We start from the raw sequence: 576,716 nt of genomic DNA, 5'->3' as shown, positions 1-576,716 counted from the left end.
TGGCTATATTTCTTCTGAGACAGATCTGTTGCTTCTTGGGCAGCCCATGGTACTCTCAATATTCTTGGCCAGCACCATAGTGCAAACACATAGATTCTCCTTCTATCTTCCTTATTCAATGCCAACTTTCTCATGCATATGAGGCGATTGAAAACACCATGGTTTGGGTCAGGCACATCTTAGTCCTAAACCCCAAAGGGAGTTTGCAAGAACTACATGAACCATGTGTGTATTTATGGGTTGCATGCATTAGTCGTTGGGTTTGGGACAACACAATTAAGATTTCATTGGAGCCCACGTTACACTGGAATTTGCCTCGATACATTGAAGCACATAACCATGGAATCGTACAGTTCTTCACTGTTTTCTAGGACCTAATAGGTGAAAGGCACCATCCAAAACCAAACTGAGTCAATTTGAACTCATAGCAACCCTAAGGATAGGGTAGAACTGCCCCTATGGATTTCTGAGACTATAATTTCTCATGGATGTAAAAAGCCTCATATTTCTCCTGTAGGGTGGCTGGTGATTTAAAACTGCTGACCTTGTGATTAGCAACCCATTACACCCGCCACGGCTTGTTTAACACAAAGTAAATCAGCCCTAGTACCCCATTTCAGGATGTTTACAGCATTTTCCAACAAACCATGTTTTTCTCAACATCAGAGAGAATTTCACCCAGTTCCTCCATTACATTGTCAAAATAGAAATAAAGCCATCATCTGCTGGAACACATGATTAATATACAGCCACATTAACAGTGCAACTGTATAGATATTAACATGCCTGGATTTCTATGTTTGATTCCACTACATATACTTACTGTTAACAGACAGTTGCCAGTAGAGAACATTTAACTTAAAGATTCACGAAACTGGAAGACCCATGTTTACACAGAGCAATAAACTGAGTCAAAAGCGGCTTCAGTGGCTTGCCCAGGGCTACTCAGCTACATATTGGCTCAGCCGCTCCAGCAACCCAGCTCTCTGGCCCCCAGATGGAAGGTTCTCTGTAAATAGATAGTACCAGATTGGGCTGTGGTCAGTCTACTCTGGTCATGACATTCTCTGACGTTCTTCACACTCTGGGGCCATGCTGCAGCTCCCCTGTCTTTCTTCTTAATTAATGAATAAACCGATCGCTTCATTAAGATGGAGGAAATGCCACACTGAGTTACTGAAAATGACACTGTGCCTCAGTCACTCAGGGAAATTTTTATTTTTGAAAATCCAATATAGTGACATTTTAGTGGATTGTCTAACAAGAAAAGGCAAATTGTCTCTTATTTCCTAAGAGTTGACGAGCCATTAGCTTTGATCATGCCAGTGAGCCCATAGCGAGTGGTACTGCTTGATTCTCCCATTAAGCTCGTACAGCAAATACCTGTATGCCACGCTGCTCTTCCTACGCATGTCCTTTATGCCGAGCATTGGATGCCAACATCAGTGCCCACCGAAAAGGTACGCTGACAATGCTGCCTGAAGAATGCAGGGCAGTGGTGTTACTAGGGTTGCTGTCAATTAGCGAGGCAACTAATGGCGTCACCTGGTCCCCATGAGCCATACAAAATCCTTGTTGTTGTTGTTAGGTGCCATCGAGTTGGTTCTGACTCACAGCAACCTATGAGCAACAGGATGAAACGCTGCCTGGTCCTTCACCATTATCAGATTCTTCTATTTGAGCCCACTGCGGTAGCCACTCTGCCAACCCATGCCCTTGGCAGTCTTGATCGTTTACACTGCCCTTCTGCTGTACCGGGCATGGTGTCCTTTTCCAGGGACTCTCCTGACAATAGGTCCAAGGCACATGAGACAAGTCTTGCCATCTGTACCTCGAAGGAGAATTCTGACTGCACTTCTTAGAAGACAGATTTGTCTGTACTTCTGGCAGTCCGTGGTACTTTCCATATGTCCTCCCAGTTTCATAATTCAAATGCATCAAAGTTTTTTTCAGTCCCCCTTAAGCAATGTCTGACTTTTGTGTGGACATGAGGCAATTGAAAATATCATGCCTTGGATCAACTTCACTTGAGTCCTCACAGTGACTTCTTTGCTCTTCAACCCCTTAAAGAGGTCTTGAAAAAAAAAAGAGGTCCTGTCCAACAGATTTGCCCAGCAGTGTGTTGCTTGATCTCTTGACTGCTGCTGGCATGAACATTGATTGTAGAAATAAGTAAGATGAAATCCCTAACAAATTCCACCTTTCTTCCCTTTACCATCATGTTTCCTGGTGGTCCAGTTGTGAGGGTTTGCGTCCTCTTTCCATTGAGTTGTAATCCATAGAGGAGGCTGCACTTCTGGATCCTCATCCAAGGGCTCCCAGTCCTCCTCGCTGTCAGCAAGCGAGGTTGTGTTGTCTGTATAGTGCAGGTTCTTATCAAGCCTTCCTCCGATCCTGATGCCACATTCTTTCCCCTGGAATCCAGCTTTTCTGATTATTTGCTCAGCAAAGAATAGTCAAAAGACAGGCTGGGTAACGTGTCCAGGGCAGTGACTACATTAATGATTTCTTGGGGACCGTGGCAGAAGAGGTTGGGGGGAAACGACAGCTGATAACAGTAAGAGCAAGAAATAAGTAAATGTTTTAAATTTGATAGTGGAGATGATTAGACAGCTCTTTTAGTATGATTGAACTGCCGAGTTTTATGATGTGTGAATTATATACAGGGTCTATGGAACGGACTCAAAGGCAGAAGGGGGCGTGTTCTGGCTTCCTAGAATCACTATTTCCTCCTCAACAAAATTTAATGGGAGATTCACAAATACCGATGACCACCATTCTGTAGCGAAAACACCTGAAATGTTACAGACTCAGCCACTAAAAACCAGCATCAATGAAAGGAACCGCCCATGCTTGTAGTATGTGCCGAAGAAAACACTTGATTCAAAGCATGTTTGTTTGGTGGGTTAACAATGGACATGCCGGCTAGAGGGCACTACAAGGCTCAGGAAGTAAATCAGCATCGAGTTTTAGTCTTATATGTACATTGACACATGCTAAGCCGGACATATTAAAAATATGTTTGTTGTTTTAATGAAAAAAATAATGTTTCCGCTAACATCCCGCACGGAAATTTTTTAGGTCGTCATTTAATGCCCCCCTCCGGCAGTATTCCGGGGTGCAGTATGCCTCTCTGGTCTTTCAACCCCCTAGTAGCCCCCCAGCAGAGCGCACTTTCAAGATGATACACAAGACTTTTTGAGCATTTGCTGAGCTGGACTTATGAGGTGAAATCAGAAAATGTGCACCTGCTTTTATCACGTGTGGCCAGTTGCCATTGCAACCGCCTGCTTGCTCGCCCTGGCTGGCTCAGTGCTGGGAAGTCAGCAATTGTGTTGGATGATAACAGTAGCAGTAATAAAATGTGACATTTGTGCAGATAGGACTCGGAAACTTTGTTTCCACGCACTTTCCCACAGACTATCTAAGTAGCCCCAAGGGGGAAAACTTATGAGAAAATTGGGGCTCAGAAAATGGAAGTGACTTGCCAGAAACCTGGCAGAAGGCAAAGACAGACCCAGGACATGCCAGTCACCAAGAGCCTGCTCTAGGGCCGGTAAGGAGGTTGCTTACGTGCAAGATGGCCAACAGCTGGGTTCTGCGGACCTCTGGACTGCTGGCAACCAGAGCGTAGGACTGTGCTCCGCAGCGTGTTCAACGACTGGGGCTCCAGAAATCCATCTCCGGGGTTTTCTTCCAGGTGCCTCTAGGTCGAGTCAAGTTTTCTACTTTTCCTTTAACACCAGCATGTGTTAACCATTGCACTGCCCGTTGCCTTGCAGCTGATTGTGATTTCTGCTTCGGCCCTCCTGAGGACTCCACGATTGGTTCTCTGGCTTCTGTGCATCCCCGACTGCTTCCCTGATACATAATCATGGCCGCATCTTTGCCCTGCCATGTTCACAAATGTCTTTGTGTTCTGATCGGTTTTGTTGGTGAGATCCTATAGCCAATTCACAGTGTTCTAGCCCTAACTTCTTATTATAATTCTGAACTCTGTGCCTGTGACTGTGAGCCCAGTTTGGAGGGTGTTTTCCATGACGAGATTAAAAACCAAGCCAGACTCACTGGCATTGAGCCAGTGCTGACTCATAGGGACACACTTACGGGACAGAGTAGGACTACTCCTGTGAGTTTCTGAGAATGTAACAGTTTACTGAAGTTGAAAGCCCTATTGTTCTCCCACAGAGCGGCTGGTGACTTCGAACTGCTGACCTCGTGGATCGCAGGTGAATGCATCCACTACGTTCTCCTGGTAGGATGAAAGCGGGGGTTAAGTCCTGACTTTAGCAGAGGGGGCATCTTCGTGACTGCTTTACTGGAGGATGTGATTTAGACACCTTCCTACCTTGTCCTTTTGGAGGCATGGTTGGCTATAAATCATAAATGCCACCTTCACCAGAGCCATTCCTCAGTGTACAGAGCCATTGGGGACACACAAACCACAAGGCCATTGGGAGCGCATGTCCAAGACCTCGGCGTGAAGTGGGAGAGGGCACGGAGACCAGATGCACCAGAGACCGCAGTGGTGCAGGTGAAGAATGCGCTGTGGCGCAAAGACCCAGAGGAGCAGCGCCGAGACCGTGGGGCATCATCTTCTCCTCCTCCGCTTGGAGACAGTGGAACCATGGGACAGTGACAGGCGGGCTGGCTTCCCCGCCCACGGAAGAGACCATGTGACTGAATGGCTGAGGACTAGAGAGACTTGGTTGTTGTCTGAGGAAAGGTTTCTATGTGGACAAATGACTGTATCCTTACTGGTTTACTGATCCTGACTTAGAGTAACCTCTGAGGGCCCCTAATAAACACTTTAAGCATCAATCTTGTCTGTGAGTTTGGTGTAGCCATTTGTGGTATTTACATCGTCTGGTGTCAATTTGAGAGGATTACGAGTGAAGGGGTGGAGTCTGCCTGTTGATCAAGACATAACCAATGAGGCCTCTGTATGGGTATGGCCTGACATTGCAGCTGACAAGACACATGGAACTATGCTAGTGCCCGGAGCTGGAGAAGCCACATGGACCTACCCTGATGCAACCAGACCTCTGGAGCTGGAGAAGCCACATAGAGACCCCTGCCAGAACTGAGAGATTAAACACTATTGGATTCACAAGACTTCCAACCCAGTGGCCTGTGATCCTCCTGCATTCGGCATCATTGCTTGTATTTCGTGAGTCTGAAGAGGACTTTATAGATTGGTATCAGACATATGGGCTAATATCGGACTTATGGGCTTAATCTCGACTGGACTGGGATACTTTCTTAATGTGCAATTATCCTTTACCTAAAACTCTCTCTTATACACATACGAGTTTCTATGGATTTGTTTCTCTAGTCTCCCCGGACTAACACACCATTGTAATGAATGTTAGAATCTAGATATAAAAGTAGAGAACGCTAGTTAAGACAATACAGTTGGCACTCTGATATGTTAATTATGAGTGAATTTACATCTCTAATTTAGATGACAGGAAACGAAGTCAGAAAACTTTGATTCTGATTCCTCATTTTTGGTGCTAAGCATTTCATACACTTCTGAAAAGATCTCATGGGAATAGCAAAACAATATCACTAGTATGCACTGGGCCCTTAAAGAGGAGTCTAGAAGGTGCCCTGGTGGTGGAATGGTTACACATTTGGTGGTTACAAGCTGGCCGTGAACGAAAGGTCAGCAGTTGGAAACTTCCAGCCATTCCTCAGGAGAACAATGGGGCTCTCCAATACATTGAACCCCTGTCCCGTAGGATCTACATGAGTTGGCATAGACTCAGTGGCCCGTCAGTGGTTTGGAAAAACGAACCGTGGGGGGCATCGTGGTTCCAAGTTGGGCTTGAGCAGTGGGTGGGGGGGTGGGGGTGGGGATCTGGGTAGGGGGAACCAGAGAAGTCTGAGGCTTTCTACCTGTGCAAAGAGTTCCAATCTCAGAAACTCACAGTGACTGTTCTAGGCTGTCCGATAGGGTCGCGATGTGTTGGGATCCACTCAATGGCAGCGAGTCTAAAGAGCGAGAACAATCTTTATGCTTAGGATGTCAACATCCTAAGGAGACGGGGGACTGCAAAGGTTTAAACCCAAGCCATCTACCTCCAGAAGCCACATCTTAGCTGTGACAACACCCTTGTCTCCCATGATGTCACACTCATAAGTTTTAGTTAGCCAGACTTTTGCTGTTGTCAGGTGCCATCAGGGTGGTGGCGACGCATGCAGACCTATGGACAGCAGGACAAAGCCCTGCCCCATTCTGCGCATCCCCACAGCGGTTGCGAGAAGCCGCACCAGCACTCAGGAGTCTCTCTAAAATTCTGCGACTCCAGGTTTTCCTCCCGCGCTGTGGCATAAACACAAAACTAAGACCTTACCTAACGTGCAGCCGCAATGGATATTTTCATCATAATTGGGGATTAAATGTATATAAAAATAGTTCTAGTTAGATTGATTCATGGTGTCCTAACTTTTCCAGTAGTTCATTTAAAACGGATTTTTTTAAAATAGTGGGAGAAAACAGTAACATAGTACCCTTTAAAAGTATGCATGGGAAATTAACTGCAAATATTAAAGAGATCATTCACCCAGCATTACCATTTATTTATTTTTAATTTTGTTTCCTTTTCACTCCCCCACCCCGCTGCTTCACTCTGGAGCAATAGCAGCTTGAGCAAATGAGATGTTTTTTCTCTCGTTTACCTTTGTAGTACTTTCGGTTGCAAATAAGCTCATTAATAAGGAGCGATAAAAGGACAATAGAGATGTAATTGAAGACAAATTATACTAAGTTTTTTGGGAAGGATTCAGTTTTATCAAGACAAGTTGGCTTATAAAAAATAATAACCAAATGAACATATTAGGGGAGTGTAGCCAGAAGGCATGTTATTATTATATAATATTTTATCCATGAACACTTTCCACATCACATTAATTTTAGAGAGTTTCTTCCTTGTCAGTAGAAGTACTCACACAGAACTGAACTAATGCCCATCAGTTAAGAAAGTTCCAGACGAGATCCTGGAATGGTCAGAAAGTGAGTTCGCTTGGACTACAAAAACTCTAAGACCAAACTCCCTGCCATTGAGGTTGAGTCTGACCGACCAGGACCCTGCAGGACAGGCTGAAACTGCTTCTGTCAACTTGAGAGATGGGAACCCGTGTGAGAATGGAAGGCATCCTCTTTCTCCCATGGGGCGGCTGGTGGATTCAATCTGCTGACCCTGAGGTTAGCAGCCCACTGTGTAACCGCTGTGACAGCAGGACGCCTTGGAATGCTTCTAATCTTCAGATTCTATAATTTCCAACTGATACTTTTGAAAGTATCAGCAAGTCGATTTTCTCATGGACGTCACTGCATAATGGCCTAAACAGTCCCAGCAGTAAGGAGTAGTAGTGGGACACCAGGGACTCTGAAGCCAGAAGGCTCAGGTTTACTATTTGACTCCACCACTTCCTAGCTGCGTCACCTTGGGCCAGGTACTTTCGACATGCCTCACCATCCTCATCGGTAAAATGTGGACAACATATCAACCTCAGAGCTGTTGTGAGGATTCAAGGAGCTTTATAAATGGCATGCTTCGAATAAGCCCTAGTACATAGTACTCTTTCCCTTTTTATTACTTTTGGAGAACGATGCGTTGGAAAGTATCTGGACAATTGTGTCTGTTCCTCTTGGCTCCTTCAATATGAAACAAATGCTAATCCAGTCCAAGCTTCCTCAGGGTGTGGCTGGGGCTCATATCTTGTCTGAAGTCAAGGGAAACGGAAAGAGAAGGAGAAAAGGGTCGTATTTCAAGGGAACCGAGTGGTGTCTGATTATCAGAAGGACAGGTGAGAATTCCATGAGCCTAGGAACAATTGCGAGGATGGCGCAGGACCAGGCAGTGTTCCCCTGCTGTGCACAGGGTCACAACCGACTTGATGACATCTAACAACAGTGGTATTGGGAGTGGAAGTCTGATAGGAGTGAAAGCCAGTTATACACAGCTCCCCTCTCTCTCTCACACACATGCACACACACACTTGAACACGAATACGCATTCTTTAGCATGTACATTTTAGGATTACTAGGTTACATGGAGGTTAACCTTTCCATTTTCGCACACAGTGTTAATATTGACGCACGGTTCAGTTTGGCAGTTCAAGCCCACAGTCCTGCCTTGGGCTTTTGCTATGTGCCAAGCACTGTTCTAGGAGCTATGGCTGCCTGCTGGTGTAAGATGATGCTGTCTCGATGCTCTACTAGAAGACGAAGCCAGAGAGGCAAATAGGTGCTTCCTTACATCTCAGAGCAGCCGAGATGAGCCTGTGCGAAAGGCACTGTGGGATCATTGAGGAGAGTCAGATGACATAACTTCGAAAGAACAGGAAGTGTCCCTGGATGGTAGCAGTCGGTTGAAACCAGTTGTTGAGGCTATTTAGCTGTTCACTAAAATTTCATGAAATGGAAACCCATCATTTGTGTACTACCAGAGGAGCCTTCTCCTTCTGAAAAAACCAGCCATCGAAAACCCGATGGAGAACAGTCTATTCAGAAACACATGGGTTTACCATGAGTTGGAATGGATTCAAGAGTAACTGAGTTAGAGGGGACAGGGAGATTGGTGCGAGCTTAGATGAGGCTTGAAGCATGTATTAGATTGATGAATGAAGTAAGCCAACAGCAACAAAACTAAAAATAAAATCTCAAAAGTTAGATTTATACTAATTCACTCATTCATTTTGAAATGAAGCAGCCACTGTCTTGAATCCTGGTTCGGCTATTTATTAGCTCTGTATCTCTGGACAAGTTACTTTCACTCTCTGAATTACAGCTCAGTCCTCTCTAAACAAGGTCTCCACTGCACTTGGTTGGCCTCAGAATCAGGGAGGCAATGTCAGAGTAGCTCCTGTCATATTGCCTGACACTGGGGCATCTACAGACCTCTCTAAATATTATTAATGGCCTTAAATCACTCATGCTAAAACAAAATAAAAGAGGAAGTAATGATTTGTTAAATTTGAGTAGGAAATAATGGCAAGCAAAGCCAAAAGTCACACAAAAGGCTTAGGATTGGGGATCACTATTAGCTGTGTATCTATTTTTGCCAGAATCACTGAGTCAGGGCTTGGCTAGAAAGGAGCCGCATACCTCTGAGGGGACATGCCATGTGTAGCATCCAGGGGCTTGGGGTTAATAGACAGCTCTTTTGCCGAGAGCTGAAAGGTAGGAGGTTTGAGTCCACGCAGACGTACCTCAAAAGAAAAAGAATCTGCTTATGAAAACCTGGAAACTTTATGGAGTACAGGTCCACCCTGAGACACACGGGGTCCCCAGTCAGGAGGACGGACTCAAAGGCAACTGCTCTGGAATACAAAGCTCCCATCTGAACTAACAATCTGAAGTAGAATTCTGCGGATCTACTCTCTCTCTTTCTTTTCTTTCTTTCTTTCTTTCTTTCTTTCTTTCTTTCTTTCTTTCTTTCTTTCTTTCTTTTCTTAGCACAGATAAACTTCAATCTAAGAGCAAACAGAAAATAATACTACAAGTTAAAAATGGGTCAAAAGGGAAACGAATAGTAAGATGTCAAATTTAAAGCAAAATCTATCTGCAATGATTCATTTGCCAATGCACTCTGTCTGAGGACAAGGCCATGAGCACATTTGGCCATTGGGCTGAGGGACTTCAGTGGAGACTTAGTCTACATGGGGGCTTTGCAAACGGATTTTGGGCTTTCACTGTTGGCCGTAGCCTTCTGCAAATTGGAAGCTCAGAATTCCCCTCGTCTGGTCTTAGATTTTACTCTGTACAATTCTTGTATCACACAGGCTGGTGTGCTTCGTCCATATGGACTTAGCTGAGACTTCATTTAGATGGCTGTTTCTTTGAAGACAAACTTTTAAGACTCTGGGTGCTATTCTTTCTGATAATCAGGAAGCATTTGCTTTCTTCTTCACCACTCTTATCTTCAGTGAGGATCCACTTCTTCAATGAATAGGGCATTTCTACCTTCCCCAAAACTATATCCAAATTACCGGTCCATTTCATCAGCATCACCTGCAATTGCACTTTAGTGTTGAGAAAGAGTAAAGCGGTGACCTGGCAATCCAATGATAAACAGCACCTGTTTATCACAGACACCCTGTGAATCAAGGACACGCCACATGCTGTTTCAGATGCACATTGCATCTGTCCTTGTTTACACACGAAGAACTGAAGACACAATAAGGGACTTAGCAAAGGTCTCATAACTCCTTCGTAGGCCTCTCAGACTCCACTGCTGCTGTCTTCAGCCTTGGGACTAGTCAGCTGCTCACTCCATGAACAGGGAAGGGGAGGGCCTCCTGCCATGTTCCCAACATTCCCAGAGCTCTTCTGCCTCCGTCATGTTGATACCACAGTGCTGAACGTTCATGAGCTGTCTTGGTGAGGCCAAGGAAAGCCCACTCACCACAGGAGAGGACCAGGCCAATTGGAATTCTCCAGCGGCAAGTGAAGTCAAGAACCGTCTTAACCCAAGGCGGGCCGAACCGGAGTTATAGCTCTGCTGGCAGATAACCCAAGATGCACAAGCAGCCTCCTGGAAAGGGAAATAAACCCACTAGTGACAAGGGGGTCTATTCACTTCTTAGGCATGGCGGAACACACGGAAAAGGTGAATTTTAAAATATGAGAACGTTGGCGCAGACCCACCACTTATTAACGATGCGAGGTGACCTCTGCAAGCCTCACCGACTTATCCACTCAATGAAATGAACAGCACTTACATCGCTTCCCTCACTTCTAAAATGGTCCTAATAATGCCCATGTCCTAGTACGACGCCGAAGGCGAAGGGAGAAGGAAGCGTGGGACATGGGACATGTCCCTCCACGTTACCGATTAGCCCCTTGTGCCAGCATTGCTACCCGCATTAGAGGACCGCTGCATTGAGTGCTTGGGAGCGGCAGTGATCGGAAAAGGGTGGCCAGCACTAAGGTTGCTGCCGTCGTCAGGGCCGTGGAGTCAGTCTGACGCAGAGCAACTCTGGGCACAACAGAACAAAGCACCGCCTGCTCTCACCCGCCCTCACAGTTGTTCCTCCGGGAGCCCATCGTTGCGACCACGGTGTCAGACCATCGCATCCAGGTCTTGCTCCTTTTCGAGCAAGGCATGATGTCCTTCTCCAGGGACTGGTTTTCTCCTTCTAGCACATCCAAAGTACTGAGACAGAGTCTCGCCCTCATTGCTTCTACGGCGCACTCCGTCTCTTCTTCTTCCAAGGCCTGATCGGCTTGTTCTGTTGGCAGACTACGGTACTTTCGATGTTCCTTATCAGTACAATAACGCAAAGGCATGGATTCTTCTTTGGTCTTCCTTATTTGGTGTCTAACTTTCACAAGAGAGGCAGGGTCCCTCAGCATCAAAAACAAAACCAAACCCGAATTCCCAGAACTTGTTTTTTGAGACTATTCTCCAATAAAAGGTACTTTACAAAGCGCCTTAGGAAAATGGCTCCGTCTAGGTCTGGAGCAGGCCAGATACGAGATGAAACGAGAGTGTTAGAAACTGAAGACGTTCTCAAACAAAAAGGAGGCATGCACATTAGTGGGCATGTGCTGCGAGAGCACAGGAGCCGATTGAGAGAGTCATCGACAACCAAGACGGGAAGAATTTGAGCACTAAAACAAAGCAATACTGGATGGTAGTTCGATGTATAGAAAAAGTATCCATGAGTCCTCCATAATGATGATTATGAACTCAATTGTGCCCCATACAGATATGTGCTGTAATGGGACGCCCAGACCTATCAATATGACCCTGTCTGAAAGTAGAGGTTTTCCCTTTATTACGTTAATGATGTCATACTAGTATGCAGTGGGTCCTAAAACTAATCGCATCTCAGTTAGAGATAGATAGATGAGAGGCAGAACAGACAGAGATCCACACAGGAGAGAGACAAATAACTTGCCAACAAGCTGCAGGGCTGCTGGCGGGGACCAGAAGCTGAGACGCTCTCTGCAGAGTCAGTGCGCCTGAGACCCTGCTTTGGATTTTCAGTGTTCCAAACTGTGAGACAATAAATGTCGTTTCTTTAAAGCCACCCATTTTGGGTATTTCTGTTCTGGCAATACTAGGTAACAGAGACACTCATTTATAAGGAAATTAGTTTTTAAAATTAATATATGGGGAGAAGATACAAACCTTCCATGTATAAGAATTCCAAATATATGATTTACATAGTCTGCCGGGCCTGAGGGCAGAGTTGATACACATTGGGATGTGATGCGCAAGGTCTGCGGTCAGAGGGCTCGGGCTCTCTGAGGGAGAAAGATGGGGATTTGTGGTCCTGTAAACAGTTACAGGCTCTGAACTCAGAGGTAGTTCTACCCTGTAGGTTCTCTGTGAGTTGGCATCAACTTGCTGGCAGTGAGTTGTGATCCTAAATATGAGGAAGTGTTATTCCCGACTCCTTAAGCATGAGCAGTCTTAACTGAGAGGACGTATAAATGTGAGCTACACATGGTGACTTTCTGCTTAACCCACGGTGTCACCAACTCCTTACCTTTCCTGCATGCAGTTCATTGATCAAATTAATGAAGCCATAATGATACTTTATGACTAACTAAAATGCAGAGCTTATTTGGATTGCCTATGTTTTTATGTAATGTCCTGCCACGGCTTCAGAATGTGAACGCATTGAATTTGGGGACCTCCTCGGCTCCTCTTGGCTCTGACAATTTCTCAGACTTTCCTTGAGGTTTATGGCCTTGACAGTCTAGAGGTGGACTGGTCGGGTCTTTTCTAAGAAGCCTCTCAGCCTGGAGCTGTCGGAGTTTTTTCTCATTTGGAGATGGAGGTAATGTGTTTTAGGGCAGGAAGACGACAGATCCAAAATGACATTAGTATCACATCATATCAAAGGTCCGTGAGAATTACCAGCATGATTTATGACTGTGGATGGTGACCTTCATCACCTGACTGAAGCAGTGTTTGCCAAGTTTCTCAACGGTAAAGTTACTCCGCCACCCCTTTCCATACAGTACTGTCTGGCAGGAGGTCAACTTGGGTTAAGGACTCAATTGTTAACCAAGAGGTAGGTGGTTTGAAGCCACTGGCTGCTCCAGAGGAGAAACAGGTGGGAATCTGCTTCTGTAAAGGGGACAGCCTCGCTTCCCTGCTTTGTCTGAGAGAGGCACTGTCAGTGAGAGTTGGCTCGGTGGCGATGGATTGGGTTGAGTTACGTTAAGCATAAGATGCTGGTAGGAGACACTGTGTGGATCGATGTATGGAAACTCTCAGTATTATCAGTTTGACTTTGCTGAAAATTTAAAAGCTTTCTAAAAAATAAAGTCTCTTAGAAAAGGAAAAAAAAATAGGCAGTGAGCCCAATTTGCCCTGTAGACTGTCCTTCGTGAACCTCCAGAGGGTAGAGAAGAGAATTTGACTTAGTTTCCCTGTCCCCAATAGAGAATTTTGTCTATTTCGCCTTAGAGTTATGCCCATGTTCAGACTTTATGCTGCCACCTCGCACAATCAAAAAACCTATCATCACATGGCACGTCTTCATTCCAAGTCCACTGGATTAATAATATCGTGCTGACAAGAGTTCAAGGGCAGACACTAAGGGGTATCTTAATTGCCTTGATAAAATACACGCCTCCAAGAAGGAAGGAAATATATACTGTAAAAATCTAGGGAAGGTCCTTCAATGTAAGTTTGGGGCACATTAGAATCTCTTCTTCCATGAGATGGGCAGGTTACTGTGTATTTAACTCCTACCTGTTAAGACAGGTACATTGCTATGCCATCCACTTATTAAAATAGGGACGCTGATATTAACTACCTGGCTATTAGTCTAGGCACATAGGATCAGAAGCATCATTGAATTTTGTAGGTAGTAGATGAGGGCGCTTTAAAAAGTTCATGTAAAAATCCATTACCCTTTTATTACATTTTCCCAAGAACTTTTGGACGTCCCTTCGTATTCCACTTGAGTGTATTATTTTAACTCCTTTACAGAGTGGCCCAGTTTGTTGCTAGGTTCCTTCACGAAGCAAGGAATACAGATTTACATCAGTGACCAGGGTTTCTTGTAAGACTCCATGGGGAAGTAAGAAAGTCCGGGGGTGGAGGGGGTGGGAGATGGGAATCAGAACAGCTGGAAGGAATTTGTGAGAGGATTAAACTGGGATTGCACTCTTGGATGGAATGGGAACTCCTGTGGAATATCCAGGGACGTCACTGTTACCTCTGGCGGTCGGCCAGGCTCATGATTCAGGACCTCTGCTCTGCCTGTCTCCACTGATGATCGCTATGATTTCTCTCTTCACCTCGGTGTCTCCTCTTGCTACTACTCCAGTTGAATGACTACTTTTTCATCGCCTCGGTTTGTCTCAAGATTTCTTTCGACTCATCCTTTCTACTACCGCCCGGCTTTTACGTACAGTCTTCTTTTTTCATGTCACTAGCTCTTGGCCTCCTCAGTCCTCTGACTCTCTAAGGGCTTTACACTCGATCCCTCATTAACAGTCTCTGATTGCACAATGAACTCTTCTCCATTGTCCTTGGATGGCAGAGTCCTTGCATTGAGCTTCCTCATTGACCTCCAGCCCATTTACAAAGACTGACATATACCCAACCTTCATCCAATCACGTCACTGGATACAAACACACTGACCAGTGATGCAAAGCAAACTCGTAGTCCTGGCCTGAGGGTGGGGAAGATACTCAAAAATATATCAGAAGGAAACATTGTTAGTCCATAGGCATCCTTCCTGACCTATCCCGGCAACCTACCTTACCACGTTGACTGACCAAAGACCGCACACAACCTTTAACACCTAAAAATAAATCAGGGGACAATTGGGAAAGTCCTAGTTATTTTGAGTTGGCAGTTGAGCTAGAACATGCTGGCTGAGGGAGAGCCCACTCAGAGACGGTCAGTTATGAGGCTGATGTCTGTTCTCTTGTCTCTGCTTCAGGAACCCTGGTGGAGTAGCGGATAAGTGGGCCGCTAGCCACGAGATCAGCATTTTGAAACCACCAGCCTCTCTATGAGAAGAAAGTGAAGCTTTTTGTTCCCCTAATATTTGCAGCCCCAGACACCCCAAGGGGGGCAGTTCTATGTCCTTTAATGTCACTGAGTTTAAATAGACCCGATTGGCAATGGGGGGTGATTGCAGGTGTAAGATTTGCCCCGTCAAAGGGGTTCGTGGTTTATTGGTGGGACTATGAATAGGGTGATAGATAAAAAGTATAAAGTGTCTTAACTCCACCAATTCTGTCAATGATAGTGGCCATATTGAGAGATGACTACAAAGTTGAAGTTCAGCTGGACACTCTGCCTTTGCCTGGATGGGCCCTGAGTACAATGACTGGCTTCTGACTGATCTTTCAAATGCTTTTCTCAATAATAATAATCTGTCACCTCGGAGAATATAATCAATGTCACTGAATTGTACACGTAGAAATTGTTGAACCACTTTTCAAACACCACAACAAAATGAAGTAACCAAAACCCAAGCCAAACCCACTACCCTCAAGTTCATTCTGACTCACTGGGATGCTGTAGGGCAGAGTAGACCTGACCCTGAAAGACAGTGCAGAACTGCTCCGTGGAGTTTCCGAGACTGTAAATCTTTATAGGAGCAGGTAACCTCATCTTTCTCTGGAGGAGTAGTTGGTGGGTTTAGACTGTTGACCTTGCAGTTAGCAGTCTAACAAAATTAAATAAGATATTCCAAAAATTAATCTGAACTTGAAGACTGTTTTAGCTCATGGAAATCGGTGGCAGAGTTGACTTGGTTTATTGTCCCAAGTGCCCCATCTATAGACCTTCTCAGTTTCTTTCTGGTCCAACCCACAGAGCTCTGTAAGATACGGGCATTGAAAGCACAGCGTCTGGCTTTTCTCTCTCTGCTGCCTCCCCGAGCCGGCTGCTGTCATGCCCTGAATTCATTCCCTTGTGGATTCTGTGCAACTGTGTTCTGTTCATCCTCTGACCTGCTTTCACTGCTCCCTGGTCCGCTCTACCAACCAGAATGCTCCTTGAGGCAACCATGTTGAGGCTTTGTCTCACACACTTTGGACATGTTGTCAGGTGGGACCAGTTGTGGAGAGGGACATCATGTTGGGTAAAGGAGAGGGGCATCCAAAACGAGGAAGACCCTCATCCAGACGGACCGACACAGTGTCTCCAAGAACGGGGCAAGCATGGTGATGGTGGTGAGGACGGCCCAGGGCCGGGCAGTGTTTTGTTCTGTTGTACACAGGGTCGCTATGGGTCGGGACCGACTTGATGGCACTGACACCAACTCCCCCGACTTCCTTTTCCCTAGAAAGAAAGTTCCATGGATAAGTTTCACTGTGCTCACGAACACCCGCTACTTCTCCTGCTTTTACTGCCGTCATTTCAGATTAATGTTAGGAGAATCTTGAATGGAATTTAATTTCGATCACCACGCACGCGGACTTTTTCTAAGCAGCAATTTTAAAAGGAAAGCTCTATGAGTTTAAAGGATAAACCCCAGGCTCTAAGGGCCCCATGAGTTAACTCTCTTCAGCCTTATGCGTATAAGATGAAGCAGGAAAGACTGGGGGATGCAAAGAAGACCCCAGAAACTCAAAAAACACGTCAACAAATAAGCACATTCTTCTCTCTCTTCTCCCACCACCCCCGTCCCCAATCAAAGATCATCATAACAGAATGAATTCACATCCACATCTAGGAAAATATCAGTCTCTACCCAGAACATAACTCCAATACCGAGTTTCACTTCACTTTAAGGAACTATATAGTTTATTGGACAAGCACACAAGACATCTGTCATATTATTCATCATCCTGAAAAGCGGGTCATAGAGCAGCGGAGAAATGTCGCTAACAAGAAACAGTTTCCTGTAGTGGACAGACATTCTTACCCTGTCATGGATTTATCTTATTATTGACAGCACGTTTGACTGGCATAGAGCAGGCTGGTGCTTCTTCCAGCCCAGCACCAGAGCTGGAACTTGAAATCAGGCTTATGGCACACTTAATGTCAGTCACACTCGCCCTCCATCCAAAGTCATGTTCCTCCCTTCATCTGAATAATGAAGAAGGAGGTTGGACACACAGACGTTTCTACGTGGCGTGAGAGAGTGGTTACAAAGAGCGATTTGGCGATGCCAGCGTGTCTGAGGAAGTAGCAGAATTCCTTGAATGTGATTACAGACAATAGTATTCACTATAACAAATGAGGTCACCGGACATTTGCAGAGAGCAGGGGGGCGTGGGGGTGGGGGAGTGTGCTGACTAACTTTATTTACTTTATCCAAGAAGACACCAGTTCTGTTATTATTGATATTTTCTGGGCTCACCAGAGATCCTGCAAGGCAGGGGTGTCAAACTGGTGGCCTGTGGGCTGCATGAGACCCCCGGGGTTATTTTTTGTGGCCCACGATGCTCTGAAATAAAATGAAAATAGAAAAAAATTGTTATGAAGGAAATAATGCTTAGGGGAAATCGAGGCAATATCGTACACACAATTCCCTCGTTACATTTTAATTCAGAGCATTGTGGGCCACAAAAAATTACCTCGGGAGCTGCATGTCCCGTGGGCTGCCAGTTTGACACTCCTGCTGTAAGGCATTGGCATTCCATTTTTCTAGTTCTGCTATTTCTATAGGAGCCCTGGTGGTGTAGTGACTATAAACTGAGCTTCCATCACAATGGTCAGCAGTTCGAAACAACCAGTAGCTCTGCAGGAGAAATATGGGATTTCTACTCCAGTAAACAGTTACACTCTCGAACATCCACAGTGTTGAGTCAACATTAACTCAATGGTAGTGAATTTGATTGTGTAGGTTTGGGTTATTTCTGTTGTCTTTTAAAGATGTGCTCCGTCTTAAGACTGGAATGTGGCTCTTGTTTCTTTAAAGTCACCGAGGGATGAGACAGCAATGAGAACTACGGGATGCAACACAGGGGCAGTTACCAAGACAGATGGTGTTTAGGCTCGAGGTCTGCGTACAAGAGGAGAGAAGGAAGACATGCCCCCGAGGTGAACAAGTGGTAGAAGGCAAACTGCGGCAATGGGAATTCGCTTGCCGTCTGTGGTGGAACTGGTAAAGCAGAGACAACTGCAGGAACATTGGTGCCTGACGTTGAGGCTATTTGGGGCGAAGGTGTGATTAGGTACTGATACCAGCTGTGGGAATTACAATTTCATGTCAACTTGATAAAAGCAAAAAGGGGTGGAGTCTAGCCTGTCAATCAGGTCACAGCTTGATGATCCCTCCTTGTGGGTGTGACCTTCTCATGAGGATTCTGGGAACTTCCTCTCTTCTTCCCTGGGGGTGGGACACACTGTCTCTCTGCTTCCCTTTCCTGTTGGAAAGTCACATGGAGCCACACTGATGGCAGCCAGAGCCCTGGAGATGGGTCCACTGCCATTGGATCCACAGGACTTCCCACCCACCGGCCTGTGATCTTCCTGCATTTGGCATCATTGCATGTGCTGAGTGAATCTGAAGAGGACTTCATGGGTTTTTGACAGACTTACGGACTTGACCTAGACTGAGATTTTTTTTATTGATGAACAATTACTTCTTTCATATAAGGCTCTCTCTTACACATATATGAGTGTCTCTGGATTTGTTTCTCTAGTCAACCTGGACTAACCAGGTTAGTACAATAGACAAAGTAGATAAAGGGGTCTCATGAAATAAAAAGGCAACCTTATTAGCTAGCCATTAGCCATGATTGGGAAAAAGTAACCGGACCAACAATAGTAAGTCAACGTCTTTTCTTCATCGGATGACCTATGCTCCCTCAATTCCTACTCTTCAGCTATCAATTTAAATGACATTTCCTGCTCACTGCTCCTGTTGTCCTTGCTCTGAGTCCTTCCCCTGCATATCATTCTTGCCACTTTATAATTATTTGTCATTGGAGTGTTCATTTCATTGTGGCTGTCTCAACTAGACTGGAGTCAGTCATTCAGTGATAATCACTGAGCACTTACCATGGGTTGGGTGCTGCACAAGGTGTTAGAAATAATGTGAACCACTAAATGAAGGCGTGCTGTGAGAATTTCACTTCCGAGGACCCAGCAGTATTGAAATCTCCAGCGAAAAATGTGAAAAATAACTTGATATAGTAAAACACTATATCACATTTTTGTCAGATGGCCTGAAAACTATGGGGAGTGGTTTTGTGTACCAGATGGAAAAGACATTTCTTTAGGTAGTGTCAGAGTTATTACCTATGACGGCCTTCGAAGTTGTGGAATAGTGTTTATGGGGAGATTGTGACAATTATATCAAACCTCAGGAGAAAAAAAAACAATTTCTTATCAGACAAGAAGTCTCAGTATTTTCGTCTTAAACATTATGTTCTCTATCAACTGGCTAGACAAGTTGGTTTTCATCTCCTGTGATTGTCAAGGAATGTGAAGGGACTGAGATTTTACTCTAGGTGCACGCTAACAAGTTTCATAGATTCTGGAAGAAGATGAGACTATTAGGTCAAAGAAAAAAGGACTTTTATTTCTCAGCGAGCATCATTAGCACCAAATGCTTAGGCCAGTTCCCTAAACCTACAGGGGCGAGGGGTGGGTTGCAGGTAGGCCCAGAGAGATGCCTGTGAATGCAAGGGTTGGTGCTATAGGACAGGGGTTGCACGTAGGGAACTCAGATCTTTTATATTAGACAATAAGCATGCCTCCTCTTTGCTACAGAGGGAGATGTCTTTGTCTTAACTATAAGCAAACATGCTCCTGCTCTGAAGGAAGACATATCATTATTTTCCAGGAATTTCACTATATAAATATCTTGGGGTTTAAAAAAAAGGGGCAGTCAGTGTCCCTGTTATCAAGACACGAGGACTTAGAAAAATAGAGCCCTGGTCATGCCGTGGTTCCACATCGGGCTGCTAACCTCAGGCCAGCAGTTCAATACCACCTGCTGCTCCATGGGAGAAAGATGAGGCTTTCTACTTCCATAAAGAGTTACATTCTTGGAAACTCAGAAGGCAGTTCTAGCTTGTCTTTATAGGGTTGCCATGAGTCGGAATCAACTCATTGGCATGAATTCTGGTTTGAGGATCATATTTACCACCCCTTTCTACACCACCTCCTTTCTGTAGCACTCCATTGGCTACTCTGATTTATATGACCAAAAGAAAACAGATGAAGCCAAACCAAACTCACTGCCATGAGTCTATTTTAACTCCTGGCAACCCTAGGCAGGCTTCTTGAGACTGTCAATCTTTACCGACCAAGTGGCGGTGTGTTTGAACTGCCAGCCTTGTGGTTAGCAGTCCAAAACGCACCCAACAGCGCCTACTGGGATCAACGTTCTTTCAACCTGTCTCACGTGGCATTTGTGAAGCTACTACAATGATTAAGACAATTATTAAGAGAAAAATGGTAACATATCACTTTGTCAGAGTCTGAAAAGTGGCGAGACTTTGAAAAGCACCGCAGTCCAGTGTTGTTTCCAGGCTTCCATCAACAGGATACCAAGCAGAAGGGAGAGAGCGAGCTTCAGTATTGACCTTATCTATTCTCCCCAGGTTCTAGACCTACCAAGCCTAGAAGTGTGTGTGTGTGTGTGTGTGTGTGTGTGTGTGTAAAGTTTGTGGAAGCATGGATATATAAAATCAGTCCTTGCCATCTAGTACACTCCAACTAATAGCAACCCTATATTGGGTTTCTGAGACTGAAAATAAGGAGCCCTGGTGGTGTAATGACTACACATTGGGCTGCAATCACATGGTGAGCGGTTCAAAAACCACCAGCTCCTCTGGGGGGCGGGAGGGAGAAAGACTGGGCTTTCTACTCCTGTAAATAGTTACATTCTTGGAAACCCAAAGTGGGTCACTATTAGTAAGCATTTAATTGATGGCAGCAAGTTTGGTTTGGTTTGAGACTATAAATTTGTGAGTTAGGCATCCTCATCTTCCTCCCATGGACCAGCTAGTGGGCTTGAACCCCTGACCTTGGAGTTGGTAGCCTAATGCCTAAACAACAATGTCACTATGGCTCCATTTGTACATGTATGTCCATACATAGGCACACCATACATTCCAGAGCATATACAGTGAAACTGGGCTTTTCAAGGTCTCACAACGTTTCTGACTTTGACCAAATGCCATCTCACCATGGTTCTCCATCTTCTTTCATGGAAAAAAATTGAGTTGTCCTACAGACAGGCTTCTGCCTTACCCGGCTCCCGCTCTCACAGGCTTTACTCTAAAGTCAGGCTAAAGGATTATCCCTCTACCTTTGTTTTGCTAAGAATTGGGGCTAGAATATTTTCATATTCTACCAAGTGCCTTTTTAGCTTCTCTGAAGATAAGTGTATGATTTTTCTCCATAGAGAGAGTATTATGTAAAATTACATGAAGATCTCTGCATCCTGGCATTTTCCTACATTCCTAAAACAAAGCGCTTTTAGTCATAGTCTGTCGTTGTTTTCATGTCTTGCAGGAGTCTGTCGATTCATATTTTATGTAAGAGATTTGATTGATATTCATGAATGAAATTGGTCGGTTCTTTTTGATGTGTTATACTCACTTCGTGGGAAGTACATACAAGCTTTCGTCCCTTCCTATGCTCTGGGAACAATTTCAGTGGCACTGGACTTGCCTTTCTTCAGTAAGGCACTCAGAACTGGTAGGTGAACATTCTTGAAGGATAATTTAGAATTTGATCTTTGGCAACCTTGTTTCTTTTATTGATACATCGATCTGTGTCGGTTATCTCCAGAAATCAGCTCCCGAGTACGTTTCTTTTGTAGTGGTACACCCAGGTCTTCCCAGTGAATTGTCCTCTCTCTGGTATTGTTTAAGGAGTTCCCTGGTGGCACCGTGGGATGAGCAGTGAGCTGCTAGCGGCCTGGTCTGTGGTTCCGGACAATCCGCCAGCTGCTCCTTAGGGGACAGATGAGGCTAGCTGCTTTTGTAAGACTTCAAATATCAGAAACCTTATACAGGGGTCACTGCGAATCAGAACTGGAGCCCTGGCGCTTACACACTGGCAAGGTCAGCAGTTTGAAACCACCAGTCTCTCCTAAGGAGAAAGACGAGGCTTTCTATTCATGTAAAGATTTAGTCTCAAAAGCCCCAGTGGGCATTCTACTCTGCCCTGTAGCCACTGAGAGGCAGAATTGACTCAATGACACTGAGTCTGAGGTTTTTGGGTTTTTTTGTTTTTAAATGAAACGAGTCAGAATCCATATAATGGTGGCAGTTTTGTTTGCTTTGTTTAATCCTTTATACTCTAAATTCATCTTACCTGCCTTCTTTCAGTTACATTTCATGATCCCTGCCTTCTTTTAGTTTACATTTTCATAACTTCGCCATCGTTTTCCTTTTGGCCTTGATTGCCTTTTAGACGTTCTTCCTCTATCCACTAGAGTTGGATTTCCCCGTCATCCAATTTGACCAACGTTTTCCTTTCATAGAGGTATGCCACATATCCATATGTATTATCACACGGAGGGGCAATCTCTGGGACCAATACCTGTTCCTGTCTTCAAGTGGAATTTGTAGGGAAGTTGCCATCTCGGGGCAAGAAAGAAGGCGTGGCGATGTGGTGTGCTGCCAACTGCAAGGTCAGAACTTGAGCCCAGCAGCAGCGCGGCAGGAGGAAGACGAAGCGGCCAGCTCCTAGAGAGATGTGTAGTCTTGAAGCCACAGGGAACACTTCTCTTCTGTCCTTTAGGGTCCTTAGGAGTTGGAATCGACATAAAGGGTGTGACTTTGGGGTTGAGTGCCAGAAATGGCTAGAAGCCTTTCCATGCAGCAAGCGAGCGTGATTTAAAGTAGGGTTTGGGTTAATCATTGCAAAGAAAGGACAAATTTATAACACCAACTAAGGGGTGAGTCAGGAAAAAGACGTGGCTTTCTACTCCCACCAACAGTTCGTCTCAGAAACCCACAAGGCAGTTCTAACCTGTCCTATTGGGTCGCTGTGAGTCGGCACCGACTGAACGGCAGTGAGTTTGGTTTTGGTTTCATGGAAGACTATTTTGCTTTGATTCTGTATGTGGTTTGTTTAATAATTTGGAAAGATTTCCCTCCCCCCTCCAGTGTATACTTTTATTAATAAAACTTCATAAAATCCCCTTAACTTTCTACCTCTTTATGGGGAAGAAATTCTAAACAGTACAAAAATAATGTGGATGTATATAGCATTGGGGACTTATGAATTTTTTTCATTACTTGCTATGTAATGAACTTTTAGCTATATTCAATAAGGATTTGGAAAGAATGAATAATTTTATATGTTGGGGAGATTGTTATTGTGTATGAATCACTCTCTCAATAGTCTCCGCTGTGTTGACATCTCCTAGCCTCTGCCTTGTAAAACAGCCAGTGTCCGTAGTATCACTTACATTATCCCAGGAAAATCGTTTTTGTATTTCATAGCATAGGTGTGACCATCATTTAAAATGTGTAAAATGGATTGTTTTATAAACTTTCCATGTTGTTTTTGGTTTAATACAATTTTCATAACCATACATATTGATGCATCTCATTCTGAATAGTTCATCCTCTTTTCAAAGAATGATTATATTGGTCTTTTTCCCTAGTGTACTTAAATTTAATTTGGATATAGCTTATACTTCGTATCTAGTATTCCTGCATAAGGGTAAAAGAATGTGGCTGTCTATAATATTTAGAGTTTATTGAAGTCTTATTCATGGCCTGAAACATAATACATTTTTTAAAGTTTCATGGGGAATTGTAAAGAATGTGAAGTTTTATTTTTTTTTATCTTGAGTATGTTATTAAGTATGTGTGATTCAAGTTTTCTGTACTGTTAAAGTTTGTTTTATTTTTTTAACTATTTGACCTGCCATGTTTTCAGAGGTAGAAATCTCTCATTATGATTGTGGTTTTTTGCCAAGCCTCCTTTCTAACTTTTCTGGTTTAAGCATATTTTGCTGATTGTTGTTTGATAGGTAATGGTTCTTGGCTATCTTTTCCTTTTTAATATACTCATATTGTATTTCTCATCAATATAAAAATATCACACATTGAACTATCTTGTAATTTCTGTATTAAAACCTATATTTTTAATAATTATTGCTTTATATAATGCAGTTCACAGTTTTTTCATATAACTTTGCCTACTTTCTATGCTCAGCCAGTAACAATTTGCCTTATATGTGAGGGGGAACCCCTCAAAAAAAACAATAGAATTTCACTGCACAGAGCAGAACTTTTGTAGTATGCATTTTCCCCACTAGGTGAGCATCCAGCAACCTCGCTCTGAGTTAGTGCACCCAGTGGTGTCACCTGGGAAAGTTCCCTCTAGTCTCAGTGAATTTTTAGTATAAACAGTTCCACTTAAATCTCACTTTTTTGTGATGGCTGATTTAAGAGAACAGCATGATGCTGTAAAATTTTGCTTCCTGCTCAGGAAAAATGCCACAGAAACTGTTGTGATGTTGAACACAGCTTACAAGGACAGCGCTATGGGGAAAACTCAATTGTACAAGTGGTTTTCTCATTTCATAAAAGGTGAAATGTCGATTGATGATAAACCTCATTCTGGACGTCCATCAACTTCCCGACCAGATGAAAATGTTAACTCATAATGCATATGGAGTTTGTTCCACCAGGTCAGACTGCTAATCTAGCTTTCTATGTAGAGGTTCTGAAAAGAGCGTAACTGTGGGACAAACAAGGCCTGATTTGTGGCAGGTGGGTGACAACGCACCTGCTCACGCAGCCATCTCGGTGCACCAGTTTTTGGCAGAAAACAAGCAACGTGCCTCTCTTTCCTCATGCAACTTACTCTCCTGGCCTCACGTTTTGTTACCAAGAATGAAGAGGAGCATGAAAGGACAATGATTTAATAATGTGGAAGAGGTGGAGAGCAAGACGAGAGGTGCTGTCAGCCATCCAAACAGATCAGTTTGAAAATTGTTTCTGGGAATGGATTGCAAGTTTGACAAACGTATTAAGTGTAATGGGGGGGGGGGGCGTATTTTGAAGGTGATAAGGTTGTTTTGCAAAAAATTTAAATATATAGCTTTGGGGGAAAAAAAATTATGTCTCATGAAAATAGCATGTAACTGGAGACCTGACAAGCAGTCAGCAAGGTGGGCATTAAATATTCTGGAGTGAGCCAGACTCAGATCTAAACCTTGGCTATATGACTCACTGGCCATAAGTACTTCATGTAAATTATCTTCTCTAAGACTCAGCTTCTTTCTCTGTAAAATTAGAACAGAGATCCATATTATTTATTTCTCTGAATCATGGTAAAAAGGCAATTTGAACTAGGCTATGCACAAAGGAAATGTTCGTGGTCTCTAATCAGAAACAATGAAAATGAAACCAGGAGGACAAGCTGAGCTATTCCTGTGCCTCATCGCGCTTTATGCCTTTGATGTGCTCTCTAGCAATTTTTTTCTCTTACAGAAAGGACCTGACACAAACGCTCAGTCCCAAACTGTCACATCTTAGAGAGTGACTCTGAGCCTCTCGAGGCTCCTTATTTCAGCTGGGAAAGAAGGATTTCCTAAAGGAGGGGAGTTCTTCCCTGTTGCTTCGATGGATGGTGATTTATGGACCAAGGAAAATGACACCCTTGACCATCGCACTGTTTTTCCTGTTTACCACGGTGCTGCCTGTGGGTCCAGCCGCGAGGATTGTTTTCTTTATGCAGAAGTGGAATCCATACTGAAATCCATACTTTATCCAAGTGTAATCCATAAAGTTCAATCATTGAACTTTATCAATAAGTACTTCAATTCCTATTTGCTTTCAGCAAGAAAGATTGTACCATCTGCACATCAGAGGTTGGTAATGAATCTTCTGCCAATCCTGACACCATGTGTTTTATTTTTAATCTATTTTTTATCAATTAATTTTATTGGCCTATAATTCATACGTCATATAATTTAATGAATTTAACACCTCGTGAAGGATTGCGCAGTCACCACCATGATCTATTTTAGAACATTTCCTTGTTTCTCATACTCATTTGTTAGCTCCCAGTTCCCCATCAACCTCCCTGCCAGGTCCTTGTTGTTGTGATGTGTCATCTAATCAGTTCCAATCCACAGAGACCTTATGCTCAACAGAACGAACCACTGCGTGATCTGCTCCATTCTCCTGATTTTTCCTGTGCTTGAGCCTATTGTTTCAACCACTGTGTCAATCCATCTACTTGAGGGCCTTCTTATTTGCTGTCTCTTTACCCGAACTAATATGATGTCCTTCTCCAAGAACTGGTCTTTCCGGACAACATGTCTAAAGTATGTAAGATGAAGTCTCACCATCTTTGCTTCCAAGAAACCCTCTGGCCAAGACAGATCAGTTTAGACTTTTAGCAGTCCATGTACTTTCAGCATTCTTCTCCAGCACCACAATTCAAATGCATCCATTCTTCTTTGGTCTTCTTTATTCAATTTCCAACTTTCATATGCATATGAGCCAATTGAAAATACCATGACTGAGCCAGTTGCTCCCAAAGTAACATCATTGCCTTTCAATACCCTAAAAAACTATTGTGAGACAATTTGCCCAAAGCAACACCTATTTTGCTCTCTTGACAGCTGCTTCCATGAGCATTGATTATGGAGCAGAGCAAGACAAAATCCTTGAAGACATCAACCTTTCCTCCATTGATCATGATATTACCTATTGATCCAGTTGTGAGAATTTTGGTCTTCTTTATATTGAGTTGTAATCCACACTGAGGGCTGCAGTGCTTGATCTTCATCAAGTGCTTCAAGTCCTCCTCACTTTCAGCAAGCAAGGTTGTGTCATCTGCGAACAGCAGCTTGTTAATAAGTCTTCCTCCAATCCTGATGTCACATTATACTTCATATAATCCAGCTTCTTTTATGATTTGTTCAGCATACAGATTGAATCAATGTGATGAGAGAATGCAGCCCTGTTGTACACCTTTCCTGATTTTGAACCGTATAGCATTCCCTTGAGCCATAGACAAGTTCCTCTTGTTCCATGGACAAGTTACTCATGAGGACAATGAAATATTCTGGAATTTCTATTTTTCACAGTGCATTAGGAGCCACACAGTCAAATGCCTTTGCAAAGTTACTAAAACACAAGTAAACATCTTGCTCGTATTCTCTGCTTTCAGCCAAGATCCACCTGACAGCAGCAAAGATAGCTCTTGTTCCATGCCCTCTTCTGAACTTCTGGCAAGGTACTGCTGCCACAGGTGTTGGACGACCTTAAGCCAAGTTTTACTAGCATGTGGTATCAGCGATATTGTTCTATAGTGTCAGCATTCTATTGGATTGCCTTTCCTTTGAATGGGTACAAATATTTACCTCTTCCAGTCCAGCTATTGATTCCATATCTTTAGCCAACATGGATTTCATGTACTGAAGAAACAGAAAACAAATCAAATCACCAACAATGACAATAAACAAACCAAAAAATCCTAACACGAATGACAAAATAAAAGAGAAACCTTCCATTGAAAAGAAAGCGTGAAACGTTAAAAACTAAAGCGAACAAAAAATGGGTCCAAAAGAGAGATCAAGTGACAGTGTTACATTTTAACCTAACTGCAGCTGCCACGATCCACGTCACAATGCTCTCTGACTGCTCGCGAGGCGATTCAGATGTTCATCCTCAGGGGGACGCTGCAAATGGATCCGGGCTTCCACTGGGCGACCACAGCCGTCTGCAAGCCAGGTGTTCAGGATTTCGTATAGCTCTGCTTCTCAGGTTATTTATTCAGAGTACAGATTGGCTAAATTTGGTGAGCGTATACAATCCTGATGAACACTTATCCAGATTTTAAACCACGCAGTCTCCCCTGGTTCTCATCAAACTGTGGCAACTACACTGTTGCATCCAGGGGCTCTTGTCTCTCCAGCCGAAGAATGGATTCGCACCACAAGACGGCAAGCAGATCCAAGTTTTGCTTGGAAAGGAAAGAAAAGCAGGTGGAGATGCAAGTGAGTTGCCGCTGAGTGAACTGCGTCCAGGGGGGTTATCAGGTGTGGAGTGCTTGGCCTGTCTGCATCTCTGAGTTCTAAACTGACGAATCCCAGGACTGGTCCTCCTTCTCAGACCCAATCAACAACCCTGTTGTGCTCCCACCTCGGCTGGGTCTTGCCTGCGCACGGACAAGGAAGTACACACACACAGGTCAGCACAAAGAGACTTGGGTCTGATGCCCTTGGAGTTTAGAATCAGCCTAGGGGTCTGAGGCCTGCAAGTTTAAGAGGCGATTGTCCCAGGCTGTTGAGATCACTCTTTCATTTGTCCGGCTGCTCCACCGTGTCCCCTCCACTGGGCCTCTGTCCTTCCTCACTCGGCCTTTGTACATGTAGCAGTTGTGCATGGACATGTAAGATCTCTCTCTCCGGCCTAAATTCCAACCTCAGTCCTTGGCTCCACATGAGAAAGATTTCACGCCGAAGGCTGGCTCCTGATCCAAGTGAATTTAATGAAAGTTCAAAGAAGCATCAGGTTTTACGCGGCACCCATAGGATTCCTCTGACCATGCGGCCTGGCAGAGACTGCTCCGGGACACGCAAGGATCTCTCTCCTCCCACGAAGACGACCAGACCACACACACAAGCCAAGACAAGACAAGACCCTCTCCCTCTCGGTCCCTGCCTTTTAAGGGTTCCCGGGGGAGGCGTGGTGAATGACCCCAGGTCAATCCCCTTGGCTGAATTGCAGTCACCTGGCCCAGGTGGGCTGCTCCAGGTGTAACGCCCATCTGGGCCCACCAGCGGAAAAATCCAGCTTTTGTCCTTTGCTGGCTCTCCTGGGCATGCGTAAATAGACTTCCCAATTCCCTAGGCTAAGCTACCTAACAGACACAACAAATGTTCTGGCATCTTCATGGTGAGTGATGTTAGGTATAGTTTCTGGTGACCCACACAATCCTCACATAGTCAATAAAGCACAAGTAAACACATTTCTGGGAGATTCCGTGTCCAGCCACCTGCCACCAGTAACGGTACCCTCCAGTCCACACCCGCTCCGAGTCTAGCTTGAATTTCTGTCCGTTTTCTGTTGATGTACTGTGGCAACTATGGTTTGAATTATGTTCAACAAAATTTTACTTGTATGTGATACTAAGGGTATTGTTTGATCCAGTCTACATTCTGTGGAATGGGCACAAATATGGATCTCTTCTATTCAGTGGGCTGGGTAGCTGTCTTTGCAATTTCTGGAGGAGTCAGTATAAGAAATTATTGATGAATCGTGAATGGAAAACACTCCAAACCAAATGAATGATCGTCCATTCACTACTTAGGTCTCAAAAGTAGGAACCGTAGAGAGGTAACCTTGATGGCCCGCTATTTGCTAGAAGCCTTTGAATGTCAGAAATAGCTGTAGATTGAGACTCTTTGAGGTTCTTACGGAGAATTAATGTACAAGTAAATGACATGAGGAAAATGGAAAAGGAAAATGAACGTATTCTCTCCTCTGGCCTCTGATTAGCACGGAAGGGAAAATGCTGGAAATTTGCATGTGCCACTCTATCCACCTAGGACTTTTCAAAGGTGAGAGTAAAAGCTGTTTGTGGACTGATCAAAAAGTTTGTGATTTGAATCTAAGAAAGGAAATAACTACATGTGCAAATCAATCTTAAGCATTACTGGGAATTACGGCCATGTATTTCTTTGCAGACGGTCAAAATGCATGAAAAATTGGAAGACATTATAAGTGGAACCATTAAACCCAAATGAATTTGCTGACATTCAATAAATGCAGCCCAATCAACTGCCCGTTCCTGGTCTAGCAGTGGCATCTCTTATTAGAATACAAAAGGTATTCCTCAGCTTTTGTTCCTGATAGATAGTGCTTTCCAAGGCTTCAAATGAACAATTGGAGGCCTTCGGTAAGAGCAGAATAATCCTATTTGCAATCATTTTAACTTCGCTAAGATGAGAAGGCTTTGGTTTGATTTTCACAACCTCATGCTTCCTTAGTTTTGTTCCTTGCAGGGTTTTGTTTTTTCAATGCTACTCAAAAAGAAGTGTCAACGAGAAGAAAAGAAACCCCCAAAGGTACAGACAAAGCGGAAAGTGACTTCCTCGTGATTACATTCACTTGGTTTGTTTTTCTAAGAAACATTTTATTGTAGCCCAGAGCAGATCATCCTTTTATCTTCAACAATTCATAAACAGTTTCATTCAACTCGTCCCTTCAATGTACCATTGCTTATTCTGCTTCCTGTTTCCCCCGCTCTCCTCCTTCCCTAACCCTCTGATCTCTGTCCTTGGGTAAATGCTGCCCTTTTGATCTTTGATATGGCTGATGATTCCAACGTGGAGGTGAGTTCAGCTCCAGGCCTGCAGGTGACTAAGAGGTCCAACCATTGTCTATCCAATGAGTAAGCCAGGTCTCTTTTGCTCACATTAATTTTGACTACTAGTTCCTTCCTTCACCTTGACCTTATAACTCAAACATTAGAGAACATGGGCTCAGAGCAATGGCTTCTTCTATTCCTACTCCACACAAAAATGCAATTGTTAATAATATGGAGCCAGTTCAAAAGCTGAGGGAAGCTAAATCCGGGGCCCATATCCTGGTATGCTGTCAATCAATTCATACAATGATGCAACAACCCAAAGAGAAATAGTTGAGTTTTCAAAGCTTCCAACAGAGGACTTTCTGGAAGTTCAAGCCAAGGGTGTTTTTTTAAAATTTATTGTATTTTATGCAGGGACACATGAGAAACATATTGAGGTACAAATATTATCTCCCAATGTGGTCATCACTCATCTGGCCCTGTATCTTGACGGTCTAATACTCTCTGTTAATAAGTGTGAGTCTTTCAACTTAATATTTTGCTGGGCTAAGTTAACCAGGATGCCAGTCATAGAGGTAGACATGGAATAATATCCACTAATGTATATTCAGAACAACCCCTGCCCCCCAAATCTTCCTTGTTCTAATATTGTCAAATTTCTCTCTTGCACGTTGAACCTGGACTGTTACAGTGATGTCTTTCCAGTGGAAGGATTTTTCTGCACCAAAAATGTATTTAATGAGAGGATTTGGGTTGAACAGTTTTCTCTCAGATGAAGAATTGACCTGCTGGTTGTCCTTGCAACTGAGCCAGGACAGCTGGGATGCCAAAGACGACCCAGAAGAGGAGGTGGAAAAGATGTCCTCCAGGTTGTTAGTTGGCATTGAGTTGACCAGACTCAATGTGCACAATGGCATGCAATACACCTGTTTGATCTTCAGAAGTATATCGCCAGGGTTTCTTCCTAGTCCTTCTTAGTGTGGAAGCTCTGCCAAAACATGCCCAGCTTCACGGCAACACACAAGGCACAAACGGCAAACAGGCCATGAGTGCAGGAGGCTTGTTGACTGGAAATGGATTGCGGGCCTGCTGCACTGACAATGAGAAGCCTCCCACAGAACCATCATTAATCCCCAGGTAAAGCTCCATTACCTGCCCGTTCCTTGGCAGCGACAAACCACCACCCTGGCTCAGATTTTGAGATCTGCCCCAAATTGCTCTAATCAAGAAGCTTCTTGAATTAAAATAGGAAGGGGTGCAGTCCTTGTACCTCCGTTGGCGTTTTCTTTTGGAAGTTGATCATCCTGCTCCTCCTCAGGCTGGTCCCCTCCTTGTTTTCACAGCTATTTGGGACATTTGAAAATAAATCCAACTCAGAGCTGCCAGGACAGTGACATCGATACCACCTTTTCCTCCGTCCTGGCACGTGAGCACGCCACACTGACGGTTTTGATATTCTGGGCTGAAACCCTTCCCGTGGCCCGAAGAGATGTGCTCACTGCTTCTCCGGCAGGTCTGCACTTATCCCCATCAATTAATATGGCGGGATGCCCACTTCAACAAGGTGAGGAGCCAACTTCAGCAAGGCAGTGTGCCAGTCTAAGGCTGGCTCTGATGGGGACACGGCATGTCGGTGGAGATCCTTCCTGGTAAGGCAGAGCTGCCAAAGCCAGCCCTCAGGTTTCACTCCCGGGAACGGTCACCCTGGCAAGCTGTAGTCAGAGCAGGCACCATTTTCATCTACTCTTTTTCTTGTGAGGAAATACTTTCCTGCTATAGGATTTCGTGGATTCAAAGCTCTTCTTTTAAAATGCAAATAACAAACCCAAACCCCCCACAAATCCTCTGGTCCACATGGAAGGCACGCATGTGGGTACTAAGAGGTCTGGGAGAATCTATAAAAAGCGTGGAAGCATCCTGCATCTGCAAACCTGATGGCAGAGCTCAGAGCATGTTCTCAGAGAGGCCACAAAGCGTTTTTGTGTGCTGGGTCAGAGCCGGAAAAGGTGGTTCTGCTGGATGTGGGGAGAGCCACCCTGGCAGACACCCCTTTGCTGGGACTTCAACAAGCAGTTCACAGGTCAGGGCCCAAGAGGAGAAGAACCAGTAAGTTACAGGAGTGGGGGCGATGGCTGACACCCTACCATTAGTTCAAGTTACTTATGAATGCAAAGGAGCTCTGACCAAAATATATACCTAAGACCTTTCCATTAAATAATTTTCAAGATGGAATCAATGTTGTTAATAGTGAGACAAGGTCAGGTAAAAGGCCTATAATCCAACCCAAACACGCTGACTTTGAGTTGAATTGATAGCAACCTTATAGAGTGTAGCAACCCTGTATAGTGTTTATGAGGCTGTGAGGCTGTGAGTCTTGACAGGACAAGACCATGTCATTGTTGTCTCCTGCAGTACAGCTGGTGAGGGTGAACCCCTGACCTTGTGATTGGCAGCCAATCCCTACCTCACAGCACACCTGAGATCCTTTGGCGCCCTGTAAGTGTTGGGAGCCAATATCTGTTAATAACAGTGTTTCTTCCTTCATCGGATAAGTGCATTTTAAATCCCATTTTACTTTAATCATATTTCCCCCCTTTTCAGTTTTTGTTAAAAAATGAATGCTTTATTGCTTTTCTAATAAGAGCATATTTTTTAAAAGAAGAATTTTATTTGGAAAACTATGACAGCTAGGTGTTAAAAGAAAGGAATTTGGTCGACAAGAACAAAGTTCATGGGGCACTTTGGGCAAATAAAAGCATTCTCATAAAAGAAAGTTTGATAAAGAAGAAGACTCGATGCAAGGCAACAAGACTTCCCGGTGGCTGCTCTGTGGCTGCTCTTGTCAGACAACAGAGATGAGGATGCGCTGACCACGTGCAGCAGCTGACCTTGCTTGGGAGTCTTGGCCACTGAACACTATTGGCAGTATTACCTAGAGCAAGCCTTGGGCCGGGCGAACACTTAGTGTGCTCTGCTTCTCCCTGAGACATTAGAAGCATAAATTCACCTAGAGGCTCTTCAGTAGAAAGGCCTGGAGATCTCCTTATGAAAAGCAGTCATCAGAGGGGGTATATGGGGGGAAAAAAAGAAAAGAGTGATGCACATCCTGGCTCACCAAGCCCTGAGGACAGTGCTCCTGCTCAGAACAGCAATGCACAGAGATGACCACAGGGCCGGCCCCACCATGGGACACAGTGTTCCTCATTGACCCATAGCACCATTGGGGACAACACTAGAGACACACAGTGGGAACTGTGCCCGCCATGAACTCACCACGCCAAAGCCAGTCCTTGGGGACATGCAGCAGAACAAGAATAGAGGAGGTGCCAGGGCATGGCACCCCATCAGACTTGACTGGAAAGCACCTGTGAAGGAAAACAAACAGACCCTGAACTATTTATACATTTATGTGTGTGTGTGTGTGTTGTTGTTGTTGCTATTGTAGCTATTGTTTTACTTTCTGTTGGTACTTTGTGGTACTCGATCTTGTGATGATACATAGCATGTCTACCTGGAAGGGATAGGTGGAGTAAGCAGGCCAGAGAGAGAACAGTGGGATGACAGTTCCGGGGGCACATAGGGGTAGGGGTGGCGGGGGAAAGAAAGAGGATATTAACAAGCCCAGGGACAAGGGAATAACAAGTGATCCAAAATCAGTCTCAAGGTGGTTGTCAGACGTCTGGAAGGGCTGGATCAAGGGCAATGTAGCTGAGAGGAATTCCTAAAACCCAAGTGAGGGCAGAATATGATAGTGGGACAAGAGGAAGGAACAAAGAAACATAGGAAGGAACTAGGAGGCAAGGGGTAGTCATAGAGATTTAAATACAGACATGCAAAGATGTAAATATATTTATATATGACGAGGGCAAAAGAGATCTATGTACATATATTTATAGGTTTAGTATTAAGGAAACAGATGGACAGTGGGCCCCTGCTCAAGTACTCCCTCAACACAAGAACACTTTGTTCTAACAATTCAGCAGTCTGAGATACTCACCTGCCTGGCACGATGGCTGATGACAATGGGTGCACAGTCAAATGTGGTGAAGAAAGCTGATGGTGCCCAGCTACCAAAATATATAGCACCTGAAATCGCCAAAGACAATGAGTGTACAAGCAAATGTGGTGAAGAAAGCTGGTAGTGCCCAGCCACCCAAAGATAGAGCACCTGAAGTCTTATAGACCTGAAGATAAACAAGCAGCCATCTAGCTGAGAAACTAAAAACCCACATGAAAGAAGCACACTGGCCTGTCCCAACTAGATCACTGAGGACAAAGTGGATGCATAAGCAAAAGTTGCGAACAAAGCTGATGGTGCCCGGCTATCAAATGATATAGCATCAGGGGTCTTAAAGACTTGAAGACAATCAGGCAGCCAGCTAACTAAGAAACAACAAAGCCCACAAGGAAGAAGCACACCAGCCTACCCCGACACAAATGCTGAAGACAAAGCGGGTGCAAGGGCAAGTGCGGTAAAGAAAGCTGATGGTGCCCAGTTGTCAAAATATATAGAATCTGGGGTCCCATAGGCTGAAAGATAAACAAGGGGCCGTCTAACTGAAAAAACAACAAAGCTCACATGGAAAATGCACACGAGCCTGTGCGATGACAAGGTATCGACGGGATCAGGTATCAGGTATCAAAGACCAAAAAAAAAAATCATACCATTGTGAATGAGGAGGAGTACAGAGTGGGGACTCAGGGCCCTTCTGGGGAAAATTGGACATCCCCTTGCAGAAGGGTTGTGGGGAGGTGATGAACCAGTCAGAGTGTAGTGTAAGCAACAATGAAATATACAATTTTCCTCTAGGTCTTGAATGCTTCCTCCTCCACTATCATGATCCCAATTCTACCTTACATAACTGGCTGGACCGGAAGATGTACACTGGCACGGATAGGAACTGGAAATCCAGGAAATCCAGGACTGATGAGCCCCACAGGAACAGTGGTGAGAGTGGTGATATCGGGAAGGTGGAAGGAGGGTGAAGGAGAAATGGGAAACAGATGACAAGGTCTACATGTAACCTCCTCCCTGGAGGACAGACAGCGGAGAACTGGGTGAGGAAGAAGTTGGATGGTGTAAGATATGATAAAATAATAATTATTTATGAATTATCAAGGGTCTGGGGGAGGGGCAAAGGGAGCAGGGAGGGAGGAGAAAATGAGGAGCTGATGCCAGGGGCTCAGGTGGAGAGTGGGTGCTTTGAGAATGATGATGGCAGCATATGTACAAATGTGCTGGACACAAATGATGTATGTACGGATTGTAAAAAGAGTTGTATGAGCCACTAATAAAATGATTTTTAATAAAAAGAAAAGCAAAGCAGTCATCGAAAATGGAGCACAGTTTGCTGTCACATAAAGGCTCCCTAGGAGTCAGGGTGGATGCAAAAGCGGCTGGTGGTGAAGTAGACACTCTGCACTGGGAAATGGCAGAGCCAAGACTGTGGGTGCTGCTGAGGCGGGGGGCCCACCCTGCCTGGTCACGGGGATCTCCAGGCCCTGCAGGCAGGCTCACGGGAGTTAGGTGCTACCACTTTCAGGGATTTCACAAGTGTTTGTTGAACACGGGCATGATTGAAAAGGAAACCAGGTAAACTTGCAATTGAATTAATTATAATAAACACAAAGACCATCAGCACTTCAACTCATCACTGGCTTATCATTTTACTATTTGGCACAAATGGGTAAGCGCTTTAACTATTAGCCCCAAAGTAGGTGGTTCGATCTATCCAGAGATACCAGAAAGCTCTGAAAGGCCACAACCTTGAAAATTCCCATGGGAAAGTCCTGGTCCATGTGGGATCACGTGAGTTGGAATCGACTTGATGGCAGCTAACAGCAAACACTGTATTAATTGTTGTGGCAGTTACATAAGCTCCTGTCAACTTGAGCAAAGGGGAGGAGTCTAGCCTGTCAATCAGGTCACAGCTTGATGACCTCATTTGGAGGCACTTTTGGAGATAAATAGCTCACTGGAGGCCAGACCTACTCTCTCTGTCTTCCCTTTCCTGCTACTGAGACTCTCAGAGAGTTGGAGATTTCTCTGCCATCGTTGAGATGCTTCCACTACAACTGGATCCACAAGACATTCTATCCACTGGTCTGCGGTTTTCCTGTGTGGACTATTTCAGACATATGGGCTAATATTGGACTTATGGACTTGACCTGGACTGGGCTGGGATGCTTTCTCAATATACTGTTGCTCTTTTATATAAAGCTCTTTCTTACACACATATGAATATCCCTGGATTTGTTTCTCTAGTCAACCTGGACTAACACAGTTATGAAGGCTGTTTGTGGCATAGGGGTTATGTGTTGGGCTGCGAACCATAAGGTCAGTAGTTCGAAACTACCAACCCCTCTGAGGGAGAAAGATGGGGCTTTGTACTCCTGTAAAGATTTACAGTCTGGAAACCCACAGGGGAACAGTTCTTCCCTGTCCTATAAGGTTGCTAAGGGCCATCATCGATTTGAGTCTCGGTTGCATCTCTTGCATCTCTAAGGTGAGAACGTTATATGAGCAGCGGGGCATCTCTCCACAGCCCTGTATTTAGTACCATGACATTAGTAGCTAGGAGCTGGCCAATGGATGAGTGTACACACAATGGAAATCAGCAAATGCTATAAACCAGGGCTTTTCAAATGTTTTGAGAATGACGAGGGCAACAGATGCACAAATCTCCTCGACACAATGGATGTAGGTATGGATTGTGATAAGAGTTGTATGAGCCCCCAATAAAATGATTTAAAAACAAAAAGCTACAGGGCTTTTATTTTAATTTTCTTGTACATTAATTATTAAATATTTACCTGTACATCCCTGCCTGAAATCTACAAAAGTTTCCCTTCTGTATTCTATTGGAAAATGGAAGAGAATCTGTGGTAGTTCCATAATTTCATGTCAACTTGATCAATAAAGTGTAGGGGTGGAGTCTAGCCTGTCAATCAGGCCATAGCCTGATGGTGCCTCCTTATGGGGGTGGCCATCTCATAAGGAGGGTCCTGGGAACCTCCCCACTCTATCTGCTTCACTTTCCTGCTGTGAGTCACTCGGAGTCCTGCCAGACCCCTGGAGATGCACCCACCACCATTGGATCCACAAGACAGTGCACCCACTGTCCTGACATTCCTGCTTTCTGCATCAGTGCATGTGGCTGCATAAGTCTGAAGAGGGACTTATGGACTTGTATGGGACTTATAGGCTTGAGTTGGACAGGGCTGGGATGTCTCCTCAATACATGTTTAGTGCTCGATGTAAAGGTCTTTCTTACACATCTGTGAGTGTCACCTGATTTGTCTCTCCAGTCAACCCAGCCTAACACAAAATCTCTCACACATCCCCCTTTTACATGCTACTGCTGTGTTTTCCAGCAGCCCTGGTGGCATAGTGGGTTCTACATTGGGGTGCTAACCAAAAGTTCAGCAGATCAAAACCCCAGCTGTTCACGTGGAAAGATAGACTTTCTACTCCTATAAAGGGTTACCGTCTCTGAAACCCACCGGGGCAGTTCTCCTCTGCCCTAGAAGGCTGCTGTGAGTCAGAAATGCAATTCTAAGTCAGAGGTCAGTGGGGAGGTGAGTTTATTGGTTTGACATATTTCTCAAGGACCAAATTCCGTGCCAAAAAATTAGTAGCAACATCAATAACCAGTTATGACGCCCTGTGCGTCAGGGTGGAACTGTACTCTACTGGGCATTCTACGAAGGACTTTCTAGGAGTAGATCCCCAGGCGTTATCTTCTGAGATTCTGGGTGGGCTCCAACCTCCCACCTATCCACTAACATCGGAGCACATTAGCCATTTACACCATCCTAGGACTCAGTTCTGTGTTGTTAGGTGTCGTGGCATGAACTCCGACTCGTAGTGCTACCTTGTGACAGAAGGGAGTTGCCACGTATGGTTAAGGATTCTGCTGTAGCCACCTGGGAGGAGAAAAAAATGCGTGGTCTCCTCCCAGAAAGATCCACGCCCCCCACCACCAAATGTACTGCCTTCTTATTGGTTCTGACACAGAGACACTGTGGGCGGAGCAAGCACAGAGTGGGGTTTCCAGGGCTGCGATCATTACACCGGCAGATCTTTCTCTTGGGGGGAGAGGCTGGTGGGTTTGAGACAGCAGCCTCTCAGTTGATAGCTGAGTGCTTAAGGGCGCCTCCTGTCGAGATTACAATTTAGGAAACCCGATGAGGCAGTTTCACTCCGTGATACAGGGTGAGCATGAGTCAGAATGGGCTTGAAGGCACGCAGCATCAGCAATGTTTCAACATAGTTTAGTTCGTGTTAGGAAGATAGGGAGTGCTTAACCGTCCATTCAATTTGATGATGTTTCTTTCACTCTGTATCTTATTTGACTCCGCTGGGATTTTGTATAATGCTGGCACAGCCTTTTTGGGAAACATTTCCTTCTCAACAAATATGTTGGGTGAACATACCTAAATCACAAAATGTTCAAAAAAATGAAAAAAAACCACCACAATTTCCTTCTCTTGGCTTCTTAGTAAACCCCCCTCCTGACTGTTTGGATCTTTCCCCAAACATCTCTTGCCAACCTCGTCAGCTGCACAGTCCTCAAATGTTGCTGCTGTCCAGTGTATGTCGACGTTTGGAGGCACAGTTTTGCACAGTTACATGATACTTTATTAATGCACGGACTGTCAAAAGCACGTTTAGACTGCAGCTAAGTAAATTGTGAACTTTAAGATATGCATTTCGTTTGTTTAGGGCCGGTACAGCAGCATATGTGTTCGGGATAAAAACCAAAACTGAGGTGCCTGCAAGGACATGGGCTGGGCTCCTTGAACCCTTTGGGCATGATCCATCTGGAGTCTACAGTTTGGGCATGACCCGTCTGGAATCTACAGGTTTCATCTTCAACACTCCTCTCTTCTTGCTCAGCATGATTTCCCTCGAGAAGCCATCCATCTCCTGCCTTGGTATAAGGCCAATCTCTAGCCCATGTAATTTACTGCCTGGGCAGCCATGAATTCCTCTTTGGTGTCCTTTCACCCGTATCCTAACATGGCCAACCTAGTCTTGTCATAGAATCTCTCAACAGTTGTAACTTCTGGCTAGCCCTCTCAGCCATGCGCTATAAGGTTTTCCAGACCCCAGTGCTCTTGGGTAGCCCAACTGTAGCTACTCCATGACTCTCTTGTGATGTCCCCTAGGGTTCCTTGTGATGCACGTTTTTCTTTTTGTCTACACTAGTGCACTAAACAGTTTAAAATTGACTGGTAATACCCCAGGGTATCCATCCCTCAGGCCCTATGCTATTTGCCATACACACCCCCCTGTTGTACACTTCTAGCTTGTTGTCTCATCCTCAGGTGAAACCCCCTGGGGAGCCCTGATGGGGTATGCTGCAGTTCTCTCTCCGGAACCTGGGGACACTAAATTCTATTTGTTTCTAGCGTCTCTGTGTGAGTCTAACTTCCTCCTATAGCATTGGACATATCATCAAAGGCATTCATAGACGTTTTTGGGGTTGGCAGTAAGAGAAGCCTTCACACTCTACGATGCTCACCCTCCCAACACAACTGCTGAAGCCAAAGTGGTGAACAAGTAAATGTGGTGAAGAAAGCTGATGGTGCCCGGCTATCAAAAGAGATAGTGTCTGGGGTCTTAAAGGCTTGAAGATAAACAAGTGGCCATCTAGCTCAGAAGCAACAAAGCCCACATGGAAGAACACACCAGCCTGTGTGATCGGGTGGTCCCGAAGGGATCAGTTATCAGGCATCAAAGAACAAAAAATCATATCATTGACTGCACACCTCCATGATACGATCGCCGAAGACAAATGGGTGCATAAGGAAATGTGGCGAAGAAAGCTGATGGTGCCCGGCTATCGAAAGAGATAGTGTCTGGGGTCTTAAAGGCTTGAAGGTGAACAAGCGGTCATCTAGCTCAGAAGCAATAAAGCCTACATGGAAGAAGCACACCAACCTGTGAGATCACGAGGTGCCAAAGGGACCAGGTATAAGGCATCGTGCAAAAAAAAAAAAAAAGAATATGTGTATATGTATATATGTGTGTGTGTATGTGTATGCCATAGTGAATAAAGGGGGAAGTGCAGAGTGGAGACCCAAGGCCCATTTGTCGGCCACTGGAGATCCCCTCATAGAAGGGTTTAGAAGAAGAGATGGGTCAGTCAGGGTGCGAGTTAGTACCGATGAAGAACACAGCTTTCCCCCAGATCCTGGATGCTTCCTCCCGCCAACTACCATGATCCAAATTCTACCTTGCAGGACTGGATAGGGCAGAGGTTGTACACTGGTGCATATGGGAGCTGGAGGCACAGGGAATCCAGGGTGGACAATACCTTCAGGACCAGGGGTGTGAGGGGTGATGCTAGGAGAGTGGAGGGTAAGTGGGTTGGAAAGGGGGAACTGATTACAAGGATCCACATGTGACCTCCTCCCTGAGAGATGGACGACAGAGAAGGCGGGGAAGGGAGACTCCGGATAGGGCAAGATATGACAAAATAACAATCTATAAACTATCAAGGCCTCATGAGGGAAGGGAGAGCAGGGAGGGAGGGGGAAAAAAAGAAAGGAAAAAAAAGAGGACCTGATGCAAAGGGCTTAAGTGTAGAGCAAATGCTTTGAAAATGATTAGGGCAAAGAATGTATGGATGTGCTTTATACAATTGATGTATGTATATGTGTGGATTGTGATAAGAGTTGTATGAGCCCCTAATAAAATGTAAAAAATTTTTTAAATATACAAAAAAAAAGAGAAGCCTTCAACTGCATCAAAACACGTCTCCAAAATGACATCCTTAGGGCAGCATCGATTCCTTATTCAAATAAGTAGGGGATATAGCAAATACAACTTCTTACTAGGGATTTGCAGTACATATTATCAAACTAAAGACACCATAAAGTCCTGTAGTAACTGTAGTCTACTGAATATCTTTCAGGAAACACTGCCCTGAATCTACATTCGGAACCTAGCTCCTTCTCTTGAATTTCAGAGAAGTCCTTCCCAGTGCTTACTGTAGTTTTGCTTGTTGATGTGTGTGTTAGGCTGGGTCCGCTAGAGAAGCAAAACCAATGTGCCAACAAGTGTATATCTACAGACTTGATATCAAGAAAATGGCTTACTCCGTTATAAAAGCATGCTAGTGAGTCTAGGAAGGTTCCAAAGCCCTAAGTCAGGTGTCATGCTGCAGTTTTCTTCTGATTTGAGTAGCGTTGGGGCTAATGAACCCAAGGTCAGTAGGAAGACCACAGGCAAGTGTCTGCAGAGACCGATTAATCCAAGGTCAGCACGTCACGCTTGTGACTGGAGATATGAATGAAACCAAGGTCAGCAGGTCACATGATTCCCAATGTAGGCAGGCAATGTGGCAGACCATTATTGGCTCAAGACTAAAGGACCAGAGATAGATGAGCCAGGGGCAGGATCATACCCAGAAAAAAAGCAAGCTAGCATTTTCTACAGCATTCATTTATATAGGAAAGAGGCCACACCCCAAGGAAACTTCTTTTCGATTGCACCAGGACTGTGACCTGAGCAATGGGGTTGCACTCTACCCTCATCTTCTTACAACTGCTCACCCCAGGTCACATTAAGGTGTTAAGTACATTGTGTTAGGTCACATCAAGGGAAATTACTAGGCCTTCACTGCCAAAGCACTAAGAACCCTGGCCCAAGTACATTGACACAAAACCTAACGATCACCATTTCCGAAAGAAATTTTAAATTGACATGACCATAACTGACATAATTTTACCTGACCCCAAAACTTTATTTCCTCTTATATCCTTTTCTTCCTGAATTCCTTATTTTTTTTCCCCCATAGTTGTTTAAATTGCTCAAGAAAGAGACTGAGAAGACGACATAGATGTCTCGGTCTCCCCTTCACATGTTCCATTCAAGTTACCTAGCTACATAGATGGGAGTGTTGGTGCTTCCATGGTAGAATCCTCAGTGCCCGTGCGGGAGATCTTGGCCAATGCACCTCATTCAGTTACTACTCATCTATCAGTGGAGTCATGGGTGTTGCCTAGGGTACTACACCCATTTCTGTAGAACTTCGGATGAAAAGGGACCAGGAAGAAAAGCCTAGAGATCTACTTGTGAAAATCAGTCAATGAAAACTGAATGAATTACAAAGATATGATCCAAAATTGATCATAGGGATTTCATGGGACCAGACAGCATTGTCTGGAGCACCCAAGCATGGAGTCCCCATGAGGTCAGGGCAGACTTGACAACAGCTTACAACAAGAACAGAGTGTTGAACCTACCTCCTCAATATGTGTCTACCTGGCTCCCTCCTCTTTATCCAACGCATTTCTTCCCTGCCCTTTTCCCCTTAAACTGTACTACTAACCTCTTCCTTGTATCCATAGGATGATTCTGAAACACAAAGGGATGATATTGCTGTCAGGATTAATATCCTTTGTGGCTTTCTGTTGTGCACAAAGACCTCCCATCTCTCATTTTGAATTGGTATTACATTCTAAATGTAAGATTTGGGGATGAAAAATAGAAACGATTTGGGGATGATGCTGTCTTAGGTCTTCCTGGGTGATTTAACCAAAAAGCCCACGGCTGCCTTTCTTTAGGGATCTTATTATGTCTCTTTTGGATTTGAAAAGGCATCAAGTATATTCAAGTGGAGTTTGGAGAACATGAAAATAGGGGGATTTCCTTGATGTTTAATTTAATTTTTTTCATTTTGGTGATTTGTTTCTGACCACAGAAAATTGAGAGCTGACTGTTTAGGGACTCTCTAGACCAAATAGTCTGAAGCAGGCTCTTGATTAAGTTAGGACATGGAATGTTAGACCCCATAACTGCATTTAGCTCCTCTACAAACTGGTGAAAAATTTGCCATCTGTCTCAAAATGTTATTTTCAAAATGATACAAGATGTTGTGATGGATAAAAAGCAGATTTTAGTAGAATAATATTTATATTATGATCTCAACTTAATTCTTTCACCTTTATATTTTTGTGTGTTGGGATTAATATGAATTTTTATTTAAGAAGGAAGAAAAACGGTGGAAGAGTATATTGTAAATTACTAATAGAACTGAATTATTTGAGGGTGATTCAGTCATTTTCATACTTTTCTATTTTATTAATTGTGTTTTGTAACATGTCATGAATATGAGTTGGTTTTAAAGCAAATGTGTGGTTTAAAAAAAAAATCCTCAAAAAATGTTGGCAGCCTACAAGACAGATCAATCTTAGTGTCCAAGGTGACCTCAATTTACCTCTCTTCCACCCTCAGCTTTCTGTTTCTTCCAGAAAAGCTGGGTGTTGATTTAAAATCGTCAATAGTACACTTTCAGTGCCCACCCATGTGGTTTGGCATTTAACATATTTTCCAGGGGAAGGTAGTGCAGCCCAACCATGATGACAACCCTTCTAAGAAAGCCCTGGCTACTCTGTATAAGAGTTTAAAAGGAAACGCTGTAAACTGGGCTTATCTCAACTCTCTAAAGGTACATAGTTAGAATAATAATTTCAATAATAATCTTAAAACTTTTCAGTTAATTTACACTTACTAATTATTTTTATTTATTTGTAGGCCAACCCTTTCTCATAACTGAATATTTTATCTGTTCTTTATCTGATCTAGTTTTTGTTTTAATAGGTGGTCTTCTTGTAGCTGGGGTGCTTAATGGCCACCTGTCCCGTTGTTTACAAATGGAGCTCACATTTAAATATCTAAAAGAGCCTTATATTATTTTTACATTACTTGTAGTGGGTTAGTGGTATATTTACTTACTTGTTTTATTTAAAAAGCAGGACACTGGACAAAGAGTCCTTTTGAACATGTTTGGACATGGTCGTCTTAGTTATCGAGTGTTGCCATAATATAAATACCACAATTTCATGGTTTTAGCTAACAGAAATATAGTCTCACTGTTTAGGAATGTAGAAGCCTGAAGTTAGCGCATTGGCTCTGGGCAGGACTCTCTCTCATTGATGGCACTGACTGCTTCCAACATCGCGGGACCTGGTGTTCCTTGAAAATCGCTGTATGTCTCGGCAGCAATCTTCTTTTGGCTGGAGGAGGTTCTCAGCACAGGTGCACCAGGTCTAAAGGGAATGCTTTGCTCTTGGCTCTTTATTCTTGTTGGTAATCAAGTCCTTCTTTTTTCAGCAAGCTTATCTCACCTGTTACCATGCAGGAGATAAAAGGTAAGAGAGGCCACACCCTGGGGTAACTCTCCTTAATTGGATCAGGTCTGTGACCTGAGAAAGAGTATTGCATTCCATCCTAATTGCATTATAACTGGTTGGTTCATCAGGTTGGATCACCTGATGGGGAATTATCTACATGATTACATAACTGATAGATTAGATTATGCAATTGTTATACCCCTGACGATCATGCCCTAGCAAAAGGGACACACATTTTGGGGGGCTATCCCAATTTAATCTAAAAATATATTTTAAGATTTTTATCTTTGCCTGAAGAATTAGTTTCAAACCAATGAAATTTCTATAAAACAAATAATATTATATATATGTATATATATACATCACAACTCACTGCCATCAAAACGATTTGAATTCATGGTGATGCGATAGGACAGAGTACAGCTGTCTGCTTCTAAGGCTGTAAATCTTTACAGGAGCAGAAAGTCTGCTCTTTCTTCCAAGAAGCTGCTCGTAAGTTCCAAACTGATTACAGAGCTGAGAAAGAAAAAAAAAAACTTATGTATTTAGTTCAAGAAAGACAACTATGCTCTTATTTTGTTAATAACACTGATAAAGTTTAAAATATACCTAAAAGTCTCTGAAATAAGTGATAAGGTCTTTTCTACACTAATGAATCATAATGTAAGACTCTTACCTCTTCACATATTATCACTCATGAACTGAGTACAATAATTTATCTGATAATCCAGTGTTTTTAAGGTTCACTCAGTATGGTAGATTTTAAAATGACCATATAGCTACATACTACCTCCTCCCTGGGGGATGGACAACAGAAAACTGGGTGAAGGGAGACATCGGACAGTGTAAGATATGTCAAAATAATAATAATTTATAAAATATCAAGGGTTCATGAAGGAAGGGGAGAGGGGACGGAGGGGGAAAATGAGGAGCTGATACCAAGGGCTCAAGTAGAAGGCAAATGTTTTGAGAATGATGCGGGCAACAAATGTACAAATGTGCTTGACACAAAGGATGGATGGATGGATTGTGATAAGAATTTTACAAGTCTCCAATAAAATGATTTTTTTAATTAAAAATAAATTAAAATGACCATTTAGTGAACTATGAAATAAACTTCAATATGGGGCAGTTCTGTCCAGTAGACTGTCCTACAATGGTGGACATGATCTACATCTTCTTTGCCCAGTACTGTAGACATTAGTTACATAATCAATCTTGTTCTGTGTGGTGAGTGTAATGGAGGGGCTGAGTTTTTCCTTTAATTTAATTCTAATTAATTCAAATTTAAATAGCCACATGTGGCTAGTAGCTACTATTGAACCTCACAACTCTCAAGTTAGAATTGCTTGAATTATATTCAGATAAAAGTATTCATGGATACTTGCCACTGCATAATGTTCCTTTTGCTGTAATAAAATCAAAGTTAGAACTTGCCTAATTTCCCCCCAAAAGACTAAATTAACTGTTTTCATTACCTCTTTACTTCCAATTCTTCCCTGGCAGATGGTGGGAAACAAGAGCTCCATCTATTTCCCCTGAGAAGGTCGTTGGCATTTCGCTCTATGCCAACAACCGTCTACTTCAGCCCCAGGAGCTCTTGATGAGCCTCAAATGGATTAAAAACTGAAATCCGTTATTTTCTCCTTATAGGAGAACAATGAGCCAATAATCAAGCTTTTGTTTTCATATAGGACTAAAATGCATTTATAAGTAATCTACTAACAATTATTAATGCTTGATTTAGGCCCTAAATCAAGTGGTTCTCAACCTTCTTAAAGCCATGACCCTTTCATACAGTTCCTCATGTTGTGGTGAAGCCCCCCTCCCCAACCACAAAATTATTTTTGTTGCTACTTCATAACTGTAATTTTGCTACTCTTATGAATCGTGCGGCCCCTGTGAAAGGGTCCTTTGACCCACAGGTTGAGAACTGCTGAATTAGAGGAAATCAAAGGGTGATAATTAATTATATTCCTATCACTACAGGTATTAGTTAGGATCTCAACAGGAAAAGGCACACTCAGACTTGTAATTAAGGAGAGTTTTATAAGAGATGTTTTACAATTGTGCGAGCTGTGTTCAAAGAAATCTGCAAGGGGTGGTCAGCAGCCCAGGGCTAACAACAGAGGGGTGCTGTCCCACTGCCAGTCCTGAGAGAGCGAGAGGAGGGGGCATTTGGGGGGACCGTTAGAGAGTGACTATAGGAGAAGGCTAAGGACTAAACTCAGAAGCTGCTCAGAGGGAGAAAAACTGAGCTTTCTCCTCCTGAAGAGGCAGATCTACGCTGCCCTACAGGGTCATTCTGCGTGGGCATCCACTCAATGGCAGTGAATTTGGTTTGGGGCAGCAGATTTGCCCAGTGAACTACTTGTTTGATTTCTTGACTGCTGCTTAAGGATCCAAGCCCAGTGAAACCCTTGACAACTTCCATCTTTCCATTTTTAACAATTTTCTCTGTTGGTCTAGTTGTGAGAACTTGAGGGTTTTTGGTTTTTTAATTTTTTATTTTAAATTCACTTGAATCCATACTCAAGGCTGCAGTTCTTGATCTCCATCAGCAAGTGCCTTAAATCCTCTTCACTTATGTCCACTGCATATCCCAGGTTGCAATGAAGTCTTCTGCCAATCATGATGCCATACTCTTCTTGTCATTGTCCATCTTCTCCGATGACTTGTTTAGCACACAGGTGAGGTAATTGTGGTGAAAGGATACCACCTGGGCGCACAGCATTCTAGATTTTTTTTTCAAATTTAATCGTCTTTTAAAAAAATCATTTTATTGGGGGCTCGTACAACTCTTATCACAACCTGCACATCCATCCATTGCGTCAAGCACATTTGTACATTTGTTGCCATCATCATTCTCAAAACATTTGCTTTCTGCTTGAGCCCTTGGTATGAGCTCCTCATTTTTCCCCTCCGTCCCCACTCCCCCCTCCCTCATGAACCCTTGATCATTTATAAATTATTATTATTTTGTCATATCTTACACTGTCTGACGTCTCCCTTTACCCACTTTCTGTTGCCCATCCCCCAGGGAGGAGGTTATAGGTACATCTTTGATTTTAAAATATGCAGTATGTCCTTGTTCTGTTAGGACACCTGCCTCTTGGTCCGTGTACAGGTTCCACGGGAGCACAATGGAGTGTTCTGGAATTCCCATGCTTCTCAGTGCGGTGTATCATTTGTTATGATCCACACAGTCAAATACGTTTGCATAGTCTTAATCATTGCGAGTAATGCGTATTGTAAGTTTGACTCATAGACTAGTATGTGATAAGCCTAGTTTTCATTTGCTTGACGGTAAGATTTTTTAGATTCTGGGAATACTAAAAGTCATTTTGTAAACTATTTCAACATTGAATTACCTCATTAGTTATGTTACTAGGAACTGAATAGAGCTTGAGTAGAACTGTCGAAACCCTCTTGGATTCTTCTCTCTTTTCCTTTAATTACTGCTTTATTTCTGAAAAAGTTATTGAAATCGGCGTACAAATACTAATTACCACAGAAATCCCTGACAATCTCAGCCGCTATAAGAAACACTGGCAGCAAAGAAAACACCAGTGTGTGCTGGTGGCTGGTGCCGATGACGGGACCACAAGATTCACTGCCTCCTTTTAATTGGGAGATAATGACAGGTCTGAGCAAATAACAAGAGCGTCAATTAGCACAGGGTGTTAATCTGGTAGGTATATTGATACGTGTCAATTGGACGTACAATGATGGTTTTTATTGTTATAACTAACTCTCACTACAGGGATCTTTTTATAAAAATAACAGCCTGCTGGCTCACTGCCGAAATTCTTCTAGATAGTCACCGCGGTGTTGCTCCCTGTGACCGTGTGTTCTGCATGTGCTGCCTTGGACCCCCTTCTGCAGCTGAAAGGCAGATTGCACTGACAACCGGGACGTGATTATTAGGGTGGCAGAGCGGTAAAATGATCAGCGGGTCTCCTGAGTCAAAGGCAGGGCGCTGGAGGGCAAGAAGAAGAAATTGAGACGTGGGAGGAGGACACTTGTGTAAACAGGCCTGGATCGTTCTGGCTGGCAGCAGCTGGAGGTCCCTTGTCAAGAGACGCTCACCTTTTGTCTGGAGAGCTTGCAATGATCTCATCCGAAGCAGGTGCCTCCCAAGATGATGCTTGTTCTCAAGTTCTCTTCAAGACCAACTCTACCCCCTTCTTACTGTCTCCAGATAAATAAACAGGGGAGAGAGTACAAGCCAACTTGGGAAGAATTAGTCAACTTGTCCAAGGGAGCCTTGAACCTGATCAAACGTCCTGGCGGGAACAATGGGCACAGACATGGGCGGTGGATCTTGAGCAAATTCGATCTGGGGAGGCAGGTTGAGACTAGATAAAGGACAGCATATTGATACGGGCGCACTTACCTATGACTCATGATTTACTGTTCTGGCATGAACACCGACAGCTAGTCCTTTCATTTATTTTTGTTGTTGTTTTTCTTGTTGAGCAATATACACAACAGACTATATACCAGTTCAACAATTCCTACATCTTCAGTTCAGTGACATTGATGACGTTCTTCAAGACATGTGACTATCCTCACCTCCTTTTGCCAAGTGTTTCCTCCCCACCCAGGCATTAACTCCCTCCAGGCATTAACCCCCTCCAGGCATTAACTACCTCCAGGCATTAACTCCCTTGCCCCCCCCCCAGGGTCCTTTCTAATCTTTCCAGTTGCAGCGCACGATTTGATCCTGTAGAAATGGATCTCAGAAAAAGCATCACGGTGAAGGCAGATATCCTTTGCTTGTGTGCTGATAAGTGCATTGAGTCACTTCTGATGAATAGTGATGTTCTGTATAACAGACTGAAACACTGCATCGTCCTGCCCCATTCTCTCCATTGTCGCTGTGAACCCATTGTTGCAGCCACAGTGTCAATCCATTGTATGGAGGGTCCGCCCACTTTTCCCATAACCCTTTACTGCAATCAAGCATGATGTCCTTCGCCAGCCACTGGTCTTTCCTGGCCCCACTTCTAAAGTACGTGAAACCATCCCACCATCCTCACTTCTTGAAGGATTCTGGCTATGCTTGTTCTAATACAGATCTCTTTGTACTTCTGTCAATAGTTTTATTGGCATATAATTCATGCATCATCCAATTCAACAGTTCCATCATGTCAAGAAGAGTTATACAATTATCACCACAGTCGGTTTTAGAACATTTTCCTCATTCTTGTCAGCTCCCCATCTTCCCCTAACCTTTCCTGCCATATTCCCCAGGAAGCATCAATCCAGTTGCAGTCTCAATAAATTTACCTATCCTGGTTTTCATCTACAGAAAAGCATTTTAAAACCGCACCAAAAAACGAAGCTAACAGCAATAACCAAGTAAGATAGATAAATAGCCTCAATTAAGAAGAAAGCAGAAAATATTAAAAACCAGAACAAATTTTAAATGGATCAAAATGGAGCTCAAATAATAATGTACTAAATTTTAACCATCATTGAGTTTGGTTTACTAATTTATTTTCGTTAGGTTAAAACATAACATCTTATCATTTGATCTCCCTTTTGACCCACTTTTAAAATGGTTTCAGTTTAAAAACAAACAAACAAAAAGCAAAGGGAGAAACCCATGTGGATGGAGCCTCTGGTGAGGGACACCCACTGACCACAGACCAGGATGGGTGCAGCCTTGCCATCCTGCGGGGTGCTCGGGATAGTGGGTTCTCGTTTAAGACTCCTCACAAACCCTGCCATGAAAAGGCATCAGTTCTCTTTGGCTTTCCTGATATGTTGTCCAGCTTTTGCATAATATGAGGTTATTGAAAATATCATGGTTTGGGTCAGGCCCACCTAGTCCTCTTTGCACTTTAACATTTTTTTAAACATTTTTATTAGGGATTCATACAACTCTTATCACAACACTTTAACATTTTAAAGATTTTGCCCATACAGCATTTCACTTCTTGACTACCGTTTCCAGGGCTATTGCTTGTGGATCTGAGTACAATGAAATCTTTGACAACTTCCATATTTTCTTCATTTATCTTGTTTTATTAGTTAAGTCATTGTGTGTTTTTTGAGAAGATTTCAGGGAATGTTTTTGATTTAAGGTTTAATGTTTATCTCAGGGCAATAGCTTTAGGGCAGTGGTTCTCAACCTTCCTCAGGCCGCCACCCTTTAATACAGTTCATTTTGTGGTGAAACCCCCTCAACCATAAAATTATTTTCGTTGCTACTTCATCACTGTAATTTTGCTACTGTTATGAATTGGGTGACCCCTGTGAAAGGGTCATTTGAACCCCCAAAGGGGTCATGACCCACAGGTTGAGAACCATTGCTTTAGTGACTCATTCAGCCTCCATTGCACCAAAAAGTGTGTATTTACTATGAGAACATTAACTTCTGCACTGCATCTCCTGTCTTTCAGCCAGGATTCTTCTGCAGAATCATTGATTGTGATCAGTAAGGGCAGGCGGGCCCCCTCTAGCCCTTCCAGGCTCATGGCCGAGGTGGCAGTTGTTCATGAAGGCAATTGTCTATACATTGCAGTCCTTCCTGCTACTCCTGACGCCCCCTCTCCCTCAGCCTTTCCACACTGCTGGAACGGTGCCCTCAAGCTTAGTCACCAGGCGGGTGCTAAGTGAACAAAGTGAAGATGTCGCAACTTCTTTGACATCGTTTTGAGGAAGGGGTCAAAAGACTGACGTTATTGGGACTGTGAGAACCGAGGTGCTGTAAGAACTGTCCCCTGGCTATGTATCCAAGGAGGGATGGAGAATTTTTCTTGAGAAGAAACAGGGGAGTGCAGTGGTGGAGGGGGGGATGAAGGGGAGACGATGTCAAAGAGTCCACATAGAAAAAGAGTGTTTGGAAACTGACTATGGTAGCAATTGTACAATTCTGCTCGACATGATTGAACTATGGGATGAGATGATATATATACACATATATAAATTATATTTTCAATTTTTATAATATATATATATTTTTAAATAAAGGGGGAAAACAAAGAAGAAATACAGGATACCTTTCACTTGAGATGATGATAGAGTTGGGTGAACCAACATCTTTGAGAAGCATGGGAATGGCTGACCTCTGTAGGCCAGGGTTCCCTGTGAGAGATAGAACCATGCGATTGATCCTTCCCCATTGTCTATGTACAGGAGTCCTTGTACGTCCATGGATTAAGCACTGGGCTGGTCAATGGTTCAAACCCACCAGCCTCTCTGTGGGAGCAAGTTGAGACGGTTTGCATCTATGAAGATTTACAACCTGAGAAGCCCTGTGGAGCAGTTCTACGCTGTTCTATAAGGTCACTTCGAGTTGCAAACTTAAACTCAGTGGCAGTACGTCTAGTGTTTTGGCTTCATATGTAATCTATAGTGCTTAGAAGAGTCTGGGCTATCAAAGGCCAGGTGGCAGCACTTGACCATCTAAGGAAAGTTCGACTTAAGTTCACCATGGCAGCAAGGCCACCGTGTTGAGGGGGTTCCTAGTTTGAGGGCTGCATGACAATGGAAACTGACTGGGGTTCTGCTTGGGTTGGATAATTCTTGAAAATCAAGTGCTGCTCAGCTGACGGTTAGCATGGCTTCCCACAATGGAACCTCCTAGTCCCTCAATGAGTTTCCAGATCTAAGCCAGTTAAGAGACTCAGAGCCCATTGATAGAAGGAGACCCCCTGGCTGAAGGACCTGTAATGCCACCGCAAGTACCAGCAGCAAGTATTCCTCTGACCCTCCCCCAAAGGAAACCGAAGCCATTTGCCAGGGTCATTGTACACTGGGCCAGGTTCTTTTCAAGGGCTATTAGCTACGGTCTTTGAGATGCTACTGATTTCAGGAGGCCCGAAACACATCACAGTCTTTTGGTTGAAACCGAGGCTTCTGGAGACCGAGTCCGTCCAAAGGTGTGCTCAATGCCTTCGGATTCCCACTTTGTGATTGTTTCCCCGGCCCTGATTAGGGGAGATAGAGTAGCAGTTAGCCGAGCCGGCACCTTCACATTGATTGCTTGTCCTGCGCAGTGGGGGCCATCGCTGTTGAAAAGCTAAGAGCAGGTTCCTCAACCTCGTTGTTACTGACATTTTAGGTCAGATAATTCTTTGTCGTGGGGGGTTTCTGTGCATTGTATGAAGTTTGGCCACATCCTGACAATAGTATTGTCTAGATGTGACAACCAAAAATGTGTCCAGCACGTGCCAAACATACACAAGGGGACAAAATCACCCCAAAGTTGAAATGCACTGGCCACTTATAAACTCCTGAAACTGCTCCGTCGCTTGACAAGTGCCGGAGCAATATCACAACCCTGGCACAGCTACGCAGCATGAAACCACCGTCCAAATGAAAGGGGTCCCATAATATGACCTTTTCGTTCAACTCTCTGGCCTTCGTAAAAATGTGATGGCTCATGGAGGATGACAAGATACCACTACAAACTTAATCAAGTGTAGTTCTGATCACAGCTGTTTCCAGAGGTGATTTCTTTACTATAGTTTCAAAGCCTCTAACACATGAGTCATGGCTATTGACTGAGCAAAGATTTTCTTCTCAATAGCTATTAGCCGGGGAGAAAAGAAACATCTGGTCTTTTTGTGGCTGTCAAGACTTACATCGGGTCTAAATTTTACACTATTTGAAAGCTAACGGGTTAGCCTGTCATAGTTTCAGGGTTGTTGGGAAAGAGACATGAGACTCCTGGGTCAGATGTAAAGAACTTTATCATCGAAACACACACACACATACACACAGTAGGCAGAGATTCCTGTTTGCATGTAATGGCTCTTTGTGCCCTCAAGTCCCACGGTTGGGGTGGGTGTGGGTGCGAGAGAGGTCGACTGGGATGAATGCATGTACACACATAGGGTTGGACTACAGGAGAGGAACCCTGAGCTTGGGGAAGCGAGTGCTTTTCTTTTAAGCCTCCTCTTTGTCTGGGAGGAGACATTACCTCATCGCTGCAGGTTGCGCTCTGTAAACATAACCCTGAGAAAAACCCTCGGTAAAGAGAGGTCAGGGCCCTGTACTCTGCATGCCCAGCAAGACCATACAGGACACTCCGAGCCAGAGCAAAGGTGGCAACGATATCATTGCCCTCTTGCCTCAGGGGCTATCAACTCTCCTGTTCTTTGTCATCTCGTTCACATGGGCCTTGACACGCTTTACATTACCTGGAGCATCTGGATGGTCGCCATATCGACAGCACTGTGTTAATTGGACATGATCAGTAAGAGGTTGCAAGAACCTCAGGCTCTTAGTAAGGCACTTGCCAGAGTGTGGGAAATTAACTCCATGGCAATTCAGGGGCTCCCGCTATGAGAGGTCAAGGGCCTGAAGCATATCGAACCAACCTCTTTGTGCCTCCTCCCACAACAAAGTACTGTACATTTTTGACCCTCTCTGGATTTGGGAGGCTGATATTTTGCTTGAAGCTATTTTTCTATGATGAGCCCAGGATTATGAGATTCAGGGATCATAGGATGGAGAGACGGAAAGCGTAGAGACTAGGCTCAAGATGAACTTGAAATCCCCCAAATATTATTCAAACCAGTGGCCCAGATCTCACGTCACCCACTGCTGTTGCACCAATGACCCTCCCTTAACTCACACCTTGGGCTCCAAGGGGGTGGGAGGTGGGGTGCTATACCAGTAGATGGAAGAAGAACGGGGTTGATAGTTTGCAGACAGTTTGACTTGCTATATTGGTGCTGGCTTGAGGTGGACCACTGGTGCCACACTGCCTCGTCCAGGGTGGCCACAAAGATCACGGAGAGAAGAATCCTCTTCATTACGTATATGTGAGCAATACACTTGGGGGCTACTACCTTTGGGCTGAGAGCATAATGGTCACTGACTGCCCAGCTGTTTCAAATGTGTGTCTAGAAGGAATAAGAGTGGAGGATAAAGAGATGTGGGCAAGGATTTACAAGTGGATTTATGGGAGTGGACCCAAAGCAGATGAATCTCTATGTTTCAGATTGATGCACACCAGAGAGCACTTACTGCAAATGAGGCTTACCTAAAATTGCTGGATATCAAATTACCTGAAAATGTCATTCAGGAAAGGTGCAGTTGGGCTCCATAGGCTTAGATTTTCTCATGAGGTTGCGATCAAGGCTTCAGCAGGATTCTAGTCATCTGAAGGCTGGACTGGGGATGGGAGGACCAGAGGATTCATTCCCAAAGAGGCCGACTCACAGGGCTGGCAAGTTTGTGCTCACTGTTAGTAAAAGGTCTCAGTTCCTCCCTAGTGGGCTTCCACGCAGACTGTTTTTACAGGATCTTTACACGGTGTCTTCACAGTGTTGTCTCTGGCGTCCCCCAGGAGCAAGTGATGCAAAGTAAAGTAGTTCCCAATCACTAGCTGCTCCTTAGGAATATACATATGGCTTTCAAATCCTCTGGAAAAAAATATATATGGCTTTTAAGTCCTCAGGAATATATATATATATATATGGCTTTCAAGTCTCATAAAGAGTTACAGTCTCAGAAACACACCGGGGAAGTTCTACTCTGTCCTATAGGGTCACTATGAGTCAGAATCAACTTGATGGCAGTGGGGGAGGGAGGAGAGGGAGGGAGCTGGTGACAACCAGGCCTTGAAGTCTCATGGCACCACTTCAACACATTCTATTTGTTCACAGTGAGTCACTAAGTTAAACCCGTGTTCAAGAGGATGGAAATGTAGCTCCATCATTAGAAGGAAGGAGTGTCAACAATCTGAGGACATAGTCTAAAACTCCCATGGTTTTTATGTGGCCACAAATTATTTAGAATACTCCACATTATACCCAATGCCTACCCCAAAGCCCCTAAAAGTCTTGTCTACTATAAGATCAGGTTCGTGTTGAGGTCCATGACGGCATCCTCTCAATAAGATGCATGGAAAGATTAGCCTCCTCTGGTTGGCTCCAGGGGTCTGCTTTCTTAAGTAGAACTCTTCTCAATTTGAAGATTAAGAACTTAAGAGATAACTTGCCCCACTTACATTGATGCAAAAGCATGCTCCCTAGATCCTCTCCATGGAAGAGGCAGAGAATGAGACGCAGACAGAAGCTATTGGTTCTTACCAGTCCTGAAACTGTTATTAGCGCATGTTACTGTATCTTGAATTGGACCCAAGTCCCGGGAAGTATGCTCTATGGCTCTTTGTTTTACCTTCTGAGTTAGATTTTTCTCTGCCTTCTTCTTGTCTATGAAAGTTGGGGGTCCCCAATTCTTTCTTAGAAATCCGACTAGACCAAAGCAGGCACATTGGTACAGATGAGAGCTTTCTGAGTTTTGGGTTGTTTGTTTGTTTAGCAATGGGTTGTTAGCATGTCATCTGAGACCACAGAACTGACACACAGCATCCAGGACAGATAATCCCTTAGGAACAATAATGGGAGATGCAACACCAGGAGGGTAGGGGGAAAATCGAGGGAGAAAGGGGGAACCAACCACAATGATCAACGGATAACACCCCCCATCCCCAGCGGGACAAACAATAGAAACATAGGTGGAGGGAGACTGCAGTCAGTGTACGATATGAAAATAATAATAATTATAAATTATCATAGTTTCATAAGGGAGAGAGGAGGGCAAGGGGGGCGGGGGGGAAGAAATGAGCTGATACCAAGGGGTCAAGTGGAAAGAAAATATTAGGAAAAGGATGATGGCTACATATATACAAATATACTTGACACATGGGTGTATGGCTTGTTATAAGAACTATAAGAATGGATTATGGATTGTGATAAGAGTTGTCCGAGCCCGCAATAACATGATTTTTAAAAAAGAGATGCAAGAGCCCCCAGTAAAATGATTTATTTTTGAAGTTGGAAAATTTTTTTAAAGTGGGGCCTCTGCTTTTTGAGTGGTCTCTCTTCCTTTCAAAACAATTCTTTAGTTGTGATTCTTTTTAAAAAGTTGTCGACATCGTATGAATCCTGCTGGGGTTCGCGGGACAGTCCCAATTTTTAACAATTTTTCCCACGTACCATGGCGTTTTAGAAAAGTCCTGATTTTTGGAAAGAATGCACGACAAGCTAGGGTTTACAGTTTTTGGCTGCCATGTGGTTATTTCGCCAGGATATGAGTTTTATCAATGGTGTCCCGCTGGTGTTCCGCTTTACCAATGTTCAAATCTGGTCCCCTTACTCTAGTGGGTAAAGTCCACCCACAAACCCGTTTGAGACAGAACTTCTGCACACCTCTGCCGCTTCTCTCGGCAGGTGTCCTCTGCTGGCCTTGCAGAGGGACCAAACCTCCACCCCCATTCTTTACCGAAAGAGTTTCTAAGGCCCTGGGTTAGAGCTTTCTGAGTTCTGGGTTGTTTGTTTACCAATGGGTGGTTAGAATCTCATCTGAGACCACGTTTTCCTGTTAGGGGCCTGGAATGAGTTGCTATTGTCAGCATCATCGTCCTTTGACTTCTTGGCAGGGGCTGGAAACCTTCAAAGCCAGTGCGAACTGCTTCCTTCCTATTTAACAACCCTTTCTTCAGTTTTTCTGTCCTCGTCCACCTTTTACTAGAGGCAGCTGGGAGAATCTAGGCTGGTACCTTCCACACTGACTGGCAGGCTCTATAAGTAGATCACCCAGTATCTTGGGCACACTTTCTACTTTCCAAACGCTCACACACGGATATATTTCTAAACTTCCCACAGCTAAATGCAAAGATGCCTTTCCCTGCGGTTTTCAGCAACATGGTCCCTGCTTTCACTCAAGTCCTCACATTGAAGGCCTTTGGGCCTCAACTAGCCGCTCCTTGAAGGACCTGTGGGTGTTCACTGATACGCTCCCCAAGATCCATTCAGCCTTTGTCTTTTGCCCTATCCCAAATCATCCCTACAGTTTTAGGTTTGGGGTACTGCAGCCACCTCTCTGCCAGAACCTGAAGTCTATAAAGGTTTTGTTTAATCACTGCATAACAAGCGTTATGCCTGGTGGCATAACGATTATGCATCAAGCTGCTGGCTGCAAGGTCAGCAGTTCCAACCATCAGCTCCTCTACAGGAGAAAGGTAAGATTTTCTACTCGCGTACAGAGTTCCTCTCAGGAAACCACAGGGAAAGGCCACCCTGCCCGATGGGGTCTTCCTGAGTTGAAATGACTTGATGGCAGCAAAGTTTGTTTTGTCTTTTCTGTGATGGTGGTGCCTTGTTCTTTATTTCTTTTTTCTTTGCTTTTGACAGTAAGTTTTGAAATATTTATTATCGAGCAGTTTTTGCGGAACAGGGCTGTGCGAGGGTTTACCTAATTATACTGGCTTAGGGTCTCATAGAGGATTGCAGGATTGCAGTTGGAGACCCTCCTCTAAACCTGACTGCGCCTGAACAAGATGTCTTTAAGGAAGCGCGTCCACATCACTAGGGTGTCTCAGGGTGCTGTGACGGTGCGAGGCTCCTGCTCATTTCTAACGGGCCCCTTCACAGGCTGGAGTCACTTCAGAACTCTACATCTGGCTTCCTTCAGAGGGAGGGGCCTTGGGAGAGAACCGAGTGGCCGGATTCATCTTTTTATGACCTTGGCCCAGAAGTCACGCTGCATCACATTCTATTTTTCAGAACTGACTCACCATGTTTGGTCCACATCCAAGGGGGGCAGGGAAGAGGATTAGTCTCCACTTTTAGGGAGAGGTGTCGTCGAATGTTTGGCTGATTTTAAAACCACCGCAAGGCTCTTGACAACCAGCCCAAAAGAATGCTCAAGTGACTGATCCTCTGGATGTCAGGCAGCTACCCGCACACTTTCGTCAGGGGCCAAGAGAGAGTAGCCATTGGTGGCAAAGATGGGGACCCTGCATGTGTCCAGCAGCATGAGTGTTCCCTAATCAGGCTCATTAAGCAACTGCTTGTGCTTAATGACCAAACTGCCAGCTGCAAGCTTCTAGTTAGGGTACCACCCACCTTTCAGGGAAAATGGTCAACTGGTAGTCAGTCGACTGATCCATCTTTGGGTTAGAGACCTCAGTTAATTTTCCTGATTGGAAGTCCAGGAAGGTTACATATTCTTGACCTGGGTTTGCTTACCCTGTAAATAACATGGATCCTTCATGCCACCATTCTGCAAATATGAGACCACTGAGCTAGTGACCTTGCAACTGGGAGAGCGGACTCCTGGTTCAGGCAACATCAGGGTAGTGCTGCACAAAAGGCTGACTTTTCAGGCCAGTAGAGGAACAGGCAAAGGAAGGAGTAATGATCCGGATTAGTATTACCCACCCTGATGCTGTGTGGAACTAAGTTTGCTGCTACACCCTGGAAACATCCATGGAAAGTGGCTGGAACCGGGGGGGATTTGGCATCTCTGAGTCCTGACTTGTCTAGTGATAACTGTGAGCGGACAACCGAAACCACGTGGCCTCCACAGGCGCAAGGCCACCAATGCTCTGTCCCCTCAGGGCTGATGGAATAGGCACCCACTCGGCAAAGCCACCCAGAGCAGCCAGAGCACCGGCCCAAAGTTAAAGGAAAATCGAATGGGTGTAAGATGAGAAAGAAGGACCCCACCTCACTGAGTCAATTGTGACTCATAGCAGCCTTATAGGTTAAAGCAGAACGTCCTTTGGGGCTTTTCCCAAGGCTGTGATCTCTACGGAAGCGGACCGTGACATCCGTCTCCTGGGAAGCAGCCGGTGAAGGCCAAGCACTCACCACTCTGGGTTGGAAGAAGGACGGCCAGAGTGCTCCTGAGAGGCAAGGATGGCAAGGCTTCATCTTCATACTGTGGACAGGTTGTCAGGAGAGGCCAGTCCCTGGAGAAGGCCTTCATGCCTGGTGGAGGGGCAGTGACAAAGAAGAAGAGCCGCAAGGAGATGGATTGGTACAGGGGCTGCGACAATGGGTTCGAGCATGGCACAATTATAAGCAAGGCGCGGCCCGGGCAGTGTTTCATTCTGTTCTACGTAGGGGCGCTCTGGATTGGAAGCGACTCAGTGGCACTTAACAAGGCCAGCTCTCCTGTTGCCGCCTATACGGCCTTTATGAGTCAGAGTCGCCTCCGTGACACTCTGAGCCAGGTTACACAGATTCGGGGAGAGGAGGTGTCGACTGGCACTTCATTCCTCACTCTTCCTCACCTTTTACACGACGGTGTTTCCACTCGGCTTGTCCAGATACATCACACGTGTCAAAATAACTGACGAGGTTGTTTCACGAAGTGGATAAGATACCATTTCATAATCATTTCTCTCCCTTCCCGTCCCCATTTATGTTCCCCCTCATTCCAGTTGTCCTGAGATTTCGCATGTAAGTTCTTCCTGACACTGTTTCCTAGGGAACTGATATGAACATAAGGTGAAACAACAATGGTTTTCTGGATATTAGGAGCCCTGGTGGCGGAGAGGTCACATGCTGGCCTGTGAGCCGCAGAGTCAGCAGTTTGAAACCGCCAGCCACTCCAAGGGAGAAAGGGCTGAGCAGTTTAAAGTCTCAGAAACTCAACGTGGGTAGTTTGACCCTCCTCCGCAGGGTCGCTATGAGTTGGCATTGACTCAATGGCAGTGAGTTTGGGTGGTTTGAGTTTTAGAATTAAACAGATATGGTGAGATAGTTAAAATTTATTGTGCCAACCTGGCCAATAAACTAAGGGGATCAGATGTCCCGCTTTTAGTGAGACTATTCTGATTTTTAGCAAATTTTCCCCTGTCCGCGGTGTTTTTAAAAAGTCCCGATTTTTGGAAAGAATGCATGACAAGCTAGGGTATACAGTTTTGGGCTGCCATGTGGCTATTTCACCAGGATAAGAGTTTTATCAATGGTGTCCTGCTTTACCATTGTTAAAATCTGGTCACCTTACAATAAACACATGTGGGGTTAATTGAAGGGTAGGGATAAATGGCTCGGTGAGCCTCACCTTTCTAGTTCTTGGCTCTCTTGCTTTGTGATGGCCGGCCCAGGGTGCAGCTGCCTTAGCCAGTTCCCTGATTCAGCTGGCAAGGCTCACTTCCTGCAAGACATCCCTGAGGAGAAGCCACATGGACTTACCATGATGCAGCCCTAGGGGCTGGAGCAGCCATGTGGAGATCCCTGCCAGCGCTGAGATGCTTATACGCTCACTGATTCAGTTTTTCTCCTGTAGTCAGTGTCATTGCGTCTGTTTTGTGAGTTGGAGAAGGACTTTGTGGATTGATGTTAGACATATGGGCTAATGTATTTATGGGCTTGGGAAGCACTGGATTGGGATGTTTTCTTGATGTGCGCTTACCCTTTATATAAAACCTTCTCTTATACATATGAGTTTCTGTGGATTTGTTTCTATAATGTACCCAGACTCACACATATGCTGTTACCAGCTGGGCCAGGCCATATTTGTTGGTGGAGAATCGTAGGACTCATTTCTCCTCCTGTTGCCAGGATAACCCAAACGTGCCTGATGCCACTATGTTGCCTCCAGGATACTTGATGCTATGGACGGCGGGTCTCTGGTGATGGGTGTTGTTATTTATAAATTAATGTAGTAAGCTAATAGAGTTACTCGGTTTTGACTCAGTATTTATTAATAAGGCTGCTTACTAAGCCACACCTTATGGCAAATTTCTTGCTGTGCATGCATAAACACACACAGATGACGAAAAACAGAAACACTGAAAAGTGAGAATTCTTGGGCTACGTGTGCCGTGAAGTTTTATGCTCTGTCTACATGAGTCACCATCAGACTTGGAGCACTCTGGCAGTACATGGTGAGTTCGGGGCATGTGTCACCAGGCCATTGTTTGGTTTCAGCCGTTTCACTGAATCGAAACTCTCTTTGACCTATCTACACTTGGCATTCCACAGATAGCAGCAAATCATATACCAAAATCCCAGCCTGTCCTCGTCGCCTTTGCTTCTCCAGGGAATGCTTCGCCCCTTTCCTTCAGGAGACTGCCCTGTGTCTTTTCCCTTGACCTCAAACTGGCCTACTTCGGGTTTCCAGAGCAAAAATACTCCCCAAGAAGACTATCCAAATCTTATCATCAAGTTACACAGACTCGGGGAGAGGGGTTGGTGAATTGGCAGTTCAGCAAACTGGACCAGGCGAATGCAGAGTGGGATTCTCCAGTGGACCCTTGTTAAGCTTCATATGTGATCTCAGTGTCATAAGCAACTGGAGAGTTATGAAAATTATGCAGAACTTGGTCCCAGCCCCAATTTTCCATACTGGCATTCCTGCATTTGCTATAACTTTCCCTGGTTTTAGTTATTGATCTATTTTTGGTATATCAAAATTTGCCAGCCCCTTGTTTGGAGTTAGCATGCGGCTGGAGAGAGGAGGCTCCAGGGATGGCAGTGACTCCCATTGCGTACAGCTTTGCACGCATCCTTAAGTCAAACTCACCGTGTGTGTGACTCGTCCTTGGGCGAGGCCTTTTAGGTCTTGAGGTGTGATCCTTTGAGCCATCATGAAGAAAAAATTGGTCTTGATGATAAACTGACACAGTGGGAAGAAGGTAGTATTATGTTTCCTGAATGTGTTAGTCTGGGTGGACCGGAGAAACAAATTCATTGACACGCATATATGAGTATAAAGAAGAAGTATAATACAAGGCAATTGTACATTAAGAAAACATCCCAGCCCAGTCCAGATTAAGTCCATAAGTCTGATATTAGCCCATATGTCTGATACCAATCCATAAAGTTCTCTTCAGACTCACGAAACACATGCAATGGTGCCAAATGCAGGACGATCACAAGTCAGTGGGTAGAAAGTCTTTGTATCCAGTGTCATTGGAAATATCTCAGCGCTGGCAGGCATCTCTCTGTGGCTTCTCCAACTTCTGAGGTCTGGTTGCGTCCATGTGGCTCGTCTTCTGCATTGTCTTCCAGGGAGTAGCAGAGAGACAGAGGTGTCTTCCGCCTCTAAGGAGGAAGTACCAGATTTCCCAGAATTCCCAGGAGGAGGTCATGCCCACACAGAATTCTCATTGGCTATCTCCAGATTGACAGCCTAGACGCCACTCTACACTCTTAATCCTTAAATTGACACCAGATTAGGTGATTACCACACTGAAGTATTGCAAACGAGATTTTTTTAGCACACGTAACTAGCATGGATACTTTTCTCTCTCTCTCTGTGTGTGTGTGTGTGTGTGTGTGTGTGTGTGTGTGTGTGTGAAATGCTCACAGTCACGGGCATAGCAGAGAAGAGTGTTGCGGGCCCTGGTAGTACAGTCAGCATGCTGGTGGTGCTGTAAGAGCTCCCACTGCTGTCCAGGAGACAGATGAAGCGGTCTGCTCCCATGACGATTTACCACCTCAGAAAACCCATCCAGCAGCGGTTCTCAACCTGTGGGTCGCGACCCCTTTGGGGGTCAAACAACCCTTTTGCAGGGGTCCCCTGATTCAGGACAGTAGCAAAATGACAGTTGTGAAGTAGCAACAAAAACAATTTTATGGTTGGGGGGTCACCACCACACGAGGAACTGTATGAAAGGGTCGTGCCACAAGGAAGGTTAAGAACCACTGCCATCTAGGGTTGCTGTCTATGGCTGGAGGGCAGGCGGCAGTGGGTGCTGGGTGCTGGTGCAGTGAGAGCCCTCTGCAGGAGAAAGATCTGCTAGTGTCCTTCCCTAGAGATGACAGGCTAAGAAACTCCATCGGGCAGTTGGTTCTACTCTGTCTGTCCTCCCAGGTTGCTGTGGGTCAGAACAGACTAGACACCAGCAGGAAATCACACTGTCTGATGCAGTGGTAAGTGATCACATTCATTAGCTCAATTGGTGCTGACAGATATATTGTGTGGTCGATCAAAGGATTCCTCCCATTTCGCAGATGGAGAAATTGTGGCCTGGAGGAATCGGGTAACTCCCCCAAAGCAGAGGGCATCCAGGGACAGAGCTCGAACTTAACCCAGGACCGTTTGCCTCAGCCCATAACCATGGCCATGCTGCAATACCATTAATTAGATAATAACCTTAAGAAAAAAAGAAGCAGCATAATCCTTTGGGAGAGTGGTCAGTTGTGACCTTGCCTTTGTCCTTCTGCTCCCTGTGGCAACAGATCTTTGATACTTACTTCCCAGCATGCAGATGACTGAATGGACCTGGGTTTAATTAAAGAGAACCCCATTTAATCGGGCCGACAAAATTTAAACGCTTGGCTGTCTTCTGAGCTGGCAAAATCTTCTCAGTTCTTAAGTTAACCCTCTTCCCGGGATGCTGCCTCACAAATCAAAAAGTTGACTTGAATCGTGAGAATCTCCTCAGATTTGGAGTTTTAAGGTTCTCCTTAAGAACCACTTCCAGTCTTAACCTCTGAGTAGGGCAAAGTGTTTGGGGATTTCGTAGGAAATGGCCTTCAGCAGACCCCCGCCAGCCTTTCCCAGGTCCCCGAGATCGAAGCGTTCAGATGATTTGATAAATATCCTTTCTACTCAGTCAGGAGTGGGAGCAGTCCTAATTAGGGGCTTAGGACAAAGACATTTGAATATCAGCCTCTAAGAACGTAAAGCTCTTTTCAAAGCCGGAACCAATATTTTCTACACAAAATGCTAAGCCTTTCAGGCCTCATTTGCAAATAAAAGGCTGCGAGTTCCTGGCATTTGGTTATTGTCATTTCTCCCGGCGCAATAACCGAGCACCCTGCTAATGACGCCGTGGCTGTCAATATCCCTTTCAAGTTATGAGCCCTCCGCGGGGAGGGGATGGAGGCTAGTGAGAAGATGGTCAATAGGCAGTCCAGCTTTCATTTCAACGCCCCCTGGGGGCTTTTCATTACCCTTTCACTACCCTGCCCGGCCTTTCCCTTCTCAAGGTCAGCTCTGTCTAGACGGCTCCCAGTTTCCACTTCCTGCGGCTACCGCATGCCCGCGATTGGCTGGCAAGCAGAGCCCCACACAGAGCCCTTCCACCTGAGTCCAGGGAGCCTCTGCTTTCCTGTTTCATGTGTGACCTTTCTCTAGGTTAAAAGGTCGCCCCTGCTGCAGCCAGCGTGGACTTGTTATGGCGATTGCACCGCAGAAAGCTTGTTAGAAGTGACATCACTCTACATTAAAGACATCATATCTCCTTTCATATTAAAACGCCTGTCAGTTCGCCTGCTCAAAGGTTGTAAATCTGCCAGAGGAGCCCGAGCTTGGGGAGTTTTCATTATGAAAATATGAAGATAAGCACTCTGTTTTACTGTCAAAGGGAAAGAGGTAGGCTCCTAGTAAGGACGGACAGGGCTTTAAAAAATAAAGACACATTTTCTTAACCTAGTGTTATCTAAGCACATTTTTTAACAGATGGCTTTTTTGGTGGGGTTGGTAGGGTGGGTGGGTGGTAACTTTTCTTTAAGAAGCCAGGCTTTAAGAGCAGGCTGGCATGACTGAGATAGGCGGTGCAGCTGCAGGAAGATTTATTAGCACGGGCATTTCCCACTTACTCTTACACTAAATCATTAGGCTTTCCCAGTGATTTTAGCCCTCTGTTTATAGTTGGCCACTCTTAAGAAGTGGCAAAGGAATACTTAACCCACAGCTCACCTCGAATTCACAAATGAAGTAGGCTTTGTGCTGGACTTGACCTTTTTTTTTCTCCTCAATGGTTTCTAAAGCTGTCACCAGTCCTGTATTTGCTAGAAGAACTCGTTGGACCTGCCTGCCGCCCACATATGGGTAAGTAACATGAGTTCAAAACAAAACAAAGCAGTTGTCGTCTACTGAGTTCTGACTCACAGCAACCCCGTGTGGATCAGAATTGAACTTTGCTTTGGATGGTGCATGTTTCAGGAGTGGACTGCCAGGCATCCCTTTGGAGGCACCTCTCGGTGGATTCCTACCACCCATCTTTGCATTAGCAGGTGAACATGTCTACCATATGTACTACTTGGGGCTTCTAAGATGAGCATGAAAATCTTATTCTACCTTGCAAGTCTGGCTAGACCAGAGGATGCACACTGGTACAGATAGGACCTGGAAACACAGGGAATCCAGGGCGGATGATCCCTTCAGGACCAGTGATGAAGCATCAATACTGGGAGGGTAGAGGAAGGGTGGGTTGGAAAGGGGGAACATGTGACCTCCCTGGGGGATGGACAACAGAAATGTGGGTGAGGGGAGACGTCGGACAGTGCAAGATAGGACAAAATAATAATTTATAAATTATCAAGGGCTCATGAGGAAGGGGGGAGCAGGGAGGGAGGGGAAAAATGAGGACCTGATCCCAGGGGCTTAAGTGGAGAGCAAATGTTTTGAGAATGATGAGGGCAATGAATGCACCAATGTGCTTTATACAATTGATGTACGTATAGATTGTGATAAGAGTTGTATGAGCCCCTAATAAAATTATTTTTTAAAGAATCTTATTCATGGAAAACCCAGACAAACAAACCCACTGACATTGAGTCACACTCCAGGACAAGAAAGAACAGCCCCCTAATGTTAACCAGGCTATAAACTTGATGGAAACCAATGGGAACATCTTGTTTCTCTGGAGCTTCTAGTGAATTCAAGTGACCGGCATTTTAGTTAGCAGCTGAGAATTTAACCACTCCAACACCAGGCCTTCTTCATTCCTGAAAAACTAAAAATCTAGCTTGCTTCTGTTGAATTCATCCTGACTCACAGTGACCCAATGGGACAGGGTAGAACAGCCCTTGTGGGTTTCTGAGAGCAGCTGGGGGACTTGAACTGCTAACATTGTGGTTATCAGCCCAACTCATAACCACTATGCCACTAGGAAGTTATTTATGAAAAACAAGGGTTCATCTACCTACCTGTTGCCATGGCGTCATTCTGACTCATGGTGGCTTCATGTATGTCAGAATAGAATTGCCCTCCAGGGTTTTTAGCGGCTGGTTTTCATGAAGCATAGCTCTAGGCCTTTCTTTCAAGGCACTCCTGGGTAATTTTGAACCACCAACCTTTCCATTAGTAACCCTTTTTTCATTTCAATGGTAACCAATTTTTCCACCCAAGGACTCCTTCATGACTACCTCAGCACACTGTATGGAATGAATTTTGTCTCCCCCAGATATATAGGCACCACCCCCAAAACTAGAATTTTTTTTCAAAGCTATATATTTACATTTCTTTTACAAAACAACCCACCAACCTTCAAAGTACTCTCTATCACACTTAATACATTTGTCAAATCTGCAATTCCATTTTTAGAAAAATTTTCCAAACTCATCTGTTTGGGTGGCTGATGGCACCTCCCTTGTTTTGTTCTTCGTCTCTTCTACTTCTTCAAATGGCTGTCCTTTCATGTCCCTTTGCATTTGTGGAAACAAAAATAAATCACGCAGAGTGAGGTCAGGTGAGTAAGGTGCGTGGGGCAAGAGAGACATGCTGTTTTTTGCCCAAGACTGGTGCACTAAGAGGGCTGCATGAGCAGGTGCATTGTTGTGGCGGCAAAACTGGTCCCCCATCTCTACAAATCAGGCCTTTTTGATCATACACTGTTATGCTATTTTTTCAGAACCTCTACATAGAAAGCTGGATTAATAGTCTGACCTGATGGAATGAACTCCAATGCAGTGTGAGTCAACATTTTTATCCATTGGGGAAGTTGACAAGTATCCAGAATGAGGTTTGTCATCAATCAACATTTCACCTTTTTTGAGACAAGAAAACCACTCGGACACTTGAGTTTTTCCCATAGTGCTCTAAGCTGTGTTCAACATCACAACAGTTTCTGCAGTATTTTTCCTGAGCAGAAAACAAAATTTCACAGCTGCACATTGTTCTCTTAAATCGGCCATCACACACACACAAAAAAGGTTCAAGTGAAACTGCTTATGTTTAAAAAATCCACTGAGAGAACCTTCCCAGGCAATGCCACTGGGTGCACTAAGTGAGAGCAAGTTGCTGGATGCTGGCATAGCAGAAAAAAATGTGTTCTGTGAAAGCTCTGCTCCAGCCAGCGCAATTCCATTTTTTTTGTGGGGGGGAGAAGTACCCCATCGTGTGTCAGTTTGACTAGACCATTTTCAGTACTATGTAATTAGTCTCCATTTTGTGATCTGATGTGCTTATTCTATATGTCATTATCCTAACCTCTATGATGTTAACGAGGCAAAAATGAATGGAAATCATGTTCATGAGGCAGGGCGCAAGGCTACAGGAATAGGCTGTACCTTGAATTTCCTTTTGAAGATCAAAGACATCAAATAAGCAAGTAGAGATCTTAGTGCCTGAAGACGGAAGACCACAAAGTGGAGGGCATTCTTTCGACTCAGGGTCCCTTCACTTTGAGTCCCCTAGACCCAGGGGAAGATGTCAAGGGACATGGAGAGTTCCAAGGTGCCAACCCTATAGATACTGGAAGAAAAAAAAAGGATCTTCCAGCAGAGTAAACAAGTAAAAACCTTCCCCTCGATTTGGAACCTTGAATCCAAACTTTTCGTCACCTAAATAAGTTTCTGTTTGCCAAAGCCCTCCATGTGTGCTAGGTTAGCTATCGCATCTCTAGCTAATTAAGACACCGATAAAAGTACAGAAACAGTTATTTAGGGGCCTAGACTTCCCCCCCCCCCAAACTGGCTGTCTATGTCTTCAGACTTCTAGAGTAATCTTTTCCAGGCACAGAGGCATTTATACTTTCTGGAATATCTTACAATTACTTTTGGATTTGGGGAGCTCAAGTGGTCATCTGTCTGTAAGTCTGTGGGACCTTCTCAGAAACGTGCTCTTTGGCACTCCGTGCCGAGGAACTAAGATTTCAGATACTTTTATTCCTCTCTGCAGAAGTGATTCACAAGATCAATGGGGGGTTACCCAGGGCATCCCATTAAGGGAGAAAGAAGCACAGCTGTGTTTGGTGCTCTGGATTCATAAAATCTCAGGAAGCATAGCTTCTTGAAGCTGACAAGTCAAGAATTTTCTTAGTATAGAATTAGCTTCGTTTTCTTTCATGAAGGACTAAAAGATAAACATCCCACTGACAAATGTATAGACATGCCATAGTATTTCCTCTTCCTCTTGACACAGTGCTATACAGAGTGCATTGCAACATTGGCAAAACCTACTGCCATCGAGTCAATTTTGACTCAAAGCAACCCAATAAATAGAATGTAGTAGACCTGCCCCTTGGTGTTTCTGAGAATGAAAATCTTTACAGGAGCAAACAGCTCTGTCTTTCTTCCCAGGAGTAACTAGGAGATTCCCAACAGCAACCATCTCCTTGGCAGTCAGGGTAAACAAATGATTTTAAGTCTGTCACTTAATTCCATAAGTCTAGGCCATGTGACATGTGGCTTTCTATGTTGTTGTTACATGCCATAGAGTCAGTTCTGACTCATAGAAATCACGTGCACAACAGAACAAAGCACGGACCGGTCCACACCCTCCTGGAAATCATTGTTAATACTTGAGCCCATCATTGCAGCCACTGTGTCAATCCGTCTTGTTCAGGATCTCCTACTTTTCACATGCCTCTACTTTACCAAGCACGGTGTCCTTTCCCAGAGGCTGTTCTCTACAGATAACACATCCAGAGTCTGTGAGACTAGTCTTTTCTGATAACATGCCTAAAGGACCTCACCATCCTCAAGTCTAAGGAGCATTCTGGATGTGTTTCTCCCAAAGCAGGTTTGCTAGTTCCTCTGGCAACCCACAGTATTTGCATTATTCTTTGCCAACACTATAATTCAAATGCACCCATTCCTCTTCAGTCTTCTTTATTCATTGTCCACCTTTCACATGCATATGAAGTGATTGAAAATATCATAGCTTGGGTCAGGCTCACCTTAGTCTTCAAAATGACATCCTGACCCTTCAAGACTTTAAAGAGGCCTTATGCAGCACATTTGCCAGCTTCTTGGATGATTTGTTCAGCATGCAGATTGGATAAATATGGCGGGAGGATGGAAGACTGCCCCGCTGCATGATTCTAAATCCCACAGTATTTCCTCGTTCTATTCGAGTGGCTGCCTCTTGGTCTATGTACAGGTTCTATGTGAGCACAATGAAATAAGTGTTCTGGGATTCCCATGCAATAGGTTGTTTGATTTCTTGACTGCTGCTTGCATGAGCATTGATTGTGTCCTTGATAGCTTCACTCACTTTTCTATTTATCATGATGTCCAGTTGTGAGCATTTTGGTCTCCTTTACATTGAGTTGCAATCCACAGTGAAGACTGCAACACCTGCTCTTCATCAGCCAGGGTTCTACGCCCTCTTCATTGTTAGCAAGCAAGATTGCATATCACAGCAGGTTAATAAGCCTTCTTTTTCTGACCATGATGCCAAAATCTTCTTTGCCCAGCTTCTTGGATGATTTGTTCAGCCTGCAGAATAGATAAGTATGGAGGAAGGATAGGGCCCTGACTCCCTACATGATATTAAATCACACAGCATTTTATTGCTCTATTTAAATGCCTGCCTCTTGGTCTAGGTACAGGTTTTATGTGAGCACAACAAATAAGTGTTCTGGAATTCACATCCTATTCAATATTATTCATAGTTTGTTATGGCCCATACAATCTCATGCCTTTGTATAGTCAGTAAAACACAAGTAAATGACTTTCTGGTCTTTGCTTTGAGTCAAGATTCCTCTGACCTGAGCAATGGTAACCCTCATGATATCGTTTTCTGAATCCAGCCTGACCTGAATTTCTTCTTCTTCTTTTTTCTTTCCTCATTTTATTGGGGGCTCGTGAAACTATTGTCACAATCCATCCATCCATCCATTGTGTCAAGCACATTTGTACATTTGTTGCCATCATCATTCTCAAAACATTTTCTTTCTACTTGAGCTCTTGGCATCAGCTCCTCATTTTCCCCCTCCCTCATCCACCCTCCCTCTCTCATGAACCCTTGATAATTTATAAATTATTATTATTTTGTCATGTCTTACACTGTCCAACGTCTCCCTTCACCCACTTTTCTGTTATCCATCCCCCAGGGAGGAGGTTATATGTAGATCATTGTGATCTATTCCCCCATCTTCTCCTTCCTCTCCTGATATTGCTACTCTTATTATTGGTCCTGAGGGGTTTATCTGTCCTGGATTCCCTGTGTTTCTGGCTCTCATCTGTACCTGTGTACATCCTCTTGTCTAGCTGGACTTGCAAGGTAAAATTGGGATCATGATGCGGGGGGGGCGGGGGGGTGGGGAGCGTTAAAGAACTAGAGGAAAGTTGGATGTTTCATAGGCACTATACTGCACCCCGACTGGCCCATCTCTTCCTCATGACCCCTCCAGCTGCTCACAGATGGACATTGTGTCTCCACTCCACACTCCCCCTCATTCACAATATGATTTTTTGTTCTTTGTTGTCTGATACCTGGTCCTGTCGACACCTCGTGATCACACAGGCTGGTGTGCTTCTTCCATGTGGGTTTTGTTGCATCTCAGCTAGATGGCCACTTGTTTGTCTTTAAGCCTTTAAAGCCACAAACTCTGTATCTTTTGATAGTCGGGCACCATCAGCTCTCTTCCCCACATTTGCTTATGTATCTGCTTTGCCTTCAGCGATCACGTTGGGAAGGTGAGCATCATGGAATGCCAGTAAAATAGAACAAAGTTTTCTTGCATTGAGGGAGTACTTGAGTAAACAGCCTGAATTTCTGCCAGTTCTCCATCAATGTACTGCTATAACTGTTGTTGAATTATCTTCAGCAAAAATTTACTTGCATGTGATTTTAATTATATTGTTTGATAATTTTCACCTTCTAAGGGTCGCCTTTCCTGGAAATGGGCACAGATCCAGATCCTTGCAGTTGGTTGACCATGCAGCTTTCTTCCAAATTTCCTAGTGTCCAAAAGTGAGTACTTCGGTGCTTTGTCACCTTCTTGAAATCATTCAGTTGGTATTCCATCAATTCCTGGAGCCTTCTTTTTGACGAATGCCTTCGCTACATCTCGGTCTTCTTCATTTGGTTCTTGATTATATACTACCTCTTAAGAGGGTTGAATGTTGACTAGGACTTTTTGATATAGTGACTCTCTTCCCTCTTCTTTCAGTGCTTCCTGCATCATTCACTAGTTTGCCCATATAACACTTCAATATGACAACTCGATGCATGAATGCTTTCTTCAGTTCTTTCAGCTTGGTATATGCTGGACATGGTCTTCCTTTTTGGCATTCTAACTACAGGTCTTTGCATGTTTCATTATAATACTGTACCTGTCTTCTCAAGCTGCCCTTTGAAAATTGCTGTTCAGCTCTCTGACTTCATCATTTCTTCCACTTCCTTTAGCTACTCCACCTGCAAGAGCAAGTTTCAGACTTTCTTATGACATCCACTTTGATCTTTCCTGTCTTTGCTGTCTTTTTAATGACTGTTTGCTTTGTTCACGTGTGATGTTCTTGATGTCAGCCCAGAGCTCCTCAAGTCTCCTGTCATTAGTGCTCAATGCATCACAGTTGTCTTGAGATAGTCTTCCAATTGAGGCCTACTCAAGGTCATATTTTTGCTCTCATGAATTTATTTTCATTTTCATCAACTTCAACCTGAACTTCCAGATGAGCAGCTGATCATCTGTTCCACAGTCACCCTCTGGCCTTGTTTTGGCTGTTTTTCCATTTATCTTCCCACAAATGTAGCCAATTTGATTCCTGTGCATTCCATCGGGAGGTCCATGGGTAACATCACCATTTATGTTGTTGAAAAAAATGTATTGCCATGAAGCAGCCATTAGGCTTGCAAAATTCTATCATGCAATCTCCAGCTTTGTTTCTGTCACTAAGATCATATGTTCCAACTATTGTTCCTTCTCTTTGTTTCCAACTTGTGCATTCCAATCTCGCCAATAGTTATTGAGGCATCTTGATTTGCATTTTTGATCAGTCTGATGAATTGAATTCTTTAATTTCTTCACCACTAGCTTCAGTGGTTGGTGTATAATTTTGAATAATAATTTTGTTAACCATATTTCTTTCTCTATATGTAGATATTATTCTATCACAGACAGCATTGTACTTCAAGATAATTGTTCTTTTTGACCATTAATGCCATTCCTCTTGAATTTGTCATTTCTGATATAGTAAATCATATGACTGACTCAAAATGATCAATACAAGTCCAGTTCCACTCATTCATGCCTACAACATTGATCTATATACACTTCATTTCATTTTTGACATCTTCCAATTTTCCTAGATTCATACATTGTACACATCACATTCCAATTAGCAATGGATGTTACATATGTCTTCTCGTTTTGAGTCATACCCCGTCAGCAAATGGAATCTGAACGCTTTACTCCACCCACATCAGTCTGGTTGACTCTCCTCTGAGGAGGCAGCTCTCCCTGAGTCTTATTTTGGGTGCCTCCCTAGCTTAGGAGGAGCTCACCTTCTGGCGCCATGGCTGTTGCTATTCATAAGGTTTCCAATGGCCAATTCCTCAGAAGTCGGCTCCTATTTCCTTCTTCATAGTGTGTTCTTGATATGAACACTGTCCTGCAATTGGTTCACTTTGACAGATCCTGCTGGTATTTGACATACTTTGGGCATAGCTTTGGGCATCTCAGCAAAGTAGAAGTGACCACAGTAGAACAAACTGACAGACACGCAGTGGTGACTCTTCATGAAGGGATTCAAATGAGAGTAGGCACGCCCACACAAGCCCAGGAAAGCTTAGGTATGTAACAAACTATCCAACTGCCATGAACCAAAAAAACCACCTCCAGACAAGTGGCTGGAGCCTGTTCTAACCTAACTCTCGTTGAGGTTCTCTGTGCTATATCTCTTAGCTCCAGCTTTGCTTCTTGCGACCTGCAGCATGACTATCTCCAGAGGGAAGGAGATCTAGGTGAGTTTTCATCAACAACATTTGTAAATGCCTGGACATAAAATTACCCCCAAGGAGCAAGGCTCTGTTCTCCCTCACGGCCAAGAACTCACTTTGGAGATGTTGTCTCATCAGGAATTTGGGACACACCACTCTCTAGTGAGGCAAAGCAATGTTTGCCGTTATCAACAGACAATTCTCAAGAGGAACTTCTGCCCTTTTCTCCCCTTAGAGAATCGAGACAACATTACAAAAGTTAACAACTTAAAACTAATGACAATGTGCAGGAGCCGACAGTGGGTACCCTCAAGAGCAAAATGGTAGTTCAGATTCCATCACCCAGAAAATTACCTGAGGGGCGTCTGGGCCGGGGTGGATAACAATTCAAAATGAAATCAGATCTCCTTTCTCGACATTAAGCCCCAATGAACATTTAAAGAAACCCCAGATTCAATGATCCTTCTGCAGGAGGAAAGGAGCAATCTGGGTCTTCTCGGGATTTCACGGAGACCGGCTGGCGGCTGGGACGTTTTGCTGTCTGGCTGTGCCACAGAACTCTGACCGCGCACAGGAGATATTACGACTGTTGGTAGCCGTGTCCTTTGGAAGTCGCCATCATGCTCGCACATAAAATGAACGGCTGCTTCAGCCACTCCAAGTCGCAGAATGTCGTGAGTTTGGCATAAGAGGAAGTGCTGGTTCCTCCAGGGCACACGGGGTCCATGTAGCACGGAGAGGTAGTGGTGTCTTAGTCACCAGAGTCGAGAACCTAGCCAGAAGCGCCGTGGCCTCAAACTCCACGAGTCTGAAATCCATGGCAAGCTTTCTATAACAAATCAACAGTAAGAAACCCAATGTCCCGTGGTAGTTACATATTGTCAAGTTGAGGATTAAGAGTGAAGAAATGGAGTTGAACTTGTCAATCAGATCATAGCCAATGGGGCCTCTGTGTGGGCAAGGCCTTCTCCTGAGAATTCTGGGAAATCGGATACTTCCTCCTTGGAGGCCGGAGACACTTCTCTCTCTCTGCCACTCCCTGGGAGACATTGCAGCTGACAAAACACATGGAACCACACTAGTGCCCTGAGCTGGACAAGCCACATGGATGCAACCAGATCTCTGAAGCTGGAGAAACCACAGACAGACCCCTGCCAGCGCTGAGATGCTGAGGTAGTTAGTTTATTGTGCCAACCTGGCTGATAAAAACATGTGGGGTTAATTGAAGGGTAAAGGGGTAAATGGCTTGGTGAGCCTTTCTGGTTCTCCGGTCTCTTACTTTGTGATGGTTGGACCAGAGTGCAGCTGCCTTAGCCAGTTCCCTGCTTCAGCTGGCAAGGCTCCCTTCCTGCAAGACATCCCCAAGGAGAAGCCGCATGGATCTACCCCGATGCAGCCCTGGGTGCTGGAGCAGCCATGTGGAGACCCCTGCCAGCACTGAGATGTTTACACACTCACTGACTAGGCTTTCCTCTTGCAGTCAGCATCATTGCGTGTATTTGGTGAGATGGAGGAGGACTTTGTGGATTGGTGTTGGACTTGTGGGCTTGGGAAGCACTAGGTTGGATGTTTTCTTAAAGTGCACTTACCCTTTACATAAAACTCTCTCTTGTACATATGAGTTTCTGTGGATTTGTTTCTCTATTGTATCTAGACTAACACAGATGCTTACAACACCACTGGACCCAAAGACTTTCTACCCACTGGCTGTGATTATCCTGCTTTTGGCTTCATTACATGTGTTTTATGAGTCTGAAGAGTACTTTATAGATTGGTATTGGACATAGGGGCTAATATTGGACTTATGGACCTGATCTGGACTGGACTAGGATGTTTTCTCAATGTTCAATTGCTCTTGTATATGAATCTCTTTCTTATACACATGTGTGTGTGTCCATGGATTTGTCTCTCTAGTCCACCTGGACTGACACAGTCTCCAAGGCCACAAAGGACTGACTCAGGCACTCCAAGCAGTGGATTGATGAGCAGTGGTCCCATGGAGAAACCTCCACGTGACAACAGTCAGCAACACGAGAGCTAACCCATGTGTGCAAGGGCAGTTTTGAAAAAGGATGAATCCTTTAGAAAACAGGGGAAAAAATGTGTCTTTTTCCTTTAGTGGCAACTCTGCAGACTTCAAAATCATGGTCACGAGGACAGGGTCCCAGGCTCAATGTACATAGAGGCTGGTCAGTTCATTCTGTCCCCGAAGCATAAACTGCCCTGTGATCCTTTAAGTATGCCCTGTCAGTGCGTCACTTTGTCAGTATAGTCTATCCATCAGAAGGACAAGTAGCTTCCAAACATGAGTGAATCCGCATACATACAACTCCCTCCATAATACCCGTGTGTTTGAACATGTATCAAAGACAGTCCCAAACCGTCTTTGTCTCCCATGTCACGTGCTCTTCTGACACTGATTTTGACATGCTGCCTTGTAAGAGTGGGTCCACGTCCCGGTTGAAACCGGCCCTTGGTGATTCTTTGGATCAGCAGAACAGGGCAGAGGTGATGCTATGGGACTTCTGAGGCTCCCACTTGGCCTCAGCCTTAGGTGCAAGAACATTCTCTCTCCAAGTCTTCAGCCACTGTGCACATCATCTGACTGCTGAGAGGACCGCCTGCTGAGGAAGCACAATCTATGCGTCATGTCAACAGTGAGTATATGGACACATATGTACATAATGCCGTGTGTGTATGTGTGACTAGAGGGCTTCACAGAGTTCACAGACAAATGGGATTAAAATGTAACGGAGGTTTCCATGAACTTTTTGAGGCCCTCCTGTGTATACTGGGATATGTGTACTGTTTTGGGTGGTTGTATGCCATTGCGTCATTTCTGACTCGTAGCAGCCCTGTAGAATAAAGTCGAACTTCCCATAAAGGTTCTCTGGTCTGTAATTGTCAAGGCCTTTTCTACCAGGGAGCTGCTGGTAGGTTTGATCTGCCAACCTTCGTTACCAAAGTACATAATCACTGCAATGCCAGCGTGAGAGAGCAGGGTGTGCGCGCGCACGTGCGTGCGTGCGTGTGTGTGTGTGAGAGAGAGAGAGAAAGAGAGAGAGAGAGAGAGAGAGAGAGAGAGAGAGAGAGAAGGGGGCTTCAAAAATATCATTATCTTTTTATTTCATTTCCCCACAAATTTCCTGAAACACTGTCCTTTATACTCTTGATGGCAAAGAATCAAAAACACATTGTTTTTTTTATTCAAACAATGAAGGTATTAACTGCATTATGATTGAATCCTAGGCTACTAGTAAAATCATACTGTTTTGCTCAGCATGCTAAACTAAATAGGCATGTTTCATGTTCCCTGCCCCATTGATTGCATTTCCCAATTTATGCATGGGGTCTCTGGATTCCATGAGTAATAAAAATAAGTAACTTTTAAGAAATGAGTACAATGACTACATCTTCCTTAGGATTCACCTTAGTCTTTATGAGTAACTTAACCCGTCTCATTAAATTTGGCCTCCGTGCTTGGTCTGCATTCAGCCAGAGCATGTATTTAATAAACCATCAGCTTTTCCAGACTGGGATGTACCGTCCGGCCAGACAGGCATGTTGGAAGAGTGGGTAAAGCTCAAGTGTGTTATGTAGGACAGGACATGAGCTCCAAGGAGCTACACTTTTTCTGGAAACGCTCCTGCGCTCACAAATCCAAGTCCTCAGAGGGAGCAGAGCCGCGTTCCACGGTGTGGTGTAAAACGCTAAGAGTGTTGATGGAGAGCCACGTGTCACCCCTGTGCTTTAATTGGATTGACTTTCTTGAAAATACTCGCAGACATGTCCATCCTGAAGGCTTCCGGTGCCCTCGCCTCCAAGACAGCGGCCACTGTTCGGATGGTCTAGACCAGGGGTCCTCAAACTTTTTAAACAGGGGGCCAGTTCACTGTCCCTCAGACCCGTTGGAGGGGTGGACGATAGTTAAAAAAAAAAAAAAAGAACTATGAGCAAATTCCTATGCACACTGCACATATCTTATTTTGAAGTCAACAAACAAACGGGGCAACAAATACCCGGCGGGCTGGATAAATGTCCTCGGTGGGCCACATGTGGCCTGCGGGCTGTAGTTTGAGGATGCCTGGTCTAGACGATGAGGATGCCTCCTTTTCAGGGATGATCGTGAGTGCCTTCATCTTTGGGCTTATAAATATTTAGGCCATGCAAATTCAATGAAATCTATCCCATGGCATTCCCTGCCTCCTTTCCAGCTTCTCCTTTTTTCTTGAAAAACAGCTGTTGTTTTAACCATTATTCTTTGATGGAATGAGATGAACAGAGTCTAGTGTAGTCTACTCTTAGACCTAGACAGCAGGGAGTCTCGTTTGTGCCTTTGGGCAAAGTGAAACTACCTGCACGGTCTCCCCTTACCTGGCATGCATGCAGACTTTATGAAACATTTCGTAATAAGGTATACAGTACTTTAAGCTATTATAAAAGTCTGCCTTATTAAAATGCACGTGGGAAAATCTCATAGTGTATCCGCCATCATCACCACATCAGCAATGAGTTTCTGAGGGCTTTGCCAGGATGACATTTAGCTTAGACACTGTGGAAGAGATAGGCAGCGCATGAAATCATCTTGGGAGAACAGGTGAAGGGCAGAAGTCATCAAAGGCTGAGAGCCACATTCACGTAGGTAAAGAAACTCTGGAACAAGATAGTCTGGTGTGAATTCTAGCTAATTAGGGGATGGCCCAAGAGACCAATGAAGGAGCATTTGGGGCAAGAAAACACTGGGAAGGAACTAAGGACACCTATATTCTTCACCTGCTTCCCTGCTCTTGGCCAACACCCTTCAACGTGGCAGGTGGAAGGCACCATTCTAGAGGCATCCTTTCTGCAGCCAGGAGGCGAGACTCTTCCCTCCCACATTCCTCCCATATGGAAAGCTTGTGCCTAGTGTATATTCTAGTAGACATTTCAGACCTGCCTTGTCCCTCGCAGGCTGAGGGATGAATGAGCTATGCCAGTTTACCTCATCATTTCCTCAATTTTATGAACCCTGCCAATCCCTCCAGGCACATTGATGCAGCTACAGTATGGAACTGTCAGGATTATGGTCAAAGGACGGAAGCAATCTCTACCCAGTTGGTGCTTTGTTACTTTTATTTGTTTGGTTGTGTATAAATCATTGTTGATTCAAAGTATGGAATGTTACCCAGCAGTAATAAATGAATGAATGATACCTAGATGGAACAACATATATGAATCCCAGAAATACATTGAACACACACACACATACGTATATATATCCTGAAAATTGACAATACCCTGATGGCCTAGTAGGTTAAGCATTGTACTGCTAACTCCAAGATGGTGGTTCAAACCCATCAGTTGCTCCACAGGAAAAAGATGAGGCTGCCTGCTACCATAAAGTCTTTGGAACCTTAAGGAGTAGTTCCACTCTGCCCTATATGGTCATTATAAGTTGGCATTTGCTCTATGGCAGTGGGCACACACACACACACACACACACACTGTTTAAAGTCCTTGGAGGAGGCCAACATTCTCGGTAAAGTGGAGGAGCAGTTAAAGAGAAAAAGGGCCTCAATGAGATGGATGGCCGCAGTGGTGGCAACAATGGGCTCAGGCAGAGGAACAACAACTGAGTGGATGGTGCCGGACTGAGCAGTGTTTCATTCTGTTGTGCAGAGGGTCCTTATGGGTCAGAACCAGCTCAATGGCACTTAACAACACCAGCACCGTTTAAAGGGGCGATCCCTGCCTCCGTTTTGCTGAGGAACTGCGCCCAAGGAAAACGTTGGCTCTTTTGAATGATGCCTGGTACAAGTCTACATGAAAATTAAGGTCCCGGATGGGTCAAATGGATAAGCCCTTACCTACTAGCTAATCTGCTTCCAGAAGGGCACACCCATTGAAAGCCCCATGAGCCGTCATTCCCAAGGGATTAGAATTGGCTCCAAGCCACTGGTTTGGAGATTGGGGGACTTGAGGGGATGGGCGTGCATGGAAGTCAAGGCCTCACAAGCCGTCCAGCAATACCTGTAAGTTGGGGCCAACAGAATGTCGCCAATGGTTTAGGAATGAAGGCAAGTCACAAATGGAAAGAGGCCATAGGTGGAGCGTAGCCAAGGCTCCCTGTGCCCCAGCTACTGGAGATGAATGATATATTATTCTTTAAAACACATATACGAATTTAGGAAGGCACACATCATCTTCCCATTTTACTGTTTGTTTCATTAGTACAGGAACCCGTCAGTGTTCTTGGCCTGGACGTCAGGTGAGAGTTGAGAAGATGAGAAAGCCTCCAAAGACGCTCACACCCCACGCCATCAACATTGCCATGGGGATAAGGACAAGGCAGCCACAAAAGAATAAAAGTGTGTAAATTGCAGCAGAAACCAAAAGCCCCAAACCCACTGCCATCGAATCAATTCTGACTCCTGGCAGCACCTAACGGACAGAGGGGAACTCATTTTCTTCTGTTTTAGAAGAGAAATCCATTTTCTCTAAAATAGCATTCCTTCAACATCTCTTTTCCTCTTGATTTAAACGTTTTCTTATAAATGTGCTCTGATATGCTTTTCTTCTTCCTTTAAAAATTATTTTTAATCATTTTATTGGGGGCTCATACAACTCTTAACACAATTCATATATACATCAATTGAGTAAAGCACATTTGTACATTCATTGCCCTCATCATTCTCAAAACATTTGCTCTCCACCTAAGCCCCTGGCATCAGGTCCTCATTTTCCCCTTCCCCCTTCCCTCCCTATGCCCCCTCCCTTATGAACCCTTGATAATTTAGAAATTATTATTTTGCCATTCTCAAAACATTTGCTTTCTACTTGAACCTATATTATCAGCTCCTCATTCACCCCTCCCTCCTCATTCCCCCTCCCTCATGAACCCTTGATAACTTATAAATTATTATTTTGTCATATTTTACACTGTCCGACGTCTCCCTTCACCCACTTTTTTGTTGTCCGTCCCCCAAGGAGGAGGTCACATGTCGATTCTTGTAATTGGTTCCCCCTTTCCAACCCACCCTTCCTCCACCCTCCCGGTATCACCACTCACACCACTGGTCCTGAAGGGATCATCCGCCCTGGATTCCCTGTGTTTCCAGTTCCTATCTGTACCAGTGTACATCTTCTGGTCTAGCCAGATTTGTAAGGCAGAAATGGGATCATGATAGTGATGGGGGGAGGAAGCATTTAGGAACTAGAAGAAAGCTGTATGTTTCATCGTTGCTATATCGCATCCTGACTGTCTCATCTCCCCCAAGACCCTTCTGTAAGGGGATGTTCAGTGGCCTACAAATGGGCTTTGGGTCTCCACTCCGTACTCCCCCTCCTCATTCACAATGATATGATATTTTGTTCTGATGATGCCTAATACCTGATCCCTTCGACACCTCGTGATCACACAGGTTGGTGTGCTACTTCCATGTGGGCTTTGTTGCTTCTGAGCTAGATGGCCACTTGTTTACCTTCAAGCCTTTAAGACCCCAGATGCTATATCTTTTTATAGCCAGGTTCCATCTGCTTTCTTCACCACATTTGACTATGCACCCATTCGTCTTCAGCGATCATATCAGGGAGGTGTGTGCTCTGATGCTTTTTCATAATACAATAACCTAGAATAACTTGACTTTATTTGTTTGTTAAAAGGGAGGTGGGTAGGGATGGAATCCATGAGTCTTTAAGTTATCCTCTGTGCACAATTAAGAGGCGATTGACATGCTGTGAGTGGAGCAGCGAGGTCTTTTGTCCAGTGAAACTCAATTTCACTGCCATCCAGCCCATGCTGGCTCCTAGTGAGCCTACAGGGTGAGGGAGAACTGTCCCTGTGGGTTCCTGAGACTGTAACTCTTACCAATTGTAGAAGTCTTATTTTCCTCCCAGAGTGGCTGGTGGTTTGGGATTGCAGACCTTGCATTTAGCCGCCCTATAGTAACACCTACACCACCAAGGCTCCTTGGATCTAGTGAGGAAAGTGAAGAGCAAGGCTTAATAGCACTCGGAATGACACCTTTGCTGCCCTTGTGTAGAAACGGTTGCAAAGCATCAAATTTGGCCTGCAGATGCTACTGTTGAAGTACTTAACCAATGATTTATTAATTAATCATGCAATTGAGGTGAAGAGGATAAGGCTCAAGGAGACTTGAGGTTTGATTCTTACAGACTCCACATCAAGGAACCCTTCATTTTCTCTCATCGTTATTTGCTTACTTTTAGAATCTTTTTACTATGAATTAAGCGAAGGTTTCTGCAGTAGATCATCAGTTTTGTGTTCAACAATTCATCCAACAGTCCAAGGTCTTGTCCTCTTTCCATCATTTTTTCCCCTCTCCTTCTTGGTGGGTATTGTCTTTGCCTGCACCCTAGTTAACACCTCTAGCCTGTGACTTCTTCCCTCCCTCCTCCTACCACGCTTTGTAACCATCTAAGTCTGTTTCTTTTATATTCAATATTGATTGTTGGAAAAATGGCAATGCCTATAGAGATGCAAAGGAGCCCCCTGGCCTAGTAGGTTAAGCACTGCACTGCTAACCCCGAGATGGTAGTTCAAACTCATCAGCCACACCACAGGGGAAAAAGATGAGGCTGTCTGCTACCATAGGTCTTTGAAACCCTATGGAGTAGTTCCACTCTGCCCTGTGAAGTTGTTACGAGTTGAAATTCACTCTACAGCAGTGGACTTAGGGTTGGAGTGGTGCAAATGGGTAATCACTTTATTACATGACAGAGTCTTGTAGTGGGACCTTTGACAATTCTTTTGTTAACTCATTGCTTGAGTTATTTATTCATGCATTTATATTAGGAGCATCTTTTCTTTGCCAGGTACTGTGTTAGGCAGGGGTCTCTAGAGAAACAAAACCAGGGCATGTGTATATATATATATATATATATATATATATATATATATATATATATATATATATATAGTGAAAAGGAATACAGCAGCTAATTAGTCTACACAGCAGTACAGAGGGCTCAGTTCAACTCACTTTAGTGGAACAGCTAATATACTGGAAGTCCTTCAACTCCCGTTGGCTGCCAAGTCCAAGGTCAAGGAAGCAGCTAGCAGTGTCTTTCCTCAGGCAAGTGAGGCACAGTCTGCCCGCAGGCAGCAGACAGCAGGGTGGGTCAGCAACAGTCAGTAGCATGGGAGCTTCGTGAAGCAGGCCCTGATGGGGTCACAAATTCAAGCACAGCGACGGGATCCACCAGCCTCAAGCTCAGGCAATCTACACACTAGCAGCGTGGTGAAGCAGTTCTTGAAGGAGTCTCACAGGATCCATGGGTTGGCTTGGCCCACAGTTAGTATAGCTCACAGGATGAGGCAGAGAACTAGCAAAAGCAGGAGCACACTGGTCTGATCACCAGGGAGCAAGAGGGAGATGGGATGCTGGCTGTGCTTATTTATTTTGGTTGTTCTCAAATTCACCTGCAACCTGACCAAATTCTGCCCACATGTTCCCATTGGCCTGTTTGGCCCAATAAGCCCAACTATTGCAGGCACTAAGCCAATTTAGGAAACTTTTTAAGACACAAACTTACCTTGGAAAGAGTATTAAGATGGCTCACAAATTAGCAAATGCCTATGCAGACATTTAGTAACCAAAGCACCGGGGGAGGTGAGCAAAGCACACCCAGCCATTGTAACACCCATTTTAGCCCATGGTAACACTGCAAGCACTGATTGCTCTCTTCAAGTTTTGTTCTCGTTTACATCCTGTTTTACTCAATGCTTTGGCATGCATCCTGGAGGCGGCTCTGTGTACCCTAATAAAAGACAGTCAGGGTTCATCTTGATCAAGTTTGTGCAAGAAGACCATCAACGAAAGAAGATATTATGCTTTCTTTCACAATTTCTGAAGAGAGTTGTCATTTCCCCAAATGACTTGGCAGGGAGAGATGTGAAGAGGACAATGCTGTGTTTGTGAGACAACGGTTCGCCCTCTAGGTGTGGGTGAAACCTGTCAAGACATTGGTCCAGGTTTCGTCACAGCAGAAACAACTAGTCTTTGCTGCTCAGAGTTTCAGGTGACAAGAGATGTGCTTCTTTGGGCTAGGGCCAACCCATACTGACCGTATAAGACAGAGTGGAAGGTTTCAAAGCCTGTAAGGTAGCCTCATCTTTATCCTGTGGAGCAGCTGATGGGTTTGAACCACGATCTTAGGGCTAGAAGTCCAATGCTTAGCCTACTAGGCCACCTGAGCTCCTTTGCATCCCCGTAGGCATTGCCATTTTTCAAACCAAACCAGTACCATCCAGATGGTCCACCTCATAAGACTAACGGTGGAGGTGGAGGAGTCTATGCTAACACATTGGTAAGTCCAGCTCCCTTGTGTTTGTTGTTAGGTGCGGTCTAGTCGGCTCAGTTCCTGGCGGCCCCACGTAGAACAGAACAGCACCATACCCAGCCCTGAGCCATCCGCACACTTGTTCTTATATTCCAGCCCCTGGGTCAGTCCATCTTGTCCCCAGGGTGTGGGGTACCACATAAGTGGGGAGTACAGCTTTTGCAATGTGTTTCCTGTGACCAACTTTGCTTGCTCTTTGTATTTTGTGTTCTGCCTGGATGAAAGCTTTACACTCTGAAGTTGTTTTTGAACTTAACCCTGCAAGTTTACCATGTGGAATTTTAACTGATGTAGTGGGAGGGTGGGGAAAAAAAATCACACCGAAAAATTTAAAAAACAACCATATGGATTTGATAACCTACCTTGGAAAATCTAAGACATCTGGTTTTGTGTATGCGTGTGTGCTAGAAACATTTTACGACAGCCTAAACATGAAGTGTCGGTCCAATTCATTAATATTTTGGAATGAATTTAGTTATGATATGACCTAAGAGCAATGAATTGTGCTTAACCTTTATATAGTTTGGTGATGGGGTGGTGTTAAGTTTGTGCAGAAAACATTTTCACATTATCAGTAAAAATCACATTTGAAAGGGAAAAAAAAACATCTGAAAAGGGTAAAGGGAAAAAAAACATTTGAAAAGGGTATTTTAAATAAACTTGGTAGCCAATATTCCAGCAGGGAAAATCTTTAATGATGTCGAAATACATTTGTAAGAATTACTTGGCCCCTGTAACTTGGACACCATTGACAATATCTAAAATATTCATCAGGTTTTGCATACTATACTTTGTTTATTTAAATTGGTCATAACGTTTTGATTCATTTCACCGGGGTGAAGTCCATATCCTTAAAGTAGATGCCTTTAACCAAGAGCGGAGCCACCATATGTACCTCCGATCTCCAGCATAAACTATAATTCATAAAGGCCAATACAACTCTCTCCTTTGTAGCAGGGTAACCATTTATGTTTGAGGTGAAGATGCTAATATGGAAGTTTCGAGCTAGGGAAGAGGATGAGCGCTATCATTCTAATTTATGACCTCTCATATGAGGCCAAATGTAAAAGCAACTTCAATTGTTTTATATCTCAGGGCTAGCGTATAGCAGATGTGTGAAATTTGGAGTGTTAGACATAAACTTTTATGACCAAATTATAAATAATTTCTCCCACTTAGAATGTTCACCTTTCAAGTTCATCTTGATTAAAATGCAAGGGCAGTTTCACAGTGGTTCCGCTGAGTTCGGCAGCAGAGAGAGGTTTTCCAGAGTCTACAGTGGAGGGTGCGGCAGCACTGCACTTGCCAAACTCTGCTCCCAGAAGCTCAGGCCCCTTTGAGATTCAAGTCCGATCGGCACGTGGCTGGTGAGATGAGGGCGTTTAGTTAAACCTCTTACATGCTGTAGCATACACGAAAAGCCCAAGTTGTACGGCAGGCCCTTTCCCTTGTCTTAGGTAAAAAGCATATCCTGAGAAATCGGCACATCTTTTAATACGCTTATGTTGCTTCTTACAAAAGCATTCCAATAACTGTAGACGGTCTTCTCTTTAGAGAATGATTTTCACGTCCCATGATGATAGATGACAACCATAGCTCCAAATACCCACCATTTAGGTGCCACCATTGAGTTGCTTTTTATTTGTCCAGGTTTTGAGGGCCCGGAAAAGGAGTATCCACCCAGTCTACACCAGTCCTTCATGCCTGTGGAAAAGAACCGCCAGTGTTCTTGGAAGCTGAATACTGATGCCAAGTGTTAAGATCTGCTTTGGGGAGGGCTGGTCAATCCAGTTCCATGCTTGTACCATGGATAAACCCCATGATGCCATTTATCATTACCATCTTTATAAATGATCAAAGCACAGTCAGCTACATGTTCACAGGACTATGATTTTACAAAACAGGCTAGACATGATTCCATCTCTTATGAACACGGACCACTGAAGAAGATAGTTTAAGGCATCAATACAACAAAACTAGACCTCAGACTCACTATTACTGATTTGAGTTCAACTCAGAGTGGCCCTGTAGGACAGGGTTGAACTGTGGGTTTCTGAGACTGTAACTGTTTAGGGGAGTAGAAAGACTCATCTCTCTCCCTCAGAGAAGCTGGTAGTTTAGAACTGCTGGCCTTGTGGATAGCAGTCCAATGAGTAACTAACTCACTATGCTACCAGGACTCCTTAGTCAAAGGTATAGATAAAAATAATTGTAGAAATATGGAGCAAATAAGAAAACAACCCAAATCCCTTTGCTATTTTCCTATCAACATTGCCTGTGAAGAGTAATAATAGCTTTTGCTATTCTCTTTATAAAGCCGTTTCACAGACATTCCCCTCAGTTAATCATCACATAATTTCAGGCGAACAAGAAAAGCTTTCTGATTTTCCCCACTTTCAGAGAAAGAAGCGGGTTCAGATGAGATGTTTTTACTAGACAACGGAAAATTGTGGAGTTTAGTAGTGGTGGAGGCAAAATTCAAACACTGAGAGCTCACTTCATGACTCATGTGTTTAGTCCCTTGGGCAGAAACTCACATGAAGACATTGATAAGAGATAGCTGAACTAAACCTTGCCCAATTATTTTTATGAGCTCAGGGCTTATTAATGCATTAATGTCTGTGTCTAGGCTTCAAAGGCTAGTTCTTCCCCCCACCCCCCTAGTTCTTTTAGAGTAAGAATTCCAGAAAAAAATTGTATAGTGGGGAAACAGATGACAAGGTCTACATGTAACCTCCTCCCTGGAGAACTGACAGCGGAGAACTGGATGAGGAAGACGTCGGATGGTGTAAGATATGATAAAATAATTATTTATACATTATCAAGGGTTCAGGGGGAGGGGGAGCGGGGAAGAAGGGGATAACTGAAGAGCTGATACCAAGGGCTCAAGTAGAAAGCAGGTGTGTTGAGAATGATGATGGCAACATGTGTACGAATGTGCTGGACACAAATTATGTATGTACAGATTGTAAAAAGAGTTGTATGAGCCCCTAATAAATTGATGAAAAATAATGCATATATTTTCTTTGTATAATTCAAGATGCTGAGAGGCAAGCATCAGAAAAACACCTGGAAAACCCTGCAAAGGACTGCAAATTGTTTGGTGAGTTAGGGCAAACCAGTTCTCAGCTGGGAGGAAGTTCTGAAAATGAGGGTGTTTTTCCTGAGGATGTTAACTCCTGAAATAATTCGGGGTGCCAGCCATGTTGGCTCGTTTGGTCCTTACGGGGATGTGCCCCTTGGGAAAGGTTGCAGCTGCTCTGCAGATGCGCCATGCTCTCAAGATTCCGCACAGCCTCTTGCCCACCATACCAAGCTTAATGGCCCAGCCTGAGCTCCGTGGTAAAGAAAAAGATGTTTGGAATCAAAACCTTAAGTGAAACCAGCAGGTAATGTGGTGCAATTTGATGTCTTCTGGTAAGGTTTTTATATCTTTTTTATCTTATGTTTATTCTTTGTAGCTAATTGTTTGGTTTAAATAGACTCTGCTTAAAAATGTACATTTCCATCATGTTGTATATTGCACTAACTTCCAGTACAATATATCTGTAACTGTGTGGCCAGTCTTCAAACGGAGCTTTGACAGAGGATATAAGGAGGTCTCTTCTCTCCCAAGTCACCCCAGGTGTTCTCTGTCCATGTCGCTTAATCAAAGGCGGACTTTTCCATTGCTAATGTTAGCTAAGAGATGCCTGCATGAGGAGAAATTTACTTTTGCTTTAAGGGGGAAAAATGTGCATCTTAGATTTTATAATAGTCACAGACTCCGTTGTTTAAAGATATATTAGCACCTTTTTATAAAGTTACACATGACAAATAAGATTACAGTCAAAGGTTTAAACCGATGAGGATTTAAGGCTATTGAGAATTCATGCAACACACACAACCAAATTTCCATAACAGCATTTGAATGTCTGTACAATTTCCTTTCAAAATGACTATTTGCAACGCAGTGCAGTGGATGCCCTAATAACAAATGATTTTGATTTTTTGGATCAATTAATACTGCCATGGAGACAATCTCTTGCTAACAAAGACCCCCATCTTTCCACAGTTAAATCAAACCCCACAGGTGTATTCAAAGATTGGAAGCCCCTTGCTTTATTCACCTATTTGCATTAAATTATTCAGAGCATTTATGGCTATGACCAATAATTGCCTACGACTTCCAACTATTTCTTGCATTTATGCAAAGAAATTGTACTTAAACGGTTACTTCTAGATTTCTCGAGGGTTGTTTTTAGTTTGTTTAGTATTGCTGTATTTTAAAATGTAGCATTGGGCTCTGTCACTAGAGATCTCCAGCATATGCTACGTTCATTCCCCCAAACCGCTCTACAAAGTACAGAGCTCAGCTTGGCGCGCGCCAGGGAGGTGCGATCTTTTTGGCTCTCGCGGCTTGCCGTAGCCAGGCAGCTCAGGATTGGCCGAAGCGGAAAAGCGCTGGTGCCTCCGCGGTGTCGCCTTTCGCCGCGCTTTTCCGCGGTGGCCGTTCTCGCGGGGCGCGTGGAGCGGAGCTTCTGCTTCCCGCCGTAGAGGTGAGCCGGTCGGCCGCGCGGGCTGGGAAGGAGGTTGCCTGCGCGGGGCGCGGGTTCGAGGCCGGGTGTCAGGGCGCCCCGCGCCAGACTGGGAAGCGGGGCTGCGGCGGCCCCAGGCCTGACTGCACGGAACCCGCCTGGCGGCAGAGGCCCCCGCGGACCCCGCGTCCAGCCCGCTCGGCGCTGGGGGTGTGGAGTGGCACCACCCGGGGCCACCGTGTTGGCCTCGGAAACCAGCCCTGGTTTGCGGGGCCCTACGGGCCCCCCATCGCTAACCCGGGAATTAACTGGAAAGCCACCCAACACAGGCTCATGCTTCGCCCCTGTCCAGGGCCCCTGTGACTTCCCGCCCCCACTCCCACCCCCATTCCACCTCACCAAGTGGGGGGGACACCCACAGTTGTAGTGCTCATCCCTGTGGGCAGAGGTCTTCCGGGCTCACGTGCAGCGCTGGTGCTTTGTGGGCGCTGTCTCGAATGGGCACGTAGGGGACTCTTGCTGAGACTTGGGAAACCCAGAAGTCGCTCAGGAAAACAGCACCCACGGTCTCTCGTTTGTCGTGCGCTGGCGCTCTGTTTCAACTAAGCTACCAATCCCCCTCCCTCAACAGTCTGTGCCGTTTCCCACTCCCCTTTCCAAACTTTGGAAACACGGTTTCTAACGTTGTAGCATCTTCTGAAGGAGCTCTGGTGGCACAGTTTGTGGTTAGCGGTCCAACTCTTAACCACCACCACCAGAGCTCCTTCACACAGCGAAGTCGTTTTCCCCCAAAAAGTTTTGGTAGTTAACATCACTCATTCAGGAATGTACCTATTTTACCTAAAGTATGGTAGCTTATAACAAAGCTAATACATCAACCAGTAATGTTAAGACTCTTTGGAATTGTTCTACTTGATAGAGTGCTTGATTGCTTGGCAAATGGGCTTACTTGAGTTTTGTGCAGGTATCTTTAGAAACTGTGTTGTTGTTGTTGGCTAATTGCATAGATTCACTGAATAAATGTTAGCGCAGGAAGGGACTCTGTGACCATCTAGTGCAGGACTTCTCAAACTATGGCCCACGGGCCACATGTGGCCCGCCGAGGACATTTATCCAGCCCACCGGGTGTTTTTGCCCCGTTTTGTTTTTGTGCTTCAAAATAAGATATGTGCAGTATGCATAGGAATTTGTTCATATTTTTTTTAACTATATAGTCCGGCCCTCCAATTGTCTGAGGGACAGTGAACTGGCCCCCTGTTTAAAAAGTTTGAGGACTCCTGGTCTAGTGTAACTCCCTTATTTTACAGATGAGGATCCGGGGCCTTGAGTGTGAAGTGATGAGTTATCCAAGTCCTGCAGCTAATTAAGTAACAGCTGGGATTAAAACTGAGGCTTCCTGCCTCCCAAGTGAGTACTCTGTAAGCTCCAACAGGTGGTCTTACACTGAACCGTCCTGATGAAAGAACATAGGAAGATGCTTAAGTGACCTGGAAAATAAATAGTTTAACCTTATGAGGGACCTGTACCATGGAAAAATTGGCCAGTGACCTTTCTCATAACCAGGACTAAACAGCCATGATTTAGAATAGAATTTTTCAAGATTTTGATGCTGGTTTGTTTTCAGAGTCTATCTATTGGAATGATGTGTCCCTGTAGTTGCTGTTGAGTCAGCTTATGGTCACCTTACGCGAGTATGGCCAGGTCCTGCATAGCCCCGGTTTCAAAAAACTTCTTATTGCTCTAAAACTAGGGAAGAGTTGGGAGGGGGGCATTTGGGGGCATCATTTTGTATTACAAGCTGTCCTGTGAATTGTAGGATGTTTAGCAACATCCCTGGACTCAACTCACTAGATCTCACTCAACCCTCCCCAGTCATGATGATAAAAAAATGTCCCAGCCTGCATTGAAAACTGCTTCTATAAAGCAATGTTTTGGGGAGCTTTATATCAATTCCCCTTGTTTAGAGATTCTGACTAAGAAAGCCTCAAGAGTCTTTAATGAGCATCACTCTAGATTCTAATTCAGCTGGGGGTTTGTGTGTGTGAATTAAGTGAACATTTACATAGCAGAACAGATCATTGTGTTCAACATTCAACAATTCATAAACATTTCAACTCACCCATTGTGATCCCACCCCCCCATGTGTATCCCACTTCAACCTTGTGCTGCTTCTTTCATTCTTCCTCCTTCCCTAACTCTGTCCGTTGAGTGCTGCCCTTTCCATCTGGACCAGTTGATTATTGCAGCACGAGTGGTTCACTTCCAGATCTGAAAGCTAACTAAGGTCGTGGTCTGGGAGATTCCATCAGGCTCTATCTGGCAAGCAGCCTGGCCTCTTCTATAATTTTGAGTGCTGGTCCACATTTTTCTTTCCCTCTATCCAGTAGCTACCTTCTAATATACTCCCTTTCAGAATTTGGCATTGGTACCTAGGCACCATCGAGTCCGCCTGGTCTCAGAGACTGATGTTTCCGTGGTCCACTAACCCTCTGGACTAGTGGTGTCCGTTGCTTTTCTTTCCTCTGGATGGGGAAAGACCACGAGTTGCACCACAGATGAGTGCTCAGGGTCTTTTAAAACAATTCCCCACCCCCACCCCCGACAGACACACACACACACACACACACACACACACACACACACACCACCACCACCCTCCCCCCCAGCCCCCTATCGTGTCACTGGTTTTTGACCCACACAGAGCCATTGCTCTTGTCCGTTCTCACCTTTCTCTTGTTTAGTGGTTGGTCATGGAAGGATGAGGGGCCTGGTGTCACTGGAATAAGCAGTGGACTGTTAACCACAAGGCCACCAGTTCAGACCACCAGCTGCTCTGAGGGATTGCGCTGAGGGCCTGCTCCCTTAAAGGTTGATGTCTCAGAAACTCTTAAGGAGCAGTTTTGCTCTGCCCTACGGGGTTGCTATGAGTCGGAATTGACTCTGGCCCTGGGCTTGGCTTTGGTTTGGAATAGAAATCTTACTGTATTGGTAGCGGTTGAAATCGGAGGATACTCTACCAGTGACATTCCCATTGTTTGAAGGGAGAAGGACGGGTTTTTCTTGGTGCGGGTCTTAAACTCCTCCTCTAGACTTCTAAGGATCAGGGCCACCTGCTGAGTAAAACAGGTATCTCAGCCCTGATCACTTGGTCCCCCGTGGACAAAGGGGGAGAGCAGTACAGAGCATGGGTGAGGCAATCCCCTGCGCCCAGAGGGAGCGATGGAGTGAGCCTGTCTCCTCAGTGTCAGAGATGCAGTAAGTTAGTGCTGCATTTCCCTGGTGATAATGCTATGCTTACTTGAAAGTTTTTGCGTCTCAATTTTTTCCCAGCCTCTCACTCGCTGCTATTGAGTCGGTGTTGACTCATAGCAGTCCTAGAAGACAGAGTAGAATGCGCTTGTGGCTTTCCGAGGCTGTAACGATTCATGGGAGGAGAAAGCCTCACTTTCTCCCTCGGAGTGGTTGGTGGGTTCCGACTGCTGACCCAGTAATGATCAGCCCAACGTCTGCCCCCTTGATTCTGTAAGGTTTCTCTCTCCGGCCTAAATTTCAGCCTCGGTCCTTGGCTCCACGCGAGAAAGATTTCACGCCGAAGCCGGGCTCGTGATCCAAGTGAATTTAATGAGAGTTCAAAGAAGCATCAGGTTTTTTACGCGGCACCCATAGGATTCCTTTGACCACGCGGCCTGGCAGAGACTGCCCCAGGTCACGCAAGGATCTCTCTCCTCCCACGAAGATGACCAGACCAGCCAAGCAAGACCCTCTCCCTCTCAGTTCCTGCCTTCTTAAGGGTTCCCGGGGGAGGCGTGGTGAATGACCCCAGGTCGAACCCATTGGCTGAATTGCAGTCACCTGGCCCAGGTGGGCTTCTCCAGGTGTAACGCCCATCTGCGCCCACTGGCGGGAAAATCCAGCTTTGTCCATTGCTGGCTCTCCTGGGCATGCGTCAATGGACTTCCCAATTCCCTAGGCTAAACTGCCTAACATTTCTGTACTCCTCTATTAGGGTCACTGTCCCCAAACGCAGCAGCAAATGCTGCCGGGAACGGGGAGCCAGGGCACTTGTGACACTGTGCTTGGGGTGCAGTGGAACTGCAGAAGGGCCAGCCACCCTTGTCTGCTGTCAGAGCTAAAGCCAGGCTCATCATAGGCTCTGGCATCACACTCCTGAACCTTTATTTACCCAAACATGTTGACTATGAATGTGTATCTACATGAAAACCACATAAGACATTTTGTCTTTAATTGTCCAATATCAGAAGCAACCAAGATGCCCCTCAGATGGTGAGTAGATAACAAACTAGTGCGTCCAACTAGCAAGCAAAAAACCTGCTGCCACTGAGTCGATCCCACCTCAGTAGAACTTTTGTTTCTGTGATGAAATCTTTATGGGGGCAGACATCCTCATCTTTTCCAGGGAGCCACGGCTGATCTGGAACTGCCGACCTCCAGGTTAGCAGCCCCATGCAGAGCCACAGTGCTGTCAGGGTTCATGGCGCATCCCTATCATGAAGTACGATGTAGTGGCTTTTTATAAAAGAGATGAGCAGTCAGACAGAGGAGAATGTCAGTGCACGTTGCCGAGGGAAAGAATTCAACTGACAAAGCTACATGCAGTAATTCCAGCTACATGACATCGGGGAAAAGAAAACTATAGAGTGAAAGGGTGGCTGTCGGTGTAGGGGAGGAAAGCATGGGAGGGAGAGCGTGGGGTATTTATAGGGCAGTAAACATCACTGGATGATCTTGTAATGGGACATACATGCATTGAATAAAACCATGCAAAGCCTGCCCAAACTCACTGCCATCAGGTTGACACTGACTCGTACTGACCCTTTCGGACACAGAAGAACTGTCCTTCCAGTCTCTGAGACTGAATCTGTACAGTAGCAGACAGCTTCATTTGTCTCCCTCAGAGCGGCGGTGTATTCAACTGCTTACCTTGTGATCAGTAACCCAACTAGTAACCCATTGTACTACCAGGCTTTCTTGATCATATAAAGCAGTGGTTCTCAACCTGTGGGTCACGCTCCCTTTGGGGGGGGCGTGGAATGACTCTTTAACAGGGGTGGCCTAATTCATAACAGTAGCAAAATACAGTTATGAAGTAGCAATGAAAATAATTTTTTGGTGGGGGGGGGCAGTCCACCAGAACACAAGGAACTGATTAGAGGGTGGTGGCATGAGGAAGGTTGAGAACCACTGATATAAAGAATGAGCCTTATTGCATGCTCTAGACTGTAACAAACAATAATGTCTCCGTTTTTGAGTTCATCCACTGTAGCTAATAAACCAGAGGATGTTAATAGGACGTGTATGCAGATGAGGCTGCAAATTTCTACATAGTTCTTTTCTGTAAAACTGAAATTGCTCTTAAAATATATATCTATCTATTCAACAGTTTCTTCTTATGCAAAATCTCCTTAGATGTATTTCTGTCTGGCCATGATAATTTCAGGCTGATTTATAGTACCTTGTCCCTTTGGCTGTCCACCACCCCCACACTCCCCGATGCTGCATGTATTTCTGCTCTTTTTGGCCCTGTCTCCATGGCTGTTCCCAGACTTGGCCAGAGAAGAATCTGACACTTATGGAAGAGCAATTGAATCTTGAAAGGGCTTGGGGCTTTAGGTGTCAAGCCTTGGTTCTACTTACCCGGCCCCCTCACAGAATGACTACTTGAATTGTTCATGAATGTAAAACTTCCTAGCTCACTGATGGATGACTAAAATGCGGTTCTTTTGCCTCCATTCTTTTGCTCAAAATTCTCCACAGGTCAGTTTGCAGATGTCGCAGTTACTGCTGACAGAAAATATACTGCCTTGGACTTAATAGGCATTTATGAAAATAGGTCATTTAAAACAAGCCTGAGTAGGAGCGGGATGGAGAGGAGGCCTAGAGGGTGATTATGCCTCCAGATCTGAAGGGAGGGTTTCACCAAGGTGACCCTGAAGAAAGGACTGCTTCCTGTTTTGTGTTTGTGGTTCAAGAGGCTTGTCTCTTGCCTCAGAAACTGTCAGTACAGTGCCTCCTGCCTTATCCAATTTAAAAGACGAAAACTTAAAATTACTTGAGCCAAGTGATGGGAAAAATTGTGTCAGGATCAATTTACTAACACAAAATGGATTTATGGGCAAGTCATTAAGTAACAGAGCACCAAAGAAGCCTAATGAAGACTAATGTAAACTATATGGCTCTCCTAAAGTGATGGCTAAAATGTGTTTGAGGCAGCCACCTCTTGAAATAACTGAAAATATGTGGGTCTTTTTGACTTTAAGAGGTTTCGCAGAACGTAGATCTTGTGGAGAATAAATGAGGAGTTTGGGATGAGTCCACTTTTCATTTGGGATAGAGTGTTTCGGCAGGAGGAAAGGCTCATTTAGAACACGGTGAGAGAAGACAGGGAGTAAACCGTGGCAGGTTGGATCGAGTGCCACAAGCAGCTGCTCCTTTTGATTGCAGAAAGGGGAACGCCGGCAAATTCTTGCTGAAAGCCCTTCTATATTTCAGTCACTGAGGGGAGTATTAGCAAGCTGGCCAACACATACAGTTCTCAGCAAACAGACTCCTAGGGCCTGTACCCCAAAGCAACTGTGTCACCACCTCCAGGTGCCACAGGTGAGTGCCGATTTCGCCTTGGCCCGCCTCCTTGACTCCCCTCACAATGAGTCAGTCATGCCCCTTCTGCCCTGGTGTGTCCTCCTTGCCTGCCTACCTGTATCCTCGATCACTGCCCAACATCTCTGCCAGAACTTACCTCCATTTAGGGGCTAGACGCCTTTTCCTGCAAACTCATCAGGTCATCACCTTTTCCAGGACCCTCCTTTGAACACATTAATGAAGACGAGGCTAATAAGCAAGCCGTCTCCTCTCCTCTCTCCACGCATTCTGTGTAGGAGTCTGTTCAAATACAGACCTCGGTCATCACGTTCTCCACAACCCTTCTCCCTCCCTCCCTCCCTCCCTGCCTCTGGAAAGTGGTCTTGGAGGGCCCTTGGCCCTTTGTGTTAACATCCCCAGTCCTCCCAGCTGGTTCGGACTCATAGCACCCCCATAGAGCAGCAGTTCACAACCTGTGGGTCGTGACCCCTTTCCGGGTTAAACCGCCCTTTCACAGGGGTCACTTGGTTCATAACAGTAGCAAAATTACAGTTATAGAGTAGCAATGAGAATACTGTTATGTTTGGGGGGGGGGTGTCAGCACCACATGAGAAACTATGAGGGTCGCGGCATGAGGAAGGTTGAGAACCACTGCCACAAAGCATGGTAGAACTTCCCCTTTCAGTGTCTGAGACTGTTAACTCTTGCTGGGAGTAGAAAATAGCTATTGGTTTTGAACTGCTGGCCTTGCAGTTTACAACCTAACTAGTAACCGCTACACCCATCAGTGTTCCTAATAGTCTGGGTTTAGATTTTTTTTTAACCTCATGTTATTAACTTTGGACAAGGTAGGAAATAATCCCTATGAACTGTCTGTTCACATTACCATGCATTTTCATGTAGGAATTTTTTGTTTTGTTTTAGGGGAACCCAAATCCAAACAAGAGTTTCATTTCATGTGCCCAAAGTGTGGCATAATATCAGCCAGGAAAGGAACCCTAAGGCTCTTGGTTGAGGCTCCTTGTCCGTAGACCCGCTCAACCCAAGAGGGGGATGTGCAAGACGTGACTGAAGTACCGAGTGTGTACATGACTAGGAAGACTTGTTTCTATTAAACTCCTAAAGATACCGAATCTGCTGCAGGGGCTCCTTGGTGGCTTTTCTCCCTTGGTCCAGCATCCGTGAAGTTGCTGTACGGTAGGAGCCCTGAATGAATAAGTGTCCTGAGTGGTCGTTATAATTTCACTTTTCACTTGATACCGGAGATTATAAAAGTAAGCTGGCAGTTCATTGGAAAAGTTAAGTTGGCCGAACAAAAAAATTGACAACTTAAAAATTAAAGCTGGGGGAGGGGGAGGGGACCAAAGGATGGAGCCTAAAACCCAGGAATCATTTTTGAAATTTGTATTTTCTTTCATGTAACTTATGCGATTGACTTTGTTTTTCCCTTAAATAATCATGATTTTACTTAACTTATGATAATTTTTATTTATTCATACCCTTTAAGCAAGAGTTTTAGATTTTTCTTCTGCATTCTAACTTTAAGGCCCGAGATTCTATATGTGACATACTTTTAAAAATGTTCTTGCAGCAGTGTGTACAAGTACATATTTGTTGAACCGGTGAATAAAAACAAATAATCTAGTGTTCTAGGTTACCGGAACTGTTGAGCTGACAAACAATGGCCTAAATTTGAATTCAGAACATTGAGAGGGTGGACTTGGAATGAAAGAAGCAACGCTGTTTATACAAGGATGCTTAATGAAATTTTGAATTGAAAACAAAATTAAAACCCCAATTTGAATTCTTAAAAATATTGTGTTCCCACTAAATTTTAAGTCTTAATATTCCATGGCTATTAACGAGGTGATGCTGAATTTGGCTGAAACAGAAAATTAACTTCCAGAGTCCTTTTACTGCCAGTTTTTCTTTAAGTAACCACAGTTGTTGGGTTTGCTTGTAGAGTGGGAGCCCTGCCTGACCTCCTTGGGCTACAGAAGGGAGAGGGAGGATCCAAATCAATATCCACCCAAGTGTGATGCCTATGTGGCAGAAGTCAGACAAGCCTCCCTCCCCTTCCAACCCTCTTCATGTACCTGACATCTGCCCTTCCCATGATGCTCCACTTCTCTGCTGGGTTGGATAATTCATTACAATAGCCAGATAACTCTCAGAGAGCACTCATGCTCATGGAGTTTAGTAGGGAAGTTTACTGATTACAAAGTGTCAAGGGTAGAGTACTTTTATTCCCCGTGCCTCTTCTTAGCCATGCTGGCAGGCATGTCTCTCTGAGCTTTGGCCTCTCGGCCATGTGGCCCCTTGATCTCTGCCCTGCTCCGGTAGGTAAGTGTTACAAGCTCCTTTAGCACTGGGAAATCCCCCGAAGGCACCTACTCTGTGAACCTCACTGCTCTGTCTCCTGGTCCTGGGCTGCTGTCTTTGTGACCATTTATCCATGCAGACACCTGCTGCTCCTTGTGAGAGTCTCTGTACTTGCTTCTACAATGGATCACTGTATATCGAGTGAAACGACAAAACTGACCCATCCCCTCCTTTACAGCTCCTATCTGAATGCTCCCATCCAGTCAGTTTCTAGGCGTAACAAACACTACATATAGAAGAACCAAACAAAGTCATTTCAGTTCATAGTGCGTGAAAAATATGTAGAAAAAGACAACTATTATATAACAAGATGAATACTGAAAAGGACTTTGGACAACTTTATATGTCTGATATGATTATTTATAGCATATTATCCACTCCAGGTATGTGAGAGGAAACCAAAACCTTGACCACATTATCAACTTGCAAGAGCCTATGCCATTCCCTGCCCCCGTCCTTTTAGTAGCTGTGTGACCTTGAGCAGGGTGTTTACCCTTTCTGTGCCATTTTCTTCAACTGAAAAATGAGGATAGAAACATAGCTATCACATGCAATCATAAGGTCTAAATGGGCTAATATATGAAAATGCTTGGAAAAGTGTAGCAAACCCTCAACTATCAGTTGTCAATGTAATTATTTTCAGCGATAATGTTCAGAGATCAGTTCTTTGGCAATGGACTTTGAGATAGGACTGATTGGAGCTTGAATGTGATTCCAGCACACATTGGGGCCCATTCTTAAATCTTTCTGTGCCTCGTTTTCAAAATGAGGGTGCTAAGACTTGTTCCCAGGGTTGTTTTAAGGGTTAGAGAGTGTTTGCAAGGAACAAGAGTGTCCAGCTTCAGGGTAGCAACGATGAAACATTCAACTTTCCTCTACTTCTTAAATACTTCCTCCCCCCACTATTATCCCAATTCTACTTAGCAAATCTGGCTAGACCAGAGGATGTACACTGGTATATATAGGAACTGGAAATAGGGAATCCAGGACAGATGACCCCTTCGGGACCAGTGCTGAGAGTGGCGATAGTTGGAGGGTAGAGGGAAGGTGGGTAGAAAGGGGGAACTGATTACAAGGATCTACATATAGCCACCTCCTTGGGGGAAGGACAACAGAAAAGTGGGTGGAGACGTCAGACAGTGTAAAATATGACAAAATAATAATAATTTTTAAGTTATCAAGGGTTCGTGAGAGGGGGCGAGTGAGGAGGGAGGGGGAAAATGAGGAGTTGATGTTACGGGTTCAAGTAGAAAGCAACTGTTTTGAGAATGATGATGGCAACAAATGTACAAATGTGCTTGACATGATGGATGGATGGATTGTAATAAGAATTGTACAAGTCCCCAATAAAATGACTTTTTTAAAAAGAGTGCTGAGCTTAAGGCAAGCATTTGTTAGAAAGATGGTGGAGTTAGTAGGGACTTGTAATCATGTATAAAGGAGCCCGAGTGGTATAGTGAGTTAAACGTCAGGCTGTCCACCGCAGGGTCAGCAGTTTGAAACCACCAGCTGCTCCACATGAGAAAGCTGAGGGCTATCTGCGCCCGTCAAGATTTTCCACCTCAGGCTGTTCTCTGCTGGCCTACACAGTCGCAGTGAGTCCGAGTCCACTCTCCAGCACCGAGTGAGTGACCGTGACTGAGACGGATGTTCGTATGTAACTGTAGGAGGCAGTCGTGACAACTGGTTGAGAAGAGGGACTCTGGACATGGGGCTAGTGACTGTGTAATGGAGCTATGTCCTGGGGCTGTTGCAGGATGGATCGGTCATGTGAAAGAGTTGGCCTGGTCCCTGGCTCATAGTAATGCTGGGGGAAAAATGGAAGTTACCATATCATGTGGCGGTAAAATGATAGTTGTTTCTCTGTGGGGCATTGATACTTGATTTCCTATAAATATACTGCAGCTTTCTAAACCTTCTCTTGCTGGGTAGTTAACTTTTCTCTCGCTCTCGTTTCTTTCCATATTTCCCATCAGGGTTGTTAAAATGAGTCTGCGGAAGCAAACCCCCAGTGACTTCTTAAAGCAAATCATCGGACGACCGGTTGTGGTAAAGTTAAACTCGGGAGTGGATTATCGAGGTAATGTTTTCATGCTTTGTGCTTACTGTTTTAACTAAACAAGGAAGTGTAACTTCATAGGGATTTTTGTTTAACCTCTTAAACACATGTGGTAGACCAGAAAGCTTTGGCCCTCCACAGTTGATGCTGCCATCTCGTTCTAGCTCGAAGATGGCCCTGTGAGAGAGCGCTCGTAGCAGAAGTGCAAGGTCTGGTTGCAGTGTGAGTCGAGGGACTCTGTCTGCTTTGAGTTCGAGTCTGCCCGAGTCCCGGTGCCTCATCCACTCGGGCATTTGTAACAGGAGACCGGGGGCAGCTTGGCACAGCACCGTTGGTTTTCGCAGAGGTTCTCAAGCGTGGCATGCCGCTATTTAGTGTCATTTAGAACTTCCCATGCATGCGACCTGTGGGGTATCCCTCTCTGTTTTAGTTAGAGCATCTTCTGTTTTAAGAACCTCTGATACTCCTGAAATGAACTTTTGTGGTAGGTATTGTATTTCAAATGCCATTAAGATGACTGATTTCCTTATCTTCCAAAATTAAGATAGGTTAAATTACCTGGGCTGTTTCACAGATAGAAGCAACTATTTTATGAGCAGGGTTTTGTAGCCTTTTCTTGGTTTGTCTTTTGCCTAAATTAATAAGGATAATCCCCTCAAGCCCTCCCCCTCTTTTCACACAGATGCACCCATGATTTTAGTGAGTGCTTACCAGGCCCCAGCCTGCGCTAAGCACTCTGCTTGCTTTCTCATGGGAAGTTCACAGCAGCCCTCTGCGCTCTCCTGCTGGATTACTTCCCTCTGGAACGGGAAGCGCTGAGTCCAAAGCTGCGTGAAGAAACCACGCTGCTGTGCATCTGCTGCCTCGTTTCTTGGCTGTCACAACCTCCAGAGATATTTGGGTTTTCCTAGTAGGACTGATAGCTTTCGCCTGAATCCTGAGAGGAGGGTGGAAAGGATCCATCTGTGTGCTGCTTCTCACTCGTGAGCTCTTGCTGCAGCCTGAGCAGGTCACAGCCTGCTAGAGATTGGAGAGTTTTTAGCTCTTGATTATTGGGCACGCTGTGTTCCCTATGAAGCCTTCGTGGTGTAGTGGTTATGCATTGGGCTGCCATCCACAAGGTCAGCAGTTCAAAACCACTAATCGTCCCTTCACCTATCTCCCCCTTCCCTCCCCCTACTGAAAGCCTGAACTTTCTGCTAACCACAGCCCAGTACGTGAGCTAGGTGAGCACCATCAGACAGAGACAAGGCTCTCTACTCCCCTAAAGAGCGGTGGTCTGAGGAAACCCCTCAGGGGCAGTTGTACTCTGCCCTACAGGGTCACTATGCATCGAATTCCACTCAATGGGGTGTTTGGTTTGGTATACCGATAGCGATAAGAGTAAGTTTTACACAAATGGGATCATTCTGTACATGCTGTCCGTGTATTTTGCTTTGCGTGTTCTGTTTTCCACACTAAGTGCATTTAGCTCTGTGACAATGCAGTTTCTAATTACTATGTAGGAAGGAGTCCACACATGGGTGAACCATGGCTTAGTCTTATTTTTAGCTGATTCCTCTTGATGGATAGATGCGTGCAATGTGTGGGGTCACTTGACTGCGTGTTGACCGTGTGTCCCAGTATCCCTGTGGAATGAGCTCCCTGAGCGAAGATTTCTTGAGGAGGAGAGTAAGCTACGTGGCTCGCTCTCCCCCAGGAAACCAGAGCTCATCCAGGGCCATGTTCTCACCAACCTCGTGCGTGTCCTTTCCCCAAATTTGCACTCTAATTGGCAGTAAGTAATACCGCGTTTCATTTCTATTTATTTACCAGTGGGACAGACCACTAGGAAAATGAGGCTTTCTGCTCCTGTAAAGAGTTACAGCGCTGGAACCCTCAGGGTCAGGCAGTTCTGTTCTGCCCTACAGGATCTCTCTGAGTCACAATGGCTCAGTGGCTGTGAGTTTGGAGAGTGGAGCTGACACAGGGGAAGATAGAGAATCACCCCATAGCTTTTCTCCTTGATGAGTTAGCAGCTCATGACATAGGAAAGCAAAATAGTTACACTATATTACCATAAAGAATACTCTATTCTGTCGTAACATTAACCAGTAACAAAAAACACCTCTCTGTAGCAAGTTCTCCTCAAGTTTGGAGGAAATGTTGTCTTTATGTTATTTGTATTTCATTATCCCTTGGAGGCAGGAGGGAGATACAATTCTATCTTGTGCAGTTTTTTTTTATTTTAATCCTTTGCTTCAATGATACATCTTCTGATTAAAAGGTTACCATTGAACTTGGAAATGGCTTTGATTTATTTTCAAACAAATTTGCCTATCCCATCTCAGATTCTTTGCTCATTTCTAACTGGTTTAGATATAAAATAATACAACAGAAAGCAAACTTAAGTTTTATTTTTAACATTTCTTTTTTTTTCTTTTAAATCATTTTATTAGGGGGCTCATACAACTCTTATCACAATCCATACAGAGATCCATTGTGTCAAGCACATCTGTACATTTGTTACCATCATCACTCTCAAAATATTTGCTTTCTACTTGAGCCCTTGGTATCAGATCCTCATTTTTCCCCTCCTTCCCTGCTCCCCCTCCCTCATGAACCCTTGATAATTTATAAATTATTATTATTTAGTCATGTCGTACACTGTCTGACGTTTCCCTTCACCCACTTCTCTGTTGTCTGTCCCCCAGGGAGGAGGTTATATATGTAGATCCTTGTAATTAGGTCCTCCTTTCTACGCCACCTTCCCTCCACTCTCCTGGTATCACCACTTTCACCACTGGTCCTGAAGGGTTCATTTGTCTTGTATTCCCTGTGTTTCCAATTCCTATCTGTACCAGTGTACATCCTCTGGTCTAGCTGTAAGGTAGAATTGGGAATCATGATAGTGGGGGGAGGAAGCATTTAAGAACTAGAGGAAAGTTGTATGTTTCATCATTGCTACACTGCACCCTGACTGGCTCATCTCCTCCTTCTGTAAGGAGATGTCCAGTTGTCTACAGATGGGCTTTGGGTCCCTACTCTGCACTCCCCCTCATTCTCAATGATATGAATTTTTGTTCTTTGAGGCCTGATACCTGATCCCATTGACACCTTGTGATCACACAGGCTGGTGTGTTCTTCCATGTGGGATTTGTTGCTTCTGAGCTAAATGGCCACTTGTTTATCTCCAAGCCTTTTAAGTCCCCGGACACCATATCTTTTGATAGCTGGGCACCATCATCTTTCTTCATCACATTTGCTTATGCACCTGCTTTGGCTTTAGCGATGGTGTGGGGAAGGTGGGTGTCATGGAATGCCAGTTTAATAGAACAAAGTGGTCTTGCATTGAGGAGGACTTGAGTGGTAGCCCAATGTCCATCTGTGACCTTAATACTAAACCTATAAATATTTGCACATATATCTGTTTCCCCATCATCATATATAAATATATTTACATATGTGCATGCCTGTAATCAGACCTCTAAAATGCCCTTTGCCTCCTAGCTCTTGGCTCTCTTTCCTTTTACTTTCCTCTTATCCCATTGTCATGCTCAGCCTTCATTTGGGTTTTGAGTAATTCCTCTTGGTTCCATTGCCTTTGAACAAGCCCTACCAGGCCTCTCACACCCTCCTGGCCACTGATTTTGGATCACTTGTTATTCCCTTGTCCCTGGGTTTGTTAACACTACTTCTTTCCCCTACCTTCCCCTCTCCCATGTCCTCCCAGAACCATTGGTCCCATTGTTTTCTCCTCCAGATGGTTTATGGAGCCTATTTTATCTAGATAGAACTGCAGAGATAATAATATGCACATAAACAAGACAGGGCAAAACAAAGAACCAAAACAAAACAAAAATGACAACAAAAAACCAATGACAAAAGAAGAAAAGCCTGTCAATAGTTCAAGGTCTGTTTGTTGGCCTTTAGGACTGTTTTCTGGTTGAGTCTGATGGGGTGCCACACCCTGACCCCAAAGTCTATTTTTGGTATTCCCTGGGGACTTCCTCGCTCTGCTCCCCTTGCTGTTCTGTTGCACACCCTTAGTGTTTTGCCTCTGTTTGGTGGGGTCAGATCAGGCACAGTTTCCACACTGTGTCTCCACTGTTGTCCCCTGTGAGGATATGGGTCAGTGAGGGATGTCGTGTCTCAGTAGGGCTGGCCATATGGTCCTCTCTGTGCTTTGGCTGTTCTGAGCAGGGATGTGTTCCACTCTCTCGTCCTCCCCCTTCATTTTCTCCCGTGTGCTCTGATCAGGCATGTCCCTCTCCCTGAGCTGCAGATTCAGTGCTGTCCTCTGAAGTAAATGCTTCTGCGGGAGGAGCGGCTCTCCACATATTTGGGATTGGGGCCGGCCCACAGAACTCTCTACTGGTTCCCTGTTATTAATTGTTCACAGCCCTGTTTTTTTTTTAAGTTTGCTTTCTTTGCAGTATTCTGTTGTGTTCATGCCTGTGCTACACACACACACACACACACACACACACACACACACACACACACCTTGAAAATCTTGTTCACAGACTAACAAGGCAGAGAGTGAGAAGCATATTAACGAAGCTGAGATTTTAAATGAAACTATTGACTTGCTTAAGGGCATCAAATCTGTACTATGTTTGTTTGTTTTTTAATAATGTGCCCTAGGCACGAAACCGCTCTGGCCACAATCCAGGCATCAAGCTAGGATGAACAAAGGACTTCGAGTCTGCTCTGTCCCTGACTGATATAAGAGCACCACCACCAATCAGGTGTCTCTTTGCCCGTAGCCAGGGGTGTACTATATGTTTTACTTCACTTTGGCCCCAAGATAAAAAACAGGAGCTCCGGGAATGTAGTAAGTTGTTCGTTGGGTTGCTGACTTCAAGGGGTTAGCAGTTCAAAACCTCCAGCTGAGGCTTTCTACTCCTGTAAAGAATTGCAGTCTCGGAAGCCCACAGAAACAGTTCTGCTTTGGTCTGTAGGGTCGCCGTGAGTCAGAATCGACTAAATTACAATGAGTTTTTGGTTTTGTGGGTGGTTATTGGTTTTCCTTTTGTTGAGAAAATAACTTTCTTTTTTTAATCTTGGAAAAGAAATCAGCAGGTCGAAATTTTGCAAAACTGGCAAGGGATTGTCTTAGCACCATTAAAAAGATGTGCTTGAACGATTTCCTTGAAAGCTCGCTAGAATGTTTTTAGCCACTTTTCTGTATTAGTTTTGATTTGAAAATATGATATGTGAAACAACCCAGAGTGGGATTCTGTTCCCTGTTACAGTGCAATAAATATGTTGCCCGAATTCTCAGGCTGCTCTTTGCCATGAGCCACAGTGCCGCCATGTTCTTCCAGGAGCACCTGCTGGCTCCTCCTCTCGCTGTAACAGACAGTGGAGACCGCCTCTGAACCCTGGAGCACATTCGTCTGCTGTGTAGATGCTGTGAGAGAATGAAATAAATCTGCCAGGCCTGAGGACTGGACTGCCTTCAGTGGCTAAAAGTAAAAGCCACTGGGACTGTGGAGTCTTGGATAATGGTCATTTGTTCCTGTATAATAGCCCATGCCTGTTTCCAGCTTTCAAAGAAGGATGTCTTTGCTGGGACATTTGTATTGTTTTACTTTTGCAAAGGCTTAGAAAGTCATTGCCGCTATCGTACGTGGGCTGAGGGCAGTGATGGAGACTCACATTGTGTTTTTCCTGAGGTCGATGGTGCACGTGGCTGCTTCCGGTTGTACATACAAACACCTCAGCCATCATTCCTGGGACAGAGAGGAGTGAAGTGTCCCTGGGCTTCCGCTGTGGAGTTCCGTTTACAGTGTGATGTTTGCGTATCACGCCTGTAAGAGCTCATAAGAAAGCAGCGATTGTCAGTGTGAAGGTGTACCCCGTCATGTTCACCTCTTTGCTTTGTCTGTCTTCTTTTTGGCTCCAGGGGTCCTGGCTTGCCTGGATGGCTACATGAACATAGCCCTGGAGCAGACAGAGGAATATGTAAACGGACAACTGAAGAACAAGTACGGGGATGCCTTTATCCGCGGGAACAATGGTAATGGCCTTACACTGCAGTTGGGCCACAGCCTGAAGAGCCGTGCTAGTTGTAGTCAGATCACCAGGAATTTTCTAGAGAACTTTAGGACGTTTTCGTTTGTGTTTTGTTTTGGTGAGGGGGGCGCTTTGTTTGGTTTTCTAGTGCTTATTTGTCAGATCTTGGGCTTGAGCAACTAGCAACGACATCAGCGAGGTAGCATTCTTAGATTCCAGGGGCTTCATCATTAGACCTGCTTGTGGAACAGAACTTGTTGCCCTTCCAGCCTTTGAGTCACTGATGTGCACCGGTGGGCTGCAGGGGAAATCCTGTCTGTCCCTTGCGCACGACACGTAGCATTACCAACCCTCTCAGAGCAGTGTCCTTTCCAGCACCCTTTCACGATCATTAGATTCCCCTTTGACTCCCCCATTCCTGACTCAAGTAATTAACTGGCCTGGAGTCCCTTGACCAAGGCGTCTCTTACTATTGATTTTCAACAAGTTGCCCAGGATCTGAGTAGGCATGGAGGGGCAGGGCGAGTGACTTCGTCTCTTGTTGAAGCGCACCCCGAGTCCTGGGGGCTCTGTTTCAGTGGCTGGGGCTGCCCAAGGCCCCAGTCAGTGGTGGTGACATGCTGGGCTGCTAACCAGCGGTCGGCATCTCAGAACCCCCAGGTGCTGGTAAGGGCTGGTCTCTTTGCGAAACCATGGGGCAGTTCGACCCTGTCCTCTCGGGTCGCTGTGAGTCAGAATTGACTCAACAGCAGTGAGTTTTTTGTTTAGAGCATATTAGCTGAGCAAAACTTCCAATGACCCTGAAGATTGAGACCCCGATAGAGAACTTCAGGGAAGGATTTTGGTAGTTTAGTAAACAAAATAAAACCTCAGCTCTTAGGTGTCCGGCTGCAGTTAAAAAAGGGTAAACAGCAAATGGAGAATTTATACTGGAAGGTAGATGAAAAATACATGATATATTCTTAACCAGAAGAGATTCTTTGCCTGATAGAAATATGCTGGTTACTTTCTGAAAAGGATGCCTATTCAATGAGAGGGCATCGAAAGGCTTCTGGAAAACTCTATGACCTTTTAATTCCAGTGTCCTATGAGCTTTGGGAAGCCTTCCCATACTAGTAGTTATAATGAAGCCCACCACCCATTTGTTAGTTTGCCATCCTTGGATGGCTTTATAGGTTGCTGTGGTGCTGGAAGCTATGCCACTGGCATTTCACATACCTGTAGGGTCACCCACCGTGGGTGACCCCACTAGACTGAGAACCTAGGAGGAAAGGCCTGGCAGCCTCGTGAGGCTTAGCCAGTGCATAACAGCAGAATATTGGAAGATGAGCCCTCTTGGGTGGAAGGCTTCATCCAAGTGGCTGCAATAACGGACTTGAACAGACCAGCAGTTGCTGGGCTGGTGCAAGCCCGGGCCTTGTTTGGTTATGTTGTGTGTGGGTTACCGTGAATGGGAGCCAGCGTGACGGTGACTAGCAGCAACAGAATGCTGCACCTCCTTAGATTCTCGGGTCCTCATCGCCCTGGCTCACTCAATCCAGCGTATGGTTAAGACAAGAACACAGTCCCTGTTAGCACATGAAACCCAGATGGAGATCCATAAAACTAATTTTAAGGTAGCTCTAGAAGTTATGGTTTTATAAGGAAATTCCCTTTAAATTTTCAGGTGTTAGGCCAGCATTGCTTGCTTTTCAAATTCGTTGCATTGATATTTAAGAGCACTTATTTCCCCATTAATTCTCTTTTCAGTGTTATACATAAGCACACAGAAGAGGAGGATGTGAAGCCAGCGAGAGTGTGACGCTTGCATACGTGGATATGTTTTTTATGGAGTTTTTCGACTCTTTTGTTACATAAATTGCCCTGTTTTCACAGTTGTTGGTGCGTTTGCATTGGCTGATATGATGACAAGATAAATGTGTGAAATTGTTGACCCTCATTGTCAAGAGTTCTTTCGCATTTGAGCTCCAGCGTTTCCTTTTTCTCTCTCCATGTACAGAATGCAAACAGTATAAAAGCAGGTACTAGTTTTACTTCCCTTTGATCTGCTGTACTTGTTGACTGATTAAAATGATGTACATGAAGGTCATAGAGCCTTGCAGAGGCGTCCTTGATATTATCACCTTCCGTTCACCATGCAGAGCACCCGAGTGACATAAAGACCCCCAGTCTCTGTCCGAGGGGGTGCAGCTGACCCAGTCACCTCGCTTGAAAATGGAATTGGGCATCTGCCAGGACAGTACCACAAAAAGAGTGGCAGTCTGGGGCAGAGAGGATAAAGATGCCCACTACCCAGCTCACAGCCCCCCTCAGGCAGAAGAGACGTGCTCCATAGGATCTTTGTCTCCTTGTGGCGGGAACAATGGTTCAAACCCCCGGCTGTTAGGTTAGCGGCCAACTGCGGAACCACCGTGTCCCCGGTGCTCCTTCAAATCTTGCCCTGAAGGGCTCAAGACGGGTCTGTCTGGGGAACACCGTGCCGAGTGACAAGTCACCGCCACAAAGGGGCAAATATTATGACACCTTTGTTATAACGGAAAGAACAAGGTAAAATTTTTAAACATTTTATTAGGGGCTCATACACCTCTTATCACAATCCATACATACATCAATTATATAAAGCACATCTGTACCTTCCTTGCTCTAATCATTCTCAAAGCATTTGCTCTCCACTTAAGCCCTTTGCATCAGGTCCTCTTTTTTTTCCCCTCCCTCCCCGCTCCTCCCACCCTCATGAGCCATTGATAATTTATAGATTATTATTTTGTCATATCTTGCCCTATCCGGCGTCTCCCTTCACCCCCTTCTCTGTTGTCCGTCCCCCAGGGAGAGGTCACTTTGCAGATCCTTGTAATCGGTTCCCCCTTTCCAACCCACTCACCCTCCATTCTCCCAGCATCGCCCCTCACACCCCTGGTTCTGAAGGTATCATCCGCCCTGGATTCTCTGTGCCTCCAGCTTCTATATGCACCAATGTGCAACCTCTGCTCTATCCAGACTTGCAAGGTAGAATTCGGATCATGGTAGTTGGAGGGAGGAAGGATCCAGGATCTGGGGGAAAGCTGTATTCTTCATCGGTGCTACATCGCACCCTGACTGACTCATTTCCTCCTATAGACCCCTCTGTGAGGGGATCTCCAGTGGCCGACAAATGGGCTTTGGGTCTCCACTCTGTACTTCCCCCTCATTCACTATGGTATATATATTTTTTGGATGATGCATTATACCTGGTCCCTTTGGCACCTTGTGATCGCACAGGCTGGTGTGCTTCTTCCATGTGGGCTTTGTTGCTTCTGAGCTAGATGGCCGCTTGTTTATCTTCAAGCCTTTAAGACCCCAGACTCTCTATCTCTTTTGATAGCTGGGCACCATCAGCTTTCTTCACCACAGGTTTTAGAGACTACCAACGAAGGGAAGGGAGGAAAGATGAAGCAAGGGGCTCGACTGTTACCTTGGGTGTCGTGGGAGATAGAAGTCCTAAGAAAGCAAGGAGGGGAAGAAGCATAAACTCTTAGAGGGATTGATGATTAATTTAAACTGATGTGGATACAAAGTTGATGATCTAAAATGTGAAACCCCCGCCCCTCCTATTTCACAGTAAAAAAATGTTTTTTTAATTGTTCTGATGCATGTGGCTGCCATGTGTTGGTTACGTAGAACAAGAAAGATAAGTAACCAGGAGAAGAAAAGAAGTCAGTGGAAACCCACAGAAGTCATACCTCACTCCTCTTCAGAGAGAGAGTCTATTTTCTTGCTTCCTGAAAGCATGGCTATCACAGTTACTCTGTGTTAGGGACAGGGAAGTGAGGAGCCATTCCTGTCTGCCGGTGTGGTGGCCATCCAGGCAGAGTCTCGAGCTCGGGCTTGGTAAAGGAGAGGGGCAGCAAAAACAAGGAAGCCTTCCGGCAGACGGTTGACGACGCAGTGGCTGCAACAGTGGACTCAAACAGTAAGTGTAAGGATGGGGCAAGACCAGGTAACATTGCTCTCTCGTTCATGGGGTCTGTGACTTAGAGCAGCCTGATGGCACATCACAGACTTTGTAAACTGATTCAGGTTGCAGTTGCTAAGCTCTGACCAGGCAAGAACTAATTTTTGTGTATGGAGTGGCTTCAGTCAGGCCGGTCTCTAAGGTCAGAGCTGTGTGTGAGTGTGACTTTGTCCAGGAGCAGAGCGGCAAGCATTCAGGCTCCTTGGCATGAGGCCTAACCTCAGGGTTCTAAGACACTGGCTGAGATTATTTTCTCAACTTATAACTGATTAAGGAGCTTAATTTCTGCTGCCGGAGCCCAGCGCAGGATTTTCAACAATTGCCTGGGTGTAAGGGTGGACCTGGTTGTGGAGCGGAGCCTGTGGCATTGGGCCTTTTTATTTTAGACATCAGAGAGTAATCGGAAATAACAATTTTTTAATAACTGAGGAAAGTTGAACAGACATATTTCAGAAGCCTGCTCTGCACACTGCAAATAAAGCACGTCATGCTATGCTTCAATAATCCATCACTTCTTGACAGGGACTTGCAAGGGGCCCGTCTGAGTACAAACCACCAATTTGCTCTCTCATAAATGACGTCTTTCAAAGAAAACAGCCGCCCTTCCAAGGGGAGTGTGCTTGCCCTCGTTTGTTTGGTGCCATGCGTGGGGTTGCCAGGTGTCGTGTCCCAGCCCCAGTGCCATCATCCTCAGTGGTCGGTAGCATCCTGTTGTGGCTAACTTCCTGACCGCTCCTTATTTCCCCCTTGCCGTCTCACTCCTAACGGCCGCGTGGTAGGGGAGTTTCTCACAACCGCACCGCTGTTACTCCAGCCCCTTTTAGGGTAATAAAGGGCTGCTTATGCACTTATACCGCGCCAGCTGTCCCCCGTGTAGACCTTCCCTTTCCACAACCATGAAACTACCGTTCCACAACTGTGAAGTCACCGCTCAGGTGACTTCTTTCTTAACTGTCGTCTCCTAGGGGTCAGTAAGCGCTTTCCAGCTGCATTGTAGCAAAGAAATTTGTTCTGGGTTGAAGAGTTTCTCACCTGGGTAAATGCATTTTCCCTGTGTCTGTCCCCACTCCCCGGCTGCTGCGCCAAAGCACAATGTGGATCAAGAACCAGGAGATCGTGCCTGGATTTCAGACTCTGACTTCATGTTCTATTTGGGTCTTTTGGAGCGGTTCGCCGGCTAATCTTCCTCCAAGTTGAATCAGCTCTTCAACACTATTTATCCCAAACAGCTGTTGACCAGTACAGATGCAGATGGCCAGTGCTATGATTGTCCTGTTCTCAGCATCCAGTGACGGGGACGTTCCCGAGGGGCGGTTTACATCGGAAAGCTTGCTGTTCAAGGCTTGCTAGCAGTGTGTAATTAGGTGACAACTGATAACGAATGTTTAAGGGGTTCCCTTACCATCTAAAGTCACGGGAGCAGTCACTTGGCATGTAAGGGCTATCACCCTGTGGCCACCATCATCAACTTTGTAAGAATAGAAGCAGCCTCTCGGGGAGGAAACTGTCTTTCATGAGCACACTGACTCTGGTGATCTCTACAGCATTCCAGGCCAGAAGTCCACTCTGCTCCCCTGCTGGGGACAGACATGCCCAACCTCACACTGACCTTTGTGCTGAGAGCAATTGACCTCAAGAGGATTGGCTGGCTCTTACTCAGAGGCTAATCCCAGCCCGCGCCTCAGCCAAGACTTGTCTCTGCTGCAGAACTGCATCGACCGCTTTCCTTGGACCGCAAACAAAGTGTTGGTGGGAGGAAGACACTCTGCGGCTCTCTTGCCCCTGACCTTATTTTAGGAGGCCCCATGCTCCACTGAGAGGAGCCCTGCTGGCATAGTGCTTACATGCTGGACTGCTAGCTGCAAGGTTGGCGGGTCAAAACCACCGGCAGCTCCCCAGAAAAAAGACAAGGACTTCCACTGCCATAAAAAGTTCCAGTCTTGGAAGCCCACAGGGGCAGTTCTATTCCGCCCTATAGAGGCACCATAAGAATCAGCTCGATGGTAGTGACCTTGACTTGGTATATGGGTAAAGATAAGCATAGTTTGGGTTTGGTTTTGTGCTCAGCAGGAGAAGCCTACTGTCACCAAACATCAGGCACCACGCTGCTTATTACAACGCCGGCAGTTCAAATCTACCAGTTGCTCCAAGGGAGAAACATGAGGCTGTTTGCACCCCTAAGGGTCTATAGTGTTGAAAATCCTAGAAATCCTGATCTAGTTGTTTCAGGGGTTCCCTTAACACCTAAAGTCACTGTCCCGGTGGTGGTGGCTTGGGCTGGTTGGTGCTCATGGGCACGCCTGCAGAGTCCTTTGCTAAGGTAGCCCTTGGCCACTGTGGAACTACACTTGCCTGAAATAGGCAGGGTTAGTCCTGACCTTTCTGGGGTTCAGACATCCCACAACTAACTACATTTGTTCCATTCTCTGCTGCTTGCTGGTACCGGTACACAGCAGTGCCTCTGCTGACCAGCTTGATTCTCCAGTGTTTGGGCCCATTGTTGCAGCCACTGTGTCAATCCATCTCCTTGAACATGATCCTTTTCACCAATCATCTGCCAAACTTGATGTCCTGCTCCAAGGCGTGGGCCCTCGTGATAAGATATTCAAAGTACGTGAGGCAAGGTCTCACTGTCCCACTTCTAAGGAGCATTTTGTCTGTAAATGCTCCAAGATAGAGTTGTTCATTTTCCCGGCAGTCTGCTATAGTCTGTGTTCGTTCCAAGCCCCTTCATTCAAAGGCATTTGTTCTCTGGTTTTCCTTAGTTGTTGCTCAGCTTTGAAGACTGGGGGTATCCATAATGGCTAATATTATTAGTATTATTAATTTAGCCTGCTTTGGGGAAAGCGTAACTCTACGGGAGCAGAAAGCCCCGTCTTTTTCCCGAGTGGTGGCTGGTGGTTTCGAATTGCTGACCTCGCGGTTATCAGTCCAGCGCATAGCCCAGCACGCCCCAGGACTCCTTGCGAAAGCAGTAGCAGGCACCAGTGTCACGGGTATTGAATGGCATCAGCCCCCTTTCCCAGGTGTGGGGTGGCAAAGCACTGTTCACAGCCTTTGTAGCTGTGGTGTTTGGGAATCTCCCGTGTATATTTCCCTTTTGAAATTCTGGATAACATCACTGCTTGAACTGTGTGATTTCTGCCTCCTCTGTTGTGTAAAGGCTGGCCATGAGTCTGAACTGACTTGACAGCACCTGACAACGAGAGCGCAGCTCCTGTGGGTCCGCCTTTCATCCTTCTCCCATAGAGCGACTGATGTTTTCGAACTGCTGATCTTATAGTTAACAGTGCATAAGCCGCCGGGGCTCTGCTATTCAGTGTTTATACCAAATAAAGGCCAAATGATTCCAATACCCACAAGGACCAGTAGGCAGGATTGTGCTCATTGTGGGCACATGAAACCCAGGCAGAGGGAGACACGTCACCTTTTCACCATGTCCATACAGGGGGTTACTGACAACAGGGCCAGAGACAGAATCACATGTCCTGGCCCTTAAATATTTGTGCTCAGAAGTAACACCAGTCACTCCGCCTCTTTTCACGTGGCCATGCTTTGTCAGGGAAAATGTAATGCTTTTGTAGGCCCAGGAGGAAAGCAAACTAAAAGTGGTTATTGGTGAGCCATGGTAATATCTACCATACCCTTTTATTATCGATTTCCTTAGCACCCCTTCTTAGAGTGTGCAGAAGTACACCCCGATGCCAATGGCAGGGCCTTTTACTGCACTGCAGGAAGAAAGTCTCTCGGTTTAGGCTGGGGTGTGAGACATACGTTTCTGCTGCCATAATGGAGACTTCATTGGATACCCAAGGGGGCGAAATGTGACTAACTCCTTCCATGGCTTCGCAAGCTGACCGGGTAGTTTGGGGCTTGATTTTGTCGATGTAGAATGCCATCCAAAATTCCATTTCCTTTCAGATTTAAAAGGCATGGAGAAGCCTTGGCGCAGTGGTCACGAGTTGGGCTACAATCCGAAAGGTCAGCAGTTCAAAATTACCAGCTGCTCAGTCAGAAAAAGATGAGGCTTTCTACTCCTGTGAGGAGTTCCAACTTCAGAAAGCCACAAGGACAGTTCTGCCCTGTCCTATAGGGTCACCATGAGTTGGCATTGACTCGATGGCAGTGAGTTTGGCTTTTGATAATATTGACCAGGTAAGGATTAGCTCAGTCCAAACAAGTATGTGTCTGCCCACATAGTGCACTCTGTGCAGAAGACGTCCAAAGGCCCAGAGTACAGTACTTCTAAGACTTAAGTTGGCAATGTTGCTGCATTATATTTACATGGCTCCTGTTAGTTTGTTTGAAATCTAGACAAACCTCTTCACCCTGATAGTGAATATGATGCCTCTGAAAGTCAGTTCGATTCTTCTCTCTAATCGCTGCCTTTGACCCAGCCTACCTCACAGCCCCTCCTAGTTCCTCTGGCACCAGCACGGACGCATGGGTTTTTGAGGCAATTCAGAGGATCCACTTGGGAATCAAACCTTCACCTTGACTTTATTAGCCAAACAGCACTGGTCCCCCTTTCCCGCTGTGCAACCCTGAAACAAAGAGGCTGAGTGACTTGCCCTGGGTCACTCGTAGAGTCCTTGCAAGTAGCACAGCCATTCCCACTGCACTTTGAGCAAGCTCTCCGGCGCTCGGCTCCACGGGTTCCCACTTGTAGCATGCACTGAATCAATAAATCAGTGTTCTCCTCTCCTGTTCATCCTCTTGGTAGTCAGAAGAAGGTCCCAGATGTGCACTGGACTCCCGTCCTCCACCTTCAAAGATGATGTTGCACACCCTGGTTAGTTATTGCTCTGCTCCAATGTGGCAGGAGATCAGTAGCCTTTCACACCCATCCCAAGGCAAAAACTGCCCCCTAGCTTGTGTCTACAGACTACGTACACAGCCACAAGTCTCCTTTGAGATAGGATCATCCTTTAGAATGGTCCACCCATCCCCCAAGAGTGTTCCACAACAGGCTATTTCCCAGCAGCCTTTGCTGGAATTCAACTCAAAAGCAGTACCTCCTCAGACCCTCTAGGTACATGAGAGGGAAGTGGGCCAGCCTTTTCCTATTGATCAGGAAAGGCTGCCTGATCCTCTTGTCCGGGGCTGTGGGGTGTGTGTGGAGGACAGTCCCTGGAGAAGGACATCATATTTGGTAAAGGAGAAGAACAATGAGAAAGAGGAAGGCCTTCAGCAAGTGGACTGACAGTGGTGTGACAAGGGGCTGACACACAAACAATGGGGAGGATGGCACAGGACCAGGCAGTAGTGCATTCTCTTGCACATAGGGTCACTGGAACGAACTCAGTGACATCTAGCAACCATTTCCTGAGTGTGTATGTAATAAGCTCAACTTCACTGCCATCAAGTTGATCGTGACTGTGATAGTGAGGTTTATTGTGCCAACCTGGCAAATGAACATGGGTTAACTGAAGGGCGGAGAGATAGATGGCTCGGTGAGCCTCACCTTTCTGCCTTTCTCATCTCTTCTCTGAAAGACCAGTGTGAGGCTGCCTTAGCTAGTTCTCTGCCTCAGCTGGCAAGGCTGACTTCCTGCAAGACCTCAGAGAAGCCACATGGACCTGATGCAGCCCTGGGTGCTGGAGCAGCTGCGTGGAGACCCCTGCCAGCGCTGAGATGCTTACACGCTCACTGATTTGGCTTTTCTTCTGCATTCAGTGTCATAGTGTGAGATTGAGGAGGACTTTGTACACCAGTGTCAGACATATGGGCTAATTGTCAGACTTACGGGCTTGGACTGCCCTGGCTTGGGATGCTTTCTTAATGTACACTTACCCTTTATATAAATAGGAGTGTCTGTGAATTTTGTTTCTCCAGAGCTACCCAGACGAACGCAGTGACTCATGGCAATTTAATAAGACACAGTAGACCTGTCCTTGTGGGTTTCCAAAACTAACTCTTGATAGGAGTAGAAAACCTCATCTTTTCCCTGCATGTTTAAGGAATATGCCATACCACTTGGCCCAGCCTCCTGGTGGCTACCCGCTTACTCCCTTTCCTCGGGTTCTGTTTCCTCTGTTGTGGCCCATGCACGGAACCGCTCCACATTCCTAACCCTGAGCACATGCGGTGTTCGCTATTAAAATTACTACCTGATTCCCCACCCCTTTTTAAAATACTTTTATTGGGGCTCTTACATCTCTTATCACAATCCGTACATTCCTCCAATGTGTCACGTACATTTGCATATAAACCACCATCATTTTCAAAGCATTCTCTTCCCACTTGAGCCCCTGATAGCTCCCCATTTCTTCCCCCTCCCTCCTCCACCCGCCCTCCCTCACAAACCCTTGATAAGTAATAGATTATTTTTACCATATTTTACATTGTCCTCCATCACCCCTCACCCACTTTTCTGTTACTCATCCCCCTGGGAGGGGGTTCTAATTGATTCTTGTGATTGATTTTCTCTTTCTTCCCCCACCCTCTCCTAATCTTATTGGCCCTGAGGGGTTTATCTCTCCTGGATTCCCTGTGTGTGGGTTCTCTTCTGTAGCAGTGTGCATGTTCTGGTCTAATCCAACTTGTAAGGTAGAATTGAGGTCATGAAAGTGCCATGAAGGAAGCACCAAAGAACTAGAGGGAAGTTGTGTTTCATTGGTGCTGTACTGCACCCTGACTGGCTCATCTCTTCCCTGTGACCCCTCTGAGAGGGGATGTCCAATTGTCTACAGATGGGCTTGGGGTCTCCACTCCATGCCACCACCACCCATTCACATTGGGTATGGTTTTTTTCTGGGTCTTCGATGCCTGATCCCTGATCCCATCGGCACCTTATGAGCACACAGGTTGGTGTGCTTCTTCCCTGAGGGCTTTGTTGCGTCTCAACTAGATGGCTGCTTGTTTATTTTCAAGCCTTTAAGATCCCAGACACTATATCTTTTGATTGCCGGGCACCATCAGCTTCTTCACCACATTTGCTAATGTCCCCCCTTTTGTTTTCAGTGATCGGGTTGGGAAGGTGAACTTCACAGATGTTCATGCTGGATTGTTAGAACAAAGTGCTCTTGTATTGAGGGAGTACTTGAGTCGAGGCCCAGTGTCCATCTGCAGCCTTAATACTTAACATATAGATATAAGTACATAGTTCTAGTTCCTTCTCATTATATATTTACATATATACATGCTTATATTTAGTCCTCTATTAATGTCCTTTGTCTTCTGGTTCTTTCCTCTATATATTTTTTTACTTCCCTCTTATCCCATCATCATGTTCAGTCTTCATTCAGGTTTAATAATTCCTCGCTGCTACATTGCCCTTGATTGAGCCTCACTAGGCATCCTACGACCTTACTTCCACTGATTTTAGTTCACTTGTTCTTCCCTTGTCTCTGGGTTGGTCCGTCCCCTGCCCCAATCCCCACCCGCCATTTCCTTTCTCCCACCTCCCCTTCTCCCGTATCCCTCCAGAACCATTGGTCCTATTCTTTTCCTCTCCGAATTATATTTCCCACCTATCTTATCTAGATAGACCTGCAGATATATTAATAAGTGCAAAAAAACAGGCAAAGCCAAATAAAAAAACAAAGGAAGCGAAGACCAACAAAACAGTACTAATAGCAAAAAACAAACAATAACAAAAAGAAAGCCACTGACAAAAAATGGAAAAGCCTATAAATAGTTCCAGGTCTGTTTGTTGGCCTGTATGAGTGTTCTCCAGTCGAGTCTAACGGGGTGCCACATTCTGTCTCCCAAGTCTATTTCTGGTATTCCCTGGGGGTTTCATCACTCTGCTCCCCCTGCTGCGTGCCCTCGGTGCCTCACCCCAGGGTGATGGGGCCAGACCATACACTATTCCTGCACTGTGTCTGCAGTGCTGTCCCCCACAGCGTCATGGTTCAGTCAGGGACACTGTCCTGTGGTGGGGCCGCCCCTAAGGTCCTCCCCTTGTATTGTCTGCTCCGAGCAGGAACATTGTCCCCGGGATGTCCTCTTCTCCCTCTCCATCCCTTTGAGTTTCTCCCCTGTGCTCCCCTGTCCCTCTCCCCAAGCTGTAGCCCCAGTGCTGTCCTCTGGGGCCGGCCCCAAGAGCCTCTCTATTGGTTCCCTGGTACATGCTGGTATGTTGTATTCACACCTTAGGGGATTGGGTGGAAGCCTGGTCTCTCACCTTCTCTTGTGGAGATAAGAAACAATAGCCTCCCCTTGGGTGGATTTACCTGCTCTTTTTAATCCAGTCAAGTCAGTCTGTTGTGTTAAGTGTATTTTTTGTGTCACGTTCACTTACTTATAACTTCAACTCTTTTCCAGATCTTTTTTTCAGTTCATTATGAAACTAAAAAATCCCTTTAAAAAGAAACCACTTTTGATTGTAGCTGATCATATGTGAACTATGAGGGGAACCAAGGAAGGTGTGAATTGTAGCAGGCCTTGGTCCAAACACTTGTGTTGTGTTTCCCGTTTGGGAAGAAGGGGAAACATCTTATTTTAAGAAGAATTTAGAGAATTGGGGAGAGATTTTTGAGAAAATAGATTCTCCCTGGTTACAACTGTGTTTTCCTAAACAAATCTGTTGTGCCTTTGGCGAGTTGAAATTATTGTTATAAGCAAAAGAAAACCAAGCTAAATAAATCATTGGGAGGAAAATTTAGATGCCATTCTCTTTATTAAAAACCTGTGCTGACTTGTAACAGGGTTACTTTCTGTTCATTTTCATTTCCCTTTAATGGAATGAAACTTGTCCAGATCTCGGACACTCTCTTCTCTCCGCCCCTGTTTTCTCTTCCCTTTTGATGAAAGAGACACCGTTTTAGACGTGACTCCATCCCCCGGGATACAGGTGGTACTTCGCTGTGTCACTTCTGTTCTGAATTTCAGATCCAATTTTTTCTGATTCAAGAAAATTGGCCTCAGGCTTTCTGTGCAGGTGGAAAGAGTTTGTGCAGAAGCCCTCCGGTAACTTATGAGGGACCTCCTGAAGGACTGGTGGATGAAGCTCGAGGAATTCAACAACATGGAAGCCAAGAGGTTCTTATCAGCCGCGTGCACGTGCTCACGAGTGCATGAGTGTGTGTGCATGTGTGTGCCTGGGAAGGCACCAGAACCTTAACCCAAACCTGTTGTTGAGCTGATCCCTACTCCTGGTGGCCCCATGTAAGCACAGCAGAACTGAGCTTCGTAGGGATTTTGTGGATGGGACGGGCCAGAAGCAGAGCAAGGGCACTTTCTGTTGAGGTGCCTGTGAGTGGGTCCAAACCACCAACCCTGAGCCCAGAGCTTGGCGGCTTGTACTACACAGGGCTCCCATTATCAGGACGTCCCCCCAAAAGAAGACAAACATTCTGCCATTGTGCTAGTCCGGGTTGACGAGAAACAAATCCAAGGACAACCATATGTGTTTAAGAAAGAGTTTTATGTAAAAGAGTAGTTGGATATTAAGAAAACATTCCAGCCCAGTCCAGATCAAGCCCATAAGTCCAATATTAGCCCATATGTCCTATGGCAGTCTATAAATTCCTCTTCAGACTCACGCAATACATGCAATGATGCCGAATACAGGAAGATCGCAGGCCAGTGAGTGGAAGGTCTTGGGGGTCCAGTGGTGGTGGAAGCATCTCAGCACTGGCAAGGGTCTCCATGTGACTCCTCCAGCCCTAGGGCTCTGGTTCCATCAGTATAGCTCCATGTGTCTTGTCAACAGGAAGACGAAGCAGAGAGAGTGTGTGTCTGGCCTCCAGTGAGCTAGTTACCTACTTCATGCCTCCAAATGAGGTCATCAAGCTGTGACCTGATTGAAAGGCTAGACTCCACCCCTTTGCAAGTTGACAAGAGATTACGCACCTGCCACAGCCATCTAGTCCATTCTGACTCACAGCAACCCTATAGGACAGATCATTGTTACAGATTAAATTTTAAATTTAAATTACATCAGTTTTTGTTCCTTTAGAGCAGAGGTTCTCAACCTGGAGGTGGAACAACCCTTTCACAGGGTCGCCTGAGAGCATCAGAAAACATATATTTCCCATGGTCTTAGGGATCTAGACACTGCTCCTCTGTCTCCGGGCAGGTCCGCCCATATGCAGCTATGACCACATATGAGTACCCAGCATGAAAACTGTTACCCATGCTACAAGACAAATTTTCATTGATTTGTAATTAGAAATAAATATTTCACAATATCTGATTACATATTGTTTTGTGATTAATCACTATGCTTTAATTATGTTCCATTTGTAACAATGAAAGTACATCCTGCATATCAGATATTTACATGATGATTCATAACAGTAGCAAAATTACAGTTGTGAAGTAACAATGAAAATTGTATGGTTGGGGGGGAGGTCACCACAACATGAGGAACTGTATTAAAGGGTCGCGGCATTAGGAATGTTGAGAATCACTACCTTAGAACTGGAAGCTCCTTGAGGGCAGGGCTGTGCTCTCTTTGCCTTCTGATCCCCAGCACATATGCCACTGGCTCATTGAAGCTCATTTGCTGTCGCCTGCTGACAAATGTAGTCCTCCATAATGTACCCAAGTCCGTGGAAAGCGTTTTTGTTTTCAATTAGAATTGCTCTCATCCCCAGCACCAGGCCCATTGGAATTATTTGAAAGTGTAAAAACATTGGCAGAGGCAAGTTACAGTGCAATGGGGACCTTAATTTTCCTAACATCTGCTGGGTGTTCATTCCACTACCAGCTGATGATCCAGTGCATCGTTGGCTTGCCTGACTGATGGTGTCGTTGCTCAGAAATTGGAGGAGACACAGCGGAGGGCTGATAGTGGAGTGACATGGAGGAAATGCTCACGGACAGGAATGTGGGAGAGAAAGTGACTGCCATCTTGGCATGTTTTCTAGGAGAGAAAATGAATCTGTAGTGTGTTCAGCCTTGCATCCTGGTCTCTGTGAAAAGAAATATCAAAAAGTGCAAAGCAAAACCATCTTGTGGAAAGCAACTTCAGAAGTTGTGTTAGTCTGGGTAGACTGGAGTAATCCATAACACTCACATATATATAGGATAGAGCTTTATATACAAGAGCAATTGAAAATTGAGAAAATAGCCCAGTCCAGGTTAAGTCCATATGTCCACTATTAGCCAATATGTCCGATACCAATCTATAAAGTCCTCTTCAGACTCACAAAACACATGCAATGATCACAGGCCAGTGGGTGGGAAGTCTTGTGAATCCAGTGGTGGTGTAAGCATCTCAGCGCTGGCAGGGGTCTCCATGTGGTTTCTCCAGCTGCGAGGGCTGCATCAGGCTAGGTCCATGTGGCTTCTACTCAGGATGTCTCCCAGGGAGTCAGCCTTGTCAGTAGAGCATCCCTCAGGCAGTGAGAAAGGAGTGTCTCCAAGGAGGAAATACAAGAGTTCCCAGAATCCTGAAGAGAAGGCCATGCCCACACAGAGACGTCATTGGCTATATCCTGATTGGCACCCCTCACTCTTAATCCTCAAATTGACAACAGATTATTTTGTAACTACCATAGAAATTTAGGAGTCTTGTTAGAAATGCCTGCCTGTGCACAAACCCCAAAAGGCTTTCAGGACTCCCTAAACAATGATGTTAATTATACCTACTCCCTACCAACTGCCAGCAAGTTGATTCCGACTTACAGCATACCATTATAAATTCTCTAGGACCTTGGATCTCTGTGGAAGCAGGCAGCCTCACCTTTCTGCTAGAGAGTGGTCGGTGGATTTGAACCGCTGACCTTGTGGTTAGCAGTTCTATCCTTACCTAACCACCACTTGGGCTGGACACTGTTCTGAACTCTTATCAGCAAAACCTAACTAACCAGTTGGCCAATGAGTCAACGTTGATAATCACAATGACCATAGGTGTGCAGACCTGTGCTCTCTGGGGTGTGCAAGGCTGTGACCTTTAGGAAGCTGATCACCAGGCCTTCCTTCTGAGGGGCTCGTGGGTGAGTTCAAAGTGCCAGTCTTTCAGTTCGTTAATCATTTGTGTCACCCAGGGGCTTCTCTAAACCCTTTGTCATGCATTCAACCTTCCAAACAGTTTATGAGATATAAAACAGTTTTCTTTTGTAATTGATGAATACGAAGCACAAAAACGTGTAGGAACTTGTTAGATATTGCGCACACATTTGGGCTGTTAACCTCAGGGACAGCAATTCAAAACCACCATGAGCTCCCAGAGAGAACGAGAAGACTTTCTACTCCTGTAAAGAGTAGAAAGTCAGTTCTGCTTCTGCTTCTCTCTGCTGGTTCCTATGGTCTCCGGAATGTGGGTGTTTCCATTTACTTCGCTTTTAGGCCATTCTCAGATCTCAGGCCACCTGGTTCAGAGGCAGAGGTCAAGCGACAGCATGTCTAAGAGGCTGAGAAACAGAGAAAGAGACTTAGTTGCTGGGTGGGAAGATACATTGCAGTCAACCAACGAATGTGCCCTTAATGGTTTCTCATCCTGGCTGTGGTAGCCCGTCAACTTCCCTGATAGCTCCCCTGTCCCCATACGTATGCACATTGTCTGTGAGCTCTGTGTGGTCACTGCAGTGGGTTCTCAAATCCAGCAGAGATAGAGTGTCATGAGAGGAATGGTTGGTGTCAGAATTGGACGAAGAAAGATGGAGCATGGAGGCATGTCTGCCCCTAGCCTCGTGGCAACTGGCCTTATGTTGGGGTAGAGTCTCCTTCTCCCTCGTGTGGCCAATGGAAGTCAGATTGGCCCCCAGGCAGTTCTCACAGAGATTCATGAAATTGGTCATTTCTGCATTCTGTTGTCCTCTTGGGACTTGTGTGTCGTGGTGATACTGGAAGCTATGCCAAATAACCAGCAGAGAGAGATTTCAGTGGAGCTGCTAGCCTGAAATAGCCTAGGACCCACTTTCTAAAAAAAAGTCCAGTGGAAGCTTCAGGTAGATATAGAAAATACTATACGTTATAATTGATAAATATTATATTATGAATTTAGAGTAACAAAATAGAGGCAATAAATTACAAATAGGAAGAATTTCACTTGAAAAGTCTTGTTTCTTTTAAACTGCACAAAACAGATTCGGGAGACCTAGAATCACTGACTCTCAGATTTGGGTGGATTGTTTGGTCTTTTAGCTTACTTAAGCATGTCCACTAAATATTTTTCCAAGTCTACTATTTTCAGTCTGTGGGTTGGTAATGTATAGTGGATGAAATCAATTTAATGAGTAAATGTTAGCATATAAAATATTAAATAGAAAAAATCAGAGATTATCGATAATAATCCTGTCTTAGTACATTAAACTGTCGTTTCTGTTTTATTCTGACGATGTGTGAACTTGTTGGTGATATAAAGTATATTTTCTCCTATAGCTTGGGGTCAAAGAAAGTAACTGTTACGGCCAATTCTTCAACAGCAAACTTCCTTTCCGAGCTTCATTAATAGTGCTTGTCTACAGGGACATGTGGAGATGTCTACTTTATCTTTGTATAGATCTGACTCTTAGGAAAATGTTTTCTTTTAATATTGAGTTTAAATCCATCTCACTGGAGCTGGAGCACATTAATCCTGTAATTATAAGCACTTTGGCTGTGTCTCAGCCCTGCCAAGTGCTTGCCATATCATCTTGCTCAAATCATTTTGCTCTTTAATCTAAAGTGCCCTTATCTGTAAAAATGGTATTATAAAAAAAAATAACAGCAACACTTTGCATACCTATTGTGAGGGAGAAAGGTATTTATTTATTTTTAAGAGAAATTACAAGAAGGTACTTCAGAATCTCAGAAGATCTTACAAATGCCGATAGCTGCTAGGGTGGGACCCAGCTAATAGGGTATATGAAATACTAGGAGAAAGGGTTGGTCTGTTTTGCCTGCCATTGCCCTGTGTGTAAAGGATTGGTTTCAAAACAAGCCAGAGAATTCCTGGGGGCCTCAGAGAAGAAGAGCCACCCATGGAGCATGGTCCTGAGCGGGCAACGGGCAATGGGGGCCACCCCGAGATCAGATCAGAGGTCGTGGCATGGAGACCATGCTTCTCCTGGAAAGCTTGAGGACACCCAGGGACCCCACCTTGTTATATGACACTCCACTCCTATGCAATGATAACTTAGATTGTTGTCAGAGCTCCCAATAAAATAATTTTAAAAAATTATAACCTAGAAAGCAGTTCACCCTTGTCATAGGGGGTCAACATGAGTCAAAATATGGGCTTGAAAGCACCTAACAACGAAGCAACAACTCCTTGTTGCCACCCTTGGGTTGGCCTTTAACAAGCCTACTCATTTCTAGCTGATCCATGTAATATGTTCAAGATGGCAAGTCGTCCCTGGGTGGTACCAGTGGTTCACATCCACTCGAGATGCTTTAGAAGACAGGCCAGCCCACCTGCTTCCGAAAGCCTTAAAGATCCTGTGGAGGAGGTGGTAGTAACTGATTGTATGTCATCTTGGCACTCCTAGCTGGAGGTGGAATCAGACCTGTCAATCAAGTCACAGCCTGATGGTGCTTCCTCTGGAGTGTGGCCTTCTCCTAAGGAGTACTCTGAACTTCCTTCCTTCTCTCGCCCTGCTCACCTTCCTGCTGGCTGGCCACCCTGAGAGCTGCGGGAGCCCTGCCACTTGTCCACCGACCTTGGATCCACTCCACTCTGTACCTACCAGCCTGTGGTCCTCCTGCAGTCTGTGTCATTGCATGTGGCTGCATGAGTTGGAAGAGGGGCTTAGAGACTAATGTTGGACTATGGACTTGAGTTGGATGGGGCTGGGATGTTTCTTGGTATGTAATTACTTCTTGACATAAAGCGCCTTCTTATACATATGTGAATGTCACTGGATTTGTTTCTCTAGTGAACCCAGCCTAACACAGAGGACCACTTCAACTCTGCAATACAGTCGCCAGGAGTCAGAAATGACTTGGTGGTGACGGACCATAATAGTCACAGACTCCTCCCTTAGCTGTTCGTCAAGTTGCATTCCATTTCCCCTGGCTGTCCACCTGTTCTTCATATTCCACGGTTCAGAGTTCATAAACCACCTGACCACCCACTCCTAAATGACTCCAGATTGCATATGCTGTCTGTCTCATTTACATTCTCCTGAATATTCATTGGAACGTGCAGCATTCACCATGAAAAATGGCACAGCTAGCCAGGGCAACCCCAGTACCACTTGGGGGAGTTTATGGATGACTCCCTCGCTGTTTCAAAAGAATTTAAACTTTAGTTTATATATCCTATTTGCCATGGAATAAAGCCAGATGCTCCGAATTTAATTCCAAATGTGGACCAGCAATCTCAAAGAATAATGGGACAATTCATACCCCTTGTTCTGAGAACAACATTGCACTTACAACGATTTTGTTTTGCTTTGTAGGGGCATGTGGGGGCCAGGTTAAAATCCTAAAGGCTTTTTAATTTTGTTTTGCTTTCTTTTCTTCTCAATGCCTGCCAATGAGCCCTCTCTCCTCCATGCTGGGTTTGTGCCATTGGCTTTTTTTTTTTTTCTGACCTAAGAAAAGCACTTAACATTTGTCCTTGTTTAATTTCATCTTGTTAGATGCAGCTCATTGCTCTGGCCTGTCAAGATCGTTTTTCATCATTAGTCTGTCGAGCGTCGTCTGCCTGCCCCTCCCAACGCTGGTCACCGCTGGCCCTCCCTACCTTCCTCCCTCTGCCCTGCAGGGGAGGGGCCCCGACAAGGCCTGGTCCAGGTGATATGATAGAGCTGCCAATCAGGATCCTTTAGAGAAATCCCTTGAGCCAGTTGAGAACCCGTGCACTTAGCCTTGCCGTATCTGAGCCCATTTTCCTTCACAGAGTCCAGAAAGTAGTGGCAGCTGATTGGTTTTCTCTTTTTTACTTTGCTGCCAGGATGCTTGGGACCTAGGACACATGTCTATTTTTTTTTCACAGACAAAAGGGGACTTAATATACTATAAGAGAGAGATGGGGGAAAATTATAGGGTCGGGGAGGAAACTTTAGTATATACATCCAAGCCATTGTGAGTTTCTATAAATGGTTTAAGTTGTTGAATGCAAAAATGATGAACTGAGATATACACCCCACCTGATTCACAATAAAAAGTTTGAAAAAAAAATTCTAGGAAAAATAATTTTAAACCACATCTGTAGACATGGGGGAAAAAAGCTCTTTATTGTGAATTTAGGTGGAGCTTTGCATTTCAGATCATCATCTTGGTATTCAACCACTGGCCTCATCAAATTCTCTCAATAGATTGTCCTGTCCCCCCCATATAGACTTTAAAAAAATCCATGTATTTATATACTATGTGTGAATTGAAAGACCTGAATAAAGCCTGTTTGGTGTGTTGTTTATAACAGATCTGTGTTAGTCTGGGTACTTTAGAGAAGCAAAGTCACAGAAACTCATGTATAAGAGAGAGTTTTATATAAAGGGTAAGTGCACATCAAGAAAACATCCAAACCCAGTGCTGCCCAAATCCACAAGTTCAACATTAACCCATATGTCCAAGACCAATCCACAAAATCCTCCTCCATCTCACAAAACAGATGCAATGATGCCTACTGCAGGAGGAAAGCTGAGTCACTGAAGGTGTAAGCATCTCAGCACTGGCAGAGGTCTCCACACAGGTGCTCTAGCTTCTAGGGCTGCATCAGGGTAGGTCCATGAGGCTTCTCAGGAAGTGAGCCTTGCCAGCTGAAGCAGGAAACTGGCTAAGGCAGCTGCTCCCTAGCCCAACCATCACAAAGCAAGAGACCTGATAACTAAAAAGGCAAGGCTTACGGAGCCATTTATCCCTCTGCCCATCACTTAACCTCACGTGTTTATCAGCCAGGTTAGCACAATAAACTAACCAACTCAAGATCCTGTTATTATTTATGGGCCCAAGACAGAAAAGCAAAACATACTCCAATACTATCATGTTTGAATGTTAAGGAAGCTTTGACTACATTCAAATATTGAACATTTTCTACTTAACAGCAAATCCTCCAGTAATGCATGCATGCTATGAGAGAAAGTGCAGGTGCTTTGGGGTAGGAGGAATAAAAATAGATGATGAAAACATTGAAGCTTCTTCATCTTGTGAGATAAGCAAAGCAGTCAGCAGGGTGCTTAGTGGGGAGCTATGGTAAAGACAGGATTATTGCCCGACCTAGAGGAGGCCTTCTGTTAAACTCTTATGGGTGCTAGTCTGGATTTTGATCACTTTCCTGGGTGTTTTTAAATGTGGGAAGAGGCCAGAGGGAGCCTAGGAGGTAGAAAGTCTGGGTTTCTCTCGCCAGCTTTCCTAGACCGCTGCTTGGTTGGATGCCGGTGATTAAAGTTCTCTGATGTGCCTCTGCCTCACGTAGACCATGCTGTTAGCAGGCAGCTTGCTCTCCTTCGAGCCAGCTCAGACTCTGAGTGTAAGTGCCCGGTCTCTGGGGTACTACCCCCAGGTGACGTCATGGCCTGCCCTTTTCCTCCACCCAGTGAATGAAGTTGCTCAGGTTTAGCTTTCTGCTTAGCAGAAAGATGCTCAGGCCATGATGCTAGAATGTGATAGATCCACAATTGGTTTGGGGGAAAGTTGGACCCAGCTTTAGAACAGAGGGTCAAACAACAAAAGCAAACATTTGTCCTAAGGAATGCATTTTTTTAAAAAAAACTGAGCCACTCTCCACTCAAGTGCTCCCTCAATGCACGAACACGTTGTTCTATTAACCTGGCATTCCATAATGCTCACCTTACTGACACAATCACTGAAGACAAAAGGGTGCATAAGCAAATGTGGCGAAGAAAGCTGATGGTGCCCAGCTATCAAAAGATAAAGCATTTAGGGTCTTAAAGGCCTGGAGATAAACAAACGGCCATCTAACTGAGAAGCAACAAAGCCCACATGGAAGAAGTACACCAGCCTGTGTGATACTGAGGTATCCATAGGACCAGATATCAGGTATCAAAGAACAAAAAATCATATCATTGTGAATGAGGGGGAGTGGGGAGTGGAGACCCAAAGCCCATCTGTAGGCAACTGGACATCCCCTTACAGAAGAGTCGTAGGAAGGAGATGAGCCAGTCAGGATGCAGTGTAGCAATGATGAAATGTACAATGTTCCTCTAGTTCTTTAATGCTTTCCCCCCACCCCCACTATCATGATTCCAATTCTACCTTGCAAGCATGGCTTGACCAGAGGATGTACACTGGTACAGAGGAGAGCTGGAAACACAGGGAATCCAGGACAAATAAACCTCTCAGGACCAATAATGAGAGTGGCGATACCAGGAGGGCAAGGGGAAGGTGGGGTAGAAAGGGGGAACCAATCACAAAGATCTACATATAACCTCCTCCCTGGGGTACGGACAATAGACATGACAAAATAATAATTTATGAATTATCAAGGTTCATGAGGGAACAAGTGTGGGGAGGGAGGGAAAAAATGAGCTGATCCCACGGGCTCAAGAAAGCAAATGTTTTGAGAATGATGATGGCAACCATGTATAAATGTGCTTGACACAATGGATTGTGATAAGAGTCGTACGAACTCCCAATAAAATGATTTTTAAAAGAAGAAAAATAAACTGAACCACGGACTCAATTCTGGAGTAGTACCTTTTCTTTTCTTCGGTACACACATACCAAGTACGTAGTTTTCTCCACCCCCCAACAGTTTTATTGGCATATAATTCACATCTCATACAATTCAATAGTTTAATCACAACAAGAAGAGCTGTACAGTCATCACCACAGTCAATTTTAGGTAATTTCCCTCCTTCATGTACTCATGAACTCCCTATTTCTCCCCAACCTCCCCTGCCATACCCCTGAGGAACCAGTAATCCAGTTACTATCTCTATAGATTTACCTATCTTGGATTTCATATACAGAAAAACATTTAAAAAAACTAACAACAGCAAGACTAACAAGAATAGCAAAGTAAAAACAAATAAACACCTCACTTGAAAGCAGAAAATATTGGAAACCAGAACAGATTTAAATGGGTCATAAGGAAGATCAGGATCTAGCTCTGTAAAGGCCTAGGGAATAATGTTTTAAAAAATAGAACCCCAAACACTAAACTTACTGTCTCCGAGTCAATTCCAACTCCTAGGACAGGGTAGAACTGCCCATGTGGTTTTCCAAGGCTGTAACTGTTTATGGGATTAGAAAACCTTGTCTTTCCACCTTGGAGAAGCTGGTGGCTTTGAACCACCGACCTTGCGGTTAGCAGCCCAGTGCATAACCCACTATCCTAATCAAACGAAATTGTTTGATGAAGGACTTTCACACTCAGACTTTGGTGTTCCCTCCTGCCTTGGTGAGGTGGGTGTCGACTGGACAATTGGCTGATGCCAAGAGGTAAGAGGTCTGGATTCTGTCTGAAGGAGAAGGAACCCTGGTTGCTGCGACTGTGTCCAAGATGGGAGAAGAGAGAGCAGAGTGGAGGGCAAGAAAATAAAAGGTGTGTTTAAATGTTTATTCTTCATTATTCTTAATTTTGAAACGAAGAGAAATGGAAGGCAAATGGAAGGCAAGGAACTACAGGCTTCGAATTTTAGAACGTTTAATTGAAGACAACCTGCCCGAGATGGAAGGAAGGACAGACACCCGGGGATGCTTGATAGTGAGCAGTTCTGAGGTCAGGTGTGCAAGGATGGGGCTCACTCTCCAATAGTGGGATCCAAAGCCTGTTTGTCCTCATGGGGTTACCCAGTGCTGTCAAGTGGACGCAGACTCAGCGACCCCGCAGCACAGGGCAGAGCTTCTCCACAGGGTTTCTGAGACTGTCCATCATTACGGGAGCAGCCAGCCTCATCTTTTTCCTGTGGTACTATTGGTGGGTTTGAACCACCAACCAGTTGGTCAGCAGCCCAATGCATTACCTACTGAACCACCAAGGCTCTTGTATTCACTCTTAGTTGTTACTATGTTTTAATACCTATTATTAACATTCCACCATGCAAGGACAGATTACCCAGTCAGCAAGTAAGTATGGGCTTACTTATGCTTGCTTGCTAATCTGTAATGAGCAATTGCTTACTGGGCACTCAGTTCATATCAGGGTTTGTTCATTTAAAAGAGGCTTTAATTCTATAGGATAGAACCATGGGGCAGGGAGACAGACAGATGGCAGTCCTACCTAGAAGCAAAATCTTTGATGTGGTGGAAAAGGAACAATTGTTCCATACAGATTAGTAAGTAAACACGAGAGAGCCCGAGGTTACCTTGCTTACTGGCCATCTGCCCCTCCATCATGTCTCACCCCTTTGTTGTTGTGTTCGTTGCCACTGAGTGGATTCTGATTCAAGATGATCCCCTGTGTACCAAGTGCAACTGCCCCAGAGGTTTTTTGAGAAGTTGATTACCAGGCCTGTCTTCCAATGTGCCTCAGGGTGAACTTGAACCCTCCACCTTTAGGCTTGTAATTGAGCACTCAACCATTTGTATCACCCAGGGACTCCATTGTCCACAGGGTTACGATCCAAAGTCTTCATTGATGGTAGGCTTGCAGGGTTAGGATGTGAGAGAAAGTACCAGTTAAGTTGTGCACTTGCTCAAGTTGTGCACTTTGGTCAGAGAAGTAGGAAGCTTGATGCCCCTCTTTAATTTGCTTTGCATAACAGCCCTACCCACTTTCCCTGCATGCTTGTGTTTCCTTCTCCGATACAGCACAGAGGGTAGAGGCGTAGCCTTCAGAGCTGCCCTCCTCAGCATCTCCACTCCCGTCAGGCCAGTTCATCTTCAGCTGTTCAATAGAGAGGCCGGCAGCACGGGCTCCCTGCGGGGTGGTGAGGATTCAGTGTGTTTCTTCAAGGGATGCGCTCGTGCATGCCTGGCACACAGGAAGAGCCGTTATGGCGATTTCTCTGGAAATGTTGGGAGGAGGATGCATAAGATTCAGCTATAGTCTGTTTGATGAACAGAGATGCATGGAACTTGATCTTCCCGAGCTGAGGCCCCTGTTAGCAGACGACTGATGATGTGCACGGCACAGTGCTGTGCCGTGGAGCTAAGCAGTTTGAAGGTGAAGCCGACCTTCCAAGGGTTTGAGACAAGGTTAGTAGAGAAGATGGCACCATGATTGGTTAGAAGGCCAGGCAGCGTGAGGGGCCAAGTGCCTACAGGAAAATAATGGGCAGTTGCCTGGAAAGATGGCACCGAGCTGCCCAACACCAGTCATTGGTTTTTGTTTTGCTTTTATACTCTCTCATTTTATTGAGCCATAATTAATACATCATCCAATTCAATAGTTTGATCATCTCAGGAAGGGTTGTGTAATCATCACAATCAATTTTGGAACCCGTTCGTCCTTCTTGTATTCATTGATGTTGACTCCCTCTTCCCCCCCTCCCCTTCCGTTTCCTCAGGCAATCATCAATGCAGTGACCGGCTTCATCATTCCTCCGGCCCAGTTTCCCGGCACAGATACACGTACAAAACAGGGGCAAGCAACAAACAGGGACCCAGCAACACTACCCACATAAAACCGGTGAAGACCTCCATCTAAGAGAAAGCAGAGACCAGTAAGCAAATGGAATTCATATTGGGTCCAGAGGGAAAGCAAATGGCAAGGTTGGCAAACACCAGCTCTGGTTTTAACTCCTCCTGTGTCATTGTCGCTGGTTGATTCTGACCCACAGCAACCCAGGTGGGCCGAGCCGAACTGCTGGGTGCAGGTCTCATGCTGTGAGCTTTCTGATGCAGCTTGCTGCTCCAGCTTTCCACTGTGCCTCTGAGTGGGTTTGCATTGCCAACCTTCCAGCCAGCAGCTGAGTCCTTAGCCATCTGTAACACCCAGGAATGTCATCGGGTCTCCATATCTTACGTGTTCTCCCTTTCTTCCCAACCCACCTGCTGCCCTAAGTCCACACGGAAGAAGCACCAGTCTATGTGATCCCAAAATGACAGTACCAAAATTCAAATATGATGAAGGAAAAATCACCAGAGCTTAAATTGTGAACACCCTCATTGTAGAAGGCTAAGCCAGTGGGAACCCAGCACCCATCTACAGGCAAGGGACTAGAACAGCTGTACTTTCAGACAGAGGCGATCGTGAACTTGATGAGGATAGATCAGATCAAGGTATAATGGGATGGTTTGCCAATCGAGCGCCCTCTTGGTTCAACCTAAATTTGCTTTCGGCTTAAGTATTTCCCACTTGTTCCACGACAGAGATGTCTTCTCTGACTTTTAAAAAATATTGTTGCTTGTCTTTTCTCTTTTATGTTTCTTTTCATTTTAATCTTTAGATTATTATTATTATTATCACTTCCTTCTTTCTGCTTCATTTTGTTTTTTGATAGTTCGTGTGAGGTTTCCCAGTTCGTGAAACACAGAAGGAGTGGAGGAATAGAGATAATACTGGATACAAGGGTTTATGGGGGGGCAGGGGGGCAGGGGCAGGGCCAATGAGGGAGCAGTGCGGGGGGGAGGGGAGAGGGGGCTCTAGAACTGACTGTGATGGTGGAGATACAACTCTTTTTAAAAGTGACTTAACAGAGGGGTGTACGAGAGATACAAGAGATACATTTTTATATCAAGAAAGCTACTTTAAAACGGAGAGAGAAACCAACAGGGGCTGGTAGGGTGGTGGCAAAAAAAAAAATCTGTTTGCCGCGACCAAGGTCGCCGTCTCACCAGGCTCCATCAGACTTGTGCGGCTTTGCACCTGGCTTGTGGCGGCAGCAGAAAGCACTGACCTTGCCTTCCCGCTTCACACTGTGCTCACATGTTCTCAGCGACTTGGGATGTCCTCTCACAGCCCCCAGCTATCCGAATCCCCTGAACCGCTGCGGCTGATGCTCTTGGGTGGCTCTCTTTCTGGGTGAATTCTGATCATCCGGGGACGTCTTTTGTGATCTCTCCTTCTGCCTGATGACCTTGCCTCTCCCCCCGAGATGGCAAGCTCCACTCCTTAGGCTGTGAATCTAGGCACTAGTGCCCTTGGTCCTTATTCTGTCCACAGGAGAAACCCAACTTACAGAGAACACTGAGGTTGGGCAACATGAAGCAACGGTTCAAGGTCACAGAACCAGCCTGCTTTCTGATTTCCTACACCTTGCTACCTCACCCCAAGACGAATATCAATTTCTACAAGTGCAAGCCCCTGCCAATACTCCCTCATATCAGCAGGCTGTTTTAGATATTGCTTTGCAGGTAGTAATGATAACTGTTGGTCTGGAATCTTCCGTAACAGGGTGGGCGGAAGAGAGAAGAGAGGGATTGTTTTAAAAAAAGAAACAGGTATCATTTTTCGTTTCAATGGCAGAAAGTGCATAGTAGCATGTAGACTGAAGCGAACGTCGATGAGCCTGTTAAAGGTACAAAAATTTCCAAGGATTGCTCACCTTCAGGTAAACTCAAGTTGATTTTGAAGAAAATTGTATTGATTGGCTCTAGTTGTTCCTTCACTCTGCACGTCTATTGGTGGTGGTTGTTAGCTGCCCTCAAGTCAGTTCTGACGCACAGCGACCCCATTCACAATGGAACGAAGCACTGTGTGGTCCTGCACCAGCCACACAATTGTCCCTGTGCCTGAGCCATTGGATGCAGTCCCTGTGTCAACCCATCTCTTTAGGGCCTTCCTCCTTTTTTTTTTTTTTTTTTGCTGCAACCTCCTCCTTACCAAGCATGACGTCCTTCTCCAGGGACTGGTCGCTCCTGACAACGTGTCCAAAGCATGTCTGTGGAAGCCTTGCCACCTCTGCCTCTCAGGAGCACTCTGGCCAGCCTTCTCCCAAGGCAGAACTCCTTGTCCTTTCAGCAGTCTCTGGGTTTAGCATCCCATTTTAGCTAACTGAGCATGAAAATGCTCACCACAGTGGTGGTATTTAGAATAGCAAATGCCTGTGTAAAAACACTAGTCATTCTCGATGGGAGTTCATGACTAACACATGAGCACAGGACAAAAATAAATTCTGGGAGAAAAGGTTGCTAATGAGGTACCAAAGGAGCCCCCAGAGGCCTCTGGAAAAGAAGACAATGTCTACACTCGCTCGAGTTAAGCAACTAGAAAGAGGAATGGAAAAGTGAATTCTTTGCCACGAGTGCATGGACTTTTACGAAGACGTTCTCAAGGCTGTGTGCTAAAACAGGGCAATGTGGAAAGGGATTCTAATTAGGGCCAGACGTCAATCCATATCATGTCAAGATATATTAAGCCTAGCCCATTCTTACACCTTCACAACTAATTCTGAGAAAAATAAAGGAACATACGGTGTTCTAGGTGGAAGAGATCTTAGAGATTATTTTGTTCAACCGTTTTCTTTTAAACCCGCGTCTCCTCGGAGAAGTTAAGTGATTTGCCAAAGGTCACAGGGTTTCTGATTTATACCCACAAAACTCACAAGAATTCCCCACTGGATGTCCTTAGTCTAACTGCTCCAGCCAGGGCCCTGTGATGTTACTGCACAGAGTTAGTCACGTTCATGTATCAAGTCCAGCCACGTTGCCAGTGTGAAGCCACCTCAAACGGATTCAGGAACAAAGCGAGGTTTGCTGGCTCTCCCTGGTGCGCTCCTCAGGATGGGAGCAGGTGGCAATGGCAGCCTGGATGCCTGTCACCCTCTCTCCCGCAGCCTCACTGTGTCCTCCCTGGCTCTTGCTTCCTCTCCTGCCCGCACCCGCTCCCTCCTCACAGAGGCCACGAGCAGCCTTCTCAGCCACCACCGTCCCTTAGCACAGCGAGCTAGCGCTGCAGCTGACCCACATGCACGCTGAGCACGTTCTTTGCGTCAAGCCCCGTCTCAAGCACACACTGCTTATGGCGACCTTGTGGACGCTTGCCGAGAAGTGTGGCATCCCACCACAAGAAGCACAGTAAGCTTCATTTCACAGCTGAGGTCATTAAGCTTGTCCGTGACACAGAGCTCCATCTATTGTGCCCCGCAAGCTCTGTGACGTTAGGCAAATTGTGCAAACAATCCTTGACTCAGTTTCCTCATCTGGCAAACGAGGATAATGAGGATAGGGTCCTCCCAGGGTTGTTGTGAGTCATTTACTGGCTAGAATGGTGCTGGCTGCTCTGTAAGCACCAGACATATATCCACCATGAGTCAGAGCGTCTGCCCTGGCATCGCTTCCATCTGTGGCATCACACGGCAGATGGCTTTACCACCTCCCTACAGACTAGTGCTTCCCTACACCGTCGCAGCTCACCGCTGTGCTGCCAGGCCCTTGGTCCACATCGCTGTGTCAACTAGAAGACCAAAAGTAAAATAGCTCATTGTTGGTAGGGGCCATGGAATTGGTCCCAGTGCATAGTGACCCTGTGAACAACGGGCGAAACACTGCCAGGTTCCGTGCCAGCCTCGCCATTGTTCTGGCTGAGCCCTTCGTTGCGGCCATGGTGTCTGTGTTGACTAGTCTGGGTTGACTAGAGAAATGAATCCAGGGAGACTCCTATGTGTATCGGAAAGAGGTCTAGATGAAAGAGCAATTGAATATTGAGAAGACATCCCCGTCCAGTCCAGATCAAGTCCATAAGTCTGCTATTAGCCCATATGTCGGATACCAATCTGTAAAGTCCTCTCCAGACTCACAAAACACATGCAATGATGTCCCATGCAGGAAGACACTTTTCCAGAATGTAAAAAGTCTTGTGGAGCCAGTGGCAGTGGAAACCTCTCAGAGCTGGCAGGGTCTCCACATGGCTCCTCCAGCTCAGGGCACTAGTGGAGCTCCATGTGTCTTGTCAGCTGCAATGTCTCCCAGAGAGTGAGTCTGCCTCCTGCCTCCAGCAAGCTATTTATCTCCTTCTCCTCCTCCTCCTTCTCCTCTTCCTCCTCCTCTTTCTTCACTGATGCTCTACTTTACAAAGCATTGTGTCCTTTCCCTGTGGTTGGTCTTTCACGACAACACGTCTGAAGCCTCACAATCATCACTTCTAAGAACCATTCTGACTGTACTTCTTCCAAGACAGATTTTGCTTATTTTTTTTCCTGGCAGTTCTCAGTATATTTGATATTCTTGGCCAACATCATTATTCAAAGGAATCAATTCTTCTTTGGTCTTCTTTACTCATTCCATTTTTGGTGTCTATGAGGTGACTGAAGAACATGCTTGGCATTTCTCAGGCAGAAAGAACTGATGAAAACCTTCAAGTTGCAATATCAAAGGGTTCTTTGGACAGAATTGAATCTGCCACTGAGTTGATGCTGACTCATAACGATCCTATAGAACAGGATAGAACTACCCCTCTGCATTTTCGAGACTGTGGCTCTCTACGGGAGCAGAAGGCCTCTGCTTTCTCCCAAGGAGAGGCTGGTGCTTTTGAGCTCCTGACCTTCTGGTTAGCAGCCCAGTTCATAACCATTATGTTACCAGCACTCCACGGACAGGATAGCATCATGATAAGTGGGGGAAAGCTTGAAGTTGTCAAGTTCCACAGTGCTGATGGAAGCAGGAGTCCAAAATCCAAGGGTATATTGCATTGGGCAAGTCTGCCGTACAAGAACTGTTTAAAGTGGTAAACATCAAAGATGTCACTTTGAGGACTATAGTGCGCCAGACACAAGCCACGACACTGTGTGTGTAGATCCAGCATCACGGGGCAGTTTTCGCTCTGTGTCTGCCCATGTCTTCTTTTCTATAAGGACATAGTTTGTGTTGGATGCGATCCATCCCACTCACATAGAACCGCATGCTAACCGATCACATCTTCAAAGACCCTATTTCCAAACAAGTTCACATTCACAGGAACCAGGAGTTAGTACCTGAACATACTTTTGGGGGGTGGTGGATAGCATTGTAGTCATTCCATGTCTGATTCAAAGCTACTCCTGCTGGCAGGGAGGCCAAGAGAAAGAGCGTGGCTTCTGCGGAGGCTGGCGGCAGTTGTTTGGTTCTGCTTGTGCTTCTCCTTGGGGGCTGTGGCGCGGGCTGGGACACTGTTGACTCCGTGGGGGACTCTGTGAGTATGGGACATGGCCTTAGTGAAACCTAATGGGATTAAGGCTGCCTGGAAACAGCCAGAGATGCTTCCTGTAGACGCCCAGGATTAGTCGTGACAGCTGTTCCCCTTCCCATTCCTGGAGAGGCTGAGCACAGCAGAAAAGACTTTTGTTCAAAGGATGTGTCTTGGCAACCCTGAGACGGAAAACAGTTCCCTCGAGCACGGAGGAAAGCGTGGTCTTAGGTAAGTGGATGCGTCTCTGGGTTCGGGCAGCCAGGATGCCGCTGGAAAGGAGAAGGAACAGAGAGGTCTAGGAAAGAGGGGGGGAGGGAATTGTGTCTATGTGTGTGGCTCTCAGGCTCTTTCTTCAGAGGCATCTGGTTTTGACTGGCCTTTGGAGGAAGGAGACCACCCTTTACCATCGACAAGTTTCCATTTCTATGTGGTCCATCTGCAAGAAAGGGAAGGGCTGCCTTGTGCCCTTCCTCCAAGAATGTGCTTTAATTCTTAGGCGCCCTGGTGATGTAGTGGGTTATGTGTTGGGCTGATAACTACAAGGTCAGCAGTTTGAAACCACCAGCCACTGCTCGGGAAAAAGACAGGGCTTTCTTTTCCTGTAAAGTGTTGGCAGTTCTACCCTAGGGGCATGTGTCAGCATTGACGGACAGTTGTGAGTTTATTTTATTTTAGTCTATTCATGCCTGGGAAGCCGTGAGAATGGTCTTCTGTGATATAGAGGGTGTTGGGCTTCCAGTAGCTCCTGGAAAACCAACCTAGAGGAGGAGGAAGGCATTGTCTGAGGCGCTCAGAAGTCAAATCTAACTGTTTGAGTTATCGATCAGACTCCCGTGTCTGGTGAGTGGGGGAGGGGTGTCTTCCTGTGTCTGGCCAGCGAGGGGCGGGGTGGTGGTGGTGGCGGTCACAGTGTGTGAATGAGGGCGACATCGGACAGCACTGGAGCACTGGCTGGATGGATGGTCTTCTCTTCCTACAGCTAGTTTTTGCGACATTTAAATTTTCTTATTTTTAACTTTTAAAACCAATTTACTAAAGAGGAAGGCTGTGTTGCTTTGTGTTGCTTGTTGCATCCAAGTAGTATCCACACTTTAAAATGATTTTGCTACAAATATTACTCACACTTTAAAAATGACTTTGCATAGGCTTATGCATAAATAAACATGAAGCAAACTCACCGCCGTTGAGTTGTTCTCACTCAGAGTGACCTATAGGACCGAGTCCAACGACTGCTGTGGAGCTGTGAGACAGTAACTCTGGCCTCGTTCTCCACGGGGTGGCTGCTGGTTTCACGGCTCTCTCCAGGGTACCAGCCCGATGAGGGACCCGCTACCCCGCCAGGGCTCCTTCAACATAAAGCGATTTTAAAAATACCTTCGGTAGTCTTGAATATTTATTCAGGGAGCTTTTCATCTTCCTTATTTGGGATTTCTTTCTTTATATTCATCAGGCAACTTTTACAGGGTCCATTTTTAATCCTTTGGGCTTGGCATTAAAACAGCAACAACAGCTCAGCAACAGGAAAGTCAGTTCTGAGTTACGGCGACCCACGTGTTTCAGAGTAGATCTGCTCCACTGGGTTTTCAAGATCGGGATCTTTTGGAAGTAGATCGCCAGGCTTGTCTTCCATGGCACCCCTGATGGATTTGAACCATCCTCCTCTGGTCAATAACAGCACTTTCCTGTTTATACCACTCAGGCATGTGGTAAACAAAAATGACATTTTAAAAGTTCATCCAATAATTTTATTCTATTCCAGGATATATATATATATATGTATATATACACACACTAGTATATTCTATTCCAGAATATATGCATATACACACACACAACACACACACACACACACCAGGACCCATTACGTCACCATCCACACCAGCAGGAATTCCCACTTGCCCAGCAACAAGATTCCAGGTACGGACCAATTTACCATCTGCTATGGTGTAGACAGACGCCCCAGGGGTGTCCGAGTAGAATGAAGGTCCTTAGGATTTTCAATGCTGTTTTAACAAGATATGAAACAGATGTACTTGAGTGAAACTTGCTCTGCTAGAAAGTAGTGAAACAAGTAAAAAGTGACCTCAGGAGAAGGGACGAGGAGACAGCATAACTTTGCCACCTTAACAATCTCCTGTAAATGCCCGCTCGTGGCCAGAAGTCCTGCAGCATTTAGCTCTGTCACTGCCATCATAGAAGACCGGAGCCCGAGCCACTGACCACATGTGTCCTTCAGCGATGGCGTATTGGCGCGCACACTCACTTGGATGCCAGCCTGCTTGTAAGGAGCCAGCACCAGAATACAAACATCCATCCGGTCTCATTTCTTTGAATTAATAATTAAAGCTTATCCTTAAAAACAAGCAAAAAGTCTGGCCTTGCCTTATGAGAAAGTCACAAACGGAGAGAGTTTCAAAAACCAGGTTTTTGGACATGGAACACTTCTTGACAGTGAGGTTTGTCTTTTTGAACTTGGCATTGAGCGCTTAGGGTCTGTCAGATCTCTGTCAGATCATTCACACCCAAGAAGCCTGCAGGTCCTTTTCTGCAGTCACCCCTAAATTGAAGCTGTTGTTCTGTTGATGCAGGACAGGATGGGGGTCTCCGCAGCTGTCTCAAGCTGGACCTGTATTGCCCTCTGCCTGCCTTCCTGCTCAGCGGCCTTTTCCCATGGGGAAACCTCACTGGCGTGTACAGACATGCAGCACAGACATGTTCAATTCCTGCCACAGAACGCCGGGTCCCATTACATCACCATCCACACCAGCAGGACACCCTACTTGCCAAGATTCCAGGTACAGACCGATTTACCACCCCTGGGTGTCTGAGTAGAATGGGGATCCTTAGGATTTTAGTGCTGGTTTAGAGGAAGTAAATCACCAAGACGTTCTAAATAGACTGAAGCCCTCCGCTTTTATAGTCAGCAGCTGAATATGTGAACCTTTTTGCACCAACCTGAGACTCCTCTAGCTGCCTACAGGAGAGGATGTGAGAGCTTTCAGATGCCCTGGGTCTCAGGGGCAGGTTCCAAATTGTGTGTGTCCCAGGCAGGAGTTTCCTAGGCAAACTTTGGCTTAACCCAAAGGAGGAATTTTTACACAAAAATAAGCATGAACTACTTGACATATAAAAACCATAGGATCACTCATCTCTGTATTGAACATAGGCTAACTCATCTTTGTATTGATAACTAATCTTTAAAAAAATTTTATTAGGGACTCATACAACTCTTATCACAATCCATACAGACACCAATTGTGTAAAGCACATCTGTACATTCATTGCCCTCATCATTTTCAAAACATTTGCTATCCACTTAAGCCCTTTGCATCAGGTCCTCTTTTTTCCCCCTCCCTCCCCGGTCCCCCTCCCTCATGAGCCCTTGATAATTTATAAATTATTATTTTCTCATATCTTCCCCTGCCCGACGTCTCCCTTCACCCCCTTTTCTGTTGTCCGTCCCCCAGAGAGGAGGTCACATGTAGATCCTTGTAATTGGTTCCCCCTTTCCAACCCACTCTCCTTCTACCCTCCCAGTATCGCCCCTCACACCCCTGGTCCTGAAGGTATCATCCGCCCTGGATTCCCTGTGCCTCCAGCCCCCATCTGCACCAGTGTACATCCTCTGCTCTATCCAGACTGGGATAACTAATCTTTTTAAGGGAAGAATATAGAAGTGGCATTATTATAAGAAGTATTTATCCTTGTCATCAAATGAAAGGCAGCAGGAGAGCAAGTAAAATATAGTGTTACTGGTGTGGGTCCCAGTTTATTCATGCATGCATTTATTCCAAACAAAACATGTTTCAATGCAATCTACAGGTAACTGGAGACAAGTTATTAATAATAATTTATCTTTTTTGTGTGTGGATGCCTTAAAAAAACTTGACAGGGTACTTTTTGTGCCATGGAAAAATGATTTTGAGATCAGGGCTAATATTACAATTTTTAACAAAATTCAAGTGGATATTTTTCCAAAATTTAAGCTTTGCAATAAGTTGGCAGAAATGCTGCCTTACATAGAAAAGTAAAATGATTCTCAAACATTTTAAGGAAGCTTGGGAAGACCTCAGAGATGAGGCAAGAGAGGGGAGCCTGTCAACCTGTCTGTGTCAGAATGGCATGAGAAGCATGCCTCTTCCAACCTCCTAGGTAAGGGTGATCAAACACCACAGCTGCCCAAAGCTGATTTAGATGATGCAGAGTTCAAACAGTCTTCTCCCATCCAACCATCCTTATCCATTCTGACACCATCCACCCCTCCCTCAACTCTCTCTACATCTCTGCTGGTTTTGATAATTCCCCACAATGTCTACACAGAACTTACAAACCATAATCATGATTACAGGGTGTGATGGTTAGGTTTCGTGTCAACTCACTCCACTTGTAAGAATAAGAAAATATGGTGGCGCCCAACCCATCAGTCAGGTCATATAGTCCAATGATATATCCTTGGTAGGGTGACCTTTTTATGAGACTCCGTGGAGAACTGGTCTCTCCCTCTGGTCCCTTTTCTTTTCCTTGTTTGATTGGCTCCTGTGTCTGGCTTCTGGGGTAGCAGCCCATGCGGGAGCTGTTCGTGCCTTAACATCTTCCTGCAGACCTTGGATCCACGCGCTACTGCACTCCCCAGCTTGTGATCTCCTGCCTTCCTACTTTGCCTTCCCGCCTCATCAGCTGGAAGCTGCATGCGTCTGCAGGAGCCTCCAGCTAATATCTGACTCATGGACATCAGTTGGACTGGGCTAGGCCTCTCTCTTTATCTAAATCTCTTCCTCACTACAAAGGTTTTTATTATACATACCTGTGTCACTGGTTTTGTTTCTCTAGAAAACCCAGTCCAGTAATGGGGTCTGTTAGGGAAGTGAACAGCTTACAATTCAGGATTAGAAATACTCAGGATACAGTTCTGGTCATGAGTGTTTCCTTTTAGCCATGCCTAGCTCTGGCCCCTTATGGTTCCTTGGCCTCTGGCCTGCCCAGGAAAATGTTAAAAGCTTCTTTAATGCTTCCAATTATCTGCCAAAGGGCATGGCACTCTTCGGCAAGACTTAGCCAGTAGAGGCTTGGCTCTAGCTAGAGGTCAGTACACCTAGCTTCCTTTATAAGTGCCTGGAGGCATTCCACTCTGCAAGAAAGCCTCTTGCCTGCCTGGTGGCAATAAGCTTTACTGGCTTCGTGGACAGGAGTTCCACCGTTGGGTTTTATACTCTTGGTGCTACTGCTGTTGTGTGTGTCACTTCTCTAACTCATTTCGGGTCCACAGCCCTCTGTCTTCTGGGTCAAGGAGGTCTTGGTACATAGGAATCTTGAGGTTCAGAGGATGTACGACACTCCTGGTTCTTCTTTCCAAATGACAGTGAGATCCCCATGCCTGCTCCTGAGTTGGCTCATTTTATACCCAGAACGGTAAAAATAGACCAAATTCACGTTGGAATTGCGTATACTTATTTGCATGTTTCCACCCAACCATCATTGCAAAGGTTCTGGCTAGAAGAGTCATACTAAGTAATTTGCTGGACCACAGTTGACAAAGAAGAAAGTGTGGCTGAAGTCTAGAAATTGGAAGAAGAGCTCATGGCATCACCTTGATAATGATAGCCATGGGAGTTGGGCTCTCACATCATTGGGCATTTTCACTTTAAATGTAAGCATCTTAGCCTCAACAAGCTTTCAGCAGCCAAAAGCACTGAATGACAACCAGCTAGCGCAGACAGCCGAGCTTCTCAGTTTCACATTCATGATGGGGAGAAGCTACATACATCATTATTGTCATTCACACTTAGAAACATAAAATTAGTATTTTCTTATTCGTGCAGAGATCATGTGTCTTCTCATTTTCTAACATAAAGATTACTTTGAAATTCTTTAAAACTCTTTTTTAATCAGTGAATATCCTCATATGAATTGGGAAGCTTTGTGATTTGGGAGGTGTGATAGTTAGGTTTATGGTGCCGACAAGACCAATAGGAACATGTGGTAGAGTCTGATCAGGTCGCAGCTTGATTGGAGGGCAACCGAGATAAATGAAGACTGTCCACATCCCATATCTTCTCTTGCTCAATAGTCAGACCATTGTTCTGCTGTGCTAGCTAGTTCTCTACCTCAACCTGTGTCCTACATGACCTGTGGGCCAAGCCAACCCATGCATGGTGTTGCTAGGGCTTGAAGCTCCTTTGGGTCCTGCTTCAGCACACTGCTGCTACATGCATCATTTGAGCTTGGGACTGGTGGATTCTGTCTCGGGCTTGAGTTTGAGATCCCATCAGGGTCTGCTTTGCTAAACTTCTGTGCTACTGACTGTTGCTGACCCACCCTGCTGTCTGCTGCCTGTGCGCAGACTCTGCCTGTCTTGCCTGAGGGAAGACTCTGCTGTCTGCCTTCTTGACCTTGGACCTTGAAGCTCATGAGAGTTGAAGGATTTCCAGTATATTAACTCTTCATGAAAGTGCATTAAACTGAGCCCTCTGTACTACTGTGTGGACTAATTAGTTGTTACATTCTTTCTTACTATATAAAGCAAACTTGAACCAGACTGGATTTACCCATGTCTACAACGCCGTGAGCTACTTCTCGATATGAATCTTTTACAAGCATTATTGGTTTTGCTTCTCTACAGAACCCGACCTAACACAATGTCCAAAGTATGTGAGGTGAAGTTTTGCCACCTGTGCTTCTGTGGAGCATTCAGAGCGTACTTCTTCCAAGACACATGTGTTGGCTCTTCTGCCTTTCCACCTTATTTTTAACATGCAACATATGCCAACCCCTTCGTTCAAATGCCTCCATTCTTCTTTAGTCTTCCTCACCAACTGTCCAACTTTCACATATATTTGAGGAGACTGACAATACTGAGGCTTGGGTCAGGTGCACCAAAGTGGCATCCTTACTCATAAACACTTGAAAGAGGTCTTCTAAAAATTAATAATAATAATAATTAAAATTTTTAAAGAGGTCTTCTGCAGCAGACTTGCTCATTGCACTTGTTTGATCTCTTGGCTGATGCTTCCATGAAGTGTGCATTCCAAGTGTGAAACAGAGCAGGTGGCTGCCGTGGACAACCAGGGCTCCGTTCCAATGGGGAGTCTCAGGGAAACTGAGCCCCCTCTGAATGATAGCGAGACCGGGACATCCACTGCTTGAGGATGGCTCCCTTCACCAGGGGTGGGGGAGCACCTCTTCCCTCCACCCCCTCCCGACTCCACTTTCGTGCGTGTCAAATGAAGAAAACAGCAGGCACTTACAGTGAGAGGAAACGTCACATGCAGCCCCAGGAGAATGCAAACATGCAGAGGGAGTATGGGGCAGACATCGGGGCTCTGACCTTCAACTATTATTGCAGGTTACTGCAGTTTAAAAGCAGCATGACAGTGTGCACGAGTAGAAGGGGGAGGAGTAAACGTGTCCGTCCCTTCCCTGCTCCTCAGTACTCCACTTGATTCCCCAAAAGTAGCCAACCTTAGGTTCTCTGCCATCTTCCAGGAATTTTCCATGAGTGGAAGTAGGTATACATGTGATTTCAGATGAGCACAACCTTACCCGGGCAGAAAGGAAACGCTTCTGCATCACACCTGCATCTTTCACCTATCAGTAGTGTCAGAGTTGATTTTCAATGACTACATTGCAGCGCATTGTTGATTGAACTCATTTCCTAGTGAGGAGCATTTAAGTTTCCCAATATTTGGCACGAGAAACAGTGCTAATGGGCATTCTTAGACCTTCACTCACTCTGAGTCAGGGTTGCTTTTAGTTGCGATTTAGCAGAAAACCAATAAACAAAACTTGAACACATTAAAGACATTCATTTTCCCTCACAAGTCTGGAAGCGGGGCGTCTGTATGTGTCAAGTCATCATCATCAAGTTGGGCTTCATCCTTCATTTGCCATTCCCCAGTCTCCGGTCAGGAGAGCGCCCATAGTCCTGTGCCCCCATGCCAGGTTCAAAACCAGAATCAAAGGTCCGTGCTGGAAACATGTGTCCTTAGTTGTTACCAGCTCTCCATCACTGGCGGGGCCTGGATCACACTGAGGAAGAACGGAATTGCCAACAGTGAAGTTGAATCTCATCACAATTCACCCCCTGGAAATAGGGAGAGGACTGTCTTTGCCGGCTGCCTTCTAGTCAGACTTTAAGGCTTGGTAACACTATGCATAACTGATCCGTGGGGCTTTTGTTGGCTGATTTTCCAGGAGATTTCAGGCCTTTCCCCCCTAGTTTGCCCTAGTCTGAATGACCAACTGGCTGAAACCTGTTCAACATCACAGCAACACACAGTCTTCACTGATAGATGGGTGGTCGCTGCCTATGAGGCTCCCTTGGTCTCTTGCAGAGGAAAAAACTCACCGCCATCACGTCAAGATCAACCCACAGTGACCTTCTAGGACAGGGCTGTCAAACTGGTGACCCGTGGGCTGCATGCGGCCCTGGAGGTAATTCTTTGTGGCCCACGATGCTCTGAAATAAAGTGAAAATAGAAAAAATTGTTATGAAGAAAATAACACTTAGGGGAGATCGAGGAAATGCCGTGCACACAATTCCCTCATTACATTTTATTTCAGAGCATCGTGGACCACAAAAAATTATCTCAGGGTCACATGCGACTTGCAGCCCGCCAGTTTGACACCCCTCTTCCCAGACAAGATGGAGCTATCCCTGTGAGCAACTCTTAAGGGGCAGCAGACCCACCCCAGGGCTCCCACAAAGAGGGTGACATTCTACCACTGAACCACCGCGGCCTGCTCACCTATCTAAGAACAGGAGAGGTTCCCTTGCTATGTGAGCATAAACCCAGCTCCGTTAGCAGGGACTCGGTGGAGAGAACCCGTTCATTGGGCAATGAACTCACGTGTTGGCTCTGCTTATTTATGCAGGGGTGTCCGCAGTAAAGATTCTTAGAGCTAAAAGTGCTAGGTCAAAGGGTAAGCATTATTAAGGAGGATGACATTGTCAGAGGACCACGCCTCCAAAGAGTTACGTGGTTTATAGATCCAGCATCCTCAAGGGACATTCTTCCTTTTCCCAGTGGCCTATGAATACTGGGTATAATTCTACACCGAATAGCTGCTGACGTGGTTGTTACAAAATAGTGTCTCGTTGTGCTGGATTTTAAAATCATGATTTAACTTTTTATGTAGTGTAACTCCTTCGTTAATTGGGGGCATTCATTTATTTACTCGCCATGGGTATTTTTTTTTCGCTTGGTGCATGCCTCTTGTTTTGTATCTGCTTCTGTATCTGACAATGGTCTTCTTTTTTTTCTTTCATTCACCTGTATTCAGTTTTTTTCAATCTATCACAGTTCACTTGTCTCTTCCTTTCTGACCTCTGGGCTTTGCTTACTGAGGTTTGTCTGACTCCAGTATTGGGGGGGAAGATAACAGCCGCGGTCTCTCGTCTTCGCTCTTTGATGCTGACGGGGTTGCGTTGGGGTGCGCATTCACACTTCCACTTTTTCTTTTCCCCTAATCCTTTGGGGGGTGCGGGGTGGGGGTGAAGCTTCTTCTGTCTTGTCAGTGGCCCTGTGACGGTGTCTCAGAAGGCGGCAAAGTCCAGCCTCCTCCCCCCACATGCGGTTCCCTGTTCTTGGTTGCTGTGACTGTGCGGAGCAGTCGGGACTTCATGGGATTTCTGCCCCAGGCTCACAGAATGGCCCATCTCCAGACGGTTGGCACTTTAGTTTTTATCCCTCCGCATTCCAAACGGATGGCTTGTGCTGAAGAGGCTGACGCAGTCACCCACTCGGACAAGTCCCTGAAGAGAAACCTGCCTTCCTGGGGAAGGCACCTGCCCAGCCAGTGGGGACGTTAGCTTCCTGTAAGGGCGCCAGGGAAGGGCTGCCCCTGAGTAATGGTGCCCCCCCACCCTGCCCATGGCCATTCCCTGTCCTCCCTCGGGGTGCCTTATAATAAGATCAGAGCCCTCCCAAACGACCGAGCTTATCTAGAGAGAACATCATTTCCTCCCTAACCTCTCTCCTTTGCCAGTGCCCAAGTCTGGTTTTTCTCTTGGTCCCTGGGCACAAATGAATCCTGGCCACCCTTTCCAAGAAATTCTGGCCAGAGGACAAAAGAACTGAGGGAGGAGGATGGGAGCCAAGAAAGAGACCGAAGGCAGGCAGACAAGTGGACACTGAGAGGCTACTACTATTCGGAGAGCAGGGAGGGTCACCGGAGTCTCAGTGCCCATGCTTCGAGGCTACGAGATGGCCGTCCCTCCGTCCCAGGGCTGCGGGGGAATGGCCCAGCCGGCAGAAGGCTCCGGACAGTTCCTGGCAACTGTGAGCGCTTCATAGTTTTCTCAACATGCGACATCTGTTTAGTCTTTCTTCTGGTTAGAAGTCAGGGGCCTTCGTTGTTAGCACCCCCCAGGGACCCTTCCCCCTTCTCTGTCCCCTCATAAATGTATCAGAGAGTCAAGGTCATCCTCTCCATGAACCCCCTCTGCCCTGGGAGCAATGGAAGTGTTGCATGTGCCCCTCTCCACAGTGTCCCCAATCCATCCCTCCCCACCCCACCCCCAGGTGTGCAACCTCAGTAGGCATGGCGGCTGGGAGGAAACAGAATCCTGTCCGGATCCTCTTGCCCCGCTGGTAAGGCTAGTGCTCATTTAACCTGTGAATCAACTCAGCTTCTGGTCACAGCGTTGATCCTGGTCACCTGCAGAGACTGTGGGTTGTTTGCAGTCCTTAAAAATAAAAATCTAGCCCACTGCCGTCACATTGATGCGCATAGCTACCCTTTAGGACACAGAAGAACCGCTTCTCGGGGTTTCTGAGCCAGTCCATGTTCATGGGAGCGGAAAGCCTCATCTTCCTCCAGCGGAGTGTCTGGTGAGTTTGAACCACCTGGGCCGAGGTTCACAGTCCAATGGTGGACCCTCTGCAGCGCCAGGCATCTGGATAATCACTTTTATTTCTCAAAGCTCTTCCATTCCTGTTTTCTGACTTACTGTCAGAGCTGCAGTGTACCACCCAACTGGGGTAGAAGTGATTGCCTCCATTCCACAGAGTTGTTAAACAGCCCAAAGTTGCCCCTTGACCCAAGGGCATCCCCCCGTGTGGTTTCACCTCCCAGAATCCTTCCCCATGATAATGTAATCTGAGCCTGGAAATCACGCGAGGGGGCCTGAAGTATGGCCCCTCACTTGATCTTGAAGTTTTGGGGTGACCTTAGCCAAATGAATTGTATTTTTATGATTGAATTCCGAATCTTTAAAATGCACACACACAAAAAATGATACTTGTCAATATCCCATGCCTGAAATTTTTAGGAGGATAAATAAAAATGTTTGTGAAGGATGGCATTGTGCATTGAAAATATTATTTTAAATATGAATACTTAATCTCTAATTTTCCAGAAAATCTATAATTCTGATAGAAATTAATTATGGAACCATTTAATTAATTACGTTATTCAATGCAGCGGTAATGGTCCATAACACAATAGAAGATGAAACCTTTTATTTAAATCCAACCATTAAATAGTTCAAGAAGATGCCTTTTAGTCAAAGTGAGCACAGTGGTTATGCGGTGGGCTGCTAACTACAAGGTCAAGAGTTGCAAACCCTCAGCCACTCCCAAGAAGAAAGACAGGCTTTCTGTTGGGAAAAGTTCCGGTCCCTCAAGCCAACCGGGACATCGCTACCCTGTCCTGTGGGGGTCGCCACAAATCGACTCCACTCGATGACAGTGAGTTTGCAGTTTTATATTTATTCGGAAGGGTAACCGGCGGTAAATAATAATGGGTTCCGTGTTGAGCTGCTAACCACAAGGTCAGCAGTTCTAAACCCCCAGCTGGCCCACAGGAGTAAGATGAGGCTTTCTGTTCCTGTGAAGATTGACAATCTCAGCAACCCACGGGGGCTGTTCAGAATGGCTTCCGTGACAGTGAGGGGTTGTTGTTGTTCTTGTTGTTTAAGATCCCTTTCTATTCTAATTGTGTGATGCTATTGAGGCTTTGTTTTTATAAAGAGTGAAGTCGCTCTAAGGGGCAGGAAAATAATCTCTCTCCAGTTCTTCTGTCCCTGGGGCCTTTTGTTCTCCGTTACCTTTTAGAGCGTGCGCTCCTTTCTGTCAGCAGGAACCGAGCTATTATTTAAGGGACACTAAATCCTTGAATTGCTCTGTTCTTTTGTTTTTCCACGGCCTATCAGAAGTCCAGTCATATATTACGTACTGGGCATGGATTGAATTGTCCGTTGTGTCCCAGCAGACATACAGCAGAACCCATGCTGCCGGCCACGTGGAGGCCCACTCAGTCATGCCAGCCCCGCGACAGAGTCCCAGTGACGTTGAAGGAATGGGTTCAGGTACGGCGTGCACTGGATTTGCTAGCTTGGTGCTCATTGGCTATCTTTAGGCCTAAAAGTTACTGTGGCTGGTTTCTGTCCCTGACAAACAACACACACCTGCCTGCCCGACTGCAGCACTTCTTGGGGACATGATAACTTGACCGTGAAAGGAGGAAGACCTCATAGCTGTGTGTTTGTTTGTTTGTTTACTGCAGCAAGGCACTGTCAGGCCCAACCGAATGAATTCAGTGGGACTCTGGGCTAGGGGGAGAGCATTGCATTGTGAATCCTCCAAACAACACACACCTTTCCCTCACCCCCATTTACCAGTTGTTCTTGTTGTTGGGTGCCATCCAAAGGTCTGCCTTACAGTGATCCCACTTGGTACGGAAGAACCAAATGCTGCCTGGTTCGGAACCATCCTCAGAGTCATTCCTATGTTTGAGCCTCTCATTGTAGCCACTGTATCAAATCCATCTCGTTGAAGGTCTTCCTCTTTCTTGCTGACTCTACAAGCACGAGGCCCTTCTCCAAGGACTGGTTTGTGTTAATAACAGGTCCAAAGTGTGACAGACTAGGTCTCGCCATCTGAGGTAGTTAGTTTATTGTGCCAACCTGGCCGATAAACACATGTGGGGTTAATTGAAGAGCGGAGGGGTAAATGGCTCAGGGAGCCTCGCCTTTCTAGTTCTCAGGTCTCTTGCTTTGTGATGGTTGCCCGGGGTGCAGCTGCCTTAGCCAGTTCCCTGTTTCAGCTGGTAAGACTCACTTCCTGCAAGACTCACTTCAAGCTGTTAAGACTCACTTCCAAGGAGAAACCACATGGACCTACCCTGATGCAGCCCTGGGTGCTGGAGCAGCCATGTAGAGACCCCTGCCAGTGCTGAAATGCTTACACATTCACTGACTTAGCTTTCCTCCTGCAGTTGGTGTCATAGTGTCTGTTTTATGAGATGGAGGAGGACTTTGTGGATTGGTGTTGGACATATGGGTTAATGTTGGACTTGTAGGCTTGGGCAGCACTGGGTTGGGATGTTTTCTTGATGTGCACTTAACCTTTATATAAAACTCTCTCTTATACATGTGTTTCCGTGGATTTGTTTCTCTGAAGGACCCAGACTAATGCACCATCTTTGCTTCTGAGGAGCATTCTGGCCGTACTTCTGCCAAGACAGGTTTGTTTGTTCTTCTGGCAGTCCGTGGTCCTTTCAGTATTCTTCACCAGCACCACAATGCCTCAGTTCTTCGGGCTTCCTTATTCATCATCCAACTGTCACATGTGAGGTGATGGAGAAAACCATGGCTTGGGTCAGGGACACCATATCTTCAAAAGGACTTCGTTGTTTTTTAAATATTATTTTATTGGGGACTCTTACAGCTTTTATCACAATCCATACATCTATCCAGTGTGTCAAACCCATCTGTACATATGTTGTCATCATCTTTTCCAAAATATTTTCTTTCTACTTGAGCCCTTGGTATCAGCTCCTCATTTCACCCCCTCCCCCCTCCCTACCTTCCTGTCCCACATGAACTCTTGATAATTTATAAATTCACCTTATTTTCTTCATGTCTTACACCGACCGCTTTCTCCCTTCACCCTCTTTTCTGTTATCCATCCCCTTGGGAGCAGGGCCATTTGTCGATTATTGTGATCAGTTCCCCCTTGCTTCACTAACCCCTCCCAGCACCCGCTTCCCTTGCCCTACTAGTATCGATACTCCCCTTCTTGGTCCTCAGGGGTTTATCTGTCCTGGATTTCCTGTGTTGTGAGCTCTTATCTGTATCAGTGTACATGTTCTGGTCAGATTTATAAGGTAGAATTGGGGCCATGATAGTGGTGGTGGGGAGGGGGGAAGCATTAAAGAACTAGAGCAGTGGTTCTCAACCTTCCTAATGCCACGACCATTTCATACCCTTTAATTGGGGTATTAAACCCTTTAATATGGTTGGTGTGGAACCAACCATAAAATTATTTTTGTTGCTACTTCATAACTGTCATTTTGCTACTGTTAAGAATCAGGCAACACGTGTGAAAGGGTCAGTAGACCCCCAAAGGGGTCGTGACCCACAGGTTGAGAACCGCTGAACTAGAGGAAGGTTGTGTGTTTTGGTGTTATGCTGCACCCTGACTAGATTGTCTCTTATAAATATATACACACCAAAGCATCTTTGAACTCAATGATCTCTACAAGTAAATTTTCATGACTTTCATGATATTCTTTATGTTGTCTAACCATTACCATCATTTGTTCAAATTGTTCTACTGCCACGAACATCAACTCCTTGCCCCCTCTGCCATAATTTCCCCTTTGTCTCTCCCACCCTTGGTAATTGCTGCTAATAATCTCTGCTTTTAAAAAGGTATTTACTTACCTCATATAAGTGAGCTGATGAAGTGTTGGTCCTTTCATCACTGACTTATTTCACTATGCACCGTGCCTGCAAGGGGGTGGAGGGGGGGTGTCCCTGTGGTGGCAGACACCAGGAATTTGCTTCTCTTTAAGGCTCAGCTGAATCCCATCGTATGCATACACCACCTTTTCCGCCTCCATTCAGCTTTGATGGGACTTTCTGGTTGTTTGCCAAATACAGCTCAAATCCTTGCCTCTGCTCTGTCTAGCAGACCTGGGCGCAAGCATGAACTCACCCACCTCCGCACTTTACCTTTGTCCAAAATCTTTTGTCCCTGCCCTATTTCCCAGCACCCACCCTGACTCCTTTCACCAAGACACTCCTGTCACAAAGTAAAGTACTCAGGGGTCTGAGAATAAGGCCTGAAGAACATTTGCAAACCCACCGTTTGTTTGGAAAGTCTCATGTTTTAATTTATAAACCATGCAAATGTTGCATCTTAGCCTCAAGCACAACTGTGTTTGTTTTGATATGGATGTGAGTAAAAGGGGGGGGGGGTTTCAGGAGGATGTGTCATATTTAGCCTGTGGGCTCTCTGATGTCTGACCCTGCTGGGACCCTTGTCCCCCAGGGGACCACAAAGGCCAGTGCAAGCAGCTACAGGCTAGACTCTCATTATGCCCCGCACTGTCAGTTTTTCCCTTCTGCTCCAAGCCCACTTTTTTCTACACTAGTGTTTTCCAAAGGAAAAAGGTCTCTCTCTCTCTCTCTCTCTCTCTCTCTTGGAAGAGGATGCCTTCTAAGCAAACGAATAAATCAATTTCTTAACTTTAAGAAGACAAATAAGCAAATGGAAAATTTCAAAGCTGGGGAATAACTTACTGTATCCTCTGAACGTACCTCCAGTAGGACCCTCTGGGGCACCTTGGGATCTTCCTCGACTCCCCCATTGTAGGTTCACCTTTACCATGTGATCGTTCCTCTAACTGGGCCATTCCTCATGGTGATCCAAGTATCTTGCCTGGCTGTTCAAATGTCTCCTTGATGAAATTTCCCCCACGTTTCTTGGTAGGCAAATGTAATTGCTTCCTTATCTCCCGTATGAGAATGCTTATCACATGGCAATTTATGTGGTCGGGTACAGTCTCTCCTCCTGGAGTTTGAGTTCAGGGGTCATGGTGACAAGTCTGCATCCCTTCTTCATCCCCAGCACCCCCACAGTGCCCCGTGGGTGGCAGGTCTGAGTGCATTTAGAGTTCAGGCAGCAGTTTAAAACTGTCAGGATTTGTGCCCCGCTCTATGTATCTGCATTATGCTGTTTTGTTCTTCATCTTTTTAAGTTGATAAAGCCACCGGAGCAAATAGGTGTCCCCTGACAAAAGAAAGAAAAAATGTTTAATCCATTAGAGTTGGAGGCCTGGCTAGGGCAAGCTTCTACCAGCACCATTGGTGGTTAGCAGCACCCTCGTGACTCTGAGGACAGCCTGGTCAGCCCTCAGTGAGTGCTGCAGACCTGCCGGCCACTGCGCCCACCGTCTCAGCGCCTCTGTGCTCTTGGCCTTGTCGCTGTCAGGGCTCTCTAGAGGAGCGAAACCAGCGATAGCTGTATGTTATCCTTACATGTAATACATAAGGCATTTCAGCACACATACAAGGGGACTTCAGAAGGTTTGGGGAAAATGGAATAAACTGATCGAGGCTATAAATAAATGTTGTTTCTTCACATAAGCTCCATCAAGGCCAAGGCACTTTTCTAAGTGATGTCACCAGCTGTTCTGTTCAAAAGAGCCCTAAAGAGCAGAAGGTCGTGGGAATTTAACCATGTCAGCGTCATCTTCTTTACATTATTGATGGAAGTATAAGGAATTAATTTTTTTTAACTGTGAAACAAATTAACAACAGCAAAAAATGTCTGATGGCACCAAATTAGAATCGGAAAGTACATGACTCGAGATTTCTTATCAAACCTCTGGCCAAAGTGCCCTCGTCTGATGAGAGAAAGGAGTAGAAGCGGTGTCCTGGTGTAGGATGACTCTGGTGGAGCTTTCCCAGGCTAACTTTCTCAAAACTCTCAAAGTAAGCAAAATGCAATCATTGTTTGGCCCTGCGGAAAACCAGTAAGGAAAATGAGTTGAACATCTCAGAAAACTTTCGCCAGGACGTTTATTCCCGGGGGGGTGAGTGTGGTTTTGCTTGGACCCATTGGTGGCCACGGCTGTGTCTGTGCCTGAATTCTTAATGTTTTCAGGATGCTGTGGAAACAGTTACAACTCATAGTGACGCTCTGGAAACAGAATGAAAGCCCACCTGGCCCTTCAGCATGCTCACAATTGTTCCGAGTTTGAGCCCATTGTTGCAGCCGCTGTGTCAGTCCATCTTGTTGAGGGCCTTTCTCTCCGTCACTGCCCCTCCGCTTCACCAAGCATGACGTCCTTCTCCAGGGACTGGTCTCTCCTGACAACATGTCCAAAGTGAGATGAAGTCTCGCCATCTTTGCTTCCAAAGAACACTCTGGATGTACTTCTTCCAGACAGATGTGTTGGTTCTTTTGGCAGTCCATGGTACTCTCAATATTCTCCACCAGCACCAGAGTTCAAATGCATTGATTCTTCTTTGCTTTCCTTATTCGATGTCTAACCTTCACATGCGAATGAGGTGATTGAAAATATCATGTCTCGGGCCTGGTGCATCTTAGTCCTCAAAGTAACATCCTTGCTTTTCAATATTCTAAAGAGGTCTTGTGCAGTAGATTTGCCAAATGCAACTCGTTTTTTGATCTCTTGACTGCTGCTTCCAAGAGCACTGATTGTGAATCCAAGCAGGGCAAAATCCTTGACATCTTCAACCTTTCCTCCATTTATCAGGATATTATCTTTTGGTCCAGTAGTGAGGATTTGGATTTTCTTTACAGTGAGTCATAATCCATCCCGAAGGCCGCAATCCTTGATCTTCATCAGCAAGTGCTTCAAGTTCTCCTTCTTAGCAAGCAAGTTTGTGTCATTTGCAATGCCAGGTTTTTAATCAGCCTTTCTCCAATCCTGATGCCACATTCTTCTTCATAGAATCCAGCTTCTCTGATGATTTGCTCAGCATGCAGATTGAGTAAGTATGGTGAGAGGATACAACTCTGATGCTCACCTTTCCTGATTTTAAACCATGCAGTATCCCCTTATTCCCTTTGCACAACTGCCCCTTGATCCATATTCAGTTCCTCATGAGCACAAGGAAGTGTTCTGGGATTCCCATTCTTCTCAAAACTACCCACAGCTTGTTATGATCCACACAGGCAAATCCCTTCCCGTAGTGAGTAAAACACAAATAAACTTCTGTCTGCCTTCAGGATAGATATCTGTCTTCAGGATTGTACTAGTAAATCTTTGTCTCATCTTGTGTCACAGTTCTTCCCAGAAGTCCTTCAGGATCTTGATCCCACTTATTTAAAATTTCCACGAAAAACTGCTTTGGTCTACAGCCAGCCAAGCTGGGTGCACCTGTTTTGGCCAATTGGAAAGTTTGCTCAACTTTAATTTTCAGTCAGGATTATGTAAGCCGGGCCAGTGGAGATGTTTACCATGTTGATTATTGTTTCTGGTGTTAATTGTCAGTCTTTAATTAGGGCAACCAAGATTTCCTCATAAATTTTGAATGGTCTCCTGCTGTGAGCTTCGTCTTCCTGGTTTGTTTATCCCTTCCTATCATGAGCTGTCCTTTGGTAGCCACTGGTTTGCCTCGGGCAGTGTCCCCATCCACTCTTCCCAAGGCCTCAGTGATTTCACCATTCTTCCACTGGCGCTTCACCACACATTTCATGTTTGGTCAGGCTTCAGCCTCTGTGGGATCCATGCTGCTCTGACTGTGCCCTTTTCAAACTGTTGTCTTTCTCAGTGTCTAAAACCAGGTCCTGCTCAGACATGTTGTAACAAGCTAGTAACAAACATTTGAAGACCTCTCACATGTGACATCTATGTGTACTTGTGGGAGAAAGAGGAGGCTTTCTGCTCTAGTAAAACTTGATCGTTTCATAAACCCTATAAAAGGATGCTGAGTCAGAACTGACTTGATGGCAGTGGGTTTGGATTGGGTTTACAGAGAGAGAGAGCACAAAGACACATGAGAGAATGACTTCAAGGACTTGGCTCATACAATTGTGGAAACTGATGGCACATGTGTAGGCTCGGCATCAGGCTGGAGGCTCCTGCAGGCTTGCATCTCATGGTTTGCAGGTCAAGTGGCAGAAAGAGAGCAGCATAAAGAGACGCGAGTTTGTCAAAACGTCTATTCAAAGTGGAGGAAAAGCACACTCTAAGAAAGCTCCCTTTTACAACCGATTCATTACATCACACTGTTGTTGTTAGGTGCTATCGAGCCGGTTCTGACTCATAGTGACTCTATGGACCACAGAACGAAGCGCCGCCCGGTCCTGCCCCATCCTCACAGTGGTCCTCTTGTTGGAGCCCATTGTGGCCACCACTGTGTCAGTCCATGTCATTAGGCTCGTCCTCTTTTTCGCGCCCCCCCCCCCCCCAGTTTATGAGCACAATGTCCTTCTCCAGGACTGGTTTCTCCTGGTAGCATGTCCAAAGTACATAAGATGAAGTCTCGCCAACCTTGCTTCCAAGGAACATTCTGGCTGTACTTCTTCCAAAACAGATTTGTTAGTGCTTGGCACATTCAAAATTCTTTGCCGGCACCATAATTCAAAGGCACTGATTCTTCTTGTCTCCTTTATTCAAGGTTCAAATTTCACATGCGTATGAGGTGGTTGAAAATACCATGGCTTGGTCAGGCACACTTTAGTTTCCGAAGCAGCATCCTTGCTTTTCGATATTTTAAACTCAGTAGCATTACTGAATGTGTCAAGTTACATGATGTTGTCTTACATTACAACAACTGGAGTAATGTTGTCCAGCTCACCGGGAACCATAATCTAACCAAGTTGACATATGCAATTGACCATCATAGGCACCATGATCTATCCCATTTAGGAATGAAGGCAGACTCTGGGAGGACTTGCCTTGGCTAAGACTTCGTAGAATGAAGCTTCAAACCCAGACAATAATCTGTCCTCAGATCCTTGCGTGCTTGCTGCCCTGGTGGAGGCCCTCTCTAGTTACAGAGGAGAAATTATCTGGTGAGTGTGGTGCATGGCAAGCAGACTCACATGTGCCCCCCGCAGAGGGGCAAGCCATACCATCATCGGGGTGTCTTCATTGTTGATAAGATGTAAGAAAGATGTCAGAATTCTAAAATTCTTTGATTTGGGGAAGTCCATTTATTTTTCCTACCTAGAAACATTTTCCTCCCAGAGTTGGGTGGCTATTAAACAGTGGACCCAGTGAGAAGGTTCAGGGACTTGCTCTTTAAAAAGAGTAAGACAACAGTGCTTCACTGCGTGGTTGGGAGCCTATGCTACTGGACAGATTATCTTTATGTTGACAATGCTGAGTGACTTACATTTAACGATCTCTCCTCAAAGCACGTTAAAGTGTCCAGCACTAACCCTGTTGCTGCGGTCAGTTGTGCCAATCAATACAAGGAAAATGCTCTTCTTCTTCCTGTTGTGTCTTTGGGCCTCTCTTTAGCTCCCAGTGGCCCCATCCCTCGCCCACCGCAACACACAAATGATGTGATGGCTGGGCTCAACGGAATTGCAGAAGAGGACCACCTGGATCCTGTTGCTACCAGTATTGGGGCCACGCAGCTTCCCAGGGGTACAGAGACTGCCTCAACCATCTTTACACATACCTGCTGCAGGCAGCAATGGCCAGCACCCCAGCACCGACAGCAACCCAACTCTAGAACTATCTCGGGATAGCTAAATGTTGGAGAGGCTGCTTGCCCTCAGGAGGGTCTCCTCACAGGGCTTTGAGTCCAGCCCTGGCACCTACCATAGCTAATGAGCCAGTGGGTGGGCCATTCAGCCCTGGGGTGCGACCAGTCTGAACACCGGGGTGCTGAGTAAATGAACACTTCCAAGAGTCTGACAGAAAAACACCCCAGGCACATTTATTCGTGGGTGCATGAGAAATGTGGGCCCCAGAAAGGAGATTGCCCAGAAGGACCTGGAGCGGGTAGCCACACCCAGAAGCTGGACTCTCTTGGACATCAATAAAAGCATCCGGGAAGAGCTTGGCCGCTGTCCCCACTCGTCCTCCACTTCCACTGCTACCTCTGCCCCACGTCCACCCTCAGGAGTCTTCCCAGCATCAAGTCAACGTTCTCCCAGTGGGAGAGGACAGTGGTGAGTCTGTGGCCGATCCCACTTCTCTGTGGGCTCCCGGGTTCCCGTGCGATTCTCTGATTACCACCGGTTGCTAACTAAAAGTATCAACCCCACCAGCAACTCTGGAAAGGCCTGGAAATCCACTCCCACAAAGATTTTCAACCGAGGAAAGGGCATGAAGCAGTTCCAGGGTGTCATATGGGGTCACTAACAGTTGGTATTGACTCCACAGCATGTGACAACAACAACAACAACAACAACAAGCTCCTCACTCACGTCACCCACTGTCTATCAATGGGGGCTTGTGTGCTGCTGAGATTGTAACTGTTTATGGGACTAGAAAGCCCAGTCTTTCTCCTGGGGAGCTGCTGGTGGTTTTGAACTGCCAACCATGCGGATCGCAACCCAAGGCGCAACCACTGTACCATCAAGGACTCCTTTAGCTAGCGAAAGTCTGTGGATCACACTTGTGCATGGGGGTCACCATGAGTCAGGGGTGGCTCCTGGGTAGCCAACACTCACAACCCCTGGAGGCAGGAAATGCTGCTGCCAACGTCCTGAGGGATGCGTTCACAGCCCTGCCATTCTTTCATCTAGGACTCAAGATTATCCAAGCTTTGAGTCGTCGGAAACTTGCTCGGCCTCTGATTGGCCCGAGCAGGTACTAAATGACCCTTATTGTGCATGAGGTGGGGTAGGGATCGCATTGCTACTTTGACCCTGGAGTGGGAAGTGCCAGGCTGGGAAATCAGCTGTTAGTCTAGTAGCTGAAGCCAGAGTGAAAGAAAACCAGGGGATGATAAGCACATCGGATCTTTCCTCTAATCAATACCAGCCTCACCATTACACGTGGTGTCTCCAAAGGTATCGGCACTTGTAGAAATTGATGGTTTTAGTGATTTCTTTTCTCCACTTCGGCTTGGTTAATAATTCCTCTCCTCTCTCCCCTCCCCACTCCCCTCCTTCATAGCATCGGTCAGGGAAAATTGTGTGTGGCCCCAGAGGTTCGATCAATGGGCCACATAAAATATACATGCCCCCTGATTTATTATACGTTTGAAGACGTTAAAGGAACACAAAATAAAACATGGGGTAATATTCTTCCTCAAATTTATTGGAAGCTCCAGCAAGATTAAATGGTCCCTTTTGTAGGAGGCACAGCATAAAATGATACACTAAAAGCTTTCAGCCAGCCAGGCGGACACAGCCACCCCTATCTGTGTGGAAGCCCCTTACAGGGCCCTATGTTTATTCTTGTGATGGGCCTCCCCTCTCTTGCTGGGGTCTCCAGCGGCCACGACAGCAAGTGCATCTTCATGGACTTGAACACTGCACCCTGAGCTCCTGGGGGAGCAGGTGAAGGGCTGGATTTCCAGCTGGTGCCTGGGCTACCATAAGGAGCCCACAGTGGTCATCAAGTTCTGGGAGAGCTGAGGGGAGTGCCAGCCCCCTGACTTCCTTGTTCTCTTCTGATTTTCTAGGACAAGACCGAGGCCCCCAACAGGACCATGAGGAGGCCTCCTCTGTCTACCGTCCAGCATCCTGGTCCTCAGCCCCTCTGGACCTCGGGAGTGTTCACTGAGGACAGAGCTGGGGCCTGCAGCCCACCCCTTGTTCTCTACACCCTGGCCACTTCCAGGTACCCTCCAGAGGCATCCAAACGCGCCCCGGCTTCCTGCCGCAATCCAAGCGCAAGGACCTTGGAGTAGGGGCAGAGAGTGATCAGGGTGAGGAGCTAGTCCCGAGGATGGCCAACCCCAAGTCTGAGATTGGCCAGGCCTCCCGCTGAAGGCGTCCCAGCTGGGCCTCCTGCTTTGCCTTCCGGTCCTCCTGGGCGCGGCGCTGGCTGCTGGCCTACACCACCTGCACACACGGTATTGCCACGGGCGGACGCAGGTGTCCTCCAGGGAGCCCGCTGGGGGTGCTATCACCAGGGGCGAGGGTGGTGAGCCTGCCCGGGTCAGGAGGGCAGGGGACAACAGCTTGGTTTGGGTTCCCGCGGACTATTACTGACCCCTCCTTCGGTGGGCAGCAAGATGGTCCTCCGAGAGGACCAAGTAGCCGGCCTTTTGGCGGGGGGAGGAGGGGGGTGTAGATCTGCCGAGAACAGAGCCCATGCGACTCCCTGGGCCCCCAGTCAGAGAGCCATCCTGGAGGAAGTCTCCAACGGACAGTTGTATTATCCGGCGAGTTCTTCCCAAGCTTTGTTGTCCCCACATCTGTAATTTAGCTTCTTTTCCTGCTGTTTCCCCCGCCCCGCCTTCTCAATTAGACGTGTTCTGTTTGAAGAGTTAAACGGAGCACAATGAATATTGTATAACCTGCTCATTAACTAGGTTCCCGGGGCCGCGGAGCTTCCTCTGATGCCGCGAGGAGCCGCCGAAATAGACACGCAGCCCCTCCTCCGTGTGTCAGCCTCATCTCTTCCAACTCTCGGGAAAAAACCCCAAACCACTCCAGACAAAATCATGTTGGGGTTGTGCCTCTTACAGGGAAAGGATTTGGTCTGCGGCCCTCACTTTGTCTCTGCCCACCAGCTCGAGTTCTGATTGGGCTGAAGAGGTGGATGCATGGGTGGGCATTCCGTTTTCATAGAAACGCACCGGACCTGGACACTGATCAGAAGCAAGAAGCCTTCAGAGAGCTTGATGGAGCCCATGGGTGGAGGTCCCACACTGGCCGCACAAGGCCGAGAGCACTAGGGTGGAGGAGTAAGCCAGCCTCGGCCTCTCCTGTCAATGGCTCAGCGACCCTTCTATATGTGCTTCCACCTGAAGCACAGGTTGTGTGCCCCAATTGGGAGGAGACATGCCTATTATTCCCTTTAGCCGAAATATTACTCCCCAAAATGATGATTAGTTTGAAGAACAGCTTCTTCTTTTATTTTTATTATTTCATTTTATTAAGCATTTGGTTGGGAGCTCGTACAGATATTATAACAAACCATAATTCAATTAGATCCAGCATAATTGTCCAATTGCCGCCACCCTCATTTTCAAAATATTTTCTTTCTTCTTGAACTCTTTGGTATGAGCACTCCTTTATCCCCTCCCTTCTCCACCCTCCCCCTCCAGGAACTCTTATTTTTAAATGATATATTATTATTATTATTAACCGTATCTTATACCATCCATTGTATCTGTTCACCTCCAATTCTGTTATTTGTTCCCCTTGAGTCGGGTAACACAGTCATCATTGCTCCCGGTTCCCCCTTCTTCCCTTACAGTCGTCTCTTCCCGTCCTCAGGGAATAGCTTCTTCTTGTCTTCTCAGGTCATGTCAGCAGGGAACATCATGGACACGGACCATTAGGCAACTCCCATGGCTTCATGACCGTCGCCGATTTAGCAGCTGCTCTGGTGATAATTAATAAAAGCAGTCGTTGTCATCTAGGAGATTCTGAATCGTGGCGACTCCATTGTGTCAGAGTAGAACTGTGCTGCGCTGGATTGTCACTGACTGACTCTTTTCAGGAGATGGCCAGACTTCTCTTCTGAGACACTCCAAGTGCATGGACTTCCGCCTCCAATTGTTTGGCTAGAAGTTGAGTGTGTGAACCATTTGGACCACACAGGGATTCCCTAGGTAATACAGTGGAGTGACCACCACAGGTTTGGATATCACTCCAGAAGGGGTCCACCTGGTATGTCAAACCCAAACTCATTGATGTGGAGTTGATTCTGACTCATAGAGACTCTCTCGGGCAAAGGAGAACCGCTTCATAGGTTCCCGAGTCATCTTTGTCCCGTGGAGTGGCTGGTGAATTCACACGCAAAGCTCTGGGTTAGGAGCCGAGTGCTTAGCCACTGAGCCAGCAGGGCTCCTGCACCCAGGGGAGTACATTGGAATTGGCTACCGGCTTTTTCAGAGCTAAACCTATGGCAAAGTCACAATCCAGTCTAACATGGAAACAGAAACTATGAACCGTCAGAGCATTTTCCTGAACTGAGCGCCTGACCCGGCACAGATACTGCGTTCCTACGAAGCTACAGGAAGTTCCGTAATTTGTAAGAGGTATTCAGTGACACTCCCACAACAAAATGCATTTAAAATGTTTTGAAATTGAAAAGAAAAGCAAGAAGCCATAAATAAATAAACTCAGGTCACTGCAGTTGGGTTCACTCACAGGGCGAAGAGCGTAGAACTGCCCCTAGAGGTTTCTGCGGCTGTACATCTTTCCGGAAGCAGAAAGCCTCGTCTTTCTCCTGCAGGGAGGCTGGTGGGTTTGAACTGCCAAGACCTAACAGCTCTTACGCTATTTGCTCCAGCTCCTTTGTCCTCACTACCAAGATGCCCCCACCTGGACCCTGGGTTAGGCAGCTCTGTGTCCTGGCTTCAGTCCAGTGACTCAGCAGGTACACTGGGGGTCCCAAAGCACAAGGATGCTGTGAGAAGAAGCAAATGCCTGGCACTCTATCGGGAGCCTCAGTTATTCCTCCTACAGGCCCCAAACCCACTGCCGTCAAGTTGATTCTGGTTCGTACCTACCCGGAGCAGGGTTTCCGAGGCTGTAAATCTTTATGAGACTAGTCAACCTCATCATTCTCCTGGGGTGTTACCTGGCAGCACCACCTCGACGCCAACACACCTCCTCAGAGACTCGCTCCCCATCATGCCAACACAAGACCCTTGGCAGTAGCGCCCCTTGGATCCCATTACATCGGTGCCCAGTGCTCTAGGCAGAGCATCCCGTCCCGGTGTCAACAGATATTGTTAGTTATACTTTCAAAGAGTTTCAGAGTTAACGGAAAGGTAATGGAATTTCCACACATTTGTGAAGCCCCCTCATATATTGCTGTATAACAAACTACCCCCAAACTTCAAAAAACTCAAACTCCCTGCCATCGAGTCGATGCTGGCTCATAGCGACCCCATAGGACAGGGTGGGACTGCCTCTGTGGGTCTCTGAGACTCACTCTTTACAGAAATAGAAAGCCTGTCTTTTCCCATGGAGCTGGTGGTGGGTTGGAAGTGCAGGCCGCGGGGTTTTCAACCAACACAACCACTGCTCCCGGTTCCTAAGACCACTGCCATCACTACAAGTTATGGTCTTTCACGATTCTGGATTGGCCTGGGCTCAGCGCACCAGTTCTTCTGCTCTCTGTGTTGCTGAATGACGTGAAACATTCATCCAACACGACTCAGTCCTACGGCCGGCAGGTGGTGGTGGTGGTTGTCAGCCTGCAGTTCGGTTTGAGCTGCTGGTGAGTGTAGGAAGCCACTTGCTCCTCCTCTATCTGGAGCAAAGTGGCTCGATCCCAAGTGAGAGTGTTCCGAACCCCAAACTCAGAATCTGTGGAGCTCACGAGGGATCACCTCAGCTGCTATGGAGTTTCCCTTCCTCCCCTTTCTGTTGGTCACCAGAGGCCGCAGAACCAGACTATATTATTCAGAGAACGGCCACGGAGGCCTTTTGTTTGTTTGTTTAATGGAAAGATTGAGCGTAGGATTTGTAGTTCTCTTTAAGTCCCTGCACTTTGATTCGACTGCTGGTCTACCCTAGGTGTGCTGCCTGTGTGTGCTGTTCACCACGGGGCTGGGTCCCGTGGCTCACCCGGCCCGTGAGCATCAACAGGAGTAAGGGAGGCATAACACATACAGAGCGAGGAAGCTCCTCTCCCCTGTCTGGGCCTTCAAGCAGAATCGTGAGGTGATGCAGAAAAGGCAGACAGATCTCAGAATCTCAGCATCCACACCAGAGAAGAAAGCAGAGCATAAAAATGCGTTACCCCTTTTCATTGTGAAGTTTGGATGGCTATGTGAATGACACTTGAGTTAACTGTAACAAAGGTACTCATAGATGCAAGAGTGCTGTTGGTGTTTTCTGCCTGGGTGGCAGTTACATCATCTCTAACCGGACGTGATAACACAGGCTGCACCGGGAGCAAAGGAGCCCTGGGCGTGTCGTGGTTACACATGGACCTGCTATCTACAAGGTGAGAGGTTCAAACCCACCAGTCTCTTTGAGAAAGACAAGCGAGGCTGTCTGTTCCAGTAAAGATTCACAGTCTTGGAAGCCCAAGGGGACACGTCTCCCCTGTCCTGCAGTGTCACTATCAGCTGGAATTCACTGCAACAGACCCCAAATATCAGAGAAATTCTCTGGCCATCAAAAAAAAAGTTTTTCTTTTTCCACTCCACCCCCTGCAGCCCTTTCTTCAGCCTGGCAATTTTGAGTGCTCACCCCATGCTGGTTGTCAAGGCAGTCAGCAGAAACCACACCTGCCTGCCTGCCCACCGCCACAGAGACCTTCTGAGTTAGCTCCTTTGGGGCAAGGGCAGCTGGAGTCCACAGGTCTGTAGTCCAGGGACATGACACCCCTCTGTTTTCTGTGATCCCAACAGGCCCCTCCCGGCCTGCTCCAGAGAAACCCCGAGGGGAGTGAGTGGGTCGCGTTGGCATAACCCAAAGGCAGATACGAAAGCACAAAGCCATGATAAGTTTTTAAAAAGGCAGCGCACTCTAAGGCAACGTCTTAAAATAGCATTCTTGTTTCACAGGAGCAGCCACAGAATCTCTCAGCCGACGTCTTCCTGGAAGAACAGACGGTTCAGGGCTCAGCACACATTTAAGGGGGAAGGATGGGAAGAAGTCAGCTAAAAACTCAAGTCTTTTAAACAGAGTCTTTCACATTGCTGATATTAATTTAATAACCACAGATCCCGGGATAAGATGAGCTTTAACCTTTTTTCTGGCTCGTTCGGATATTTCCAATTAGTTTCCCTCCTGGTTGCAACAATTTTGGAAAGTCGTGCCTTTAATAGATACCCGCCGCCTGCCTGACCCGTGGCTCTCTCTGTTGAGGCTGCCCGGATTCATTTGCTATTTCAGTGTTGGTGTGTTTGCTTTCTAATTAACAACAACAATAAAGTAGGTCAACCAGCCAGTGATGGTTTGAACCAGTCCCACATTTGATTTGAAAAGTTCTCGGTGAAGGGAAATTTAGAAATAAATGACAGGGAGCCGTACCCACTCCTAGTCCTGGACTTCTTGTCTGAACCCATGCTTCGCATTCTTTCTGGAATGCAGGCTGTGGTTCGGTTTCTTTATACCCTAAACGATCCCGCTTCTAACATGGTTACAAGGCAGGGATTTGGGGGGGTTGGGTGTTGAAATGAATTTTTACTCATTTGCCTTATTAAACTCTTTTGCTTTATTACTCTTGAGAACATCTCTATATCAGTTAAGATATTCAGAAGCGTGCGCATACACGCACACACACACCATCTCCTGCTTAGGTCTACACAGTTGCAAATAGTGACCTCTGGTCAAGAATACAGGAGGGCCTCTAAAATGAAAGTCCCTGGATGGAGCAAATGGTTGACACTGCACTGCTAGCCAAAAGGTTAGCAGTTCAAAGCCATCCAGTGGCGCTGCAGAAGCCGTCTGCCTCTGTAAAGAGTGTTGCGGTTAGGTGCTGTAGAGTCGGTCCCGACTACTGGCCACCTTCTGAACAACAGAATGAAACACTGCTGGGCCCGTGCCGCCCTCACACCTCTTCTTGTATTTGAGCCGCTTGATGCAGCCACTGTGTCCATCCATCTTGCCAAAGGCCATCCTCTGTCACTGCCCTGCTACTTTACCAAGCATGATGGCCTTCTCCAGGTCCTGGTTTCTCCTGACAGCATTTCCAACGTGTGTGAGCCGAAGTCTCGCCATCCTTGCCTCCAAGAAGCGTTCTGGCTGTACTTTTTTTCTAAGACAGATCCATTTGTCCTGTTGGCAGTCCATGCTACTTTCTGCATTCCTCCTCAGCACCATTCGAATGCACTGATTCTTCTTTGGTCTTCCTTAGTCAGTGTCCAACTTGCAGCGTATCTACTTTCTAGCACATGGAGTAACAAGAGCAAGAGTCAGGACCGACTTTGGTTGTCGTACTAAGGGTTTGTACCCCGGAGCAGCAGGGCCAACCATCAAACGCAAGTTAGACCAAAAAAGAGAAGTTTTAGTAGAAGGTGACGCCAGCAGGGATTCTGATGTCAGCACAAGCTGTCTCAATGGAATCCCACTGGTGTTCAGAATTAATAGAGTTTTTAGTCTTTTACAGGGACCCTGGGGCCATAGTGGTTACACATTGGGCTGCTAACCCATAGGTCAGCAGTTCGAAACGACCAGCACCTCCTCGGGAGAAAGACAAGGCTTTCTACTGCCATAAACAATTATAGACTCTGAAACCCACAGGGGCCATTCTACCAGGTCCTATAGGCGCCCTCTGAGTCAGATTTGACTTGTTGCCTGTGAGTTTGTTTTAGTAAGAGTTAGCCAAACCACCTAGCCTCTCCCACCTCCCCTCCTCCAGCCAAATCATCTACACATCACACACTATATCTGCCTTAGGGCAAAACTGAAAGTTCTAAAGCAGCGGTTCCCAACCTGCGGGTTGCAACCCGTTTGGAGGGTTTCACAGGGGTCACCCAATTCAGAACCCTAACAAATTTACAGTGATGAAATAGCAGTGAAAATAATTTTATGGTTGGGGTTCACCACAACATGAGGAGCTGTGTTAAAGTGTCGCAGCATTCAGACCCACTGTTCTAAAGTCTCCATAGAGTCTGGAATGACGAGCTGAGAGTTCTGGTGGCTCTCTGGGTTCAGCATTGGACTGCTAACTGAAACGTGGGAGTCTTGAACCCATGAGCTGCTCAGTGGACAAAAAATGAGGCTGTATGCTTCTGCAAAGATTTCCAGTCTCGGAATCCCACGTGGTGCTCTTATGAGTCAGAATCATCTCCGTAATGGCAGGTTTGGTTTGGGGTGTGGTGCTAGACCAATATGGCATCAGTGAGGCTAACTGCCAGCAAGGTGCAGTCACGGTAACGCTGGAGGATGGTACTCTAACTGTAACTATGAGTTAGAACTGACTTCTCCTTTGATGCATTGCTTACGTATCCAATTCTTTCAATTATCCAACAAGAAAAGATTAGGCTCAGGGGTTGAAAGTGGCTGGAAAACAACGTTTTTGCCCCTCTACTGACAGCGAAGGTTGGAATGGCTGGAGCCTATCACATGCTATTCCTCACTTTCAAAACATTAACCCGAGCCCCTGGTTAGTGGTGCAGTTGGTTCACATTCACAGCTTCTCATCGAAAGGTCAGAGGTTCAAGTCCATCCAGCAGTGTAGTTGTAGAAAGGACAGTTGATCTGTTTCTGAAAATTTAGCTGTACTCTGACAGATAAGGGGTAGGTTTGAGTTGGAATCAGCTTGAAAGTACATTTTTGTTGTTATCAGTGTTCATCAGTTTGTGCCACACCGTATGTAAACTCTCTAATGATGTCTCGGCTCTCTCAGAAGAAAATCCAAGCATCTGATTGTCCCTCTGAGACCACCTTCTACCCTCCCATGCTCACTGCCCCACCAGGACTGCTTTATCAACACCCTGGGCAGCTCCCAGGTCACAGCGTCTGCACTTATGGTTCTTTTCTGGAATGCTCTTTTTCCAGGCTCCAGGAATTGATGGAATACCCATTGAAATATTTCAGAAAGCTGAAGAAGCACTCATTTGTCTCTGCCAAGAAATTTGGAAGACAGCTACTTGGCCAACTGACTGGAAGAAATCCATATTTGTGCCCATTCCAAAGAACTCCATATTTGTGACCCAACAAAATACTATAGAACAAGATCATTGATATTACACACAAGTAATGTTTTGCTTAAGGCCACCCAACAACAGTTGCGGTTGTACATTGACAGGGAGCTGCCAGAAGTTCAGGTTGGATTCAGAAGAGGACGTGGAACAAGGGGTATCATTGCTGATGTCAGATGGATCTGAGCTCAAACCAGAGAATACCCAAAATCTGTTTACTTGTGTTTCATTGACTATGCAAAGGAGTGTGACAGTGTGGGCCATAATAAACTGCAGATCACCTTGAGAAGAATGGGAATTCCAGAACACTCCATTGCGCTTATGAGGAACTTGTATGCGGATCATGGGGCAATTGTGCAGGCAGAGCAAGGCGACACTGGTTTAAAAGCAGGTGTTTGTGAGGGTGTTCAATCTGTATGCTGAGAAATCACCGGAGACGCTGGATTAGATGAAGAAGAGTGTGGCATAAGAAGACTTATCAACAACCTGTGTCATACAGATGACACAACCTTGCTTGCTAAAAGCGAGGAGGACGTGAACCACTTGCTGATGAAGCCCAAGGATTGTAACCTTCAGTATGGGTTACAACTCAATGTAAAAAAGACCCAAACCCTCACAACTGGACTGATAGGCAGCATCATGACGAATGGAGAAAAGGTTGAAGTTGTTGAGGATTTTGACTGACTTGACTCCGTAATCGATGCGCATGGAAGCAGTAGTAAGGAGATCAAGAGACGAATTGCATTAGGCAAATCTGCTGCAGAAGACCTCTTTGGAGTATGAAAGAGCAAAAATGTTACTTTGAGGACTAAGGTGAGCCTGACCCAAGCCATGGTTATTTCCATGGCATCGTATGCATGTGAAAGTTGAACAGCGAATAAGGAAGACCATAGAAGGACCGATGCATTTGAAATGTGGTGCTGGAGAAGAATATTGAAAGTCTCATGGACTGCTAAAAGGACAAACCGATCTGTATTGGAAGAAGTATGGCCAGCGTGTTCCTTAGAGGCAAGGATGGTGAGACTTCATCTTACGTACTTTGGACATATTGTCAGAGGAGACCAGTCCTTGGAGAAGGACATCATGCTTGGTGACGTGGAAGGGCGGTGAAAAAGGAAAGTCCTCAATGAGATGGATTGACACAGTGGCTGCAACAATGGGGTCAGAGATGGGGACAATTGTGAGGATGGCATAGGACCGCGCAGTGTTGCCTTGTGTTGGGCATAAGGCCACTATGGGACAGAGCCAACTTGATGACACTTCACAGCAACATCCCTCCAGAAATCCACACGCCTTCAGGACTCTGCTTACCGCTTCCCTCATCAGAGAGACTCTTCTTAGCCATTCTTATATAAAATCATAAGCTATCATTTTTCTCTATCCCTCCACCTACTGCCCTGCCAGCTACCGCTGCATCCTTCTGACTCATGCTGACTCCGGCGTGAGAGACTAGAACTGGGCCTCGTGGGGTCTTCATTGGCTTGCTTTCTGGAAGTAGAAAGCCAGGCCTTCTTCAGAGGTGCCTCTGGGTCGACTTGAAACTCTAAACTTATGGTTAGCAGCTGAATTGGCTAATTGTTCACCAAATCCAGGGACTCCGGTCTAGTACCCAGGAAGTGCAATGATAGATCCTTGAGATGAAACAGGATTTCTTAAGTCGCTCCCACATTCAATAATGGAGTGGGAGCACTGAGATAGGGAACTATAGGATTTTAAAATTGGACGTGACTTTTAAGATCACCTGACTCAGATGCCTGTGGCTTTTTAAGAGGGAAAACAAGAAAGCTGATCTAAATGAAGTTTATGGATATCTTCCCCCCTCTCACCTTCCCTTGACGCCAGACACTGAGATGTAGAGGCTCCAGCAGGAGAGGATGGAAGACTATTAACGCCACCTTCTTTTTACATCGGAGGAGACCCAGGCACGGAGAGAAGTCACCGTTGGACAGCAAATGAGGAGTCCAGGGTTATTTCTCAGATGTTTTTGTTCCATCCCACACACTGAAGAGTTTTTATGTTCTTCAAGCATGGTGGGTGCTGTAATCATTGCAGTCGATCCCAAACCGAAGTCGCTGCCAGCCAAGTGGTTCCTACTCACAGCCACCCTACGGGACAGGGTAGAACGGCCCCTGTGGGTCTCTGAGGCTGTAACTCTTTATGGGACTAGAACGCCTCATCTTTCAGTGGACCCAGAAAAGCCTAAAGCCTTTGGGTGATGCAAACAGTTTGCTAGGGAGCCCCGGTGGCACGGTGGGTGACACACTGAGCTGTGAACCATAAGGTCAATGGTTTGAACCCACCAGGGCCTTCATGGGAGAAAGATGAGGCTTTGGATTCTGGGAAAGATTTACAGCCTCAAAACCCCAAAGAGGCAGTTCCCATCTGTCCTATAGGGTTGCTGTGAGTCTGGATGGACTCCCGGGCAGTGATCAGCTGAAAAGGATCCCTACTTGCACAGTGCGTCCACCAAGGGGCTGCTAACTCCAAGGTTGGAGGTTCAATCCCACCATGTGCTACAAAGGAGAAATATGAGGCAGTCTACTCCTGTAAATATTTACTTCCACTCTGTTTTGTAAGATCACCATAAGTCAGGATTGTCTCAATGTTTTGTTTTGTTTTTTTAAACACAGTGTTTTAAAGAACAATGACAGCGTTTTATTGTTTTTTAACTAACAGAAAGCCTGGCGTTTCCACTTATTCAGCAGCACCATGGTGATCTGCTTTCTAAAGTTTTCATTTTAAACCCCAAACCCAAACTTGCTGCCATCAAATTGCTGACTCACAGCAACCTTCTAGGACGGGATAGAACTGCCCCTGTGAGTTTCTGAGACTGTAACTCTTTACAGGAGTAGAAAACCTCATCTTTCCCAATTGGGGTGACTGGTGGTTTTGAACTGTTAACCCACACTTCCATCAGGGCTTCCTAAGAAATCCTTACGGCGCAACTCTATTCTGCAATCCACCGGCTCACCGCCACTCAGGACTGATGCAATACTTTTTCATTTGTTTGTTTTTGATTCAAGAAGATTAGAATCAAGTCAGGCAAACAGCCTAGAATGACTAATCCACAGCTACCAAAAGAACCAAGATGGTGGGCCTATGGTGACTGGCCACATGTAGTGGCGGCGGCGGTAGCGGCATGATAAGCCTATGAATGACCGAAGGAAACACTTGCGGCTCCTGCTTCACACCCGTGTTGCTGGGATGTTTGAGCCCTTTGTCACACCTGCTAGGCCAATGTATCTTGTTGCGGGCCTTCCTCTGTTTTGCTGATCCTCTCTACTTTACCAAGCCTGGTGTAGGTCAGGTCACTGCAGGACCTGTCTGGATGACAGGCAAAGAGATGTGGAAAAGGAACGAGGCCAGTGGGCCTGGGTTGAGAGTCCCCGCTGTCAGGCTCAGTACCTAGCTAAGAGCCCACAGCTACCAGACGACTTTTCTCTTTTGTTTAAAGCTGCCATCTTGGATTCGCAGCTTCTCTTCCTCTGCCTTGCAGTTCACTTCCTTCTAATGGTACCTTGGGAGCATCCTCCCCATCTCAACGGATGATCGACGGCTTCTGCAAAGTGTTTTGTTGCTTGGGAGAGGAAAGAGGCTGCCTGGAAATACATTCCTTTGGATATTAAAGAATGTATTTCCCTGATTTATAGCCAGGCCAGGCAGGCTTGTCTGAGAGGCAAGGAACCAATGGGGCTATCCACTTTGACTAATGATTAATTATTATATCTAAAGTGATGTTTTCCTATCAACTGATAGGCTGGCTAGGTTAGCACCATGGGTCACAGATGTTGTCTCGGTATTTTCAGATTGTATTATCCATTACAGGCGGCCCCTTCTCATTTAGAGGCGTAATTTGTGGTTCTCCCGGACAAAAGAAAGAAAGAGCTGACATCTCACACACAAGCCAAAGATTAGCATCGCTGCCCAGGACCGCATCTGGAAGTGCATTAGGATGCCGTGTTCCCTCAGTCAAGGACACAGGCGCCTGGTGCTGAGAGAGATGTAGCAGGCGGTGACTTCTGATCTCTATTATGCAGATGCACAGCTCCGAGTGCCAGCCTGTTTAACCTCCTCCTGGGAGACGCCGCTGATCATTTCCAGCTCCGAGGGTAGCCAGACATTAGTATGGTTATGTTATTATTATTATTTGTAGGGCATCTATAAACTCGAGCCCTCTGATTAGGCATGAGTCGCTACTTTGCCCTGTCCCTCTGGAGGGAAAATCAGCTCCTCTTGATACGGGGAAACAGACACTGTTCTCTCTCTTCAGTTGGTGGGTGCCCCCCACCCTCCCCCCCTTCCGGCGCCTCCCCCCCACACCAGATTGGGTCCTCTGTCAGGGTGAAGTCCCATTTCCACTGCCTGTGACACAATGATGAGCTGGCTGCCTTTATGCTCCCTCCAGAGTTTTATGCCCCCAAGGGCAAAGGTTAGAGAATGGTCTTGGAACCAGAGAAGGGATGGGGCTGGGAGGTGGCAGGGAGGAGATTCACAGGGAGAGAGGAGCTGCCTGGGACTAGGGAAGAAAGAGTTAAGAGGGGCAAAGTGCTTCGTCCCTGCCCATGGGTCACTGCTGTCTACCCGTGCCATAAAGAAAAGTGAGGAGGCTCCCGGATCTGAGAGGTGGAGACAAAAGGAGCTTGGATTTGGGCAACAAAGAGAAGGAAGTAAGTGAGAAGAGGAAGCGTCAGAGACAGTCCATCGGTGGCCTGGGGTGAGGGAGGCAAACCTGCACATCTTTGAGATCCAGATCGCATGCCCTGCCTCGGCACAGCCCGACTTTCCGAAGAAAACAAGTCCTGTTGTGGGAAAAAAAGGAATACGAGCAAAACATAAAGCTGCCGTGAAATTGTAGACGCAATGAAAAGCCAAGAGTGGCTCGCTCTTTGTTCTCCCACAACCTGGCGTGAGGGGCCAGGTCCACCTTTAATATGTAACCCAAGAGGGCGAGAGATGGTCAATGGCTCAGTCAGACAGGCTGGGAGCTTCCCCACAGCCCCACGGAGTTTTCCTCTTCTCGGCCCAGTCCTTCCGATTGGAGCACTGATAGCAGGACCCCAGCCCCGGCCGAGGACGAAGCCAGGCTTCCTGGGAGTGGGGCCCGCATGGAGATTTGATAAAGCTTTCCCAGGGATCCTTTGGTGCAACTGGAGCTGACAACTAGTGCTGGCAACTGTTGCTGTCAACTAGCTGACGACTAGTTCGGAAGGAAGATCAGCTCCGCGGGGGCGAGGGCTCCTACAAACTAATTTCCCGCGATGTGCCCAGCACCCATCCCTGTGCCTTGTGCAGCATAGACATTGAACGCATAGGGGGCTGCGTGCCAGGGGCCTGCTGTGCCAGGGGCCTGCCCAGGGTGGTTGACTCTAAGGAGCTATCACCAGGCCCCTACCAGAGCCCTGATTGTCCCCTCATTGTTCTGATGCAAATGGACATGCTGTCTGTCTGTCTGTCTGTCTGTCTGTCTGTCTGTAAACCAGGAGCTGTTCCCATGGGACCGGCCACTGTGTGTATGGCATAGCCCCAGGGTGGTGGCTTGGGTCCCTTCCTGGGGGCAGCGCTTCTCAAGGTCCTTGTGGAAGGGCTCCTCTGGAGGCTTTGCTGAGCCTCATCCCCAGTCTTCTCTGGACTGGTCAGCGGTGACTTGGGAGATGAGACGTCGAACATCAAGAAATAAAGGGGAAAGCAAGAGGGAGGAGTGAAAGGACCGAAAGAAACAAATCCCGAGCAGGCTGTTTCACCGCGGCCTGGATGAAATCAGCCACAGAGGAAGGCATGGATTAATTAAGCGCCTGGATTGGTGCTGGCGGTTGAAACACAAAGGTCAGTGAGGCTTGCTCCCAGCCTTTCAGGAGCAGACGAGCAGCTGCGTACCCCCAGGGCCACCACGAGCTGCCCTCGAGTTTCATCCCACTCAAGGTGACCCTATCTTGGTCAGAGCTGAACTGCGCTCCTTCGGGCTTTCAATGGCTGGGTTTTCAAGGGTCGCTTTCCTGGATCTTCTTTGGAGACATCTCTGGTTGGGCTTGAACTTCCAACCTCTCAATTAGCAGTCAAGGGTATTAACCATTTTCAGTACCCAGGGGCAGAGCGCAACATTGTTGTTGTTGTTGTTGTTGTTGTTGTTGTTGTGTGCCATTGAGTCAGTTCCAACCCACAGCGACCCTGTGCACAGCAGAAGGAAACACTGAGAGTCGTACCGTCTTCACAGTTATTTCGATGCTTGAGCTCTTCGGTGCAGGCACTGCGCCAGTTTCCCTGGTTGAGGGCCTTCCTCTCTTTTGCTGCCCCTCTATTTCACCGAGCATAAAGTCATTTTCCAAGGACCAGTATCTCCTGACAGCATGTCCAAAGTACATGAGATCAGGTCTCACCTGTGCAAAGTACATGAGATCAGGTCTCACCTGTCCAAAGTACATGTCCAAAGTACATGAGATTAGGTCCCACCTGTCCAAAGTACATGAGATTAGGTCCCACCTGTCCAAAGTACATGAGATTAGGTCTCACCTGTCCAAAGTACATGTCCAAAGTACATGAGATCAGGTCCCACCTGTCCAAAGTACATGAGATTAGGTCCCACCTGTCCAAAGTACATGAGATTAGGTCTCACCTGTCCAAAGTACATGAGATCAGGTCTCTTTGCCTCTATTCTGGCCGTACTTCTTCCAAGCAGTCCATGGGACTTTCAATATTCTTCGCCAGCACCACAATTCAAATGCATCGATAGCACTTCAGTCTGTCTTAGTGAGTGTCCAACTTTCTCATCCATATGAGGCAATGGAAATTACCATGGCTCGGGTCAGGCACACCTTAGTCCTAAAAGTAACATCCTTGCTTTTCAATACTCTAAAGAGGTCTTGGGCAGCAGATTTACTTAATGCAATCTGTCTTTTGATCTCCTAACTGCTGCTTCCATCAACATTGATTGTGGTTCCAAGCAAGACAAAATCCTTGGCAACGTCATCCTGTCCTCCATTTATCATGACGGTACTTACTGGTCCAGTTGGGAGGATTTTGGTCTCCCCAGTGAAGGCTGCAATCCTTGAACTTCATCAGCAAGTGCTTCAAGTCCTTGCTTTTAGCAATCAAGGTGTGTCCTCTGCGTATGTCAAGGTGTTAATAAGCCTTCCTCCGATCCTAAAAGTCATTACACATCTAGCCCATCCCAACCCATCTCTTGCCCCTTTCCCAAACATCACAAGTCCTTTTGGCGGAAGGAACCTGCTTGCAGGGAAGCCCAATGGGTCCAACAGTTAACTCAAGGTGTGCTGGGTCAGAGCGGAGTCCCACGCTCTCACTTCCTCTTGAACCATCCCTCTATAGCTCCTCCTCCAGCTCTCCTGGGCCTGTCCCTGCTTCCCTTCAGGCCCCGGGGACTGAGAATCCAGTCTGAAAACCACTGCAAGGTGTAGCTTTGTCTCTCTAGGCTGCTTAATTGACAGCAAGTCAACAACCCTATTGGCCAAGGACCTGGTGTGTGTGTGTGTGTGTGTGTGTGTGTGTGTGTGTGAGTTGGGGGGGAGGGCAGGTAAGGGGCAGGAAGAAGTGACAAACATGAGTTGCAAGGACAGGAGGCCCTAACCATGGTAACCTGTTGCTGTTACCATTCCCCACCAGTGACTGAGGAAGAGCGGCCTTTCCTTCCTTCCTGTCCCTGCCTGGACCCCTGCCAGTGATGGATTGTCTGTCACTAATATGGTGGGGCCTCACTTCCTGGGGTCAGAGGCCCTGTCCCTTTGGCTACTGAATGAGAGCCTCTGATGAAGAGAAGCTACGGAGGGAGTTGCAGTGGCAGACGAGCACCCTACTCTCAGGAACTCATCCAACAACATGTGTGGTTGGAGGTGGAGCAGTGGGTGGTTCAAATGATTACTGTGCTCAGCTAATCATCAAGAGTCGGAGGGTCCAGTCCACCCAGAGATGCCTCTAATAAAAACACTGGTGCTTTGCTTCTGAAAAGTCAGCCGTTTAAACCCCTCTGGAGTTTGGGCATGGCATAGTGGCTACGAGTTGGGCTACTAAGCCCACGGTCAGCAGTTCAAAACCATCAGCCACTCCATGGGAGAAAGACAAGACTTTTATGGCTGTAAAGAGTTATTGACTGGGAAACCCAAAAGGGCAGTTCGATCCTGTCCTATAGATTGCGAGGAGTCAGCATCGGCTTGGCGGCAGTGAGTAGGGTTTTTGATGAAATCATGGTGGTGTAAGTGCTGGACTGCCAACTGCAAGATCGGTGGTGTAAACCCATCAGCCCCTCTGCGGGAGAAAGATGAGCCTGTCTGCCCCTATAGGGATGTATGAACTTGGAAATCCAAAGGGGCAGTTCTACTCTGTACTATAGGGTCACTATGAGTTGAAGTTGACTCAATGGCAGTAGGTGTCGTTTTGAGTTTGGAGGAGAGGAGGGGTGTGTGCAGTTCTACTTGGGCACACATGGTCTACATGGATTTGTGTCGACTTGATGGCAATTGGTCATCGCCAGTGTGCTGCCTTGGGTCTTACTCTGTATTTTCAGCCAGGCTTTAAGCTAGGCAGAGATATGTCTAGTGAACCTGCTAATGGGCTTTTATAAAATCGTTGAGCTGGGAAGGCCTTTGAGATGTCATCGTTTATACCATATTTCAATAAGACGTCAGTTAGGCTGGCTGACCTTCATGCAAACCCTGACAGTGCTACCAACGCACTCTGGGAAGGTCATCACATACCTTCTAACCTCAGTTTTCCTGTCCTGGACATGGGGTGGCATGATTTACTTGGCAGGCTTATTGTTTGTGCTCTAGGGCTTGGTTGTTTGTGCTCTTCTGAAATTATCCCTCCCTCGTTTGACTCTGAACTGATTGAGGGCCCAGAGGGCGATTTCTTTATCTTTGTAGTTTCAACCACGAGCACCTTAATACCTGGCACATAGTAGGTGTTTACATGTAACCTTGTCCAAAAGCTCTGCCCCAACAGTACATCTAGGAAAGTGTTATAGGTTCATCTGGATTTCAAATAAAAGTATGTGTAAGTCCTATCTTTCGGCGTCTGTGAATGTGGCCTTATTTGGACACAGAATCTTTGCAGATGCAGTAAGTTAACATGAGGTCATACTGGAGGGGTGCGGGCCCTAATTCAATAGAACTGTCTTCTCTATAAAAGAGAAGCAATGAGAAAAGATGAGAAGACAGCCTTGTGGAGAGAGCCACAGAGGCAGGGATGGAAGTTGTGCGGCCACAAGCAGAGGAAGCTGGGAGGATCGCCGCTTAGAGGCTTGGGAGAGCCTGCTAGCACCCTGAACTTGACTTCTAGCCTCCAGAACCATGAGGGAATTCGCTTCTGTTGTTTTGAAAGCGCCTATTTTGTGAGAAAGGGAGTCCTTGGGTTCCTTTCCTAAATTGAATTTGTGCTTAAGTCAGGGCACTTGGGTACTGTCATCAATTTGTCAAATGTTTGTCTTGGTATATAGTGTAGTCTTCCATAAAAAAAACCCACCCCAAAACAAAACAATCCCCCACATACACATTAAAGAATCATTTCTGGCTACACTAAAGCATTTGAAATATGATAATGCTGTAATCACAACAACAACAATGTTTTGGTATGATCCAATATATGTACCTGGAGAGGACCCTGGAGGTGTACTGGCTTACAAGTTGGACTGTTAAATTCAGCAGTTCGAAACCACCAGCCGCTCTGTGAGAGAAGACGAGGGGTTCTACTCCCATAAAGAGTTACGGTGTGGGACGCTCACAGGGTCAGTTCTACCCGGCCTCATAGTCTGCTATGAGTCAGTATTGGCTCTCTGGCAGTGCGTATGGGATGCACCAGGAGCGTGGGTTGGGGATAAGTTGGACGGTCCTCTCAGCCTTACTCTATTCCGCCGCAATCTAGGAAATCAACACAGGAGGTAGCTCCTTGTCATTCATCACACGCTGCCCGTTTCCTTCATGGCCCTTAAAGGACAGGTTTCCTTTTATAGCTCTAGTTACACATTGGGGTACTAACCACAAGGTCAGCAGTTTGAATCCACTGAATTCACCGGCCACTCTGAGGTTAGAAAGAGGTGGTTTTCTACTCCTGAAAACTGTCTCTGAGCACTACAGGCAAAGTTCTACCCTGCCCTTCAGGGCAGCTCTGAGTTGGAATTGACTTAAGGGCAGAGAGCTTGGGTTTCTGGGCCTGGTCTTACTGACACGGCAGTTTCCACAAGGTCAGGAGCAGTGCCTGGCCCACAGCAAACCCCAACTCGCTTCCATCAACTTGATTCCAACTCACTGAGACACTGCACCGGGTTGCAGAGGCCTTTGCCTGAGCAGCCAGCCTCAGCCTTGTCTGGCAGAGCGAGTCTCAGGTTTGAAGCAGCAACCGTCAGCAGTCCATGTAGTAGTTGAATTGAGCAGACAAAGAAATGAAGGGTAGCGATTTTATTACTACCGGTAGTGGAAGTGGTGGTTTTAGAAGGAATGAACTATCTTTTTGGACAGCTCACCAGAAAGTCTTCCCTCTGCACACAATCCTGCGAGGGGACCTTACCGAAGACAGGTCGATGTCGCCAGGCCACCGCCAGGAGGCCTTTCGTGTTAAACCGAGCAGCGTGAAGGAGGTTTTAGGAGGCGCAGGCCGGCTGCCTGGGAGCCTAAACTGGGGCCATCTGCGGGGACGGGGCGGGGCCACACCCTCTCCCTGGGCAATGCACCATTTACAGGCTCCAGACGACTGCGGCCCTGGGCCAGGCGGCTCCGTTCCAGTGGGAAAGCTGACCTTGGCCAGGAAGAACCAGGAAGAGGCACAAATGACTCATTGTCCCACATCCTCCGAGGTAAAAACCCGGCAGTGTGTGTGGCCTCTGCGGCTGGACGTTCCTGCAGCCTGGCTGGCTCCCTTCTCGGCCAAAATAACAGCCCTAAGGGAGCAACACATACACAGCCTGGGAGCGAAACCAGTGCAGCCCGCCTCTGGTCCCATGTGACACACTTCCCTGCATTTCAAGTTCAAGAGCGCTGAACATTTAACACCGTGATGTCCGGTTTCCAAACGGAAAGCGTGAGCTCTTTCTGAAAGGCGGCGCTCGCTCTGCAACCAAGGCCATGGGCCATTGTATGGCCTTGTGGAAGAGAGGCGATCGACTTTCCGCTCCCGTGGGTGCGGAGGGGCTGCTTGTCTTTCGGGGGGGGGGGAGGGGGGGAGTCTGGCTCCGAGTCACCCACGTGTTGGGACGTGCAGCTGCCCGCCGGTTTCCACTAGAGGGCAGCCTTGGAAAATGTTTCTCAATGCACGTTTGATTTGCTCTGTCTAGGAACTGTCTTTGGAAAAGAAAAGCAAAAAGTGGGTCTCGCTTTCAGGGCCGGTCCGATGTCTCCCCTCGGAGCAGCTCCCCCTCCTTGCAGAAGCGCAGCGCGCGGAGGAAGCCCAGAGGACAAAGGCCGCTGCTTCCCCCTCCTCTGCCCTTTTGTGCACTTGGGCTGCAGCTGGCGGGCAGCGCCAAGCTGGCCTCCCCTCCTGCAGCACCTCCCTCCGCCCCGGGCCAGCCCCCCGCAGCGAGGAGGAGCACCTGCGGGGGGGGGGCTGTGAGATCCTGACTTGGGGGGCCCCTCTGGTCTGAGTGCCCCCTTTGTGGAGGGAGATACACCGCCCCCTCGTGCTGTCCTGCCCAGCAAGCTGGCCGGGCCCGCCCGGAAATCCACAGAAATGTGCCAGGAAGGGTCAGAGGGGCGGCTGCGGAGTCACCCAATTAAAAACGGGGCTTCCAGGCAGGCAGCCCCGGAGCGGTTGCCCGATGAGTAAGTACATCAGTGTCAAGGAGACAAGCCAAGTCTTCACCCTGGAAGGGCTCTTTGTGTAGCCCGGGCTGTCCAGCCCCTTCCCCTCCCCTCCCTGATTCTCCCCATTTCTTTTCCTTTCCCCCTTTGCACATCGTCCAATTTAGAAAAATAAATACTATTTTCCACTCCAAGAGAAAATAGCTCCATGGAATTCCATGACGCGGGATAGGGGTGGGGGTGGGGGTCGACAGGGCAGGGCTGATTATTTTTACAACTCAAAGGACTCTGGATGAGCAGTAGAATGTGGATGAATGGCTCCCTGGCTGTTTCGCCACGGAGCCTAGTTTCGGGAGCCTAGTTGATGTGGGGTGTTCAATTCTGCCCTCTCTGACAGTTGCGTTGTCCTTGAGCACGAGTTGCGTGCAGGAAGCACCCCGAGGTGGGCATTGTCTGCACCTCCGCTTTCCTGGGAGGAACCGGACATCTACAGGGGCAGCAGGGCTTTAGGTCACGTTCTTCTTGTCACTTGGTGCTGAGCATCTGCCGTGGGCCAGGCTCCGGGCTCTGAGCTCAGAGCCAGGCAGGGGTTCCCCTTAGCCCTTCCTCAAGGAAGCTAGGATCTGAAGGCAACTCCAGCTTCTCTGGTCTTGAATGTTCCCGTCCGCTCGGGATAGTGCCACTTTCTTAGAAGGGCAGAAGGTCATGCCAGGCGCCCAAGACTGCAGCTGGAGGGATGGAAGCCTGGATGAATGAATGAATGACCTCTTCGTGTGCAGGTGCAGAAGAGCAATTCTCTGGGGCTGAGGCTTTGCACGGAGATGCATTGTAGTGCCCACCAGTGATGCGAGTCGAAGGAGATGGCAATTGGAAGTAGATCAAGGTCTTTGCAAAGATGCAGGAGGGCCGCACATGCTCCTGAGAAGCCCCGCTGAGGGCGAAATGCAACACAAGCAGAGGAAGCCAGAGAGCCAAACCGCTAAAGGGAGTTTCACAAAGCGTGTTCTGTACTTTCTGCTTTTTTCTTAAACTCTATTCTGATTTTTTTCACCCTGAGAATATAAAATCGAATGCACGTGCACGCACACACGTGTACACACACACGCACGCACTAAAGACCAGTTCTAGTTCAGGTCTTGGGGAAAGTAACCCTGCATGCCCAGAACAAGGATGGCTCATGGAGCTGGTCAGCCCACCTTAGAAATTCAGATTCAGTAGGGAGTCCACACTGAGAATGGCTGGCAGATGCAAGTCGCAAGAGACACAATATGGGCTGTCTGTCGTTAATACAGTGTGTCTGCCACGAGGTGGGAATAGAATGAAACATGCAAATTGGGACACGCAGGGCCTCTTTTGTGCCAGACTGCTTCAGAAAACACAGATGCACTGGGAAGTGAGAAAGGCAGGCGCAAAAGGCTTTGGCATTCTGCGGGCCTCCAGGGACGCCCAGGCCACTCCCCATGCTCTGGGCTCTTCTCCTGGGCTTTGCCTAACAAGGTGTGGCATTGAGTTCTGTCTGGGGACCCCTTGCTCTCACCTAACAAGCAGGGCTTCTGGGATGAAGGGCTTATTTGTATGAGTTATTCCCACTTGGCTGTAGCAACAAAGGCCCGGTCTGTGGGTGTTGGTAGACCCTGTGGGTGTTGGACAGAATCTGGAAGAATGGTTTTTCTAAATGTGAACTGCTTTTCCACTGGTGACTTTCAATAGTTCTAAGAGGGAAGAAGAGAGGTAAAATTACAGCACTGTAGGCAGAATTACCCTTCACAGCCTCTCATCCAGACAGCACCCTTCTGGAAATGTCCACCCTGCCCACTAGGCCCACACCTGGATATTTCCAAGAGCCCAGGCCAGCCCAGACCAACCCAACCCAACTTTCTGCTCAGCCCAGCCCACACAATCCAGCCATGTGCCCTGTTCAGCCCAGCCAAATTTAGCTCCATTTAGTCGAGCCCAGTCCAGACCAACCTAACCCAACTATGGCCAGCCCAGCCAACTCAACCAAGGTGACCAATTCAGCTGACCAACGCTTTGCCATCCTCACTCACTGTGCCCTGCCTCACCACCTCCTTCTGTGAGGAGAGGGTGTAGATGCTGAGGAACGAAGCACTTCAACTCCTTATAGACAGCAAGTCTGACTGCAGGCCTTGGGGAATTGCTAGGAGGGACTGGAGTTAAGCATGGGGTGCTGGGATGAAAAACTGAACAGGGCCAGAGGAAGAACCTGCCCCAAAGATTCTCCTGAAAATAATTTTCTTTCAAGCTGATGGTGCCCGGCTATCAAAAGAGATAGTGTCTGGGGTCTTAAAGGCTTGAAGGTGAACAAGCGGCCATCTAGCTCAGAAGCAAATAAGCCCACATGGAAGAAGCACACCGGCCAGTGCGATCACGAGGTGCCCAAGGGACCAGGTATAAGGCATCATGCAAAAAAAAAAAGATATGTGTGTGTATGTATGTGTATATATGTGTATATGTATATATGTATGTGTATATATGTATATATATATATATCATATCAAATGAAGGGGGAAGTGCAGAGTGGAGACCCAAGGCCCAAGTGTCAGCCAATGGAGATCCCCTCATAGAGGGGTTTAGGAGAGGAGATGGGTTAATTAGGGTGTGAGGTAGTATCGATGAAGAACACAGCTTTCCCCCAGATCCTGGATGCTTCCTCCCCCCAACTACCATGATCCGAATTCTACCTTGCAGGGCTGGATAGGACAGAGGCTGTACACTGGTACATATGAGGGTTGGAGGTACAGGGAATCCAGGGTGGATGATACCTTCAGGACCAAGGGTGTGAGGGACGATGCTGGGAGAGTGGAGGGTGAGTGGGTTGGAAAGGGGGAAGTGATTACAAGGATCCACATGTGACCTCTTCCCTGGGAGAGGGACAGCAGAGAAGGGGGGAAGGGAGACTCCGGATAGGGCAAGATATGACAAAATAACGATGTATAAATTACCAAGGGCATATGAGGGAGGGGGGAATGGGGAAGGAGGGGGAAAAAAAAGAGGACCTGATGCAAGGGGCTTAAGTGGAGAGCAAATGCCTTGAGAATGATTGGGGCAGGGAATGTATGGATGTGCTTTATACAATTGATGTATGTATATGTATGGATTGTGGTAAGAGTTGTATGAGTCCCTAATAAAATGTAAAAGAAGAAAAGAGAAAAAAAAATGATTAGGGCAAAGACTGTACAGATGTGCTTTATACAATTGATGTATTTATATGTATGAACTGTGAAAAGAATTGTATCAGCCCCAATAAATTGTTAAAATAAAAAAAAAAAAGAGAGAGACAGGTACTCCTAAACTTTAAGAGTACATGACCAAAGGTTGACATCTCTAGACATGAGCTATGTACTGTTTTGGAGATAAGGTGTTTTTCAGTTCAAGGTATGAAGGTATTCTAAGAATTTTGGGGGGAGAAAGTATGAGGCATGGGTGTACAACTGCTAGAATCAGCAGAGTAAAAGTTAAAACAGGCTGTATGAAAACCAAAGTTTGAGGTAGGCCTAAGTTTCGGTTTCAGGTTCCTGGTCAGATGCAACACATCGCCTGATCCAACCTAACCAATGGGACACATCGCCTGACATCGCCTGATCCAACCTAACCAATGGGACACATCGCCTGACATCGCCTGATCCAACATAACCAATGGGACATATCGCCTGATGAAGCCTTAGCCAAGAGAGTTGGAGTGACAGCCCACCAGTGACCGACCAATCAGGAAAGCACGCGCGAACCTACTCACCAATTATCGCTGGACAATGTTGGTGCCAGAAGTTTTATCTAGTAAGTTTAAAGAACAGCAACCCTGGATTGCCACTTGTCCCTGGCCCTATAAAAGCCTGGAGAACAAAGAGCTCAGGGCTGATTCCCTTTTGGACGCTGGGTCCCTGCTGCGCTGGGAAGTAGGAGGGAAGCCCTAGCTCGAGCTAGAAAATAAACTCCTTTTGCCACTTTTGCAAAAAAAAAAAAAAAAGAGAGAGTTGTATGAGCTCCTAATAAAATGTAAAAAAAGAAAAGAAAAAAAAAGAAAATGATTAGGGCAAAGAATGTACAGATGTGCTTTATACAGTTGAGGTATGTATATGCATGGATTGTGATAAGAGTTGTATGAGCCCCTAATAAAATGTTTTTAAAAAAAAGTTCACAGACATTCATGAAGGATACAGTCAAGGTTTTAAGACCTGCTCTGTGATATCACAGCTGCCCCTCAGGGGAAGAATACCAGGACAGTAGGTGAAGGGGCAGACTAGGCGGTGTAAGATTTGTATGAATAAGAACAACAATACATACTATATTAAGGGTTCACAGGGGTGCTCGGGTAGAGGAGGGAGAGGAGAAAAGGAGCTAATATCAAGGGGCTCGTAAAGAAAGATAATGTTTAGAGACTGTTGATGCCAATAGCTGTACATGTCTGCTTGACAGAATGGATGTATGATTTTTAAAATATATGTAAGAGCGCCCAATAAAATGATCTATTTAAAAATAAAAAAATAATAAAAAAGAAAATAATTTTCTTTCACTATCAAAATGTTGGAGCCTTGGTGGTGTAGTGGTTATGGATTGGGTTGTGAGCCACAGGATTGGCAGTTCAAAACCACTAGCAGCTCTGTGGGAGAAAGATTGGGCTTTCTACTCCTGCAAACAGTTATAGTGTTAGAAACCCACAGGGGGGTTGCCATGAGTCAGCATTGACTCCATGGCAGTAAGAGTGAGTCTCCAAACATTGAAACTTTTGAGGCAATTAAGTGATTAAACTTAGGGCCAAACACACACACGTGATATATATATAAATATATATATTATGATATATAAATGATATACACAAATGATATATTAAAAATATGATATTTGTATAAATGATATATATGTATAAATTATAGATATGATATATACATAAATGATATATATGGTGTAAATGATATATATAAATGATATATATGATATATATGAATGATAAATATATATTATGATATATATATATAAAGGAAATTAGAATTTTTTCTAAGGTAATTCTGCCTGCCATTTCTCCATGCCACAGACTCCGCTTCTCCGTCTCTCCATTATTTCAACTCCTTGTCAGGCCATTTCCCCGGCGTGGTGGGACAGGTGAATAAAGTGCTCATGAAGCAGCAGCGGAGGGCTGTTACCCTGACGCGGAAGAAGCCAGAGAGCCAAGCACACAGGGCCTGGGCTGGCCCTAAAGCCCCCGCCTACGACCCAGGAGACTGTCACATGTCTTCCGCTAGGTCTCCACAGAGTGGCAAGCTGCTCAGTGCCAAGTGTGATGTGGACACTTGCCTGCTGGATGGAGACAGAAACTCATTTCCCATTTGTCAAGCAGCCTGACACCGAGTCGGTAATGATTTTCTGTCAGGCCAGGTCTGGCTGGATTTGAACCAGTGACCCAGAGGTAAAAGGCCCTGGAAAAGAGCCCCCGTTTAAAGAACTGGCAGCCTGTACCTTGTTATGCCTGGCTCAGCACTCTCTCTGGCATCTGGCAATCCTTTCTCCACATCCTGTTGGTTTGGGGCTATGTCCTAACAAAGCATTTTGTATGACTCTAGCACCTGGAGGGTGAACAGGGGGCCCCTTTGTGCCTGGGGGAAGGGAGATAGATGGAGTACAAAGGACAGAGAGGCTGGACCTGTCTGCTTTGAGGGAACCCGAAAGCTTGATGCAGCACCCTGACCTCGTCTCTTTTTTAATTTAATTTTTAAAAATCATTTTATTGGGGGCTCATACAGCTCTTATCACAATCAATCCATCCATCTATTCTGTCAAGCACTTTTGTACATATGTTGCCATCATCATTCTCAAAACATTTTCTTTCTACTTGAGTCCTGGGTGATATCAGTTCATTTCTCCCCACCCCCCTCATCAACCCTTGATAATTTATAAATTATTGTTATTTTGTATTTCTTACACTGACCGATGTCTTCCTTCACTCACTTCTCTGTTGTCCATCCCCCTGGAAGGGGGTTATAGGTAGATCATTGTGATCAGTTCTCCCTTTCTCCCCCCACCTCCCCCTTACCCTCCTGGTATGGCTACTCTCATTATTGGTCCCGAGGGGTTCATCTGTCCTGGATTCCCTGTGTTTCCAGCTCTGATCTGAACCCATGTACATGCTCTGGTCTAGCCAGATTTGTAAGGTAGAATTGGAGTCATGATAGTCGCGGGGAGAGAGGGAAGGAAGCATTAAAGAACTAGAGGAAAGTTGTATGTTTCAACGGTGCTATACTGCACCCTGACTAGCTTATCTCTTCCTTGTGACCCTTCTGTAAGGGGATGTGGAATGGTCTGCAAATGGGCTTTGGGTCTCCACTCCGCACTCCCCCTCATTCACAATGATTTTTTATAAAAAATAAAAGATCATTTTATTGGAGACTCTTACAACTCTTGTCACAATCCATACATCGTTTGCATCAGGTGAGTTTGTACACATGTTGCCATCATTCTTTTCTAGACATTTACTTTCTATTGAGCCCTTGGTATCAGCTCCTCTTTTATTCCCCTCCTACCCCCAATACCCCTTGAAAGATTGCAAATTGTTATTATTTTCATACCTCACACTGACGGCTGTCTCCCTTCCCCATGTTTTCTGTTGTTCTTCCCCCTGGAGAGGGGTGTATGGTTGTATGTCGATCATTGCAATTGGTTCCCTTTTCTCCCTTCCTCTACCCCTTTTCCCCCTACCCTTCTGGTATCACTTTTCCCACTCCTGTTCCTGGTTTCTGTGTGTCATGAGCTCCCATCTCACATATATCTGTATATATGTTCCAGTCTAGTCTGAGTTGAGAAGCAGCACTGGGGTCATGGTAGTGGGGGGTGAGGAAGCCTCAAAGAACCAGAGGAATATTTTGTGTTTCATTGATGCTTTACTGCACCCTGGTTGATTCATCCCTTCCCTGTGGCCCCTCAGTGGGGAGATTGGTCCATTGTCTACAGTGGGCTTTGGATCTCTGCTCCAACCCCCCTCGTTCTCAACAATATGATTTTGTTTGTTATGGGTCTGCTGATACCTATTACCAGGTCCCTGTGACTCCTCATGATTGCACCAGTGGTGTGCTTCTTCCATGTGGACTTGTTGCTTCACTGCTGAATGGTGGCTTGAGTAACTTCAAGCCTTTAAGACCCTAGATGTTATATCTTTTAATAGCCAGGCACCATCTGCCTTCTTCACCACATTTGCTTATGCACCCGTTTTGTTTTCAGCGATTGTCGGGAGGGTGAATATCTCAGACTACTTATTTTTTAGAACAAAGTGTTCTTGTGTTGAGGGAGGGTATGAGCAAAGGCCCAAAGTCCATCCCCTATCTCAGTGTATTGATATGATTTTTTGTTCTGTGTCTTTGATGCCTGATACCTGATCCCATCGACACCTCATGATCACCCAGGCTGGTGTGCTTCTTCCATGTGGGCTTTGTTGCTTCCCAGATAGATGGCTACTTGTTTACCTTCAAGCCTTTAAGACCCCAGATGTTATATCCCTTGATAGCCAGGCTCCATCAGCTTTCTTCACCACATTTGCTTATGTACCCGTTTGTCTTCAGCAATCATGTCTGGAAGGTGAGCATCACAAAATCCCAGGTTCTTAGAACAAAGTGTTCTTGCATTGCACCTGACATCTCCTTCATGCATATGAGCCACCAGTTGCTGCCAAGCCATGGTCACCCCACATGAGTCAGAACTGACCTGGGCTGGGTTTTCTGTAGCTGATTTTTCACTAGTTCCCAGGCCTTTCTTCTGATGCACTTCTGAGTGGACACCAACCTCCAACCGTTCAGTTAAGGAGCTGAGCATGCTAACCATTTGCATCACCCAGGAATCCCTCTTGCTCACATATAAGCCAGCACAACGGCTCCCACGGTGAAGACTGCCACATGAGGAGTGAATGGGCAGACGGACATACCATAGCCTGTCTTCTGTGGGTGCTGATTGTCCTGAGGTTGAAATTGTCATCATTATTTTCACTAATCATCTTAGTGTTTGTGTGTGTGTGGGGGGGGGGATAATCTTTCCAGGAGCATCCACAGATCAATTAATATGGTAACTCTCATTCAGTGACTAATAAGAATCACATGGCACAGCCCCCAAATGACATTTTTCTCACTGAAGATGTTACCTAGGAAATCAGCCTGGAAGTCATTAAGCTTGACTCATTATCCCATAAATGTTCATTGAGTGCTTCTTTGGGGAAAACACTCCCAAGACAACACTCACCTTTACTGTGGGGTATATTCTGACTCACAGTGACCTGATGTGATAGAATTGAATGGCCTCAATGCCATGGAAAGAGTGATTCCGCCACCCCCCTTTGTTGTTGTTTAGCCTATGAGACAAGCATTCTGCTATTTGCCGGGGGCACAAATATAAACAAAACACAACCTCTGTGGAATAAAGTAATACTTTAAAGGAGACAGACATGTGTACAGAGGTGCTGCAGTATTATCTGATCAGTCCTATCACAGCCAGTGGAGAAATCCCATAGTCAGTTGCAAACAAGACCTCGAGCCTGGTGTTTGAGGCTCAGGTGTCCTTGGTACACAGGTGGGAGAAGCACACACCTGACATGTCAGAGACCCAGGTGAAAACAAGGTTCTGCTACTTAACGGCTATGGGATCTGAATTCTTACTGCCCACAGCTTCTCTGTAAAATGGGAATATAGCTACACCCATGTCAGAAATTGTCATAACGATGATATTAACTTGTCATAATATGTGAAAGGCCCAGAGCGCCTGATAATGGTAGGGGGTTGATAAAGGTCAGCAAAGGGGGTTATGGGGTGGGGGGAGGTATTATTACTACCAAACCCCCAAAACAAAAGAAAACAAAACAAGTTGCCATGGAGTTGATTCTGGCTCCAGCTGACCAGATACACTGCAAAGGAACCTGTCTTTCCCTAGGATTTCCAAGGCTGTGGCCCTTTGAAAGCTGATCGCCAGACCTTTCTTCTGAGGTGTCTCTGGGTGAGTTTGAACTGCCAACCCTTCCTTAGTAGTTGAGCTACAAATTTAACCATCTGTAGCCCTCCAGCACTCCACAGAGGTGTTACTGAAGGGAAAAGGACCAGTTGAAAGGCTATTTTCAGACCGCGGCAGTGGGATAAAGAGAAAGTACAGAAGGGTCACAGGAAGGGATGAGTCAACCAGAGTTAGGTAAAGCATTGATGAAACACACAATATTCCTCTGGTTCCTTGAGGCTTCCTCAGCCCCTCCCCACCCCCCGCCCCACTGACCGTGACACCAGTCCTGCCTTTCACTGAGAGCTAGACCGGAACATGTGCACAGATATGAGCTAAGAGCTCACGACACATGGAATCCAAGAGCAGGAATGGGAGTAGTGATACCAGAAGGGCAGGGGAAAGGTGGGGAGAGGAAGGGAGGAAGGGGCAAACAATCGCAATGATCGACACTCAACCACACCCCCGCCCCTCCCAAGCCCAGAGGGACGAACAACAGAAACCGGGGAAGGGGTGGGGGTGGGGGAGACAGTGGTTGGTGTAAGATATGAAAATAATAATAATTTATCAAGATGTTATGAGAGTGGGAGGGGAGAGAGAGGGAAAAAAGAGGATCTGATACCAAGGGCTCAAATAGAAAGTAAATGTTTAGAAAATAATGATGGCAACATGTACAAATATGCTCAGTAAAATTGGTGTATGGATCGTTTTAAGAGCCATAAGAACCCCCAATAAAATTTTCTTTTAATTAAAAAAAAAGTTACTCAGAAACAGGGGCAGTTATGTCCTGCCCTATACAGTTTCTAAGAGTCAGAAATGACCTGACAATAGTATTTTTTTTTTAACAAGAAAGAGGGAGCGAGGGAGGGATAGAGGGGGGTGGGGGCAGGGCGGGAAGAGGGTTTCCAAATAGAATCAGGAGAATCTAGTGACTAAACCGATAGGAAAAGTGAAATGTGCAGGTTGAGGGGGAGAAAAATCATGCATAGTTGCAATGCCAACATAGGACGCTGGCTTGGAGAGGACTGAGTTCAAGGATATGGAGATGTCACCAACTCACTGACTCGTAGGACTTTCGGGGGGTTGGAGGAACCTGAGTCTATCTAGGTGGGAATGTCTGAACACATCCGAAAACATGAACTCAGGGCTCCAGGTCTAACTTTGGGAATTCTTGTTGGCGGTTGACATCTTGGGAGTGTCCTAAGGGTCCTCATGGGGACAATGTATGGGTGGGAAGAACAATCTGCAAAAAGAACCCCAGAAATGTCACCATTAAAGGACATGGCAATTCAATTTTATGTCACCTTGTGGAGATAGGGGTGGAGGCCAACCTGTCATTCAGGAGACAGCCTGATAGTGCCTCCTTGGGGTGGTGGCCTTTTCTGTAAGAGAGTCCATGAGAACTTCTTTCTCTTGCCCTTCACCTTCCTCCTCACTGGGATACTGTGTCTGCCTCCAGGGACATCCCCACGTGGACCACTGACCCTGCAATTTCTTCCTACTGACCTTGGATATCTCTTCAACTCTGTGCTGTCCATAGGCCAGTGATCTCATTGCATCCTGCCTCACTTGCAGCCATGTGAGTTTGAAGAGGGCCCCAGCGAGCACCAGGTTCCTGCCTCATTTGGGTTCATCAGCCCCTGCATCTACGTGACTCAGGAGGACTCTTCAGCCTAACTGAAGACCCATGGGCTTTGTACCTGCCTTGGCTCGGACTTGACTGCTTCTACAACTGTGTGAGCCATTTATTGGTACACATTTCTTTCTTTCTGTGTATATATCAAACACGTCACTGATTTTGTTTCTTTAGAGAACCCAGCCGGACACACTGAGGTCTTCGTTAGCCGATGCAGTAGAGACTCATGCCCCGGTCACTTCCTGACTTGATTAGTGGCAATTAATGGTCTTTGGAATAGATCTTTCGCATGGATTAGAAGTCATGCATTATAGAGCTTAACACCTGCTACCCACGTCCGACTACACATGTCCAATATGATTTACCAAGGTCCCATCCACCATTGAATAATGATAACAGCTGTCAGTTACTGAGTTCTCACCGAGTTGTGCTGGCAGGGATGGCCTCGTTTGAACCTAATCACAACCCTATGATGCGATGCAGTGATCGCTTTGGCTTCACATGACCTGTACAAATGGGTACTTGCTCATCCTCGACAACCCGCACAGGACTCCCTCGGTGTGGACGAAGAGCTGACTGGTGAAGCCGGAGGAGACATGGTCAGAATTGTCATCGAGTAGTTATCACAGCAGGGCACAGAGCTGGAGGTCAGGGAGCACGTTCATTGGTAGAAGCCACAGAGGTTGATGGCACATGGACATGTTGGCAAAACAGAGCCAGAGTCCTCTGAGTCCAGAAGCAGAACACAGGAAGCCCAGGTTACACAATCCTCTTTCTACATAGATTAAACATTCAAGGCACAGACAACTGTTTGTAATGACAGTCACCCCTTAGTGATGCTCATGAAAGCCTTTGCATTATTACAACGCTCTGTTAAAGATGTTTTTTTTTTAAACATATCTGGCACTGTTGGTGTGTTTTTCCTGCATAGAAAGTCACACCTTATACTCTCAAAAACACTTGATTGACATTAGAAAGGAACAGGACTTACCTTTTCGACTGACAGACGCATTTGACTTCAAGACAGATTTACATTTGTAAAGCAGAAGCTGCCTGTGCTGGCATTGGGCACACGTCCATGCAGCTTCAAAGATTTTGAGCTTGGAATGATGGTAACCAAGGAGATGATCAATTTCCAGGGCTGACGCCAGGCTCTCTTTGCCCCCGCAGGTTGGCCCTTCCTACCGCTCCACTAGACTCTCTGGTCTGGAGAAGAGGTCAGAAATCTTGAGGGAACTTCCTCCTATTGCCTAACATTCTTGAGCTGTGTGGCATTCTGACTTGCTCCCCACTCAAGTAGCATTCAGAATCATTGTGAGTGTCTGGAATTTTAGAGTATGAGACAAGATTTTCCAAGGATTGGAAAGTGATTGGCGTGCTATCCCCAAACTCATTGCCATTGAGTTGATTCTGCCTCATAGTGACCCTATAGGACAGAGAACTTCCCCAGTGGGTTTCCAGAAGTGTGCCTCTTTACAGGAGGAGAAAGCCTCATCTTTTCCCCAAAGAGCAGCTGGTGGGGTCGAGTTGCTGACCTTGTAGTTAACAGCCAACACAAAACCCATTACACCGCTGCTGCTCCTCAGAAGTGCTGTTGAGTTGTATGTAACTGTCGACACTAACATTATCCACATTGTACAGAATAAGGACCCTAAGGCCCAAAGAGTAAAAAATGAGTACATCCTCACAAACACTAAATGGCCCAGGTGAGACTCTAACGCCCATACCAATTGTGATGGGGTTTTATGCCAACTTGGCTGAGCCAGGATTCTCAATGGTTTGGCAGTTGCTCATTGCCATCAGTCGGTTCCAACCCATTGTGACCTTCTGTACAACACACCCAAACACTTCTTGATCATACACCGTCCCCACACTTGTTCCTTTGACTGAGCTCATTTGTGCAGCCACTGTTTCAGACCATCTTGTTGAAGACCTTCCTTTTTTGTTGTTGCCTCTCTGCTTCAGCAAGCATGAGGTCCTTCTCCAGGGACTGGTCCTGAAAACTTGTCCAAAGTGAGATGAAGTCTCACCATCCATGCATCCAAGGAGCATTCTGGCTGTACTTCTTCCAATACAAATTTCACATCCATGTACTTTAAATATTCTTTGCCATTGTCACAATTCAAATGCATTGATCCTTCTTTGGTTTTCCTTGTTCAGTGTCTAACTTCTACATACATACGAGGCAGCTGAAAATATATGGCGTAGGTCAGACTTATCTTAGTCCTCAAAGTATCATCCTGGCTTTTCAATAATTTAAAGAGGTCTTTGGCAGAGGATTTGCCTAATGCAATTCTCACATGTCAATTGATCTCTGACTACTGCTTCTATGAGCATCGATTGTGGATCCAAACAAATTGATAGCCTTGACAACTTCAACCTTATCTCCATGTATCATGATGTTACCAGTTGTGAGGATTTTAGTCTTCCTTACATTGAATTGCAATCCGCACTGAAGGCTGCAATCTTTGATCTTCATCAGCAAGTGCTTCAAGTCCTCCTCACTTAAAGCAAGCAAGGCTGTGCCATCTGCATATCGCAGATGAGTAAAAAGCCTTCCTCTGATTCACATTCTTCTTCATAAAACCCAGCTTCTCTGATGATTTGCTCAGCATACAGATTGAATAAAAATGGTGAGAGGATACAACTTTGACACACACCTGTCCTGATTTTAAACCATGCAGTATTCCCTTGTTCTGTTTGTACAACTGCTTCTTGATCTTTGTACAAGTTCCATATGAGCACAATTTAGTGTTCTGGAATTCCCATTCTTCTCAAGGTTACCTATAGTTTCTTATGATCTGTAAAGTCGAATGCCTTGGTATAGTCAATAAAACGAAAGAAAACATCTTTCTGGTCTCTCTGTTTTCAGCCAAGATCCATCTAACATCAGCAATGATGTCCCTTGTGTCCCGGCCTCCTCTGAGTTCTGCCCGAACCTCTGGCAGCTCTCTGCCAATGTACTGCTCCAACTGTTGTTGGATGATCTTCAGCAAAATTTTATTTGCATGTAATATTAATGATACTGTTCTATAATTGTCACCTCCAGTTGGATCACCTTTCTTTGGAATGAGTGCAAATATGGATCTCTTCTAGTCAGTTGGCAGGTAGTTGTCTTTCAAATTTCTTGGCACAGATAAATGAGTGCTTCTAGTGCTTCATCAGCTTGCTGAACCATTTCAATTGGCACGCTATTAATTTCTAGAACCTTGTTTTTAGCTAATGCCTCCAGCAAAACTTGGATTTCTTCCTTCAGTACTTTTGGTACTTGCTCATATGCTGCCTCTTGAAAAGGTTGAATGAAGACTAGTCCTTTTTGCTATGGTGACTCTCTTCCATCTTCGAGATGCTTCCTGCATTGTTCAATATTTTGTCCTTAGAATTTTTCAATATTGCAACTCAGGGCTTGAATTTCTTCTTTGGTATTTCCAGTCTAAGATATGCTGAGCGTGCTCTTTCTTTTTTGATTTCTAATTCTAGGCCTTTGCACATTTTATCATATTTCACTTTGTCTTCTTGAACTGCCTTTTGAAAGTTTCTATTTGGCTCTTTGATTTCATCATTTCTCCTGTTTGCCTTAGCTACTCTGTAGTCAAGATCAAGTTTCAGAATTTCTTATGAAATCCACTTTGATCTTCTCTTTCTCAGTGTTTAGAATGACCTTTGCTTTCTTCACGTGGGATATTCTTGAGACCATCCTATCGCCCATCAGGTTTCTGTCTTTAGAGATCAATGTGTAAAATCTGCTCTTGAGCTGTTCTCAAAATTCGGTAGGATAGACTCAAGGTCGTAGTTTGGCCCCTCATAGACTTGTTTTCATTTTCTTCAGCTTCAACCTGAACTTGCTTATGAGCCACTGGTGGTCTGGCGCACACTCAGCGCCTGGCTGGAAGTTAGCACTGATACTGAGTTGCTTGGATTTCTGTGTGTTACATCTGGAGAAGTTAATGTGTATAGTTGCCTTTTGTGGGTTGAAAAATGGGTATTTGTGATGAAGAACATTGCCAACTTTTTTTCTATCACCAAGCCCATACTTTACAACTGCTGCTCCTCTTTGCTTTCAATTCTTGTTGAGTATTTAAAATGTTATAAGGAGCCCCAGTGGTACTAGGAGTTAAGCTTTGAGTTACACCCGATCCATGGTTCAAAGCCACCATCCACTTTGTGGGAGAAAAGTAAAGCAATCTGCTCCAGTAAAGATGTATAGTCTTTGAAATCCTATCTATACGGTCACTTTGTATTTGAAGCAATTGGATAACAATGAATTTTGGCTTGTGCTCATTATAATTCCCCCAAAGTATGATTAAAGTAAAAATAGAAAATAAATGAAAAATTAATATTTCTTTGGCACTCCTGGGTGCTTCGAGTAACCATGGTAACATGTAGTATTGATGTGCTCGGCTTCTAACTGGGAGGCTGGTGGTTTGAACCCACCAGCAAGACTTCAAGAGACCTGATGACCCGCTGCTGGACAGATTGCAGCCTCAGAGGTCGGTCCTCCATGAAGTTTACTGAACAGCACCGAGCAGTAGCAACATTAGTGGTTAAAATACTTTCACTAATTTGTGACCTTGGGAGAGTCATTTGACCTGAAAACTGGGGATCATAAAATGACTTGCCTTGTTAGAGGAGCTAATGTAGGCACAATGCTTAGAACAGAAGCAAACACAGAGAGTTTACGCAATAAATGTTAGTTACAATCATCCTTCCAAATTTTTCAATGCATGTCTCTCTCTCTCTCTCTCTCTGTAAAATATATTTAATTTATATGAATATATGGAACACTGAATGGTTTAAAACCAGGAGAGATATACATCAGGGCTGTGTCCTTTCACAATATTAATTCCATTTGTATGCTGAACAGATAGTCTGAGAGGTTGGCCTCTCTGAAGAACTTGGCATCAGCAATAAACTCAAAACCAAACTCGTGGCCATAGAGTCAGTTCTGACGCATAGCAACACTACGGGGCAGGGGAACCCTGTGCCTGTGGGTTTCTAAGGCTGTCAAGCTTTACAGGAGCAGAAAACCCTACCTTTCTCCTTTGGAACAGCTGATGGTTTTGAGGTGCTGGCTTTGTGGTTAGTAGCTCACTGCCTAGCCCACTACACCACCAGGGAGGGGGTCCTTGGCAGTTACGTAACAATGTAGTCAGACTCCAGTTTGTGATCTGATGACATCCTCTGTTTTGGCATAACAGATTTTGGCATAGCGATCTGGTCTTGAGAACCTAACCATGTCAGTGAAGAGAAGGTATATATTATATATAGGGAGGTACACACACATGGGGTATCAAAAAATTGGGGGGGAAATTCCATGACCTTTTAATGCAATTTTTCTCTCAAGTTTCTGATGCCCCCTTGTATACACTATGTGTCCATCTACTATAGTATTTTGCACTAATTTTCCAAAATGAATCGATGTATTAAAGGCCAATTATATACACCGTTAGTAATTTACCACAATGCCTACTCATGGCTGGACATATAACAAATAGTTAGGGAATTCCTGATGGATTAAATATTTCTCTAAATGTTTACTTTCCTAATTATTATAAAAATGTATTAAAAAGTCATGACTTTGTTGTACTGCTTCAAAACATTTATTTAGGAAGTCATACGCAGTGCGTATTTTGTTTATTTTATTTATTTTTTCTTTAAAATTTTTTTTAATGTTCTTTTTAGTGTGTATTTTGTTTATAGAGATTCCCCTGCTACATTTCTGTTCTATAATGGTGATTGGAATCACATTTCTAGCATTTCTTGAAATAAATGGACTTCGCCAAGTGAGCCTCATTCCCAATCAGCCTACAACACCTTTTGCTTACGCTTCCAGCTAAGAAAAATGCCTAACTCTGCAGGCTAGTGTTTCTCTTGTAACAATTACCAGGATCCCGATAGTCCACAGATTCTGAGTCAAAGGTATGGAATGAAGCCTGAGACCGCATTGCTCCCACGTTTCAGGTGATGCTCACGCTGCAGATCTGAGGGCTACGTTTTTAGTCATTGGGCTAAAGGCAGTCAACAGGTTCCGCTGGGGCAAACACACTGTGTGCGGATCTTGGCAGAGCACACAGGTGGTCAGAGATGAGGACATGAGCTTTTGCCTTACACTTCACCATGGGTTACAACGACGTCATTTACCTTTGTTGATATGAGCTCTGGGACTAGTCTGCCTGCCTATGTAATGCTGCAAAACAGCTCTGTGCCTCGATTATTTCAGCTGTAAAATGGAAATAATAACAGTTCCCGTTGTTGTTGAACCAACTCTGATTCATGATGTGTCAGTGTCGAACTGCACAACACAGATGGTTTTTTGATGGCTTGATTTATTTTGAACTAGATCCCTAGACTTTTCTTTCAAGGTGCTCTGGGTGGACCCAACTTCCTTACCTTTAGTTAGAAGCCAAATATATCAACCCTTTACACCACTTGGGGAACAGGTGCATAATAACACAACCTGCCATAAACCCACCACCATGAGCTCAGATGCGTCTAGTTTCCCAGGGTTCTAGCTCTCTACAAGAGCAGACAGCTTTGTCTTTCTCCTTCAGAGAAACTGTTGGGTTTGAACCGCTGACTTTGTGGTTAGCTATGCAATCCTGACTCACAATACATGTAGGGCTGGTAGAATATTGCCTGGTTCATAATACACACTGCAATTGTACTTCTAGGAATGAAGGCATTCACTTTAGAAGCTGCCTCCTTTAGGATAGAATATTGTTTGTAGCAGTAAAACGCTAAAAAGGATCACTGTACATAGCAATCAGAAACTGGTTACCCAAAATCCATTTGCTGAGTCCCCAAGTGGATTAAGCCTCTGGTGAACTCCTCGGACCATTGAACAGGGAGGAGAACAGCCTTGTACACAGACAGGGTGAATTGGAAAGTGGGTTCCTGCAGACAGTTTGGTTTAAATTCAACAACTTACCATTTGTTTTCCATTTGGACCAGTTTTGTTGTATTTTTCTTTAAATATTTTTATTGGGGGTTCTTACATCTCTTATCATAATCCATATATTCATCCAGTGTGTCAAGTACATTTGCACATGTGCCACCATCATCAATTTCAAAGCATTCTCTTTCCACTTAAGCCCCTGATACCAGCTCCCCATTTCTTCTTCCCTCCCCCACCTGCCCTCCCTCACGAACCCTTGTTAAGTTATAGATTATTATTTTCTTATCTTACATTGTCCTCCATCACCCCTCAGCCACTTTCCCATTATTCGTCCCCCTGGAATGGGGTTATAGGTTGATCCTTGTGATCAATTCCCCATTTCTCTCTCCACCCCTCCCTAATCCTCCTGGTATCTCTACTCTCATTGTTGGCCACAAGGGGTTTATCTACCCTGGATTCCCTGTTTTGCAGGCTCTTAACTGTGGCAGTGTGCATGTTCTGGTCTATTCTGATTTGTTAAGTAGAACTGAGGTCATGATAGTGGGGTGAAGGGAGCACCAAAGAACTAGAGGAAAGTTGTGTGTTTCATCAGTATTATTTATACTGCACCCTGACTGGTTCATCTCTTCTTTGTGACCCCTCTGTGAAGAGATCTCCAATTGTCTACACATGGGCATTGGGTCTCCACTCCATGCCCCCCTCCCCATTCACCTTGGGTATGGTTTTATTGTAGGTCTTAGATGCCTGACATGTGATTCCATTGACACCTCATGATCACACAGGCTGGTGTGCTTCTTCCATGTGGCCTTTGTTGCTTCTCAGCTAGATGGCTGCTTGTTTATTGTCAAGCTTTTAAGACCCTAGATGCTATATCTTCTGATAGCTGGGCACCATCAGCTTTCTTCACCACATTTGCTTATGCATGCATTTTGTCTTCAGTGACTGTGTCAGGAAGGTGAGCATCACAGAATTCTGGATTGTTAGAACAAAGTGTTCTTGTGTTGAGGGAGTACTCGAATTGAGGCCCAATGTCTATCTGCAACCTTAATTCTTAACATATAGATATCAGTACATAGTTCTATTCCCCTCTTGTTCTATATATATTTACATATGTTCATGCCTGTATTTAGACCTCTATAAATGTCCTTTGCCTCCTGTTTTTTCTTCTCTTTCCTTTTACTTTCCTCTTGTCCCACCATCACGTTCAGCCTTCATTCGGGTCTAGTAATTCTTCACTGCTACATTGCCCTTGATTAAGCCCCAGTAGGCAGCCTATACACTTTTCTCCACTGATTTTAGTTCACTTGTTGTTCCCTTGTCCCTGGATTGGTTCCCCACACCCTTCTTTACTCCCACCTCCCCTCCTCTCGTATCCCCCGGAACCATTGTTCCCATTCTTTTCATCTCTGAATTATTTATCCCACCTATCTTATCTAGATAGACATGCAGATACATTAATAAGTGAAAAACCAGCAAGGCCAAACAAAACAATAAAGGAAACCAAGACCAACAAAACAATAAAGCAATAACAACAAAAAGAAAGCCACGGAAAAAAATTGAAAAGCCTTGCAGAGCTGAATAGGGCAGAGGTTGTACACTGGTACATATGAGGGCTGGAGGTACAGGGAATCCAGGGTGGAGGATACCTTCAGGACCAAGGGTGTGAGGGACGATGCTGGGAGAGTGGAGGGTGAGTGGGTTGGAAAGGGGGAACTGATTACAGGGATCCACATGTGACCTCCTCCCTGGGAGAGGGACAGCAGAGAAGGAGGGGAAGGGAGACTTTGGATAGAGCAAGATATGACAAAATAATGATGTATAAATTACAAAGGGCACATGAGGGAGGGGGGAGTGGGAGGGAGGGGAAAAAAAAGAGGACCTGATGCAAAGGGCTTAAGTGGAGAGCAAATGCTTTGAGAATGATTGGGGCGGGGAATGTATGGATGTGCTTTATACAATTGATGTATGTATATGTATGGATTGTGATAAGAGTTGTATGAGTCCCTAATAAAATGTAAAAAAAGAAAAGGAAAAAAGAAAGAAAGAAAGAAAAGAAAATGATTAGGGCAAAGAATGTACAGATGTGCTGTATACAATTGATGTATGTATATGTATGGACTGTGATAAGAGTTGTATGAGCCCCTAATAAAACGTTTAAAACAAAAAAAAATACCACAAGAAAAGAAAACGACAGACCAATGTTTCTCATGATGATAGATGGAAAAAGTTGTCAATAAAATACTAGAAGGTTGAACTTAACAGGATATTAAAAAGGACTCGATACTAAAAAAAAAAATAATGGAAGACAGATTAATCCATCCTCAACCATCAAGTTTTTACCCCAACCTTACATTTTTATACAAAACATGCCACAGAAATTTCAAAGTAAATAAGTTCAGAGTTAAATTATATACAAGAAACACTACATTTTAAAAAGTTTTTAACAACTAGAGTATGGCCCATGCCTTGAGATTGATGAGGATCAGGATCTGCTGACTCGGATGTGGAGAGGAGGGATGGAGAGAGAGTCATTGTTTGGAAGGGGAATCCCCTTTCATAAAATCAACTCGCAGCTGCTTTCCAGGAGTTGTTCCCTTCGTTGCCCCTTTTCCACTAGGACCTGGATGGGTTTCTTTAATAATAATAATAATAATTAAAAAAATTGAAAAGCCTATAAATAGTTCAAGATCTGTTTGTTGGCCTTTATGAGTGTTTTCCAGTCGAGTATGATGGGGTGTCACACTTTGTCTCCAAAGTCTATTTTTTGAATTCCCCAGGGATTTCATCACTTTACTCCCCTTGCTGCTCAGTTGCATGCCCTTAGTGTTTTGCCCCAGTGTGATAGGGTCAGATTGGGCACAATTCCCATACTGTGTCTCTGGTGTTGTCCCCCACAGTGCTTTGGTTTAGCGAGGGACGTCATGTCTCCTGGTGGGGCCAGCCCTATGGTCCTCTCTGTGCATTGTCTGCTCCGAGCATGAATATCATCCTTGGGGCTTTGTCGACCAGGATGTGCTCCTTTCCATCCTTTTTGGTTTCTCCCATGTGCTCTAATCGTACATACCCCTCTCCCCAAGCTGAAGCCCCAGTGCTGTCCTCTGAAGTGCCTTCTGAGGGGAGGCGAGTGTCCACATAGAAGGGATTGGGGCCGGCCCAGCAGACTTCTCTATTGGTTCCCTGGTATGTTGTATTTATGTCTTGACACATCAGGGTTGAAGCCTGGTTTCTTTTTCCCTCTCCTGTGGAGATATAAACTATACCCTCCCCTTGGGTGAGTCTTTATGTTTCCTCTTTCTTTCTCCCTCTTATTTAGTTGGCTGCTGTATGAATCACTGGATTGGGTTTAGCTCCTGCCATATTTGCTGGACCTCACTCCAGGGATAGATGGATGTAGTAGCTTTTCACCTATGCCCCTTTTTTTGTTTGTTTGTTTTTATTTTTTAAGCTTACCTCAATGGACTCATGTTGTACTTGTCCTTTTGTGCTTGACTCACTTCACTTAGCATGATTTCCTCAAGTTCATCCATCCCATGCAGAAGTGTGCTTCATGCATTCATCACTCTTTCTAGTACATCAATCCATTGTATGTCTGTACCACAGGTTATTTTTTTATCCATTCATCTGTTGATGGAAAATGGGTTGTTTCCAACTCCTTGCAATTGCGAACTGTGCCACAATGAATATTGGAGCACAGATGTCTGGCCGTGGTTTGTTTCTTGCCTCTTCTGGGTACATGCCCAGTAGGGGAATTGCAGGGTCGTATGGTAGCTCAATTTCCATCTATTTTAGAAATCGCCAAATTGATTTCCATAGTGGCTGTACATACCTACAGGTCCACCAGCAGTGGATGAGAGTTCTTTCCCTCCCACAGTCCCTCCAACACCTGTTAATTTTCTGACTTTTTGATCATTGGGCTATCTTTGAGGGTGTTAGTTGGTATCTCAGTTGTTTTAATTTCCATTTCTCTTATGGCTAATGATTGGGAACATTTTCTCATATATTTATTGGCCATTTGTGATTTCTGCCCCTGTGAAACTTCTGTTCAGGACCTTTGACCACCTCCTTAATGGGCAGTTAGTTTTTATTCTTATTGTAAGCTTGTAAGGCATTGTAGATTTTAGTAATAAGGCTTTTGTCTGACGTGTCTTTGCTAAAGATACATTCCTATTCTGTGGGCTCTCTCATTACTCTCTTGGTGAATTATTTTGACGTACCCAGGTGATTTATCTTTAGTATCTCCTACTTGTCCATTTGTGACTCCTCTGTATTTGTAGCCTTTCCTATTTCTGATAGCTTGTGTATTCCCTCTGCCAAGGTTCTCAGGTTTGTTCCAATTCCCTTATTAATGGCCCTAAGAGTTTGTGGTTTTACTTCAAGGTCTGTGATCCACCTTGAGTTTATTCTTGTGCATGGAGTGAGGTAAGGCCTCTACAGGTAGATATTAATTTTTTTCCAGCACCACTTATTGATGAGCACATCTGCTTCCCATTTGATATTTTTTTGGCCCTTATCAAAAATCAGTTGTCTGTATGCTGATGTTTTTATTTCTGCATTTTCAGCTCTTTTCCATTGGTCTGAATATCTGTCGTTATACCAGTACCACTCTGTTTTGACCATGGTGGCCATATAAATGTGCTAAAGTCAGGTAGAGCAAGCCCTCCCAGTTTATCATTCTTCATGAGGAGTTCTCTGCTAATTCTTGCCTTCTTCCCTCTCCATGTGAAGGTGGTAATCAGTTTTTTCAATTCTTTGAAGAAGGATGCCTCGTTCATAATATTCATATTGGGATAGCATTAAACTTGTATAGTGACATCTTTACTATATTGAGTCTTCCAATCCATGAACATGGGATAGTCTTCCATTTGTTGAGGTCACTCTTGGTTTCTTGTAATGTTCTGTTGTTTTCCTCGTACAGATCTTTTGTTTTTGTAGTCAGGTGTATCCCTAGATATTTTAATGCCTTTTTAATGTCGTCTACTGTGATCTTGTCTGATGTGCATACTAGTCCTATAGTCTTCTTTCTGCTGGTTGATCCTGTATCCTGCCACTCTGCTATATTCCTCTATCACTTCCAATACTCCACTTGTGGAGTTCTGGGGATTTTTGATGTATAAAATCATATTGTCTGCGAATAATGATCATTTTGTCTCTTCATTCCCCAGACAAATACCTTTGATGTCTTTTCTTTGTTTCATGTTGTTAGCTAGGATGTCCAGTAAGATGTTAAATAGGACTGGGGACAAGGGGCATCCTTGTCTGGTCCCCCTTTTCAGTGGAATTGTTTTTGTCTTTTCTCTACTGATTGCCACATTGGCTGTTGGCTTTTATATATACCTTGGATAATATTGAGGAATTTTCCTTCCATTCTTGTCTTCTTGAGTGTCTTAAACAGGAATGGGTATTGGATGTGGTCGAAGGCTTTTTTCCACATCTATTGATATTATCATTTGGTTCTTATAATTTTTCATGTCAATGTGGTGAATAATAATAATGGTCGTTCCTATGTGGAACCATCCCTGCATCCCTCGTATGAATCCCACTTGATCATGGTGAATGATTTATTTATATAATTTTGTATTCTATTGGCTGTATTTTGTTTAGGATTTTTGTATCAATGTTTATTAGGGATTTTGGTCTGTAGTTCTTAATTCTTGTGGGATCCTTGGCCGCTTTAGGTATTGGAGTTATACTAGCTTCATAGAAAGGGTGTGGGAGTTTTCAATCTTTTCTATGTTCTGGAAGAGTTTGTGTAGGTCTTATATTTCCCTTGGTGTGTTGCCTTTATCTCCTCTATCATTTCATCCTTTTTCTGTATTGTTTCCCTCACATCCTGTATGACTCTAAGTAGCATTCTGAAGATTTCTTTCTGTGGAAGGTCAATGTCTGCTTTTCTATGCATGTCATTAGGTTCATGACTTCTTCCAGCATTCTTTTCTGTTTCTCCTGCTTTTTGTTGAGGCGGTTGGGGCTGGTTGCTGTTTACATGTTGGTTTCAAGGAGCCCAGCACCATCTTTCAGAGTCAAAGAGTACTGGGTTCTCTCTTGGGGGATTCATATGAGTGCTTCTACGAACTACCTGCAGGTAGTTTCACTGGTGGCGGGGGGTGGTGTGTGTGTGTATGACAGGCTACTGCTGTATCTTCCTGTGGTTTCACCTCTTACCCTACCCAACCAGTATTTGTTATTTGGAATGTGCGTTGGATAGTCTTCTCATGGGGACACTGGTTGGGTGGTTGTGGGCCCATGAGGATGGTATTTCACGGTCTGATGTCCCAGGAAGCCATAGTGATGTGTCTCATAGGGTTTGGAGCATCTCAGATGGCGTGTGGTCTTTCCCTCTGCAACTGGAGTGCACAGAGGGCAAATGGGTATACCCTCTTTGGTGTAGAGCACTGTGGATGACTGGTAGAATTACCCTAGTTGGAGAGATCTCTATGGAGGTTGGGTGGATATTCCTACAGCAGCATGGAGCACCACAGATGGTGGGCAGGAGTTCCCCAGTCACTTAGGGCTTTGGGTTGTAGGTGAGAGTTCCCCCAGCTGTTTGAAAGGGAGATAGCCCAGCCTCTTGGGGTGTAGTGGAAGATTGGCATGATTTCCCTAGCTGTGTGTAAAGCCAACAAGTGCAGGTGGGAGCTCTCACAACTGGGCAGAGTTTCCCTAGGCAGAGGGGAGTGGCCTGGAGGTCAGTAGTGGCTTGTGAAAGGAAAGATAGTGATAAGAGAAGAAAAAGAGAACAAGGAGAAAACAAAGACAAGATCAAAAAATAAAAAACAAACTAACACACAGAAAGCAAAGACAAAACAAAAACAAAGAGTAAAAAAAGAAAAATGAATCTGGTGAGAGAGTAGTGGGAAAGAGATAGAAGAAGAGGAAAAGAAAAGCGAAAAACAAGAAAAGAAAGAGAAAAATATATAAAGATATAGCTGAGCCCCGTCCCAGGCTGTGTGTAGCATTGCCTCATGTCCTGTGCACCACTGCACAGGGGCAGGTTGAGCTCTCCCTGCTGGGTGGGCAGAGTTGCACTAGGCAGAGGGTAGGGGAAGCCAGCAGGGGGATGTGGAAGGAAAGAGAGGTAGAGGAGAGAAACTGAACAGAAGAAAAAAGAAGAAGAGGAATAAAAAGAGAGAGAAAAAAGAAAGAAGAGGAGAAAAACTAATTGTGCTAACTAAGACTGACTGTGGTGGGAAAGACAGAAGAAAAAAAAAGAGTAAAGATATAGCTGATCCCTGATTGCCTGAATGTGGGACTGGAGGGGTTTGAACCCTGTCCCAAGGTGGTAGGTTGGTCTGCCCTTTTAGGGCAGTGCCCCATCGGTGCTGGGCGGAATTTCCCTAGTCTGCAAGGCTGGGCAGAGGCTTCCTCAGCAGCATGGAGCACTGTAGAAGGCTGTCACCGCTGCCTTGTGTGGTGTGCAGCACTCCCATAGAGGGCAGGCTGGAGTTCCCCTGGCTATTTGGGTTAAGTTGCCCTAGACGGAGGGTAGTGGCCTGGACCCAGCAGTGGTATATGAACGGAAAGAGAGGGGGAGAAGAGGTAATAGAAAAATAAGAAAAAAGAAATAAAAAGAGAAAAAGACAAAACAAAACTGGGCCTACTTAGACTGACTGTGGTGGGAAAGATAGAATGGGAAGAAAACGAATAATAAGTAAGGAGATAACTGAGGCTTGGAAACCTGACCGTGGGGCTGGAGGAGTGCCAACCCTGCTTTAAGGTAGCAGGATGGTGTGCTGGTATGGTGTAGGGTCCCACAGATGCTGAGTGGAATTACCCTCAAAGGCAAGATCACGGCGGAGGCCAGGCAGCATTTCCCAGAGTGGTGTTGAGCACTGGACATCACTGGTACAGCTGTAGCAGGGGGTGGGGTGGGGAGTGAAGGAAGTTCCCTCAGACATGTGTAGGGCCCCAGGACAGGCAGGGGATCCCTCAGCCACATGGAGGACAGGCAGAACCTCGCCAGCTGACTGTAGGATCACTGAGGGGGACAGTTCTACCCATTGGGCTTGCGGTGTTGCCCTACCTTGTGCCAAGACCACTGATGCCCCAATAGCTCATAGTTGGTTTCCCTCCCCTCCCTGCCCCTGGCTAGCTGACATTGAATTAAAATAAATTGGACTCCTGGCTCTGGGCTCTGGGTTTGTGCTCAATGGGATATTCTGAAATAGGCTTCCTCCAGGGGCTCTTTGTTATGTTGAAAGCCTCCTGGCCCTGTAGCTAACTTCTGGCCTTCCTTCCCACTGGCCCCCTGATTATGGCAATGTATGCTAAAGCACTTGAGCCCACCAGGAGCCCAGCACAATGAACCTAGGGTGTTTCAGTGTGTTCTCGGTTCACTTTGTGAGTGAACATTTAAAAAAAGCGGAGGATGGGACAGACCCTCGTATCCTGATTCTAATTTTAGGACTCTGGTTCCCAGCCTCCTACATCTTCCCCATCGCCACCCACCCCCCCTTACATCTTACCATTTAATTTTCTGGTCTGGCAGCAGTAGCTCCGGGTGGTAAATCTAACTGGATGGTATCTTCTTCTTCCTCCTCCTCTGGACCGGTTTTAACTTGTCCTACTTTTCATTCTTTTCTTCTTGTGGAATGCAATTTTCTGTTTTATTTTGTTGTTGATGCTGTTCATTTTTCTTCTTCTTTTTGTATGATTTTCTTCATAATAGACCCTGGCTAGGTAAACATACGGAGTACAGAGACAGCAACAAGATCAATGGTTCATTGGGTTATAAGAAGAGGTTGGGTGGGGGGAGTGGACAGGATTATGAGGGCCTTGGGAGAGGGTGTTCAGGATCTTTGTCTGAAGGGGTGGAGGCCACTCAGACCGGATGCACCGCAGACAGTGGCACGGGGACTCAGAGGGGGCAGTGTTGAAACTATCAAGTGCCTTCTCCTTAACTGGCCCAACACTATGGAACTGTGGGACAGAATTCCTGGCAGAAGAGCATGGCCTTCTGGCACTTCTGTGGCTTCCCCAGCACCGAAGATTTGTGCCCCTTCATGTCATTGAACACCTCGATGATGCCATCGGAGACAGACGCACCAGAGGCCCTGCGTCCAGATGTGCACGGTGTATGGCAATGAGAGGCAGAGATGATGGAGCCGCTGCAGCTGCCAAGATCTCTCTGATCCCTGAATACCATTTTTAACAACTTTGAAAAGAATCACAAGAAAAGTTTCAGCATAAGGGGAAAGAAAAATGGGACCAATCTTAAAATCATTATATAAAAGAGCAGTTTTACTGATCAGATAGAAGCTAGTAAAATACTCAGAGACTATTGCCCTGAGCTACTTTCCATGCCTGGAACTGAACTCATCCCCATGGGTTCAGTCCCCCAATAGATAGGTGTATAAGGTGAACTCTAACGCGTGGATAGTATGCACTTCTTCCTAAACCAACAATTTGGTACCAAACAAAGCAGCCTTTGTCCAAGGACCAAGTTCAGAAGGCTTAGGAAAGAAGGAAGAATTACCATATATGCTCATGTATAAGCCAAAATTTTCAGCACATTTTCAATGCAGTTTTTGTGGTACAATTAGGTGCCTCGGCTGACATTCGGGCAGGCTTATACTCAAGTATACGATATGTTTGTTGGGAAGCCACGGTGAGGAAGTGGGGTAAAGTGACGGTACATTGAGGGCATTGTGCTCAAGAACAGGAAGCAAAATGTGTGTGATTGTTGAATGGAAAACAGATTTGATCTGTGAATTTTAACCTGGTTTACAACAAAACAAAAGAAGAGGTGGGCGAGAAGTTGCAGGCTGCCCCAGTAAAAGAAGTGCCAAGAGCCCATGTGGAGCAAGTGAACGCTTCTCCCCGTGAGGCCCTGGGTCCTCAGAAGCTTACACGGGGACAGCTAGTCATCGGGGATCTGAGTGTAACAAGTCTAAGTGTGTGGAGCTTGGGGACTCTGATGTGGATGTCCCCACGGGGTCCTGTCGTCTCAGTGCCCTGGTCTCCAAGTGTATCCATATGCACACTGCCATCACACAGTTGTTAGAGGAGCAGCGTAGAATGTTTCATGAAGACGTTTCCTCATTAGGTCTGTGGATGGCCTCTCCAGGGTCTATGAGATTCCTGCCACCTCCTTTAAATGGTTAACATGTTATTCATATTTAAGAAAAAAACCCTGCACTATTTACAAACCCCTTCTTATAACCCCAAACCAAATCTATTGCCTTCACTTTATAAGACACTCCAGACTGACTTGTTCTGGAAGCAGATGCTCACGTCTGTCCGCTGAGAGGCTGCTGGTGGTTTTGAACCACCAGCCTTTTGGTGAGCCACGAAGTGCTTTAAACTACCATACCAACAGGGTTCACAAACCTCCTCGGAGACCTCCAATATGCTATTTATATCTGAAGGGACTTCAAAAAGTTTGTGGAAAATTCCATTATTTTTTTTTATTCCATTTGTCCATGAACTTTCTGAAGTCCCCTGAGAAGATAAGTGTATCTAGTTTCTTTTCTTTTTTTTTTCCTCGTGCAGGGCATCCGGAGTCAGCACAGACCAAGAGTGTATCATCGTGACAGCAGCCACTTTATCACACTCAAGTGTATCTAGTTTCACAGTTAAATCCACTCAGAGTGGCTCCACGGAGGGTTTCCAAAGCTTTGCGAATCTTCACGGGAGCAGACAGCCTCATTTTTCTCCCTCAGAGTGGCTGGTGGTTTTGAACCACTGACTTTACGGTTAGCAGTCCAACACTTAACTGGAAATGCCATCAGGGCATTAGTAATTTATATTAAAAATCATGTTTTACATATAAAATAATCACGAATTGAGAGCAATTCGGTCTAACTTAGACCAAATGATCGTGGCTTGTTACTTTGTCAAACTCATAAGTTTTTGCAAGCCTGACCTGCAAGTGTCACTTTCTCAAAACGACTCAAACTCACTGACATCGAGTCGATTTTGGTGACTCTTAATGACTGCCACTGTGGGTTTCTGAGCCAAACCTTTTATGGGAGTAGAAAGTCTCATCTTTCTCCCTTGGAGCAGCTGGTGGTTTTGAACGGCAGACCTCATGGTTAGCAGCAATTAAGTCCATGAGGAAGAAGCACACCAACGCTTAACCACTACCCCACCAATGCTCCTGCAGCATTGCTCTGGAGAGTTGATGATTACAGAGCTAATGGGACTCGATTTCTGAGAGTGGCACAATGCAGCGCTTCATAGCTTTTCCCTTTTGAATGGAATAGCAGTTATATATGTATATAATTCCTTATAAATTAATCCAGGGAAGAACTCTGATACTTTAAAAGATTCATATCTGCCCTATTAAGATCATAATTCAAAAAGCCAATATCTATTTTCTGGTGCCAGTTCCTCTGAGCCAGGCACTGTGCTAAGCACAGACAGCATGTAGAGAAACAGAAGTTCAGGAGGAGGCAAATGAAAACCAGTGATTAGACTATACCAGGGTTCCAATCCTAGAGTAAGAGTAAGGGATCCTAGCATGGGCAGGGAATGCCAGAATGCCTCACAGACAGAAGGGGGTGAGTGTTTGGCCAGCCTTGTGGGGACGGGGTGTTTCTAAATGGAAGAGATAGCAGGGCTGTGAGCACTGAAGTGTGCAAATTCTATGCTCGGTTACTTGCTTGCCAGAAAAACATCGGGTGTGGGGAAAAGTGTTCTAAAGTTTCATCTTTACTATCTATCCCTCAAGAGTCTGATGAGGTAGCTCGGATTCAGATCAGCTACATTTTGTCCTTTCTGTTCGGCAGAGCTCTCTCAGACCTCAACCTTGATGTAGAGAAAACAGCTCTAGTAAAAGAGCCAGCGCGAATTCCCAGTTCATGAAGCACAGAAAGAGAGGATAGATGGAGACCATGACTGATAGCTTATGGGGGGGGGGGGTTGGGGAGAAACACGGGGTGTGGGGGGGAGGGTGCATTAGAACTGAGTGTGATGGTGTATACACAACTCTTTGAAAAAGTAACTCAACAATGAAAGTATATGATGTGTGAATTTTAAATCAATAAAACGATTGGAAGAAAATAAGGCACAGATTTTCTTAAGGTTTCTGAAACATTTTTGTTTAATCATAGAATTATACTCTCTTCCATTCATCATAAATAATCTGCTTCATTACTTCAATTCTTTTGAAAAAAATTTGGTATTTAGCATAAACACTGAACTTTACCCAACGGGGTGTTAGTTTTCAACAGAATAACAAAGAATGTTTTTTTAAAAAATTAAAAAAATGTAAAACTCTGCAAAAGTTTAACTTTTAGAAAGAACATGTGAAAAGATCAACATTATGCTAACTTTACAAAAATCACATTGCATAACTACCATATGGAAAAGAAAATCCAGGTGGAAAAAATGGTAGACATAAATATAGCCTAATGTAGTTCTTTCATAAATACATTTAGACAAAACAAATGCAAAAGAAACAGAGCTCCCGACAGCGCATGAACCCAGTATTCTAAGGCATGAATAAGTAAGTCCTAACAAGCATGGGTTAAAAACAAACTTACATTTTAGTTTTTGCCCTTTATGGAAAATATGCCACAGTGTTTATTATGTTCAAAAAAAAAAAGAGAGGCAAACAAGCCACCAAATTCACTATGTAAATAAGTCTATCTGAAAACACATTATTTCTTTAAGAAAGGATAAACATGTATTCGTTTTTCAGGTGACTTTTATCCCATCATCACACCTGCGGAAGGTGTTAGGCAATAGAGGTAGATCAGTTGGGGGCACAAATCAGTGTTCCGATGCTATGGAGAAAGGATTGATGATGGCCCAGAGAGACTGGGAGACATTTCCCCTCTCCAAGTCCAAGAAGCTTATAGGAACCAAACATGAAAAGCCTTCTTTCTGTGCGCTCTACCTAAAAGCGTCAAAGTATCAAGCAAATTTACTGTAGTTTAGACACGAGTGACATTTTCGACAACTGTACACCCACAGCCTGTTTAGCACAGGTTGTAACAGGCCCTGGGCCGGCCTTAAAATGAATCTACTCTGAGGATAACTCCTGTGACATTTATGAGGTTCAACGGTACTCGAATGGACCAGAAGTAACAAAAGATGAGACTCGGCAGTAACAATAGCAACAATTCACACTATTGTGGTCTAAGGAATGATTTCATTGGGGTGGCTGTGGGCGGGCAACCAGAAGACTACCAAGCAGCTGCTCAGCGAGACTGGACACAGTCTCAGTTAAGACCCAAGATACATCGGCGTCTGCCAGACCAAGAAAGGGCATGGAGACAGGACACGACCGAGGAGTGGATAAGGAACAGAGAAAAGGCGTTCTCTCAGTTCCGTAGACTGCTCTATATTCTCCATTTGGTCCGGTGACAGTTCTTCCAGCCGCTGCAGGAGCAAATACCAGATAGTCCTCTGCAGGCTGATGCCCACTTGGGAGCAACTGTTGCTTTGTATCCAAGTGAACGAATCCAAGCTTTGCGTTTTTGGCGCCCCTTTTGCTTTCCGTCTGGCTAGACCAGAATGTGTCTATGTAACAAGCGTTTGGGCCCATGACCTTTATGCTTCCATTCATTCAAAGGAGCAATATGATTTCTTTTAAAAATGTGGCAAGCAGGGAGCACATCTACTGAGGAAATTCTCCTGAACATAGTCCTGGAAGTTTTATGTGTGGTGAGTGCTTAATTCAAGGATGTAATAGGCTGCTTATAACTGAAAGGGGTCTTTGCGGAAGGTGCTCGGCACACCTTTGAAACAGGGGAAAATTGGTCTCAGTTGCAAGTGTGCATATAAGTCGTCTTACATGCTGCGGCTCTTGGACTGATGGTAGCGTGTCTGTGCCTCGCAGTGCACTGTGATGAGCCTCGGCAGCTCTGCGTTGGCAAGCCAGAAAGGGGGACTATATATGGCAGAAGGAAAGATGTTAAAATATAATTTAAAAACCCCCAAACTTTGCTGACTTGCTCACAAATCAGGCACCAGCCCCTTTCATTGAAGCAGCTTATAATAAATTTAAGACGTAGAAAAGGCTACCATCTCTTATAATGGAACCGAGGAATTTCCATGCGGAAACAATCTGGAGGAATGTCTGAGAAAACGATGTCCAGAAAGGCAGGCGACTTGTGCTTTCTGCCTCTAGTCAATACGACCGCCGCCGAGCTGTTAAGGAGGAGGCCTGGCGCTCGCACAAGGAGAAGAATGAAACCAAACGCAACCAAAGAGCGGCACGGTCAATGAAAGTATTCGTGAGTAAGACTTTGGACCTTTTCACTGTCATCAGAAGGGCACTGTCCCGATGGTGTGCCCTCACTTCAAATAGTGCGGTGACACTTATCGAGTTGCCCTGCACAAACGTTGGTGCCTAGAGAGTCTGCGGGTCTTTTCTTTTGGTCACTTCTTCTGACTGCTCACTGCACTGGTGCAGGGGTGGGGTGGGGCGGCATTGAGGAAAGAAAGAATGAATCGCAAGATATTGTACAACGCCAAGGTAGGTTTTGGAAGTAACTCTTATCAAATACATTTTAAGGCACTTAAACAGGTATATCACTTTTGTGTGTAAAAAAATAAAATATGCATCGAAGGAACATTCACAAGGACAACCCTTCGGACGTGCTTGCGTGAACAAGCCTGCCACTGCTGCACCAAGAGCGCCTCCTTCGTTAGACCGTTGGCCGTGTCAACTTGACTCCCTGTAAGAGAGGAGGGCACGTGATCAGAGTGGTACCCGGTCCGCGATGGCACAGAGGGTATTCACCAGCTCGTATAACATTTGGGAACTGGTCATCAAACCGCCTGCACACAGACCCCCGTGTCTTTGACTTATTCGGAATCGGCCAATGGCTCCCTAGTTTAGTGACTTCTGCGTGAAGGGAAAATGACCAACACTGCCCAATTCACTCTCTCTTTTGGAAATGCTTCTCTTGACGTGTGGACTAAATACCAAAGCTTTTCCAACATTTAGGAGAAAACAAATCACTTTGATTACTTGCTGTTCACTATGGCAGTGAAGGAGCTGGATTGACACAGTGGCTGTAACTGGGCTCAGACATAGGGACAATTGTGTGGATGGTGCAGAGCCGGCAGTGCTGCCTTCTGTTGTGCAGACGTCGCTGTGGGTCAGAATTGACTGGATGGCAGTGAACACACAACAACATGGCAGTGGTTGCTGGATGACTGTCTATTATTGACAGAGTTTGAAAAACTTCAAGTGATTTCCTTTATTCTCTCAAAATTTATCCATATTAATTCTGACCCACATTCTGAGGGCATTTCAGAAAGTTCGTGGAAGATTTCCATTATATTTTTTTCCATGAACTGTTTGAAGCCCCTTTACATGCATTGACAAACATACACACACACATAACTGGAAGCATTGCCTGTCATTTCCAGAAGGGCTAAGTGGTAAAAGAAAGGAAAGGGGTAATAAGCTTAACTACCCATTCTTAATAGGAGAACCAGAGCCTCCAGTAAGGAACAATAATATAAATCAAAATAACAAACAAATATATTGCCTTCGAGTTGATTTCGACTCCTTAGTGACCCAGGGTTTCCCAGGCTGCACATACTTGCAGAAGCAGCCCGCCTTCTCCAGCTTCCATGGAGTGGCTGCTGGGTTCAAACTACCACCTTTTTGGTTCGCAGCCCAACACTTAACCCAGTGAGCCACCAGGGCCTCTCCTAACAGGGAGAAGGAAGTACTAATATTCGTTAAACCGGTAAATGAAAGATGCTGAATAGGCTAAATTCGGCCATCTCCTGGGGGTTTAGAATACTCATCCTACAAGGAATCTTCCAGTTTCGTCTGGACTGCTACTTTGGTGCAGGGCAAAGAGTCTGTACGTCAGAGGCCAAGGCTCACCCTGCCACTCTTGTTAGCTGCCCTCCAGTCAGCTCTGGCACACGGTGGTCTTATAGATGCCAGCACCAAACGCTGCTCTGTCCGTGCCAGCCTCAGAATTGCTCGGATGCTGGAGTCCGTTGTTGCAGCCACCATGTCCATCTCTCTCATTGGGAACAAACCCCAAACTCATTGCCATTGGGTCGATTCTGACGTGCCACAACCCTATAGGACGGAGTAGAACTGCCCCTGTGGGTTTCCGAGGCTGTAAGCTTTATGGGAGCAGGCAGTCTCCAGAGGAGGGAGGAGGATTCAAACTGCTGACCCTGTAGTTAGCAGCCCAATAGGCAACCCACTACACGACCAAGGAGGATTCCCCTACTTTTTGCTGATGTTCTGCCAAAGAAGACATCCTTTCGTAGTGGTTGCCCTTTTCTGATGCCATACCCAAAGAAGCAAGATGACGTCTCACCTTCCTTGCTTCCAAGGGTCACTCTGGCTCCAGTTGCTCCAAGACTGATTTGTTCACTCAACTCTACCACCAACTAACCTACCTGCCCAACTCTGTGAACTGAATCCCCCACCTGTAACGCGGAGCTAGCAAAGCCTGCGATGAACAGTGCTATTGGTTAAACTAATAACAATGACATATACAATTATGGCAGCTAGATTTTATTAATATCTGCCTTGTAATCCTCTACAGCGCTGGTGTATGAGTATTCCCGGCAGAGACTGAGAAACAAAATTGCATGTGCCCAAGGTCACACAGTGAGAAAGCGGTGGGCTGACCAGGTAATGAACGGGTCATGCTTAGTGTGCCCGGTGCTCAGTGAGTGTCGACGTGCTAATCACTTTTCAGAACACCATGGATATGGACTAAGCACTCTGTCATTGGGTGTCTTTTCTCCCCACAGTTGCCCTGTAACAATCGTTTCCTGTGGAGGCAAGAGTAAACCAAACCCAAACCAAACTCACTGCCATTGAGTCCATTCCAACTCATAGTGACCCTGTAGGACAGGCCAGAACTGCCTTGGTGAGTTTCCAAAACTATAGCTCTTTAGGGGATTAGAGAGCATCACCCTTCTCCCATGGAGCAGCTGGGGGTTTTGGACTGCTGACCTTGTGGCCGGGCCTCACTCTTCTGTAAAGTCTAAGCTATCTTCCCGCGGTGTAATGGTCTGAGCTTTAGCTAGGCTTCTTGTGAATCCCCGCCAATCTATGAAGGGACGGCCAGCCCCTGAGCTAAGAGCGATGGCATTGAAGCTGCGAGGTGGCTTTGGTGCTGACATTTCAGTGTTGACACCAACCGAAGGTGTCTGAGAAATGACGTGTCTGTGAAATTGCAAAGGAGTCAGCCCTTCTAGATCAAGCCAGGTGGTGACCCTTTCAAAGGACACACGGCCCCAGGACACCTCTGGAAGACGAGGCAGGGCGGAGAGGACGTGCATCGGCAGAGAGGGCACAGGGCTGAGCTTCTTTCTGAGCTTCTCCCTGTGCGGATGCCCATTCATGGGAAAGGTATAAACTGCTTTTAAATACAACTGCGCTTTCGTAACACCTCCAAACACTCAATGCTTACCTGCCTCTTCAGATGGAGATGGATCAATGGATTCTTGATTGACTATTGTATTTAGCCAAAAAAGTCTATTCTGGAGGAAGAGGCCCTGCTACTACAAGGGAGGGTGTGAACACATACCATTCAGGAGTCGGATTTCAATCCGAGTAGGTTCCAAATAAGCTCTGTGAAGAGTCTCACCTTTTGCCTTGACACCATCCATGACTTGATGGTTGGCACCAGCACGCTTCCCAGCAGGATCTGAGCCGGGTGATAGATGAGCAAGGGCACGGATATCAAGGAGAGGTGCTCATGGCCTGCAAACACAATCTTCAGCATCGGGATTCCTGATGAACAGAGAAGATAGAGACACAGGGGCAACTTCAGTCTGCCCTCAAATGAGCTGAACATACTCATGGCAGTTAGATTTTATATCAAACTGAGCCTGTGTGACAGTGTAGGGGTGCTGTCCAATTTGTTAATCAGGTAGTAACCTGTGATGCCTCCTTAAGGGTGTAGCTGTTTTGTTATTATTATTAATCATTTTACTGGGACTCTTACAGATTTTACAATAATCCATAAATCAATTGTGTCAAGCATACTTGTACATATGTTGCCATCATCCTTTTCAAAACATTTTCTTTCTACTTGAGCCCTTGGTATCAGCTCTTCTTTTGCCCCCCACTTCCCCAGCCCTCTCATCCTCTGGAATCTTTGATCAATTATATATTATTATTGTCATTTTTGTATCTTATACCATCCTTGGTCTCCCTTCACTCACATTTCTGTTGTTCATCCCCCTCAGGGGTGTATGTATGTTATATATCCATCATTGTGATTGGTTGCCTTTTTTTCTCCCTCCTGCTCCCCTCATGGTGTTGCTCCTCCCACTACTGTTCCTGAGGGGTTTTATCTGTCCTGGATTCCATGTGTCAAGAGCTCTTCTCTGTACCAGTGTACATGCTCCCGTCTAGCAAGAGTTGTAAGGTAGTCATGATAGTGGGGGTGGGGTGGGGTGGTAGAGGAGGAAGCATTCAAAAACTAGAGGTATGTTGTGTGTTTCGTTGGTGCTATATTGCACCCTGGCTGAATCATCCCTTCTATGTCACCCTTCTGTGAGGGGATGCCCAATTGTCTACAGATGGCTTTGGGTCTCTACTCCGACCGCTTTTGTTTGCATTGATATAATTGTTTGTTTTGGATCTTGCTGGTGTAGCCTTTTTGAAGGACCTTGGGCCTCTACTCAAACACTCCCTCAATGCATGAATACTTTCTTTTATTAAATTGGAACTCTATGATGCTCACTCTCCCAACACAACTGCTGAAGCCAAAGTGGGTGAACAAGTAAATGTGGTGAAGAAAGCTGATGGTGCCTGGCTATCAAAAGAGATAGTGACTGGGGTCTTAAAGGCTTGAAGATAAACAAGCGGCCATCTAGCTCAGAAGAAGCAAGGCCCAAATGGCAGAACACACCAGCCTGTGTGATCGAGTGGTCCCGAAGGGATCAGTTATCAGGCATCAAAGAACAAAAAATCTTATCATTGGCTGCACACCTCCATGATAGGATCGCTGAAGACAAATGGGTGCATAAGCAAATGTGGTGAAGAAAACTGATGGTGCCTGGCTATCAAAAGAGATAGTGTCTGGGGTCATTAAGGCTTGAAGGCAAACAAGCGGCCATCTAGCTCAGAAGCAACAAAGCCCACATGGAAGAAGCACACCAGCCAGTGCGATCACGAGGTGTCAAAGGGACCAGGTATAAGGCATCATGCAAAAAAATATATATGTATATATGTGTGTGTATGTATGTATGCGAATATATATATATGTATGTATATATATATATATATATATATATATATATATATATATATATATATATATATATACCATATTGAATGAAGGGGGAAGTGCAGAGTGGAGACCCAAGGCCCAAGTGTCGGCCACTGGAGATCCCCTCATAGAGGGGTTTAGGAGAGGAGATGGGTCAGTCAGGGTGCGAGGTAGAACCGATGAAGAACACAGCTTTCCCCCAGATCCTGGATACTTCCTCCCCCCAACTACCATGATCCGAATTCTACCTTGCAGGGCTGGATAGGGCAGAGGTTGTACACAGGTACATATGGGGGCTGGAGGCACAGGGAATCCAGGGTGGATGATACCTTCAGGACCAAGGGTGTGAGGGGCGATGCTGGGAGAGTGGAGGGTGAGTGGGTTGGAAAGGGGGAACTGATTACAAGGATCCACATGTGACTTCTTCCCTGGGAGAAGGACGGCAGAGAAGGGGGGGAAGGTAGACTCCGGATAGGGCAAGATATGACAAAATAACAATGTATAAATTACCAAGGGCACATGAGGGAGGGGGCAGCGAGGAGGGAGGGGGAAAAAAAAGAGGACCTGATGCAAAGGGCTTAAGTGGAGAGCAAATGCTTTGAGAATGATTGGGGCAGGGAATGTGCAGATGTGCTTTATACAATTGATGTATGTATATGTATGGATTGTGATAAGAGTTGTATGAGCCTCTAATAAAATGTAAAAAAAGAGGAGCAAAAAAAAGAAAATGATTAGGGCAGGGAATGTACAGATGTGCTTTATACAATTGATGTATGTACATGTATGGATTGTGATAAGAGTTGTATGAGCCCCTAATAAAATGTTTAAAAAAAAAGACACTGGGAAGCTCTCCCCTTGTTGGCCCTTTGTCTCCCTTCCTGTGACTGCCTCCAGGGTGACCCCATGTGGGCCCCTGATCCTGAAGGCCAACCTCTGAGCTGTCAGAGCCCTGCCATGCTGCCACCAACCTTGGATCCATGTGACTCTGCACCCACCAGGCTGTGCTCTCCCTGCTTCCCACTTCACCTTTCTATGCCATTGCCTTGTAGTTGTGTGAATCTGCAGAGGGCTCCAGCTAGCACCAGGACCACGGACTTGAGTTGGGCAGGGCTGGGATTCCTTCTTGATATAAATTCCTTTCTTAGACATATATGAGTGTTACTGGTTGTGTTCTCTAGATAACCCAGCCAGTGATACTCTTTTTGTATATATACACATATATTGATCTAAAGAGAACTTTGTATCAAGAAAACAAACCAGTCCAGTCCAACTCAAGACCATGGGTCCAAAACTAGCCTGGGCCCTCTTCAGACTCATGTAGTCCCAGGCCGATGATGCAGAGTGGCGAAGCAGGAAGCAGGGAGATCACAGGCTGGTGGAGGCAGAGTCATGTGGATCCAAGGTAGGTGGGAACATGGCAGGGTGCCAACAACTTGTCAGCGATCCACATAGGGCTTCCCCTGGAGGCAGACAGAGTCCTATCAAGGAGGAAGGCAAAGGAGCAAGAGAGGGGTGGAGTGGGGGATTTCTCACGGTCTCTCTTATTTATAAGGTCACCCCCCGCCCCCCAAGGAGGCATCATCAGGCTGTGGCCTGAGTGGTAGGTTGGACTCACCTCACCCCTAAACTTGACACAGCTTCAAGTGGACATATAACCTAAGTACCATCCTGGTGGTGCCATGGCTAAACCCCTCCACTGCTAACCAAAAGGTTGGTGGTTCGCATCTACCAGCCACTCTGCAAGAGTACAGTCTGCTTCTGTAAAGATTTACAGCCTTGGAAACCCTATGGGGCAGTTTCATTCTGTCCTACGGGGTCACTGTGAGTTGGACTCAACTTGATGGCAGTGGCTCTCCATTGTGGGGCCTGTGGAGGTCACCAGTGTATTTCCGCCTTCATGTATTCACACAACTGAAAGGCACCATCTCAAATGAGTCCCCAGATCTTTCCAGCTTCCATTTACTACTCATGACTCTCAGGTCTACACAGGTACGACGGGAGCTAAAGATGTTGGTCAGAGTTTGTGGGCCTTGGTAGTTCTCATTCCAGATCAATGGTCTGTGTGACCAGGAGGGGAGGGGTGGCTTTGTGGGCTAGCGTGGTTCAGCTGTGAGATACAGGTTCAGAACAGACCTTTTCTGTTGAGGGTGGAGATGCTGACTCATAGTGACCCTATAGGGAAGGAAATAGAACTGCCCTAGTTACAAGAGTGGAAAGCCTCATCTTTCTCCCTTGGAGCTGCTGGTGGTTTTGAACTGTGGAGTGTGTAGATCACAGCCCAATGTATAAGCACTATGCCACCAGGACTCCAGGGTAGCCCAAAAGAGCCCTTTGGAGAGTTGAAAGGGCATGGTAAGATAATGTCTGGTACATGCTAGCTCTTCAAACCACTTTATTACGGTTCGATCCCCTGCTGAGAGTCTGCCTGTCCACCCCAGATACACTGAATCAGACGAGTCATTCAAAAAGCCAACTCTCAGAGAGGATCCAACTGCACTAAAGAATGCACCTATTTGAAGCCCAGGTATATACGGCTGGTAACTCGGAGGGCACTTGAGCCGCCACCCACTATCCCAAACCAAAGTCACTGCCAAGGAGTTGACTTTAGCTCGTTGTGACCATTAGGAGAGAGTGGAACTGCCCCTGCGAGTTTCTGCGTCTGTAGCTTTTCATGGGAGTAGGAAGTCTCATCTTTCGCCTGTGGATGGCTGGTGGTTTCGAACTGTTGAGCTTTCAGTTAGCAGCCCAAGGCATAATGGGCTATGCCACCAGGGCTCAGCCCAAGGAACATAAATAACAGCTTTGCATGTCCTCTTTTCACCAGGGATCTCAAAGCACTTCCTAATGAAGCTCAAGCCATCCCACGCAAGACAGATAAACTGGAAGGTTAGTGCCAAACGTCTCAGCCCCACAGCGGAGGTCTCAATGGAATCCAGGTAAATGAACACCGCTTCACGAGTCTAGCGTTTTATTTCGCCAAGGGTGGTGGTGTGTGTGTTTTGTAAGTGGCTGCTCCTAGCACATACCTACTGAGCTTCTACAACTAACAGAATCCAGACCCTGGCAGTTTAACTATTATTACCCATGTTTTAATACGGCCACGCTCATCAGAATGGCTGTGTTCATATGTCAGCTTTCACCTCAGTCGCCTTCATAGCTTAGCTTTTCTCTTGTTTCTCTGACAACAACCTCTGAGAAAGGCCCGCGCCCCTGAACAATCGCACGCACAATGGCGGCACATAAATAGCATTTTATTGTAACCCAGCATGGAAGGCCTTGCCTTTTCAATTATTTTTAGCTTCTAGTAAATTCCAAACCTTTATGCAAAAATGTATTTCACCACTGCGTGCTTTTTCACAGGCCCGCATATCATCGCCATAAACCGACGACGCTTAACCCTTCCCAAACATGTTCTCCCGCCGGGCGTCAAAACCACAGGTTTAGAGATCTGTGCAAGGGTTTGACTGTAATATTAAAAAAAATGAACTAGGAGTTTCCTTTAAGAAACAGGATCGTTTCAGAAGGTGGGGAGGGGAGGGAAGGGAAGGAGGAGGACTGGGAACCAGAGAGAGAGAGAGAGAGAGACAGAGGGGTCAGCGATGGTACTCTGGAGCGATGGCAACTAATGTCACGAAGCAAAATGTGTATGGAAAACGGATCGGCTCTGTAAGCCGACAGCCCATTTACAATACAAAGTTTAAAAAAAATATGAAAACAAATCCACATATAAGCAGAAAAAGCAGCCTCTAGAGATTATAGTCCTGCAAGAGCATACGGTGAGAAAATATGAAGACCTGAGCTCAACTTGTCTTGAAAGCAGGTTCATTTCTGGGCTCAGAGGGATGATACTACGAGATGGGGGGTGGGTGGGTGGGGTGGGGCGGTCAGGGGATGGCGTGAAAGTGAGGCTAAAGGGGCTAGAAAGAACTAGAAGTAGATAGTTTGTGCCTAAACAGAGCAGTGTGGCCCTAAGTCAGCGTCCACTGCTAGCTGAGCTAAATCACCGTTTCCTTTGTGGGCTAAGAGTCTGAGCTCTTGTCATTTTTAGCACGTGTTCCTGCCGTATCAGAAGGGAGGTCGCCACAAGACACATTCTCAGCTGTTGCCATTATACCAACCCAGAATCAAACCCTGCCGGCGCTCCAACTCTGCTGCCAGCAAATCCATTTCCGTTCACAGCAAGCTGGGCTGGGGTTTCTCAGACTGTAAATCGTTACGGGAGCAGCCAGTCTCATCGTTCTCCTGAGAGGTGGCCGGCGGGCTTACCTGTTAACCCACAGTGCCTCCAGGGGTCCCCCCTAAGGAACCAAAACATCGATTACCCGGTAGAGTCAGGCAAGCAACTGCATTTTGTGCGGCGAAGCAGGTGCACAAAGTCGCCAGTTCTCATGATACTGATGGTGAGGGCGGAGTGCTTGCTAAGCCTGAACCATCAAGTGTTTTCCACAGACTAACTGAGCCTCGTGACAAGCAGGTGAGGCCAGCGCAAACGACGGTTTGAGGAGGAAGCACTTGGTGGTGGGAAGCATTCTGAACTGGTGGACACTGGTGGACTCCAAACCAGGCCACCTGGGAACCTGGGTCCAGTGCGGTCAGTACGAGAGAAGCTGGGAGAAGTTGAGTGGGTGTTGCGTGCTCTGACGGCAGTCATTCCCAAGACAGGAGCTGGGCGAGGCGGTATCTTTGTAATTGTTCCACCACAATCAGGTCAACAGCTGGACACTCATCAGAGACAGGCTGTGAACCAGCCAGGAGTCGCTGCATCTCCACACTGTGGTTCTGCACCTAGTTATGAACATGACCCCCAATTTGATCTTCAGGTCAGGTCAGTGAACTGAAGCTCTCTTTCTTGTCCCAGGAAATAATGCATACAGTTTTGCAATGCACCATTCTTTCATCCTCTGTGTTCACGTAGTGATTCACTTGATCACTCACTCACCCTGCATAAAGGGGATGAACAGCTCATGAATGGGCAGCTTCGACACTCTGGAAAGTGGGGTGTGTCTGTTTAAGAAACGTCAGGGCACATCTGCCATCACTCTCACCTCCACCCTCCCGTAACCTCTCACCGGTTCTGCAAATAGGTCTGTAGAGACCTTCAGGCTTGTCCCAGCTAAGCCATTTCCTCCTCTGTGACCCGAGTGAACATTCTAAAGTGCACATCAGATGATGTCCAACCCATTAGGAGCTTGTCATGCTGGAGAGACTCCTAAGGGTGGTGACCGAGGCCCCAGCGTGTTCTCTTTCTCGTCCACCCTCAATGTCCCAGTGCCTCCCTCTTCCACTGGTGCACTCCAGCCAGGATCTGCACCAGGTTCTGCCTGACCTCTAAGGCCTGTCTACGTGAACCCCTTCTGTCCTGACTGCCCCTCTCCCACTCCCTGACCCACTCAACTTCTCAAAGCCTAAGTCACTTCCGCTGGGAAGGCACCCTTGAAGTCAAGACTGGCCTTTCGATCCTTTCTACTCTGTGCTTTCCTGATGCCGGGCTCACGGCCGGCTGCCTGTGCTTCTGCACCAAGCAGGGGGCTTCTGCGGGCCAGGCACCGTGTCCTCTTCATCTTCCCGTCTATTGCAGGTGCTCAGAGAAGTATGCCAAACGAATGGAATTCAGCATTTTCGCTCCATTCATTAATTTGGGGCGGGGGCTAGTCATACATTTGAAACTAACTTGCTAGAATGAGTTTTCTTTCTAAAGTGAAATTTAAATATGGGGCGCTTTTCATCTTGCTCTCACTGCAGTAATACAAACGAAGCGGATTAATTTTAATGCTCCCTGGTACTGATTTCTGTGTCACTATGGTTGACAGGATCCAACTAGACTTTATGAGATGGCATTTGACTTTATGGAAGTGAACACGATGCACATATTTACAATTTTACAGGGACTTTAAGCTGTCATGCTGAAAACTGTTTATAAAACATTAATCAAAAAATGCCTCTTTAATACAATGCATTGTCTGAAGGATGCTAGAAGGTGCGTGTTGTAAATGGATTCTTTTTCTGACTAAAGTAATTTCCACCGAAAGCATTTCCCCATAGCTCTGCAAGTACACGGTGTGGGGAGATAAAGAGCACTTTGTGCCCACATTACTACCTGATCCCAACACTTGGGAAATCACTAATGTACAGCATGCCATATTTCCATGTCACACATGACACATTCGTCTAAAATTATCCAACAGAGTTTGACACTGCAGCAGATTCCATAAGCAGAGCTTTCAACTGGCATCTGCCAAGCAGGAGCTGCAAGCCCCAGCTTTCTTCTTCTGACAAACGGGTGAGAGTCTTCTTTCATCCTATACCCAGGATGCAAAGGATAAAACAGGATGTACAAGAATGAGATATTCCGCCCCTCCTCAGTTTAAATATGTTTATTTTATGTTCTCTGATTCGGAGTATTCCCTTTGTGTCCATGTTCAAGTTTCAATGGTGACTACTTTCTACTGGATGGACAGCTTTGGATTTTTCCTTGAGAAAGACACATTGTTCTTTATAGTGAAATGTGACTTTTATTTAGGCTCCTCCCCCTCCCCCTGAGGCTGCTGTATGGCTCATGGTTAAAACAAAACCAAAAACTTCACCTAGTTCATATCATTGTTCAGTGTTCATTTACGTGTTGGTGCACAGACAGTACCCACCATTCAATCACTCCTTCAGGCATCACAAACAGACGCTGCTTAGGCTGCTGTGACAAGTGAGTGTCGAGGGGTCTACTAGGAGGGCAACACCGACACGAGCACAGGTTCCCGTCGCCTACAAGCTCATGTCCTGACCACATCGGCGTTCTCTCTGTGTGGGAGGAAGGACTCACAGCAATCTCCACTGCCACTGGCTTTCACGGACTCCGGGACTCAAACCCTAGGCAGCACCTTACACGAATCTCCTTTGTCTTTCTACCTCCACCTCAAAATACCAAATTCCGTAGATGCTAGTCTCCATCTGCCACTGCCATCTCTGCCACTGCCACCTCCCCTGCTTCCACTGCCACCTTCCCAATTCGGCTCTTCATAGAATGGAGGCGAGATTATGCTTACGAGCCCTCTGACATAGCTCCCTGCCTCCAGACTCTTCCTCTCACCAATCTGACAAAGCACGGCCAAATTAATCTTCCTAAGACCCCTATTAATTACAGCACTGCTCAAGAACCACAGTGACTTTCCAGGCCCATTCATCACATGCTCTACCTATTTAACTGTGGTAGAGTAATAATACTAATAATGAAAGAACTGCCATTTCGTCAGTGCTCACTGTATGCTAAGGGATTTGCATGCATCAGCTCGATTAATTTTTACAACAGACGATGAAGGTAGGTGGTATTTTTCCCATTTAAAGATGAGGAAACGGAGGTCTAGGGAAGTTAACATGCCTACTATCATACAACTGGTAGGTGGTAGAGGCAGAACTAGGCCTCAGTCTCTTCTCATTTACTCAGCTCTATTGTTGTTCGGTGCCATTGAGTCGATTCCAACTCACAGTGACCCTCTGTACAACAGGATGAAGCACCACCAGGTCCTGGGCCACGCTCCCAATTGTTGTTGGGGTTAAGCCCATTGTTGCAGCCACTGTGTCAATCCATTTTGCTGCTGGTCTTCCTCTTTGTCGCTGCCCTTCGACCAAGTGTGGTGACTGGGACTTATGTCAACTAGACAGTCCTGGACAGCCTATTGATTGCATCACAGCCTGATGAAACCTCCTTGGTCAATAAGTCTTTCTGTATAAGAGAGAGATTTCTGCAGGAGCTGGACCTTGTGTCTGGTTTCTCGACCTCCTGTTGTACTGCCTGCTGATCCCAGGAACCGTCAGCAGATTACTGACAGTGGATCCATTTTGCTGACTTTGGACCTCTGAATCCACCAGCCTGTGCCTCCTGCTGCTTCTGCTTCATCATCCAGCTTCTTGTTCATCAACTTTCATGAATTAGAAGAAGACTGACCTGAACCAGACTGGACTCACCATTGTGTGAGCCATTTCTTGGTATAACTCTCTATATGCAACACATAGAAGTATCCATGGCTTTGCTTCTCTAGAAAACCCAACCCAACACAACAAGCACAACATCCTTTCCCAGCTCTATCCAAACCCAAACCAAATGCATTGCCATCAAGGCAATTCTGACTTATAGCATTCCTATAGGACATATTAGAACCGCCCCTGAGGACAGCTCAAGGCACAGCTCGTGGTTTCAAACTGCTGACCTTGTGGTTAGCAGCCCAACAACGGCCATTGTTGCTGGCTCAGACCGGCATTTCCCCTGACTTGGTGAGGACCGAGCCTTTGCCTAGCTCTTGACCCTCTGCTCTCCATGGCCCTCATGCCCATGCTTCCTTCAGGTTCACCTGGATGATGAAGATGGCCTATTTATTTCCCTCCAACATGAAGTGGGCCGCCCTATCGATTCCTTCTTTTCCTGAAGAACGAGGCCCCCTCGTCTCTTTGTGCCATACGATTTAGCATGTGCTTATGGAGTTTGTTCATGCCTTCTTTTTGTGCTGCTTTTTCCCCCCTAAATATAGACAAAAGGTTTTATTTTCCTTTCAATCTTTAACTTTTCAAGCACAGGGCTGGTACTCAATACACACATGATTATTTAAGAATACATACTAAACTAATGTTTTCTATGGCAAAAAAGACACAATTTTGAATAAATGCAACCAGCTTCTGTAAACTTTAAAGAGAGTGCATTCCCAGACCCTGCTTGGAGAAGATTATATTTCATATAGGACAAAAATATATTTGATTAGGCAGGAAGGAAAGAACAGGTCTGACCATGAAGCCCCAAATGAGTATTGAAGTGTGAAGAAACGAAATGTATTAGGAAGTGCCCACTGTGTCTGTTGAAGTCTAATATGATACTAACTTGCTCCCTGAGCTGAGAGGTAGCACATTGCAATCCCGTCTCTCCATGATTTCCTCACCTGAATTCACGCGACTGGTTTTCCCCTGATGTGCTTTCCTCAGACTCTTCCCGGAGTTTTGGAGAGTGCTGCTGGCAGTTCTTGGAGTTCAGTTGCTCTGCTTGTTAGGTGTTATGGTGACTTCACACTTTTGTCTAGTTTATTCTCAGAAACCAAATGCCCTACACCTTGTAACAAATCTTCCTCTTGTTCCTTACTGAGTCTTTCATAACAGCCGTGTTTCCTTCTAAAATTCATTGGGATAGTTCTCCTCAAGCCGCTATCATTGCCAGTCTCTGCCTTGTCTAACATACACACACACACACACACACACACACACACACACACGTTACCATCAGAGCTAAATGGTCACAGACAGTCAAACCGTGGCACTGACTGTGAACACATAGTCCCATCCTTTGCATCCTGCTGTAGGATCAAATCACCTAGCATGTGTGAATTCATGTGCAGTTTCTGGAGTGTGAAATAATGCCATGGAAAGGTATAACCACAATTTTGGAATTGTAGTTAGATGCTGATGCAGTGAGGAGCATTCTCAAGGAAAGCTAATTTCCAGCAATAACAGCTGCCATTTCACACAGTGATTCAGAATTTTTTTTAGACCTGTTATGTTGGATGTAGAATTTTTAAATCCACCAGTCTACATTGTCCTGGTTAGGAACACTGATTTAGGAGTCAGGCACTGCTTTGAATTCCATGTGTCCCTCTCATCAGCCATGTAACCTTGGTTGGGGAAATGATTTAATCAAGGTTTTTAGATCTGCAAACTCGATCTAATTCACTTTTTGAAATGAAGAGAATGTGAAACTACACAGTGTCTGGTGTGTGGTAAGCACTCACCCATTATGGGCAGTGACTAAATCAACAAACTTCCCTGCCCTAATGGATCTAACATTCTTACTTAATAAAAAGAAGAGAAGAGGAAAGGAGAGGGGAGGGGAGGGGAGGGGAGGGGAGGGGAGAGAGAGAGAAAGAGAGAGAGAGAGAGAGAGAGAGAGAGAGAGAGAGAGAGAGAGAGAGAGAGAGAGAATGACCCATAGTAAAGCTAGGCAAAGAACAAATTCCACTCAGTAATACACGGATGACACAGGGCAGTGAGAAAATGCAGCACTACTGTGTAGTGAAAGTGCAGTTGGGTAAAATGAACAGAATTGGCTGTTCCAATTATTATCTCTTCTAGAAAGTGTATAAAGAAAGGGCTCAACTCATCTGGTCTTTGGTCACTAGTTGTGCAATACACCCAGTGTGTTTGGCAACGGACTCCAAAGTCAGGTGGACTATGCGCAAGGCTGTGTTCTGGTCTCATGAACCGGTGTTCATTTTCTTCAGCTTCTGTCTGAGCAATTGATGGTGTGTTCCAGTCGACGTCTAGTCTTTTTTTGGCTGATGATATTGAGTTTCTCCATCATCTCTTCCCATAGATGTAATCACCTTGATCCCTGTATATTACATCTGGTGAGGTCGATGTGTATAGTTGCTGCTTATGTTGTTGAAAAAAAAAAGGCATTTTCCATAAAGAAGTGGTGGGTCTTGCAAAATTCTATCATGTGATCTCCATCTTCATTTTTATCACCAAGACATATTTTCCAACTACTGATTCTTATAGACAACTTTCATATTCTATCCACCAGCGATTATTAATGCATTTTGATTGCAAGATCAATTTAAAACTGAAGAAGTCAGAAGAATTTCAATTCCTTCATCACCAGCTTTAGTGGGTTTTGGGTAAATCTGAATAATAATTATGTTAACTGGGCTTCCTTAGAGGTGTTTAGATATTAACCTATCACATACCATATGGTATGTACGTTAAGATAGATCTTGAAATGATTTTTGGATGATAAATGTGACATCATTCCTTTTGAACTGGCCATTCCCAGCATAGTAAACCATGTGATTGTCCAACTCAAATTAGCCCTCTGATCGTTCATGGATGCTGGCAGCACAGTTTGTTCGTGTTAAGTCATGTCACATCACCAAAGGTAAGTACTCTGAGGAGGAAGCTGTCCCTGCCTTTCAATCGGAGGGGCTCGTCTTCCCACAGTATATTAGACAACGTTTCACTGCTATTCATAATGGTTAATCCCTCAGAAGTGGGCTATCAATTCCTTAGGTAGTCTGTTCTTAGTCCGGAAGCTCTGGGGAAACCTGTCCATTGTGTGTGCCTCTCCGAGTAGCTGCAACACTGTTGGAGTAGCTGCCAGCATCACAGCAGCACGAGCCCACCACAGAATGACACACTGACAGGGTTTACTGACACTCGCGGCATTGAAGACTGAAGAAAGCAGAAGAACCTTAAGAAAAACAGGAAAGGAAGAAAAGACCCAAGTGGATGTCAGAAGAGACTGAAACTTGCCCTTGGGTGCAGAGCAGCTAAAGCCAATGAAGAAATGACGAAGAGAGCCGAACAGACATTTGCAGAGTAGTTCAAGAAGAGAAAGAAAAGTGTTATAATATGCAAAAGTCTGGAGTTTCAAAACTAAAGAGGAAAACACTTTCAGTCTATCTCAAGCTGAAAGAACTGAAGAAGAAAAATCCAAGCCTCAAGTTGCAATGTTGAAGGATTCTATAGATAACATGTTGAATGACCCAGAAGTCCAAGCTGCACTGAAAGCATTAGTATAAAATAAGGCTCCAGAAATTGATGGAATGTCAATTGAAACGTTTCCACTCACTCACCAAGGCACTCACTTTACTACTTTGCAATGACAGCTACCTGGCCAACTGAGACCCATATCTGTGTCTCCTCCAAAAGAATGCAGAAACTATTTTAATGATAGACATATGGTAAATGGACACCATCATGATAAATGGAGAAAATATCGACATTTCCAAGGATTGCACTGTAATTAAATACACAATCAATGTTTATGGGAGAAGTAAAAAAAATCAAATGACATATTGAATTAGGCAACTCTGCTGCTCAAGACCAGTACGAAGTGTTAAAAGCAAAGATGTCACTGAGGATAAGATGCACCTAGCCCAAGCCATGGTGTTTTCAGTTGTCTCCTATACATATGGAAGGTGGACGAATAATAAGGAAGATACGAGAAGAATTGTAGTGCTGGGGAAGAACAGTGCAAGTGCCATGGACTATTAGAAGAACAAACAATCTGACTTGGAAGAAGTATACGCTCCTTCGAAGCAAGCATGGCTAGACTTTGTCTCATATACTTTGGATACATTTTCGGGAGAGACCAGTCTCTGGAAAAGGACCTCATGATTGGTAAGGCAGAGGGGCGGCAAACAAGAAGACGAGCCTCAAGCTGTCGAAGTGACACAACGATTGCAACAACGAGTTCAAAGAGATCAACAATCGCGGGATGGTGCAGGACCAGGCAATGTTTGTTCTGCTGTGCTTTAGGGTTGCTCCGCATCAGAGCTGACTCAACAACACTCAGCAACAACGGTAACATAAAGAAAGGACACCCACTTCCAGAATGATAGACATAGCTTGGTTGGCTGTCTAAGGCTTGCTAGAGCAGTCGAGAGTTGTTCTGCTGAGGCTGATTTATGACCAGGTTGGGTTTTGTCTGTAGTCCCCAGAATTGCATTCTGGTCATACTCTTGACCATTGGAGAATCTGAGCCCCAACTGTTCTGGTTCTTTCTAAATGGTGGCCAGCCAACTTTCAGAAGCTTTCCCGAGGGAGATGATGAGATGGGACAGGAGATGGGATTTCCCAGACCAATTGACGGGCTCTCATTGACCCCAAGTGAGGTGGCTGGTCTTTTGCTCATATTTTTTGAGGCATTCTAGCATGCGGATTGTCCTGCCTTATGCTTTTTGATGACTGTGTTAGTCCATGCAGACTAGAGAAACAAATCCAGGGAGACTCATATGTGTCTAAGAAAGAGCTTTATATACAAGAGAAGTTGAATATTGAGAAAACATCCCAGTCCAGATTAAGTCCATAAGTATGATATTAGCCCATATGTCTGATATCAATCTATAAAGTCCTCTTCAGACTCATGAAATACATGCAATGACGCCGAATGCAGGAAGATCACAGACCAGTGGGTTGGAAGTCTTGTGGATCCAGTGGTGGTGTAAACATCTCAGCACTGGTAGGGGTCTTCATGTGGCTCCTTTAACTCTGAAACTCTGGCTGCCTCAAGGTAGCTTCCTGTGGCTTCTCCTTGGAAATACCTTGCAGGTAGTGAGCCCCGAGTGAGAAAGTGTCTCTCACCTCCAACTAAGAAATTCAGCAATTCCCAGAATTCTCAGGAGAAGGCCATGACCACACAGAAGCCTCATTGGCTATGATCCGATTGACAGACTAGACTACACCCCTTCACTCTAAATCCTCCCAAGTCCCAAATTGGCACCAAGTTATGTAATTCCCACAATAATTTACATGTGTGCATGCTTTATGTTATTTTGTGTCACCCCATCCTACACGGACCATTCCGGCCGCATGTGTCTTTTGCATGACTTCGCCACTCCAAAGCATCTGTTGCTGTTTGAGGAGGCAGTGGTTTTGCTCTGTGATTCGACAAAGTCACCACGACTCAAAAACAAGCAACCACAACGATGTAAACAGAGCTAAGCCGTGAATGGATATTGTAACTACACTTCATTTCGAGTACAAATGGGTTGTTCCTGTTATCAACAACTTCTTCTTCTTCTTTGCCTTTGTTTGAAAGTCTACACAACTATAGTTCTTTCTAAACTCTGTAAGGAATCCCATACCCCACTGACTGTTGTTTTTCATAGGGTTCTCCAGAGCATCCAAATGAGGAGCAACTAAATCATGTGTGTGAATCGGAGCTCTCCAGTCGTTTTCCTCAGGGTACCGGTGTTGGTCCGGCAGACCCCATGTGTAGCTGGGGAATTCCAGATGGCTGAACGCCAGAAGCCAGGGGCGGTAGCTCTAGGATGTCCTCCAGTAGCAACTTGCCAGACCTCTGGTATAGAAACAGATGAACTTGCACTAGCTTCATAGAGAGGCACACGTAGAATTTTAATGGATAATCTCTGAAGCTTTGAGAATGTCATATTGTTATCTCTGTGGGAAGTCGATTCGAGGGGAAAGGACTGCTTGATTCTGACACGCGAGCCACACGCGTTCACAATATTAACATTGCGGCCACACATGCTCTCTCCTCTGTCCACGCAGGCCATGAGAGCCGCACCTCAGACACATTGTAAAGCAGCAGTTCTCAACCTGTGGGTCGCGACCTCTGTGAGGGTCAAACAACCCTATCACTGGGGCCGCCTGATTCATAGCAGTAGCAAAATTAGAGTGATGAAGTAGCAATGAAAATAAGTTTATGGTTGGGGGGGTCACCACCACATGAGGAACCGTCTGAAAGGCTCAAGGTATTAGGAAGGTTGGGAACCACGGTAAAAGCTTGGCTTTCATTTTGTGGCACCTTCAGGAGCTTTCCGATGGCGCTACGTAGATGTTGATAGAAAATGGTCTTGGGACGCTCATCTTGAGAGGCTCATCCTCACTGCACCTTTGCAACCAGAATTTAAAATAGCATTCCTGTTTCCAAAAGGGAGCTCTGTGCCTGAAAGAACAGGAAGATGAACGAGGATAGAAGGCTGGAAACTGGCTGGCGAACGCTGTACGTACGAGAAAGCAGCAATCTGTTCAGTAACGAAGGTGGCGAGGGGAAAAAGAAGGCAGGATTCCTGTTTCAGCCGCCCGCAGGCACACCGGCACATGGCTCCCCAGGCCGTCTCGCAGCTGGCGTGCACGGGCATTTCTGGTCCTCGTTTGTAGCAAATACTTTGTGTTGTCTACGTGTCAGGTACTAGTCTGAGACTCTCCTCACACCCACAGTGTGCACGTGGCTCCCGTTATGCTTTTACTTTGCAGATGAGGAAACCTCAGCTGTGGGTAATGGAAAACTGGGCCAAGCTCATTCCCAGCTAGGGGCAGGGTGTACCTGGGCCGTGCACACAGAGACTGGTTCCAGAGTCTATGCCTGAAGCAATCACTTGGTTAAGTGCTTATTTTGGAGCCTTAGAAGGGAGGTGTCTGAAAATACTAACACAGACTGGTACCAGGAGAGGGGACAAAACTTAAGGAAAAGCACATTCAAACAAAACAAATCTGCAACTTAACAAAGGTGGTTATGGCCTGGCCAGACTTCTACTGGCTTAGAATAAAGGCAGATGGATGGCCATTTTCTGCCCAGTGGGGAGAAATACAACCAGAGTGCTCCTTGGAGGGAGGCAAGAATGGCGAGACGTTGTGTCACGTACTGTGGACATGTTGTCAGGAGAGACCAGTCCCTGGAGAAGGACAGCGTACTTGGGAAAGCAGAGAAAGGCCCTGGACAAGATGGTCTGACACAGTGGCTGTCACTGTGGGCTCTAGCACGGCACTCTTGCGGGGAGGCCCAGGACAGGGCAGGGTTTTACTCTGTTGTGGCCTAGGTGGCTGTGGGTCAGAACCGACTAGCTGGCCCCTAACCCCAACCACAAAGGAAAGTGTAAGACGGTGTTCGAGCCTTCAGTTACCTGGGTTGTAATCCTATGACTTGGCTGATGTAAATAAAGCTGCAAGAAGAGACAAAAACGATCAGCTGGCGCTGTTGCTGTGTCGGAACAGGTACGTATGTTCTGACTGGAGAAGATGCTTAATGAACGGTCTGCGCGGAGGCGCCAGATGCTGACAACGAAACACTGAACTCTGCCAATTGATGGCTTCTCCCTCAGAAGATTAGGTACCTTCTCACCTGTCTGTCAGCGATGCAGGAGTAATTAGCACACGGGGACTTCACGAATGGATGGGGGAACGGAACAGCAGAGGCTTCATTCCGCTGCTGGCTGTGTCTTGCGGGAGGGGGGAGTCTTCAGGTTTATGGAGATAAAGGTGGGCAGGAGGACGGAGGGGACATCCGGCTTTCAAGGAGGAAACCTGGCCGATGCTCACACTCAGAGGATGTGGTGGCATCAGGAACAGAGTGAGCACTTCACGTACTGCACATGAAAGACTAGTTAGCAGAACATATCTGGCAGGGTCACGTCGGCAGGCTGGATGGCTCTGGAAGGATCTTGCCTCATTTTACAGAGCCGCACAGATGCGTTTTTTCACACGAGTGAAGGCAATCCCTGGAACCTTGTGAGTGTGAACTTTCACTCACTTTGCCACCCCTGACCCCCAGGACCCTAAGCCTGTTTCCCCTAATATCTGACATTGACAATGTTGTTGTCAGTAGACAGGACAACTTCTGGAAGGTTTGCAAAGTTCCGTGACATGTGTGACCCAGCGGCACATATGTAATGAGCAGAGTGCAGGTTCTACTTTTGGTTTGGTTTTGCATTGTCAATATGACCATCAGTCATGCTCTGGCAGCAGATTGCTTTTGCCGGTCAGGTACTCATGGTCAATGTCAACCTCACACGCGAGGCCTGTGAGGACTTTGAAGTGAGGAGTAGAAATCGGAGTTATTTTATTTTAAATCCTCTTGCGTGCCGATTTCTGTGGTTTATCTCGGCTAAATGCTATTCCTGCTAACCCTTCTCTGTCCTTTAGGTATTTTCAATGAATATGTATATATGTGTGTGTGTGTGTGTGTGTGTGTGTGTGTGTGTGTGTATATATATATATATATGGAGAGTTAGATGTTATTTAGAAGGTTATTTCTGGGCAGAGGAAGCATGGGAGAAAACCCTGAAGTCACTCCTGGAAATACCAGGCTTTTTAACTTTTCTCATCTCAGATTTCTCCTAAAGAGCTGACGTATCTAGTCATGACTAACACAGAGCAGCTGGTGGTTTTGAACTGCTAACCTCGTAGTTAGCCCAACACTTAACCACTTCCCCACCAGGGCTCCTAGTGTCCCCTGTAGAGCAGAAGTATTTGCACTGCCACCCTGGCAGCCTTTGTCAACCTTCCTGGCTTTATGCTTTTTCTGTAACACTGACCACCCTCGGAGCTGCTACATAGTTAAGTATTTGTCTGTGAGGACGCAAGCAGCGAGTAAGAACGCTTTCCTTCTTTGTCCACTGCCTGCTACATAGGACCAAACCAGTGTTTGTCACATGAGGAAAGGCATCATGTCGACGGTGTTTGAAAAGCATCATTTCCTTGGCATCTAATGGAGTCCACCTGCAGCTACGGTATCCCTGGGAAGCATCACTCCTACAATGTCACAGGCTTGGCTGCAGCACAGGACGAACCAGCTCGCTTCCCTGGCCCAGGACACTTTGGAGTTGGGTCCAATCTTAGCTCTCTTCTGGGGCCCAAGGTAATTGAGAGAAACCTATGGGGTACTCCCCGACCTCAAAATGGGCTATTGATATTCATTTCTGACGGTAGTGGTGGGAGGGGCAGTGGATGGGGACAGGAAGAGACTGATGCCGCCCTGTATGACAGCTGCAGGTTGGGTTAGTCTTGCCTGTGAAGGAATGTGGGGCCGGCTGACTGTCATTAAATAAGCACACCCCGGCTTAGAGTGTCTTAGTCAATGAAGCACACAACTGGGGAAGAGACACGACCACATCAATTACGGGGGAGATGGCACTCTGAAGTGACAACTGTTATTCATCGATGTTGGTGTGCAAGTGGAGACTGAGGGAGAAACTTCAAGTGTGTGGGGGGGGGACTTCCCTTCAACACGGTAAACAACTGCTGTTCTATGATCTACACTTTAGTACTGCTAGAGGCAAACGTTCTCAACAGGTTAGAAACACACACACACACACACACACACACACACACACACACACACACTGTGATAAACGACAGATCAACCGGACCAGCGACAACAGAATGGAGTGCCTCATGCTTCTTGGGGAATTTCTCTTTCAGCAGCGGGGCGTGTGTGCACCCATGTTGGTTACTAACATGTGCAATCGATCTCTTCTAACCAGGGTGTGAAATATGGGCTTTGAAATAAATGAGAAAGTATGGGATGATTTGTTTCTGCCTCACAGAGAGGACAACAAGAGTGATGAGGATTCTGTGTTCCATCTGAGGTACCTCCGGTGCAACATGCGGGGCTTGGGATATCTCCGTGCCTTTGGGCTGTGGGGGAGACAAGGGCAGGCGGACCTCAGCCAGTGAAGCCAAAGTGGCTTCTGCTCCATCACGTGGCTCAACAAGTGGGTGGCAGACACTATCGCACCGCTCTGATGTCCCCAGGAGGTTGTGTGGTGCAGCAGAAAGCAAGTGCGCTCTAATGCCGCAGACCTGGGTCTTCCCTCTTGACTCTGCCACCAACCAGCCATATGATCTAGGGCTACCTTGTCCTAATACCCTATTATGCCAGTGGGCTATCTGCTCAGAATGAAGTGCAAATCACACTGTCTCCCAGGGTTGTAGCTTTCAAGTGATTCTGTAGGTGAAATATTCTGTACTGTGACTGCGTCCGGCAGCACACCCAGAACGATACCTACTGGGGCCATTATTATAAGTAGCGGCACTTACCCAATTAAGTTATGCAGCCCAAGTTTAGACTAGTGTAAACATGGAAGGGGTTGCTGCTGAATTCACCCAGGATGAGATCTGAAGCTCTTCTACACTGTTGGAGACCGGTGGATGTCTGGTGAGGGCTGCCCCAGGGACTGAGACTTCCCACCATGGATGCCACCAAGCCTACACTGACCGTCTTCATCTGTTCACAAGCATTCGTGACGAATGTCTACATATGGTGGTTTCCTCTCCTTTTCTACGTCTGTTGGAAATCAGTAAGTCTCTTGCGTTTCTATTTTATCTTTCCACCCCACCTATTACAGCTGAGACATTTTTAGAAAAATCATATATATTTCATTCTATACAGGGATTTCTAGCAGGGTTATTTTCAAGTACTAGACACTCTGGTTTTACTTCAAATATGCTTATATGCTACCACCAGCTTTCCAAGAAGACATGGTCTTAAAACCACGTCCTTCTGGAGTGAGTGCTAGACAACTAACAGGAAATGATGGGTTTATTTTGTTCCTTATAAAGTACTGGCATGCGTCCTCATCCAAAGGCTGAGGTTTAATCAGGCTGGTACAGAGGATATGCAAAAGGACACTTGAAGTCAGGGAACTCCCGCGCCCTCCCTCCCCCGAAACAAACAAACAAACAAAGTAAACTCTAGCTACAGATGAGAAAAACTGGAGACAGATTTTGTCCTTCTTAGGATACAAAAGACTGAAACCAGAGGGTCAGGAAGGGCTGCTTCTCAGAGATCAGGGTCCAGGCATATGGTGTTTACATTTTTACTTATTTATTTATATACAGTACAAGTGGTGAAGACACCACACATTCTCACCATTGGACCTGATAAACAGAGACAAGACTCAATTTGCCTGCGGTTTCATTTCATTTGGATCCACCATCAAGAACCTGGAATGCAGCAGCCAAGAAATCCCAGGACAAATATTGCATTGAGCAAATCTGCTGCAGGACCTCTTTAAGATGTTAAAGAGAGAAGAGGTCAGTTTGAGGACTAAGGTGCACTTGACCCAAGCCCTAGTATTTCCAGTCACTTCCTATGCATGCGCTAGTTAGACATTGACTAAGGAAGGATGACTGCAGCAGATCAAACCGCTTGAATGATAGTGCTGGCAAAGAATGCAGAAAGTACCATGGACGGCCGGAAGCACAGACAAATCCATCTCGGAAGAAGTACAGCCAGGACGTTTCTTAGAAGCAAAGATTGTGAGACTTCACCTCATGTAGTCAAGACATCTGGTCACAATGTGGGAAATGGATAGCATGCATGGAAAAGTAGGAGGCCGAGAAAAAGAGGGAGATCCTCAATGCGATGGACGGACACAGCGGGCTCAAACATACAGGCCAATGGGAAAATGCCATCGGACGGAGTAGTGTTTCATTCCACCATACACAGGGCTGCTATTGGATAGAGCCAGCCACATGGCACACATCCTAAACACTGATAACTTACGTATCTCCTTTTGGCTACCGATGAGATGAAAACGTCTCTTAACTGTGGGGTACACCATGGCCAGAGCAAAATAACAACATCCCAAAACCTCCAAAGTCACTGGCATTGATTGCATTGATTCTGATTCAGAGAGACCCTACAGGACAGGGTAGAATGGCCCCTGTGGACTTGAGCGGCTGTAACTCTTTACAGGAGGAGAGAGGCTGAGCTATCTCCTGCTAATTGGCTGGTCGTTTTGAACAGCTGGACTGTGGTTGGTAGCCTATCAAGGAACCTCATATGCTACTGGGACCCAAACAGCTTCCTTCTGTTAGCGTACATCACTTACATGAAAGCTGACAGGCTGGTCAGCTACTCCACACTCCCCCAGGTTCCTGGGTTTGTGGGCCGCCAGCACTTCTGGAAGCCTGGGATCATGTGGTAGTTCTCACACTTTGGTGTGCCCAACACTCTCTGTGGAGTGGGTTACAACAGCCAGAGTCCTGGGTCTTGTCTTCAAAAGTTCAGGTTCAGTAGGCTTGGGATATGACCATAAAGGACTCAATACCAACACTGATGCAGCTGGTGCCCAAGACATCAAGCCTGCCTCCATGGAGTCGAACTCTGGGACAAGGTAGAACTGCCCCCTAGAGCTTCTAGGGCTGTCATCTTTATGGATGCTCACAGAGAACCACACCTTTCTTTTTAGGAGCTGCTGGTGGGTTTGAACTCGGACCTTTCGGTGAGCAGCTGGGTGTCCTTGAAGGTGGCACAGCTCCAGCTGTGTTTGTTACTGTTATATGGACATGGGACACGCTGAGCCAGAGCTGACACCGCTGTCACAATCACAGGTGTGGAGTAAGGCTGGGAATCCGCATTCTGAAGTGTACAAACTCGCTGCCTCTTAGTGGATTCTCATTCACGGGGTCCCTACCGGATGGTCCCTGTGGGTGTCTGAGACCATGATGCTTGAAGGGAGTATGCAGCCTCAGTAATTTGCAGGCAGGGGATTAGAGGGTCAGTCTAGTCTTAGAAAATGTTGGCCTCGTGGCAACCCTCTGAAATACTCAAGACACACTTTTAAAAGCCAGATCAGTGAGGCCTGACCGCTAGAGGAGTCCTGAGCTCATGAGACAAAAACTTTCAGAGCTGCTGGTGGACAGGACTGCCCAGCCCTGCTCATATATAGCACTTTCTGCAGAACTCCCACTGCCATGGCTTTGATGGCTACCGAGCAGGCTGGGTTCGATGTGGGCTGGTTACTGACCCTGCCCACGTGGGTTTTGAGGCCTGGGCCAAGTTACGGTCCCTTTGGAGCCGCACTTGCCCTGGGCTGGCTGATGGTGGGAGTGATATGGCTAGTGAAAATACAAGAGAGTTGGAGTGACCTGTGTGTGCTGGCTGTGTGTAAGCCCCGCAGAATTTAATAAAGTAAGGGGCCTCCCACGCACATGGGTAGTTGTTACTCAGTACATATTATCAGGCACTCACCAACAATTTTTTTACTTCTTTTATGCCGAGGATACCCCTCTGAGCTGGGCCATCCTACGGGTTAGGAGTCTTTCAAGCAACGCAAATGGAATCATAACTTACCTATCAAATGCCATTCCTACTGCTTCCATGGCTTGTTCTCAAACTAATGCACTATGAATTTTACTGGAACTATGTAAACATGGGTTAGTGCCAAAGACATCTCTGTTGCACTAACACTTGGGATGCAAAAACCGTTGGCGTTACATTTGTTTTACTTGAAACTGTCTGAAACTAGGCTTTGTGCTACAAAATCATGGAAGTCAGCTTCAGTGTTTTTTGTCTCCTTTTGTAACCACTCAAGACAGTGACAAACACCGTTTGCAAAACCTGTTCAGTAAACTCCATGTCCCAGTACCGGCCTTTCAGGGGCTCTGACCAACATCCTGCTTAATAGGGTTCTCTAATGCCCCGGCTACTTTCCACAGAGCACCCAGGTCCCCACCCTCCCAGCGACCTCCTGGAAACCACTGTCCCCTGAGCGGGAGAGCTGGGCACGAAAGCAGGCAATGATCAGGCCTCCAGCATGCACGTGCGCGAGGACTTGATGCTCGGCGATGGCATTTACGAGCTTCTCTTAGGATGTAAGGAGAAGCGATGTTCAAATCTACAGGCTGTCCACTTAGCAGTGGAAACCCCGCGTGTTAACACCACCATAAATAAGTCACCAACTACGAAGAAGAAATCGACTTCTGGATTCACTGTGCTGATCTCAGGTTGGCAGCGAGCTCTATCACAAACACATTTGCTATATTGGCCTCTAGAATATTCCCTTTCTGTGAAAATAGTCAACCAGTACTCCACTGAGGATTTTCCATTACTTTCCACCGACTTCCGTTTTCTGTCTTTCACCTGGATTCCTACGTCCACTTCGTAGGCTCTTGTCCAGCCGCACCCTGGCTGTTAGTTTTCAGGAATGGAGTGCAGGGGGTGTTGCCTCCGTCACAGATAAAACTGGTGTGCAGGACCCGCTGTGAATAGGACATAGCTTTTCACGGATAAAGGAAATCGAAGGAAGGAGCCAGTTGGTGACTATGCCACATGGAAACACATGATTCTGGGAATGATTATAGATATTCAGTATTTTAAAACTGAGTGTTTTATAATGATTCCTTCTAAGTACTGTCTTACTTTTAAACTAATAATAAAACTAATAATAAAAGAATTCCAACCCATATGGTCATACATTTCCAATACTTAGAATCCATACAGCACATTTTGGTCTTCAAAGTACTTTCACAAGCTATTATCCAATGCAGCTCTACAAGTTTAGGAAACTGAAAATCCTGTCTCAGACAGGGCTAGGGTCTGGGATATGCTTAAAAATGTATTATTTTTCCTAGAGAAGAAATTATCATTTTTTTGGTATACAAAAGAATACATAATTATTGTTGCTAGATGTTGTTGAGTTTAGTCTGACTCAAAGCAATCCTATGTATGACAGAACCAAGCAATGTCTCCTGGGCCATCCTCACAATGGCTCTTTGTCTGCGCCCACTGTTGCAGCCACTGGGCCGATCCATCCCCGTGAGGGCCGCCCTCTTGATTGCTGCCCTTCTATGAAGCAGGATGACCTTCTCCATGGACTGGATTCTCTTGGCAACACGGTCAAAGGACGGGAGATCGAGTTTCACCATCCTTTTCTCTAAGGAGCCTCCTGGCTGTACTGTTCCCAAGAATGTATAATTACAGACTGGCTAATGTTCGAGGTTGTACGAGCATCGTGACTTATACTGCTTTAAAAATATGTTGCTTAAAGGCGCGATGATTTGATTGAGATAACATACTTCGTGTGTCACAAAGCTGTGGCTACGTTTTGAGGAGAAAAAAAATACCAGAAATAAAAAACTTTATGCTAATTCCATTTCCTCTTGAGAAAATGATCCAAATCCTATTAGAGGACCTTTTCAGCTCAAGTTGCAGGTCAACCCTTTCATATTCTTGAAAAGCTTCCAGTTAAAACTGCAAGCAAGGTCTCTCCAAAAGTTTATTTCCCCTATGATTTATTTTGGAGGTTATATATTTTTTAATCCCATTAGGAAACCGCCACGGCCTTATTTTCATTGCTGTACTATTCTGACATAATGTACTCAACAGTCCTTCTTAGAGCTGTTTTCCTTTGCACACAGAAGCGGGGAACCACTGTTTGAGCGCAGAAGGGAAACGGCCATTGTTGAATACAGACTTACAGAACGTCAAGCTGCAAGGAAGCATATCCACCGTCTCAATCTATACACGAGACGACGGAGGCTCACAGCCATTAAGTGCTTTGTTCTCCTTGCTGGCACGAGAACTGCAACTCGAGCGCACACGGCTCGCCCTCCTCTTTCCAGAAGGCTCCTGCACACCAAGGCGGCGTGTCCTCCTTTGCCTAATGTGTGGTGTGTCACAGTGCCGCGTAGCTGCGATCACAGGCCTGACAGAAAGAGGACGCGTTAGGAATAGCTTCCTGGATCTGCCTTTGCAAATTCAAAAACAAACACACAAAAACACTCCCTGATCTGGAGTTGAGTTCAACTCAGAACGGCCTTATAAAACAGAGCAGAAGTGTCCCTGTGGGTTGGTTTCTGAGGCTGGAGCTCTTTGTGAGTGGAGTCGGCCTCGTTTTCCTCCCACAGAGCAGGTAGTAGTTTTGAACTGCTGAACTTGGGGCTAGCAGTCTAACATGTAACCCACTTTGCCACCGGGGTGCCTCAGTTTTGTATACTAGTGTTTGTAAATGGCTTATAAATGGCCAGACACATAGAAGACTTTATAAAACTTCACTATAACACTATATAATCATAATTCAATTTTGAGGTACTTTTGAAAATAAAGCAACACTGGGAGTCTCACAATTGACTGCTAATTCAGTGGGCACACTCTGAGATTAGGTACTTTGTATGGCTCAAAACCATTAAAAACAGATACAAACATCCACGGAACCGAAGGAGCACACATCACCTCAAACATTCTCTTTCTGGGTGGTGTGCTTGGAAAAGGCTCAGAACAGTAAAGCGGCCTGGCCTTTCCACAAGGAGATCTCCTAGGGAGCGTTGGTTGGGTGGCTGTGCACAGAGCCGGGGCGGAGAAGGGGGCAAGCTGCGCTTCGGCTTTCACGATGCAAACGGCCTGCTCACTCGCATCCAGAGAGCAGCGTCGAAGGAGAGAAGGCGCCGAGAGGGTTCATGGTTCTTGCGACAACCCTCAGCAAGGGGAGCTGTCTGGACAACATATGAACTCCCCCCCTCCCCCCCGGCATGGAGACAAGGAGCGGCGCCAGCAAGCCCTGTAGTATTGTTCTAGATGAGCACAGTGATCATCCTGCACGTCCTCCAGGCCGCCTCCTGCTTCCTGAACGAACTCCAGGGAACGGCATCATGTCAGGCTTTCCAGATGGATTATGTGAAGCCATAGCTCAATGTCATTTTCAATAGGAAGCCTCATAATTAAAGGTCAAATAGTCACTTCATCTGCAATCAATCAATAGAAAAAGTACTAATGCGGAGTACTAATCAATCAATGGCAAGGGCACTAATAAAAGCAATGAATCAAATTCCGCATGTGTGGGGATGCAAGTGCGTGGACTCGTTTGAGATGGGCCACAAGCAAGAACAATAAGAGAAACAGAAGGTTCGCTGGATGAGAGAATATGCGGGACGCGTCTGAAGCAAGGGTTTCATCTGCAGTTTATTAGTACCCGGGAACCCTTGCTGGCAACGATCTAGTCTTAACTAGAAACACCAGCTCTCAGAAGAAGTGGCATTTCCTAAGGCACACTTACTGTATTTATGCGAGTGGCGATGTTAAAGACGTGCATGTAAGGCGCTAGAAGCAGTATCATGTGACAGTGGCTGTGCCAAAGGAAGATCTGTTTCTGAATCGTCCAGTAGATACTCACAGTTCACTTCTGGGGAAGGGAGAGAGGAAGCAAAATTCCTTTCATGTTTCCCACCTCCTGCTTCCTGAAATAAGAACTCTGCATCTTTCGGGGGGGCTGTTTTGTGGGGTTGGGGGGAGATGCTCTTTCAATTATATGTGTATAAGAATTTCTGCTGGGCTAATTCTCTGTAGCTCAGCCTACTGCCATGACATAGTCTCTGGGCCAGCGATGGGAGGTCAGCAAGAGGACATATGCATAGGACCTTCTGAAAGCTGACGCTCTTAAGTCAGGCATCCTCAAACTACGGCCCGTGGGGCACATGCGGCCCGACGAAGACATTTATCCGGCCCGCCGAGTGCTTTTCTCCGTTTGCTTTTTTACTTCAAAATAAGATATTTGCAGGGTGCATAGGAATTTGTTCATAGTTCTTTTTTTTAAAGTTCGGCTCTCCAACCATCTGAGGGCCACTGAACTGGCCCCCTGTTTAAAAAGTTTGAGGACCTCTGCTCTAAGTGACAGGGCTTAACAAGGCCCATCCTAGCAACAGGATTCAAATACTCCCTGATATAGGTGGAAATCAAGGCATTCCCAGAGCATTGCGTTGAGTAAGTCTGCTGCCCAAGATCTCTTGAGAGAGTTGAAAAACAGGGAGATTACTTTGGGAGCTAAGGTGAGCCTGACCCAAGCCATGGCTATTTTCAGTGGCCTCCTATGCATGTAGCACTGAAACACTGCATACGGAAGACCCAAAACCATCGGTGCCTTTGAGTTGGAGTGCTGGAGAAGAATATGGGAAGTGTCATGGACTGCTAACAGGGCAAACAAATCTGTCTTGGAAGAAGTACGACCAGAGTGCTCCTTGGAGGCAAGGATGGGAGGCTTTGTTTATATACATTGACGCACTGTCAGGAGAGACCAGTACCTGGAGAAGAACCTTGTGGTTGGTAAAGTAGAGGGGCAGTGAACAGGAGGAAGGTCCTGGAGGAGACGGATGGGCACAGTGGCTGCAGCCATGGGCTCAAGCATGGCAGTAGTCGGGAGGACAGCGCAGGGCAGGGCAGGGTTGTGCTCTGTTGTGCTGCACAGGGTCACCATGGGTCAGAGATGACTGGGTGACACCTAACAACCACCCAGGCCAAGGGCCTTCCATTCCACCTCACGGGGAGAAGACAGCTGGCCATGCTCATAAATGAAACCTAGGACACCAGGAAGGGAAGCCAGGAGTGATCAGGAACGAAATGATATCCGAGTTGGAAGACATCCTAGAGATTCATTATTAAAGCTCCCTAACTTTAGGGCTGAGGAAACAGGTGTCTGGGGAGGTCTTAGTAGATGAAAGAGCATGAGTATTCAGGTCTGGTAATTCTAAGAGAGTGGTCTTACTATGAACCGAACACGCCACCACCAAGTCAATGCCAGTTCACAGTCACCCTATAGGGAAAAGGGAGAACGGCCACTGTGAGTTTCCAAGACTGCAACTCTTTATGGGGTAGAAAGCCTCCTCAGCTTTACCTGCAGCAGCTGGTGGTTTCGAACTGCTGGCCTTGCAGTTAGCAGCCCAACGAGTAACCACGATGGCACCAGAGCTCCTGTCATACTATGAACGTCACTCAGAATTTACATGCCCTGTTTACTTAGACACTATTCTAGTATCGCCCTGTAGGATCTGAGTTTCCCATCTAGTTCATGGGAAAATGCTGCAAAAGTAAACAAACTTCCAAGTTTACCCAGCCCTTTCCCGAAAAGCGACCATTCATGTTTGGTGTTCAGAATACCTGTCTGCTTGTCTGGCAATCAAAGCGTGTGGCTTTGCGGCATCAGTAGCATGCAAAGTCGGAAGAATAAACGGGTAGCTATAAGCCTGCAGTGCGTTTCTTGGGGGAGAAGTTTTTAACCAATACTGTCAGCTCCAGCAGAGAAGACCATCATAGGATGACAAAGAAAATCCACGTTAGTTTTCTTGACGCAAGCAAATTCCTGGGGGTGGGTTATGTTTACAGGCCCATTGCAGAAATGCCCTTAGTACACGCTGGGCTCGGCATGTGCTGTGCTGGGCGGCACTTGCCTCCTTTATGACAGTTCCTTACACCCTAAGAGACCTGGATGTCGGACATCACAACACAATACTACACACAGGGAAAAACAAGGGCAAGACAACTTCTCTGAGGTCAATAACTAAGTTGCTTTTATTATCTGAATATCTATGTGATGGGGCCAGGGTGATGGGTTATTGGAAGTGGTTACACAAGTTATAACTAATACAGCTAATAATAACTATTAATAAAAATGAGTAAAACCACTTCTAGAGTGCCCACTATTTGCCAGGCACAGCACCAGGCTTCTTTTTCACATGTGTTTTCTCATGTAATCAAAAGCAATTCATACAGTAAGAGGGATTACACCCATTTCGTCATGTTATCTACCCGTGAGCTATTATTATGTCCGCACACTGTGTTAGGCATTTTCGTCAGTTTGTTTTTAGTCTTTACAATAACCTTACAAAATGTGTTGTTCTGCCCCATTTTACGGAGGAGAGCGGTGTGGTCTAGGGAAGGGAAGTGATTTGTTCAAGGTCGCAACCAGGGGCTTTAGAAGGTCTGTAAGCTTTCATTCTGAGTATGAAGATGACCGTGAGACTGCACTGTGGTGCACCGACCACATATTTAACTCATTCAAGTGAGCTAAAGACCCGGATACCTAAGAGATCGGTCGTTTTCTGAGTTTGCTAAGATTGATAGAGACGCTATCAGACAAAGATGCTTGAGATCAGCAAAACCATAATGAAACACCTTTACTTTCTGGATTATAGACTGCATTTCTGTAACATGAAGCTTACGGCAGAGCAAAGTTATAATTCTTCATCGGCTGAAGTGAGCGAGTCCTGTGTCCAAATGAGTTTTTACGATGTTTCCATGCCGGTGTCTACCACAGCATGACTGCCACGCCCCAAAGAGTGTGTGCATGGTGCATCTTTCAGTGAACTTCCCATCACTTAGAGATTTCTAGTGAAAGTATCAGTTCCGACCATCGGACTGGTTAGCAGTGTAATGCCCCTGAAGTAGAGAATCTAAGTGGGAAAGGACACTTTCCTCTGTGATCCACTTTTGTCCCTTCAAGACTTATTTACTTCATCCTCACGTTCAGATTACGTTAATGCTGACTGTGTTTCTTTTTAACTAGAGCTAACATCACATCCCACGAGGGGCTTCGAACTAATGTCAGTATTGAATTAGAGTCATAACATCATCCCCACCTTGTTCTAAGCTCCCAGCAAAGTTTCGTTTTCCAGGGCTACCTGAAAAAGTCGCTTCCCCAGGTAAAGCTTCTGCCAATTCCTTCTCCAGATGTAGCTCCCACCCATCCCCTCTGCCACCCCCTGGCTGTTCGTGTGAACATTACATGGAAAGTCATTTATGGGAATCAAAAAGCATTATTAAAAATTAGGCTAACTCGAATCCTATTACCTCCAGGCCCTGGGCAACTGGCTTGTGCAACAGTGTTTCAAACAACGAATCACCTTCACTTTTCATTGTGCTGTGTCCCGCCGGGTGGATTTCCAAATCACAGGATGCAGCTGAATGCGGGAAATGTGAGACGCCGGTTTTCAAGTGTGCCGATCACTTACCCAGTGTGAGAGATTTGTGAGTGGAGCAGAAGATGACAGCCACCGTGTCTGCTGCTGTGAATCCCGACTTACTCCTGGGGGGCGAAAACAGATTTTCACGAACACTGGCACCAAGCGCCTACTTAACACATTAGAAAGCCACTGCAGTACTCACCTGCATGTTCCCTTCCCTGTGACAAATCCATGTCTAAATGCATCAGCCCATTGGAGTTTCTTTTTAGAGAATCATTTATGAGTAATCTGTCTATGTGGCCGAGGTCTTGCCAAGTCACAGGCACGATAAAGTACATACAACATCCCTATTTACAGATGAGAAAACAGCTGCATGAAGGGCAGACCCAGGATTCAAACTGAGTCTGGCTTCTGTGCCTGGGCTCTCAACTACTATATCGTACTAGTGGACATAGGCTAGTCAGCATTTAAAACAAACCAAGCAGAAACCACATCCTTGAGCCGAAACCTGTTACATGGCATAATGGGTCATTATTGACACACGGGATCACAGTCATATTGCCGCGTAGAAAGAATTAGCGAATCACACGTAGAAAGGGTAGATATACAATTGTTTGTTGTAGTCTCTTCCGTTAGAGACTAGTCCATTTTGTAGATTTGCGGTTTGAAGGTATAGTGAGATGATTCATTCCTTGCTTAGAATTCAGGTTAGAGCAAGGGGTTACCAGAGGGGGAAGGAGGGGAAAAAGAGGAGTTAATACCCAGGGCTCAAATAGAAAGTAAATGTTTAGAAAATGGCGATGACAACAAATGTACAACTGTGCTTGATACAACTGATGTATGGGATGTTATAAGAGCTGTAAGAGCCCCCAACAAAGTGATTTTTCAAAAAGAACAAGGATTTAGGTAAGAGTGTTAGAAAATGGGAGAAGGCTCCAGAACAAGCATTCAGTAGCAAAACAAAAACAAAAGCTTCCCTAAGTGGAACCTGAATCATGTTTCCACCATCATATGCTTAACAGAGGAGGAAGGGCCCTGTTCACTGGTCATCCCCTGCTTTGGGTGGGGAGCCTTTTTCCGGCCAAGGGCAATTTGGATATTTATAATATCACTTGTGGGCCATCGTGGTCCACCGTGGAATTAACTCACCCCTAATGATGCCTGGAATTGCTTCTTTTTGGCGAGGTGTGTGACGTTAGGTGGCATGGGTGATTTCATGGGCCGTACACAGCCTGGGGGCCAGGTGCTCCCCATCACTGGCCTCGTTGTACACACAGAGAATATCCGAATGTCCCTCGGGTCTCCACTCAGAGAAGCCACCAGGCGCTCATGACTCCTACTCAAACTCAATTCCACCTTTTTGGTTGTTACTGTTTTTTCCCTGCATTTTGGTTACTTTATTAAAAGGTATATGCTTTAATGCCAATACACGGTGGTAGCTTGTTAGGTTGCTTCTGCCAACTGAAAATTAACCCTGATGCGTTCAAATATTAAAATATATCAGCCGTTTGAAAAAAACTGAAAAGTTATCTACAAAACCATGGTTTACACAAAGTAATTATAAGCTTTACTGGGGTTCTTTGGTTTAGTTTTTTAGTGCACATTTATCCATAAATATTCGCTATATGATGTTAAAGGTAATTCTGAATTGGTTCCAACCAGTCTGGTTGGCCACAGGCTACGCACACCACACGCTGAATATCTGCCTACAGCGCTTTGACGTTATCAGTCTCCTTACATTCACTGACTCACAAGGAAAATCCAAAACTCTACGTCAACTACCTTATCAGCTACCTTATCAGGTGCCTACTTAAGATTTTACTTGGGCACAATATGGGCATTTTCTTCTGGACTCTTCACTCTCACCTGAACTTGCATGCGTTTCATTCCCTCTCTTTGACAATGACTTTGATCACTGAAGTTTTGGTATTTCACTTCAGTTGAAATAGATCATCCTTTCTATATGTTGCTTTCTTATAGTGTGATGTCACACTTCTTTCTTGACCACTGTCCTGCATGGCTGACAGACGCCCCCGCGCCGTCACTCTGCATGTGGACTTGAGGAGGGAGCTCTGTAGAACGTTACAAAAGCATGGTGCGGGCATCCTCTCTAGAAGCAGAGCAAGATGGAGCCGAGAGTGGGATAGGAATAAGGTTTGGGCATGGAAGCCCTCTCGTCTTTGCTACGGTGGGGGTGGGGCTGGGTGAACAGTAATGATCGTGGCTGATGATGGAGTCCTTCGGGAACCTTCGTGAAGGAAATAATTGAGCTGGGCTTCACAGAACAGGTGTGATGTAAACAGACGCGTGTTTGAGGTCAGGGATCATAAAGCTGATGTGTAGGAATGCAGGGATGGTGGCAAAGAGAATGGTCTTCGAGGCTGCGTGGGGTGCAGGGCTGGGTACTTGATAAAATGGGCTGAGAGGAGCCACTGCAGGTCTTTGGGCAGTACAGTGGCACAATCAGATCTGTTCTTTCTTTCTTTTTTTTTTTTTTTTAACATTTTATTAGGGGCTCATACAATTCTTATCACAATCCACACATACATCAATTGTATAAAGCACATCTGTACATTCTTTGCCCTCATCATTTTCAAAGCTTTTGCTCTCCAATTAAGCCCTTTGCATCAAGTCCGTCTGTTCTTAAGAAGGGGCAGGGCTGACGATGTTAAGACTCGCCAGGAAGCAGGGAGTTAATGATAAGAGACAGGGAAATCAGATGGAAAGGATGCATCAAATATTAACCTTTATGCAGTCCACTCACTGCCGCCCAGTTAATCCCAAGGCATTGGGGCCCTCTAGGCCTGACAACTGCCTCTTCCAGTTTCTGGAGCTGTAAATCTTTACAGGAGCAGGCAGCCTCATCTTTCCCCCCACAGAGCACCTGGTGGATTAGAACTTCTAACTTTGTGGTTAACAATCTAATGAGTAACCCACGGCACCACCAGGGCTCCTTCCTCTGTGTGATACTCTTCCAAAGGCAGAAGAGCACAGGCTTTGGGGCAAATATGGGTGATTTCAACTCATACTCCCTTCCCTTTTGCTTACATCTACAAGGCAGATGACATAGACAACCACGTAAGCAGAGTGGGGATACGTTCCAATGCTGCTAAGATGGGGGCATACTGTAAGTGTATACGGTAGTTGATGGTATTACTGCAGCTTTGAGAGATGGGATGGACACGGAGAGAAACGGGACACGTTGAGCATAGAAGGAGACGGCAATGGCAGAAGAGGCCCAGGAGGGCTTGGGGAGGAGGCCAAGGAGTTGATGTTTAAGTAGGGCTTCCTTGTGATAGTAAGAGGGGGAGCTGGGTTTTCAAAAGATCTGGTGAAGAGAAGGCAAAATGTGGGTGAGCGATTTGGACAGGATTACAAGAGACTGAGATGCAGCAGATAGAAATAGCTGGTGATATTTGCTCCTCAAAAGGGCTGGGGAAACAAGACTGAGGGGTGAGCTGAGTGGCAAGTGAGATGGAAGCAATAGGAGGTGGTGAAAAATATGGGCAGACTTGAACGTTGAGGTAATCTGTGCCAGTGATCTTACCTTCCTTGTAAACCACGAGGCCCTTCATGCATCCAGAGAGCGTGGGGTACTATTGAGGCTTGGGAAGTGAGGAAATCAGAAAAGGCTAAGACAGGCAGATTGGGGACTGGGATATCCAGCCAGTGCATGCTGAGTTAAAATTTTCCAGGCAGGCGTGAACCCCCACTGTAGAGCAGGCAGCAAAACCCACTGGCCTCGTTTGGGGCTGTTTTCCAGCAGAGCCTGACCTTTTTGAGGCTTTGGCTGCCCTTGTGTATAAGCCAGCATTGCTGCATCTGAATTTATATTGTTTGAATTTCTTCCAAGAGGGTCTGGCAGTCTATTTCCTCTTTCGTGAACTGTGTTCTTCTTGATATCTTGCTCTTTTCCAGATTATAGTGCATTTCCAATGTGTCAAAATCTCTCCAGCCAAGGAGACTGATTGAATGTGGGGCTGGCTGCCATTAGCGAGAGGAGCATTTACCATGTGGCTGAAGAGGGTATTTGCAAAATATGTTTACTTGTCCTGCGTTTTAGTGAAGGAGACTGGAGCTGGGCCCACACTAGGAGATTTTTGGCCTGATTTGATTTGGAATACTGCCTTACAGTCGGTCAGTGAGGAGTGGGAATTAGGATTGAAACAGAAAAAGTGAGTATTTAAGGTGAAAAACAGCCTCCCCTCCCTCATCTCACCAAACAGGGTTGACTTAAACTTGAACTACATGGACCCCAGGAGCCCTGGTGGCATGGTAGGTTAGGCTTCGGGTAATGGCAAGGTCAGCAGTCCGGATCCATCAGCTGCTCCTTGTATTTCAAGCCTCAGAAACCTACATAGGAAGTTCTACCCAGACAAAGTGGCCGTCAGCTTGGCCTGAGTTGGTTTGGCTACCCAGTCACAGAATGCTCTAGAGCAGCGGTTCTCCACCTGGGGGTCAAACGACCCTTTCAGAGGGGTCGCCCGATTCATAACAGTCGCAAAATGACAGTGATGAAGTGGCAAAGAAAATACTTTTATGGTTGGTGGGGGGGTGTTCACCATAACCTGAGGGATGGTAATGAAAGGGTGGCGGCAGGAGGAAGGCTGAGGACCACCACTCTAGAGTCTAGCGACCTCCTGGAGGGCAATGGAGCAGATGCTGGCACTTAGCCCTTCATGAGCCATGGTGACGATGACGAGTAACCACAGCGGCAAGCACTTCGGAGGCCCCTTTCTATGCTCTCTGCACCCACGATCCCTCCTGCTCAGAAGAGCCGCAGCCAAGCTCACCACCACCCAGTGAGGCCTGACCCACAGCCGCCGACGGCACAGAGGAGTCAACCGCATCCCCCAACACTTGGAGATAAACGTACTTTCCGAGGAGAAAGCTATTAAAAACAAAACTAGCCCCAGAGAATGTCATGGGTGACAGCAGCGATTCAAGCACAGGTCAGGCCATGTTCCTCCCAGGGCTGGCTCTGTGCAGCAGGGCCTGGCCCTCAGAGAAAGCAAGCCTCCCGGTTAACAGCGGTATATTCAGGTAACAATGAGTCTAATTAGTTGCCTTGATTTACATTTCGATTACTGCTGCTCACACGGGGTCTTAAAAGGAACCACATTATTATTTATTTTCTAACCCCACCTTATCTCTTTTTAATGCTGATTTTTTTATCCTGTTTTTATAATTCTTTTGATCACTTGGGCTTCCCCTGAGACGGTTTTCGCCTGTTCTCCCCAACTGGTCTTTTTGTTCTCTCTTACCAAGGTTTCAATCAATGTCTTCCACATGATGTTTATTTTGCCTTCCTTCGCGGTGCCCACAGAGGAAAACATGTCAGAAGGTTTTAGTGGCGGGATCACAGACTGCAGTCAGAGCGAATGTCCTGGGAGACCGCTTCCGTCTGAACCCATTGTGTTTCTAGGAAGACACTTCATGTAGAATGCTTTCTTTTGTTAACCTCGCTACCTGCGTTTTGTCTTGACTCATTTGAGGGGAAGAGCTCGTCTGTCATTAGCTGGGTGGCTCCGTGGCTTCGTGAATTCATTTCTAAATGTTGACTGCAATTCTTGACGTCCTTCCCTCCTTCTCTCCCTCCCTCTCCCCTCCTTTCTGCCGTCCTCCTTTTCCCTCCGTGGGCTGGCGGGAGTCAGACGGAGACATCTGGTTGAAAACACACGGTCAAGGCTCGCAAATACCTGTTCCGATCGTTAGGTCTTTGTCTTTCTTCCTTGTTTCAGGTTTGGTTAGTCACTCTAGCGACCCGCTCGGCTTCTCTTACTCTAGTTGCTAGCTTCCCAAATTGTCTTTTATTTATATTTCTAATGGCTTCTGACGAATGGCTTTATTCCTAAGCCCTTTCAACACTGCTTTTAAACCTTGACAATTTCCCACAGTTCCTGAAAGCTTAGGCCACGACGGATGGCTGGCTCTGGTTTGATGAATCCGAAGGCGACAGAGAAAAGCAAAACAGAAAGTATCATAAGAGCAGCTTCCCTTTTCCATGATCTAACTGATTAATGATTTTGATGTGATAAATAATTCTACTAGCAGTAGCTAGCCAACCACCAGCCTCTCTGCGGGAAAAGGATGAGGCTTTCTACTCCTATAAAGAGTTACAGTCTTGTTTTTGTGCATGTTATTATAGCTGCAGGTCTGTCTAAATAAGACAGGCTGGATGAACTATCTGGAGGAGAAAACAATGGGACCGACAGTTCCGGGGGACACGGGAGAGGGGAAGGTGGGGGGAAAGGTAGTGGTGCCAACAAACCAAGGGACAAGGGAACAACAAGTGATCCAAATCGGTGGTGAGGAGGGTTTGGGAGGTCTGGTAGGGCATGATCAAGGGTAATGTAACCAAGAGGAATTGCTGAAACCCAGGTAGGGACTGAGCATGATAGTGGGACAGGAGGAAAGTCAAAAGAAATAGTGGAAAGAGCTGGGAGGCAAAGGGCATTTATAGAGGTCTAGATAAAGACTTGCACATATGCAAACATATTTATATATGAGGATGGGGAGATAGATCAATGTGCATATATTTATAGGTTTAGTATTAATGTAGCAGAAGGACATTGGGCCTCTACTCAAGTACTCCCTCAATGAAAGAATACTTTCTTCCATTAAATTGGCATTCCATGATGCTCACTTTCCCAACGTAACCACCACTGAAGACAAAGTGGGTGAATAAGCAAATGTGATGAAGAAAGCTGATGGTGCCCGGCTATCAAAGGATATAGCATCTAGGGTCTTAAAGGCTTGAAGGTAAGCAAGCAGCCATCTAGCTCAGAAACAACAAAGCCCACATGGAAGAAGCACACCAGCCTGTGTGATCACGAGGTGCCGAAGGGATCAGTTATCAGGCATCAGAAAACAAAAATCATATCATTGTGTGCTCACTCCATGATTCATTCGATTGCTGAAGGCAAATGGGTGCATAAGCAAATGTGGGGAAGAAAGCTGATGGTGGCCGGCTATCAAAAGATATAGTGCCTGCGGTCTTAAAGGCTTGAAGGTAAACAAGCGGCCATCTAGCTCAGAAGCAACAAAGGCCACATGGAAGAAGCACACTTACAGGTGCGATCACGAGGTGTCGAAAGGATCAGGTACCATCAGAACAGAAAATCTTACCATAGTGAATGAGGGGGAGAGTGCAGAGTGGAGACCCAAAGCCCACTTGTAGACCACTGGAGATCCCCTTACAGAGGGTCTCACGGAGGAGACGAGCCAGACAGGGTGCCATGTAGCAATGATGAAAAATACAACTTTCCTCTAGTTCCTAAATGCTCCCCCCGCCCTCACTATCATGATCCCAATTCTACCTTGCAAGTCTGGTTAGACCAGAGGATGTACACTGGTATCCAGGGCAGATGATCCCTTCAGGACCAATGATGTGAGTGGCAATACTAGGAGGGTAGAGGGAGGATGGGTTGGAAAGGGGGAACCGATTACAAGGATCTACATGTGACCTCCTCCCAGGGGTACAGACAACAGAAAAGAGGGTAAAGGGAGATGTCAGACGGGGCAAGATATGACAAAATAATAATTTATAACTTATCAAGGGTTCATGAGGGAGAGGGGAATGGGGAGGGAGGGGAAAACATGAGGAGCTGATGCCAGGGGCTTAGGTGGAGAGCAAATGTTTTGAGAATGATGAGGGCAATTAATGTACAAATGTGCTTTCCACAATTGATGTATGTATGGCTTGTGATCAGAGTTGTATGAGCCCCTAATAAAACGATTAAAAAAAAAAGAGTTACAGTCCTAGAAATCCACAGGGGCCATTCTCCCTTATCTTATAGGGTCCTATGTGTCAGAATCAACTCAATGACAGTGAGTTTGTTTGTTTTAGAGGCAAGCATTCACTGGGCACCTGCTAGGTAGTTTGCTAAGACTTTTTAATTTTCTAAACAACCTTAAGAGCCCGGCTAACTGCAAGGTTGCCAGTTCAAATCCACCAGCCTCTCAGAGAGGGAAAGAGGAAGCTGTTTGTTCCTGTAAAGGTTTGCACTCTCAGAAATCCTTGAGTTGTACTCTGTCCTCACAGGGGCACCACGAGTCAGAATCAACTTGATGGCAGGATCTTATAAAACAGATACTACTACTGTCATTATTTCATCCGAAGGGAAGCTGACAAAAGTGACTACGTTACTGAACAGAATTCAAACCCAAGTCTGTTGGACAGCCGAGTAGGACCTTTTAAGCCTGACATTATTTTGCGGAGAGATACATAAGAACACAGAATGATAACTCTCAAATCTATTTTTAATACTGAGAGTAGAAGAGACGCTGGCATGGTAGTAATGACATCCAGGTCAGCACCTCTAAGAAATGTTAGCCAGCTAAGCAGAGCGTTGTGGGGAAGATGAGTTTTCCAGGCTGGGTCTCTGTGGACTGGATGCTACATGCCCACCATCAGTGTGGAGTTGCACGCTGCACAAAAGACAAACAGAGACTTTCCATCCTTTGATATCCAGAAGAGTTGTAGAGTTCCTGAACTGGTCAGGAAAATCTACGAGAAGCACCAGCCAAATTTCACAAACTACAAGTTAGGCAGGAGCAAAAATAAATAAATGAATTAAGTTAAAAAAAAGAAAATCAAACTCAACGGACAATAAGCCAAGAGTGCCGTAATTCAAACTCTTGGTAGCACCGGCAAATCTGGTATTAGGGGGTGGACTTTAGGTTAAATACTCTCTGGAAATGCTCCCACCCACACAGGTGTGAGTGATGGAACCATTACCTCCATGGAAAAAGCAGGAACATTGCTGTCCGATGGACGCAGAGTTGAATTCCAGATGAAGTACTCTGTCTCAGGAGCTGCGAGTCATTTTAGTGTGAGACGCGAGCGTGGAAACTGCCTTCTAAATTGTGTCTGATTAAAAAACCTCGACATTTTAACACACTTATTTGGGGCTTTACAGCCACCACCCTGAAGCCCACTCGACAGGCACCTCAGAGTCTGTTCAAGGCCAAGCATGGTGGACAGTGTGTCCGGGAAGTCGAAAAGCAACAGAACAAATCAGAGCATCTCAAAGCCACAGCTCTTTATGCAAGTCCAGCCTGCTCCCTGATGAAGATGCGCTAATTTCCTTCAAGGAGCCGTGACACCCCTCACCCAACCCCCCTTTCAATGATCCCCGAGCGGCCCGTTTGTGCTCCGCCTAGTCCAGGAATTCTGTCGGGGTAGCTCCAGCCTCGTCTGGTGGGATGAGTCAACCAGATTATTACTTCGGCCGGAAGGCCCTGCGCACACACTAGAACTGGGAAGCAGACAGCGTCCCCCAGCTGCCACAAGGAAAACAAAACAGGAACCCCAAACAAAAAGAACTTTAAAATAGCTCCCATTCTCAGTCTTACTCAATGAAGTCACACTTTCTCTGTGACTTTAATAGCTCCAGGCTTTTCTCTGGCTTCATAAATCACAGCCACAGCTTGGGGAAATGATTCGAATTATACTGATCAATACGTTTTTATTGACTGTTTGCAATCAGCCTAGTGCTCTACCAAGTGCCGTTAGACCCAAGTGCCCGACGTGGGGCCGGAGCCCATCCATTGCTCCTATGCTGCCTCAAGCCGCCCACACGCTTGCACCCTTCCCTCTGTCTCTTCTATGACCTGGCACCCAAGAGCCTTGCAGTCTCGGCTGAAGACGGCCTTCCCACCGCCCCGCCACTCTGGCCCCCTTGTTCTGTGTTGCTGGTTGTGTTTGTGCTTCCTCTCTCATCAGGACCCCCTCTCTCGGCCTCTGTCTCGGGGACACCCACATCAAATGCCATGGCTTTCAGGAAGCATGCGCTATCACTTACTTCGCACGTGACTCCTTCTTTGAAATGTGTGCAAGCCGACTCCCGGTACCACTCAGAGGGCATTTACTTATCGACGCACAGAGATAGCTGATCAAGTATCATGGGAACCGGCCCTAAGTTGCGATACCTACTGTGGTACTTCTTTCATACCAAAGGCTTAAGTGAATCTGTTAAATCAAAATATGGATGGAAGAAGTTGCCTTTACGGAGAGTAAAGATGAGCTAGCCATGAAGACCAGTGTACACATGGAGAACACCTGAGCCAGAGGGAGAGACGAGAGAGCCTGCGGCTCCCCTAGAGAGATGGAAGGCGTCCATCTCGCCTCCGGCTTAGCACAGGGATTCTAGTGGCAAATACAGGAGAGGAGTGGGCCCGTGCTTGGTCTCCAAGGTGACATTACAAAGAGGAGTCGGGGGTGGGGGTGGTGGTTAAAAAATCATGACAAATGGATGGCAACGACAATAGAATTTCCCCACAAAGCTTTTGAAGACTCCTTGTATTCTGAAGACACTGGATGACCACTGCGTATTATCTCTGAACGAGAGATCTAGTCTCAGAACACTGGGTCACTGGCAGCAGCGCTGAAGATGCACGGCATGTAGATGGGCTGAGAAATGGGGGACACTGGTGAGCTCCCCGATGCAGCAGAAAAGGGCCAAGAGTGCCGCAAGAGTCACAACGAGGACAGTGGTGGTACACACACACACACACACACACACACACACACGCACGCACACACACACACACATACAAGCTTGGAAGCTCAATCAAGAGATCTGAAAATTAATGATGCAAAGGAGCCTACTTAAGGGAACTACGAGGATGGTCAACTCTCACGGCCATCAAGTCGATGCTGACTCATAGCAACCCCGTAGGATAGGTCAGAACTGCCCCTGTGGCTTTCCGAGCGTGGCACTCTGTATGGGAATAGAAAGGCTCAGCTTTCCCCCAGAGAGGGGCTGATGGTTTCGAACTGATGACCTTGCAGTTATCAGTTCAAAGGGTAACCATGCGTAACGGAGGATATGATAGATTCATTAAAAATTAAAGAGATGAATGACATTTTTTGGGGGAAGAATATTAACTATCATGAATAGGTCATGGGTTGAATAGCTGAGGTCTGGTTAAGACATTCAAGTTAAGGGAATCTCAGAGGTCATGGGTTGAATAGCTGAGGTCTGGTTAAGACATTCAAGTTAAGGGAATCTCAGTGGTGAGTGAAAAGTGGAATTCAGCAAAAAATATTAGAGTCGGAAGTTTAGCTATCAACGTGGAAGATGATAGCTTGAGCCAGTAGCCAGCAAGAGGCTTCGGGAGCTCGGCAATTTGAGGATGACAAGAGGAAGACAGTGGTCCAGGGCCAAGGGAGAAAAAACTAGGATAGTTCTGTGGGATAGAAGCCAGGTAAAGCGCATCAGCACGCATTCAGGAAATAAACCAACAGCAGCAAGAGATCTGAAGTCACCTACCTTGTTGAAAAGACGAAGGTTAGAACCATAAAGCTCAGTTGAATAGAAAATACTGAAAGAAAAAACAAATCGAAATTAGCACTGTAAAAGCAGTATTTGTAGCACATCCTCACTGGACTGACGAGTTTGACCTGAAACTACGGGCACTCAGAAAGCATAACAAGCGCACAAACGAAACAGGCATGAGCGTTGAACTGAAAAGCTCATCTAAATTAGTGGGGCTCCGCCTGTCCTTGCTGAAGCCATCCACAGACACAATCCCTGGTTCCTACTGCTGGGGGGGGTGGGGAGTCTAAGCCTTCTTTGATTTAGTCATTTAATTTGTTCCATTTAGGAAAAGCTGGTTTATATTGTAAATATTTATAGTCAATGCCACAGCGTGTGATATACATTTTGAAATAACTTGTAATTTTAGGAACAACATATTCTCAGATCAAGTACTATTAACAAAATTGTCCTTGGTGTTGACAATAAAAAGACAACAAAAGGTTGGATTTTCAAACTCAGCAGTTACCTGCATCTCATAGTCCACTGCTTCTTGACAGATTGTTGTGGATATATTTTAATAGAAAACAAAGACGTGACTACTCACCTAACCGATACCACGAATGGTTATACTTATGCAAATAATAGCATCATTTATTATAAATCCTGTTTTTCATTCCCCTCAAAGGGCCAGATCAATATAAAGTTATAATCAAATAAGTGGGTAACAAAGAGCCCAATCGAACGCTCAAATCCGACAGCTATCAAGTTTCTCTGGTATCAACTGGGGCGACTCAGGCACCCAGGCAGCAGACATCACAAGTAAAGCAGATTAAGACCATCACCTTCTCACTGGCAATCTTTTCACCAAACAGTCACACGTGTGAAAGTTATTGGCTACATACATGACGAAGCTCCGTATTCTTTTCTAAACTCGTTGAGAGCATGTAGATCACTACGCATGGCTCTCCAGGAGACTGAGGACCAAGAAGCAGCTTCCATCCTGCGACTTACTTATGAACACGATGACAACCAGGCTGAACGTATCCAGGTCGATATTTGGGTTAGAGAACGTGTCACAGAAGGTTGTGTAGATGATCATGAGGAGCACACTGCTGCTGACGGCGCCAAAAGGAGGTTTCTTCCTCTCGAGCCAGTCCTTGATGTATCTCCGGACAATCTGGAACAGAGAGAGCAACAGGTTGCCTCTTTCCAGAGATGCAGGGAGCGGGATTGGGCATCACAAAGTGATTCTGACAGCTGAAAGTCATAAAGGGAAGGGAATGATTTGGGGGCTGGCCACCGTGGATTGCAAAGCTTCCCCGCCACCCTGCTCTCCTTCTGGGGATTTAACATGTGTAGTGCAACTTCCACCGGGTGTCCATAATGAGAGAAGATTTTCAACTGCATTCACATCCATCCTTAATCACGCCAAATGCTCTTTGCTAGCTGTCACCGAGATGTGCCCATTAAGCCTCCCCAAAGTTTATCTCCTCTGCTGATCCTAATGGATGTGTGTAATTATCACAGGTCCCCTTTGCCTCCACAGACAATGCCACGCACAACTTTGGGAATCTTAAAACTCTGACAGCTTTAAGAATTTCGAGACGGTAGATAATCGAAAGTGATCCATGGAACGTATTAATATTTAAAATGCTAGCAATGCACCAGAAGTTTTTAATTAAATTATAACTCATGCTTGAAAAGCAAAAGTGCATGTGTTGTGGGAGCTTAAATAATTCAAACTCTGAATATCTAGAGTTTTTGTGAATCCAAAAACAAATGCCATTTGCGTGCTATTAGAATTCCGGAATTAATACGAAAACACGCACAAACCTGCCCTAACTTTCCGACAAACGGATCAGGGGACTCTACATGGACACAGCAAGCCCTCTGTCTTGAGGTCAAACTCAAACAGCTAAAAACAGGACTGTCTGAACACTGGCAATAACTTTGGTTAACTTGCAACGGCTTTGCACTTTGGAAGGAGGCAGAAAGAGCCCTACCAGAAGGGCTCGAGTTGAAACATATTACATTTTGAGTCACTCATTATCCTGCATAATTGAACATGAGATTCACAACAGGCTGAATTACCACGATCCATTAACAATAATGAGGTCAGCGAACTACTCCTGACAAGGCTGATGGGGTTCTGGTGGCTTCAAAATACTCTGTCATTAAAAAAGGCTTAATTCATGATGGCGCATACCTTTGCGGGTAGGGGCCCAGGTGCCAAATAAGCTGCTCTCAATACAGCCTTCAACCAAATGGTTACCGGAGCGAGCGCCGCCATTCTTAAGGGCTCACTAAGAGAAGAAACAGGCTTGATGCGGAGTATTTCCGCAAACAGGTGACTGCTTGGAATAAGGGACGGGGGAGAGCCTGGAAGGTTGGCAGGGGTGCGATGAAGCAAGAGAGTGTTACCAAGGGAGTGGACAGTATGTTAATCGGTGGAAAAGTTCAACATTTAAAATAAAAGCAGATCTCACAATGAATGCCGCAGTTGGGTTTTTTCTCTCTCTCTCTCTCTTTCCCAGGCAAAAGTGATCCCAACTCATAGTCATTTATCTAGTGCTCTTTTTTTTAATTAACTGAAAATGAAGCTAGTTATAGAGAAATATAAGAAGTTCTGTATGAGAACACAACTTTTGGGTAGTAGGACTTACAAATGGGCAGATATGCCACCGTGGGTTGGTTGTTTATGTATTGCAAGGCTGTTGGGAGACTTTGTGGGGAAGGTCATTTCATTATGCATTGTTCTGTAGCATAAAGATAAAACAACTCACTAACCGCGGGCCAATTCCACCTCATAGAGAACAAGGTTATAGAACCAATTCCAACCTATAGAACAAGGTAGAACTGTGTCTGCAGGTTTCTGAGACTGTAACTCTTTATTGGTGGTTTTGAACTGCTGACCCAGCAGTTAGCAGCCCACTGCATAACCACTGTACCACCGGGGCTTCTAGCAGCATAAAGACAGTGGTTGCCGCCAAAATGTAATATGATGCCTCTAAGAAGTAAAATTAATGACGTTTACAAAGAATTATTAAAAATCTATGTTCTCTGATCTTATTTTAATATATAATACTTAAAACCCCAAAGTCCCCTTTGTAACAATAGATAGAATACATGCTTCATTCAAAAAATAGAAAGACCTTCCCCTTCTACTATCCCCCTGCTCCCACAATTAACAAGTAAAGATGGTGTGAGTGTATCTTGAAAGTAAAAATCATTTTAAAAAGAAATAGGATAATTTTATGAGCAAACTTGATTTATGAATAGTCTCGGTTCTTCATCAGCAAGGAATCAGCATCGCATACTCTCATAGCACACCTTTCAACAGAGGAACTACTGAGTCCAGAATCTTCCCAAGATAGTGTCCATCTGACCTGAGTGAAGGCCAAACGTGATGATGGGACAAGAAGAAGGTAAAAGGAAATAGAGGAAAGAACTAGGAGGCAAAGGACATTTATAGGGGTCTAAATACAGGCATGAACATATGTAAATATATCTATATATAATGAAAGGGAAATAGATCTATGCACATATATTTATGCGTTAAGTATTAAGGTAGCAGACGTACATTGGGCCTCTACTCAAGTACTCCCTCAACGCAAGAACACTTTGTTCTATAACCCAGCATTCTGTGATGCTCACCTTCCCGACAAGATCACTGAAGACAAAATGGGGACATAAGCCAATGTGGTGAAGAAAGCTGAGAGTATCCGGCTATCAAAAGATAATGACATCTGGGGTCTTAAAGGCTTGAAGATAAACAAGTGACCGTCTAGCCTAGAAGCAACAAAGCCCACATGGAAGAAGCACACCAGCCTTGTGTGCTCATACGGTGTCGATGGGATCAGGTAACAGGCAGGCATCAAAGACCCAGACAAAAAAAATCGCATTGATGTGAATTAGGGGGAGGGTGGATGGAAGCTTAAAGACCATCTGTAGACAATTTGACAACCCTTCACTGAAGGGTCACAAGGAAGAGATAAGCCAGTCAGTGTGCAGTATAGCACCTATGAAACATACAACTTTCCTTTAGTTCTTCAATCCTTCCTCCCCCCGACTATCATGACCCCAATTCTACCTTCCAAATCCAGCTAGACCAGAGCATGTACACTGGCACAGATAAGAGCTTGAAACACAGGGGAACCAGGACAGATAAACCCCTCAGGACTAGTAATGAGAGTAGCGATACCAGGAGGGGAAGGAAAAGGTGGGGGGAGAAAGGGGGAACCAATCACAATGATCTACATATAACCCTCTTCCAGGGGCACGGACAACAGAAAAGTGGGTAAAGGGAGAGAGTGGTCGGTATATGACATGAAAAAGTAATAATTAATAAATTATCAAGGGTTCATGAGGGAGGGAGGGTGGGGGAAGAGAGAAATGAGCTGATACCAAGGGCTCAAGTAGAAAGGCAATGTTTTGAAAATGATGATGGCAACATACGGATAAATGTGCTTGACACGATGGATGTATGGATTGTAATAAGAGCTATAAGAGCCCCCAATAAAATGATTAATAATAATAATAAATAAATTGGAACAAGGAAAAAAAGAAAGAAAAGTGCCTATATACTAATACATTAATGCTGGACCCTTAATTATTATTTAACAAAAAGAAGAAGAAAAACAATTATAAAAAGTTGGGAAGTAGACAAAGATTCCCAAGTAAAGCAGTAGCTTGAGGGTAAACCAAGTTGTCTTTCATCTGTTTTAGTTTTAGAGTGGTATTTTTCTGGGTTTTCTAAGGAAAGTCTTTTCTACCTTGCCAGGTTCCATGGAATGTTACTATCTGCTCTTAAAATTAAGTTCACAAAACATCTGCTAAAATGTTAAAAATGCTTTACAAAACACCAGGCGAAGTAATATTGACATGCTTCAAAGGTGTGCCTTGGATAAAAACAGTGAGACACCTCATCTTTCTTAGTCCAGCCACTTACATTTTTGACACTATCATTCTCCATTTGTCAAGAATCTAGGTCGCCTCAAAACTTTCTTTTCAAACTTTCTTCCTGAAGAAATATTTAATAGCCTCATAGGAAGCAACATGTTCCTAGATATGGGGCAACCCAACCCAATATAGATACCTAAGAATTCTCTCCTGGAAAAAGAAGAGTCAAAATGAAAGTGGTAGGGAAAAGGCCTTCTGGAGAAATAGCTATCACATCTGTCTTCAGAACTGACATTAATCCATTTTCCCTCAATAACTCAGAAATAATTTGGCATTCTCGGTTAAGTTGCTAATCCTCAGTAACATTCCTGTTTCCTGTGGAGCGGGTGGGGTGGGGGTGGGGGCAGAAAGGGGAAAGAAACCCTCCACAGGAACTTCTGGTCTGTTGTCTCACCTTCAACATACTTATTCTCTTTATTTGAAGGTAAGTACCTGGAGAAGTGAAAGGAAACTCTAAATGAGTATTTGTAAACTCAGTGACTCCTGGCTGCCCCTTTGAGAACCAAGCACAATGACGAGGAGCCGTGGTGTGGTGGTGGTTATGTGCCGGGTAGACACTTGAAACCACTAGCCACTTCGTGGGAGAAAGACGGGGCCTTCTATGCCTGTTCAAGAGGTAGTCTTAGAAACTGCAGGGATTGTTCCACCCTGCCCAATAGAGTCACGATGAGTTGGCATTGACTCGATGGCAGCGAGTTTGATGATACACCGAGAGAACTATGAAGTAATAGCCACCTGTCCTAATTATCTAGTGCTGCTCTGACAGACATATCTCAAGTGGTGGCTTTAACAGAGAGAGACTCATTTGATCACATCTGGAGGCGTTGTTCAAGTTCCAGTTCAGGGCACTGGTTCTAGGGAAGGCTTTCTCTTTCTGTTGGCTCTAGAGAAAGATATTCATGTGATGTGCATCTATTTTCCCTCATCTTTGCTTGCTCCTTTTATATCTTGCTTTATACCAAGATACACTCTATAGTAATCCTGCCTCATTAGCATAACAGAAAATGTTCCTAAATGAACATTTCATAACAGAAATGCTCCACAATTAGATTTTGTAATATATATTTGTGAGAGATACAATTCAATTGATAAAAAGCTACTAGTTTCATTTTCTGTATTTTTTAAGTCAGGGTATTTCACTGCTTTTTATATTCCACTCTGTCTTTACATTTATAAATTGAGTTTTGAGTGTCACTATATAATGGATACTTTTTCATGTTAAAATTTGATTTTGAAAATGTATTTCTCTTGCAGGTGGCTTAAAATTATTTTTTCAATTTTTATATTTTCTTGTATGGAATTCATATATCCTAAATGTGTTGTGTCTCTTAGTTAATATTCTGCTGAAATGTATAATTAGGAAAAAATTAAATACAATTTGTACAATACCTAAAATATATTTTATTGAATACTTAGTGGATTTGAATAATATTTAGAATTATTTATATTTTGCAAAACTACAAATAATAATTAAACAAGCACCTATTACCTAACCAACTTATCAACAATTTATTTTTTACTATTAATTCATTTCATCTTCATCAAAAAGATTGGACAGCTATTACCTTGATTTTTTTCTTTTAATAGCTGAAAAGTGAGACATGGAGAGCCAAAATAATTTTATATAAGCATCCAAAGGCTAATCAGGTAAGTGAGCAGAACATGGCATCTCTCCAGAGGGACCCACGTTCCAGAGCTGAAAAGGAGCAGTCTCTGGAGCCACCGTGTGCTGCTTTGAACCCTGGGTTCACTTCTTACTGTATTATCTTAAGCAGATTCCTTACCGTCCCTGTGTATTCGCTGTAAAATGGGTGTAAGAGAAGTAGTAGATGAATGAATCTTACTTTTATGCTCTAGAAAAAATTGTAAACGACTTCATATAAAATAATGAGAATTTTAAATGACATTTTCAGTGGCATTAATTACATTCATGTTGCATAACCAGCACACAATATATCCAGGACATTTCCATCATTCAGACACACACACGCGCGCGCGCGCACACACTTTAGAACCATCATCTTTGCATGGTAAATTAACACTATTCTTACCTCCAGGTCCCAATTAAAGGATATCTCTATTATTGTACTGTTTATCAGTATGCTTATTATAGAATGCAATAGCTACTTTTCTCTAAGAATAGTTCAAGTAATGATAATAGCTCATATCTAATATAATCTTATAGAATATCAACTGTACTAGCATTAATAACTCTAGTGGTAACTTTAGTTGAAGGCCATTTAATATGAAAGACTAATCTCAAACTGTGAGATAAATCACTAATGGAAAGACTAAAGAATGCATGAATGATAATGCACAATGATAATGTTCTGTTACGCTTTTTATTATTAATTTATAGAAAAGTGGGTTTTAGTGTGCTTCTCTGGAAAATATTCAAGGTGAGATAACACAGTGAAAGGTAGTAGAAATTCAATATTTATTCATAAATCACCATAGTACATTAAGTAAATATTGTTAAAAGCACTTAGATGTATTGAAAGGGTTGTCAGGAAAGCAAACAAAATACTATACATTTTCTTTCTAGAATTGACAGCAGAAATACTCCCAAATAGTCTATGGAAAGACCAATTATCTCTCACAGAAGCAAAGCACAAGCTGGAATTTATAAAATCCTTTGTCCTATAAATGAGGAAAGTTGGCCTAGAAGTCATGTCTACAGACCTGGTAACCCATTAGAATCATTGAATATGTATTCCAACCCCAAATGGGGAAAGCACAGAAAAATAAAATTTACTCTCAGAAAGATAAAGCATAAATTAAATGATAACATTTCATCATCACTAAATGATTAAGGAAATATAATCAGCTCATAATTCCTAGTCCTTCTCTACCTTTGATACCATTGTCTGTTAACATGATAAACTCTCATTGTAAACGATCCACATAAAAATCTGTGGGGGAAAATGAGAAAAAATCTGTGGGAATATTTATTGTTCTTATTTGGCAACTCTAGTTATGGGCTACTTTGCTGGGTATTTCCTTTCTAGGAGTAGCACATATGAACACTTCCAACAAAACCCTCACAGGTCACATCACACAGTTTTACCCACTGCTGTCAAGCTCATTCTGGCTCACATTGAACCTACAGCACTGGGTAGAACTGCTCCCCGGGGTGCCCGAGGCTCTAAGTCTGGGTGGAAGCAAACTGCCTCATCTTCCTCCTGGGGAATGGCTGGTGGGTTCAAACTGCTGACTTTTCGTTTACTGCCCAGTGCTTAACCTCGCTGCACTAGCAGGGCTCATCTCACAGAGTTTCTGTGAGTCGATAGACTTACAATAAATACAGAGATGGACTAGCCACACAGTCCCTGATCTTATAGCGTTTATATTGGATTTTTGGAGAAAAGTGAAAAGCACAACAAACAGACAAATAAGCCAGAAGCTGGTAACGACACAGTGATAAGCAGAGTTAGAACTGGATTGATATAGTCATGGCGTAAGGGTCACTGAGTAGGATGGGCTCTTTTGGCTGGAGGGGGCTGGCTTCAAAAAGTTTGTGGAAATGTTATTAAAAGATAAAATAATTTTTCTATAAGCTTTTTGAGTCCATACGCAAGGTTTTCATCATTGCCTGCCATAAACATGACTTCCAGACTTACTTTCCGTAGTTTTGACGCTTGACACGTGACCAGGAGGAAGCTAGACGTGGGACAATCTGGAAGGAGTGAGTGCAAAGATTTCAAGTCAAGGCAAGACTGGCATGTTTGAGAGGGAACAGTCCGCAAGGCTGAATCCATGGTGCAGGGAGTGCTGGAAGAGGGATGTGGGTGGAAGGGATGTGAAACAAGAGGCTAGGGCATGAAAAATCCTTTTGGAGAGTTGAAAAAGAAACTTAAGAAGGAGAGTAGAATTCTGGAAGGTGTTAAAGACCCCAGGACCATGGGTTGAAAAGAGGATGAGAGTACTTGTGTACAAGTCGCCAGCGGATCCACTAGAAGTGTGATTGGGCGTCTGCGAAGTAGTGTGTCAGGGAAACTCGGGACACTCTCCATGAGGTGGACTACCATGGTGGCTGCAGCCATGAGCTCAGAGATCCCAGGGCCTGGGCGAACGGCACAGGACTGGATGGCGTTTTATTGGGTTATAAATAAAGTCACCGTGCGTCAGAGTGGACTCAATGGCAAGCGAAATAAGGCAAATGGAGATGGGGGGAGGTAAAGGAGAAGTCGCTAAGTGAACAGCCATCTGAAGTGCAGCTATTGGTGTTTCCCTGTCCAGAAGAAAGAAGACAGATGAAAATCGAAAGTCATATGGAAAAGTCGAGTCTTTCTGAGCAAATACCATAAAGGGAGAAAAAGGTGGCCAAGTGGAGGGCATTTGCATAGGATTGAATTTAATGAAAAAATGACAGAATCTAAATTGTCATGAGAACTGGTGACTGACAAAAAGCAGCAAGCTCAGGATCTTGGTGAGGATGAAGAATTACTGAAAGGGGCAGAGAGATAAATAAGCTTGGAGAGCAAGGGGATAGGGGCTAAAACACCTCGGGTTGATCAGTAGGGTCAAATGGCCCTGCAGCCAGCCCCACGGCACCTTTGCAAGTGTTTAGAAAAGCCCTCTACATTGTTCTACAGCTGGTTCCAACTCCACCCTTTAGGACAGAATAGGGTTTCCAGAGCTATGGTCTCCACAGAAGACTACTTTTCAATTCAAACCTTGGACCTGCAGGTTAGCAGGCAGGTACTTTAACCACTGAGCCACCCAGCTTGCACCTTTCCTTACCCCCAAAGCCAGACCACTGCCATCAAGTCTATTTGGAGTCAGAACAACCACAGACAGCGTTTCGGAGGCTGTCGATTTCCCCAGGAGCACCAAGCTCATCTTTCTCCCCAGGTGGGTTTGAACTTTGTGGTTAGCAGCCCCTGCTTCCCCGATAGTCCCATCAGGCTCCTCAACGTGTCCTTAGGAAACTCTGATTCCATCCTGCCAGAAAATCATAGCAATACAATCTATGGTGCTTATGAAGCAAGCACCACTTTTGTCACAGAGACCTGAGAGGACAGAGTAGAGCTGCCCCTGTGCGCTTCTGAGCACGTAACTCTTTACAGGAGTACAAAGGCTCATTTTCCTCCTGAAGAGCAGCTGGTGGTTTCAAACTGCTGATCTTGTGCCTCGTGCTTAACAGCCCGATGCATGACTCAATTGCAGCGAGGAGTCACTTCCTTACATGACGCTCCATCAGGAGCTGTGCAAGGAACTGGCAATCATCAGCCATAGGGTAGGTTTTAAAGAAGAATATGACCATGTAACCTGTTTGTAGGGACTAGTCTAGAGGCAGTGAAGACCCTGGGTAGGAATTGGAAGAAACTCACAGCAGAGAGGTTTAAGAAGCACAAGACTTTAGACAGGAGATGATAAAAGTATATCTTTGGCACTATTCATGGGTATGTAGATGCCACATCTGAGAGATTCCAGACACCGAAATGGTGGACTGTAGTGTCTGCCTGGATATTAAAGGTGGAGGAAGGAAGCAACAAGGCTGATGGGTGGTTTTCGGTTGTGACGATTGGGTGGGCGGTGAGGGTTAACCCTGCAGATTAGAGTGCAGGATGAGGGAGAGGCTAGTGCAGACACACAGCTTTCCTCATCCGGAACAAAGCTACTCTAGCGCTCTAGTGCCTAACAACTGACAACATCCCCCTCTACTGCTCTTCAATTGCTTACTGATTATAATTGACCCTAAGTGGATGAGCAATCTACCAATTCATTGCTCTTGGTGGGTAACTATTTTTAACAAAAATGATACAGTTCGATCAAGAAAAACAAAAGAAAAACAATCTATTGAATAACTTTGACATTTTTTCCTGATTTTTAAAAAACATTTTATTAGGGGCTCATACAACTCTTATCACAATCCATACAAACATCCATTGTGTAAATCACATCTGTACATTCATTGCCCTCATTTTCAAAGCATTTGCTCTCCACTTAAGCCCTTGGCATCAGGTCCTCTTTTTTTCCTCCTCCCTCCCTGCTCCCCCCTCCCTCATGAGCCCTTGATAATTTATAAATTATTATTTTGTCATATCTTGCCCTGTCCAACGTCTCCCTTAACCCCCTTTCCTGTTGTCTGTCCCCCAGGGAGGAGGTCATATGTAGATTCTTGTAATCGGTTCCCTCTTTCCAACCCCTTCTCCCTCTACCCTCCCAGTATCGCCACTCACATTCCTGGTCCTGAAGGTATCATCCACCCTGGATTCCCTGTGCCTCCAGTTCCTATCTGCACCAGTGTACATCCTCTGCTCTATCCAGACTTGTAAGGCAGAATTCGGATTATGATAGTTGGGGTGGGGAAGAAGCATTTAGGAACTGGAGGAAAGCTGTATTCTTCATTGGTGCTAAATCACACCCTGACTGACTCATCTCCTCCCCTATACCCCTCTGCAAGGGGATCTCCAGTGGCCGACAAATGGGCTTTGGGTCTCCACTCTGCACTTCCCCCTTCATTCACTATGGTAAGATTTTTTTTTCTGATGATGCCTTATACCTGATCCCCTCGACACCTCGTGATCGCACAAGCTGGTGTGTTCTTCCATGTGGACTTTGTTGCTTCTGAGCTAGATGGCCGCTTGTTTACCTTCAAGCCTTTAAGACCCCAGGCGCTATCTCTTTTGACAGGCACCAGCAGCTTTCTTCACCACATTTGCTTGTTCACCCGCTTTGTCTTCAGCAGTTGTGTTGGGAGGGTGAGCATTATAGAATGCCAATTTAATAGAAGAAAGTATTCATGCATTGAGGGAGTGCTTGAGTAGAGGCCCAAGGTCCTTCCACTACCTTAATACTAAACCTATAAATATAGGCACATAGATCTATTTCCCCATCCTCATATTTGTTGTTGTTTTTGTTTTCATCCAAGCATCTATTATTAATAGAGGTTTTCATAACATCCATCAAGAGGAGAGTATACTAGCGATGACGTATTATGTCGAATTGTATTCAGGACTAAGAATATACACATGGATTAGGGTGACAATCCAAACTAATAGCCATCCACAGCTTGGGCTACTTAGAACTGAGAAGAGCAGATGATCCTGTTGTACTTGGAAGACAGCACATCCCTTATGGATCACACAGCTAGGATTCACTGACTCCCTCACTCATGCAACAAATATTTACTTCGATAGAAAGTCTGAGTGCATAATGGTATAGCAACGGTGCCAGGTATAAAAACGGCATGGTGACATTGTGTGACTGCTTTGTCTAACTTCCCAAGGGGGGAGAATAATCAGTATTAACAGAACAAAGTGGATTCCTGTGAGAAGGAGATGTCCAATTTATTTATTTACTTTTGACCAATGCTGACACCAGCGCTCTCTACTTCTGTGCTGGGTTTGATAAATCATTGCAGTCACCACAGAGAACTCAGAGAATAATCATGATTACAGAGTTTCTCAGGACATTAGGATTCCAATTCAGAATCAAAACCAACTCAGGATCCAGTTCTTTAGGCAGGACAACTTTCCGGCTGTGCTTGCAGGCAGGCATGGCATCTTCCCTTCTCTCTGCCATGTACCCCAGCCCCTGCTCTGGCAAGTGCTACTAGCTCTTTAGTTCCACCAATAAGTGCCCAGGGGCATCCCACTCTACCAATAAGCCTATTACATGAAGGCATTTGGCTCTCTTGCTCTCTGGGTCAGCAAGCTGGTTCTGCTAAGGACCTACTCTGCCAGCAAGCCTCCTTCCTGAAGGTGTTCATCTCTTGCGCTGTGGGTCAGCCTATCCATTAGTCATCCTGTTCCTCTGGGAAGAAAGCCCACTGTTTTGTCTTCACTAATCTCCTGGTTCTGCGACCACAGTTTCTCTGCCCATGCTTCTCCCATCTCTTGCATGTCTAGTGGTACACCTCTGCCTGTCTCCTGGGTCTAGGAGCTTCTCAGTGCAAAAGACACGCTCAACTTTCGCCTCTTTGGGGTGGTAGTGGAGTGCCCCTTTCTGCCTCTGGGATGGCTCAGGTAGGAAGACATTCTAATCAGAAAGAATAAACAGAAGTTTGAGGAATATAATGTAGAAAACGAGGCCACGAATTTAGAGTTAGGTAGAGAACATGACGTTGATTCAGAATCAACGTTATGTGATTGTGGTGTGATCAGCACTATAGAAGAAGTGTATGATTTTCAAGGGGTAATCTATTTCTAATTGAACAATCTGCGGTAAAGTGAAATTACTTGTGTATGGCTCTGCTACTTATGCCTGGGGTGGGACCATGTAGATAGGGTATGTGAAATACTAGTAGAGGAAATTGGTCAGTTGTGTCATTCTGCTGGATGTGAGTGAGCCATCTCAGGAGCAAGCAGCTAGGGAAATCCTGTGATCATCAAGAAAGAAGAGCCATCAGTAGAGTGTGGCGAGATCCCTGCCTGAGGTGGCAGGGCAGCAGAAGGCACCACAGTTCAAAGCATGAAGACTATACGGCACAGCAGAGGAGCTCCATGGAGAATATGAAACAGAGCAGCACCTGGACCCCAAGGCAGAAGAGAAGAGCTGCATTGAGATTGAGGCAGAACAGTGGGCTTCCCATGCTACAGAACAAGGCCTACACTTCCTCCCTTCCCCTGCCTCCCACACGCTCACATTATTTTCTTCTCACATTGTTTGTCCAGCCTATCTTTTCTAGGTGGACCTGCAGATATAGTGGTACAGATGGGATCTGGAAACACAGGGAATCTAGGACAGATGAACCCCTCGGGACCAACAGTGAGAGTGGCGACACCGGGAGGGAAGGGGGGGTGTAGAAAGGGAGAACCGATCATGGGGATCTACATATAACCTCCTCTCTGGGGGATGGGCAACAGAAAAGTGGGTGAAGGGAGATGCTGGGCAGTGTAAGATAAGATAAAATAATAATTTACAAATTATTAAGGGTTCAGGAGGGAGGGAGGGGGAGGGAAAAGGGGAAAATGAGGAGCCGATTCCAGGAACCCAAGAGGAAAGCGAATTTTGAGAATGATGAGGGCAACGAATGTATAAGTGTGCTTTAAACAATTGATGTATGTATGGTCATAAGAGTTGTATGAGCCCCAATAAAATGATTTTAAAACAAAACAAACAAACAAACAAAAAACAAGGCAGAGGTCAAGGGACCACATGGCTGAGAGGCCAAGGACCAGAGAGGCATATTTGACACCAGGTTGAGAAAAGGTACGATGAACAAAAGAACTGTATCCTTATTGTGTTGTAAACTGTTGGCTTCCCTAATAAAACCCTAAAATCTCGACTATTGTCTGTAAGTTCTGCATAGCTATTGCCATGAATTATCAAACCCAGAAGAGCTTTAATTCAATTTTCCACAAGTTTTTTAAGTCCCTCATATTCATTTTTAATAGTCAAGAGTTTAATAGTCAATAGTTAGAGTTACTTCCTGTTTTGTGTTTTCAGAGAAATTAATGATGTTGTCGACAATAAAAGCTATAGAGAACTTACCTGTTGAAACAAGCTATAGAGAACAAACTTACCTGTGTCAGGCTCCATGCCAAGAATCTTATATGCAGCCGAATTTCATTTAATCACAGAAATTCTTTAAAATATATATATAACCCCCAAATATATATACAATCCCCAAAACTCCAAAGTCACTACAATCTAGTCAATTCCAACTCATAGTGACCTTATAGGACAAGGTAGAACTGTCTGTATGGGTTTCTGAGACTATAAATCTTTTTTAACCCATATCTGTATGAATATACTTACATATTTATTTATAAAGATCATTTTATTGAGGGCTCTTACAGCTCTTATAACAGTCCATATATCAATTGTATCAAACATATTTGTACATATGTTGCCATCATTATTTTCTAAACATTTACCTTCTATTTGAGCCCTTAGTATCAGCTCCTCTTTTAACCCTCCTTCCCCCTCCCACCCTTGTGACCCTTTAATACATTATTAATTATTATTATTTTCATATCTTACACGGACCACTGTCACTCTTCCCCCTTGGTTTCCTCCCGCCTCCTCTCCCTACCTGGCATCGCTACTCACATTTCTGTTCCTGAGGGGTTTACCTGACCTGGATTCCATGTGCTGTGAGCAATTATCTCTACCTGTGCACATGGCCCAGCCTAGCCAGATTGGGGGATGTGATATTGGGGGTGAGGAAGCCTCAAGAAATCAAAGGAATATTCTGTGTTTCATTGGTGCTATACTGCGCCTTGGTAGGCTCAACCTTTCCTTGTGACACTTCTGTGAGTGGATATTCCATTGTGAGACTATACATCTTTATATGAGTAAAATGCCTTGTGTTTCTCTCTTGGATCAGCTGGTGGTTTCAAACTGTTGACCTTGCGGTTAGCAGCCCAACACATAACCACTGTACCAACAGAGTTCTTCTGAAAATAGATACTATATAGCAAATTATGAACCTGGAGATACTAGGATTAAAGCAGTTCACAAACTCCACACAACAAATAAGAGAGCCGAGTACAGAATCGAGATGGTCTTAAACTAAGTGCTTTGAACCATCCAACGATACTTTCTCTTTAAGACTCATTAATTTTAGTAGTACATTAAATTCTACATGCATGTTACTTATGATTCTTAAAAACCCATCAACTTAGGTCTTAAAATTTGTATGCTTATAATTAAGTTTATTATTGACTGCTTATGAGACGTAAAGGCAAACTTTCATCTTTGAGTCTAATTAAGGCTGAGAAAGGAATTTCTAAATTTTCTAAAATCTAATGTTATGAGATGATGGGATTAAATGCTTATTTTATCTACGATATCACAAATATCTTAACTACTCTTGGAAGAAGAATCTATTAATAAGTCCACCAAAGATAAACACTTAGCCCCAAGAATGACTATAAACACTGAGACCTTATCGGACATTGAACAGGTAAAAAATTGTTAGATGTTTTAAAACTAACTACATAGGTACAAAGAAGAGATTATAAATAAAATTATCATTTACTGGGTCCCTACATTCATCTATTTGCAAAGCAGATTACTAAAAACTAGTAAGAGAATATTTTGATTACTGAAGCCTTGTATTTTTAGTCTTGTTTTTATTTTCATTTGTCGCTTCCCTTTGAATATCCATTCTCTCAATTGTCCTGACATTACCTAGGAATTCATGAAGTTGATCTATAAAGAAAAAACAGGTAGAAAAAGGAGATCTCACCTGTCCAATAATGAGAGGAACCACAACAGTCATAAAAAGCTGAGAAAAAATCGATCTGAAAGGCACAGAAGAGGACGAGCCAAGCTGTAAAACAAGAAAATCAGAGGAGTTGGAAAGCTTCTGAATCCATTAGCAAACATTTATGTTAGTTACACAATGCAATAAAAATATGGTAACTATATACAAAGAGCAAATGCAGTTACTTTCAATGAATCCAAGTTAATGTAAGATAAACCAACTATATTAATATGTAATTTTTATTAGACTAAAGTTGAAAACAAATCTATTGTTTGACAATATTGTACTTATTTTTGAAGATATTTCTGAATAATAAAGTCACTCTATGCCATCTGTACGCATTTAGCATGATATTGTACCTCCAAATATAGGCTGTGTGATTTTATTTCACCTGTCTACAGGTACCTAAAACAGTCAAGCACGTCTCATTCTTCTCTTAATAATATAATGTCTTTATTTTCGTAAATCAAATGACTTCCGTAACAGCAGTGAACTATTTAATGTGGCTCTTCTAAACAAAATCTCCAACTCCCACCTCACAGCCGTCCCCTGCAGGCATCTGGTAAGAAGGGGTGGGGGGAGATACCTGGAGGACGCACCTGTGAGTTACTGTGAACAAGATTCATTGCTTTGCCATCCTGCTGGGTGTAAAATGAGCCCTCTGAGAAGTGGGAGGAGGGATGGAGAGGCTCCTGTGGGCCCAAGCGCCCTGCCTAGTGAATCTCCTGGATCCAAGTGACTGCTGTGACATCAGAGGTGCAGCTGCAGAACCAGGAGCCAGAGCATGGAAGAGTAGTAGTGGACTTCCCAGCCCACAAATCAAGTGAAGCTGAGTGCCTTTGTGCAGGAGGCTGGCTTGTGCAATAAGGTACCTCTGGGCACTTAACTGGGGAAGCTGGGATGACTGTCCCACAGAGCCTGAGCTGAGTGCTCTCAGGCTGAGGCTGACTTAGAGTGGAGTAGTATGCCTCTTTGGGCATTTATTAGCAGGCCCGAAAGAATTTTGTAACGTGTTCTGATAAACACTTGAACCTGAGCATTTCTTCTTGCCATTACAACTTGTTAACTTCCTTAGTAAACCTTTTAATCATGGATTTGGTCTGTAGTACTGTGCAGCCAATGCAATGGAGAGAACCAAGGAAAGAAACTAGAGAACTTTAATTAAGACAATACAACGTCCAACCCCCCTTCTCTTTGGAAACACAGGCAACAGATCTCATCATCCTTTTAAGATATATTTTTATCTAAGATCTAATGAATTTGAAAATTTGCACCAAAACTTTATTTTATGTTTTAATCATTTTATTGGGGCTCGTACAACTCTTATCACAATCCATACATCCATCCATTGTGTCAAGCACATTGTACATTTGTTTGCATCTTCATTTTCAAAAACATTTTCTACTTGAACCCTTGGTATCAGCTCCTTATTTTTCTCCCTCCCTCCCCGAACCTCCCTCCCTGATGAACCATTGATAATTTATAAATTTTTGTCATACCTTACACTGACCAATGTCTCCCTTCATCCACTTTTCTGTTGTCTGCCCCCTGGGAGGGGGTTATATGTAGAATATTGTGATTGGTTACCCCTCTATCCCCACACCTTCCCCTTCCCCTCCTGTTATAGCTACTCTCAATATTGGCCCTGAGAGCTTTTTCTGTCCTGGATTCCCTGTGTTTCCAGCTCTTATCTGTACCTGTGTAAATGCTCTGGTCTAGCCAGATTTGTAAGGCATAATTGGGGTCACAATAGTGGGAGGGGTTGAGTGGGGTGGGGGGGGAAGCATTAAAAAACTAGAGGAAAGTTGTATGTTTCAACGGTGCTATACTGCACCCTGGCTGGCTCGTCTCCTCCCCGCAACCCTTTTGCAAGGGGATGTCCAATTGCCGACAGATGGGCATTGGGTCTCTACTCCGCACATCCCCTCATTCACAATGATAATGATTTTTTGTTCTGGGTCTTTGATTCCTGATACCTGATCCTATTGACACACCTTGTGATCACACTGGCTGGTGTGCTTCTTGCATGTGGACTTTGTTGCTTCTCAGCTAGAGACTGCTTGTTTACCTTCAAGCCTTTAAGACCCCAGACAGTATATCTTTAGATAGCCGGGCACCATCAGCTTTCTTCACATTTGCTTTTGCACCCCTTTTTATCTTCAGCGATTTTGTCGGGAAGGTGAGCATCATGGAATGCCAGATTATTAGAACAGTGTTCTTGTGTTGAGGGAATACTTGAGTCCAATGTTGAACCATAACTTAAGCGTTTCCTAAATTCCCATATCTTCACACTGTGCAAAACACTTATTTTTTTCCTCAGTTTTTATCCCTTTCTTCCCTGATCGAAATCTCTGCTTCATAAAGGTTCTATTCCCAGCAGCACAAGTCTGTGTTCCTCTTTGGATGATGTCCCCCCAGATTGCCATGCCTTCTTATTAACTTTCTAACAGCTTTGCAAAATCTCCTTCTGGCTTTCAAACTTTTCTGGACAAACAGCCTGTTCCATAGCTTTCCGTCTCGTATTTACAATCAGGTTCTCCCAAGCCAACGGTCATTATCTTCTGGCCCCCAGACTGTATCTTTCTCTTTCACTCTGTACACCAAACTCCGAGTTCACAGACTGTACAGAAGTTTGTTAAACTTGGAAATGTCTTCCAGAGAGTCATGCTTATGAATGGCTCTGAGGCGGTTATGGCCGAGGGCACAGAATATTAAAGGAAACTAAGCAAATTCTTAGATACATGACGTTAATAACTCAGAATAAACTGGTATGGGATCACGGTTTTCACATGTTTCTACTGATCTCTGTATGACTTGGTTTACCAAAATATGTTCGACACGTTGGTGGTGTCTTTCATAGACTTCTGCCCCAGCCCCTCACTGCTACTCTATACGCCTTCAAACTGCCGAGGAGCTATGTCATGCTAACAGTGGTCCTGCATTCATTTAATACTCGTATGAACACTCTACTCATTGTCCATAGCACCTGTAAAAAGAGTAGCCTCTAGCCGTTTCCTCATCAACCAACACACACGAAAGAAATGGGTCTGGCAGAAAAGGCGGCAGCTGCCTGCAGACGCAACGGGATTCCTATCGTGTTAAATGTCACATGCTTGTTAGATATAAGACAGCTTCAAAAAGTTTGTGAAGAAATTCCACTTTCCCGGAACCTTTTGAAGTCCCTTATTATTTCTTTTTATGGTAAATAAGCGATCAAGCTAATAATTACACCCCGTTTTATAGTACCTCTGTTCTGGAAGCTCCAGGTGCTTTAGAAATCTATTTTGTTCATAAATTTGAACTCTAAGGAAGTCCCTGGTACAAGACTGAAATTAATACACACACACATTTTTTCAGAGAAACTGAGGCATTTGGATCAACAGAAATTTAAACTTGAAATGGTAAAATGTTCTTTTTAAGATTTAAAGCACAGTATATTGCGCCACAGATCTAGAGGCTGCAAGTTCAAATCTAGGTCTGAGCTACATTCATTCCTTCTTTCTTTTTCAGTGGCTCCAGGCTCTTCTTGATCCCTTGGCTTGTAGATGGTCTTCACCTGACCTGTTTTCCCTTATGTGTGAGCACCTCTGTGAAATATACCATTTTTTTTAAGGTCCAAAGTAATTAGGTTAAGGACCCACATTACACTGCTGTGACCTCATTAACATAAGAAAACACTATTTCCAAATAGGATTACATTCACAGCTGTAGGGGTTAGGAGTCTAACACAGAGTTTTGAGGGGCGCAATTTAATCCACAACATCATTCAAACTCTAGTATTCTCCTGGACCTCTCGTGACCAAGTTTGCTGTTCCTCCAGTGTACTTCAGCAGAACCCAGGCACGTCTCTACAACAACACTGATCACACGGAAGGACAACGGTCTTTTCTCCAACAGGCATCCAATCGCATCTCGGAAACAGAGACTGCTCTGTGTATCTTTGGATATCAGTCGACTGGCATATTCCTAATCACATAAGGACTCAATCAGTAAAACTCCAAACCTCACTGCCATCAACCAGAACAGCCCCTGTGGGTTCCTGAGACTTTTCAAGTTCAAAGCCATCACATTTACAACGTTAGAAGAGAGGCAGCTGGATTCTGGGTTATGGCCTGCCAGTGCAGGGTCGGGGAACGTTCGTTCAGTCCACGGGCAGTGTACGTTCATTGAAATCATCAATACCACGTACTGTCAAACATCTCCCCAAAGAGAAACCGTCCCAGCCATCACATGAGGGTGAGTTAGTACTGACCCAGTATAGCCTGAGCATGATGTGGTGACTAACCAAATGCCTGCTGGCAGGACAAAAGTTCCCTACCCCTGAGGGAGACAATTCCGGACTGGCATGTCCCATGTAGATCTCACACATTCCAGGTGCTTTTTCTTGCTCAACTCAATGAGTTTTATGTTTTCAATGAAGAGCCATAAAAGTCCACATGCCCTCTTTTACCTGTTGCTTAGCCCGGAACTGACACAGAAAACACGTTTCTATGTGTATAGAAAAAATGTGTACAGATTGAATGAACAAGGTAATTTGTAGCCGTCAGGTGCTGAAAGTGACAAGATGCTTATTCAGAATCATATCCTTGTTGTCTGTTTTCTCTGTAGTTTAAAAACACATAACATGAAATCTATAGCAAAAGCTCTTCTTCTCCTCGTGGCATAGTGGTTATCTGTTGGGCTGCTAACCAAAAGGTCAGCAGTTTGAAACCCCCAGCTGTGCAGGCAGGAGAGAGACAAGGTTCCACTGCTGCAAAGAGTCTCAGAGACACTCAGGGACAGCTCTGTCCTATCCTGTAGGGTCACTGGGAGTCAGACCTGACTCAATGGCATTGAGTGTTGTTTAAGTGATGAAAAGTATTTGATTTTTCCCCCCTCTGCTTATTTATGACACAGACCAGCCAATTCTAATGTACATCTAGGAACAAAGGGAATTTTTGTCATAAATAGACCTGCATGGGCCAAGGTCTTGCACGTGAGTGAAGTGCAGGCGGGTTGAGGGTGGAGGAGAGTGGGAGAAAAGAGAGGGAAAGGGGGTGTGAGAGAATGAGGGAGCGCAGAGCAGAGACAGACTGTTTGTTCTTGGTTCTCAGTTCTCACCTCCATACTGCAGTTCCCTAATGCTGCTTTGGAAGGTCGGATCTAAGATGGACAGACTGCTCTATGTTTAAGGATGTGAAACTGAGGTCCAGAGATAAGTGACCTATAATTAACAATGAACATGGAGCTGTGGTGGCTCTGTCAGGTAAGTATTGGGCGACTTAGTAGCCATAACCTTTGAGAGGTTGGTGGTTCAAAACTACCAGCTGGTCGTTGGGAGAAAGATGAAGCTTCCTGTTCCCATGAACATTTAGTCCCGGGAGCCTATATACGGAATTCCTAGGAGTCAGAAACAGTTCAGTGGCAGAGGGGTCGAAGGTCTGCCTCGCACCCAACCGCTGCTTTGCTGGAGACTCAGTTTAAATGCAATTTGAAAGCGCATCTGAGCCCATTTGAAGATAAGAGCAAAAAGAATTAAACATTGTGTTTTGAGACTATTATGGACTTTAACTTGTGGGAAAGACAAGCCACCATATAAAAGACTATTTGCTTCCTCAATCCTCAGGAAGCTTAGGTTTCTAGTTCAGCAGAGGAACAGAGACTGGGGGGGGGGGGGCGTGTAAAAGGAATGCTGGTCACCATCTCCAAAGCCCTGTCGTCCCCTAAGTCGTCTCTGAGCTCTGGTCCACTTGATTAGGAGCACAGGTTAGGGCCGTCTCCTCTGAGGCTTCGTCGGATCAGCGAGCAGAGCCGTCTGTCCAGGGATGTAATTAGCTCGGTCCAAGCAGCCAGGCGAGGAAGGGCAGGGAGGCTCACCGGAAGGCTGCTGTCGAAGTGGCCGGGCACAGCAAAGAACCCTCAGCAAGGGCGTCCAATCTGGCATATGTCCTTTCTTTTGAACCGGCCCCAGTCCTGCAGCGGTGGTCAGAGCGACGGCACAGAGGGGCCCGTGGGGAAGTTTCTGAGGCTATGAAGGATGCCCCAGCATCCGGAAGAAAGAAGCTGAGCATCTGGCACAGGCCAGCAAATGAGAGTCTGACACGGACAGGACTAGGCCCCGTCACTTTGTGTGCAGTTGATTTTAACTAAAGCAGAAGGACATGTGCTGCTGGGGATGTTTGGTTCTTTGCATTTTAAAGAAGAAAGACCGATGTGTTCATAAGGAGCATCAATCATTTGCACATCTGGGTCAAGGTCCAAGTTCCGGACAAGCATGTAATCAAACAAATGCATGTAATCAAACAAATATTGAGAAGTAAAATGTCATACTGCCCACCCATGCTTTGAGATCTATCAACCTCCAGCATCAAGGCGATTCCACCCCAGATTCCTACTGGGGTTATTGATAACATCATTTGAAGGCCAGACTACTCAGACATTTAATTAACTCTCTTAATATGAGGACTGGCACATGCTTCTCTTTGGCAAGGCATGTAATGTTAGCTGGCGTGGATGACTCATGGGCCCCGCGTGGCCCGAGGGCCAGATGCTCCCCATGCCTGCTATCTAAGCTTTCTGAGACTGGAAAAAGCTACAGGAAGAGATAGCCTCATCTTTCTTCTGCAGAGTGGATCTTGAGTTTGAACCACTGACCTAGAGGCAAACAGTCCTATATTTACCAAAAGTGCCACCAGGGCACTGCTTAGATCTAAAATGTTAAAAAAGAATAGAAAAGACAACAAAAATCTCCACCTTGACTTTAATTCTTTCAGGGGTATAGTGTTGTAAAGCAGAAAAGCCACACTCCCATCAGTTTGCTTTACTATCATACGCTAACCAGAAATACCCTGATGGAAACGAAGCGGGGGTGGGAGGGGGGATTTAGGCCCTTTGTGTTCAATCATTCAAATGGAAACAGAGCACCTCTGATGAGCCGGGGGCACATGCTAGGCACTGGAAACAACGCACAAAGTGAACAAAGCACAGATCCAGTGCGTTCTAGAAGCTCCTGTAACAAAGGAGAGAGTTGTGTATGCACCCACTCTGTGTGCCCGCTCCTCATGGAGTGCACGTGTGTACCTTTCTGTGGACACACAACTGGGCAATTCCGTAACTTTCCTCAGCACTCCGTTCAGGCATCGCCTCTTTCAGATGATTTTTTCCCTTCAAACTCCCCACCCCAAAGGTGGAATTGGCCAGCCCATCTTCTGTGGACTAACCACTCCTCTCTGTGAGGGTCTGTATCCTAACTCTCGGAAGACTTGGTGGTGCCTGCTGTTAAGTTGGCCTCTCCCCATAGTGTATGCTCCTGAGGCAGAGGACTCTGTCTTGTTCAAGTTCGTGTTACCTGGCCTCTCAGACTTTTCTAAGTAGGCTCTTCAGAAACACTTAGGGGGCTTGCGATAACCTAGACAGCTTGGCTTCACCCCTGGTTTCTGATCCTGTAAGCCTTAGGAGGTTAGACAATAATTTATATTTCAAACCAAGTCAAAGATCACGCTGATAAAGTATAGACAGAGTTCATACTTTAAGAAACACCTTCACCTGGTAGATGCCCAACAAATGAATGCTCTACTAATGAAAAACCACAAGATATTGGTAGAAAATGTTTTCTTTCTAGCCTTCCAACGTTAGGTAATTTACAACTCACCCCTGCCATCGAGTCAATACCAATATAGAGGAACCCTATGGGATGGGACAGAACTGCCCCTGGGTTTCTGAGGGTGTACGGCAGTGTGGGAGAATAAAGCCTCATCTTTCTCCCTTGGAGCGGCGGGTGGTTTTGTACTGCTGACCATGTGGTTAGCATCCTAATAAGTGAGAAGGACTTCAGTGACTTCGCTACTTAATTCACTTGACATCAGCAATGATCTCCCCTGTTCCATGTCCTGAGCCTCTGGCAGCAACCTATCAATGGGCTGCAGCAACCCTTGTTGGAGGATCTTCAGCAAAATTCTACTTGCATGGACATGAATGATACTGTTCTATGATTTCAGCAGCCTATTGAGTCACCTTTCTTTGGAGTGGGTACAAATATGGATCTCTTACAGTCTGTTGGCCAGGTAGCTATCTTCTAAATTGTCTGGCATTGATGAATGAGTGCTTCCAGTGCTTCATCAGCTTATTGAAATATTTCAATTGGTATCCCATCAATTCCTGGACAATTGTTTTTGGCTAATGCTTTCATTTGACTTAGTCTTCCTGAACTTCTGGGATGAATGCTGAAAGTATCCGAAAGATGTCTGCTTGTGTTTCATAGGCTATGCAAAGGCATTTGACTGTGTGGACCATAACACACTATGGATAGCCATGAGAAGAATGGAAATTCCAGAAAACTAAATTGTGCTCATGTAGTTTTGCACATGGACCTCGAGGCAGTTATTCAAAGAGAGCAAACAGATATCCCATGGTTTAAAATCAGGAAAAGTGTGCATCAGGGCTGTATCCTGTCACCACACTAATTTAATCTGAATGCTGAGCAAATCATCGGAGAAGCTGGATTCGATGAAGAAGAATAAGGTGTGGGGATTGGAACAAGGCTTTTTAACAACCTTGCAGATGACACAACCTTGCTTGCTGACTGCCAGGTGGACTTGAAGCTCTCACTGATGAAGATCAAGAGTTGCAGTCTTCAGTGTGGCTTACAAGTCAATGTGAACATGACCCAAATCCTCATAACGGGATCACTAGGTACCATGATGATAAATGGAGAACAGACTGAAGTTGGCGAGGATTTCACTTTGCGTGGCTCCACAGTCACTGCTCACGGAGGGAGGAGTGAAGAGCTCAAACGATGTCACACTGGATAAGTCTGCTGCACAAGACCTCTTTAAAGTGTTGAAAAGCAAGGATGCTACTTTGGGAGCTAAGGTGCACCAGACCCAAGTCACAGTATTTTCAATTGGGTCATATATATGTGAAAGTTGGTCATTGACTAAGAAAGACACAAGATGCAATTCATTTAAATTAGGTTGCTAGTGAAGAATACCATGGGCTGACAAAAGAACAAACAGATCTATCTTGGAAGACCCAGAATGTTCCTTAGAGACAAGGATGACAGGAATTCATCTCAAGTATTTTGAACGTGTCACAAGGAGAGACCAGTCCCTGGAGCAGGACATCATGCTTCCTAAAGTAGAGTCACAGTGAAAAAGAGGAAGGCCCTCAACAAGATGGCCTGACACAGTGGCTGCAACAATGGCCTCCAACATAAGAACAAATGCAAAGATGGCAAAGGACACACAGGGTTGTGTGCTCTCTACATTGGGAAGTAACTGTGACACCTACCAATAACAGCAACAACCTCATTCATAGACCCAAGACCGCGTCACCAAGTGGAGCCCCAGCCAGTCTGTTCACATTTCCATGGCAGCAATCCAACTGTGTATTTTCAATATGCCAGACACGATTTTACTTGCTTAATGTATGTTGAGTAATTTCATCCTCACAGCAAGCCCCTGAGGTCTGTTTTTATTATTCTCTCAATTTTCAAATGAGACAGGTGGCACAGAACCTGTTAACAACCTGTCTAAGGTAGTAAGGGATTAAAAGGTGAGCCCAGAAAAGGAGGCCCAAAGTCCACATGTTTGTCCTCTGAACAAACAGACAACTCGCTGCCATCTAGTCAATGCTGGCGTGCATCAACTTTATAGGACAGGGTAGAAGAAAGCCCCATCTTTCTCCTGCGGAGTGGCTGGTGGTTTCACACTGCTGACCTTGCAGTTAGCAGGCCACTGTCCCACCTGGATTCCTTTACTGCATGTCCCAGAAGGTACTAAAACCTATTGCACTGCCCCTGAGTTGATTCTGGCTACGTGACCCTGTACATTTCGGAGACTGTTTATGGGAACAGATAGAGGTTAGTGCATTCAAACCACCAACCTTGTGATTAGTCAAAAACCTAAGCCACAGTGCCACCAGAGCTCCCTACAGAAGGTACGTAAAAACAAACAAAACCCAAGACTTCACTGCCATCCGTTCTGATGCATAGCAACCCTATAGGGCAGTGGAGAACTCCCCCTGTGGATTTCCAAGACGAAGTCTCTAAGGGAGTAGAAAGCCAAGTCTTTCTCCCGCACAGTGGCTAGTTTGGAACCGCTGACCTCGCACCGCATGCTTACCATCCCAATACATAACTACTGCATCTGCAGAGCTCCTCACAGAAGGTCAGAGAGGTGGAAGTAGGGGAGGATCCGGCGTGGAAGCCAAGGCTGGGCTCCCATGTTCTTGCCTTTTGTAAGCGCAGAGGGACTGCAGGTGTGGAGGACAGGAAGCGGGTTATGAGGAGCTGGAACGGTGGAGGCAGCAGCAGAAGAGGTCAGAAAAGCAAAGGAAAACCAGCACAGGGTGAGCCACGGTTGCCGGTGCAAGCCTGTCTCCAGTGGGGTGTTCCATTCCAGCCACAGACCCAGGATGTTGCTTGCGGGACTTTTCTCGGCTCTCAAGGATGGCGCAAATCTAGTCCTGCTGAAGATGCAGGGGCGAGGAGTTACTTCAGGGCATGCAGAGGATGCCTTACGCATCGCATCAGGGCTTGATCCTCCAACCGGGGCCCTGAAACGCCGAGCGGAAGCTAGATGGGCTGACATCAATCTCCTCAATTTAGAAACGATTTCATTTGGAACAAACCGAGGGTCATTATGGAGCCAAGCTAACCGGACTCGAAATGACACATCGTGACAGTACTCTTAGGTGAAGGGCCGTTGATTGTCGGTAAAATCATAGTTATCGTCATACAGTTAGAAAATCGACCGTGCGCTTGAAATCGCTGTAAGCGAGCTGACCTGTGACTTGTCATTAATGCCCGCGGCCTTGATCTGAGACCAGGGGAATCTATTAGCCACGGCATCTCCGCTCTCTGTGTCTCCCCTCAGCTATTAAAACATCACTGTGTTAAAATCATTCACCCTCGCTGGTCTGGACTTTCATTAGAACTACATTCTAAGAAGGAGTCGTGTTAAATTGCTTTTGCTAGAAAATCAGGAAAACATTACCCTGGACTTTTTGCCCACTTTCCACCCTGCAGCTACAGAGCCACGGCATGGGCAGAGGGGCCGGGCAGTGAGTTACTTACTATGAAACCTGACTTCCCGTCTCCATCACAGACATGCTCCCCATGCGCCGTCTCTGCGTCACACAGACAAACGAGCTGAGCAGGGAAGCGAGTCTCTTCCTCAGGACCCCTACTTCAATTTTCTGTTTTCCATCCCTTCCCATAAACTACAGTTCTCCTTTCATGCCCACGGTCCCTTGTCTCAAAGGGATACCTGCAAACTAAGTTGACCACGTGCACAAAACTGACCATTTAAATGCATCCCTGATGACAAGCTCAATGTAAACATGACTACGATTTTTTTTTTAACCAAAGCTGTGAATATGATTGTTAAACAGCCATATTGATGAGGCTGGACCAAACTGAGTTATCCTCTGGAAAGGAGAAAATGATCCCTTTCCAATGAATTTTCTAGATTAATGAAAGCATGCTAATGTAAAATGTAAGCTGAACAGATCACGTTTCAATTACAGCAATGGAGACTTAACGTGTACAATTGTAAGTCCTGGTTATACAGACGACAGGCACTGCCATACAAAATGTACCGAAATGAACTGTGAGTTGACTTATAATGCCCAGAATTATGGGGAGATGGGCTTCCAGGACACACAAAGTTGGAGGCAGACATACTTGGAAGCATCTTTATTCCCCATTCCCGGCCCAAAAGACACTGAGATGGTTCAGAAACCAAAGAGCCTGCCGTTGCTAAGTATTTTTGTAAGTAGAATCAAATGCTCAAGCTCCTCCAGAAGGGCACTCTAAGCTTTGGCAATGACCTGTCTCATAAGGGTCTAGCCTTTAAAATATACGGAAAGCTTCAACAACTCAACAACAACAAAGACAGTCCAATCAAACAATAAGCAAAGGACATGAAGTGACACTTCATCAAAGGGGGCATGCAGGTGGCAACCAATGCATGAAAAGATGCTAGTGATCCTTAGCCATTAGAGAGATGCAACTCATAGTGAGATCCAGTCTCACCCCTGTGAAAATGCCAGTGACCCCAAAATAGCTTCTGGCAAAGCTGTCGGCAGACTGGAACTCTTACATGCTGTTAGTAGGCCAAAAAAAAAAAAAATAGTATAACCACTATGGAAAATAGTGTGGCACTTGTAAAAAGTCTAGAAATAAAAAATGCATTATGAAGCAGAAATCTTACTCCTAGATTAATATCCATGAAATATAGGTACAGTGACATGAATAGCCATGTGGACACCTACATTAGTGGGCACACCTTAGCTTTCCATTTGTTATACTGTGGTGGTTTGCGTGTTGCTGGAAGTGGTGCCCCAGTCTTTCAAACACCAGTAGGGACATTCATGATGGACAGGGTTTAGTGGCACTTTCAGACTAAGAAGATGGGAGAGGCTGTTTACTTCTGAAATTACAGTCCCTGAAAACCTTATGGATAGCACAACATTGTCTGTTGAAGTGCCCAAAGATGAGCCCCTCTAGTAGGGGCACTCAAATTAGAACTGGGGAAGAGCTGCCACCTCAAAGTAGAGTTGACTTAAATGATATGGATGGAGCATCACTTTCAGGGCCTTCCTTTGCTGACGGGACATGAGAAGAAACAGCTACAAACACCCACTAGTGACCAGAATATGAAATGTATGAAGGATATCTAGGAAAATTAGAAATTGTCAAAAACTAAATGGAGATTGATACCCTAGGCGTTAGTGAGCTGACCTGGTATTGACTATTCGGAATCAGACCATCATATTCTAATAATCATGCCAGGAATGCCAAGTGAAGAGGAATGGTGTTGTTTTCATGATTAAAAATGAAACTTTCCAGCTCGATTGAAGTGAAGCGCTGTCAGTGAAAGGATTATATCCATAGCCATACAAGTCGATGAGAGCCAAAATATGACCTTGAATCTATCCCACCTGAATTTTGAGACCATCTCCAGAGCAGTTTAGATGGATTGAACATGGATGGCCAAAGGCGACAGGAGTTGTGGCATGACATCAAGAACAAATTATGAGGGCAGTAAATGGCCGTTAGAAAGATGGCAGTAATAGCAGTTATTCTGCTCCAGTGATGTCGAGGAGGTAGGTGACTGTTTGCTTAGTATCCTAAGGTTTCCATGTGATCCCCCCCCCCCCCCGAAGATGGCCTCATTTCCCTGCTCGAAGACCACGACTACATGTTTCAAGAGGTCTTCATGCTAAGGTACATTTTAATCCTGGGATAATGTTCGCATGGCATAGTGTCAGAGTGTTTTTGGTTTTCCCATGCTTAGCATGATGGTATAAAACAAATTGGTGGGCTACAGAATCATGCTCCTTAGAAGAGATGACAGGACTCCACCTCATGAATCGGTTTGGACAGGTTATCAGGAGAGATGAATCTCTGGAAAAGGCCATCAGATTCGATAAAGGAAAAGGGCAACGAAAAAGAGGAAGCCCTTCAGTGAGATGGCCTGACAGATGGGCTGTGATAATGAGCTCAAACAGCAACAAGAGTGAGGCCGGCTCGGGACTCGGTAGTGTTTCTCTGGTTCTACATCGTATCCCGATGAGTCAGAATTGATTCAACAGGGCACCTAGGACCACCAATTCATAATTATGGAGCTGGAGCCCATGACGATGCCATTCAACACCTGGTTGCCTTCATTTTAATTACAGCTAGTTACTTTATCTGAACTTTCCGAGTGAGAGAGAAGCGGCTTAGATATTGCTTCCTTTCATCTCTTCCTTTGAGTGAGATGCCAGGAGGAAGGTGTGAACTTGCTATTAATGAGAATGCCAGCAACAGAGTCCCACAGAACCAAACCAAATCTCACTGCCATTGAGTCAGCGCTACTCATAGTGACCAGCACCACCTCCCCAAACACACACAAGTGGTCGTGGGTTTCTGAGACTAACAGTTTGTGAGCGTGGAAAACCCAATCTGTTGATGGTTTGTTTTTGTTTTTTTAACAATTTATTGGGGCTGATACAATTCTTTTCACAGTTCATACATATACATACATCAATTGTATAAAGCACATCTGTACAGTCTTTGCCCTAATCATTTTTTTCTCCTCTTTTCTTCTTTTACATTTTATTAGGGACTCCAACAACTCTTACCACAATCCATACATATACATACATCAATTGTATAAAGCACACCCATACATTCCCTGTCCCAATCATTCTCAAGGCATTTGCTCTTCACTTAAGCCCCTTGCATCAGGTCCTCTTTCCCCCCCCCTCCCTCCGTTTTCCCCCCTCTCATATGCCCTTGGTAGTTTATACCTCGTTATTCTGTTGATGGTTTTGAACTGGGGACCATGCAGATCACAGCCCAGTGAGTAACCATTTTACCGCCAGGACTCAGAGGCTTTAATGAGCCTCCCGATGGACTGCCCTAGAACAATGGCCCGCAAATTGCGGCTCTCCAGCTATATACAGCTCTTTAGGTATGTGCACGTGACTCTGAAGAAAAATTGAAAATGGAAAAAAAATACTTCCATAGTTTCATTTATAAAAATTTTTTAAAGGACATTACCTAAAAAGGGTGACTTCATTTGTTTGTCAAAAGTATATTTATGGATCTTGAATAATTTTTAGGTTGTTGTGAGGGACAGGATTGGCTCTTTCATCTTAAAACTGTGCCAACCCCTGCCAGCAGGATTTAAAACCTTACTGCCTAATTTCGCCGTTGCTTACCTCAGCACTCTGACCTGTTCCTCTCAAACACCGTGCTACACTACATCTCACATTGTAAAGTTTCTTTCCTTGACTCTTCTCTGTTATTTGCTACGGAATGAAAACTATGATAAAGCCTGTTAAATACAGTATTTGTGATGAATAATATCAAGGGCAAGGAAAGACGGGCAAGCTTTGGAGTGGTGTTTGACCGACACAGAATCAGTACGGTGCACATGAGCAAGTCTAAACTTGACAGTGGACACCCTGGCCACAGCAGACATTTCCGGCCACCCCTGCATCTCCTCAGATGGAAACGCACACAGCGTATGGTTCAGAAAACAAAATCCAGGAAACCCACCACTCCTACATAATTAGTGTTTTCTATTTCACTAATTTTCCTTTAAAGTGTTACGAATCATTGGAAGTAGTAACTTCAAATTTCTAACTTAATTTTAATTTTATTTATCTTACGTTTGATATCCAATTAGAGGCTTTTTGCAGGAAGGAACAATTTCAAATTGACCACTATCCTATTTGCAGTACACAGCAGGTTCTCTGTATCGGATAAATGGATGGGCATTGTATTTACTGTCAAGTATTTTTTAAAACAAGTAAAAGGAGGATGGGGAAACAGATCTATGTGCATATATTAATAGGTTTAGTATTAAGGCAGCAGAAGGAATATTGGGCCTCCACTAACGTACTCCCTCAATGAAAGAATGCTTTCTTCTATTAAATTGGCATTCTATGATGCTCACCTTCCCGACACAACCTCTGAATACAAAGCGGGTGAATAAGCAAATGTGGTGAAGAAAGCTGATGGTACCCAGCTATCAAAAGATATAGTGCCTGAGGTCTTAAAGGCTTGAAGGTAAACAAGCGGCCATCTAGCTCAAAAGCAGCAAAGCCCACATGGAAGAAGTACACTAGCCTGTGTATCAGGCATCATCAGAACAAAAAATCATATCATTGTGAATGAGGGGGTGGAGTGCAGAGTGGAGACCCAAAGCCCATTCGTAGGCCACTGGAGATCCCCTTACAGAAGGGCTCATGGAGGAGATGAGCCAGTCAGGGTGAGATGTAGCAATGACGAAACATACAACTTTCCTCTAGTTCCTAAATGTTTCCTCTTCCCCCACTATCATGATCCCAATTCTGTCTTACAAATCTGGCTAGACCAGAGGATGTACACTCGTACAGATAGGAACTGAAAACACAGGGAATCCAGGGCGGATGATTCCTTCAGGACCAGGGGTGTGAGTGGCAATACCGTGAGGGTAGAGGGAGGGTGGGTTGGAAAGGGGGAACCGATTACAAGGATCTACATGTGACCTCCTCCCTGGGGGATAGACAACAGAAAAGGGGGTGAAGGGAGATGTCGGACAGGGTAAGATATGACAAAATAATAATTTATAAATTATCAAGAGTTTATGAGGGAGGGAGGAGCAGGGAGGGAGGGGAAAGAATGCCAGGGGCTTAGGTGGAGAGCAAATGTTTTGAGAATGATGAGGGCAATGAATGGACAAATGTGCTTTACACAATTGATGTATGTATGGATTGCGATGAGAGTTGTATGAGCCCCTAATAAAACGATTTAAAAAAAAGACAGGTGAAAGGAAAGATTTCAATGGTTAGGCTGCAATCTTAACCTTTTCCAACATTTGTTGATAATTCTAAGCATTCATTACTCACCCAGCTTTCTGTTCTTTGCCCTCTAGGAGGGATCCCTCTGTCAGTAACAATTTTTATTAAGTAATAGACACATGCATGGTTCCTGGCCTAGTAGCATTTAGAATCTAGCTGACACCACTTCTAATAGAAGGGAAAAGACACATTCATAGGGAAAATAAATGTGGAATTTTAAGCAATCAATTTATAAGTACAGCTTTTAAAGCTAGATCAGGCCTTAATTAATCCTTGTGGGTGGAGACTCTATTACGGATGCCTACCTACCCACACATAAAATCAACATCCCTGCATATGTCGAAAATATATGATCAAGATAAATATATATCTATATATACGAAAGTACTTTGGCTCTTGGGAGAAAAATGTGCCGTATCAAGAAAAATATCAACACTCTCCCTGTGAGTCATGGTGAGCAGTGGATCCATTTACCTGTAAGATTATAAAAGTATGTAGATTACGTAGATTATATGAGATTATAGAACCTTAATGCTTTAAATTTTAAGGCAGCCCATCATTCAAGCTCGAACTGGCAAACTATTGCATCTGATGAATCTTATGCAGAACCTCACCAGCTTTCCTGGAATGAGAGTCCAGTCCTTTACAAAACATCAGTTTTAAATAAGGAACCCCCATGCTGCTCAATGAGGCTCTCTGTCCCCGTCAAGGTTGACAGCCTAGGAAATCCACGGGGGGGAGGGGGGGAGCGCATCTCCTCTGTCCTTCAGGTGACTACAGTGTGAGTTGGTGGGTGAGAACAGGTGCGTGCTTCTTTCCCCTTCACAATATGCTTCTACAAGGGTAAAAGGTGAGGCTGAGGAGCGTTGCACAACGCCTGCACAATGGCATAACTGGTTTGGGCTGCAAATAGATCCAACATTGTCTGCTTCTTCCTCATCTCATGCTACCTCATGGATGCACCATTCTCTGCCATCATCCATTCTAAGAGGGCCTTTGAGCGGCCCCTATGGCCAAGTGCCATTGTGGGTATTGGAGTCACAGGAGTGACCCAAAGGAACAAGCTGCCTGCTCTCTGGTGGTGCTTACATGGTAGTTGGGGAATGTAGAAAATAAACACATTGACAGCTGTATAAGAGGTCACATATTAATAAGCTCTTCAAAGAACAAGAAAGCAGCGTGGGTGCGTAGAAAGTGATGGATTGTACACTACTAGATAGAACACTATTTCCTATCAACTGGTCAAGATGGGATTTGGGAGAGACCTGATGGAAGTGAAGGAGGAAGCCAGGAGGATGTGTGGGGAGAAAATTCAGCCTGAGCAAAGCGCAGTGTAATGAGTATCAGGGTGTGTTTGATGCTCCTGAACCATGTCATTGCATTTGCCCATTTCATTTACTCACTGAGTGTTTTGCATACCATTTCATATCTTTTCCTCTAAACAGCTCACACCTCTTGCCTTTCCTGTTCTCCACCTCTAACTTGACTTCCCATTTCATTGAAAAAAAAAATACAAACAATTCAAAGAAAGCTTACATAAACTATAATCGTATCAATGAAGTTATTGCCATGTCTACTCCTATATCATGGCTTCCCTCCCATTTCTATAGATGAGCCATCCATACAGGACTCCACACTACGACTCATTCCCTTTCTCTCACTCAAGGACAAGGGTCTAGGAATTCTCCCCACTTTTATCTACATCAACCCCCTCTCTGTAATGGAATTAATTAATCTAATGCATACAAACGTGATGTTTATTTTTCCAACTTCATAAAGAGAGAGAATATTCTCTTGAACCAACTTTATATTCCTCCTTGCCTTATTTATTTGTACCCTGTTGTGTTAGGCACGGTTCTCTAGAAAGACAAAACCAGATTGCTAATAATTATATATATATTTATAAACATAGCTAGATATATAACATAATAAATAAACAGTTAATTAAATTATAAAGCAGTACAAATGGCTCAGTGCAACTCACTCCCATGAGGGAGCTGTGAGACACTGGCAGTCCTTCAAGTCTTGAGGGCCACCAGGTAGTCCTCTGTAGAGAGATCTAGGCTATCCCAGCACAGGCAACAAACAGCAAGGTAGGTCACCAACAGTCAGCCAGTTCACCAACTGCCAGTCCCCAGCTCAAGAGAGGTAAATTACAATTGTGTGGTCTTAAAGGGACCTCAAATTACAGCAACACAGTCCATAGGTTAGGTGTCCCACAGGAAGTGTAGCTTGCAAATTGAGGCACAGAACAAGCAAGGCAGCTGCACACTGGTCTGATGACCAAAGAGCGGGAGACAAAAAAGGCGAGGCTTGCCGAGCCATTCATCTTTCTGCCCTTCAATTAATCCCACATGTGTTTATCAGCCAGGCCGGCACAATAAACTATCTCACCTGTACAGCACCATGTCTCAAAACACTTATTGATTATTGTCTTTAAGTCATCCCCCATTCTTTCTTAAATCCACTCCGATCAGGATCTCATTTCTACAACTCTGCTGAAATTGTTCTTGACAAGTAAGATGTGATGGAAGGTGTTAAGGTCTCCAGTGACCTCCCTCTTATTAAATCCAGTGGTGAATTCCCAAACTTTATTTTACTTGACCTATTAGCAGCGTCTGACATAGGCGGTCATTCCTTATTCTTCAAAGCAAGCACTCTGCTAGATTTATTACTCAAACACAAAATCACTGCCACCAAGTCCATTCTGACTTACAGGATCCTATAGGGCCGGGCAGAACTGTCCCTGCGCATTTCCCAGATTGAATTTTTTCCCAGGAGAAGAATGCTTCATCTTTCTCCCTTAGAGGTGTTGGTGAATTTGAACTACATAATACCAAAAATCCTTTTACATGTTTTCCTTCTGGACAAATGAGCCATTTCTCAGTCTTTGCTGAGCTCTTAACATGGGAATGAACTCAGTTCCCTGCTTGTCTTCCTTCTGTTTCATTATCTTGGGGGGGGGGTCCATCTAGCTTAAAGCTCATCTCCAGGTCAACTTCTCACAAATGTATGTCTCTGGCCCAAACCTTTCTCCAGAACTCTTACGTTGTTAACTCTATACCTGATTCCTCTGTTTGAACATCTAAAAGGGATCTCAATCCAAACATAGTCAAGTTTGAACTCTTTATGAGTTCCTTTGAATCTGTTCGACCCCACAGGATTCCTTCTCTTAGGCAATGGCAGCCCACCCTCTACTTGCTCAGGACTGGAGTCGTCCTGGATCTGTCTCTTCTCCTCACAACTTTCCTTGGTCTCACAGTTCTGCTTTCAAATTCTTCCTCCAAACATTTCCAATCATATATTCTTACCCCCCTGGTCTAAGTTAATAGCAATCTTTGGCCATGATTATGACACTGGCTTTCCTGCTTCTACCACAAGCTAGACTCAACCCAATCATCAGAATTATTCTTTTGAAGAAGTATGTCAAAATATTCCCTCAATCAAAACCCTTTGGATGGCTTCTTGAATCTCTCAAATTAACACTCAGACTCTTTCCATTGGACTCCACGGCCTTATATAATTTGGCTGTCACCGTGTCTTTTGTTTCATCTTATTTTCCCCCTTTTGTTCATGACCTTCCAGTCACGGTGGTCTCCTTGCTGTTCCTTAGGGATACTAGGCATACTCCTAACCTCAGGACCTTTGCATTTGCTATTCTTTCCACCTGGAACACTCATCCCCCCCCAGAAGGCTCACTCCCATGATCAACTTCAGTCCTCGGCTCCAATACCATTTTCTCAGTGAGCCCTACAACATGACCACCCTAGTTAAAATGCACTCCTCCTCTGGCACTTTTCATTCCCCATCCTTACTTTTGTTCTTCAGTATGCACCACCCATCTGATCTGTTTTTAAAAAATCTATATTTTTACTCATTTCTTTGGATTTCTTTGTATGAAAGCTGTATGCAAGCCATGATCTATCTTTTTTTACCCTTTGCTATTTCCCTAGTCCTCAGGACAGGTCCTTGCATACAGCAGGAGCTCATACAGATACCAAATGAGTGATAGCGAGAAAAAAAACCCCAAAAAAACAAAAACCCACACCCACTGCCATCAAGTTGATTCTGACTCCTAGCGACCCTATAGGACAGAAGAAAAGGAATTGCTCCTTTGGGTTTCCAAAACTGTACATCATTATAGGAGCTGAGAGCCTCAGCTTTCTCCTGCAGACCAGCTGATGGGTTCAGACTTCTGACCTGTGGTTAGCAGCCCACCCAAGACATAGCCTGCTAGGACACCAGGGCTCCTTACATGAGTGATGAATGTGTGTAAAAATACTTTTTGAAGAGTTTTTCTTTAAAAGAGATCATAGAAATGGACTGCTGGTAGGGTGATTTTTAAAGTATAATATTACAAAATGCTTAAAGGCTGATGAAAGTGATCCAGTAGATAAGGAAAATTTGATAATCTAGAAGAAAGAAGCATATCTAGGGAACCTATGTTACACAGGCAAGAAGAAATGGCATGTGCTATACATCTAGAGGAACTGGCTTTAGATGGGGCAAAGACATAGAAACAGAAGGGGACGCAAAGAATACAGCTACAGGTGCAAGTAGGTGGGGGTCTTGCAGAATTTCTTCAACTGCTTCTAATTTTTCCACCAGCTGTTTTTTTTCTCCCCTTCATCAGCTGAGATTTATACAGAGAGAAGACACTTGGATTGTGTACCAACAACTATAAAGGGGTGGGCCTCAGGCTCGTCCACACCTTGTCCCTATTGAAGACTCCAAAATTGCCCTTGTGATGCCTGATCTTAAAAAACACTGATAGTTCATGTCAGCCACCAAGTCTTTTCTTCCAAATTAATGCAAATGAACATTCTTGCATTTCCATTTGACTTGCTGCACGTGCTGATTGCTGAAGTCCAATGTAATGAGATTGGTGGTGTAGTGGTTGCGAGCTGGCCTGCTAGCCACAAGGTCAGCAGTTCAAAACCATCAGCCACTCCCAGGAAGAACGATAAAGCTTTCTACTCCCCTAATAAAGAGTTACCGTCTCGGAAACACACAGGGGCAGTTCTACCCTGTCGTATAGGGTCACTATGAGTCAGAATCAACTGGCTGATAGTGAGTTTGTTTGAGAGTGATGCTAACGGAAATGATTTGATGATTGGACTCACCTTTTGTCAGTACGGAGTTGGCATTTCAGAGGGAAGGGAAGGCTAGGTTTACATATACCTGACGGTAATGCCTTTCATGAAAGATGCAAAATTCAACTGGTTAATATTTCTATCCCTCTCTAGTTTCTACACAGCTTGGAAGAAATGAGGGCTTTCACTTTATTACTCTAATTGAATTCCAACTTGGGTAATTATGCCATAATTAAATAAATTTCCCCCATAGTTTTAATTCAGTGACAAATACTGCTAGTCATACTGCTACACTTCACTCCCAGCAAAGCATCCCCACTACGCACGTCAGTGATAAGGGAAGTGATTTATATTTGGAAGAGATATGTCTGAAAAAAACATGTAGCTCATAAAATATTTTAGGTATCATTCATGATTACATATGCTTTGCTCAGCATGAGATAGTATTAATTTCTATTATAATCTTTCATCCAATTTTTCATACGCTTGGTGCCAAAAGAAATAAGGCAGCTAATTAGCTTTTCTTATTTTCAGAACACGTTGTGTTCAGTTATCCAGTTGCTTGTACTACTTGTGTTTTTTTGTTTGTTTCTAAAACACAACTCATTATCCCTGGGTGATACTTGGAGGGTTGGTCTTACTGATTCCCATTTTACAGGTGGGGAAATTAAGGCAATGTTCCCCAAAGTCAGGGAGCTGGCTATTATCAGAGCCAGCTTTGGAACTCAAGCTTGCTCTGATGCCTGGCCCGTGCTCTTTCTGTCCAGTGTTATCTCACACTGGGTCACTATCAATCACCTTCATTTTATTAATGAGAAAATAAAGAATGCCACATTTGTGACCTGTGTCACAGGCCATTCGTTTGTCATAATTAACGATTCCACCAGAAGTCACATGCCCATGCCACTGGGCCCGGATGCTGCCCTTGCTTCTGGAGACTCTGTAGCATCTTTGTGTCTGAGTCTTACTGCTTAGTTCACAGAGCTCATTCCGGAGAACAGAGCACAATGGGATGCAAACTGATGCAAAAGGACTTCAAATCTCAATTGTATTCTAATGACCTTTCTTAAGGGTTTTAATAAAAGGTATTAAAGACAACATGGAAGTACTTACAAATAGCAGCAGTAACAGGGGTGTTACAATGATGCCCTGAAAAGAAATAAAAGAGAAGGTGATCATTTATCAGCATGGAAAGCAGCACACTTTCTTTGGCATTTTAAACTCCGATGCACACATGCGCGTATCCTTCTTACTTTTGCTTAATAAAATCGAGGAGATCCAATCCTGGCTCTCCCGATGATAATGCTCAGACATCAATAAAAGTGCAACGACCCATCTTCCTTACACTCGGCTTTCCATTTTTAAAACTTAAGCTCCCTTCCATGGTGCCTGCTATATCACAGGGGTGGAAGCTGGGGACTGGGAAGCTCTCCCACTCCAAGGCTTTCAACTCTAAGTTGGATAAAGTGCCCCCTTTCGAGAGGAGACAGGTGGTTTTGTCCCAGTCGGGGTCCTCTCCTGAGCAAAGACCACGTCGGTTGTGATGAATGAGATGTCGTGGTTTTGTAATGGGAACTGATCTCCCCTAGGAAATGAGCTGGGATCTCAAAACTCATTTCACTTGATTAGCCCCCATGTCTCAGTGGTGGAAGGCAAGTCTTTCATCTAATTTAGCCACATAGGACCACCTCCGTCCTTCTGTCTCCCCTAGGCGGAAGCGAGCAAAAGATTTGTTTTCGTCGATGACAGCGAACAGTTTGAGGCTGTTGCCGATGAGGCCAGATCCAAGCTTTTAGGTTTCATGAAGTTAAATTTTTAAACTCGGTGTTTGCATTGAGAGTACACGTGACAGGTGTCAGTTTTTGAGCTGCAGCTGGTTATTCGTCCCTCTTAGTTCTTCCTTTCTTTCTCAACACTTTCTCATGATTTCGACAAGACAAAGCCTTTTGTATTTTTATTAATGATTTCTACTTGAACTTGATAATTCCAGAGATAGATAGATAGATAGATAGAGAGAGAGAGAGAGAGAGAGAGAGAGAGACTAACAGAGATCAAAACCAAATTGTCCCCAGGATCCAGGTCTGGGACCATTTTTTTCCTTTGGAAAAAGTCTATCTGTTCTTTAGAAAGAAGTACTTTTGTCTCTAAAGGAATAGAATTCCTTGGGATGTGATCCAAGAAGAACTGGCATATGCCAAATGTACATTGGTCTCATGACTCTCTTGGGCATATGCCCATGTGACCATATACCATATACCACACAGATTTGCTTTCTTACTAAATAATGGAATAAATGCTTCTTTATTATATAAACTTTTGCAACTGGCAAAGAGGAATGTAACATTTTAATTTACATGTTATATTTAAGTGTACGCATTAATATGTGTAATTCTGTCTCATCAACTCCATCGGCTGAACCAGGCTCTACCTAGCACATTTACAAGAGCTAAAATGGCAAAAGAAGACTGAACTACTACCTTCCAGTGACACAAAATATGGTTATCCAACTTTGGGAAGAGCTCTCAACTCCACACGGTCGTGTTATTGACACTTTACACAATGTTGCACATTCTAATCTAAAAGTGAGAATTGCTCCCTAGTGTCAGCCTATATGGGAGCCACTGGCGTGGTCCACACATTTGATGATGCAAACGACTGATGGATTAGAATAATGAGTCAGTATATATTTTAGAAAATGAAGACGGGATTAGACTTAAAAGAGTATCACCTAGCTTAATCAGTCTGACTTTTGTTACCCACCAATGTACCAAAATTCAGAGAAAGGCTAATAGAAACATGCATTAATGTTAATTACAAATAGCTATAACACTGATAAGACATCTAACAAACAAGACATAGTATCTGTGATAGGGTAAGATTTTTCACCCAGTCAGAAGGTTGAGCATTATCACCACTCTGGGGACACACTTAACTTTTGGCAGATGCCACATGATATCGTTAACTCTGACAAGAGCGTCATAATTAAGTTTTTGTGAAATCATTATAATGATCATTAAAATAGTAAGAGCTAACAGAGGGAGTTCATCGATGCCACGCTGGTGTTAAATAGCAAACTTGGCATTTCTTGCTCTTCCTGATGCCCAGCTCTTTTTCTTCCTTTTTTCTCATTCATGGGATGATAAGACATGCACTGCCCTTGAGTTGATTCTGACTCATTGTGACCCTATGGGACAGAGGAGAACTGCCCCTGTAGGTTTCCGAGGCTGTAAATCCTTATGGGAGCAGACAGCCTCATTTTGGTACCACAGCACAGCTGGAGGACCCAATTGCTGGCCTTGCAGTTAGCAACCCAACAGGTTACCCACTACGCCACCAGGGCTCCTCGGATGATCATCGTAGTACTGCCAGGCCATGCAGAGCATCTTGCTTTAGCACTTGCAAGACATTTAAAATTCGGAGGGAATTAGCCCCATTTTATACACGAGAAAATGGATGTTCAGAAAAGCCAAGTAACCCGCCCAAAATCATACAGCAAATAAATAGGAAACCATGGACTTGAGGCAGCTTCTTCCATCTCCAAATCCAGAACTCACTCCACTGCAACATTAGTAACTGGGTAGTAGATTTAAGAGGACGGTGAAGTTTTCTGCAGAGTTCTGCTTATGGCATCTGTGTTGGTTTTAGCTGCTATAGGATCTTATCTCAGAGTCAATAACCAGCTCTCAGAGGCAAGCTCGGTCTGGGGAATAGAGCCGCATTCTCTGCATATTTGGGGGTTTTGCCTGAATACTTCAAGTGTGTGCTGACCAACACATCATGGGTTTTTGTTTTTAGCTCTTCCAAGGGCTTATATTTGTGCCCCAAATATGAAGTTCATTAACTACCACAGAATTATTATATGATACCGAAGCCGACTGTTCAGTTGTATTTGGAAATGGGTCAGTCCTGATGCCATTAACTCTGATGAAAGCATTGTAGTTAAAGATTTTTTTCTTATTATTTGTTTTTGCTTGATTTTTTCTTTTATTTTCCCTAACAGTTTTATTGGCATATAATTCACATATCATTATAGTTCAATAGTCCAATCACATCAAGAAGAGTTGCACAATCATCATCATAATCAGTGTTAGAACATAATTAAGTCTTTTGTGAAGTCATTACAACCATTATTAAAACACTAAGAGCTGACATATGGAGTATTTATTTTGTTTCAGCTACTAGGCTAAGAATTAATGTATATTACACAATCCTTACAATAACTCTATGAGATACCGCAACCAACCAATTGCTATCAAGTCAATTCTGATTCATAGTGATCCTATATAGGCCTTATTAGGCTATAAGTCTTTACAGGATTAGGATAGCCCCATTTTTCTCCCAAGGAGTGACTGGTAGATTTGGACTGTCGACTTTAGCAGTCCATTTACTAGGTGAGGAAACAGCCTCAGGGACAAGTGAACTAGTAAGAGGCAATGCCAGGATTGAACCCACAACTCTCTGGATGCCAGAGCTTGTGCTCTTCCTGGGTCTAGACAACAGCTTTGCAATCTCCAGCTATTTTCTCAGGGTTCCACTTCGGGAGTAGGGCTGAGGGGAACTTCAGACTCAGGGGGTCTTTGGGACAGCATAGCAGGAGGCCTGGCGATGAGTGGTGACAAGTTAGACAGCTAACTGCAAGACCCAAGGGAGAAAGATGGGGCTTTTACTCCCTTGATGAGCTAGTCTCCACATTCCACAGGGATAGCCCTACCCTATCCTACGGGTCACCTTGGGTAGGCATTGACACGATGGCAATGGGTTGTGATGACATGAAAGGGAGAAATCAATCTTTGTGAGAAATGGAGAATGTGATTCTAATACAGCAGTTTTAAGGCAAGATTTTGCATATATCAATGGTAGCAAGAATGAGCTGCAAATTGAAACGGCGCCTGAAATAATCAATGACAAATCAGTAAGTCCAGTCAACATGTAATGTTCTCTCAAAGAAGTAAAAAGGCTCAATTTGATTTATTTTCCTTACAAATATGTAATGGTTAAAATCCAAAGAGACAATGGGATGAGCAAGCACAAGAAGATGTCACCTCATTCCATCGACATTCAAGGTCAAGACTTGGTGTCAGCATTCCTGAAGGCGGGGTGGTAAGCTAAGCTTTCTGAACACAACACCTGAAGAAGTCAATTCACAAAGTTTCATTATCTCCTGATCAACTTTCAAAGAAAAATCCATTTACACCTCTGATGTGAATGGTTGGGCAAATGCACTTCCATGATTTTACTGGAAAGGGAAAAAAAAGTGTCATCTGAGACATTGTGATTTAGTCACATTAAAATCCAAATAGAGAAGCAAATGAACACAAAACAACCAAACTGTTTATATGCTTCTGTCAGTCGTAGGACTTGCTACAACTGCAAAATGGAAGTGAACTCCTAATTTGTGTATAACAGGAAAATCCCATCAAAGGTGTTCCTCTAATAACTACCGGGCTCACACAGATCCTAACTGATTTAGATTTATTTCTCCAGGATAGTGGAAGTTAGAAATGGTGCCTTTCTGTTTTCCTTTTTAAAATTCAAAGGTACTAACTCAAAGACCTGTGTTAATCAGGTCAATGATCCCAGAAGGAGAGGACCTCAGTTTTGCAAGGTCGTATGACAGCCAGCCTCCACCCCCCGGGTCTCGAGCACCCTCGCCTGTGGTGTGTGTGCCTTTGACAAGAGGACTTTCTGGACAGGAAACGCTCTCCTCAAGGCCAACAAGCCCATGGCTGAAGCTCTCCCCAAAGAGAAAGCTTTTTCTTCTGCTAGGTCCCAAACCTCGCTCAGGACTGCGCAGGTATCCCGTGGAGATACCCTGAAGGTCTCATCCCTTCAGCAGGCCTGGTGATGCAGTGCTTTAAGTGCTCAGCTGGTTTGGACCCCCCAGCAGTTCTGCAGGAGGAAGATGTTGCCCGTCTGCTGTGGTAAAGATGACTGCTTTGGAAACCCCTGGGAGAGTGGTACCTTATTCTCTACGGTCAGGTCACTATGGTTTGTTTCTTCACCCTCCCTACCTTCAAACAAACAAACAAACCAAACTCATCTCCATGGAGTCGGTTCTGACTCATAGGGATACAGTAGGTCAGGGTAGAACTGCCCTGTGGGTTTTCAGGACTGTAGCTCTTTGTAGGAGTAGACAGCCTCATCTTCCTCCCATAGAGGGCTTGCTGCTCTTTCTCTCTCCAAGGGGCTGGTGACTTTGAACTGCTGGCTTTGCAGTTAGCAGCCCCCATGTAACCACTACACCACCTTTTAACCATGCTTTAAGATGCCTCCTGAATACGGTACATAAACCCCCCTCAATCTTAGGTTATTTCCTAAGGAGACAGCCCTGGGGGTATAGGAGTTAAAAGCACACGACCTGATAACTGAAAGATCAGTGGTTCAAACCCACTAGCCACTTACCAAGGGAAAGACATGTCCATCAGCTTCCATAAAGATTTACAGCCTTGGAAGCCCGCCGGGGCAGATCTAGCCTGTCTTACAAGGTCATCGTGCATTGCAATCGATAGCAGGGGGTTTGGTTCGGCTGGCGATTTGCAAGTAAGGCCAAAGGTAGCACTTTGGTTCCCACGGCATGTCTTCTCTAGGTTTCTCCTCAGCAGGGTGTGTGTCCTCTCTTACACATACTCTCACCCAGATGGATTTAAGAGTCTGCAGCAATTTCTCTGAGGAATCTACCTTGGTTTGACTTGTTATTTACTATCGATCAGGGTTAATTCGACAGATTTGTTTGCAGTGAAGATGGAAATAATTTCTGGCTGGTGGAGAGAATGACTCCAATGCTAAGGTTTTATTGTGCTCCAGGCCTTAAGCTGCTGTGTCGGTAATGGGTTGCTGTTGTTGTCCATTGCTGTTGAGTTAATTACAGCTCATGGCAATGCCAGGCAAGCATCGTAGGGGCATCATCAGAGGGTTAAGGCCATGACCTTCCAGAAGCAGACTGCCAGCTATATCTTACAAGGCAACTCTGAGTGGTTCAAACTGGTCACTGTGCAGGGATTGAGAAAGCCATTCTGATGGGGGATGCCTGGTCTCCTTGGAAGCAACTTTCATCCCTCAGTATTCAATTAAATAAATGTTGGATGTGTGGTCCTTCTACATTCATAAGAATGTCCCTTTTTTTAACTTTGAAAGTTATATTTTGATGTCTTTTATTCTGTCCTGGTACTTATATGAAGATCACTTAGAAAACTTATATAAATGTCTCCTAAAAGCTACCTTGAGTACTTGTAGCACAATAAGGGGATTGAGCAGCTGCTATTGAAATAAATAACACACAAGGGGGACCATGCAAATCAAGTATACTGGTTGCTAGCAGGGGTCTTGGTCAGTGTTGCCATCCTGCTAGTCTTAAAAAGTCATCCCACAGGTAGGACGTGGGGGATCTCACTACCATCAAGAAAGAAGAGCCAGGTGTGGAGCACAGCCTTTGGCCCCCTGATTCTCACATTGCACTTCCTTGGTGCAGCAGACAAAGAGCTATGGCACTGAAGACAGGGGTGGCTGGTGACAAGCAATAGCAGAGAAATGGTGGCAGCAGAAGCAAGTGACTGGCACAAGATAGCTTTCGGCTTCCAGGCCCACAGAGCCAGAAAACTGAGTGACCTTATAGAGGAGGTTTTCTCAGAGTGGAGTGCCTCTGGGCACGTATCTGTAGAGCTATGATTGCGGGTCCACAGAGCTCAAGCTAAGCACCTTTAGATGGTAGCTTACGGGTGGAATAGGGTGCTTCTGGGCACTTAACTGGCAGAGCTGAAAGAACATTGTAACATTTTCTCAAACAGAGTAAGGGGCCTGGGGCCGGAGGCTCAGCGTCAGAGCCTGAGGTGTGTCTCTAGGTATGGCTGCGAAGAGGAGGCTGAGCAGCCAGAAGAACTGCATTTTGATTTGTTTCTGATCCTATTATTTCCCTGATAAACTCCCCAAGTTGAGAGTACTGTCTATGAGTTATATGTGGTCACTGTAAAATGATCACGCCCAGAAAAGAAACACTGAGTACGGAAGGAGGGAAGTTTGTTAACAGAATTGGTTTGAAGGTGGAGGAATGTCTGCCCTCCTTCACAGGAGTGAGCTTGGGCTGTTGGTGTGGGTGATGGCTCTACCTTCACTTCCTCGTCAGAGAGGCCAGTTCCTTCCGTCACACCATCTTTACAATCATAGTATCTTTGAAACGAGAGAAGTTCTATCAAACTAACATGCAACGAGTAAGATGAACGTGTACATCCTATGGAATAGAATATAAGGGATTTGGGAGACACCTAAATTTAAACCAAATGACCAAGGCTTATGGTCTCAGGGAAAAAAATGGTCTTGTAAGTATAGTTATCAAAATATGTACATGAAAAAATCAGAGAGAGAAATAAAAAAGACACATTTGAAACCTAGGGTAGAAAAGGTTGGAAAGAAAGTGTGGTTGGTTGGCAGATGGAGGCCTCTGCCACTACTTTTTTCTTTAAACTTGGACCTTCAGAGAGTAAATCTCTTTTTAAACTTTAGCAGCTTTGTCCGGGCAGAGAATGTCCTAGCAGTAGGCATCGCCATCCGGTTTCTTTAACAGTCACGCTGCCCAATCGTGAGGATGGACAACTGCTCCGGGTTATTTGAGGTGGAAGAGACTACCTCACCACGCAGCGAATTCTCCCTGCTCGGAGTCTCTGCTTGCCAAGATTTCCATCCCAATGGTGCTGTCCAAGTGGCATTTCTGAAAATGAGAGTACTCTGAGGGGCTGACACCAGGCCCCTGGAACACAGCCTCCGGGCAGGGGGTATGCTAATGACAGTGAGCTTCTGGATCATCAAAGCCAAGGACTGCAGTGGCCTCCTGTGAGGTTCTGCTTAAGCAGCACCTGGCCTGTGAAGATGACAGTACGTTAAATTAAGCAAATGTTTGTTGAGTGCTAGGTATGTTAGTAACCCTTACAGGACAGAATGGAGCTGCCCCTACGGGTTTCCTAGGCTGGCATCGTTTTTATGGGAAGAGAAGTTCTCATCTTTCTCCCACAGATTGCCTGGTGGTTTCAAACTGCGGACCTTGTGATCGACAGCCCAACAAATAACCACTATGCCACCAGGGCGTATATGGCTGCCGTGAGTTGTAATCGACTTGATGGCAGTGAATTTGGTCATGATTGTTCTGGGTCAAAGATAAATACAATAGTTCATGTCTATAAAGGGGTCCCATTATAGAAGTATGCTTCTAACGTTCACCCTTCTCGTAATAAATACCTTCACCATCTTTTCCCCAAAGGATTATGATTGTTTCAGATCAAACTTAAGGATATTATGTATAATGAAGGGGGTTCCGCTCTGAAATTTTGTGGGAAAATTCCTGTATCTTTAAATTTCATTCTTCCATAAACTTTTGAAGCCTCATATATATTCACATTAAATGTTATCTTATTAGATTTGGCCTATCTTCTTTTTTCAGATTTCAATCTGTCACTGATACATTCAACACATGTTTACTGAGTGACTACAGACCAGGCCCTTATAGATGCTGAGGAATTATGGTGACTGGGACATATATACTTGGTGCTCTCAAAATTAAAATAACAATAATAGCAGAATCACAAGATGATGATGAGTATTTAGAAATGGAAATCTCAGCATGCTTATTAGGAGCAAGGGGACAACTTAGTTAACTAAAGGAAGACGTCAGCCAAGCAGAGGAGAGGTCGTTGAAAGGAAGTTGACGGAGAGAACAAGCAGGCAGGAAGAGGAGTCTGTATAAAGATTTGGAAGCAAATGAGACTGTTAAGTGGAAGTGGAGAGTAGACGTTATGGAGAATGAAGCTAGAAGCCAGACTAGTTGATTTAGTAACACATGCTACTGAGTTTGTTCTTCCTTTCAAAGCAAGGGGAAGCCAATTAAGGGGCTGTTGCAGGCATGGCGTGGGGGAGGGCCTGTGGCCATGGCACAATAATATCTATGTTTTGATAAAAATCACTGAGTAGAGTTGAGACAACAGATTATAGGGGAGGATGATTGAAGACAGTAAGACTAATTAAGAAGTTATGCAGAAATTCAGCCACGGATTGATTTGGTCTAAAGGGATGAACCTTTAGAGATCTACATAGATATAAGAGATTCAAGAACTAGTTGAGGGGCAGGTTGGTTGGTTAAGTAAACAGGAAAGGTGGCTGAAAAAAAGGGGCAGTTTCTTAGTTTTCGGAATTAACTTTTTCTTGATAAAAGAGATAAATTGTTAAGCCAGTTCCTGAGACCGAGCAGAATAGGGGAATGATTTTAAATTTTTCATTAATTGATGAACTTTTTCTTGGAGAAGATGCCAGGTGGCCTTGAGTGAGAGAGATGATAAGTCGTGGGATATATATAGATATAGTTGAGAAGGGAGCTAGAGTGGCGACACAGAGCATGTGACTCCTCAGCCCATGTTTGGTGGTTCAAGTCAGTGGACATCAATGAGAACACCCAGGGAGCAGATGTCCAGTGGGCAAGGAAGGGCACTCGGGCCGAACTCACGTGCAGAAGAGAAGCCGACAGAGAAAATGGAAAAGGAGCAGCCAGAGGGCAGAGAAGCAAACCAGAGCAGCGCCATGGAAAACAAAGGATACGAAGGAAGCTTGGAACAAAGGCGAGCTTGTGTAGAGGCAGTCAGCTAAGCAACAGGGTGCAGACTGAAGCTCATGAGAGGCGGAGGGCAAAACGAACTCGAGGGGAGGGAAGAGAGATGCAGCCTGACCAACGCTGTTAGAGTGTAGAGAAGTCAAGCTTGAGGGGGATGAATGTAACTTTAAGGAAGTTATTATCACGACTATGTTGCCATTGGTTTTAGGTTTGGGTTTGGATGAGAGAGAACTGAGTATTTTCAAAGCTTTTATCAATGTCCCAAAGGGGGATGTGGGACACCGATTTAGTGTATTCATGCATCTAAGCAGCAGCCCAAAGGGCAGGGTTTCGAGAGCACAGCCTGTACTCTGTAAAAGGAGGAAAAAGGACAGCGGGCACACAGGTGCAGGTAGACTTGTTGACCATGTTGGAAAGCATCTGCACGTAAGTGTTTTTGTTTTCACTGCTAAATATAAGTGAGGATTTTCCTGAAAAGAAAATGTGCTGGTTCAAGTTGTGTGTACTCTTGGCAGGGCCGCGATATCCTCCGTGGTTTGGAAGTGATGATGGAATGGACCTTCATGAAGAGATACGCAATGATGGAATCACTTTCCACAGGGAGATATGCTATGAGCAGGCGCTCAACTGGCAGGAATACTTGGGGAGAGTGTTACCTCCTTCCATCGGGCCCGTTCGGCTTTGTCTTATAGGATAGCTCTGAGTTGGAATCAACTCTACGTCCCAGAGTTTGGTTTGGCTCCATTTAAGAAGAGCACATGAGATACACAGAGCACATGAGACACACGCGACCACCCACCTGTATGCAGATCTTTCCTTCTGCATGACGTGGGTGGATTTACTCTCACTTCCTCTCAGTGCTCTCTACACACCCAGTTTCCTCAACAAGCATACGTGTAACATGGCCAATGTCTGCGCACACATCTATTTTGTTATCCTGAAATAAATTTCTAGTGAAAGTTTCCACAGACACACACGCGCACACACACAAGGAGCCCTAATAGTGTTGTCAGGCAGGCATCAGACTAACCAAAGGTTAACAGATCAAATCTACTAGCCACTGACAGGAGAGAGATGAGGCTGTTTTTTGTCTCATTGAGACTTACAAAGTCTCAGCAACCCTATCTAGGGGCACTATGAGTTGGAATTGACTGGCTGGAGGCAGTGGGTTGTATATATTATAGAGACATAATCTTATATAAGAAGATTTAATTTGAAGACTCTACTCCTGTTTTACACTATACCTTTTGTGTTAGTCTGGGTACATTACAGCAACACATCCACAGAAACTCCTATGTATAAGAGAGGTTTTATATAAAGGTTAAGTGCGCATCAAGAAAACATCCCAACCCAGTGCTGCCCAAGCCCACAAGTCCAACGTTAACCCATATGTCCTACATCAATCCACAAAGTCCTCCGCCATCTCACAAAACAGACGCAATAATGCTGACTGCAGGAGGAAAGCCAAATCAGTGAACGTGTAAGCATCTCAGGGCTGGCAGGGGTCTCCACATGGCTGCTCCAGCACCCAGGGTTGCATCAGGGTAGGTCCAAGTGGTTTCTCCTCAGGGATCTTGCAGGAAGTGAGCCTTGCCAGCTGAAACAGGGAACTGGCTAAGGCAACTGCACCCTGGACTGGCCATCAGAAAGCAAGAGACCTGAGAACTAGAAAGGCGAGGCTCACTGAGCCATTTATCCCTCTGCCCTTCAATGAACCCCACATGTGTTTATCAGCCAGGTTGGCGTAATAAACATTAGCTATCTCACCTTTGAATAGCCATTATATTTTTAACAGAAGTTAGTGAAACAAACTTTTACTTTTCCTAAAAAACTTTAACTATGACTAAATTTTAACTAAAAACGGTTGGTTTTTAGTGACTTCATGCTGATTTCAAAATATCACACAATATTCCCATCATTTAATTAATCACGCTTCAATTTTTCTCTAGACGGAGGTTGGAATTCCCAGTTAGTCATGTGCAAAACCCACTTCCTGCTCCTGCTTGGTATTTGCAATGACATTTGTATACCCCTAGTTCCTGTGCCGTTATGATTTGCCAAAGAGAGTGAGTCCTTCAGCCACCCTGGGGGCTTGCTCTCCTGGGCCCCCGGGGGTCGTTGTCTGGGCCAGCAGAGTCTGCTTATTCTGCATCTGCTCTCCTTTGGGGCCAATACTGACGAGACGTTACAGCGTCTAATCTGAGGAGGGTGCTCCTGGCCGCAGGGGACAGACGCAAAGAAAAGGAGGGGATATTACAGAAGCGGAATCCCTCCCAGAACGGGCCATGTGTAGGGCCTTGATAGAGATAAAGGATGCATCTTGAGGGAAAACGGCATCCGGTCTTCTCTTACTTCAGGACAGGGGAAGCTCCCCATCATCGGCCTCAGCTGCCCAAGACGGATCCTAGGAGGCTGCCTTCCAAGGCATCAGTGGGTGGGTTCGAACTGCTCACGTTTTGGCCAGTGGTTGTGCCACCCATGGCCCCTGCCACTCACATTTTTGCTAGGTGAGTGAATGAAACGCTTCTCTCAGGGAGCTGCATGTCCACTGGCTGAGAAATACACACTTGCTAAAAAGCTTTAAAACACTTAGGTCTGGCAGTCATGGAAACTGTTGTAAGCTCTTAGCCTGTGTTCATTCACTCAATCCGCACAGCAAACCGCCGTTAGAGGGTTGTTTTTTTTTTTTGTTTTTTTTTTTACAAAACTAGCAAGCAATAAATGGCAAACGGGAAGCTAGGCGTGCAGTTTACCTCGACCCAGAATCCCGCCTGGTCTCTGCCTCACGCATTCTATTACAGTGGCGAAGAAGTCTTGAGTCTATACCCAAGTCAGAAAATTCTAGTTGAAATGGACGGTAGAGAGAGTTTGCTGTGTCACCTTACCCAGGGCCAAATTGAGGCTGGAGGAAGAACTGTCTCTCACCCACTGGAGTTAGTGGAACACAGGACATCAACAAAATGGCTCAAATACCCTGCTCAGTTATTTACTCATTTAAATACAGGACCTCCTATCGTAAACACATAACCTCCTATAATAAATACATCACTTCTCAGAAACTGGTTGAGTCGAACCAAATCCCCCAGAGGAGACCTAAAGCTATCATTACTCAGCGCCACGTTCTGTGTTTTCATTACATGCACCCAGCATGAAAGACTTCCATGACATGAAAACAGGCTAGTGTCAGGCTTTTTGAAAGAAATTCCGTTTCGAACTGGGCTCCCTTCTCCTCCCCGAACTAGCCACACACTGGCAACAAGACCACTTGGGATGATTTGTAGTGAGGGCAAAAGCAATCCAGTGACACAGTGGATAGAGGGGACAGTCAGAGGCTACAGAGGCTAGAGAAAGACGGCAAGGACAAAGTGATTTGGGGAAGATTTTCTTGTAGGTCTCTGGATGCCAAAAGAAATTTCTAGAACAACTGTGAACCTGTTTTCTTTTAAATAGAACCTTTTGAGAAATGGTTTCATCAAGCCTTGTGTTTGGACCTTGACCATAAGCCAACACACCGCACAGACTGCGTCGATACTGTGATAAGAATGGGTTTGTCAGACAGCTCATCCATTCCTCCCGGATGTGTCCACAGGTCAGTACAAGAGCTAGCTGTGATGATCGATATGAATTGTAAGGAAGGGCCAAATGAATACAGACCTGCCTCATAGCATATGGTTATGATCCAATTTGCTCCATTTAAAATAACAGTCCTGAGTCAGAGCACTAGTACAGCTTAGAAACCCGAGCTTGGTCAGTCAGGAGAAGATAGTGAATTGACTGCTGGTCCTAAAAGTACACAATCCCCCTTCACACCTGCGCATCATCAGCATACAGGCTCTCTTCACATCACCAAGGCAAAGAGGACTGAGGACTCCCATATGCAGGCAGACTTTCGGTGATCTCATCTTGCTGCCCCTCCCCCCACCTCCACTATTGATTTCAATTTTAAAACAGATTTCAGCTTAGTAACAATTTTAAATAAAAATATCAGTAGGTAGGAGAAGAGCAACATACAGTGCGATATACCATGAACTGAACAACCTAGAGATGGTCCCCTGTAAGGCAACCCAATACAAACCCACGGCTACTTGGCTGATTCTGACTCAGCATGACCCAACAGGACAGGGTAGAACTGTTCCTTTGGGTTTCTGAGGCTGCAATTTTAAAAATTTACATTAATTAGGAGTTAATACATATATCATATAATACCACAATTCAATCACATCAAGCAGAATTGTACAATTGCTATCACAATCAGTTTCCAAACAGTCTTTTCCCTCCTGGACTCCTTGACATTGTCTCCCTTTTACTGCCCCCCCGCCCAAACCCTTATTCTACTTGCTGTCTGTATAGGTTCATTAATCCAAGGCTGTAATTTTTATTATTATTGAATACTTTTATTGGGGGCTCTTACATCTCTCATCACAATCCATACATTCATCGTGTCAAGCACATATGCCGCCACCATCATTTTCAAAGCATTTTCTTTTTACTTGAGCTCTTGATATCAGCTCCTCATTTCTCCCCCGCCTGCCCTCCCTCCTGAACCCTAGATAGATTATAGATTATTATTTTCATATCTTACATCATCCTCTGTTGGCCTTCACCCACTTTTTTGTTGTTTGTCCTCCTGGGAGGGGGTTATATGTTGATCCTTGTGATTGATCCCCCCTTTTTCCCCTACCTTCCCCTAATCCTCCTGGTATCTCTATTCTCATTGTTGGCCATGAGAGGTTTAACTATCCTGGATTCCCTGTGTTGTGGACTCTTATCTGTAGCAGGGTGCATGCTCTGGTCTAATCCGATTTGTGAGGTAGAATTAAGGTCATGATAGTGGGAGGGAGGAAGCATTAAAGAACTAGAGGAAAGTTGTGTGTTTCATCGATGCTACACTGCACCCTGACTGGCTCATCTCTTCCTTGTGATCCTTCTGTAAGGGGAGGTCCAATTTTCTAAAGATGGGCCTTGGGTCTCCACTTCATGCTCTCTCCCCTCCCCCCCAATTCACATTGGTATGATTTTGTTCTGGGTATTTGATGCCTGATACCTTATCCCATTGACACCTCATAATCACACAGGCTGGTGTGCTTCTTCCATGTGGGTTTTGTTGCTTCTGAGCTAGATGACCACTTGTTTATCTTCAAGTCTTTAAGACCCCAGATGCTATATCTTTCGATAGCCGGGCATCATCAGCTTTCTTCATCACATTTGCTTATGCACACATTTTATCTTCAATGATCTTGTTGGGAAGGTGAGCATCACAGAATGCCGATTATTAGAACAAAGTGTTTTTGTGTTGAGGGAGTACTTGAGTGGAGGCCCCATGTCCATCTGCAACCCTAGTTCTTAACATATAGGTAGAAGTACATAGATCTATTCCCCTCTCATTATATAAAAATATATTTACATATGTATATGCCTGTATTTAGACCTCTATAAATGTCCTTTGCCTCCTGGTTCTTTCCACTCTTAGGCTGTACATTTTTATTGCAGAAGACATCATTTTTATTGGAGAAGACAGCCTCATCTTTCTCCCATAGCACAGCTGGTGGAGTTGAACTTTCGCCCTTGTGCTTAGCAACCCAATGCCTAAACTCACTAAGCCACCAGGACCCCCCAATAGGGCAGACATACCCAAAGGCTGACAGAACCCTTAAAGGCAGAAGTAAAAGCAATGATGAGGTGTGAACATGTCTGTCAGTTTATGGGAGTTGGCAAATGGATGTTGCCTTTTTACAATCGTGTTATTTTTAATATAAAAGTTCAAAAATTAATCCAAGTAAATCACCTACTAATCATCAAGTTTCATCTAACGGTCCAGGAAAATGCAAAAGAGCTCCAAACCAAACCCACTGCCATTGAGTTGATTGTGACTCCTAGCAGCCCTACAAGAACAGTTCTTGTAGGTTTCTGAGATGATAAAGCTTTACAGGAGCCTGACTACTCTCCTTGGGAACAGCTGGTGGTTTCGAACTGTCGAACTTATTAGAAGTCCAACACTTACCTCACCACACCACTCACTAAAAAACACTTGTTAAGTGTTCTTTAAAGTGTTTAGAGTTTAATGCTTAAAATTCCTATGGTGAATTGCTAACAACTGGTCCTCATTCATTTCTGGTTGTCGAATTATACACAAATACCCCACAAAAGGTCCCTGGTGGAGTAGTGGTGGCATGTTGGGTTGCTAAGCACAAGGTCAGCAGTTTGGATTCACCAGCCGCTCCGTGGGAGAGAAAGGAGGCTTTCTGCTCCTTTAGCGCAGTGGTGCTCCACCTTCCAAATGCCGCGATCCTTGCATACAATTCCTCATGTTGTGGTGACCCCCAACCATAACATTATTTTCGTTGCTACTTCATTATTGTCATTTTGCTAGTGGTGTGAATCAGGCAACCCCTGTGAAAGGGTCGTTTGACCTCCCAAGGGGTCGCAACCCACAGGTTGAGAATACTGATTTAAGCCTCAGAAACTTCAGTGAGCTTCTCCTATACTAGCACTATGGGACGGAATCGACTCAATGGTAATGGGTTTGGATTTTGCTATTTTTAATCCCCCATAATGTTTCAGTACTCCTACATAATTACTTCTAGGCCTAAAGTATGGGTGCTGTCACTATGTAATTTTCTAAAAGAAATAGCTAACATTTATACATAACATATAATACATATAATATAGTGTATATATATATTAAAGAATATATTTATATATAAACATAAATTTAAATGTATATTTAATATAATATATTAACATATATAACTGTTTGTATGTGTATAAAGATTAGATATGTGAGATCTATATCTAAACTTCACATATTTCTCAACTATGTATGTACATATATATCATATATACACTCAAGGGAAATATATAAATATCTGAGAGGTGATATTTACACTACATGTGTGTATAAAGATTTCACATCAGATATTAACTTTTAAATGTACTCTACAAAGCATTTCCATATATTTGGCACTTAAAGTGGCAGAGTGCAAAAGTGATTTTCTGGCAAATCCCATCAATGAATTTTTCTAGAATTCATTTAAGGAAATTGAAAATCTATGTCAACACAATTTTGCTACTTTCCCAGTAGAGGGCGACCTGTACACACTTCGAAGGTTAAAAATCTATGCATACCACCACTCACTAAGAACCACTGTGCTTTTAAAACAAAATAATACAGTTTATACAAATGAATAGATTTTCACTAACAAAAAAACTATAAAATGTCAGGGCATTTTAAAAAAGGAATTAGAAATTGGGTATATTTAATCATGAATGATTAGCATTGTTGTGTGATTAATATTACGTGTCATTGTGGGAACTTCGAGTGGCAAGCATTTCCATTGCTGTGAGAATTATCAGTAGCTGAGACATAAAGGCAAGTATTCCAAGTTCTTTAATAATCATTCTGATACTGTCTTCGTGACCAAGTTCCAAATATAGCTACAGTGACACATAAAATCTTCTAGAAGTAAAGGCAGATAAGAGCTGAAAACACAGGGAATCCAGGACAGATAACGTCCTCAGAACCAATAATGAGAGTAGCCATACCAGGAGGGTAAGGAGCAGGTGGGGGAAGATAAGGGGAACTGATCACAATGATCTACCTATAACCCCCTCCCAGGGGGATGGACAACAGAAAAGTGAGTGAAGGAAGACATTGGTCAGTGTAAGTCATGAAAAAATAATAATAATTTATAAGTTATTAAGGGTTCATGAGGGAGAAAGGGTAAGGGAGGGGGGGGAATGAGAAGTTGATTCCAAGGGCTCAATAGAAAGAACATGTTCTGAAAATGATGATGGCAACAAATGTACAAATGTGCTCGACACAATGGATGGATGTATGGATCGTGATAATAGTTGTACGAGCCCCCAATGAAATCATTTAAAAAAAAGAAGTAAAGGCAAAAAAAGAAGAGAGGCAATGGATCACACATATTCAATATTTGAAGGTCTAATTTAATATATTTGCTATAAACTCGGTTAAAACTTCATCCATGTTCATGTCTTAAACAACACGAGATATAATCAAATAATTGCGCATGTATAGTCCACAATTCCAGGTTGCAACATGACAAACTAACTTCTTGGAGCTTACATGCCGCTGAGAGAAAGCAATGTACGTCATTGAAGTCTCAGCTAACTGCAAGGTTGGAAGTTTGAGTCTGCCCAGAGGCCCCTCAGAGGAAAGGCCCGCAGTCTGCTTCTGAAACGCCAGCCATTGAAAACCTGGGGCAGCTCAATTCTACTCTGATTCACACGGTGTCTCCATCTGACACCAATTGCTTTTTTATAAGATGAATATCTACTTTGTCTCCCACGAGTTTTTTTAATTAAAAAAATGAGGCCTTGTTTTTTAATTCAGAGAATTATTACCAGAAAAATAAGTGGTTCATAAAGTTAATGCCCACATAATGCTCTTTGTTCTAAAATAAAGTAATATATGAATTTGATTAGAAATTTTCAATGGCGTACTATTAGCTATTTTAAAAAGTATATAATAACAAGTGACATGCTCCAGCACTCCCCCCTCTCCAGAAATCGACAACATTCTATTTCTTGTGACTCCTTCCACACAAGCAAATAATATACTAGCATCTATCAACTCATCCTTCTACCTGCCCATCCACCTACTCAAAACACAACTCTGTCATCCTGGAGTGGACTCTGATGCAGCGTCGCCCAAGAGGACGGAGAGAGCTGCTCCCAAGGGTTTCCAAGGCTGTGGAACTTGAGAACTGGCTGCCAGTTTTTTTGGCCTATGGACTAGCCGGTGGTGCTGTTGACCTTTTTAGTTAACAGAGGGAGGCTTGGCTCCAGTACCATCTCTAGCCTTCTTATTCTAACCTGACAGCCTTCTTAAGATGTCAGACTGTACACAGCTTTCTACACGGCTTTATTGTTTTTTCTCATATTAAGCTTCTTAGAAGTTTTTTTCCCATACTTTAAAAAAATTTTGGCTCTTTCTTTGCTAGTGCCGAAGTCATTAATAATATTGCCTCTCTAACCATCTTACAACTGTAGTTTGAAAAAAGTTAGACAACTGTCTCTCACATGCGGGCGAGTTGGGGCATGTGGTAATCATTGAAGTAATCAAATCTGTGCATGGACTTCAAACGAGCTCTGGAAAAAGAGTTATTACAGAGAAGCAGATAAAGGGAAGGAGCAGGTGCTTGGAGTGGAAAATTATGACAACTTTATTAGATAAAATCACTCCAACAAGCCGCGAAAACAGCGGTTCTCAACCTGTGGGTCGCGACCCCTTGGGTTCGACCGACCCTTTCACAAGGGTTGCCTGATTCATCACAGTAGCAAAATGACAGATATGAAGTAGCAAGGAAAATAATTTTATGGTTGGGAGGTCACCACCACATGAGGAACTGTATCAAAGGGTCACGGCATTAGGAAGGATGAGAACCACTGCTCTAAAATGGACCTTTGAAAGGGAGTTACGAGTTTTATAGCTAGTATTACCCAACCCCCATTATTTTAAGAATTCTGACTAAGATATTCAATAACCCATGTAAGAATTACTTATTCTCTTTCTGATACTGTCTAGAGCACGTTTTTATTTCAGGTCTGTATTTGGTATTAAAATGTGATGATCAGATTTTGAAAGTGACAAAATATTATGCAAAATAAAATATAGAGCACTAGGTGGTGCTGTGGGACCTTCCAGATGAACTCGTGCTGACCGGTCCTGCAGGTGATACATTTACTGATTCATTTAAATGCACACAGAATATTTTCTTGTAGAAAAACCAATGCCACAAAACAATATAAGTAACATGCTTGCAAAAGCAAAGTTTTGATAGATGAAGTCTTTTTCAGGAAGTCATGGCCCCACCCTCCCCTTTCATAATTATATATCCTAAACTCCTTTGTTAAACTATTAAAAACATCTTTATATAACAAATGTCATTTTTGAAGCCTGCTTCTCAACCAATCATTCCTTCCTATTTATGATGGAAGTTGTTTTTCATAAGTCCAAGGAAAACAAAATTAGTTGTTTTTCCATTATGGAAAAGTAGTTATGTCTCAGTAGACATTGTAATCTTCTTGGGTTCTAATTTTTCTATTATTCCTGCATATGATGATTTCTTGTAGGCCTGCTAGCTCATATTCTCTATAGTAACTGCAGTCAGATTAGACAGTAAGTAAGATAAGCACAGACTTAGGTGTGCTGGCTTAATGATCTGTAGCGAACAATTTCACATCTTTTCCACCACACTGAAGGTTCTGCTTCTAAGTGTCGCTGGTGCCTCTCTTGCTCGCCACTTCACACAGCATATTCTAACAGAACCAGTCTCTTAATGGATTTATATTTTTATTATATCATTGTAACTTAAAGAGTGCCCAGAAATCATGGTAAGCACTGTCTTACTTATGCTTAATCTGTAGTTAACAGTTTCATATTCACTTCAATGTGTACTACCGATTAGTCAACACGCATGAGTGAGCCCATGCTTCCTTTATTTATTGGGAAATCCACGCCCTGGGTAAATGTATAAATTGGGCTATGTGTATGATAATAGGGGCTGGAAGGGACCCAGCATTCAAACTCAGATGAGAAACAAAACCAACACCTACACACAAGGCACCGTGTCGGCAAGGAAGGCACCTCTGTATCTGCATGCAATGAGCCACTCATTTGTGACTTCCAACCAACATGCCCTCACCATTTATCCACGAGGGACACATCTTAAAAGGAAACCCAAGAATTTCCATTCAAACTAAGGAGTACAATCCACTTTTCACCTGTCCTGGGATGGTTTTCATCACCGATGCATGTCCCTCCTTCAAGGACAGTATTGGCAAATAGCCAACAAGAGAACCTGTAGTGCCCAACACCACAAACCGTCCTCCTTGAGTTAGCTACTGGCCCACACAGAAGCAGGCAAGAGTAGCCAGCTTCCCTGGACCATGAGGTACCGTATATACTCGAGTATAAACCGACCCGAATTTCAGCCAAGGCACCTAATTTTACCACAAAAAAAGACATTAAAAATGTTCTGGAAAGCTCAGCTTATACAAGAGTATACACAGTATTTACTGTTGAACAAGTAAAAATAAATGCTGAATATAAACAGAAAAAAAGAACGAATTCCTCTCAGTAAGTGTTGATGAAATACAATGCTGTAAGTATAATCAAACTCACGGCTATCGAGTTGATTCTGAGTCGTGGCAATCCGACAGGATGGGGTAGAACTGCCCTGTGGGTATCCAAGACTGAAACTTCTTACATTAGCAGAAAGCCTTGTCTTTCTCCCTCAGAGTGGCTGGTGATTTCCAATTGCTGGATCTCCTCTCTCTGGCTGCCTGTGACATTTTATAGTCAGCTCTTTGACTTCATCATTTCTTCCATTTGCTTTAGCTCAATGGTTACTGGAGCCCGGGTGATGCAGTTGGCTACACTGGGCTACGGTCCGCATGCTTAGCAGTCAAAACCACCCGAAGCTCCAGGCGTAGACTGGGCTGTCTACTTCCATAAACAGTTATAGTCTCAGAAACCTACAGAGGGGAGATAGGAGTCAGCCATGACTGTAGGGGACAGTCTGGTTTAGTGGGAGAGGGAGAGAATTATGTGGGATACATATTTCCCTCTGGATTCTGCCCTACCTTCTAGATATCGTGACTCAAAAACCAAACTCACATCGAGTCAATTCTGACTCGGAGTGACCCTTCTCAGAGTAGAAGTGCCACTGTGGATTTCTGTGGTTGTAAATCTTTATGAGAGCAGAAAACAAGCAATGTAGGGCACCTGTCAATGTGGTATTTGTGAGAACATGGAATCATTGTGAGGCAGGCAACTTCCACATAATGTACAGGAACCTAGAAATACACTGAAAAAGGTTTCTCTCCTAGGGAAAGAGCTCCCAAAGGCAGAATTTGTACAGATTGCATACCTGCAAAGCTCAGGACGGTAAACACACTTCCTGGTTGCCCATGTCAATTTCGTCCGTTTCAAACAGTTACACAAAGGGTGGTGGTGTTTGGGAGCAGGGATTTGAATCTCAAAATGTTGGTAGAAAAATTTCCCTGTCTTTTAATTACATATTTCCCCCCCCGGGGAACTTTGAAGTCACATTGTGCAGGCCCCTTCCTGACGGCTGCATGTACTAGCTATAGACAAGCAGCTGTGCCTACCTCCCCCACCTCACCCCAAAAGAGAAAGACAATGGAGGGGGTGCAGTATAGCCCTTGGGTTATGAAAGGGTGAACAAGCAAGACAGACAGACAGACCATGGTTGTAAATGGCATGCCTTCCTCCAGAGCAATAGTCCTCATTGTGCAGTCTGGGGACCCAGGGACTCCGTATGATAAAAATCCACTTTCTTAATAATACAAGATATCATTTGCCTTTTTCGCTCTCATTCCCCCAGAATTATACCCTGAAAACTTTCAGAGACTGCACAACATATGGTATCAAAACCGGCTGAATCTAGTAGATCTGAGACTCCAGCCGTATTAGACAAAGCCAGACCTTAAGACGGCTTGCAAACCATAAAACATTGGCACTTGCCTCGCTATTTTTTTGTTATTGAAAGTGTCGTTCAATAACAAAACTAAGTGTGCGTACATGTCACGGGATTTATTGCTGTTATTCTTATTGCATCGATGAATGATAATGTTATCAGCTTTCATTTCAAATATAGTAAATCCAGACAAACACGAACTCTGTAGTTTTGAACAATGTGTAGGAGCCTGAAGGATCCAAAAGTTTGGGATAAGCTACTCACATCTTATTTTGAATTACATCAGTGTACCTTCTTATAAAGACTTACCTGAATCTAAAGGTCCAATCAGAGTGAGATTTGGGTTAGAAGCAGCGGGAGACATTTTTACAGGGCGGCGGCCTAATAAGCCTCAGGACTGACTGTAAGCCTGGGTGGAACAGCCAGGTAAAAGAAGGCGTGGTCAGGCAGTCAGGAAAGGGGCAATGACAAATGATCTGTGACTTCGAAGTTTAGCTCCATCTAGAAAGGGCTTATCTTTCTCCATCTCGCTTCTTTTATTTGGGGAGATTCTAAGGCAGTCTCCATATGGAAATGATTTCCCATGAGACCTTAAAGACCAATATTCTAATGAGAACCTTCAATACACTGTATGGTCTGCTCCTGCCCATTTCCACATCCCTCTGTTTCCCATTTGGTTCGATGTGACAATTTGATTGGATTCCATTCTCTCAGTGCCTTGAGCAGTCTCAGTCCCTCCTGCACGGGCACTCTTGTGGCCCCAGAGATCTCTTTTGTAACCTGTAACAGCTGCAAACAAGTAACACTTGGATGGGCCTTTCCCGAATGTCTCTGTCTACTCAGCTAGATGATAAACTTTATGAGGACAGGAACCTGCTTCTTTTCACTCCTCTTTCTAGCAAAGTGCCCGTGACCTACCAGGAGCTCAATTAAATTCTGGAATGAAGGAACACATGGTTTCTTGCTTGTAAGACCAATTAATAACAACAAGAATAGGTAAAAATTTACTAAGTATGTACACTGTGACTTTATAGGTGTAATCCTTGTCTCCGTGCACAGATAAAGAAACAAAGGTAGTCCAGATACACACTAAGTCAACCTTCTAGCTGGCTTTCATTGGAGAGCGCGTAGAGCTGCACTGACACTCTGTTTCCGTTTAATCTTCATCTATGTCAGTAGAATTAAAAAGTATTCCACCATCTAAATCAATGACTGATTTTCAACTTTAAGAGGGTACCTTGCAAATTACTGGGGAACTATCAAATACATTCTGAAATTAAAAGGGACTATGAAAACAAGTAGTTTTTTTTTTTATGGCAAGCATTCTGTAGTGTTTGTTTCATTGGTCAAAAGAGGAGAAGTCATGCATTCTGCTTTCTGAACCTATGAGGGCAGTTCATGCAATAATGGCCAACATGAGACTCATCAAGATTCAACACTAAAAACAATACCAAAACAAGAACCTTATTGCCTTTACTCCAGTCCCAAATCAGAGTGACTCTGTAGGACAGACTAGAAGTGCCCCATACCCTTTCTGAGGCCAGAGCAGTGGATGAGCGCTGGCTGCTAATTCTAAGGTCATGGTTTGAACTTACCAGTTGCCCCATGATGCAGCAAGATGACAGCCTTGGAGACCCTATGGGGCAGTTCTGCTTGGACTTACAGAATCGATTGGAATAGGAATCAATTGAATGGCATGCTACAACCAATCTTGACAGAAGCAGACAACAACATCCTTCTTTCACACAGCTGTTTGTGGGTTCAGACTCCTGACCTTTCAGCTAACTGTCCAATGTTTAAGCCACTAAGCTACCAGAGTTCCTGAACCATCATAAAGACTACCACTACCAGTGATCTGCTTCTGACTATTAGTGACCTCATATAAAGTTTCTGAGGCTGTAAATCTTTACAGGAATGGATAACCTCATCATAATTCCAAGGAGTGGCTAGCGGGTTCGAACCACTGACCTTGCAGTTCTGATATCCAATAGTGCCAAACTCACTGCTATTAAGCTGATTCTAACGCATAGAGACCCTCTGTAGGGTTTCCAAGACTGTGTTTATCTTTACAAAGGCAGAAAGCTACATCTTTCTCCTGTCAAACAGATAGTGGAACTACCAGTTCAGTAAGGTACTTAGGATTTAGGGGAAAAAACCAAACACAACTCTTTGAACTTTAAAAAGTCATATTAAAAAAAAAAAAGGAAGCGGATAAGGGAGCAATGAACCTATGTTTACGTTCACTCAATAAAAATGAGTTTCATTTGAAATATGCTTTTTTGATGTTTATTTCCTAAATAACTCATGTTTTATTTATGCCAGCCTGTACTTTTGAAATAATAAAAGCTTCATGAGACTTTACAACACAGAAAACAATTACAATTCAAATCTACTTTCCTCTTGTATGGCAGTATTCTTAAGAGTATACTATGAGGGAAGACAAAATGGAAGCCTAAGAAACAGCAATTCTAGTCATTTATCATCCCCAAGCAAGCTGTATAATTATTTTGGTATTATTTTTATGTTTATTCCATTAGGACCTTTTAGGAAGCCTGGTTACCACACACAGTGCTAAAGAGAGACTTCTAACTCTGAATTCTCACAAATCTTCTAAACTAAAAAGCAATGATAAGCGAAGCTAATAAGAGGGGGTGGTGGTGGGGAAGCACCCCAAATAGTCTCAGGGGAGAGCACCAAACAAGCACTCCAATTCACTGCCACACTCAAAGGCTTAAAGACAAGGATGCACGTGCAAGGTCCCAAACCCGCCGCCGTCTAGCAACCCTACGACCGGCACTGCACCACTGGATCCGCCCCCTGGCTGTCAGTCCTTGTGGAAGGTCCTCTGGTGGCGCAGTGGTCACGAGTTGGGCTGCTAACAACAAGACAAACTGTTAAAAGTCCCCAGCTGCTCGGAGGATGTCGGGTAAGTCTTTTGCTTCTTTAAGGGTGGCAGTTTCAGAAACCAACAGGGCAAGGTGGCCACTGTCATGTAGGGTCGCTGAGTTGGAATCAACTTGATGGATGTGAGAAGTCCTTGTGGACATAGACTGCCATATCATTCTCCTGCAGAACTGACAAAGAACGCGAGCGGGGCACAACAAACACTGCCCCTGAAGGAAATCCCCCGCCAGATGACCTCATGCATAGATAACCAGCCACATCTACTAGGATTCTTCAAGTAAATCAAAGGACCAAAAAGGACAATAGATTGAGGAATACCTTGAAAAGTACTATTTGGAACACAACTTTCCTCAGCCCTGTAACTTTCTTTTTTTTTTTCCTTCTTCTTAATATTACTGCCAATGTGTCAACAAACACAACATCACCAGCGTTGCTAAACCAAGATGCAACTGATGTGGAAAAAAGAGAAGTTAGGATTTTAAGACTGTTCAAATCTCCTATTGTAGGCAAATTCTTTGTTCTCTGAAGAATATTTATGATTATAGTAAACTTACCCGCTTCTGGAATTTTTGTTATTTAGCAAGGAGCTATTTTCTATTCAGAAATGGAAAATTCAAAGGCCTGAAACCCCTCACTGTATGGTAATCTATATTGCCTGTGTACTGGTGCTGTCTGCTTGGCCCCAAGCCATCAATTATGTATAGAAATATACAGCTAGAGCAGTAGCCAGTGTCATGGGCCTGTCAGGGATTTCTTAAGAGGAACAAAAACATTTGATTATGTCTTCTTTTTAGAAAACACAGGATAGGTGAAAGAGGGAACATTCTTAAGACGAAATGAGAAATTCTCAATACATAAATGGACTCCTTGTAACAAATGAGAAATAAATTTTAAAAGAGGACGTGGAATGAAACCAGAAATATAGCTCAGGAAAGCCTCCGAAACAGATACAAGACAGGCGGCCACGGGCTCATCAAAATCAGACACTCCAAATACAAATCCATTCCTTACGTATTCGAGGAAAAGAGCTCACGGAGGTCGCCAAGCCCCAACCTCTCTGAACCAAATTCAATGGAGGTGGTGCTTACAACAAGGAGCAGTCAGTTATTGGAAATAAAATGTCGTGTAATTACCAAACCTGGCTGGCTTTTGAGGTGTGAGTTTTCATTGTAAATGAATGAAGCATGTTTACAGACTGACCTGGGAGCACCAGGCCCATGAAGATTAACATGGAGAAAATGCAATCTCAGATATCTTATGGAATTTTCTCTATTAGACCCAGTACAACAAAAGCTTTCACTGGGATTTCAATGCATTTAGTTCCACACAGAGCTGCACAAATTTACTTATTCTATCTTTCTCCAGTGGATAAGCGAGGGTAGCAGCTGGTGTGTTTCGTATTTAAAATGTGGAAAAGAACTCCGTCCTCTCCATTCCTATACAAATGCGCTTGAGAAAATTTGGGAAAAAATGATTTACTTTAAGTAAAGTGGTTTTATTTACTTTCCTGAAAGGTGTCTGACAAGCTCTCAAGCATCGAAGAGTCATGTTTTCAAAGAGCATACAGAATCCTTCTGGAGAAAAATCACAGAACATAAAAACATATCATTTAAATTTATGTAAATTTTCCCGAATCACAACATGTTTGAATGTAGATCTTCATTCATCGCCACTTTCTAGGTAGAATTTTTAATGCCATATTCTTATGAAATAATTTAGTTGGCATGTAAACATTATAGGTAGTCAGATAAAGGTATCATAATTTAATAGTGCTTTAAAGAGTATACAACAGGCTCATTTTGTCATTACGATACAGGTTAAATGACATGCCGTATTATTCAGGTAAAAATTGAAAGCATATTTAAAAATCAATGCTATGCCATTAGGGAATGCTGGAACAGATGTGTTTCAAATCAATTTCCTCATTTCTGAGATTTAAAATGGTCATAATTTGTCGCTCATTCACAGAAATTTTAATTTAGTAAAACCGATCCTTACGAATGCTCAAATATTTACTCTCTTGGTGTTTATTTGTTAACAAATGATTTTTGCCAGTTTGAATGTGACAAAATTCAACGTATTTAAATACATGATCATTAGATCCAGGACATATCAAATTAACCACTTATTACCAATAATCTGTTTAGAAAGATCAGGCTACAATTCCCCAACAAACACAGTTTAATTTATTGGCCTTCATGTCTTGGTTTACATAGAAGATTAACTGAACATTTTCCAAAATCAGTGTGACACTGGGCTCTGATCATTTAAAAATATATATTTCCCTATAATTTAATAATTAAGATTTTAATACACACATAAAATATGAAGAAAGTCTTCCGGTATGAAAAGGTTCATCGAAACCCAATTCCACTTTTCCAAATCATACAAAATATAGCAGATGTGAGGAAGAACTTCACATCAGTTGAGTGTCTACTGCATGGGCAGGTACTTCACATGAATCATCTCACTTGGTCTTCACAACATCTTATTGACTATTTTTCTAAGAAGGTGAAAAGCTTGTCCATGGTCACAAGGCTACAAAGAGACAGGCACCAGGACCTGACTCCCTTCTTCTGGAAACATGTCCCGGTGACAGTAATGCTGCTTTCTCCTTACACCCGAGAGTCCGACCCATTCAGTCAGTTGGTTAGACTTGCTGGAATACTCAGAATTGTTTCAGAAGTAAATACAGTACAACAGGGAAAAGACAGAACTTGTATCAGATGGGAACCTGTCAGAGAAGGAAAATGCAAACACTTTCCGCTCATCCGGAGCAATAGAAAAATGGTCAGACTGCCCTGTCAAAGGTAAAAAAATTGAGGGATCTGGGGAAATAAAGCAGTCCCAAGTCCTGCTGAATTCCAGCTTTCAGAGGTTTAATTTATATATATGGAGTATTTTTTTAATGAACAATCCTAATTAAAGCTTGAGACCACCTGATCTACTTGCTAAGCTTACTACAGATACGACCAAATTTTATAGACCCAAAAGACGTTCCATTACTCAATATACATATACACAGAGTATCCTGGGGATACTACACAAAGATGCACTATTTTAAAATTTGATTTCCATAGAAATGGTAGTTGCTTGTGGAATTTGGGTGCAGTAGTGAAAAGATGCTGGGCAGGACGTTAAGTGTGTCTAGTCCAGCTCTGCCACCGCCAACCTAGCAATGGCGTACTCATGACCAAAGGGTTGATTTTCCACAACTGTACATTACAGGGCTGGCTTAAGGATTTAAATCTTTCTGTATCACTCAATGCCCAAACTAGAAACCAAGAAATCATCCTAAACCCTTCCCCTTATTATTCCCTACAGCTAATCACTCACCAAGGGCATGCTCCTCTACATCTTGTTGTTTTACTACATTTGCTTTTCTTCAGCTCACTGCCTCTGTACTTTTTCTTCCCCTTAGCAGCTTTATTGACACATTCTTCAAAGATCATATCAGTCAATGGGCTGAATACATTCAAAAGAATTGTCCAAACAACATGATCCACTTTAGAACATGTTCTTCATTTTGTACTCATTATTAGCTCCCCATTTCCGCTCCCTGCCACCACCCTAAAAAATGATTATTCTAGTTACTGTTGCTATAGATGGCTCGCTCCTGGATTTCATGTAAAGAAACTTACACCACCCTCGCCCCCAACAACAACAAAAGAAAACAGAAAAAACCTCAATTAAAAAAATGACAACGGACAATATAAGACGAAATAACAACATGTGATCGATCAAGGACACGTGAGGGATGAAGGGTGGGAGAGGGAGGGAAACAAAAGAGGAGCTGATACCAAGGGCTGAAGAAGAAAATGTTTTGGAAATGATGATGCCAACATATGTACAAATATGCTTGTTACAACTGATGTATGGAATGTTATAAGAACTATAGAGCCCCTAATAAAACTTTAAAATGCAGAAAATAAAAACCAGAACAAATTAAAAATAGGTGAAGAGAGAAACCAAATAAGATACTAAAACTTAACTAAATCTGCATTAATTCACTTTCTGATGTACTCTGAAGACAAGACTATGCACAACCCTGGTCAATCAAATGCAAGAATTCTATGGAGACTTACTCCCTATGGGGACTTGCAAACAGATTTGGGGCTTTCACTGTCATTCAGACCTCCTGCTCTAATACAATTCCCTCCTCTGCTACTGAATTTCCATTATTTACAATCCTGGGATCACACAGGCTGATGTGCATCTTCTATGTGGGCTTAGCTGACACCTCACTTAGACTGATGCTTGTTTTAGGAAAAGCGTTTAAGGCTCCAGATAGCCAGGCACTATCTGGTTTCTTCACCACCCACGGATATAGCTCCTGTGTGTACACCACTGTTCTTTTTCCTTAAACAAATGCAGAGCTTCCTGATTAGGCGTTATGCCTCCACTGTAGATTTCTCAAACATTGCACATCTCCCATGTTCATAGTAGGTAAGTTTTGTCCAGCATGTACTCTGCTTGGCATTTCATAAGCATTATCTCACTTAATGTTCAAAATGACCCCCTAACCTGGGCACTATATTTCTCTTTCTTTCTAGATGGAGTCTTTGAGACTAAGAGGAAGAGCAGCTTTTCCAATGTCACTTAAGCCAGGTATTCAAAACCCGGTAGTTTGTCTTCAGAGGTCAGGACTTACTGATCAGGGCGCCCACACCTATTGTTTTGGATTCACTGTGTCTTCAGTGTCTCCACTGAAAAGGGCTGCAAACATGTAGAATTTTGTGGACCTGCATGCTGAGCCAGTTATTCTTCTATGCTGGGGCCTCTGTGCGGGGAGCCCGGGTACCACTGGGCTGTGAACCCTGGGGTCAACAGTTTGAAACCACCCGCCGGTAATGAGACTTTCTACTCTGATTGACTCATAGTCTCAACCACAGGGTCAATTCTACCCTGTTCTACAGAGCTGCTATGAGTTAGTATCAATTCGATGGCAGTAAGGATTTTTTGTTTATTTTTGAGGCTCTGCGTATACTGTTCTGTCTTCCTAAAACATGTCGTTTCCTGCTCTCTCTTCCGCATGGCACTTTTCCTAACAGTCACCTCACGTATTAAGTACTCGCAATACTGAGGTTCCTGTCTTTGTTGTTGGGTGCCATCAAGTTGGTTCCGACTCAAAGGAATGAAAATTACCTGGTCCCGTCCATCCTCACAATTGTCATATTTGAGCCCCCTGTAACCACTGTGTTGTAACCATCGGTGGTAGTTACACAATTGTTGTCAATTTGAGACTTAAGAGTGAAGGGGTAGAGTTTAGCCTGTCAATCGGGTTGTAGCTTGATGACCTCATTTGGAACCACTAAGGAGATAAATAGCTCACTGGAGGTGGGTCACATACTCACGCCCTGCAAGACATTCCTGTTGACAAGACACATGGAGCTACACTGATGGAGTCAAGAGCCCTGGAGCTGGAGAAGCCACATGGAGACCCACGCCAGCAATGAGATGCATACACCGCCACTGGATCCACAAGACTTTCCACCCACTGACCTATGATCATCCTGCATTTGACATCATTGTATGTGTTTCATGAGTCTGAAGAAGAATTTATAGTTTGTTATACTTGATCTTAGCCAAAAGGCTGAGAAGCGAGGAATTTATAGATTGTTGAAAGACAATCGGCTAATAAGGACTGGATCTGGACTGGGATAAGATGTTTTCTCAATATACAATTGTTCTTTATATAGAACTCTTTCTTATGTATCTATGAGTGTCTATGAATTTTGTTTCTCAAGTCAACCCAGACTAACACACCATCTCATTGATGGTCTCCCTCTTTTTCACTGATCATCTACTTTAGCGAGCACGAGGTCCTTTTCCAGGGATCAATCTCGCGTCATAACACTTCCAAAGTATGGCCCACACCCTCACCTCCACCCTTAAGTGTAGATTGGGCTTGTTCCTTCAGGATCATTGGCTCTTGATCATAGCTCTTGAAATGGCTGAACCATGGTCAACCAATTATTTTTGGTGTAGTGGTTCTGTATATTCCTCTCAGCTTCTTTTGATGGTTCCTGCATCCTTCAATATGGCAACAGGGGGCTTGGATCTCTTCTTTGATTCTTTCAACTTGAGATATGCTGAGCATGTTTCCCCATTTTTGGCTCTCCAATTCCAGGTTTTCGCACATTTCATTTCAACACTCTACTTCAGTGGTTCTCAAGCTTCCTAACACCACGACCCTTTCATACAGTTCCTCATATGTGGTGACCACCCCCGCCCCCACCACAAAATTATTTCCGTTGTTACTTCATACCTGTAATTTTGCTACTGTTATGAATTGGGCGACCCCCGTGAATGGGTTGTTTGACCCCCAAAGGGGTCGCGACCCACAGGTTGAGAACCACTGGTCTACTTTGCCTTCTTGAGCTGTCTTTTGAAATCTTTTCTGCTCTTTTACTTCACTTCTTCCATTTGCTTTACACACTCTAAGATAAAGAGCAAGTTTCAAAGTCTCTTTTGACATCCATTTTGGTCTTTTCTGTCTTGAAACAACCTTTTACTTTCTTCACATGATATTCTTGATGTCATCCCTCAGCTCTTCAGTGTTCAGTGCATGAAATCTGTTCTTGATGTGTTATTGAAATTCTGGTGGGATATACTCAAAAGATTGCATTTTGGCTCTCATGGATTTATTTTCATTTTATTCTTCTTCAACCTGAACTTACATGTGAGTAATTGATGGTCTGTTCCACAGTCGGTCACTGGCCTAGTTTTAGCTGCTGACATTGAGCTTCACCATGGTCTCTTCCCACAGATGTAGTTCACTGATTCCTGTGTATTCCATCTGGAGAAGTCTAATCTCATAATCACTGTTCATGTTATTGAAAAAAGGTATTTGCAATAAAGAGGCTGTGTAGTCTTGCAAAATTCTGTCCTGTGATCTCCAGTTTTGTTTCGATCACCAAGGCCATAGTTTCTAACGATTATTCCTTCTTTGTTTCTAACTTTCACATTCCAATCATCAATAATTATTATTGAATCTTGATGGCATGTTTGGTCAATTTCAGACTGAAGAAACTGGAAGAACTCCCCAATATTTCCTTCTCTGACTCTAATGATTGGTTCGTAATTTTAAACAATAGCTATGTATTAACTGATCTTCCTTGCAGACATATAGATATTATCTTATCAGACACTGCATTGTGCTTCAAAAGATGGGTCTTGACATGCTCCGTTCCTCTTGAATTTGTCATTTCAGGCATAGTAAACCATAGGATGATCTGATTCAAAATGGCTCATACCAGTCCATTTCAGCTCACTCATGTCTAAGGCATCTATCTTCATGCATCCCATTTCATTTTGGATTATTTCCAATCTTCCTGGACTCATACTTTGTATATTCCATGTTTTGATTAATGGATGTTTGCAGCTATCGGTTCTCAAATTGGGTCATGCCCCATCAGCAGCCAAAGGTCCTGAAAACGTTACTCCCTCCAGTATCGTTCAAGTCATCGCTACTTTGAGGAGGTGGCTCTACTCAAGTCGTGGCGTGAGTGACTTCCCACCGGAATCGGACAGTGTTCCACTGCTATTCATACGGTTTCCAGAGGTCAGTCCGTCGGTAGTGGACAGACAACCTGTTCTTTCTTCATAATCTGGAAGCTCTGCTGGAACCCGTTTACCATTGGTAACCCGGCTGGTTTCTTAAATACTGGTAACAAAGCTTCAAAGCATCACAGCAACACACAAAACACCACAGTGCAACAAACAAAAGGAGGACTGCTGACTTGCTATTTCTAGACGGAATTAAATATCTCCAGTAGACATAATCTATCCAGCTGCCTATCTTCCTGTATACTAGCATCTGCTTTTACTTTGACATGGTGCTGTTTCTGTACTTGTGTGCTGTCCAGGAGACTGTGACTCACAGCCACCTAAATGACAGAGCAGAACTAACCCCTAGGGTTTCATAGGCTGAAATCTGCACGGACTTGAAATGCCAACCTTGCTAAGCTTTTAAACATTGTGACCCCAGGATTATTTTACATTTACACAGTTAGCATTTGTCATAACTCCCCACCCCCACTATGGAGTCAATTCTGACCCACCTTATGTACGGAAACAAATCCGACTCATCTTTCTCCCTAGGAGCATATGGTGAGCTTGAGCTATTGGCCTTGAGGTTAACAGTCTAATGCTTACCCAACAGCACTACCAGGCATCTGAAACTTGAACAAGAAATCAGAAGACCTGATGCATTTGAATTACAGTGTTGAAAAAGAGGTATTGAAAGTACCATGAAATGCCAGAAGAAGAAATAAATGTCTTAGAAATACAGTCAGAATGCTGCTTAGAAGCAGGAAAGGTGGCACTTTTCTTAAGTACTTCGGACATGTTATCAGGAGAGACCAGTCCCTGGAATAGGACATCATGCTTCCTACGGTAGTTTCACAATTTCACGTCAACTTGATAAATAAATCTAGCCTGTCAATCAGGTCACAGCCTGATGCTGCTTCTTTGTGGATGTAGCCTTCTCAAGAGGATTCTGGGAATTTCCTCTCTTTTTCCCCAGAGGCAGGCCACACACTCACACTCTCTCTGCTTTACCTTACTGTTGACAAACCATGCGGAGCCACGCTGAGACCTGAGTGAGTCATGTGGTGGAGACCTGCACCAGCCCTCTGATGCTTCCACCACCACTGGATCCACCACCACTTTCCACCCCCCAACCTGTGATCTTCCTGCATTCTGCATCATAGCATGTGGCTGTGTGAGTCTGAAGAGAGATTACTGGACTTATGGGCTAATATCAGACTTATAGACTTGATCTTGATTGGGCTGGAATGTTTTCTTGATATACTACTACTCTTTGATACAAAGCTCTTTCTTAGACATATAAGAGTGTCTCGGAATTTGTTTCTCTAGTCGACCCAGTCTAACACACTTACTAAGGTGCAGAGTCAGTGAAACCATCAGGGAGTCCATCAGGGAGAGGGACTGACCCGGTGGCTGCAGCAATGGGCTCAAACATAACAACTGAGAGATGGCACAGGACTGGGCAGTGTTTTCTTCTTTTGTACACAGCGTGGCTCTGAATTGAAACCAAGCTGACTACACCCAACAGCACCAATAGCATTTGCCACATCATTTTGTCACTTGTTTGTCTTTCTTACTTGATGCATACTTAATATGGTTAAGAGCTGTTTATTGTATCCATGTAGGTTTTGTTGTTCTTAGGTGCCATCAAATCAATTCCAACCCATAGCACAACAAAAGGAAACACAACCGTTCCCATGCCCGAGCCCACTATTGCAGCCACTGTGTGAAGCCATCCTGTAGAGGGCCTTCCTCTTGTGGGCTGCCCCTTGACTTTACCAAGCATGATGCCCTTCTCCGGGGACTGGTCTCTCCTGACACGTCCAAAGGATGTGCGGCAAAGTCTCACCGTCCGTGCCTCTAAGGAACACCTGGATATACTTTCCTCCCACACAGATTTGTTTGTCAATTTAGCAGTCCATTGTACTTGGCATGTTCTTCTCTAGCACACGATTCAAATGCACGGGTTCTCCCTGTATCCACAGCACACACATAGCATCGCTCTGTGGAGGCCGAGTCCACAGGACATATTTGAAAAGTATGAGTAGAAGCAAAAACAACAAACACTTCTAGTAACTTTCTCCGTCCTTGTTCATTCCAGTGCTGTCCAACAGAACCTTCTACGGTGATGGAAATGTGCTACAGTCTACCCTATCCCAGACAACAGATACTTATTGAGCTCTTGAGATATGGCTAATGTAACCAAGAGCTACATTTTACATTTTATTTCACTTTTAAATATATTATCGGTGGTGAGTAGTATTAATGTATTGTATGGTGCAGGTCCACAGAATATACAGTCTTCATCAATGGAGAAATATTGGATGCCACTTTTATTTGAAAATTAGTTGTAATGCCTTCCCAATGATGAACTGTGGAAATTCGCATTTATAAAGCTTGATTTAAAATAAAAGTGGTCAAAACCTCCCCAGGTGAAAGGTCCTGCTTCACTCTGCTGTGTTAGTGGCTGTGGATGAACGAATTCATTACTGTATCTGTCTACTCTAAGAGTTCTATTTGTTTTTAACCTCGTCCCTGATTCTTTGGACCCTTCTACCTTATCAATTATGTCTAAGAAATGAAAATCCCAAGGTGGCTCCAGTTAGATAAACATAAAAATAAAACAAACAATACGATGCTAGGGTCAATAACAAATAAACCTCCAGTCCAAGAACAGGGGCCGTGACAAAGGCAATGCAAAACCGTTTGCAGTCAAAACCCCCGCTACCTTCCTTCCAGGTCAGCACATTGACCCGACTGCTCCCTGCTGCTGCCAGGACACAACTTTTACAACATCCAGAAAGCTTCTGCTCAGGCAGTCTTTACACTGCAGCTTACAAGTAATGCTGCCAGACTCCTCTCTAATCAATTATTTGTTAAGATTTCCAGAATTTCTTTGCAGCCCCTCACCTCAATATCAGAGTGGCTTAAGATAAGGCACATGTGTATGTACATTTCCAAATAAAAGGTGGGTCTTAAGCAAGTCTTTAACACTAAATGAGAACAAGGCTCGAAATCAACCCTTTGAGTCAAAGGTGAGCTTCCGGCGGAGCTGCAGGCAGTGCACAGCACGAGGGACTCTGGCTGCAGAAAGTGTCCATGCGTTGACAGCTGAATAAGAGTTTGAGGGCTTAATGGTGCAAATGCCCTGTCAATGGTCCTGCTAGATAGGCCTGTACTTAACCAGAACTGCCAAAAAATCTCCAAAGCTGTTGACAACCAATGAAGTGAAATCATTTCACTCTTGGCTTTGACATTCAATTAGCAAGCTACTTTTTTTACATGGGCTGTAACCCTGTCTGGACTTGATTAGCTAAAGAAAAGAAAGGCTTATTTTGTCCAGCCTAAAACTTGAAAGAAATCAGACCTGGTTAAAGACCAAAGACGGACACACTTGCACCCCTCCCTGCCTTCATCAACCCACTCCATATTAAATTAGCAGTGTGGAACACATGAGTATCAAGTGTAAATTCAAACTGTGTCAAGGTAAGAGCTCAAGAAAATGGAAAATTTCTCCCGAAGTATAAAGATTCAAGATTCCTGAGATTAAATCAGTAAGAAATAACTCCTACCAGTATCTAGAGTCACACATACTTTAAAGAAATGGAAGTCTATAAAAATATTTCCAGTATTTTCCCATTAATTCCAGAGATTTTCCCACAAACTTTTAGAAGCCCCCCCCCCCCCGATTATGCTATGTGTTCTCTGCAGTCCCTGGCATATTGTGAGCCTTCAAAAATTCTGGTTATGATTGGCTTTTTTAAACTAATATAGTTAAAAATAACATCAGTTCTAAACATCAGATACCATGACAAATAGAAGAAAACAGATTGATAAGGGGAAAAGTCACCCTTTTTAGATTATGTTTTTACTGGCAATGTGGACAGGTAAATCCTACCGTCCTAAATGATCTTTCTATGAAAATTCACATTATAATTCATATTATAAGGACTCTGCAGCAGAGAAATGAACTTTATACCAATGGCCCGGTTACTGACGGAACATTTAATAAATAATGTTAGAGGCATTATCTCTGTTATTACAGTGAATGATTTATTCCATAACAAAGCTCAGGAATCCTAATATTAACATATCTTGTAGCAATCAATCATATTCAATTTTGACTTTCAAATCTCTGCGAAACATCAAACAACACTGCTAAGCATACAGCTTAATTGTACAGGCTGCTGATGCGGACAGTAATGCCATCAGCGGGCTCCCAAATGCTGCATCAGCAGAGACGGGTTTGAAAATAATAGAGGTTGTTGGAATTCTGAAGAAAAAGAGTTAACTCACCAATTTAAATGAGATAAGAACTCTAAAAATAATTCGCAAAACAATTTTTCATGTATTTAATAAACATGTGTCAGAATAAACAAAAATCAGAGAAGCTGAAAGTAAAAAAAAATCAATTAAAATAAAGTCACAGGGCATGGTAGGGAATTATATCTGGCAGTTATTTGATATAATATGGTTAATATTTCTAGTCAGTCATATTAACACAATTTTGCCACTGTAGATTTACAGTCACAAAATGCACTGTCCCAAGAGACCTGTTCCAAGAATCAGAGTACTAGGTTCCTTTTAGGCCGAGGGGAAGACAGACAAAAGGGAAGAGAAGGGGAGAGAAAGAAACACTAGACCACACTCTTCTGAAGCTAATGAAAAAAATCACCCCTCAAAAAGTGACAGAATTAATTTGCTACACCTTTACATGTGCCCATTTCCCCCCCTTCAAAGTCCTTGGGTAGAAACCATTCCATTAGTATCAACAGATACACTCTTACTTCTCAGAGCTCTGCCTCTCTGTATCAGTGTCCCCCCCCCATGTTATTGATTTAAAGAAGCTGCGGCAACGGGGTGTCAGCTTGTATGTCTACAGGGATTCCCCCTGAGCAGATTGGTAGAGCTTTTCAGGTCAAATAAAATAGCCTCTCTATGTTTCTATGTTAAAATTGCTGGGCACAAAGAGAAAAATGCACAATGCTCAAGAGGTAAAACAAACGCTGGCTTTCCATGTTTGGGTTTGTTTTAATTCCCTTTATCTTCTACCGTCTGAGCACAGAGGTGCTGTTCAAAGAAGAGAACTTGGTTTTGGACAAACCACTGGCCTTGCTCTCTTCCTGTATCAGCATTCTTTTCGTAGGAACCCTTCCCAGATGTTTGCTCCAGAAAGAGAAAGTATAAGGCAAAGAAAGCCACTGACGCGAATCACAGCCAGAGAGAGAGAGAGAGAGAGAGAGAGAGAGAGAGAGAGAGAGAGAGAGAGAGAGAGAATCTTGTAACTCTTTTCAGAGGCTAATCTGACGTGTGCCAATGGCTTGTGAAATATCTGTACCCTTAGCGGAAGGAAAGTGTTTGCAACTGTGTGTTGGCAGGACCACACAAAGGGATAGCAAATTTGGTATATGGGTAAACCTCTCCATTCACCCATTAAACACCTTCCTGCGCACATATTACATGCAGAGCACTTTTTCTGGAACTAGGTTTCAAAGATGCACATATGAGGGGGTAGCCCCCCACCCCAAAAAAAACAAACCAAAACAGGAAAAAGCTCCACTTGGCAGAGCTTTGATAGGATGCGTGTTTCCTACTAGGCGAGCATTAAGCATCTTGCTCTGAGTTAGTGCACCCAATAGCATTACCGCGGAAGGTTCTCTCTGGTCACAGTAAATTATTTTGTAAAAGTAGTTTCGCTCAAACCTCGTTTTTTGTGATGGTAGATTTAAGAGAACAGCGTGCGAACGTGAAATTTTGTTTCCTGCTTGGGAAAAATGTCACAAAAGCTGTTGTGATGTTGAACACAGCCTACAAGGACGGTGCTATGGAAAATCTCAAGGGCCTGAGCTGTTTTTTGTTTCCAAAAAGGTGAAATGTTGACTGATGACCAACCTCATTCTGGGCGTCTTTTAATTACCCCAACATGAAAATGTTGACAAAATTCATGCACTTGTTCTCGAAGACTGACCACAGACCATTGAAGAGGTGGACGGACTGTCTTGGAACTTGGTTGAGCTCGGCTTTAATGGAAGATTTGGGAATGAGAAGGGTCCCTGTGAAAGTTATGCCTCAGATTATGACTGTCGACGGGAAATATGCTGTGCTTTGAAAGAATAGCTCCGAAGGAACCCAGACATTTCCCCCCAAGGTCATTCCTGGTAAGGAGACACGGTGCTATTCTATGACCCTGAAAGCAAACATCAACAAGCCAGTGGACGACACCATTGTCACCTCACGCCCACAAAAAAAGCTCATCCAGTGAAAGCAGAGATCAAGACGATGCTCATTTGTTATTTTGCTGTGAGGGGGATGGGCATTTGGAGCTCATTCCATCAGGTCAGACTGCTAATCAAGCTTTTTATTTAGAGGTTCGAAAAGATTGTGTAACAGTGTACAACAAAAAAAGGCCTGATTTGCAGCAGAGGGGGGACTGGTTTTGTCACCATGACGATACACTTGCTCACACAGCCATCTCAGTGCGCCAGTTTTGGGCAAAAAACAGCATGTCTCTCTTGCCCCACGCATCTTACTCACCCGACCTTGCTCCATGACTTCTTTTTGTTTCCATGAGTGAGGAAGGACATGAAAGGACAGCAGTTTGAAGACGTAGAAGAGGCGAAGAAAAACAAAAAGAGGGAGGTGCTGTCAGCCACCCAAACAGATGAGTTTGAAAAATGTTTCCAAGAATGGAATCACAGATTTGACAAATGTATAACGTGTAATGGAGAGTACTTTCAGGTGATAAGGTTGTTTCGTAAAAAATAAATACCGTATATACTCATGTATAAGCTGAGTTTTTCAGCACATTTTTAATGCAGTTTTTGTGGTAAAATTAGGTGCCATGGCTGATATTTGGGTCGGCTTATACTCAAGTGTATATGGTACAGAGTTTTGGGGGGGGGGTTCTTCTGGTTTTGGGGGTGCACCCATCCCTACATGTCTCTTGCCCTCAAAGGATTCATTATCATCTTACATTGTGGTATGTATTGTGCTATGACATTAACCACATGTCAGAGGTCACTGACCACAGTGACTGGGTCATTGCATTAAAAGTTTGGGGAGTTTGAACTAATTAGGTCTAAATCTACCTTTCTCTGCCTACTGACGAACTCCTAGGGGGAAGGGAAAGCATATTTTCTGAATATTACATGTACCAAAAAGAATCTGTTATCTGCTTTGTCCGGTGTAGTGGTTGCTGTCAGGTGCTGCCCAGTTGGTTCCGACTCAGAGACTGTGCACAACAGAAAGAACCACTACCTAGTCCTGCGCCAGACTCCCAACTCTTCCTGTGCCTGAGCCTACAGTTGCAGCCACTGTGCCAGTCTAGTTCATTGAAGGCCTTCCTCTTTTTGGCTGCCCCCCTACATTATCAAGTTTGATGTCCTTTCCCAGAGACTAGTTTCCCCTGACAACAGGTCTGAAGCATGTAAGACAAAAGGAGCGCATCCTTGCCTCTAAGGAGCATTCTGGCTAAACCTCTTCCTAGACACGTTCGTTTGTTCTTTTGGCAGTCCATGGCACTTTCAGTATTCTTCATAGCACCAGAATTCAAATGCTTTAATTCCTCTTTGGACTACTTTATTCAATGTCCAACTTTCACATGCATATAAGGCAACTGAAAATACCATGGCGTGGGTCAGGAGCAGCTTAGTCCTCAAAGTAATGTCCTTGCTTTTCAACACTTCAAAGAGAGTCCTGGGTAACACATTTACCCAGTGCACTGCAGCATTTGATATCTTGACTTCTGCTTCCTTGAGAATTTCTTGTGGATTCAGGCAAGACAAAATCTGCGCAAACGTTGATCTTTTCTCAACTCATCATGATGCTACCTATGGATCCAGTTCTGAGAATTTCAGTTTTCTTTTTAGGGAATTGTAAGCCATACTTAAGGCTGAAACCCCTGATTCTTCATTAGCGAGTGGCTAGAGTCCTTCTCAAGTTCAGCAAGCAAGTTTGTGACACCTGCATAGAGGAGGTTGTTCATAAGCCTTCATCCTATCTTGATTCCACATTCTTCTTCGTTTAAGTTTACATGTGCTCATGCGGATCTTCTGACACCTCTGAGGGTTACTGAAGCGGAAACTCGTTATGAGAGTAGGAAGCTGTTATTTTTCCTGGGAGTGACTGGTGGTTTTGAACTGCTGATCTTTCGGTTAGCAGCCCAACGTGTAACCATTATGCTACCCGGTCTCTTTCACATAGGAACAGCACCTAAATTACAGGGGTTATTGAGGATTCTATTATATTTACGAAGGAGGTTAGACAGAGCAAGGGGCTAAGCACTGAGTTGCATACCAAAATGGTGGTGGTTCAAACCCACCAGCTGCTCAGGAGAACGAAAACGAGGCTGGCTGCTCCCAAATTGACTGACAGCCTCAGGCCCTCTATGGGGACTGTTCTATACTGTGTCCTTCAGGGTTGCTATGAGTCATAATTAACTCAATGCAGTTTTATTTTCTTTTTATTTTACCTACATACCCACTTAATATACTACCTCACACACTAAATGTTATTGCTATTATTATAGTAGCCCTGGGTGGCATAGTGGTTATGAGTTGAACTGGTAACTATAAGGTTGGCAGTTCAAAACCACCAGCCACTCCAAGAGAGAAAGACAGGCTTTATACTCTGAAACAAAAGCTACATTTTCTGGCATTCCAGGATGCTCACCTTCCCGACAGGATTGCTGAGGGCAAAGCAGGTGCATAAGCAAATGTGGTGAAGAAAGTTGATGGAGCTCGGCTATCAAAAGATACAGCATCTGGGGTCTTAAAGGCTTAAAGATAAACAAGTGGCCATCTAGCCCTGAAGCAACAAAGCCCATATGGAAGAAACTACACCAATCCTGTGTGATCACAAGGCGTTGAAGGGATCAGGTATCAGGCATAAAAGAACAAAAAAAATCATATCATTGTGAATGAGGGGAAGTGTGGAGTGGGGACCTAAAGTTCATCTGTAGGCAACTGGACACCCCCTTACAGAAGGGTTACGGGGAGGAGACCAGCCAGTCAGGGTGCAGAGTAGCAACGATGAAACATACAACTTTCTTCTAGTTCCTAACTGCTTCCTCCACCCCACTATCATGATCCCAATTCTACCTTACAAATGCAGCTAAACCAGAGAATGTACACTGGTACAGATAGGAACTGGAAACCCAGGACAGATGAACTTAGGATCAGTGGTGAGAATGGCGATTCCAGGAGGGTGGAGGGTAGGTGGGGTAGAAAGGGGTAATCGATTACAAGGAACTACATATAACTCCCTCCCTGGGGGACAGACAACAGAAAAGCGAGTGAAGGGAGACATCAGACAGTGTAAGATATGACAAAATAATTTATAAATTATCAAGGGTTCATAAGGGAGAGGGTGGGGTGGGGAGGGAGTGGAAAAAACGAGGAGCTGATACCAAGGGCTCAAGTTGTAAGCAAATATTTTGAGAATGATGATGACAACAAATGTACAAATGTGCTTGACACAATGGATGGATGGATGGATGGATGGATGGATGGATGGATGGATGGATGGATTGTGCTAAGAGTTGTATGAGCCCCACAATAAAATGATTTTTTTTAAAAAAAGCTACAGTTTCAGAAACCAACAAGGGCGGTTCTGCCAAGTCCTAAAGGGTTAAGTCAGTTTTGACCTGGTGGCAGTGAGGAGTTTTTGTTTGTTTGTTTTGTTTATTATTAGAATTCTTATTCATTAGAGAAGTCTAGACAATTGAAGAAGATTCAGAACTCAAAAACAAAATCCACTGCCGCCAAGTTGATGCCAACTGAGCATGACCTTAGAGGATAGAATAGAGCTGCCCCATCATTACTGCCGAAACTCACTCACTGCCATCGAGTTGATTCTGACTCACAATGACCCTATGGGGCAGGGCAGAACTGCCTCCATGAGCGTCCGAGACTGGAACTCTTGACAGGACTAGAAAGCCTTATCGTTCTCCTGCTAGTTACTGCCTAAGACACCCCATGGAAGTTCAAGTGTGAGGAAACTTGGGAGGAGTGTGTCAATTCTGGTTCTGGAGGTGACATTTCTCATTTTGCCATTTGACTCCTGAGCATCACAGTACTCCCAGTATGGAGTAGTGTTACTTTTGATTTGAGTGTAATGCTTTACTTGAGCTGAAGGAGTGTGTTACATCTCTATCATGCAACCCTGTATCTCTTCTCTGTGCTAAGTTCTGGTCCAGTGGTTCACAAACCTGGGTGTGCATCCGAATCTCCTGGAGCGCTGTTAAGAAACAAAGATTCTTGGGCCTCCACCCAGAGATTTGTATTGAATAAACCTAAAGTAAAGCTGAAAACGTACATTTTTAAGCATTCCCAGGTGATTCTGGGAATCTTGGAGACCTTTGTTCTAATCTACTCACAAGCCAGATAAATATGTTTTACTTTTACTGTTACTGTGCATTCGTCTGTCTGTCTGTCTGTCAACCCTTAATCTTACAAAAAGATTCTTATGAGGCCTTTCAAGAAAGCATTAATTAAAGGGCCAACACTGAATAAAATTAAGGAACTTCTCTCTTAGTTACTGAGATAGTTGCAAGAATGATGGTAAAAGGAACAAGCAAAGGTCTGTGGATTTTATTTCATTAAGTAGGCATAAAAGGAATATTTATTGAATCACAGAAATATTTAAAGATGTCTCTCTGAAAATGGAAAACTTCCAAAGCTCACATACCATTATTATAAATAAAAACAAAGCTATAGAGCAGCAGTTAATGCTGGGCTGTTACCTAGAAGGTCAGGGGCTGAAGCCACGGGCTGCTCCGCAGGAGGAAAGACTAGGTGGCCTGTTTCCATAGAGATGACAGTCTAGGGAGCCCTAGGCAGCAGTTCCACCATGCCCTGCACGGTCACTATGAGTCAAACGTGACTCCTTGATGGCACTGAACAGCATCGATTATCAATAAGTGTGCTACTTGTATAGCACCAGTTAACAAAATTGATTTATGCGTATTAAAAAAGCATAGGCAATACCCCCCCCCCCGCCGGCTAAAAAAAAAGCCACCCAAAATAAATTCACAGCCATTGAGTTGATTCCCACTCATAGTGACCATGTAGGACAGAGTATAACTGCTTCATAGGACTTCAGACACTATAAATCTATATGGAAGCAGATAGCCTCATCTTTCTCCCAAGGAATGACTGGTGGGTTTGAAGTGCCGACCTTGTGGCTAGTTTCATTACTCCATTACACCACCAGACCTGTTCCAAAGATGGGTGAAGGCGTTGTTCAAATACAAATTTCTTCTTGGTAATAAACAATGCATTCTCTATTTGTAGGTCATTGACACCTAAGTCCGTGGAACAAAGGATGGACTGACTGTGTGCTCTGAGGGAAAAAAGACTGGACTTGGAAGGAATATTTTGAGAGGAAAGCAGGCGCTCATGGTAAGAACAAGATGGGTAAGGCCATTCTGCCTCATAGCGACCCTTCGGGACAGCGTAGAACTGCCCCTGTGGGTTTTCAAGACGAACTCTTGGTGGGAGTAAATGGCCTTACCTTTCTCACTCAGAGCAGCTGGTGGTTTGAAACTGCTGACCTGGGGGTTAGCCGCCCAACGCACAACCCTCTGTGCCTCCAGGGCTCCCTCTGTTAAAGAGGTTATATGTCCTCTTCTGAATAAATTACCAGGACTACTATCTGCCTAACCACAGATCAAATTATAATAACATTTGTGCCTGAACAATCATTCATTCCTTTTCTCATCCTTCCCTTTCTTTCCTTGTTTCAGAAAAACCAGGTTTTCAGAAAACCTGCAGGAATGATGATGATATTCTGGTCTTTAAAAAAAAGCAGAATTCATGATTCAGCCATAATTTCATTCCTAATCCACAGAAACAGACACTAGTAGCGCTAACCAACCTCTCTTTTGACCGGTACACAATCCACCAGCATTACTGAGACAACCTCTGGTGAAGAAGCAGGGAAAAATAACACCACATTGTAACGTTATGCCTACGTGAGTGACTATGTGGAAGACAAGAGGTGTTTGAATAATTTCATTCTGCATGGATTTCATGACATGTCTGTTTTCTGGCCTAAAGATTGCTGGGAGGTTAAGAGTAAAATAAATATGATTTGGGCAACTCTAGAGAATACAGATTAACACTGCGAAAACGCCAAACCAAATAAGCCTAAAGTCATTTAACAAAACAGTGCTGGTTGATTGATTTCTATTTGGTTTTATAATGGGCTTTCTCACAGAGTCCACTGTAGCTGGCTTCCTGCATTTCCCAGGCTCAGTCTCGTCCCCAGCCACTGAAAGCCCAATGGGAAGGCTGATGATAGAAGATCAGATAATCTGCAAAGCAGATAATCTGCCTCTCGCAATTGAGTATTAGAACCGTCCAGTTGGCCACCTGAGCCCCTATAATATACCCTTTCCGGGCCCACAAACAGAGCCTTTAAGGCTATTGACCGGAGCCCACAGGCATCATGGAAGCTCCCAATTAAAAGGCTCTGACACAACTTCTGACCTCATGTCCGCTTCCTGTGGAGAGTGTCTGAACTGGCCTAACAGCATCGCAGACTTAGTCAGCTGGCCAAATGACTTCTATTCTCCCTCCGAGCTCACACAACAATTAGGAACCTATTTGTACAAACATATGCTGGTCCCCCAGCTCAAAAGCAGTCTATGAGTCTGTGTTGCCCACCCACAGAGAGGGTTGTATTGTTTTCAACAATTACTTATCTCTTAGTCCCATTAAAGGTAATCATCTTTATTTTCACCCAGTAAAAGTGTTGCAGGTTCAACACAATTGATGGCTACAACATTCTTGATCCATGCAGATTGCTCAAAAGCATCAATATAAACAGGTCTTTGAGAAACAAGGCCTTTGATAAGGAAATTAATTAGTATTACCTTAGTAATGTAATTGCTGTTGCTGACAGAATATACATTCAAACTCAGAGAGATAGTATAAAATGAAACCAAAACACAAAACCCACGTTACCTTACTTAATTGCCTGAGAAAATGAGACAACTCGGAAAGATGCTTCTGCAGAGACAAAACTTCAACACCGACAGCTTCTCAGCTGATAGTAAAACATGTAGAGAAGAATGCTGATAGGTGCAAATAAGCACTTTATTCTCAATCGATGTATTCCTCCCTACCTTTGCTACGATCTCCAAAGAGCAGGAGAGAATGGCAATAGGAGACGGGGCCTCTCGGTGAGTGTTACTAGGCCATCCCGCCATTGTGTATTGAATCAGACCTATTCCTACTAGTTGAGGGATATGAAATTTCTAATAGCTTGATTAGCGCAGTTCAGAGTTCACTCATACCACAGAAATATCTACCTGACATACATCTGTGTGTGTTGAGTTTATAGGTGTGTGTGTGTTTGTGCATTGAATAAATGTCAGTGAGCAAGTGAGTTAACCTCCTGTTTGTTTTCAGAGAGCAATTTGAGCAGAATTGTATATCCACTGAAAACAAAGTTTCCAAAGGACAAGCTGCCCACACAAGAATATCACAAGGAGTACTCCTGGTCACACACAATGTCTTCAATAACCAGGTACACTCCACTAGAAATAATTTCTCTCGACCAATCTACAGGTCTATAAAAGCGGAGAAAAAGAAGCACAACAATAGGAAGGGAAAAAAGATCTTCTAAACATATTTGAACAGCAAAGGCATATAGAGTCCTTGAGTTCACAATGCACTCACTACTCAAGTAATCATGTGGTTAGGCTAATGGTAACTGCACTTGCCACTGGAGGTTTATGAAATTGCTCAGGAATAGACTTCTGCTCTCTAAAAGTTACTTACCATCAGTAGGCAAACTACTACATTTGGCGTATCCGTTCTGTGATAATTTTTCAAATAAAAGACATCTTGCAAACACTTCCTTTTAGCTTTGAAAGCAGTTCCATTTCTAATATGCACTTATTTTAAATTCTGCAAGTATATTTTTACCACTTACTATGTACAGGGCACTCAAGTTAGTGTTGCTAAAGGATCCGATGATGGATTACATCACAATCCAGATGTGGAACTCTATTGCGTCTTTCTGAAACGAGTCCATTTGAGTCTCATGATCATCATATCAGCACAGAGCTCTATATGAACTGGTGCCTTTATATTGTTACAGGTGTTTCAGAGTTCAAAGAGACCCTGTTATCAAATATAATATTAATGTTTATTAGTCTTAAATGAGAGAGACAAAGACATAGCTGTATCAGGGAGACTATTGTACAAGGCCAAACTGGCATCCACGGGTTCATAGCCACGCCGATGCTTCATAAGGCATGGGACACAAAGGAAGCTGTCACAAATTCATAGTTGGTGGCAGTTCAATACATCATAGTTACACAAGTGGGAATAGGACAAAGATTGTACATTTTGTACATTGTACATTATGTGAGACAGGAAAGCTTACAACATTGGTCCAGAGTCTTCTGAATAACAGAGGCAGGGCACAACGGATAGGGCATGACTAATGACTATTTGACCCCGAGTGTGGGGAGAGAGATAAGACTGTCTGCTCCCCGCAAGAGTTAAAATCTCAAACCCACAGGGAGGGCCACTTCTGTCCGTCCCACACGGTTGCCATGAAATTGACTTATTGGCAGGAAGTTTGGTTTTGGTTGGAGTATAGTCCCCAGTAAATCGCCTCAAAGACATAGCCAGGTTAGCCCCCCAAGAAAGACTGCCCCTCCCTGGGCAGCCCAGAGAAGGAGCAGAGCGGTGGTAATCCACTTTCAAATGCACTCTCCCTGAGGGCAAGACTATCTTCTATCTTTGGTGAGTGATCAGAAGGAATCCACGTGAGGACTCTGGAAAAATGGATTTGGGGTTTTCACTGTCATCCGTGGCCTTCTGCAAATGGAGTGCTCAGAATTTCAGCCCTGCTACACAAGGTTGCCATTCGCCCCTGCCTGACCCTACTTTTGTCTTCTTAGCATTTCCAAGACTATTCAGAGAATAATCATCAGACTCTCAAAACCATGCAATTAACTAGAACAATGTTTTTCTTAATTCCTAAAATTATTTTAAAATCAGATAATTTAGAGTAAACCAGTAGAAACCCAAGCACTTACTGCATTGTAAACAGTTTCAAACTCCCCGACAAGAGAGGCAGTGCTGGCCCCCACTTTGCATACTTTCCAGTATATGTTAGGGTTTCACTTCACTGTAGTTTGAATTTTCTTGGCAGGAGTGAATTAAAGTTTTGTGGGGAGAGTATAAGGTCTCCTTTCAGAAAAGAAATCTAAAACTAGGTCCAGGGCTTTAGAAGGTATCCATGGACCTGAGGGGCCCTACGGCGTGAGCTCCATTAGCTTCCGGGTAAATCGGCCTCTGGTTCTCAGCCATCAGTAACACATTTTCATTAGTGATATGATGTAAAACAGAGCAACAAGTGTCTGAAACTTAAGTTGGGACGGAAACATACTTCTGTGAAATTTCATGAAAGGAGTTGTGTGGATTTTTGTGACATGAAGCTACTCAGGAACTCCCAGGAACCTACTTGGACATAGCCCTGCAGAGCTTCAGGAGGAGGCTGGAGGTTAATCACTCATTTCCCCTTTCAATCTGTCTCAATTACTGCTAGGGGATGCGTCAATTAGTCATTCTCATTCTCTCCAGGGATGGGGAGAGATTTCAGATAATTCATCCCAAAGAGACTTCCCTATTGGAATCCCTCCCCCCAACCAAAGAAAAATCTTCACAGGAGACAAGTAAGATTGGCTATCTGTACCCTGTACCCCATCAGGGCCACTCATTCATCAGACAAAGAGAAGCCAGCAGTGTGCCGGGATGTGAGCAAGACCTCCGTCCCCCTCCCCCCAAAGGAACAAGTTCTCTTTCTACCCTCCACTCGGCCATGACAGCCCCAGGCAAATTGCTGTTAAAACCCCTCTTAGAGGGTCCTTTCCAAAAGCTAGCCCCTGAGACACACAAGCATGCGATCAATCACCCAGATAGCGGTTCTACCTTTCTCTCTGCCTGCTCTCCACCTGCCATAAGAAGACTGGTTAGTCTCAGAGGTTAAAATCTGCAAAAAGAGACCTTTCAGTGAGTCTTTAAGCAGCACTGATGATAGCTATATTTTCAAGAAGAAAAGATAGAGCATGCTTGCAGTGCTAAGCCCAGAAAGAATAACAACCCGCTGCAGTCAATAAGGCACTCGATTTCTCTTTATCCATGAAATAATTATAACCTAACAAAGGGCTTTATTGCAAATGGTGTGTATTGCTTCAAAAACTCAAGTTGGCTGGGTTCTGTTGTCATGGTTTTGGAATATACATTTCTTGCGATTATAGCAATGGTATAAAATAATACTTATGAATGCATAGCAATTTCTAGTACAGGAACATTTTTGGTAATTCTGTTTCTTCTCCCTCAGAAGAACTAAATCTGATCACCACTCCTTTGTGGTATTACCAAATTCACCCCTCACAGGCAGCAATGGTCTCAAGCAAAGGGACAATGGTGAGGGTGACACAGGACCACAGTATTTTATTCTGTTGTGCATAAGATCACTATGGGTTAGAACTGACTCGATGGTACCTAACAACAACAACACTTACATTTGCTAAAACGATCCTTTCTCCTGACAGTCCCACCCAATAGATTCTATAATCTGCCAGTGGCTAGTGCAGGGCTGAAGGAGGCTGGTGCTGTCTCCATTTGTTGTATCCTACTGATGAGTATGACACATAGTTGGTGCTCATCATGAGTAAAGGGAAGTCATCAGTAAAGGGTGGATACTGGATCTCAAATGGTGAAATGTGTATACTTTTAAAAGTGACTCTGAATCGTGTTCTTCAAATTAAATGTGAATGGCAAGGTCCTTCCTTGATATTTCAGAAGAAAACACAACATAGTGAAAACCAAAGAAAGAAGCTACTTTATTAAAAATTGCTACAAACTCCCTCAATGCAACAACACTTTGTTCTAATAACCCGACATTCTGTGATGCTCACCTTCCTGACACAATCGCTGAAGACAAATGGGAGCATAAGCAAATGTAGTGAGGAAAGCTGATGGTGCACAGCTATCAAAAGATAAAGATTCATCCCTTCCCTGTGGCCCGTGGGGAGACTGTTCTATTGTCTACAGATGGGCTTTGGATCTCTGCGCCAGCCCCCCTCATTCTCAACAAGATGTATTTGTTTGTTATGTGTCTGCTTATGTCTATTACCCAGTCTCTATGACTCCTCATGATCGCACCGGTGGTGTGCTTCTTCTATGTGGAGTCGTTGCTTCACTGTTGAATGGCGGCTTGTGTAACTTCAAGACTTTAAGACACCAGTCCCAGATGCTATATCTTTTAAAAGCTGGGCACCATCCACCTTCTTCACCAAATTTGCTTATGCACCCATTTTGTCTTCAGCGATTGTGTTGGGAAGGTGAACATCTCAGACTGCCAATTTGTTAGAACAAAGTGTTCTTGTATTGAGAGAGAGTATGCGCAGAGGCCCAAAGCCATCCCCTACCTCAGTGTATTAAACACACTATATTTCTCTGGTTCCTTACCCTCCGCTACCATGACCCCAATGCTGCATCTCAATTCAGACTAGACTGGAACATGTACACAGGTATAGAGAAGTGATGGGGGCTCATGACACACAGAAACCAGGAACAGGAGTGGGAATAGTGAAACCAGAAGGGTAGTGGGAAGAGGAGGAGAGGAAAGAAGAAAGGGGGAACCAATCACAATGGTCAACACATAACTATACACCCCTCTTCAGGGGGGAGAACAACAGAAAACATGGGGGAAGGGAGACAGTGGTTGGTGTGAGCGATGAAAATAATCACAATGTACAATCTATCAAGGGGTTACAAGGGTGGAGGGGGAGGGAAGGGCAAAGAGCTGATACTAAAGGGCTCAAGAGAAAGTAAATGTGTAGAAAAGAGTAAAGGCAACATATGTACAAACATGCCTGATTCAATCGATGTATGGATTGTAATGAGTTGTATGAGTCCCCAATAAAATGATTAAAAATATATAGAGAGAGGGAGTCTAGGGTCTTAAAGGCTTGAAGATAAACGAGTCACCATCTAGCTGAGAAGCAACAAAGCCCACATGGAAGAAGCACACCAGCCTGTGTGATCATGAGGCGTCGATGGGACTGGGTATCAGGTATCAAAGGCACCCCCCAAAAAATACCATATGGATGCAAATGAGGGGAGAGGGCAGAGTAGAGACACTAAACCCATCTGTAGACAATTGGACATCCCCTCACAGAAGAGACACGCCAGTCAGGGTGCAGTGTAACACCGAAGAAACATACAACTTTCCTCTAGTTCTTTAATGCTTCATCTCCCCCACTACCATGACTCCAATTATACCTTACAAATCCAGCTTGACCAGATAAGAGCTTGCAACAGATAAGAGCTCGAAACACAGAAAATCCAGGCCAGATGAACCCCTCAGGATCAATAATGAGAGTAGTGTTATCCAGAGGATATGGGGGAAATGTGGGGGGAAAGGGAGGAACTGATCACAGTGATCGATGTATAACCCACTCCACCCACCAGGGAGACAAACAACTGAAAAGTGGGTGAAGGGAGACAGCAGTCAGTGTAAGACATGAAAAAGAAATGATAAATTATCCAAGGTTCATGAGGGATGGTGGGGGTGGGGGGGGTGGAATTAGGAAGCTGATAGCAAGGGCTGAAATAGAAAAAAAATCTTTTGAGAATGATGATGGCAACATATGTACAAAGGTGCTTGACACAATGGATGGATGGATTGTGTTAAGAACTGTAAGAACCCTCAATAAGATGATTTAAAAAGAGAAAACAACAACAAAAAACTTCAAAAGATACCTTCTTTGAAACTGAGCAGCGTAAAGCACAAAATAGGTTTCTCATATCTCCTTCCAGGAAGCAAAATACCACCAACACCAACAAGCTTTAAAACTTAGAGATTAAAAGTATTCCAATGTGTTTCAAACGGGATTATTTATTTCAAAACATTTTGTGGATTATGACTGGATATATAATCCAGGCATTCTCCTTCATGTGGTCCTGCTCATAGAGAAATCCCTCATCTCTATTCTGATTTGAGCCATGAAATGCTTGTCCACCTCACCACAGAATTCTAACAGTGCAAGGGCTGTGGGAGAGGATAAATCGAATCAATATTGGTTACACTTGTACCTTCCACCCTCCTGGTGGCAAGCCCTCTCTTGGACAGCTCCTATGTCTTTTTGCATGCAGGGCCCGGAAACAACTGCACGCTCAGTGTCTCCTTCTCTATTGTGCTCAGCCCCCTCATCACACAGGATAAATAAGCATTTTAATTGCTTCAGTGACTACCTTACACTATGCTTATAAATTTGAATTCAGAGGAGGGTAGGAAACTACTAGACTCCATTAGGTGGCTGAGCTGAGTCTCAGAGACTGTTTTCAGGTGAATAATACTAAATACTTAGATAATGATTATTTTGAGCCAGTGAGTGCCTTGCATATGAAAACCCACTTAATCTTCACACCCCCTCTGAACAGCAGACCAGAAGTCAGGGCGACCAGGATTTCAATTCGAATGCCGATACTGATTAACTGTGTAACTTGGGGGAAGCCCTTCAACCACTCCTGGCCTCAGTTTCCTCAGATCTACTTTGAAGGCATGTTACCAATGATCTCTGAGGTCTCACAGAATATTTACAATCTGCTCACTCAGAATTGAGCAGACAAAGATGAACCTGGCGCATGCCCAAGGATTCCAAAATGAAGCACTATTCCTGCTTTCAAGCAACATCAACTGAAGGCAACCAAAAAGTAGACTGCAAACTGCTTACAGCACATGAAACACACAGGCTATCATTCTACAAATCGTTGATAGAATCAAATGAAAAGAAAGTAGGCTTGATAAGTAACACATATATAGTGATTTGCACAATAACAGAAAATCAATTTTATACTTATATCATATTATAAAAGCCAAGCAAATATCAATGAGCACTTGCAAGCCTGCTTATCACATACAATAAGTAATTCACAATAATTGATTTAAGTAAACCCATTGTGCATACATGTAATAATCAAAGGTCCAGCTAAATAAGGTAATATTTTTCACTTAGAAATTTACAAGTGGGTAATAGCCCCACTGTTGGTGAGAGTGGGAGAAGACCAGGATTCTCTTGCATTTTGGGAAGGAGGATAATAAAATAGCAGAGCCTTTGAGGAGAGAAAGGCAATATACAACACGGAGGAGGATGGTATGAAATTATAGAGGCAAAGGGAGGCAGGGAAGCGTGTGAGAGTTAAAGGCAACAGAGGTAAACACTGCAAGTACAACGAGCTGTGAGTACATGCATGGAGAGGCACACATGCTGAATGAAAGTAGCAGGGCAATTTGGAGCATATCCACAAATAGACACAGCTTTGATAGAGGATATGTATAAGTAGGTATTTACTTTTGCTGATAATATATCCCTGAATGGGGTTGATATAGTTAAAGTTTATTGTGCCAACCTGGCCGATAAACACATGTGGGGTTAATTGAAGGGCAGAGAGATAAATGGCTCAGTGAGCCTCACCTTTCTAGTTCTCAGATCTCTTGCTTTCTGATGGTTGGACCAGGGTGCAGCTGCCTTAGCCAGTTCCCTGCTTTAGCTGGCAAGGCTCACTTCCTGCAAGACATCTCTGAAGCATGGACCTACCCCGATGCAGCCTTGGATGCTGGAGCAGTCGTGTGGAGACCCCTGCCAGCGCTGAGATAGCTTATACGTTCCCTGATTCGGCTTTCCTCCTACAGTTGGCACCATTGCATCTGTTTTGTGAGATGGAAGAGGACTTTGTGGATTGGTGTTGGACATATGGGTTAATGTTGGATTTGTGGGCTTGGGCAGCACTGGCTTGGGATGATTTCTTGATGTGCATATAACCTTTATAGAAAACTCTCTTATACATGAGTTTTTGTGGATTTGTTTCTCTAAAGTACCCAGACTAACACAGTGATTATTAATGATAAGAGTTTTCTAATTCAGATGGGTCCCCTGATATATATTATAACATGTAATCCTAACAGGACTTCATGAGGGACTCATAATCCGCATATTACAGTACTAAGATATAAAGCTACATGGGACAGAAGTAGGGGTAGGCTTTTGATTTTGTCTTGTTCCATCTTATATTGTTTGCTGGATCCATACTAGAAATTCAATATTGTTGTGTGCTTCCAAGTTGATTTGGACCTTAACAACCATAGACAACAAAACAGAGCATCTCCTGGGCTGTAGGAACAGCATCACCAGGCCTTTACCCCTGGTCTTTATGGGAGCAGCATCACCAGGCCTTTACCCCTGGTCTTTATGGGAGCAGCATCACCAGGCCTTTACCCCTGGTCTTTATGGGAGCAACATCACCAGGCCTTTACTCCTGGTCTTTATGGGAGCAACATCACCAGACCTTTACCCCTACCGACCTTTTTGGTTCGCAGGCAAGAGAGTGACCTTTGTGCAACCATGTCTCCGATAGATGGTGAATAAATGTTTGTTAACCGACATGCTTGAAATTGATTCTTTCTGCGTAGTATATGTGAGTAGCTAGTGCAATTTAACAAAAAAAAACTAACAAGGCAAAACAACAACAAACACAAAATGCAAACTTGACAGATAAGTAAAGAAACCGACAATGTCAATTACACACAAAAAGTGACGTTTTGTGAGATTCTACAATAGATTGATTAGATTTTTATCTTTTTGATTTACCATGAACAGCAGCGCACTTACAGGGGCACATGCTTGAAGCATATGCAAAATTAAGATGCTTTTTCATTGGGGGGTTCAGGTGATGAGCTAGGTAATTTCAGTGCTGCCTTTATAATTGGAAATTCCACCAAAATCCCTGTGATGGGAGTCTGTGAGTTCTCTATTCAACATTGTATATTACCTCAGAAAAAGCTCAGCCAGTGTCTCGTGTTGTCAAGCAGGAACTCCAACCCCTGGTTCTTACACCAATTACAATCTTTCTGGTGGAGCAGGGCTGTGCACCCAGACAGAACGAGGCTATTGTTTCAGTACCCATGAAGTCTGACACCAAAGGAACTGATAAGCTTTGCTCATGCAAATGAAAAGTAGAAAAGTGAATACATCAGAGTTCATGTTCCCCTGAATTATATAGATGTTTTCTCAAACCATGGCTGTGCATTTTAATTTTGAACATATACTTTTGATAAAACCTGAAATCTTTAAAGGGAGTGAGCAATGGCAAGACAGGTAGCAGATCAGAAACTCCAGAGAGAATGTCAGTCTCCTAGGTCTAGTCTCTTTATCCATATGGGAAGGGGAATGTCCAGCCTGTAGTAGGAGACAGAGGAAGGAAGGGATTGCTGGATGGGTAATGCGTTAGGCCGGGTTGATTAGGGAAACAAATCTGATGGCACTCATATATGTGTACGAGAACTTTACATCAAGAAAAAATGATATATCAAGCAAGCATCCCAACCCAGTCCAGACCAAGTTCATAAGTCCGATACTAGTCTATAATCCGTCTTCAGACTCACACAGCCACTGTCATGATGCAGACTGCAGGAAGATCACAGGCCAGTGAGTGCAAGTCTTGTGGGTTCAATGGCAGTGGAAGCATCCAAGGGCCCCGGCAGGACTGAGAGTGGTCCACCAGCGGGAGGGTCAATGCAGGGGTAGGGTGAGGTGGAGGTTCCCAGGACGCTCCTTGTGGGTAGGCCACGCCCACAAGGAGTCACCATCAGGCTGTGACCTGATTGACAGGTTGAATACCACACCCACACTATTCTATATCTTCAAGTTGACATGAAATTAGTTCAACCACAGGTTAAGAAGCCCAGACTTGGAGTTAGGAGGTCTGCTGGGTTAGCTCCCTGGCTTACGAGACCCGGAAGAATTAATTCGCTTAACTGGTTCCTGAAACCAAAAGACCAAGCGAAATGCTGTTGAGTTGATTCTGACTCATAGCAACCCTGTAAGAAGAGGGTAAAATTGCCCCGGCAGCTGCCAAGACTGAAATTCTTTCCAGAAGTGGAGAGCTTAGTCTTCTCCCCTAGAGCGGCTGGTGGTTTCAAACAACTGACCCTGCAATTAATCAGCCTAACTGCAGCCCCAATGCCGGCAGGGCCCCTTTACCTAGCTCCCAGACCTCCCGGGTCTCCAGCTGTCTGATGCAGACGGCCAAGCTCTACCGGCTCTTTTCAGTGCGAGGTGAAAGCACGGAGGGCAGTGTCTTAACGCAGTAGCACCTGAGAGAGCTAGAACCTCGGTGAAGACGAAACTTGCCAGAGAAAGAAAACCTAAATATTTGTGACTACAAATGAGTGACAGAAAGGCAGTATGGTTGCACCCTGTAAAACAGCGGTTCTCAACCTGTGGGTCCATTCTCAGGGGTCGCCCAATTCATAGCAGCAGAAAAATGACAGTGATGAAGTAGCAACGGAAATAATGTCATAGTTAGGGGTCACCACCCCATGAGGAACTCTATGAGAGGGTCCCAGCATGAGGAAGGTGGAGAACACGCCTGTAAAAGGTTAACACATTCACAGCCACAGGGTCCATTCCAACTCAAAGCAACCCTACAGCACCGAGTAGCGCTGCCCCTGTGGGTTTCCGAGACTGTCGATCTCTATGGGAGAAGAAAGGCTCATCTTTCTCCCGCAGAGCAGCTAGCAGTTTCAAACTGCTGACCTTGTGGTTTGTAGTCCAACGCCTAACCCACACCAGGGCTCAATCTGTCACAGGTAGGGAGAAGCCCAAACCAGGCAGTTCCAGCTCTCCCGTGCTTTGCAACTTTGGAGGCTGAGAATATAGTTTTAGGGGTGGTGGTGATGATAAAGGAGCTCTAGGGGCACAATGGTTAAGCTAACTAAAAGTGGTGATTTAAGTCCAGCTAGTGATTCTGCCAAAGAGAATTGATGCATTTGAATTACGGTGCTGGCGCAGCATGTTAAACATACCAAGGAGTGCCAAAAGAGCCAAGAAATCCGTCTTGGAAGAAGTACAGCCAGATCGGCTCCTTCTAGGCAAGGATGGCCCGACTTAATCTTGCTTCTTTGGACACATTGTCAGGAGAGGCCAGTCCCTGGCGAAGGACATCAGGCTTGCTAAAGTAGACGGGCAGCGAAAAGAGGACCGCCCTCAAGGAGATGCACTGACACAGTGGCTGCAACCATGGGCTCCAACACAACAATTCTGAGAACGGTGCAGGACGACGGCAGGAGTTCCACTCTGCTGCAGTCACTGTGCATCTGAGCCAGCTCGACAGCACCGAACCACAAACAACACCAAAAGTGGTTCTTCACGAGAAAAGACTGGTCGATTTGCTTCCTGGAGGATTAAAATCAAAGGCTGTGGAATCGTAGGTCCTTCTATTTGATTAACTAATTTGATTCCTAGTTTACACCCCGAACAAAACAAATTATTGTCAAATGTGGTCTCAGTACCTGAACGAACAATGGCATTACTGAAAACTGTTCATAAAGAACAGCAAAGAACTGAACAAAGCCAAGTACAATGCTGTAAGGTCTCAACTGCTAAGGGCATTATTCTTAAAGTTAACTGGTGCTGGGGGCATAAATTATGCTAGGCAGTGGGAGGGGGTGGGGTAAGAATACGAATCTGATTCTTAGAGCTGAGGAAATTCTGAGCAGGACGTGTCAAGAAAACTGGAGGCACTTCCCCCTGCCCACTAACCAGTTAATTGCAAATGCCCTGAGTATTTTGAGGTTACTGAACTTACACTTGATGGCATTTCAAGTATCTTCTGCTTTGTAATATTTTCAAACTCAGATTTAACAGGCACATAGACAAAAGTAATCAGAAAGAAGAAAAACAAAGGATATAAATATTTTCAAAGTTAGGGATTATAAAACCAAAAGGGTCTGTAGGAGAAACTATTACTTATGAAGACTTGAAGGAAGAACATGTTTTGATCTAATTTCATCATGGAGAGAGACTAAACACTCTAGCAAACATGTGCTGCTAGTTAAATGCTGGCTTATCAGGTGATGAAATTTTCTGATTGTTTATGAAAATGAGATATGTATTATGTTATCTTGACTTGAAAAGTTATGCTTTGCTCAAAAAAGGGCATTGAATCTATCTATCTATCTATCTATCTATCTATCTATCTATCTATCTATCTATCCATACATACATACATAAAGAGTCCTGATGGTACAAAGATTAAGCATTCAGCTGCAAACTCCAAGACTGGAGGTTCAAACCCACGTAGCAGTTCCAGGGGAGAAAACCCTTAGCAATCGGTTCCTATAAAGATAACAGCCGAGACAGCGGTACAGTTGGGAGCTGGAAACACAGGGAATCTAGGACAGATAAACCCCTCAGGACCAGCGGTGGGAGTGGCTATATCGGGAGGGAAGGGGGGGTAGAAAAGGGGAACCGATCATAAGGATCTACATATAACCTCCTCTCTGGGGGATGGGCAACAGAAAAGTGGGTGAAGGGAGACTCTGTGCAGTGTAAGATAAAATAATAATGTATAAATTATTAAGGGTTCATGAGGGAGGGGGAAGTGGGGAGGGAGGGGGAGTGGAAAAAGGAAAATGAGGAGCTGATTCCAGGAACCCAAGCGGAAAGTGAATTTTGAGAATGATGAGGACAACGAATGTATAAGTGTGCTTTACACAATGATGTATGTATGGGTTGTGATAAGAGTTGTATGAGCCCCAATAAAAAGATTTAAAAAGAGATAACAGCCGAGAAACCCTCCTGGGCAGTTCTATTTGGTCACAGGGAGTCCCTCTGAGCGGAAAGCAACCTGACAGCCCCTAATAACAACAGACCACATATATCCCTGCCCTTGGTTCCACAATTAGTAATTGTTGCAAATCATATCTTCCTAACAGTCCTCAGAGACCAGAATGAGTCAAAAAGTATTACTAGTAGGGTTGCAGTCATACGTGCCCGAGTGTATTCCAAGCCCAACGTTTGAAACATGATCTCTGTGATCCGTGGATGGCTGCAGAGACGTTCACAAATACAAATACACTTGTCATCAGGGCGCCTTCCCCAACGAATGGAAAAGGTTGAGTCAAAATCGTGGTTTCTGAGGGGATCTGCTGCGCCAATTAAATTCAAGGCAAAGAGTTGATCTTAGAGGTCATGGTGACTGTATTTTGGGGTTCCAAAAGGAGTAACCATGATAGGTTTTGCTCAAAGGCTACAGGATGATACAGGGGCTTATTATTAAGTTTTAAGGAAACTGAAAACTGCATTAATGAGACAAAGGCCAGGAAATGTAAACCAAAGAATTATTTTCCATCACGACAGTCCACATGCTCATTCTCCCAGGGCCGCTCTAGGAAACATTCTTTAGGAAATCATATTCTATTCACCTTACCGCCTGATCTTGCCCCCTTCGACTTCCTTTTGTTCCCCAAACTCAAAGAACATTGAAAAGGAGCATGCTTTGAGTCTCCCGAGAACAGGTAGCTGTAAGGAGACAGGAACTGGATTGATAATTGCCTAGGGGCCTGGCAGGGAGGATGGGCTGGGGGCGAGACGCCGAGCTAACAACTGGGAGTATGACAAGAAAATGTACTGAAATTGATTGACGGTGACAACTGCACTAATCTTAATATGATTGAACTCTTAAAAATGTTTAGAGCCATTTTTATGTGGCTCTAAAATGGAATAGACCAGAATTCTTTGGGCAAGGCTCAAGATTTGGAAACACCCCTTTCATATGTATAATACCCCTAGATGGGGGTAAGGTTGAGATGTGATAGCTTTATATTTTGATGCTTTTGTAATTGGCTTCTAGGATTTTGTAGCAATACTTTTTGACTTATCCTCACATGGATCAATATAAAGTCTACCAGAGCTTTTAAATATTGCCCTCTCCCCCAAATTGGAACACTATAAAGGTGTTAAGAGGAAAACAATGTCAGGTATCCATTTGTGACTGCAAATCAATTATCTAAAAAGAGCAGCCTGGGTTATGGGTAATTCTTGTTACCAAATAGAAAAATAATCTGTGTCATGGTCACCAAGAAAAAAAAAGTGTAAAGTTAAAACACTGCTAAAAGCAAAGAAGATTCTTGGGCTCTTTGACCTAATTTGACTTGAGAAATAAAGTGTACCTCAGACTCTGCTTATAGTCTACTCAGCATTTGGGGCGAAAGTCTATGCACCCGGATTGCATTGAGAAGCTGGTCCACAGGTAGGGGCTGAGCTCCACAAAGGGCAGGTGAAGTTTTCTCTTCCGAACGTCAATACTTCTTCTCTAAGGTCCCCAAACATCCCTAACTCTAATCAGTAATTGTCATTAAAAGCTCTCATTATGAGAGGTAAGTGTAATTAGAGCATCTTGCCCTCACAGGGTGTATCCTGCACGGAGAAGGCTGGAAGGTTCATAAATTAGTGCCAATTCACGCTCCCTCTATCTCCCAGGCCATCAGCTGTGAGAGAGAGCAATCGTATTTATACACATTGAGGGAAAAGCCCACCAGCCCCTACAAAATTAACCGAAACACTTCACAGGGGTTATTGGAGAGACTCCCTATGTCATTAGGTGTCTCAGAAATAAAAGAGATAAAGTTTGCCATCAATAACGTTGAACAGATCTGCTGAATCCCGCAGATTCCAAGACATGAATAATTCAAAATCTTATGGGAATTTTGTCATGGTGGAGATACGGCTGGTCTGCAAATGGAGCTCAGGGGATGCTCAGTATGATCTATTCTTGTGGAGACGCACAACTCCTGCGTTCTTCAAGACAAAGAAGAAAGCGGGATTCTCCTCTAGCACTACAATTTCTGAAATTTTTGAGTCTATAGTACAAAGTCATCATGCATTAACAATCCATTCCCATTCACGCATGGAGAGTAATAACCTTTATATGCCATTGTCCCTTATAGATTAAAGGGACTAAGGAACAGATTTTCGTTCCCTTATCTCTTATACATAACCTATCACAAAAAAAATTGAGATTGTGTGGTCACACTCAGAAAAAAACATTCACATGGGTTCTCTCCCTATTGAGTGAGATATCACACGTATACACACATGCTTTCAAAAGGGCTGTAGAAAAAGTGAGCTTTAACGATAATGGAATTTGTCCATGAACTTTGTGAAGCCACCTCTGTTCGTACACAAAGTCCCTGTCAACAATCGGTAACGCAGTATCACCAATTTCGACTTTTCTACCCCCAGATGTACTCAAACACTAGAAATCGGCGACGCGATGCCACTGACTGTTGACTGCTTACGAGGCAACTGAAAATGTCATGGCTTGGGTCAAGTGTACCTTAGTCCTCAGAGCAACCTCCTCGTTTTCAAGAGCTCTTGTGCAGCAGATTTATCCAAGCCAATGTGTCACTTGGCTCTCTTGACTGCTGCTTCCACAAACACTGACTGTGGATCCATGTAGGATCAAATCCTTGACAACTTCGACCTTTTCTCCAGTTATCATGGTCCCTATTGGCCAGTTTATGAAGGTTTTTGTTTCCTTTACACTGAAGACTGAAATCCTGAATCATCAGCAAGTGCTTCAAGCCCTCCTCACTTTCAGCAAGCAAGGTTGTATCATCCAAGTCTGCCTCCAATCCTGATGATGCCCCATCCTTCGAATAATCCACCTTCCGATTATTTGCTCAGTGTACAGATTAAACGAATGAGAGGCTGTGACCCTGACACAACTCTTTCCTGATCTGAAATCATGCTTTCAAAGCATAACACATTTAAAATACCACTGAAAATGTATAATTAGAGCAGATTGTTTCAAAGGCTCACAGACAATCTACCTCCATGAATACAGTTGTACCTCAATGCTTCTAAATGGTGGATTGCTCTACATTATTTCAGGAAATTTAATCAGAATGATTGCACATTCTTTAAACTTAATTTAAGGAGGCAATTCCACTGACTCTGGGGACTGGCCCAACCAGTAATCCATAGTTATAACATGAATGAAAACATGACATAAGTCTTTGTTTCAACATTTCACCTCATTAAATCGTGTATCTACCAATGCTTTAACAGACAGCCAACCACCACCAAAAAATCGGTTTTGTTTTATGTTCTTTTACACCATTTTATAGAGTTGCTAATGAGTATTTTAAGGCCAAAAGTATGAGGCAGTTTACATGAAGAGTTTTCCAAATGCTAATATTATCACAAATTAATTTATAAAGGTCAATGATGCTCTCTCAGCAGTTTTGCGTGTACACCAAGACAAAAGTCGGTCACTTTGTCTTTAGGAAAAGACAAATCCAGGGAGTCTACAGAGCTCAACCATGAACACATGTAATAAGCATGAACCACATGAACAAGTCATGTATGAAAGACCTGGGAAGGGAAAAGATTGAAAGACTTCTTCCTTCTAAGTTATTTTTCTTACCGTTGCATTTTTTCACACTCATTAATATGAATATAGAGGCATAATCTGTTTTTTAAATACCTTTTTTAACAACAGATAAACTTTGCTCCACTACCAAAATATGTTTAAAGAGAACATTATTCTCCAATCAACACTCCAAGCTTCTTCCAGAAGCCTTCCAGATAATGTCCATCTTCTCCACTCAATCTGGGAATTTGAACTATGTCTCCATGGTACCTGTCCTTCCATTCCATCATTCCCTGTTAAAGCATACATCTTTTACAAATATGCATCATGTTTACATGCACTTGCAATAAAAAATGGGCGCTATTTTGTGACACATATCAAAACATTATTATATTTCTATAATGTTTTGTTTCATTTTGCATAAGAAGGTATGCTTTTTACTAAGACAAACCACTTGACTGGCATAAGATCCAAAAAAGCAAACTCACTGGCACGGAGTTGATACCGACTCATGGCAACCCTTCAGGACAGAGCAGAATTGCCCTTGCAAATTTCTGAGACCCTGAACAGCAGCAGAACCGAGGAGAAAGCCCCTGCTTCGTCCTGAGCATCAGCTGGTGCGTTCCAAGGCTGGCCTTCTGGTTAGCATCCCTACAGGTAACACTGCACCACCAGGACTCTAATCTTAGATACAAACCCAAATTAAAAATCAAAATGTATTGCACAGTCAGAATACCTTGCAGGAGATGTTACTAAAAAAACTAAAGTCCCTGCCATCAAGTTGATGCCAACTCACTGTGACCCTGTAGGACAGGGTAGAACTGCCCCTGTGGGTTTCCGAGTCTACAAATCTCCATGGGCATCGGAAGCTTCGTCTTTCTCCCACAAAGCAGTTGGTGGTCTCGAACTGCTGACCTTACAGTTACTACTTCATTTACTCAAGGTGTCACTGGATTTTATATCCTCTGACACCCCACACCCCACAGCTATAATAAATGTGACTGGCTTTTCGTGGCTTGGTTTGGACTTTATAGCACATTTATAAAATGCAGTCAAATTGGTCTTGAATTCAAAACTCTGGTTATCCTTTCATTTGCTAGGATCATGGATTGTTCCCATTAAGGGCTAACGATAAAGTGTATCTTTCCCCCATCTTTCCAACACTAATGATTCCTCCTTCTCTTCAGCTGAGATCAATGTCCAACAGGATGCTTAATCATAGGCATGTTGGTGGCATCATTTGGTAGCATGCTCAAAGTCATCCTTCTTAGTCAAATTCTCTGCCCCAAAAGAAGGCAGGCATGTTAACTTTAAAGTAAGTAATTATTATACTAATGCAATTCAAAGGACACAGAACACGGGCAAGAGAAAGGAAATCAAACACTGGTAGAAAAGAATATTTCTTCCAGGAGAAACTAATTTAAATATAAATTTTCCCTCTACCGATGGTCATTTTACCCAAAGTTCTAAATAAATGTATTATTTTATACAGTATGGTATGAAAGTCAAAAGCTCATGAAAGTAGAAAAGGTTGATGGCTTTGTATTACATTACAGAAAGAAGGAACGTTGCTGACATCACTGTAAATATACTGTACGTTGACATGTTTTTGAAGGAATTACCGTTGTGTGGCACAAGTCAAAATCAAATTCAGTTCAATCAACTTCTGCATATTTTTAAAAAATAAAAACACATTAGGATACAAATACATGAAAAGGCCTCTATCAACATTGCTTTTTATGGAACATATTTTAAACCCCCTACACATTTGCAAGCAAAAATTATGCACATGGGTAAAAGTATAGGATTCTGCCTAAAACATAAAAATATAATTTTCACACACATAATTCCCAATCATTACCTTCTTCAAAAGTTCACTGGAAGGGAAAAAGCAAACATACAAAAAACAATGAAGTGGGGGCAGGGGAGAATCTGCCCCTTCAGAAATTTAGTACTAGATGCTTAAGAACTCATAAAAGGAACAGGGATGAGAACACCACTAACAAAGGGAATAGGAGAAATTGAACGAGAATTAAGTCGAATGTTTCGTAAACTAAATTCAGACTTTGAAGTTTTACAGGACATTAATCGAATATATGCCAAAATACATTTCCAAATTCCACAATATTTGATTTCTTCTCTAAAATTGGTTTACCCCCAATCCCAGAAGTTTTTATTTCACAGATAAACTACAATTCTCAGTGAAATTTGTATTCAACTAAGAGCTCTGCTATTGTTGTTGCTTAAGTATTTATGATTCATATTTAGGATTTTACCCTCCCTAAACATTGCTTTTGACTTTAATGAAGTTAGAACTGATGTAAGAACTGAAATATGGTTTGCTTTGGATTAAATAATGCTCATTTTAAAGTCAGGCCACTTGCATAAGATTTGTCAACTAATATAGTGTCAGGAAAGTTTGGAACATTCCCTCCAACCTAATAACTACAAACAACATGCAAGTCATTCAGGAAGTTTAAGGTAAGATAGTCTACTCTAGCAGCATAGTGTCAGCAATAGATACAAGCAATCGTAGACGATTTTCCTGGCTTTGCTGTAAGATTATCTGTTAACTTGAAGAAGCCAGGAGTAGGGTCTAGTCCATACCAGGAAAACTTTACACAGCAGACTGGATTTGTAGCCTTCCTTCATACTTCGCTTAATGGGGCTTTGCATTAATGTCATTTGTGAAGGTCAAGTTGCTGGCTGGGATCCTCCACACAGAGGTCCTTCAGCACGGCTAGTCCTCTCGCTCTGCAGCAGTTGTCAGCCTAAGTCTGTGGGTTATTCAAGGGCAAACAAAAGGTTGTGGCAGGTGCTAGTATGGCAAGTCTATCTGAGTTGGTTTCCAAATGGTACAGAAGATCAGTTCCTGTAAGAATTCTCTGGATTACTGTAACAATACAAAACAAGAGTGGAAACAACATTTGGATGAAGAACTAGATAGAGCAATAACAATATAAGTGATTTACTCTGGGCAAAGGCTCTGGGGACCAGAGTATTAAGAGATGTATTTGTAGAGCATGGTTTCAGGCAGCAACCATAACATCACAAGTGTTCAACATGTGCAGTACTGGCATTTTTAACAAAATCACTTCATCGGAACAGAATCACTCATAAGACTTAAGATTTCCGAAAACATGGAGATGACTGTGTCTGAACCAATGCCTATAAAATGATTAGAAAATAACACCTCTTCTGCTAGGCCTGTTCATTAGAAGATATGGAGAGAGATGTAATTCTGTACAGAAAAATAGATAAATCTTTTAGTTGATAACCTACAATGGCACTTACTCTCACAAAGAAAGAACAGGAAAAAAAGGAAGACTTACATAAAAAGTAAGAAGTATATGTACGTATTTATACATTCATATGCAGAGACGGGCAAAATATTTGGATACTTCTTTGGTTAAAGAGATAATCAGAGATAGTATGCAAAAAGATTATCATCGCAAAAGTAGTGGAAATTAAAAATGTTCCATCAAGGAACTCCAAAGGAGAATCTAACAGAACTAGATCTATTTTGTGCCAACAGTAGTACCTCTGTTTACAAAAATAATAAAAGTACACAGGCCTCGGACCAGGGATTAGAATGTCCTTTAATTTGATATAATCAGAAACAGATGATTGTGGACAAGAGAGCATTCTGGAATTACTCGGTGATGACAAAAGACAAAGAATAAAATGTGGCTTTGTTAAGAGACTGGGGGAAAGGGGGGTGAGATAAGTCTCATTTGTGAATGGAAGAAAGAGGAGAAAAATAGCCCCGTTGGGGAAAGCGGAGGGCTGCGTGTGACTGGCATGTCGCAGACCTGCAGGGCAGACGTCCCAGAGGCCTGGGCGCTGCGCACTGCCTGCATTCCAGGCAGCGCTTCATTTATTCTAGAGTTCGTTTCTGAGCAGCCTCTGTGCGGTATGAGCACTGGGGGACTGGGATTAGAAAGGCAAAGAAGGGCAGTGTGGTCTCAGAGTTGAGCCTTTAGTGGAAGTGAAAGAGCAAACAGGTGAAGGAGACGTGTTGCTGGGAAGGTCCTTAAGAAGGTGACATTTGAGTGGCCAGAAGAAACCAACCTAGTGATCACCTGTGAGTAATCAGCACCGGTAGGGCAGTTCGTACAAAGGCCTAGAAGGAAAAGCAGGCGCATATGTTTGTGGACAGGAAGTCTGGGTTACCGTAGTGTGGGAAGTGTGGTGCGGGGAATATGGTACCAAATAATACCACAGGCAACAAGAACTAGAGAATAGGGTCTTATAAGTTGGAGTGAGGAGTCTAGTTTTGATTCCAAGGGCAAAGGTGTTTAAATAAGGAAAGAGTTAGGGGAGGAGGAATATGATCTGAATTTTCTATTCTAAAATGATTAAACTCACTGATGTGTGGAGTTGGGACTTTCAGGGATTCTATTAGAAGCAGAGAGACCATTGAGAAAATCAGTACATCACAATAAGCAAGAGATTAACGGTAATTTAGATTTGGAAAATAACAGTGAGGGTGAAGTGAAGTTTATGAACTCCAGGTATATTTTGACGTTAGATGATAAAAAATATACAAATAAAGAAATAAAATCAGATGCAGGGAACGGGAGATGATGGCAAATGAGAAATCACGGAGCACTGTTCAATCCAGGTAACTTGTAGAATCATTTGTTAATGTCAGGTAGATGAGGAGAAAACTAGGGAAATGCAGAACTCTATTTCATAAGCTCTGGACATCCAAGATGAGACATCAAATAAGAGATTTTGGTATATGAGTGAGGTAGTTAGGTTATTGCACCACCCTGGCCGATAAACACATGTAGGGTTAATTGAAGAACAGAGGGATAAATGGCTTAGTGAGCCTCATCTTTCTGGATTTTGGGTCTCTTGTTTTCTGATGGTTGCACCAGGGTGCAGCTGCCTTAGCCAGTTCCTTACATCAGCTGGCAAGGCTCACATCCTGCAAGACATCCCTGAAGAGAAGCCGCATGGACCTACCCAGATGCAGCCCTAGGTGCTGGAGCAGCCATGTGGAGACTCCTGCCAGTGCTGAGATGCTTATGAATGCGCTGACTTGGCTTTCCTCCTGCAGTTGGTGTCATAGTGTATGTTTTGTGAGATGAAGGAGGACTTTGTGAATTGGTGTGGGACATATGGGTTACTGGGTTAATGTTGGACTTGTCGGCTTGGGCAGCACTGGGTTGGGATGTTTTCTTGATGGGCACTTCCCCTTTATATAAACCTCTCTCTCATACATCTGAGTTTCTGTGGGTTTGTTTCTCTAACGTCCCCAGCCTAACACACGAGTCCTGCATCTGGGAGAGGATTCAGAGCTACATTTGGTAGCAGCATTACAGGGTTACTTAAACCTTTAGATTGGCTATTTCCTAAGGAGATATTGCAGACCAGCAGTTCTCACCCTGAGGGTTACAACCCTTTTGGCGGTTAAACGACCTTTTCACAGGGGTTGCCTGATTCATAACAGTAGCAAAATTACAATTATGAAGTAGCAATAAAAATAATTTTATGGTTGGGGGGGGCAGTCACCACACCATGAGGAACCGTATTAAAGGGTCACAGCATTAGGAAGGTAGAGAACCACTCTGGTAGACAGAAGAAAAAGCCAGGACTTATATCAGGCCTTAATTCATTCCAGCAGTGAGAGATCAAGCACAACAGCAAACCGCTATAGCAAAGTGAGGTGTAGCCCATAGGTAGAAGGAGGCCCTAACAGCGGTTCTCAACCTGTGGGTCGTGACCCCTTTTGGGGGTCAACTGACCCATTCACAGGGGCCACCCGAGTCATAACAGTAGTAAAATTATAGTGATGAAGTAGCAACAAAAGTCATTGTAGGGTTGGGGGTCACCACCACATGAGGAACTGTATGAGAGGGTCGCGGCAGTAGGAAGGTGGGGAACCACTGCTCTAGGAGAAGGTGGTGTCAGAGAAGAGATGACAAATGCATACTACAAGGAAGGACTGATCAATTGTGCCCAGTCCTACTGGGTGTTTGAGTGGGATCAGGACTGACACAGTCTAGCACAGGTTTTGGCAAGAGACAGGTCAGCAGAGACCTTTACACGAGTAGTCAGTGTGCTAGGCTGGGTTGACGAGAGAAACAAATCCACTGACACCCATATAAGTGTACAAGAGAACTTTAAATCAACCAGTAATTATCCATGGGGAAAACACCCCAGCCCAGTCCAGATCAAATCCATAAGTCTGATAAAAGTCCATAAGTCCCTCTTCAGACTCACACAGACACACGCCATGATGCAGAATGCAGGAAGGTCACAGTCATGCGGATCCAGTGGTGATCGCCACATCACAGGGCTCACAACAGGAAGGTGATGGCAGAGGGAGAGAGGTTCCCAGGATTCTCCTTATGAAGAGCCCATTCCCAGAAGGTGACCCCATCAGGCTGCTGTGACCTGATTGACAGGCTAAACTCCACCCCTACCCTTTCATATATCTTCAAGTTGACATGCACTTACGTGACTACCACAGGCAGAGGGCTAGGAAAGCTGGATTAGGGGCGATCTGGAGTAGAGGTCAATTAAAAGTATACATTAGGACAGGACTTTCAAATTTTGTTTGGAAGAAGAGCAGTGACGTGGGGTAGGTTCATACTCAATCCTATTGTGGTTTCTGGGATTTAGTACAAATATCTGGGATGAAAAACAGGATCTTGGATATTTCATGAATCACTGATAGAATAGACATGTATCAAAATATTTATTGAACATGTACCAGGTGTAATAGGAAGTCGAGCGGAAGTAGAGCATGAAATTAGAATTCTAGCACAGGCGATTTTGCTCGGTAGCAGAGCTCTCATCTAGGACTGTGGGAAATGTGTCCTAAGGATCCAAATAATGAAGGAAGCTTCCGGTTCCATTGGAACAAATGCAGTTCTCATCGGAAGACAGACAACTGACTAGGCAGGCTGCACATACGAGCTCCTAGAATCCCCACACAAGTAAACCTAGCCTATCAGTCTGGCCTTGAAGAACTTGAAGGGAAAACACACACATAAGGTAGCAGGCAAGGCAGAGGGCACACAGTGTACGTTGACAGTTAGGGGCCATACACTTGTATATGAAAGTGTAGAGAAGGTTAGCAAAAAGAAAAATATGTAACAAAATAAAAAGGAAGCTATCCACGGAAGAAAACAGCAAAACATTTCATTGCCCCAGGTCTAAGCCTGGTTTCACTTTGCTTGCTGAGTAAGGAGTCAGAGAGGAACATTAGACTGAGTCAGTCAGTGATGCTCAGTCACTGCTTTTCTCAGCTCATACTCTGACAGCAGACAACACGTCTTCCTGGAAGGAAAGGCCTTCTCTATGCTAGCCTCCCCTCTGCTGGATCCGGTTCTCAGTGTTGAAGGGATTCTCTCACGCCTGCTGTGCTCTACCAGCCTTCCCCTCCCCCCAAATTATGGTCACCTGACCTGTGAGCACTGTCTGGCTTGTTTCTTCTTCGGGATGATGATGGATGGCTTAATTACAGAAATAAAGGCAAAAACTAAATCCAGGGAGGGAGGCCAAATATGAACAAAAGGGCAGGGACAGAGTCCTTTCATTGTGGTCCCTTATTAATAAGCTTTATATTTTCCCCATGCCCAGGAGAGTAGGATTAACACTTTGGGTGAGAGCAAGCAGAGAGAGAGAGAGAGAGAGAGAGAGAGAGAGAGAGAGAGAGAGAGAGAGAGAGAGAGAGATGGGGGAGAGGCAACACTTTCTACACTCCATGTCTCCTATAGGTAAATCTCTGCCTAGGCTGTTCACACTTCCTCATTTATTTGGGACAACAATCGGGAGTTGCCTATGGATGAGGAAAGTATCACAAAACAATAAAAATTAGTCATACAGCAGGATAGAGACAGAATGAAGATTTAAATGCAACTCTGCCTAATTAAAAAAACAACATTCTCTTCCTAGTATAAACCACTGGAAATCACATGTTTATCAAACTGAGAACAAAGCATTATACCAAATAATATGTAAACTGAGCAGGGCACTTCAATCACCATTTTTGGATACAAGTTTCAGAGGTTATTAACTAAAGTAGATCAAAGTAAACATGAGGTATTTACCCAAAACAATGTTAATTATAATAATTAAGTAGAGAAAAAGTCTATGTGGAATGTAATCAAAGTTTACATCTACCAAATAACACAAGGGATATAAACACACACACATACTCAAAATTATTTTCAAATTAAGAGTAAGTTATAGACAATAGGCCAGTGCATATTTTTGAATGGACAAGGATACACTCCCAAATAAAAATAAACTCTTCAAATCAGGGTTGTATTACTAACATTTAGAATCAAATCCATAAACCCCATCAAATGTCAAATTCTCCAATCTTGAGTCAATCTAAGAATCAAGGGGACAGTTTACACGCATGGTTTACAATGAAAAGAGGCCCATAATTGTTGGGGGGGGGGGGAGAAAGAAAAAGGTGTGGGTCAGGGTTTCATCGTCTCAATGTACTTATTCAGTCTGTATGCACACGGAGAAACTGGGTGATATGAAGAAGGATCCAGCATCAGGATTGGAGAAAGGCTTATTAACAAAATACTATATATATATATATATATATATATATATATATATATATATATATATATATATATATATATATATATATATCACAACCTTGCTTGCTGAAAGTGAGGGGGAATTGAAACACTTGCTGATGCAGCTCAAGGATCGCAGCCTTCAGTACGGATTACAAGTCAATATAAAGAAGACCCAAATCCTCACATCATGAAAAATGGAGAAAGAGTTGAAGTTGTCTAGGATTTTCTCTTGCTTGACTCCACAATCAATGCTCATGGAAGCAGCAACCCAGAGATCAAACAATGATTGCATTAGGTAAATCTGCTGCACAAGACCTCTTTTGAATGTTGAAGAGGATTAAGGTGCACCTGACCCAAGCCATGGTATTCTCCATTGCATCATATTCACGTGAAGGTTGGACACTGGATAAGGAAGACTGTAGAGAAGTCCATATATTTGAATTGTGGAGCTGGAGAAGGATATTGGAAGGACCATGGATGGCTACAAGAACAAACCTTCTGTGTTGGAAGAAGTAACGCCAGAATGCTCCTTAGAGGCAAGGATGGCGAGACTTCATCTTGCATGCTTTGGACATGTCGTCCGTAGAAACCAGTCCCAGGAGGAAGACATCATCATATCTGGTAGAGTGGAGGGGCAGTGAAGAAGAGGAAGGCCTTCAGGAGATGGATGGACCCTGTGGCTGTAATGGTGGGCTTGAGCACGGGTACATTTGGAGAATGGCGCCAGGCTGGGTAGTGTATCTCTTTGAAAGCCATAGGGATGCTATAGGTTGGAATCAATTAGGTGGCACCTAACAACAAGAGGATGATCGTGGTTGCATTTAGCTAGAAGATTCCTTTGTTGTGGTTGGATGCAGTTGAGTTGGTTCCAACTCAGTGTCTCTCTGTTCAACAGAATGAAACGCTGTCGAATCCTGCCCTCCCCTCACACTCATTGCTGCTTTGGGGTCCATGTTGCCCCCACTGTACCACTGTCTTCTCTTGGAGGAGCCTTCTCGCTTTCACTGTCCCTTCCTTTTGCCAAGTATACTATGCTACTCTGGGGATTGGTCTCTCCTGACCCCATGCCCAAAGTGAGGACAATATATGGCCAAGCCACCCTAAATGGGCCCAATTTCCTTGGCTAAAGGGGAAGTTTATATAACATTAAAGAGCAAGTAGGAGTTGGTCATAAACCAGAGGCCTGTGACTCCAGGATTACATGTTTCTTTTTCATTCCATTCAAACCAACCTAAATTTGGTTCATCTTGTTAAACTTGGTCAATTATATAAGATAAAATATGTTGGGAGACCTACTACCATCAAGGTGGGACCTCACTGCCATCAAGAAAGAATAGCTGGGAGCAGAGCACGTCCTTACCATCCAGGGACCTTGTACTGAGAACTTTCTAAACCCACAGGAGACAGAGCTCTAGCACGAGAGACGGTGGGGAGCAGTGGAACTGAAACAGAAGCAGCAGAACCAAGGGCCTTCACAGGATTGTTCATTGGGCATCCTAGCCCAGAGAATAAGATGGCTACAGGGGGTGTGCCCAACCACAGAACAAGAGGGCTGAGTGCCTTCAAGCCAAGGGTCAGTCACAGTATTGGGTACCTGTAGGTACTTATTAGCAGAGTTAAAAGAGTATTTTAACACTTATAGGAACAGAGGCCTAGCCAAGGGATTAAGGATGAAAGAGAGAGATCTTGCTAAACTTGGTTGAGAAGAAACTATCTTGAATGAAGACGTGTACTCTGAATTATCCTTTATTCAGAATTTTAACCTATTACGTTCTATTAAACTTCATAATACGAGCAAAACAAGGATACACGTGTCTTTATTTTTCTTTGTACTACTCAGGCTCACACTGAAGTTATATTGTTTTTCACAGGTTTACTGCTCATCCATGGTTGGTGTTCTGTGAATAAAATGATTTATTCAATTTCGATTGCTATATGTATTTGTTTCGTTTCTGTTCTAAAGGCTGTTTCTGTACTAAAGAGAGAAAAAGCATCCTTGTCAATACCTCCCTTCTTTGTTATGCTGGATTTTGACAAAGCACCCTTTGCACAGAGAATTCATTCACTGAGTTTTCATTATAAAAATAAACAGCAACTGATGCGTGCCTTTGTGATTTGGGCTATGTTCAGTCTTGTTTGCCAACTTCAGATGAAAACGGCATAGGTAGTATTTCTCTAGGTCAGACCTCATCTGGCCTAACCCATACAGAATTTAGCTGCTAAGGGATGGCCAGAGAACGTGATAAAAAAAATAGATCTTGCACAGCATAATGCTTATAATTATTTAGAATTCATATTAGAGTTCCCAGAGAAATTCATTTTTTGCCTCTGGTAAGTGGCTCTTTCTTATTTGTGCTAATGTTTTCAAAATGCCCCTTTGCCTTTTATTTCCAATTCTAGCATCCTGGTTCATGTCCCCCTTATACATGCCATTCATGATTTGATAAATTTCTACTTTCCAGGCCAAAGCGTCCTAATCCTTCACTTCATCCTCATATGTCAATTTCTCCTCCCTCCCTCCTACTCCTCTGATCATTTTATAATGAATTGGTAACCACAATAATGAAATTTACTGAGAAAACTAAATTTTGAGATGCTGCCATAACTAATGGAGTCAGGGAAATGATGAAAAGGGCTTTAATAAGGTTTGAAATATGGTTGGAATATTACTGATAGAAAATCAATTTGGAATATGCTATCAGTTTCATCCACTGGAGGAAAAAGTACTTAAGCAAATACACACACACACACACACTTTAAGCAATAAGTAATTCTGAAATCAATGAGGAACTGAGAATTGTTATGTAATAGAGAAATAGTTATTTGTTTATATATATATGTATCTGTTAGATAGATAGAGCTACAGAGAGCAAGAAATATTTTGTCAAGAGTAAAAGCCCAACTAGGTACATATCAAAATTCTTTGAGCATTACAATTCCAGGAGGACTAGTAAATAATTAAGCATTTTACTACGACACTAGTTTACCCTCAACTCTATATAATCTTGGAGGTAAAAGGACGGACTTTTTATGGCCGCTTTACAATACCACTTATAAAACCAGTACATGATTTTCCTCATCCCATATATTATATTTTATCTTCCTCAAGAGAAAATGTAAATTTCATGGACTCAGGACTGATGAGTATTTTGAGAGAAAAACATAACTTGTATATAAAACCCCTTGTAATACATATTGTATATATAGTAAAGAACCTCATATATCAAAAAAAAAATACTGTCATGGAGCAATTAGGAGTTGCTGTTCTCTTAAAATCACTTTATGAGAACTGGAAAATTGCTTCCAATATGGGTTATTTAAGCATGCAACAGATGCTCTATTTCTCTTACTCTTTGAAAACTATCAGCGAGCCATACTCCTTTTTCTCCAGAAAAAATCCTTATATAATTATAGAATGTATTTGAATATACATTTCTAGAACTTACTGGGAATCCACAACTTCCTGGTTAAGGAGCCCTTACCGGAAGCAAATTTTATTTTTAAGAATATCAGTCCGTTCTTCCCTTAGGCACGCTAGCTTAAGTCCTATGTCTGCATCCATAAACTCTGCATTGGTCCTTTCAGATTCACCCTTGCCAAGCCCCTGAAACTCACTGCTGATGCCATTCCTGTCTGACATCCATTCCTACCATGGACAAACCACAGTGAACATCTTGTGCCGTCCCCACAACACTAGAGATCTAATGACGCGCCAGCACACCCGTGGCGATTGGATAAATGGGAAGGCAGGCTGGTTTGAAGGCCCTTCCTGTGACAGTCTGGTCTCTCTTTACATAAACCTGGTGGACTGGTGACAAATTCTTCCTTACCCTTTTTGTTAGGGCTGAGTTTTCTAGAGGTACAAAATCAATGAGGCTCATATTGCGCGCGCACACACACAAACACACACACACACCCAAAAGGGGATATTAAAAAAAAGGATTTTTTTTCAAAGCTATGTATTTAATTTTTTTTTACAAAACAACCTTATCACCTGCAAAGTACTCTCCATTACACTTAATACATTTGTCAAATCTGTGATCCCATTCTTGGAAACACTTTTCAAATGCATCTCTTTGGACGGCTGACAGCACCTCCCTCGTTTTTTCTTTACCTCTTCTACATCTTCAAATCACTGTCTCTTCATGTTGCTCTTCATTGATGGAAACAAAAAGTAGTCACATGGAGTAAAGTGCATGGGGCAACATGAGAGAGGCATGCAGGGTTTTTTTTGCCAAAAACGGACGCACTGAGATGGTTGTATGAGCAGGTGCACTGTCATGATGGTAAAATTAGTCCTGTCTGGCACAAATCAGGCCTTTTTTGTTGCACACTGTTATGCAATCTTTCAGAACCTCTAAATTAGCGGTTCTCAACCTGTGGGTTGCGACCCCTGGGGGGGTTGTCACACGACCCTTTCACAGGGGTCGCTTGATCATAACAGTAGCAACATTATAGATATGAAGTAGCAACAAAAAGGATTTTATGGGGGGGGGGTCACCACACCATGAGGAACTGTGTTAAAGGGCTGCAGCATTAGGAAGGCTGAGAACCACTGCTCTAAATAGAAAGCTTGATTAACAGTCTGACCTGGTGGGATAAATTCCAAATGTACAATGAGTCAACATTTTTATCCATTCAGGAGGTTGATGGGTGTCCAAAATAAAGTTTTCCAAAAATCGACATTTCACCAGTTTTGAAATGAAAAAAATAAAAATCCAACATGTATACCCTCATTTTCCCCCCATAGCTCTGTCCTTGTTGGCTATATTCAACATCATAATAGGTTCTGTGACATTTTTCCCAAGCAGGAAACAAAATTTCTCTTAAATCAGCCATCACAAAAAACAAAGTTTGGGAGAAACTGTTTGTACTAAAAACTTCACTGAGACCAGAGAGAACCTTCTCAGGTGACACCACTGGGTGCACTAACTCAGAGTGAATCGCTTGATGCTTGCTTAGCAGAAAAATGTGTACTGTGAAAGATCAACCCAGAGGAGCTTTTTTCCTTTTAGGTGGGGTACCCCCTCGTGCATGCACACACACTCACACACACGTGCACATACACACATATACAACTTTATATCAAGGGTGGGGTGGAGACTTTTGAGAATAACAAATGAACCTTTATATAAATCCAAATACAACATATTCTAAAATCAATCATAATCTCTTAGAAAAACATTAGAGGAAAGAAGTAAAAGGCAAAGAACACTAATAGAGGTACAGATATAGGCATGCACATATGTAAACATATTAACAAGGATATAGGTCTATGTATACCTATTCAAATGCTAAGTATTAAGGTAGCAGATAGTAATTGGTTCAAGTACTCCCTCAATGCAAGAACACTTTCTTCTAATAACCTGGCATTCTGTGATGATCACTTGCCTGACAAGATCGCTGAAGTAAAAATGGGTGCACAGGAAATGTGGTGAAGAAAGCTGGTGGTGCCCAGCTATTAGAAGATATAGCATCTGGGGTCATAAAGGCTTGAAGTTAAACAAATAGCCATCTATCAGAGAAGCAACAAGCCCACATGGAAGAAGCACACCAGCCTGTGTGATCATGAGGTGTTGATGGGATGAGGTATCAGAAATCAGAAGACCCCAAACAGATATATTGATGCAAATTATGGGGGTCAGAGAGGCGATCCAAAGTTCATCTGCAGACAATTGGACATTCCCTCACAAGGAAGGAACAAGTCAGCCAGGGTGCAGCATAGCACTGACAGAACACACAACATTCCTCTAGTTCTTTAATGCTCCCGACCCCCCACTATCATAACCCCAGTTCTACCTTACAAATCCAGCTAGACAGGAGCATGCACACTGATACAGTTAAGAGCTGTCGACACGCAGAAGCTAGGACAGATAAACCCCTCAGGAACAGTAATGGGGGTAGGAATACCATGAGGTTAGGAGGAAAATAGGGGAGGAGGGGGAGAAACAGGGAACTGACTACAATGATTGACATATAACCCCCTCCACAGGGGGACAAGCAACAGAAACATGGGTGAAAGGAGACAGCTGATGGTGTAAGATATGAAAATAATAATAATTTATAATTTGTCAGAGGTCCATGAGGGTGGGAGGGAAAAAAGAGGAGCTGATACCAAGGGCTCAAGCAGAAAAAAAAATGTTTTGAAAATGATGATGGCAACATATGTACGAATGTGCTTGATACAATTGATGTAGGGATTGTTATAAGGGCCTTAAGAGTTCCTAATAAAATGATTTATTAATAACAAAAAGAAAAACAGCTATTGTGCCAGACTACTACTGCCTATCCAATAGCTATTCCTACTAGCATATATAGGTACTCTGTTTTATTTGGGGGGAGCAATGCCTACATAATTTAGTATGCAACTCACAGTTACAGGCAGATGCTGCAGAAAGTCCATGGAAAAAGGTGATTTAAGAGATTCTGAAGATCCTCTGGTCTGATTCTTTCCATGAGCTTTAACCAAGTGGCGGCTTCCTGAGCTCTCAGGAGGGAAGGGGGGCCTGGAACCACTGCTATCGTTTCCGTTGGATTCAATGAGAGGGAGAAAAGTTTTCTTTTTTAAGTACTAAGTCCTATTTTTAAACTACAAATGTCTTACAAATAATTCTAGTTGCTATCTGGCCGTTGTGTGTGTTAGAGACTTTGATAGTAGTCCTAACTTCCTGTCTGTGCTGTGGATCACACAAACGGTGATAACCTTTGCTATGGAGTTAACACCTTCATATTCCATTGCATAATTGTGTGTTCCAGTAGGAAGTAGGGCACACATGATATACTCGATAGTGATAATGTGCAGATAATCATAGCTTATCTTTTAGGAACATTTAATAGTTTATAAATTCTCTTCCATACATGGTCCCAGCTGATTCTCACAGTAGCCTAGTAAAATCCGATACTAAAATGAAACTCACTGCTATCAAGCAGACTCTGATTCAAGTGACCCTACAGGACAGAGTAGAACCAACCCTTAGTGTTTCCCAAGCTGTAAATCTTTCTCAGGGCAACTCGTGGGTTGAACTACTGGCCTTTAGGTTAGCAATTGAACATTTTTTTTCACTGTGCCACCTAAACCTAAATCCACATTACTAAATCCACATTACTGTTGTGGAGTCAATTCCGGCAACTACCGACCCCACAGAGCAGCACAGAACTGCTCCATAAGGCTTTTGAGGCTGTAAATCTTTACAGGAACAGATTACCACGTGTCTCTGCCACAGAATGCTCGGCAGATTTGAACCACTGACTTTGTGGTTAGCAGCCTAATATCTAACCGACTCTTCCACTAGGGCTCTTCAAGATCTTTTAAAATCTTGAAATTTGGCAGTGAAATATTATCATTGTTATTTTTCCCACTATCCAGATGAAAAACACACAAAACAGAAACCCAATGGGTTAGAAACTTTCTACAAAGTCACTTTTAAAATGTGAGTAAATTACATCTAACCTTATATGAAGCTCTAAAGCTTATTAAATTGTTCTATAAAATTACAATGAGGGAGGATTCTCTACAAGAAAAACTGCTTTAATGAAAAGGAAGGTGGACACATAATGTGCCCAGTTCACTCTTTTACATTTTATCTCCCAGTGTTCCTCAGAGCACATACTCCTGCGACTCCCATTTCACATTTAGAAAAATGTGGACTAAGATGTTAATTTAGTGACCCAAAGTTGTATTGCATTCGGGGATGGAAATGGGATTCTGATCTGTCCTAAGAGACAAAAGCAAGGTATTTTAAAATCTACATATTTGTACAGCTGATTCAAGATTTCAGTACTTCCCAAATTTTGAAGCACAACTGACAGAAAAATTATATAAAAAGCACATACCCTATTTAGACCTTTTTCACCTTTACAAAGAGAGTTAGGTGTCTGTTTTCTCCCAGACACATGAGAGGTCACTGGGTGTCTGGGCGTGATCTAAGTTGACCTCTGGATATCAGTGTACCCTCGACCAAGGTTAGTCGGCCCTAAGTCCAAAAAGCAAAATGAAGGAGAATAAGAGTAAGGAAAAAATTGCAATCTTTTCCTTAAAATATAACCCTACTTCAAAGTCATGTGCTAAATGCGTGACTGAGGGGAGTGTTTGGATCTGATTGTTTTTAAAAATCAGGACACTTGTAAGATCTAGACGAAATGACTTATTTTATTTGACACCTCCTAACTCACACCAGACTAATACACATGCTAGTGCTTCTAAAATATTGGATGGTGGTAATGATGATTAGATAGCTATTTCTATATTTGTCTTTAGGGACATTCATTTTGAAAAAGTGAAGAGTAAAAGGCATTTCTGGTTTCTATTATTTTAAAAGGTCACTTAATCCTAGAGATTATCTACACCTTTCACTAACATCAAGTCAAGTCCAATTCATAGCGACCCTTATTAGGGCAGGGTAGAACTTCCTCCACCTTTGAAATTCCCAGACGAACTCTTTAAGGGAGTAGAGAGCCTTATCTTTTTTTTCCCCCATGGAGCGGCTGGTGGCTTTGAACAGCTAATTTTGCAGTTGGCAGCCAAATTCGTAACCACTATTATGAGGGTTTCTTCATGTGTCCCTGGGTCTATCCCTGAGGAACCCTGGTGGCATAGTGGATTTGAGTTGGGCTGCTAACTTCGAGGTCAGCAGTTTGAAATCATCGTCCACTCTGCGGGAGAAAGATGGGGCTTTGGGCACCTGTAAAGTGTTACAGCCTCAGAACCCACAAGGTCAGTTCCACTCTATCTTTGAGGGTCATTGTGAGTCAGAATCAGTGGGATGGATAGTAGTGAGTAAGAGTAGGTGTTATCTATATATATCCATCCATCCATGCATCCGTCCATGCATGCATCCATCCATCCATGCATCCATCCATCCATCCATCCATCCATCCATCCATCCATCCATCCATCCATCCATCGAAATGAAAAGAGATGTAAGGCCTTCACTTGCTAGAATGAAACTTACAAAATGAAGTTCGTTTTGCTTGTCAAACGCAGATGAAAGAACGAAGGGGAAGAAGCAGTTTAAATATAAAAGGCACCTTTTCCTTAACTGCTGAACTAGTTCGCACAATAAAATGAATAATTTAACTCCCTGAAACTTCCTATGTGCAGAACCCTGCATGCAGACCAGTGGCATTTTCACTTCAAATTTGTACAGGCTTTAGTCATTACACTCATCTGCATTTCTAACACCTGCTTCAGTCAGCTGTGAAGGATCCTGTTATCTCCATAGTTGTCTTTTATCTTTACTCTTCCCATCTAGCCAAAAGAAAAAAGAAAAAGAAAGACAGACAGCAGTAGAGTATATAATTACTTGGCCTAAAAGAGATAGGGAGTGATTCATGTGAATTTGTGAAAGCTATTTTCCCTTACCTTATCAAACATTAATTTAAAAACAAATTGCTAATTATTGTCATTCTTTAGAGTATGTATCTCTTTCAAACCTCAGTGCTAATGTTGTGGCTATGCTTCTCTGCAATGAGTATTTATTTCAGGTGCATGTAAAGAAGAAAAAAAATCAAATGACTGGTACCATTTATAAAGTCTACAAATCTAAACTTCTAAGGCCTTTATTGTTATTATCCTGTTATGAAAACGATGCTCTTTCTCTGTAGCCTAACATAACCTGAATTAAACCTTTATGTACATCATCATATAATACATGGCAGTCATGCTTCGATTGTCAGCCAATGTATTGTTAAAGTTATTGCTAGGTGTCCTCAAGTAGATGCTAACTCGCAGCAGCAGAAGGAAACACGGTCCACCCCATGCCATCCTCATGACTGTTGCACGTGTGAGCCCACGAACAACCACTGTGGTGATACACATTGCCAAGGGCTTTCCTTTCGTTAGCTGATACTACACTTGACTGAGCATGCATGATGTCTTGGTCCTTCAAGATAACATTTTCAAAGTAAGTGAAATGAATTCTCACAATCTAGGCTTCTAAGGATCATTCTGGCTGTACTTCTTCCAAGACAGATTTATTCATTTGTTAATGACTCACATTATATATTGCAATGAATTATAGCACCTCGCTGAAAAGCAGAGTGCTCTGTGAGATACAACAGTGTCACATAACCTTATATGAACAATTCAAGCAAAATCCTTAAAAATCTATGGCTCTAAAGGAATTATTTTATCTTATATTTTTTAATTGGAACCAAATTTGCTCAACAAGTGAAGGTAAAGGTTTTGGATCACAGTTTCTCAGTGAGCTCATTTTATGCAGGATGGAATTGTGGAGAATCTTGTTCACAATCACTCACAGGTGAATCCTATCAGTATCTCCCCTGCCTTCGTGCCAGACCCGGGCAGGGAAAGGTCCTTTAGTGGGAATTACATGGTGCAATTAAGTTTCACCCAAATATAATGAGCTAGTCTCTACCCCTGGGCTGTATGTTGTTTCTGTACACATGACCTGGGCCTCTGGGAAGATGTTTCCAGTAAGCACTGGCCTCCTACTAATCTTACTTAATCAGCCAGGCTTTTCCGGGGGACACTCCGAAGGAGTTTCTTTCTCGTCTCCGCTATCGCATATAATTCCTTACATCCAATATAAGCCATCATAACCAGGATAACCATCAAACAAAGAGGGTGGTGCAATGGGCTCCGAATCTACTCTGGATTTCTAGCTTTGATCTCTTCCTCTGACCCTAGCCACTGTCTGGGGGCCACTCCAAGAAATACACAGAACTTGATTCTGCCTCTTGCCAGATTTCAAAGGTAGCCAGAGTGCGAGGACTCCTGAGAGCAGGTTTCACCAGGTGTAGCGCCCTGAAGGATATTTACCAGGGCTGCTCAGGGCCAGCTGTACATCCCAATCTAGTCCCCACGCCATCGTCCCAGAACACATCATTTCTCTTAAATACACTGCTCAGGGGACCTTCGGCCTTTTCACTCCTCCATCTTTTTAAGCCACACCCAAACGAAACATCCCTGCTTATTTCAGCTCTCCCTCGGATGACAGGGTGTTAGAGCCCTTCACCATCACTGATCTGAACATACTACAGATGCTGGTCAGGATCACTTGAAAAAGACAACCAGAAATAAGCAGGAAGGGTTATTTTTCTCTTTTTTCTCACAACTCTTCTAGTCTATTCTAAAATCCAGCTAGGGCTGGCATCAAGTTCATAGGTGCTCAGAACTCACAGAAAAGAATGCCTAAGAGCCGGCGTGGACATCTGGCCATGACTTTTACAAGAACCTGTATTAGTCATCACTAAAATACCAACAGCAGACAGACGCCAACGGCCAGAGGAGAGCAGAATCCACTTACGGTCTTAACGTAACAGACCCAGTGTCAGTCTTCTCATTCCCAACGAGAACAGCAAACGATAACTGAGTGTGAAAGCAACGGAAAGGAACTCAGCGATTTCTAGAGAGATGAATTAGCTTACGCTTTCAAAGGACAGCTAGTTTGAGACTACTTCATGATACAATAGAATGAACTTTACGACTAGGCATATGGGGAAGTCTTTTATTTATGTGGCATGAATACTGTGAGCCAGAATTGAAAACAGAACCATTCAAATTAGGGGGTATTCTAAAAGGAAGAAATTTTTATTGCTTTTGATGATGAACACGTTATGAAGGAGGGTAGCTCCTACCAGAAACTGTCAGAACTGGGGGCTCACTCTAGTTTTTCTCACAAGCAGCAGGATAATTTGGACAAACCACTTTATCTGTCCAAACCCGAGCTTCATCACTTATTAAATGGCAAAAATAGAATCAGCTAATGTTTTTTGACTATTAAGTAATATGCCAGATATTCTAATGCACGTGTAACTCTCAATCTCACCTACTCCTTCCCAAATCCCCAAGGTTGGCACAGTAGCTGTTCGCAGGGAATGGCGGGGCACGAGGGAGTAAAGCCAGACAGCCTGGCTCCTGGCTCCAGTCGCACGTGAAACCGAATCTCAGTCATGCCCATGCACCGACCTCCCAAGAGCGGTGTGGTGCTTGCCTGAGAAAACCCATGGAAATGCACAACAGAAACTATAAAACGCTCTGCACATATAAGAAACCACTTGCATTTAGTGAATAGATAAAATTCATTTAAAATTAGCAGAATTCGTCAGCAATTAAATCAAACATGCAATCAGGCCGGGGTGCGCATCCTGGGTTACAGGATCAGGGCAACTAACTTCCCTCTGATTTGCAATCGGCTGGGGAAAACGGTGTTTAAGGATTGGGTCCCACAGTGGAGAGGTGCTGAATGAGGGCGGGTCTGGGGGGCTTTCACCCCGGTGAGTGTACCATGCTCTGGGTGTCTCACTAAGCCACAATTTTAAGCTGGGGTCTCATACTGCAAGTAATTCTGAGGTAGCTGTTTGAAATGTACTTGAGACGTAAACTGAAATGACTACAGCTTATTGATGCTTGACTGAATGGCTGAGGGAGAATGGTGGTCAAGGAAGAGGCCCAAAGTTTGAGCATGGAAACTCAAATGCAGAGACCACTGCAGTGCAGGAGCCTTGTGAGGCGGCAAAAACGCCAGGGCCTTGTCCATGCCGTCAGTGTGACTGTCAAGGTCGCCGTGATGGACTGGAGTCATCGACCAAAGGTCAAAATGAAAAGGGTTTCAGAAGACTAGAAACTATACAACGTCCTTCAAATATTTCAGAAGACAACAGCAAAAAGGAAGAACAAAAAAACAAGAGCTTTCAAAGTAGAAAATCCACAGCTACCTAGAACACTTGCAATTATTTTTCTCACCCAACTATTATCAATTCTGTTAGACCACACAAATGAGGCATGGCCTGTGAACTCATAGAAAGTATGTTTTCAAGTTGGAAGGTGTTACAAAAATATTGTACAAATAATTAAAATTAAAGTTCTGGTGAGTGCTATTAAGGAACTTAAACCGTACTGTAGTTCATGCAAACCACCCTTACAACTCTCTGTTTGGGGTTGTTTTGTTTTAACATCTTACTGTTAACAATATGTACTATATACAATATTGCACTGTGCAATTTGCTGATGTAATTATTCTCAGCTATTCACTCACTGATGTTTAAAGATTGGATTTATAAAGATACTGGTTTTTGAAAAGGTAATAAAAGATTAAGGAATAAAAATGAAGCTCTTCCAGATCAACCCAAGGGGCTGAGAGGCCGAAGGCCAGAAAGAAGTGTGCCCGTGGGTATGGGCAAGAGACCATCCCGATATAAGAACTGTATCCGAAGTCATTCTGAACACCAATAATTGTGAAAAAAAAAAGCAAAAATAAAAAGCACAACAACAACCATAAACGAAGCACTTGACTTGCATCAGAACTGACGTACAACGAGCTCTTCAGAAGAGCACCCCATCGTAAACCAGGGACTTCCTACATGCTGTTTACATGTGCTGGGTGTTCCGGCAAGTCTGGTCTCAAGGAAGAGAATCAGAGATAATATGAGTCAGGCATCAGTGATATTTATGCCAAAACTTTAATAACAAGAGGAAGCTGATTATGAATTTGACCCCGTGGCAAACCCACGGTCATCAAGTCAATTCTGACTCACAGTGACGCTTCAGGGCAGAGTACAACTGTGCCTTAGAGTTTCAGAGACTGCAAATCTCTGACTCTGGGAGCAGACAGTTTCATCTTCCTCCTGAGGAGCGGCTGATGGGTTTGAACCACTTTGTAGTTGGCAGCCCAACACTTAACCCACTGCTCTACTAGGGTTCCTTTTGAGGAGACAGAAAACCCTTTCATCTGCTTGGCTGTGGGAATGCCTGCTGTGAGCATGGTCTGTGAACATGCCCGAGGCTGTAATGAGTCCAGCTCAGTAAGAGCAGCCATCCTGGCCAAGCCATTGTCATCTCCTGATTGAACAAGAGCGGCTGCTTCTTACCTGGTCTGCTTGCTCTGGTTGTCGCCCTTCCAAGCCCACTCTCAACAGAATGGTTCTTTGAAGAATTCCATCAAGTCGTGCTACTGCTCTGTTCAGAATTCTCCAATGTTTTCCCTTCTCATTCCAATTTACAGCCAAATTCATGGCAATGAACACGAAACCCTAATCCTGTAACTGGGTCCATTGTTAACATATATGTGCTTGCCTCCATCTCCTCCGTTCCTGCCACCCTCCGGCTTGGGGCCCTTTGCCTTCTGGCTTTTCGCTACATGGGACGCTGTCTGGAATAGCTCCCTCACTGTCTTCAAGGCCCGGCTTTATTGCTCTCATAGGTGGGACCTTTACCTCAGGGGGAAACAAAATCACAATCCCATTGGCTACCTCCCTAGGTGCCTCTTTCCTGCTTCGTTTTTTCCAGAGTACTTATCTCCATATGACATACTATGGACTGTAGTTGTGACATTCCCCTCACTCGCAGGTCACTTCTCTGAGTTGTTGTCTGGGTTTGGATATTCCTTTAAAGGCACTAGAGTAGGTGCTCAGTGAAATATTTGTTCAATGGATGAACCTGCAGGCGAGGATACAGTTGGCATGAAACAAGGCTGGAGAGGGAAGGCACGAGCTAGATCATGTAGGACCTTGTAAGTCTCATAAGGGACTTAGGTATTTTTCATACACACACACAAACACACACACACAGCCATTGAAGGCTTTTAAGTGAGAAAATGAGATGATCAATTCCCAGCTTTTAAGGTAGTTCGCTCTGCTCTATGGAGAACGGAATGAAAGAGAACAGAAATCCACAGTAACTCCCACCTCCAAGACTGACCCAGCTGCCGGTGACTCTCACGGTGAACGTGGGTGCAGTCCTCATGAACGCTGGCCTACAAAGAAGCTGTGCTGAGCTCATCACACCCGTGTTTACCAAGATCCCGTCTCTCAACATCTCAATGCCGCTCCTTTCTCAAGACCAGCCCTTCTCAGTAAGCCCTGAAATGAAAGTGTCTTCCTCGCGCGTCTTCCTTCTCAGTAAGTCCGGATAGAACGGCTTAAAGCAAATCCTCAATCCTTAGGCACCGATACATTATGTAGTCAGTACATGAAGCCATCTCTGAGCAAGCTTCATAAAGGTTAACACAAGCCTAATTTCCTGAGATTCTTTGAGCCACACACTTGACTAAGAGCTGAGGTGGTATGGGAAAGAAGATAAGTGAGAGAAACACTGGTGATTTAACCTCTAGTGTTCCCTTAAGGACAAACATTTGTCACCTTGACAGCAAGGTGAAAGGTTTGCGGCTAGTGTGCTTATAGCCGGACTCTCGCCTCTCGCCTCCCCCCGGGGAGATGCGCTTTCTGAGCAGGCATGATCTGAACGGATGATGATGATGATGACGATGAGCCACAGGAAGGGCTAAGGGGAGGAAAAGAGGCTGAGACCCACATAACTCTCAGCCTCAAAGCGAAACGTTGCCCCGGGGACTGTCACAAAGATTTACCATTTGCAGCTCTTCTTTCTAAGGCTGCACTTGAGGTTGGCGTAATCAACCCTATAAATTATCACAAACGTTCAAGATGTGTCCAATGCTAACAGCATGGGTCCCACCGCTAATCATCATGAGAGTGTGATAAAGCTGGAGGCAGGTACTTCCTTACATTCTACACAAATCGCTAGTTTTTAGGGCTCACGTTTCTGATTTGAAAATCTGATGCAGGCTTAAATCAGACACTAACCTGAGCCTAAATTTCACTCTGAATGAACGTCCACAGAAAATTAGTATGAATGTGATAACACCCACGCATCAAAATGAGTAACAGCCGCCCAATAGCAAGATTGTTCACATTATTTTCAAAAGTAAAATCAAGCAGTATTTTAAAAAGTTTATTCGCTAAAATAAGTTTTTATTCGCTTATGAGCATTTTGTGTATCTAGTAGAAGTCCAGGACTGAGTGGATTTGATTTATGTGTACCTCTCCTGAATAAAGCAATGCCTGTGACACTTTCACTTACGAAAATGTCTTACGCTGAGGTCATAAGATAAAAGGTGAAGCCATCATCCATTTCAATATGCATCGCCGAATCACAATCTCCCATTCATAGGAGGGCTACATTTGTTTGTAGCAAGAAAAGGAATTGTGTTTTATTTTGTTTTTGAAATGAGTTTAAACACATCACTAATTAGAAGGTGAAAAAGTATACCCCCCAAAATGTGGGCATGAACGGGAGTAGCTGTAAAGACTGGTGGGGGGGGGGGGGGGCCAGGAAAGGTCAGGGTTTCCGGAGAAAAAAATAAAAATGAAGAGGAAGGAAATTAATGGCTGGCCTAAGAGAATTTATATTGGCTTATGATTTATGTAGCTTTCATGCAGGAAGGACACGCAAGCTTCAACTAGGCCTCTTCTTGGACAGCAGTCTTTAGAGGTCCCGGAACCATAGCACAACTAACAAAACCAATGGCCTTTATGGCAGTTCCAACCCAGGGTTCCGCGTGGTTTATTCGCTTGTTGTTCATAACCTCTAACCTCGTGATTAACATTCGAAGTTATTGATCACTTGCAACACCCCAGGACTCCTCCACACATCTAACAGCCACCTAATCAAAGTCGTACTTGTCTCACAGAATTACTCTGTCGCTTAAATTCCCTGGGTTTTGTTCAGGAAACCCATTTTTGTTTGTTTGTTTCTTGCAATCCCTGGTCTGCCTACCCTATAGATATTTGCAGTGTGTTGGATGATTTGATATAGTTCTAGCCATTGGCTTTGTTACACCCCCAACAACTTCGCCCTGGTGGGTCTGGGGAAAGAAGGTAGGGCAATGACATTCAGAATTCAACTGTGAATGGTTTTTAACAGGACTACTTGTGATGACCATCCTGCTGGGTATAAAGTGAGCCATCTCAGAAGCAGGGGAAGGAGAGGGCAGGATTTCGCTACCAGCAAGAAAGAAGAGCTAGATTTAGAGTCTGTCCCTTGGACCCTGAGACCTCTGTGCATTGAACCTCCTTGATGCAGGAAACTGTGGTGATACCAGTAGACTGGCAGCGGAGCAGCACCAGGAGCCAAAGGGTGAGACTGAGCTGAGCGGGTGGACTGCCCAGTTCACACAGCAAGTTGAGTACCTTCCAGCAGGAGGCTGATTTATACAATAGGGCACCGCCTGGCAAGTCATTGAGGGCTCTAGGTTTGCTGAACCATAGAGAGAGCTTAGTGCAGGCAGGCTGAGGCTTTTGGTGGAGTTGCAGGCCCTTTGCAGGCATAAAAGGGCTGTAACCTTGCACATGGAGGGCAGAGGCCAGTGGGTCATGTGGCTGAGAAGTCAAAGACCAGAGAGGCCTGCCTGCAGGCACACTTAAGAAGAGGCTGTCTTGTTTGAATAATTTTATCCTCTGTTGATTCCCTTAATAAGCCCCATAATCTATGAGTATTGTTTGTGAACTCAGCTAAAAAGGTGAGCTGCGGAAAGGCAACTGGTGTCAGAATTGGTGGGGAGAGGCATGTCTGACCTCATGTCTCACAGGCATAGGCCATGAGTTTGAGTTTCCTGCTCCCCTTCATAGCTGGAGGAAGCCACACTCTGCTCTTGTGTTATTTCTTGATATACCACCTCCCAGACACATTCATGACACACTTGATCTTTCAAAGTATGCAAGTGGCATGATAGTATTGTAGCTCTGTTTGAACACATCAGAGTGCTTACCTGTTACATGTACGTGGAAACGCAATGATGACCAGGGTTGGCTTTGAAACATACCTGAGAGAGAACCATGGACCGGAGCACAATGAAAGCAAGACTGGACTTAGTGGGCAATGCTGACACAGGGAGATGGGCACACCAAGATCCATTAACAGTATCTTGTCTATTTCATACACACCTCAACATTTTCTATTGAAAAAAATGTTGTCTTTATTAAGGGATAAGGTTAGTGGTCATCAAATTCATGATCATCAATCACATCAGTCCTTAAGTAAGTCATGGCAATGCCATGCGTTACATAGAACTCCACAGGGTGGTTGCTAGATGCCATCCAGTTCCAACATAGTCACCCTGTGCCAAATTGAACCAAACACTGCCCACAAACTAGAGGGTAGAGGTTAACTGACTGGTGATTTAAAAAATATATAAAACGGAATTTTCTTCTATGTGGGATAATTTTCTCCTAATAATGCAGAGTTCTTTTGTAAATTCTACAAAGGCCTTTTTCTTTTTTTTTACATTCCATAGAACATAATTTAAAGGCCATAGCACAGTAATAAGGCTATGCTATGAAGTCAATAATATTGATAAAAGCAAATTAAGTCTTTACTTATTTAACTGCTTTTTAAAAGAAAAATTATTTTTCAACAGAAGATTAATATTCAGTATAGGTATGTGTATCTTTTACATTAACCTAAGTGTAAAAGTAAAATGAAAAATATTAATAAATGACCTTACAGACTTCTTATATCAAATACTTTACTCTTGTAAAAATCAAACTATGGAAAATATTTGACCAGGCTTCTTCCTATGTATTACTTGTCACTTTTTGGATTATTTCAGTTTGTCTGAAACACTATTACTCTATTGTTATGGATTGAATTATGTCCCCCCAAAACCTCTCAACTTGTTTGGGCCACAGGCCGCAGTGGGTTGACAGTTATGTAATAATGTAAGTTGGCAATTATGTAATCATCCCTCAAGATGTGATCTGATATGATCAGCCAATCGGTTGCAAGGGGATTCAGGTGGGATGAGCTCACAGCTTCGATTAGATGTAAGGGCACTTTTTCTGCGGTGTGGCCTGCATTGCCTTTCATCTTACAAGAGGTAAGAGGAGAGAAAAGGGAGTAGAGAAGGGAAGGACCTAATCTCACCAAGAGAGAAGAAACAGGAGCAGAGTGTATCTGCTGGACCCTTTGTCCCCGTGCTGGGAACCTCCTGGACTCGAGAGAGCTCCAGGAAACACTGAACCCGCGGATCAAAGGCGACAAAGACCTTTGTTAAGGAGAGAAAACCTATTGAAGAGCCAGCACTCTGAACTTGGACTTCTAGTTTCCTGAACTGTGAAAGAATAAACATTTGCTTATTAAAGCCTGACACTGGTGTTATTTATTATCTAAAACTAGTATCTAAGAAACTTGTACAAGCCACTATCAGAACTACCCTTAAACCAAGCGTGCAAGATAGATTATATTGAGAACCCGTGGAAGGTCCTTTTAATCTGGACTGAACTTTACTATTTTTTCAAATTCTTCCTTATTGTACAAGGCTTCTTTTCATGCCAATCCTTCCAGGAGTCTTCCCAATCACCCTACTTGAGTTCATTTCTTTACATGAATTTTTATATATATTTTATTACCATAGTGTCAACTCTGAGAGCAGGATCTGTGTATGCTTTGCATCCATCCCCCAGCAGCTTTACTGAACCTATTGCCTATAAAGTAATCAATTAAAAATGACTTATTTTCACAACAAGAACAAAAGCTCATGGAAAAATAGAACAAAGCGAGAATGGGATTTTTTCCTTGCATCTTTTGAAGACTATATGGTGTTATATTTATAAGTGTGTGTGCATGTGCATATATGTAATATAAATAGTCATTATAAGAAGTTCTTTTACAAGTCAATATGCCACTTTAAAAACTTTACAAGTAAAAATTAGCATTATCTTATGTGATAGTTAGGTTTATTGTGCCCAACTAGGCCTCCTTAGGAACATGTGGGCAGAGTTTAATCAGGTTGCAGCTTGATTGGAGTGTGACAGAGATAAATACTTTCTGAGGCCAACATCCCATCTCTCTTTCTCCCTGGTGACCAGACCAGCACGCTGCTGCTGCAGCTAGCTCTTTGCCTCAACCATGTGCTGCACTACCTGTGGGCCAAGCCAACCCGTGAATCCTGTCACCCTGCCATGCATCCCTAGAGCTTGAAGCTCCTTTGAGGCCTGCTGTGCCACACTGCTAGTGGATTGTGTTGCCGTGCATACATCACTAGAGCGAGAGACCCCATCAGAGCCTGGTTCACTATGCTCCCACGCTACTGATTGTTGCTGCCCCATCCTGCTGCCTGCTGGCCGACGCTGCCTGTCTTTCCTGATGGCAGACTATGCTGTCTGCTTCCTTGTCCTTAGACTGGCCACCTGAGTGAGTTGAAGGGCCTTCAGTATAATACCTGCTCCACAAAAGTGAGTTGAACTGAGCCCTGCGTACTGCTGTGTGGACTAATTAGCCATTATATTCCTTATCTATCTATCTATATTTGTAAAATCATGTGTCCTGGTTTTATTTTTCTAGAGAACACTGCCTAACACACACCTGAATTAGAGGTAGACCCAATAACAACTTGACATATGCAGATAACATGGCCCTGCAGGCTGAAAGCAAGGATTTAAAAGCACTTACTAATGTAGACCAAAAACTACAGTTTTCAGTGTCCTTAGAGAAAACCAAAGTTCTCGCAACTGGAGCAATAAGCAACATCATGCTAAAGGACAAATGGAAGTTGTTAAGAAATTCATTTCACTTGCATCTTCCACCAATACCTAAAGAAAGGTCAAGAAAACAGAGGGCATTTTGGACTAGGCAAATCAACTACAAAAGACTTCTTTACAGGGTTCAAAAGCAAAGACGCCATGTTGCAGTCTACTGTGTGCCTGCTATCTTCAATATCTGCCCGTGTTATTTTCAATGGCCCCATAGACATCCAAACGCTGAACAGTGAATAAGGAAGACTAAAGAATTGATGTCTTAAAATGATCGTGTTGTTTCTGAGGTTTATCTGATGCCGATCTGCTGTGTCTTCACGTTGAATAACCTGGAACCCGGATCACGGAGCATTTTCTATAGGTAAGAATACTACACACTAATGAAAAGGTCCGTCGCGGTTTTGCTCTATGTTGTGCTGACCTTTTATTTCTAGAAGAGAATTGTAAGAAACCAACACAACCAAACGCACTGCCCTGGAGCCAGTTCTGAGCCAGCTACACTACTGGACGGAATAGAGGAACTTTCCTGGGAGTAGAAGGCCTCATCTTGCTCTGGTTGGTTCTAACCAGGTTGCTTACATTGTTATTACACTATCAGGGCTCTGTTGTAAGTAGCAAATTACCTTAAATATATATATATAATTTATGGCTTTCAAAAATACAAACTAGAGGGAGAGATACTTTTCCTTTCTTTAGGAGTACTTTGGAACCACACAGTCTTCAAGGGAGTTTTTCTTGCAAGTTCTTCTTATCCTTTCAATTTACCAAGGATCATGTGCATGACAAGGGATTGAGCAACAATGTATTCTGTTAAACATAAGATTGCTGTGAGTTGGTGCTAAATTAAAGGCAACTCACATTTTTTAGTTTTAGAATTCCCATTTAGTTATATTTTTAGAGTTTCAGTTTCTCTCCCCAGAAATACTTCATTACAAAAAAATAGTATCTATTCCTATATATTTATTTTCTAGTACAATCATTCTTTATTTTAAATACTTGCAATTGACATTTAGATCATTTCTAGCCCTTTTCTGTTGTTGACAATGCTGCCTGGAGATCCTCATTTGTTTTTGTTTTTTAAATCATTTTATTGGGGGCTCGTACAACTCTTACCACAATCCATACATCCATCCATTGTGTCAAGCACATTTGTATATATGTTTCCATCAAAGAAGCACACTAGCCTGTGAGATCACAAGGCATCAAAGGGATCAGGTATCAAAGCCCCCCCCCCACCAAAAAAACAAACAAACCATAGCATTGTGAATGAGGGGGAGTGGGGACGTAGGGTCCATCTGTGGGAAATTGGAAATCCCCTTGCAGAAGGGCTGCGGAGAGGAGACGAGCTAGTCAGGGTGCAGTGTAGCAATGATGAAACATACAATTTCCCTCTAGTTCTTCAATGCTTCAATGCCTACCCCCATCCCCACCTCCCACTATCATGATCCCAGTTCTACTTTACAAATCCGGCTGGACCGGAGGATGTACCCTGGTACAGATGGGAACTGGAAACACAAGGAATCCAGGACAGATGAACCCCTCTGGACCAGTGGTGACAATGGCAATGCCAGGAGGGTGGAGGGAAGAAGGTGTAGAAAGGGGAAACAGATTACAGGGATCTACATATACCCTCCTCCCTGGGGGATGGACAGCAGAGAAGTGGGTGAAGGGAGACATCGAATGGTGTAAGATATGACAAAATAATAATAATTTATAAATTATCAAGGGTTCATGGGGAATGGGGGACCGGGGAGGGAGGGAAAAATGAGGAGCTGATACCAAGGGCTCAAGTAGAAAGCAAATATTCCTATAGATTTAAAGCATTTGACACAATTTCTCTACAGTTTTTTTGCCAGTTAAGTTTAATAGCAGTCATCTGTTTCTCTGTGTATCTTGATTATAGATCATATTTTCCTGTTTGTAACATTTCCACTGTATTCTGAGTATTAAAAGACAGAGGAGGTCACAATATGAATTTTTACGATACTTACTTTATTTCCAAAGATTGCAAGTTTTATTCCCTCCTTCTGTCTGGAGTTTAAGGTAAGGCCAACTTAAGCATTTCCTAAAACCTGATTGACCTAGAGCCTGACCAATGCTTATTCATGAACTTTTTCTAAATGATTTGATTTTACTTCTTCATTAATTCAACAAATTTAATATCTAGTATATGTCAAGTGTTGCTTTAAATGTTAGAGATACAGCAACAGAAAGACAGCTTTGGTTCCTCCCAAAGAGTCTTCTGCCTTTTAATCAACTGAAACCCCTGGGTTTTTGTTTTGTTTACTTTTCAAAGTTTTATTTATTGAACATTCTATTGTGTTTAGGTGATACTTTGCATAGCAAATTGGCTTCCCATGTGCCAATTCCAAAACAACTTGTTCTACGGTGTAGGTTACTGCCCTTATAATATGTCCACCTCCTTCCATGTACATCCACCTTCCTGTACCCATCACTCCAGTTTTCCTACCCCGCTGGCCTTTCACCTTTACTTTTAGGGAAACGTTGCCTGTTTGGTCTCCTGGAGGCGGTTGTTCTCACAAGCACATCACTCACAGGTGTTCTTGTTTCCTTTGGAGACTCGCCTCTTAGTTGGCTGACAGGCTCCTTCCAGGAGCGACTTCAGTTTCAGGTTAAAAGGGTGTCTTGAGGTGACCATTTGAGAGGTTTCTCCAGTCTCTATCAATCCAGTAAGTCTGGTCATTTTTTCTGAATCCGAATTTCATTCTACATTGTCCTCCCATTGTAAGTGAGACTTTCTACTTGTCAGAGCGGTTGGCAGTGGTAGCCAGGCAACATCTAGTTAGCTCCTCTGGTGTCAGGCCAGAGGAGGCGGTGGTTTATTTGGGCTGGTAGTCCTGTGGGCTAATTGTTTCCTCAAGTCTTTGGTTCCCTTTGCTTCCCATGGAAGGAGCTGGAATACATATTTTAGATGGTTTCCCTAAAGCTTTTTAAGAACCCAGATTAGGCTGCAAAACATTATTATTATGAGCTATGTTACATCACTTGAGTTAAACGTCCCCTGAGACTAAGGTCCTCTGTCTTAAACCCAGTCATTTAGTTCCACAAGGTGGTTGATTGTTTCTAAGGAGTTTCCATAATTGTGTCCACTTTATATCTTGTGTGTGTGTGTGTGTGTGTGTGTGTTTCACATACAAACATGTTTGGGGGACCTTCAAAAAGTTTGTAGGAAAAAAAGGAGTTAAAAGCTCATGGAATTTTCCCACAAACTTTTTGAAGTCCCCCCATGAATACAAATGCCCACAACCACACCTGTATATGCTGACACCTGTGCTCCCCTGTGCCTGTACGCACTTACATAACACACCGATCTACCTGTGTGACCACTCACAATGCGTTGGTTCTGACTTCCGGCGCTGCAGCACGGTCCATGTGACAGCATGTCCTGCCCTCATCCTTGATGCTCCTGTCCCTCTCCCTGCTGTCATGTACTGTGCCATGCGGTGTTGACTTTTCCCTATTGGGTACTGTCTTTCCCTCAGCAGAATTAGCATGTGTGTATAGAGTGAAGTGCCCGGTGGCATAGTGGGTTACCAGTTCAGGCTGTTCATTAAAATTGCTTCAAGAGACCTTATTGGTACTTCACATATATACTTCAAGAGTATATGTAATATCAAACAGCAGCAGCAACAACCCAAAACACTACAATAACATCTGCTACAAGAAGGAGTGTTTTTTTTAATCTGGATATTTGCAAGGTTACATTTTGTTCCGACTTTTTTTGAATGACTTGTTTGTATAGGTAACATTCTTTGCTCAATTCTTTGTGGAGTTGGAATTTTAACTTTGACTTAACAACTGTTTGGCTTACAACTACATGGGGTATGAATCCAAAATTCTACAGTGCTGTTTAATGATGCCAAATTAGGATTTACCCATCTTTGAAAGAATATGCCCAAGAATATGCCAAGGGCTAGAAGCAAGAAGCCTCTGTATTTTTTCAGAATGATTTTCATATTTTCCTACTCATTTTTTTCCTTAAATAGGAAGAACTATATGAAGAAAAGAGGAAAAGTAACATGTGAGCACATTTTTTATTTGTAAACAAATAAACTCTCATGAATCTCTCCTTGAAAAAAAAAAAGAAAGAAAAGAAAATCTATACTCCTCCAAATTCATGTACCTCGGTAGTTACTGATGAATTCTGAATGGCGTGTTGTAACAAATATATTATGGTTCTCATAAGCAATTAAGTCATTTTTGATTACTCTAACTAAATATCCCTTATTTTAAAATGCTGTTCTCTTTTTCTCATCTATCTATATTTTTTTCTCTCCAATGCTCCTCCAACTCATCATATCTTTATTATTTCTTGTATCTCATTTAACAAATTTTAACCCTGAAATGATGAGACTCAACTTAAAAGCAATACTTGGAGCCTGCCAAGTGCAAGTGCAGGGGCTATAGCATGACACGGCTAAAGAAGGAGCTGCATTAGCTGCCATTAGCGGCCATATCACATTGCAAGTTCAAGTTATCTGGTTGCTCACCATCATCTTCACTTCCCTTCCTGCCTGCTTCCCTTCCAGGCTCCCTTCTTTCTCCTCACCCTACCTCCCTTACTCTACCCGTTTAGGAGAGAGAGACATTTATATTTTTCCAAATACTTTCTCCTGTAGTACTAGATTTAATCCAGTTGTTATGCATTTTTGTACTGCTTCTTTTGTTCCTCAGAATTACTCTTAATTCTTCTCTAGGATACTGTGGTTTCTTTCTCAGCACTGCCTAGAAATTCAGCTTTCACTTGTCAATTCAATTGAATTACAGATTTCATAAAAAAATAAATCTCAACTATCCCATCATTGAATCAATTCCCACTCACAGAGCCCCTATAGAGCAGAGAACTGCCCCGTGGGCTTCGAGCCTATGGTTTTTTTATGGTGCTAGAAAACCCCATCTTTTCTCCTAAAGAACAGATAGAGGTTTTGAACTGCTGGCGTTGCAGTTATCAGCACAATGCATAATGGACTAAGCCATGAGGACTCCTAAACCTGAATCACAAAATATTCTCCTTGAATATCATCAGTACAATACTTCTCTAAGATGTGACAGAATACAATCATTTCCTATACCCTCTCCTCTATAAGGCCCCAACTATTGAAATGCATGTGGTAACCATGCAACAATTTTCCATGGAAAACTTTCTGATATTTATAATCAATTATTTCAATGATAACAGCATAGCAGTTGGTAATCTAATATACAGGGACATCTGTCCTTATTTGCTTCAAAGAAGTTTTATAAGAAGAGACGCTTACAAATGAACCCATATGAAATTTAGTTGTGCAAGTGAGTTTTCACTGCCAATCTAAGTTGAAACTATAAAGGAATGTGTAGCTTTTCAGGGTTGAATATGATATAGTGAGATTTAAAGGTTTATAATTTCAAATCATGGTAACAGTAAAGAAAAATATTGGTGAGTAGACCAATTACAATGATATCAAGATTTTTTGGAAAGCCAATTCCACATATAATTGTAACAAATAGCATACATTTCTTAAGTCCACATTATACAACCTTAAATCTACTGAGAAGAGAAATTAAAATACCATCTACTGAATGATTTCTATTTATTTGGTCAGCAGCGATTTTTAGAAGATTCGTAGCGTGGCAAGTACTGCAGTCGGTACATCAACCCAAACGAGCATCTGCCTCTTATTCCAACGAGGGCAGGTGGCAGTGAACCTAATGCACATATTCATTATTCAGTGTTCTAAATATATATATTTAGACAGATACATATAGACAAGGAGTGGCCAAAAATGGGAAAGGTCAGAATTTTAAATTGACCCCATTAACTACCTCATGGTCTGTAGATCTCTGACATCCTGACATTAATTTTCTAGATATCATGTTCACAACCTGAGCAAAGTTTTTTACCCCCTTAGCAGTAGGGTTTTTCCCATTATAAAGAGACAAAAATAAATTGCGCTAGGTTTCGCAATTATAAACTTTACATTTAAAAGGTCCTCTATGATTTGAAACACTGTTACTATTTACCTTAGTCCATAATCCCCCAAACATAAACATGTTACTGTTAAGTTGAATGAGCATTTGCAAATTAAATTGATAGAGATCAAAATGAGGCTTCATTAATTCTCAATCTCTCTTCTACATACACCCCCATTTTATGCACCAAACAATTTTACTTCAAGCCTATTAATGTTATGTCTAACATCCTTAGAGAAACCATTTTTAACAATCATGAATATTGATTCGATTATTTATAAAAACTAGCATATTGATCTGTATGTAGAAATAAGAGTAACACCACGAAGCTGGACATGCATTAGCAAACCCAGTGGGGCAAGAACGTACTGAGACGGACTTCTCTAACCAATGGTGCCCCGATCAAGTGAAATGCTTTTCATCTAGTACTAGCACTCACTGAGCTCCTATGTGATTGGCCTTGTATTGTGTTTTAACACACCCATTTGCTAGATATGAATTATGACTATGAGATAAAAATACAAATGAATCATTATTGGCAGGGAAGTGTTTTAGAAATGTGAAGGCAATAAATATATAAAAGAAGATAGGGACAAATTTCACAAATTTCAACTATATTCAATCATCACCATATTAAAATGAAAATAATCATATAAAAAGGTGCTCAACATCCTTAGTCATTAGAGAAATGCAAATCACAGAGCTACCGCTAAAGGCCTTCTTAACTGGTTAAAATTAAAATCTGTTAATATCAAAAGTTGACTAAGATCTAGAATTACTGAATTCTGGATGTATTCCTGAAATGTAAATTGGAAAATATTTGGTATTTCTTATAATGTTAAATGCAATTTTAATATATGGCATAGCTATCCCAAATGTAGGTATTTCCCCAAGAGAAATTAAAACATGTCCATACAAAAACCTGCACATACACAGTCAAAAAATTTACTCATAGCTGCCAGACATTAGAAACAACCCAATGCCCACTAAATTAGTAAATTAATAGGGGAATACTACTCAACAATAAAAAGGGTCTAACTCTTCACTAACTGAAAAGTGAGTATATGGACACAAACAAAGGTCCGTGGACATGTACGTGTACAAATGTGTACATGTGAGTACACTCATGTACAGAGGTATATGTGTGTATACATACACATGCATGTATGCACTCATATATATTCATACAGGCCACGGTTACGAACACTTTTCAGATATACCTAACGCCTTGTGGGAATGGTTTTCTGGGTTTGACGCCTTAGGGTCCTAGCTTCTGGGGTCTTAAAAGCTTGGGGCGGGAGGCGGGGAGGAACTTTTGATCTTTGGTAGTAACCTAAATACCCATGAACATCTGACTGAATAAAGAAAATGTGGTACACAAACACTGGAATGGCACACAGCCAGGAGAAGAAATTAAGTCATGATATGTTACAGTGCAATTAGACCTTGAAAACATGCTGTTGAGCAAAAGAAGCCAATTATACAAAAACAAATGTTATACGAACTCATTTAGACAAAAAGACAAGAAAAGGCTAATGTACACAGACCAAAGTTTACTCGTGGTTAGCCGGGCTGGGAAGGGGGAAAGGATAGAGGCTGACTAATTTTAAAATCACATTGATTAGTGCTAAGGCTATTGTAATTGTTGTCAAGAGTTGTGCAGCTGCAAAAAGATAAACTGGCAAACATGTTATGCACACTTTATTGATTGAACTGTGTGCCCCCCAAATATGTGCCAACTTTGCTAGGCCATGATTTTCAGTATTATGTGTGTATCCTGCTTTGGGGATCTGATATTTTTCTGTTTCATAAATCCTAATAAATGTGATGCTAATGAGGCAGGACTATGTTAATGAGATAAAATACTATTTACAGATTAGGTTGGATCTTCAGCCAATTTTCTTTGAGATAGAGAAGAGATTAGACAAGTGAGCTGAGAGAGAGACCTTAATATGAAAGACTGGGTGGAAGCAGGGTGTGCCTCCTTTCTGAACATCCTAGACCCAGGGGAAGACTGAGGCCAAAAGATACGAAGACCTCCAAGAAGTGCTGGGCGCACAGACACGTGGACCTGCCCCAGGACCAACAAGGAACGAGAGGCTGCCCAAGAGCGGGCCTCTTAAACTTTGAGAGAATATAAAGAGAATATAAATAAATTTCTATTAAAACCATCCACTGGTTGTCATAGCAGCACTGGGTAACTAAGATATATTTACAACACCACCAAAAAGAATAGCTGCTGAGCCTGCTTATATACAACCGACACCTCACGGGATTTGGTTCCTTGGTTTGGAGACTCAAGGTCATGGTTTGTAGTAGCCAGCTACGGCACAATTGGTCTCTAATCACCCAGAGCAGCAGAGAAAGAAGAGTTGGGAATAGAAGGATATGGAGTGTGTGGTGTATTGCCTCCATAAACAACTTTCTCTTTTACCATGAAACTACAAATACTAGATGGAGCCTGGCTACCATTACCGAACATGTTAAGCAAAGGTTCCATAAAAGAATCCTTATCTTTTTTTTTTACATTTTATTAGGGGCTCCTACAACTCATCACAATCCATACATATACATACATCAATTGTATAAAAAACATCTGTACATTCTTTGCCCTAATCAATTTCAAAGTGTTTGCTCTCCACTTAAGCCCTTTGCATCAGGTCCTCTTTTTTCCCCCTCCCTCCCTGCTCCCCCCTCCCTCATAAGCCCTTGATAATTTATAGATTGTTATTTTGTCATATCTTGCCTTATCTGGACTCTCCCCCCCCCCTTCTCTGCCGTCCGTCTCCCAGGGAGGAGGTTACATGTGGATCCTTGTAATGGGTTCCCCCTTTCCAACCCACTCACCCTCTACTCTCCCAGTATCGCCCCTCACACCCCTGGTCCTGAATGTATCATCCACCCTGGATTCCCTGTGCCTCCAGCTCCCATATGCACCAGTGTACAACCTCTGCCCTATCCAGTCCTGCAAGGTAGAATTCGGAACATGGTAGTTGGAAGGAGGAAGCATCCAGGATCTGGGAGAAAGCTGTGTTCTTCATCGGTATTAGATCGCACCCTGACTGACCCATCTCCTCTCCTAAACCCCTCTATGAAGGGATCTCCAGTGGCCAACAAATGGGCTTTGGGTCTCCACTCTGCACTTCTATATGATATATATATATACATATATATATATATCCATACATACACACACATATATATATATTTACACACATATTTTTTTGCATGATGTCTTATACCTGGTCCTTTTAGCACCTCGTGTCGCACAGGCTGGTGTGCTTAGAAGAATCCTTATCAAAAGGGAGATGATACAGAACAGATTTCAGATTACGATGGGCTCTAGAATTTCTAGAGCCATGGAGGCTTAATGAACCCTGAGAACTACTGCCCTGAGATAATCTTGAAACCTTCAACAAAAATTCCTCCTTGAAGTGTCCTAAAAAACAAACAATTACTTAGCTCGGTGTTTCCCACATTGGACAAGACCATATTATTCTGGAGGGGGTGGTGCAATGAGCCAAGAGAACTGCAAAGGCAGATTACCATCATTTATCCTGAATTATAAGCTATAGCATAACAATTTTAATTGCTAAGGGATCGGGTGGGGGGGGGCACTGAATAATTTCTTTTTTCTTCCTGAAAAAGGAGTTGTAGGCCAAAGGGGTTTGGGAATCTGTGGTTTGGCTTGACTAGAAAAAGAGGTTAGCTTTGAGCAGTATGTTCCTTTAAAAAGTACCTATACAGGATCAAACTGAGGACAACTCAAAAGGTTAGCTAAGAACCTGAGTGGGCAGTGAGTTGACGAAGTTAAGGAGGTAGAACAACTTAGAAAAGGAGAGTGAGATTGATTGACTAAACTGGACATGTCGAAGCCATTGAAGCAGGATATGTTTTGCTGTGTATATGCTCAACAACAATAAAACAAATAAAATTGTGAAAACAATAAAGAATCTGCGATGGAGATGAAGGCAGGGATCTGATATGTTTGGTTCACCACCATTATCTTCAGTGCCCCAAATATTAACTCAATAAATAGATACACTACAGCAAATCTTTAGCTTGGAAAAAAACAAAGCAAAATAATGAGAACCATCTACCACATGTACACCAACTAGCAGTTAGTGAGCATTTTGAACAAAAGCCCATAAACTGAGCAATTCTGTGGTGCATTGGATTCAAATTAATGAAATTTAATCTTGGTTTTAACTAATTAATGAAAGCATGCTTTCAGGAGGCCATTTATAAATATCTTGGTCCAGGATAATGTGTAGTCATTTGTTTATACCCAAATGGATATACAAGAAAATATTTTTTCTAGTTTGGGACTGATGACATTTTAAAAATTAATAAAAATTAAAATGAAAAGTACATGGCATTTGTTAAAGGGTAATAAAATAACTCAGTCAATTGGCCAGTTCTACACCAGTAGATTTCTTTAAATAGTAATGAAATCATTGCTTAAAAAAAATCCATCATTATTAAAATTTAAAAACAAAAGTTGCCTCAGCCTCTACCAAAATTAGATTTGTGAGTTGCTGGTCATTCCTATAATTAAATCTATGTCACAAATTTGCAAGAAAAATGGTCGCTGTGACTAATGCATTTAGTTTCTCCACGAGTCCTGCCAGACAGCATTGAGTATTGCGCTGTTAAAATGGAGTGAGTAGGGATTCCATACAGTTTTATTAAGTAACAATAGCCATTTTTAAACATCTCAATGACTATACATCAGATAAGAGGGTTTTTTTCCTACACAAATCCAAATAAAGCTACCAGAGCATTTTCCCCCTTGAGCATCAGAGCATCCTAAGAACTCTATAGGTGGACATTCCGGCTCTCATGTACTCTGCTTTTCTGGATGATGCTACAAAAGAAATATTCTAAAGCAAAGAGCAGGCACATGTTCAGGGAGCCAGAGCCCCCTCTTTTTGATGAAGTGATTTAGCTGTGATGTTAGCAAGCCGTGCTTCTTGAAATGTGAGACATGAAAAGTAGACTTCAATGACACATGGACAGAGAATGAATGATAAAGCATATTTTGTTTTCAAAATTGTTTTTTGGTCCTTCTTCTTACAGGGCACTAGAGTTCTCAGTCTGATCGTTGGGCTAATCCTGTCTCTTTTTATCAGAAAGAAAGCAGGGACTGGACTTGTGTAGGCAGCAGGTTTTAGAGAGACATTAATGCTACCTTGTTCTCGTTGGATTTCATTTCATTCCGCTTTTGCTCATGAGCCTCAATGAACTTAATGACTCAAATAGGATGCTGACGTGGCAACATCCCCAAAGGGGGCCAGAAACATGGGAAACACTGCGCTGGAAAAAAGTGATTCCTGTCTCCTCTTCAGTCTTTCGTTGCTACTTGTTCCTTCACATAGTTGCGTTTGTATGTTTACTTCAGATCTAGAAAGTTCCTCACACTTAATGGGATGTGTGCTAGTGTTATGCTCATTTCCCTATTTTTGTGCCATGCTGGGAATTGAGCCAGTGGCCTTTCCCAGGGGACGTCCTCTCTGTCCAGCAACCAAGCTTTTGGCCCATAGAAACGGATCAAATAGAGCGCAAGGCACAACGTGGGAGCTGGGGTACAAGACGAAAGCAGCCTCTTATGGTTCGTAAAACGTCTGCACAACTGAGCATTGGACATTTTAAATTTTGTGTTCTTCACAACAAAAAGACCATCTAAAATTAGCACCCTATATATAGTGTTTATATTTAAGCCGTAAATTTGGCTTAAAAAAATTTGTCTGTTGGTTCATCCTTTTTGGCATTTGTGCTTAATGAAAATAAAAACCTGGTTAATAAACAAGTCATGACTGTCAGGAGAGAACCAAGATCCCGTGTAAGTAATGTGAGTTACCTAAGGTTAAAACAAAGTAAAGGGGGGGAAAAATCAGCATGATCTTTAGTATGGGAAAAAACAACAGCACTGCCTACCTTTCAACATCCACTAAATTAAAAATCCATACCCCAGATTTAGGTGAGAGGAACCCCAAACAAGAGTTACAGTCCTGTCTGGTGACACACTTAACCTTGCAGTGTTAATATTTCAGATGCTTTATCTTTTAAAAGCTGGGCACCATCAGCTTTCTTCACCACATTTGTTTATGCACCCATTTTGTCTTCAGCAATTGTGTCAGGAAGGTCAGTATCATACGATGCCACATTATTAGAACAAATTGCTCTTGTACTGAGGGGATCTCTAGGTAGAGGCTCAAAGTCCATCTGCTTCCTTGTTTCATTTGCTTCTATATTTCCAAATACATGTTTTTTTCTTCTTTCCTTTTTTTCTTTTTTTCTCCTGCCCCACTATCATGTTAACCCATTGTTCACCTCTCAGTAATTCCTCTCAGATACAACTCAATTGATCAAACAGGACCAGAAAAACTACACCCTCCTTGCCATCAATTTTAGAATACTTACTATTCCCCTGTACCCATCATTGTTGGCTCCCGCTCACCTCCCCAACCTCTTCCTCCCATGCCCCCCAGGAACTGTCGGACCAGTTTCTGTCTCTATAAGATTGCCCATCCTGCCTATCTTGTGTAGATACACACCAAAACATATATGTGTGTATGTATATACATATATGTATATTTATAATTTGTTGTTGTTGTTAGGTGCCATAAAGTCAGTTCTGACCCATAGTGACCCTATGCACAACAGAACAAAACACAGCCCAGTCCTAACCATGCCTACAATTGTTCCCAAGTTTGAGTTGATGGTTGCAACCATGGTGTCGATTCATCATGTAGACAGTAGAAACTGAAGGAAAACTACCCGCTGGGCAATTCTTCACCTCAGGGCAAGGGACTGCCTGGAAGGCTTGGCCTTGCATGGAAAGAGCCGAATGTCTCCCTCTTAGAAAAGTTCTAGCTGCCAAGGCTACTTTAAAAGAGAAGACTTCTAAAAGCAATCTATTTCTTGACATTTTACGTAAGGAGACTTAAGAAGTAAGCAGTGGCTCAAAGATCTTTCATTTGTGTTGGGAATTCACAAAGAGGTCACAGCCATGCTACCACTCTTGCAGTTTCCAGAATTCTTTTTTTTTAATAAATATTTTTATTGGGGTTCATACAACTCTTATCACAATCTATACATACATCAGTTGAGTAAAGCAGCCTTATACTTTCGTTGCCCTCGTCATTCTCAAAATTCGCCTTCCACTTGGGTTCCTGGAATCAGCTGTTTCCTTTTTTTCCCTCCGCCTTCCTCCCTGCTCCCCCCTCCCCTCTTAATAGTTTGTAAATAATTATTTTATCTTAAGTTTCTGGAATTCTTATATTGTATCGCTGTGAACTGCTGTCAGGTTGTTTCCCCCGGTTGTTAGAAGCTCAATTTGGCATGATCAACTTTATCACTCTCTTTGATAAGATATAAAACAGGCTGAGAATTTTTTTTTTTTGAGAAAGTTTAGTTCAACTTTTACCTTTTAAACTTAAACCTACAATACTTAAGAGATGTGAAAGCGTTGAAATTAGCTCCCAAACCAAACCATCTAACAAATGATCAAATCTAAATTTAGTTTATATTTTTTCTCATCAATACAGTTGAATATTTTAATATTAAAGGAATGATTTTAAATTTTTAGTTTTGGAAAAATTGGTCAATATGTAAACTTCATAGTTTTTAATCACCTAATAGGCGTGGGAAAGCTGGACAGTGTATAAAGAGGACGATGCATCATGTACTTGAACTACAAAGTACATTAGACTTCCAGAAGAAAACTAACTCTGTCCTGGAAATAGTACGGCTGGAATGCTCCTAAGGCGCTGGGATGGCGAGACTTTTCCTCACGTATTTTGGACATGCTTTCAGGAGGGACTAATCCCTGGAGGGCATTGTGTTTAAGTAGTGGGTCAGCAAAAAAAGGGAAGGGCCAACACAGTGGGAGCAACACAGTGGGAGCAACAATATGGACCAACACAGTGGGAGCAACACAGTGGGACCAACACAGTGGGAGCAACAATGGGCTCAAACGACTGTGAGGCTGATTCAGGAAGAGATGGTTTTATGTTGTTGTACATGTCATTATGAGTTGGAACCAAAACAAAGCACCTAACAATAACTACAAACATTTTCCTATTGTAGAAATTTATATTGAAGTAATTTAGGAGAAAATATTGATGTTGTCAAGGGTTTAATTTTACTTGGATTCACAATGAACACCCAGGGAAACAGTCAATAAATCTAACAACATATTTCATTGAGCAAATCTGTCGCAAGAGACGACTTAAAGCAAATATCTTATTTAGAGGTCTATAGTATACCTGAAGCAAGACAGTATTTTCAGTAGCCTCATATGCTTGTGAAAGGAGGACAATGAATCAGGAAGATAGTAGAAAAATGAATTATGATATTGGAAAATATTAAATATCATGGACTACTTCCAGAAGAATGTACAGATCTGCCCTGGAAGAAATATGAGGGGTACAAAAAAACCTGGAATTTTTTTTTGAAAGCTATGCATTTAATTTTAAAAAAAGACAAAACCCTTATTACCTTCAAAGTATTCTCCATTACACAGAATACATTTGTCAAATCTGTGATTCCATTCTTGGAAACATTTTTCAAACTCATAGGTTTAGATGGCTAACAGCACCTCCCTTTCTTTCCCACCTCTTCTACGTCATCAAATTGCTGTCATTTCATGTCCCTCTTCATTCTCGGAAATAAAAAGAATTCACACAGAGCAAGGTCCAGTGAGTAAGGTGCATGGGGCAAGAGAGACATGCTGTTTTTTGGCCAAAAACTGGTGCACTGAGATGGCTGCGTGAGCAGGTGCATTGTCCTGGTGGCAAAACAAGCCTCCCGTGTGGCACAAATCAGGCCATTTTTGTCACACACCATTATGCAATCTTTTCAGAACCTCTAAATAGAAAGTCTGACCTGGTAGAAAAAAAAAAAACTCCTAATGTACTACAAGACGACATTTTTATCCATTGGGAAGTTGATGGACATCCAGAAAGAGGTTTGTCATCAACTGACATTTCACCTTTTTTGAAATGAGAATACCACTCATACACTTGAGTTTTTCCCATAGCGCTGTCCTTTTAAGCTATATTCAATATCACAACAGTTTCTGTGGCATTTTTCCAGAGCAGGAAACAAAATTTCACAGCCACACACTGTTTTCTTAAAGTGGCCATCATAAAAAGTGAGGTTCAAGTGACACTTTTTTAGGAAAAATTCACTGTGACCAGAGACAACCTTCTCAGAGGACACTACTGGTTGTGCTAATTCAGAGCGATTTGCTGGATAATCATATGGGGGGGGAGGGGCAGGAATGCATACTAGGAAAGCTCTGCTCCTCTCATCACAATTCTGGGTTTTGGGGGTACCCCATATAACAAAATGCCCCTTAGCAAGAAGGATGGTGAGACTTCTCTGACATACTTTGGGTACAGTATCAGGAGGGACAAGCAGCTGGAGGAAGGCCTTGTGATAGTTAAGGTTCTTTGTCAAGCTTTGCTTCTCTGGACAAATCACCAAACACAGGCATCGTGCCTGGTAAAGTTGAGGGTCAATGAAAAAAAATCAACCCTCAAATGGCAGAACTTAGAAACCCACTGCTTAACATAGAAATATGTTATTATATATATAACATTTTGCTTATTCATGGTGGCTGGCTATCAAATTTTATTAAAACCTCATCAAGAGGGAAATCATTTACCATGCTCTACAATTATTATAAACTGAACAATTTAAATAAGAAGAAGATAATGACATTAACTTCTTAACTTAAAACATCCCTCCGTGGCATGATTTTTAAATATTCTCTGGGTCTGAAATGTATGTAAATTAAATTCATCTATCATAAGTTATTACCAGCCTAGCTACATTTAAAAAAAAAGGTTCTCTGTAACAATTAGTTCTTTAAAACAATGTTTTAATTAGACCTGGGACATTATTAAACTAGCTATAAATATGTACAGTCTTCTATTTGGTATACCCAAATGCCTAAAACTCAACAAGAATGCCCACAGAGTTCTTTCTCCAAAAAGTCTTTTAATCAAAGCTTTTCACACAAAGCTTTAAGATAATCTGAAGTCAAAAATATCCTTTGTAAGATTCTATTCTGTAAACCCTAAAAGAATGGTCATTTATAACCAGAAATCAATTGTCAAAGGCATTGTAGAGCTCATAGCACACAGGCAGAAAAAACTCTTCATCGATGTCCAAAGTCACTCAGAATAAAAGTGATGACATAAAGCTAGATCTAAAATCTACCCACAACATTCATCTGCCAGTTGATTGTACTGTGTTCGCCAGTGTATTTCTGTGATCAGGGTCGCTCACCCATGGCTGAGCAGAACGTCCAGACTAAGAACAGACAGGGAAGAAGAATGAACTGTCCATTGAAGAAGGGTTAGCAACGGACAACCTTGTGGATGGCAGCAGAATCTTGCTCTCTAGAGGGCCAGAAGAGGAGCTGCTCTGGTTGGAAGGTGCTCAGAATATACCTGGGGCAGATCAGCCTCCTCAAAGTAGAGTCAATCTTAATGGCATGGATGGAGTAAAGCTGTCAGGAGCTTCATTGGCTGATGGGACATGACTCACAATAAGAAGAAACATCTACAAAAGTCCGTTAATAATCAGAACACGGAGCGCACAAAGCGGGAAGCTAAGAAAACTGGAAGTCCTCAAAAATGAGGTGGGACACCTAAAGACTGATATCAGTAAAAAGAGCTGAACAGGAATTTTCAAAGGGATGCTCAAGAAAACAGAGAAAGGCACTCTAACAAAATGTACAAAAACCTGGAGTTAGAAAGCCACAAAGGAAGAACACATCAAGCATCGCTCCAGCTGAAAGAAATGAAGAAAATAAATCAGGCCATAGGTTGAAATATTCCATAGGCAAGATATTGAACTATGCATGAAGCGCAAAAGAAGATAGTAAGAATACGCGAGTCTGTACCAAAACGAACTGGTTCACATGCAACCATTTCAAGAAGTAGGCTCTGATCAAGAACCAATGATAAGGAAGGGAAAAGTCCAAGCAGCACTCAAGGAATCAGCAGCAACAGCAAAAGTTCCAAAGAATGAATGGGATACCAATGGAAACATTTCAACAAGCTGATGAAGCAAATATTCATTCATCTATGCCAAAAATTTGAAAGACAACTAGCCAATTGACTAGAAGAGATCCACATTTATGTCCATTCCGAAGAAAGGTGAGCCAAAGAATGGGGAAATGATGGAACATTATCATGACTAGCACATGCATGTGAACATTTTTTTAAGGCAATTCAAGACCAGCCACTACAGTAAGCCCGAGGGCAGTCAGATATGCAAACTGGATTCAGAAGAGGACTCGGAATGAGGGCTATCATTGCTGCTAGCAGCGGGATCTAGGCTGAAAGCAGAAAGTGCATGAGAGAGGTTTGCCTGTGTTTTATTGACTATGGAGATGATAAAACACTATGGACACTGTAGGGCAACACCCATGGGTGTGGCTCATGGTGGAAGTGTACTCACACAGGCTCTTCACACAAGCAGTGGAGTGTGGGGTCACTGGGAAAACTGATGATAATAGTGCAATCAACTTATACCCCAGGGGGCTGATTAACAATTCTGCACTTCTTTGTTTATATAGATTTTTGGTTCCTGCTTGTAGCTTGCTTTCTCCTTCTTCTTTCTTTCTTTTTTTGTTTGTATGTGTGTGTTCTGTTTGGTTGCTGGTTGACGTATGGCTACTATTGGTGATGTTGGTCTTATAGGGTTTTGATTTTGTTAAATTACGACCACCAAAGTAAACCTGAGACATGCAAACCCCATGGAAAAGCAGATGGGGTCTGGACTCCTACATAATTCTGGCCTCAATTCAAGAAGAGTTCTGATAACATGGTCCTAACCTTCATGAAATGATCACTGAAGATTAGGGCACTACAGCAAAGTGTGGTGAAAAAACCAGATGTTGCCCGGCTATCAACTGGAATAGGGCCTGTGGTCTTCAAGGCTTGTATTCAAACAAGCAGCCATCTAAGCGAAGAGTCAACTACTTCCTCATGAAAAAAAGCAGACCAGATTGTGTGATCCAAAGATTACAATTACAAAATTCAAATATGACAAAGGGAAAAAGTATCAGGGCTAAAATTATAAACACCCAATTTGTAGAAAGCTATTGAGGGCAGTAGGAGCCCAAAACCCAACTGTAGATTATCTAGCCAGACTAAACCACTGGCAAATCCCCTCTAGTCACAGGCAAGAGTCTCCAATAGCCTTATTATCAGGCAGAGACCATTGTAATCTTGATTATGCTGGATTGAACTTGGTATTGGTCAGTTGATCTCTCTATAGACCCAACCTGAATTTATTCTAGGTCCATGTATCTCTTACTTCTTCCATGACAAAATTTCTTCCCCAGCTTTTTAAATATTGATGTGGTCTTTTCTTTCTTACTCATTATTTTTATTTTTAATCTTTATATTATTATTATCCTTAACACCTTATTTTGTTTTTTATTGTTTCTGTTGGGTTTCCCAGTTTGAGGAGTGGATGCATAGTGATAATAACTGACACAAGGGCTTATAGGAGATATGAGGGCTGGGGGCAAGGAGTTGGGAGGGGAGAGGGAGCACTAGAACTGACTGTCGTTACACAACTCATTGTAAGGGAGCTTCAAACTTGGGAGCGGGGATGTTCTAAAATTGAGGTGGTGATGATTGTACAATTCTTCTTGATATGACTGAACTATTGAATTGTATGAAATTATGTGGAAATAAAACTGTTGGGGAAAAGAATTCGGGGGGGCTGCAGGGGAGCTATGGACGACAGTGAGACGAATGGAAGCGCCGAGCACTTCACCGTGCTAAAGTAGAGCCTGTCCGTGGTCTAGATTCAGTTGGTTAGACAGAACAAGGGAATGCTCCATTGTTTAAAATTAGGAAAGGTGTGCATCAGAGTTGCATCTTTTCACCAGACTTATTCAATCTCCATGCTGAGAAAATAATCCAAGAAACTGGACTATAGGAAGAGGAGCAGGGCAGCAGGATTGGGGATGGCTTATTAACACCTTGCGGCATGCAGATGAGACACCTTGCTCACTGAAACCAAGGAGGAAGATTAGAAACACTTGATGATGAAATCGAAGACTACAGCCAGAGTATGGATTAAAACTCAATATAACGAAACAAAAATCCTTTCAGCTGAACCAATAGACCACGTCATGAGAAATGAAGAAAAGATTGAAGTCGTCACAGATTGCATTTTACGTGGACCCCCAGTCAACTCATACAGAAGCATCCATCAAGAAATCAAATGGGCATTGTGAAAATCTCCAAACACATCTTTCATGTCACGTTGAGAATTAAAGGGCAGCTGTCTCCAGCCATGGTATTTCCAATGGCCTCATATGCACGGGAAAGCTGGCAGCGAATAAGGAGGACCTCAGAAGACCGGAGGTATCTGAACGGTGGCGAAGACGATCCGAGGACCGAGGACTTCTGGAAAAGGAAACGTCTATTTTTAAAGAAGTATAGCCACATGTTCCTTAGAGACAAGGAAGGCAAGACTTCATCTGAGCTTGCTTTGTTATCAGGGGAGAAAAGAACCTCACACTTGATAAAGTGCAGAGTCAGGAGAACAGAGGGAAATCTTCAAGGAGCTGGACTGACGCAGCGGCTGCCACGATGGAGTCAACCGGAGCAACAACTGGGAAGATGGTGCAGGGCTGGGTAGTGCTGCGCTCTGTTGGGGTTTGGTTGGGTTGGAATTGAGGCAATGGCACCTAGCCACATACCAAGTAGTGATTTGTATAATGATATCAGTTAACGTCTTTTTTTCTAAATCGTCTCCACACGACGGCAGGCCCTGTGCCATCTTTCCTTGCACCCTCCACGGCAACCACAAAACCACCTCTGCTTAGCAGAAGGAGAAGAAGGGTTTTTGACCGACTAATTGAATTATGGTAAGAAAATGAGAAGAAAAAGAAGCAGATGATGACTACGAAGTAAGAATTTACATCTTATTAGAATGAAAGAACACAGCAAAAAAATCCCTTATTATGGTCTGAATTGTGTTGTAATTCACAACTCCCAAAATATGTTGTAAATCCTAACCTGCCTATGCACATTATAATCTCAAGTAGGAAGGGGCTGTCCTTGTTATGTGAATGAGATAGATTTAGTGTAGGGTGTATCTGTTCAGATACAAAAAAAAAAAAATTAAACAAGCTAGGAGGCAGAGATAGGGAAAGATAGATGCCAGTTACATGAAAACGTACCGGGAGTAAAAACTCAGATGTCAAGCACCTTCCTAAGGAATGAACAGAGAGAGAAATAGAGAGAGCCTTCCTGTAGAATCAGCAACCAGAATTCAGATTTCTAGCTTCCTAAACTCTGAGAAAGTACATTTCTGCTTGGGAAAGCCACCCACTTGTGGCATTTCTGCAACTGTCACCCTAGATAACAAAGATATTCCTAGAATAAGTTTCACCTACTTCTTGGTCTTATCAAAGAATTGGGCCTGGCAGAAAAGATACCACAGTTAGTGCAAAGCCCAAATATACTAAGTGAGTTAATCCTCCAACCAAAGGACAGTGTGGGCCTTGCTTTGATTATTCTGCTAATTGCCTCAACCTTATTTTCTCATTAAGTCATGCCATTTTCAAGAGTCAGAGACCAGCTTAGGGAGTCAGGAGAGTGGCTGTACATAATTTTCAAGCCATACATGAGAATTGGTTACTAAGAAGATAAATTTTACAGATATTGCTCTGTCCAACAACTGAGGCGATGTGTAGAAAATAACACTTGCACATGTGAAACAATGGCTTGGCAAGTAGAACTCACTCTAAAGTAAGTAAATCTAGCAAACAATTTTAAGTAGAGTGCATTTTATTTTCTTCTAAAAGCCGACCGTAAATATAGCATAAGGAGATATAACATTATTTCCTTTGAAAACACAGGACAGACTCTTGAGCACATATTTTGCTGAAACACCTCCATCAAAAGCTCTATAACACTATTTGGCATTTAAAGCTTCATGGCACTAAGTAGAACGAACTCTCATGACACTGTGGTGAAAACAAACTATGTTTAATTGACAGGAGAACATTTGAAACACATGTTATTGATATTTTACCTAGATTCATGAATCCATTTTTATTCCCACTGCCTTTATTCTCAATTTGTTGTCAGTCACTGAACTATATGTTTGTTAATGAGTCATGTACCCCAAAATACACTGTTCTAACTTAGTTGTATTAATGTAGCAAAGTTTTAAGGTCTAAAGGAAAGCCCTCAGTTAACAGAAAATATGCATCCTTTCCCATCCTTTCAAATAAAACCTTTTTTTATGTACTAAGCATAATAATTATAAATGCTAAAATATAATTGTTCTTTTGTTTGGTTCTCTATATAAACTTGAACCACTTTTGAATTGCTTTTCATGATATTTATGGTTTAAAACGTCCAATAGTACTACCTTTATAAATTATTCATTAGCCATTTCTATACTTGAAATTTTTTTCACAGAGATTTCTCAGAAGTACCCAAGATAGTAGCTTCATTGACAATGGAATGTACAAAATAAATGGCATGTCAACAAGTAAATTAGCATCCCCTTTCCGACCAGCTGGGTCATGTTTCCTTTTTAAAATCTTGGTCCCATGGTACAAAATAATCATAATCTAAAAGACCTCATTAAATGATCAATATATTGACATAACCTCTATATAAGAGACACATAGTGTTTTAATTGATTCCTTAGATCCATGAAATGGAATATTCAGCTCAAGGCTCTAAATTATATGAGAATATTTGCTTCGCCCAATAAATAATTTTCTCCAGTAGACTGATGATGGCCCATGAAGAAAAAATTCAAGAACTTTCATGTTTAATGAAATAACACATCAAATCTGGCTTTCCATACACCTTTCACAAACACCACATCACCACACAAGTCAAAACACACAGGTTAAATCATGTTTACTTACCAAAAAACTTCCAAAGGCTGAATTAAATATTGCAGCTGCCTGTAGAGAAAACAGAGGGGAGGGGAAAAATCACTGAGAGTGAGAAGGATAGAAAAAGGCAGACTAAGCATTCTCCCTTCCCTCTCTATGCAAAACCTGCAAACACTGACCCCATAAAGCAAAGTTAGCTGGTGCTTACAAAAACTGCCAAGGGCCTGTAGTTTACTAAGATCTATGTGCTGCAGCTTCGGGATTCATAAATTGTGGGTCTCAGGAGCAAGCAGAAAAGGCTTGCCATGAGAGACTCGGAACCTACCCGGCGTCACCAAAAGAATCATCACCGGTGCTAAGACACAGTCTTCTGGTTGGTTTGTTACCAGACTCCAAGAGTCAGAGGTTGATTTACTTACCTCACCTCCCCCAGTCCCCCAGCCACCCCCCCAAAAAAAGGTTGTATTCCTGGAAGATGGCAAAACAGCCTAAATCTAGGCTACCCGTGAGCAGAAGTCTATGAGGTACAACCACATAGTGGGGTCTGTTGTTCCTACACACCACACAGTAGAAACCTAAACAGTAAGACTAAGGAAGTCATTTGCCACACTGCCAATTCTGAAATAGGAATACGCAAACAAAACTTCAATTTGGTGTTCATAAATACAGAAGAAATATTTGACTGTGCTTACCTAAATATCCAGGGAATACATAGTAGACATGATGCAGCTCTTAACTTTAAATCAATCACTATATTCCGTAGAGCTACACCTGAATCCTGACAGCGTCTCCCATCACCTCAGAAGAATAAACATTTGTATACAATCCGATTTCGTGAAGAAAACCAAAAGGAGAGAGGCGAAAGAATAAATTTTAAAATAACCAAAAAAAAACACAAAAGGTGGGGTAGAGAAAACTTATTTGCCTGTCCCGTAGATCCAGAGAAGGATTAAATTAATCATGAACATTATCAGCTACGTGGTTGTAGGAAGAGGATGTCAGTTTGGCAAGTTTGAATAAAGTCCAAAGCCAGGCTGAGCTATAGCTGAACCGCCTTCTGCTCCAGAAGACGGTGCAATGAGAGTGAATAGGTAATGAGATCCTTGGCTCCAGAGGGCTTAGCTCTCCTATTCAAGTTCATAATTAATTCAGAGCTTTGATAATTTCATTAGATTCCTCCTTTGCTGGCCCTATCAATAAAAGATGGCACTGGACCACAGCTCCTCTGTGGCTGCACATAGGCACAGCCACGGGCCGGGGAAACCTTTGCTTCTTGACAGGGACAATGGCATATGGTGTTCCGTGTTGTGCAGGGAGCAGTAGAGGGGGAAAAAATCAGCTAAATAAAACATTACAGATGGCAATTGTAAACTATAGCACCATATTAAACGCATCCTTCCTGGAATGCCATTGTGGAATATTCCAGGGAAAAAAAGCTTTGTGCGTGGAAGTAAAAATAAAGAAACGGTTTTGGCAACATCAATAGGGTACACTGCCTTCTTCCTACGAAAATACACGTTCTCCCCAATTTGTTCTGCTAGACTCAGTTTTGTGCTGAAAACAGATTCTCTCTCTTCTTAGTAAGGAAATGAGCGCCCCCCCCACCCCCACCCCCATTTTAATCCCTCTTTTCCAAATTTCTTTCCAGGGCCTTTCAGCAATGTTACACTCAGTAACGGGCAGTTCTGCCTAACATCTCTTTAAGTAAGCAGGGAGTGCTTTGAAATAAAAATATTCAGAAGTCAAAGTGAAATAAAGACCAACTACTAATCATCAGATCAAATCACCCTGCTCCATCTCTCCTTTTAGCCCGAACATAGCGCCATGCTCTATGTGGATTGGCTGCGTTCCTGCATCTCATAAACACCAGTGATGACAAGTGATGGGCTGCCCAAGGTGCCCAGAGCAGCTGCAGGCCAACCATGTCAGCACAGCACTACCCTTCGCGGTTTATCTAGCAGTAGAGATGGATTCGAACTCATCGACCCACACTGCCACTTGGTCGTCCCTCTCAAGGAGATCTGGCGGTTATTCTGAGGCTCTGAGGACCCAGCAGAACCCTGTGAAATGTGCAACTGAACCAAGGCTCTTGGGTACACCAGAATCAAGCTAACCCATGAATAGTTTTCTCACGTATAGTTGTTTTTCAGAGTCCCAAAGAACGGGGAAGGGTATTGTTTCTATCTCCACAGGTGAGGGAGAGAGGGGCCACACTTCAACCCTGTGCACCAAGACTTGAATACAACCTACCAGCATGAAGCAGCGAACCAATAAGAGAAGTCTGCAAGGCCAGCCCCAATCCAGACTACATGGACACCCCCACCCCCACCCCAGAATAATGCACTACGGAGAACAGCACTGTAGCGACCGCTCAGGGAGAGGGGCGTGTCTGATCAGAGCACACAAGAGCAAACTAAGAGGGAAGGAGAGAGAGTGGAACACATCCTGGCCCATCAAGCCCCAAGGACGATATTCCTGCTCAGAGCAGCCAATGCACAGAGAAGACAATAGGGCCAGCCCCACCAGGAGACACAACATCCCTCACTGACCCATAGCGCTATGGTGACAACACTGGAGACACAGTGAGGGAACTGTGCCCGATCTGATCCCACCACACTGGGGCCAAATGTGCACATGCAGCAAAACAGCAGGGGGGTGGGGAGCAAAGCAATGAATTCCAAAAATAGACTTTGGGGCCAGGGTGTGGCACCATCAGACTGACTGGAAAACACTCATAAAGTTCAACAAACAGACTTGGAACTATTTACAGGCTTTTCCTTTTTGTTGCTGTTTTTGTTTTCTTTTGTTGTTTTGTTTTGCTTTGTCTTGTTTTTGTGTTTATTATTGTCTCTGTATGTCTCTCTAGATAAGACTGGCAGGATAAACAATCTGGAGAAGAAAACAATGGGACCAACAGTTCCGGGGGGGCACAGGAGAGGGGGAGGCAGCAGGAAGAAGAGGGGGTGCCAACAAACCCAGGAACAAGAGAACAACAAGTGATCTAAAATCGATGGCGAGGAGGATGTAGGATGCCTGGTGGGGCTTGATCAAGATCAATGTTGCTGAGAGGAATTACCAAAACCCGAATGAAAGTCCTGCATAATAGTGGGACAAGAAGAAAGTAAAAGGAAATAGAGGAAAGAACTTGGGGGCAAAGGACATTTATAGAGGTCTAAATACAACCATGTACATATGTAAATATATTTATATATAATGATAGGGAAATAGATCTATGTACGTATATTTATATAAGTATTAAGGCAGCAAAAATGTTTTGAGAAGGATGATGGCAACATATGTACAAATGTGCTTGACATATGCATGTATGTATGGATTGTGATAAGCGCGATGAGTCCCCAATAAAACAATTTTCTAAAAAGAATAATGATGAATATCTGAAGTATTTAACTGATAGTGTGATTGATACACATGTATGTCTGATGAATTCTCAGTTCCTTACCGCGATGTATAATACCTGTTATGAACAGATTTCCATCCACCCAATCCTTAGCCCCAATTTCATATTCCTGAAACACTAAGCTCATCGTGTTGTTTCTCTCTGCTCCCTGGCTTGGAATGGCCTTCTAGGCTATTCCCATTCTTCCTGTGACCAGGTTCACACATTGTCCTTCTATGTTTTCCATCACACCCCCTAACATACACCTTGGAACAACCTTGACAGGTAAACTTAGTGTCGCCATGCCTGCTCCTACCATGGCAAGCGTCACACTGTGCTGGAATGGCTTCATTACATGTCTGCCTGCCCCATTACAGTCTAAGGTCTAAGAAAGGCATCTCATGAAACTCATTTGAAGCGCTTAGATGTTTGCTAACTGAATTATTAAAATATGAGTGGGCTTGAAAAAAATTCATTATCTTCTAATCCCATGACCTTTCTGAAGCCTCCTTGTGAGCAGCATTCTCAAACATATCCAAAATCTATGTCTCTTACCAAGTGACTCTGTAGTTGACGGGATCCAAGGGTGAATCTGACAACCGACATCCACCAAGCACAGATAATGACAAGAGATTTAGAATTCATTAGTTCCATCTCCTGCCCAATACAAGACTCTCTTCACAACGCCTTGTTTTATCTCCCTTACAAGGCACGAACCTTCCTGTTATGACACTGAAATGTTGTTAGGTGCTATCATGTTGGTTCCACCTCATCAGGGTCTGTGTGTTGCTGTATTTGCGTCTGGTGTTGCAGCCGTTGTGTCACTCCATCGCCTTACGGGTCTTCCTCTTTTTGCTCCGCTGTCTAATTTACTAGGCATGGTGACTTTTTCTAGGGATTGGCTCCTGCTGATAACATGTCCAAAGTACATGAAACAAAATCTTACCATTCTCACTCCAAAGAAGCAGTTTGGTTGTACTTCTTCCAGGACAGATTGGGTTATTCTTCGGATACTCCACGATGATTCTCCAACATGACAATTCACCTGCATCAATATTTCCCTGACCTTCCTGATTGATTGTCCGGCTTTCACGTGCACATTAGGCTATTGAAATCACCCTGGCTGGAGTCAGTACACCCTAGTCCTCAAAGCAACATCTCTGTTAACACCTTATAAAGCAGTCTTTTGCCACAGATGGGCCAGTGAAATAGGGCATTTTATTTCTTAATTGCTGCTTCCATGAGCGATGGTTACGGATCCCAGCAAAATGAAACCCTTGACAACTTCAAGATTTTCTCTGTTTATCATGATTGGTGTATTGGCCCGGCTGTAAGGATTTTGGTTTTCTCTACATTGATGTGCTATCCATACTGAAAGTTTCTCCAGTCCACGGTGCTTTCAGCCAACAAGATTATATCATATGTCTATGTAAAGTTTTTAATAGGCCTTCTTCCCATCTTGATGCCGTGTTCTTCTTCATATACGCCAGGTTCTCAGATTATTTACTCAGCATACAAACTGAATAAGTATGGTGAAAGAATACAACAGTGACTCACACCTTCCTTATTATGTTATTAGGTACATATGTTTAGCATAACTGGTGTTTTAGAATGTGTTACTTCATTGGTGCAGGACGGATTTTTACTCTATCATTACTAAGGAACATTCTGCAGCCATTAAAAAGTAGTTAATCTACATATGGTGACATGGAAGCACACTAAATGATTGTAAGTTAAAGAAAGCAAGTTTCAAAGTAAGCATGGTCCCTATTGAGTAAATACAGCTACACATGAGAAGTGTTAAAAAAATTAAAAACAAAAAGCACTCACCCCAACCCCCTTAAAAGAATCACAAAATACTTCCGAACTGTGGTTAACTTTGTTCAATGAAGTTGAATAGAGGTCAGTTTGCTTGGTTTCTTGGTTGGTTTTTATTGTGTTATTGGTTAGTTATATTTTGTTCTCTATGTTCCCTTTTGCTATTTTTCTTTTTCTTAAATGTTTTATTAGGGGCTCATACAACTCTTATCACAGTCCATACTTACATCAATTGTGTAAAGCACATCTGTACATTCATAGCCCTCATCATTCTCAAAGCATTAAGCCCTTGGCATCAGGTCCTCTTTTTTTCCCCTCCCTCCCCGCTTCCCCCTCCCTCATGAGCCCTTAATAATTTATAAATTGTTATTTTGTCATATCTTGCCCTGTCCGACGTCTCCCTTCACTCCCTTCTCTGTTGTTCATCCCCCAGCGAGGAGGTCACATGTAGATCCTTCTAATCGGTTCCCCCTTTCCAACCCACTCACCCTCTACCCTCCCAGTATCGCCCCTCACACCCCTGGTCCTGAAGGAGTCATCTGCCCTGGATTCCCTGTGCCTCCAGCCCCTATCTGTACCAATGTACATCCTCTGGTCTAGCCCTACAGGGGTTATCTGGATTGTAAGATGTTACACCATTACTGAACCTCTTTGTGTTAAAATTTGTTAAATATTTTATTTTAAAGCAAAACCAAGATATCTAACACCAGTTGGGATGAAAGTGTTTACTGGTTGGCTCACAAGCGGAGGCTTGGGCACCCCTTAGAGCACGTCTTTGTCTGGGGCATAAGAGGCCACAGGGCATCCTCCTGAGGCATCCATAGCATGCGACTTTGGGTTTCAAAAGGGCTCATGTAGAAAGAAAATGTTTTGAGAATGATGATGGCAACAAATGTACAAATGTTCTTGACACAATGGATGGATGGATGGATGGATGGATGGATGGATGGATGGATGGATGGATGGATGGATGGATGGATGAGCCCCCGATAAAATGAGTAAAAAACAAAATACCCACAACTAGTCTTGTTTTTGTATTAAAACTAACATCAATTTACAGCCTATCTAAAGACCACAAATATCCTGTACTGATCTCCAACATAAGCTATGAAATACAATTTGTCCTAAGGCAGGCCTCTGAATTGGGATATGAGTTCCTTCTCTACTAGGAAGAAAAGCCTGGGGGTCACTGCAGAACACCAGCCAGGAACACCCTGTAGAGGACAATGGTCTGCAACTGTTACCTATGGCCTTGTTATGAGCCTGGGGCCAATTATCCAGCAGCTAACAACAACAACAACCTTGCAGACTTGGGCCAAGCTGCTGATTTTGAAATATACCCACTGCCATCAAGTCTATTTTGACGCAAAGCAACCCTGCAGGACAGTGGAACTGTTCCTTTGGGTTTTGAGATTATAACTCTTGGAGCAAGTAGAGTTTCCCTCATCTTTCTGTCATAGAGCAGCCAGTGGATTTGAACTACTGATCATGGGCTTAGCAGCCCCACTCACAACCCAAACTAGAGCAGCGATCCCTTCTGCATGCAGGCTGTAAGAGAGAATGTGTGAAAATCCAAAGGAGACGGATAAGAAGAAATTCCCAGAAGTAGAGGGTGTTTTGACATTTCCTGCTCTCCTCAGAGAGGAAATGAATCTGCCCACCATACCTCCCAAGTTGAGGATGGCAGTGATATCTATAAAAGAATTAATAATAGGAGTAAGAACAATTGCAAGGAAGCAATAATGCTGGCTATTTGCTGAGGAGGGAAATCGCAGGAGCACAAAGTGCATGCTCTAAGTCAGGTCTTGGTAAAATCACTGCACATTCCTAGAACTGGGAGAAGCAAGAAAGTGGAAGAATCAGCCAGATGCACGTACTTGCTTCCTGACTAGAAAGGGCCAGAGTAGGTGCTTCCTGAATAGACCATAGTGCTACAGCCAGGCAAGAGAGTATACAAGTGGGCAAAATATACCCCAATTCTGATATGAGGCAGGATTCTATCAGTTCCTTGTTGGCTCACGTTTTGGAGGATTGTCGTCAGATTTGACGCCATTAGAAATACACGCACCTAAGACTGTAGGAAGAGACTCTGGTGATAATAAGATGAAGGTATATAACTAGGGCCAGAGGCCAGAGATACATTCTGAAGAGACTTCTCTCCCAACACACGCTTCTAAAAGAGTCAAAAGGAGGACATGGATGGCCAGATAACAACAACAAGATTTGACTCATCCTATGGAGCACTGGTGGCATGGTGGTTACACATTGGGCTGCAAGGTCAGCAGTTCAAAACCTCCAGCCTCTCTGAAGCGAAAGATGGGGCTTTCTACTCCCATAAAGAGTTACAGTCTTGGAAACTCTCACGGCGCAGTTCTACCCTATCTTAAAGGGTCACAATGAGTTGGCATTGACCCAATGGCAATGAGTTTTGAGCTTCACTAGTGCACCCCCCCACCAAGCTCCCTTGTCCCAAGCCTTGGCTCTGGAGGAGACCAAAAGTAGGGAAAGCTGCAGATAAAACAAACAAATGGTGAGGCAGACCATAGCTTCTTCCTCACTGGTCTTGCCCATGCAGATGTTTATCATGTGTGTATGTGGTTGTTAAGAAAAAGGGTACATGTTTCTGTTTTAGAAACACAGATTAAGCCCACATTGTGGGGATAAAAGGAAAATTTAAAGTTTCCAGCTATACTGGCCAGGATTATTTAATACCTCAAGTGAATCCCAATGACTAACAATGAGGCAAGATTTTAAAGGGGTCTAGAGCAGTGGTTCTCAACCTTACTAACGCCGTGACCCTTTAATACAGTTCCTCATGTTGTGGTGACCCCCCCGCCCCCGCCATAAAGTTATTTTTGTTGCCACTTCATAATTGTAATTTTGTTACTGCTATGAATTGCACGGGCCCCTGTGAAAGGGTCATTTGACCTCCAAAGGGGTCACTCCCCACAGGTTGAGAACCGCTGCTCTAGCTGGTGTGCTATCTGCCGGAGACGCTGTTTAAGGGCAAGTGAAGTAAAGAAGCATATGAGAAGGCAACGCATGCCTATAATCTTTTAATTCATAACAAACATCATAACAATGCAATGCTGAGCTAAAGCCAAATGAAAAAGTAACAATAATAAGCACTAGACATAAAGAAGTTAGTCAAAGCCAGAGAGGTAAAGTCCATGAGTTGATGCTGCAGTTGTCCTAGATGATACCGACCCATGCTGCTTCCGGTATTACCGTAGATAACCTACAGAGCCCTGTGGGGGAGGCCAGATGCTCACAGGCATCCTCCCTGAGGGCAGTTAGTCACCAGACTACAGGTTAGGCTCTAGGGCAGTTAGTCACCAGACTATATGGCAGGCCTCACTCCCTGCTACTGGGGACAATAAAGTATTCCTCCTTGAGGCCTGCGATCAAGCCTTCACACCCTACCAATAATGATCCCTATCAGTTGAGTCAGGGAACAGGCCAAACTGGCTCTGTGACATCCAAAGTTAAGTTGCCATCCTATATCTATGATCCACCCATCTTGTCGCATGTATGCCCCCAATCCCTCCTCTCCCTATTGTATGTATGTCCCTAGACCACCCCCTCTCGTTACTGTATTACCTATAGCACAACCCCTCCCTGTGACGTATGTCCTCACCTGTAATTAGGGGGCTTGCATGTCCCCGGAGAATATAAAAAGCCTGGGCTAGCATTAAAGAGTTCTCTCCCTCCACCTGGACCATCGTGTGGGGCTGAGGTGAGCCCACTACCATGAATCATGATTGACTCCATTTATTTCAATACTTCACTTCTATCTCTCATGCTCTCTATAACGTTACCACGATCTTTACTTATTATCGCTGTACAATTGTGCCTACCAGACCCATAATGATGTGTTAGGGGCTGGCTTCCCCTGACAGAGCCCTACCTGCAAATGCAAGAAAGCAACAGAAGGCCTGCATCCAGGGTAGGTGTGCACCTGGAATCACACGTGGCTTAAGAATACCAGTATCTTTCAAAGGTCAAGACAAAACAGGTCCAGAGTCAGTAGAACTCCTAAGGCCCTGGAAGAAGCCAATGCAAAACTCTTGGGGGACACTTCAACAACCTAGAACAAAACAGAACCCAATAAAACAATTTCTCTGGACAGTAGCTTACCAAGAAAAGTCATAGACCACAGGGAAAAGGAAACACCAAAGAGAGATGGTAGATAAGCGAATAGACTTAGCCCTGCTGGGTCTATGGATAACAGGCACATCGGAAGTAGACTACAAAATAATTATGTGTAAAATGATCACACATAATGGAAACAGCGGCTCCTCTGTGTGTGTGTTTGTATGTGCATGTGTGGGTGTGTGTTAAAGAAGAGGAAAGGGGTAGATTATTCAATTAACATAACACTGAATTTTTAAAACTGAAAGCCAGATACTATGTACATGAATCAATTGATATGTGACAAGAATGCCATGACAAAGCAACGAGGAAATGAAGAATGTTTTATCTACTAAAAACAAAACAATAAACAAAAGAACTAGATACTTTAATGAGACCTAAATATGAAAAGCAAACCTGGTACATTTTTAGAAGAAACCATAAAAGAATGTTTTTTTTACTCCCTTAGAAAAGGAAACAATTTTTCAAACACACAAAAAGTTCAAATGAAAAAGGAAAAGCCAAGGATTGCCGGCAAGAAAGTTCTAGCCAATGAGCTATAAAACCGGTATGTGCCAGATCGGAGGGTGAGAGGTTACTTTCTAGCACTGCCGAGCAGTGAGAGCTACCAGCAAAAAACCCTCACTGCCATCAAGTCTATGTGACTCATAGCAACCCTACAGGACAAGGTGGAACTCTTAACGGGAGTAAAAAGCGCCTTTCCCCCATCCAAGGGCTGGTGGTTTTAACCTGGCCACCTTCCAGTTTGTAGCCAATTGTCTAGCCTACTGGGCCACCAGGACTCCTGTGCAGTCCTAAGAGAAAGGTAAAAAGAATTGCAGGGCAACCTCTCCCTCGTCACTGAGTCACTGACCAAAGCCCAGCTGCCCTAACCTCCAGGCATCTTGGGACATGGTTGTTCAAAGCCACCTGTAATCCAAAGGTCTCTTACTGAAAACCTCACTGATACAAACACAGTCCTTTACAAGAGACAAACTAATTAAGGAGCAATAAGGCAGGTTGGATAAATCCAAAGTACTTCTTCCAAGATTCAAACTTGAGCAGGCACAGTAAATTTCATTTAGCACAATCCTTTGTTCCCAGTGCATAGGGCATGATACATGCATCATCCTTGGAACATATGTAAAAGGGGATTGGCATTGGTCACATTTGTTGGGGATCAACCTGAACTTACTGATGGAGAAGTTCTTCAAGTGTGAATTTACATCCATCCCACCTCTGATTCACAGGATGAAGACTGGCCTTAATGCTTATTTTCAGCAAGCACAAAAGACACTGGGACTGAAAGCATCAGTGAGTGAAGTCCAGGCCTCCTTGATCTTTAACTGATAAGGAGAACCCCACTGGGTTTCTGACAAGCACTTCAAAGGGGTATTTTAATACTGACTACTCATTTACTCTTATTTTTACCTTATGGGACATAACAATTACAATATAAGTTATATACCGTATATATCTGAGTATAAGCTGACCCAAATATCACCCACAGCACCTCATTTGACCACAAACACTACATGAAAAATGTGCTGAAAGGGCCGGCTTATACTCAAGTATATATGGTACTTCCATGTTGCTTTTAAGCATTCAAAGAAGTGCCAAAGCACAGAAAAATTAGATACGTTAACAACACAGGACCTCGCTTAGGAGGTGAATTTAGGAACCATGCTCAACATTACAGGGACATTCTTCATTTAATTCCATTATTTGGATCATTGGATTTGTTTCAAGTAACAATGGCTAAAAATAATGTTGTTTAAAGTCATTACTAAATATTTCTTCTCAATAAATCTAAATGAGACAAGGGTTCTCTAGTGTGAAGATTAATTTTAGAACATAAACCATTAAAATTTGCCTTATTAAAGACCACTTTAATTCTTTATTTTAAAACTATTGTAAGAATGAGCAGAAGTTTCAGCATGTCTGAGTGTATTTGTAATATGAGTAAACATTTGATGTGAGCTGCTTGTCCAACGGTAAGCTCCATTTCTTGCCTATTTCTACGGCTCCATTTCTTGATACCAGTGGAAAAATTATTTAATGTCCTTCATCTTGAGGTGAACGGTGGGGCCGGTGGGAGTGGGGGTGGGGGTGGGGGAGAGGTTTAGGGGAGCGGGGTCAAAGCTGCTAATGTTGTGGGTAAACTATTCATCTCAATTCAGGCAAGAAAAAAAACATATTCAAGTTACTGTTTGTGGGTGCTAAATTGAATCAGGTGTCCTCTCCTCTTAAGAAAATTAAGTTGCTTTTGTGCAAGAGTGTTTTAATGAGAACAGAGCCCGGCGACAGTGATGAATGGGTATGACACCAGAGAGAGCATGTCGGCAGGACAATATGTGCATGTTACCGTCTCACAGCCTATTTCTCACTGACTATTCTGAATGACTTCGCTGTTTCTTAAGGGGCCTATTAATCTCAAATTTAGTTATTACACAACGTTTATTTGAACATATATTCTGAGGATGATGACAGTTAATAAAGGAAATCTTTCACAAGCTGTATTTTTACATATTGTTCCAACTACAGCTCCCAGTCATTGGATGGTATTGATGGAGTAGCCTGCATTGTGCTGAGGCCCTTTTAAAAAGGCACATATATTCAGATTCCTTTCTAAGCACACAGGGACTCTTAAATAACCGTTAAAATGCACACCAACATGCGCGTGTGGAATGGTAAGAGTAGAAGAACATCTTTAACTGTTCAACAAAAATCGTTCAATGTGCACACTGGCCAGTCGAGGCCAAGCAGACACCTTGTAACACTTCGAAAGCTTTGGCACGTAATATGCACATTTCCACAATATGAAAATGGGGGTGGGGGGGGGGCCGGGGAGGCAAAATCAATTTTCTTGAGGTGCCAAAAAAATCAGTAACATGGCTGCTTTGATGTTCTCTTTGGTAGACTTTTGTAACAAAAGACTGCCGTGTCCTCACATAGTGATTCTGCATTTCTTATATCCGGTAGCATGCTTCAACACTTATAAGCACTGTTTTAATATTTTCCTAAACCCACTTATCAGCCCCCCTTGCGATTTAGATTGTAGTTCTGCTTCCGGGAGAAAGACAAGCCATTTGAATGAAGTACTGCTAGTTCATAATGACGAAACGAATGGTAGCAGTAGGACGTATTTCTAATCGTTCAAAACACACTTGCCACAACATGGCGATGACTAGAGACCTATTCAGATACTTTTAATTGCGTCCTCCTGCAATCCCGGTCTTCAAAGGTGCTCCATTCCAATGAAATCAGGATTTTCAAGTGGGGAGGACCCTTGGATAATAGGGCAATCCCTTTACAAACGAAGGGACAGAACTCCAGAGAGAAGGACCGTTCCCAAAGTCATCTAAGCTAGTGGCAAAATCACAACGGGACTCCTCTCTAGACGTCCCTGCACTTTATTATACCTATCCTCTCTATTCGATATGCTGTCTTTAATGTGCATATTAACATGCAAGTAACATTTATACTGTGCGAAAGCTATTCCTGTGCTAAATGCGCGTACATAAAGTATATGCAAAAATACTAATAATGGTCATATTGCAGTCATAAGATTATGGGTATTTTTTCTTTGTGCTTTTCCTTGGTTTTCACTGGTTTTGTACTGATTGTATATATACTTGAGGGGAAAGTTAATAAGTGTTTATGTTCAGTACAACTAGGAAATTAGAGGTTCTTGCCTTAATTTTTAGGCATCGTTTTGAATAATTCTATAAACATCCTAGGTGCTCAATAAATAGCTGACTTAAAATGAAACTGGGGATAAAGCCAAGCAGATGCCACCTAAACAGTCAGCTCTTACGTAGAAAATACACCCTACCTAACTACTAACAGCTATTTCACCAGGGCAAAAACAGCTTTTTTAAAAAAAGATTAAGTTGAATGAGACTTAACTTAAAATATTGCATCCTCTTTGACATTATATCCAGATTTTAAATGCCAGCTTTTCAATATTCCTAAAATTTAAAGGTTCTTAAACTTTTGGGTGTTGTGTCTTCTTCAAAACAAGAAAATTAAACGAATGCTCTTTTATATACTCATTCAATGCAAGTTTATTAAGTTAATTTTTCAGCTTGGCACTGAGGTTACAAAAATAAATACCACAGGGTGCCAGCTTACCATCTAGGGCTAGGAAACTGACATACTCACCCTCAGAAACGAGAAGATGAGTGGTGGCAGAGTTAGAGGCTCTGCAATGAACTACTAAAATTTCCTTTAAAGTGTGTTTTTTTTTTAATATCTCCCACTGATACAGAATAAGAGTTTCTCTGATCAATTAATGGAAGTCCTATTTAATGACAGCATAGTTACTAAGCTCTCAGTGCACCAGTAGAAGAATTGACCAAGAATTCCCCTAACACTTTGTTTAGACCGGCATCCACAAAGCATAAGTGACAACCTACGTCAAAGCATCTAATCTTATTTTACAATTTTTAGACTCTAGCTACCTAAATCTTTTTTTTTTCTGCTCTTTTCCCATCCATTAAGACTGGGAATCTCAGAGCTTCTTAAGAGGGCAATGGATCAATCCCCCAGCAATAACTCTCTCTCATCAGCTTTTCATTAGCAATAAAATAGCTTTCCTGCCATCTTCGGGGAAATAACTTACCATAGACTCACAGAACGGCAATGGACTTCTGAGATCATCTAATCAAGGCACTTTTGCTCAAACAGAAATATACTGAACTCATTAATAACAGTGCCTACCTACCCTGTTCTTCATGTCTTCCAGATCACACTCTGAATGATCTCTTTTAGAATCCTGGATTTTAAATCTGTACTTTAAGTCATATTTTTCACTAGCAAATCCTTCCCTTTCCTATATTAGCTGTTTATTTCAGATCATTTTTTATGTGAAGTCCCCTGAGAGGATTAAAAAAAATCTGTATTATTGATATTACAAGTAATGTGCTGGCAAATGTTTAGCAACTGGCTCCTGGGATGACAAGAGAAATACCAGTTAATAATATTTGATGATTTCGTTATATTCACACTCCTACCACAGCTAATTGCAAGCAATACATGTGGTGTCGCTGAAAACCAGGATGGGACAAAATAGCATACTTCCAAGTAAATAAAAACTAGGAACAGCAAAGCACATTAAACACAAAATAAGCACAAGGAAGGACATAATAAACATATGAGCAGATACTAGTGAAACAAAACCAGACATACAGAGGAAATAAACGAAACTCAAAGTTCAAAACAAAGCAAACTCATTGCCATGGAGACAAGGCCAACTCAGAGGACCCCTATAGGGCAGGGTAGACCTGCCCTGGGGAGTTTCCGAGAATGCGACTCTTTGGGGCATACAAAGCCCCATTTTTCCCATGAAACTCAAATCTCGCTCTTTGAAATAAATATTAATAAAATTATAACCCCATAACAGAGGTTCTAGCACACATTTTGTTTAAAAAGAGCCATAATATAAATATTTCAGGTTTTGTGTTCCACATGATCTCGAACTCTCAGCCTCCTGCTGTAACTATAAAGTAGTCACAGATGATATGTGCACAAATAAGTGTGGCAATGGTTACCTAAGGATATTAAACTTTACTGTCATATCATTTTTATGTGTCAATTTTTTTTCTTCTGTTGACTTTTTCCAACTGTCCTGAAAGATAAAAAGTCCTACTCACACAATACCATATAAGACAGCCAGCACACTCGACTGGGTGTGCAGGCTGGAGCTGGCCCATCCCAGCTCGAAAAGAAAAGGCGAATGACAAACGACCAATATCAGAAATTAGAGGGCTGACTAGAGATTCTTCAGAAATTTAAAAGCTAATATGGAAAGACATTGCTAAGCATACAGATTGAGTAAGTATGGTGAAAGGAGACAGCCCAGAAGACACCTTTCCTGATTTCAAACCACACAGCTTTCCCTGGTTCTGTTCCAACTACTGCTTCTTGGTCTAGTTCTGCAGGAGCACAATGGAGTGTTCTGGAATCCCCATTCTTCTCAATGCTGTTCACAGTCTGTTATGATCTGTCTGGTTGTTTGCCTATGCATAATCCTTAAAACACAAGTAAGCATCTTTCTGGTATTCTCTGCTTTCTGCCGAGATCTATTTGACATTCGCAATGCCAAATATCCCTCATACCATGTCCCTTGTGAATCTGGCTTATATTTCTGGCAGCTCCCTGTTGATGTACTGTTACAACTCTTGATGAATTATCTAGAGCAAATTTTTTGCTTACTTGCATTGCCTCCTATGCATGTGAACGTTGAACAAGGAGTAAAGATTGAAGGAAAAAATGATGTATTTAAATTATGGTGTTGGTAATGAATATTAAAAATAATATGGACTGCCATAAAAACAAATACATCAGTCTAGGAAGAAGTTAAAAAGCTCCTTAGATGTGAGGCTGGTGAGGCTTCGTTTTATATATTTTGAACATGTTATCAGGACAGGCCAGTCCCTGAAAAAGGACATCATGCTTGGGAAAGCAGAGGGTCAGCAAATAAAAGGAAGACCCTTGGGGAGCTGGACTGACAAAGTGGTACAACAACGGGCTCAAACCTCGCCATGATTAGGAAGATGGTGTAGGACTGGACTGCCCTGCATTCTGTTGTTTATAGGGTTGCTAGGTGCAGAACCTACATGGCAGCACCTGACAGCAACAACATGGGGATAGAGGGAACACATCATTATAACCCCAAATTCAACAACAACAATAAAATTGGGAAATTCCTTCAAAAACACAACATACTAAAGTTCCATCAAGAACTTTACAGTCTCGGAGCACGCACAGGGCCAGTCCGACAGGGCTGCTATGAGTCAGCATTGCCTTGATGGCAGTGAGACAGAGACAAAGACTCCCAGGATGTACTTTGCTGCTGAATTCTACTCCACATTTAAGGAATAAGTAATATGGATTCTGTGCACACTACCAAGAGGAGGGAATATATGCCAAATCATTTTGTAACATCCGCACTATCCTGATACCGACACACCGCAAGAATACTTCAGAAAATAACACTCATGAACATAGACCAAAAATCTCATTACAATATTTGAAGTAATTAAACCCAGCAAGATATAAAAGGGATAATACATCATGATCACCTGGGGTTCATTCCAAGGAGGCAAAATTGATTTCAGATTTGAAAATCAATCAGAGCAATTAACCTTATCAACAAATTTAAAAAGTAAAAGACAAGAAAAGAAGAAAAAAATATCACATCGACCGATATAGATACATATGACAATATTTAATATGCATGTACATTTGTGATAAAAGTTCTCAGAAAAAAAGAATTGAAAGGAATTTTGCCCACTGGAATAAGATAGGCACATAAAGAAGAAAAGTTAGCATCAAATTTAATAGTGAATGACTGAATGCTTTTCCCCTAAACCTCAAAAACAAGGGAATGATGTTCACTCTCACAGCTACCTGTGTTACATTGGCCTACAAGTCCTAGTCATGCCATTATTCAAGAAAAAGAATAACAAATCAGAAAAAAAGAAACCTGTCTTGGTAAACAAATGGCATTACACTAGAAAATCCCCCCCCCCCAAAATTAAAAAGAAAGACCAAAGATATATAAGGAATAAGGAGTTAAGGAGGCCTGGTTGCTGAGGCTTTGGGGTATGTATGGGGCTACTAACTTCAGGGTCAGCAATGCAAAGATGAGGCTGGCTGCTACTGTAATGATTTAGAGCACCATAAACCGCATGTAGAATCACTATGAGTTGGAATCAACTAGATGGCAGTAGACGTTGTCTTTGGTTTTAGCAAAATTATAGAATACAGGTCAATATACAAAAATCTATTTTATTTCTGCATACTAGCAAGGAATACTTTTAAATTGAAATTAATAAAGCAACACTATTTACAATAACATCAAATCATAAACTATAAAAAGAACTCAGAAATAGATCTACAGAGATATGATAATCAATTTCTAACAAAAGTAGTAGGTAAATTAAGAAAGGATAGTCCTTTCAACAAATAATGCTGGAATAATTGAATAACTGTATGAAAGAAAAATAAATAAATAAATAAATAGGTTCCTTAACCCTTATGCCATTTATTAAAAAGTAAGTCAGAGATGAAACTATAAAACTTCCAAAAGAATAAATTGGAGAAAGTTGTGAGGTTGGGTTAAGGTAAGATTTCTCAGATCCAAAAATCAAAAAGAGAGAAAGAAACTTCAAAATAAAAAAGTGTGCTCTTTACCACAATTTAAACATTTTTTTCCTTCAAAGACACTGCTATGAAAGTTTAAAAGTATGCCACAGCCTGCTACTATTTACTAAATATCCATCTGATAAAGGACTTACATATGGGAATATATAAAACCTCTTACAACTAAGACAACCAAAAAGAGTAGAAAAGGTACTTGGAGAAATACTTGGCTGAAAAAGAGATGTGAATGGCAAACCAACAAATGGAAATATCCTCAACACCATTAGTTACTAAGAAAATGAAAAGTAAAATCATAATGAGAATGCTAATATACAGCTACTCACTCCATACCACCCAGCTGATGGCGACCCATAAAGATCCTATTTGTACTGTAGCACAAGGTAGAATGGCTCTCTGTGCGTGTGTGTTGTAAATCCTCCTCCCCACCACCCTGCCCTCCTTCAGAGACTTTGACTCTGCATGGGAGGAAAAGCCTCCTCTTTCTCCAGCTGAGAGACTGGTCTCTTCAGCTGACCTTGTGATGGGCAGCCCAAGAAGTGACCACTTACCACCAGGGTTCAAATTTAAAAGGAGCCTAACAATATCGAACTGGTGAAGAAGGCAGTCCAACCAGGACACTCATGGTTTTATCAGTATTAGTCTAAAATGTACAGTGACACTGGGAAAAAACTTGGAAGTTTCTCTTAAAATTAAACGCACAATTGCCCAACCATTCAGCCATCCTCTAACTAGGTATTTACCCATGAGCTAGACCGTCACATTTTCACAGCAAGATTTATGATCAATGCTTATCAAAGCTTCTGACTTTATTTGTAATAAACCGGAAATCAATCAACTGGTAAATAAATAAATTATGGTACTTCCATATAATGGAATACTACATACTTACCTATAAACCAAGAACAAAACTGAGTTGAAGAAAAATGTGGAACTAATTCCCAAAGCATGAGGGAGACCAGGCTTACTGATTAGTTAGCTGGTGGTCCTTATTCTTCATTGGGGCTTGGACCTGAACTCGCCTGAGTTCAAACAATCAACCAGTTAAGATCAAAAGGGTAGCATTTACCCGAGGACAGTGGTCAGAGGGTGAGAAAGAAGGGGGCACAGCATGAAATGGGATAAATGATGGTACACCTAAGGGACTGCAACAAATGAGTTGAATCGGAATGTGCATGAATCATTGACTACAAGGCTACAATCTGCTCAGGAAACCTTCATTGAATTCACAATAAATAGTTAAAAAAGAAAAAGACCACCTTTTTTATTTTTAGGTGGGAAAAGAAAAAAACTTACCAAAAAAAACCCTGAAACAACACAGATGATTCACAAAAAAATTATGTTAAACTTCATGCTTTGTGTCTATGATCCCATCGATGCAATGTTTTAATGGGGTAAAGCTAGATAGAAAAAAATCACACTTGCTACAGGCAGGAAGCAGACAAAGCGACATAAAAAATCTTTGGGGGACTGATAGTAATGCTCTATATTTTCATTGTGATAATATTCAGAATACACTTTTCAAGACTAATTTCACTATACACTTCCAAAGAGGGAATTGTACCATCTGCATACTATATATTGACAAACTTGACTTTTAATTTTTAAAGCGTATTATTAAAATTTTCAGTAAAAAAAATCACTGAAATATAAGAAGATTTAAGATTTAGCTTTCTCTTATTTACTTGCCTTTGAGTCTCACACAGAAAGTTTCAATAATTAAATATTAATAAGACTTCAGTTAATAAAAATAGAAGTTAATCAAGACCACAAAATTACTATTACTAGTTATTTCCTACATAACAAGCTGAAACTTCATAGCTCTACTTATAATTTCTTGAAAGATATTTTCAAGTCAGTTATAATTTTCAATAGTAACAATAATGTGGACACTTACAGACTATAAATCTGACAGTCAGAAATGATATCCTTTTTTTACACTTACTGTCAATATGGATTTCATATTAAATAAGGTATTTTAATTTAAAAGCACAGGACCATTCTGCAAAATACTAGAAACAACATTGGCCACGTGTCAAAGCAGACTGTTTATTTCACATACTCAGCTCTTAAACACAACTTGGTCACATACGACCTATGAAAACTTTTTAAAGATTTTCAGTCTCTCACTGCCGTCATGCAGATGCCCGGTCCTAGAAAACCTATAGGACACGGTAGAACTTCCCCTGTGGGTTTCCAGGGACAGAACTCTTCAGGGCAGTAGAGAGCCTCCTCTGTCTCCCTCGGAGTGGTTGGTGGTTTCAAACTGCTGACCTTGTGGTTAGCAGCCCAAGCATAAAGCTTTGTTTCTTCATTGTACAAAATAGAGAGAACACCATCAACTTCCTACAATTTTTCTGATGATTAAAAGATACTAAGCATGAGACTGCTGAATAGTCTCCAAATAAGGATGATAAAGTATGGCCCAGCCAGTTGCCCTTATGCAACTATTCACTCTGAGTCCCCAAAGGATTGAGCTTATGCAAAGAAGCAGTGGTTATCATAACTGGATAGGGTTTGCTAATGATCACTTTCCCCTCCAGCACCTACACCCACCTTGCTTCACGGTAATATTTATCTCTAGACTTTATTCTTTGCTACATATTCTCCCACTGACAGTAGAGATTGGAAACCCTGATTCTTGTCCAAATGGGTAGTGTGCTTATCTGATCTCCTCTGGCTATACATGGGAGAAGGAAACTCCAACACCTCACCAGCCCCAGGCTTACAGGCATGAGGCATAGGTCAAACATGCCTCCACCCTCCATCCATCTTTATCCTATCCTGACACCATCCTCCATCCATCTTTATCCTATCCTGACACCAGTCCTCCCACAACACTATTTTTCTATCGAGTTGGATAATTCATTTCAATGGCCATTCAGATCTCATAGACAAAACTCACAATTATTATAGAGGTTTATTGGGGAAGTTGGGAGAAAGATGAGGCTTTCTATTCCCTTAAAGGTTTACAGTTTCAGAAACCTACAGGGGCGATTGATTGTACTCTGTCCTAAAGGTGCGATAGTAAATTGGAATCCACTGGGGGACACAGAGTTTGTTTACTTGTTCATTGCTCGGTAGGTATTAAGGAAGTTAGCAGGTTACCACAAGCCAAGATCAGTAAACATTAAGGATAATTTAGTCTTTTGTTCACAGCAGTGCCTCTCTTTAGCCAATAGCCAAGTCTTTCTTTCTGGACTTCAGTCTCTCCACCACATGGTCCCTTGATCTCTACCTTCCATGGCCAGGAAGCCAGCCCACTGCTCTGCCTCACAGTCTCATAGTCTCAGTGCTGCTCCTCTATCTGTCTCAGGGTCTCCTTGCTTCAGCCACCAGTGGTGGCCTGGCCCCTATGGTCTCTGTGCTGCAGCTTCTGGTGTCTCTGATCTTGGCCTCCATCACTTCAGACAGATATCTCAAAGATGTTTCACTGGTTGCTCTTCCTTGATGGTCCTGAGATTTCTCACTCTGTTTCTACCTGTGAGATGGCTAATTCTGATAGCCAAGGAAGTAGTAACTAAAACCGCCCAGTCCCCACTATGAGTATTCCACCTACTGTACTTGTAAGGCCCCACCCAGTCACTTGGTGGGAGTTAATGAGCCATGGACAGAAGAGCCAGATTCAGAAATTTCACTTCATCACAATTATCAATTATATATGGTACTACACAAGCAAAATACTCATATATGGCTAAATATAATTGCAAGCCCTTCAGAAAAATCAGAATTTCATTAAGTCAATGAAAACCAATGACAGATTTAAAAATTTAATGAAATGTTTTGAATGGGGTCTGCGAAAATTGATAAAGCATCCATTATTTTTGTAAACATATCTTTATGTTTGTGCTGTAAAACTAAGCAAGATAAAAGATAAGCCACAATGCTATACAGTAATTATCTTGGAAAAATTAATGAACCTTCAAACTCTCCACCCAACAAACCCACTTGGTTCTTTGTTCACTCCAAGAATTAGAAAACAGTTATAACCTGAATTTTGCTAAATGAATGATAAAATAAGCTTATTTTTATAATAGGTTTATTTCTTCAAAATAAAGGTCAAATAAACAGTTTAAAGTGCTAGCTTGTTTGTTTTTGGTTAATTCACATTAAGTTTTCTTTTCTCTATATAATTTATCGTTGAAAAATGTGAATGTTCCTTTCACACACACACAAAAATATCTAGTTCTTCACATTTTTGTAGGGGGCAGAATATAAAAAAGTCCTACAAAATCACAATAGAAATCAGGAGGGGGGGTGGAAAAAGATTCACTGTGTTTCATTCACCAGAATGCCATTTAAACTTCCTGCAAGTAGAGGAATGCAGGGAAAATGAATGAAAAACACCTTTCCAATTTCCTAATGTCACAGATCAGGGTTAGAAAGAGGTCCAGAATGGGTAGCAGCTTGCCCAAGATCACCTGGGTGACCTAGATAGGCAGAGCCAGGATTCCAAGGGAGATCCTCAACGCTCTTCCTTCTCTGGGCCATTCATCTTCATCTGACTGGAGTCAACGAGGCCGATAGGAAAGATATGAAGATCAAAAATCTATGGGATGGAAACTGTGTAGACACTCTCAGACGTAAAACACTACTCAGCAACCAGTGAGGCACTAAATCGACTTCAAGTTTTTATTAAGGGTATCCTTCTGCTAGTGATGGAAGGCGTATTAGCTTAGTGGGCCATGCAATAGCTGTAGCACCACAACTAATGGACTGCCAGGAGATGATTTAATAAAGAGGCCCAGCTGAACAATGGTGTATAAGTAACTCTGACAACCTGAGGCGTTCTTGTGGTCAAACACTTTATATCTGTAAGTGACTTTCTCTAAAAAGAATTACCTGAGAAGATACTCTCAGAAGGTTTCTGTGTAATAACAGTAGCCCCGGCACTCTTATATAAGTTCAGATTCTCCAAGAACAGAACTGTGATTAAAAAAACAAACAGAAAGAACACCTTAAAGGTCTTGTCCCCAGATACTTCAACAGGTTACCATTTATAACAGGGATAGAAATCCAGTTAAACAACACATTCAGCAACGACAGCGTGTATTACTTTCAGCTAAAGTGAAATACAGACGTAGACCAACTTCTGCATTGTTGCCCTCTGGATTTGACTATAAAACGCAAGCACTGAGGGAGGGAGGAGCGGGGATGGAGGGGGGAAAAAAAGAGGAGCTGATGCAAAGGGCTTAAGTGGAGAGCAAATGCTTTGAAAATGATTAGGACAAAGAATGTACAGATGTGCTTTATACAATTGATGTATGTATATGTATGGATTGTGATAAGAGTTGTATGAGCCCCTAAAAAATGTTTAAAAAAAAACACAAACACTAGCAGTGGTATGTGTGTGTATGAAAATAAATTTTTTAAAAGCACTAAAACTCCACCAAAAAAAAGCAGCACTAAAATGCTTAGTATTATGTGGCCTTATCACCTTTATAACACAAATCTAGTTGTGTTGAAAACAGAAAACAAAAACTGCGTGGGAAGAAAACTTGTTAATGAGCAAAGATTTTGAAAAATCACAATGCTTATGATTAATGAGAACACGGGAAGACAGTACCTTCGAATCCTTGAAATTTTGCTGGAAATGTCTCAATAAGTATCAAATCCAAAAGAATGCCCATATCCATTCCTTGGGCCACTAATTGTACTTTTAAAAAAAGTTATCTAAGAATACTAAACAGGTCTGAGAGAAGACTTAACTAAAAGTATCTTCACTTTATCATTTTTCATACAAAAAAGAAATTGGGAATAAATCATTGCACATCCATATACTCATATAAAAACAGGAAGCTGTCCTTCAAAAGATTATTATAAAACATTCTGGAAAGATATTCCTAACACACCATTAAGTGGATAAAAGAATGACAAAACACAGTGTGCATTGTATGATCTCATTTTATTAGTCATGTACTGAGAAAAAGTCTGGAAAGGAACACACAAAAATATCAATATGATTATGTGATCATTTGGATTATGGAATTTCTTTACCTTTTTTTTTTGCTCAATGTTTTCTAGGTAGTCCACTATGAACACATACTGTTTTTATATATTAAAAAAAAGTTTACTAAGAGCTTCCAAACACACAAGAGAATGCATTTTTATTACGCAGTCACTCTAGAATATCATAGGTGACCAGGTGACCCGTGGCAGTTACACAGGACAGGGAATGAATACTAAGCTTCATATACATATACTTCATATATTATTGTATACATAATAACGTGAACCTAGTGCGGGGGGCTTTGCATTGGGAAGAATTTTGTGTTATTAGAAAAATAACTCATGACAGCCATATCTCAAAGTACTGGGGACAATGAAGGGAGGCAATGTCTGGAGAGATGCAGCAAAATGGAGACAGGTGTAAGGCCTTCAAGGCCCAGATGCCATCGGAGGTGGAAAGGTGATCCGTGACGATGCAACCCAAACCCGCCTTGCCGTCCGCCACCGCACAGGCTTTGCCCCGGTGCCACCGCCACCACACAGGCTTAGCCACCATGCCGCCGCCGCCGGGCTCCTTAGGCATCCAGTGGAAGACGTGTTTCAGGTGAAAAGCTCAGCTCTGACATGTGATTCTTTCTAAAAGACGTTTCGCTTACCAAGAAACAAAGGCAACGCTCCCCACCTGAATCTTCACGTGGAATATTTCTACAATCGTGGGTGACATATTTAAAGTCTCTGAAACGTCCAGTAAGGGATTAAGGAGCCCAGAGAACTCACTCCCTCTTCTCTCACAAAGTAGCTTTATGAAGTTGATTTAATATTTTCCTTTTCTAACTGAACACAGACTAAATAAGTAAACTACCGTATATACTCGTGTATAAGCCGAGTTTTTCAGCACAAAAAAAATGTGCTGAAAAACTGGGGTTCGGCTTGTACACGGGTCAGTGGTACCCCAGCGAGGACAGCGTCTATGATGACCTCACACACCAGCTGAAGCTCTGCATTGGGATACGGATGATGATGAGGAATCCAGTTTTGAAGGATTTTTAACTCTACATTTTAGCTTGGTTGCTGATTGAGCTCAGGGAATAGTACTTTTAAGGTATCATTGATGATACCTTACTGTTTTTGTTAAACCTATTTTCCACTTACTGTGCTGGTTTACTAATGTTAAATGACTTGTCTTTTTATTTAAAATAAATATTTAAATACATTACCTCACTGATGTCTCAATTTTTAGTAATTTTATTTTCATTTGTTTTGATTATTGAAACTCACCGATAGCTTCTGCATTTTCCACCCTAGGCTTATAGTCAAGTCAATTAGTTTTTCTGGTTTCCCAGGTAATAATTAGGTGCCTTGGCTTATACTCGCTTATATAGGTGTATATACAGTACTTGAAAACAGCTATGTTTCCGTTTAAAACTATGTTAGATCATCTTAAAACTGATTCCGAATTTGAAATTTAGTCCTAGGAAAATATATGCATAAACAAAAGTTTACACGTACAATATTATTCAAGGAGCCTTTTGAAAACCTGTTTACCGATTTGACATCAAATAATTACTGTAAACACATCATTCTCCAAATCACTGGAGATAGGGCTTCACACTTTGAAATGTCAAGCTTTTCTCTTCATTGGCGAGCCTGGGGGTGGAGGGGGGGTGCTTCTGCCTTGGGCTGTGGTGACTCAGATCCATGTGGTCAGCAGTCCTCATGGGAGAAAGACGGGGGCTTTCTACTCCTGTAAACAGGGACAGTCTTGGAAACCCCCAGGAGGGTCGCTCTGAGTCAGCACCGACTCCAAGGAAGGGAGTTTGTTTGTTTGTTTGTTTGTTTCTATGCACTATTATGGTTGGCGATGTGGTGGCACGGTGGCTAAGCGATCCGCTGCAAACTCAAAAGCTGACAGTTTGAATCCACCAGCCTCCCCGTGTATGAAAGAGGAGGTAGCTGCACTCCTGGCGATTCTAGTTGTGAAAACTGTGGGGCACGTTCACCCTGTCCTGTAGGATCACAGCAAGTGAAAATGTGCTCATTGTTGGGGTGCTGGTTACCAGCACAAGAGCTTCTTCCAAAGCTACTAGGATTATTTACTTTCATCAACAGTGTAAAGCATTAGTGGAAAAACACTAATTGAATAAGAATTGTCTGTGCCCACAATTGACCGATTATCTGTCACTCTGTTGTACTGTGGTGGCTTCTGGGTTGCTGTGGTCCTGGAAGCTATGCCACCAATATTCCAAGTATCAGTAGTGCCACCCAGGGAGAAGAGGCTTCCCAAGGGCTTCCAGAGTCTGAGTAGACTCGGAGAGTAAATAGGCTATCCACTTTTGAGGCAAAAGCCACTGAAAAACTTACAAAAAGCAATGGAAGGAACATTGCCCAATATAATTCCAGACGATGAACACTTCAGGGTAGAAGGCATTCAAAATATGACTGGGGAGGAGCTGTCATCCTAGAGCAGAGGTGATTGGACCTTCATGATGTAGAAGGAACAAAGATTTCAGGACCTTCGTTTGCTGATAGGGCGCAACTCAGATGAGAAGAGATAGCTGCAAGTATCTATTAAAAATTGGAACGTGGGATGTTCAAAGTCTGAATCTGGGAAAAACAAAAAGTCCGCAAAAAGGAAATTTGAACACATTAGTAAGCTGAAAAGAAGTGGTGTTGGGCATTTTTGAATCAAACAATCATAAAGAATGGCAGGGCCAAGAATGGCGAATTCAAAAGGAATGCCACTATACTCACGCTTAAAAACAAACAAACAAACAAAATGTTCATGATCTAGCTTGAAGTACAAAGCTGTCTGTGATAGGATGATTACAATATGCCTACAAAGAGGAACAGTTAACACAATTATCATTCAAATAAATGCCCCGCCCCCAAGACCAGTAATGAAGAAACGGAAGAATCATACCAGGTCCTTCAATCCAATATAATTGATTAAACATGCAATCAATATGCATTGATAATCACTAGTGATTGGAATGTGAAGGCTTGAAGAAGAGAAGAATCAGTAGTTGGAAAACATGAACTTGGTGATAGAAATGAAGCTGGAAATCACAGGATAGAATTTTGCAAGATCAATGACTTCTTCATTGCCAATATCTTTACTGAACATCATACCTGAAAACTAGACATAGGGACCTGCCGGATGGAATACACAAGAATCAAACTGACTACATCTGTGCGCAGAGACGATGGAGATGTTCATTATCACCATCCAAATATGGCCAGGGGCCACCTGTGGAACAAGTGCAAGTTCAAATGGAAGCAGATCATTAAAACTTGGTTGCAGCAGTGTTGTGAAAGGGAGCTGCCAGAATAAAAGCTGGATGCAGAAGAGGATGTGAACCGAGGGACATCAGTCACGTGAGTCTTGGCTGATAGCACAGAATTCCAGAAACATGTGTATCTGTGCGCCCTGTGCAAATCCAACCAACCGTGGGGATCACAGCAAGCTGCACATGACACTGCGAGTACTCATGCGCATCTGTGAAAGTACAGCGAGAGGCTCCTTAGAGACAACGATGGTGAGCCTTCCTATGATAGACTTTGGACAAGCTATCAGGAGAGACCAGTCGCTGGAAAAGGACATCATGGCCCATAAAGTAAAAGGCCAACAAAGAAACAGGAAGACCCTGCATGAAATGGACAAGCAGCAGCTGTGACAATGGTCTCAAACATGACAACTGTGAGGATGCTGCAGGACCAGGTAGCGCTTTGTTCTGTTGTACACAGGGTCACTATGCGTTGGAGTCCACTCAATGGCGTCTAACAGCAGCGCACACAGAATGCCTATTACATCTAATTATTCATCAAACAGCCCCTTGGCCAGGAGAGTGTAAGGAAGACTAGTGCATCCGGTGACGTTTCCACGAAAAAAACCTCTATTATCGCTATGATCACTTCTTGCCCAATTATTCTCTGTACTTATTTCAATTTAACCGAAGCAATTATCAAACACCAATGGAGTTAACACGTACTGCAAGATTCAAGAATATAAATGAGGAGGTTAGTCGAGCCAGCCCTCCTATTTTCATCACAATTAGCTTACATGCAAATTGTGAGCATGGTGGGAGATTTTTGTAAGATGTCCCTTAACTTAGATTGTTCCTCCCTTCTGCATCTCTAATTTTTCTCTTTCTAATCTTAAAGTTGAAAGAGGTTTATATTCTTCAGGAAAAAAATATGGATGCTTTTAAAGAACGTATTCCCTTAACTACTCCTTACATCTACTTTCTAATCCCCAACTCACTTAATTAAATTCAGCATGAATTTAAATTGCAATTAACATCTTTTGAGGGATTACATGTCCTAATCGCAATTATGCAGTGAATATTTGAAACACATACATTTTTGTTATATTATCTGAAATGCAAATTGGAATCCAAAAAAGATGTTTAATAAAAATGTATAGTCCTGAAGACTTCATTATGGAACTTCAGGGACCACAATGAGATCAAAAAGAGGAAAAACACTGATACAAGTACAGAAACAAATTGCTCCAACCCCCCACGCCCCTGGAAACGGCCCCACTTGGCTCCCATTTAACCTACCTTCATCATAGTTTTAAAAATGCCTAGTAAGGGGTTTTATTAACCAAACTGAATTTCTTTTTTTTTGGCCTCGATCAGGAGCCTACAGAGTCATCAATGAGTGAGAATACGTAAGATTCATGAGGAAGGAAGATGAAATGATTTGTGGTTTTTTTTCTGGTACATGAATTCTCAATGGAATGATTTAAAGTCCTTTACTTTTCGTTCAAAATAGTATCTCCCAAACAGAGGGATAGAAGCGGGCATTCTTCTACAGGCCAGAAAATGTGTTAGATGATTTTGGTTTGGCTTGGTTTGATTTTTAATCCTCACAAGAATCCTTTAAAGTAAGTAAGTATTGCTCCACTTTACAGTATTATTCCAGAGAAGTTAAATGCTTCAGCGGTAATCTCGGGATTTGACTGCTACACTCATGCTTTATTAGGAAAAAAGATATTTCTGTAAATGGAGGATCTTAAGCAGTGTGGGACAAGCCTGGGACTATCCTGTTCTCAAACTGGCACCTGAGGTTTCACGGGCCTCAGAAGACGCCTTTTTGTCTTTTGTGGCAGATATGAATGAATGGAATGCTTCATGAGGTTTTATTTCGAGACCTCTCGGGGATTTTTTCTGAAAAACCCAAGAGCTTGCTGAAGCCCAGGGTCACTGTATCACCTTTGCAGTCCGTGTCCAGCAGCATCTGGGCAAGTTTGGGAAGGAAAGAGATGGTTTCCTAATTTGTGCCCAGTTTCCTTTTGATAATGTAAAGGCCTATCTCATCTGGATCTGTTTGCACACAAACAGATCTTCCGTTCCCAGGCAAGGCTTATTATCTCCAAGAAAACTAGGCAAACTCAGGTTCTGCCTTGTACTCCTTTCAACTGTCCGTTTCCTGTGGGCTAATCACTACTCTTACTCTCGTGATTTCTCCTACTGCACTCTCCTTAAGAAAGAGGGCGTTGTTGGGGTTATATTTAAGAGTTGTTTTTTCCTATTTCTAATCTTTCTTATCCAATAAATAGCTTTTTAATCATGAAATCATCAATATGAGATATCACCACTACTCACTTCACCTGAAAAGAAAACATCGTTGTCTTTCTGCATGATTTTTCTCTCATTTATCTTGACTCAGCCTCCTGGCTCCATGTGATGTGATGGTGGCTACTGTGAGATAGGACCCTGCACAAAAATGTTGTGGCTGTTAGCTACCACCAAGTAGGTTGTGACCACAACGACCCTGTGTGAAACAGAATGAAGCCATCCTATACACAAGAGAGGATGCCCAGTCCTGTGCCACACTCACAATTGTTCTTATATGTGAACCCATTGTTGGAACCAATCCATACCTTCAAGAGCCTTCCTCTTTTTCACCGACTCTCTTTTACCCAGCATGACATCCTTCTCCAAGACTGCAGAAAGGCAGAGAAGCTAAGAGAGGTTTGTTTCAGTACTCACTCACTGCCACCGAGACAAGTCTGACTATGGCAACCCTGGTGGTTTGAAACTGTTGACCTTGAGGTTCCAAGCCCAATGAATAACCAACTCCACCACCACCTGGACTCCTGTGTGGTTTACCATTAGATGTACAGGCAGTGAGGGTGCTAGACTTAGGTTCTTGTTTGCTGCTTTGGAGTTAGTTCCAACTTCCCAAGACTGTATGTACACCTGAACCAAAGGGTACCCAGTTGTCTTGTGCCAGCTTCAACGTCGGCTTAAATCCAGCTCGATAGCTGGAGGGACTCAAAGAGGTGGGACTTAACCCCATAGTGTCTGTTTCCTTTTCTCAAAATATGAGCAAAATAAGAGTCACTGCTTATAAGTACTCTGTAACACAGTAGCCATGACAGAGGGCAGTGAGGCCAGTAAGAACTCAATGCATAGAGGGAGCCTTAGAGCTCATTGTGATGTTGTGTATACAACTCTTTTTAGAACTTTTTAGAACTATGGAAGGGTATGCTATGTGAATAGTGTATCAAGAAAACTACAAAGAAAGAAAGAAAGCAAGAGAGAAAGAAAGCAAGAAAGAAAGCAAGAAAGAAAGAAACCAAACTTGACCTTTGGTTACTATGGATCAAAGAGGAAGCATTTTGCTTCGGGGACATTGAGTTCATTTGAGTGATGGTGGAACAATTTGGAGAGGGGTAACAGTAATGGTTATACAATACAAAAAATATAATCAAGGGCTCTGAATTATACATAGAGAAGCTGTTGAACTGGAGAATGTTTTGTTATGTATATTTTTGTCAACATGGAAAAATTACATGAATAACAATGAGTGTGGGGAAAAAGAAAATGTTCTAAAATTGATTGTGGTAAAGCTTGTACAATTCTTCTTGATAGGGTTGAATTATCAAATTGTACGATATGTGGTCAAATTGCAAATAAAACTTTTTAAAAAACCACAATACATAGTCTCACTCACTGCTGACTCATAGTGACCCCCCTGTGGGTTTCTGAGACTGTAACTGTTTATGGGAGTAGAAAGCCCAGTCTTTCTCCTGAGGAGCTGTTGATGGGTTTGAACTGCCGACCATGCGGATCGCAACCCAACGCCTAACAACAACACTACCAGGGTTCCATCGCATTTGCTACAAAATTAACTGTATCGGAACTCATAATGACATACATATTGGATTCTGCATTCACTTGCTAACCCCAAGATCAGCAGTTCTAAATCACCAATTGTTTTCTGCTATGTAAAGATTCCAAGACTTAGGAATCAACAGGAGCAGCTCTACTCTGTCCTATAGATTTGCTATGAATCAGAAATGGCTTGATGGGAATGAGGTTTTTTTGTTTTAAAATTAATGATATCACCATCCTGGAGAAAGATAGGGATTTCTACTTCAGTAAAGGGTTGCCATCCCCAAAACTCACAGGGGCAGTTCTACTCTGTCCTACAACGCCACTATAAATCCTCATTGGCTCAATAGCAGTGAATTTGAGTTTGGATTATATTATAATCAATCCAACTTTACTAAGAAGTGGAAACCACGAATACATGCTTGCAAAATTAAGAGCCTAGAAATATATCTACATAATTTCTGACAAAAAAATATAGAAATAAACATCTTAGAATGGGGAAAAGAAGAAAGGATGGTCATTAGGATGGTGGGACCCCAACCTTTTAAAATGCAATGTTTTGGAGACCCAAAACCCACCTGTGGACAATTAGACATCCCCTTACAGAAGGGTCACAAAGAAGAGACAGACCAGTCCGGGTACAGTATAGCACCCATGAAACATACAATCTTCCTCTAGTTCTTTAATGCTTCCTCCTACTCCCCACCCCTCCTCACTGTTATGACCCCAGTTCTACCTTACAAATCCGGCTAGACCAGAGGATGTACGCTGGTATAGAAAAGAGTTGGAAACACAGGGAATCCACAACAGATAGGCACCTCAGGACCAATAATGAAAGTAGAAATAACAGGAGGGAAAGCGGAAGGAGGTTGGACAAAGGGGAAACTGATCACAATGATCTACTATAACTCCTTCCAGGTGGACGGACAACAGAAAAGTGGGTGTAGGTAGACATCAGTCAGTGTAAGACATGAAAAAAAAGTTATAAATTATCAAGAACTCATAAGGGAAGGAGGGTGGAGGAGGGAGGGGGAGAATTGAGCTGATACGAAGGGCTTAACTAAAAAGAAAAGGTTTTGAACATGATGATGGAAACAAATGTACAAATGTGCTTGACACAATGGATGGATGGTTGGATAGATTGTGATAAGAGCTGTATGAACCCACCATATAAAATGATTTTTAAAAAATAAATAAAATGTTGAGTTTTATAATATAATTTTCTAGGATTTTAGATTCACAACCTGTTACTAATACAGTGATACCTTGCTGTTTGAGCAAGCTCAAACTTTTCACGGCTCAAATGGCGAGGTTTGAAAAAATCTGCTCGGTGTCCATAATCCATTGAGCAAAAAAAGAGAGAAAACAACCAGAAAGGCCGAGAGTGAGTCACGTGTTGTTTCTTGCCAGGAACACAAAAGAGAAACGCTTCTGTCTAAAGGCTGCTCTCGCTCAGACAACGTATCGTGCTTGTGTTAGTGCGTTACGACACTCGCCATTGTGCTCAGGTGTTGTACTTCATTTGCATGAACTAGTGTGACCATCGCTCCAAAGACAGTGATCCCAGCAATGTGGTAGTTACATAATCACCTGTCAACTGGCGGATATTGAGAGTGAAGGGGTGGCATCTAGCCTGTCAATCTGGGCATGGTCTTTTTCTGGGAACTTTCTTCTCTTGATTCTGCCATCAGAAGAGGTGGGCCACACTGTCTCTCTGCTTCATCTTCCTGTCCAGGGGCCACTCTCTAAGAGCTAGAGGAGCCAACGCTGAGATATTTTCACCGACACTGGAAGCACAAGATTTTCCGCCCACTGGTCTGTAATCTTCCTGCAATTGCCAGCATTGCATGTGCTGAGTGTCTGAAGAGGAATTTTACGGGCTACTATCGGACATATGGGCTCATACCAGACTTATGGACTTGATCTGGACTGGGAAGTTTTCTCAATATGTAATTGCTCATTGACAGAAAGCTCTTTCCCATACATATATGAGTCTCTCTGGATTTGTTTCTCTAGTCTACTTAGTTTAACACAAGCAGTAAAGCTAAGAGAAAAACTGTGAGAATCAAGATAGAGTTAAAGAAAGAATTCAGTGTGCAATTTCAATCAGGTTGCCACTTGTCTCATTTGGTGGCTGAATCTAATATGGCTAAGTCGACATTGTTGACATTTTTGAGAGGGGGAAAAAAGTGATTACTGTGGCTGATGTAGCAAAAGGTGTGAAATCATTAACCATGAACCAAAGAACGCAGACAGACCATGGAAGAGGCTGAAAGGTATTTTTCATTTGGATACATCAGAAACAACTCGATGCCCACAAGGGTATGCAAGAAGGCTCAACGCCTCCAGAGTGATTTAAAGTCCTGCAAGAAAAATCATTAATTTTTAAGTGTAATTTTGGGACTTCAGAACCAATTAGTTGGTTTTCCATTGTTTCTTCTGAGCAAAATACATTCAGGTCTCAAACTCTCCCGTGCTTGAACATGAATTGGGAACGAATTCAGTGGACAGTTGAGGCACTTTGTCTGTGGAGTGTTGGAGGTTTGTGGGGCATATGCAAACACCAACCACAGATTTTGTTTTCCTCTTGCTTTGGGGGAGAAAACCGAAAGAGTTGACTGCCCTTCCACACTGTTTTTCTCTCAATTTTCCCATGATCCTCTGGGGAGAAATAAACCTGTATGGAGGAGGACACCCTAATCATTCTAACTGGGATTGGGATGTGAAACAAATGAATCACTCAGGGTACTCTTTAATTTCCAGAAAAGGGAAGGCTGAAAGGGAAACACCCCTGAAGGGCCATGTCACTCACTGGGGAGGCTCATGGCGTCTCAATAAAAGACACGCTGCCACTGAGTCAATTCCAACTCACCGTGGCCCTATCAGACAGGGGAGAACCAACTGCCCTGTGTGTTTCTGAGGCTTTAACTCATGATGGGCATAGATAGTCTCAGATTTCTCTCAAGCAGCATCCGGCGGTTTTGAACTGCTGGCTTTGTGGTTAGCAGCCCAACAAACAGTCAGGGCTTCTAAGATGGTACAATGCAAGCCTTCAGGAAAGGCATCTTTCCCAGGAAGCTCATCTACTGAACGAGTCTTCACTGCACAAAGTCTGGCCTTTGCTGAGCCTCTGATGAAACATCATCATGGAGAGGGTGTACTGAGACATGAACAGTTGGTGAAGATGGAAAGGCGGTGAGGAAAGGCAGACGTGAATGTGGTTCAGAGAGTAGCTCAGTGGCCCTTGGTGAATATGCTTCTTCGAGAGCAGTCTCAATAAAAGTAAAGAGTATCAGGATCCACAGCCTAGAAGTCTTCCTTCTCCAATCCAAGTGTCATCTTCAAAATTAACCAGACTATTCAGTGAATGAGCTCCTGCTGCATATACAAGCCTCTCAATAGGTCAGGGAGAATAGCAGTCCAGTTGCCATTGAGGTGATTCTGACTCTCAACAACTCCATGTGGGTCAGAGTAGAACTGTGCCACGTGGCAGAAAAATTCAAATACCAAACTCACTGAGTCGACGCTGACTCCTAGCAACCCTATCCGACAGGGCAGAACTGCCCTGTGAGTTTCCAAGAGTGTGACTTTTTTTTTCTTCATCATTTTATTAGGGGCTCATACAACTCATCACAATCCAGACATACATCAATTGTGTAAAGCACATTTGTACATTCATTGCCCTCATCATTCTCAAAACATTTGCTCTCCACTTAAGCCCCTGCCATCAGATACTCATTCTTCCCCTCCCTCCCCGCTCCCCCATAACCTCATGAATCCTTGATAATCTATAAATTATTATTTTGTAAGGGCATATTGCATTGCGCCGCTAACTGCAAGGTCAGCAGTTAGAAACCAGTAGCTGCTCCACTGGAGAAAGACTGGGCTTTCTACTTACACACACACACACACACACACACACACGTGACTAGATCTCCTCTTTGAATACCCCCTGGGTAAACCTTCTGATTCTAAGATATGTACCTAGTATATACATATATACAAATGTACATGCTATACATCTACAGCGGTAGATATGGACATATACACATATGTATATGCTGTTGTTAAGGTGCCATTGAGTCAGTTCTGACCCACAATGACCCTCTGCACACCAGAATGAGACACTGCCCAGTTCTGAGCCATGCTATGTCATCTGTGTCATCCTCCTTGTTGCTGCCACTGTGTCAATTCATCTCATTGAGGGCTTGAGCTGCCCTGGCACAATGTCCTTTTCCAGGCTCTGGTCTCTCCTGACAACATGGCCAAAGTGTGTGACACAAAGTCCCACCATCTTTGCCTCCAAGGAGCGCTCTGGCCATACATCTTCCAAGGCACCTGGTACTTTGCTATTCTTTACCAGCACTGTGGGGGAGGTCAGAGGCTCACAGGCATCCTCCCTGAGGGCGATCTGTTGCCAGACTGCAGTGGGACTACTCCCTGCTGTTAAAGACAATGGACGCCTGCAGACATCTATTTGGTTCCAGTAGGTGGGGTTTACACCCTACTGATAATGGTTCCTATGGAGATCTAGGGAATAAATCAAAGTGAAGCCGCCATCCTAAACCTAGGATCTGCCCATCTTGTCACATGTATATCCCAATCCCTCCTCTTCCTATTGCATGTATGTCCCTAGACCACCCCCTCTCATTACTGTATTACCTATAGGACAGCCCCTTCCAGTGACGTATGTCCTCACCTGTAATTAGGGGGCTTGCACATCCCCAGAGAATATAAAAGGCCTGGGTTAGCATTAAATCTCTCTCTCTCCCTCTACATGCACCATCATGCGGGGCAGAGGTGAGCACTTCTATATCTCATGCTCTTTTTAACTTTACTATGATCTTTACTGATTATCGCTGTACAATCGTGCCTACCGGACCCGTAATAATGTCTTAGGGGCTGGCTCCCCCTGACACAGCACAACAATTCAAACCCATCAATTCTTCTTCAATCACCATAGTCAATGTACATATATATGTATAGACCTAAATATGCACCCATGCATTCATACACAAACACGCGCACACACATGGACACCCATATACTCAAACCCCAAAATACTAGGCCCACTGTCAGTGAGTCGATTCAGACTCATAGCTATCCTAGGTAGGGTTCCCAAGGTTTGGTAAATCTTTATGGGAGCAGAAAGCTTACCTTTCTCCCTCAGAGAGGCTGGAAAGGGTGAAGCACTGATTTGTGATTAGCAACCCAATGCTTAATCTGTGCACACACACAAACACACACACAACATACCGACAAACACATACCTATACATAGTTAGACTGACAATACGAAGACATGTTACAAAAGGGCTTGGCTATAACAACAAAGAAAAAGGTTGCTTTAAACCGTCTCCTACCCCCACCCCACCCCCACTTTATTCTGGATATTTAAAATCAAAGGCACAATTAATCTCTCGGGCAAGAAATCTCATTTCAGAAACCACACAAAGTAAGTAACTCAAAAAAGAGTTTTTCAACATAATTTCCACAGATCGTTAAAACTGCATTTCCATACCCATTGTTTTAATTAAAGCAACCATGTGGACGCTTTATAGCACCAGATATATGGTAGACATCCTACTAGTCTATCTAGTTGGTACTCTGTGTCCTGCATGGAATACTGGCCTGACTAGATTTTTTTTTTCAATTGAATTTTCTTTTGACCTTTGCTCTGAAGTGTGGTTTATTCTAATACTTGTAGTTTAGAATTATTTCCTAGCATATTGTTTCAGAAGCCTTTCACCTTTAAATTAAATGGTAGCTAAGTATTTTTCTGTGTCAAGTCCTAATGGAAGCTAATGGTGTTAGTTATTTTTATTTGGTGACGTGTGGCTTAAAAAGGTACACAAAATGGGGGGAAACATATAAAATCGCCAAGCCAGAGAAAGTCCACAGCCTTTGATATTAAAATAATGGTTATTCAGCTGAAAATCATAATTATTTTAATGAAAATCATGGCAAGCATGTAATGAGTACTCACTGTATGTATCAGACTAAACAATTTATACGCATTATCTCATTTAAGATTCATGTTACACCTCTTTCACAGTTGAGGTAGCTGAGATGTTAAGTAATTTATCTAAACTCAGACAGCAAGCGATTAAATAGCGGAGCCAGGATTTGAACACCAGGATCGGTAACACTAAAATGCGCCCTCCCTAAACTGTTATAATATCAACACAAAAACCTGAAGGGAAAACAATGTGTAACTATAAGATGAACCACCAGCCCCACCACTTCCATGTCCACGTCCCTTCATTTTCAAAACTATGCCGTTTTCTGGATCATCTCCCAAGATAATGGGAAAGAAAGTGTTTTCAAAAGGCAAAATATTAAAGCCATCCGTATCATAAAAAAGTAACTCACGTAAAATCTAATGAGCTTACTCAGGGCAGATATTTAAAAGTAATAAAGGTGCTAAAATTTTTTCTGCTCTCAGTGCTAGCGATACCTGGGTACCAATGCGTTCGTGCATTTTAGTCTAAAGTAAATGCATCTAAGTGCCCGGTCTGGAAAAACGCTTCTGTGTCCTGTAACCAGTGTGAGGAAAGAAAGTCAGCCCGGAAATTCATTAAGCATTGAAGAGTTTGGTTCAGCGCGCAATGGGACGATCTATATTCCAACTTTCTAATAAACTTTCCCTCTACTTAGGGTAAAATCTTCCTACAGATTTCCTCCCTTCATTTACATATCTGTGCAGGTCTATCCTTTTTTTTTTTTTTTCCTCCAAGCCCCTTTGCCCTTTCAATCTTGGAGCATATTACTCCACTGTCAGTGCAAAGCAGCTCCTAACAACAGGGAACCCAGCTGGGACGGGAAGAGGGCAGCAGGCTCATGCATTAACATAATAATCCAACTGTGTTCCCATAGGCCCTTAGGGCAGACAGCATATTAGGTAGGCCTCCTGCGCCGACGCTGGTGGAAGCTGCCTTATCACCTGCCTATCAACCTGTGGCAGCTATCGCCAGCTCAATAGCACCAGCTCCTGCCAAGCAGTGGCGCCCAATTACCTTACTACAAAAGACAGAAATTCATCTTTCTGTGCCTCTTTAAGGTATCAATGCATTTCCTTATTTATGATTTGAATCTGCATCGTTTCCAGGGGATTGACTTTTCCTGCCTTTTAACTTTTGAAAGTGGAGTCTTCTGGATGCCGCCCCAGGAATGAGAACTGAAAGCCAACTTTCAAATGCATAATCCCAAATTGGTAAAGCTAACTGCGTTGTCTAAAGATTCTTCAATTAAGAGAGAACGTCCAGCAGTGTAGGGAGTGTGTGTGTGGGGGGGGGGGGGGAGGTACCTGGATAGCTGCCACACCTATTTCCTCGTGGTGGAAATCCACACGCTCACTGAGTCATGGTAACCTAGTAGGGCAGTAGGGCAGGGTAGAACCGCCCCTGGAGGGGTTCCGAGACTGTAAGTCATTGCTGGGAGTAGAAAGCCGGGTCTTTCTCCAGCAGAATGGCTGATTGTTTCGAACTGCTGACCTCACGATTAGCAGCCCAACTCATCGCCACTGCACTGCCTCAACCAGAGCTCCTCTCCAGAAGAAAATGGGAGGAGAAATCCTAAGCCAGTTTCTTCTTTAAATGTAGTGTTTTATTCTTCACCAAGCTTATTCTAAGGCTGATTCCCATGCGGCATAATCGTTAGCGTACTGACCTTTTCAGGTGGAAAATATGTGGCTGAAGGCATAGAGAATCACAAAAGATGTGGTCAAATCATGTTTCCAAATCTCAACTTACTATTGAAGGCTGTCTTTTGGGGGGTGAGGGGGGGTGCGGATTGCTGACCCATCTGTTTGCTTTCTGCTGTTTGCGATGCATGAAACTGTAGGTCTCTTTTAATACACTTCAGTTCCTAGAATCTTTGATTTCCTCTACGTGTGATTTTTTTCCAAACACAATACATATCAAAGAAGAGAAAGCCAAGAGGGATACTGTACTCACACAGTATTGCTCACTACACACTAAAGGTGAGCATCTTCAGGATGACCCACTCTGGTGAGCCGAGCAGAGCCACCAGCACCCACAACAGTCTTGTTTCTTGATGAAATGTCCCTTTAAAAATGTTACAATAAAGTGCATTGTGTGACATTTATTCGATATGGAAGAAATGCTTTTTGAATATTCTACATAAATCTATTTAAAAGAGCATGAGATGATCAATTTAGTTCAAGAAACATTTCCTATTCCTCAGGTATTTCTTTTAAAAAAAAAGTTTCCAGGAATGCTAAATTTGGGGGTTTTGTGGGCAGTCTAATAAAAAATGAATCATCCTGTCAAACAAAAATGCATTTATCTAACATTTCTATGAATTTTAAATGTCGGGTACTAACACTATCATTTAAAGCAGCCAGCCTGTGCATTCTAAATAAGGAGGTGAAAAGTCAGAATGGAGGGCCAGATCGGCAAAGGGCCCAGATTTTTCCATGCTGCCACATCACATCCATGGGTGGTGACGTCCATCCGCAGCTTCTCGGTTCCTCGGACTACTTCCACACGCACCACACAGGGCTTTCTAGAAGGTAAATACCCTCGTTGTAAGGACAGCTGCCTGCTCTTTACCAAACAAACTGAGGAAGACTCAAATAAAATTGAGGGGGGGGGGGAAGCTCTAAGAATTTCTCTTCTTCGGTGAGCAAATTCTGAGCGGTTTCAGCCTCTCAAAACACTATGCTATAACACATAATGTGTTGATGAAAGTGTGAACTCAAACTACGAAGAGTCAATTATAAATATTAATGCATATGAACCTGTTACACAGCAAATTACACACACACCCTTCTTGATCTTTTGGGATTCTTCATAAATGCTTGCCTTTTGACAAAATTAAGTGCATCTTTTAAACCATTAAGCAAAGAAACTTGATTTTTTATTACCAAACAATAAACTGTAGCAAGGTGGTAACAGGATAAATAGAAGTCTAGAGTCTAAACACTAGCACTTTAATTCCTTAAAGGTGTGTGTAAACTTCGACTCCAAGGTAAACATGAGAAAAATATTTTTGTAAAATAGAAAGCTAATTATTCTTTACCAACAGATTATAAATTACATACTAACTTCTGCTAGAATAATTTTATCTCCAAAGGATGGCAGAGAAGGAGAGATGGGGCCAAAGCATACTGTCATGACTAGCATCAACAAGTCAACCCTGGCTGCGCATAGATGTTAAGTAATAAATAAAAGCAAAAACTAAGTGAATGGAATTGCTATTTAAATTTTTTAATGGGAGTGACTACTTTAAAAGTTCTTGGGAAAGGAATGCATTTACATAGAAGTATATGATATGTCCATTTAAAAATCTGCCCCCTAGCCGTTCCTTTAGGCCATAAGGTGCCTACATTTAAAACATACCACATCTGCTTGTGATCCTACCAATGTGTTTGTAGTCCTCTAGACCCCCCTGAGTGTTACTTGGAAAAGACCCTCTTCTCCCCATGGAAAACTGCTTTGTCCTTAAGGACTTTACCTACCCTGTTCAATTTGGTAGTGTAGACATGGCTTCAGAGACGGTTTCCTGCCAGTATGTTTTGACATTTCTGCCAAGGAGGAGATTAAGTATGAAATATCGAAATTACTCGTTAAAATAGATGCCATTTTACTTTGTTTCCTCCTGAATAGCCCTTTAGCTGTTGAGGCACATACATTTTTCCCCAGGCTAGATCCCCAGGCTAAAGTCACTGAGTTTCATATCTTCAGGAAACCAGCTTCCCAAACATTATGCTTAGGTATCTGATTCTCTATCGGCTGTAGTTTCATTTCATTTTTCATACTTGAAAAAGGAAAAATAATCTACTGAAAACGTTTCCTTTTTGTCCAGTATTCACGGTAGATACAACTGGTGAGGATACTTGACTTCTACTACTGCTTTTAAAAAATGTTTGATCATTATTACAGCAATAGAGTTGTATGTCACCATAGAGTTACAAGTCACAATTGACCACGTTTGCACCCACCGCTGTGTCCTCCCTGGACTCCTCTTCCGTGCACTGGGCCCCTCACATTTGCTACTGGGGAAAGGAAAGACTGCTCAGGGCTGCCAAGAGTGAATCCAAGCACCTTGCAAACTCAGCCTCTCAGCTAATTTAGCTACCATTCTGAATCGTAACAGATGTCTCAGGACTTTTCACTCTGGTCAGAATATGAGTAACTTTAAAAACTAGAAAAGTTTAACATATAAGTAAAACAACAACAGCAACAACAAAAGGAAACAGATGAATGTTCTCATAAGACCTGTCCGAGCATCACCAGATCACACTGAGAAGTTTAAGATTAGAGATGGCCTCGAAGCTTTTACAACTGAGAGAAATTAAAGAGCAATGGACTCATCTTACACTGACAAGGCCAAGGTGCTTTATAGGACCAAGTATTTTTATTAAGACAAAACTGTATCACAGAAAGGCTATAGATAATTGCATTAACACTTACTCGGGTGTGAAATCATTGCACACTGATATATTCAAGCAGGTGTCAATAGACAAAGTTTGGCTAATTGCTTGTTCAACTTGTTTAAACCAGAACACTTCCTGGGACTTCATAGACAGACTGAGGAAATGGAACTAGGAACTGGATGATGAAGAAAAACAGGAATAAAACACTAGAGAGGAGAGGAGGTAATGTAAGAAGAAATGTTTAAATAATAAGCATAGTATAGTGAGCTAGTAAATAGCAAGAGTTAGAAAACCAACTCTCTTCACCTTCTTAAATGGAATATCTATTATATATTCAAATGATATATAATAAAATTAACATATATATTAATTAGGTGTAATCAAACCCTTCTGTCTGCACAGTATTAGAGAAATGGTCTCTGGAATAAACATAGGTGTGTATGTGTTTGTATACATACTTACACACACAGGTGCCCCTGGTGATATATCGATTACATGCTGGGCTGCTAACTGCAAGGTCAGCAGTTTGAAGCCCCCAGCCACTCTGTGGGAGAAAGAGGAGGCCTTCTACTCCCATAAAAGTCTCAGCAACCCACAGATGCAGTTCTGCCCTGCCCTATAGGGTTGTTAAGCGTGTATTACGCACACAAGAAAGCTGTGGCCATTCCAGTTGTAGAATTCTCACCTCCATGCAAAAGGCCTGGGTTCAACGGCCCTTACACACAGCCACTACTTGTCAGTAGAGGCTCGTGTGTCACTGTGATTCTGATTACGATTCAGCAGGGATTCCAGAATAAACAGACAATGAAAGAGGGCCTGGTGATCAGCTTCCTACAAGCAGCCAACACACACAAAGACCACTCCGGTCTGATCCCATTGTGCAGAGTCACCACAAATCAGGGGCTGACTCCACAGTAGGTAACAACATGAACAGTATGGACATAGATATGTACAAATCTATGTACACACATGTATAGGTGTGCAATATGCAAATATTCATTTTTTAATCCCAAATGCCTCATCGTTGTGTTCCAGAGCACAAAGATTAGCTTTAAATTTTTTTATGGATGCAGATAGCCAGGCCTTTCTTCCACTCACCAGGTGGGTTCAAACCACCAATCTTCAGGTTAGTAATCAGGAACACGCATACATGTATGTATACATGTGTGCAGTGAGCAAGAGAGCATGTCAGCGAAGCAACCCAAGACAAAGACATCAACGGGTGAATGGTCAGCAATATTGGCCACCTATGCAAGATGAAGAGCTAACTTCTTGGTCTCCTTAGCAAATCCCCAGGGGCAGGGGGTGTGAAAGAGAGAGACAGAGACGCACCTTGAAGGTAGGGCTTGGAAGGCTTATGTGGGGATCTCTAAAGAGGGGAAACATGGCCTACTCCCTGAAGCACCACAGAGCAGCAGGTTGCCTCGAGTGCCGGGCTTTAATCTTTTATCTACCACTGTCTTCCCGTACATGACTCAGATCCAATCTTCTATCTCCAACTCTGAGTTACTGACAAAACTGGACCACTAGACGGTGACTATGACTTCCTTAAAGTAAGCCCCCAACCGGGGCTCAGACACAGTAATGGCTCAGGGTTACAGATAACCCAAAGGGATTGGAGATAGAAACTGTTAGCGGTCACCATGCGGATAGCCACTAACAGAAATACAGGTGTGACAGTAAAGACACAGGTCAGCTTGTGTCACTAGAGAAAAACTAAATTCTGCTCTGAGGAGAGAAACATAGTTGCCTTTCCAGTTCTCTGGGGAAGAAGCCCATTTTACTCTTGCTTCAATCCTGAAGGCTAGAAACAAAGAGACAAACCAAGTAATCGTTATTAACTGATTCCAGGAGCTTCCTTTTGTCAAAGAGTTAAAAGAATACAGAATTTCTGCACTGAGCTGCAAACACACATCTGCAATTAAACCGAAAGACGTTTTTACAGCTTTTATGCTGAGTTTATATTACTATATATTAAGGGATGTGTTGCAGCAGTTAAACGAGCTAGCGCGGGCTAATCATGCTCTTGCTAACCATGGTTTATGATTATGTCTCAAGAAAAGCAGGAATAAAACTTTCACACAATTGTGTTGTTACAGGATGTGAACAGAAACAAAAACAACGAGCAAGATAAACAGAAGGCTTTGTTGTCTCTTTTCCTACTCACTCTGGAGGCTAAGACAGCAAACATTGTCATAGGATTTGTACACATGCCTTGGAATGAATCAATGCTGAAGGACTTCAGAGTCTCTGGAATCAAGACTAACCTAAGTAGCAAATGTAGTTCAAATTCGTATACACTTATACAATGTAAAATAGTACCTATAAAGCAAACAGGTAAAGGATCATGCGAATTTTCAATTAGCATTTCATTAGTAGTAGGAATGTGAAAAGAAGGAGGTCAACTATTAATAAGGTACAGATTTCCCACCACGGGGATTTCTTCTGAATTCATTTTAAGTCCAAGAAGCTGTGATCTAAAAAATCTCCATTCTGAGAGAGTAAAACCACCGAAATAATAGCAATTACAAACAATGAGGACGGGGGATTCGAGAGCAGAAATGGGTTTGCATTCATCGTGTCGCCCCTAATTTTGACTTACAGCCACGGGCCCAGTGACTCCTTGATAAAAGACTACGCCCTGGATTGCATATCCGCTTTTGGAGAAGAATAACAGTTTCGAGATTTCAATCAGAAATGAATTCATTTTCTTTTCTTACTTACCATGTGCCCTTCTCAAAACTTCACAAAAGAAACGTACCAAAAGAGAAATATACTCACTAAAATTTAAGGTTGCTCCAACAAAAGGGTTAATTAGGGAAACAAATTTTCTCAGAAGGCTAATAATGGGACTGACAGATACTATGTGCCCATAAGTAATTCTCAGGTATCTTTGATCTGCAGCCCCACGCGGCTTCTGTTGCCTACTGTAGCCTGGCCTCTGGGACACTCTCAGAACCCGACATCTGGCTACTTTGTTGTTTTAGACTAATCTCCTCCCAGGAGGGCTCAAGAAATGACACCAGGCAGGGAGGGTCCTGGCAAGGGAAAAAACATTACAGTGTTAGCAGGGTTTGTTTGGTTTGTTTGTTTGTTTTAATGGACGAGAGTATCAAAATTACCTGTACATTTTCACAGACGTCTCATGAACTCTGCTGCGGTTTGGTTCGGGCACAATTTAACTAGGATGCACTTATTATAGCTTTAAGGTCCATCAATCACCTTGACGAATTCACTGAATGTTAATCACAGAATATTACGATATGGAGGAGAAAGTTGTGGGGGCAAAACACAAATCGGATTCGTTCTTCACCCATCTGTTAGGGTTGGGTGATGACTGATAAAACAAGGATTTTTAATTGTCAGCTGAAGAGTTACACAAAAATTGTGGGATATAGCTCAGATTTGCAAATACAGTCGCGTGCCTCCCATTACTCCAATTCCCTGTCCCGTTTCTTCTTTTAACCGGCACGTAGCTGCTCTCCTACGGAAAGGGGGCTATGAGTGTGCTTCTGTAGATGGTCTCTGAGGACTCCAGGAGAGAGCCGGAAGGGGTGTTAAGTGACACCCGCTTGGAGAAACACAGCACTTGAGTCAAGGGCACAATGTTATTTTACAAGCAACCATGATCATGAGTATTTTTCCCAAGACAACAAATAATCAACCACATCTTAATCTTTTCGGGGGGGATTATTACTCATTCCTCCAAAAATGTTTATGTTCTCAGCTAGGGGGAAAAAATAGTATACCAACAGAATGTACATGGAGTGATAATTTCTGAACTTATTTTTTCCTAAAATCACATTGCATCCATTTCTGATTGATGATTAGAAATTATAATCTTGTATGAAACAAAATGTTAAATATGACATATATACTGCTAATCGGAGTAATGGAATAGCCAGCAGATTGCTGAAATAGCTGATGCCTCTTTCATGTCGACAGTTAAGAGAAATTCTTTCTTGTAGGCTTCAATGATCTTTATAAAAACAAAAATGTTTTCACAATAGTGACCTCCACCTTGTGCTATATGTCACGAATCAACAATTCCAATCGCCTACTTGGTCTTAACACTATCTACTATGTTAACATGCACTTGAGGCACTCGTACAGATGGAAAGTTTCAGAAGATGAGCAGAAAGAAAAACTGATGCCAGGGGCTTAGGTGGAGAGCAAATGTTTTGAGAATGATGAGGGCACTGAATGTACAAATGTGCTTTACACGATTGATGTTATGTATGCATTGTGATAAGAGTTGTATGAGCTCCTAATAAAATTATATATATATATATATATATATATATATATCAATAACCATAGACTTTGAAAAAATATATAAGGTTAATAAAAAAAGAAAGAAAGAAAATCTTTTTTTAGGAAGAAAATCCTAAGCAATAAAAATTCATTTGTGATTAAATAGTCTCCCAAGTAAACTACGAGAATTGTGTTCGAAACATCATAATATAAAAACCCCAAGGTAAGAAACAGCAAAGGGATCCCTCGACGTGCACGTCAATCCTTGACCAGGGTAACAAATGAAGAGAAGCGCCACCCACCACGCTTTAACGTAGACATGTGCATCACCAGCTTAGCACAAAATTGGTTCCAGAACACATTAGCAAAATGGACTTGAGGTGCAATGTCCCAATAGTTCCTTTGGAGTTTTGGGTTTAACATTTGGATGAATGCTGCTAAGAAACAAAATGACTTATCCATGCTAATCTGCATTTCCAGAAGAATCTGAAGAAACGAAACAGTCAACAAAACCAGTGAGAGGTGTTTTACAATGCTGCGTGCTATTAAGTTATAATGGCCCCAGAAGGCAGTTCAGAATTGCCTTCTAGATATCGTATTATTTTCAATTACACTCAGTGTTGTTCTACTCTTAAGTGCACTTTATTCTCTTCTATACAAACAAAAATACACCATAAACTGTAGTTTGCACAAGAGAGATGTTCAGTTGGCTTTGATGGAAAAGAAATGGAGGGGTATGCAATTCAGGTTTGGGGAGGCCGCTCCGTAATGAAAGGGGCCCAGACGCCTACTCTGGCTGTGCCCCTGTCCTTACCACGGTGCTTCCTGACCCAAGATTACTCTTCAAACTCTTCACCAAGCCAACATGCCAGCAAGCAGAAAGAGGAAGAAGGATGAGGGCGTTGGCTGGTTGCGGGCTGCTATACCACATGGTGCATGTAGCAGGGATGACTACGTTGTATATTTGAAAAACATTGGACTGGTAAATGTACTTATTTTTATAATAATAAAAATAAATGAAACTCGTTCTTTTTGAGGATACTTCCTAGATATAATGGATAGATGGATTTCCATCACACTGATGAGAATTAAAGGGGCCCTGGTTGGTGCAGTGGTTAAACAGAAAGGTCGACCCGAGGCTCATGATTCTGAAGCATCCTTCAGTGAGTGGAAGAGAGCTCCATGAGATGAGACGGCAGCAGCATTCTTTCAGATGGGTTGATGGTCACAGCAAAACAGGTTCATGCTGTGCGTGCGAAGTTTCCTGACGTCTTGGAGGTGGGGGCAGAATGCCTTAGGTCAGCGGTTCTCAACCTGAGGGTCACAACCTCTTTAGGGATTGAATGATCCTTTCACAGGGGTCGCTTAAGACCATCTGATGGTCTTAGGAACTGAGACACCGCTCCTCTACCTGACACCCCATTTGCGCTTGCAGTCAAAGTTGAAGATGTCCCTGAGACCGCACAAGAGGAGTTCATTGAACTTATTAATGACGTGCAGTGAGAACTGACTTCTCTACAATGCCAGTTACAGAATTCTGGATCGAGTGTTTGCAGTCACATCCTGTTCTGTCTGAGACTGTGTTGCGCCTTCTTCTTCCATTTCCAACAACACATCTTTGTGAAACAGTTTTCCAACTTGTTGGCTATCAAGTCTAAATTCAGAAGAAGACTTGTGGAAGATGATCTTCGTTGGGCTCTTGCAAAGACTTCCCTGAGAATGTCTGAGGTGGTGAGAAAGAAGCTATCTCAACCTTCCCACTGATGTTGGCTTTTTATGCATACGGTTGCAAAATGTAGCAATGCAGTTTACTGTTGTTATATTAAAACTGTTACCCATGCTACACCATGCTTCAAGACAAAATTTCATTTGTAATTAGAAATAAATATTTCATAATAAATAATTACATATCATTTTGTGATTAATCACTATGCTTTAATTATGTTCAATTTTTAATAATGAAAATACATCCTGCGTATCAGATGTTTACAGTATGATTCATAACAGTAGCAAAATTACAGTTATGAAATAGGAATAAAAATAATTTTATGGGGAAAAAAGAAAATAATTTTATGGTGGGGGGGTCACCACAACACGAGGAACTATATAAAAGGGTCACGGCATTGGGAAGATTGAGAAGCACTGCCTCAGCAGACCCTGACAGTCAGTCCCTGCTATACACAGAGCCAGGGTTGAGGGTAATTTGATGTCCTGCAAGACTCTGGGAGAATATTGCCATTAGAGCAAACTGGTCAGTCCTGAAAGCTCCTTGAAGAAGACAAAGTGTCAGGAAGGTACACACTTTCTTCGTGGTAAGGCTTACTTCCAAAGCCTTGGTGGTGCATTGGTTAAACACCTGGCTGCTAGCCAAAAGGTCCATAGTCTGAACTCACCAGCCAGTCTGTGGGAGAGAATGCCTGGCCATAGAAACTCCAATAAAGATGTTAACCTATGAAAGCCCGTGACGTTATTCTGTTCTGGAACTTGGAGTCGATATGACTTGGAATCAACTCAATGGTACGCAATAACATCATCAACAACAAATAAAGCTAAGTTCAGAATCTGGAAACCTACTTTGAGCTGATAACAGTTATGACCAGGGAAGAGACCACACGGGAGACAAAGAAGACGCAGGGGCAACAGCGACTGTAAATGGGGTGATCTGAATGCAGCTGCCCTTCCTTGTGACATACATGTGAATCTTATGCTTAGACCTCGATGTGTTGGCCTGGCTTCTTGGGAGGGATAAGAAGGTGCACTGACTCTTGTCCCCAGGGTGTCTCGTCCCAAAGCACATCCCATAGTAACTGATAACCTTTCAGCACTCCTTCCCCTCCTGCCCTGAGCATATGTCGGCACTCTCGGGAACTATTTAGCTAAGTCTGCACATCATATAGCAACCAGCTAAGTCTATGTCTGTATTTGTTCTTGGAGGGCAGGGAACAAGTTGTCTTGAGTGCAGTGAAAGAGGGACCAGCACAGCCTACCAGCCCGGTGACAGCTGAAGGGAGTGACCTGTTGGCATGGGGCTGGGCACATGCTATTGGTGCTTGTTCTACCTCTTTTCTACGTGAGTCAAGTCATGATCCATCCCATGCCTGTGTCATGCTGTGTTGGCAACCCTGGATCTTGGCTCCAATGTGCCGCCCCCCCCCCCCCCTGAGCAGGGTTAATGGCAACAACAGAGGAGGCAGGGGGTCATGGGGTCCTTCTAAAGAGTCTCGCTTGGTTAAGACCTGCTTGGCGGAGGAACTAGAATTCGCAAGAAAAGAAGCAGAGAGAGAAAACGAAACAACAACAAAAAAGAGGGTAAAGGTCAAGAATGAGAAGGGAAGAACCAAGGAAACTGTAGTCACACAATGGAAACACACAAAGATCAGGATTAAAGAAGCTCTGTACTGTGGTAAAGAGTTACAGCCGGGGCACTTACAGGAGCAACTCTACCCTGTCTTATGGAGCTGCTATGAGTTGCCATCGACTTAAGGGCATTGTTTGGCTTTGGTTTGGAAAGGCCTGGAAAAGGCAGATGGCTGGGAGTAAGGTCACAAAGGCTCACTAGAGTGTATTGTAGAAGGTTTGAAGGTTAGTGAATTCATTTCTTTGGTTTAGAAAATAAACAGTGAAATGTTTTCAAATTCTTATAATATTAGATCAATTTGGGTTGCGGGGGAGAGTTATACATAAGATGAAAAAGGCAGGTAAATCTTTCACCACAAAATGTTAAATGGGTGATAATACTGTGTACTAAAACAAGAGCAAGATCACTGTCTTTAATAAGGGTTTAAGTGAGGTAGCCCTAAAGCCCTCTAACATGGTAAGTTTATCATGGTGATCAGCTCAAGTAAGTATTAATTATACCAAGAATATTTGGCCAGTGGAAATGAAGTTGGGAAAGGATTGGTAGTAGATCACTCCATTTTCTCAATTATATAACTAAGAAACAAAATGACAGAAGGTTTAGTAACTTGGGTTTGACATTATATGTGAAATTTTTAATCATTGTGTTTTAAGATATTTATTTTTGTCTAACATTTCCTCTTACATGGACCTCAATACTGACCTAAATTAACTATGGTTGGCTTTGCATTGATTTTTTAATTTCTCAATCATGTTTTTGATTTAAAAATGCATATTAATATGAATGAGCCATGGCCATATCAAGTTGTGGCATCTACAGACAAGCTTTTGGTTTGTGTACTTGCTATAACATTTGATCAAAGAGATTTTTCCAACAAAAAAGACTCTATATTGGACTTATAGTAAAGGACTAATATCCTGAGCTTGGAGCCTATCTAGAACTCTAGAAGGTGATGGGGCCTGTGAATTACAACTTACCCCCAAATCACCAAAAATAAAAATTAGCCACTAAATAGATTTTTTTTTTTTAAGCTCAACAGCTCAAGCCTACCAGCCATGCCACAGGCAAAAGAGAAGCTATCTGGCCTCAGAAAGAGTCACGGGCTCAGAGACTCCATAACACGTTTGCTGTGCATTGCAATCCACTCCATCATGTTTTGATTTTTTTTTAAGTTTATAGTCAAGAGAATTGAAGGCAAAGACTCAGATGCCTATCCATCAATGGTCATTGCAGCATTATTCACAATCGACAACAGGTGGAAATAATCCAAGTAAACCAACATCTGAACGGATAAGCAAAATGTGGTGTAAATACACACAATGGAACATGTTGTCCAGCCACAAGAAGAAAAGAAGTTCCGATAGATGCTACCACACAAGTTAAGCTTGACAACTTCTAAAAAAAAAACCTCCAAACTCACTGCCAAGGAGTCAGTTCCAACTCATAGCAACTCTACAGAACAGGGCAGAACCGCCCTATGCAGTCCTGAAAGTCTAACTCTATACAGCGGTTCCTAACCTGTGGGTTGTGACCCCTTTGGGGGGGTCAAACGACCCTTTCATAGGGGTCACACAATTCCTAACCATAGCAAAATTAAAGTTATGAAATAACAATGAAAATGATTTTATGGTTGGGAAAGGAGTCACCACAACATGAGGAATTGTATGAAAGGGTTGCGGCATGAGGAAGGTTGAGAACCACTGCTTTCTGGGAATGGGAAAGCTCATCTTTCGGAAACTCTGACTAAGTCCAACAAAAGCACTCTTGAACAGGATCCAAAATAGACTTGCATCAATATGAAAATATGTCCAATTTAAGCCACTGTCTAATTCTACCCCCTCTTTATTCTGGAACAGCAACTACACACCCAAAAAGTCTGTAAAGGAGAAATTGAGAACATACAGTTTTGAAAATTATTTCAATAAATGACTTCATCATCATTTTTAACAAGTCTGTAGGGGCCACTATATGACTTACCTTGCCAGAGAAACCAAAATGGAATCACTCTCTAACTCTGCCCAAAACTCTTATTCGTTTGTATTATGAAGACACTTGTATTACGGGCCCAATGTTAGTGGGGCTCTCTAAAATTCATTCTGTGCAAGTAATAAAACTTCCTCAAGAATAGGAATTCAAATAAACTGAATCACTAATTGAGCTCATTCTATGTGCAAAGCACTTCTTTGTAGAAAAATAGTTCTTGCCAAGTTTACCCAAAAAATGGGCCAGAAAGCCAAACATATGCAAAAAAAAACAAACAAAAAAAAACAACAGGATGAAGGTAAGCAGTGAGTAACCCACAGAAACAAGATGGCAAGATGAGATGAATTCTGACTAGAGATCTAAAAAGTCTTTTTGCAAGAAAAGTAGAATTTGTGCAGGGCCTCGATGGATGGGCTGCAATGGAATCGTGAGTCTTTTGGAAACTGCCAAATTCAACATCAAATGCTGTGTGGAGAGTAGTGGAGCGCTGCCATTCACAACATTCACAATGGATATATTTGCACTTGCTTTGATGTGTGATCTTCCCCCCCCCCCCACATGTTTAAATCGTGTATGTTATGACATTGTTTAAAATTCAGGTTTTGTCTTTTGGGGTAAGACTGTAAACTTTTTTCATGGCTTTTGGTGAATCTAAGCTCCTATCAACTGGCAGTGACTTTGTACACAGAATTTCAACAGAGAAGTTCCGACGTATTGACTGTGCTGTAGACAAAATACATGTGCTTTTTACCTAGCTGGTGGCATAAATAAAACCGAATAACCAAACCAAACTCACTGCCAACGAGTCAATGCTAACCCATTGTGACCCTATAGGACAGGATAGTATTGCCCCATATGAATTTCTGAGACTGTAACTCTTATAGGAATGGAAAGCTCCATCTTTCTGCTGTACAGTAGCTGATGGTTTCAAACTCCTGACCTTGCAGTTTGCAGCCCAACAGGTTACCATTATTCCAAAACTCAGCAGCAACATTTGGGGTGGGGGTGGGTGTGAAGGTTACAACCTATCAGAACAAACCCCAGGAGGCAAGTCAACTCCGGTCCGTGGGATCACTAGGAGCCAAAATCCACCTGAAAGCACACACCACAAGATCGCACGCTAAGTGCCACACACAGGTTGCGAGTGAGCGACCAGGCTGTCAAAGGCGGTAGGTAAACCTTGGAGGATGAGAACTGAGAAGTGGCCACTAGATTTGGTGACTGGACGTCACTGCCAACCTTTAAGAGGACTCTTTAAGCGGTCCTGGTGGCATATTGGGTTACAAATGGGGCTGCTGACCTCAAAGTCAGCAAGTCGAGCTCCAAGGGAGGACAAGGAGGCGTTCTGCTCCCATAAAGAGCCGCAGCCTCAGAAACCCGCAGGCACAGATCTGCTGCATTCTAAAGGGCCACTATGAGTTGGCATCAACTTGACAGCAGTGGGGCTTGGGGAGGTTTCGTTGGGTCACAACACTGGAAAGGAAAAGCAATCCAAGAGGCGTTCCTGGGTTGTTTGAACTCTAACTTGCACACAAAAGTGATGAGAAATGTAGGCATGTTTTCAGTGAGTTTTACAGTCACTTCAGGACGGTCAGCCCTTACTCTATCCAGAAGCTGGGAAGCTTCCAGCTGCTGCAGCTCCTTTGGTCCTCCCATTGTCCACCGGGGAAAACGGTAGCCTGTTCCCGAGTGCAGGCTGGGAGGCGAAGTGCACCCACCCGCCTGCTATAGGACGAGGGCTCAGCGCCCACACAGACGTTTCCGTCAGATGTAAGACTCCTCCTGGACACCATGAGCCTGCTGCAAGAGCAGGCGGTAACCCCATTTAACAGAAGAGGAGAGCAAGGCCCGGAAGGCCAAGTGACTGCGGTCCAGCTGACACGGTGACTGGCAGATCAGAGTTCCTCCCACTGCCAGTCCCGTCTGCCCATTAGATCGGCACTAACTACCTTTATAAATGTTTCACTGAATCTGCTCTTCGTGCACTGGGTGAGCAAAATCAACTCCCCGCTGATAATGCAAAATAACCCTGCAATGGCTCGTGCCTCCCTGATAAGCCAGAAATTGAACTCCCTGTCTCCAGTCGGACTTGATGATCTTGATCTTTCACCTTTCGCAAAAACTGTCTCCCGGCGATCATTGGAAAGGACCTCATTTGCTTTCCAAGGAGAGAGTAAACCTTTTGAAAATCTACTCAGGCTGCCGTGACCTCCGTCTATGACTTAAAGAGTTCACCACATATAATAATTCTCATTGCTCGGGAGACATGCTTAAAGTTTCTTTGAAGAGACTTGGGCACTAACTCAATTGATGAAACACACACACACACATTACCTTTCTCATGTCTACTATACCAGGATTCAAAACATAGCTTTAAAATGTACTGTAAATTCTTCACAACTACCAAAGGCTTTTAAAAGCCTTTAACATGCTAAGAGAGATACATATAAATATGACAAAATTGCCAACCACATACACTCACGCCATCAGAATCGGAAACCTAGGTGAGACAGGCAGCGGTTGTGTGCTTCCTCGGTTCTAATAGACCTGACTTGATGGAGTAGAGCTGCCCGGAGGGACTGCCTGGCTGCAATCCCACAGGGAGCAGATGGCCAGCTCTTCGTCTCCTTGAAACAGCTAGGGAGGACTAACTACTGGCCTTTTGATGATAGGCCAAGCACTTGACTATTGAGCCACCAAGGTTCTTTAAAGCTGTAAACACACTCTAGTTCCCTAAAGTGAAGTCCTGGCTCTGCCACAGAGCTGGGTGAGGCTGAACTCATGGGGGTGTATTTTCGTTCCCCAACCCCATGCCACACCCGCACACTAAAGTAAGAAAATAAGGATTTGACAGTGAAGACTCATCTAAAGCTAGTCGACTCTTCTTACTTAGTGGAGAAGAGGTTTATAAGATAAAATAAAGTTTCAACGATGAAGTATCACGCTAAATGTCAACTTTGCAAATGCACATGCCAGACCTTGTCTCCTTTTTTACTACCTATGTTGGAAAGAAGGAGGCCTGGTGGCATAGTGGTTATGAGTTGAGCTCATCAGGTTGGCAGTTCAAAACACCAGTCATCCCCGTGAGAGAAAGACGAGGCTTTCTACTTCCATGAAGAGTTAGTCTCGGAAACTCACGGGGGCAGTTCTACCCTGTCCTGAAGGGTTGTTAGAATCAGCATCAACTCAATGGCAGTGCGCTTCAGTTTGATGTTGGAAGGACAGGTGTTCAAGAACGACTGATTAGATGGCACATACTATATCTAAATCTGGATGGTGAACACAAGTATTTATTATAATCCTTTAAGCTGTACATACATACTACATGTATATAGAGATCTATATTACATTGAAGTTGTCCAGGATTTCGTCTTGCTTGAATCCACAAACAATGCTCCCGGAAACAAAAGTCAAGAGATCAAACAACACATTGCACTGGGTAAATCTGCTGCACGAAGCCTCTTTAGAGTGTTGAAAAGCAAGGAAGTTACTTTTAGGACTAAGGTGCAGCTGACCCAAGCCAAGGTCTTTTCTTTTCTTTTTAATCATTTTATTGGGGGTTTGTACAACTCTTGTCATAATCAATCCATACCACCATTGTGTCAGCACATTTGTACATTTGTTGCCATCATTGTTTTCAAAGCATTTTCATTCTACTTGAGCCCTTGGTATCAGCTCCTCATTTTTCCCCTCACTCATTCACTCTCTTATGAACCTTTGATAATTTATGAATTATTATTATTTTTCATGTCTTTCACTGTCTGATGTCTCCCTTTACCCCCTTGTCTGTTGTCCATCCACTTGAAGGGGGCTATAGGCATAGACCATTGTGATTGGTTCCCCATTTCTCCCCCCACCTTCCCCTTATCCTCCTGGTATGGCTGCTCTCAATATTGGTCCTGAGGAGTTTGTCTGTCCCGTATTCCCTGTGTTTCTAGCTCTTATCTGTACCCATGTTTTTGTTGCTGTTGTTGTTATTTTCTTTTCTTTTCTTGCTTTGTTTTTCTCTGTCTTGTTTTTTGTGCATATTATTATCTCTGCAGGTATATATAAGTAAGATAGGCAGGATAAACAATATGGAGGAATAAAGAACGGGACAGTTCCAAGGGAACATGGGAGAAGGGGAGGCTGGCGGGGGGTGGGGGGATGTTACCAAACCCAGGGACAAGGGAATAACAAGTGATCCAAAATTGATGGCGAGGAGGGTGTAGGAGGTCTGGTAGGGCTTGATCAAGGGCAATGTATCTGAGAGAAATTACTGAAACTCAGATGAAGACTGAACATGATAATGGGACAAGAGGAAAGTAAAAGGAAATAAAGGAAAGAACTAGGAGGCAAAGGGCATTTATAGAGATCTAAATACAGTCATGTACACATGTAAATATATATATGATGATGGGGAAATAGATCTATGTGCATATATTTATAGGTTTAGTATTAAGGTAGCAGATGGACATCGGGCCTCCACTCAAGTACTCCCTCAATGGAAGAACACTTTGTTCTATTAAACTGGCATTCCATGATGCTCACCTTCCTGAAGACAAAGGGGTGCATAAGCATATGTGGTGAAGAAAGCTGATGGTGCCCGGCTATCAAAAGATATAGGGTCTGGGATCATAAAGGCTTGAAGATAAACAAGCAGCCATCTAGCTCAGAAGCAACAAAGCCCACATGGAAGAAGTCCACCAGCCTGTGTGATCATGAGATGTCAATAGGATCAGGTATCAGGCATCAAAGAACAAAAAATCATATCACTGTGAATGAGAGGAAGTGCCAAGTGGAGACCCAAAGCCCATCTGTAGGCAACTGGACATCCCCTTATAGAAGGGTCACAGGGAGGAAACAAGCCAGTTAGGGTGTAGTGTAGGACCCATGAAACATACAACTCTCCTCTAGTTCTTTAATGCTTCCTCCCCACCACTATCATGATCCCAATTCTACCTTACAAATCTGGCTCAACCAGAGGATGTACCAGATTAATGCTGGAAACAGAGAATCCAGGGCAGATAAACCCCTCAGGACCAATACCAGGAGGTGAAAGGGAAGGTGGGGGAGAAAGGGGAAACCGATCACATATAACTCCCTCCCTGGGGGACAAGCAACAGAAAAGTGAATGAAGGGAGACATCGGACAGTGTAAGACATGAAAAAAATAATAACTTATAAATTATCAAGAGTTCATGAGGGAGGGAGGGAGGGAGGGAGGGAAGGAGAGGGAGGGGGGAAATGAGGAGCTGATACCAAGGGCTCTAGTAGAAAGAAAATACTTTGAGAATGATGATGGCAACAAATGTGCTTGACATAATGGATGGATATATGGATTGTGATAAGAGTTGTACGAGCCCCCAATAAAATGATTTTAGAAAGAAAGAGAGAGAGAGAGAGAAAGAGAGAGAGAGAGAGAACAAATCTGTCTTGGAAGAAATACAGCTAGAGTGCTCCTTGTAGGCCGGGATGGCAAGACTTCATCTGACATGCTTTGGACATGTGGTCGGGGCAGATCAGTCTCTGAAGAAGACAGCATGCTTTTATCATGTTAAAAAGAAGCAGGTTCCTGAGTGCTATCCGCTAGACATTCTAATTCAGTGAGTCTGGGGAAACGGAAGTCTACGTTTCTAATCACGTCAGCTAATGCTAGTGCAGGCAACTGACAAAAGTCATTAGTGGTGATGGTATCTTGGTTTCATGGCTCAAATGACCACGCATGGCCTTAAACACAGATAACAATGAGTTTAACATGAAACAGTATTCCTTGTAGGACTGAAAACGCTTTCCTAAATTTCCCTTCTTATATGCCTTTTATGATACTTTTCCCTTTTCCTTTCTTAATCCCTTTCTTCCTTTCCTTCCAAGATTTAGAGGTGGAATTCCTCACAATTCTCTTCTGCTTGGTTTATTGCCTAGACTCCACAAATTGAGCAAACCTGTACAGCTTTGCAACTGTCCGCAGAAGCCAAGGCCGCACATTTCATTTCATCTTTTTGGCCCGTTGCGGTTAGCTGAGCCTTTTCCCTTTCTCAGAATGCAGAAGAGGAAATATGAAGGGAGGAGAAGATGGCGGTGCTTCTTTTCCCATCTCCACCTTTCTTGTTTTCCCATTCGACATAGGCATATGATAAAGAAATGAAATAGCTTGGTGCGTCGGCCACGGGAAAAAAAAAGAAATATCTGTACAACAATCACATGAAAACCCTATAAATCTTTTCTAAACATAGGGGGATATTTTCCAGAGTCTTATAAGAATTTTTTTAAAGGAAAAAGGCTTCTTTCACAAGAGAAATCCTGATGGTAGTCCCATAAGGCAGAAGCTGGTTGAATTTAAATACAATGAGTCCTGCTAACAGTTCCCACAAGATCTGGAACCTCTCCAAGGCTTTTGGAAAGATACTACACTTTGTACCACACCATTTCACAATTGGAACAGAAATTTAAGCTGAACCAATGTGTATGGTTTCAAACAAAGAGTCTATGTTTGTCCTATGTTAGAATAAAATAGAAAACATTTTGTTCTGTCTTCATTCTGGATTCTGGCAATGAAATTAGGATTCTGAGTCTTCATTATCTTTTATTTTAAAAACGGAACTACATGAATAGTCACTCACACACACATGCTACTGTCACTATCAACATGGCAACAGTACTCTGAAGCCCTGGAATGAATCAAAAACAATGGCACACAGATTCTAACTATATTCCCAGTATTTAAATAAAGTAGGTGAAAGTCACACACAAAAAACACACACAACTGTCAGTCAGCTTCACAATTTCTAAATCCAACATTCACTGCTGCCGTGGACTCTTTTCTGACCCATAGTGAACCAACCTGTCCAGAACACCAACCTCACCGCCATCGAGTCAGTTCTGACTCACAGCGATCCTATGGTACCGGGGAGACCTGCCCCTTTGGGTGGCTGAGACTGTAACCCTTAAGGGAATAGGTGGTTGAGAACTGCTGACCTGGTGGCTAACAGCCCAACTCATAAGCTCTACGCCACCAGGGCGCCTACGCATATAATCCTGTTTGAAAGTAGGGTCTTTCGTGCTATGTTAATTAGATCATTGCAGAATAGGCTGGGTTCCAAATCTAATCGCCTCTGAGTGGAAAAAACGCAGATTAGACATGGAGGACCCCACGCGCTGAGAAGACAGGTGCTTGGTGAGGACAGCAAAGGGACCGAGGAACACGCAGCGCTGCCACCAAGCAAGGATCCAACCCGAAACCCGGATTCGGACTTTTGGCCACCAGAACTATGAGAAAATAATTGTTTTTTTCTTTAAAGTCACCGATTTTGAAGTATTTCTGTTACAGCAGCACGGGCACACAACTTAGTGTACACATATGTCAAAATATACCAAACTGTATGCTTAGCAAAATTGTATGTCAATTATACTTTTAAAAGGGAGATATACATCTATTTATTTATACTTTTAAAAGGGAGATATACATCTATTTATTTATTTATTTATTTGGCGGGTACTCCATACACACGTTTAGAGGGATAAAGTGGATGAAAATAAAAACTGATGCTAAGAACAGCATAATCCTGAGAATGAATGTAACTGGGAGCCCCAGAGTCCACAGCATTATTTTCTGGACCAGAAAATATAAAGGAAGAGGAGAAATAAAGGGGAACAAGTTATCATAAAGAAAAAGCTCACTTCCTGGTATGAATTTATTTGAAGGGCCTTTTAACCCAAGGTTCTGAAATGCACAATTGCTGGCCCAATCTACAAGCACTCTTCTTTCCCCACAATTCTCTACCAGCGGCATCCTTGCTCCGAGCTCAGCTGAGAAACCTGAACTAATTTCTCCTTTGAGTACCATCTTCATCGGCTATTAAACTTATATTGACCTTTTCTCTACCAATTGAGTTATAATTTTTTTTAAGAACTAAAAAGTGGCCAGAGCTGAGTAACCTCAGTCCATCAAGCTGAGAGGAAAATTCCCTTCACCAAAGCCAGTTCTCGGGTTCCAAGAGCCAGCGGGGCCACAGAAAGAAGTCAGCGGACCACTGGAAAAGAACATCCAGGACCTGTGTTAGCAGTGGCCGAGGCCACCAAGACCAGATGCACCCGAGACTGGGGCATGGAGATACAGAAGAGCCGTGCCCAAACTGTGGGGTATCTTCTCCTCCTCTGGTCTGAGACGATGGGACCGTGAGACAGAGGGACAGGCAGGTTTCCTGGCCCACAGAGGCAGCAGCCCAGGGACCACAGAGCTCAGAGGCTAAGGACTGAAGAGAGACCTGCCTGCAGGCTGAGGACAGGGGGCGTTCTGTGGACCGACAACTATAACCTGACTGTTTACTGATCCTGGCTTGTGGTAATCTGTTGACTTCCACAATAAATCCTTTAATCGTGCAAACAAGAAGGTGAAATAAAAAAGCATGATCCCTACCCCTCTCATCTCCTTTGCAGTATCTGTGAACTCCTCAATCCCAGTCTCCATCGACAGGTTTATCATGCTAATATGTGAATGTACCTGCTTCTTTCATAAACTGGAATGGTTAGGGTTGCTTGGCAACATGATACCTCTGTTTTCAAAACAGGCATGGAAGCACAACACCTCCCCCCCCCCCACGTTTAAACAAAGCTAACCTCAGGACTCACCTCGTTTCCACCAACTGCCTTGGTTAAAATCACTGCAGAAGACACGGGCGGGGGCATGCAACCTACTGTCTGCAATCTGAAAAATAAAAGAAAACCCAATCAGCAATAGTTTCCACGACACTGATCCTGAACTAGCGGAGCCGAGCGAATGGCAATAAAGAGCGCTGCGTGAAGCGCATGTCTGTGATCCGCGCTGACGTCTGTGATCCGCGAGGCTGCGCACAGATTGCTGCAGATGCCCGGGTTCAGAGCGCTCAGTCAGTTCCAGATGTGGATGATTTTATTCTTGAAGTTACTGACGCTCTTATTACACAATTCAAAAGAGCCAAGCTATGGTGCATGTAGTGACTAAGACAATAACAAAAATGATTAATCATTGGATGTTTTTCATAATTGCTATTGAGCTTGAGCCAACTCATGGCCACCTAATATAAAATAAAACACCGCTAATAGTTTTTATTCTACTTTATTTGTATTTTTATTGTAAAAAGTTACATTTTTACTAAAAGAATTCATACTAAAAACATAAGAATATTTTTACTTTACCTGGAAATATCTTGATATTTGATAAGTATATAGATGTGTAGGGTATTTTCAAGTAAGGTAAAAGGGTTCTTACATTTATTTTATAGGAATTAGAATTCTTTTGTTAAAAATACCAACTTCAAAAACTACCAACCTCAAATCTACTTAAATAATTTAAAATATTTCACAAACACAGGGCTACATTTGCAAATTCCTTTCTATTAAATAAACATTCAGCACATAAAAAAAGTTTATGTGCTGTAATAACATACAAATTGGCATAGAATCTAATATCTCTTGAACCCAAACTCTGTAGTAAAGATAAGTACCTATTCCTAATATTTTTATTATTGTTTTTTTACTTTAACTATGTGCATACTTCCCAGATCATGAAAAATCTAAGTTAGTTCAGGATAGAAAATAAATTGCATGAACAGTAAATGAAAAACTGAGTGGTAAATCTAAGTACAAAATATTTTTTATTATTACATAAGATTCAAATACTGGGGTGCAAGTCAAAAAGTAATGCTACTGTGGTTCCAGTTCATGGCTGCATACGTTTGTGACAAACAAACTATGTTTAGACGTGTTTTTGCAGTCCGCGGATGGCTGACGACACGCTCTCCCAGTAATAACTTGTTTGAGTCTCTGTAGGATGTCTTCACGACACAGTGCAATCCAAACAGTGCCTTCCCGGCAGATACGGGGTGTCAGTCAAACCCAAGGCAGAGAGGTCAACTCAGAAGGTGAAAGCTAACTGGCTTTTGCAATTGCAAAGGGGTGATCTTGATAGATTTTCTATGGGGACAGCGGACAATCAGTAGGACTTATCAGGAAGGTGTAAGAAAATTGAAATCTGCATTGATGAAAGTTGCCCCCTCGGAGTTGGGGGTTGATGTTCCATTAGGACGATGCACTTGCAATTCTCCCAGGCTACGAGGGCTGTCCTAGGAGGGTTTCATCCTGAAACTTCTCCCATCCACCCTAGAGCCCTAAAATTGCCCCTTTAGGCTTCTTCGTGTTCTCAAAACAACAAGAAATGTTCACAGGAATAGAATTGAAGTTCAAATGTGTTGTAAATGGAAGCATATGGAATTCATGGTGGAAAGGTTAGAGTTGAAATATCACCTTCAGTAGTGCACAGGTTTAGATGGAGGATATGCTGAGACACACAACTTACATTTTTACATATTTGTTTATATGTCATATGTAATAAAGATTTCGACGATTTTATAGTTATTCTTTCTGACTTACATTCAAAGAACGTATATTCTAGTGACAGTGAGTGGCGGGCTGGAGGAGCAGAGAACACAGAGCTTTTAATGGCAGCATCTTTTGAATGCGTGGGAATACAGATGATTCTCATTCACTTTTACAAAAAGGTGTTATCTATTCTATCTGCAATGCATTTGTATTATCTCTGAAATCAGAAAAAAAGAATAACATGTATTCATTTGTTTTTATATTTTTTTAATTTAAATTTTTATGTATTTTAAAATATAAAAAAATATATTTTAAAACACATGTTATGGAATTTCTAAGTCAATTGAGTGAGTATTTATTGACGGCCAACTTTAAAAATACTCTTTGTTGACCCTAGTCATAATAATTGATCATAGATATTAAATTTATCACTGTGGTAGTTCTCCTTCCATTTAGTTATATCAATCTGATCATACCCTAAGAATAAATAATAAAACCCCTAAATCGTGTAGCCTAATCTAGTATTTTATATTCTTCCAATTTTATATTTACAATTAAATTTTTTTCTGTTTTCTTTTTTTAAAAACAATTTTATTGGCCTGTGACTCACAAATCCTATGATTCAATAGTTCAGTCACAGCAAGAAGAGTACAATCATCACCATAATCAGTGTTGGAACATTTTCCTCGCTCCTGTACCCATCATTATTAGCTCCCATTTCCCTCTAACCTCCCCTGTCAAATCCCCAAGGAACCATTAACAGGATCCTCTTTTAAAGTCGATTTTCCCTCCTGGTGCTGGAATACCCAGTCTTGTTATGAATTTCCAGTCTCTCGGGCTTGCTACAGTTCCCACCGTCATCCCTGCTGTGTCCATTGCAACGCCTAGTAGAACCCAGAGGGGGAACATCAGGAACGTTGAGATAATTCACGTTGGTGTCAGGAGGGGATGCACTGCGATGGCTTCACACTTGTAGAAGCACGGGGTTTATGAAGAGAACTACAAAAGCGCATTTCAATCCTAGGATGGTTGTTTTGCTTACTGCTGCCTGTGATGGATGGAAGGGATGATGTGCTGCAACTGAGAGGAGAAAAAGGTGCTTCCGGAGTGAGTGGCCTGGGGAAAGGCCCGGCTGATGAACACGAGGCCAGTGTCTTCCCAAACCTCCTGCCAGAGTCCCCAGGGCATTGGTACGTAAATAGATACAGTCCGGGGGTGGAGAAGAGATTATTGTATTGGGGTATTATTAAAAGGGGTAAGGGTTATATGTTTATTTGGCTGTACTATTGATACTCACTAGTTCGCCACTTGATACTGTACTATAAGAAATCAGTCATTATTACAAGAGCTTGTAAGTCCACCTTACCAGCTATATTGGATTGGATTTGCTAAAAGAGGAGTTAAAAATTCATGAAAAGACTTTTTCTATGAAGCCAAGGTAGACTTGGAAAGAAAACCTGAGCTTCACCAAGAACTGATGAGAGAACAGGAGGTCTAGGGAAGACCTTGAAGGGAAGGGGGGCTTTGAATGGAAGACCCGAAAGGAAAAGGCCACTTGGCTTGTGAAATGTTTGAGCAAGCACTTTGCCATGGATGCATCAAAGCAGGAAAGTTGATGGCCAATAGAACAAGCCCCTTCTGACTCACAGTGATCACACATCAAATCTATGGGTCTGAACTGAAATTCCCTTTTGGGCTTCCAAAGTTTTACACCCTTCCAGAAGTGGACTGCCATACCGTTCTCCTGTGGAACGGCGGGTGGGTTCAAACTGCTTACATTTGGGTTGACTCTTAGTGCTTTAAAACCTGTACCACCATATGTGCTTGCATAGCCACATACCTGAGTTAAATACCGTATATACACGAATATAAGCTGACCCGAGTATAAGCCAAGGTACCTAATTATTACCTGGGAAACCAGAAAAACTGATTGACTCGAGTATAAGCTTAAGGTGGAAAATGCAAAAGCTATTGGTGAGTTTCAATGATCAAAACAAATGAAAATAAAATTACTAAAAACTTAGACATCAGTGGGGTAATGCATTTAAATATTCATTTTAAATAAAAGGACAAGTAAACCAGCACAGTAAGTGGAAAATAGGTTCAACAATAGGTATCAACAATCAATCAGCAACAAGCTAAAATGTAAAAAGTTAAAATCCTTCAAAACTGGATTCCTCATCATCATCCGTATCCCAATGCAGAGCTTCAGCTGGTGTGAAGTCATCATAGACGCTGTCCTCACTGAGATCGCCGTCATCACCATCACTGCTGTCATTTTCATACAAAGCGCAGTCTGCACTGCCATCCATAGCATTACTAATACTACATTTCTGGAAGGCACGTCGCACCATGTCTTCTGGAATGTCTTCCCATGCATCTCGAACCCACTTTGCTATTAGCTCTATGTCAGGCTTCATGAGATTTCCTCCTTTTGTTAGTCGGGCTTGACCAGATGACATCCATTCATGCCACATCCTTTGCACACGGTCTTTACACGGTCTTTAAAAGGCTTAGTCAAAGATACACATCATAGGACGGCTCTGATTGGTTAGATGTGCGTAAACAAACATTCAAAGCCCTGCAGGGTCAGCGGGGCTTTGAATGAACAGCGGAGAAATGGCAATCACCCGCGAGATAAGGGACGCTCATCCTGTTACCTGAGGGGGAGGGGCCCAGCGAGATGTTACACCTCGCTGGGGTACCACTGACCCGTGTATAAGCCGAACCCCAGTTTTTCGGCACATTTTTTGTGCTGAAAAACTCGGCTTATACATGAGTATATACGGTAGGTATTGAGCATCTATATGGGCAATATATTGATATAGGCACCACTTATGCAGTGAGAAAAAATGGTAACTGATGATGGATATAAAAAATAAAGTTATGTCAATGGGAAAAATAAAAAGATAGGTCTCTAGTCATTGAAGGAGTATAGGGTAACACCAAAAGACTAGAGACAACAAATCAGGCGCCACTCCATGGACTGCTCCAAGGCTGGCAAGGAACACTGGACACCCAGGCTACGTCTGCACCGCCCTGGAGAGACGCACTGCTAGTTCAAGTGAGCTAGGGGGTGCAGAGCATACATGATATGCTACTGTCTAAAAACCCTAAGTGTGTGTGTGTGTTTGTGAAGAGAAGACTAACTCAAAAAATGTTTTAAAAATTGTTTTCCCGTGGGCTGGGGAAGAAAAACAATGGAAGGGCAAGAAGGAAAGCTTGGCTTGATGTCTATGAATATTTTTCTTTCCTTTAGAATTTAGCGGTGGATTATGTAAATATGGAATTATAAATAAATGAATAAAAATAATCCCTAAAAATCAAAGACAGAATGAAATAAAGGAACCTAACTGTATATCATATTTTTTCACACACACATGCAAAAATACAAAACAAAACAACAACAGAAAAAGCCCCTTGTAAGAACAGAAGTCAAAGGCTGCTGGTGAGCTTGATATGCTCAGTAGGGCAACCCCCTGGTCTACTTACTGAAGGGAAATTGGGGAGGTGGAGGGGGGTGGAGGTAACGAATACAGCAGTGAAGAGACAGGCCGGTTTAGTACCTGTTGGTGTGATGCAAGCAAGCTAAAGCTGCGAGAGGAGAGGATGGGCTGGCTGGTCTGAAGTTTAAAAAGTTGTATGAATATTGAGCTTATGGACATGGATTTGCCCTAGAGCAGCGGTTCTCAACTTGTGGGCCCCAACCCCTTTGCGGGTCGAACGACCCTTTCGCAGAGGTCACCCTATTCATAACAGTAGCAAAATGACAGTGATGAAGTAGCAATGAAAATAATTTGATGGTTGGGGGTCACCACCACATGAGGAACTGTATGAACGGGTCTCGGCATCAGGAAGGGTGAGAACCCCAGCCTTAGGGGCAAGCTGAAGCAAAGGAACATGTGCATGGGCTCCCAAACCTGCAGCTGGTATTCATTGACCTAGCATGGAAAGCTGGGGCTCAGATGACCAGCACCTACCCCAATGAGGAGAAAAGTGATTGATTCTGTGAGCTAGTGCACATTGGTGCCGTTTTGATGATTGGCTGGCTGTACACTGAACTGTTGTGCTCATTCGTGCAGATGGGCAAACGTACAACCAGAAATGAAAACTCATCACATCAAGAAGCATTCTTGTCCCATCCCGACTGGCTTGTTAGGGACAGACAATTTACAAATTGGATATCTAAAATGGGAGCAGATAAAAGCATGAATTGACGGGCTTACAACCTCTTACCTCTTATGGGTGTGAAGAAAAACAGATGATTGGACAGGGATTAGTAAATCCTTCCCTATGAATAGGACAATAGCTTGAAGAGCCAGCGGATGGCCTACAGGGACTTATTTAATGGGGCTCTTTCTAGTCAAAGTCTTCAACTTCCACCGAATGACATTTTCCTGCATGAGCCTAAGAAAGCAATGGGAGTGGAGATACTGACAGGATTCATCTGTGAGTGATTTCGAACAAGATTCCCTGGAGTCCCATCCTGCTACATATAAAATAAGCCCTCTTAGAAGCAGGTTGAGGGGTCTCATAACCAGAAAGAGCCAGGAGTAATACTTATCCTCTGGACCCAAATTCCCTATGCAGCGAACTTCCTGGATCCAGAGGACAGCTCCAACATCAGAGGAGGAGCAGCAGAACCAGGAACAGAGCATGGAGCAGAGCGATGGATTTCTCAGCCCACGGAGCAAGTGAAGCGGAGTGTCTTTGTGCAGGAGGCTGACTGGCAGGGTGAGGGGCCTTTGAACACTTAATTAGGGAAATTGAACTTGCTAACCTAGAAAGGTGGAGACTGAGGCTTACTGCAGGTACCCCCAGACACAGGATTTGTTGACCCACAGAGGTTGAGCTGCAAGTCTCTTGGTTGAGGCTTATAGTAGAGTGGTACACCTCTTCAGGTATTTATTAGTATACCTGAAAGAATGTGTAACATGTCCTGATAAACAACTCATTCCTGAGCATTTGTCATTGACATTGCAACTTGTTGACTTCCTTAATAAACCCTTTAATCGTGAAGGTTGTCTGAGTGCTGTGTAACCACTGCAATGGATCTTACAACCCAAAGAGGTAAAACAGAGAACACGAAACTAACTCAATCATCACTAACGTTTCCTGAGCAATTACCACGTGTTATACACACATGGACAGGCACTTTAATTGTTAGCTATTACACATTAGATGTGATATCTCAAGTACTCTTCAGATAAAATAATTAAGACAGGTATTATTATTTGCAGTTTACTGAAGTTAAAATAGAAAGTAGCTGATGGTGCCCGGCTATCAAAAGATAGAGTGTCGGGGGTCTTAAAGGCTTGAAGATAAAACAAGTGGCCATCTAGTGGCCACCCAGCAACAAAGCCCACATGGAAGAAGCACACCAGCCTGGGCAATCACGAGGTGTCAATAGGATCAGGTATCAGGCATCAAAGAACAAAAAATCATATCATTGTGAATGAGGAGGAGTGCGGAGCGGAGATGTAAAGTCCATCTGTAGGCAATTGGACATCCCCTTACAGAAGGGTTGCGGGGAGGAGACAAGCCAGTCAGGATACAGTGTAGCAACGATGAAACATACAACTTTCCTCTAGCTCTTTAATGCTTCCTGCCCCCCACCACCACTATCATGATCCCAGTTCTACCTTACACATCCAGCTAGACCAGAGCATGTATCAGGTACAGATAAGAGTTTGCAACACAGGGAATCCAGGACAGATAAACCCCTCAGGACGAATATTGTGAGTAGTCATACCAGGAGGGGAAGGGGAAGGTGGGGGGACAAAGGGGGAACCAATCACAATGATCTACCTATAACCACCTCCCAGGGGGGTGGACAACAGAAAAGTGGGTGAAGGAAGACATTGGTCAGTATAAGACATGAAAAATTAATAATAATTTATAAATTATCAAAGGTTCATGAGGGAGGGAGGGAAAAATGAGAAGCTGATATCAAGGGTTCAAGTAGAAAGCAAATGTTTTGAAAATAATGATGGCAACATATGTACAAATGTGCTTGGTGCAATGGATGGATGGATGGATGGATGGATGGATGGATGGATGGATATAAGAATTGTACACGCCCCAATGAAAGGATTAAAAAAAAAAAGAAGGTAGGCAGGTAGCTTGTTCATGCTCATAAAGACTAGGTTGAAAGTGTTATCCTACTACCCACCATCCAACGATTTTGCCTGACCTAGTCCAGACTCTCTCCTTCCTCTCTCCCCCTTCCAATTCTACAGACAGGCTTTCGAACCTTTTAGTCATTCTCTACTCGGGCCCTTTCCCCACCCTACAGACATAGAACCAGCATTCTCATCTTAAAAAAAAAACAACACTATCCATTAAATACATAAGGCTTCTATGAGTAGGCTACTACATGAGGATATTAAATAAAATCTAAGAAAGCCGGAGATTCAATTCAAATACATTTAACAGAAAAATTAGTAGTACTTCAATACAATCCTAATATTTACTTGTATTGCTCTTCTGTGTTCCTTATTAATGAGAAGACAGAGATCTTTTTTTTCCTTCACTCTTTTGCAGTCTGAATTCTGCTCCTTCTACTAATAAGAAGATCCGTTTCCATCCAGTTGATTCCAATTCATAGTGACTTTATATAGGATTTCCAAGATTGTATATGTTTCCTTATCTCTCACCCTCGGAGCAGCTGGGGAGTTTGAACTTCAGACCTTGCAATTAGCAGCCTGGTGCCTACTCAACAGTGCCTCCAGGGGTCCTTGGCAAAGTAGTGCCTTTAAAAGTAGTGTACGATCTTCAAAATACCTAATCCATTATCTTTTCCCATACTCAATCTTTCTCCTTCTTCCCCCTCAAAGCACTACGTTCCGTTGATTACTATGGCATTTGGGCATTTTAATTTGATGTTATTTTTTAAACCAGTGCAATCTGATTGTGTGTGTGTGCTAGTTGTTGCACCTTACGCTCAATCTTATTTTTTGAACATTATAGGAATATTTTCAAATTTACATTTCTAGCCTAAGCACTTTCCCAAACTTTGCAACTGCCAATGACAATCACCACAAGCTAAACATGATTAATGTTGTGTTAATGGGAACAATTTTTTCCAGTGGTCCAACTGGGAACTTTGCAGTTATTTCTATTGGATTCCCTGTGCTCCGCAGAAGTCCCTGGGTCACACCACACCAAGGTTTCCTTCTCCGTGACCTGTGCCATCGCCTCTACGCAGACGCTTTGGCCACGTGTGGACACCCGGAATACCTGCCGCATGCTCTCCCTACCTCCACTCTTCCCCTTTAGCAGGCCAAGGAATGGAGAGTGTGCTCAGAAGATATTTCTGCCAGTGCTGACCTGACCCTAGAGAATCACTTTTCTCTCCTCAGTGTTAATACTGTGCTTTAAATTCGGTAGTTTTAAAGTAAGCATCGCTTTCTGCGTCTCTTATCCCACTCGTTTAGCAAATCATATGCACCTTCTTTTTGTGGTGACTACTTTATGCGGACGACCTGCGTGCGCAGCTGCATAGGGTCCAGGGCGGTTCCACGGTAGAATTCTGGCCTTCATGTGGGCGACGTGGTTGGTTTGGTTTCACATTCAGCAGAACTTCCAGAGTCAAGCAGGCTGAGAAGGAAAGGGGGCCTGATGATCTTCTTCAGAACAATCAGTCAATAGAAGCCCTCTGGAATGAGCCCATCTTTTGGATCATTGCCATGAGGCAGAGGCCAACTCAGTGGCAAGAATGACCAGCAGCCAACTAATAGGCAGCGTCCTGGAGACAAGGAATATGGCTTAGTGCCATCCTCTTCCTTCAGGCTCTACACATGGCAGATATTTAGTAGACATCAGTCCTTGATATGCACTGTACATTGCTGCTCAGAAAAGGAGGTGGCATTTTATGCTTTTTGGAAAAATGTTATGTTCGCTATCTCAAAAACAGCATCCCTTATTTCCGTTCTGCTTATAATCTATTTCTCCCCAGCTAAGCTGTCTAGTGGCTAATTATACGTAAAATCCAGAAGTTGTCCTTGGTTCTTCTTTCTCCTCTTTCTAGTCTTTCTACCAGCAGGTTCTGAAAACTGATTTCAAAATAGATCCTGCATATGCCCACTTGTCTCTATTCAAATGGCTGTTCCCTCATCACACTAGCCTCCGCCGCTCTCCTAACTACTTTCTAACCTTTCCAGGACTCATTTCTAAATACAAATCAGACCCCATCACACCCTCATTAAAAACACTCTGGGGGGGAGAGGGGGAGCAGGGAGGAAAGGGGGAAAAAAAGAAAAGAAAAATGAGGAGCTGATTCCAGGAGCCCAAGCAGAAAGCAGGTGTTTTGAGAATGATGAGGGCAACAAATGTGTAAGTGTGCTTTACACGACTGATGTATGTATGGATTGTAATAAGAGTTCTATGAGCCCCAATAAAATGGTTTTAAAAACCAGTCTAAGAGCTCCCCTGTACACTCAGAATAGGATCTGAATGCTTTACCATGACCTCCCAGGCTCTGTGTGCCCTGGCTCCTGGTTCTGTTATTTCAAATCGTATTGTTTACCTTCTAGATCATCAGGCTCTGGTCACTGTGACCAACCCTAGGGCAGGATAGGTTTGTTCCTGTTGGGGAGACTTTGTGAATTCTTGTTTTCATTTGTCTTTAATATTCTAGTCTCAGAACCCTGCAACCCAAAATAAGTGGCTCTCTGCCCATCTGACCACTCTCAGTCAATCACATTATTTACTATCTTCACACCACCTGTGTCTATCTGCCTGTCTATTTCTGTTTATTCACATTCACGCTCCTTTATGCTCGCCAAAGCTTAAACCTCTCACTTTGTCAATCATATTGACACTATTGATTCCAGAACACTGAAGTGACACCTAAACCAATCAAACCAAGCACATGGCCATCAAGCTAATCATAACCCATAGCAACTCTGTTACGGGTTTCTGAAACTACCCATCTTTACGGAATCATACATGCTCATCTTCCAGTGACAGCCTTGAATTGCTGACATTCCATTTAGCGATCCAACACTTATCTCAGAATGCCACTCAAACAACAGAAACTCATACCATTGAGTCAATTCTGGCTCATAATGACCATATGAACAGAGAACTGTCCTATGGGTTTCCAAGGAAGTCTCATCCTTCTCCCAGCTGGTGGATTCAACCTGCTGCCCTTGTGGATTGCAGTCCAACAGGTAGTCCACTATGCCACCACTCCTTTACAATGCCACCAAGGCTCCATAAATGGCACATACCAAAGCCAAAGTCACTGCCAATTCCAAGAGGAGCTAAATAAATGACAGGAATAATTTGATGAGATGTGATCTTAATTGATATCCTCAATATTGCTATAAATGACACAATAAAAGGCAGGAAAGTTGAGGCGCACAATTAACTTCCCCCAAAGTCACATAGCAAGTTATGGACAGAGAATGTCCTTAAAACAGAACTCAATCTTGGGGAAATAGATGTATGTGTCTATATTTATAGGTTAAGTATTAAGGTGGCGGAAGGACCTTGGGCCTCTACTCAAACACTCCCTCAATGCATTAATACTTTCTTTTATTAAATTGGAACTCTATGATGCTCACTCTCCCGACACAACTGCTGAAGCCAAAGTGGGTGAACAAGTAAATGTGGTGAAGAAAGCTGATGGTGCCTGGCTATCAAAAGAGATAGTGACTGGGGTCTTAAAGGCTTGAAGATAAACAAGCGGCCATCTAGCTCAGAAGCAACAAAGTCCACATGGAAGAACACACCAGCCTGTGTGATCGAGTGGTCCCGAAGGGATCAGTTACCAGGCATCAAAGAACAAAAAATCATATCATTGGCTGCACACCTCCATGATAGGATCGCTGAAGACAAATGGGTGCATAAGCAAATGTGGTGAAGAAAGCTGATGGTGCCCAGCTATCAAAAGAGATAGTGTCTGGGGTCTTAAAGGCTTAAAGGTGAACAAGCGGCCATCTAGCTCAGAAGCAAAAAAGCCCACATGGAAGAAGCACACCAGCCAGTGCGATCACAAGGTGCCAAAGGGACCAGGTATAAGGCATCATGCAAAAAAAAAAGATATATGTGTGTATATGTATATATGTGTGTGTGTGTGTGTGTGTGTGTATATATATATATATATATATATATATATATATATATATATATACCATATTGAATAAAGGAGGAAGTGCAGAGTGGAGACCCAAGGCCCAAGTGTCGGCCAATGGAGATCCCCTCATAGAGGGGTTTAGGAGAGGAGATGGGACAATCAGGGTGCGAGGTAGTACCGATGAAGAACACAGCTTTCCCCCAGATCCTGGATGCTTCCTCCCCCCAACTACCATGATCCGAATTCTACCTTGCAGGGCTGGATAGGGCAGACGTTGTACACTGGTACATATGAGGGCTGGAGGCACAGGGAATCCAGGGTGGATGATACCTTCAGGACCAAGGGTGTGAGGGGCGATGCTGGGAGAGTGGAGGGTGAGTGGGTTGGACAGGGGGAACTGATTACAAGGACCCACATGTGACCTCCTCCCTGGGAGAGGTCCGGCAGAGAAGGGGGGGAAGGGAGACTCCGGATAGGGCAAGATATGACAAAATAACGATGTATAAATTACCAAGGGCACATGAGGGAGGAGGGAGTGGGGAGGGAGGGGGGAAAAAAAAGAGGACCTGATGCAAAGGGCTTAAGTGGAGAGCAAATGCTTTGAGAATGATTGGGGCAGGGAATGTATGGATGTGCTTTATACAATTGATGTATGTATATGTATGGATTGTGATAAGAATTGTATGAGCCCCTAATAAAATGTAAAAAAAAAACAGAACTCAATCTTTAAGTTCTCCGTTCAGTGTTTCTGCTATTATAATGCTAATATGTTCATTTTAAACCCTTTTAAATAATTTTTAACACTCATTAAATCCTTTTCATAAGCATGGCAACATTTTTTAATGGAAGAATAAGCCAAAAAACAAGCTCACTATCATCGAGTCAATGCAGACTCAGAGCAACCCTTTAGGGCAAGGTAGAACTGCCCCTGTGAGTTTCTGAGACTGTGACTCTTTACAGGAGTAGAAAGCCCTGTCTTTCTGAGGTTCTTTCAAACTGCAGACGTTGTGGTTATCAGCCCAACTCATTTCCACCAGAGATCCTTCAACAGAAGAATAGATTCTAAGAAAAATCTATGACATATTCAACTCAAACATAAAGTGAAAAGGTAAATGTTTTATATACATATATATCATTTATTTGTTCAACTATATGTAATTTTTCTCTATATATAAGTTTGAAAGACACATACAATACTCAATTGTTATCTTTACAAAACAGAATTTGTAAGATGGTGAAAGCAAAAGTTACAAGAGCAGACAATGTATACGTGCACATAGCTCTTAGATCCTCTAACCTTTCCTTTCTCCTCCCAGCATCTCTCTTTAAAATTCCCAGGAAAGAACCCAAAGATTAAGCATGAGGTTGAATTTTAAGATTGTACTATAAAAATCTTTACAAAATCTCCCTGCGGATAATAAGACTGTTCAAATTGTTTTTAAGACAGCACACAAAAACCCCACTTATATATTGTTACCATAGAAACAATACCAGCACTCAAAGATGCCCCATTAAAAGTGGATGGCTCAAACCATTTGAACCTACCCTTTCAAAAGCCATTCGTTGATGGGTGTGATGGACAACAGCTGAAGAAGCAGCCAGATGGCTGCTGGGAAGAAGGCAAGTGTAAATATCTGAATGAGAAAGTGTAGTTTTAGATGCAGCAAAGCGCTGGTCAGCTCCTGGAAAAATAGAGGACACAAAACAACAAATATAAGAGAACTATTTCTGAAGAGAAACTGCTACTCAAAGAATCAAAATTTATTAGCATTTGATTTGAAGTTATTTCGGAATTAAAAGCTTAAGCAGTATCCATATGCATAACGGACAGAATTTTAAGAGAAAAAAAAGCCACTGTGATTAGAAAAGTATTTTGATATAAAATTTCTGAAATATCCTAATATCTTTGAAAGAAACAGCATACCTAGAAAATTCAGATTTGTACTGTTATCGGTTTGAGAACTGTTGACACTATAAAAATATGGATATTTAGGAACATTAAAAAACATCTTATTTAGAAATGTTTGCAGGAAGTTGGAATTTGGCAAGATTTTACGGATTCTACACACAAATGGTATTTTTACATATTTTCCTCAATGAGATATTTTTCTAACTTTATATTGTAAACTGGGTATAGGATTTCAGAGCAAATCAGTTTCTCATCAATAATTCATATACATTGTGTTACATGTCATTGATGACAGTCCCCACAAAGTAATGTCACTCCTTCTACTTCTGCCCTGTGCCTCCTGTTTCCATTCCCCATTCTTTCTTAACTAAGGTGACCAGATTTTAACATTGGTAAAGCAGGACACCAGCGGGACACCATTGATAAAACTCACATTCTGGTGAAATAGCCACATGGCAGCCAAAAACCACACACCCTAGCTTGTCATGCATTCTTTCCAAAAATCGGGAATTTTTTAAAACGCCACGGGACGTGGGGAAAAATTGTTCAAAATTGGGACTTTCCCGCCAGAAGCGGGACATCTGGTCACCTTATTCTTAACCCCTCTGAAAGTTTTCCTTGGGAAAAAGTCCCCCTTTTGATCTAAAATGTTCCACTATTCTAAAGAGGGACCTGCCTCCCTCCATACCATTCCCCTTATAGACCTGTGTATGGCTTGGCTGAAAATTGAACAATGGGAGAAAGTTCAGTGCCACATCGGAAGAGTGCCTGAAGGCCATAGCCTTGGGGGGTACCATGAGTTTTGCTCTAATTTTCCTCCTGCTCGTCCAGGACCTTCTAATGTGACCCTTTGCAGAGCAGTCAGCAGTGACAGCTGGGCACCATCTAGTTCTTCTGGTCTCAGGGTCAAGGGGCCTGCAGTTCATGGGCTCCAAAAAGCTAACTATTTCTAGCTTCTTCGACTTTCTTCTCTTCTTGCTCTGGACGGGGAGAGGCCAAGAGTGGTACCTATGATGGCCACTTTTAAGATCCTATTTTCTACTCACCAACAAAGCACCATGTAAAACTTTTTCTTTGTGAACTATTTTGTACCACTTGACTTTGATGGCCCCAAGACCTTGGTGCTGAGCCTCCAGGTCCGGTGACTCATTCCAAGGTGATGGCTAAGAAATTTTCATAACTTTGACCCCTGCATATGCTACTCTACTCATAAATATATGTGCAGCATATGTAAATACATATGTAGAAATATCATCGGCAAAGCCTACATATATTCACGAGTTTAAAAGATTCCTCAATGATATTCTGTGATGCAAAATGGGTTTTTCTCCAAAAATTAACTCCTGAAACTTTTTGAACACCAGCTACATGCCAGGCTCTGAGCTCGGCCCATTATGTGTTGTCTCATTTAATCCTCAGACTCCACCATTAGGCAGATATTAGTATCCTATTTACTAAGGAGGAAATTGGAGTTGAGAGCTACTGCAGGGACGTTCAGAATCAAACCCGTTTCTGGCATTCTCTCAAATCCATGTTGTTCTTGCATTACATACATCACAGTTGTCTCAGGACGGAGTAGGTGGGAATGGGGTGCACATTACACATGACAAGCCAGGTACATCTTAAGAGCCATTTGCTAAAAAAGGATAATTCGTTAACCTTTTAGGTTCAAATGTATGCAAACTATCAAACATTTGCATTTGGATGTCTTGGAGTTAAGTGTTACATCTATGCAATTCCAATAAAACAAATTTGTAGGATAGTATAAAAATCATAGTTTGCATTCATGTAGGCAATCACTGATTGTAAATGAGGCACTTCCCTGCCCATCCCCTCCCCACCCCTGCCATTTGTTCAAATAAAAAGTTCAGGGGTCCTCTACCTCATAGTCATTACTCAAAATGCATCCCTTTAATAAACTGTAGTCTAGTGTGGACTCAGGAACTGGATGGCTTAGTGATTATGCATTACACTGCTAACTGCAAAGTGAAGAGTTCAAAACCACCAGCGGCTCTTTGGAAGAACAATGGGGCTTTTTATTTCCGTAAAGAATACCGTCTCAGAAACTCACAGGAGCAGTTCTGTTTCACCCTGCCATTTAGGGTAGGATCACTATGAGTTGGCATCAACTCAACGGCAGTGAGTTTGGTTTGGTGTTTTGAATATGGACTCATTTACTGATCACCAATTCAGGAATCTTTCCGTGGCTCCCATTACCTATCCCCCAGTGTGGACACAACAGCTCCCAGGTGCTATCTGGGCAACTGGAAAGCTGGGTCTCATTCAGAGGCAGACAGCAACATTGGGGGAGGGGAGGGTCTTGGTGGTACAGTGGGTTAAGCACACACCAGCCACTCCCCTGGGAAAAGGTATGGCCGCCTGCTCCTGGAAAGCTTTACAAGGCTCATAAAGGGTCCTACTTTGTCCTACAGGGCCCTCTGAGTGGGAATCTACTTGGGTACAGTAGGTTTGGTTATTTAGATTGGGGCAACAACATCGGAAACACCAGAAGCCACAGTGGGGCCTTGGATCAGACCGAACTGTTCCAAGATAATGCAAACCATCCTTCAACTGAATAAGAACTCTTAAAGTTACACACCCAGAGTACAGAGAACTCTCAGCAAACTTGGGACTAAGTGACATTTAAATATATTCAGGGGCATTTGGCATGCCATACTTTTCATTTAAAGGAATATAGCAACAAGTGATTAATCAGAATACAGTACCTAAGGCATTTTCATAACATTTGGTAGAAAGATAAATAACTTTTTTGAAAAGTAATTGGGGAACACACATCAAATATTGTAATACAATCATATTCCCCAAAATAAAAATGTCATACCTAGGTATTTATGAGATATAAAAAATGATGATAAACATTTATACACAGAACTTATCACACAATTATCTCAGTAGCGTGAAATATGGGAACAACAAAAATCTCCCCAAATGGGAAAATAATTAAATAACTTACAGTGTAAACAGAGTGTTATGAGCTATTAAAACTAGACTGGGAATAAGGTGGGAATCCATGGTCTCTCCTATTTTACTGAACAGAAATCCAGGTAGTCGATGGAGAATAACCTGCAATTCATTTCCACATTCAGCGAGTACTGGCACCCTTCTGTCACAATTTAAATTCCACCTGTTACTTGTTCTAAACGCCACGTACCAGTTACATCTTATAAATTACCTAAATGGCACCCATGGAACACTGGTAAACTGTAAGATGCATCCATACAGTATGCATCAACTGACAGAAGACTCATCTCTCTTCAGAAGACGGGCAGGAGGTTTTGAAAGGCTGAACTTCCTGTTGGCTAACCATGTTAATCAATGACATCGCCACCCACCGAAACAAAAAACATTGCCAGTGAGTGAAGTCCAACCCTATGTTGGGTTTTCAAAGCTGTAAAACTTTATAGGAGCGTATAGCCTCGTCCTTCTCGGAGCAGATGGTGATATGAACCGTGGGCCTCGCGTTTAGCTACGTCTAAATTCTCACTGCCATCAAGTCAGTTCTGATGCCGAGCAACCCTATGGGACAGGGAACACTGCCCCTGTGGGTTTCCAAGGCTGTACACTTTTACAGGTGCAGAAAACCTCATCTTTGGAGTGGCTGGTGGTTCAAACTGCTGACCTTGGGGTTATAAGCCCAACCGGTAACCCAGAACGCCACCCATGTGCCTGAAAACATGTTTGGGGGATTAAAAAAAGACTAAAAGATAAACTGGTGTTAATAGTTTCTTTTATTCTTCTAAGCTCTCTACAATGGATAAAAATAGCATTTATCATCAGGAAAAGAAATGTCCCAAAATAAATATAACCAGAAAACACGAGTTGACTTAACAAGTGGCACTTAGAAACATTGGACATGGCATCAGCAGAATGGTAGAGTACAACAAAACTGAAAACCCACTGCCGTTGAGTTGATTGCAACTCGTAATGACCCTAAAGGTCAGAAGAGAATTGCTCCTGAGGGTTTCCAGGCTGTGAATCATTCCTGAAGCAGCAGCCTCATCTTTCTCCTATGGAGCGGCTGGTGAATTCAAAATGCTGACCTTGTGGTTCCCAACCCAACTGCTAACCCACGACTACAGCACCAACGCTCCTCCGAAACCATCAAAAGCCCAGTAACAGGAATCACGAGGGCCTACAGAATATGCTGGGTCATGAGAGGCCGCTTAACAACAGGCTTTATGAAGTATTCCTGAGAAGAATACATTGCAAGATGGCCACAAAAACCCAGGAGCATCTACTTTCTATACCTAATTTGTATGACCATAAAATAGATTTATAACTAGATTATATTTAAAACCAGAAAATAAATTACCCAGAACTAAAAAATAAATATATTTATAACCATAAAAGTAAGCAAACACTATATAATTCAAATTCAAACCTAAAGCTTAGGGTCACATACCCATCTAAGTACCATGATCAATAACTAGAAAGATGAGTCAGTATGTATTTCGTTTATTCACCTGTAAAGTAAGTTAAATCCCATTACAATAGACTTGCTGATTATATCAGAGTCTCACTGACAGGCAGCATCAAAAAATGCTGATAATCAGGGCCTCTAGCTGGACGGAGAAATATTTTCATTACATACCAATTTCCTTTCCAATACATGTTTGACCTTAGTCTGACCTTTCTGATCGACTCAGCTCTGGGCTTGAAACAAGCAGCATGAGTCTACAGTTTGGAATTTGTCCTATTTATTTCCAAGTTAATGGGATACAATAAAATGTTGTGAAAATCGCTTTTTAAAAATCAAGAAAAAACATGTATGATCATCTTCCCCATACGGGACCCTCCTTGAGACCTTGGGCTTCCTGCTCATCATGGCTAAGAGCGTTCCAGTTATTACATGTACAGGTTTATTCCAAAGAACATGCGTCTGGATGTATCTCTGCAATCAGGGGATGGCTGCAGACAAACGCTCTCAGTGACACACTGGTCTCAGCGGTTTTTAAATAAAAAGGTCCTGTCCAAAGTGGCTGCCATGGGGACCGACTGGGCCATTTAAATTCAAGGCGGAGGTCAGCTCCGAAGGTTATGGGGACTGTCTTTTAGGGTCTCAAATGGATTTTCCCTAAGGCCCCAGGATGATCACAGGTGCTCATTAATAAGATGTTTAAGAAATCTGCAAACTGCATTGGTGAGAACAAGGCCTGGAAATTTTGAACCCCCTCCAGATGGCCAAACCTGGTGCTTGGTCGTGTTGCAAACGGAGGCGCACGGAATTCTTTGGGGAGGGCTCCCCAAACCCCATCACTGCCCTTGAGTCAGTGCTGACTCATCGCAACCACCTGTGGGTTTCCAATGTCTTTCTCCTCCTGAGCTGCTGGTGCTTTCCAAGTGCCACCCATGCGGATTAAAGCCCAATGCACAACCACTACACCACGAGAGGGGACAGACTAGAGATGGAAACACTGTCTTCAAAGTGCATCCACCTAGATGGAGGACATGTCAAGAAACAATAGTTGGACATTTTTGTTTTTATTCAAGGTTTCTATGATTTTGTAGCAAAACCTTTTATTCCAAGCACAGCCTGTAGCCATAGGCACTTAGTAGGAATCAGTTTAATTGAGTTGATTCTGCCATAATCTTTTAAGTGACAAATCTTCTGAAACTACAGGTTTGGAGCCAGCTAAATATATAGTTTTTAATGTAATTTCATTTCACTTCAATGCAACATAGTTCCACAAACTACTTTAATGGGTATTTCAAAAACTACAACTCATCAACAGTCACAAAACGGAAGCTGTGGCATTGTAATTGCACCATGTGTCCTACATAATTACAGTGCAACAGTGAAACAAATTTTATAATCCTCGATAATGAATTAATATGTGAGTAATACTACATGAACTAGTCGACATAAATCAAACTTGAACAGGGCCAATATAGATGCTTTGAAAATAAATGCATCAATAATAAATCATCCAGTGTCTCCCTTGTGCAAGAATGCACTTCTCTGGGACCTAATGAATACAAAAGGAGTCGTCCCACCGGATAGGGATCTGAGATGCTTAACTAGGAAACAACTAACAGTAAGCCTGCTGTTTCCTAACTTGCAAAGGTTTAGTTGCCTGGGAAATTAGCAGGGCTGAGAGAAGTTTAACATTACAAAATGACACAATCTAGAACATCTTATGTTGAATAGCTTTTGAACATGACTTTATATTGGATTCGTTTGAAAAGGGCCTTGGATCGAGGAAGTGGCTTTGATGGCTAGTCAGATATTGTGATTAAAAAAACACAATCAAGGAGTTTCACACTTTAGCTCCAAATTAGCTGGATAACTCTGAAGGTTTCCTGGGTGCTTAAAAAGGAAGCCAGTCCTTGGAGGACACAGAAAGCTGTGATATTTTTTCCTTCTTCAGCTCCTGCATCCCACAAAGTTGGCTGTTGTACAGAATAGCATTAAGTAAGGAGGAAGCGCAGTTGAGTCTCTTGCCAGGTTTCCCCTGGCATAAGTAACAGCTGTGGCCATTAAACAGCTACCAAGGGATGTCGTTAGAGCAATATCCCGAGTAGAGGACTTGGGACGGCAGCTGGTCCACAAGGAGCATTAGCCAATGTCAGCTGGAAAACCTTACACTGAGCTCCGTTCAGCACCAGGATGGTTGAGAGTACATCTCTGCATTACTGGGCCTTACACATTAAGAGTCAATATTAGAATTCAGGTATTGACGAGAAAAACCTGCGCCTGTAATTGTTATTCATGTTTTTTTTTCTATCAATGTAATCTGCAAAATGCTGGACTCTGACATATTTAGGAATTCCTATGTCACACGCTGGTTAACTTCAAAGCAGCGAGTAATTGGTAAGAATATTTGGAATTCCTGAGATACGATTTATTAACTAGACACTGATCTGATGTATCAAAAATATGGTGATTAAAATATTTGCACCAATACATATACAGATTACATATATTCAGGAAAATCATCAATGTTGCCATTCGGGACATCTAGAACTAAAACCAAAGCCACAGCTGTCGATTGATTCCGACTCATAGTGGATCTGCTCCTCTGTATGGAAGTAGATAGCCTCCTCTTTCTCCTACAGAGCAGCTAGTGGGTTTGAACCACCAACCTTGTGGTTAGTAGTTTCACTTAAGAGTGATCTAAAATGGTAATAAGACGTGGTTCACTGAAATCACACTTAATATAGAAAAATTCTGAAAACAAACATAAAACTGTTCCACATAATTTTGAATAGAACTTTAAAAACAATTTTAATTGCCATCTCACACAGTAATGTTTCTCTATGTACACTGGGATAAATGTATTAGAAGGACAATTTTTAAAATTAGATGATTTCTCCAAAAATAAATGGACTTCTACTAGAAGTCCAAAGAGAATAATACGCTCCACTGATTTCTCTCTCTGACTTAAAAATATCTCTTTCCCTTTCCTTCCAAGAAGATCCTCTATGAAACTTGGATCAATCAAGAGTGTTAACTAGATGTCTTCAGGATGATTTGTCAATTATCATGAAAAATCACACTATTTCTCTTTTTAAAAATATATTAATAATAGGTATATTTAACATCATCCTACATCATTTTGACAAATCAACCATCATTTTGGTCTTGAAAACAAAGCATTATCCTCAAAAGTATGGAAATCCAACAAAACATCACCGGTCAGGGTGTTGGAGCGCAGTAGCTGCCCCTGTAGTTAGCAGAGCTGGAAAAAGCCCCCTCAGGTCAGTTGAAGTAGGACAAACATGCCCATCACATCCTTTGGGTCTAAGTGCTTAAAACTGTCTACAAAACGCAGGCACAAGACGTAAGTCTCGTGCTGAAGCTGAAGGCATCTTCTCATAGGCTTTAAGTGATGGATTTGAAACGGACCCTGCAATGTCAAAGCAGTTTAAGTGTGCAGCCCATTTCTCTCCCTCCTTTTCATGGCCCCGCAGGTTACAGTACCTCTGTTTTTAATGACAGTCCACTGTTAAAGAATATTACTGCAACCGCAATGTAGGTTACAGTTATCTCTGGCTTCAGTGGTCCTAAAAAGAGAAAAATGAGTCACTGTTACCAAAGACGTGCCAGAACACAGGTTGGAAAGAAAGAAGAAGCTTCAGGAAGAGATGGCTGCTCCTGCATGTATCGTTGCTGGCCCTCCTGTTCCGCTGCTGTAGAGAATTCAGCATCTGCTGTGACACCAGCCTCGCTCCAGAGAGTCAGGGCAGGCACTGTGGCTACCTGGTTCTACACGCCATTCGCAAAACAGAGGAGGCAAGAAGAAAGGCACCATCCTTCAGTAAGACCGCCAGTGGCTGTCCAGTTGATTCAGACTTGTGATGAGCCCTGTGTGTCAGAGAAGACTGTCCTGTAGAGCAGCGGTTCTCAACCTTCCTAATGCTGTGGCCCTTTCATACTGCCCCTCATGTTGTGATGACCCCCCCAACCATAGCATTATTTTCTTTATCTTCTTTTTGCCTGTAAATAGTTCAAGGTCTGTTTGTTGACCTTTAGGAGTATTTTCCAGTCAAGTCTGATGGGGTGCCACGCCCTGGCCCCAAAGTCTATCCTTGGTATTCTCTCGGGACTTCCTTACTCTGCTCCCCTTGCTGTTCTGTTGCACGCCCTTAGTGTTTTGCCTTGGTATGGTGGGGTCAGATCGGGTGCAAGTCCCACACTGAGTCTCCAGTGTTGTCCCCTGTAGCACTGTGGGTCAGTAAGGGATGTCGTGTCTCACAGTGGGGCCAGCCCTATGGTCCTTTCTGTGCATTGACTGCTCTGAGCAGGGATATTGTCCTCAAGGCTCAGTGGGCCAGGACGTGCTCCACTCTCTCTTCCTCCCCTTCATTTGCTCCTATGTGCTTTGATCAGACATGTCCCTCTCCCTGAGCTGTAGCTTCAGTGCTGTCCTCTGAAGTAAATTCTTCTGCAGGGAGGGACAGCCATAAAACTATTTTTTGTTGCTACTTTATAACTGTCATTTTGCTACTGTTATGAATCAGGTGACCCCATAAAAGAATCGTTCGACACCCAAAGGGCTCAACCCACAGGTTAAGAACCACAGTCTTAGAAGTTTCAGTGGCCGATTGCCAGGCATTTCTCCCAAGAGGTCGCTAGAAGGACTTTAAACTACAACCTTTATTTAGCCATTGAGTATATTACCCATTAGTACAACCTTCACTTCTTAGTAGGTTATACATTGGGCTACTAACTGCAAGGTCAACAGTTCAAACTCACCAGCGACTCTATGAAAGAAAGATGAGGCTGTCTGCCCTTGTAACAATATACATCCATGGAAACCCACAGAGGCAATCCTATCCTGTCCTACAAGATCCCTATGAGTCAGAATCGGCTCAATGGCAGTGAAGTTCATTGACGTTTTGCGTCCATGCATCAGTGATGACATAAGGAGCATTTACTTCCACAAGTTAACAGAATCCTCTAAATTACAAGAGAACCAATGGAAGAAATACTTGTCTCTCTAGCAGATATTATTTTATTCCTTCGTGGAGATACATCATGCATTCGGTTCTGCCAAGCTTGTTCACGGAGCATTTAAAAAGCAGAACTTACTTAAAAGTGAGTTAATACATATAAAGTTGATAATAACACATTGTTATGACTACAATCATCATTCAGGATGCTGGGGGAGGGGATGGGGGGCAGGTAGGTGTGGTCCTTGCACTCTGGGGATCCACCCTGGAGTCATACGGGCGAACATGTTAATGCTGATGGAACAGGGACAACACTAAAAGGTAAAGTGTCCTTGATCACTTGTAGGAGCCGTGGGGCTGTAGTGACGATTTGTTGGGCTGCAATCCCCAAGGTCACCCCCAGCCACTGTATAGGGGAAAGATAGGACTTGCAACTCCCATAAAGAGTTATAGTCTCGGAAACCCACAGGGGCAGTTCTACCTTGTCCGATAGGGTCACCAGGAGTCAGATTGACTGGATAACAGGGAGCTGGTTGGTTCGGGTTGTCACTTGTACGCAACTTAGTTTGAAGAACTAATGTGCCAACAAAGGCACAACATATTTTAAAAAGATGCCGGTGTGAGGTGATGCCATGTTCTAGCTGGACTCCCGTGGTTTCAGTAGGAGTGCTTCTGCCCCCATTCGACATTTGGCAATGTTTGGCAAATAACGTTGGTTGTCACAACCTGAAGGTCATAGGGGCAGGAGGTGGTCTGAACGTGCTACTGACATCTCGTGGGAAGAGACCAGGAGCATTACTAAACATCCTAGGACACACCAAACAATTCCACGGACGAGCAAAGAATCATCGGGTCCAAAATGTTAACAGTGCCGAGCTTGAGAATTGAAATCCGGGTGTGTCTCTGCTCTACATTGACGTGTGTCCCTCAAAAAGACAGGTTAACATCTGAACCTTCCAGACCTAGGAGTATGACTGTATCTACGAATAAGGTCTCCGAGGAAGTTATCAGTTTGGTCCTAACACCAGCTGGCTGGCTTCCTTAAAACCAAGAGAGGCAGGCACAGCTACAGGAAACGACTCCAGGCAAGCGCCCACTGCGAGCCAAAAACCCGCTTGGGGCGCCAGAAGATGGGAGAAACAAACTAAAGATCTTCCCCAATCCATCCTAGAGCGCGTGATGCTGAAGTCAGCCATGTAGCCTCCGGGGCAGCACTGTGACGAAACGTATTTCTGTTCCTGTAAGTCACTCTGTGGTGCTGAGCTGTGACAGCCTTAGGTACAGCCGTTCATTACGGAGCCCTACTGGGGCAGTGGCTTTGCGCTGGGCGGCTAACGGCAAGGTAAGCAATTCGAGACCACCAGCTGCTCCTTGGAGGACAGAGGGAGCTGTCTATTCCCATACTGAGCTACAGTCTCAGAAACTCACAAGGGCAGTGCTCTCCTGACCTATAGGGGGACTGTGAATGGCCATCTCTATGAGATGGCAGGGGGGTGTGCTTTTTGGTTTGGGTAGTGCGATCATCAAGCAACTCAGCAGCTCACCAGAAGATCAGCAGTTTGAACCCACCAGTGGCTTGCTTTCTGAGAGAAAACACCTGGCAAGCCACTCCTGTCCTCCTAGGAGCTCCACTGGTCCTACTGGGTAAGCGCTGAACTGCTACCCACCAGGCCAGCAGTTTCACCCACCAGCGGCTCCTCACTCGAGGAGTAAACTCAGCCTCGGAAACCCTAAATAGGGCCATCCTGAGTTGGAATAGACTTGCTGGCAGTGGGATTGGGTTGGGTTGGGTTCGGTTATAAGGTCCCTGTGAGTCAGAATGGGCCAGATAGCACAAAACAAAAAATCCAACGACTCCACTGTCATCAAGTTGATTCCAACTCAGTGACCCTGTAAGAAAGGGAAGAACTGCCCCTGTGGGTTTCTGAGACTGTAACTCTTTATGGAAGTAGAACGCCTCATCTTTCTCCCAAGGAGCAGCTGGTGGTTTTGAACTGCCAACCTTGCAGCTAGCAGCCCAACACGTAACCACTATGCCACCAGGGCTACTACACAACAACAGAGAAGTAATACTATAGCTGCCACCCATTAAACTCCTTCACAAAAGGGCACAACATGGCTCCTTTGTGCCCCGCAGCTCTCTACCACACCTGCTAAAAACCCACTGCCATCAAGTCAATTCAGACTCATAATGGCCCTAGAAAGTTGCCAAGACTCTACAAGGGTATGGGAGCAGGCAGTCTCATCAATTCTGTTTTGCTGAGCAGTTGATGAGTTTGCACTTCCGACCTTGCATTTAGCAGCCCTAAGCTTACCGCACAATCACCAACGGGGCTTCCACAGATACTGTTTGCTAAATGGATAGAAGAGCAAGCTCATTCTTTCAATAGCCATTGCTTGTGCACCTATGACTTAGACATTTGCGTAAGAGATAAAGTGAAGGAGCAAAGATTCTATTCAAACACTGCAACATACTCTTTGACAAACCTAGCACTTCCAGGGATCAGGGGTCTTGGTGGTTTACTGGTTATGTGTTGGGTGGCCAACTAAAAGGTCGGTAATTCAAAACCACCAGCCGCTCATCTGGAGAAAGGCAGGGCTTTCTACTCAAGAGTTACAGCCTCCGTTCTGCCCTGTCCTTTGGAGTCACTGTGAGTCACATCAATTCAATGGCAGTGAGTTTGTTTTTTGGGGTTTTACAGAAATCATCTGGCAGAGATCCGAGGAAAGGGCACATAATCGGGACACCATCAGGCAAGTGCAACCGGTGGGCAGTAAAGCGGGTGAAAGCAATATTTTCTAAAGAAGTATATTATATTTCTGAGCGAGTGTGCCTGCACAGCCCACACTTAGGAGCAATGCCTTCCTCAACAACAGAAGCTGATGACTCAGGAACAGGCTGTAATGGCACGGGGACAGAGTTGCTTTAGAAGCAGATTCCTCAAATGAATGGAATATACCCTGGGGTTCTTTGGTTTGGTTGTGGGGGCTGTTTTTTAAAATTATTATTTAATATCATTTTTATTATTTTCCTCCATTCCCCTATGTCTTATGAGGTAGTGTGCTTGTCAACAGTAAGCCCCAAATAGTGCTTCCAGAAATTCTATATAATAGGGTTTAGAGAGAGCAGTCAGAGTTAAGGACATGTTCAAAATAATCTCCCCAGCAAGCACGTGGCTTTTACTTCGATGGCAAATTTCTCTAAGGAAGGTAAACTTAGTTGGCTAGCAAGGCACTTTTTAAAAAGGGAACTTTTCCATGCTCCATACACATAAGTAAATGAACATGGTAACGGTAAACTGATGGAGTCACTCATCCACTGAGACCTTGAATCGTCTAAATTCTAGAGTCATGGTAGTCTTTTGAATTAGATGCACACCTGAACACTGACCCATGAAAGTGGAGGTGAAATCGTCCAGGGGAACTTCAAATGTGCCTGCCAAAGCAAAATCCAAACTAAACTCACTGCCATCAAGTAGATGCCGATCTTAGTGACGCCATCGGACACGGTAACACTGCCCCAGTGAGTTTCCGAGACTGGGGCTCTTTACAAGCGTAGGAATCCCTGTGTTTCCCCCAAAGAGCTGCAGGTGGTTTGAACTACTGACCTTGTGGTTAGCAGCCCAAAGAGTAACCACTATGCTGCCAGGGCTCCTACTGAAGGAGACCCTGATTTTGATTTGGAGGCATATAAGGTCCCTTTACAGAGCCCCGGGGGGGGGGGGGGGGCTGTGGGCTAAGCACTGGGTTAGTGAGGGAGAGTTCAGTGACTCAGATCCACCAGAAGTCCCTCAGGGGAAAGATGAGGCTGTCTTCTCCCCTGAAGACTTACTGTCTCACTGTGCATCAGAATCTATTCGATGACAGTAAGTTAAGGCCTTTTAAAGACGTCATCAACTCCAAAGCGAACAGATTTCCCAAGCTGGAAATACAAAACCAGAAATAGCTGGGGGGGAGAGGGGTGTTGCGGGGGCGGGACGGCAATATAAGCTTCAAGCCAATTCCAGCTCATAACACCCCTGTATGGAGTCGAACTGCTCCTGCCGGCTTCCAAGGCTGTAAATCTTCATGGAAGCCGGTTGCCACCTCTTTCTCCTGCTGAGCAGCTGGTTTAAAGCCTTGGTAACTATTGGCAGAGTTGAGAGTTGAAGCCAAGATATATAAATTATATTTACTTCTCATAAAAAGTTAAGGACTCTATCCTCCAAGTCACTCACACTCACACACACACACACACACACACACACACACAGGAAAAAATCAGATCTTAAAATGGCTATAAAGCTCAAAGTGGAAATAAATGTTTTAACAGAATATTTTTCTTGAAACAAAATAAATTTTCAGTGGATATACAATGCAATGGCATAATCAAAATAAAAATGGCAGAACAGTGGTTTTCGAGCTCATTGAAAGCCCATGCTTTTCAGGGGGGGGGGTGTTTTAAAATGTTTAAAAATGCAAGGACCCGTCAGCATTTAAAGGAGCCCTGGTGGGGTAGGGGGTTACACACTAGGCTGCTAACTACAAGGTTAACAATTTGAACAAACCAACCGGAAAGACGAGGCTTTCTGCCGAGTGGAGACCCAAAGCCCAAATATTTTTAGGCCACTGGACATTCCCTTACAGAAGGGTCTCAGGGAGGAGATGAGACAGTCAGGGTGTGATGTAGCAACAATGAAAAATTCAACTTTCCTCTAGTTCCTAAATGGTTCCCCTCCCCATCTCCCCACCCACTGTCATGATCCGAATCCTACCTTGCCAGTCTGACTAGAGCAGAGGATGTACACTGGTACAGATGGGAACTGGAAACACAGGGAAGCCAGGGCGGATGATCCCTTCAGGATCAGTGGTGTGAGTGGCGATACTAGGAGGGCATAAGGAAGGTGGGTCAGATAGGGGGAACCGATTTCAAGGATCTACATGTGACCTCCTCCCTGGGGAACATACAACAGAAAAGTGGGAGGAGGGAGATGTGGGACAGAGCAAGAGATGACAAAATAATAATTTATAAATTATCAAGGGTTCATGAAGGAGGGGGGAGTGGGAAGGGAGGTGAAAAAATGAGGAGCTGATGCCAGGGGCTTGGGCGGAGGCAAATATTTTAAGAATGATGAGGGCAACGAATGTACAGATGTGCTTTACACAGTTGATGTATGTATGAATTGTGATAAGAATTGTATGAGCCCTTAGTAAAATGATTTTTAAAAAAATAAGAGTTACAGTCTCGGAAACCCACAGGGGCAGTTCTACATGGTCCTACAGTGTCGCTATGAGTCAGTATTCACTGGGTGGGTAACCATTTCACAAAACTTACTTATCACAAAGTAAATTTCACTTCTAAAGCTAATCTAAGATATTCATATTAATATCCTTACATTTATAATATCTTTCTAAATGTTTTTATAATGGAGCAATTAAGGGTTTTTTTGTTTTTGCTTTTTTCAAGGACTAATGTCTTATGCATTTTTAGGAGCAATTTCTTACTGATGGCAACCACTGAAGTTAAGCTACAACTAGAAATTAGAAACTTACTCTGTACTTTTAAAGAAGTAAGCCTTCTTTCAGAGAATGAATAGCTGATTTCCACTCTGGCAAACGACCTTCTTAGCTCTATCTCCTGTGGCTGTTTACTTTGAACCATGTTCTATATATTTAAATGAAATATAGCTGAATAAAAAGAAAAGTGACCTAAATGCTTTATTATCCACACTGAGATCAGCCACCGGTTTGGTTTGGTTTGGGGTTGGTATCTATTTTTTCTTCCCCTTTGGAAAACTATCCAACTTCTCAATTTTTTAAGACTGAATATCTATAAATACATATATAGGAACCCAATCAGATGGTTGTAAAGAATTTTTTATCTGAAATTAGATGATAAGTATGATACATGAAGTATAAAGGTCTTAAATTAAAAAAGAAAATTATATAGTCTTCAAGTATTAATTCACCAGGGATGATAAAGTGAACATCTTAACAATGAATTGAAGACTATTAAAACTTTGCCTATTCAGAAGATGTCTAAAAATTGCTCTACTACAACCATTCAGTTAACAGTTAATGGATAAATTAAAAATCACCTGACCACCATATACAGCCCATAAATAGAATCTTTTTTACTAGGAATTACAAGCACAAGAGGTCCCTCGAGTCACCCTACGCAGCCGAAAATGTTGTCAGCAACCATTCTTCCTCTCGTTCCTAAATTTTTGTTGTCTGAACTAGTTTTAGATGTAGTGTTTTAGTTTATTCAATCTGTAGGCTAACCAAATAATCCAGGGAGCTGGACTATATGAAAAACACCATCAGGATTAGAGGGAGACGCATCCACAACCTGCTATCTGCAGATGATACAATCTTGCTTGTTGAAAGCAAAGAGGACTTGAATCGCTTCACTAATCAGGAGCAACGACTTCAGTATGGATTACACCCCAACATGAAATCGAGCCGAAGTCCCTAGCATCGCATCAAGGCCGGTTCATAGCCACCCTCCCTGTAGGGCAGAGTGGAAGTAACTGTGCCTGCGAGGGTCAGAGGCTGGAACTCTTGCCGGCAGTAGAAAGCCCGCTTTCTCCCGTGAAGCGGCTGGTAGTTTGCAGCTTGTTGTGACCACCTCAACCTACAGAAAACAAAAATCCTCACAACTGGACCAACAGGCAACATCATGATGGAGAAAAACTGGAGGTTGTCCAGGATTTCACTTTGACTCCACAATCAATGCCTAAGGAAAGAGTTGTCAAGAAATCAAACCAGCTATGAAAAAAAAAAATCTGTGTATATATTTTCAATGGTAGAAGCAAACAAAGAGCCTATAGGTCAGAACAGGAATGCTCCAGAGGTATCCAAGGTTATAAATCTTTAGGGAAACAGACAGCCTCATCTTTCTTCCCAGAGCACCTTTCTCCCTCAGAGTAACAGGCTGCAGAGTTCCCACCACTGCCCCCCCAGGTCAGGAGCCAATCACTTAACCCCTTCATCACCTGGGCTCCTCCAAAACAAACTCCAAACCCACTGCCATAAAGTCAATGCAGACTCTTAACGATCCTATAGGAAAGGTAGAATTGCTCCTGTGAGTTTCCAAGACGGTAACTCTACTGGTAGAGAGCTTCCAGGAAAGGGGTTGGTGGTTTGGAACTCCTGATCTTGCAGTAAGCACCAAGCCAATAGAGCTCATCAGAGAGAGAAGCCCCAAGGAATAACAGCTTTAGATCCAATTACACACTCAATACATTTTGCGCTCAATTAAATATAGAGAACAAATTGATCAAAAGGCAAGCAATACAAAAAGCTTTGACCTCTGCTATTGCTGTGCAAATAATTATTTTAAGCTTCCCAAGAACTTATTTCTAAAGGGGAGGGATACAAGCAAGGGAAAGAGGGGCCAACTGCTTCCTGAGGGTGGTTCCTTCCATTCATTTCCAATCATGTTTTAGCAACTGAGTAAAAGTACGAAAAAACAACCATAAAATGATTTTTTTGTGTGTCAAGTACGAATAACTTCAAATCCTCCTACCATAACATTTTGTCTGTTCATGTCAGTCCTTCTTCCCCATGTGCTGACTTAATAATATATTCAACCTATCAATGTATTTAACTGCCAAAAGGCGAATGAAGAAATCATATAAGGGGAAAGGAGAGGGTCATAAAACAACAACAACTGATGATATTTTCAGTATGATATGAAATGATAAGTTTCCATTCATGGTCACCCCCACATTACAAGACTCCCTCTATTCAGAGATCTCAGTATGTTTCAGCACGCCTACCTTTCCTTGCCAAAACACACACCACCCAAGGTGTAACACAGGCTGCATCTGTTAGACTGCTAGGGTAGCACACGGAAGTAGTGTCCTGTAGTGAAATGTGCAACGTGTCAGTCAGTCGGCTTGGGAGTGTCTGCAGCGGCAGCCACCGCAACCAACCATCTCTCCAACACGTGGGCCACAAAAAACCTGAACTTGGTGGTGGTGATGGTAATGGTGGTGGTGGTGGTGATGATGGGGGGTTCATTATAACATTTTTCTTCGCCCCTCCACCCCCGCTTTTTTTTTTAATGTTGTGTGGGTGGGAAAGTCATAATACACTAGGTAAGGAATTCCTAGCAACTTAGGGTCCCCTGGAATGGGATGTTACTTTGGAGGCGAAGGGAGTAAGTTTCATTCTCGTTAGCCTCACTCGTAGACACTGATAGGCATTGCCGGGGCGCTCAAAATATTTTGCCCTTTCCTAAATCCAAGTGCCTGCTGGTGTTAGCAAATTCTAAAACCAGCCAAAGGGCCAAAGGGAGCCCCTGGGCTGGTCTGTGGCCCCCAAAGGGAGACTTCCCAATGACGCGTTTCCCTCTCTTTTCCAGACTCGCAAATTCGTCCCCAAGCGGGGTTCGCGGCGGGGCGCCGGGGCAGCAGCACTTACCCCCGTTCACCCCCACGGCCGGCTGCAGCTTCGCTCCCGCGATGGCCACCACTATTCCGACCATGAACCAGTCTTTCCTCATCCTCTCCAGCAGCCCCATGCTTGTTAGGGTGGGTGGGTTGTGTTTATTTGTTTGGTTTTTTTCCTTTCCCAACTGCGATCGCTTAGTCCCCGGGGCTTCTCCACACTTTCCCCGGTCCCTGCAGACATGCAGCAGAGCGAGTCAATTTGCCACCCGTAAACTACAGACTCCGGGGTGGCTCCGGCGGCTTCCTTCGCGGAGGGCTGGGAGTAGTAGTCTCCAGTGACAGGAAAGGCTCGGCGAGCGCCGCCATCACTACCGCCAGACCCCTAGTAAACGCGCAGCAGGCGGGACCCGCGGCAGCTCGGGCCGCCGATTCCGAGCACACGGAGGACGTGGGCGCGTGCGTCAGGGACAGAGGTCTCTGGAGAGATGTGGCACATGTGCTGCCGCCAAGGCCGGCGATGCCGCGGGTGAGAGTGGCAAGGGAAGCGGCGCAGGGCTCCGACAGGCTCTCCGCCTCAGCTAGGGTCCGGCTCCAGCCAACCTTCAGGCACACCCGCCCGCGCCTCCACGCCACATCCATTCAGAGCTCCTTTTAGGAGTCTTTCATTGCCCTGAGGAGAAATGGTGTTTGGCTAGAACGGAGACGAGTCGTGAGGAAGCGGCACAGAGCGTGGTGCGTGTTTCTTGAAGGAGCGCTTATTCTAGGGATTACGACGCATCCCGACGCCGGAGTGACGTTAGGGGCGGGGCCTTGGATAAGAGGCCCCGCCCCTTCGGGTTCTCGCCTGGTGCCTGACGCGCGGCGGGTCGCCGGGCCTCTGCGCTCCTCCCGCGGCGGGCGGGGGCTGGGGGGCTGCTCCTCCGACGGAAGGCGGAAGGGTCGAAAGGTGAATGGCCGCCGTTCCTCGCCCTCTGCAGACCGGGAATGGCGAGCGGGACTGGCCACTTCGGTCGCCAGCGGTGGGCTCTGGGCCTGAGACCCACCACCACCGGCCCTGGGAATGGGGAGGCCTCACGCGTCCCGCGCCCAGGCCCCTGCCCCTGCCCTCTGTCGCCTTTCCCTTGGCCCCTGCCCCCTGTCGTCTGTCCCCTGTCGCCTTTCCCTTGCCCCCTGCCCCCTGTCGTCTGTCCCCTGTCGCCTTTCCCTTGCCCCCTGCCCCCTGTCGTCTGTCCCCTGTCGCCTTTCCCTTGCCCCCTGTCCCCTGCCCCCTGTCGCCTGTCCTGTCGCCTGTCCCCTTTCCCTTGCCCCCTGTCGTCTGTCCCCTGTCGCCTGTCCCCTGTTCCCTGTCGGGAGGCCGTGACAAACCACTCCAGGCGCTGAGGCGAGCACTCAGGCCTTCACCACCCACCCCGACCCCACAGCGCGGGTGGGTGAAGTGGCAGCTTCACTGCAAGACTGGGTGGTGTGGTGCCCACTCTGGCTTGACCCCCAGAAGTGACCCACCAATGCGGCAAGAGGTCATTGAGAAGGGGATGAGAGACCCCCAAAACAGAGCTGGGGCTCCTGGTTTTACTGGGTTGAGTATTTTGGTGCCAGATGACATTGACTGACTCCTGAATGGACGTCCACCTGTAGCCCCTGCCAGGCACATCAACACCTCCCCACTAGGTCCGTCTCCACAAAATAAACTGCAGGGTGACATTTTGACGTGACATGGCGTCTACCCCTGTAATGGTCTACGGTGAAACTGAAGTTTGGAAGGGGCATCTGGGGCTGTTTAGTGATGGGAGGCTTTGATTCTGACTTGTATTCAAAGCTGGAAAGAGGTTTCACCCCGTGCTTTCTTTTTCTTTTAGCTTTATCCTGAGGAAGTGACTCCCTTTCCAGCAATGACGCTGGCTTACACAGTTGTACTGCAAGCTGTATGTTAGCGCTGGGTGTCCTCCAATGCATTCAGGCTTCATAAAGAAAAGCAACTGTCAAGAGGAAAAGAACCTAGTAGGAAAACATGGATGCCATTAAGAAATATTTGGGGAGGGGGGGATAAAAAGAAGATGGATGGACATGAGGTGTGATTAAATCTGATGGTAATTATCAAGCAGCCACAAGATCAGTGGAGTTGTGTGGAAGGTCGTGCGCAACACAATTACTTTCTTGTAATTTCTACTGGGTTAAAGATCCATCTCAGTCTTGGAGGGAATGTTTTTCTTTATATTAAGGGATCATTAAATGTTATGCTTACAGAAATTGGGCTGCTTTATCTTTATGGTTGTTGACAAATGCGTATTTACTATAAATTCTTTGATCTATGTAGCACAGCGCCTGCCTCGTGGAACGGATTTTCATTGTTTTTCAGGATACTTGAAGGAAAAGAATCTTGTTAATGCCTGTATTAATTCCCCATGTCTGTCCAAACAAATAGCTACAATTGGATGGCTTGAAATAACAGAAATGTGTTTTGTCACTGTTCTGAAGGAAGTTGTCCGTAAGAAGGATTGCAGGGAAAGATCTGTCCTTGCCTTGTTCACGTTCTAATGGCGATTGACATTCCTTGTTTCCTTGGCTTGTGGCCGCATCACTTTCTCTGTAGACCCAACTTGGAGCTCCATTGCTCTGACTGCTGTCTCCATTCTTCACATTGCCTTGTCCTGGCAGCCTGCTTCCCTAGGGATCTCTCATTAGACTCGTGGCCCCTTGACGTGGAGCCCAGGTGGCAGAGTGGTTACTCATCCTCAAGGTTAGCCATTGGTAACCACCAGCCAGCTCCCCAGAGAAAGCCAGGACCTCCTACTCCCATACAAATGTGCAGTCTCAGAAACACACGGGGGCAGTCTAGCCTGTCCCAAAGGGTCACTGAGCCGCTGTTGACTCAGTGTCAGTTGGAAAATCTAGGATATTTTCATCTCAAGATTCTGCTTTTAAAAATCATTTTACTGGGGGCTCTTACAGCTCCATACATCATTTGGATCAAACATATTTGCACATATGTTGCCACCATCATTTTCTAAACATTTTCTATTTGAGCCCATGGTATCAGCTCCTCTTATTTTTCCCCTCTCCCCTACCCTTGTGACCCCTTGGTAAATTATAAATTTTTAATGTTTTCATATCTTACACTGTCCGCTGTGTCCCTTCACCCACGTTTCTGTGGTTCATCCCCCTGACGGGGGCGGGATGTTATAAGTCACTCATTGAAATCAGTTCTCCCTTCCTCCCCACACCTTCCCCCTACCTCCCTGGTACTCTACTCCTATTTCTGTTCCTAGGGAGTTTACGTGGCCTGGATTCCATGTGTCATGAGCTACTATCTATACCAGTGTACATGCTCCAGTCTAGCCAGAACTGTAAGGCAGGACTGGGGTCATGATAGTGGGGTGTGAAAGAACCATAGTATTGTGTGTTTTCATCAATGTTATATTGTTCCCTGGTTGACTCATCCCTTCCTTGTGATCCCTCTGTGGGGGATGTTCTGTTGTCTACAGATGGGTTTTGGGTCTCTGGTCCAACCCCCCCTCATTCTCAAAAAGGGTTTTGTTTGTTTGTTTGTTTTGGGTCTTCTGGTGCCTGTTACCTGATTCTGTCAACACCTCATGATCGCTCATGCTGGTGTGCGTCTTCCATGTGGCCCTGTTGCTTCTCAGCCATATAGCCACTTGTTTAACTTCAAGCCTTTAAGACCCCAGATGCTATATCTTTTGATAGCTGAGCACCATCAACTCTCTTCACATTTGCTTGCCACTGAAGGCTTGTCGACTTTCCATGTTTAGAAGGGCTAGAGCAAAGGGCATTTATAGAGGTCTAAATACAGGCATGTGCATATGTAAATATATATGAGGATGGGGGAATGGATCTATGTGCATATATTTAAAGGTTTAGTATTAAAGTAGCAGATAGACATTGGGCCTCCACTCAAGTAACTCCCTCAATGCAAGAACACTGTGTTCTATTAAACTGGCATTCTTTGATGCTCACCTTCCCTATGCGATCACTGAGACAAATGGGTGCATAAGCAAATGTGCTGAAGAAAGCTGATGGTGCCCGGCTATCAAAAGATATAGTGTCTGGGGTCTTAAAGACTTGAAGATAAACAAGAGGCCATCTAGCTGAGAAGCAATAAAATCCACATGGAAGAAGCACACCAGCCTGAGTGATCATGAGGTGTCGATAGGATCTGGTATCAGGCATCAAAGAATCATATCATTGTGAATGAGGGGGAGTGAGGAGTGGAGACCCAAAGCCCATCTGTGGGCAATTGGACATCCTCTTATAAAAGAGTTGCAGGGAGGAGATGAGCCAATCAGACTGCAGTGTAACAACAATGAAGCATAAACTTTCCTCTAATTCTTTAATGGTTCCTTCACCCACCCACCCCCCACCATCATGATCCAAATTCTACCTTACAAATCTGGCTAGACCAGAGGATGTTCACTGGTACAGATAGGAGCTGGAAACACAGGGAATCCAGGATAGATGAACCCCTCCGGACCAGTGGTGAGAGTGTCGATACCAGGAGGGTGGAGGGAAGGTGGGGTAGAAAGGGGGAACCGATTACAAGGATCTACACATAACCCCTTCCCTGAGGGATCAACAATAGAAAAGTGAGTGGAGAGATCGGACAGTATAAGATATGAAAAAATAATTGATAAATTATCAAGGGTTCGGGAGGGAGGGCAATAGGGAGAGAGGGGGAAAATGAGCTCCTACCAAGGGCTCAAGTAGAAATAAAATGTTTTGAGAATGATGATGGCAACAAATGTGCTTGACACGATGGATGGATGGATGGTAATAAAAGTTGTATGAGCCCCCAGTAAAATGATTTTTTTAAAGGGCTGGTGATAATAATATTTTAAATACAGTCTGAGTGACTAACTTGATGGAACTGTTAATGAAACAGAGATGGTGTACAAGCTATTAGGTAGGAAAAATAAATTGCCTCATGTACTGGTTGGGGAAGGGGGAACAGTCTAAAATGACTCCCAGAATCACCTTGGGAGATCAATGCTGGTACCATTCACTGAGCCAAGGAATCTAGATCAGTGTGGACCCGAGGAGGAAGTTGTCATACATTGAGTATTGTCAATATCATGCTCAAGGGGCATCGTATCATGTGAACAGAATCCTGAACAGTAAACTACAAGTAGATACCTGGTCTTAAGGGAAAGGAATTCACTCAAATCTTAGTTCTGGAATTTTTTTTAAAATTGTGGAAATCATAGCATTAATGTAGTAGATTTTGTTTTTTAAATAGTTTTTTTGAGATGTAACTAACATACAATTCAATCATTTAATCGTATGAAGAATGGTTGTACATTCATCACTACGATCCATTTTAGAACATTTTCTTCTTGCTTGTACCCATTGCTATTGACTCTCCAACCCCCACCACTCCTCCCATTCTGTGCTCCCAGGTAATTGTTAACCCTGTTGCTATCTTTATAGATCTGCCTGTCCTGATTTCCCTATACAGAGGACCATACACAGACAGAGAATGGAAAAAGACCCAGCGCCAATGACCAAATAAGACAGGAAAACCTCAATTCAAAATTTTAAAGACTAGAATAAATTCAAAATGGGTCCCTAGGGAGATCTACAAAGAAGCTAGTACATTCTTGCCTAACACATGAAAACCCTGCCAGTGGAATTTAGGCTTTCACGATTATCTGTGATGTTCCAAAAACTGAGTCTTTAGATGTTAGGTTCTAGTATAGTTCCCTCCTCCAAGTTTGGATTTATTGTTTGCAATTGCCCTCGTGAGATCACTAAAGTTTGGGGACAGTAGCAAGGTCTGGTGAAGAAGTCAGATGGTGCCCGGCTCTCAGGAAGAATAGCATCTGGGGTCTGCAAGGCTTGCCTCAAAACAAGTAGCCAGCTAAGTGAGGAGTCAGCTCAGTCCACGTGGAGGAAGCACATCAATCACTCTGTGATAATCTTCCATATTTAACACTGGTTTCTTAATCTCTTTGAATATGTGTGGCTCATTCATTTACTCAAAATAATTATAAATGCATATGTATTGGGCACAACTATTCCTTCTCTAATTTAATTATGTTTAATAAAAAGATGATAGGCAGTATCTTATGTGCTCATGAAAGAAGTGGAATAGTGTCTACACATTGCGTTGCATTCACTTACTCGGCAGATTCTTAGTGAGCTGCTATGTGTTTGGTAGGAGTCTTGACCAGTGTGTTAGAAAGGAGACCAGGATGTGATTTCAACTCTCTGGTTCATTCTAAATTACATTCAGAAAAGTAAAGTACATAGTACTGCATTACATAATGTGATACTGTCATAAGAAAAATAAAATGGGTGTGTGATAGAAAAGAGAAATGTCTACTTGAAAGATCAGCATTACAGATTGAATTGTGTCCCTGAGGTAAACCAAGGCCTGTGGTCAGAACCTGGGAATGGGTTGTCTTTGTTAAAGTAATGAGGCAGGATTAGGGCAGGGTGTATCCTGAGTCACTCTCTCAAGATATAAAAGAGATTTAAAAGCAAGTGAGTAAACAAAGATGGGGGAAGAGAGATAGTTACCAAGCCACATGAAGACAGACATGGGGTAGAAATGCAGAAGAGACAGGATCTTCCTGCCCAGCTGACAGAAAAAGAATTCCCCTGAATCCAGCACCCTGCCCGCAGGTCACCAGCCTCCTCAACTGTGAGCCAAGACATTTCTGTTGATTCAAGCTGCCTAAGGCAGCAATAGATAGCTAAGATAGGAAAGGCCTGTCTGAAGGGGTGTCTTAAGCAGAGACCAAAATGACGAAAAAATGTCCACTATGCTTGGGTTTGGAGACTATTGTGTGTACTTTAAGCACAGGGAACAACCGGGGACCACCCAGCATTAAGTGTCCTGAGACGGGAATGATGCTGGTTTGTGTACCACTTTCCCATTGCCATGTAAAGTAATATATCTTGGCTCACAGGCATTGGGAAGTGGAGTGTGCGTTTGTGTGTGTGCGCTTGCAGACCCATATTCTTATTTCTCCATTATTAAGTTATCCTTTTCTAAGGAATCCTTTAAGTCAGCATGTGAAAGTACTCTCATATGACTCAACATCAAAAGAAGAAAAGAGTCTTGGGTACTGCCAGCAGAGCAATGAATGGTCTGCTGAATGGTCTCTGCTCAAGGAAGCCACTTTAAAAACAATCATTTTACTGGGGGCTTGTGCAACTCATCACAATCCATATATATATCCATTGTGTCAAGCACATGTGTACATTTGTTGCCCTCATCATTCTCAAAACATTTGCTTTCCATTTGAGCCCTTGGTATCAGTTCCTCATTTTTCCCCTCCCTCCCTGATGAACCCTTGATAATTTATAAATTGAAGCCACTTTTCAACACTGTCCATGTGTTAGTTATCTATTGCTGCCTAACAACTTCTGGCCAAATTTAGCAATGCAAAGCCACAAACATTATCTTACCGTTGCTTTGGCTTAGGGTGTCTCACAAGCATGCACTTAAGTTGTGGGCTGGGGCTGAAGTGTCCTGAAGGCTCCAGTCCTGCATCCACTTCTAAGCCTCAGATCCTGGCTTGGTGGCTTGGGGTGGGGGGTGGGGGGCGTGGGGGGGTCGGGTTGGAGGGAGAAAAGAGTTCTAGGCACGTGGACATCTCCCTAGGTCAGCTCACGTTGCTGCTGGCTTCCTTTAGAAGCAAACCAGAAGAGAAGAGCCCTCAAAGAAACCTTCATCCTTTTGTAACTAATTTCAGAAGTGGCTGTGGTCACTTATACCATTATCTGTTTCTTAGAATCAAGTCAAGAAATCTGCTCCACGCTCAAGAGGAGGGAATGTACCCACGGGATGAATACTGAGCGGTAGATGCAATCAACAGTCTGGATGACCGGCCATCTCTGACCTCCTCTGGCTTCCCTATTGCCATGAGGCAGGAGGCAGGCATGCCTTCACGGTCCATCCTTCTTTACCAATCTGCCACATCCTCCCACAGCACTCTCTTTCCATGCTGGGTTGGATAAGTCATTGCAATGACCACCAGGATAATGCTCACCTTTAAGGGGATTTGCTAGAGAAGTTAACAGATGACCACCAGTCAGGATCAGGAAACAGTAAGGACACTACAGTCGTCGGTCCACACCTCTCCTCAGCCAGCAGCCACATCTCTCTCTGGTGTTCAGTCTCTCAGCCACGTGGTCCCTTGGCTTTCACTCAATCTCATAGCGCAGAGCCTCTGATCAGATGAGGAAATGATACCCCGTAGTCTCAGTGTTGATCCTCTGAGTCCTGGTACATCTGGTCTCAGTGGCCTTCACCACTTCAGGCAGGGATCTTGGATGTGCTCTTCCAATAGTCCTCTGATGTTTCTTTGTGTCCCAGGTGGCTCTTCCTGAGGAATGGCTTTGATGGAGATGTGGTTTGTCTTTTAGCCTAGCATATCCCCAAGGATGATCAAGGATGGTGCCTTAAGTCACACCCCATAGTAAAACAACACAAAATCAAATCCATTGCCCTGCAGTCAGTGCTGACTGCTAGCCACTGTATAGGACCGGGTAGAACTGCCTCTGTGGGTTTCCAAGGCTGTAACTGTTTACGGTGGGTATAAAGCCCCATCTTTCTCCCACGGAGCAGCTGGTGGTTTCAAACTTCGGACTGCGCAGATCATAGGCTAATGAGTAACCACTATGCCAACAGGGCTCACCCTAATAAAACAGTCTTAAAATGCCCCCTCCCCAGGGAAACAAGGGTGACTTGGGTCACACCCTCTACTAAGGTCAGGCGTTAACCCCACCCTAATCCTGTAACAGATCCTCCCAAAAATAGGGTCATAATCACAGGCATAGAGTCCAGGATTATAATGTACTGCATAAAGAATTATGGCTCAAGCTCACTGCCATTGAATCAATTCTGACCTGCTAACCATAAAGTTAGCAGTTCGAAACCACCAGCCTCACTGAGGGAGAAAGATGAGGTTTCCTATTCCCATAAAGAATTACAGTCTTGGAAACCCATAGGGACAGTTCTACCCGGCATTATTGCATTGCTATGAGTGAATTATGATTAGGAAAGCCATGTTAATTGACTACATCCCAGGGACCCATCCTCGTAGCTGCCTGCCTTTCAAACCAGAGCAAGTACTCTTGCCGAGGTCACGCTCAACCTCCATGTAGTGATCCCCTCAGCATCCTGCCCTTCTCCATCCAAAACTCTCCCCTCTGGCTCCTCCTGATTGTCTTGTCTGTTATTCTCAGCAGCATCCTGCTTCTATAGCTAACCTCTTCCCTTTCCATCAACACTCACTTTCGAGGTCATCCCATCCTTCCCTCCTAGCAAAGACCCAATCCCGAGGCATTGGTTACCATCCATACGCCGCTAGCTACAAACTGTTCATCTCCCGTCTTAATGTCTCCCCTGTTCCCAGACTCATCTATCCAGCTGCCTCCCTGGCCTCCCTATGTGAATTCACAAAAGAGAGACTGCACTCATCTAAAACAGGGCTCTCGGGTTTCCTCAGAACCATTCATCGGGATGTGGTCCTCATGACAAGCATCCAGTTTTCTAATACTACGAAAACAAAACTATGAAATCTCTACACCAAAGCCACCTGCCAAGCAAAAAATTACCCACGAATCGGGGTTTTTTAATAGCTCTAAGGTATAAAATGTAAAAACTATAAAAGCTGTTTTCCCTAATCTCATGGCTCATGGACGACGATTGTTTTGTTTTCCTATCAGAAGAAATCATCTGAGACAGATTGAGAAGTTTGCATGATCAAGACTTAAAACAAAGACCTTTTAGTTATCCAAGTCAATTTTGTTTCATGTGGCTACATGCATCATAAGAAAGCCTGGTGGTATAGTGGTTAAGGGCTTGGCTGCTAACTGAAAGGTCTATGGTTCAAACCCACCAATCACTCCATGGGAAAAAGATGTGGCAGTACACATCTGTAGAGATCCTTCGACACTATGGGGCAGTTCTCCTCTGAGTCAGAATTCATACAACCTTGATGTAATTATTATTTTTTGTTGTTGTCATTGCGGTTACTGCCATTTTTCATCTATATTTATTATATCGTTGTTGCTGTTGTTCTTTGAAGCTGTCTCATAGTGACCCTGTACACAATAGAGTGAAACACTTCCCAGTCTCACGCCATCCTCATAAGTGTTGGGTTTGAGTTCACTGTGGCAGCCACTGTGGCAGTCCATCTCATTGAGGGCCTTCCCCCTTTTGCTGACCCTCTACGTTACCAAACATGATGTCCTTTTCCAGGGACTGACCCATCCTGATAACTTCTCCAAAGTACAGGAGACAAAGTTAACACACATGGCTGCTAACTGAAAAAATCGGAGGCTCAGATCTATCCAGAGGACTTCAGAAGAAAATTCCAATGATCCACTTCTGAAAATTCAGCCATCAAAACCCCATCGAGTAATGTTCCACTCTGACATACATGGGGTCACCATGAGGCAGAATTGAGTCTACAGCTATTGGTTTGCTTATATGTCTCAAAACTCACTCACGGTCATCAAGTCAATTCTGACTCAGAGCAACCCTGTAGGACAGGGTAGAACTGTGCCCATGGTTTCCAAGATTAAAAACTTAGCATAATAACTAAGTTACCACACTAACTCACCCCCAAGATTTCCTTGTCCTGCAGGGTCGCTCTGAGTCAGCATCTAGAATCTACTCAGTGGCTGTGGGTCTGGAATTTTGGGAATCTCAGAACCTGTGAATAGGTTACCTTATGAGGTTAAGTCCAAAAGTATTGCTACTAGAATTCTAGTTCATACATGCACAGACGTGTCCAAACAGAGCATGTTGAAACATGACTCTGCAATCATTGAGTAGCTGCAGAATGTTCTCTTGGTTATAAGCTTATCTCAGGCTCCCGAGGGTGCCTTTCATACATTTGTCAAATCTGTGATTCCATTCTTGGCAACATTTGTCAATGTTCATCTGTTTGGATGGCTGACAGCACCTCCCTCATCTTGTTCTGTACCTCTTCTACATCGTCAAATCGCTGTTCTTTCATGTCCCTCTGCATTTGCACAAACAAAAGAAGTCGCACAGAACAATGTCAGGTGAGTAAGGTGGGGGGGGGGGGGAGAAAAGCATGCTGTTTTATGCCCAAAACTGATGCACTGAGATGGCTGCATGAGCAGGTAGATGGTAACGGTGGCAAAACCAGTCCCCTGTCTGCCACAGATTAGATCTTTTTTGGTCACATACTGTTTCAGAACCTCTACATAGAAAGCTGGATTAACAGTCTGACCTGGTGGAAGGAACTTCAAATGCACTATGAGTTGACATTTTCATCCGTTTGGGAAATTGAGAGATGTCCAGGAAAGGTTTGTCCTCTATCAACATTTCAGCCTTTGTGAAATGAGAAAACCATTGATACACTTGAGTTCTTCCCATAGTGCTATTCTGGTAAGTTGTGTTCACCATCACAACAGTTACTATGGCATTTTTCCAGAGCAAGAAGCAGAATTTCACAACCGCATGCTATTCTCTTAAATTGGCTATTACCACCAAAGTTCAAGCAAAACTGCTTTTATGAACAAATTCACTGTGACCAGAGGGAACCTTCCCAGGTGATACCACTGGGTGCACTAGCTCAGAGTGATTTGCTGGTTGCTTGTGTAGTGGGGAAAATGCATACTACGAAAGCTCCGCTCTGCCAGAACAATTCTGGGGTTTTTTTTGGGCGGGGGTCGGGGGATGGGTACCCCTTGTATGCTAGGTGAGTTAAATTCAAGGCTGATGGTTTAACTCAGAAGGTTACAGCATCTATTTTGGAGATTCCAAAGGGAGCACCTTACTATATGTTCTTAAAGGGCACAGAATGATCATGGGGGATTTTTATGAAGAAGTTTTCAGAAAATTGTAAACAATTTGGTGAGGCCAGGAAAGTTGTACTGAGTAATCTTCCGTCATCACAATGTACCTGCTTAATCTTCAAGAGCAAGGGTTACAGAGACCCCCTTCAAGAGCAAGGGTTACAGAGAACCCATCAAGAGAAGGGTTATAGACTGTAATCCTTGCCTGAAGAATTCTGTGCTCTTTGATTTATACCATGTCAAAATGGCAGTTTGGGCATCCATAAGTCTCAGTCGTGTCCTGACTACCTGGACCATAAGTCCCTGGACCAATCCTGTAAAGTCTTCTATCTAACATACTGTACATGTCCTCATGGTGGTCCCAGTCCTGATTCTGTAGTCCCTCCTGGAACCATGATACGTTGCTCTGCCTCCGACCGTGAATGTGTGACTGTGCCTTGTTTAATGAGCGTCCTGACCGTCAGCCCTTGGAGGCGTGGGGGCCTCAGTCCTCATGGCCTCCCCCATCCAGATGGGGTGTCTGTGTTTTTGTTTCTTTTACATCTTAGTAAATGTTCTCTTTAAATGGTATTTGAGATCGGGGGCTCTTTTGTACAGGAAACCATTATCCTTGTGTGCATTTGTAGATATGATGAAGGATCTGAAAATAGAAAAATCATCCCGGATTATCCATGTGGGTGCTTTGGAATCACCAGGCTCCTTAAAATACGAAGAGGATGAGGATGGGAGCGGAATTCAGAGCTGTAAGATTGCTATAAGGGTGCTGTGAGCCTCTTGAAGCTGAAAAAGGCAAGATAACAGGTTCTCCTCTAGAGCCTCCAGAAACAAGATGGTCTGACCCTGCCTATTTCAGATTTCTGACTTCTGGGAATCTGTAAGATATAAAAGGCTCACAGTCTCAGAAACTCACAGGAGCAGGTCTACCCTTGCCTTCATAGGATCACCATAACTCAGAATCGACTTGAGAACAGGAAGTGTGTTTGTTTGTTTGTTTGTTTGTTTGTTTGGGTTGAGCCACTAGGAGTATTCCTGGTGAAGTGGGTTACACATTTGGCTGCTAGCTACAAGGTCTGAAGTTCAAAACCACCAAGCACTCATTGGGAGAAAGATGAGGTTTTCTGCTCTTGTAAAGATTTACAATATCAGAACCCCACAGGGAATGTTCTATGGGGTCACTATGACTCAAAACTGACTCAATGGCAGTGAGATAGGTTTTTATGGCCCTAAATTTGTAATAGGTACAGTATAACCTCTAAGAGCCTGAAACTCTGTAAGGTACAAACCTGCCAGACAGGATAAACTCAAGTATTTCCCACTAAAATACGTGCTAGAAAAATGCTAAGACTGCACCATGGTAAAGGTGGAGAACTTGAGAAACCCAGAAAGCAAGGCAGCCCCCTGGAGGTTAGTGCTCACTGATTTCATGGCCATTTGTTACAGCTGCAATAGAAATTGAACGCAGAGGCGAACTGTGAAATGAAGCACCAGACAAGGTTAAGTATAGGCCCTTGCTACAGAAATAGGACAAGGGCAGAAAGCCTTTGCTCTCGAGCAGGTGAGGCTGCGCGGTCTTGGAAGCATGGGCAAAGCCTCTGCTTTCCCAGGCTTCGTTAACTTGGGAAAGGGTCACATGCCCTCAGAAGAGGTGCTCCGGTGCTGTCAGTCAAGACGCATTGAAGGGACAGATCAAGCAGGGGTAGATAACAGGACATCCCAAAGAGGAACGCTTGTGTTGCGCATGCCTGTGGTTTCCTATGGCCAGCTATGCAACAAAGGACACCCAAGCAGAAGCCTAATCCATAAACCAGCTTTTTCTGTGCCTTCTGAAAGCAACTCTGCAGTCACCCCTGTGCCAAACTGCAGCATTCTCCTGCCCCGTCTCCTCTTCGACTCGACAGCTAGTCAGCATCAAAAGTAAGTGCTGTTTCTCCGCGTTTTGTGACTTCTTAAGGAGCCATGGTGACGTAGTTATGAGTTGTGCTGATAATTCCATGGTCAGCAGTTCAAACACACCAGCTGCTCTGTTGGAGAAAGGTGAGGCTGTCCACTCCTGTAAAAGATGAGCAGCCTTAGGAACCGATGGGAACAATTTTACTGTGCCCTGTAGGCTTACCACGAGGTCGATGTGACTGGATGGGAGTGAGTTTGGGTTTTTTGCTTTGTTTTTTTGGGGGGATACACGGGTGGTGGGGACGGGTTGTGAGCTCTGACTTTGTGTAGTGGTCGCATATTGGACTGCTAACTGCATGGTCAGCAGTTTGAAACCACCAACTGCTCTTTGGGAGACATGAAACTTGTTACTCTCATAAAGAATCGTCTACAGGGGTAGTTCTACCCTGTCCTGTAGCATTACTACAAGTCAGAATTGATTCAAGGGAAGTGCGTGACTGAATTTTCCCCTGGTAATGCCCCAGCCTCAATAGCTAAACTACACTAAATATTACTTTCTTTGTATTTTGTTTGTTGCTGCCTAGTCATCTCTGACTCATGCAATACTTTGAAGTCAAGTTGACTCTATCTCTGGAAAGAGATGATGGAGAAGCTCAATATCAGCAGCTAAAATGAGGGAAAATATTGAATGATGCAGGGGCTGAATGTGAAACAGACCATTAATTGCTCATATGCAAGTTCGAGTTGACGCTAACGAAAATGAAAACAAATCCACAAGAGTCAAGATGCAGCCTTGAGTCTATCCCACCTGCATGTCAAGAACATCTCAAGAACAGATTTGACCACATTGACTCCTAATGACAGAAGACCTGATGAGCTGTGGGAGGACATCAAGACCATCACGCATGAAGAAAGGAAAAGGCCATTACAAAGATAGGACATGACATGGTCTACATGTAATCTCCTCCCTGGAGGACGGGCAGCGGAGACTGGGTGAGGAAGACGTCGGATGGTGTAAGATATGATAAAATAACAATTATTTATAAATTATCAAGGGTTCAGGGGGAGGGGAGAGGGAGGAGCGGGGAGGGGAAAATGAGGAGTTGATACCAAGGGCTCAAGTGGAAAGCAGGTGTTTTGAGAACGATGATGGCAACATATATACAAATGTGCTGAACACAAAGGGTGTCTGTGCGGATTGTAAAAAGTGTATGAGCCCCTAATAAAATGATTTCTAAAAAGATAGGAAAGAAAGAAAAGATCAGAGTGGATGTGAGAAGAGACTGTGAGACTTGCTCTTACTCATAGAGCAGCCAAAGCAAATGGAAGAAATGATGAAGCCTAAGAAATGGAAAGAAAATCTTCCAGGGCAACTTGAGAAGACAAAGTAAGGGATTATGGTGAAATTTGCAAAGTCCCTGAGTCAGAAAACCAAAAAGGTGCAAAGACCTAGAACTGAAAAATTGTTTTAAAATCTTAAACAAAAAGAACTGGAGAAAAAAGTCAGGCCTCAAGTGGCAACACTGAAAGATTCAACCTTAAGGAGGAAACATCAGAGCATTGCCCTCACTATCAAGTTCTCCACCTGCACACGGTGCAGTCTTAGCACTTTTCTCATTTATTTCAGTGGAAAATCGTTGAGCTTATCTTCTCTGTCACAAAAATATCAAAGGGTGAACTTATTTTTTCTCACTATAACCTCCAGTTAGGTATATAGAGTGTTTCCCTCTTTAAAACCCTTCCCTGAAGAACCTGCATGCTTTAATTTAGGTGAATACAGGAAAGCAGCGTGGGCAACCTTGAGGAACTCCAATCGTGTCCCTTTGAATATTCTGAGTTTGGTGAACAAAAAGTCTGATGGAGTAAGTTTACCCAGTGGAATATTTATAGGGCATCTCTGGTAGTAACAATCTGGTGTCAATTTTAGGATTCAGAGTGTTGGGGTGGAGTCTAGCCTGTCAATCAGGATATAGCCAATGAGGCCTCTGTGTGGGCATGACCTTCTCCTGAAGTGTGGGATACAGAAGGATTTCTCCCAAGATGTCTCCCCCAAATATATGCCAGACAGCTGCTTGGGAATGACTATACTTGGAGGTCATCAGAAGTAGGTCAGGGGTTATTCTCCCTGAGAGCTATCAGCCATCTAGAGGGAGTAGTCACTACTGTTTATCCCACAACAAATAGGGCCCACTCCCTTCTGATAAGGATAATGGTTGTCTGTTTCCTTGTAGGAGATCCCAGAGAGGTCAAACCTGCCCAAGGATGATCAAGGTTAGGCTGCCATCTTGAATCTAGGGTCCACTCATCTTGTCACATGCATAACCCCAATCCCTCCCCTTCCTATTGCGTGTATTTCCCTATACCACCCCTTCCCATTACTGTATTGCCTATAGAACAGCCCCTTCCTGTGACGTATATCCTCACCTGTAATTAGGGGGCTTGCACGTCCCCAGAGAATATAAAAGGGGCTGGGGCTACCATTAAACTCTCTCTCTCCCTCCACGTGGACCATCGAGTGGGGCTGAGGTGAGCATGCTACCATGAAACATGTCTGACTCCCATTTATTTCAATAGTTCTCTTATATCTCTCATGTTCTCTATAACTTTACTATGATCTTTACTTATTATCGCTGTACAATTGCGCCTACCGGATCCGTAATGATGTGTTAGGGGCTGGCTTCCCCTGACACTGAAGATTCTGGGAACTCCTGTATTCCTCTGTGGAGGTGGGAGTCTCTCTCTCTCCCTCTCTCTCTCTCTCTCCCTCCCTCCCTCCCTCTCCTTACTCCCTACCAGGCGTCCCTGTGGAGAAGACACATGGAGCCAGATCTCTTAAGCTGGAGAAGCCATGTAGAGATTCCTGCCAGCGCTGAGTGCTTACAATGCTACTGGATACATAAGACTTCCCACCCACTGGCCTGTGATCTTCCTTCATTCAGCATCATTGCATGTGTTTCATAAGTCTGAAGACTGTATAGATTGGTATCAGACATATGGGCTAATATCGGACTTATGGACTTGATCTGGACTGGGCTGGGATGCTTTCTCAATATTCAATTGCTCTTGTACATAAAGCTCTTTCTTATATACAATGAGTGTCTATGCATTTGTCTCCCTAGTCTACGCAGATTAACACATCATCCCTTGCTACCCTCAGAATGAGCGGGAGCATTATCATGGTTGGGGGAAAATGCCTCATAATTAGCCCCTGTGATCATCCTGTGTCCTCTGAGAAACTTTATCAAGATGGCTTGAAATTCATGGCCACCTCAAACCACCTTCCTCCCCCAAACAGTCACCATTAACTTCTGAGCTGACCTGTCGACCTTGAATTAAGCTGGTCCTGCGGATCCCCTCAGAAGCCACTATTTGGGTTCTTTCTCTCTCTCTCTCTCTCTTTCTTTCTTAATGGTACCTTTAGGAGACTAAGACAAAAACAAACATATTGACAAGACAACTCGTCTACAGGCACCTACTGACCACATAGACATGTCTCAACGTGTTTTGTTTGGAGTAAGCTCAGGCCAGCATGAACGGTAACCCTGGTAGCAATACTTTTTTACGTCTCCTCATTGACTTTAGGACCAACGCCTTGACCAGGGGATGCTTTTTATATTAGGCAATATTGTTATCTTCCACTGGCAACTGTGGGAGGAAATGCTGACTTCTTTTCCTGCGTTCTAAATATAGCCAAGCCAAAGATGGATGATGCTCTGGCCAATGACAACAGAACATTACCAACACTTGGATAATTTGAAAATGTATTGTAGCTAGCTACCTCATTTCCAAAACTAATGTCCGGTAATCCACGTTTCCCACACGTTGCCAAAATGCTTTACAGAGATAAAGTATTATTCCCTCTCTGATATTGCCTCTCCTTAGAACAACTCTCAGTTATGAAAATTCCAATTCAAATAGAGGAGCCTGGGCTGCATGAGATCGGGGGCATGACCACTTCTCTCTTTGCGCAGGAATGTAGGCACTTAGCTCCTACTGTATTCCTGGTGGAAGCGAGGTACGCATGTAGATTTCCTCGATTCTAATGTGATTCTAACCGCTTCACGTTTGATATCCACAGGGTCTGTCAGTGAGGGGGGTACAATGCCACTTTCTTTTCTATAAGCCACGGTGGGTGAACGTGCCTCGTTGCCGGAGACCTTGTGCTTTGGCGGTTTGTGGAACCTCTCCATCTAATAGTTTCTCCGTCTCTTAAGTGGAAAGCTGTCTCGGGGAATTAAGGACAAAGAGGAGCGTGGACAGCAGTGGATGCTAGCTACATAATGGAGGGAAATGCAACCCGAAAGAGAGGGATCATTTAAGGCTATTAGATGACAAATCTACTTAGATGCAGTCATTATACCTGTAAATATAGAAAAATGATAATGTTGACAACTCTTCATCATGCAATCTGTGTCATTAATAAATGATGAAGGATAGAAAGAAAGAAAGGCTACACTCTGTGCATAACAATATCCCAGAAGCACTTGGAAACTGGCTAAGCCAAACACAAAGACTTAATTCGGCGCTGTTCATGAAGGATCCCTGGAATAAATAGGAAAGATTCAAAAGGCAGGGGGTGTGGAAAATATTGCTACCAACACAGATATTGTTGTGTAAAACCAATCAAATGCTTCACTTTACCTTACAGGATCAGACAAAAATTTTAAAGTATAATAATTACCTGCGTACTTTTTAATTTTATTTTTGGTTCCCTGGGTAAAATATTGGTGGCGGTGGTGGTGGTGGTAGATTGCCCTGTCTGTGCTCTGACTCAGAGTAATGACCGTGTGTGTAGCAAGATGAAATGCTGCCTGGTCCTGTGCCAGTTTCCCAATTGTTGCTATTTGAGCCCATTCTAGCAGCCACTGTGTCAATCCACCCCTGTGAGGGGCTTCCTCCTTTTTTTTTTTTTAATAAATCACTTTACCGGGGGTTACTACAGCTCTTATAACAATCCATACATCGATTGTATCAAATACATTTGTAAATATGTGTTTATTTACAAATCATCATTTTCAAAACATTTTCTTTCTGCTTGAGCCCTTGGTATCAGCTCCGCGTTTTGCCCTCTCTTCCCCACCCTCATGGACCCCTGTTAAATTAGAAATTATTATTATGTTCATATCTTACACCATCTGCTGTCTCCCTTCACCCATGTTTCTGTTGTTCATTCCCCTGGGAATGGGGGTTTAATACGTTGATCATTGAAGTCGTTTCCTCATTTCTCCCCACACCTGCCCCCTACCTTCATGGTAGCACTACTCCCATTACTGTTCCTGAGGGGGTTATCTGTCCTGGATTCCTTGTGTTGCCAGCTCTTATCCGTACGAGGGCACCTGCTCTGGTCTAGCTGGATTTTTAAGGCAGAAATGGTGTCATGATAGTGGGGGAAGGAAGTATTGAAGAACTAGAGGAATATCGTGTGTTCCATCAGTGCTAGGCTGCACCCTGGCTGACTCATTCCTTCCTTGTGACCCTTCTGGGAGGGAATGTTTAATTGTCTACAGAAGGGTTTTGGGTCTCCCCTCCAACCCCCATCATTTGCATCGATGTATTTGTTTGTTAGGGGTCTTCTGATGCGTGATCCCGTAGACACCTCATGACCACACAGGCTGGTGTGCTTCTTCCATGTGGGCTTTGTTGCTTCCCTGATAGATGGCTGCTTGTATAACTTCAAGCCTTTAAAACCCCAGACACTATATCTTTTAACAGCTGGGCACCATCAGCTTTCTTCACCACATTTTATTATGCACCCATTTTTACTTCAGTATTTGTCTGGAACAGGTGAGCATCACAGAATGCCAGGTTATTAGGACAGTGTTTTTGTGTTGAGAGAGTACTTGAGTAGAGATTCAATGCCCATCTGTTACCTTAGTACTTAACATTTAAATATATGCACATAGACCTATATTCTTATCATTATATATTAATACATTTACATATATGCATGCCTATATTTATTTATTTTTCCAATTGAAAGCAGTCACTGTTTTATTAAGAGACCAGATTACAAAAGTAATCGTGGCAGACAGATAACTTAGTTCATCCTTCTAATAAGCCTGTTGATCTGGTCTTCCCTGTTGCCTGCATCTCCACCTTCTACGAAATGGGTGGGCTTTTTCTTCATCCCACCTCATGGAGAAGATCATTTGAAGGGCCACAGGAAGTTATTTGCTACTTTGAAACGTTTCCCAACAGTACAGATCTCATGAATCATATCCTCCTGCAGATGATGCCTTGTTTACCAAGACACCGTGCAGTCAGAGAGTTATCTTTCAGGGTAATACGCTTCTTATTGATTTTGCCATAACCACGCTTGTAGGTGAGTTCATTCACGGACTTCAGGTTTGGGGACCCCCAGGCAATGTATGGTTCCACAGTCCTCAGCATGTTAACTGAAGCCTTGTTAAGCTTAACAAAGGTACCATTGAAAATCTGGCGAAGGCGAAGAAACTCACAATTTTCGAACCTTTGGGCTCACACCTTTGATACCTCTGATTCGGATAACAAACACCAGCTTGGGTTCTCCAGGCACATAGACGCTGCCAGCTTTCCTGGCCATGTGAGCCATTTGGATTTCAGCTCTGTCCATCTGCCTGTATTCCTTGCGATAGTGCTTAGCTTTCTCATAGATCAGCTTCCTCCTGGCCTTTTGAAGCATCTTTTGGGCAAACTTCTTTCTTAGGTGTTTGATCTTTAGTTCTGCGAAATTCCTTCACTTTTTCTTAAGGGTCTCTGGAACAGCAGGACCTTCTTCTCCGTGACAGCCTCCATGATTCCAGCAGGTTAAAACAAAAAAACACACCAAAAATCTGCATGCCTATATTTATACCTCTATAAATGTCTTTTGCCTCCTAGTTTTTCCTCTATTCCTTTTTACTTTCCTTCTGTCCCATTACATGTTCGACCTTCATTTGGCTCTCAGTACTTTCTCTTGGCTCACTGCACATGATTAAATCCCACCAGGCACTCTATGCCTTCTTCACCATCGATTTGCAATCTCTTATTGTGCCTTGTCCCTGGGTTTGTTGGCTCCCCCCTCCCTTTCTCCCACCTCTCCTCTCCCATTCCCCCCCAGAGCTGGAGCAGTCAGCCCCATTATTTTCAACTCAGGTTTGGTTATACTGATTATCTTATATGGGTAGATGTGAGAAAAAGAAAGGGGGGGGGCAGGCAGAGAGGAAAGCCTATAAATAGTTCCAGGTCTGTCTGCTGACCTTTATAAATGTTTTCCAGTCGGATCTGGTGAAGTGCCAAGCCCTGCCCACCGAATCCGAAGTCTATTTTCAGGATTCCTCGGGGACTGAATTGCTTTACTCCCCTTGCTGTTCTGCTGTGCTCCTTTCAGGTTTCACTCTGGGGGGTGATTGGGGGAGGGGGGTCAGATCGGGCACAATTCCCGCTCTGTGTCTTCAGTGCTGTCCCCCGTAGCACTGTGGGTCAGTGAGGGAGTGCTGTGTCTCATGGTGGGGTCAGCCCCACAGTCTTCTCTGTGCATTGGCTGCTCCTATCAGGAATGTTGTCCTGGAGGCTTGGTGGGCCAGGGTTTGGTTCTCTCTCTCTCTCTCTCTCTCTCTCTCTCTCTCTCTCTCTCTCTCTCGCTCTCGCTCTCGCTCTCGCTCTCGCTCTCGCTCTCGCTCTCGCTCTTTCTTCTTCTTCTTCTTCTTCTTCTTCTTCTTCTTCTTCTTCTTCTTCTTCTTCTTCTTCTTCTTCTTCTTCTTCTTCTCCCTCTCCTTCTCCCTCACTCTCTCCCTCTCCCTCTCTCTCTCCCTCTTAATTTGCTCCCGCCCTCTTCCCAGACAGGGTCTTGGGTGCTGTTTTCTGTAGTGCGTTCTTCTGGGAAGGAGGGCAGTGGGGGTCTTCCTCTTTTCTTGATGACTCGCAACTTTACCAAAATAATATCCTTTTCAGGGACTAGGTTCTTTTGATAATGAGATTGAGTTTTGTTCCTCTAGAGCAGGTCCAAGCTCACTTCTAGAGTGATTCCCCATGTTCTATTTTTGAGAGAAATGGCAAGCATATTAAAATTCTGTAGAGGGCATTTTTATCTGTTCCTAGAAATTTATATACAGCTGTCTGTCTGCATCTGAGTCTCCTCTCTGCTAGGATTTCTACTGGCATCCTAAGCCTAATTTAAGAGAGAATAAAGATCTAAAAAATGTGAATTATGTGCCAATAGAACAGTTGGAGGGAAAAACAAAAGATTTAAAGAAACCTGGATAGTCTGTGTGATTCAGAAATTCCCCTGGGTCATGCAGGCACTTACCACACTTGGCCACTAACCAAAAGGTCGAAGATTCAAATCCCACCAGAGACATCCAGAATAAAGCCGTGCAATCTACTTCTGAAAATAAAACAAACAGTTATTGGAAACCCTAAGGGGCAGTTCTACTATGATACGTGTGGAATAGTCATGAGTCAGAATCAACTGGATGGCAACTGGTATTTGATATAGTACACTCGGGCCATAGACCAGCCAAAGACTACCCATTTCAAAGAAGAGATTGGACTGAATGAAATTGGGGCTTTGTAAATAAAACAGACAGTAGACATTTGGGGTAGTCCCTCATGACCCTCTCTCTCACTTTTCAGTAGTAATAGAACACCTGGTGGTAGCTGGGCATATGGTTACCGGCTAGAGCTTATAGCTTCCTTGGACATGTGTCGAAGGTCCAGCCGTGGAAGACAATTGAAAGTGTCTGATTTACAGGAGAGAGAAAATCACTTGTTGAGTTCTTCCTTATTCTTGCTGCCTGGAACGCGGTGTAAAGGCTGAGACCCTAGCACTCATCGTCCATGAAGAATAATCACGAAGCAGCCATACTAGATCTCGACGACTTCTCCATCACATACAAATAAACCTTCACTGTTCATGTGGGTTTCCTATTATTTATAGCAAACCCAAAACTTGACTCAGGCAATATGCAATTCTGAAAACTAGAAAAGCAAGCAGTCGTCACTCAATGCAAAGGGTGTCCAGAAAAGGGAAGGAATTGTTACCCCGTGACTAAGTTTTAATTGGAGGTTCTCTTTGGTGCAAACAGATAACATGCACAGCAGCTAACGGAATGTGTGGCTGTTGGCGTCTACCCAGAGGCACCTTAGAAGAAAGGTCTGGTAATCTACTTTTGAAGACTCTGCCACTGGAAACCATGGAGCACATTCCACTCTGATGCACATAGAGTGGCCAAACATCTGACCTGACGCGATGACAACTGGTTCAATGTCTAATTTTGTTTTCAACTCAGACTGTCTTTTGAACTTGCAGGTAGTAAAACTTGAATCACTGGTGGTGGTTAGTAAGTACAAAACCAAGACGAGGATTTCCTGTTGTGCTTATACCACTTACCGGTCTTGAGAAGGCTACTTTTTGCATGTTTGGAAGAAGGAAGAAAACTTGCCCTGGAGGCCTGAAGCTATATCTGCAAACACTTCCAGGTCATTCCAGTGTGATAGCCAGAAACAGTTTTAATACATGGAGGCTCCTAGGAGCAATTCTGATGTGACTGGCTGTCCAGCCCGGAGTGGCTCTCAAAGACTGGGATGGAAACGCGTAGAACAAGAGTCACTACCTTTCTTCATGCTTTGATTGTGGCCCCTCCTTCGTAGCTGGTGCAGTGGTGGTTCCCTGCAGAGCAAGGGCTGAAGGATCAAGGGATCATTCTCATTTTACAACGGACAACACTGGACACCAGTCGCATCTCTAATACACAGCTCGCCAAGAGAGTTCTTCAGTCCATAGCTCCTAATTACTAGTAGGAAGCCTTGGTGGATCAGTGGTGAAGCATTTGATTGCTAACCAAAAGGTTGGGGGTTCAAACCCACCAGGTAGTGCTGCAGAATAAAGAGTATGACTGCTTCTTGCATTAAAATGATTGCTGTTGCCGTTTTGTACAAATTGACTAGATTGTGACCCATAGCAACCCCTTCATAAGCCGTATGGGGTAATTCTAGTCTCTGACACGTGGATCACCAGGCGTTGGGCTCAGCGGCCACTCACAACATCATGGCGGTTGTCACAATAACAGAATGGAATATCTTAGGTTGGCAAAGCTAAAAATATTTTCTAGCTCCCCCTTTACAAAAAGAGTTCTGCCACCCCCTTGTCCTAGCGGGTTGCACATTGGGCTGCTAATCACAAGTTCATCGGTTTGAAATCGCCAGGCGCTGTGGGATTTACAGAATCAGATACCCACAGGAGCAGTTCTGCTCTCTCTTACAGGGTTGCCATAAATTGGAAATTGCTCAATGATAGTGTGTTTAGCTTTCCCAGATCATAATACCTTAGAGAAGAAGTTACATATTTTAAGTTTCATCATTGATTTTTGAGTTGTTCCTATTTCAACATAATTCCCTGAATGTGTCTTCTCTCAGGGGAAGCATGCACGTGTAGCTGGGGGTGGGAATGGAAATGCATTGTTAAATCCCATTGGTGAATCGGCCTACATTACCACCACACTGAAAATGCAACACAGAGAACTCTAGCCCAAGAGTATAAAAATGGAACTTGGCACCCGTGTATCCATAGCTAGCCAGAGGAAGTCAGGACATTTTTATCTTATTATTTTGAAGCCTTTCTGAGAAGTAGATAAAATGAAATAGGGAGGGTGCTGAATCAAGCCAACAAAGAAGACAAACATGGAAAACAGATTCAGCAGATTGACGTGTGCAATAAAGAGAATCAGGACAGTTTAAAATGGTATTGAAGAAAGGCAATGAGGGATGGCGTATTGAGGGAGACAGAAAGAATCCTGAGAGAAGCTAAGAGTTGGCATTTCCTGGCCCAGGCACTCATTTGTGGCTAAAATTTATCTGCATATTTCTACTAGGAGTGCTTAATCAAAAGAGATGCTTTACAAAACTCTATTCTCTTTGCATTTTTCACCATTTTTCTGTAATTTTCAAAACCTAAAACCAAAATGAATATTAAAATACAGTAATTCTAGTCCAACGTACCTACTTTACTAGCAAGGACCATTGTTCCATTCCTAAAATTCAGACCTGGAGTGATTGTTCCCTCTTCTTTGCCCATCGTTCTGTGATTTCTCTCCCACAACGGTGAAGGTTATTAGGTACAGAACTGTTTTAGGAAAGAGAGATTTAGAATGGTCTCAAACCACCAACATTTTGAAGATTAGCTTTTATGTGAAAAAGCGAATTGTTACATATGCACGAGTTAGCTGCAAATGAAATGTAATGTATTAAAGACATTTTCAGATTAAGACTAGCAGCGGGAATAACTCTTATTTTTTCCTTTCCCTTATCTAGTAAACAATAATATTTTGAGTGTTTAATGTGTTCTTCTAATCTACTTCTCTCTGAGTATGCGCTATCTTCTTTTTACCCTCTGCTTCCAATAATTAAGTTTTCTTAACATTATCTTACAGAACTCTGATGGCACAATGGGAGAAAACCAAGGTTTTTTACTCCCATAAAGAGTTAGTCTCAAAGCTGACAGGGGCAGTTCTGCCCTGTTTAACCAGGTCACCATTGACTCCAGGGCACTGAGTTTGGGTTTTGGTTTGGTGGCACAGTTGTTAAGCTCTTTGCCGCTAGCAGAAAGATTAGGGATTTGAACCCAACTAATGGGTCCCCGCAAAGAGGCCCTGGCCATTCTGCTTTCATGAAGATATAACTTAGAAAACCACCGCAAGGTGGTTCTACTCTCTCATATGGGATCTGTATGAGCAGACATCGATTCGGCAGCACCTGGCATCATCAACAACAATAAAATGATTTATTAATTTAGTATGTCACCTACATTTTTAATAAAAAGAGTTCCGGTGGTGCAGCAGTCAAGTACTGTGCTGTTATCTGTCAGGTCAGCTATTCGAATCTACCAGCCATTCCTGAGGAGAAAATCCCTGGCTATCTGCTCCCATAAAGATTACAGTGGAGGAACCCCTGTGGGACAGGTCTGTTCTATCCTGTGGATCTCGATCAATTGGAATCAACTTGTGGGCACACACAACGTCATCCCTAAATACCAGTGCTTACAGTAGCTGTACCATGTTCTCAACCACTCTGCTCTCACAGTCCCTTAGGGAATCACATTAGAATATGAATCTATTAAAGATTGGCGTTTTAGCAGCTAGGATTAGAAAAGGGGAGCCCTCCTCTCATATATTCAGAAATATTAATTGTGCCTCAGTGGTGTTTATATTTTCATGCTTCTGTGTGGTTTCAATTGTACTTCTTTTTCACAGAATCCACACCTTTGTCATTACCTGAATGGCAGATAATGTTTCTTGCATCTCTTCTTCAACCGAGTACCAGCTGAATTCTCTCAACGGCTTTGAAAAGGAGACTGATGGACCTAATCCATAAATACTGACGTCAGAATAAAGACAGGGGGCTCTGTTTATTGGCCATCAGTCACCCATAAAAGATAGCAGTGTTAAGCAATAAATACAAAGCTCAGAGAATATCATTAGCATTCCTTACAAAATAAATGTTTCTTCAATATACTGATGGTTAGTAGCCAAATCCCCAGAGGGCTCTAGGGCTGGACTTGTCATCTGCTGTGTTTTAACATGCAATAACTTTTTGAAGAGCGATTTCTAGTCCTCTGCTCCGCTGGATGTTCGCAAAGGTTAAAGTTGCCAATTCTTCTGGCTATGAGGCATGCCTACATTGGGTTAACTTGATGAAGAGCTGAGGGCATCTGATAAATATTTTGATCCCTTCACAATGTGAATCCCTCAACTTAAAGTAACATTATCGAAATCTTGCCGCATCTCACCAATTAACTAACCTTACTTCATAAGAAAGTGAAGTATGAACTTTGAGAACTTATAGTCCCCCCAAAGAGATAAATCTGCTTTTGTATTACTTTCTAGAAGATCACGGGGGGGGGGGAGGCAAAAGAAAGTGCTCTGTATATTAATTGATGCAGATAAAGCATTTGATAATATCCACACCCATTCCTAACACAAGCTCTTAAGAAGATAGAGATAGAAGTGAAAATCCTCAACACAATAAAGGTCATATATGAAAAAAAACCAATGACTGATATTACACTCAATAGAGAAAAGCTGGAAAAATTTTCCTGAATAAGCAAACCCTAAAAGAATGCCCCTTATCTCCACTTTTATTTAACATTGTGCTGGCAGTCCTAGCCAGTACCGTAAGACAACAGCAAGAAATTAAGGGAGTACAATTGGTCAAAGAAGTGAAACCCTCACTATTTGCAGATGATGTGATTTTATATAGAGAAAATCCTAACAGGTCCACAATAGGATTGTTAGAAACCATTCAGGAGTTTAGTAGAGTAGCAGGATACAAGATTACAAGCACAATCCATTGGATTCCTATATTACCAGTGATGAGGGTACTGAAAACGATATCAAGAATACAAAACCATACATAACAGGCACATGAAAGCTGAGATGCCTAGGGATGAACACAACCATAAAAACACAAAAGATCTGTACAGGAAAACTGCAGAACACTACTACATGAAGCAAAAGTGACCTACACACATGGGAAACTATCCCATGTTCGTGGATTAAAAGACTCAGTGTTGTGACAATGGCAACACTACCTAGAGCAATCTACAAATTTAATGCAATCCTGATCCAATTCCAGCATCATTCTTTAAACAAATGGAAAAACGAGTGAGTTAGCAACGTCCTATGGAGTGGGAAGAAGCCCAGGATAGGCGATGAACTAAAAAAGATCAGAGGAAAAGGGAATCAAGATGTCATTCAGGTAGAATCACCCCCTGGAGCTCCTGTTGCTAGACCAAAAAATTAGGTAAAGGAGGCCAGTACTGGGAAGATGGGTGCTAAAAATAGATTCAGCATACTAGGGTCTGGTTCAGACCTCCCCCTGTGATTTTCACCCATGAAGCAACTTGAGAACTCACTGAAACTCTCTAAACTCACTGCATCTGTCTGTGGGCTCTGCTTTACCCTGGTCAAGTCCAGCAGGATGGCATATACCATCCCTTCCTGCACCCAAAATATGAGACCTGCAGCAAACAGCAATTTCCCCAGGTGGCAGTCTAAGAGTGGTCTTAATCCCAGGCTTGAGGAGAGCCTCTGAGAACTACCCATAAGACCTCACACCCGAGTTCCACTCTCTGCTATCCAGCTCCTACAGTCTAGGAATGGAGTGACTACATTGGCCAACCCTTCCCTCTCGCCCCAGCTCCATGCCTGCAAATATAGGTAATGATAGATAATTAGACAATACATTGGAGCAATTGAAGAACTGCTAGGATATTTACCTGGGACAAAACTCAGTTTCCCAGAGCACAATGGGCAATGTGGTGCAGGATAGTGACAGGTGTGACACAGGAATGCAGCCAGGGGAAAATAAAGTTCCAATCAGCTTCAAACCCATTCTGCTAATCCAATTCCCTTCCCCAGGGAACAGTGTGGCACAGCTCCAATACCAGGACACCCCCACAAGCCCATTATAACAAGGGAACAAAAACTTATTTTTTTAAAACAAAAATCTGCTTTAATTCCAGACTGTGATACTTTTTGTAACTTTGAATGTAAACCACAAGAATGTTGTCCTTTAGCATAACATTAACATAACAACTCTAATTGTCAGAATAAGGGTAGGATTTTAACATAACAAAATAGGAAAAGCTAACAGGTTCTGATAGCCACAGCCCAAGCCCAAAACTGGTTCTACCAGTTCTGGGTTCCATAGAAAGTCTTTAAAAGCCTGAAAATTGTGGCCAGACAGTCCAAATCAGGCCCGTGCCCCCACTGCAATCCTGTCCCAATCTGGCCAGTGTCAAACTTACAGTGGCCTGCCACAGCCCAGACTCCAAGCCCCACCCCCCACAATGCCAGTGGCCATTCAGTCGCCGTAGCACCCTGCCTACATAGCAGTCTGACCTATCACCATAGTAGGCCACAAGTAAACCTCAAAAACATTCTTCAGTCACACAAAGAAAGAGCTCAGGGACCCCTGGTCTCCAAAAACATGATACAGAGTTCCAAAAGAACATGCAAACAGCAAAATACTTTAAGCCCTCAACAAGAAAACAAGAAAAACAAAGCACAAAAGTGGAGGAAGTTGTAAACCTAATGACGCTCATAAAAGAAACAGATGTTGATCAGCCACAAAAAGAAATCTTCAGAATGCTGCTTAGATTAATACAGAATATGAGGGAAGCAACATGGAATAAGGATGCAATGATAGAGGATATGAAGTCCACAATAGAGGGGATCAAGTCCATGATAGAGGGAATGAAGTCCATGCACCATAGGGAAATACAAGAGCTAATGGATAAGGTATCAGAAGCAAAACACATGATCATGAACCCCACCAACAGACTAGAAGAAGTGGAGTATCATACCAGCAACCTCAAGGACATTCAGGCAAATTTCAAAAAATGGGAAAGACAGTCAAACAAGATGATCAGAGACAGAAGAAAACCAGAGGTTAATGGCAGATATTATGAATAAGAGCAGTACTTGAATAACTTGTCTACCAGAACAAGACACAACAAAGAAGTCAACAGCTACATTAGTGAGGGAATTTCTGGAAGCAAACTTCCCCACTTCTTCTCCACGCTAATAAGTGAGAATCAGACAGTCATACAGGAAGCAGAGAGGATACCAATTAAACTAACCCCCAGGAAGAACTCACCAAGGCACATAATAATTAAATTATCAAACTTTGAGGAAAAGAGAAAATTCTAAGAGCAGCAAGAGAGAAAAAGATGGTCAATACAATGGTGCTCTGGTAAGAATATACTCAGACCTATCAGCAGGTACCATGAAAAGGAGAAAAGAAGGTGTAACATCTCCTTAACACTGAAAGAAAAAAACACCAGCTCAAGAATCTTCTACCCTGGCAAATTATCTATTAAGATAGACCACGAGGTAAGAATCTTCCAGGAAGGAAAAACCCAAAGCATATACCACAAGACACCCAACCCTGAGGAAAATCCTTGCTGACTTACTATAGTCAGAAGACCAACGTCCACCAAGCACAAGCAGGAGATCCCCATATAGCACAACTCCACCGAGAAGCCAAAGGGCTGAAAACAATTACCAAGATAACATTTCTTCAGAGGGAAAAGGCAAGAATGAAGACTCCCACACAAACACAGCATACTGACATGAATGGAAATAGGAAAAAAAACAACACAAAAGGTCTGAGAAGACAGCAATGGATCCACAGATGGCGATAACTCTGAATGCCACTGACCTCAACTCATCCATTAAAGAAAAGTTAGCAGGCTGGTTCAGAAAACATAACCATCAATCTGTTGCCAGCAAGAGACACATATTAAGCTTACAGACAAAAAATAGGCTAAGAATAAAAGGCTGGTGGAAAATATACCAGACAAAAGGTAACTTAAAAATAGCAGGGGTTGCAATCCTAATCTCTGACATAATTGACCTCAAGGTGGAAACCATAACAAGAGACAAGGATTGGGCACTATATAATGCTCAAAGGATCAGTAGACCAGGAACTAGTGAGCATAATAAATATATACATGCCTATTGAGAAACCCGTGAAATTCATCAAACTATTCAAAAGATGAAAAAATAAATCACAGACTCAACAATCATAGTAGGTAACTTTAATACACCACTATCAGAGAAAGATAGATCACTGAGAAAGAAGCTCAACAAGGAGACTACATACCTACAATTAGGCGACTAGGTCTGATAGACATTTATAGAGCTTGTCATCCAAATGCCAAAAAAAAAAAAATCACATTCTTTTCAAGTGTACATGGTTCATTTTCAAAAACAGACCACATGGTGGGACATAGGTAAAGCCTAAGTAATTTCAAACACACCAATATTATTCAGACGTCCCTCTCAGACCACCACGCCATAGAGCTGGAGATCAATAAAAGGACAACCAGAAAAACAAGGGCAAATAGTCGGAAGATGAATAATGATCGTCTGCAACACAAATGGGTACTGGCCACTGACAGAAATTAGGAATTTTCTAGACACTAATGAGAATGAGAATACAACATACCCAAATCTATGGGATAAAGCAAAAGAAGTTATCAGAGGAAGTCTGATAGCAATTAATGCATATATGAAAAAGCAGAGACTTACGAATGATATGCTATCACAAACCCCACACCAACTAGACCAGAGTCAACAGAAGGACCCCTCCAATCGCAAAAATAATGATAATTAGGGCAGAATTAACCCTATAACACCTGAATTGTTAATTTCAGGAGAAAATATTTTTGTTTTTATTCTTTACTTTCATAGTTATCGATATATATTAATATATACATTTAATGAAATGTTATGAAAACATCACACTCAGCATTATAGGGCTAAATGAGCGAGAAGACAAGAAAACAATGCAAAAATCAATGCAGCAAAAAGCTGGTTCTTTGAAAGAATTGACAGACTGCTCGCAAACCTAAGCTAGGAAAGGAAGGAGCAAACATCAATAGCCAGGATGAGGGTGGGAGCTGGGGAAATTACAAGTACTATGAAAGTCTGTATTCTAATGAATTCAACAACATGGAAGAGGTGAACAAAAATGTGGAAAACCAATCCCTCTCTAGATTATTGCAGATAGAGGTCAAGAACCGCAACAGACCTTTAGCAAAAGAAGAAATAGATATGTTATCAAGAAACTACCAATGAAAAAAGCTCCCAGACCAGATGCTTTTACAGGAGAATTCTACTATTCCAGGAAGAGCTGACATTGATACTCCACAAATTATTTCAGAGCGTGGGTGAACAAGTAAATGTGGTGAAGAAAGCTGATGGTGCCCGGCTATCAAAAGAGATAGTGACTGGGGTCTTAAAGGCTTGAAGATAAACAAGCAGCCATCCAGCTCAGAAGCAACAAAGTCCACATGGAAGAACACACCAGCCTGTGTGATCGAGTGGTCCCGAAGGGATCAGTTACCAGGCATCAAAGAACAAAAAATCATATCATTGACTGCACACCTCCATGATAGGATCGCTGAAGACAAATGGGTGCATAAGCAAATGTGGTGAAGAAAGCTGATGGTGCCCGGCTATCAAAAGAGATAGTGTCTGGGGTCTTAAAGGCTTGAAGGTGAACAAGCGGCCATCTAGCTCAGAAGCAAAAAAGCCCACATTGGAGAAGCACACCGGCCAGTGCGATCACGAGGTGCCAAGGGACCAAGTATAAGGCATCATGCAAAAAAATATATATATAAGTGTGTGTATATATGTGTATATGTGTGTATATGTATATATGTATATGTATATATGTATATATATACCATATTAAATGAAGGGGGAAGTGCAGAGTGGAGACCCAAGGCCTAAGTGTCAGCCAATGGAGATCCCCTCATAGAGGGGTTTAGGAGAGGAGATGGGTTAATTAGGGTGCGAGGTAGTACCGATGAAGAACACAGCTTTCCCCCAGATCCTGGATGCTTCCTCCCCCCAACTACCATGATCCGAATTCGACCTTGCAGGGCTGGATAGGGCAGAGGCTGTACACTGGTACATATGAGGGCTGGAGGTACAGGGAATCCAGGGTGGATGATACCTTCAGGACCAAGGGTGTGAGGGGCGATGCTGGGAGAGTGTAGGGTGAGTGGGTTGGAAAGGGGGAACTGATTACAAGGATCCACATGTGACCTCTTCCCTGGGAGAGGGACGGCAGGGAAGGGGGGGAAGGGAGACTCCGGATAGGGCAAGATATGACAAAATAACGATGTATACATTACCAAGGGCACACGAGGGAGGGGGGAAAGGGGAGGGAGGGAAAAAACAAAAAGAGGACCTGATGCAAGGGGCGTAAGTGGAGAGCAAATGCTTTGAGAATGACTGGGGCAGGGAATGTATGGATGTGCTTTATACAATTGATGTATGTATATGTATGGATTATGATAAGAGTTGTATGAGTCCCTAATAAAATGTAAAAAAAGAAAAAAAATTATTTCAGAGCACAGAAAGAGATGGAAAACTCCCAAACCCATTCTACAAAGTCAGTATAACTTTGATATCCAAACAGGGCAAGAATCATATGAGAATAGAGAACCTACAGACCAATAATCATAATGAACATAGATGAAAAAATCCTTAACAAAATAGTGACAAATAGAATACAAAAGTATATGAAACATATCCCTCATGATTCGGTGGGATTCATTCCAAGGAGGCAGGATAGTTCAACATCCCAAAATCCATCAACATTATTTGCCATGTTGATAAGAAAATGATAAGAATCACATGTTGATAGCAATAGATGCAGAAAAAGCATTTGACAACATCCAACTCCCATTCCTAATTACGACACTCAAGAAGAGAGCAATGGAAGGAAAATTTCTCTAGTTAATACAGGCTATCCATGAAAGCAAACCTCATAGTGGGAGGCCCAAAATACAATTGTGGGATCTGCAGAGGAGATAAGCCTCTGGCGATCTCTCTCTATCCATCATAGAGGGATAGGAGGAAAGTGGTTACCATATAAAATGCACTGGAGAGATGGCTCTTGAAGATCAAAATGATGAACCTGACTTGAAGGGTTAAAACCTTGTCAATTGAACCCTCTGATGCACGCTAGGCCTGACCTGGTTTTCAACACTGTCTGCGTTTATTGTGTTTGGTTTGTTCCTATTGGCATTTATCTCAGATCTGTTATGTCATTAGGGATCACCCTGTTGAATTTGTGTTACATGTTTTTCTATTTTTTGGTATGTGAAACCCAAGATTGATGAGTCTATTGGGACAGCAAACAGAATAAGGGTTTCTGGGGGTACAGTGGTGGGCTGGGGTAAAAGGGGGCTGATGTCAGGGAGTTCAAGAAGAAAAAGAATGCTTGGAAACTGATTGTGGCAGTAATACTGCTTGGTATAATTGAACTATAGAATGATATGATATCTGTATTAACTCACAATAAAATGGTTTTTTTTAAAAAAAGAAAAGGTGCTTTGTAAACTCCCCCTTCTGCTTGGAATGCTATACCGCCTCACTTAGAACTACCTTGAACACTGTGGAAAGCAATCTGGCGATACCTAAAGAAAATGGAAATTGATCTACCTTACGACCCAGCCATCCCTCTACTGGGCATATACCCGGTTGAAGCAGCAAATAAAACACGACCAGTCATATGCGCTCCAATGTTTATTGCGGCACAATTCACAATAGCAAAGACTTGGAAACAGCCTAAGTTTCCATCGATAGACGAGTGGATTAGCAAACTTTGGCACATACACACAATGGAGTATTATGCAGCACTAAAAAGCACCGATGAGCACATGAAACACGTTATTTCATGGGAAGAGCTGGAAGGAATTATGTTAAGCGAGGTAAGCCAGACCCAAAGGGACAGGTACAACATGAGTCCCCTGAGGTAAGTACAATCAGCATGACAGAAATGGGGCATTAATCCACCCAAGGGGAGGGTATGGTTTATATCTCCACAGGGAAAGTGGGACCAGACTTCAACCCAGTGTCGCAAGGTGTGAATGCAATATCCCGGCGTGGAGGACGGAACCGGTGGAGAGGTCTGGGAGGCTGGCCCCAGCACCATAAATTAAGTGGATTCCTGCCCCTCCCCCGAAAAGAACTTGTTCCAAAGGACGACATTGACCCTGCAGCTATGGGAGATGGACATATTTGATCAGAGCACACGGGAGCAGAGTGGAGCACAGCCTGGCCCACCAGGCCGTGATGATGATGTTCCTGAGTAGAGCAGCCAGTCCACAGAGAGAACAACATGGCTGGCCCTACTATGAGACATGATGCCCCTCAGTGACTAAGGGCGATACAGGGGACAGCACCGGAGACAGTGTGGGAATTGCACCTGACCTGATCCCACCACACCGAGGCAATGCACTGGGGGAGTGCAGCGGAACAGCAAGGGAATGGAGTGGCAAGGTCCCCAGGGAATGCTGAAAGTGGACTTTGGGGCCAGGGCGTGGTGCCCCAACAGACTGGACTGGAAAACGCTCCTAAGGGCCAGCAAACGATCCCTGAACTAACTACAAGCTTTTCTCTTGTGAACTGTTTTGTTCTGTTCTTTTTCAGTGGTTTGTTTTGGTTGTTTTGTTGTCTTGTTGTATACTGTTGCTTTGTGTTCCTCTGTCTAGTTTTCGTGCATGTTAGTGACTCCACAGGTCTGTCTGAATAGGACAGGCTGGATGAACTATCTGGATGAAAAACAACGGGACCGACAGTTCCGGGGGGACTTGGGGTGGGGGGTGGGGGGGGTAAGGAAGTGGTGTTAACAAACCCAGGGACAAGGGAAAAACATGGGACCCCAAAGGGTAGAGAAGGGGGAGTGGCAGGCCTGGTGGGAAATGATCAAGGGTAAGGTTGCTTAGAGAAGAGGTATACTCTAGCCCAGGTGGCGATGAAGCATGGTAGTAGGGCAGGAGGAAGGTCAAGGGAGATGGAGGAAAGAGCTAGGAGTCAAAGGGCATTCATGGAGGTCTAGACAAAGACATGTACATGCAAATATATATAGGAGGTTGGGGAAATAGATCTTTGTGTCGATATTTATAGGTCAAGTATTAAGGTGGCGGAAGGACCTTGGGCCTCTACTCAAACACTCCCTCAATGCATGAATACCTTCTTTTATTAAATTGGAACTCTATGATGCTCACTCTCCCGACACAACGGCTGGAGCCAAAGTGAGTGAACAAGTAAATGTGGTGAAGAAAGCTGATGGTGCCCGGCTATCAAAAGAGATAGTGACTGGGGTCTTAAAGGCTTGAAGATAAACAAGCGGCCATCTAGCTCAGAAGCAACAAAGTCCACATGGAAGAACACACCAGCCTGTGTGATCGAGTGGTCCCAAAGGGATCAGTTACCAGGCATCAAAGAACAAAAAATCATATCATTGACTGCACACCTCCATGATAGGATCGCTGAAGACAAATGGGTGCATAAGCAAATGTGGTGAAGAAAGCTGATGGTGCCCGGCTATCAAAAGAGATAGTGTCTGGGGTCTTAAAGGCTTGAAGGTGAACAAGCGGCCATCTCGCTCAGAAACAAATAAGCCCACATGGAAGAAGCACACCGGCCAGTGCGATCACGAGGTGCCCAAGGGACCAGATATAAGGCATCATGCAAAAAAAAAAAAAAAAGATATAAGTGTGTGTATGTATGTGTATTTATGTGTATATGTATATATGTATGTGTATATATATATTATATTAAATGAAGGGGGAAGTGCAGAGTGGAGACCCAAGGCCCAAGTGTCGGCCAATGGAGATCCCCTCATAGAGGGGCTTAGGAGAGGAGATGGGTTAATTAGGGTGTGAGGTAGTACCGATGAAGAACACAGCTTTCCCCCAGATCCTGGATGCTTCCTCCCCCCAACTACCATGATCCGAATTCTACCTTGCAGGGCTGGATAGGACAGAGGCTGTACACTGGTACATATGAGGGTTGGAGATACAGGGAATCCAGGGTGGATGATACCTCCAGGACCAAGGGCGTGAGGGACGATGCTGGGAGAGTGGAGGGTGAGTGGGTTGGAAAGGGGGAACTGATTACAAGGAGCCACATGTGACCTCTTCCCTGGGAGAGGGACAGCAGAGAAGGGGGGAAGGGAGACCCCGAATAGGGCAAGATATGACAAAATAACGAGGTATAAATTACCAAGGGCATATGAGGGAGGGGGGAAAAGGGAGGGGGGGGGGGGAAAGAGGACCTGATGCAAGGGGCTTAAGTGAAGAGCAAATGCCTTGAGAATGATTGGAACAGGGAATGTATGGGTGTGCTTTATACAATTGATGTATGTATATGTATGGATTGTGGTAAGAGTTGTTGGAGTCCCTAATAAAATGTAAAAGAAGAAAAGAGAAAAAAATGATTAGGGCAAAGACTGTACAGATGTGCTTTATACAATTGATGTATGTATATGTATGAACTGTGAAAAGAATTGTATCAGTCCCAATAAATTGTTAAAAAAAAAAAAAAAGAACTACCTTGAAACTAGCTGGCATTTCTCATACGCGGTAATTTTAGTCCCACTTGTTGAATTTCCTAGAACCAGACTCCAGAAACAATAAAGAGGGAGAGGAAAAAACATGTTTTTAAATGATTCCATTCTCATGCTTTCTGCCATCATTTGCGTCATCCACGTAAGGATGTATTTGGAAGGCTAAGTGGTAATTAGAGATGAATGCACTTCCAAAGCCAATTTGAAATGCCTTCCATTGAAGCACATAGGGACCCAGAGAGCGTAAAAAACCTGGGCCTTCGTCCCCTTGGAGTAAATAACCAACCACAGGTACAGGTGTGTTGCATCAACCAGAGCCCAGAATAGCTGAGTACTAGGCTTAAGCAGCTGGCGAGTTTGAATGCTCAGGAATCTTAGAAAAGGTAGCATCTTGTTACTTGGAAGAAATGCGTTATTCTTATTATGCTTTTACATCGTCTCTCTAGGAAGCGAGTGACTTTTGTATTCCCGAGTGAAACATGTCATGATTAATAAGACCTCCTCCGTAAGGTTGTCTTGAGAGCTAAATATAGATAGAGCGCCCTGTCGTAGAATTAATGGTTAATCAATATTCATTATTCGCCTTGTGTGCTCTGCCCTTTCCTCCTGTTAGTAAAGAGAACATGCTTTGGTGGTCCTCAGCACTAATGCAGGTGGAAGGAACGGAGGAACTGAATACCGGACGAGTGTCTCCGACCTTTTCACGATGAGCATAAAAACAATGACTAGATGCCTAATGCCTTTCCAGAACCTTTGTGGAGGGAAATACCATACGATTATCCTCATTTCTAAGACAAATAGAAGCAGCAACATTTTAAGGCCTCCTCCAATACTGCTTAAGAGCAGGTCCTAAAAGAATGATCAACCGCCACCCCCGCCCCCGGATTTGAAGGTCAACATTCTACAAAGAAGATGATTATTTTTCTAGAGTAATGAATGACTCCGCATATTTGCAAGTATAGCGGTAAACAATAGTGAAATGACTGAGCTGCTATTTTTAGGTCATACTGAGTTCCTATAAAAGTTTAAACATTGATAGCCCATTAAATGCTTAGAACGGGAAGACAAACAGAGGCCTAAGGAGAATTCCGCCGGGGAGAGCAGGGAGTGGGGTCATAAGCAAGTGCACATGCAGCTGCCATGACTTCAGCTACTTGAAAGCTGTGGTATTTCTGTGGTTGCCATCACTGCCCTCTGCCTCTTACTGACATTCTGATTTCTTCCATTGCGGAGTCCTTGTGGCCGACTCTTGGCCATACTCCAGAGTCAAGTTCTACTTGCAGAATTGCCCAGGATGTCTACCAAGACTACACTACCCAAGATGCATTTCTTTCCTAGTTCTCCATGTTACATTTGTTGACTTGGCCCCCTGTCAACTCAAGCTGGCATGGGCACTGCCAAGTCATCTTCCTCTATAACCAGCATGCGTGGTCTCCTATAGTTCTAAGCCATCTTTGCTTTATAGCTATGAAGCGTTTTAGTGCCTGGTGACAATGGTATACCATTCCCTTCTTGACCGTAGCGGGTAATGTGGTATTTGTAGACACAAAGCTCCAAACATATTTCAGGAACATGGCCTGGCACCTGAGGGATGATTATGGCTACCTGAGGGATGAGAGCTTTGCTCTGATTCCAGGTAGAATGTTTTCCTGGTTTTAGACTAACCTGGAGGGGATGATTTTAATGTATCCCGAGGGACTTCAGTTTACCACGGGGGAAGGTTTGAATCGGGCCACAACATTTCTCTAATTTTAGTTTTCTCAAGATAGAGTACCACATTGCTGGAGGTTCTAAGATAAGCTCAATCTTCCAGGATTTCCTGGCTCACAAAGAATTCAGGAGTCGTTGGTAGAAGTTTCCAACGAGCAGAGTAGAATGGACTACTGAAGCTCTACACAGCAGTCCACGCTAACATTCTGTCTTAATTGCAATAAGGACTCAGATATACTCTCAGTCTGTCGCTCTGCAGCAAAGTGCACTTCAATTTAAAGCTGATGTGTTCACTTTCCAAGGTTGAAATTGTTGTCAGCAGTTTTTATTTTAAATAGAAGTTCCAGTCGCTGGCATTTTAGAATACTTTATATTTACAAAGGTGCATTTTATAAGAACATTCTAAAGTGCTGTATGAATATTATTTCATTTATCCTTATAACATCTCTGCGGGAGGGTGGGGGAGTGGCCCATATTGCTCTCCCTCCTCCCCTACCATTAGCAGACCCACAAAGTTCCAACACAAAGGAATTCAAAAGACTGGGGATGGAATTCACACAGCCCCAACCTGTTAAGGTTATATATAACCATTCAGGTTCTGACAAAGACCAGGGAAGGGCATAATTGAATCATGCCCAGAGAGTAATACTGTCTTCAAGGCAGCAGATGGAACACAAGAAGAGAAGGCTTATGAAATTAGCCTGTTCTGTTGGAGAACCTTCCTCTTGGCTCTCCTTTCTCCGGTACCTAGTTATCAGCACTATAAAAGGAGAAGGGAAGGCAGACCTGGAGTGAACTGGTATGTAAGCACATAAGATGATGGCCCTATTATTTGCTTTTGAACCACCCACCCTTTCTGAATTTAAAGCAGGCTGGCTTTTCAAAAAATAATATTTATTTTGAGTGAAGGTTTGTGTGTTGGGCCTGTGTTGACTAGAGAAACAAATCCAATGATACTCATATATATGTAAGAGAGAGCTTTATATCAAGAAGTAATAAAATATCAATAAAATATCCCAGCCCAGTCCAAATCAAGCTTATAAATCCAATCTTCAGACTCACGCAGCCACATGCAATGGTGCAGAATGCAGGAATTTTATTGGCCAGTGGGTGCAAAACCATGTGGACCCAATGGTGGTGGAAGCATCACAGGACTCTGGCGGGTCTCAGAGTGGCTTGCCAGCAGGAAGGTGAAGGCAGAGAGAAGGCTGCTTCCCAAGGCCCTCCTGATGAGAGGGCCACATTGAATACCACCCTGTACTTTTACATATCTTCAAGTTGACGGGAAATTAGGCAGCCACCACAGTTTGCACAGCAGCTTCTGTTCTCATTCAGTAATTTTTATCCATGGGTTACATTCTTTTCAATGAATCACCATTCTCCTTTTTTCTATTCTGGTTGCGCCATTGTTTTTTCTGCCCCATTATATGCTCATCTTTATTTTAAAGTGATGTTGACTGTTTAGTTTCATGCAGCTGAATTTTGAAAGCAGCACAGTACTTAGGAATCTATTCATTATCTTGTGGGGAAATATGTCATTTATCTACACGGTGACTGACCTCAGGGTTCAGAGTTGAAGCGTATCTGTATTAGGCTGGGTTGTCTATAGAAACAAATCCAGTGACACTCATCTATGTATAAGAAAGAGCTGTCTCAGGGGAAAGAACAGAAAGAGCTCTCTATCCAGAAGTAATTATATATCAAGCAGTCATCCCAGCCCAGTCCAACTAAAATCCATATGTCCTATGGTAGCCCATAAGTCCCTCTTGAGACTCGTGTAGCTTCATGACAATGACACAGAAAGGTGAACTTAAGCAAGAAGATTACAGGCCAGTTAGTACAGACTTGCATGGATCCAAGTTCAGAGAAAACATGGCAGAATACCAACAGCTTTTAAAGTCAGGTGGCATGGGACCACCCTTAGAGGCAGGCAGAGTCCCAGCAGGCAGGATGGTACAGGGGCCGAGAGGGAGGGAAGTTCTCAGTTCCCCCCATTATAAGAAGGTCACACCTCTAAGGAGGTATCAACAGGCTGTGACCCAGTTGACAGGTTGGATTCCATTCCTACACTTTCGTAAAAAATTCAGATTGACATAAAATCATCTATCATTTGTAAAGATAGCATTTTCAAATTGTCAAGATAACCTAGCAAGTATGTACTACTAATCTGTATTCCTGAGGAATAAGTCAGTTTGATTAACTTTAAATAATTCCGTAGGAGTATTTGATAAGTGTATATAATTTTTTTCAAGGGCAGCAATAAATCTTTTATATTTACTTAAATATTTAAAAAATTATTTTATTGGGGGCTCGTACAATTCTTATCACTATCCATCCATCCATCCATCCATTGTGTCAAGCGCAAATGTACATTTGTTGCCTTCATCATTCTCAAAACATTTGCCTTCCACTTGAGCCCTTAATATCAGCTGCTCGTTTTCCCCTCCTTCCCCATTCCCCCCAAAGTGTATATAATTTTAAGGAACCCTGGGGGCAGAAGAGGTTATGACTTGGGAGTTATGAGTCCCATGATGCCTTTGAGGAAACCAAGGTCCAGAAAGAATAAACAACTTCCCCAAAATAACACAGCTAGTCAACTGCAGGTAGCATTACGACCCACATATATGCACTGTTGGAAAGATATGTGTGGGAATGGCTATAAAGAGTTCGGGATTATGGTGTAAGGAACATTCCATTGGATCTGCCTGAGATTATTGATATTGGCCTACTAAACACAGATTCTTCATGTAGTGTTTTACCTCAAGAGGCTAGAATAGAATCCTACCATTTATTTGGTTGTTTCACTGAAGCACAAATTAAGTGATGGCCTAAAATTAATTAAATGCCAGACATGCTTTGGTATAAAGTAGAAGGCATTGAGAGGCTTAGGGATATTGGCATGTTAGAGCAGGTTGATCAGGTGGGACCTATAGACCCACCCATGGAAATCCCAGAGGATACCCTTTTCACCACAATGGCAAGGAACAGATTTGTGAAAGAACCCCAGAATCTTTGAAGACTGCTATAATTGGTATTTTACATAACTTAGATTTGACAATGGGAATAGCCTTGACTCTATTAAGACACCTAATTACAATGGGGCTGATTGAACCTAGTAAGGAAGAAGTGCTAATAACTTCAAATTTATTGGTAATACATTTGCATATTTAGAAGGTGGGAAGTTGAGAAAGTCCAGTGCCTTCCACCTCACTAAAATATGAAATATCTAGGGCTCTAGTGGTCTAGAATATGTCAAGATCTTATTCCTTCTACACTGAAAAATAAATTATTCCATCTGGACCCTCACACAGTTAAATTAAGGGCAGAATGCCTGGTGAGCCTCTTTGTATTTCAGTGACAGCATATCCTTCATTGGAATGAGCTATTACAGCCTGTTTATCAAGTAGCTCACAAAGCTGCTGCTTGTGAATAGGGTCCAGGACAAGAAAATGTCCTGCCATGGAATCAAGCTGCCAGGCAATCCACTTTGTCCCTTGGAACATATGACCCAGCAGATCCAATGGCACTTGAGGTTCAGTGGCAGATGGAGATGGTGTTCAGTCTTTGGCAGGGCCCAGTTGAAGAATCACAGTGCCTGCCCTTAGGAATTTAGGACAGAATCCTGGTCTCCTCTGCAGATAGCTAACCTCTTTTTGGGAAACAACTTTTGGCTTGTTAGTGGGCCTTAGGAGATACCAAACACCTCAAGCATGGGCCACCAAGTCACCTTGCAGCTTGAGCTACCCATCATAATCTGTGTGTTGTCTGACCAAACGCAGTCTTAAAGTCAAAGATGCCCAGCAGCCTTCCACCATTAAATGGAAGTGTACGTATGATATGCATGTTTTGCTACAACAACATAAATGGTGACTATATACTTAGATCTTGCCAGATAAAATACACAGGAATCAAATAAAATGCATACACATCTGCGGAAAGAGATGACAGAGAAGCTCAATATCATCAATCAGAACAAAGCCTGGGCCGACTATGGACCAGACCATCAATGGCTTATATACAAATTATGGATGTGCTTTATACAATTGATGTATGTATATGTATGGATTGTGATAAGAGTTGTATGAGTCCCTAATAAAATGTAAAAAAAGAAAAGAGGAAAAAAAAAGAAAATGATTAGGGCAAAGAATGTACAGATGTGCTTTATACAATTGATGTATGTATATGTATGGACTGTGATAAGAGTTGTATGAGCCCCTAATAAATTGTTTTTTAAAAAAAGCTAAAACAAGTCTATGATAGCAATGTACAACACTGACCACATCCCACCTGAATTTAAAGACCATGTCAAGAATAGATGCGATGTGCTCAACATTAATGACCAATGACCAGATGAATGACATGAAGGATATCATACTTAAAGTTAAAAAGTCATTAAAAGACAAGAAGGATAGACAAGACCAAAACTGATTTCAGAAGACACTCTGGAATTTTCTCCAGCATATAGAATAGTGTATGTAAATAAATAGAAGTCATGATGACATTAAAAGAGAGCTCAACATAAAATGTAAAAGGCTAGATCAAGAAGACTACAGTACTATAACAACCTGTGCACAGGCCTGAAGTGAGAGGACCAAAAGGAAAGAGCATATTTGGCCTGCCTTCAGCTGACAGAACTCAAGCAAAGTTCAACACTTACGTTGAAATATTGAAGGATTCCATACGTACAATACTAAGCATCTCAGAAACCAGTAAAAGAAGATGGCAGGTGTGAATAAAGTCACTGCACCCCCCCCCCCCAATTGGTCCACATTCAACCATTTCAGAAGGTATCTATGGTTAATCAGTGGTTAAGAAAAAACTAAGCTTCAGTTTAGAACTTCAAGCTGCACTGAAAGCAATGGCAAAGAATCTGGCTCCAGGAGTTGACTGAATGCCAATTGAAGTGTTTTAACAAACAGATGAAACACTGGAAATGTCCAAGAAACTGGACAGACAGTTAACTGGCCAATAACTGAAAGAGAGCCATATATATGCCCATCCCAGAGAAAGGCCACCCAACAGAGTACAGAGAACAGAAAGTATCAAACAACATAAGTAACATCACATGCAGACCATTCGACAATCGGGGCCACAGAACCCTGACAGGGAGAAATTGAAACCGGATTCAGAAGAGGATGTGGGATGAGGAAGATCATTGCTGACATCAGATAAATCTTGGCTCCAAGCAGTAAATGTCAGAAAGACATTTCCTTGTGTTTTAGTGGTGATGCAAGGCATTTGACCGTGTGGATTATTACAAAGTATGGAGAATATTGAAAAGAGTGCAAATTCCAGAACAATTCCATGGTGCTCCTGGGAAACCTGCACATGGAGCAAACACCACAAGGGAATATACCGCATGCGTGCCAGTCATTCAAAATGTGTGCTAACAAAACATCAGCAGGGAACTGCCAGAAATCCAAGCTGCATTCAGAAGCGGATGCAGAATGATGGACATCATTGCTGACGTCAATGGAATCTTGGTGGAGAGCAGAGGATGCCAGAGAGATGTTCCCTTTTGTTTGGACGGTGTGGGCCATCACAAATTGTGGGTAATATTGTGAAGGATGAGAATTCCAACATATTTAAGCTCATGCTGAATCTGTATCTAACAATAAGAAGGTCAGCGTGAGCAGACCTTGAAGGCACGAGTGAGATACATGCAGAAATGGCCTTCCTTGGTTTCCACGTCTGCCACCTGACTTCTCTCTCTTTCAGCTTGCATCTGTGATTGAGGAAGAGAAACCCCGTAACTGTTTTACAGATGATTCTGTATAATGTGCTTCCTACACCCTTTTGTGGGACATCGCTGAAGGTTGGTGGTGAAGAGAAACCCCATGAGCAGTGCACCTGGCGGCTCACTTCAGCTGGATGGAGAACTGGCTGGACGAGTGATGGTATATTGTGGTCCTGATTTGACTGGCTGGTTTGAGACTGGAAGGGAGTTGATGGTAAAGAGGGATGAAGAATAGTTACATGGGTAGACTTCGCTGAGTGGACCAAAGATGGGAAGACATGTGTGTCGTGTGAATGCTCAATAAAGGATGAGGAAGATGATGAGTTCCCTGAACACCAGACATCTTCTCACCCGGCAACTCCTGTCATTTCTCACAAACAAAGTGGTCCTGGTGGCAGAAATGGGGTTAGGCATGGTCTCGGCAACATGAATTTCCACTTCTCAAGACTGATTTGACTACTGTCACCACACAGTGTTCAATCTCCCAGCAGCGGAGGCCAACAGTGTGTCCCTGCCATGGCCCCACTCCAACAAGCTGGTGGTCAATTAATTACACTGGACCACTTCCATCATGAAAGGGGCAACGCTGTTGGTTTTTTCCCCTTGGGATAAACACTTCCTCTTGACATGAATGAATTACCCAATTAGCAAGGGGCTTAGGAATCAGGGAAACAGGGGTACCAGTTGTCCAGAGCACAGACTCAGAGATGGCCAACAGACAAGACACAAGGAAAGAGTGAACGCCGCAGTGGAAGGGCACTAAATGAAACGGATACCTGGTCTAGAAAGCGAGACCATGTCTTCTGGAAGTGAAGGTCGTGCAGGATCATGAGGGTGCCCACACACAAGGTTGCTGGAGCTAGGTGGCCCCTACTACTTCAACACCTTTGCTGTGTCACTCTCCTAGAGTCCCCTCCTGTGTAAATGAAACACCCCAACTCAGCACTTAGTCTGGGAGTAAACTCTTTCTTCCTGATGAACTAGAGAAGGTGGACAGAAGATCAAGTATTACTTTATCTAAAAATAAAATAGAGTAGCTTGTAATATTTGTTTTCTGACCATTAAGTTTTCTTTTTTTTTACACCCTTTTCCATTTATTCACTGATAATTATGGTGTTTATTTAGAAATAAAAATCAAAGTATGATCTGTTTAATGCAAATTTGTTGCAAGTCACAGTTTTGGTTGAGAGTGATGAATAAATTGAATATTGAAACCACTAAGTTTACTGACTCATTTTCTTTGTTGTAGAATACATAGAATATTCTCCTTTTTTGGGAGTATTCTTTTTGTAGAAAAGATTTTTTACAGTAAAACCTTTATTACCCTCCATCCACTAAAAGCTTTATCATCCATTTCATCTCATTCTTGTAACATGACATAGACCATTTTTTGGTTCAGTAGCTAATAGTATAGTCACATTTAAATGTCCAAGACACATCTGGATAATGTTACTTGGGGCAATGCTCTTTAGAAGGAAGCTATAAGTGCTGTAACCAGCATCCAATATATATAACACTCACGGCCATTGACTCATTGCTGACTCACAGAAACCCGATAGGGTAGAATTGCAGGTTTCTGAGACTGAAACTCTTTATAGGAGTATAAAGTTTTGTCTTTTTTTCCTTGGAATTGCTGGTGGTTTTGAACTGCTGACCTTGTGGATTGGAGTCCAACTCATAACCTCTACTCTACTAGGGTTCCACTCTGTCTGAAACCAAGCATATGTAGCTCCCTACACACATGGGGTCACCATGAGTAGAAATAGTTTCATGACAGCTAAAATCAATCAAGGTTTTCTTTGCCTATCCAATTATATTTAAGCGTTCCATAAAATACAAAGCCCTCTGTAATCTGAATCCTTTTCTGTTTTCACAGATGTGGTTCCTCTTTTCCCAGGAGTTTTACTTTTCTTGACAATTTCTTCTCATTCTCTAGAATTCACCTTTCATTGTATCCTTCTCTAGGAAGTTCCAATACCAACATCCTCAGGGACGTAAGCAAGGGGAACTTCCTGTTTTACCTGAAGCCACTAGCACATGCCTAGAATGTAAGTGCTCAGTACACAGATTCAAAACCTACTGTGTGCGTCCGGGTAGATTAGAGAAACAAAATTCATAGGCACTCATATGTGTATAAGAATGAACTTTATATACAAGAGCAATTGAATATTGAGAAAACATTCCAGCCCAGTGCAGATCAAGTCCATACATCTGATATTAGCCCATATGTCTGATACCAATCTATAAAGTCCTTTTCAGACTCACAAAACACATGCAATGACACCACCGAATGCAGGAAGATCACAGGCCAGTGGGTGGGAAGTATTGTGAATTGAGTGGTGGTGTAAGCTTCTCAGCTCTGGCGTGGGTCTCCACATGTCTCTCCATGCGGCTCTCCACGTGGCTCCTCCAGCTGCAGGGCTCTAGTGTAGCTCCATGTGTCTTGTCATCAGGAAGACCAAGCAGAGAGAGTATGTCCTGCCTCCAGTGAGCTATTTATCTCCGTAACACCTCCAAATGAGGTCATCAAGCAGCAACCTGATTGACAGGCAAAATTCCACCCTTTCGCTCTTAGTAGTCTCAAGTTGGCAACAGATTACGTAACTACCACATCTACGTACTGCCCTCAACTCAATTCTGACTTCTAGCAACCATACAGGACATACTAGAATTGCAATGATTTTACCCCGGAACATTAAAAAAATCTTCTGTTGTCCAGTAGATGCTAACTCATACTCTTTTTTTTTTTCAGGAGATAGCACGAATGCAGTTCCCCACTACCACAAATTATGCAGTAGAATTTCCCACATTTGGGGAGATAGCAGGGGTCAGCACACCTGGAGTGCAATGGATGAGCCTCGCCCTGGGAAAACCACCTTCGCGATCATGGTATCTCCCCTGCCAGGTAAGTTATGCCAACTCACACTCTCAGCAAACCTGTGGGACTCAGTCAAACAGCCCCACACGGTTTCCAAGCATTTCTGTAAATCTTGGTAGAACAGGACTGACACACCTTTTATACCTTTCCGTTAACCACTGCTCCACCATGACTGCTACCCCAGAACCTCAGAGATAATCATCATCCTTTTCTGGAAGGGGTGGATTACTTTTACTATCCTGGAGATAATTTAATTTCTCATCGATTTCCTTTATTCTTTCATTTATTGATTCAGCAAATATCCATTAAGCACCACGTTTTCTAGGCCTCTCCAAAGCCTCAGGAATGTGCCAGTGAACAATGTAGACAAAATGCCTCTTTCCTTGCAGCTTACTTTTTTGGATGAGTGTCATTTTAAGTACCTTTATTCATCAAGAGCCTCACTGGTTATGAGGGCTGTAGTAACAAATGCAGTTTCCTCCTGTCGTATTTCAGGTCTTATTTATTTGCACTGTTCCTGTATTCATTCGGGTATCCCTTTGCTCACTCGGCAATCATCGGTGTCACCCCAGCAGACATCGTGGTTGTTGACAACATTTTAGTTTGGGAAATGTCATCAAAGTGTAGGTGTGGTGAGATAATAGTCACAGGCCCTTGGCTTGCTCACGTTGAGCGTCCCACCCTGTGTTGAGTTGGTTTGACTCATTGAGTTGGTTCTCACCCATGGTGACCCTATGTCCAAGAGAACAAAACAATGCCCATCACAATCAACCCAATGGTTCCTATGCTTGAGCCCATGGTTGCAGGCACTGTCAATCAATGTCCCTGAGAGCCTTCCACTTTTTTATGCCCCTCCACTTTACCAAGCCTGCTGTCTTTCATCAGGGTCTGGTCTCTTCTGACATGTCCAAAGTATGTATGAGTCTCACCCTACGTCATGACAAAATGCATCCATATGTCTTAACAAACAGAATGCGCTGTTGCTTTTGTCAGAATTACAGCAATCAGGCACATCTTTTTTATTTAATTTTTTGTAAATCTTTCATTCTTTACTTGAGCTGTTTTAGGTGGCTGTAGAGGTTAAAATAGACTTATAATAAACTAAGGACAGAATAACTCTTCAATTAAAAAATCAGTCTTTATACAAATTTGTGGTAAAAAAAAATCAAGTCAGAATTCATTTTGAAATCCCCCCCCCCCCCAGATTCTTTGGTTATACCAAGAGCTTTTGACATTAAACATAATTTTTCAAGTTACTATCTCATAAATTCTCCTCATAGGAAAGATCCAATTCTTTGCAATTCCTTATTGTATAAGCACCCACTAAGTATTAGAAAATCTGAACTCTTGGTTTACTTGTTAAGTCAATGCTAGGCCTGCCAATATGTGACCAGAGTTCACAAACCACCTGAGGTAGTTAGTTTATTGTGCCAACCTGGCCGATAAACACATGTGGGGTTAATTGAAGGGTGGAGGGGTAAAGGGCTCGGTGAGCCCCACCTCTCTAGTTCTCTGGTCTCTTGCTTCCGGATGGTTGGACCAGGATGCAACTGCCTTAGCAGTTCTCTGCTTCAGCTGGCAAGGCTCACTTCCTACAAGACATCCCCAAGGAGAAACCTCATGGACCTACCTCGATGCAGCCCTAAGTGCAGGAGCAGCCGTGTGGAGACCCCTGCCAGCGCTGAGATGCTTACATGTTCACTGACTCGGCTTTCCTCCTGCAGTCGGCATCATTGCATCTGTTTTGTGGGATGAAGGAGGACTTTGTGGATTGATGTTGGACATATGGGTTAATGGGTTAATGTTGGACTTGTGGTCTTGGGCAGCACTAGGTTGGGATGTTTTCTTGATATGCACTTACCCTTTATATAAAACTCTCTCTTATACATGCGTTTCTGTGGATTTGTTTCTTTAAAGTACCCAGACTGACACACCACCCCAATTCTTCTTCTTAGTAAAATTGAGATAATACTATCAGCTCTGTTATGTCACAAGATTGTGAGAAGCAAATACATTCATATGGGTTTCATAACTGTAAAGTATTATAGATGATTATATGCAAAATATGATCACTTCTTGATACAATTTTAAGAAAACAAAAATGGAGCCTATTAACATCTGATAGTTTTAGGGTGGGAAAATTTTAATCAATGATAACACATAAATAGGTTCCACATTAATTAAATTAATGTCAGACCCTAAGGGCAACCAACTTCAAGTCTACAGGGGTTATAAAGATGGTGTATATCTCAGAACTCAAGAACTAAACGCATTGCTAGATCAAATTTATAGCTCCTGTTGAGAACCAAAAGGCAGGCTTAAGCAGCTGGGAAAAAAATGTGATTCTTTGGATATTTTCCCTTGATGCTTTAACTGGGTGGATTAATACAAATATAAAAACTAAAGTGTTATTCGGTGAAGATAAAGATTTTGATTCAATATCACCAGATTAAAGCTGATGCTTGGTTTTCATAACAATCAAAATAAAGCATAAGTGATGCTTGGCATTTATGGGATCATTTCTATTGGAGGACAATAGCTCAAGCAGGGTGCACTAGTCCCACAGCTGAGATTTTCCCAATTTCCCATTCCGAAGGCACCCCTCAAAATCCCCAGCTGTATTAGACACTGGTCCAGCTATATTATACCTGGTACTCGGGGGGCATCGTGATTGTCATTGATCATCTCTATCCACAGAACGCACTCCTGGCAAACTCTCCTGGCCCTGTTTGCACCAAGCTTTCTAAGTACCAAACCCCCCTGGCGGCTCAGAGCTGAAAAGTTCAAACCCACCTACCGTTCTACAGAAAAAAGACATTGCCGGGTGCTTCCACCAGGATTGTTGGAAACCCTGCGGAGCTGTTCTACGGAGTGCAAATCAACAGAATAGTCAGGGACGGGAAGGTACTCTCAACAGATGCTGAGGATCTGGAGGGAAACCGTCAAGCCTCCGTGACTGCCCCCAGGCCAGAGTCTAATTGAGGCTGAGCGGTTAGGGAAGGGCCTCGCTGAGAACCTGTCACATGAGATGCGAATGAAGTGAGAGAGTAAACCATGTACGATATTAATTCAATTAAGAATACTATTAGCTACCTGGTTCAACGATTGAAGGTGTGAATGAGAAGATGTACAGAAAACATTTAAGGACCAGCAAAGCGTAGACATGGTTGTTATTCCTATAGATCCCAGGAGAGTCCTCGGGGCGCAGTGTTTCCAAGATGGGCTGCTCACTGCAAGGTGAGTAGTTCAAAAGCCCCAGCTGCTCCACAGGAAAAGGAAGAGGCTTTCTACTCTCGTGAAGAGTTAAGTTCTCAGGAACCCACAGGGGCAGTTCTGCCGTGTTCTAGGAGTCGGTGTCAGCTGGGCGGCAATGAGCTTCTAGACGCAGTGAGTTACAGAGCAGAATTGTTCTCCATGTGATCTTCAAGGCTGGGGCCCTTTGGAAGCAGATTGCAAGTGGATCGCAGGTGCCTTGGGGTGGGTTTCAATGACACACTTTCAGTTAATAGCACAACACTTAATAAAGTGCCCCTCTAAGAGGTTGGCCCACTTTCTGTTCTTGAGCCTTATAAACCAGCAGGATAATAGAAATCCTCTGGGCATTTTTTAAGTCTATCAGATTATTCTTTTAAAAGAAATTAGTTGTCTGGAATATATACTACACAGTATACTTGAAAGCATACGTGTACATACTTACCTTTTAAAGCAGTTTTAAAAATTGTTTCCATATTTTATGTTTTACAGAGATTTTTTTTCTTAAATGTTATTTTGACCATTAGAACTGCTCTTTTGCTGGTAATGACTCAAACTTCCTTCTAACCATACAAATCAGATAGATCTGTTGTGAAATATTCCAACTACTCGAAAGATGGAGAAACTAGAACTTCCTCAAGAAGATCACTATGGACATTTCAATAACCATCCTTTAATATAGCTCCTCAGATTTATAAGTGAATACTTATATAAAATTCGGGATGAAGAAAATCATATTTTATATGTGTTGCAGATAATTTATAAATGTTTTGTTAAATTCTCTCCTCTTCCTCTCTTATCCACCCTTCTTCACCACTTCTGGAAAAAAACATTACAAACAAATTTTTTCACGTGAATATGTGGGGGGAAATCACTCAAAGTCAGCTGTAATAGATCTAACTGTGTCTCTAATAACATCTCGTGATATGAAGCACACTTTACTTATGTAGTAAGTGGATTCCAATTCATAGTCACCCCTCGTGTGTGAGTCCGAGTGGATTTTCTTTCTTTTTAAAAAAAATCATTTTATGGGAGCCTCATACAACTCTTATCACAATCCAAACATCCATCCACTGTGTCAAGCACTTTTGTACATTTGTTGCCTTCATCATTCTCAAAACATTTTCTTTCTACTTGAACCCTTGGTATCAGCTCCTCATTTTCCCTCTCCCTCTCTGCTCCCCCCTCCCCCCATGAACCCTTGATAATTTATAAATTATTATTTTGTCATATTTTATACCGTCCGATGTCTCCCTTCACCCAATTCTCCGCTGTCTGCTTCCCAGGGAGGAGGTTATATGTAGATCCTTGTGATCTGTTCCCACTTTCTCCCTCACCTTCCCTCCACCCTCCTGAGAATGGATTTTCAGTGACTGATTTTTCAGAAGATAACCAGACCTTTCTTCTGCAGTCCTTTTGGATGTCGTTAAACCTCTAATCTTCCAGCCTGCATGTTAACAATTTATACCACCCAGAAATGCTTATCTATACACTCAGACTTAACCATTTCCTTTGTCTCTTTTCCCCATTCTCAAGGAAGCTACAGTAGCCATCCTTGAACACACATGCCCTCACATGCAGACCGTCGCATGGCTATCCAGTTCAGAGGGAAAATGATGTGTAAAATTGTCCTTGTAAGAGGTATGGCCAGAAGGTCCCCAGGGAATGCTGAAAGTGGATTTCGGGGCCAGGGCGTGGTGCCCCAACAGACTGGACTGGAAAACGCTCCTAAGGGCCAGCAAACGATCCCTGAACTAACTACAAGCTTTTCTCTTGTGAACTGTTTTATTCTGTTCTTTGTCAGTGGTTTGTTTTTGTTGTTTTGTTGTCTGGTTGTATACTGTTGCTTTGTTTTCCTCTGTCTAGTTTTCGTGCATGTTAGTGACTCCACAGGTCTGTCTGAATAGGACAGGCTGGATGAACTATCTGGAGGAAAAACAATGGGACCGACAGTTTTGGGTGGACTTGGGGTGGGGGGGTAGGGGGGGGGGTAAGGAAGTGGTGTTAACAAACCCAGGGACAAGGGAAAAACATGGGACCCCAAATGGTAGAGAAGGGGGAGTGGCAGGCCTGGTGGGAAATGATCAAGGGTAAGGTTGCTTAGAGAAGAGGTATACTCTAGCCCAGGTGGCGATGAAGCATGGTAGTAGGGCAGGAGGAAAGTCAAGGGAGATGGAGGAAAGAGCTAGGAGTCAAAGGGCATTCATGGAGGTCTAGACAAAGACATGTACATGCAAATATATATAGGAGGATGGGGAAATAGATCTATGTGTCTATATTTATAGGTCAAGTATTAAGGTGGCGGAAGGACCTTGGGCCTCTACTCAAACACTCCCTCAATGCATAAATACCTTCTTTTATTAAATTGGAACTCTATGATGCTCACTCTCCCGACACAACGGCTGGAGCCAAAGTGAGTGAACAAGTAAATGTGGTGAAGAAAGCTGATGGTGCCCGGCTATCAAAAGAGATAGTGACTGGGGTCTTAAAGGCTTGAAGATAAACAAGCAGCCATCTAGCTCAGAAGCAACAAAGTCCACATGGAAGAACACACCAGCCTGAGTGAGCGAGTGGTCCCAAAGGGATCAGTTACCAGGCATCAAAGAACAAAAAATCATATCATTGACTGCACACCTCCATGATAGGATCGCTGAAGACAAATGGGTGCATAAGCAAATGTGGTGAAGAAAGCTGATGGTGCCCGGCTATCAAAAGAGATAGTGTCTGGGGTCTTAAAGGCTTGAAGGTGAACAAGCGGCCATCTAGCTCAGAAGCAAATAAGCCCACATGGAAGAAGCACACCGGCCAGTGCGATCACGAGGTGCCCAAGGGACCAGGTATAAGGCATCATGCAAAAAAAAAAGATATAAGTGTGTGTATGTATGTGTATATATGTGTATATGTATATATGTATGTATATATATGTATATATATATCATATTAAATGAAGGGGGAAGTGCAGAGTGGAGACCCAAGGCCCAAGTGTCGACCAACGGAGATCCCCTCATAGAGGGGTTTAGGAGAGGAGATGGGTTAATTAGGGTGTGAGGTAGTATCGATGAAGAACACAGCTTTCCCCCGGATCCTGGATGCTTCCTCCCCCCAACTACCATGATCCGAATTCTACCTTGCAGGGTTGGATAGGACAGAGGCTGTACACTGGTGCATATGAGGGTTGGAGGTACAGGGAATCCAGGGTGGATGATACCTTCAGGACCAAGGTGTGAGGGACGATGCTGGGAGAGTGGAGGGCGAGTGGGTTGGAAAGGGGGAACTGATTACAAGGATCCACATGTGACCTCTTCCCTGGGAGAGGGACAGCAGAGAAGGGGGGAAGGGAGACTCCGGATAGGGCAAGATATGACAAAACAACGATGTATAAATTACCAAGGGCATATGAGGGAGGGGGGAAGGGGGAGGGAGGAGGGGAAAAAAAAGAGGACCTGATGCAAGGGGCTTAAGTGGAGAGCAAATGCCTTGAGAATGATTGGGGCAGGGAATGTATGGATGTGCTTTATACAGTTGATGTATGTATATGTGTGGATTGTGGTAAGAGTTGTATGAGTCCCTAATAAAATGTAAAAGAAGAAAAGAGAAAAAAATGATTAGGGCAAAGACTGTACAGATGTGCTTTATACAATTGATGTATGTATATATATGAACTGTGAAAAGAATTGTATGAGCCCCAATAAATTGTTAAAATTAAAAAAAAAAAAAAAAAGAGGTATGGCCAGAATTGCATCCTGAAAATATGTGAGCAGCTCACATTTCCTCTTAGAATGTTGTTCAGGATTTGTTTTTAGTTCTTATACACATGCATGCACATGTAATAGAAGACAATTACTATAGACCTATTACATTATTGAAGCTAGAAAAAAAGTCAAGAGAGGCCCTGATGACGCAGTGGATTATGCATTGGGCTGCTATCTACAAGGTCAGCAGTTCCAAACCACCAGTTGTTTGTTGGGAGAAAGATGAGACTGTCCACTCTCGTAGAGTCTCAGACACCCACAGGGGCCGTGCTCCTCTGATAGGAAGGGTCGCTACGAGTCACCCTCGACTCAATGGCCGTAAGTGAATGAAAGAAAAAGTAAATCATTACTCAAGTATTACCTGGCTCCTTGTTCTTGTCATCTGTATTTTAAAACTAAGTGGGACAGCATTTCAGTAGCCTCGTCTCCACAGCTAAGCTCTATATCCGTACAGTTAGAACAGCCACAGATCTTGAAAGCCAGTGGGAAGTTACTCACTTAGGCCCACCAGTGCACGAAGTTTAGAATGCTTTCTGCATTCCACTTAGCCAAGAAAAACGACTCTATTTTGCCAGCATTGCTTTGGGAGTTTCTGCATCCTGCTTTGATATTTGCTTCCAGCCCCTGAAAGCAGCATAAAAATGCATTTGAAGATCATAGAACAGAATTTCTTTTATGCCCTGATTTGTGTTAGGGACTTAAAAAATAAAATAAAATAACATAAAAACAATTGAGTGCTGTGAGTCTCCGCTTCTTGGCAGCATTCTTGGGTTTTAAAAGCTTAAGGGGGGGGGGGGAAATCAAGATTGCCTATCAAAGAAATGCAATGCCATTAACCCATTGCTCTGATCCATAATGAATTATTTATACTCTAATTATTATCATTAGAGTTAACCTCCCAAATGCATCCAGCCTCAGGTTTCAAGGCAATGTTCTGATGGATTTTCTGAAGGACATGATATTTAGCATCTACACACCCCGGTGGAAATAGGGGTCTCCTTTGTGATTCCCCGGGTATATCCTGTCCCTTCCCCTTCGACTCTTCTCTGCGCTCTGTGTCATATTGCAAAAAGCAAAGCAAACCACATTATTCACCCTCTTTTCAGCGATTTCTTAAAAAATAAGAATAAATAAAATTATCCTCTGCTGTCCTCACTGGAAGAATTTCAGAAGGTGGATTAAATATTTGTAAAAGTCGACTGAGGTTATTTGATCTACATCATAAATACCAATTCTTCTCCAAGTGCAATTGCAAAACAACCCTGGGATCTAAATAAAGCACAGACTTCTTTTTTTTTTAATCTTCTGTCCAGTAGCTGTGTACAAACAGAAGAGTGAGTCAGTCCCAAGTGAAGCACACAGCAATAAGCATGGCGCATTTGCCAATCCCCAGCGAGCTGTATATTAATGTCTGGCTGGTAATTTAATGGCACCTCTAGGCATAAACAAAAGTTTATTAGAATAGTAAGTAAAATATTCCTGAGCACTGGCCTGCTTTTTAAAATTTCCTCTTCTGCTTGTGGAAATTAAGAAAGTCTATGCGGCGATGCTAACAGACACTGATTGAATCAACACTTGGCATCATTTTATTTAGGTCCTATTTAACATAGCCCAAAGCAAATAATCTACCTATATTTGTATTCAGGAATTTTTATTTCTGGGAGAAAACCCGTGATGCTGAGGAACAGCGCCGCTTCCTCCTGATAGCCTGTCTTCAGTCTCCCTCCCAGTTGTGCTTCTCTCCGCTCTGTCTTCACGATGGCAAAATCCCTGGAAGCGGGGTTTTTTTTTTTTTCATGAAATACAATAAACTAGTGGAAGCAAATTAATGTTACAGAGACGGTGTCACGCATCCCTCTTGAACAAGTGGCTTTGAAGTTCCTGCGGTCGCCCTGTAAAAATTGTACCCCACGTGGCATCTGGCAGTCCACAGATCAGAGTCATTCTTACTTTTTTCAAGGAAAATAGTCTGGGGCCATTGCCAGCACCGCAGGGCATCTCTTTCAGGAGTCCCAGCAGGTAGAAGACAATGATTTCTTGAGAAGTTCTGACTTCAAAACAACTTGATGTGGTCAATCATTACATTCAGAGCTCCGGGTCTTTGCCGTTCTGAAGCGGCCAAGCTGTGCTGAATGGGCGCCCCTCTCTCATCTCCTTTCACCAGCGATAACGGGACCACTTTTAAAGAGGCACGAGCTCGTTACTCTTACAAGTCTCTTCAAGACCTTTCTGAGTAGTCCAAAGGGATGCCATATCAGGGAGAAAGGGATTCGTGCTTAGAAGTTTGTCTCTATATCATCGTGAATGAGGGGAGTGCATGATGGGGACCCAATGCCCATCTGTAGTCAACTGGACATCCCTTGCAGAGGGGTAGTGGGGAGGAGATGAGTCACTGAGGGTTCAGTGTAGCAACAATGAAACTCACAACCTTCCTCTAGTTCTTAAACACTTCCTCCCCCCCAACTATCATGATCCCAATTCTACCTTGCAAACCTGGTTAGACCGGAGGATGCACAGCGGTACAGATGGGATCTGGAAACACAGGGAATCTAGGACGGATGAACCCCTCAGGACCAACTGTGAGAGAGGCGATACCCGGAGGGAAGGGGGAATAGAAAGGGGGAACCGATCTTGGGGATCTACATATAACCTCCTCTCTGGGGGATGGGCAACAGGAAAGTGGCTAAAGAGAGATGCTGGGCAGTGTAAGATAAGATAAAATAATAATTTATAAATTATTAAGGGTTCATGAGGGAGGGGGGAGCGAGGAGGGAGGGGGAGCGATAAAGGAAAATGAGCTGATTCCAGGAACCCAAGCAGAAGGCGAATTTTGAGAATGATGAGGGCAAGTAATGTATAAGTGTGCCTTACACATTGATGTATGTGTGGATTGTGATAAGAGTTGTATGAGCCCCGATAAAATGATTTTTAAAAAGTCTGCCTCTAAGATCTTTTTCATGCTGGTGTTTGCTTTCCATGACCAATGGACTACTTGGTGCTAGGACTTGACCCATTATACGGTGCTCGGTACATAACTGGTTAACTTGACAATAGCCACAAACAATAATAAGCGACAAAACTCAGTGCATGTTTTTATCGTTTGTGGTGATGTGTACAACAAGTTGTTTTTCCCTGCAGACATATTGACAGGCAGGAATTCTAGCTGCAGGTGTTAGCAAGTCACTTTGATGCGCCCTCATGAAATAGCTTTAGCAATTGTGACTGGTTTAGGTACAGGTTTTCTGACATGAAGAGACTGCCTTTCAGAACTGCTGGGAGGACTTCTTCCATGGGTCCTATGATTTCCCGTGTTAATCTAAAAAGGACTTTATCTAAAGCTCTTCTGCCCCCTACTACCACCCCAAACACACATTGTTTTTCTACATTTAAAAAATGGATATTTTTCTAATCTTCATCCAGAAAGCCTAATTTTAAAATTATAATGATGGGCATAATCTAGGCCTATGGGTGATGCCTGGGTGGTTTCTCTCTCAGCCCAAAGTGCATATTTCTTCTTTATGTCTTCCAACAATACAGAGTGTGGACAAAACATTGTCACTTTATGAGTTCGGTCCACGAGTTTTAGTAAAAACAATTGCTTTGCCAATAAAAAGAGTGACACCGGAAGTTAAGGAATAAAGGATGGGCCAGGCTCAAAAAAAGAAGAAGATTGTTTAATTAGGGCAGCTCTGCCATGCCTCAGCTCATAAAACTCATTTTATTAAATTTAAGTCCCATATTTTTGCCACACTATATTGCTTTCCGCACTTAAAATCCAGGCATGAGGATATGAAATTATTTTTCCCATTCACCCACTGGCTTCAGGGGACAGGATCCTGGAATAAGGTCCTTTTGCCCTTTTGTACCTTATTCCAAAGTTTCAGCAAATTTAACCTCTGCGCAGATACAATTTCCTGTTAGCCTGACAGGTTGAGTTTGTGAGTTTGCATGGTAGAACTCTGCACAGAAGTCAGACGCCTTACAGTTGAGCTCAGAGGCAGCGCCAGTATCAAGTGAAATTTTGTCAGGGACCTATGCCACAAGGGGTCCGCTTCCTTACAACAGCACTTCTCATCAGAGTCAACCTTTTTTTCAGGTCCATTTGGAGTAAACCTGCTTAGATGGTTCTCTCCAGGGCTTAGTCTTCAGTATTATCTGGATCATTCTGGAAAATGTATTTGTCAAAGCAGCATTCAATCATACTATTGCAGGAAACAAAAATGTGTTTCATGGGCCTGGGTAACTAGGAGAGCTTCCTACAGTGATAGCAGCTACACAAGTCCTCAACACTCCCACCCCCACCCCCACCCCCTTTTATTGGGGTGACCCAGTCGGATTCGACAATCCTAGTTTGCTCCTGTTTGAGAAGAAGAGGTAGCTTCAAGCACGACATTCAGTTCATATTTGAATCACGTTTCAGATGCCCATACATTAGCCAGCTGCGTAACACTGATTGCCTAGTGAAAGCGGTTAAGGCAGGGACTGGGATGCATCACAGACCCTTGAGATTAGGCCAGCACCATTACGAGCAAAGCAGGCAGTGATGGAACACACCTGTTTGGGGTTGTTTTTAATTTCAGTGAAACAGAAAGGACGGGACAATAAAGAACTCGGCTTCTTACTAGCGATCGATCAAAGGCAATGCCAGGTGAGACCAGTCCCTGAATTTTTCAAGTTGTTATGCCCTTTACCGGAACTGAAAGGCTGCCAGTTCAAACCCAAGCAGAGGGGCCTCAGAAGACAGGTCTGGAAGTCTTCTTTCAAAAGGCCTACAAACCACATGGATCTGTTCTGTATACATGGGGTCTAGATGAGCTGGAATCAATGAGGCAGCCATTGGTTGGTTTGCGTGTTTACCCACCCTGCACTTGCCCTATGGCTAATGACGAAATTCAGTGATGAGATTCTTCCATTGTCAGAATAGGCCACTCCATGTTTGTGGGGGACAAGAGAGAGATGGAGGATTAGGTGATAATTCTGATAGAGGCTAAGAAGGTAAAGTCAGATTTTGGGTTCTGGTTAATTTATTACTTGATCCAGACAGAAATTGTGACCAACACAGCTCTCTTCCTAAGTCTGGGGACACGGAGGGACAATTGTTTCCCTGTTTTATAAAAGCACACAGCATTATTTTATATAAATAAGCAGGGTTTTAAAATATAGTTCTCTAAACAGTAGATTTTCAAACAGGATGTGTTTTCGTTCATGCGACCTATCTTGTAGAAAGTGACATACAAATTTGGTCTGCCTCGCTGTTGGCACTGACCGGTAAGCTTTGATTGGTAACTGCAGGGTCGACAGCTTAACCACTCCATGGGCGAAAGATAAAGCAGCATATTCCTTATGAGTTAAGCTTGATGGCAGTTGGTGTTAGTTTTGCTTGGGAAAAATGAGATATGATTACAACTTATTACGTTCATGTTTTATCAGAAGAGTCACTATGTGGTTGTATCAGAAGCCCCAGTTCTTATAAAGGGTCTAAAAACCAGAAGGCATTTGCCATGAAGAATGGTAAAAATGTAATTTTATAATATTGTCAAAATGCAACCCAAGTTGCGAGAGCTTGGAGGAAAAGCCTAGCGTCCTAGCGTGTGAGGAAAGGCAATTCACCTTGATGCAGTTGAAGTGTAAGAACATTCTGGCGTGACTAAAGTTGATTTCTATTCTGTCAAATTTAACATCAGCATTTAGGAAATTTTCTCCAATATAACAATGATTTAGCGCTACTACATTGCATATTGAGGGAGTCTGCTGCCCAAGGTCTCTTGGAAGTGATCAAGAGCAAAGATGTCACTTTGAAGACACTGCAGTGTGCCTGGTCTGAGCTGTGGTATTTTCAATTGCTTCAGCACATAGACAGTGAATAAGGGAGCCCAAAGAGAGCAATGAATTTGAGTTTTGGTACTGGTGAAGACTAGTGAAGTTACCCCAGACTGCCAAAAGAACAGACAAATCTTTCTTGGAAGAAGTACAGCCAGAATTGCTCTTTATAAGCAAGGATGGCCAGACTTCCTCTCATGCACTTTGGACACGTTATCCGGTCAGACCAGTCCCTGAAATAGGATCTATGGTGCTGGGTAAAATAGGACAGTATAAAAGAAGATCGTTGATGAAATGAGGTGACCCAGTGATTGCAGCAATGGGCTAACACACAATTGTGAGGACGGCTCACACCAGGCAGTGTTTCATTCTGTTGTACGTCAGGTCACTGGGAGTCTCAACTGACTTGATGGCACACAACAACACCATACAAGAAGTAAGGAACCCTAGTGGCTCAGTGAGTTCCCTGAAGGCCTGGGAATTGCAAGGTCAGAAGTTCAAGCCAACCAGCTGCTCCATGGGAGAAAGGTGCATAGAGATTAAGACAGAAAAGGAAGCAGGACTTGGATATCGACTAGCAGACAATAGTCAATGACGACCTTATGAATACCAGTGAAACATTGTCTGCTATGAGGATGGCAGGACTCCGTCTAATGTACTCCTCGGTCAGGAGAGGCACGTGCCTGGAGAAGGGCATCATGCTTGGGTAAGTAGCCAGTGAAAAAGAGGAAGTTCCTCAGGGAGACAGATTGACACCGTGGCTGCCACCTCGGACTCAAACTTAGCAATGACTGTGGAAGGCACCGGACGGAGCAGTTGGCTCATTCTGCTGTGCGTACGATAACTGTGTGTTACAACCAACCTGTTGACACGTAAGAAAACTGTTAGACGAGCGGGGAGCCCAGTGGCACGGCGCTTGACGTGCTCAGATGCCAACGGAAAGGTTGGCAGTTCTCACCCATCGGCCATTCTAGGGGAGAACGATTGGTAGTCTGCTTGCCTGCTTCCCTCCACGGTCTTAACGAGTCAAAAGAGACTCAACAGCAATGGGTTTGGTTTTCTTTTGCTAGTAGACTAACTAATGATACATGGTAATATCACATAGGAATTTGATGATGTGAATTTGGAGTTTAGAAGCAAGATCTGCGTTTTATGTAGAAATGTGAACTTATCTGCGCATGGAAACACAAAATCCACTGCCATTTACTTGATTCCAACACACAATGACCCTGCAAGACAGAGTAGTACTGCCCCTTTGGGTTTCTGAGACGTGCAGTCATTTGGAGGAACAAATAACTTCATCTTTCTTCCGCAGAGCAACTGACAGGTTGGAACTGCTGACCTTGTGGCTAGAGCAACTGACTACAACACCAGAGCGCACACCCCAAAACCCAAACAAACTCACTGCGATCAAGTCAGTGCTGACTCATGGCAACCCTTTCGGACAGGATAGGACAGCTCCCGCGAGTTTCTGAGACTGTAACTCTTTACAGGAGTAGAAAGCCCAATCTTTCTCTCTCGGGAGGAGCGGCTGGCAGTTTTGAACTGTTGACCTGGCAGTTAGCAGCCCAATGCGTAACCGCTATGCTACCAGGGCTCCTTCCAGAGTGGATGGATACTTTTAAAATCAGCAGGTAGGATGGGAGCCCCAAAACAGTGAATATAGATAAAGAAGACATCTGTAGATTGAACACTTGGGACCCTGAAGTTTAACGGTCTGATATGTGGAGGACCCAGTAAGGCTATGGGAGTGGGGTGGTAATGAAAAAAATAGAAGACAAAACAATAACTATAGCAAGAAACCATTGTAAGATGTAGATAACCAGTTGGCTGAAATGCTGCTGAGTGGAATAAGATGAGAACTGAGAAATAATTATAAGTTTGACATCATCACTGCTGATCTGTAAGGGATGGAGGATAAAAGCCTAATTGGATTGGGTCCAGGAAAGGTTCAGAGGAAAAAGTGTAGACATCATTTTGAAGATTTTTGCTATGAGAGTAACAGGGAGATGGGATAGTACTTGGAAAGACGTGTGGTCCAGTTGAAAAGGGGAAGTTTTGGTGATGTGGAAAATAGGAGCATCATCAAGAAGGATGCTCTTGAGCAGAAAGGGGATCCAGTTTATATACCAGGAGGAGGGGTCCTTAGATAAGAGGAGAGATGAGTTTTTAACGTAATAGAGTGGAAAGCAAGAGAAGGGAGTGCAGGTAGAAGGCTTTGGTAGTGGGAAGATATGACTTTTTCTGATTGCCTCTATTTTCTTAGTAAAATTAATGCAAGGTCATGAAATCAAGAGTGATAATAAAGAGTAAAGTATTATATGTTTGAGAAAGAAAATCAAAACCTAATTCTGACTCATACCGAATGGCCCTATGTTATTGTTAGGCGTGGTACAGTTGATTCCAACCTAGAGTGACCTTATTATACACTGAATGAAGCACCACCCAGTCCGATGCCATCCTCACAATTGTTCTTATGTTTGAAACTATTGCTCCAGGCACTGCGTCAATCCATCTTGTTGAAGGTTTTCCTCTCCGCCTCTATGTTACCTAACATGATGTCCTTCTCAAGAGACTGGTCTGTCTTGATAACATGTCAAAGTACGCGAGACAAAGTCTCTCCATCCTTGCTTCTAAGAGCTTTCCGTATTTCTTCCAAGGGCAGCGTATAACTGACCACTAGGACTTCTAAGCCTGTAATCATTCCAGAAGCCATCTGCTACACCCCTTTCCCATGGAGCTTCTGGTTGGTTCAGATTACTGACATTTTTGTTAGCCACGGCATCACCAGAGCTCCATAAAAAAGACAAGGAAGAGAAGCTGAAAAGTAGTTTTCTAGGTCAATTAAATGTAGTAGAATTTCTTGGTAGTATTAGGACATACTTGTAGTTAATAATTATGAATGAAAGTGAGACAAGTCAACAGACGTGTGGATTTTCTTTCAGCTACATCCAGCTCTCATGGCCGGGGATGAGTGGTTTGGACTTACATAAGGCCAGATAGGGGTCCCTGCCTGGGGCAGATGATTAATGTGCTCAGCTGCTGACCAAAAGTTTGGAGGCTGAAATCCAGTCAAAGGTGCCTCAGAAGAAAGGGCTGGCAATCTACTTCTGAAAAATCAACCATTAAAATCATTGTAGATCAATTACAAGAGGAGTTTCCAAGATTCACAATCAACTTGATTACCCAGAAAACAAACACAATAAAATAAGAAACTAAGTAAATCTGACAGGGGGAGTGAGACACAAGGGAATTGGAATATAGGGAAGGTAATGGTTATCCTAGCCGACCAGTTTCTTTTAAATGTAAAAGGAGATAAATGATAGCATAAGGAGATGAAGAGCTAACTGCTAATAAATAGATCATTCACCTGGGGCTAAACATTATTAGAATGATTGAAATGATTGGTGATGGGCAGTGGAGTGAGTGTGTGATGTGTAAAATTGACACTATTGAAAAAGGTACAGTGGAGTCCTGGTGGTGTAATGAGTTATGTGTTGGGCTGCAAACCACAAGGTCAGCAGTTAGAAACTACTAGCTGCTCCACGGGAGAAAGATGAGACTTTCTACTCCTATAAAGAGACTTTCTACTCTTATAAAGATTTATCGTCTCAGAAATCCTCAGGGGCAGTTCTTTTTGTCCTATAAGGCCACTGTGAGTTGGAATTGACTTAATGGCAGTGAATTTGGTTTTTGGTCTTTTTAAATGTTTTGTCTTTGGCAATTATTGTTAAGGACAAAGTCTAGAGACTGGAGTGATGCAGGTGATGATATCATGGGAGGAAAGGATGTCAAGAATCTAAGGCCAGATTATGGCACAGATTTTCTTAATGATAATGAAATTCCCCTCAAGTATGAGAACTACACTACCGGACAAATGGCAGTGAGTCAGGTATGAGAATCTTCAAGGAATAATGGAACAGGACCATGAAGTCAGTAGACATCTGCTACAAGAAGCGGGGTGAGTACGACTCAGCTTTGAAGGAAGCAAGAATGTTTAGGCAAAGGGGACAGATGATGACCTGGAATTTATCTCACTCCCACCCTGTGTTCCTCTTCTTTGTCCTTGGGTAAATGCTGCTCTTATGATTGGAAATGAATGATTATTGTGAAAGTATGTCTATTTCCCTGTATACCTGCCTATTGTTTAGCTGAAGCTGAGCTTTTTCTCCCCTTCCCTCCCGCCCCCCCCCCCACCGACCTGAAGAGTAACTAAGAACCATAGTCTCAGGGGTCTGACTAGTCTCAATCTGACCATAAATCTGGTCCTTTTTTTTTTTTTTTAATGATTTTGGCTTTTAGTCCCTATTTTTTGCCCACTCATTCTAGAACTTCCTAAAGTGAACCTGTTCAGAGCAGTTGATTGCAGTAAGTAAACATCGTGTAGTTCTTCTGGGCTCAGCATCATGAAGACTAACGTTCTTATGATTCATTAGTCTATTGGACTAATTGCTTTCATGTGTATTTGATCTTCATCACTCTCCTTTCCTTGAGACAGGGAGAGACTAATATTGAGATCTTATATTGCTGCCCGTAAGCTTTTAAGATACCAGGCACTACTCACTAAAGTAGGCTAGAGAACAGATGTGGACCCATATACGTCAATTGGCCTAAGTGTCCTCTGAAACTAGTCCTGAGTCCCAAGGTGTCTCATTATGTCTGTGATAGGTAGGTTTATTGTGCCAACCTGGTCAATAGAAACATGTGGGATTAATTGGGTTGCAGTTTGAATGGAGAGCAAAGGGATAAATGGCTTGGCAAGCTCCGCCTCTCTCTCTTGCTCTCAGATAATCTGACCAGCTTGTGGCTGCTAGTTCTCTGTCTCAACTTGTGAGCTACACTACCCGTGGGACACCCATGCTGTGAATCGTGTCGCTAGAGCTTGAGGTTCCTTGGAGACCTGCTTCACCATGCTGCTGGTGTATACAGCACTTGCGCTTGGGACATTCTGATCCTGTCATCTGGCTGACTGTTGGTGACCTGTCCTGCTGTTTGCTGCCTGTGGCCAGACTGCCTGTATTGCTCTGAGGAAGAATCAGCTGTCTGCTTCCTCGACCTTGGACCCAGCGGCCCTCCAGAGTTGAAGGACTTCTAGCATATTAACTGTTCCACGGAAGTGAGTTGAACTGAGTACTCTGTACTGCTTTGTGGACTAATTAGCTGTTATATTCCTTCGTGCTGTATATAACGATCCTCTTATATACATACATAAAATCATAAGGGTCCTGGTTTTGTTTCTCTAGAAAACCTAACACAATATCTAAGAAGTTTGAATAATTTTGCCTCCTGAATATTCTACTACATTCATGGATATATTTGCAACAAAGGTAAATAATCATGTACAAACATCCTCTGTCCAACCTATACATTATTTGTGAGTATGCTCCCAATTTCCTTCACATAGTCATGCAGTCTGCCTATCTATCCATAAGACTCAAAACACAAACTCGCTGCCATCGAGTCAATGCCAACTCATAGTGACCCTCTAGAACAAGGTAGAACTGGTCCTGTGAGTTCCCAAGACTGTGATGCTTTATGGAAGTAGAATGCCCCCTCTTTCTCCCGTGGAGCTGCTGACTTTGCAGTTAGCAGGCCAGTGCATAACCACTACACCACCAGGGATTCTATCTATGGATTTACTTATCTAGCATTACTGATGCAGGGTTGTGTATATAACACTGTTTGCTTTGTTGCCTTTAACTCTTACACTCCTCCCAGGGTCTACCCGGCTCCCGTCATTCCTTGCGGACCTCCTTCTTATTGTGTATTGCCTTCCCCATGACGCAAGTTACCCTAGCCAGTAATTTACCCTCCCTTCTCCTCTAGGCCCTGGCAACCACCAGAGAATATGAAAACCTCCTTTATTTGTGTTTCTTTTTACAATAGCTGTCTCACAGACTGTTCTTTGTGACTCAGCATACCGTCCTTGACAGTCATCCATGTATGAGATGTTCCACAGCATCATGATTATTTGCTAATCCATTCTTCCACTGACGGGGATTTAGATTTTTCCATCTTTTTGCTGTCGTGAAGAGTGCTATGCTGAACACTGGTGTGCATTCATCTATTTGGGCAGAGCCCTTCTCTGGAATATAGACCAGGTAGAGGGATTTCTGGGTCATATGGTATTGCTACATCCAGCTTTTTGAGTAAAGGCCTCCATTTTAGCCTGGGTTGACAAGAGCAACAAATCCAGTGACACTCCTATGTGTAAGAAAGAGCTTTATGTCAAAAAGTAAATATAGCTCAAGAAAAGATCCTAGCTCAGTCCAACTCAAGTCCGTACATTGGATCCTAGTCCCCAAGTCCCTCTTCAGACTCGTGCAACCACATGCAAGGACGCAGAATGCAGGAAGATCACAGGCCAGTTGTACGGATCCAAAGTCAGTGGAAACATGGCAGGGCTCCGGCAGCTCTCCCGGTCAGCAAACAGGAAGATTAAGGCAGAGGGGGAGAGGGAGGCTCCCCGGGTCCTCCTTATGAGAAGGCCATACCTACAAGGAAGCACCATCAGGCTGTGACCTGGATGACAGGTTGAATGTCACCCCGACACCTTTATATATCTTCAAGTTGACATGAAATGATGTAACTACCCCAGCCTCCACACGGTTTCCCCCAGTGGATGCACCTTTTACAGTCTCGCCAGCAGGGTGTGAAAGTTCCAGTCTCAGCTCCTTACAGAAGGGTCATGGGGAGGAGATGAGTCAGTCAGGGAGCTAGGTAGCAATGATGAAACATACAACTTTCCTCTAGTTCCTAAATGCTTCCTCTCCCCACTATCATGATCCCAATAAAACCTAGACCAGAGGATGTACACTGGTACAGATAGGAACTGGAAACACAGGGGATTCAAGACAAATGACCCCCTCAGGACCAGTGGTGAGAGTGGCGATACCAGGAGGGTGGAGGGAAGGTGGGGTAGAGAGGGAATCGATTATAAGGATCTGCATAGAACCCCTGTGTTAGTCTGGGTAAACTAGAACTTGGGAAACAAATCTAGAACTTGGGAAACTCATATATATAAGAAAATACCCCAACCAAGTGCTGCCCAAGCCCATAAGTCCAACATTAGCCCATATGTCCGACACCAATCCACAAAGTCCTCCTCCATCTCACAAAATGCACGCAATGATGCCAACTGCAGGAGGAAAGCTGAATCTGTGAGCGAGTAAGCATCTCAGCGCTGGCAGGGGTTGCCACGTGGCTGCTTCAGCACCCAGGGATGCATCAGGGTAGATCCATGTGGCTTCATCCTCAGGGATGTCTTGCAGGAAGTCAGCCTTGCCAGCTGAAGCAGGGAACTGGTTAAGGCAGTTGCACCCTGGTCTGACTAACAGAAAGCAAGAGATCCGAGAACAAGAAAGGTGAATCTGGCCAAGCCATTTATCTCTCTGCATTTCAATTGATCCCACAGGTGTTTATTGGCCAGGTTGAGACAATAAATCTCAACTATCTCAATCCCCTCCCTGGGGGACAGACAACAAAAAAGTGGGTGAAGGGAGATGTTGGACCGTGTAAGACATGACAAAATAATAAATATTTATAAATTATCAAGAGTTCATGGGGGGCAGGGAGTGAGGGAGAAAATGAGGAGCTGATACCAAGGGCTCAAGTAGAAAGCAAATGTTTTGCGAATGATGAGGGCAACAAATGTGCTTGACACAATGGATGCGTGTATGAATTTGATCAGTTGTAAGAGCCCCCAATAAAATGATTCTAAAAAAAGAAATTTCCAGCCTCTCCATACCTTTGCTAGTCAGCATTTGTTGTCTTGTTTGTTTGTTTCATTTGGGTAAGACAACACCTCATGGTTGTTTTGATTTGCATCTTTCTAACAACTAATGATCATGAGCAGTTCTTAATGTCTGTTGCCTACCTGACTGTCTTCTGTGAGATCTTTGTTCATGTTCCCTGCTCATTTAAAAATTGGATTATTTGTCTTTCTCTTCCTGTTGAAATGTTGAATTTTTCTGTAAATTAAATGTTTGAAATTAGTCTTCTGTCAAATGTATCATATCATTGCCAGTTTTTTCCTCCAGTCTATGGGTTCTCTTTCGATACACTGTGTTAGGGTTCTCTAGAAATACAAAACCAGATTTAAATATATATATATTCCTATTGGCCACATATTCCTATTGGCCAGATTGGCACAATAAACCTATCTGTTACATACACACAATTGTCTAGTGTTGACTATGTATTAAGTTCTGAGTACAGAGTAAGTAGGAGAAGAAGGGAAGGAAGCAGGTCATAGAATGAGAATGAAAGATGGTGTGGTGTTTCACTCGGTAAAATATAAAGGGCGCTGGTTAATGGAAGAGATCTCCTGCTTTGGATTTATCATTTTCATACAAAATTAGTTTGTCAGGTTGGCCAAATAAGCACTGATTCCCTATTTTGTTTTTTATTTATATTTTATGTCATTGTAGACATATTTTATTATACTCAGTTTTACTGTTTTATGCTCTTTGTTTTCTTTTTTAAATCATTTTATTGGGGGGGGTCATACAACTCTTATCACAATCCATACATCCATCCATTGTGTCGAGCACATTTGTACATTTGTTGTCATCATCATTCTCAAAACATTTGCTTTCTACTTGAGTCCTTGGTATCAGCGCCCCATTTCCCCCTCTGTTCCTGTCTCCCCTCCCTCATGAACCCTTGATAATTTATAAATTGTTATTTTTTGTCATGTTTTATACTGTCCGGCATCTCCCTTCACCCATTTTTCTGCTGTCTGTCCCCCAGGGAAGGGGTTATATGTAGATCCTTGTGATCTGTTTCCCCTTACTCCAGCCACCTTCCCCTTCCCTTCCTGGTATGGCTACTCTCATTATTGGTCCTGAGGGGTTTATCTGTCCTGGATTCCCTGTGTTTCCAGTTCTTATCTGTACTCATGTCCTCTGGTCTAGCCGGATTTGCGAGGTAGAATTGGGATCATGATAGTGGGGGGTGGGGGTGGGAGTGGAGGAAGCATTTAGGAAGTAGAGGAAAGTTGTATGTTTCATTGTTGCTACACTGCAACCTGACTGGCTCATCTCCCCACGACCCTTCTGTAAGGGGATGTCCAATTGCCTACAGATGGGCTATGGGTCTACACTCCACACTCCCTCTCATTCACAATAATATGACTTTTTTGTTCTTTGGTACCTGATACCTGATCCCATCGACACCTCATGATCACACAGGCTGGTGTAAATTCTACTTTCTTAGAAAATAATGTGACTTCTTTTTTTTTCTAATGAGCATAGAAATTTATGAAAGGTGAATGATGGTGTTTTCATATGGTTATTTATAGTTTGTATTAAATTAAATAAATGCAAAAACTTGTAGGCTACTTAAGATAATTCAGGATGCCAGGCTACCAAAACATCTCTTATTTTGCCTGGTAACAACCATGGCATTTGTCCACATCGACAAATGCATGAGAAGTTACCCAGATAAAGACAAATTCATATATATGAGAACATAATGCTCTGTAAGTGGTAACTTCGCTTTTGCTAAAAATACCAACAAGCCACACCCTATCTCTTCTATCTTCTCCTGCTTGCCTTGGGGATATAGACCATAGAAAGCCAGAGGGATGCTGACTTCCCTCTAAGTAGAAGATGTAAGAGGCAGATCTTATGAGTCTATAAGCTTTGCATATTTATATTCCTGAGTTGTTAAAAAAAATCCTGGTAATGAGCATGTGAAAACCTTAGCAGCCTTTCGATAGCTTGGGGGCTTGCTTTTCTCAGGCTTTCTGTGTAGAATTGACTCGATCAAAGGAGGTGTTCCCCTACCAGGCTGGATCAGCACTTGCACAGTGAAGTTTCCAATATCACCTGCAAGATTTTCAAGGGCTTGCCAAGAGCATCTTCCTAGTCTCTCAACATGAATAAGAATGATTTCAGAGACCACCCTGTGTTAGTCGAGGTGGACTAGAGAAACAAATCCAGAGACACTCATATGTGTGTAAGAGAGAGTTTCATATCAAAGACCAATTGCACATTAAGAAAACATCCCAGCCCAGTCCAGATCAAGTTCATAATTCCATATTAGCCCATATGCCCGACACCAATCTATAATTTCCTCTTCAGACTCATGCAAAACATGCGATGATGCCATTGGGTGGAATGTCTTGTGGATCCAGTGGCAGTGATAGCATCTCAGAGCTGGCAGGTGTCTCCATCTGACTCCTTCAGCTCCAGGGCTCTGGTATAGCTCCATGTGTCTTGTCAGCAGGAAGATCAAGCAATGTATCTGGCTTCCAGTGAGCTATTAATCTCTGTGGTGCTTCCAAATGAGGTCACCAAGCTGTGACCTGATTGACAGGTTACACTCCACCCCTTCACAAGTTGACAGGAGATTATGTAACTGCCACATACCCTATCTCACATTATATTTCATGAGATTAATTTAATTGATTGAACTGAATGGTTGGGTGTCTAAGTGGTTGCCAGTAATCAGTGAAATTTCTTCAGTTTTAAAGAAAAATATATTAAGATTGTCTTCATGTATTCATTTAAGGTAAATAGATTGAAATTTTTCTTTAGTGTTAACACAATGATATCTCCACTAAACAATGCCCTGAAAAGAAAAGAAAAAACTTTATAATTAAGGCAGCCATGTTAAAAAAAAACCTTTAATTATCACATGAAGCTGATCTACCTGTTTTCATTTGGACATTTGAAATGTCACAACATTATCTCTTCCCACATCCTCTATTTGGACAGATATTATCAGAGGCTAACACTACAAGTACTGGAAAATTAGTATGTTTCCCTTTGAGACACCATTCGGTATAGGCTTTCCAGGGTCATGTTACTGTTTCAAAATTTGTAAAAGCTTAGAAGGCCAGAAATGTTTCTCGTGATCATTGCTATTTCTCATCTTCATCAAGGATAATGGCAGAAGACCAGAAATCTCCATTTTCTCCACAGCTAGCATAAGACATTGGACCCTTACTTCCTCCTAGAGGTGATAACGTACTTTCTAGAATAATGGAGGACAGCTCTGTGTTCTAATAAAGGATTTTTCTCTCTGAGGTTTCCAATGGCTTCCGTTAGAAACCAGTGGCTTTCAGCACCAGCGACATTCCCCTGGTGGCATTAGTGGTTTCGTGTTGACCTGCTAACTGCAAGGTCACCAGTTAGAAACCACCAACGGCTCTTCAGCAGAAAGATGAGATTTTCTACTCCCTTAAAGAGTTACAGTCTTGGAAACCCACAGGGGCAGTTCTACCTTTTCCTATAGAGTCTCTATGAGTCAGCACTGACTGTATGGTAGTGAGTTTGGTTTTGATTTGTTTCCTCCACAAAGTATATTCTTTAAAGACAAGAATGATGAGACTTTGTCTTGCATGCTTTGAACATGTTGTCAGGAGAGACAGTCTCTGGAGAAGGACATCAGCTTGGTAAAGCAGGGGGACAACAGAAAAGAGGAAGGTCCTCAATGAGATGGATTGACATGGTGGTTGCAACACTGGACTCAAGCATAGGAATAATTGTGAAGATGCTGCAGGACCAGACAGTGTTGTCGTTCTATTGTTTAAAGGGTCGTTATGAGTCAGGACCAACTCAATGGTACCTTTGTCGTTCTATTGTTTAAAGGGTCATTATGAGTCAGGACCAACTCAATGGTACCTAACAAGAGGAACATTAGCAGTTCTAGTTCAGAAGAAGTAAGAGCAGTATTTACAATGTGCAATCCTATCAGGTGTACTTGTTAATAATCCCTGGACTACACCACTCACTGAAGGAATTACTCATAGACAAGTATGTGCAGCTGTGTTTCCAAAGGTCCTTTTTCTTTTCTTTTAAATCATTTTATTGGAGGGTCATACAGCTCGTATCACAATCCATCCATCCATCCATCCATCCATCCATCCATCCATCCATCCATCCATCCATTGTGTCAAGCACATTTGTACATTTGTTGCCATTATCATGCTAAAAAACATTTGGTTTCTACTTGAGCCCTTGGTGTCAACTCATTTTCCCTCTCCCCCACCCTCGCTCCCTCATGAACACTTGATAATTTATAAATCATTTTTATCTGTCTTACACACACCACTGTCTCTCTTCACCCATTTTTCTGTTGTCTGTCCCTCTGGGAAAGGGTTATACGTAGATAATTGTGATTGCTTCCCCCTCATTATTGGTCTTAAGGGGTTTATCTGTCCTGTTTTCCATGTGTTGTAAGCTCTTGTCTGTACCAGTGTACATACTCTGCTATAGCTGGATTTTTAAGATAGAATTGGGGTCATGATAGTGGCTGGGCTGGGGGGAGGGGGTAGCATTAAAGAATTAGAGCAGCAGTTCTCAATCTGTGGGTCACAACCCCTTTGGGGGTCAAACAACCCTTTCCCAATGGTTGCCCGATTCATAACAATAGCAAAATTACAGTTATGAAGTAGCAACAAAAATAATTTTATGGTTGGGAGTCACCACAACATGAGGAACTGTATTAAAGGGTCATAATATTAGGAAGGTTGAGAACCACTAAACTAAAGGAAAGTTGTATGTGTCATTGGTACTATACTACCCCCGGACTGACTCATCTCTTCCTTGTGACCTTTCTGTAAAGGGATATCCAATTGTCTACAGATGGGCTATGGGTCTACATTCTACCCTCACCCTCATTCACACTGATATGATTGTTTGTTCTGGGTCTTTGACGTCTGATACCTGATTCCATGGACACCTCATGATCACACAGGCTGATGTGCTTCTTCCATGTGGGCTTTGTTACTTCTGAGCTAGATGGCCGCTTGTTAATCTTTAAGACTCCAGACAATGTATCTTTAGATAGCCGGGCACCATCATCTCTCTTCATCACATTTGCTATGCACTCATTTTGTCTTCAGCTATTGTGTCGAGAAGGTGAGCATCACAGAATGCTGGATTATTGGAACAAAGTGTTCTTGCATTGAGGGAGTACTTGAGTAAGGGCCCAATATCCATCTGCTACCTTGATACTTCACATATAAATGTGTATACATAGATCTATTTCTCTATCATCATATATAAATATATTTACATATGTACATTCCTGTATTTAAACCTCTATAAATGTTCTTTTTTCTATTTCCTTTTATTTTCCTCTTGTCCCACAGTCATGTTTGGCCTTCATTCAGCTGTCAGTAACTACTCTCAGCTACATTGCCCTTGATCAAGCCCCACCAGGCATGCCCTCCTCACCATTGATTTTTAGATCACTTGTTCCCTTGTTCCTGGGTTTGTTAACACCCACTTCCTTTCCCCCGCCTCCCCCTCTTCCATGTTTCCCCAACCATCGCTGGTGTTTTCTCTTCCTGATGGTTTATCTCCTCTTTCTTATCTAGATAGACATGCAGAGACAATAATAAGCACAGAAACAAGACAGAGCAAAACTACAAAAGAAAAGAACAAAACAAAAGCCTATAAATTGTTGATCTTAGGAGTGTTTTCCAGTTGAGTCTTATGGGGTGTCACACCCTGCCCCAAGTCTATATTTGGTATTCCAGGGGACTTCAAAGCTTCCCCCCAGTTGTTCTTCTTTTGCACACCCTTAGTGTTTCACCCTGGTGTGGTGGGGCCATATAGGGCACAATTCCCGGCATGTGTCTCCAGTGTTGTCCCCTATAGTTCTATGGGTCAGTGAGGGATGTTATGTTTTGTGGTGGAGTCAACCGTTTGGTCCTCTCTGCATTGGGCTGTCTAAGCAGAAATATCATTCTTGGGGCTTGGTGGGCCAGAATGTGTTCCACTCTCTCTCCTTCCCTCTTTGTTTGCTCCTGTGTGCTCTGCTCAGACACACCCCTCTCCCTGAGCTGTAGCTTCCGTGCTGTTCTCTGTGGTGCATTCTTCTGGGTGGGGCGTGTGTCCATGTAGTTGGATTGGGGTGGCCCTGCAGACCTCTCTATTGTGAAGGTGCTTCTTAAATAGAACTACTTTAAGTGTCAGTTGAGTTACATTTGAGAAGGAAACCATGATGTCAACATCCTAGTTATCCAGTTTTTAAAATCATAAATGGGCTCAGTTGGGAGGAACTTTTCTGTGACCAGTTCAACTTTTTTTGTTTGTTTGTTTGTCAACTTTTATTACTTAAAATCCCTACTGAATCTTTACTACCCCTCTTAGTCTCAGCACTTTCCTTTGCCCCACACTTCATCAAGAAAAACGGAGGCCATCATCAGGAGAGAGCTTGTAAGGAGTGGGTTTTTATAGAGATGGTTTTGTAGATTTAGTTGCAGGGGCACATGGGAAGTATTTGATGTTTGCTTTAGTGAAATAAGAATATTTCTAATAAAAAACAAGGTCGTCAATAGAGAGCTGGAGAAGGGGATGGGAAAGTGTGGTAGTTACATAATCTGGTGTCAACTTGCAAAGGGGTGGAGTCTAGCCTGTCAATCAGGTTGCAGCTTGGTGACCATATTTGGAGGCACCACAGAGATAAATAATTCACCAGAGGCCAGCCATAGACATTCTTGGCTTGACATTCCTGTTGACAAGGCACATGAAGACGTGCTGATGACAGTCAAAACCCTGGAGCTGGAGGAGCCTTGTGGACACCGGCACGAAGCCTGTGATGCTTCCACCACCACTGGATCCACAAGAGTTTCCACTTCCTGACTGGTGATTTTCCTGCCTTTGGTATCATTGCATGTGCTGCGTGAAACACAGGAGGAATTCATGGGCTGATATTGGTTTTAAGGGTTAATATTGAATTCATGGACTTGATCTGGAATATTTTCTTAATGTACAATTGCTCTTTGGTCTAAAGCTCTTTCTTTCTTTTTGAATCATTTTATTGGAGGCTCGTACAACTCTTATCACAATCCATAAACACATCCATTGTGTCAAGCACATTTGTACATTTTTTGCTATCATGATTCTCAAAACATTTGCCTTCTACTTGAGCCCTTGGTATCAGCTCTTCATTTCCCCCTCCCTCCCTGCACACCCATGAACCCTTGATAATTTATTTAAAAATTTTCATATATTACACTGTCCAACATCTCCCTTCACCCACTTTTCTGTTGTCCGTCTCCCAGGGAAGGGGTTATATGTAGATCTTTATAATCAGTTACCCCTTTCTACCCCACCTTCCCTTCACCCTCCCGTTATTGCCACTCTCACCACTGGTCCTGAGGGGTTCGTATGTCCTGGATTCCCCATGTTTCCAGTTCCTAGCTGTACCAGTGTACATCCTTTGGTCTAGTGAGATTTGTAAGGTAGAATTGGGATCATGATAGTTGGGGGAGGAAGCATTAAAGAACTAGAGGAAAGTTTTATGTTTCATCATTGTTACACTGCCCCCTGACTGGCCAATCTCCTCCCTGCGGCCCTTCTGTAAGAGGGTGTCCAGTTGATGGGCTTTGAGTCCCCACTCCACACTCCCCATAATTCACAATGATATGATTTTTATGTTCTTTCATGCCTGATACCTGATCCCGTCGATACCTCGTGATCACACAGGCTGATGTGCTTCTTCCATAGGTGGACGTTATTGCTTCTCAGCTAGATGGCCGCTTGTCTATCTTCTAGGCTTTAAGACCCCAGACACTATATCTTTTGATAGCCATGCATCATCAGTTTTCTTTACCACATTTGCTTATGCACTCACCTAAAGCTCTTTCTTATACACATGAGTGTCTATGAATTTGTTTCTCTAGTCTACCCAGACTAACACAGGGAGAGAAATAAAGTGAGAAATAATCATCTAAGGAAATGAAGAGTGATTGGACCAGAGAGCTGAGGTGGGATGAGGGAGCAGCAGTAAGTGCACATTGAGATTAGAGGAGGAGGTAGATTTGACCAAGTGTGCATTTGTCATTTGATGAAAGAAAGAAGGAAGGGCAGAAGAGTTCCAAGTGTATGCAAGAAGTAATAAGAATGGTGGATAATAGAGTGTAAATTGCGGCGGGAAGAAAGCAAGGTCCCAAGTAGAGTGAGGCTTAGTGAAAGGTTAAGACATTAGATCTGAGTCTTCTCATTGAAGAACCACAGGATTGAAGGGAACGTGCTTGATCATGGTTACAGAGAAAGCCACAACAAGGTCTAGCTGATCTTGGAGGTAGTTGAATGTGGTAGTGTGAAGGACAAGATTGTGGAGGAGAAGTGGTCAAGGGGCTGAGGATTCATATTACTGGAAGGTCATCTCAGTGCTATGAAGATGGCTGAAGAGGTTGACAGTGAGCCAAGAGCTAAAATGTCAAGGAATAAAGTGACCTGCGGAGCTGTCAGTGACCCGTACCATGAAAGGGCATTAGGCGGAATTGGCAAAAAGAATATTAAAAGGGGTTTAAGGGTTCAGGGTCTGCACATAGCAATGGAAGGCATTGAGGAAAGCCACCAGAGCCAGGCTCAGGTGCTGAAACAAACGCAGCAGAAGGAGTGTCCTCAGGGGAGAGCCTCAGGGGACTCAGGAGCATCCTTCAGATACAGCAGAATGGGATTGAGGATAGGGGGTTTTGTTGATTACAGATATGTCTGTCAGAGAGAGTTGTGGAAGGGAATATGACATGCAAAATGGAAGAAAGATTGGATCCCATTCTCATGGGATTAGCAGTTATATAGGAATAAGTGTTAGAGTGAAGAGCTCTCTCATGGGAATCTGGGCCCTCTTGTGGTTGCTAAAATAGAGACAAAAAAACCCCTGATGTTTGCAGACAATGGTGATGAGGTGGTAAATTCATGAAGACAGTATCGAGGGTTTTGCCGGCAGCAGGCTTCTGTGGGCTTGTGGCTAATGGTTTCTGAGGCTGATGCAAATATGGGGCACCAGGAAACAGTCAATTAATACAATAGAGACTTGGTAATTAAGAGGTGAGAGAGAAGTACCTGCTAGGCATCCATCAGCAGGGACGGAACCAGTTTTTTCTCTCTAAAAGGACAATGTCACACATTTCCCCCCTGGAGTTCCTTTAATTCTCACTCTTAAAAGGACATGCATCAAAGCCACATGTATAACTGGAAAAAAGAATCACATTGATTTTTCTTTACTAGGAAAAGGAGTAGGCCACAAAGTATCTACTCAGCGCAGACTTTACATTTAAACAAATTACTTAAGGTTCTTGGTTTTATTGGCTTGGAGTTTGAGAGATGAGCAATTCTGAGGCAGCCTGGCCTAAGTTTCATTGAGAAAGAGAGATCTCTCTCCCTAGAAAACATGCACTTGACTTTATTGAAACAGGGCCTGTAATAGGGGTTGGCCTTGGCGCATGTCTCCTGAAGCAGGATGATTAGCGATAGTGCTGGATGACCTCCCCACAGGATCAGGGAGCTGTGAGCATCATCTAGTGGCTTCTTTCACTGGGTTTGTCAATGAAAATGGCAGTGAGAAACAGAGGCGTTTAAGGGAAACATTGGAGAGAAAAGCACTGGTACTTCTCTCCCGCTTCCCACATCAGTAACTGCCCTGTCCCTCCTGAGGCAGAAAAAGTCATATACAACCTAGCCTTTTCCTATGCTTTAAGGCATGACTGCCGCAGAACTAAGAGCAAATAAAACCATACCTGCGCCATGCCAACACACAGAGATCCATTGCTGCTGTTGGGTGTCATCTAGTCCGTTCCAATCCACAGTGACTCTATGTACAACAAAAGAAAACACTCCCTGGTCCTGTGTCATCCCCACAATTACCCTCATCTTTGATCCCATGGTTGCAGCCACTGTGTCAATCCATCTTGTCGAAGACCTTGCTCTTGTACACTGACCCTCTACTTTACCAAGCATCATGTTTTTCTTCAGGGACTGGCCTCTCCTGATAACATGTCCCAAAGACACAGTCTCGCCATCCTTACCTCGGAGAAGCAGTCTGGCTGTACTTCTTCCAAGACAGATTTGTTAGTTCTTCTGGCAGCACTTTCAATATTCTTCACCAGCACCATAATTCTTTTCATCATTTTATTGGGGGATCTTACAACTCTTATCACAATCCATATATCCATCCATTGTGTCGAGCACATCTGTACATATGCTACCATCATCATTTTCAAAACATTTTCTTTCTACTTGAGCCATTTGTATCATCTCCTCATTTTCCCCTCCCTTCCCCACTCTCCCTCCCTCCCAAACCCTTAATAATTTATATATTTTTCATGTCTTACACCAACCGCTGTCTCCCATCACCCACGTTTCTGTTGTTCATCCCCTGGGGGAGGGAGGGTTAATGTCATTAATTGTGATCAGTTCCCCTTTTCTTCTCACACCTTCCCCCTACTCTCCTGCTACTGTTACTCTCATTATTGGTCCTGAGGGATCTATCTGTCCTGGATTTCCTATGTTGCAAGATCTTATCTGTACCAGTGTATATGCTCTGGTCTAGCCAGATTTATAAGGTAGAATTAGGGTCATGACGGGGGGGCGGGTGTATTAAAGAACTAGAGAAAAGTTGTATGTTTCATTGTAGCTATACTACACCCTGACTGGCTAGTCTCTTCCCTGTGACCCTTCTGTGAGGGGATGTTCTTTGGGTCTCCACTCTCCACTCCCCCTCATTCACATTGATAGGATTTTTTGTTCTGGGTCTTTGATGCCTGATACCTGATTCCATCGACACCTCATGACCACACAAGCTGATGTGCTTCTTCCATGTCTGCTTTGTTGCTTCTCAGCTAGATGGCTGCTTGTTTATCTTCAAACCTTTAAAACCCCAGACACTATATCTTTTGATAGCCGGGCACCATCAGCTTTCTTCACCACATTTGCTTATGTACCCACTGTCTTCAGTGATTGTGTGGGGAAGATGAGCATCACAGAATGCTGGATTGTTAGAACAAAGTGTTCTTGCATTGAGGGAGTACTTCAGTAGAGGCCCATTCTCTACCTGCTACCTTAACACTTAACATATTAATACTTAACATGTACATAGATCTCTTTCCCTATCATCATATATAAATATATTTATATTTATATATGTACATGCCTGTATTTAGACTTCTACAAGTGTCCTTTGCCTCCTAGTTCTTTCTTCTATTTCCTTTTACTTTCCTCTTGTCCCACTGCCATGTTTGACCTTCATTCAGCTTTCATTAATTCCTCTTGGCTAAATTGATCAGGCCCCACCAGACCTCCTATACCCTCCTCACTATTGATTTCAGATCACTTGTTGTTCCCTTAGGCATGGATTTGTTAGCTCCCCCCTTTCTTTCCCTCGCCTCCCCCTCTCCTATGTCCCACCAGAACTGTCTGTCCTGTTGTTCCCCCACTGAATTGTTTATCCTTTCTATCTTATCGAGATAGACATGCAAAAACAACAATAAACACAAAAACAAAACAATAAAAAAACAACAAAAAAGGAAAGCATATAAATACTTCCAGGTCTGTTTGTTGACCTTTATGAGTGTTTTCTGGTCAAGTCTGTTGGGATGCCACGTCCTGCCCCCATAGTCTACATTTATGATTCCCCGGGCACTTCATTGCTTTGCTCCCCTTGCTGCTCTCTTGCAAGCCCTTAATGTTTCACCCTTGTGGGGGGGAGGTCAGATCGGGCATAATTCCCATACTGTGTCTCCAGTGTTGTCCCCGTAGTGTTTTGTGTCAGTTAGGGACTTCCTGTCTCTTGTTGGGGTCAGCCCTATCGTCCTCTTTGGGTATTGGCTGGTGGGAGCTGGAATATCGTCCTCAGGGCTTGGTGGGCCAGACTGTGTTCCACTTTCTTTCTCTCTCCTTCCTTCTTAGTTTGCTCCTGTGTGCTCTGGTCTGACATACCTCTCTCCCCAAGCTGTAGCTTCAGTGCTGTCCTCTGTAGTGCATTCTGCTTGGCGGTTAGTGTGTTGTTGTGGGAGGGGAGGGTGCTGGTCATGTAGTTGGGATTAGGGTCGGCCCCACAGACCTCTCTGTTGCTTTGCTGCTTCATGTTGGTATGTTGCATGCATGTCTTGGTGTACCAGGTTGAGGTCTGGTTCCTCTCTACCTTTCCTGTGGAGACATAAACAACACCCTCCCCTTGGGTGGGTTAGTGCCCTGTTCCCCATATCCTCATGTCTTTTTCCCCCCTCTTTCTTCCCCCCTCCTTTTTAGTTAGCTGCTCTGTGTATCCCTGGATTTTGTCTGGCCCTTGCTATAGTACCTGGACCTCACTCCAGAAATGTACGCATACTGTAGCTTTTCCCCTATGCCCATTTTGCTTTTTAAGCTTACCTCAGTGGACTCATGTTGTACTTGTCCTTTTGTGCTTAGCTTACTTCGCTTAGCATAATTTCCTCCAGTTCTTCCCATGCAGCAGTACAGCACCATAATTTAAATGTATCTATTCTTCTACAGTCTTCCTTATTCAGTGTTCAACTTTCACATGCATATGAAGTGCTTAAAAATACCGTGGCTTGTGTCTGATGCACCTTAGCCCTCAATGTAAAATCCTCGCTTTCGAACCCTTTCAAGAGGTCTGGGCAGCAGTTTTACCCCATGTAACGTGTGGTTTGAGTTCTTGACTGCTGCCTCCATGAGCCTTGATTATGGATCTAAGCAAGACAAAAACCTTGATGAGCAATCAACTAATACATTCAAGTTGAATCCTCTCTGACTAACATTCAGTCTAAAACAGACTATTCCGGCCCCCTGAGAAATCCACCCATTCATAAACAGCCATTTCCCCTGAATGTTAGTGAGTCGGCTATGCTCAAGTTTGAGGACAACTTCGGCTCATAAGTATTAAAAACAAAGTAACACGTTGAACTTTCCCCTTTAGTTAACAGACAATTTATTCTGGGCCACAAATCAGTTACAGGCCTTGAATTGTAAAAATGAGACATTGCCTCAGATTGATAGTTTATGAGATGGAGTGTGGGAGATCGTGCTAGCCTTTTTCCCACCGCAGATTATGGGATCCAACTATTCTCAAGCTTCCTTTGTCTGCATACTTGCTAC

At 43.8% G+C, this 576,716-nt stretch overlaps 3 protein-coding genes, 1 long non-coding RNA gene, 2 other non-coding genes and 1 pseudogene across 7 annotated transcripts; 3 read left to right on the top strand and 4 right to left on the bottom strand.

Annotated features, from left to right (window-relative positions):
- Positions 1 to 87,702: 87,702 nt before the first annotated feature.
- On the top strand, positions 87,703 to 106,938 carry LSM6 (LSM6 homolog, U6 small nuclear RNA and mRNA degradation associated). Of its 2 annotated transcripts, XM_075543723.1 has the most exons (5): positions 87,712 to 87,827; positions 89,114 to 89,213; positions 98,765 to 98,868; positions 104,738 to 104,851; positions 106,597 to 106,938. In XM_075543723.1, the coding sequence occupies exons 3-5, from the start codon at positions 98,775 to 98,777 to the stop codon at positions 106,629 to 106,631; spliced, it is 243 nt and encodes an 80-aa protein (XP_075399838.1). In that variant the 5' UTR covers positions 87,712 to 87,827; positions 89,114 to 89,213; positions 98,765 to 98,774; the 3' UTR covers positions 106,632 to 106,938. The 2 variants fall into 2 exon arrangements, with proteins under 2 accessions (XP_075399837.1, XP_075399838.1); XM_075543722.1 differs by lacking the exon at positions 89,114 to 89,213 and having other exon boundaries at positions 87,703 to 87,827.
- Positions 103,461 to 103,604, bottom strand: LOC142444214 (small nucleolar RNA SNORA48). The gene has a single exon (XR_012783866.1). It is a non-coding gene; the product is annotated as a small nucleolar RNA SNORA48 (small nucleolar RNA).
- A 31,267-nt stretch (positions 106,939 to 138,205) lies between the features above and the next one.
- On the top strand, positions 138,206 to 158,491 carry REELD1 (reeler domain containing 1). Its single transcript, XM_075543527.1, is given in 11 exon segments — positions 138,206 to 138,410; positions 145,202 to 145,375; positions 145,378 to 145,418; positions 147,667 to 147,685; positions 147,766 to 147,918; positions 155,838 to 155,976; positions 155,978 to 156,145; positions 157,073 to 157,139; positions 157,960 to 158,143; positions 158,146 to 158,253; positions 158,256 to 158,491. Coding segments are annotated over 11 exon segments (1,494 nt in total).
- Positions 158,492 to 207,370: 48,879 nt separating this feature from the next.
- Positions 207,371 to 496,495, bottom strand: SLC10A7 (solute carrier family 10 member 7). Its single transcript, XM_075543721.1, has 12 exons — positions 496,186 to 496,495; positions 486,305 to 486,387; positions 477,999 to 478,135; positions 464,645 to 464,720; positions 405,488 to 405,526; positions 293,094 to 293,129; positions 270,556 to 270,639; positions 255,465 to 255,630; positions 254,466 to 254,517; positions 243,238 to 243,311; positions 212,836 to 212,981; positions 207,371 to 209,931 (listed from the first exon to the last, which is right to left on the bottom strand). The coding sequence occupies exons 1-12, from the start codon at positions 496,283 to 496,285 to the stop codon at positions 209,902 to 209,904; spliced, it is 1,023 nt and encodes a 340-aa protein (XP_075399836.1). The 5' UTR covers positions 496,286 to 496,495; the 3' UTR covers positions 207,371 to 209,901.
- Positions 495,645 to 498,392, top strand: LOC142442602 (uncharacterized). The gene is made up of 3 exons (XR_012783444.1): positions 495,645 to 495,746; positions 496,127 to 496,295; positions 498,011 to 498,392. It is a non-coding gene; the product is annotated as an uncharacterized LOC142442602 (long non-coding RNA).
- Positions 498,393 to 515,877: 17,485 nt separating this feature from the next.
- On the bottom strand, positions 515,878 to 516,526 carry LOC142443430 (large ribosomal subunit protein uL30-like; annotated as a pseudogene).
- A 26,397-nt stretch (positions 516,527 to 542,923) lies between these two features.
- On the bottom strand, positions 542,924 to 543,087 carry LOC142443804 (U1 spliceosomal RNA). Its single transcript, XR_012783553.1, has one exon. It is a non-coding gene; the product is annotated as a U1 spliceosomal RNA (small nuclear RNA).
- Positions 543,088 to 576,716: the final 33,629 nt, after the last annotated feature.

Source organism: Tenrec ecaudatus, chromosome 3 (genome assembly GCF_050624435.1).
Source record: "Tenrec ecaudatus isolate mTenEca1 chromosome 3, mTenEca1.hap1, whole genome shotgun sequence".
In the NCBI taxonomy this organism is placed as follows: Eukaryota; Metazoa; Chordata; class Mammalia; order Afrosoricida; family Tenrecidae; genus Tenrec; species Tenrec ecaudatus.
The sequence above is the reverse complement of the archived record's forward strand: the minus strand, read 5'-3'. Positions and strand labels throughout refer to the sequence as shown.

Excerpts from the sequence above, each read along its gene's own strand:
- LSM6 (XM_075543722.1), top strand. The coding sequence starts at position 98,775 with ATGAGTCTGCGGAAGCAAACCCCCAGTGACTTCTTAAAGCAAATCATC. Across the intron at positions 98,869-104,737 it reads CTCGGGAGTGGATTATCGAG|GGGTCCTGGCTTGCCTGGAT; the intron begins GTAATGTTTTCA and ends TTTTGGCTCCAG. Across the intron at positions 104,852-106,596 it reads CTTTATCCGCGGGAACAATG|TGTTATACATAAGCACACAG; the intron begins GTAATGGCCTTA and ends TTCTCTTTTCAG.
- SLC10A7 (XM_075543721.1), bottom strand. The coding sequence starts at position 496,285 with ATGGGGCTGCTGGAGAGGATGAGGAAAGACTGGTTCATGGTCGGAATA. Across the intron at positions 405,527-464,644 it reads AGGCAGTTGGTGGAAACGAG|GCAGCTGCAATATTTAATTC; the intron begins GTGAGTCCTGAG and ends TTTTCTCTACAG. Across the intron at positions 255,631-270,555 it reads TTCCTCTCATTATTGGACAG|ATTGTCCGGAGATACATCAA; the intron begins GTGAGATCTCCT and ends TCTCTGTTCCAG.